This window comes from Cnephaeus nilssonii, assembly GCF_951640355.1.
Source record: "Cnephaeus nilssonii genome assembly, chromosome: X".
Classification (NCBI taxonomy): Eukaryota; Metazoa; Chordata; class Mammalia; order Chiroptera; family Vespertilionidae; genus Cnephaeus; species Cnephaeus nilssonii.
Genome location: NC_137071.1, coordinates 13,414,855 through 13,991,570, shown reverse-complemented (window position 1 = coordinate 13,991,570; position 576,716 = coordinate 13,414,855). Strand labels below are relative to the sequence as shown.

Here is a 576,716-nt window from a genome sequence, read left to right as displayed (position 1 = left end):
TTCAAACAAAAGATTTCACCTCCACTAGACCACATAAAATAAGTGTTGGGAGAGTTGAAGCTTGCTATCCCTGTCCTGGGTCTTTAAGCGCCTAAAGCTAAAGCCGGTGTGGGGTCAGATGCATTTTCATCTCTTCTGTTTAAGGGTGGGCATACTCTCTGTCCATGCTTTGACCCACCACACCCATGTTCTAAGATTCCTCCATGATCCTTTTGCCTGCCCCTCATATTAAGTCCAGGACAACTTCAAGGGCCCTACAGGAATATGAGGATATCCTGATCTGAACATACTTGTTCTAGGATTCTTGAGGCTGAGTAGGAAATTACTTAATGGTGTCCTCAATATTGGGGGTGTGTGGTTACTTAGGACCTCGTAGTGTTTACCTTGGTTTCTGGAAAACCTAGAACTCCTCCCACTACTGGCCTGAGGCCAAACTTTTAAGACCAAGTCCCTCATACTCTTTATAACACCACTAGAGGCCCAGTGTATGATTAAATCATGCATGTGTAGGGTCCCCTAGGCCTAACCTGCCATCCATGCCATATCCACTGCCCCTCAAAGCCTAGCACGCTCCATGGACACTGCTGGCAGCCTGCTCCCCACTTTTGATGTCAGGGGGTCCGCTGGTGCTGGAGCGGACACACAGCTCCCCGCTTTTGATCGCGGGGGAGCTGGCTGTCCGCTGGTGCAGCAGGCCTTTCAAAAGCCTCCGGCGGAGGCTTTTGGCCTGATGCCGGAGCGGACAGACACCCAGCTCCCCCGCTTTCGCTTTCGATCGCAGGGGACCTGGGTGTCTGTCCGCTGGTGCCGGAGCGGACAGACACCCAGCTCCCCGCTTTTGATGGATGTGGCCTCGCTGCCCCAGAGGCCCCTTCAGTGCCGCAGCACAGCCATGGCGCAGACGCTGAGCTCGCGCGCTGCTGGCGACGCAAGCTCAGCGTCCCACCAGCCCAATCGGCCACCCTGGCCACCCCGAGTCCCGCCCCCCCGCGCCTCCTGGCCAATTGTGGGCATAGCAAAGGTACGGTCAATTTGCATATTACTCTATTATTAGGTAGGATAGGAGAGTGTGATTGCATCATCACATCATGCCAACAATGCCAAGGTATCTCATGGCAGCAGCAAGGGCGGGGTCCTCTGGGGGCCTTACAGTTCTGAAAAGAATGGGTTGCTCACCTTGACTACTGAAAGATGCTAGGAACAACCTCCTTTCATTACCTAAGGATCCTCCCCTCAGAACAAGGCCCTCACATCTTACAGAGGGTTCTAAGGGCCTTGACTAAGGAATCTTAGGGATAATGGCTTGGGAAGTCTCTGTGTCCCCTCATGGACTTAGTGTCTACGTTCCCCAGAGCTGTAATTCATGGTTCTGCCCTTGTTTCCTGGCAGGGTCTAGATCCTCTTCCTGCGCTCACCTAGGTCTCACAGCTGTAGGCCAATGCCCTCACCTCCTCAGGAGCCATGGAAGGAAAGGTCAGGGAATGCACATGAGGCTCTCTTGCTAGTGCCCATCCAGGGGTGACATCAGGATTCAGGATCCGTGGGGCTTGTCTGTTCAGGGTAAGGGTGTGCCCTTAGTCCTCACTCAGGATCCTTCCCTTGACTACTGGCAGGCCCCTGGAACTCCTTTTTCTTTCACCTTAACATTACCCATGTACACCAAAGCTCTCATGTCCCTGAGAACTGTGAAAATTAGTGAGGGGATGCTCAATGGGACAGCCATTCCATGGCCTTTTGGGTCTGAGAACAGACATAAGCCAATATCTCTGTGGCTCCCCTGTCCTCATTCATCAGATTCCTCCTCTTGACTCCTGTCTGTCCTGTGAAAAGCCTTCTTAGAAATGCCATATCCTTGAGAATTATTTTCTAGTGTCCCTATTGTAAACGGAGGATAGGATGGTTTGGTGCCAGGCGTGATTTGGGATGGTGATGCTGCAGCCAAGCCAGGGAGCAGAGGAAAAGTGATGTGATGTCAGAGAAAACACACTGACCTCTTCCTTCCTGTCACTAGACAGACCTAGGCTCTTAGCTAACTTCGCTTCTAAGACTTTTACTCTCTACAATAGAAGGGCTGACCCAAATGACTTTGTGAACCCTGTGCTTTATTGGTTTACTGATATTTCCTTAGTAAATTTTGATATTATCACTAACTACCATCTTTTTCTTTCTTTATTCATATCTCACATATATTTCGGTCATTTTATTGTTGGTTCCTGGGGCTGTGTTTTTCTAATAAATATATTGAGTATGAAATACTGCTTTTTGACAGGAGTACATTTTGAAATTCAGTGAAGGAAAATGAATTAAGTGGCATGTGGTGTACCACAGACTTGAAGGATTGCCATAGAAAGTGTTGAGAGGAATTCAGTGTCATGCTCAAGTCCTGCTATTTCAGTTTTAGCCTTGAAAGTGAGACTATTCCAAGTTCTTTATCTGCAAAATGAGTCTGGTAGTCTTTCACACAGGACTGTGGACATTCACTTGTGATGAATATGAACTATCTGGAACAGTGTTAGGCAAATTTGGTGCTTTTAATGCATGGCAGTTATCACTAAGATTCTTTGACCCCAGATAATAACAACCTTTGCTCACAAAATTTAATTTCCATGCTCTATTACAGAACATAGAACTGTATACAAGGTAGAAAACCACATCAGGCAAAATGTTGCTACCAAGTAGACCTAAGTAGAATTTCCCCTACAGAGCATTTTTGTTTAATAAGAGTGTGGGGATATATTCTCTAGCAAGATGCAAACCAAGGTTCATTAGTTCCAAGGACCAACAACTTGTCACCGAACCAGCCTTAATTTTATGAATTTCATTGTCACCATAAATAGAGACCACACTTACTTTTTGCCAAGGGAAAGTCAAATTCTCCACATGAAGTGCCATTTACATGGGGAGAGATCTGGTTCTCCCAGGCAATTAAAAGTGGGATTTTCCAGTGGTTCCTTGGCATCTCACGTGGAGCGATATCACACTTATTTCTAGAAACACTCTAGACATTCTTTGCTCAAAACACCTATTTTGAGCACTATGTTCTCTTTCCCTGGAGCAAGTGGATTGGACCCCTTCCAGTCTGGCCTCAGGTGAAGATTTCTCTCAGCCTTTCCCACATCCCAAGGTAACGTTTCAGATCTGTTTTCCATTCCAGACTTAGTCTCACAAATCTAAGACCTATTACCTGAGGGTTTAGCCCCTACTTCACAAATCCTCATCTTCATCCAGCCCATCTTGAAATCTGAATGAAAATTACCTTCCCCCCACACCCTCAGTGACTGGAGATTTCCAAGGCCCAACATTGCCTTGTTCACATGATGGGCAATAAGGTGCTGTCTTCCACACCTCTTCTGTTACTTGTCATTTACTTATTTCTTACATTGGATGACACCATTTGCCTTCTATGACTAATGCTGCTGATAAACTCTAATTTTATGGGCAGTGGCTATTAGGTTTCTTTTTCTTACCATGACTAGTAATTTTAGACATTTCCAAAGAGCAGATGGTCTATTAATGCTGGAGGGGGAAAGAAAAGACATGAGCAAGAATTCAAATTTATTAGGATTTATTTTCTCAAAAACTTTGAAGGAGATAAGCAAATCCAGGTATATGGTATTTAATTTTAAAAGAAAAGAACAAGGAGAATAAAGCACACTAAGAATTAATCAGCCTTTACTTTTGTTTCTCCATTTTGTTATCCCAAATATTTTCATAAGCCCAGCAAAAATCCTATTCCTATGCCTTGCACTGTAGGAAAAAGAACATATTGGAGGCTTTTCAATCAGTTTGTAATAAACAAACCTCTTAATATTAAACTTCATCTTTAATAAATGTGACATCCATGACATTAATAAACTTAGATTCTGAAGCAAATAAACCTTTACTTAGAAGGAACAACTTTTGAAAATACACACAACCCTAAAAATTAGTCATCTGCAGAAGAAAAAGAAACCCAACCGCATAAACATTTTGTTCTCTCCAGAGCCCACTACTCTACTATTCAGAAGGTTGACTGCGCTCCTCAAACTTAACCTGAAAAGGCTGCCTCAGGTCTCCCTAGGTGTGGGAGCAGCTGCTGGACTTGGCCTGGGAAGGAGCCCTGTGCTTGGTAAAAGAGCCAACCATGGCTGCGGCTCTCAACCATGCTTTATCTTCCTCATCTCTCAAGGCCTCATCATACAGGACTGGGTAGGCAGTGGGGGCCTTGTTGAAGATTCTGGCCAGCACCTCCAGCACTTTCATCTTGCTGATATCAGTGTGGGCTCTTTGGCCCCACAGGAGCACGTAGCAGGGAGGATGACTGTCGGGAACCTGGCGGCACTCCAGGTACTTTTGCTGAACCAGATCCTTGGTGATGAATTGCCTGGGCTCCCCAAAGATGACATGCTTCTTCCCAGGCTGGACCCCAAACACATTCAGGAAATTCCAGATCTCCTCTTCAGTGGCGATGTTGCCATTCATGAAGATCACGCCCAGAATCACCATCACAATCGGGGTCTTGGGCAAGACCTCATCACTGCTCAGGTCTCCCTCAATCGGGAGGCCCAGCTTGTTGAAAAAGGCATAGGTGTGGTTTTTGGGATTGACTTCCTTGAACTCAAGGCCAAAGACCAGCTCCATGCGCTCAGAGGCTCTCCTGAGGATCTCCGAGAAGTGCTCCTTGTACTTCCTCTTGACAAACTTCAGCAGTGCGTTCTGAGTGATGGGCTCCTTCCTTTTCAGCTTCAAAAGCAGGAACTGCATCACCTTGCTCACCTCCCTGCTTAGAGGATCTTTGCGAGCCTGCAGAGCTGAAGCTGCTGCCTGGGAGGCATTTGCACTTTCCTCAGCTTGGATCTTGGCAATGGCATCAAATATAGGGCAAGCCACACATGCCTCAGGAGAGCTAGTGGCTGTGGCTCCCTGCGGCTCCTGGGATGGATTAGGTGCAGGGGAGCTTGAGGGAGAATCATCATTGGGAGGAGAGGAGGGGGGTTCTTCAACCTCCCCTGCTGTGGCCTGAGCACCCTTGAGACTCTGAGTCTCATTCAGGGGCTGTTGGCGTTTCTCTCTTCTGAGCTTACTCTTCTTTCCCCGAGGCATGAGGACACTGGTCAGGGACCGCGGGCACCCTTGTAGTAGGAGAGGAGGTGATGCTGGCACCTGGAGGAGGGAGAGTGAGATGGCATGTGCACTCTCAGCAGGGACATTGCACCTGGGCTTTTACCCAGGCCATGTCTGCAAGGTCTGAGGGCAGTGCCCCAGGAACCCACAGGGCTCCTGTTCTGCCCAGTCTCTGCCCTAAGACCCTGCAGAGGAAGTTAGAGTGTGCCTTAGTGAGAGGCCCAGAATCCTACCTGGGTGTTCCCTAGGTGACTATGGGGGATGGCAGGGGGTATATGTGACCCTGGGTTTGAGGAGTGCTCTCATTTCCCATTCAAGATCATTAAGTTAATTGTTGGCCAGACCTTGGCCCCCACTACCTGCTCTTGCTCTGAATATGACACTCAAACCTCCATGCCACAAGTGTGTGTTGAGATGCTGCTTCTGGCAGGGGGCATCCAGAACTGACATGGCTATGAGACATGACTGTGCTGCATTTTTATGTTCCTCAGTCCTCCTGTAGACACCTCACCTGGTCTCCAAGTAGGGCCTCAGAGCCCCACTTTCTGCCCTTATCTTTACCTTCATCACCTGTTCAGGATGGGTCATTTCTCAGTGCATTGTGGTTTTCCCGCTTGGCACTGGAAGAGTTAGGGCCCTCTGTGTCTATGCTTGTGGCCTATCTTACAATGAGGTCAGTAGGTACCCAGAAGCAAAAGGAGGAACTAAATTTGACACGGTCTAGCTGCATTTGCCTGTCTTCTCCCAAATGCAGGATGCAACAATCAAATGGAGACCCCTTTTGAGAGGTGCCCCAGGATCTCACATCAATCCTGTTTGCCCCCTAGATGTGTATCTAGCATGACTCCCTCTGCTGTGTTGTGAAAGTGCTTTTCAGGTGAAAGACTTCCCGTGCTTAAACCCTGAGCAGGAAATAAGTGGCACTTCTGCTGACAAATGCCAGGGCCTATTTGAATGGCAGTATTCAGGGATTCTGAGGTGCCTGCATGTTATGGGGTCCCTGGTCGCAGCACTGGTTATGAGACTTCCCATGACATAGACATTTTACCTCTGCCAGATCCTGCCACCAAGGCACCGACCTCCCTCACTCACCCTGAGTCTTACCAGGACCTGGACATCCTCCTCCTGCCAGCCCCTCCCACCAAGTCCCCCACCTCCCTCACTCTCACTGAGTCTTCCCAGCACCTGGACATCCTCCTTCTGCCAGCTTCTCCTCCAAAGGAACACACCTGCCTCACTTACCCTGAATCTTCCGAGAACCTGGACATCCTCCCTCTGACAGCCACTCCCACCAGGGCACCCACCTCCCTCACATTCCCTGAGTCTTCTCAAGACCTGGACACCATCCCTCTGCCAGCCCCTCCCACAAAGGAACCCACATCCCTCACTCTCCCTGAGTCTTCCCAGGAACTGGATATTCTCCCTCTGCCAGCCCCTCCACCAATATGGCAATCTCCATCAGTCGACCTGAGTCTTCAGGGACCTGGACATTCTCCCTCTGCCAGCCCCTCCCACCAAGGCCCCCACCTACCTCACTCTCCCTGAGTCATCTCAAGACCTGGACATCCTCCCCCTGCCAGCCCCTCCCACCAAGACTACCACATCCCTCACTCTCCCTGAGTCTTCCCAGGAACTGGACCCCTCCCCCTGCCAGCCCCTCCCACCAAGGCCCCCACCTCCTTCACTCTCCCTGAGTCTTCCCAGGACCTGGACACCCTCACCCTGCCCCAACCCGCTCCCACCAAGATCCCACCTCCCTCACTCTCCCTGAGTTTTCCCAGGACCTGGACATCCTCCCCTTACCAGCCCCTCCCACCAAGGACCCCACCTCCTTAACTCTCCCTAAGTCTTCCCAGGAACTGGACATCCTCCCTCTGCCAGCCCCTCCCACCAAGGCCCCACCTCCCTCACTCTCCTTGAGTCTTCCCAGGACCTGGACATCCTCCTTCTGCCAGCCCCTCCCACCATGACCTCACCTCCCTAACTCTCCCTGAGTCTTCCCAGGATCTGGACATCCTCCCTCTCTAAGCCCTTCCCACAAAGGCCCCACATCCCTCATTTTCTCTGAGACTTTCCAGGACATGTACATCCTCCCTCTCCCAGCCCCTACCACCAAGGCCCCACCTCCCTCACTCTCCATGAGTCTTCCCAGGACCTGGACATCCTCCTTCTGCCAGCCCCTCCCACCATGACCTCACCTCCCTAACTCTCCCTGAGTCTTCCCAGGATCTGGACATCCTCCCTCTCTAAGCCCTTCCCACAAAGGCCCCACATCCCTCATTCTCTCTGAGACTTTCCAGGACATGTACATCCTCCCTCTCCCAGCCCCTCCCACCAAGGCCCCACCTCCCTCACTCTCCCTAAGTCTTACCAGGACCAGGACCCCTCCCCCCGCCAGCCCCTCCCACCAAGGCCCCCACCTCCCTCACTCTCCCTGAGTTTTCCCAAGACCTGGACATCCTCCCCCTGCCAGCCCCTGCCACCAAGGCCCCCACCTCCCTCACTCTCCCTGAGTCTTTCCAGAACCTGGACATCCTCCCCTGCCATCCCCTCCCACCAAGGCCCCCACCTCCCTCACTCTCCCTGAGTCTTCCTAGGACCTGGACACCCTCACCCAGCGCCCCCCCCCCCCCCCCCGCTCCCACCAAGACCCCACCTCCCTCACTTTCCCTGAGTATTCCCAGGACCTGGACATACTCCTCCTGGCAGCCCTTCCCACCAAGGACTCCACCTCCCTCACTCTCCCTGAGTCTTACCAGGACCTGGACCACTCCCCCTGCCAGCCCCTCCCACCAAGGCCAGCAACTCCCTCAATCTCCCTGAGTCTTACCAGGACCTGGACCCCTCCCCCTGCCAGCCCCTCCCACCAAGGCCCACACCTCCCTCACTCTCCCTGAGTTTTCCCAGGACCTGGACATCCTCCCCCTGCCAGCCCCTCCCATCAAGGCCCCACCTCCCTCACTCTCCCAGAGTCTTCCCAGGACCTGGACCCCTCCCTCTGCCAGCCCCTCCCACCAAGGCCCCCATCTCCCTCACTCTCCCTGAGTCTTCCCAGAACCTGGACATCCTCCCCCTGCCAGCCCATCCCACCAAGGCCCCACCTCCCTCACTCTCCCTGAGTCTTCCTAGGACCTGGACACCCTCACCCTGCCCCCCGTCTCCCACCAAGACCCCACCTCCCTCACTCTCCCTGAGTATTCCCAGGATCTGGACCCCTCCCCCTGCCAGCCCCTCCCTTCAAGGCCCCCACCTTCCACACTCTCCCTGAGTTTTCCCAGGACCTGGACATCCTCCCCCTGCCAGCCCCTCCCACCAAGGCCCCACCTCCCTCACTCTCCCTCAGTCTTCCCAGGACCTGGACATCCTCCCCCTGGCAGCCCTTCCCACCAAGGCCTCCACCTCCCTCACTCTCCCTGAGTCTTCCTAGGACCTGGATATCCTCCCCCTGCAAGCCCCTCTCACCAAGGCCCCACCTCCTTCACTCTCCCTGAGTCTTCCCAGGACCTGGACATCCTCCCCCTGCCAGCCCCTCCCACCAAGGGCCCCACCTCCCTCACTCTCCCTGAGTCTTCCCAGGACCTGGACATCCTCCCCCTGCCAGCCCATCCCACCAAGGCCCCACCTCCCTCACTCTCCCTGAGTCTTCCTAGGACCTGGACACCCTCACCCTTCCCACCCTCTCCCACCAAGACCCCACCTCCCTCACTCTCCCTGAGTATTCCCAGGATCTGGACCCCTCCCCCTGCCAGCCCCTCCCACCAAGGCCCCCACCTTCCTCACTTTCCCTGAGTCTTCCTAGGACCTGGACATCCTCCCTCTGCCAGCCCCTCCCACCAAGGCCTCCACCTCCCTCACTTTCCCTGAGTCTTCCTAGGACCTTGACATCCTCCCTGCCAGCCCCTCAACCAAGGCCCGACCTCCCTCACTCTCCCTGAGTCTTACCAGGACCTTGACATCCTCCCCTGCCAGTCCCTCCCGCCAAGGCCCCCACTTCCCTCACTCTCCCTGAGTCTTCCCAGGACCTGGACATCCTCCTTCTGCCAGCCCCTCCCACCATGACCTCACCTCCCTAACTCTCCCTAAGTCTTCCCAGGATCTGGACATCCTCCCTCTCTAAGCCCTTCCCACAAAGGCCCCACATCCCTCATTCTCCCTGAGTCCTCCCAGGACTTGGACATCCTCCCCCTGGCACCCCTTCCCACCAAGGCCCCCAACTCCTTCACTCTCCCTGAGTCTTCCCAGGACCTGGACATCCTCCCCCTACCAGCCCCTCCCACCAAGGCCCCCACCTCCCTCACTCTCTCTGAGACTTCCCAGGACATGTACATCCTCCCTCTTACAGCCCCTCCCACCAAGGCCCACCTCCCTCACTCTCCCTGAGTCTTACCAGGACCCGGACCCCTCCCCCTGCCATCCCCTCCCACCAAGGCCCCCACCTCCCTCACTCTCCCTGAGTCTTACCAGGACCTGGACCTCTCCCCCTGCCAGCCCCACCCACCAAGGCCCTCACCTCCCTCAATCTCCCTGAGTTTTCCCAGGACCTGGACATCCTCCCCCAGCCAGCCCCTCCCACCAAGGGCCCCACCTCCCTCACTTTCCCTGAGTCTTCCTAGGACCTGGACATCCTCCCCCTCCCAGTCCCTCCCACCAAGGCCCCCACCTCCCTCACTCTCCCTGAGTCTTCCCAGGACCTGGACATCCTCACTCTGCCAGCCCCCCCAAACAAGGCCCCCACCTCCCTCACTCTCCCTGAGTCTTCCCAGGATCTGGACATCCTCCCTCTGCCAGCCCCTCCCACCAAGGCCCCAACCTCCCTCACTCTCCCTGAGTCTTCCTAGGACCTGGACATCCTCCCTCTCTAAGCCTTTCCACCAAGGCCCCCACCTCCCTCACTCTCCCTGAGTCTTCCCAGGACCTGGACATCCTCCCTCTGCCAGCCCCTCCCACCAAGGAACCCACATCCCTCACTCTCCCTGAGTCTTCCCAGGACCTGGACATCCTCCCTCTGCCAGCCCCTCCCACCAAGACCCCCACCTCCCTCTCTCTCCCTGAGTCTTCCCAAGACCTGGAAATCCTCCCTCTGCTAGGCCCTCCCACCAAGGCCCCCACCTCCCTCACTCTCTCTGAGTCTTCCCAGGACCTGGACATCCTCCCCCTGCCAGCCCCTCCCACCAAGGCCCCCACCTCCCTCACTCTCCCTGAGTCTTCCCAGGACCTGTAAATCCTCCTTCTGCCAGCCCCTCCCACCAAGGTCCCCACCTCCCTCACTCTCCCTGAGTCTTCCCAGGACCTGGACATCCTCCCTCTACTGACCTGCTGCCAGCCCCTCTCACCAAGGCCCACACTTATCAGACTTTCCTGGGTCACAGGGACTATGAAGTGTTTAGACCTGCATGGATCCTCCTAGGCCCAGCCAGGACCAGGGCTGTGGGAGGCCTCAGTCTGGGGTGCTCTCTCTCCCCAGAGGATCCCCCATTTCCCTGTCCAGAGTCTGGGATATCTATCAACTCGACCCAAGCCAGAGTCCAGCAACGGGCCTTCATTTGCTGAGACCCCGCCCGCGGGAAGCCAGGGCCTTAGGGCTGGAGGCCATGCTGGGGTCTCCGGGGCCGAGGGCTGGGTCAGTGGTTCAGCCCTTGGTGGCCCCCTCTTTTCAGGGACAAGGGACTGGAGTTGCTGGGGACGCGTCCCCTGACCACACTCAGCACCCCTCGCACCTTGCCACTGACAGGACTGGGTCTGCTCCCTCTGCTCGGCCTGGGCAGCAGTCCTTAGAAGGGCCTCGTCCTGGACGGGCTCGATGGCAGTTAGGTCCCCACTTCCGGTCAGCGGGGGAGGGGGCAGGGGGTGGGGGCTCCGGAAGGGGCCGCGTTCTCCAGACCCACGTGGTCCTTGCTGGGCCGTGCGCAGGTGCAAGGCCTTCCCCGGGGGCTCTCCTCCATCATCTGTCCTCAGAACCAGGCTCCCGGTTCCCTCAGATCCCCAAGAGGACGTCTTTGGGGCCTGAGCTCAGCAGCCAGGCCCGGGGCCTCCCGGACTGACTGCTGGGTGCTCCCCACTGTCCTCTCTTGATGTCGTCCCTTGACTCCTGGTCAGTGCTGGGCTTCCTCCCCGCTGCTCACCTGCGGCCAGCCCCTCACATCAATGTCCTCAGCTCCCTGGGACTGCTGATGTGTTGCAGGTTCCTCTCTTCGGGCCACTCCTGCCTGAGGCCGCCCAGACAAGGCTGCAGGGCAGGAGAATCCAGTGGGTTCCTGGCTCCTGGGGTAGACAACCTGCTCCCTTTCTGACCTTAGAGCCCTGCTTTCCTGACCACGTTCCTCTAGCACCCAGTGGGGAAGGGGGTGCTCCTTCGTTGAGAGCTCAGCCTGGGACCTCTCTGGCGTGACATCATTGTCATTGCCCACATTTTCTAAAATGCATGATGTGCGATTACTGTGCTACTTGCTATTCTCCTTGAATCTGTGCTGATGGTCTATTAAGATGCTCATTAAAAGCCCAGTCCTCATCCACTGACAACATTTCAGGTGGATATAGCACAGCCTGCCTGGACTCAGACTGGCAGGACCATCCCAAATGTTGGTCCTCATAGTACCCCATGGTCGGTCCTGGCTTATAGGCTCTGGGTTGCTGCCTCAAGTTCCTCCTGTGAAGCACTAGAAAGGCTTCCTCCCTGGGTATCCTGGAAGAATCAAAGGTTGAACCTCAAAATCTTCCTCCAGTCAATCCCCTCTATCTGCCTTTATTGCTACCTACAGACCAGTCGACCAGTCTCAACCTCCATTCTGTCTCCCCACCTGCCTGCACACACGTTCTAGTTCAACACTGAGCTAGGGTTCCCAGCAGTTTGTCATATTTGTTGTTGCTTTCCTCCTATCATCAATATCATTTTTGTTATTCCTTCTATAATTTTTTCCAGGGATGGTATGGGGTATGGGAAACAGCAGCCTGAGCTTGGCTGTCACCTTTGCAGTTATAGGTTAGGAATTATGTCTGTAAATATATTCAGGAGAATTATCATATTTACAATATTCTCTTTCCCTTCATTACACATAGTATTCTGCTCTGAGATGTCTTTTTCATAAGCTTATCAGTAAGGTTTTACAGTTGCTCTAATAAAGACTTGTACATTTCTGCTTGGTCTTCTCTTAGATATGTTTCATATAATATTGCTGTGAATGGTATATTTTACATTACATGTTATTTGTTACCAATTTGGTTTGACCAGCATCCTGATTCTGCTTAATGATTTTTCATACATCATTTTTCCGAAGTTCCTTACAATGTGCATTTTTGCACCTATTTCTCTGTACTTTTTAATTAGGAGATCATAGTTTTTCCATTATTTTCTCTTTCTATGCACTATTCTTACCTCTTAGTTACTTTGGTGTTTGTACTCTTTTGTCATACCTGTGTACCATCTATGTATTTTTTATTATTGAGTTCTAAACTGTGTATTAAATGCCAAGTATATTTGTCCTCCTCTGAACTCTATTGGTTATGCTCATGATTCACATTGTAGAGCTTGCAAAATGGAAATTCTGTCATAATGCAACCTTGCTAAAAGATATGAACTGGTGTGCATTTTTGCCAACGACTTTTTCTTTACTCCTACACATTGGCACATGTTTTTTACCTATTTTTTTTTTTTTTTTTTGGAAAATGGAGTGATTTGTAGTTCACAGTATTTTCTAATGTTTATTAACTACTATGTTAGAAATGCTATGAATTTATGTATGATAGTGGTGTCTGTTTGATTTTGGCCTAAGTGTAGTTTTATTGAGGTATACTCATCTGGTCTTTGTAAGCAGAGTGGTAGCCTGGTACAATGGTTAAATAACTCCCATTTTTTGTATGGTTTAAACGAGTTTATATGAGATGGTAATTCATTTTTCATTTGCCTTTTGGTGTTGACAAGTACCTAAACCTGGCTGGTCTTGCAGTATTTTTATATAGTCTTGGGTTAGATTGTAGTTTCTGTTTTTAACCTTTTAATTGGAGATTTCTAATTTTCTGTGGACCGATGTAACCATTTATTTTTTGCCTAAAATGCTCCATTTGAATCTTCATATAATAGGCATGACATTTAAATAAAATCCTCTTATTGCAGATATTCTCAAACATATACCATAGTACAGGGAATAGAATAATTAACCCAGTTACCTGGCATACATCTACAACAATCTTCCACTTTTATAGGAAGAATCTTGTTCATATTGAGGTTAGGTATTTGTTTGGTTATTGGCAAGCGGACTCTAGAGGTAACAATATACACTTCCATTAGGAGACATATGATGTCTGTTTTCTCCCTTGTGATGATGTGGATGATCATCTTTATCCATAAACCCACTAGGGACTATTAGTTCTATAATTATAAAACTCCTTTGAGTGTATTACCTGAAATTGTCCTTTAGGTATAACTTTGTCCTTTACTTGACAAAGTTATACCTAAAGGACAATTTCAGGTAATACACTCAAAGGTAATACACTCAAATTTCATTATCTTGAGATATTGGTAGCACTACTTTAAAGTGTTCCTTATAAGTGCTCATTAACTTCCGCACCTAATGTTTTCACAATTTATTTTTCTAGAATCACTTACTTCTGCTTATTCCATGTATGTTTGCAATAGTTATAAATTTGTTATATAAATCCTTTCAAAGTACTAGTTTTCACTAGTTGTAGGCTGTGCTGTCTTCTAATTCATTGTTTTACATTTATCTTTATTTTCTTCTACCTTCTACTTTTTTGTGTTCAATATGATATTCTTATGCTAGTTTCTTGAATAGCTTTGATGTTTTAAACATTTTTCTAATGAATCTACTTAATATAATTACTATCCCTGGGATGTTTCCAGCAACAGTGCTACAGAGCTTAATGTGTAGTGCTCACATTTTTATAAATTGAATAAATGTACCTCTACTAATGATCTTATAAGTTTTCATTTTTGTGTGTGTTTGTGCATATAAACACTAGGACAGCAACAGTTATTTGTTTTGTTTTTTTAAGTTTCAGGTTTCAGGTGTTTGTGGTGTTTTGTCTTGTTATATTTTACATATTAATGACTGAAGAATTTTGACCAAATTTTACTGCTAGTAACATAGTTGATTTTTTCATAAATAAAAGCAAGTTGTCACGTGAAAAATTTAATTATAGTAATTGGCCAACTACAGAATTCGGATTTTCCAGGAAAACAGAAAGTACTCTAAATATGTAACAGTGAGAGGAGTTTTTTCCATAGAACATTATATATTTATTTTTTATCCATTTCACATTTATGGTGAAATTGGACAGGAATATAGTGAGTTTCCACATACCCTTTCAACCGCTTAACCACAGAGTTTCTCCTATGGTAAACATCTCCTCCTGGCGTTAGTATAGTATATGTGCTACAATGAAACAGGTACCACTGATACATTACTTTTAACTAAAGTACACAGCCTACAATAGAGTTTACTCTTTGTGTTGTACGTTTTGTGGGATTTGACAAATGTATATTGACATGTATCCCTCATATAGAGTAGTTTCACTGCACTAAAACTCCTTGTCCTCTACTTATTCATCCCTCCCTCTAACCCTTGGAACTCCTCGTCTTTTATACTGCCTCCATAGTTTAGCCTTTTAAGGATGTCAAGTAGTTGAAATTATATAGTATATAGCATTTTCAGATGGGCTACTTTCACCTAGTAATATGCATGTAGGGGTCCTCTATCTTTTCATAGATTGTTTGATCATTTCTTTTTATTTATTGTTGAACGATATCTCATTGTACACAGATACCACAGTTTAATGATCTATTCCTCTAATGAAGGATATGTTGGTTGTTGTTTTTTATGTTTATTTTTTTATTTTTTTACTTTTAATATATTTTATTGATTTTTTACAGAGAGGAAGAGAGAGGGATAAAGAGCCAGAAACATCCATAGAAGAGAAACATCCATCAGCTGCCTCTTTCACACCCCCTATTGGGGATGTGCCTGCAACCAAGGTACATGCCCCTGACCAGAATTGAACCTGGGACCCTTGATTCCACAGGCCAATGCTCTATCCACTGAGCCAAACCGGTTTCAGCAAGTTTGGCCACTTATAAATAAAGCTGCTAAAACATTTGTGTGCAAGCTTTTGCATGGACATAACTTTTTATCTCCGTTGCGTACACACAGAAGAGTGCATTTGGTGCATTGTATGGTAAGAATATGTTTACTTTTGTTATATTCCACTAAACTATCTTTCCATTTGAATGTACCTTTCTGCAGTCCCGCCAGCAGTGAGAGAGGGTTCTTGAAGCTCAGCACCTTCTCCAGCATTTGGCCTTGTCAGTGTATTAGATGTTAGCTATTTTAGTAGATGTGCACTAATGTCTTTTTGTTTTAATTTGCAATTTCCTAATGATATATTATTATGCAAAGCATCCTTTCATTTGCTTATATGTAGAACATTGGTATCATTTCTTCCTAAGGCAGTGGTTGGCAAACCGAGGCTCGCAAGCCACATGCGGCTCATGAGCCGCGGTTTGTCACCATGTTGACTAATGAGTTTGCCGACCACTGGACTAGACTAAATGTTTCTGTGTAGTTGGAAGCTGTGAAGATTAGGCAATTGTGGCATATTGTGTGCAAAGAGGTAATGGGTAGTATATGATAGTGGTTGGCAAACTCATTAGTCAACAGAGCGGCAAACCGCGGCTGGTGCTCGCGAGCTGCATTTTGCAGACCACTATCCTAAGGATTTGATCAAATTCATCAGGAGTCCATCTGAAAATGTTGTTTTCATTTTGGGAGGATTTATTAATTACTGATTCAATTTGTTTAATATAGGTAGGTCTATTCAGATATCTATTTTTCTTGTGTAAGCTTTGTTCAATTGTGTATTTCTAAAATTGGTCAATTTCATGAAGTTTATCAAATTGTGGGCATAGCAATGTTCATAAGATTTCTTTAGTATCATTTTAATGCCCATGGAATCATTAGCTATGGCCTTCGTTTATTTTTGATATTAGTAATTTCTGTCTTCTCTCTCTTAGTTAACCAGGCTAGTAGTTTATCAATTTTATTATCAACTAGAGGCCTGGTGCATGAATTCATACACGAGTGGGGTCTGGAAGCCCTCTCCAATTGGGGCTGATAAGGCCTGGCTGGCCAGGAGGAGAGGCCTTGGGCATTTGGCCAGCCAGCCCTGCCCCCTGGTCAAACTCCTAGTTGAACTCCTGGTCGAACTCCCAGTGGAGGGGACAATTTGCATATTAGCCTTTTTTAAATAGGATTAATATTATCAAAGAATTGGCTTTTGCTTTTACTGATTTCTTCTCTTCATATTTTCATTGTGATTGATTTCTGCTCTAATAGTTATTATTTTGCTTCTTCTGTTTACTTAGGAATTGATTTGGTGTTCTTTCTCTAGTTTTATGGTTACTGTTCAGATCATTAGATTAGAACTTTCTTCTTTTCTAGTATAGGCATTCAATGCTATAACTGTCCCTTCAAATATTGTTTTTGCTCCACCCAAAAACTTTTGATAAGTGTGTTTGAATTTCATTCAGTTCAGAATAACTTTTAACATTTCCCTTCTGTGTTCTTCTTTCAACCATGTGTTATTTAGTAGTATTTTGCTCAGTCTCCAACTATTTGGAGAATTTGGGCCTATATTTTTGTTGTTGGTTTCTAATTTGATTCCATTGTGGTCTTAGAGAATACTTTGTGTGATTTCGGTTATTTAAATTGAATGATGTTTGTTTATGGTTCAGAATGTTGTCCATCTTGATGTATTTTCATGTGAGCTTGAAAAATGTGTTTTCTGCTGTTGTTCTTCCTAAAAATGTCATTTCAATCCAGTTATCCTGATGATGCTGTTCAAGTCACTTTTATCCCTACTGGTTTTCTGAGTGCTGGATCTGTGAATTACTAAGAGAGTTGTGGTGAGGTATACAACTGAAATAGTGGGTTTGTGCTATTGGTGGATTCCTCAGGTATTTTGACCCTGTGTTTTGGGGTGCACACAGATTAAGGAGTGTTACATCTACTTGGATAATTGGCTCCTTTATGATTACATAATACCCTACTTTAACACTGATAATTTTATTGGATCTGAATTTGATTTTTTGTGTAAAATAAATATGACTATTCCAGCTTCCTTTTCATTTTCATTAGAATGGTGTATATTTTTCCATCTCTTTACTTTACCTGTATCTTTAAATTTAGGGTGGTTTTCTCAAATTACATAATATGGTCTTTTTTTTGTTTGTTTGTTTTTTATTTTATTTTATTTTATTGTTTAAATTATTACAGAGTAGTACATATATCTCCTTTTTTTTTTCCATTGACCTTAGCCCAGCCTCGCCTACCCCCTGGCACATGCCCTCATCCCACCCACCCACCCCCCAGTGTCTTGTGTCCATTGGTTGTGCTTATATGCATGCATAAAAGTCCTTTGGTTGATCTCTCCCTCCCTCCATAATACTCCACAGTCTTCCCGCTGTAATTTGGCAGTCTGTTCAATTCCTCAGTGCCTCTGTATCTATCTTTTTATTCATCAGGTTATAATGTTCTTTATTTTCCATAAATGAGTGAGATCATGTGGTATTTTTCTTTCATTGCCTGGCTTATTTCACTTAGCATAATGCTCTCCTGTTCCATCCATGCTGCTGCAAATGCCAAGAATTCCTTATCTTTTATAGCAGTGTAGTATTACATAGTGTAGATGTACCATAGTTTTCTAATCCACTCTTCTGCTGATGGGCTTTTAGGCTGTTTCCAAATCTTAGCTATGGTAAATTGGGCTGCTATGAACATAGGGGTGCATATATCTTTTCTGACTGGTGTTTCTAATTTCTTGGGGTATATTCCTAGAAGTGGGAATACAGGGTCAAATGGGAATTCCATATTTAGTTTTTGAGGAAACTCCATAGTGTTCTCCACAGTGGCTGTACCAGTCTGCATTCCCAGCAGCAGTGCATGAGGGTTCCTTTTTCTCTGCATCCTCACCAGCAGTTGTCCTTTGTTGATTTGTTGATAACCATTCTGACAGGTATCAGATTCTACCGCATTGTTGTTTTGATTTGCATCTCTCAGATAATTAGTTACTTTGAGCATGTTTCCATATGTCTCTTGACCTTCCTTCTGTCTTCTTTTGAAAAGTATCTATTTAGGTCCACTGCCCATTTTTTTATTGGATCATTTATCTTCCTTTTGTTATGTTGTATTAGTTCCCTGTAAATGTTGGAGATTAAACCTTTATCAGTGATAAAGTTGGCAAAATGTTCTCCCATACAGTGGGCTTTCTTGTTGTTTTGTTGATGGTTTCTTTTGCTGTGCAAAAGCTGTTTATTTTGATGTAGTCCCATTTGTTTATTTTGTCTGTAGTTTCCATTAAAGCAGCGGTATTAGTGAAGAAATTGATTTGGCATATGTCTGAGATTTTACTGTCTGTGGATTCTTCTGGTGTTTTTATGGTTTCCTGTCTTATGTTTAAGTCCTTTATCCATTTTGAGTTTATTTTTGTGTATGGTATAAGTTGGTGGTCTAGTTTCATTTTTTTTTTTTTGCATTTATCTGTCCAATTTTCCAAACGCCATTTATTGAAGAGACTGCCTTGACTCCATTGTATGTTCATGCCTCTTTTTTCAAATATTAATTCAGCATAGTGGTTTGGGTCGATATCTCGGTTCTCTATTCTATTCCATTGGTCTATATGTCTGTTCTTGTGCCAGAACCAGGCTATTTTGAGTACAGTGGCTTTGTAATACAGCTTGAAATCTGGTATTGAGATCCCAACTACTATGTTCTTCTTGCTCAGGATTGCTGTACCTTTTGGGGGTCTTTTTTTTATTATTCCAGATGAATTTTTGGAGATTCTTTCTTGGTCTGTGAAATATGCCCTGGGTATTTTAATGAGAATTGCATTGAATCTGTAGATTGCTTTGGGTAGTATGGAAATTTTAATGATTTTGATTCTACCAATCCATATACATGGTATGTCCTTCCATCTGTTTATGTCTTCCTCTATCTCTTTTTCAGTGTCCTGTAGTTTTCCTCATATAGGTCTTTTACCTTCTTAGTTAAGTTTATGCCTCGGCATCTTAGATTTTATTGGAACAATGGTAAATGGTATTGCTTTTTTAGTCTCTCTTTCTGTAAGTTCACTATTGGTGTATAGAAATGCCATAGATTTATTGGCATTAATCTTGTATCCTGCTACATTGCCAAATACATTTATTAAGTTTAATAATTTTTTGATGGATTCTTTAGGTGTTTTTTTTTTACATACATTATCACGTCATCTGTAAGTAAGGAAAGTTTTACTTGTTCTTTTCCAATTTGGATGCCTTTTATTTCTTCTTCTTGTCTAATCGCAATGGCTAATACTTCCAGTACTATGTTGAACAGGAGTGGTGAGAGTGGGCATCCCTGTCTTGTTCCTGTTCTTCGGGGAAATGGTTTTAGTTTTTTGCCCATTGAGTATAATGTTGGCTGTGGGTTTGTCATATATGGCTTTTATTATGTTTAGGTATGATCCTTCTATTCCCACCTTGCTGAGAGTTTTTAACAAGAAAGGGTATTGGATTTTGTCAAGTGCTTTTTTTGCATCAATTGATATGACTGTGATTTTTATCTCTCAGTTTGTTTATGAGATGTATCACATTTATTGATTTGCCGATATTGTACTATCCTTGCATCTCTGAAATAAATCCTACTTGGTCATGGTGTATGATCTTTCTGATGTACTGCTGTATCCGATTTGCTAGAATTTTTTTGAGGATTTTGGCATCTATGTTCATGAGGGTGATTGTCCTGTAATTCTCTTTCATTGTGTTGTCTTTATCTAGTTTTGGTATTAGGGTGATGCTGGCTTCATAGAACGAGCTTAGAAGTGTTCCTTCCTCTTGAATTTTTTGAATAGTCTGAGGAGGATAGGTTTTAGTTCTTCCTTGAATGTTTGGTAAAACTCTCCTGTGAAGCAATCTGGCCCTGGGCTTTTGTTTGCTGGACGTTTTTTGATGACTGCTCCAATTTCATCCATACTTATTGGCCTACTGAGATTTTTAGATTCTTCCTGATTGAGTGTTTGAAGGTTGTATATTTCTAGGAATATGTCCATTTTCTCCAGGTTGGGCAGTTTGTTGGAATAGAGTTGTTCATAGTATATTTTAGCAATCATTTGCATTTTTGTGGGGTCTGTTGTTATTTCTTCTCTTTCATTTCTGATTTTGTTTATTTGGGTTCTATCTCTTTGCTTCTTGGTGAGCCTGGCTAGAGGTTCATCAAACTTCTTTATCCTTTCAAAGAACCAGCTTTTGATTTTGTTGATCCTTTGTATTGTTTTTTGTTCTGTTTTGGTCTCTATGTCATTTATCTCCTCTCTGATCTTTATTATTTCCTCCCTTATGCTTACACTGGGCTTTTCTTGTTGCTCTCTTTCTAACTCTTTGAGTTGTAGGGCTAGGTAGTTTACTACCATTGTTTCTTGTTTTTTTTGCAGTAGGCTTGTAGAGCTATGAACTCCCCTCTCAGGACTGCTTTTGCTGTGTCCCCTAGATTTTGGATTATTTTGTTTTCATTGTAGTTTTTTGCTATGATGTTTTTTATCTCTTCTTTGATCTCTCTGGTAATGCAGTCATTGTTTAATAGCATGCTATTTAGTCTCAATGTGTTTGATTTTTTTGCATTGTTTTATTGTAGTTGATTTCCAGTTTTATGCCAGTGTGAACTGAGAAGATGCTTGATATGATTTCTATCTTCTTGAATTTGAAGACACTTTGCCTGTGACCCAATATAATGTCTATCTTTGAAAATGACCCATGTACACTTGAGAAGAATTTATATGTGTGGCTTTGGGGTGAAATGTTCTAAAGATGTCAATTCCATCTAATCTAGTGAGTCATTTAGGATTGATGTTTCTTTGCTGATGTTTTTTAGAGGATTTGTCCAATGGTGATAGTTGGGTATTAAAGTCCCCTACTATGATTGAATAGCTGTCAATCTCTCCCTTGATATCTTCCAGAAGTATTTTTATGTATTTGGGTGCTCCTGTATTGGGTGTGTATATGTTTACCAGAGTTATTTCTTCCCCTTGGATTGCTCCCTTTAGTATTATGAAGTGGCCTTCCTTATCTCTTTTTATGTCCTTCACTTTGAGATCTAATTTGTCAGATATAAGTATTGCTACCCCAGCTTTTTTTTTTTTTTTTCGTTTGCATTCGCCTGAAAAACCTTTTTCCATCCCTTCATCATCAGTCTGTGTGCCTCTTTTATTCTGAGGTGGATTTCCTGTAGACAGCAGATATATGGGTCATGTTTTCTTATCCACTCAGTTACCCTATGTCTTTTGATTGTGGCATTTAATCCATTTACATTTAAAGTTATTATTGATAGGTTCTTGTTTTTCAATTTTTATTTTTTACCCTTGTGTTACTTCTTTGCTTTATGTTTCTTCTTTTTACTGCAGACCCTTTAGCATTTCTTGCATTACTGGTTAGATGTAATACTCTCACTTAGTCCTTTTTTTTTTTGTCTGTGAAGCTCCTTATTTCACCCTCAATTTTGATTGATAGCCTTGCTGGGTAAAGTATTCTTGGATTCAGACCCTTCCTTTGCATGGCTTTGTATATTTCATTCCATTCCCTTTTGGCCTGATGTGTTTCTGTTGAGAAATCAGTCGCTAGTCTGAGGGGGGATCCTTTGTAGGTAACTTTCTGTCTCTCTCTGGCTGCTTTTAAGATGCTTACTTTGTCATTGGTGTTTGCCAATTGAATTATAATGTGCCTTGGCATCGGTCTTTTGGGGTTCATTTTGTTTGGGACTCTGTGAGCTTCTTGGATTTGTGTGAGTTTTTTCTTCCCTATATCAGGGAACTTTTCTGTCATCATTTCTTTGAACAGTTTTTCTATTCCTTGCCCTGTTTCCTCTCCTTCTGGCACCCCTATTATTCGGATGTTGTTTTGTTTTGTGTTGTCCCAAATTTCCCTTAGCTCACATCCTGTTTTTTTTTTTTTTTTCTAGATGCTTCTCTGCTTGGGCATTTTTTCCTACCTTGTATTCTAGCTCACTGATGCAGTCCTCCACTTCTTCTAGTCTACTGTTGATGCTTTCTATTGAGTTCTTCATAGCAGCGATGTCATTTTTCATTTCTTCTTGGTTCTTCTTCAATTCCTCATGGTTTTTGCACATATTGTTGAATTTGTCTTCCATTGATTTCAGCCACCTTATGAACATTTCTCTGAATTCTTTCTCTGACAGGTTGCTTGCCTCCATTTAGTTTGCTTACTTTTCTGCTGATGCCTCCTTTTCTTTCAAGTGTTGGCTGTTTCTTTGTCTCCCCATGATATCTCTTCTCTGGGTGTCTGGTTATATAGTTCTCTCTCTCCTGCGTTGACTTAAAGGCACAAAATAGAACACAACAAGGCACAATGCACAAGGCACTGAACACAAATGTATTCATGATACTAACAACCCCAAATAAAGGAGACCACCAGAGAAAAGAGCATTAGGTGATAAGAAAGAAGAAAAGAGAGTGCAAAAATGAAATTGAGAAAAGGGAAAAAAATAAAGAAAAGAAATAGAATAAAAAAGAAGAGGGAAAAAAACTATTTATATGGGGAGAAAACTCCAATAGAACAGTCACTAATCCCAACAAATGCAAGCAACAAATACATAGAGATGAATGCAAACTACAAACAACAACTAATATCAAGTGAGGTGAGGAAAAACAGAAGCAAAAACAAACAGAAACACAACAAAAATAACAAAAAGAAAAAGTGAAAGAATCTCACATACAAGCATAAAAAGCAATATAATCAACAATCAAGCAAACAACAACAAAAGGTCAGAGAGAAAAAAATTTGGATTGTGAAGAAAGAGAAGAGGGATGTGTGTATGGACTTAGAGCAAGGGATTGGAAATTAGATATATAAGTGGGATGCATTTTTAACAGGGGGTAAAAGAAAGGAATAGGGAAAATCTAAAGCAGGTTTAGGGTAAGAGAAGCAGGACAACAAAAGGGAATAGTGAGAAAGAGAGTGTTGGCATAAAGGTAAAGTTGAGATAGAGTAAAATGATGCTAAAGGAAAGATGAAAATAGAATATAGAACACTAATCCCAAAGTTAAGAGAAAATAAAATGTCACTAAAAAAAAGGCAAAATAGTAGTAGTAATAATACTGACTAAAAATAAAAATGTAATAGTTAAAAAGGTAAAATCAAGTGAGGAAAAAAATAGTTTCTTAAGTAAAAGATGAAAAAAATAAAAATGTGCAGTAGTGAATGTCATTCACTTTCTCTTCTGCTCTGTTTGGCATACCTGTTTCCTAGTCAGGACAGTATTAAAGTTCCCTGCATTCCACTGCTCCTCAGTGTTGTAAGCCACAGTCCTGATATTCAAGCAGGCAGTAAGTCTTTGTTTCTTATACTCTTTTATTTGTGTTTACACAAGAGTCAATTTGTGATTCAACCCCTGGGTGGCAGTGTTTCCGGATTGACCTCCAGGTCTATAAGTCCTCTCTAGCTAGTGCTTAGATTTTGTTTTCCCTGTGGCACTTAATACTGGTTTGGGGGAATGGGCTGCCCCAGAGCTGGTTCTCTGATCATTATTCCCTGCTCTGATCCCCAGGTTCCACAAAAACAACTTTGCCCTGCAGTCTCTTAGAGTGTCCTCAACTGGGTGATCCTATGTCTTGGGCTTAGTAATCAAAGGCAAGGATTTAAAGAGAAAAAAGAAAAAAAGAAAAAAGAGCCAGAGTAAGTGTGTGAACTAGCAACTTTTATTCTCCCTTGGTGCGTGGGAATCTGTGCAGTCATTTTCCCCCTGCTTCTAAGCAGCCTGCACACTGTTAAAATTTTTAGGCTGCCCTTTTGCATCCAGTTCAGCTATGGATTGCTTTTTAGCTTTCCCTTCTATTAGCAGCCCTGCGGATCCCCTTCCACATTGGCAATAATGCTAGCCCCAACAGCCGCGGATTTTTTGAGCCACAGACTTCCCCCAGATCCTCTATCTCCCATTGTGTGCATTTCTCTCTCCTTCCTGGATCACAGACCTCAGCTTATCCTAGGCAAAATCTGACCTAGCCGTGAGAAGGTTCAGAGTTCCTCCAAGTCCTGGTATGCACGCTGCTTGGGGTCCTGTGTTCCTGGGTTTGCAGCTGTTCCCTGGGTGTTGTTGTGGATTCCCGGGACTCTACAACACTCCCCTTCAAGATGGTGTGGTCTCCACATCAGAGCCTTTGCAGGATTTCAGCAGCAGTGGACGCTGCCCAGTCAGGAGAACCCTCTGTGGCAATCCCCAACAGTCCCGTGGAGTATAGCTCTCCTGCAACTCACAAATAAACACTCCCCGTGCACCACACACTCTTTTTTTCATTCTCTCACTCACACACTATCTTGCACTATGCCTTCCTGTGGGCAGCCATCATCCCTCTGTGTCCATGGTCTTTTTTTTTAATCTCCTCTGAAAAGTTCTCCCTTTTAATGGGTATGCTTAGATTACTGATTTTTAAAGTAATCATTGCTATACTCAGATTATCATCAACCATACATGTTATTATTTTTTTTATTTCTTGTCATTATTTGTGTGTGGGGGTGTTTTTGTCTCCCACTCTTTTGCTACCTTCTCTGGTTTTAATTGAGCAGTTTACAGGACTCCATCTTCTATCTACTTTACCATATCAGTTATACTAATTTATTTACTTTTTAAAGTGAATTCTCTAGAGATTGCAGTACATATTTATGTGGGAGCTAAAAAATATTAAGACATTACTTCCCACTTTCTATGTTCCTCTTGGTGGGTTAATTATAAAATTAACACAGACAGATTAACAGGAGAAAATCAAATTCTGAATGCATTCACACAGGAATTCACATAAGGATGAATATTCCAAGGACAGCAAGGCAAGTTTGGGTCTATAGAAGACATTTTTGGACAAAGGCGAAAGGGGGTAAGCAGGTCTTAGAGTTCAGAAGTAAGAATTAGTTATTTACAGGTAGTTGGTGGAGGGGGAACAGGCAAGCAGGAATATCCTTGCTAGGCAACTGGGAAATGGTGGCACGGTTATCCCACTAACAGGCACCTGTCTAAAGAACTAATTTTTGTTTTTGTTTGTTTGTTTGTTTTTTTACCACACATCATGCTGCTTTACCATACATCATTCACATTAGGCTAAGGTGGAACCCAGGTCTTCTTCCCAAAGCAGGTTTCTCTGTCTGAGTTTCTTGGGCAGGAAAGGGGCGGGTCAAAGTTTTTGAGTCTTGATTGTTGATACACAGCTTAAAATCAATATGCCAAAAAGGCAGCTTCAGGGTGGCAAAACTTTGGTCCCTTCACAGTATACACTGAGATGCCAGATCATTATGATCTCTGAACGCATCATAATCTGGCCACTCAGTGTATATTTACAACTAATCCGAGACCACTTTCAAAAAATGCATTATTAATTCACAGGTTGTGCCAGTTCTTCCATCCTGTTTCTTATATTGTTGTCATTCATTTTACTTATTCATAAGGTTATCCTCCCTCAGTACATTGCTGCTGTCTTCATCCTGAACTGTTTGCTGTTAGATCAAATAAGAAAATAAACTATTTTATTTTATCTTCATTAACAATCTTCCTGTTTTTATGTTGATAGGAGTTTCTGACATTTATCATTTTCCAGCTCTCTGAAGAACTTCTACCGATTCTTGCAAGGCATTTCTGTTGAAAATTTATCGCATTTTATGTTTGTCTGAGAAAGTCTTTTATTTTCCTTCAGTTCAAATTATATCACTGTATATAGAATTTTAGGGTTTTGTTCTTGTTGTTGTTGTTGTTGGTGGTGGTGGTGGTGGTGTGTGTGTGTGTGTGTGTGTGCGCGTGTGTGTGTGTGTTTGCTTTCAACACTTTAAAGCTTTAAGTTAACTGTCTACTTACTTTCATGTTTTCTGAATAGAAGGCTAATGTAATTTTTAGTCTTGTATTTCAATAGATAAGGTTCCCTCTTCACTAGCTCTTTTCACATGTACAAATATTTTTTAATCAGAAAAGATTTTTTGAATTATTCAAATATATTTCTTCACTGTATCCCACTACCTAACAGTTATTCTATTTTGTTTAGAAAGATGAGCTGTGGCCAGTGATTTTTTTCCCCTCCCATGATGAAAAATTCTATATATGCAAGATAATTCTCAGGGACTCAGCCCAACATATCATTTTGCTACTGTTTCAAAAACTAGTTATTTAACAGTAATGTGTTTGTGTTGTGGCAACAACTAGGTGAACAGCTAAAGAAATAAAACTGTTGCTCTTCTTGTTTGGTTTCCTAAGGTGTGGGTAGGATATTTCTAGGTAATTTTTTTGGCATATATATATATATATATATATATATATATATATATATATATATACATGTTTGTAGGGCAAGCTTGTCAAACTCGTGTGTGGTCTACAATAAATATTTTTACGGCCCAGCCAATATAATGGTATGTAAGGAATGTTTTAATAAAATTTCATAACTTAATGTTTACAATATTCTGTTATGCACAATCCTATATAATCTTATCTAATAAAAGAATAATATGCAAATTGACCATCACTCCAACACACAAGATGGCTGCCCCCATGTGGTCAAAGATGGCTGCCCCCCTGAGGGACTAGGCCTGCAAGGGAGGGCAGTTGGGGGCAATCAAGCCTGCAGGGGAGAGCAGTTAGGGGTGACTAGGCGGGCAGAGGAGGGAAGTTGGGGGCGACCAGGCCTGCAGGGAAGGGCAGTTGGGGGGGACCCAGGCCTGCAGGGGAGAGCAGTTGGGGGGGGACCAGGCCTGCAGGGGAGGGCAGTTAGGGGTGACCAGGCCTGCAGGGGAGGGTAGTTAGGGGCAAACAGGCTGGCAGGGGAGCAGTTAGGCATCAATCAGGCTTTCAGGGGAGTGGTTAGGGGGTGATCAGGCTGGCAGGCAGAAGCAGTTAGGGGCAATCAGGAAGGCAGGCAGGCAAACAGTTGGGAGCCAGCAGTCCTGGATTGTGAGAGGGTGTTGAATTTCTAGTATTGCTTTTTTATTCTTTCTTGAAGTTTACATCTCTCTACTTACAATCTGTACTTATTTTTGCATTTTGTTTACTTTTTGTTATATTTCTGAACATATTAATCATAGTTATTTTAAAAGTTTCTTGTATGATAATTCTAATATATATTATTCTTGATTTGATGTTTCATTTGTCTCTGCAAACTGTTTCTTGTTTTTTGTTATGTGTTGTAATTTTTTGTAGAAAACTAAAAATGTATTGGGTAAAAGTTGCTGAGGTAAGTAGGCCTTTAGTGTGAAGTGTTTTGTTTTCCTGGCCAGGATTCAGGCTATGTTTACTGTTTGGTGTAGCCTTGTGTGTCAGAAGCTAAATTTCCATGGTGTCCTCATTTTCATCACCCCTGTTCTTCTTAAATGATGTCTCAGAATCTGAGGTGTGTAGCTCTTTCAGTCTTAATCCTGCTGATGGAGTAATAATGTATGGGGTGAGGGGAATGTCCTGTAATATGATGATTGGGTCTCAGGTTTTTAGTGAGCCTATGCCCTTGGGCTATGACTTCACAAGTACCTTTCAGGTTTTAACCTCTTCAGTAAAATAGGAAGTTGAGCTGATCAAGCTTATAGATAGGCATGACTCTCCAACTCATGGAAGGAGGAGCGGCCTACAGATGGTTTTTTTTTTAAATCTCTCTCAGATTGTTTAGACTAGTAAAAACCAAGTCAGTTAAGTTCTGGTGAATAGTTGCTCTTTAGACAGACCTTGTTATGAAGGAAGAATTGATTTGGACATTTTTCCAAATGGCTACTGAAAGGAATTTTAGAGACAAGACAGGCAGATTCAAGGAATAAGGGGGGTCCATGAATGAGTAATGCATATGTGAGGGCTTGGGGACACCAAATGCTTATCTTAATTTCACAGAGGTTAGAGAAATGTTACAAGAGTAAGGCAAACATTTACAGAGGATAAAGAAATGTTGCAAGAAAAGGGGAAGCAAAAGAGGGGGGCACCATGTGGGCTTTGGACTTTGAAACTGATACTTTTCAGAAGAATGACCAATTAGGAAAGCACAGGGGTCATAAGTAGGGTCCAATTAGAAAGGGTCATGAACAGACAAAGAGCTACAGCCTTTATAAATCTGGAGACAACGACATTCAAAAGAATTTTTAGGATTGATTTTTTTTCCCATTAGAGAGACAATGATCAGGTTTTTCATATTTGGGGACCTCCTCCCATGGAGGTCCACAATGGGGACCCTTACCCACGCAAAGTTGGTATATGCTTCCAATAAACTTCCACATTTTTTACCAAAGAAGCCTTTTAGTCCATGAGTTTATCCTTCAACATTATAGGGCAAGAGCCCAAAAGGCAGGAGAGTCTGCACTCTGAACCCCATGTAACACTAGTTTTCCCTTCCCCTTGATGGAAATACTAGGACACATTTTGAGACCCTAACCCTGAGTGTGATGGTGTTTGGAGATGGAGATTTTGGGAAGTACTTAGGTTTAGTTGATGTCATGAGGATGGGGTGTCCAGGATGCCATTAGTGTTCTTCTAAGAAGCACAAGAGAGAAAGAGAGATGAGAACCCTCTCTCTACCTGGCCAGGGCATTGGGAGAAGGAGGCCATCTGCAAACAAGTAAGAGAGCTCTCACTGGAAACCGAATCCACGGGCACATTGATTGTGTATTTCTCAGGCCACAAACTGTGAAAACATTTAAGCCACCCAGGCTGTGGTATTTTGTTAGAGCAGACAGAGTAGACTACTCACACTTTTTCACCTAATTCTTAAGAACAACATAAGAGGGTCAGGCCTCTGCTCACCATTTCCACAACCTCCATTGGCACACCACATAGCATAATTGAAAATTACAACCCCCTAAAGACTTACAGTTACCTAAATTCCCAAACTGCCTTGTTCAGGAAATTTCTGCCTAACTGCTCTCATAAGGAACACGCTCTTCCTCACCCATGCTTTTTACTTTATGTCTAGGATATGCAGGGTGCTTCAACATCTTCCTCATATGAGTGCGACTTGCAGGTGTCAAAATTATATGAGAAGTGGCTAGATTTCCTATAGTATCCCCAAACCTAACAATGAGACTCCCCAAGAGCAGATAAAGAGCCAGTGGTGGATAAAAGAACCAGCAAACACAAGATCTAATTTATTAAGCTTTAATTTATCCTATTTATTCAATAAACTTAAAACATCACAGTATACCTCAGTTAATTTTACAAAACTGGAAATTAAAAAGAACAAGAAAAACTAAGAATACTCATGCTTTTAGATTTCTATTCCATTATCCCAACAACTAGAATAAGGATCCTTTTACACTTCCAAGAATATTATCCCTATTGTGATGTTATATATTCTGGTGTGAAGGACGAAAAGCTTTAGATTTCTCTATGGGTGGAAAGGTTGTGCTGGCCATGGCCCTGAAAGCTGCTCTGACTTGGGCAGTAGTGGCAGCCCTGGCTGCATCTCTGGCTCGGGCTCTCTCTTCCTCATCTCTCAAAGCTTCTTCATAACACGATGGGTAGGCCCTGGGGTGGGTACCATTGACCTTTGCACAAAACTCCAGCACTTCCATCTTGCTGGTTTCAAGGTGTGCTTTTGGACCCCACAGAAACTCAGAGCGTGGAGGGTGACTGTCGGGCACCTGGTGGCACTCCAGGTACTTCAGCCTCACAAAATCGGTGATGAGCTTCCTGGGCTCCCCAAAGACGAAGTGCTTCTTCCCAGGGTACACTTGCTTCAGACGCAGATCTCCCCAGATCACTTCTTCAGAGACACAGTTGTCATTCATGAAGATCAAACCCAGGATATGCATCAGGAAACCGGTCTTGGGGAACCCCCGGCCAGGACGCACCCTCCCATTATTGGGGAGTTTCAGCTTGCTCACAAGAGAATAGGAGAGATTTCTTGAGTCGACTTCATTGATGTGTAATGCAAAGAAGGTTTCCATTTCATCAGAGGCGTTCTTGAGCATCTCACAAAATCGATCTTGGTAATCTTCCCCGACAATACGCAGCAGGTCTTTCTTCATAATGGGTTGTTTCAGCTTATACTTTGACAGAAGGAATAGCTCCAAAGCCTCAGTCCTCTTTTTGAAACCATCCACCACTGAGAGTGGGGTCACAGAGAAGACAGCCTCATCCTCATCTTGGCTGCTGGAAGCTTTATCAGATCCAGGGCCAGCAATATCTACAAAAGAGGTGGGGGTGAGCATTGAGGACCCTGGGAAGTGTTCAATGACCCACCCACAGGCAGACCCTGCCTAATACCTTCACACTGAGTAGAGAAGGATGGAGGGAACTCTTTTGCTGCTGCTGCAGTGGCCTGAGCATTGCCACAACTCTGAGGCTCAATTTGGGCACGGTGGCGTTTTTTGCTCTTGTGACGACCTGGCATGATGTCACTATAGTCAGGGACAGCAGGCAGAAGTCTGGACAGGAAATCAGGAGATGGGGATACCTGGATAAAGAAGGAGATCATGTGAGTGCCTTCAGTCAGTGGTGAGATGGATTCTACCTTGGCTTTAGCTAAGGCTGCCTCTCCAGGTTTCCTGGAGGGCAGTGCTCTAGCAACCCACAGTGCTTCCATTCTGATCCATCTGTTCCTTCAGAAACCTGGAGAGGCACTTGCAGGGATCCTTAAACTACATCCTGGCACCCCTTTCCAGGGGGTACAGGGCTGACAGCAGAAGGATTTCCAGTGGGGAGCCTGTGTTCTAGGGCAGTGGTCGGCAAACTGCTGCTCACGAGCCACATGAGGCTCTTTGGTCCCTTGAGTGTGGCTCTTCCACAAAATAGCACATGTGGGCATGCAGGTACAGTGCTATTGAAACTTCGTGGCCCAAGTGCAGAATTCGGTTTTCGGCTCTCAAAAGAAATTTCAATCATTGTACTATTGATATTTGGCTCTGTTGACTAATGTGTTTGCCGAAACCCTAGGTGTCAGAGTCTTCTCAGTTAACTACCAGAATCATCATGTGAAATATTGGCAGGTTATGTGCCCCTCTATTCTGCTCCTGTGAAATTGACACCTCAAACCAAACCTGGCAGCTCTCTGAGACCCCAAGGTCTCCTTCATGGGCTGCTTGGGTCCTTGAATACTCATTCAGGGTTCTCACCTGGTCTCCAGGTAGTGACAGGAATGCCGCTCTTCTGCTGACTGGAGGCTGCTCCTTCACTGAAGGCCTCTTTTCTGTTACATTGGATAGAAATAAGTGAGTTAGTCTAAGCCTGGCAGGCCTACCCTGAGATGAATGCAAAGTGGGGCTCAGGATTGTTATCTTATTCCATTGCAGGCCCTGTGCACAAATTCGTGCAAGAGGGGAGTCTGATGGGCCCACCCCAACATCAGGCAGCGCTCCCTGGGGGGAGAGGCCAAGGGCAGTTGGCTGGCAGGACTCACCCCAGATCTGGGTGTGGTTGGCAATTGGGGGTGGGGCCAGGCGGGGTTAAGGGCAATGGTGTGCCAGGGGGAGGGGCTAAGGGCAATTGGCAGGCTGCCTCTACCCCTGATCAGGGTGGGATTGGCACATCAGGGGCAGAAGTGACTGGGATGGGGCATGGCATTTTCAGGCCAGCCCCGCCCTATAGGGAAATTCCCTGTGAAACGCCCAGTGGAGGGGACGATTTGCATATTAGCCTTTTATTATATAGGATGATGTGTGGGCCCCGCAATCTTTCCTTTGACTGTAGGTGTAGTAGCCTGGGACTCCTCTCTCCTTCCAGCATTTCCTGAGACTGGGCTTCCCTGAGGATGAGAGTCACCCCACCTGCCCAGGGTCTCAAGGCTGAGAATAGGGGTTCTCAGGTACTGCGGTCATGGGTGTTCCCTCAAAGATGATGGCTCAGGGAGATGTCCCCTTAAACTTCTGGAAAGACCTGGATATCCTGCTACTGGTGAAGGTAAAGCGTCCCTCATAAATAAAAGCTCCCCATCCCTCTACCCAGCAGCTCCAGCCCCTCACCCCCAACCCAGCTTGCAGGACCCCCAAGGAGCAAAGCAGTGTCAGCCATCTTTTCCGGAAATCTGCTGGCAGCCTAGTCCAGCAGCGGCAGGGGGGCTCCCTGGGTCCTCCCAGAGGCCTGCCCCCTGCCCCTCCTGGGACGCTTCCTAACTTGAGGGCCGTCCCTCACGCCAGGGCCTCACACCCTGTGACTTGCTCCCAGGGGCGGCCTGACAGCCTCGCTGCCTGGCCTCCCAGGGTGGAGGGCAGCGGCAAGGTCCAGGTCTCCTCGCGGAGGGGTGGGCCGGCCCCTGGGGACCCTCAGGCTATGAGCCTGGTTTCCAACAGGCGCGGTCCCTCCTGGGGACCCTCCTACCCCCCCCACCACCCCCCCCCCCCGTGACTTCTTTCAGGACGCGGTCCCCTCCTCAGACCGAGGCCTTCACCCTCTCTGTCTGGCTACAGAGGCGGCCTGACAGCCTCGCTGCCCGGCCTCCCAGGGTGGAGGGAAGCTGCAAGGTCCGGCCTCCTCATGGAGGGGGTGGGCCGGCCCCTGGGGACCCTCCTACACCCCCCCCCCCCCGTGACTTCCTTCAGGAGGCGGTGCCCTCCTCAGACCTAGGCCTTCTCCCCTCTCTGTCTGGCTACAGAGGCGGCCTGACAGCCTCGCTGCCTGGCCTCCCAGGGTGGAGGGCAGCGGCAAGGTCCCGGCCTCCCAGGGTGGAGGGCGGAGGGGGTGGGCCGGCCCCTGGGGACCCTCAGGCTATGAGCCTGGTTTCCAACAGGCGCGGTCCCTCCTGGGGACCCTCCTACACCCCCCCCCCCCGTGTCTTCCTTCAGGACGCGGTCCCCTCCTCAGACCGAGGCCTTCACCCTCTCTGTCTGGCTACAGAGGCGGCCTCACAGCCTCGCTGCCCGGCCTCCCAGGGTGGAGGGCAGCAGCAAGGTCCCCGCCTCCTCACGGAGGGGTGGGCCGGCCCCTGGGGACCCTCCTACACCCCCCCCCCCCGTGTCTTCCTTCAGGAGGCGGTGCCCTTCCCTCAGACCAAGGCCCTCCGTGTCCGATCCACCCAGTGGGCAGGAAGGCTCACCCACGTGCCCGCCATGTTGGGGCCCTCAGGGCGCCATGAGCAGGCCCTGGGCGGAATGTCTCCCGAGTTCCCTCCCCTTGGCTCTGGTGGGGGTGTCACTCACCCTCCCCTGCTGAACGGGGCCGCCCCGCATCCCAGGGCCCACACCTCCCGAGACCCTTCAGGGGGGCGCCCTCAGCCTGAGCGCTGTGCCCAGGGTCCCCCAGGCCTGAGAGCAGGGGCAGGGCGGGAGGGGGCGGGGCAACGGCGGAGGGGCGGGGCCTCGCAGAGGGGACTGTGGCTCCCTCCTCTTTCCCCTCCTCACCTGGACTGGAGCTACAGCCTGGGCCTTCTCTCCTTCTGCCCTCAGGGCGCTGCCCCCTGAGGTCAGGTCTCCCTTCCAAGGCGCCCCAGGAGGGAGCTGGCGCGATGCCCCTCAGTTAAAGAGACAGGGCCTCTCCAGGCTGACTGCTGGCCGGATCTATGGCGCCCCCTGTGTTGTAGGGTGGAGCAGCGTCCCTCTCACAGGGATTGCCACCTGCACTCCTCTCAGGACCTGGGACACCTCCTTGGGCCCCAGCCCTTAGGCAAGGCCCTCACCTCCCTGGGGTGTCCCTGTCCTAGTCAGCCCCAGGGGGAGATCTAAGAGCAGATGAGGGAAGGCTCTGCAGGACTCGCTCAATGATTGGGTCATTCATCTGGGTCCTCATCTGGGCTCCTGTCTCTTAGGAAAGGCTTCCCCAGGAATGACACCTCCCTGAAAACTCTTGACTATCCTGCCTACTGCAAGGTCTCACAGAAAACAGGTCTGTGCCCTGGAGTGAGTGAGATGGGGAGGCTGAGGGACCAGGCAGAGGACCTAGGGCAGATCCCGGGCTCACAGACAAAACCAAAAACACACACATACAACCCAGCATCTTCTATTGCTTCTCTTTAGGACCCAGACTGGGCCGTTTATGAACTCCTGTTCCTAAAGATTTCTTTAAGATAAGAGACAGGCTGAGCCAGATAATTTTGTAAAATCTCATCTTGCCTGATCACATTATCACTGGATATTATCTCCTGCGTTTCATGACCTTTATCAAAGGTCTCTTATGCTTAGTGCTCTGGCTATGCATTCTAGTCCAGCACATGGACCACAAAACTTTTTATTTAATTTCCTAAAATATATTTTGGAGCACTGAGAAGAAAAGTGAATGTAAGTATACAACATCTGTGTCAGGGTAGCAGAGGTGGGACAGTGTGCGTCCTGGGTGAATTCAGACCAGGGGGCTTGTCTACTTCTGTCACTTACCTGCTTGTGAATATCAGCCTATGCTACGTTCACCCACTGCCAACAGAGTGTGATAAACCCTATCTTTTAAGTCTGTGGGAATAGGTATTTTAGGTGAAGCATCTGTCAAGACTACTGGCAAACACTGTGTTTTATTTTTATTGTTGTTTTTAAAAATATTTTTATTGATTTGAGGGAGAAAATGAGAGAGAGAAAGAGATAGAAGCATCAATGATGAGAGAGAACCACTGATCGACTGTGGAGATTAAGCCCACAACCCAGGCATGTGCCCTTGACCAGAATCAAAGCCAGGACCCTTCAGTCCTTCTGGCGACTCTCTATCCACTGAGCCAAACCGGCTAGGGCAACACTGGGTTTTTAATGAATGGCACTTATGATTTTTACCTACACAGTATAATTATACATATTTTTAAAATCCAGGATATGTCAGATAAAATGTAATGCTCTCAGATAGAACAACAGTGAATCACACAAAACTTCTCTTTGCAATTTAAAATCAAATAGCTTTTCTGCATTAGAGCGTTTATTATTTAACATTGGTTTGGTGGTGTTTCCCCCTGCCACCACAACTTGATGCAACTTATAGTTTCTAGAATTCAATCAAAGACCAACTCTTTAAATTCTTTCCATCTGTCCTTCCATCCAAACCACTTCCACTAGCTTTTCTTTCCTTTCCCACCAAAATGTAGCCCTCTCTTAGAACTTGCAAAGTCCACTCAAGGTATTCTAGTTAAAATGTTCTTCTAACTACCATTTCAAGGCACAGAGAGTCAACACCCTGGCTTCTGTTCATCTTCACTTCATGGGAATTTACCATTATTTGTCAGACACTCCTTGAAGAGAGTGGATTGCATACCCCTTTGTGCACTCTATATTCCTGCATTGAGATCATAGAAGAAACACCTTTGATTCCTGCCTGGAGGGTGGGGAAAGGATGCAGGGAAGGGTTGCTGGGTCCTGGGCAGCCATCTTCTCTCTGGAGTAACTTCCAGAATCACATCTCCAGGCCTGCCACCCACAAGAGGGCCAGCAAGACCAGCATGGGTTCTATGAGAAGTGGAGTTTCAAATGGGTGAGGGGGGTGAGATCTAAGCCATGGAAAGCTGGAGGCTCATCCCTGGGCCCCAGCAAGCCTTCACCACTCTATGGAGTGTGAAGTACATGGGAGCAAGGTGCTATGTCCCCTGAGAACAGCCCCTGGTGGAGCATTACAGGGTAGAGGGAGAGGGAACCTATCCTTTTCTTAGTCATGGTAGCAAGAAGGGCTTAAAAGTAACAAGAGTGCACCCTGACCAGGTGGATCATGGGGTGTAGTGTTTCCTGTGCACTGAAAATCTGTGGATTAGATCCCTGGTCAGGGAACATAATGGAGGCAAGGGATCACTGTTTCTCTTCCTCTCCATTTGTCCCTTTAAAAAAAACCAATACAAACATATTCTTGGGTGAGGATTTGAAAAGAAAAGAATCACAGGACAAGTGCTCTGTGTTAGCTCTGCCACCTGAATTGGCATTCTGGTCTCTGTGACATGAAGGGAGAAGGGAAACCCGGCTGTGGTGCTTAGGTGCCCAGGGAAGAGAGGTGAGGACAGTAGTGCTGACTGCAGCTGATGAGAGGAGGTAGTTTGACACACAGGAAGTCAGGGCAGGGGTCAAGTGGAAAAGAAAGTCAGGTGGAACATAGGCAGGGGCAGACATGGCAGTTTGAGAGAGCCTAACCACAGAAAGCAAGCATGCAGGAATAACAGAACGTTTTTAGACTCAGAGCAGGACACGTGAAAATAAGGAGGACCTGCAGCAATAAGGTGAACAGACACATAAGTTCAGGCCCTTTTCTGGGCAAGAACAACTGAGGGAAACAATCAGGTGCCAACAGGGGTAGATAAAGAGCAGGATTATAGCAACTATATACCCCTAGAGGACAGGTTTTCAATGGGAAACCCATAATTTGTCCCTCTCCCTGTGGGGGGAGTCAGAATCTACTTGTGATAAAATTTTCACTCTTTTGCCTAAATCTTATGGTCCAAGTTGCTCAATTCTCAGCATTGAGAGGCAAGGCCCTGGAAAGTAACCTTGGCTCACTCTTCTGGTTATCATTGTGACTGTGAAAAGGGTTCCTGGACTGCAGGATTCAGGAACATGCCCCTCATGTCACAGCAGCAGACTATTAGCCATGCAAGGCTTGTGATGTAAGGAGAACCTAGTAAAGGAGGCTTAGAAAGTTGGGGGATGGCAGGGGCTACAGGGACTGTAGAGTCTTCTTGGGAAGGAACAGCAGAAAGAGTTGTGAAACTTACACGTTCCATTCTGCTCCCCCCTCCGCTAGTCTGAGGAAGCAAGGGGAGAAGTTACTGGAATCTACAGCCCCAAAGTGGACCTGGGTGGAGAACCTTCCAAAAGCAGTGGGGTGCTTTGTTCAGGATACAGCCAGACCCCAGCACCCTGGCTGGGAGGAAGCCAGAAAACCAATACCCAGTTCACTCTCCTCCTGCCCTCCATTTCTTACTGATACTTCCCAAGATCCAGCCACCTAGTAGCCAGTAGGAGCCAGAACATCCACCTCAACAGAGCTCATTCAGATGTACCTCCCAGGACAGAGAGCAGATGCCGGGCTAGCCCAGAGCATGGTACACCAGGGCAACCTGAGGGAAGCAGAACAAGGAGCCTGCTGCAAACCAAGGCCTCAGGGGCTCACTTGACAAATGGAGACATGATTCTTCCAATTCCTTGACAAAGGACCTGAGCAGGAACAGGAGCTATCAGAGGCCAAATATTGAGGGAATGTCAGCTTTGTTTTCTAGGACCTTCATGCAAACCCCTGGGTACAGAAATAATAGTATTGGTTAGAAGGATAGTGAAGAGGAGGAGACTGATGAAGAGGAGAGTGAAGAACAGGAGAGTGAGGATGCGGGTTCAGCTACTGGACACAGCTGAAATGTGTGGATGAATTTGAGGAATAGAGGCCTCAGAACCAGGTACAGGGTGACCTCTGTCTGGGTGGGGCATTGGACCTGGGAGTAGATATTTAGGGGGCAGGTTTTCAGAGTCTGAAGGAGCTACTTGATGGATATAGGTTTGCCCTGTGGTGAGACGAAATGAATCTTGGGAATGGTTGTGGGATCGACAAAGTCCAGGATGTAGAGTCATGATGGTGACTGGCACTCATGGGGGTGTGACAACCTAAGTGTCAACGAGCCTATGGTGTGGGAAGAATGATTCAGGAAGGGTTTTGGAAGTGAAGGTGGGGGTGTGGACAAACAGGCACCTGAATTGGAGTAGAGGGGCCAGGTCTACCTCAGTAGGAGAAGGGGAGGAGGATGTGCAGCTGTTGGCACGCACCCCCAGGCTCCCTGGGCATCATCAGCCTATTGCACAGATGGGGAGACTGCGGGCCACAGTGGGCTGTCCACCCCACAGCCTGGACCTGCAGGAACCAGAAATGTCTCTCTGAGACTTTTTGTAGCCCCGTCTACATGGCTTCTGCTCCTTATAATGGAGGTAAATAAAGTCTGTGGGGGCAGATCATCCACCGACAGTCCATTGAAACCAAGGCCACAGGGAGCCAAAGGGTTGGGAAGTAGGAGTCAAGTGAAATTGGGACACAAATGTGTGGAGATGGTAGCTTTGCTCACCGCTCCCTCTTCATTTGCTCACCGCTTACCATGTGGGTAATTATGGTCACCAGGAAGGAAAGGGTGCAATTGTGTCTCCAGACAGTGTGAGCAACAAGGATTGAGAATAAGGGGATATGGTTGGGTTGCTGGAGGCTGTATGCAGCTGGAGGCTGTTTTGAGGGAGTTTGGTGGATCTGGGGTGCAGGGTGATATAGTGGTGCAATGGCACCCCACATGTGACCCTGTGTGTGGCAGGAGTGGAGGATGTGGGTAAGTGGGAGCTAATTAGCTGGAGTATGGTCTCTGGGCAGGGCCTGGACTCAAGCCCATGTCTGCCAGCCTCATGTAATCTGCACCAACAGCCCTCGGTATTCCTGGGGCTTCCCATCTTCCCCTGAACCCTCGGGCTGCCATCCAGTCAGTGTAACCAGGGTCTTTCCAGTGCTGTCAATGTGTTCAGGCCTGGAGTGGTGCACAGAGGACCAGTGGGGAGGGACAAAGAGGTGCCTCTTTTTTCTTTGGTTCCTTGGGATGGGAGAACAGGGAGCTTGGGGCTCCTGACTCAGCCTAGGAAGGTCCTTTCTTGCAGCCCAGTCCATGGTGGCTGGTGACAGCAACTGTCAGAGAGAAGAACCAGTTCCCCAGCCCACCCCTCCAAACTCTGGGACTCTTGCTCAGGCCCCTCTGAGTCCCCATAAGCTTGGGAAAGACTGGGACAGTGGCTGGGCTCTTTACCTCCTGATGGTCCCAGGCTTCTAACATCTTATGCTTTCCACAGGCTCAGGACCAACCCCATATGAGCGCCCAGCCTACCAGAATTTTATGACAATTAGAAAGGGAAAACCAGTAGAGAAGATGGGACAACCCCAAACCCAGCACAGTGGCAAGAAGACCATGGATCCCTGGCTGGTGGGTCTAATGGTTAAACATTGACCCATGAAACAGGAAGTCATGGGTTTGATTCCCACTCAGGACACATGCCTGAGATGAGGACCCAATCCCCAGTGGGGGATGTGCAGGAGGCAACCAATCAATGGTTCTCTCTCATAGATGTTTCTATCTCCCCTTCTCTCTCTCTCTCTCTCTCTCTCTCTCTCTCTCTCTCTCTCTCTCTCTTTCTCTCTCTCTTAAGAAAATCAATAAAGCATTTTTTTAGAGTCCACTGTCCAGACTGGAGTGAGGACCAAGCCAGGGAGCAGGTTGGACTATGGGCACAGGGTCTGAGACTCAGAAATTATTCAGTTAATGGACTAGAATAGGGATGAGAGCAAACAGCACTGATACTTTTGAAAAGGTCTGCAAAACAAGAAAAGTGCTCCATACCTAAGAAAATTGGGGAGGCATTTTTATCCCACAGGAGCTTGGCCAGGAGCTAAACCCAAGGGAAGCTCTAGTAGCATTCCCTAAGTGCCTATGTAAGCTGGTTTCCAAGCAGGCCTAATTCTCCCGTGGCTAGAGGCATCTGAATTCCAACAATTCACTTTCTTCTGGTGATGACAGTAGGCAAGCCCTTTGTTTGAGGGAAACCTCAAAGGCCTAGGACTATAGGCCTAGAGACTGAGATAGCAAGGTCTCCTTGTACTACTGGGAGGGACTGCTCAGCTAAGCTCTTGCTGTGGGCAGCCTGCCCAGATGCCTGTGTGGAGACCTGCTCAGAAGAGACCTCCAGTGCCCCTGGTTCACACATTCCTCAGCAAACAATGAATCACCTATTGTGTGCAGGTCCCAGTGTGCCAGGGCCAGAGAAGTCCACTGTGGCTGGCAGAGTGGAAGGCTGGGGTGCTGACACCAGCACCTGGTGTCCAGAGTCTGCGAATATTCCCACTTATGGCAGCCTCCAAAGAGGATGAGGACCTTGAGACAAGGGTGACCCTGGATCGTTTGGGTGGACCCTTAATGCCATCACCATGTCCCTCTCAGACGGAGGCAGGTGAGCATAGACAGAGGAGAAAGAGATGTGAAGACAGAAGCAGAGATGGAAGGGATGCAGCCACAAGCCAAGGTCACCAGCCACTGCCAGAAACTGCCAGAGGCCAGGAGTTGATGCTCCTCCCAGCCTCTGGGGTGTGCCCACACTGATCACATTTCCATTTCAGTCCCTTAAGAGTCATGTAGGACTCTGGCTGGCAGAATATAAGAATGTACATTTATGTCATTTGAATCCCCTAAGTATGAGGTAATCTGTACAGCAGCAGTAGAGTTGGGGTTCTTCAGAGAAACAGAACCAATAGGATGGAGAAAAAAAGAGAGGTTGGTTCACATGATTACAGGTACTGTCCAGTCCCAGGATCTGCAGGGTGAGTCAGCCAGCTGGGGGTCCTGGGGAGCCAAGGGTTTCATTTTCAACTCTCTTGATCATTTGGACTTCTGTGACATAAAATCAGAGACTCGGTGGCATATAAACAACAGACAATGATTTTTCACAGTTCTAAAGGCTGGAAGTTTGGGATTAGGTGAATTGGTCAAAAAGGACTTCTCGATGTTTCCTCACATGGCCAGAGATATTGTGTCTTTAATGTGATGGTTAAGGTAGAATGAGGCCATTATGATAGGCCATAATCCAAACTTATAAGAATTTACATCATCCAAGGAGACAGCAGGCATGAATCCACACAAGGGACAGGCAGGAGAAGAGGGAAGACATTTGAAAGCTAAGGAGAGAGGGCTCACAACAGACCAAAACTGCCATTACCTTGACATTGGAATTCCAGCCTCTAAAACTGTGAGAAAATAAATTTCTGTTTATTGAGACATCCACTCTGCAGCATATACTTAGGCCAGCCTGAGATAACCAATACTCTGCCTAGGATGCATATTGATTTTCTGGATTATGTGCCCTACTACATTAATTCCTAAAAGCATTTTCAATGGCCCCCTATTTACCCTGTGAGATGAGGATGGGATTTCTGCACGATGGTGATGTGTTTTCCAGAACCACAACACAGGACCCTGAATAGATGATCTGGACAGGAATCTATCAATGATGCATGCTTCCTAGTTAGGAGAGAGAGACAACACACCCCCTACAATGGCACTGCGGGGGGCGGGGGGTATACACTAAGGAACAGTGAATGAGCAATTTCTGTGGGAGGCAGTCTGTGGGGTATCAAGAGGTTGTGGAGATCCCTAATTCCCCTACAGTATATAATCAGATGGTTTGCCAAGTCCAGAGGATGGTAGGGAAGAGAAACCCATTGCTTAAGAATAAATATGATCCAGTCCTTATCCCCTTCAAAAAGATCAATTTGGGGTAAGGGACTTTATCAACAAGTGAAGAGTATAGAGGGGAATTTGCAGTTAGGCAATCTGAGACCCTGCTGGTTTCAGGGCATGTCAAGGCAGCACGTATTATCAGGCCTTCATTTTGGACCTTTCACCACAGTGCAGTTTTCCATGCAAATATTTTCTCTCTCAATTCAGACATCTCATCTGAGTTTCTGTCTTCTGCTCACCAGTCCCACTGTCTCAACTTCTCCACCTCGTAGCCTAACTGACAAGGACATCTCAGAGGCTGACTTGCAGTGTCCCCAAATCTAAACTGCCTAGACTCAGACAAGTCACACTTACTCCTTTCACCTGGAACACCTCCAGAATCACCTACCCTTTTAAGGTTCCTATGAGGCATAGAGAGCACCTCAACATCCTCTTTAAGTGATTGAAGCTCCTAGCTAGCAACGTTCTATGAAGGGAGGCTGGGTCTTTATCTTACCATCCTCAGTACTGAAACATGGCTTTCCTAAAAACATATGTTCATTTAAGTTTGTGGAATAGAAAATAAAGGGTATAAGAGATCTTACATATTAAGATTTATTATATCCGACACACTTGAGTAGGTATGAAACAAGTTTACAACAGAAATGATGGTAAAGACAAAGGAGAATCAAGGTAGATGGAATTTTTTTTTCTATTCTATTATTTCAACTATCTTACTGTGGGATTGTTCCCCATGATGTCAGATATTTTTTTCACCACAAAAATTAATCTTTATATTTTACTAGTTGTGGAGACACCCCTGGACCAGGACATGGAACATTTCCTGCCTGTGATATCAGTGTCAACCCCGGCTGCCCATCTGGCTTGTGCTCTTTCTACCTCCTCTCTCAAACATTCTTCATACTGTGATGTGAAAGCACTTGGAATCATATCATTGACCTTAGGTCAAAATTCCAGGATTTTCAACTTGGTTGTTTCTGTGTATGTTTTGGGACCCCAGAGGAACTCCTACCATGGAGGATCACTGTGGGAAACCTGTCAGTATTCCAGGTACTCCATCTTCAATAGATCTTTGGTGATAAGCTTCCTAGATTCCCCATTGATGTAGTGTTTCCTCCCAGGGAACACTCACATGCCTCCACTCTAAAACCCACAGGGCTCCTGTGCCTTGGGAAAATTTCAGGCTGTATCCTGCCAGTCCTGCCTCAGGCGTACTGAGGTAACCATAGGGGCTGGCAGTGTTTGAGTTTGAGGAGTCTTTATTTCACATTCAAGAGCATCATTCAACTGGTGGCAAGCCATGGGACCAAAAAGAATAAATGAAGGAGGCCCTCAGCTCATCAACCCAGTACAGGTATTCACACTGTTGACTGTTCAGTGGTGGGTTTTCTGTCCTGGTTTCTTTGGGGCCCGCGATCCTCACTAAGCATACACATTTGGCTTCATATCTGGCCTTGTGTCCCCACTCCTTTAGTTGAATAGTGGCTACACCTTCAAACAAAAGATTTCACCTCCACTAGACCACATAAAATAAGTGTTGGGAGAGTTGAAGCTTGCTATCCCTGTCCTGGGTCTTTAAGCGCCTAAAAGCTAAAGCCGGTGTGGGGTCAGATGCATTTTCATCTCTTCTGTTTAAGGGTGGACATACTCTCTGTCCATGCTTTGACCCACCACACCCATGTTCTAAGATTCCTCCATGATCCTTTTGCCTGCCCCTCATATTAAGTCCAGGACAACTTCAAGGGCCCTACAGGAATATGAGGATATCCTGATCTGAACATACTTGTTCTAGGATTCTTGAGGCTGAGTAGGAAATTACTTAATGGTGTCCTCAATATTGGGGGTGTGTGGTTACTTGGGACCTCGTAGTGTTTACCTTGGTTTCTGGAAAACCTAGAACTCCTCCCACTACTGGCCTGAGGCCAAACTTTTAAGACCAAGTCCCTCATACTCTTTATAACACCACTAGAGGCCCAGTGTATGATTAAATCATGCATGTGTAGGGTCCCCTAGGCCTAACCTGCCATCCATGCCATATCCACTGCCCCTCAAAGCCTAGCACGCTCCATGGACACTGCTGGCAGCCTGCTCCCCACTTTTGATGTCAGGGGGTCCGCTGGTGCTGGAGCGGACACACAGCTCCCCGCTTTTGATCGCAGGGGAGCTGGCTGTCTGCTGGTGCAGCAGGCCTTTCAAAAGCCTCCGGCGGAGGCTTTTGGCCTGATGCCGGAGCGGACAGACACCCAGCTCCCCCGCTTTCGCTTTCGATCGCAGGGGACCTGGGTGTCTGTCCGCTGGTGCCGGAGCGGACAGACACCCAGCTCCCCGCTTTTGATGAATGTGGCCTCGCTGCCCCAGAGGCCCCTTCAGTGCCGCAGCACAGCCATGGCGCAGACGCTGAGCTCGCACGCTGCTGGCGACGCAAGCTCAGCGTCCCACCAGCCCAATCGGCCACCCTGGCCACCCCGAGTCCCGCCCCGCCGCGCCTCCTGGCCAATTGTGGGCATAGCAAAGGTACGGTCAATTTGCATATTACTCTATTATTAGGTAGGATAGGAGGGTGTGATTGCATCATCACATCATGCCAACAATGCCAAGGTATCTCATGGCAGCAGCAAGGGCAGGGTCCTCTGGGGGCCTTACAGTTCTGAAAAGAATGGGTTGCTCACCTTGACTACTGAAAGATGCTAGGAACAACCTCCTTTCATTACCTAAGGATCCTCCCCTCAGAACAAGGCCCTCACATCTTACAGAGGGTTCTAAGGGCCTTGCCTAAGGAATCTTAGGGATAATGGCTTGGGAAGTCTCTGTGTCCCCTCATGGACTTAGTGTCTACGTTCCCCAGAGCTGTAATTCATGGTTCTGCCCTTGTTTCCTGGCAGGGTCTAGATCCTCTTCCTGCGCTCACCTAGGTCTCACAGCTGCAGGCCAATGCCCTCACCTCCTCAGGAGCCATGGAAGGAAAGGTCAGGGAATGCACATGAGGCTCTCTTGCTAGTGCCCATCCAGGGGTGACATCAGGATTCAGGATCCGTGGGGCTTGTCTGTTCAGGGTAAGGGTGTGCCCTTAGTCCTCACTCAGGATCCTTCCCTTGACTACTGGCAGGCCCCTGGAACTCCTTTTTCTTTCACCTTAACATTACCTATGTACACCAAAGCTCTCATGTCCCTGAGAACTGTGAAAATTAGTGAGGGGATGCTCAATGTGACAGCCATTCCATGGCCTTTTGGGTCTGAGAACAGACATAAGCCAATATCTCTGTGGCTCCCCTGTCCTCATTCATCAGATTCCTCCTCTTGACTCCTGTCTGTCCTGTGAAAAGCCTTCTTAGAAATGCCATATCCTTGAGAATTATTTTCTAGTGTCCCTATTGTAAACCGAGGATAGGATGGTTTGGTGCCAGGCGTGATTTGGGATGGTGATGCTGCAGCCAAGCCAGGGAGCAGAGGAAAAGTGATGTGATGTCAGAGAAAACACACTGACCTCTTCCTTCCTGTCACTAGACAGACCTAGGCTCTTAGCTAACTTCGCTTCTAAGACTTTTACTCTCTACAATAGAAGGGCTGACCCAAATGACTTTGTGATCCCTGTGCTTTATTGGTTTACTGATATTTCCTTAGTAAATTTTGATATTATCACTAACTACCATCTTTTTCTTTCTTTATTCATATCTCACATATATTTCGGTCATTTTATTGTTGGTTCCTGGGGCTGTGTTTTTCTAATAAATATATTGAGTATGAAATACTGCTTTTTGACAGGAGTACATTTTGAAATTCAGTGAAGGAAAATGAATTAAGTGGCATGTGGTATACCACAGACTTGAAGGATTGCCATAGAAAGTGCTGAGAGGAATTCAGTGTCATGCTCAAGTCCTGCTATTTCAGTTTTAGCCTTGAAAGTGAGACTATTACAAGTTCTTTATCTGCAAAATGAGTCTGGTAGTCTTTCACACAGGACTGTGGACATTCACTTGTGATGAATATGAACTATCTGGAACAGTGTTAGGCAAATTTGGTGCTTTTAATGCATGGCAGTTATCACTAAGATTCTTTGACCCCAGATAATAACAACCTTTGCTCACAAAATTTAATTTCCATGCTCTATTACAGAACATAGAACTGTATACAAGGTAGAAAACCACATCAGGCAAAATGTTGCTACCAAGTAGACCTAAGTAGAATTTCCCCTACAGAGCATTTTTGTTTAATAAGAGTGTGGGGATATATTCTCTAGCAAGATGCAAACCAAGGTTCATTAGTTCCAAGGACCAACAACTTGTCACTGAACCAGCCTTAATTTTATGAATTTCATTGTCACCATAAATAGAGACCACACTTACTTTTTGCCAAGGGAAAGTCAAATTCTCCACATGAAGTGCCATTTACATGGGGAGAGATCTGGTTCTCCCAGGCAATTAAAAGCGGGATTTTCCAGTGGTTCCTTGGCATCTCACTTGGAGCGATATCACACTTATTTCTAGAAACACTCTAGACATTCTTTGCTCAAAACACCTATTTTGAGCACTATGTTCTCTTGCCCTGGAGCAAGTGGATTGGACCCCTTCCAGTCTGGCCTCAGGTGAAGATTTCTCTCAGCCTTTCCCACATCCCAAGGTAACGTTTCAGATCTGTTTTCCATTCCAGACTTAGTCTCACAAATCTAAGACCTATTACCTGAGGGTTTAGCCCCTACTTCACAAATCCTCATCTTCATCCAGCCCATCTTGAAATCTGAATGAAAATTACCTTCCCCCCACACCCTCAGGGACTGGAGATTTCCAAGGCCCAACATTGCCTTGTTCACATGATGGGCAATAAGGTGCTGTCTTCCACACCTCTTCTGTTACTTGTCATTTACTTATTTCTTACATTGGATGACACCATTTGCCTTCTATGACTACTGCTGCTGATAAACTCTAATTTTATGGGCAGTGGCTATTAGGTTTCTTTTTCTTACCATGACTAGTAATTTTAGACATTTCCAAAGAGCAGATGGTCTATTAATGCTGGAGGGGGAAAGAAAAGACATGAGCAAGAATTCAAATTTATTAGGATTTATTTTCTCAAAAACTTTGAAGGAGATAAGCAAATCCAGGTAAATGCTATTCAATTTTATAAGAAAAGAACAAGGAGAATAAAGCACACTAAGAATTAATCAGCCTTTACTTTTGTTTCTCCATTTTGTTATCCCAAATATTTTCATAAGCCCAGCAAAAATCCTATTCCTATGCCTTGCACTGTAGGAAAAAGAACATATTGGAGGCTTTTCAATCAGTTTGTAATAAACAAAACTCTTAATATTAAACTTCATCTTTAATAAATGTGACATCCATGACATTAATAAACTTAGATTCTGAAGCAAATAAACCTTTACTTAGAAGGAACAACTTTTGAAACTACACACAACCCTAAAAATTAGTCATCTGCAGAAGAAAAAGAAACCCAACCACATAAACATTTTGTTCTCTCCAGAGCCCACTACTCTACTATTCAGAAGGTTGACTGCGCTCCTCAAACATAACCTGAAAAGGCTGCCTCAGGTCTCCCTAGGTGTGGGAGCAGCTGCTGGACTTGGCCTGGGAAGGAGCCCTGTGCTTGGTAAAAGAGCCAACCATGGCTGCGGCTCTCAACCATGCTTTATCTTCCTCATCTCTCAAGGCCTCATCATACAGGACTGGGTAGGCAGTGGGGGCCTTGTTGAAGATTCTGGCCAGCACCTCCAGCACTTTCATCTTGCTGATATCAGTGTGGGCTCTTTGGCCCCACAGGAGCACGTAGCAGGGAGGATGACTGTCGGGAACCTGGCGGCACTCCAGGTACTTTTGCTGAACCAGATCCTTGGTGATGAATTGCCTGGGCTCCCCAAAGATGACATGCTTCTTCCCAGGCTGGACCCCAAACACATTCAGGAAATTCCAGATCTCCTCTTCAGTGGCGATGTTGCCATTCATGAAGATCACGCCCAGGATCACCATCACAATCGGGGTCTTGGGCAAGACCTCATCACTGCTCAGGTCTCCCTCAATCGGGAGGCCCAGCTTGTTGAAAAAGGCATAGGTGTGGTTCTTGGGATTGACTTCCTTGAACTCAAGGCCAAAGACCAGCTCCATGCGCTCAGAGGCTCTCCTGAGGATCTCCGAGAAGTGCTCCTTGTACTTCCTCTTGACAAACTTCAGCAGTGCGTTCTGAGTGATGGGCTCCTTCCTTTTCAGCTTCAAAAGCAGGAACTGCATCACCTTGCTCACCTCCCTGCTTAGAGGATCTTTGCGAGCCTGCAGAGCTGAAGCTGCTGCCTGGGAGGCATTTGCACTTTCCTCAGCTTGGATCTTGGCAATGGCATCAAATATAGGGCAAGCCACACATGCCTCAGGAGAGCTAGTGGCTGTGGCTCCCTGCGGCTCCTGGGATGGATTAGGTGCAGGGGAGCTTGAGGGAGAATCATCATTGGGAGGAGAGGAGGGGGGTTCTTCAACCTCCCCTGCTGTGGCCTGAGCACCCTTGAGACTCTGAGTCTCATTCAGGGGCTGTTGGCGTTTCTCTCTTCTGAGCTTACTCTTCTTTCCCCGAGGCATGAGGACACTGGTCAGGGACCGCGGGCACCCTTGTAGTAGGAGAGGAGGTGATGCTGGCACCTGGAGGAGAGAGAGTGAGATGGCATGTGCACTCTCAGCAGGGACATTGCACCTGGGCTTTTACCCAGGCCATGTCTGCAAGGTCTGAGGGCAGTGCCCCAGGAACCCACAGGGCTCCTGTTCTGCCCAGTCTCTGCCCTAAGACCCTGCAGAGGAAGTTAGAGTGTGCCTTAGTGAGAGGCCCAGAATCCTACCTGGGTGTTCCCTAGGTGACTATGGGGGATGGCAGGGGGTATATGTGACCCTGGGTTTGAGGAGTGCTCTCATTTCCCATTCAAGATCATTAAGTTAATTGTTGGCCAGACCTTGGCCCCCACTACCTGCTCTTGCTCTGAATATGACACTCAAACCTCCATGCCACAAGTGTGTGTTGAGATGCTGCTTCTGGCGGGGGCATGCAGAACTGACATGGCTATGAGACATGACTGTGCTGCATTTTTAGGTTCCTCAGTCCTCCTGTAGACACCTCACCTGGTCTCCAAGTAGGGCCTCAGAGCCCCACTTTCTGCCCTTATCTTCACCTTCATCACCTGTTCAGGATGGGTCATTTCTCAGTGCATTGTGGTTTTCCCGCTTGGCACTGGAAGAGTAAGGGCCCTCTGTGTCTATGCTTGTGGCCTATCTTACAATGAGGTCAGTAGGTACCCAGGAGACAGAGGAGGAACTAAGTTTGACACGGTCTAGCTGCATTTGCCTGTCTTCTCCCAAATGCAGGATGCAACAATCAAATGGAGACCCCTTTTGAGAGGTGCCCCAGGATCTCACATCAATCCTGTTTGCCCCCTAGATGTGTATCTAGCATGACTCCCTCTGTTGTGTTGTGAAAGTGCTTTTCAGGTGAAAGACTTCCCGTGCTTAAACCCTGAGCAGGAATTAAGTGGCACTTCTGCTGACAAATGCCAGGGCCTATTTGAATGGCAGTATTCAGGGATTCTGAGGTGCCTGCATGTTATGGGGTCCCTGGTTGCAACAGTGGTTATGAGACTTCCCATGACATAGACATTTTACCTCTGCCAGATCCTGCCACCAAGGCACCGACCTCCCTCACTCTCCCTGAGTCTTACCAGGACCTGGACATCCTCCTCCTGCCAGCCCCTCCCACCAAGTCCCCCACCTCCCTCACTCTCACTGAGTCTTCCCAGCACCTGGACATCCTCCTTCTGCCAGCTTCTCCTCCAAAGGCACACACCTGCCTCACTTACCCTGAATCTTCTGAGAACCTGGACATCCTCCCTCTGACAGCCACTCCCACCAGGGCACCCACCTCCCTCACATTCCCTGAGTCTTCTCAAGACCTGGACACCATCCCTCTGCCAGCCCCTCCCACAAAGGAACCCACATCCCTCACTCTCCCTGAGTCTTCCCAGGAACTGGATATTCTCCCTCTGCCAGCCCCTCCACCAATATGGCAATCTCCTTCAGTCGACCTGAGTCTTCAGGGACCTGGATATTCTCCCTCTGCCAGCCCCTCCCACCAAGGCCCCCACCTACCTCACTCTCCCTGAGTCATCTCAAGACCTGGACATCCTCCCCCTGCCAGCCCCTCCCACCAAGACTACCACATCCCTCACTCTCCCTGAGTCTTCCCAGGAACTGGACCCCTCCCCCTGCCAGCCCCTCCCACCAAGGCCCCCACCTCCTTCACTCTCCCTGAGTCTTCCCAGGACCTGGACACCCTCACCCTGCCCCAACCCGCTCCCACCAAGATCCCACCGCCCTCACTCTCCCTGAGTTTTCCCAGGACCTGGACATCCTCCCCTTACCAGCCCCTCCCACCAAGGACCCCACCTCCTTAACTCTCCCTAAGTCTTCCCAGGAACTGGACATCCTCCCTCTGCCAGCCCCTCCCACCAAGGCCCCACCTCCCTCACTCTCCTTGAGTCTTCCCAGGACCTGGACATCCTCCTTCTGCCAGCCCCTCCCACCATGACCTCACCTCCCTAACTCTCCCTGAGTCTTCCCAGGATCTGGACATCCTCCCTCTCTAAGCCCTTCCCACAAAGGCCCCACATCCCTCATTCTCTCTGAGACTTCCCAGGATCTGGACATCCTCCCTCTCCCAGCCCCTCCCACCAAGGCCCCACATCCCTCATTCTCTCTGAGACTTCCCAGGACCTGGACATCCTCCCTCTCCCAGCCCCTCCCACCAAGGCCCCACCTCCCTCACTCTCCCTGAGTCTTACCAGGAGCTGGACATCCTCCCCCTGCCAGCCCGTCCCACCAAGGCCCCCACCACCCTCACTCTCTCTGAGTCTTACCAGGACCAGGACCCCTCCCCCTGCCAGCCCCTCCCACCAAGGCCCCCACCTCCCTCACTCTCCCTGAGTTTTCCCAAGACCTGGACATCCTCCCCCTGCCAGCCCCTGCCACCAAGGCCCACACCTCCCTCACTCTCCCTGAGTCTTCCTAGGACCTGGACACCCTCACCCAGCGCCCCCCCCCCCGCTCCCACCAAGACCCCACCTCCCTCACTCTCCCTGAGTATTCCCAGGACCTGGACATACTCCTCCTGGCAGCCCTTCCCACCAAGGACTCCACCTCCCTCACTCTCCCTGAGTCTTACCAGGACCTGGACCACTCCCCCTGCCAGCCCCTCCCACCAAGGCCAGCACCTCCCTCAATCTCCCTGAGTCTTACCAGGACCTGGACCCCTCCCTCTGCCAGCCCCTCCCACCAAGGCCCCCATCTCCCTCACTCTCCCAGAGTCTTCCTAGAACCTGGACATCCTCCCTCTGCCAGCCCCTCCCACCAAGGCCCCCACCTCCCTCACTCTCCCTGAGTCTTCCCAGAACCTGGACATCCTCCCCCTGCCAGCCCATCCCACCAAGGCCTCACCTCCCTCACTCTCCCTGAGTCTTCCTAGGACCTGGACACCCTCACCCTGCCCCCCGTCTCCCACCAAGACCCCAGCTCCCTCACTCTCCCTGAGTATTCCCAGGATCTGGACCCCTCCCCCTGCCAGCCCCTCCCATCAAGGCCCCCACCTTCCTCACTCTCCCTGAGTTTTCCTAGGACCTGGACATCCTCCCTCTGCCAGCCCCTCCCACCAAGGGCTCCACCTCCCTCAATTTCCCTGAGTCTTCCTAGGACCTGGACATCCTCCCTCTGCCAGCCCCTCCCACCAAGGGCCCCACCTCCCTCACTTTCCCTGAGTCTTCCTAGGACCTGGACATCCTCCCTCTGCCAGCCCCTCCCACCAAGGCCCCACCTCCCTCACTCTCCCTGAGTCTTCCCAGGACCTGGACATCCTCCCCCTGCCAGCCCCTCCCACCAAGGGCCCCACCTCCCTCACTCTCCCTGAGTCTTCCCAGGACCTGGACATCCTCCCCCTGCCAGCCCCTCCCACCAAGGGCCCCACCTCCCTCACTCTCCCTGAGTCTTCCCAGAACCTGGACATCCTCTATCTGACAGCCCCTCCAAGCAAGGCCCCACCTCCCTAACTCACCCTGAGTCTTCCCAGGACCTTGACATCCTCCCTGCCAGCCCCTCAAACCAAGGCCCGACCTCCCTCACTCTCCCTGAGTCTTACCAGGACCTTGACATCCTCCCCTGCCAGTCCCTCCCGCCAAGGCCCCCACTTCCCTCACTCTCCCTGAGTCTTCCCAGGACCTGGACATCCTCCTTCTGCCAGCCCCTCCCACCATGACCTCACCTCCCTAACTCTCCCTAAGTCTTCCCAGGATCTGGACATCCTCCCTCTCTAAGCCCTTCCCACAAAGGCCCCACATCCCTCATTCTCCCTGAGTCCTCCCAGGACTTGGACATCCTCCCCCTGGCACCCCTTCCCACCAAGGCCCCCAACTCCTTCACTCTCCCTGAGTCTTCCCAGGACCTGGACATCCTCCCCTTACCAGCCCCTCCCACCAAGGCCCCCACCTCCCTCACTCTCTCTGAGACTTCCCAGGACATGTACATCCTCCCTCTTACAGCCCCTCCCACCAAGGCCCACCTCCCTCACTCTCCCTGAGTCTTACCAGGACCCGGACCCCTCCCCCGGCCAGCCCCTCCCACCAAGGCCCCCACCTCCCTCACTCTCCCTGATTCTTACCAGGACCTGGACCCCTCCCCCTGCCAGCCCCACCCACCAAGGCCCTCACCTCCCTCAATCTCCCTGAGTTTTCCCAGGACCTGCACATCCTCCCCCTGCCAGCCCCTCCCACCAAGGGCCCCACCTCCCTCACTTTCCCTGAGTCTTCCTAGGACCTGGACATCCTCCCCCTCCCAGTCCCTCCCATCAAGGCCCCCACCTCCCTCACTCTCCCTGAGTCTTCCCAGGACCTGGACATCCTCACTCTGCCAGCCCCCCCAAACAAGGCCCCCACCTCCCTCACTCTCCCTGAGTCTTCCCAGGATCTGGACATCCTCCCTCTGCCAGCCCCTCCCACCAAGGCCCCAACCTCCCTCTCTCTCCCTGAGTCTTCCTAGGACCTGGACATCCTCCCTCTCTAAGCCTTTCCACCAAGGCCCCCACCTCCCTCACTCTCCCTGAGTCTTCCCAGGACCTGGACATCCTCCCTCTGCCAGCCCCTCCCACCAAGACCCCCACCTCCCTCTCTCTCCCTGAGTCTTACCAAGACCTGGAAATCCTCCCTCTCCCAACCCCTCCCACCAAGGCTCCACCTCCCTCACTCTCCCTGAGTCTTCCCAGGACCTGGACCCCTCCCCCTGCCAGCCCCTCCCACCAAGGCCCCACCTCCCTCACTCTCCCTGAGTCTTCCCAGGACCTGGACATCCTCCCTCTGCCAGCCCCTGCCACCAAGGCTCCACCTCCCTCACTCTCCCTGAGTCTTCCCAGGACCTGGACATCCTCCCTCTGCCAGCCCCTCCCACCAAGGCCCCACCTCCCTCACTCTCCCTGAGTCTTCCCAGGACCTGGACATCCTCCCTCTGCTGACCTGCTGCCAGCCCCTCTCACCAACGCCCACACTTATCAGACTTTCCTGGGTCACAGGGACTCTGAAGTGTTTAGAGCTGCATGGATCCTCCTAGGCCCAGCCAGGACCAGGGCTGTGGGAGGCCTCAGTCTGGGGTGTTCTCTCTCCCCAGAGGATCCCCCATTTCCCTGTCCAGAGTCTGGGATATCTATCAACTGGACCCAAGCCAGAGTCCAGCAACGGGCCTTCATTTGCTGAGACCCCGCCCGCGGGAAGCCAGGGCCTTAGGGCTGGAGGCCATGCTGGGGTCTCCGGGGCCGAGGGCTGGGTCAGTGGTTCAGCCCTTGGTGGCCCCCTCCTTTCAGGGACAAGGGACTGGAGTTGCTGGGGACGTGTCCCCTGACCACACTCAGCACCCCTCGCACCTTGCCACTGACAGGACTGGGTCTGTTCCCTCTGCTCGGCCTGGACAGCAGTCCTTAGACTGGCCTCGTCCTGGACGGGCTGGATGTCAGTTAGGTCCCCACTTCCGGTCAGCGGGGGAGGGGGCAGGGGGTGGGGGCTCCGGAAGGGGCCGCGTTCTCCAGACCCACGTGGTCCTTGCCTGGGCCGTGTGCAGGTGCAAGGCCTTCCCCGGGGGCTCTCCTCCATCATCTGTCCTCAGAACCAGGCTCCCGGTTCCCTCAGATCCCCAAGAGGACGTCTTTGGGGCCTGAGCTCAGCAGCCAGGCCTGGGGCCTCCCGGACTGACTGCTGGGTGCTCCCCACTGTCCTCTCTTGATGTCGTCCCTTGACTCCTGGTCAGTGCTGGGCTTCCTCCCCTCTGCTCACCTGCGGCCAGCCCCTCACATCAATGTCCTCAGCTCCCTGGGACTGCTGATGTGTTGCAGGTTCCTCTCTTAGGGCCACTCCTGCCTGAGGCCGCCCAGACAAGGCTGCAGGGCAGGAGAATCCAGTGGGTTCCTGGCTCCTGGGGTAGACAACCTGCTCCCTTTCTGACCTTAGAGCCCTGCTTTCCTGACCACGTTCCTCTAGCACCCAGTGGGGAAGGGGGTGCTCCTTCGTTGAGAGCTCAGCCTGGGACCTCTCTGGCGTGACATCATTGTCATTGCCCACATTTTCTAAAATGCATGATGTGCGATTACTGTGCTACTTGCTATTCTCCTTGAATCTGTGCTGATGGTCTATTAAGATGCTCATTAAAAGCCCAGTCCTCATCCACTGACAACATTTCAGGTGGATATAGCACAGCCTGCCTGGACTCAGACTGGCAGGACCATCCCAAATGTTGGTCCTCATAGTACCCCTGGTCGGTCCTGGCTTATGGGCTCTGGGTTGCTGCCTCAAGTTCCTCCTGTGAAGCACTAGAAAGGCTTCCTCCCTGGGTATCCTGGAAGAATCAAAGGTTGAACCTCAAAATCTTCCTCCAGTCAATCCCCTCTATCTGCCTTTATTGCTACCTACAGACCAGTCGACCAGTCTCAACCTCCATTCTGTCTCCCCACCTGCCTGCACACACGTTCTAGTTCAACACTGAGCTAGGGTTCCCAGCAGTTTGTCATATTTGTTGTTGCTTTCCTCCTATCATCAATATCATTTTTGTTATTCCTTCTATAATTTTTTCCAGGGATGGTATGGGGTATGGGAAACAGCAGCCTGAGCTTGGCTGTCACCTTTGCAGTTATAGGTTAGGAATTATGTCTGTAAATATATTCAGGAGAATTATCATATTTACAATATTCTCTTTTTCTTCATTACACATAGTATTCTGCTCTGAGATGTCTTTTTCATAAGCTTATCAGTAAGGTTTTACAGTTGCTCTAATAAAGACTTGTACATTTCTGCTTGGTCTTCTCTTAGATATGTTTCATATAATATTGCTGTGAATGGTATATTTTACATTACATGTTATTTGTTACCAATTTGGTTTGACCAGCATCCTGATTCTGCTTAATGATTTTTCATACATCATTTTTCCGAAGTTCCTTACAATGTGCACTTTTGCACCAATTTCTCTGTACTTTTTAATTAGGAGATCATAGTTTTTCCATTATTTTCTCTTTCTATGCACTATTCTTACCTCTTAGTTACTTTGGTGTTTGTACTCTTTTGTCATACCTGTGTACCATCTATGTATTTTTTATTATTGAGTTCTAAACTGTGTATTAAATGCCAAGTATATTTGTCCTCCTCTGAACTCTATTGGTTATGCTCATGATTCACATTGTAGAGCTTGCAAAATGGAAATTCTGTCATAATGCAACCTTGCTAAAAGATATGAACTGGTGTGCATTTTTGCCAACGACTTTTTCTTTACTCCTACACATTGGCACATGTTTTTTACCTATTTTTTTTTTTTTTTGGAAAATGGAGTGATTTGTAGTTCACAGTATTTTCTAATGTTTATTAACTACTATGTTAGAAATGCTATGAATTTATGTATGATAGTGGTGTCTGTTTGATTTTGGCCTAAGTGTAGTTTTATTGAGGTATACTCATCTGGTCTTTGTAAGCAGAGTGGTAGCCTGGTACAATGGTTAAATAACTCCCATTTTTTGTATGGTTTAAACGAGTTTATATGAGATGGTAATTCATTTTTCATTTGCCTTTTGGTGTTGACAAGTACCTAAACCTGGCTGGTCTTGCAGTATTTTTATATAGTCTTGGGTTAGATTGTAGTTTCTGTTTTTAACCTTTTAATTGGAGATTTCTAATTTTCTGTGGACCGATGTAACCATTTATTTTTTGCCTAAAATGCTCCATTTGAATCTTCATATAATAGGCATGACATTTAAATAAAATCCTCTTATTGCAGATATTCTCAAACATATACCATAGTACAGGGAATAGAATAATTAACCCAGTTACCTGGCATACATCTACAACAATCTTCCACTTTTATAGGAAGAATCTTGTTCATATTGAGGTTAGGTATTTGTTTGGTTATTGGCAAGCGCACTCTAGAGGTAACAATATACACTTCCATTAGGAGACATATGATGTCTGTTTTCTCCCTTGTGATGATGTGGATGATCATCTTTATCCATAAACCCACTAGGGACTATTAGTTCTATAATTATAAAACTCCTTTGAGTGTATTACCTGAAATTGTCCTTTAGGTATAACTTTGTCCTTTACTTGACAAAGTTATACCTAAAGGACAATTTCAGGTAATACACTCAAAGGTAATACACTCAAATTTCATTATCTTGAGATATTGGTAGCACTACTTTAAAGTGTTCCTTATAAGTGCTCATTAACTTCCGCACCTAATGTTTTCACAATTTATTTTTCTAGAATCACTTACTTCTGCTTATTCCATGTATGTTTGCAATAGTTATAAATTTGTTATATAAATCCTTTCAAAGTACTAGTTTTCACTAGTTGTAGGCTGTGCTGTCTTCTAATTCATTGTTTTACATTTATCTTTATTTTCTCCTACCTTCTACTTTTTTGTGTTCAATATGATATTCTTATGCTAGTTTCTTGAATTGCTTTGATGTTTTAAACATTTTTCTAATGAATCTACTTAATATAATTACTATCCCTGGGATGTTTCCAGCAACAGTGCTACAGAGCTTAATGTGTAGTGCTCACATTTTTATAAATTGAATAAATGTACCTCTACTAATGATCTTATAAGTTTTCATTTTTGTGTGTGTTTGTGCATATAAACACTAGGACAGCAACAGTTATTTGTTTTGTTTTTTTAAGTTTCAGGTTTCAGGTGTTTGTGGTGTTTTGTCTTGTTATATTTTACATATTAATGACTGAAGAATTTTGACCAAATTTTACTGCTAGTAACATAGTTGATTTTTTCATAAATAAAAGCAAGTTGTCACGTGAAAAATTTAATTATAGTAATTGGCCAACTACAGAATTCAGATTTTCCAGGAAAACAGAAAGTACTCTAAATATGTAACAGTGAGAGGAGTTTTTTCCATAGAACATTATATATTTATTTTTTATCCATTTCACATTTATGGTGAAATTGGACAGGAATATAGTGAGTTTCCACATACCCTTTCAACCGCTTAACCACAGAGTTTCTCCTATGGTAAACATCTCCTCCTGGCGTTAGTATAGTATATGTGCTACAATGAAACAGGTACCACTGATACATTACTTTTAACTAAAGTACACAGCCTACAATAGAGTTTACTCTTTGTGTTGTACGTTTTGTGGGATTTGACAAATGTATATTGACATGTATCCCTCATATAGAGTAGTTTCACTGCACTAAAACTCCTTGTCCTCTACTTATTCATCCCTCCCTCTAACCCTTGGAACTCCTCGTCTTTTATACTGCCTCCATAGTTTAGCCTTTTAAGGATGTCAAGTAGTTGAAATTATATAGTATATAGCATTTTCAGATGGGCTACTTTCACCTAGTAATATGCATGTAGGGGTCCTCTATCTTTTCATAGATTGTTTGATCATTTCTTTTTATTTATTGTTGAACGATATCTCATTGTACACAGATACCACAGTTTAATGATCTATTCCTCTAATGAAGGATATGTTGGTTGTTGTTTTTTATGTTTATTTTTTTATTTTTTTACTTTTAATATATTTTATTGATTTTTTACAGAGAGGAAGAGAGAGGGATAAAGAGCCAGAAACATCCATAGAAGAGAAACATCCATCAGCCGCCTCTTTCACACCCCCTATTGGGGATGTGCCTGCAACCAAGGTACATGCCCCTGACCAGAATTGAACCTGGGACCCTTGATTCCACAGGCCAATGCTCTATGCACTGAGCCAAACCGGTTTCAGCAAGTTTGGCCACTTATAAATAAAGCTGCTAAAACATTTGTGTGCAAGCTTTTGCATGGACATAAATTTTTATCTCCGTTGCGTACACACAGAAGAGTGCATTTGGTGCATTGTATGGTAAGAATATGTTTACTTTTGTTATATTCCACTAAACTATCTTTCCATTTGAATGTACCTTTCTGCAGTCCCGCCAGCAGTGAGAGAGGGTTCTTGAAGCTCAGCACCTTCTCCAGCATTTGGCCTTGTCAGTGTATTAGATGTTAGCTATTTTAGTAGATGTGCACTAATGTCTTTTTGTTTTAATTTGCAATTTCCTAATGATATATTATTATGCAAAGCATCCTTTCATTTGCTTATATGTAGAACATTGGTATCATTTCTTCCTAAGGCAGTGGTTGGCAAACCGAGGCTAGCGAGCCACATGCGGCTCATGAGCCGCGGTTTGTCACCATGTTGACTAATGAGTTTGCCGACCACTGGACTAGACTAAATGTTTCCGTGTAGTTGGAAGCTGTGAAGATTAGGCAATTGTGGCATATTGTGTGCAAAGAGGTAATGGGTAGTATATGATAGTGGTTGGCAAACTCATTAGTCAACAGAGCGGCAAACCGCGGCTGGCGCTCGCGAGCTGCATTTTGCAGACCACTATCCTAAGGATTTGATCAAATTCATCAGGAGTCCATCTGAAAATGTTGTTTTCATTTTGGGAGGATTTATTAATTACTGATTCAATTTGTTTAATATAGGTAGGTCTATTCAGATATCTATTTTTCTTGTGTAAGCTTTGTTCAATTGTGTATTTCTAAAATTGGTCCATTTCATGAAGTTTATCAAATTGTGGGCATAGCAATGTTCATAAGATTTCTTTAGTATCATTTTAATGCCCATGGAATCATTAGCTATGGCCTTCGTTTATTTTTGATATTAGTAATTTCTGTCTTCTCTCTCTTAGTTAACCAGGCTAGTAGTTTATCAATTTTATTATCAACTAGAGGCCTGGTGCATGAATTCATACACGAGTGGGGTCTGGAAGCCCTCTCCAATTGGGGCTGATAAGGCCTGGCTGGCCAGGAGGAGAGGCCTTGGGCATTTGGCCAGCCAGCCCTGCCCCCTGGTCAAACTCCTGGTTGAACTCCTGGTCGAACTCCCAGTGGAGGGGACAATTTGCATATTAGCCTTTTTTAAATAGGATTAATATTATCAAAGAATTGGCTTTTGCTTTTACTGATTTCTTCTCTTCATATTTTCATTGTGATTGATTTCTGCTCTAATAGTTATTATTTTGCTTCTTCTGTTTACTTAGGAATTGATTTGGTGTTCTTTCTTTAGTTTTATGGTTACTGTTCAGATCATTAGATTAGAACTTTCTTCTTTTCTAGTATAGGCATCTAATGCAATAACTGTCCCTTCAAATATTGTTTTTGCTCCACCCAAAAACTTTTGATAAGTGTGTTTGAATTTCATTCAGTTCAGAATAACTTTTAACATTTCCCTTCTGTGTTCTTCTTTCAACCATGTGTTATTTAGTAGTATTTTGCTCAGTCTCCAACTATTTGGAGAATTTGGGCCTATATTTTGTTGTTGGTTTCTAATTTGATTCCATTGTGGTCTTAGAGAATACTTTGTGTGATTTCGGTTATTTAAATTGAATGATGTTTGTTTATGGTTCAGAATGTTGTCCATCTTGATGTATTTTCATGTGAGCTTGAAAAATGTGTTTTCTGCTGTTGTTCTTCCTAAAAATGTCATTTCAATCCAGTTATCCTGATGATGCTGTTCAAGTCACTTTTATCCCTACTGGTTTTCTGAGTGCTGGATCTGTGAATTACTAAGAGAGTTGTGGTGAGGTATACAACTGAAATAGTGGGTTTGTGCTATTGGTGGATTCCTCAGGTATTTTGACCCTGTGTTTTGGGGTGCACACAGATTAAGGAGTGTTACATCTACTTGGATAATTGGCTCCTTTATGATTACATAATACCCTACTTTAACACTGATAATTTTATTGGATCTGAATTTGATTTTTTGTGTAAAATAAATATGACTATTCCAGCTTCCTTTTCATTTTCATTAGAATGGTGTATATTTTTCCATCTCTTTACTTTACCTGTATCTTTAAATTTAGGGTGGTTTTCTCAAATTACATAATATGGTCTTTTTTTGTTTGTTTTTTATTTTATTGTTTAAATTATTACAGAGTAGTACATATATCTCCTTTTTTTTTTTCCATTGACCTTAGCCCAGCCTCGCCTACCCCCTGGCACATGCCCTCATCCCACCCACCCACCCCCCAGTGTCTTGTGTCCATTGGTTGTGCTTATATGCATACATAAAAGTCCTTTGGTTGATCTCTCCCTCCCTCCATAATACTCCACAGTCTTCCCGCTGTAATTTGGCAGTCTGTTCAATTCCTCAGTGCCTCTGTATCTATCTTTTTATTCATCAGGTTATAATGTTCTTTATTTTCCATAAATGAGTGAGATCATGTGGTATTTTTCTTTCATTGCCTGGCTTATTTCACTTAGCATAATGCTCTCCTGTTCCATCCATGCTGCTGCAAATGCCAAGAATTCCTTATCTTTTATAGCAGTGTAGTATTACATAGTGTAGATGTACCATAGTTTTCTAATCCACTCTTCTGCTGATGGGCATTTAGGCTGTTTCCAAATCTTAGCTATGGTAAATTGGGCTGCTATGAACATAGGGGTGCATATATCTTTTCTGACTGGTGTTTCTAATTTCTTGGGGTATATTCCTAGAAGTGGGAATACAGGGTCAAATGGGAATTCCATATTTAGTTTTTGAGGAAACTCCATAGTGTTCTCCACAGTGGCTGTACCAGTCTGCATTCCCAGCAGCAGTGCATGAGGGTTCCTTTTTCTCTGCATCCTCACCAGCAGTTGTCCTTTGTTGATTTGTTGATAACCATTCTGACAGGTATCAGATTCTACCGCATTGTTGTTTTGATTTGCATCTCTCAGATAATTAGTTACTTTGAGCATGTTTCCATATGTCTCTTGACCTTCCTTCTGTCTTCTTTTGAAAAGTATCTATTTAGGTCCACTGCCCATTTTTTTATTGGATCATTTATCTTCCTTTTGTTATGTTGTATTAGTTCCCTGTAAATGTTGGAGATTAAACCTTTATCAGTGATAAAGTTGGCAAAATGTTCTCCCATACAGTGGGCTTTCTTGTTGTTTTGTTGATGGTTTCTTTTGCTGTGCAAAAGCTTTTTATTTTGATGTAGTCCCATTTGTTTATTTTGTCTGTAGTTTCCATTAAAGCAGCGGTATTAGTGAAGAAATTGATTTGGCATATGTCTGAGATTTTACTGTCTGTGGATTCTTCTGGTGTTTTTATGGTTTCCTGTCTTATGTTTAAGTCCTTTATCCATTTTGAGTTTATTTTTGTGTATGGTATAAGTTGGTGGTCTAGTTTCATTTTTTTTTTTTGCATTTATCTGTCCAATTTTCCAAACGCCATTTATTGAAGAGACTGCCTTGACTCCATTGTATGTTCATGCCTCTTTTTTCAAATATTAATTCAGCATAGTGGTTTGGGTCGATATCTCGGTTCTCTATTCTATTCCATTGGTCTATATGTCTGTTCTTGTGCCAGAACCAGGCTATTTTGAGTACAGTGGCTTTGTAATACAGCTTGAAATCTGGTATTGAGATCCCAACTACTATGTTCTTCTTGCTCAGGATTGCTGTACCTTTTGGGGGTCTTTTTTTTATTATTCCAGATGAATTTTTGGAGATTCTTTCTTGGTCTGTGAAATATGCCCTGGGTATTTTAATGAGAATTGCATTGAATCTGTAGATTGCTTTGGGTAGTATGGAAATTTTAATGATTTTGATTCTACCAATCCATATACATGGTATGTCCTTCCATCTGTTTATGTCTTCCTCTATCTCTTTTTCAGTGTCCTGTAGTTTTCCTCATATAGGTCTTTTACCTTCTTAGTTAAGTTTATGCCTCGGGATCTTAGATTTTTTTGGAACAATGGTAAATGGTATTGCTTTTTTAGTCTCTCTTTCTGTAAGTTCACTATTGGTGTATAGAAATGCCATAGATTTATTGGCATTAATCTTGTATCCTGCTACATTGCCAAATACATTTATTAAGTTTAATAATTTTTTGATGGATTCTTTAGGTGTTTTTTTTTTACATACAATATCACGTCATCTGTAAGTAAGGAAAGTTTTACTTGTTCTTTTCCAATTTGGATGCCTTTTATTTCTTCTTCTTGTCTAATCACAATGGCTAATACTTCCAGTACTATGTTGAACAGGAGTGGTGAGAGTGGGCATCCCTGTCTTGTTCCTGTTCTTCGGGGAAATGGTTTTAGTTTTTTGCCCATTGAGTATAATGTTGGCTGTGGGTTTGTCATATATGGCTTTTATTATGTTTAGGTATGATCCTTCTATTCCCACCTTGCTGAGAGTTTTTAACAAGAAAGGGTATTGGATTTTGTCAAGTGCTTTTTTTGCATCAATTGATATGACTGTGATTTTTATCTCTCAGTTTGTTTATGAGATGTATCACATTTATTGATTTGCCGATATTGTACTATCCTTGCATCTCTGAAATAAATCCTACTTGGTCATGGTGTATGATCTTTCTGATGTACTGCTGTATCCGATTTGCTAGAATTTTTTTGAGGATTTTGGCATCTATGTTCATGAGGGTGATTGTCCTATAATTCTCTTTCATTGTGTTGTCTTTATCTAGTTTTGGTATTAGGGTGATGCTGGCTTCATAGAACGAGCTTAGAAGTGTTCCTTCCTCTTGAATTTTTTGAATAGTCTGAGGAGGATAGGTTTTAGTTCTTCCTTGAATGTTTGGTAAAACTCTCCTGTGAAGCAATCTGGCCCTGGGCTTTTGTTTGCTGGACGTTTTTTGATGACTGCTCCAATTTCATCCATACTTATTGGCCTACTGAGATTTTTAGATTCTTCCTGATTGAGTTTTTGAAGGTTGTATATTTCTAGGAATATGTCCATTTTCTCCAGGTTGGGCAGTTTGTTGGAATAGAGTTGTTCATAGTATTTTTTAGCAATCATTTGCATTTGTGTGGGGTCTGTTGTTATTTCTTCTCTTTCATTTCTGATTTTGTTTATTTGGGTTCTATCTCTTTGCTTCTTGGTGAGCCTGGCTAGAGGTTCATCAAACTTCTTTATCCTTTCAAAGAACCAGCTTTTGATTTTGTTGATCCTTTGTATTGTTTTTTGTTCTGTTTTGGTCTCTATGTCGTTTATCTCCTCTCTGATCTTTATTATTTCCTCCCTTATGCTTACACTGGGCTTTTCTTGTTGCTCTCTTTCTAACTCTTTGAGTTGTAGGGCTAGGTAGTTTACTACCATTGTTTCTTGTTTTTTTTTTTGCAGTAGGCTTGTAGAGCTATGAACTCCCCTCTCAGGACTGCTTTTGCTGTGTCCCCTAGATTTTGGATTATTTTGTTTTCATTGTAGTTTCTTGCTAGGATGTTTTTTATCTCTTCTTTGATCTCTCTGGTAATGCAGTCATTGTTTAATAGCATGCTATTTAGTCTCAATGTGTTTGATTTTTTTGCATTGTTTTATTGTAGTTGATTTCCAGTTTTATGCCAGTGTGAACTGAGAAGATGCTTGATATGATTTCTATCTTCTTGAATTTGAAGAGACTTTGCCTGTGACCCAATATAATGTCTATCTTTGAAAATGACCCATGTACACTTGAGAAGAATTTATATGTGTGGCTTTGGGGTGAAATGTTCTAAAGATGTCAATTCCATCTAATCTAGTGAGTCATTTAGGATTGATGTTTCTTTGCTGATGTTTTTTAGAGGATTTGTCCAATGGTGATAGTTGGGTATTAAAGTCCCCTACTATGATTGAATAGCTGTCAATCTCTCCCTTGATATCTTCCAGAAGTATTTTTATGTATTTGGGTGCTCCTGTATTGGGTGTGTATATGTTTACCAGAGTTATTTCTTCCCCTTGGATTGCTCCCTTTAGTATTATGAAGTGGCCTTCCTTATCTCTTTTTATGTCCTTCACTTTGAGATCTAATTTGTCAGATATAAGTATTGCTACCCCAGCTTTTTTTTTTTTTCGTTTGCATTCGCCTGAAAAACCTTTTTCCATCCCTTCATCATCAGTCTGTGTGCCTCTTTTATTTTGAGGTGGATTTCCTGTAGACAGCAGATATATGGGTCATGTTTTCTTATCCACTCAGTTACCCTATGTCTTTTGATTGTGGCATTTAATCCATTTACATTTAAAGTTATTATTGATAGGTTCTTGTTTTTCAATTTTTATTTTTTACCCTTGTGTTACTTCTTTGCTTTATGTTTCTTCTTTTTACTGCAGACCCTTTAGCATTTCTTGCATTACTGGTTAGGTGTAATACTCTCACTTAGTCCTTTTTTTTTTTGTCTGTGAAGCTCCTTATTTCACCCTCAATTTTGATTGATAGCCTTGCTGGGTAAAGTATTCTTGGATTCAGACCCTTCCTTTGCATGGCTTTGTATATTTCATTCCATTCCCTTTTGGCCTGATGTGTTTCTGTTGAGAAATCAGTCGCTAGTCTGAGGGGGGATCCTTTGTAGGTAACTTTCTGTCTCTCTCTGGCTGCTTTTAAGATGCTTACTTTGTCATTGGTGTTTGCCAATTGAATTATAATGTGCCTTGGCATCGGTCTTTTGGGGTTCATTTTGTTTGGGACTCTGTGAGCTTCTTGGATCTGTGTGAGTTTTTTCTTCCCTATATCAGGGAAGTTTTCTGTCATCATTTCTTTGAACAGTTTTTCTATTCCTTGCCCTGTTTCCTCTCCTTCTGGCACCCCTATTATTCGGATGTTGTTTTGTTTTGTGTTGTCCCAAATTTCCCTTAGCTCACATCCTGTTTTTTTTTTTTTTTTTCTAGATGCTTCTCTGCTTGGGCATTTTTTCCTACCTTGTATTCTAGCTCACTGATGCAGTCCTCCACTTCTTCTAGTCTACTGTTGATGCTTTCTATTGAGTTCTTCATAGCAGCGATGTCATTTTTCATTTCTTCTTGGTTCTTCTTCAATTCCTCATGGTTTTTGCACATATTGTTGAATTTGTCTTCCATTGATTTCAGCCACCTTATGAACATTTCTCTGAATTCTTTCTCTGACAGGTTGCTTGCCTCCATTTAGTTTGCTTACTTTTCTGCTGATGCCTCCTTTTCTTTCAAGTGTTGGCTGTTTCTTTGTCTCCCCATGATATCTCTTCTCTGGGTGTCTGGTTATATAGTTCTCTCTCTCCTGCGTTGACTTAAAGGCACAAAATAGAACACAACAAGGCACAATGCACAAGGCACTGAACACAAATGTATTCATGATACTAACAACCCCAAATAAAGGAGACCACCAGAGAAAAGAGCATTAGGTGATAAGAAAGAAGAAAAGAGAGTGCAAAAATGAAATTGAGAAAAGGGAAAAAAATAAAGAAAAGAAATAGAATAAAAAAGAAGAGGGAAAAAAACTATTTATATGGGGAGAAAACTCCAATAGAACAGTCACTAATCCCAACAAATGCAAGCAACAAATACATAGAGATGAATGCAAACTACAAACAACAACTAATATCAAGTGAGGTGAGGAAAAACAGAAGCAAAAACAAACAGAAACACAACAAAAATAACAAAAAGAAAAAGTGAAAGAATCTCACATACAAGCATAAAAAAGCAATATAATCAACAATCAAGCAAACAACAACAAAAGGTCAGAGAGAAAAAAATTTGGATTGTGAAGAAAGAGAAGAGGGATGTGTGTATGGACTTAGAGCAAGGGATTGGAAATTAGATATATAAGTGGGATGCATTTTTAACAGGGGGTAAAAGAAAGGAATAGGGAAAATCTAAAGCAGGTTTAGGGTAAGAGAAGCAGGACAACAAAAGGGAATAGTGAGAAAGAGAGTGTTGGCATAAAGGTAAAGTTGAGATAGAGTAAAATGATGCTAAAGGAAAGATGAAAATAGAATATAGAACACTAATCCCAAAGTTAAGAGAAAATAAAATGTCACTAAAAAAAGGCAAAATAGTAGTAGTAATAATACTGACTAAAAATAAAAATGTAATAGTTAAAAAGGTAAAATCAAGTGAGGAAAAAAATAGTTTCTTAAGTAAAAGATGAAAAAAATAAAAATGTGCAGTAGTGAATGTCATTCACTTTCTCTTCTGCTCTGTTTGGCATACCTGTTTCCTAGTCAGAACAGTATTAAAGTTCCCTGCATTCCACTGCTCCTCAGTGTTGTAAGCCACAGTCCTGATATTCAAGCAGGCAGTAAGTCTTTGTTTCTTATACTCTTTTATTTGTGTTTACACAAGAGTCAATTTGTGATTCAACCCCTGGGTGGCAGTGTTTCTGGGTTGACCTCAGGGTCTATAGGTCCTCTCTAGCTAGTGCTTAGATTTTGTTTTCCCTGTGGCACTTAATACTGGTTTGGGGGAATGGGCTGCCCCAGAGCTGGTTCTCTGATCATTATTCCCTGCTCTGATCCCCAGGTTCCACAAAAATAACTTTGCCCTGCAGTCTCTTAGAGTGTCCTCAACTGGGTGATCCTATGTCTTGGGCTTAGTAATCAAAGGCAAGGATTTAAAGAGAAAAAAGAAAAAAAGAAAAAAGAGCCAGAGTAAGTGTGTGAACTAGCAACTTTTATTCTCCCTTGGTGCGTGGAAATCTGTGCAGTCATTTTCCCCCTGCCTCTAAGCAGCCTGCACACTGTTAAAATTTTTAGGCTGCCCTTTTGCATCCAGTTCAGCTATGGATTGCTTTTTAGCTTTCCCTTCTATTAGCAGCCCTGCGGATCCCCTTCCACATTGGCAATAATGCTAGCCCCAACAGCCGCGGATTTTTTGAGCCACAGACTTCCCCCAGATCCTCTATCTCCCATTGTGTGCATTTCTCTCTCCTTCCTGGATCACAGACCTCAGCTTATCCTAGGCAAAATCTGACCTAGCCGTGAGAAGGTTCAGAGTTCCTCCAAGTCCTGGTATGCACGCTGCTTGGGGTCCTGTGTTCCTGGGTTTGCAGCTGTTCCCTGGGTGTTGTTGTGGATTCCCGGGACTCTACAACACTCCCCTTCAAGATGGTGTGGTCTCCACATCAGAGCCTTTGCAGGATTTCAGCAGCAGTGGACGCTGCCCAGTCAGGAGAACCCTCTGTGGCAATCCCCAACAGTCCCGTGGAGTATAGCTCTCCTGCAACTCACAAATAAACACTCCCCGTGCACCACACACTCTTTTTTTCATTCTCTCACTCACACACTATCTTGCACTCTGCCTTCCTGTGGGCAGCCATCATCCCTCTGTCTCCATGGTCTTTTTTTTTAATCTCCTCTGAAAAGTTCTCCCTTTTAATGGGTATGCTTAGATTACTGATTTTTAAAGTAATCATTGCTATACTCAGATTATCATCAACCATACATGTTATTATTTTTTTTATTTCTTGTCATTATTTGTGTGTGGGGGTGTTTTTGTCTCCCACTCTTTTGCTACCTTCTCTGGTTTTAATTGAGCAGTTTACAGGACTCCATCTTCTATCTACTTTACCATATCAGTTATACTAATTTATTTACTTTTTAAAGTGAATTCTCTAGAGATTGCAGTACATATTTATGTGGGAGCTAAAAAATATTAAGACATTACTTCCCACTTTCTATGTTCCTCTTGGTGGGTTAATTATAAAATTAACACAGACAGATTAACAGGAGAAAATCAAATTCTGAATGCATTCACACAGGAATTCACATAAGGATGAATATTCCAAGGACAGCAAGGCAAGTTTGGGTCTATAGAAGACATTTTTGGACAAAGGCGAAAGGGGGTAAGCAGGTCTTAGAGTTCAGAAGTAAAAATTAGTTATTTACAGGTAGTTGGTGGAGGGGGAACAGGCAAGCAGGAAAATCCCTGCTAGGCAATGGGAAATGGTGGCACGGTTATCCCACTAACAGGCACCTGTCTAAAGAACTAATTTTTGTTTTTGTTTTTTTGTTTGTTTTTTTACCACACATCATGCTGGTTTACCATACATCATTCACATTAGGCTAAGGTGGAACCCAGGTCTTCTTCCCAAAGCAGGTTTCTCTGTCTGAGTTTCTTGGGCAGGAAAGGGAGGGTCAAAGTTTTTGAGTCTTGATTGTTGATACACAGCTTAAAATCAACATGCCAAAAAGGCAGCTTCAGGGTGGCAAAACTTTGGTCCCTTCACAGTATACACTGAGATGCCAGATCATTATGATCTCTGAACGCATCATAATCTGGCCACTCAGTGTATATTTACAACTAATCCGAGACCACTTTCAAAAAATGCATTATTAATTCACAGGTTGTGCCAGTTCTTCCATCCTGTTTCTTATATTGTTGTCATTCATTTTACTTATTCATAAGGTTATCCTCCCTCAGTACATTGCTGCTGTCTTCATCCTGAACTGTTTGCTGTTAGATCAAATAAGAAAATAAACTATTTTATTTTATCTTCATTAACAATCTTCCTGTTTTTATGTTGATAGGAGTTTCTGACATTTATCATTTTCCAGCTCTCTGAAGAACTTCTACCGATTCTTGCAAGGCATTTCTGTTGAAAATTTATCGCATTTTATGTTTGTCTGAGAAAGTCTTTTATTTTCCTTCAGTTCAAATTATATCACTGTATATAGAATTTTAGGGTTTTGTTGTTGTTGTTGTTGTTGTTGGTGGTGGTGGTGGTGGTGTGTGTGTGTGTGTGTGTGTGTGTGCGCGTGTGTGTGTGTGTTTGCTTTCAACACTTTAAAGCTTTAAGTTAACTGTCTACTTACTTTCATGTTTTCTGAATAGAAGGCTAATGTAATTTTTAGTCTTGTATTTCAATAGATAAGGTTCCCTCTTCACTAGCTCTTTTCACATGTACAAATATTTTTTAATCAGAAAAGATTTTTTGAATTATTCAAATATATTTCTTCACTGTATCCCACTACCTAACAGTTATTCTATTTTGTTTAGAAAGATGAGCTGTGGCCAGTGATTTTTTCCCCTCCCATGATGAAAAATTCTATATATGCAAGATAATTCTCAGGGACTCAGCCCAACATATCATTTTGCTACTGTTTCAAAAACTAGTTATTTAACAGTAATGTGTTTGTGTTGTGGCAACAACTAGGTGAACAGCTAAAGAAATAAAACTGTTGCTCTTCTTGTTTGGTTTCCTAAGGTGTGGGTAGGATATTTCTAGGTAATTTTTTTGGCATATATATATATATATATATATATATATATATATATATATATATACATGTTTGTAGGGCAAGCTTGTCAAACTCGTGTTTGGTCTACAATAAATATTTTTACGGCCCAGCCAATATAATGGTATGTAAGGAATGTTTTAATAAAATTTCATAACTTAATGTTTACAATATTCTGTTATGCACAATCCTATATAATCTTATCTAATAAAAGAATAATATGCAAATTGACCATCACTCCAACACACAAGATGGCTGCCCCCATGTGGTCAAAGATGGCTGCCCCCCTGAGGGACTAGGCCTGCAAGGGAGGGCAGTTAGGGGCAATCAAGCCTGCAGGGGAGAGCAGTTAGGGGTGACTAGGCGGGCAGAGGAGGGAAGTTGGGGGCGACCAGGCCTGCAGGGAAGGGCAGTTGGGGGGGACCCAGGCCTGCAGGGGAGAGCAGTTGGGGGGGGACCAGGCCTGCAGGGGAGGGCAGTTAGGGGTGACCAGGCCTGCAGGGGAGGGTAGTTAGGGGCAAACAGGCTGGCAGGGGAGCAGTTAGGCATCAATCAGGCTTTCAGGGGAGTGGTTAGGGGGTGATCAGGCTGGCAGGCAGAAGCAGTTAGGGGCAATCAGGAAGGCAGGCAGGCAAACAGTTGGGAGCCAGCAGTCCTGGATTGTGAGAGGGTGTTGAATTTCTAGTATTGCTTTTTTATTCTTTCTTGAAGTTTACATCTCTCTACTTACAATCTGTACTTATTTTTGCATTTTGTTTACTTTTTGTTATATTTCTGAACATATTAATCATAGTTATTTTAAAAGTTTCTTGTATGATAATTCTAATATATATTATTCTTGATTTGATGTTTCATTTGTCTCTGCAAACTGTTTCTTGTTTTTTGTTATGTGTTGTAATTTTTTGTAGAAAACTAAAAATGTATTGGGTAAAAGTTGCTGAGGTAAGTAGGCCTTTAGTATGAAGTGTTTTGTTTTCCTGGCCAGGATTCAGGCTATGTTTACTGTTTGGTGTAGCCTTGTGTGTCAGAAGCTAAATTTCCATGGTGTCCTCATTTTCATCACCCCTGTTCTTCTTAAATGATGTCTCAGAATCTGAGGTGTGTAGCTCTTTCAGTCTTAATCCTGCTGATGGAGTAATAATGTATGGGGTGAGGGGAATGTCCTGTAATATGATGATTGGGTCTCAGGTTTTTAGTGAGCCTATGCCCTTGGGCTATGACTTCACAAGTACCTTTCAGGTTTTAACCTCTTCAGTAAAATAGGAAGTTGAGCTGAGCAAGCTTATAGATAGGCATGACTCTCCAACTCATGGAAGGAGGAGCGGCCTACAGATGGTGTTTTTTTTTAAATCTCTCTCAGATTGTTTAGACTAGTAAAAACCAAGTCAGTTAGGTTCTGGTGAATAGTTGCTCTTTAGACAGACCTTGTTATGAAGGAAGAATTGATTTGGACATTTTTCCAAATGGCTACTGAAAGGAATTTTAGAGACAAGACAGGTAGATTCAAGGAATAAGGGGGGTCCATGAATGAGTAATGCATATGTGAAGGCTTGGGGACACCAAATGCTTATCTTAATTTCACAGAGGTTAGAGAAATGTTACAAGAGGAAGGCAAACATTTACAGAGGATAAAGGAATGTTGCAAGAAAAGGGGAAGCAAAAGAGGGGGGCACCATGTGGGCTTTGGACTTTGAAACTGATACTTTTCAGAAGAATGACCAATTAGGAAAGCACAGGGGTCATAAGTAGGGTCCAATTAGAAAGGGTCATGAACAGACAAAGAGCTACAGCCTTTATAAATCTGGAGACAACGACATTCAAAAGAATTTTTAGGATTGATTTTTTTTCCCATTAGAGAGACAATGATCAGGTTTTTCATATTTGGGGACCTCCTCCCATGGAGGTCCACAATGGGGACCCTTACCCACGCAAAGTTGGTATATGCTTCCAATAAACTTCCACATTTTTTACCAAAGAAGCCTTTTAGTCCATGAGTTTATCCTTCAACATTATAGGGCAAGAGCCCAAAAGGCAGGAGAGTCTGCACCCTGAACCCCATGTAACACTAGTTTTCCCTTCCCCTTGATGGAAATACTAGGACACATTTTGAGACCCTAACCCTGAGTGTGATGGTGTTTGGAGATGGAGATTTTGGGAAGTACTTAGGTTTAGTTGATGTCATGAGGATGGGGTGTCCAGGATGCCATTAGTGTTCTTCTAAGAAGCACAAGAGAGAAAGAGAGATGAGAACCCTCTCTCTACCTGGCCAGGGCATTGGGAGAAGGAGGCCATCTGCAAACAAGTAAGAGAGCTCTCACTGGAAACCGAATCCACGGGCACATTGATTGTGTATTTCCCAGGCCACAAACTGTGAAAACATTTAAGCCACCCAGGCTGTGGTATTTTGTTAGAGCAGACAGAGTAGACTACTCACACTTTTTCACCTAATTCTTAAGAACAACATAAGAGGGTCAGGCCTCTGCTCACCATTTCCACAACCTCCATTGGCACACCACATAGCATAATTGAAAATTACAACCCCCTAAAGACTTACAGTTACCTAAATTCCCAAACTGCCTTGTTCAGGAAATTTCTGCCTAACTGCTCTCATAAGGAACACGCTCTTCCTCACCCATGCTTTTTACTTTATCTCTAGGATATGCAGGGTGCTTCAACATCTTCCTCATATGAGTGCGACTTGCAGGTGTCAAAATTATATGAGAAGTGGCTAGATTTCCTATAGTATCCCCAAACCTAACAATGAGACTCCCCAAGAGCAGATAAAGAGCCAGTGGTGGATAAAAGAACCAGCAAACACAAGATCTAATTTATTAAGCTTTAATTTATCCTATTTATTCAATAAACTTAAAACATCACAGTATACCTCAGTTAATTTTACAAAACTGGAGATTAAAAAGAACAAGAAAAACTAAGAATACTCATGCTTTTTGATTTCTATTCCATTATCCCAACAACTAGAATAAGGATCCTTTTACACTTCCAAGAATATTATCCCTATTGTGATGTTATATATTCTGGTGTGAAGGACGAAAAGCTTTAGATTTCTCTATGGGTGGAAAGGTTGTGCTGGCCATGGCCCTGAAAGCTGCTCTGACTTGGGCAGTAGTGGCAGCCCTGGCTGCATCTCTGGCTCGGGCTCTCTCTTCCTCATCTCTCAAAGCTTCTTCATAACACGATGGGTAGGCCCTGGGGTGGGTACCATTGACCTTTGCACAAAACTCCAGCACTTCCATCTTGCTGGTTTCAAGGTGTGCTTTTGGACCCCACAGGAACTCGGAGCGTGGAGGGTGACTGTCGGGCACCTGGTGGCACTCCAGGTACTTCAGCCTCACAAAATCGGTGATGAGCTTCCTGGGCTCCCCAAAGACGAAGTGCTTCTTCCCAGGGTACACTTGCTTCAGACGCAGATCTCCCCAGATCACTTCTTCAGAGACACAGTTGTCATTCATGAAGATCAAACCCAGGATATGCATCAGGAAACCGGTCTTGGGGAACCCCCGGCCAGGACGCACCCTCCCATTATTGGGGAGTTTCAGCTTGCTCACAAGAGAATAGGAGAGATTTCTTGAGTCGACTTCATTGATGTGTAATGCAAAGAAGGTTTCCATTTCATCAGAGGCGTTCTTGAGCATCTCACAAAATCGATCTTGATAATCTTCCCCGACAATACGCAGCAGGTCTTTCTTCATAATGGGTTGTTTCAGCTTATACTTTGACAGAAGGAATAGCTCCAAAGCCTCAGTCCTCTTTTTGAAACCATCCACCACTGAGAGTGGGGAAACAGAGAAGACAGCCTCATCCTCATCTTGGCTGCTGGAAGCTTTATCAGATCCAGGGCCAGCAATATCTACAAAAGAGGTGGGGGTGAGCATTGAGGACCCTGGGAAGTGTTCAATGACCCACCCACAAGCAGACCCTGGCTAATACCTTCACACTGAGTAGAGAAGGATGGAGGGAACTCTTTTGCTGCTTCTGCAGTGGCCTGAGCATTGCCACAACTCTGAGGCTCAATTTGGGCACGGTGGCGTTTTTTGCTCTTGTGACGACCTGGCATGATGTCACTATAGTCAGGGACAGCAGGCAGAAGTCTGGACAGGAAATCAGGAGATGGGGATACCTGGATAAAGGAGAAGGAGATCATGTGAGTGCCTTCAGTCAGTGGTGAGATGGATTCTACCTTGGCTTTAGCTAAGGCTGCCTCTCCAGGTTTCCTGGAGGGCAGTGCTCTAGCAACCCACAGTGCTTCCATTCTGATCCATCTGTTCCTTCAGAAACCTGGAGAGGCACTTGCAGGGATCCTTAAACTACATCCTGGCACCCCTTTCCAGGGGGTACAGGGCTGACAGCAGAAGGATTTCCAGTGGGGAGCCTGTGTTCTAGGGCAGTGGTCGGCAAACTGCTGCTCACGAGCCACATGAGGCTCTTTGGTCCCTTGAGTGTGGCTCTTCCACAAAATAGCACATGTGGGCGTGCAGGTACACTGCTATTGAAACTTCGTGGCCCAAGTGCAGAATTCGGTTTTCGGCTCTCAAAAGAAATTTCAATCATTGTACTATTGATATTTGGCTCTGTTGACTAATGTGTTTGCCGAAACCCTAGGTGTCAGAGTCTTCTCAGTTAACTACCAGAATCATCATGTGAAATATTGGCAGGTTATGTGCCCCTCTATTCTGCTCCTGTGAAATTGACACCTCAAACCAAACCTGGCAGCTCTCTGAGACCCCAAGGTCTCCTTCATGGGCTGCTTGGGTCCTTGAATACTCATTCAGGGTTCTCACCTGGTCTCCAGGTAGTGACAGGAATGCCGCTCTTCTGCTGACTGGAGGCTGCTCCTTCACTGAAGGCCTCTTTTCTGTTACATTGGATAGAAATAAGTGAGTTAGTCTAAGCCTGGCAGGCCTACCCTGAGATGAATGCAAAGGTGGGGCTCAGGATTGTTATCTTATTCCATTGCAGGCCCGTGCACAAATTCGTGCAAGAGGGGAGTCTGATGGGCCCACCCCAACATCAGGCAGCGCTCCCTGGGGGGAGAGGCCAAGGGCAGTTGGCTGGCAGGACTCACCCCAGATCTGGGTGTGGTTGGCAATTGGGGGTGGGGCCAGGCGGGGTTAAGGGCAATGGTGTGCCAGGGGGAGGGGCTAAGGGCAATTGGCAGGCTGCCTCTACCCCTGATCAGGGTGGGATTGGCACATCAGGGGAAGAAGTGACTGGGATGGGGCATGGCATTTTCAGGCCAGCCCCGCCCTATAGGGAAATTCCCTGTGAAACGCCCAGTGGAGGGGACGATTTGCATATTAGCCTTTTATTATATAGGATGATGTGTGGGCCCCGCAATCTTTCATTTGACTTTTGGTGTAGTAGCCTGGGACTCCTCTCTCCTTCCAGCATTTCCTGAGACTGGGCTTCCCTGAGGATGAGAGTCACCCCACCTGCCCAGGGTCTCAAGGCTGAGAATAGGGGTTCTCAGGTACTGCGGTCATGGGTGTTCCCTCAAATATGATGGCTCAGGGAGATGTCCCCTTAAACTTCTGGAAAGACCTGGATATCCTGCTACTGGTGAGGGTAAAGCGTCCCTCATAAATAAAAGCTCCCCATCCCTCTACCCAGCAGCCCCAGCCCCTCACCCCCAACCCAGCTTGCAGGACCCCCAAGGAGCAAAGCAGTGTCAGCCATCTTTTCCGGAAATCTGCTGGCAGCCTAGTCCAGCAGCGGCAGGGGGGCTGCCTGGGTCCTCCCAGAGGCCTGCCCCCTGCCCCTCCCGGGACGCTTCCTAACTGGAGGGCCGTCCCTCACGCCAAGGCCTCACACCCTGTGACTTGCTCCCAGGGGCGGCCTGACAGCCTCGCTGCCCGGCCTCCCAGGGTGGAGGGAAGCGGCAAGGTCCAGGCCTCCTCACGGAGGGGTGGGCCGGCCCCTGGGGACCCTCCTACATCCCCCCCCCCCGTGTCTTCCTTCAGGACGCGGTGCCCTTCCCTCAGACCAAGGCCCTCCGTGTCCGATCCACCCAGTGGGCAGGAAGGCTCACCCCCCTGCCCGCCATGTTGGGGCCCTCAGGGCGCCATGAGCAGGCCCTGGGCGGAATGTCTCCCGAGTTCCCTCCCCTTGGCTCTGGTGGGGGTGTCACTCACCCTCCCCTGCTGAACGGGGCCGCCCCGCATCCCAGGGCCCACACCTCCCGAGACCCTTCAGGGGGTCGCCCTCAGCCTGAGCGCTGTGCCCAGGGTCCCCCAGGCCTGAGAGCAGGGGCAGGGCGGGAGGGGGCGTGGCAACGGCGGAGGGGCGGGGCCTCGCAGAGGGGACTGTGGCTCCCTCCTCTTTCCCCTCCTCACCTGGACTGGAGCTACAGCCTGGGCCTTCTCTCCTTCTGCCCTCAGGGCGCTGCCCCCTGAGGTCAGGTCTCCCTTCCAAGGCGCCCCAGGAGGGAGCTGGCGCGATGCCCCTCAGTTAAAGAGACAGGGCCTCTCCAGGCTGACTGCTGGCGGGATCTTTGGCGCCCCCTGTGTTGTAGGGTGGAGCAGCCTCCCTCTCACAGGGATTGCCACCTGCACTCCTGTCAGGACCTGGGACACCTCCCTGGGCCCCAGCCCTTAGGCAAGGCCCTCACCTCCCTGGGGTGTCCCTGTCCTAGTCAGCCCCAGGGGGAGATCTAAGAGCACTGTTCTGGTTATCATGGTGACCGCTCAGTGATTGGGTCATTCATCTGGGTCCTCATCTGGGCTCCTGTCTCTTAAGAAAGGCTTCCCCAGGAATGACACCTTCCTGAAAACTCTTGACTATCCTGCCTACTGCAAGGTCTCACCGAAAACAGGTCTGTGCCCTGGAGTGAGTGAGATGGGGAGGCTGAGGGACCAGGCAGAGGACCTAGGGCAGATCCCGGGCTCACAGACAAAACCAAAAACACACACATACAACCCAGCATCTTCTATTGCTTCTCTTTAGGACCCAGACTTGGCCGTTTATGAACTCCTGTTCCTAAAGATTTCTTTAAGATAAGAGACAGGCTGAGCCAGATAATTTTGTAAAGTCCCATCCTGCCTGATCATATTATCACTGGATATTTTCTCCTGCCTTTCATGATTCAGGTATCTCAATTGTCTCATGCTTAGTGCTCTGGCTATGCATTCCAGTCCACCACATGGACCACAAAACTTTTTATTTAATTTCCTAAAATATATTTTGGAGCACTGAGAAGAAAAGTGAACGTAAGTATACAACATCTGTGTCAGGGTAGCAGAGGTGGGACAGTGTGAGTCCTGGGTGAATTCAGACCAGGGGGCTTGTCTACTTCTGTCACTTACCTACTTTTGAATATCAGCCTATGCTACATTCACCCACTGCCAACAGAGTGTGATAAACCCTATCTTTTAAGTCTGTGGGAATAGGTTTTGTAGGTGAAGCATCTGTCAAGACTACTGGCAAACACTGTTTTGTTTTGTTTGTTTTTTTGTTATTGTTGTTTTTAAAAATATTTTTATTGATTTTAGGGAGAAAAGGAGAGGGAGAAAGAGATAGAAGCATCAATGATGAGAGAGAACCACTGATCGACTGTGGAGATTAATCCCACAACCCAGGCATGTGCCCTTGACCAGAATCAAAGCCAGGACCCTTCAGTCCTTCTGGCGACTCTCTATCCACTGAGCCAAACCGGCTAGGGCAACACTGGGTTTTTAATGAATGGCACTTATGATTTTTACCTACACAGTATAATTATACATATTTTTAAAATCCAGGATATGTCAGATAAAATGTAATGCTCTCAGATAGAACAACAGTGAATCACACAAAACTTCTCTTTGCAGTGTAAAATTAAATAGCTTTTCTGCATTAGAGCGTTTATCATTTAACATTGGTTTGGTGGTGTTTCCCCCTGCCACCACAACTTGATGCAACTTATAGTTTCTAGAATTCAATCAAAGACCAACTCTTTCAATTCTTTCCATCTGTCCTTCCATCCAAACCACTTCCACTAGCTTTTCTTTCCTTTCCCACCAAAATGTAGCCCTCTCTTAGAACTTGCAAAGTCCACTCAAGGTATTCTAGTTAAAATGTTCTTCTAATACAGTGGGATATAACTACCATTTCAAGGCACAGAGAGTCAACACCCTGGCTTCTGTTCATCTTCACTTCATGGGAATTTACCATTATTTGTCAGACACTCCTTGAAGAGAGTGGATTGCATACCCCTTTGTGCACTCTATATTCCTGCATTGAGATCATAGAAGAAACACCTTTGATTCCTGCCTGGAGGGTGGGGAAAGGATGCAGGGAAGGGTTGCTGGGTCCTGGGCAGCCATCTTCTCTCTGGAGTAACTTCCAGAATCACATCTCCAGGCCTGCCACCCACAAGAGGGCCAGCAAGACCAGCATGGGTTCTATGAGAAGTGGAGTTTCAAATGGGTGAGGGGGGTGAGATCTAAGCCATGGAAAGCTGGAGGCTCATCCCTGGGCCCCAGCAAGCCTTCACCACTCTATGGAGTGTGAAGTACATGGGAGCAAGGTGCTATGTCCCCTGAGAACAGCCCCTGGTGGAGCATTACAGGGTAGAGGGAGAGGGAACCTATCCTTTTCTTAGTCATGGTAGCAAGAAGGGCTTAAAAGTAACAAGAGTGCACCCTGACCAGGTGGATCATGGGGTGTAGTGTTTCCTGTGCACTGAAAATCTGTGGATTAGATCCCTGGTCAGGGAACATAATGGAGGCAAGGGATCACTGTTTCTCTTCCTCTCCATTTGTCCCTTTAAAAAAAACCAATACAAACATATTCTTGGGTGAGGATTTGAAAAGAAAAGAATCACAGGACAAGTGCTCTGTGTTAGCTCTGCCACCTGAATTGGCATTCTGGTCTCTGTGACATGAAGGGAGAAGGGAAACCCGGCTGTGGTGCTTAGGTGCCCAGGGAAGAGAGGTGAGGACAGTATTGCTGACTGCAGCTGATGAGAGGAGGTAGTTTGACACACAGGAACTCAGGGCAGGGGTCAAGTGGAAAAGAAAGTCAGGTGGAACATAGGCAGGGGCAGACATGGCAGTTTGAGAGAGCCTAACCACAGAAAGCAAGCATGCAGGAATAACAGAACGTTTTTAGACTCAGAGCAGGACACGTGAAAATAAGGAGGACCTGCAGCAATAAGGTGAACAGACACATAAGTTCAGGCCCTTTTCTGGGCAAGAACAACTGAGGGAAACAATCAGGTGCCAACAGGGGTAGAGAAAGAGCAGGATTATAGCAACTATATACCCCTAGAGGACAGGTTTTCAATGGGAAACACATAATTTGTCCCTCTCCCTGTGGGGGGAGTCAGAATCTGCTTGTGATAAAATTTTCACTCTTTTGCCTAAATCTTATGGTCCAAGTTGCTCAATTCTCAGCATCGAGAGGCAAGGCCCTGGAAAGTAACCTTGGCTCACTCTTCTGGTTATCATTGTGACTGTGAAAAGGGTTCCTAGACTGCAGGATTCAGGAACATGCCCCTCATGTCACAGCAGCAGACTATTAGCCATGCAAGGCTTGTGATGTAAGGAGAACCTAGTAAAGGAGGCTTAGAAAGTTGGGGGATGGCAGGGGCTACAGGGACTGTAGAGTCTTCTTGGGAAGGAACAGCAGAAAGAGTTGTGAAACTTACACGTTCCATTCTGCTCCCCTCTCCGCTAGTCTGAGGAAGCAAGGGGAGAAGTTACTGGAATCTACAGCCCCAAAGTGGACCTGGGTGGAGAACCTTCCAAAAGCAGTGGGGTGCTTTGTTCAGGATACAGCCGGACCCCAGCACCCTGGCTGGGAGGAAGCCAGAAAACCAATACCCAGTTCACTCTCCTCCTGCCCTCCATTTCTTACTGATACTTCCCAAGATCCAGCCACCTAGTAGCCAGTGGGAGCCAGAACATCCACCTCAACAGAGCTCATTCAGATGTACCTCCCAGGACAGAGAGCAGATGCCGGGCTAGCCCAGAGCATGGTTCACCAGGGCAACCCAAGGGAAGCAGAACAAGGAGCCTGCTGCAAACCAAGGCCTCAGGGGCTCACTTGACAAATGGAGACATGGTTCTTCCAATTCCTTGACAAAGGACCTGAGCAGGAACAGGAGCTAACGGAGGCCAAATATTGAGGGAATGTCAGCTTTGTTTTCTAGGACCTTCATGCAAACCCCTGGGTACAGAAATAATAGTATTGGTTAGAAGGATAGTGAAGAGGAGGAGACTGATGAAGAGGAGAGTGAAGAACAGGAGAGTGAGGATGCGGGTTCAGCTACTGGACACAGCTGAAATGTGTGGATGAATTTGAGGAATAGAGGCCTCAGAACCAGGTACAGGGTGACCTCTGTCTGGGTGGGGCATTGGACCTGGGAGTAGATATTTAGGGGGCAGGTTTTCAGAGTCTGAAGGAGCTACTTGATGGATATAGGTTTGCCCTGTGGTGAGACGAAATGAATCTTGGGAATGGTTGTGGGATCGACAAAGTCCAGGATGTAGAGTCATGATGGTGACTGGCACTCATGGGGGTGTGACAACCTAAGTGTCAACGAGCCTATGGTGTGGGAAGAATGATTCAGGAAGGGTTTTGGAAGTGAAGGTGGGGGTGTGGACAAACAGGCACCTGAATTGGAGTAGAGGGGCCAGGTCTACCTCAGTAGGAGAAGGGGAGGAGGATGTGCAGCTGTTGGCACGCACCCCCAGGCTCCCTGGGCATCATCAGCCTATTGCACAGATGGGGAGACTGCGGGCCACAGTGGGCTGTCCACCCCACAGCCTGGACCTGCAGGAACCAGAAATGTCTCTCTGAGACTTTTTGTAGCCCCGTCTACATGGCTTCTGCTCCTTATAATGGAGGTAAATAAAGTCTGTGGGGGCAGAGCATCCACCGACAGTCCATTGAAACCAAGGCCAGAGGGAGCCAAAGGGCTGGGAAGTAGGAGTCAAGTGAAATTGGGACACAAATGTGTGGAGATGGTAGCTTTGCTCACCGCTCCCTCTTCATTTGCTCACCGCTTACCATGTGGGTAATTATGGTCACCAGGAAGGAAAGGGTGCAATTGTGTCTCCAGACAGTGTGAGCAACAAGGATTGAGAATAAGGGGATATGGTTGGGTTGCTGGAGGCTGTATGTAGCTGGAGGCTGTTTTGAGGGAGTTTGGTGGATCTGGGGTGCAGGGTGATATAGTGGTGCAATGGCACCACACATGTGACCCTGTGTGTGGCAGGAGTGGAGGATGTGGGTAAGTGGGAGCTAATTAGCTGGAGTATGGTCTCTGGGCAGGGCCTGGACTCAAGCCCATGTCTGTCAGCCTCATGTAATCTGCACCAACAGCCCTCGGTATTCCTGGGGCTTCCCATCTTCCCCTGAACCCTCGGGCTGCCATCCAGTCAGTGTAACCAGGGTCTTTCCAGTGCTGTCAATGTGTTCAGGCCTGGAGTGGTGCACAGAGGACCATTGGGGAGGGACAAAGAGGTGCCTCTTTTTTCTTTGGTTCCTTGGGATGGGAGAACAGGGAGCTTGGGGCTCCTGACTCAGCCTAGGAAGGTCCTTTCTTGCAGCCCAGTCCATGGTGGCTGGTGACAGCAACTGTCAGAGAGAAGAACCAGTTCCACAGCCCACCCCTCCAAACTCTGGGACTCTTGCTCAGGCCCCTCTGAGTCCCCATAAGCCTGGGAAAGACTGGGACAGTGGCTGGGCTCTTTACCTCCTGATGGTCCCAGGCTTCTAACATCTTATGCTTTCCACAGGCTCAGGACCAACCCCATATGAGCGCCCAGCCTACCAGAATTTTATGACAATTAGAAAGGGAAAACCAGTAGAGAAGATGGGACAACCCCAAACCCAGCACAGTGGCAAGAAGACCATGGATCCCTGGCTGGTGGGTCTAATGGTTAAACATTGACCCATGAAACAGGAAGTCATGGGTTTGATTCCCACTCAGGACACATGCCTGAGATGAGGACCCAATCCCCAGTGGGGGATGTGCAGGAGGCAACCAATCAATGGTTCTCTCTCATAGATGTTTCTATCTCCCCTTCTCTCTCTCTCTCTCTCTCTCTCTCTCTCTCTCTCTCTCTCTCTCTCTTCTCTCTCTCTTAAGAAAATCAATAAAGCATTTTTTTAGAGTCCACTGTCCAGACTGGAGTGAGGACCAAGCCAGGGAGCAGGTTGGACTATGGGCACAGGGTCTGAGACTCAGAAATTATTCAGTTAATGGACTAGAATAGGGATGAGAGCAAGCAGCACTGATACTTTTGAAAAGGTCTGCAAAACAAGAAAAGTGCTCCATACCTAAGAAAATTGGGGAGGCATTTTTATCCCACAGGAGCTTGGCCAGGAGCTAAACCCAAGGGAAGCTCTAGTAGCATTCCCTAAGTGCCTATGTAAGCTGGTTTCCACGCAGGCCTAATTCTCCAGGGGCTAGAGGCATCTGAATTCCAACAATTCACTTTCTTCTGGTGATGACAGTAGGCAAGCCCTTTGTTTGAGGGAAACCTCAAAGGCCTAGGACTATAGGCCTAGAGACTGAGATAGCAAGGTCTCCTTGTACTACTGGGAGGGACTGCTCAGCTAAGCTCTTGCTGTGGGCAGCCTGCCCAGATGCCTGTGTGGAGACCTGCTCAGAAGAGACCTCCAGTGCCCCTGGTTCACACATTCCTCAGCAAACAATGAATCACCTCTTGTGTGCAGGTCCCAGTGTGCCAGGGCCAGAGAAGTCCACTGTGGCTGGCAGAGTGGAAGGCTGGGGTGCTGACACCAGCACCTGGTGTCCAGATTCTGCGAATATTCCCACTTATGGCAGCCTCCAAAGAGGATGAGGACCTTGAGACAAGGGTGACCCTGGATCGTTTGGGTGGACCCTTAATGCCATCACCATGTCCCTCTCAGACGGAGGCAGGTGAGCATAGACAGAGGAGAAAGAGATGTGAAGACAGAAGCAGAGATGGAAGGGATGCAGCCACAAGCCAAGGTCACCAGCCACTGCCAGAAACTGCCAGAGGCCAGGAGTTGATGCTCCTCCCAGCCTCTGGGGTGTGCCCACACTGATCACATTTCCATTTCAGTCCCTTAAGAGTCATGTAGGACTCTGGCTGGCAGAATATAAGAATGTACATTTAGGTCATTTGAATCCCCTAAGTATGAGGTAATCTGTACAGCAGCAGTAGAGTTGGGGTTCTTCAGAGAAACAGAACCAATAGGATGGAGAAACAAAGAGAGGTTGGTTCACATGATTACAGGTACTGTCCAGTCCCAGGATCTGCAGGGTGAGTCAGCCAGCTGGGGGTCCTGGGGAGCCAAGGGTTTCATTTTCAACTCTCTTGATCATTTGGACTTCTGTGACATAAAATCAGAGACTCGGTGGCATATAAACAACAGACAATGATTTTTCACAGTTCTAAAGGCTGGAAGTTTGGGATTAGGTGAATTGGTCAAAAAGGACTTCTCGATGTTTCCTCACATGGCCAGAGATATTGTGTCTTTAATGTGATGGTTAAGGTAGAATGAGGCCATTATGATAGGCCATAATCCAAACTTATAAGAATTTACGTCATCCAAGGAGACAGCAGGCATGAATCCACACAAGGGACAGGCAGGAGAAGAGGGAAGACATTTGAAAGCTAAGGAGAGAGGGCTCACAACAGACCAAAACTGCCATTACCTTGACATTGGAATTCCAGCCTCTAAAACTGTGAGAAAATAAATTTCTGTTTATTGAGACATCCACTCTGCAGCATATACTTAGGCCAGCCTGAGATAACCAATACTCTGCCTAGGATGCATATTGATTTTCTGGATTATGTGCCCTACTACATTAATTCCTAAAAGCATTTTCAATGGCCCCCTATTTACCCTGTGAGATGAGGATGGGATTTCTGCACGATGGTGATGTGTTTTCCAGAACCACAACACAGGACCCTGAATAGATGATCTGGACAGGAATCTATCAATGATGCATGCTTCCTAGTTAGGAGAGAGAGACAACACACCCCCTACAATGGCACTGCGGGGGGCGGGGGGTATACACTAAGGAACAGTGAATGAGTAATTTCTGTGGGAGGCAGTCTGTGGGGTATCAAGAGGTTGTGGAGATCCCTAATTCCCCTACAGTATATAATCAGATGGTTTGCCAAGTCCAGAGGATGGTAGGGAAGAGAAACCCATTGCTTAATAATAAATATGATCCAGGCCTTATCCCCTTCAAAAAGATCAATTTGGGGTAAGGGACTTTATCAACAAGTGAAGAGTATAGAGGGGAATTTGCAGTTAGGCAATCTGAGACCCTGCTGGTTTCAGGGCATGTCAAGGCAGCACGTATTATCAGGCCTTCATTTTGGACCTTTCACCACAGTGCAGTTTTCCATGCAAATATTTTCTCTCTCAATTCAGACATCTCATCTGAGTTTCTGTCTTCTGCTCACCAGTCCCACTGTCTCAACTTCTCCACCTCGTAGCCTAACTGACAAGGACATCTCAGAGGCTGACTTGCAGTGTTCCCAAATCTAAACTGCCTAGACTCAGACAAGTCACACTTACTCCTTTCACCTGGAACACCTCCAGAATCACCTACCCTTTTAAGGTTCCTATGAGGCATAGAGAGCACCTCAACATCCTCTTTAAGTGATTGAAGCTCCTAGCTAGCAACGTTCTATGAAGGGAGGCTGGGTCTTTATCTTACCATCCTCAGTACTGAAACATGGCTTTCCTAAAAACATATGTTCATTTAAGTTTGGGGACTAGAAGAGAAAAGGTATAAGAGATCTTACATATTAAGATTTATTATATCAGACAACCTTGAGTAGGTATGAAACAAGTTTACAATAGAAATGATCGTAAAGACAAAGGAGAATCAAGGTGGATGGAATTTTTTTTCTATTCTATTGTTTCAACTATATTATTGTGGGCTTGTTTCCCAAGATGTCAGATTTTTTTCACGACAAAAATTAATCTTTATATTTTACTAGTTGAGGAGACACCCCTAGACCAGGCCATGGAACATTTCCTGCCTGTGATATCAGTGTCAACCCCGGCTGCCCATCTGGCTTGTGCTCTTTCTACCTCCTCTCTCAAAGATTCTTCTTATTGTGATGTGAAGGCACTTGGAATTATATCATTGAGCTTAAGTCAAAATTCCAGGATTTTCAACTTTTTTTTTCTGTGTCAGTTTTGGTACCCCAGAGGAACTCACAGCATGGAGGATCACTGTGGGAAACCTGTCAGTATTCCAGGTACTCCACCTTCACTAGATCTTTGGTGATAAGCTTCCTGGATCCCAATTGATGTAGTGTTTCCTCCCAGGGTACACTCACATGCCTCCACTCTAAAAACCCACAGGGCTCCTGTGCCTTGGGAAAATTTCAGGCTGTATCCTGCCAGTCCTTCCTCAGGCATACTGAGGTAACCATAGGGGCTGGCAGTGTTTGAGTTTGAGGAGTCTGTTATTTCACATTCAAGAGCATCATTCAACTGGTGGCAAGCCATGGGACCAAAAAGAATAAATAAAGGAGGCCTTCAGCTCATCATCCCAGTGCAGGTATTCACACTGTTGACTGTTCAGTGCTGGGTTTTCTGGCTGGTTTCTTTGGGGCCCACAATCTTCATTAAGCATACACATTTGGCTTCATATCTGGCCTGTGTCCCCACTCCTTTAGTTGAATAGTGGCTACATCTTCAAACTAAAGATTTCATCTCAACAAGACCAAGTAAAAATAAGTTTTGGGGGAGTTGAAGCTTACTAGCCCTGTCCTGGGTCTTTAAACGCCTAAAGCCAAAGCCGCTGTGGGGTCAGATGCATTGTCATCCCTTCTATTTAAGGGTGGATGTACCCTCTGCCCATGATTTGACACAGCACACTCATGTTCTAAGATTACTCCATGACCCTTGGGCCTGCCCCTCATATTAAGGCCAGGACCACTTCAAGGACCCTACAGGAATATGAGGATCTCCTGATCTGAACATACCTGTTCTAGGATTCTTGAGGCCGAGTAAGAAATTAGTTTATGGTGTACTCAATATTGAGGGTGTATGGTTACTTAGGACCTCATAGTATTCACCTTGGCATCTGGAAAACCTAGAACTCCTCCCACTACTGGCCTGAGGCCATACCTTGAACAGCAAGTCCCTCACCCTCTTTATGACACCATAGGAGGGTGTGATTGCATCATCACATCATGCCAACAATGCCAAGGTGTACCATGGCAGCAGCAAGGGCAGGGTCCTCTGGAGCCCACACAGTTCTGAAAACAATGGGTTGCTCACCTTGACTACTGAAAGATGCTAAGAACTTCCTTTCATTACTGAGCACCCTCCCCTCAGAACAAGGCCCTCACATCTCTGACACCCTCCTTACAGAATTCGTCTAAGGGCCTTACCTAAGGAATCTTAGGGATAATGGCTTGGGAAGTCTCTGTGTCCCCTCATGGACTTAGTGTCTATGTTCCCCAGAGCTGTAATTCATGGTTCTGCCCTTGTTTTCTGGCAGGGCCTAGATCCTCTTCCTGCGCTCACCTAGGTCTCACAGCTGCAGGCCAATGCCCTCCCCTCCTGAGGAGCCATGGAAGGAAAGGTCAGGGAATGCACATGAGGCTCTCCTGCCAGTGCCCATCCAGGGGTGACATCAGGATTCAGGATCCGTGGGGCCTGTCTGTTCAGGGTAAGGGTGTATCCTTAGTCCTCACTCAGGATCCTTCCCTTGACTCCTGGCAAGCCCCTGGAACTCCTCTTTCTTTCACCTTAACATCACCCATGTACACCAAAGCTCTCATGTCCCTGAGAACCGTGAAAATTAGTGAGGGGATGCTCAATGTGACAGCCATTATATGGCCTTTTGGGTCTGAGAGCAGACATAAGGCAATATCTCTGTGGCTCCCCTGTCCTCATCAGAATCCTCCTCTTGACTCCTGTCCGTCCTATGAAAAGCCTTTTTAGAAATGTCATACCCTTGAGAATTATTTTCTAGTGTCTCTATTGTAAACCGAGGATAGGATGGTTTTGTGCCAGGAGTGTTTTGGGATGGAGGTACTGCAGCCAAGCCAGGGAGCAGAGGACAAGTGATGTGCTGTCAGAGAAAACACACTGACCTTTTCTTCCTTTCACTAGCCAGACTTAGCCTCTTAGCTAAATTTGCTTCTAAGAGTTTTACTCTACAGGATAGAGGCTGAGCCAAATGACTTTGTGATCCCCTGTGCTTTAGTGGTTTACTGATATTTGCCTTGTAGATTTTGATATTATCACTGACTACCATCTTTTTCTTTCTTAATTCATATCTCACATATATTTTGGTCATTTTATTGCTTGTTCCTGGGGCTGTGTTTTTCAATTCAATATATTGAGTATGAAGTCCTGCTTTTTGACAGAAGTACATTTTGAAATCCAGAGAAGGAACATGAATTAAGTGGCATGTGGTATACCACAGACTTGAAGGATTGCAATAGGATGTGCTCTAGAGGAATTCAGAGCCATTCACAACTCCTGCTCGGTCAGTTTTAGCCTTGAAAGTGAGACTATTCCATGTTCTTTATCTGCAAAATGAGTCTGGTAGTCTTTCACACAGGACTGTGGCTATTCACTTGTGATGAATATAAACCTTCTGGAACAGTGTTAGGCAAATTTGGTGCTTTTAATGCATGGCAGTTATCACTAAGATTCTTTGACCCCAGATAATAACAACCTTTGCTCACAAAATTTAATTTCTATGCTCTATTACAGAACATGGAACTATATACAAGGTAGAAAACCACATCAGGCAAAATGTTGCTACCAAGTGGACCTAAGTAGAATTTCCCCTACAGAGCATTTGTTGTTTGATAAGAGTGTGGGGATATCTTCTCTAGCAAGATGCAAACCAAGGTTCATTAGCTCCAAGGACCAACAACTTGTCATGCAAACCAGCCTTAATTTTATGAATTTCATTGTCACCATAAATAGAGCCCACACTTACTTTTTGTCAGGTGAAAGTCAAATTCTCTACATGAAGTACCATTTTCATGGAGTGAGATCTGGCTCTCCCAGGCAATTAAAAGCGGGATTTTCCAGTGGTTCCTTGGCATCTCACTTGTAGCGATATCACACTTATTTCTAGAAACACTCTAGACATCCTTTGCTCAAAACACCTAGTTTGAGCAGTATGTTCTCCTGCCCTGGAGCAAGTGGATTGGACCCCTTCCAGTCTGGCCTCAGGTGAAGCTTTCTCTCAGCCTTTCCCACATCCCAAGGTAACCTTTCAGATCTGTTTTCCATTCCAGACTTAGTCTCACAAATCTAAGACCTATTACCTGAGGGTTTGGCCCCTACTTCAAAATTCCTCAACTTCATCCAGCATATCATGCAGCCCAACTGAAAATTACCTTCCCCCCACAACCTCAGGGACTGGAGATTTCCAAGGCCCAACATTGCCTTGATCACATGAAGGGCAATAAGGTGCTGTCTTCCACACCTCTTCTGTTACTTGTCATTTGCTTATTTCTTACATTGAATGACACGATTTGCCTTCTATGACTAATGCTGCTGATAAACTCTAATTTTATGGGCAGTGGCTATTAGGCTTCTTTTTCTTACCATCGCTAGTAATTTTAGACATTTCCAAAGAGCAGATGATCTATTAATGCTGGAGGGGGAAAGAAAAGACATGAGCAAGAATTCAAATTTATTAGGATTTATTTTCTCAAAAACTTTGAAGGAGATAAGCAAATCCAGGTATATGCTATTTAATTTTAAAAGAAAAGAACAAGGAGAATAAAGCACACTAAGAATTAATCAGCCTTTACTTTTGTTTCTCCATTTTGTTATCCCAAATATTTTCCTAAGCCCAGCAAAAATTCTATTCCTATGCCTGACACCATAGGAAAAAGAACATATTGGAGGCTTTTCAATCAGTTTGTAATAAACAAAACTCTTAATATTAAACTTCATCTTTAATAAATGTGACATCCATGACATTAATAAACTTAGATTCTGAAGCAAATAAACCTTTATTTAGAAGGAACAACTTTTGAAACTACACACAACCCTAAAAATTAGTCATCTGCAGAAGAAAAAGAAACCCAACCGCATAAACATTTTGTTCTCTCCAGAGCCCACTACTCTACTATTCAGAAGGTTGACTGCGCTCCTCAAACATAACCTGAAAAGGCTGCCTCATGTCTCCCTAGGTGTGGGAGCAGCTGCTGGACTTGGCCTGGGAAGGAGCCCTGTGCTTGGTAAAAGAGCCAACCATGGCTGCGGCTCTCAACCATGCTTTATCTTCCTCATCTCTCAAGGCCTCATCATACAGGATTGGGTAGGCAGTGGGGGCCTTGTTGAAGATTCTGGCCAGCACCTCCAGCACTTTCATCTTGCTGATATCAGTGTGGGCTCTTTGGCCCCACAGGAGCACGTAGCAGGGAGGATGACTGTCGGGAACCTGGCGGCACTCCAGGTACTTTTGCTGAACCAGATCCTTGGTGATGAATTGCCTGGGCTCCCCAAAGATGACATGCTTCTTCCCAGGCTGGACCCCAAACACATTCAGGAAATTCCAGATCTCCTCTTCAGTGGCGATGTTGCCATTCATGAAGATCACGCCCAGGATCACCATCACAATCGGGGTCTTGGGCAAGACCTCATCACTGCTCAGGTCTCCCTCAATCGGGAGGCCCAGCTTGTTGAAAAAGGCATAGGTGTGGTTCTTGGGATTGACTTCCTTGAACTCAAGGCCAAAGACCAGCTCCATGCGCTCAGAGGCTCTCCTGAGGATCTCCGAGAAGTGCTCCTTGTACTTCCTCTTGACAAACTTCAGCAGTGCGTTCTGAGTGATGGGCTCCTTCCTTTTCAGCTTCAAAAGCAGGAACTGCATCACCTTGCTCACCTCCCTGCTTAGAGGATCTTTGCGAGCCTGCAGAGCTGAAGCTGCTGCCTGGGAGGCATTTGCACTTTCCTCAGCTTGGATCTTGGCAATGGCATCAAATATAGGGCAAGCCACACATGCCTCAGGAGAGCTAGTGGCTGTGGCTCCCTGCGGCTCCTGGGATGGATTAGGTGCAGGGGAGCTTGAGGGAGAATCATCATTGGGAGGAGAGGAGGGGGGTTCTTCAACCTCCCCTGCTGTGGCCTGAGCACCCTTGAGACTCTGAGTCTCATTCAGGGGCTGTTGGCGTTTCTCTCTTCTGAGCTTACTCTTCTTTCCCCGAGGCATGAGGACACTGGTCAGGGACCGCGGGCACCCTTGTAGTAGGAGAGGAGGTGATGCTGGCACCTGGAGGAGGGAGAGTGAGATGGCATGTGCACTCTCAGCAGGGACATTGCACCTGGGCTTTTACCCAGGCCATGTATGGTAAGTCTGAGGGCAGTGCCCCAGGAACCCATAGGGCTCCTGTTCTGCCCAGTCTCTGCCCTAAGACCCTGCAGAGGAAGTTAGAGTGTGCCTTAGTGAGAGGCACCAAATCCTACCTGGGTGTTCCCTAGGTGACTACGGGGCTGGTGGGGGGTATACAGGACCCTGGGTTTGAGGAGTGCTCTCATTTCCCATTCAAGATCATTAAGTTAATTGCTGGCAAGACCTTGGCCCCTACTACCTGCTCTTGCTCTGAAGGTGACACTCAAACCTCCATGCAACAAGTTTGTGTTGAGATGCTGCTTCTGGCAGGGGGCACCCAAAACTGACATCTCTATGAGACTTCTCTGTGCTGCATTTTTAGGTTCCTCAGTCCTCCTCCAGACACCTCACCTGGTATCCAAATAGTGCCTCAGAGCCCCACTTTCTGCCGTTATCTTCACCTTCATCACCTGTTCAGGATGGGTCATTTCTCAGTGCATTGTAGTTTTTCCGCTGGGCACTGGAAGAGTTAGGGTCCTCTGGGTCTATGCTTGTGGCTTACCTTACACTGAGGTCAATGGGTACCCGGGAGCCAGAGGAGGAACTGAGTTTGACATGGTCTAGCTGCATTTGCCTGTCTTCTCCCAAATGGAGGATGCACCAATCAAATGGAGGCCCCCTTATAAGAGGTAACCCCAGGATCTCACATCAATCCTGTTTGCCCCCTAGAGGTGTATCTAGCATGACTCCCTCTACTGTGTTGTGAAAGTGCTTTTCAGGTGAAAGCCTTCCACTGCCTAACCCCTGAGCAGGAATTAAGTGGCACTTCTGCTGACAAATGCCAGGGCCTATTTGAATGGCAGTATTTAGGGATTCTGAGGTGCCTGCATGTTATGGGGTCCCTGGTCGCAACAGTGGTTATGAGACTTCCCATGACATAGACATTTTACCTCTGCCAGATCCTGCCACCAAGGCACCGACCTACCTCACTCTCCCTGGGTCTTCCCAGGACCTGGATATTCCCCTTCTGCAGCCCTTCCCACCAAGTCCCCCACCTCCCTCACTCTCCCTGAGTCTTCCCAGGACCTGGACATCCTCCTTCTCCAAGCCCCGTCCAACATGGCCCCCGCCTACCTAACTCTCCATGACACTTACTAGGACCTGGACATCCTCCCCCTGCCAGCCCCTCCCACCAAGGCCCCACCTCCCTCAGTCTCCCTGAGTCTTCCCAGGACCTGGACATCCTCCTTCTCCAAGCCCCTCCCACCAAGGCCCCACCTCCCTCACTCTCCCTGAGTCTTCCCAGGACCTGGACATCCTCCTTCTCCCAGCCCCGTCCAGCATGGTCCCTGCCTACCTAACTCTCCATGACACTTACTAGGACCTGGACATCCTCCTTCTATCAGCCCCTCCCACCAAGGCCCCTACCTTGCCCACTCTCCCTCAGTCTTCCCAGGAACTGGACAACCTCCTTCTACCAGGCCCTTCCACCAAGGCTCCCACCTCCCTCACTCTCCATGAGTCTTCCTAGGACCAAGAAATCATCATTCTTCTAGCCCCTCCCACCAAGGATCCCACCTGCTGACTCTACCTGAGTCTTCCCAGGACCTGGACATTTCCCCCCTTCCAGCCCCTAACAGTAAGGCTCCCACCATATTTACTCTCCCTGAGTCTTCCAGGGACTGGACATACTCCATCTGACAGCCAATCCCACCAAGGCCACGAACTCCCTCACTCTCCCTGAGTCTTCCCAGGACCTGGACATCCTCCTTCTATCAGCCCCTCCCACCAAGGCCCCTACCTTGCCCACTCTCCCTCAGTCTTCCCAGGAACTGGACAACCTCCTTCTACCAGCCCCTCCCACCAAGGCCCCACCTCCCTCACACTCTCTGAGTCTTCCCAGGACCTGGACATCCTCCCTTTCCCAGGCCGTCCCACCAAGGCCACCACCTCCCTCAGTCTAATGCAGTCTTCCCAGGACCTGGACACCCTCCCCCTGCCAGCCCATCCTACCAAGTCCCCCACCTCCCTCACTCTCCCTGAGTCCTCTTAGGACCAGGACATCCTCCCTCTGTGAGCCCCTCCCACCAAGGCCCCCACCACCCTCACTCTCCCTGAGTCATCTTAGGATCAGGAAATCCTCCCTCTGCCAGGCCCTCCCACCAAGGCCCCACCTCCCTCACACTCCCTGACTCTTCCCAGGAACTGGATATCCTCCCTCTGCCAGCCCCTCCCACCAAGAAAAACACCTCCTTCACATTCCTAGAGTCTTCACAGGACATGGATTTCCTCTTTGTGCTGACCTGAAGCCAGCCCCTATCACCAAGGACCCCACCTACCTGACTCTCACTGAGTATTCCCAGCACCTGGACATCCTCCTTCTGCCAGCTTCTCCTCCAAAGACATACACCTGCCTCACTTACCCTGAATCTTCCGAGGACCTGGACATCCTCCCTCTGCCAGCCCCTCCCACCAAGGCACCCAAGTCCCTCACTCTCCCTAAGTCTTCCCAGGACCTGGGCATCCTCCTCCTGCCAGGCCCTCCCACCAAGGCCCCACCTCCCTCACTCTCCCTGAGTCTACCTAGGACCTGGATATCCTCCCTCTCTAAGCCCTTCCCAACAAGGCCCTACCTCCCTCACTCTCCCTTAGTCTTCCCAGGACCTGGACATCCTCTCTCTGCCAGCCCCTCCCACCAAGGCCCCCACCTCCCTCACTCTCCCTGAGTCTTCCCAGGACCTGGACATCCAACCCCTGCCAGCCCCTCCCACCAAGGTCCCCACTTCCCTCACTCTCCCTGAGTCTTCCCAGGACCTGGACATCCTCCCTCTCTAAGCCCTTCCACCAAGGCCCCCACCTCCCTCACTCTCCCTGAGTCTTCCCAGGACCTGGATATCCTCCCTCTCTAAGCCCTTCCCAACAAGGCCCTACCTCCCTCACTCTCCCTTAGTCTTCCCAGGACCTGGACATCCTCTCTCTGCCAGCCCCTCCCACCAAGGCCCCCACCTCCCTCACTCTCCCTGAGTCTTCCCAGGACCTGGACATCCTCCCCCTGCCAGCCCCTACCACCAAGGCCCCCACCTCCCTCACTCTCCCTGAGTCTTCTCAGGACCTGGACATCCTCCCTCTGCCAGCCCCTCCCACCAAGGCCCCCACCTCCCTCACTCTCCCTGAGTTTTCCCAGGAACTGGACATCCTCCCCCTGCCAGCCCCTCCCACCAAGGTCCCCACTTCCCTCACTCTCCCTGAGTCTTCCCAGGACCTGGACATCCTCCCTCTCTAAGCCCTTCCACCAAGGCCCCCACCTCCCTCACTCTCCCTGAGTCTTCCCAGGACCTGGATATCCTCCCTCTCTAAGCCCTTCCCAACAAGGCCCTACCTCCCTCACTCTCCCTTAGTCTTCCCAGGACCTGGACATCCTCTCTCTGCCAGCCCCTCCCACCAAGGCCCCCACCTCCCTCACTCTCCCTGAGTCTTCCCAGGACCTGGACATCCTCCCTCTCTAAGCCCTTCCACCAAGGTCCCACCTCCCTCACTCTTCCTGAGTCTTCCCAGGACCTGGACATCCTCCCTCTGCCAGCCCCTCCCACCAAGACCCCCACCTCCCTCTCTCTCCCAGAGTCTTCGAAAGACCTGGAAATCCTCCCTCTCCCAACCCCTCCCACCAAGGCACCCACCTCCCTCACTCTCTCTGAGTCTTCCCAGGACCTGGACCCCTCCCCCTGCCAGCCCCTACCACTAAGGCCCCACCTCCCTCACTCTCCCTGAGTTTTCCCAGGACCTGGACCCCTCCCCCTGCCAGCCCCTCCCACCAAGGCCCCACCTCCCTCCCTCTCCCTGAGTCTTCCCAGGACCTAGACATCCTCCCTCTCCCAGCCCCTCCCACCAAGCAAACACCTCCCTCACTCTCCCTGAGCCTTCCCAGGACCTGGAAATCCTCTCTCTGCCAGCCCCTCCCACCAAGGCCCCCACCTCCCTCACTCTCCCTGAGTCTTCCCAGGACCTAGACATCCTCCCCCTGCCAGCCCCTCCCACCAAGGCTCCACCTCCCTCACTCTCCCTGAGTCTTCCTAGGACCTGGACATCCTCCCCCTGCCAGCCCCTCCCACCAAGGCCCCACCTCCCTCACTCTCCCTGAGTCTTCCCAGGACCTGGACATCCTCCCCCTGCCAGCCCCTCCCACCAAGGGCCCCACCTCCCTCACTCTCCCTGAGTCTTCCCAGGACCTGGACATCCTCCCCCTGCCAGCCCCTCCCACCAAGGGCCCCACCTCCCTCACTCTCCCTGAGTCTTCCCAGAACCTGGACATCCTCTATCTGACAGCCCCTCCAAGCAAGGCCCCACCTCCCTAACTCACCCTGAGTCTTCCCAGGACCTTGACATCCTCCCTGCCAGCCCCTCAAACCAAGGCCCGACCTCCCTCACTCTCCCTGAGTCTTACCAGGACCTTGACATCCTCCCCTGCCAGTCCCTCCCGCCAAGGCCCCCACTTCCCTCACTCTCCCTGAGTCTTCCCAGGACCTGGACATCCTCCTTCTGCCAGCCCCTCCCACCATGACCTCACCTCCCTAACTCTCCCTAAGTCTTCCCAGGATCTGGACATCCTCCCTCTCTAAGCCCTTCCCACAAAGGCCCCACATCCCTCATTCTCCCTGAGTCCTCCCAGGACTTGGACATCCTCCCCCTGGCACCCCTTCCCACCAAGGCCCCCAACTCCTTCACTCTCCCTGAGTCTTCCCAGGACCTGGACATCCTCCCCTTACCAGCCCCTCCCACCAAGGCCCCCACCTCCCTCACTCTCTCTGAGACTTCCCAGGACATGTACATCCTCCCTCTTACAGCCCCTCCCACCAAGGCCCACCTCCCTCACTCTCCCTGAGTCTTACCAGGACCCGGACCCCTCCCCCGGCCAGCCCCTCCCACCAAGGCCCCCACCTCCCTCACTCTCCCTGATTCTTACCAGGACCTGGACCCCTCCCCCTGCCAGCCCCACCCACCAAGGCCCTCACCTCCCTCAATCTCCCTGAGTTTTCCCAGGACCTGCACATCCTCCCCCTGCCAGCCCCTCCCACCAAGGGCCCCACCTCCCTCACTTTCCCTGAGTCTTCCTAGGACCTGGACATCCTCCCCCTCCCAGTCCCTCCCATCAAGGCCCCCACCTCCCTCACTCTCCCTGAGTCTTCCCAGGACCTGGACATCCTCACTCTGCCAGCCCCCCCAAACAAGGCCCCCACCTCCCTCACTCTCCCTGAGTCTTCCCAGGATCTGGACATCCTCCCTCTGCCAGCCCCTCCCACCAAGGCCCCAACCTCCCTCTCTCTCCCTGAGTCTTCCTAGGACCTGGACATCCTCCCTCTCTAAGCCTTTCCACCAAGGCCCCCACCTCCCTCACTCTCCCTGAGTCTTCCCAGGACCTGGACATCCTCCCTCTGCCAGCCCCTCCCACCAAGACCCCCACCTCCCTCTCTCTCCCTGAGTCTTACCAAGACCTGGAAATCCTCCCTCTCCCAACCCCTCCCACCAAGGCTCCACCTCCCTCACTCTCCCTGAGTCTTCCCAGGACCTGGACCCCTCCCCCTGCCAGCCCCTCCCACCAAGGCCCCACCTCCCTCACTCTCCCTGAGTCTTGCCAGGACCTGGACATCCTCCCTCTGCCAGCCCCTGCCACCAAGGCTCCACCTCCCTCACTCTCCCTGAGTCTTCCCAGGACCTGGACATCCTCCCTCTGCCAGCCCCTCCCACCAAGGCTCCACCTCCCTCACTCTCCCTGAGTCTTCCCAGGACCTGGACATCCTCCCTCTGCCAGCCCCTCCCACCAAGGCCCCAACCTCCCTCTCTCTCCCTGAGTCTTCCTAGGACCTGGACATCCTCCCTCTCTAAGCCTTTCCACCAAGGCCCCCACCTCCCTCACTCTCCCTGAGTCTTCCCAGGACCTGGACATCCTCCCTCTGCCAGCCCCTCCCACCAAGACCCCCACCTCCCTCTCTCTCCCTGAGTCTTACCAAGACCTGGAAATCCTCCCTCTCCCAACCCCTCCCACCAAGGCTCCACCTCCCTCACTCTCCCTGAGTCTTCCCAGGACCTGGACCCCTCCCCCTGCCAGCCCCTCCCACCAAGGCCCCACCTCCCTCACTCTCCCTGAGTCTTGCCAGGACCTGGACATCCTCCCTCTGCCAGCCCCTGCCACCAAGGCTCCACCTCCCTCACTCTCCCTGAGTCTTCCCAGGACCTGGACATCCTCCCTCTGCCAGCCCCTCCCACCAAGGCCCCACCTCCCTCACTCTCCCTGAGTCTTCCCAGGACCTGGACATCCTCCCTCTGCTGACCTGCTGCCAGCCCCTCTCACCAAGGCCCACACTTATCAGACTTTCCTGGGTCACAGGGACTCTGAAGTGTTTAGAGCTGCATGGATCCTCCTAGGCCCAGCCAGGACCAGGGCTGTGGGAGGCCTCAGTCTGGGGTGTTCTCTCTCCCCAGAGGATCCCCCATTTCCCTGTCCAGAGTCTGGGATATCTATCAACTGGACCCAAGCCAGAGTCCAGCAACGGGCCTTCATTTGCTGAGACCCCGCCCGCGGGAAGCCAGGGCCTTAGGGCTGGAGGCCATGCTGGGGTCTCCGGGGCCGAGGGCTGGGTCAGTGGTTCAGCCCTTGGTGGCCCCCTCCTTTCAGGGACAAGGGACTGGAGTTGCTGGGGAAGCTTCCCCCGACCGCACTCAGCACCCCTCGCACCTTGCCACTGACAGGACTGGGTCTGTTCCCTCTGCTCGGCCTGGACAGCAGTCCTTAGAAGGGCCTCGTCCTGGACGGGCTTGATGGCAGTTAGGTCGGCACTTCCGGTCAGCGGGGGAGGGGGCAGGGGGTGGGGGCTCCGGAAGGGGCCGCGTTCTCCAGACCCACGTGGTCCTTGCCTGGGCCGTGTGCAGGTGCAAGGCCTTCCCCGGGGGCTCTCCTCCATCATCTGTCCTCAGAACCAGGCTCCCGGTTCCCTCAGATCCCCAAGAGGACGTCTTTGGGGCCTGAGCTCAGCAGCCAGGCCTGGGGCCTCCCGGACTGACTGCTGGGTGCTCCCCACTGTCCTCTCTTGATGTCGTCCCTTGACTCCTGGTCAGTGCTGGGCTTCCTCCCCTCTGCTCACCTGCGGCCAGCCCCTCACATCAATGTCCTCAGCTCCCTGGGACTGCTGATGTGTTGCAGGTTCCTCTCTTAGGGCCACTCCTGCCTGAGGCCGCCCAGACAAGGCTGCAGGGCAGGAGAATCCAGTGGGTTCCTGGCTCCTGGGGTAGACAACCTGCTCCCTTTCTGACCTTAGAGCCCTGCTTTCCTGACCACGTTCCTCTAGCACCCAGTGGGGAAGGGGGTGCTCCTTCGTTGAGAGCTCAGCCTGGGACCTCTCTGGCATGACATCATTGTCATTGCCCACATTTTCTAAAATGCATGATGTGCGATTACTGTGCTACTTGCTATTCTCCTTGAATCTGTGCTGATGGTCTATTAAGATGCTCATTAAAAGCCCAGTCCTCATCCACTGACAACATTTCAGGTGGATATAGCACAGCCTGCCTGGACTCAGACTGGCAGGACCATCCCAAATGTTGGTCCTCATAGTACCCCTGGTCGGTCCTGGCTTATGGGCTCTGGGTTGCTGCCTCAAGTTCCTCCTGTGAAGCACTAGAAAGGCTTCCTCCCTGGGTATCCTGGAAGAATCAAAGGTTGAACCTCAAAATCTTCCTCCAGTCAATCCCCTCTATCTGCCTTTATTGCTACCTACAGACCAGTCGACCAGTCTCAACCTCCATTCTGTCTCCCCACCTGCCTGCACACACATTCTAGCTCAACACTGAGCTAGGGTTCCCCAGCAGTTTGTCATATTTGTTGTTGCTTTCCTCCTATCATCAATATCATTTTTGTTATTCCTTCTATAATTTTTTCCAGGGATGGTATGGGGTATGGGAAACAGCAGCCTGAGCTTGGTTGTCACCTTTGCAGTTATAGGTTAGGAATTAAGTCTGTAAATATATTCAGGAGAATTAACATATTTACAATATTCTCTTTCCCTTCATTACACATGTTTTTCTGCTCTGAGATATCTTTTTCATAAGCTTACCAGTAAGGTTTTACAGTTGCTCTAATAAAGACTTGTACATTTCTGCTTGGTCTTCTCTTAGATATGTTTCATATAATATTGCTGTGAATGGTATATTTTACATTACATGTTATTTGTTACCAATTTGGTTTGACCAGCATCCTGATTCTGCTTAATGATTTTTCATAAATCAATTTTCCAAAGTTCCTTACAATGTGCATTTTTGCACCAATTTCTCTGTACTTTTTAATTAGGAGATCATAGTTTTTCCATTATTTTCTCTTTCTATGCACTATTCTTACTTCTTAGTTACTTTGGTGTTTGTACTCTTTTATGATACCTGTGTACCATCTATGTATTTTTTATGATTGAGTTCTAAACTGTGTATTAAATGCCAAGTATCTCTGTCCTCCTATGAACTCTATTGGTTATGCTCATGATTCACATTGTAGAGCTTGCAAAATGGAAATTCTGTCATAATGCAACCTTGCTAAAAGATATGAACTGGTGTGCATTTTTGCCAACGACTTTTTCTTTACTCCTACACATTGTCACATGATTTTACATATTATTTTGGCAAATGGATTGATTTGTAGTTCACAGTATTTTCTAATGTTTATTTACTATGTTGGAAATACTATGAATTTATGTATGATATTGGTGTCTATTTGATGTTGGCCTACGTGTAGTTTTATTGAGGTATACTCATCTGGTCTTTGTATGCAGAGTGGTAGCTTGGTACAATGTTTGAATAACTCCCAATTTTTTGTATGGTTTAAATGAATTTATATGAGATGGTAATTCATTTTTCATTTGCCACTTCGTGTTGACAAGTACCTAAACCTGGCTGGTCTTGCAGTATTTTTATATAGCCTTGAGTTAGATTGTAGTTTCTGTTTTTGACCTTTTAATTGGAGATTTCTAATTTTCTGTGGACCTATGTAACCATTTATTTTTTGCCTATAATGCTCCATTTGAATCTTCATATAATAGGCATGACATTTAAATAAAATCCTCTTATTGCAGATATTCTCAAACATATACCATAGTACAGGGAATAGAATAATTAACCCAGTTGCCTGGCATACATCTACAACAATCTTCCACTTTTATAGGAAGAATCTTGTTCATATTGAGGTTAGGTATTTGTTTGATTATTGGCAAGCACACTCTAGAGGTAACAATATGCACTTCCATTAGGAGACATATGATGTCTGTTTTCTCCCTTGTGGTGATGTGGATGATCATCTTTATCCATAAACCTACTAGGGCCTGTTAGTTCTATAATTATAAAACTCCTTTGAGTGTATTACCTGAAATTGTCCTTTAGGTATAACTTTGTCCTTGTGCACCTTTCATTATCTTGAGATATTGGTAGCACTACTTTGCTTATTCCATGTATGTTTGCAATAGTTATAAATTTGTTATATAAATCCTTTCAAAGTACTAGCTTTCAGTAGTTGTAGGCTGTGCTGTCTTCTAATTCAATGTTTTACGTTTATCTTTATTTTCTCCTACCTTCTACTTTTTTGTGTTTAATATGCTATTCTTATGCTAGCTTCTTGAATAGCTTTGATGTTTTAAACATTTTTCTAATAAATTGACTTAATATAATTACTATCCCTGGGATGTTTCCAGCAACAGTGCTACAGAGCTTAATGTGTAGTGCTCACATTTTTATAAATTGAATAAATGTATCTCTCCTAATGCTGTTATACGTTTTCATTTTTGTGTGTGTTTTTCCATATAAACACTAGGACAGCAACAGTTATTTGTTTTTTTTTTAAGTTTCAGGTTTCAGGTGTTTGTGGTGTTTTATCTTGTTATATTTTACATATTAATGACTGAAGAATTTTGACCAAATTTTACTGCTAGAAACACAGTTGATTTTTCAAAAATAAAAGCTAGTTATTAATTATAATAATTGGCCAACTACAGAATTCAGATTTTCCAGGAAAACAGAAAGTACTCTAAACATGTAACAGTGAGAGGAGTTTTTTCCATAGAACATTATATATTTATTTTTTATCCATTTCACATTTATGGTGAAATTGGACAAGAATATAGTGAGTTTCCACATACCCTTTCAACCCCTTATCCACAGAGTTTCTCCTATGGTAAACATCTCCTCCTGGCATTAGTATAGTATATGTGCTACAATGAAACAGGTACCATTGATACATTACTTTTAACTAAAGTACACAGCCTACAATAGAGTTTACTCTTTGTGTTGTATGTTTTGTGGGATTTGACAAATGTATATTGACATGTACCCCTCATATAGAGTAGTTTCACTGCATTAAAACCCCTTGTCCTCTACTTATTCATCCCTTCCTCTAACCCTTGAAACTCCTCATCTTTTATACTGCCTCCATAGTTTAGCCTTTTAAGGATGTCAAGTACTTGAAATTATATAGTATATAGCATTTTCAGATGGGCTACTTTCACCTAGTAATATGCATGTAGGGGTCCTCTATCTTTTCATAGATTGTTTGATCATTTCTTTTTATTTATTGTTGTACGATATCTCATTATACACAGATACCACAGTTTAATGATCTATTCCTCTAATGAAGGACATGTTGGTTGTTTTCTAGTTTGGCCACTTATATATATTTTTATTTTTTTATTTTTAATATATTTTATTGATTTTTTACAGAGAGGAAGAGAGAGGGATTGAGAGCCAGAGACATCTATGAGAGAGAAACATCCATCAGCCGCCTCTTGCACACCCCCTACTGGGGATGTGCCTGCAACCCAGGTACATGCCCCTGACCGGAATCAAACCTGGGACCCTTGAGTCCTCAGGCTGATGCTCAATCCACTGAGCCAATCTGGTTTCAGCAAGTTTGGCCACTTATAAATAAAGCTGCTAAAACATTTGTGTGCAAGCTTTTGCATGGACATAACTTTTTATCTCCCTTGCATACACACAGAAGAGTGCATTTGGTGCATTGTATGGTAAGAATATGTTTACTTTTGTTATATTCCACTAAACTATCTTTCCTTTTGAATGTACCTTTCTGCAAACCCACCAGCAGTGAGAGAGGGTTCTTGAACCTCAGCACCTTCTCCAGCATTTGGCCTTGTCAGTGTATTAGATGTTAGCTATTTTAGTAGATGTGCACTAATGTCTTTTTGTTTTAATTTGCAATTTCCTAATGATATATTATTATGCGAAGCAGCCTTTCATTTGCTTATATGTAGAACATTGGTATCATTTCTTCCTAAGGATTTTATCAAATTCATCAGTGAGCCCATCTAAAAATGTTGTTTTCATTTTGGGAGGATTTATTCATTAGTGATTCAATTTGTTTAATAGATGTAAGTCTATTCAGATATCTATTTTTCTTGTGTAAGCTTTGTTCAATTGTGTATTTCTAAAATTGGTCCATTTCATGAAGTTTATCAAATTGTGGGCATAGCGATGTTCATAAGATTTCTTTAGTATCATTTTAATGCCCATGGAATCATTAGCTATGGCCTTCGTTTATTTTTGATATTAGTAATTTCTGTCTTCTCTCTCTTAGTTAACCAGGCTAGTGGTTTATCAATTTTATTATCAACTAGAGGCCTGGTGCATGAATTCATACACGAGTGGGGTCTGGAAGCCCTCTCCAATTGGGGCTGATCAGGCCTGGCTGGTCAGGAGGAGAGGCCTTGGGCATTTGGCCAGCCAGCCCTGCCCCCTGGTCAAACTCCTGGTTGAACTCCTGGTCGAACTCCCAGTGGAGGGGACAATTTGCATATTAGCCTTTTTTAAATAGGATTAATATTATCAAAGAATTGGCTTTTGCTTTTACTGATTTCTTCTCTTCATATTTTCATTGTGATTGATTTCTGCTCTAATAGTTATTATTTTGCTTCTTCTGTTTACTTAGGAATTGATTTGGTGTTCTTTCTCTTGTTTTATGGTTACTGTTCAGATCATTAGATTAGAACTTTCTTATTTTCTAGTATAGGCATTCAATGCTATAACTGTCCCTTCAAATATTGTTTTTGCTCCACCCAAAAACTTTTGATAAGTGTGTTTGCATTTCATTCAGTTCAGAATAACTTTTTACATTTCCCTTCTGTGTTCTTCTTTCAACCATGTGTTATTTAGTAGTATTTTGCTCAGTCTCAAACTATTTGGAGAATTTGGGCCTATATTTTTATTGTTGGTTTCTAATTTGATTCCATTGTGGTCTTAGAGAATACTTTGTGTGATTTCGTTTATTTAAATTGAATGATGTTTGTTTATGGTTCAGAATGTTGTCCATCTTGATGTATTTTCATGTGAGCTTGAAAAATGTGTTTTCTGCTGTTGTTCTTCCTAAAAATGTCATTTAAACCAGTTATCCTGATGATGCTGTTCAAGTCACTTTTATCCCTACTAGTTTTCTGAGTGCTGGATCTGTGAATTACTAAGAGAGTTGTGGTGAGATATACAACTGAAATAGTTGGTTTGTGCCATCGGTGGTTTCCTCAGGTATTTTGACCCTGTGTTTTGGGGTGCACACAGATTAAGGAATGTTACATCTACTTGGATAATTGGTTCCTTTATGATTACATAATACTCCACTTTAACACTGATAATTTTATTGGATCTGAATTTGATTTTTTTGTGTGAAATAAATATGACTATTCCAGCTTCCTTTTCATTTTCATTAGAATGGTGTATATTTTTCCATCTCTTTACTTTACTCTACCTGTATCTTTAAATTTAGAGTGGGTTTCTCAAATTACATAATATGGTCTTTTTTGTTTGTTTGTTTTTTATTTTATATTATTTTATTGTTTAAATTATTACAGAGTAGTACATATATCTCCTTTTTTTCCATTGACCTTCCCCCAGCCTCGCCTACCCCCTGGCACATGCCCTCATCCCACCCCTCACCCCAGTGTCTTGTGTCCATTGGTTGTGCTTATATGCATGCATAAAAGTCCCTTGGTTGATCTCTCCCTCCCTCCATAATACTCCACAGCCTTCCCGCTGTAATTTGGCAGTCTGTTCAATGCCTCCGTGCCTCTGTATCTATCCTTTTATTCATCAGGTTATAATGTTCTTTATTTTCCATAAATGAGTGAGATCATGTGGTATTTTTCTTTCATTGCCTGGCTTATTTCACTTAGCATAATGCTCTCCTGTTCCATCTATGCTGCTGCAAATGGCAAGAATTCCTTATCTTTTACAGCAGTGTAGTATTACATAGTGTAGATCTACCATAGTTTTCTAATCCACTCTTCTGCTGATGAGCATTTAGGATGTTTCCAAATCTTAGCTATGGTAAACTGGGCTGCTATGAACATAGGGGTGCATATATCTTTTCTGATTGGTGTTTCTAATTTCGTAGGGTATATTCCTAGAAGTGGGAATACTGGGTCAAATGGGAATTCCATATTTAGTTTTTTGAGGAAACTCCATACTGTTCTCCACAGTGGCTGCACCAGTCTGCATTCCCACCAGCAGTGCACGAGGGTTCCTTTTTCTCTGCATCCTCACCAGCAGTTGTCCTTTGTTGATTTGTTGATGATAACCATTCTGACAGGTATCAGATGCTACCGCATTGTTGTTTTGATTTGCATCTCTCAGATAATTTGTGATTTGAGCATGTTTCCATATGTCTCTTGGCCTTCCTTCTGTCTTCTTTTGAAAAGTATCTATTTAGATCCACTGCCCATTTTTTTATTGGATCGTTAATCTTCCTTTTGTTATGTTGTATGAGTTCCCTGTAAATGTTGCCAAATACATTTATTAAGTTTAATAATTTTTTGATGGAGTCTTTAGGAGTCTTTATCAGTGATAAAGTTGGCAAAATGTTCTCCCATACAGTGGGCTTTCTTGTTGTTTTCTTGATGGTTTCTTTTGCTGTGCAAAAGCTTTTTATATTGATGTAGTCCCATTTGTTTATTTTGTCTGTAGTTTCCATTGCTTTCGGAGCGGTATTAGTGAAGAAATTGATTTGGCATATGTCTGAGATTTTACTGTCTGTGGATTCTTCTGGTGTTTTTATGGTTTCCTGTCTTATGTTTAAGTCCTTTATCCATTTTGAGTTTATTTTTGTGTATGGTATAAGTTGGTGGTCTAGTTTCATTTTTTTTGCATTTATCTGTCCAATTTTCCAAACGCCATTTATTAAAGAAACTGTCTTGACTCCATTGTATGTTCATGCCTTTTTTTTCAAATATTAATTCAGCATAGTGGTTTGGGTCGATATCTGGGTTCTCTATTCTATTCCATTGGTCTATATGTCTGTTCTTGTGCCAGAACCAGGCTATTTTGAGTACAGTGGCTTTGTAATACAGCTTGAAATCTGTTATTGAGATCCCAACTACTATGTTCTTCTTGCTCATGATTGCTGTAGCTTTTGGGGGTCTTTTTTTTTTTATTATTCCAGATGAATTTTTGGAGATTCCTTCTAGGTCTGTGAAATATGCCCATGGTATTTTAATGGGAATTGCATTGAATCTGTAGATTGCTTTGTGTAGTATGGAAATTTTAATGATTTTGATTCTACCAATCCATAAACATGATATGTTCTTCCATCTGTTTATGTCTTCCTCTATCTCTTTTTTCAGTGTCCTGTACTTTTCCTCATATAGATCTTTTACCTTCTTAGTTAAGTTTATGCCTCGGGATCTTAGATTTTTTGGAGAAATGGTAAATGGGATTGCTTTTTTAGTCTCTCTTTCTGTAAGTTCACTATTGGTGTATAGAAATGCCATAGATTTATTGGCATTAATCTTGTATCCTGCTACATTGCCAAAAACATTTATTAAGTTTAATAATTTTTTGATGGAGTCTTTAGGAGTTTTTTTTTACATACAATATCACGTCATCTGTAAATAAGGACAGCTTTACTTCTTCTTTTCCAATTTGGATGCCTTTTATTTCTTCTTCTTGTCTAATCACAATGGCTAATACTTCCAGTACTATGTTGAACAGGAGTGGTGAGAGTGGGCATCCCTGTCTTGTTCCAGTTCTTCGGGGAAATGGTTTTAGTTTTTTGCCCATTGAGTATAATGTTGGCTGTGGGTTTGTCATATATGGCTTTTATTATGTTTAGGTATGATCCTTCTATTCCCACCTTGCTGAGAGTTTTTATCAAGAAAGGGTATTGGATTTTATCAAGTGCTTTTTTTGCATCAATTGATATAACTATGTGATTTTTATCTCTCAGTTTGTTTATGTGATGTATCATATTTATTGATTTGCAGATATTGTACTATCCTTGCATTTCTGAAATAAATCCTACTTGGTCATGGTGTATAATCTTTCTGATGTACTGCTGTATCCGATTTGCTAGAATTTTTTTGAGGATTTTGGCATCTTTGTTCATGAGGGTCATTGTCCTGTAATTCTCTTTCATTGTGTTGTCTTTATCTAGTTTTGGTATTAGGGTGATGGTGGTTTCATAGAATGAGCTTGGAAGTGTTCCTTCCTCTTGAAGTTTTTGAATAGTCTGAGGAGGATAGGTTTTAGTTCTTCCTTGAATGTTTGGTAAAACTCCCCTGTGAAGCAATCTGGCCCTGGGCTTTTGTTTGCTGGACTTTTTTATGACTGCTTCAATTTCATCCATAGTTATTGGCCTACTGAGATTTTTAGATTCTTCCTGATTGAGTTTTTGAAGGTTGTATTTTTCTAAGAATATGTCCATTTTCTCCAGGTTGGCCAGTTTGTTGGAATAGAATTGTTTGTAGTATTTTTTAACAATCCTTTACATTTCTGTGGGATCTGTTGTTATTTCTTTTCTTTCGTTTCTGATTTTGTTTATTTGGGTCCTCTCTCTTTGCTTCTTGGTGAGCCTGGTTAGAGGTTCATCAATCTTCTTTATCCTTTCAAAGAACCAGCTTTTGATTTTGTTTATCTACTGTATTTTTTGTTGTTGTTTTTTGTTTTGGTCTCTATGTCGTTTATCTCCTCTCTGATCTTTATTATTTCCTTCCTTATGCTTACACTGGGCTTTTTTTGTTGCTCTCTTTCTAAACCTTTGAGTTGTAGGGTTAGGTAGTTTATTACCATTGTTTCTTGTTTTTTTTTGCAGTAGGCTTGTAGAGCTATGAACTTCCCTCTCAAAACTGCTTTCGCTTTGTCCCCTAGATTTTGGATTGTTTTGTTTTCATTGTCGTTTGTTGCTATGATGTTTTTTTTATATATTCTTTGATCGCTCTGGTAATGCAGTCATTGTTTAATAGCATGCTATTTAGTCTCCATGTGTTTGATTTTTTTGCATTGTTTTATTGTAGTTGATTTCCAGTTTTATGCCAGTATGATCTGAGAAGATGCTTGATATGATTTCTATCTTCTTGAATTTGAAGAGACTTTGCCTGTGACCCAATATAATGTCTATCTTTGAAAATGACCCATGTACACTTGAGAAGAATTTATATGTGTGGCTTTGGGGTGAAATGTTCTAAAGATGTCAATTCCATCTAATCTAGTGAGTCATTTAGGATTGATGTTTCTTTGCTGATATTTTTTAGAGGATTTGTCCAATGGTGATAGTTGGGTATTAAAGTCCCCTACTATGATTGAATAGCTGTCAATCTCTCCCTTGATATCTTCCAGAAGTATTTTTATGTATTTGGGTGCTCCTGTATTGGGTGTGTATATATTTACCAGAGTTATTTCTTCCCCTTGGATTGCTCCCTTTAGTATTATGAAGTGGCCTTCGTTATCTCTTTTTATGTCCTTCACTTTGAGATCTAATTTGTCAGATATAAGTATTGCTACCCCAGCTTCTTTTTTTTTTTTTCATTTGCATTCACCTGAAAAACTTTTTTCCATCCCTTCATTATAAGTCTGTGTGTGTCTTTTTTTATGAGGTGGGTTTTCTGTAGACAGCAGATATATGGATCATGTTTTCTTATCCACTCAGTTACGCTATGTCTTTTGATTGTGGCATTTAATCCATTTACATTTAAAGTTTTTATTGATAGGTATTTGCTTTTGCCATTTTTATTCTTTACACCTCTCTTCCTTCTTCGCTTTCTGTTTCTTCTTTTACTGCAGACCCTTTAGCATTTCTTGCATTACTGGTTAGGTGGTAATAAACTCACTTAGTCCTTTGTCTGTGAAGCTCCTTATTTCACCCTCAATTTTGATTGATAACCTTGCTGGGTAAAGTGTTCTTGGATTCAGACCCTTCCTTTGCATGGCTTTGTATATTTCATTCCATTCCCTTTTGGCCTGATGTGTTTCTGTTGAGAAATCAGTCACTAGTCTGAGAGGGGAATCCTTTGTACGTAACTTTCTGTCTCTCTCTGGCTGCTTTTAAGATGCTTACTTTGTCATTGGTGTTTGCCAATTGAATTATAATGTGCCTTGGCATCGGTCTTTTGGGGTTCATTTTGTTTGGGACTCTGTGAGCTTCTTGGATTTGTGTGAGTTTTTTCTTCCCTATATCAGGGAAGTTTTCTGTCATCATTTCTTCAAACAGTTTTTCTATTCCTTGCCCTGTTTCCTCTCCTTCTAGCACCCCTATTATTCAGATGTTGTTTTGTTTTGTGTTGTCCCAAATTTCCCTTAGCTCACATCCTGTTTTTTAATTTTTTTTTCTAGATGCTGCTCTGCTTGGGCATTTTTTCCTACCTTGTATTCTAGCTCACTGATGCAGTCCTCCACTTCTTCTAGTCTACTGTTGATGCTTTCTATTGAGTTCTTCATAGCAGCGATGTCATTTTTCATTTCTTCTTGGTTCTTCTTCAATTCCTCATGGTTTTTGCACATATTGTTGAATTTGTCTTCCATTGTTTTCAGCCACCTTATGAACATGTCTCTGAATTCTTTCTCTGACAGGTTGCTTGCCTCCATTTCGTTTGCTTCCTTTTCTGGTGATGCCTCCTTTTCTTTCAAGTGTTGGCTGTTTCTTTGTCTCCCCATGATATCTCTTCTCTGGGTGTCTGGTTATGTAGTTCTCTCTCTCCTGCGTTGACTTAAAGGCACAAAATAGAACACAACAAGGCACAATGCACAAGGCACTGAACACAAATGTATTCATGATACTAACAACCCAAAATAAAGGAGACCACCAGAGAAAAGAGCATTAGGTGATATAAAGAAGAATAAAAGAGAGTGCAAAAATGAAATTGAAAAAAAGGGAAAAAATGAAGAGAGAAAAGAAAGAGAATAAAAAAGAAGAGGGGAAAAAAACTATTTATATGGGGATAAAACTCCAATAGAACAGCCACTAATCCCAACAAATGCAAGCAACAAATACGTAGAGATGAATGCAAACTACAAACAACAGCTAATATCAAGTGAGGTGAGGAAAAACAAGCAAAAAACAAACAAAAACACAACAACATCAAAACAAAAAGAAAAAGTGAAAGAATCTCACATACAAGCATAAAAAGCAATATAATCAACAATCAAGCAAACAACAACAATAGGTCAGAGAGAAAAAAAAATTTGGATTGTGAAGAAAAAGAAGAGGGATGTGTGTATGGACTTAGAGCAAGGGATTGGAAATTAGATATATAAGTAGGATGCATTTTTAACAGGGGGTAAAAAAAAGGAATAGGGAAAATCTAAAGCAGGTTTAGGGTAAGAGAAGCAGGACAACAAAAGGGAATAGTGAGAAAGAGAGTGTTGGCATAAAGGTAAAGTTGAGATAGAGTAAAATGATGCTAAAGGAAAGATGAAAATAGAATGTAGAACACTAATCCCAAAATAAAATAAAGAGAAAATAAAATGTCACTTTAAAAAAGGCAAAATAGTAGTAGTAATAATACTGACTAAAAATAAAAATGTAATAGCTAAAAAGGTAAAATCACGTGAGGAAAAAAATAATTTCTTAAGTAAAAGATGAAAAAAAAAAGTGCAGTAGTGAAGGTCTTTCACTTTCTCTTCTGCTCTGTTTGGCATGTCTGTTTCCTAGTCAGGACAGTATTAAAGTTCCCTGCATTCCACTGCTCCTCAGTGTTGTAAGCCACAGTCCTGATATTCAAGCAGGCAGTAAGTCTTTGTTTCTTATACTCTTTTATTTGTGTTTACACAAGAGTCAATTTGTGATTCAACCCCTGGGTGGCAGTGTTTCTGGATTGACCTCCAGGTCTATAAGTCCTCTCCAGCTAGTGCTTAGATTTTGTTTTCCCTGTGGCACTTAATACTGGTTTGGGGGAATGGGCTGCCCCAGAGCTGGTTCTCTGATCATTATTCCCTGCTCTGATCCCCAGGTTCCACAAAAACAACTTTGCCCTGCAGTCTCTTAGAGTGTCCTCAACTGGGTGATCCTATGTCTTGGGCTTAGTAATCAAAGGCAAGGATTTAAAGAGAAAAAAGAAAAAAAGAAAAAAGAGCCAGAGTAAGTGTGTGAACTAGCGACTTTTATTCTCCCTTGGTGCGTGGAAATCTGTGCAGTCATTTTCCCCCTGCCTCTAAGCAGCCTGCACACTGTTAAAATTTTTAGGCTGCCCTTTTGCTTCCAATTCAGCTATGGATTGCTTTTTAGCTTTCCCTTCTATTAGCAGCCCTGCGGATCCCCTTCCACATTGGCAATAATGCTAGCCCCAACAGCCGCGGATTTTTTGAGCCACAGACTTCCCCAGATCCTCTATCTCCCATTGTGTGCATTTCTCTCTCCTTCCTGGATCACAGACCTCAGCTTATCCTAGGCAAAATCTGACCTAGCCGTGAGAAGGTTCAGAGTTCCTCCAAGTCCTGGTATTCACGCTGCTTGGGGTCCTGTGTTCCTGGGTTTGCAGCTGTTCCCTGGGTGTTGTTGTGGATTCCCGGGACTCTACAACACTCCCCTTCAAGATGGTGTGGTCTCCACATCAGAGCCTTTGCAGGATTTCAGCAGCAGTGGACGCTGCCCAGTCAGGAGAACCCTCTGTGGCAATCCCCAACAGTCCCGTGGAGTATAGCTCTCCTGCAACTCACAAATAAACACTCCCCTTGCACCACACTCTTTTTTCATTCTCTCACTCACACACTATTTTGCACTCTGCCTTCCTGTGGGCAGCCATCATCCATCTGTCTCCATGGTCTTTTTATTTATTTATCTCCTCTCAAAAGTTCTCCCTTTTAGCCGAAGCCGGTTTGGCTCAGTGGATAGAGCGTTGGCCTGTGAACTCAAGGGTCCCAGGTTCGATTAAGGTCAAGGGCATGTACCTTGGTTGCAGGCACATCCCCAGTAGGGGGTGTGCAAGAGGCAACTGATCGATGTTTCTCTCTCATGGATGTTTCTAACTCTCTATCCCTCTCTTTTCCTCTCTGTAAAAAATCAATAAAATATATATTTTTAAAAAAGTTCTCCCTTTTAATGGGTATACTTAGATTACTGATTTTTAAAGTAATCACTACTATACTCAGATTATCATCAACCATACATGTTACTATTTTTTTTTATTTCTTGTCCTTATTATTTGTGTGGGGGTGTTTTTGTCTCCCACTCTTTTGCTACCTTCTCTGGTTTTAATTGAGCAGTTTGCAGGACTCCATCTTCTATCTACTTTACCATATCAGTTATACTAATTCATTTACTTTTTAAAGTGAATTCTCTAGAGATTGCAGTACATATTTATGTGGAAGCTAAAAAATATTAAGACATTACTTCCCACTTTCTATGTTCCTCTTGGTGGGTTAATTATAAAATTAACACAGACAGATTAACAGGAGAAAATCAAATTCTGAATGCATTCACACAGGAATTCACATAAGGATGAATATTCCAAGGACAGCAAGGCAAGTTTGGGTCTATATAAGACATTTTTGGACAAAGGCGAAAGGGGGTAAGCAGGTCTTAGAGTTCAGAAGTAAGAATTAGTTATTTACAGGTAGTTGGTGGAGGGGAAACAGGCAAGCAGGAAAATCCCTGCTAGGCAATGGGAAATGGTGGCACGGTTATCCCACTAACAGGCACCTGTCTAAAGAACTAATTTTTGTTTTTGTTTTTTTGTTTGTTTTTTTACCACACATCATGCTGGTTTACCATACATCATTCACATTAGGCTAAGGTGGAACCCAGGTCTTCTTCCCAAAGCAGGTTTCTCTGTCTGAGTTTCTTGGGCAGGAAAGGGGCGGGTCAAAGTTTTTGAGTCTTGATTGTTGATACACAGCTTAAAATCAACATGCCAAAAAGGCAGCTTCAGGGTGGCAAAACTTTGGTCCCTTCACAGTATACACTGAGATGCCAGATCATTATGATCTCTGAACGCATCATAATCTGGCCACTCAGTGTATATTTACAACTAATCCGAGACCACTTTCAAAAAATGCATTATTAATTCACAGGTTGTGCCAGTTCTTCCATCTTGTTTTTTATATTGCTGTCATTCATTTTACTTATTCATAGGGTTATCCTCACTCAGTACATTGCTGCTGTCTTCATCCTGAACTGTTTGCTGTTAGATCAAATAAGAAAATAAACTATTTTATTTTATCTTCATTAACAATCTTCCTGTTTTTATGTTGATCAGAGTTTCTGACATTTGTCATTTTCCAGCTCTCTGAAGAACTTCTACTGATTCTTGCAAGGCATTTCTGTTGACAAATTATCGCTTTTTATGTTTGTCTGAGAAAGTCTTTTATTCTCCTTCACTTTAAATTATAATATCACTGGATATAGAATTTTAGGGTTTTGGTGGTGGGGTGGTGGTGGTGGTGGTGGTGGTGGTGGTGGTGGTGGTGGCCATGTGTGTTTGTTTGCTTTCAACACTTTAAAGCTTTAAGTTAACTGTCTACTTACTTTCATGTTTTCTGAATAAAAGGCTAATGTAATTTTTAGCCTTGTATTTCCATAGATAAGGTTCCCTCTTCACTGGCTCTTTTCACATGTACAAATATTTTTTAATCAGAAAAGATTTTTTGAATTATTCAAATATATTTCTTCACTGTATCCCACTACCTAACAGTTATTCTATTTTGTTTAGAAAGATGAGCTGTGGCCAGTGATTTTTTTCCCCTCCCATGATGAAAAATTCTATATATGCAAGATAATTCTCAGGGACTCAGCCCAACATACCATTTTGCTACTGTTTCAAAAACTAGTTATTTAATATTAATGTGTTTCTGTTGTGGCAACTACAAAGGTGAACAGCTAAAAAAATAAAATAATTTCACTTCTTGTTTGGTTTCCTAAGGTGTGGGTAGGATATTTCTAGGTAAAGTTTTTTTTGTGTAGATATACTGCTTGTATAGGGGGCCCACTGTGTCCGAACTGTTGCTGGTCAAGGTGGAATTCTTGTGATGTCACAAGAAAAAGAATTTTCTGGGACTCACACATGAGGACAAGTGATATTTATTTGTGTGGTTTTCCAAGGTCCCATTTTGCTCTGTCCTGCCATGTAAAAAGTCCAGGTGTGTCTTCAGTATGCCTAAAATGTATGCCACTGCCCAATTTCTGCTCCATATCAAAGCACATTGCAGTGCAGCATCTGGGTAGCTTAGCTCTGTTCCCAGATGCAGTTCATTGTGTGTAAGAATGTCAAAATCGTGGCCTGTAGGCCACATGTGGACCACAATGAATATTTTTGTGGCCCAGTCAATATAATGATATGTAAGGAATCTTATCTAATAAAAGATTAATATGCAAATTAAACATCACTTCGCTACACCAACAAGCCATGCCCACCAGCCAATCAGGAGAGAGTATGCAAATTAACCCAACCAAGATGGCTGTGACCAGGGAGCGAGCAGGAAGCTTGGGTTTCTCCGGCAATGGAGGAAACCAAGCTTTCAGCACACCCTGGTGGGCCCAGGCCTCCACTCAAGGCTACAAAGTTTCAATTATAGAAAATAAATAATTCCCAGATCCCAGGGTCTCCGTTTTGGTTGCCAGGGGGCGTGGCCGGCCTGAAAACCACCCCATGCCCCAAGGGAACCCCCACTCTGAATTGGGACACCCTTCAGGGCAAACCAGCTGGCCCCAACCCATGCACCAGGCCTCTATCTTATCTAATAAAAGAGTTATATGCAAATTGACCATCATTCCAAACACAAGATGGCTGCCCCTATGTGGTCAAATATCCTGCTCCCATGTGGACACAAGATGGCCACCAGAGATGGCTAGCAGGGGAGGGCAGTTGGGAGGGACCAGGCCTGCAAGGGAGGGCAGTTGTGGATGATCTGGCCAGCAGGGGAGGACAGTTGGGAGGGACTAGGCCTGCAAGGGAGGGCAGTTGGGAGCGATCAAGCCTGCAGGGGAGGGCAGATAGGGGTGACCAGGCTGGAAGAGGAGGGATGTTGGGGGTGACTGGGACTACAAGGAAGGGCAGTTGGAGGGGACCCAGGCCTGCAGGGGAGAGCAGTTGGGGGGAACCAGGCCTGCAGGGGAGGGCAGTTGGGGGGGGACCAGGTCTGCAGGGGAGGGCAGTTAGGGGTGACCAGGCCTGCATGGAAGGGCAGTTAGGGGCAATCAGACTGGCAGCGGAGCAGTTAGGCATCAATCAGGCTGTCAGGGTAGTGTGTAGGGGGCTTTCAGGCTGGCAGGCAGAAGTGGTTATGGGCAATCAGGAAGGAAGGCAGGCGAGCAGTTGGGAGCCAGCAGTCCTGGATTGTGAGAGGGATGTCTGACTGCCCGTTTAGGCCTAATCCTATCGGGATAGGGCCTAAAGGGGCAGTCAGACATCCCTCGAGGGGTCCCATATTGGAGAGGGCGCAGGCTGGGCTGAGGAGCACACCCCCATGCACGAATTTCATGCACCAGGCCTCTAGTGTTTTAATAAAATTTCATAACTTAATTTTTATAATATCCTGTTATACATAATCCTATATAATAAAAGCATAATATAGTAAGTGCCTGACCAATTTATCAACCATTCAGTCGACTGCTCAGCCAGTTGCTATGATGTGCATTGACCACCAAGGGACAGATGGTCTGACCAGTAGGTTATCTTGCTGCTGGGATCCTGCCAATCAAGACTAGCTGAGAGGGCTGGACATGGCCTTGAGCCCTCCACAGTACCTCCCCAGATGGCTGGCCCCAATCACCTCCTAATAAGGACTGGGGAAGATGGCCTCTATAGGCCCTGATCACCAGCCAGGGTGAGGGACCCCACCCATGCATGATTTCTTGCACTAGGCCTATAGATATTAATAATGAACTACAGCATTTACTAATGACTGATTACTATAATTGTGTTGCATTCATTTCCCTTACATGCCTTATATGCATGTGCACTATTTCTCTACACTAATACTGGCAGTGAATATTTTAGCAGCCGATTGCCATATCATTACTCTTGGACTGACATGTTTGGTGTGCATAACAGGAAATACTTTGCTTTCAGAGAACAAGAAAAATAGGTTTATTTGCATTAGGTTTATTAATTTGTGCAATTATTCAGTGTCTCATAAGTTAATGTTCAACAAAAATTTTAATTTTTATTAAAATGTTCTATTGTTTTATGTTAAAAATTACTCATTTATTTAGTCCTTTGTATTTAGCATGTCTCTATCAAAATAAACCTACATTTTTATGAAAATTGAAGCTTTTGTTTTGTAGCAGCCAACATGAACTTAAACCTTGTTCATTTGGAATATGTTAGCCTTTGAGTTTGACATGCTTGGTATAGGGTCTGCCTAGCCATGGGCCATGTAGCTGCTCAGACCACTTGGCAGGTGAGTGCATGTCAAGAACCACGCAAGTAGGAGGAAGCAGGAGCAAGGCAAGAAGAACAAGAAGGTGAGAACTCTTTGTCTCTGGTGTACAGCTAGGACCTTAACCAACTAAGCCTTCAGGATTTGGCGTGCTTTCAGTGGCTCTGCCCTCCTAGGCAACTTCACTGAGCAATTGCCCATCTTGCTCTTTTATTTATTTACTAGAAGCCCGGTGCATGAAATTCATGCACAGCGGGGGGTTGTCCCTCAGCCCAGCCTGTACCCTCTCCAATCTGGGTCTCCTGGAGGGATGTCCAACTGCCCGTTTAGGACCGATCCAGGATCGGGCCTAAACGGGCAGTCAGACATCCCTCTCACAATCCAGGACTGCTGGCTCCCAACTGCTTGCCTGCCTGCCTTCTGATTGCCCCTAACTGATTCTGCCTGCCAGCCTAATCACCCCCTAACCACTCTGCTGCCAGCCTGGTTGATGCTTAACTGCTCCCCTGCCAGCCTGTTTGCCCCCAACTTCCCTCCTCTGCCAGCCTGGTCACCCCTAACTGCCCTCTCCTGCAGGGTTGATCACCTCCAACTGCCCTCCCTTGCAAGCCTGGTCCCTCTCAACTGCCCTCCCTTGCAGGCCTGGTCCCTCACAACTGCCCTCCCTTGCAGGCCGGGTGCCTCCCAACTGCCCTCTCCTGCTGGCCATCTTGTGGTGGCCATCTTGTGTCCACATGGGGGCAGGATCTTTGACCACATGGGGGCAGCTATATTGTGTGTTGCAGTGGTGATCAATCTGTATATTATTCTTTTATTAGATAGGATAGAGGCCTGTTGCACGGTTGGGGGCCAGCTGGTTTGCCCTGAAGGGTGTCACAGATAAGGGTGGGGGTTCCCTTGGGGTGTGGGGCAGCCTGAGCGAGGGGCCTGTGGTGGTTTGCAGGCCGGCCACGCCCCCTGGCAACCCAAGGGGAGGCCCTGGTATCTGGAATTTATTTTCCTTCTACAATTGAAACTTTGTAGCCTGGAGCGGAGCCAAGCCTGGGGCTCCGGCAGCCATTTCTGTGGCAGTTAATTCACCTTCTACAATTGAAACTTTGTAGCCTTAAGCGGGTGAGCCAGGCCAGGGTGTGCGGAAAGCTTTGCTTCCCCTGTTGTCGCCGGCAACCCTGGCCTGCTCTCTCAAGCTCCATTCTGCTGCCATTTGTTTGAATTTGTTTACCTTCTATAATTGAAACTTTGTAGCTTGAGTGGAGGCTTAGGCCTACAACGGCTGGCAGAAAGCTTGGCTTCCTTTGTTACCGGGGAAACCTTGCTCTCTGTGGCTGTAGCCATCTTGGATTGGGGTTAATTTGCATACTCGCCCTGATTGGCTGGTGGGTGTGGCTTGGCTGGTGGGCGTGGCTTATGTGGCGGGGTGATGGTTAATTTGCATATTACCGTTTTATTAGAGAGGATTGTTGATCCCTTTTCCCATTGATTTGCAGAAAATGGAGCAGTGGTTCTGTGGGGAGTGTGAAACTTGCTGCTTCATTGTGAAGCTGCCCAGAAGACCTTGTTGTAATATCTGTCCTTCCCTTTGTCCCCTTCTATTTCAATATTAGCTACCTAATTGCAATGATAATTCTTGGAAGTCTCCAAACTTCTTGGATCTGTGGTTTTTGTTTGTCATTACTTTTGGAAAATTCTCAGTCATTGCTATTTCATATAATTCTGCTGTTTCTTTGCTTCTTTCTCCTTCTAGTATTTCTATCACATAAATGGTATATCTTTCATTATTATCCCTCAGTTCTTCACTCTTCTCTTATTTTTTGTTTTTGAATTTCTGTTGTATGTTTCTATTAATATTTATTCTTGTTCATTGTTTGTTTGTTTTTTCCCTCATCCATGTTTAGTCTACTGATGGGCTGATGCAAGACTTTCTCCACTTCTTTCCCTGTGTTGAATTTCTAGCATTGCTTTTTCATTCTTTCTTTGAGTTTACATCTCTCTACTTACAATCTGTACTTATTTTTGCCTTTTGTTTACTTTTTTTGTTATATATGTGAACATATTAATCATAGTTATTTAAAATTTATTGTAAGATAATTCTAATATATCTTATTTTTGATTTGATGTTTCATTTGTCTCTGCAAACTGTTTCTTGTTTTTTGTTCTGTGTTGTAATTTTTTGTAGAAAACTAAAAATGTATTGGGTAAAAGTTGCTGAGGTAAGTAGGCCTTTAGTGTGAAGTGTTTTGTTTTCCTGGCCAGGATTCAGGCTATGTTTAGTGTTTGGTGTAGCCTTGTGTGTCAGAAGCTAAATTTCCATGGTGTCCTCATTTTCATCACCCCTGTTCTCATATGAGGTCTTAGAATCTGAGGTGTGTAGCTCTTTCAGTCTTAATCCTGCTGATGGAGTAATAATGTGTGGGGTGAGGGGAATGTCCTGTAATGTGATGATTGGGTCTCAGGGTTTTAGTGAGCCTGTGCCCTTGGGCTATGACTTCACAAGTACCTTTCAGGTTTTAACCTCTTCAGTAAAATAGGAAGTTGAGCTGAGCAAGCTTATAGATAGGCATGACTTTCCAACTCATGGAAAGAGGAGGGGGCTACAGATGTTTGTTTGTTTGTTTTTACCTCTCTCCAATTGTTCAGACTAGTAAAAGCCAAATCAGTTAGGTTCTGGTGAATAGTTGTTCTTTAAACAGGCCTTGTTATGAAGGAAGAATTGATTTGGACATTTTTCCAAATGGCTACTGAAAGGAATTTGAGAGACAGGACAGGAAGTTTCAAGGAATAAGGGGGGGGGGGTCCATGGATGAGGAATGCATAGGTGAGGGTTTGGAGACAACAAATGTTTATCTTAATTTCTAGGAGGATAGAAAATATTACAAGAGGAAGGCACATATTTACAGAGGACAAAGGAATGTTGCAAGATATAAGGGGAAGCACAAGAGGGGGGCACCATGTGGGCTTTGGACTTTGAAACTGACCAATTAGGAAAGCACATGGGGTCATAAAGAAAGTAGTGTCCAATTAGAAAGGGTCAAGAACAGACAAAGAGCTACAGCTTTTATAATTCTGGAGACAAAGACACTCAAAAGATTTTTTAGAATTGAATTTTTTTCCCATTAGACAGAGAGCAAGCAGGTTTTTCCTGTTTGGGGAACTCCTCCCATGGAAGTCCGCTTTGGGGACCCTTACCCAGGCAAAGGTTGTATATATTTCCAATAAACGTGGACATTTTTTACTAAACAAGCCTTTTAGTCTGTGAGTTTATTGTTCTAACTTTATAGGGCAAGAGCCCACAACGAGGGAGAGTCTGCACCCTGAACCCCATGTAACACCAGTTTTCCCTTCCCCTTGATGGAAATTCTAGGACACATTTTGAGACCCTAACCCTGAGTGTGATGGTGTTTGGAGGTGGAGATTTTGGGAAGCACTTAGGTTTAGTTGATGTCATGAGGATGGGGTGTCCAGGATGCCATTAGTGTTCTTTTAAGAAGCAAAAGGAAGATGAGAACCCTCTCTCTACCTGGCCAGGGCATTGGGAGAAGAAGGCCATCTGCCAGCAAGTAAGAGAGCTCTCACTGGAAACCGAATCCACGGGCACATTGATTGTGTATTTCCCAGGTCACAAACTGTGAAAACCTTTAAGCCACCCAGGCTGTAGTATTTTGTTAGAGCTGACAGAGCAGACTAACTCACACTTTGTCTCCCAATTCACAAGCACAACACAGGAGGGCCTGGCCTCTGCTCACCATTTCCACAACATCCATTGGAGGACCAGATAGCATAAATGAAAATGACATCCCACTAAGGACTTATAGTTGCCTAAATTCCCAAACTGCCTTGCTCAGGAAATTTCTGCCTAACTGCTCTCACAGGGAACAACCTCTTCCTCACCCATTCTTTTTACTTTACCTCTAGGTCCTATGGGATGCTTCAACATCTTCCTCATATGAATGCAACTTGCAGGCTATAAAATTATATGAGAAGAGGCTCCATTTCCTTTAGTATCCCCAGTCCTAAAACTGAGACTCACCAACAGCACACTCACTGTGTGGTAGATAAAAGAGCCAGCAAACACAAGATCTAATTTATTAAGCTTTAATTTCTCTAACTTCTTCAAAAAACTTAAAACATCAGAGTATAACTCAGTTAATTTTACATAACAGGAGATTAAAAGGAACAAGGAAAACTAAGTATAACCATGCCTTTTGATTTCTATTCAATTTTCCCAACAGCTAGAATAGAGATCCTTTTATACTTCCAAGAATATTATCCCTATTGTGATGTTATATATTCTGGTCTGAAGGACGAAAAGCTTTAGATTTCTCTATGGGTAGAAGGGTTGTTCTGGCCATGGCCCTGGAAAGTGCAGTGACTTGGGCAGTAGTGGCAGCCCTGGCTGCAACTCTGGCTCGGGCTCTCTCTTCCTCATCTCTCAAAGCTTCTTCATAACACGATGGGTAGGCCCTGGGGTGGGTACCATTGACCTTTGCACAAAACTCCAGCACTTCCATCTTGCTGGTTTCAAGGTGTGCTTTTGGACCCCACAGAAACTCAGAGCGTGGAGGGTGACTGTCGGGCACCTGGTGGCACTCAAGGTACTTCAACCTCACAAAATCAGCGATGAGCTTCCTGGGCTCCCCAAAGACGAAGTGCTTCCGCCCAGGGTACATATGCTTCAGACGCAGATCTCTCCAGATCACTTCTTCAGAGACACAGTTGTCATTCATGAAGATCAGACCCAGGATATGCATCAGAAAAAAGGTCTTGGGGAACCCCCGGCCAGGACGCACCCTCCCATTATTGGGGAGTTTCAGCTTGCTGACAAGAGAATAGGAGTGATTGCTTGAGTCGACTTCATTGATGTGTAATGCAAAGAAGGTTTCCATTTCATCAGAGGCTTTCTTGAGCATCTCACAAAATCTATCTTGGTAATCTTCCCCGACAATACACAGCAGGTCTTTCTTCATAATGGGTTGTTTCAGCTTATACTTTGACAGAAGGAATAGCTCCAAAGCCTCAGTCCTCTTTTTGAAATCATCCACCACTGAGAGTGGGGTCGCAGAGGAGACAGCCTCATCCTCATCTTGGCGGCTGGAAGCTTGATCAGATCCAGGGCCAGCAATATCTACAAAAGAGGGGGCGGTGAGCATTGAGGACCCTGGGAAGTGTTCAATGACCCACCCACAGGCAGACCCTGGCTAATACCTTCACACTGAGTAGAGAAGGATGGAGGGAACTCTTTTGCTGCTGCTGCAGTGGCCTGAGCATTGCCACAACTCTGAGGCTCAATTTGGGCACGGTGGCGTTTTTTGCTCCTGTGACGACCTGGCATGATGTCACTATAGTCAGGGACAGCAGGCAGAAGTCTGGACAGGAAATCAGGAGATGGGGATACCTGGATAAAGGAGAAGGAGATCATGTGAGTGCCTTCAGTCAGTGGTGAGATGGATTCTACCTTGGCTTTAGCTAAGGCTGCCTCTCCAGGTTTCCTGGAGGGCAGTGCTCTAGCAACCCACAGTGCTTCCATTCTGATCCATCTGTTCCTTCAGAAACCTGGAGAGGCACTTGCAGGGATCCTTAAACTACATCCTGGCACCCCTTTCCAGGGGGTACAGGGCTGACAGCAGAGGGATTTCCAGTGGGGAGCCTGTGTTCTAGGTCGGCAAACTGCTGCTCACGAGCCACATGAGGCTCTTTGGTCCCTTGAGTGTGGCTCTTCCACAAAATAGCACATGTGGGCGTGCAGGTACAGTGCTATTGAAACTTCGTGGCCCAAGTGCAGAATTCGGTTTTCGGCTCTCAAAAGAAATTTCAATCATTGTACTATTGATATTTGGCTCTGTTGACTAATGAGTTTGCCGAAACCCTAGGTGTCAGAGTCTTCTCAGTTAACTACCAGAATCATCATGTGAAATATTGGCAGGTTATGTGCCCCTCTATTCTGCTCCTGTAAAATTGACACCTCAAACCAAACCTGGCAGCTCTCTGAGACCCCAAGGTCTCCTTCATGGGCTGCTTGAGTCCTTGAATACTCATTCAGGGTTCTCACCTGGTCTCCAGGTAGTGAGGAATCCCACTCATCCACTGACTAGTGGCTGCACCTTCACTCAAGGCCTCTTTTCTGTTACCTTGGATAGAAATAAGTGAGTTAGTCTAAGCCTGGAAGGCCTACCCTGAGATGAATGCAAAGGTGGGGCTCAGGATTGTTATCTTATTCCATTGCAGGCCCGTGCACAAATTCGTGCAAGAAGGGAGTCCGATCGGCCCACCCCAAGATCAGGCAGGGCTCCCTGGGGGGAGAGGCCAAGGGCAGTTGGCTGGCAGGACTCACCCCAGATCTGGATGTGGTTGGCAATTGGGGGTGGGGCCAGGCGGGGTTAAGGGCAATGGTGTGCCAGGGGGAGGGGCTAAGGGCAATTGGCAGGCTGCCTTTACCCCTGATCAGGGTGGGATTGGCACATCAGGGGCAGAAGTGACTGGGGTGGGGCATGGCATTTTCAGGCCAGCCCCGCCCTATAGGGAAATTCCCTGTGAAACGCCCAGTGGAGGGGACGATTTGCATATTAGCCTTTTATTATATAGGATGATGTGTGGGCCCCGCAATCTTTCATTTGACTTTTGGTGTAGTAGCCTGGGACTCCTCTCTCCTTCCAGCATTTCCTGAGACTGGGCTTCCCTGAGGATGAGAGTCACCCCACCTGCCCAGGGTCTCAAGGCTGAGAATAGGGGTTCTCAGGTACTGCGGTCATGGGTGTTCCCTCAAAGATGATGGCTCAGGGAGATGTCCCCTTAAACTTCTGGAAAGACCTGGATATCCTGCTACTGGTGAGGGTAAAGCATCCCTCATAAATAAAAGCTCCCCATCCCTCTACCCAGCAGCCCCAGCCCCTCACCCCCAACCCAGCTTGCAGGACCCCCAAGGAGCAAAGCAGTGTCAGCCATCTTTTCCGGAAATCTGCTGGCAGCCTAGTCCAGCAGCGGCAGGGGGGCTCCCTGGGTCCTCCCAGAGGCCTGCCCCCTGCCCCTCCTGGGACGCTTCCTAACTGGAGGGCCGTCCCTCACGCCAAGGCCTCACACCCTGTGACTTGCTCCCAGGGGCGGCCTGACAGCCTCGCTGCCCGGCCTCCCAGGGTGGAGGGCGGCGGCAAGGTCCAGGCCTCCTCGCTGAGGGGTGGGCCGGCCCCTGGGGACCCTCCTACATCCCCCCCCCCGTGTCTTCCTTCAGGACGCGGTGCCCTTCCCTCAGACCAAGGCCCTCCGTGTCCGATCCACCCAGTGGGCAGGAAGGCTCACCCACCTGCCCGCCATGTTGGGGCCCTCAGGGCGCCATGAGCAGGCCCTGGGCGGAATGTCTCCCGAGTTCCCTCCCCTTGGCTCTGGTGGGGGTGTCACTCACCCTCCCCTGCTGAACGGGGCCGCCCCGCATCCCAGGGCCCACACCTCCCGAGACCCTTCAGGGGGTCGCCCTCAGCCTGAGCGCTGTGCCCAGGGTCCCCCAGGCCTGAGAGCAGGGGCAGGGCGGGAGGGGGCGGGGCAACGGCGGAGGGGCGGGGCCTCGCAGAGGGGACTGTGGCTCCCTCCTCTTTCCCCTCCTCACCTGGACTGGAGCTACAGCCTGGGCCTTCTCTCCTTCTGCCCTCAGGGCGCTGCCCCCTGAGGTCAGGTCTCCCTTCCAAGGCGCCCCAGGAGGGAGCTGGCGCGATGCCCCTCAGTTAAAGAGACAGGGCCTCTCCAGGCTGACTGCTGGCGGGATCTTTGGCGCCCCCTGTGTTGTAGGGTGGAGCAGCCTCCCTCTCACAGGGATTGCCACCTGCACTCCTGTCAGGACCTGGGACACCTCCCTGGGCCCCAGCCCTTAGGCAAGGCCCTCACCTCCCTGGGGTGTCCCTGTCCTAGTCAGCCCCAGGGGGAGATCTAAGAGCACTGTTCTGGTTATCATGGTGACCGCTCAGTGATTGGGTCATTCATCTGGGTCCTCATCTGGGCTCCTGTCTCTTAAGAAAGGCTTCCCCAGGAATGACACCTTCCTGAAAACTCTTGACTATCCTGCCTACTGCAAGGTCTCACCGAAAACAGGTCTGTGCCCTGGAGTGAGTGAGATGGGGAGGCTGAGGGACCAGGCAGAGGACCTAGGGCAGATCCCGGGCTCACAGACAAAACCAAAAACACACACATACAACCCAGCATCTTCTATTGCTTCTCTTTAGGACCCAGACTTGGCCGTTTATGAACTCCTGTTCCTAAAGATTTCTTTAAGATAAGAGACAGGCTGAGCCAGATAATTTTGTAAAGTCCCATCCTGCCTGATCATATTATCACTGGATATTTTCTCCTGCCTTTCATGATTCAGGTATCTCAATTGTCTCATGCTTAGTGCTCTGGCTATGCATTCCAGTCCACCACATGGACCACAAAACTTTTTATTTAATTTCCTAAAATATATTTTGGAGCACTGAGAAGAAAAGTGAACGTAAGTATACAACATCTGTGTCAGGGTAGCAGAGGTAGGACAGTGTGAGTCCTGGGTGAATTCAGACCAGGGGGCTTGTCTACTTCTGTCACTTACCTACTTTTGAATATCAGCCTATGCTACATTCACCCACTGCCAACAGAGTGTGATAAACCCTATCTTTTAAGTCTGTGGGAATAGGTTTTGTAGGTGAAGCATCTGTCAAGACTACTGGCAAACACTGTTTTGTTTTGTTTGTTTTTTTGTTATTGTTGTTTTTAAAAATATTTTTATTGATTTTAGGGAGAAAAGGAGAGGGAGAAAGAGATAGAAGCATCAATGATGAGAGAGAACCACTGATCGACTGTGGAGATTAATCCCACAACCCAGGCATGTGCCCTTGACCAGAATCAAAGCCAGGATCCTTCAGTCCTTATGGCGACTCTCTATCCACTGAGCCAAACCGGCTAGGGCAACACTGGGTTTTTAATGAATGGCACTTATGATTTTTACCTACACAGTATCATTATGCATATTTTTAAATCCAGGATATGTCAGATAAAATGTAATGCTCTCAGATAGAACAACAGTGAATCACACAAAACTTCTCTTTGCAGTGTAAAATTAAATAGCTTTTCTGCATTAGAGCGTTTACCATTTAACATTGGTTTGGTGGTGTTTCCCCCTGCCACCACAACTTGATGCAACTTATAGTTTCTAGAATTCAATCAAAGACCAACTCTTTCAATTCTTTCCATCTGTCCTTCCATCCAAACCATTTCCACTAGCTTTTCTTTCCTTTCCCACCAAAATGTAGCCCTCTCTTAGAACTTGCAAAGTCCACCCAATGTATTCTAGTTAAAATGTTCTTCTAATACAGTGGGATATAACTACCATTTCAAGGCACGGAGAGTCAACACCCTGGCTTCTGTTCATCTTCACTTCATGGGAAGTTACCATTATTTGTCAGACATTCCCTGAAGAGAGTGGATTGCATACCCCTTTGTGTACTCTATATTCCTGCATTGAGATCATAGAAGAGACACCTTTTATTCCTGCCTGGACAGTGGGGAGAGGTGGCAGGGAAGGGATGCTGGGTCCTGGGCAGCCATCTTCTCTCTGGAGTAGCTTCCAGAATCACATCTCCAGCCCTGCTACCCACAAGAGGGCCAGCAACACCAGCATGATTTCTATGGGAAATGGAGTTCCTAATGGTGAGGAGGGTGAGACCTAAGCCATGGAAAGCCGCGGGCTACTCCCTGGACCCCAGGAAGCCTTCAGCACTCCATGGAGTGTGGGTGTTCCTGAGACCACATGGGAGCAAGGTGCTATGTCCCCTGAGAGCAGCACCTGGTGGAGCATTACAAGGTAGAGGAGGGAGGGAACCTGTCCCTTTCTTAGTCATGGTGGCAAGAAGGGCTTAACAGGAACAACAGTGCACCCTGGCCAGGTGGATCAGGGAGTTGTAGTGTTGTCTTGTGCACTGAAAATTTGTGGATTAGATCCCTGGTCAGGGAACATAATGGAGGCAAGGGATCACTGTTTCTCTTCCTCTCCATTTGTCCCTTTAAAAAAAAACAATACAGCCGAAACCGGTTTGGCGTCGGCCTGCAGACTGAAAGGTCCCAGGTTCGATTTTGGTCAAGGGCATGTACCTTGGTTGCGGGCACATCCCTAGTAAGGAGTGTGCAGGAGGCAGCTGATCGATGTTTCTGTCTCATCGATGTTTCTAACTCTCTCTCCCTCTCTCTTCCTCTCTGTAAAAAATCAATAAAATATATTTTTAAAAAATACAAACATATTCTTGGGTGAGGATTAAAAAAAAAAAAGAATTACAGAACAAGTGCTCTGTGTGAGCTCTGCCACCTGAATTGTCATCCTGGTGTCGGTGACCTGAAGGGAGAAGGGAAAACCGATTGTGGTGCTTAGGTGCCCAGGGAAGAGAGGTGAGGACAGTAGTGCTGACTGCTGCTGATGAGAGGAGGTAGTTTGACACACAGGAACTCAGGGCAGGGGTCCAATGGAAAAGAAAGTCAGATGGAACAAAGGCAGGGGCAGACATGGCAGTTTGAGAGAGCCTAACCACAGAAAGCAAGCATGCAGGAATAACAGAACGTTTTTAGACTCAGATCAGGACCTATGTGAAAATAAGGAGGACCTGCAGCAATAAGGTGAACAGACACATAAGTTCAGGTCCTTTTCTGGTCAAGAACAATTGAGGGAAATAATCATGTGGCAACAGGGGTAGATATAGAGCAGGCTTGTTGCAAATATATACCCCTACCGGACAGGGCTTCAATGGGCAACCCATAATTGGTTCCTCTCCCTGTGGGGGGAGTCTGAATCTGCTCATAATAATTTTTTCACTCTTTTGTCTAAATCTTATGGTCCATGGTGCTCAATCCTCATCAGCTCAAGGCATGGCTCTGGGAAATAACCTGGGCTCACTGTTCTGGTTATCATGGTGACTGTGAAAAGAGTTCGTGAATTGCAGGATGCAGGAACATGACCCTCGCATCTAATCAGGAGAATACTGGCCATTCAAGTCTTGTGATGTAAGGAGAGCCTAGTAAAGGAGGCTTAGAAAGTTAGGGGAGGGCAGGGGCTGCAGGGACTGCAGTGTCTTCTTGGGAAGGAGCAGTAGGAAGAGTTGTGCAACTTACATTTTCCACCCCGTACACCTCCCATGGTGTGAGGAAGCAAGGGGAAGAGGTACTTTAATCCAGAGCCCCAAAGTGGCCTTGGGTGGAGAACCTTCCAAAAGCAGTGGGGTGCTTTGTTCAGGGTACAACCAGACCCCAGAACCCTGGCTGGGAGGAAGCCAGAAAAACCAATACCCACTTCACTCTCCTCCTGCCCTCCATTTCCCACTGATACTTCCCAAGATCCAGCCACCTAGTAGCCAGTGGGAGCTAGAACATCCACCTCAACAGAGCTCATTCAGATGTACCTCCCAGGACAGAGAGCAGATGCAGGATAAGCCCAGAGCATGGTACACCAGGGCAACCCGAGAGAAGCAGAGCAAGGAGCCTGCTGAAAACCAAGCCCTGAGGGGCTCACTTGACAAATGGAGACACAGTTCTTCCAATTCCTTGGCAAAGGACCTGAGCAGGAACAGGAGCTGTGGGAGGCCAAATATTGAGGGAATGTCAGCTTTGTTTTCTAAGACCTTCATGCAAATACCAGGGTACAGAAATAGAGTATTGGTTAAGAGAAGGACTGTGAAGAGGAGGAGAGTGAGGAAGAGGAGAGTGAGGAACAGGAGGGTGAGGAAGAAAAGAGTGAGGATGAGGGTTCAGCCATGGGACACAGGTGAAATGTGTAGACAACTTTGAGGGATGGAGGCCTCAGAACCAGGTACAGAGTGACCTCTGTCTGGGTGGGGCCTTGGACCTGGGAGTAGATATTTGGGGTGCAGGTTTTCAGAGGCTGAAGATGCTACTTGATGGATATAGGTTTGCCCTGTGATGGGTTGAAATGAATCCTGGGAAGGGTTGTGGGAGCGACAAAAGTCCAGGATGTAGAGTCATGGTCGTGACTGGCACTCATGAGGGTGTGACAACCTAAGTGTCAACGAGCCTATGGTGTGGGAAGAATGATTGATTCAGGAAGGGTTTTGGAGGTGGAGGTGGGGGGTGGACAAACAAGCACCTGAATTGGAGTAGAGGGGCCAGGTCTACCTCAGTAGGAGAAGGGGAGGAGGATGTGCAGCTGTTGGCACGCACCCCCAGGCTCCCTGGGCATCATCAGCCTATTGCACAGATGGGGAGACTGCGGGCCACAGTGGGCTGTCCACCCCACAGGCTGGACCTGCAGGAACCAAAAATGTCTCTCTGAGACTTTTTGTAACTCCGTCTACATGGCTTCTGCTCCTTATGGGGTGGTAAATCGGGTTGTGGGGGCAGAGCATCCACCGACAGTCCATGGAAACAAAGGCCATAGGGAGCCAAAGTGCTGGAAAGTGGGAGGCATGTGAAGTTGGGACACAAATGTGTGGAGGTGGTGGATGTGCTCACTGCTCCCTCTTCATTTGCTCACCCCTTACCATATGGGTAATTATGGCCACCAGGGTGACAGGTGCCCACAGGAAGGAGAGGGTGCAATTGTGTCTCCAGACAGTGTGGGCAACAGGGATGGGGGATGTTCGGGACATGGGCTGGGTTGCTGAGGGCTGTCTGCAGAGGACTTTGAGGGAGTTGGGTGGATCTTGGGTGCAGGGTGATATGGGGATGCATCAGCAGCACACATGTGACCCTGTGTGATGGAAGAGCGGAAGATGTGGTTAAGTGGGAGCTAATGGAGTTTGGCCTTTGGACAGGGCCTGGACTCAAGCCCATGTCTGCTAGCCTCATGTCAGCTACACCAACAGCCCTCAAGTCCTGGTCTGTCAGTTTTTAGCCTTGAAAGTGAGACTATTCCAAGTTCTTTATCTGCAAAATGAGTCTGGTAGTCTTTCATGCAGGACTGTGGAGTTTCATTTGTGATGAATATAAACCATATGGCAAAGTATTAGGCAAATTGGGTGCTTTTAATGCATGGCAGTTATCATTAAGATGATTTTGACCCAAATGATAACCACCTTTCTACACAGAATTTAATTTCCATGCTCTATTACAGAACATGGAACTGTATACAGGGTAGAAAACCACATCAGGTAAAATGTTGCTACCAAGTAGAACAAAGTAGACTTTCCCCTATAGAGCATTTGTTGTTTTATAAGGGCGTGGGGTTATCTTCTCTAGCAAGATGCAACTCAAGGTTCATTAGTTCCAAGGACCAACAACTTGTCATCCAAACCAGCCTTAATTTTATGAATTTCATCGCCACCATAAATAGAGCGCGCCCTTACTTTTTGCCAAGTTAAATTCAAATTCTCTACATGAAGTGCCATTTTCATGGAGTGAGATCTGGCTCTCCCAGCCCTTGAAAAGCAAGATTTTCCAGTGGCTACTTGGCATCTCACATCAAGGAATATCACCCTTATTTCTCAGAAACACTATAGACATCTTCTGATCAAAACACCTATTTTGAGCACTATGTTCTCTTGCCCTGGAGAAAGTGGATTGGACTCCTTCCAGTCTGGCCTCAGGTGAAGATTTCTCTCAGCCTTTCCCACATCCCAAGGTAACATTTCAGATTTGTTTTCCATACCAGACTTAGTCTCTCAAATCTAAGACCCACCTGAGTGTTTGGCACCTACTTCAAAATTCCTCAACTTCATCCAGCATATCATGCAGCCCAATTGAAAATTACCTGCCCCCCACACCCTCAGGGACTGGAGATTTCCAAGGCCCAACACTGCCTTGTTCACATGATGGGCAATAAAGTGCAGTCTTCCACACCTCTTCTGTTACTTGTGATTTACTTATTTCTTACATTGAATGACACCATTTGCCTTCTATGACTAATGCTGCTGATAAACTCTAAGTTTTATGGGCAGTGGCTATTAGGCTTCTTTTTCTTACCATCGCTAGTAATTTTAGACATTTCCAAAGAGCAGATGGTCTATTAATGCTGAAGGGGAAAGAAAAGACATGAGCAAGAATTCTAATTTATTAGGATTTATTTTCTCAAAAACTTTGAAGGAGATAAGCAAATCCAGGTATATGGTATTTAATTTTATAAGAAAAGAACAAGGAGAATAAAGCACACTAAGAATTAATCAGTATTTCCTTTGGTTCTCCATTTTATATACCAAATATTTTCATATGCCCCAGAAAAATCTGATTCCTGACCCTTGCACTGTAGGAAAAGAACATATTGGAGGCTTTTCAATCAGTTTGTAATAAACAAACCTCTTAATATTAAACTTCATCTTTAATAAATGTGACATCCATGACATTAATAAACTTAGATTCTGAAGCAAATAAACCTTTACTTAGAAGGAACAACTTTTGAAAATACACACAACCCTAAAACTTAGTCATCTGCAGAAGAAAAAGAAACCCAACCGCATAAACATTTTGTTCTCTCCAGAGCCCACTACTCTACTATTCAGAAGGTTGACTGCGCTCCTCAAACTTAACCTGAAAAGGCTGCCTCAGGTCTCCCTAGGTGTGGGAGCAGCTGCTGGACTTGGCCTGGGAAGGAGCCCTGTGCTTGGTAAAAGAGCCAACCATGGCTGCGGCTCTCAACCATGCTTTATCTTCCTCATCTCTCAAGGCCTCATCATACAGGACTGGGTAGGCAGTGGGGGCCTTGTTGAAGATTCTGGCCAGCACCTCCAGCACTTTCATCTTGCTGATATCAGTGTGGGCTCTTTGGCCCCACAGGAGCACGTAGCGGTGAGGATGACTGTCGGGAACCTGGCGGCACTCCAGGTACTTTTGCTGAACTAGATCCTTGGTGATGAATTGCCTGGGCTCCCCAAAGATGACATGCTTCTTCCCAGGCTGGACCCCAAACACATTCAGGAAATTCCAGATCTCCTCTTCAGTGGCAATGTTGCCATTCATGAAGATCACGCCCAGGATCACCATCACAATCGGGGTCTTGGGCAAGACCTCATCACTGCTCAGGTCTCCCTCAATCGGGAGGCCCAGCTTGTTGAAAAAGGCATAGGTGTGGTTCTTGGGATTGACTTCCTTGAACTCAAGGCCAAAGACCAGCTCCATGCGCTCAGAGGCTCTCCTGAGGATCTCCGAGAAGTGCTCCTTGTACTTCCTCTTGACAAACTTCAGCAGTGCGTTCTGAGTGATGGGCTCCTTCCTTTTCAGCTTCAAAAGCAGGAACTGCATCACCTTGCTCACCTCCCTGCTTAGAGGATCTTTGCGAGCCTGCAGAGCTGAAGCTGCTGCCTGGGAGGCATTTGCACTTTCCTCAGCTTGGATCTTGGCAATGGCATCAAATATAGGGCAAGCCACACATGCCTCAGGAGAGCTAGTGGCTGTGGCTCCCTGCGGCTCCTGGGATGGATTAGGTGCAGGGGAGCTTGAGGGAGAATCATCATTGGGAGGAGAGGAGGGGGGTTCTTCAACCTCCCCTGCTGTGGCCTGAGCACCCTTGAGACTCTGAGTCTCATTCAGGGGCTGTTGGCGTTTCTCTCTTCTGAGCTTACTCTTCTTTCCCCGAGGCATGAGGACACTGGTCAGGAACAGCGGGCACCCTTGTAGTAGGAGAAGAGGTGATGCTGGCACCTGGAGGAGGGAGAGTGAGATGGCATGTGCACTCTCAGCAGGGACATTGCACCTGGGCTTTTACCCAGGCCATGTATGGTAAGTCTGAGGGCAGTGCCCCAGGAACCCACAGGGCTCCTGTTCTGCCCAGTCTCTGCCCTAAGACCCTGCAGAGGAAGTTAGAGTGTGCCTTAGTGAGAGGCCCAGAATCCTACCTGGGTGTTCCCTAGGTGACTATGGGGGATGGCAGGGGGTATATGTGACCCTAGGATTGAGGAGTGCTCTCATTTCCCATTCAAGATCATTAAGTTAATTGTTGGCCAGACCTTGGCCCCCACTACCTGCTCTTGCTCTGAATATGACACTCAAACCTCCATGCCACAAGTGTGTGTTGAGATGCTGCTTCTGGCAGGGGGCATCCAGAACTGACATGGCTATGAGACATGACTGTGCTGCATTTTTAGGTTCCTCAGTCCTCCTCTAGACGCCTCACCTGGTCTCCAAGTAGGGCCTCAGAGCCCCACTTTCTGCCCTTATCTTTAACTTCATCACCTGTTCAGGATGGGTCATTTCTCAGTGCATTGTGGTTTTCCCGCTTGGCACTGGAAGAGTAAGGGCCCTCTGTGTCTATGCTTGTGGCCTATCTTACAATGAGGTCAGTAGGTACCCAGAAGCAAAAGGAGGAACTAAGTTTGACATGGTCTAGCTGCATTTGCCTGTCTTCTCCCAAATGCAGGATGCAACAATCAAATGGAGGCCCCCTTATGAGAGGTGCCCCAGGATCTCACATCAATCCTGTTTGCCCCCTAGATGTGTATATAGCATGACTCCCTCTGCTGTGTTGTGAAAGTGCTCTTCAGATGAAAGCCTTCCCCTGCGTAACCCCTGAGCAGGAATTAAGTGGCACTTCTGCTGACAAATGCCAGGGCCTTTGAATGGCAGTATTTAGGGATTCTGAGGTGCCTGCGTGTTATGGGGTCCCTGGTTGCAACAGTGGTTATGAGACTTCCCATGACTTAGACATTTTACCTCTGCCAGATCCTGCCAAAAAAGCACCGACCTCCCTCACTCTCCCTGAGTCTTCCCAGGACCTGGACATTCCCCTTCTGCCAGCCCCTCCCACCAAGGTCCCCACCTCCCTCACTCTCCCTGAGTCTTCCCAGGACCTGGACATTCCCCATCTGCCAGCCCCTCCCACCAAGTCCCTCACCTCCCTAACTCTCAATGAGTCTTCCCAGCACCTGGACATCCTCCTTCTGGCAGCTTCTCCTCCAAAAGGCACACACAAGCCTCACTTACCCTGAATCTTCCAAGGACCTGGACATCCTCCCTCTGCCAGCCACTCCCACCCAGGCACCCAAGTCCCTCACATTCCCTGAGTCTTCTCAAGACCTGGACACCATCCCTCTGCCAGCCCCTCCCAACAAGGAACCCACATCCCTCACTCTCTCTGAGTATTTCCAGGACCTGGATATTCTCCCTCTGCCAGCCCCTCCACCAATATGGCAATCTCCTTCAGTTGCCCTGAGTCTTCCCAGGACCTGGACATTCTCCCTCTGCCAGCCCCTCCCACCAAGGCCCCCACCTCCCTCACTCTCCCTGAGTCTTCCCAGGACCTGGACATCCTCCTTCTGACAGCCCCTCCCACCATGACCTCACCTCCCTAACTCTCCCTGAGTCTTCCCAGGACCTGGACCCCTCCCCCTGCCAGCCCCTCCCACCAAGGCCCTCACCTCCCTCACTCTCCCTGAGTCTTCCCAGGATCTGGACAACCTCCCTCTGCCAGCCCCTCCCACCAAGGCCCTCACCTCCCTCACTCTCCCTGAGTCTTCCCAGGATCTGGACAACCTCCCTCTGCCAGCCCCTACCACCAAGGCCACCACCTCCCTCACTCGCCCTGTGTCTTCCCAGGACCTGGACATCCTCCCCCTCCCAGCCCCTCCCACAAAGGCCACCACCTCCCTCACTCTCCCTGAGTCCTCCCAGGACCTGGACATCCTCCCCCTGCCAGCCCCTCCCACCAAGGCCCCCACCTACCTCACTCTCCCTGAGTCTTCCCAGGACCTGGACACCCTCACCCTGCCCCCCCCCCCGCCCCCGCTCCCACCAAGGTCCCCACCTCCCTCACTCTCCCTGAGTCTTACGAGGACCTAGACATCCTCCCTCTCCCAGCCCCTCCCACCAAGCAAACACCTCCCTCACTCTCCCTGAGCCTTCCCAGGACCTGGAAATCCTCTCTCTGCCAGCCCCTCCCACCAAGGCTCCACCTCCCTCACTCTCCCTGAGTCTTCCCAGGACCTGGACCCCTCCCCCTGCCAGCCCCTCCCACCAAGGCCCCACCTCCCTCACTCTCCCTGAGTCTTCCCAGGACCTGTAAATCCTCCTTCTGCCAGCCCCTCCCACCAAGGCCCCACCTCCCTCACTCTCCCTGAGTCTTCCCAGGACCTGGCCATCCTCCCTCTGCTGACCTGCTGCCAGCCCCTCTCACCAAGGCCCACACTTATCTGACTTTCCTGGAGTCACAGGGACTATGAAGTGTTTAGACCTGCATGGATCCTCCTAGGTCCAGCCAGGACCAGGGCTGTGGGAGGCCTCAGTCTGGGGTGTTCTCTCTCCCCAGAGGATCCCCCATTTCCCTGTCCAGAGTCTGGGATATCTATCAACTGGACCCAAGCCAGAGTCCAGCAACGGGCCTTCATTTGCTGAGACCCCGCCCATGGGAAGCCAGGGCCTTAGGGCTGGAGGCCATGCTGGGGTCTCCGGGGCCGAGGGCTGGGTCAGTGGTTCAGCCCTTGGTGGCCCCCTCCTTTCAGGGACAAGGGACTGGAGTTGCTGGGGAAGCGTCCCCCGAACGCACTCAGCACCCCTCGCACCTTGCCACTGACAGGACTGGGTCTGCTCCCTCTGCTCGGCCTGGACAGCAGTCCTTAGACGGGCCTCGTCCTGGACGGGCTCGATGGCAGTTTTGCCGGCACTTCCGGTCAGCGGGTTCGGCACCGGAAGGGGCCGCGTTCTACAGATGCACGTGTTTCTTAAATGGGCAGTGCGCAGGTGCAAGGCCTTCTCCCTCTGTAGCAAAATTAGAATTTTGGTCACACATAGTTCAATAACCAATTACAACATGTGATGGAAAATATACCAGTTAAAACTGCAACAATCTTTTCATTAGTGTTCTATGATTTTTTAGATGACCATTAAAAAAAATCCCAATCCTCTGCAAGAAAAGAAGTTTCAGGTATTTATTATGACAATCTCTGGTCTCATACTACCTCAACAGGCCCGAAGTTTGGTGCTGTCATGTTATTTCACCAATGGTCCTGGCATGTGTGCTCTGAGGTGCTGCCTCAAGTTCCTTCAATTAAGTAGTAAAAATTCATTGTTTTAGGTCACACTGGAAGAATGGTGAAGAGGCAGAATAATATGCCCATTTTTAATCATGTTTGTTAAAAATTCAGTACAACTTTATAGCACATCAATGTATGAAAAAGCCTCAGATCAAATTTAAATGACACACATTAGATAGTTAATTGTGGTTACCTCTGAAGAGGGGACTGAATTTGGAGGAAAGGGGGAAATTGAAATGTATCTGTATTACTAGAAATTTTGTATCAAGAATATATGTATTATTACTTTTTAATTAAAATATTTAAATACATCTAACCACAAAATTGTAGCTGTGCATTAATCACATATAGTAACTGCTAGCTAGTGCAACAGACAAGATCTGAAAACCTGCAATGGCTTAAAACAATAAAAGTTTATTTCTCATGCACATAAAAACTGATATGGCATCTAGTCTGCTCCTATCAGGTGGCTCTATTTCCCAACAAGGAATTTCTGTGTTTGCTGCTCAATGGAACAGAAAACATGGAGGTGGCATACTGGTTTTCAAACTTCTTGTCCTAAAGGTGACAAACATGTTTCTGTTCATATTTCAGTTTCAACAGTAGTCATTTGACCCTTCCATAAATACAAGTGGATTGGGAATGTGTATTCTCCACATCAACCCAGGTAGGAGAGCAAGACACCATATGAATTAGCACGTTCTCTCTCCCAAAAACTGTTATAGTAGGTGCTCAAGCAAAAGCAACTAATAGAATGTATTTAAAAGACCCTCTTCATTCCTTGGTGGAGTTTCTAAGGAGGCCACTTTGCCTACAATTTTCCAATCCTGCTACATGGGAGATACTTTCAAATGCTGGATCACGTTTAATTTTCAAAAGAATACTGTAAAATCACAATAGGGAGGACTCACCTTTTTCTCTCAATAGCTCCTTTCTGCACTTACCTTTGAAATAAACTGTAGCATGTCAATAGGATGAGAATGTTCTATTGAAGCATGGTCAAAACCTTGAGTCCCAGAAACCCTCAGCATGACTGAACATGCAGGACACTTATACAGGTGTCATTAGAAACAAGGAGAAGGCATCATTTTCCTCTGGAGCAAGTACTGAGGTAAGAGGCAGCAGAAGGATGGTGAATTATTTTAATCTTTGCTTTTCAAAGATAGCATGCCTGTTAAGAAACCATTATTACTGTCTTGGAAGAACTCTGGGTTCTAAGGAATTCAGCTTCAGTAGATGTTTGTTACACAATTATTTCCATGGTCTTTCTTCATCTCTGACCTACCAGGAAGGCATTGGGTATTGACCTTATAGGTATGAAATCATTGGTGTATGAGTTCAGTGGCCAGTCTCAAATAACACACCCCTTTAAAATCCCACTGACAATATTTGGGTTGTCTAACTTCAATTACCAGTATATTCTGTAAGAAATAAGACTGTATTCACCAGCTCATTTGGAAAATACTTTGAAGAGTGATGTAGAGATGGGGGTGGGAGCTGGGGCTGTGGTAATAAGTTATCTAGACTTCGTGTCAATGGTCCCACTGAGAGGGATACATCTCCAAGGTTGGAACGCTCTAGTCACGGGGAGGGCAGGTGATTCCGGACTGCCTGCATTGCAGGAAGCAGGGTGCACCCTCCAGAGGACACAGTGAAGAGCTGGTCAGTATATGAGGTTCCAGTTTGGACAGAAGGTCACACTGGGGAATCCCTAGGGGGAAAGTTCTGCAATGTAGGAACAGACTGGCACAGGACTTGTGCTAACATCTGGAAGGGTTAGCTCTCAAGGGACCCTGGGACAAGGAAAAGAAGGATCCTCAGCAAAAGAAGCCCATGGACAATCTCAAAATTGTTCTTTTTTTTCAGCTGCTCAGAATTTTAGTTTATTTTATAAACTTAGCACAGTATATAGAATTAGATTTTTTAAATTTAGGGTGTTTTTTTTTTTTTTTTTTTTTTTTTTTTTTACTATCAACCATTTCTTTTCTTTTTTGAATTAATTAATTTTTTTTTGTCTGAAGTTTTACATGTCTCTTTTTTCCCCAATTGACCCCCCACCCCCCGCCAGCCATTCCCATCCCAGGCAAGTCCCTACTGTCCCAAGGTCTGTGTCCTTTCGACTTGTATGTATGCATATTAGCATAACCAAAATTATTCTTTACTCTCATATTCACCTTTTTCATGAGGACTGGTTTTAGTACTTTTGTAGGAAAGTCTTGTGTTTTTATTAAATATATTTTTATTGATTTCAGAGAGAGAGAGAGAAACATCAATGATGAGAGAGAATCATTGATCAGCTGCCTCCTGCATGCCCCTCACCAGGGGTCGAGCTCCAAACCCGGGTATGTGCCCTGACCAGGAATCAAACCATGACCTCCTGGTTCTTAGGTCGATACTCAAACACTGAGCCTAATTAAAAAATTACTGGTAGGGCGGAAAGTCTTGATTTTTAATAGCCTGTGATACATCTTGGAGTGGTGGGAAGAATAGATAATGAAGAGATAGGAAGTCAGCCTCAGACTGAAGAAGTGGAAAAGTGTGAGTTCTAGAAAAAATCTGTAGCGGGGTTCTAGTCCCAGCTCTTTTACTTATCAGCCATGTGAATTTGAGAAAATTACAAGTCTTCATCTGCAAAGTATGTGTAATAAGCCCTATCTTGTAGGACTGTTGGAATGTATGCAATGGACATAAAGCACTTGTCAGAGTAATTGGAAAATATTAGGTATTAATTGAATGGCAGTTATCATATGATTTATTGTTATTATTATTTTTACCACAGATGATACCACTCTCCCCTCAGGAGATGTCAAAAAAATATGCAGCTTTCTAAATCAAATAACACAAAATTCACCCATAATGCTACTTAGTAAGTAAAACAAAATTAATGTCCCCCTTTGAGGATAAGTTACTTAATTTGGGTGCAAGGGAGTCTTCCTCAGTTGGATACAATTCAGAGGTCCTAGAATTTGTGTCAAGGACCAACTGCTTCCCTCCCAGGTGCCTTTTCATCCAAACCATCTTTTTTCATTCATCACCACCAGATATGGAGCCCTCCCTTGGGGCTTGCAAAATTACAATCAAGTTAACCTAATTAAAATAGCTGTTTCTCTCTCCCAGTTCAGGGAAAAGAGAGCCAATACAGTAATTTCTCAGCATCCCACTTCCAGTGACTTTCACTCATTTCTCAGAAATCCCTTAAATACTCTGTACATAAAGCACCTAGATTGTGCTCTGCATTCAACTGCACTCAAGCACGAGCACAAGCACATTCCATTTCTGCCCCAGGAGGAAGTTTTCCTCTAGTTTACTGATGATACCGAAGTAATTTTTAGGAGCAGGTTTCCATTACAGGGTTTTGTCCTTCAACATTGAGAAACACCATGTGTCAGTCTGGCCTCTGTTCACCAAGCCCAAAGCCTCATCTAGCTTACAACCCTGCTCAAATTAACAGTGTACTCATTGAGGGACTTGTAGTTTCCCAAAGCCCACACTGCCTTCCCTCAGGGATTTTATACCTTGTCTTCATCCAGACAACCTCCCCTTCCCACTTCTCCCAACGCCTTCCCTGCCTCCCTACCTCTTTTCTCCTTCTTACTTATCCTTTAGTTATTAGAGGCTATGTCACCATCTTCCCTATATCATTACTGCTCCTTGAGCATGAAATTCTAAGGGCAGGGGTGTTTTGTATCCTAGTTTTCCCATTTCTAACAGGATTTTCAAAGAGCAGTTGATCAATTAATATTTGGGAAATAAATGAGATAGTGAACATGAGTTCTAGTTTATAAACATTTTATTTCTCCTACATTTTTTAGTAAGCTAAGAAAATCCAGGTATGTAGCTTTTATTTTTATAGAACAACAGATTAAAATGAATAAGGGAAACCAAAAACTGAACATCTTTTACTTTTCCCCCTCTATTTTTTGATCCCAATAATTTCACTGCTCATATTTTTAACAGTCCCATGGAAATGCCTATTACAATGCCATGTTTTGTTATTCTGGTTCAGTAAATATGAAAGGTTTCCCCAATTTGTTTTACAAAATAATAAAATTCATAATCTTAAATCTATTACAAGAAATACGCATGTAACTAAAATCATTAGTACATTTAGATTCTGAAATGATTTAAACCTTCTGTTAAAGAATCAACATTTAAAATGTAATAAAAGAAAGAAAGAAAGAAAAAAGATAAAACTCTAAAGTTTACCACACTCGACAGAAATACTGTGTTCCTTCCAGATCCACCCTGGCCATCCACTACTTAGAATGTTGACTGCTCTTTTCTTCCACAAAGAAAACAATCTGCCTCAGACGTCAACATTTGAAATATAACCTAAAACAAACAAACAAAACAAAACAAAAAAAGGTAAAATTCCAAGTTACCAACATACAATAAGAACACAAAGATGATATACACTTTCCAGCTCCAGTCTGGCTCTCCACTATTAGAACGTTGACAAACCTATTCAAGCAAAAAGTGAAGGACTTGCCTCAGACTTCACTTAGTGTGGGAAGAGCTGCTGGCCATGGCCCTAGAGTGTGCAGTCATAGCAATACGAGCCCTGGCTGCAGCTCTTGCTAGGGCTCTCTCTTCCTCATCTCGCAAAGCCTCTTCATACCAGACTGGGAAGGCACTGGGGACGGTATCATAGATCTTGGCTAAGAACTCCAGGACTTTCATCTTGCTGGTCTCAGCGTGGGCTCTTGGACCCCAAAGCAACTCGTAGCGTGGAGGATCACTGTCGGGCACCTGGCGGTACTCCAGGTACTTTAGCTGCACCAAATCTTCAGTGATAACCTTCTTGGGATCCCCATAGATTAAGTGCTTTTTATCAGCATAGACACCCATCATATTCATCACTTCCCAGATAGCTTCCTCAGGGGCACAATTGCCTTTCATGAAGATCACACCCAGAACAATCATCAGGAGGCCAGTCTTGGGCAGGTTCTCTTCATTCGTCATTCCATCTAAGGTGAGGTCTAGCTTGCTGACAAGGGCATAGGAGTGCCTCATGGGATCCACTTCTTTCAAATCAATACCAAAGGCCAGCTCCATGTGCTCAGAGGCTCTTCTCAGGATCTCATTGAAATGAAGCTTGTACTTTTTGATAACCAACCTCAGCATATCTGCCTTTGTAATTGGCTCTTTACTTTGATACTTCTTCAGAAGAAACTGCACCAACAGAACCACCTTCTTGTTTAAAGGATCTCTGCGAAAGCTCTCCAAGGCCTTTGCGGATTCTGAGCTTTCCTCATCTTGTTTGCTGGCACCTTCATTTGAATCAGTGCCTGAAGCAGCTCCAGCAGTATCACTGGTGCTCGATGGGATTTCCTGAGAAGTGCTAGGTGTCTCAGTAGCAGGCTCATTCTGGGGGCTGCCTTCCAGGACAGGATGGGCAGAGAAGGAGAGCTCTCCTTCTTCTGCTGCAATAGCCTCAGCACTCTCCAGACCCTGCGTCTGGGTCTTAGCACGGGCCTGGCGGGCCTGGCGGCGTTTCTCACGGGCACGGAGCTTACTCTTTTGACCTCGAGGCATGATGAGACAGCAGGTAGGAGTTCAAGCAATTAAGTTGATAAACAGGTCACCCTAGAAGACAGAAGAAGAGATGATGTGCACAGTCCTAGTAGGGAGATTCTACATTGGCTCCAAGAAAAGCTGCCTCTGCTGATTCCCTTAAGGATACTGTTTTAGGAAGCCACAAGACAGTGGCTGAAGGGACTCTGGGGGCCTCCACTGTTCTGCAGTGGCTTGTCGCCTCCAATCTAACTCAGGATATTAAACTTCACTCCTGACCGGTCTTTTGACTCCTCCTTCTGATAACTTGAGGCTTCCTCTTCAGAACAAGGCTTCCTATCTCACCAATTCCTTAAGTGGAAGTGAGAGTTCATTAGGCCTAACAGCCATGCTTGAGCCATTTGAAGGACACAAGGGGCAGGGTGGAGCAATGTCATAGTAGGGTGAGCTCTGTGGGCTGAGGGCCTCAATTTTGGGAGGAGCGTGTTCTTTCAGTTTAAACAAATGTTACTCACCTCCACACCTGTCTAAATTTAGGACTCCACCCTTTACTGACTTTAGGCTACATACCTCTGACCAAAGCCGCAAGCTCCAGAGCTCATAAGGCAGAAGTCAGAGAGAGCACTTTCGGCCACTCCCACTGGGCTTCCTAGAATAAGTGCAGAGGTAGGGTTCTGGTGGTGGCACCCTCACTTTGTTCGGTGGGGAGAGGAATCGTGCAGAACTCACACAGGGGTCATTTCTGACTCCTGACAGGGCCTGGGACTTTTTTCTCTGGGAACCTGAGTAAGCTGGCCTCACAACAAGGCTCTCATTTCTCTTGGAACCTCCAGTAGGAAGCAAGCAGAAACCTGAGCCTAGTAGCCACTTCTGGGACATCCCAAGACTGACAGGAGGGGGGCTCCTTGTGGCACCTTATTTTGAGGTGGGTTCTCCCCTCAGTCCTCACTCAGTGTCTTCCTTAATGCCTTGTATATACTGGGCTACCACTCATCTGCTGATGGGAGGTAAGTCACAAACATGTAAATAACTTAAGGACAATTGACATCTATACAATATTATATTCACCATGAATAAACATAGTATATTGCTCTATTAGAGATTCCTTTTATTTAAGTCTATCTGAAATATTTTTATATTTGATTCCATAAAGACCATGTACACTTTTGTTAGTTTTCTTTTTATGTATATTTTGTATATTGCTGCTGTTTTCAATTATATCTTTTCTATTACACATTCTAATTAGCTATTTATTTTTTGTGGTAAGACTCCCGATTTGGCTATAATCATCTTCTCCATCAGCTTCCTGAAGTTTCTTATACATTTGAATATTTGGTAACCACTTTCTTTGAAATGTTTAATTACTAGTAGAAGATCATATTGTCTCTTTCTTTTCATTATTCATGACTTTCATTTTATATTCCTGTGCATGCTGTACACTGGCTATGCAACTGAGTCCAGGTTTAAACAGTAGAATTGGTACCATAAATTCATGTGCTGTTTGGACTGTTGAAAAAATGTGTCTAACATTTCACATGTACATATGTTTGCTATTGATTGTAAAATATGGAAATTCCATTCTAATGTAAGTTTCTAAACGCTATTACCATGATGTGAGGTTGAATTTTTATCAAAGGTTTTCTTTTTCTTTATTTCCACATATGATCAAATGCTTTCTCTTCCCTATTGGTTAACATAATGAATTCCAATTCTCTTTGTTGGTAAAACCACTTCAGAGGTGACAATGCAATTTCATTAGAAGATATATAATGTTGGTTATTTCCTTTGTGTTGATGTTGGGACAGTTAGGATCACCACTGTCATCCGATAATTCATTAGTGACTGCTGAATTGTAACTCTCTAATTCTATCATTCCTTCTGAGATTATTAGCTGAAATATATCTGTAGATAGAGTTTCTGTTTTCCTTCACTTTTTTTAAATTAAATTTATTGTGGTCACAAGGGTTAATAAAATTATATAGGTTTCAAATGTACAATTCTATGATACAGCATCTGTATATTGCATTGTGTGTCCACCATCCAAAGTCAAAACTTCCATCACCATATATTTGACCCCTTTTACCCTATACTATCCTCACTCATTCCCTTTGGTAATCACCATATTGTTGTCTATGTCTATCAGTTTTTGTTTTTCTTGTTTGTTCATTTTTTTTGCTTTCAGTTTTATATCCACATAAGAATAAAATCATGTGGTTCTTGACTTTTTCTGTCTGACTTATTTCGCTTAGCATAATATCCTCAAGATCCATCCATTCCACAAATGAGAGTATTTCATCTTCTCTTATGGCTGAGTAGTATTCCATTGTATTTATGTACATCTTCTTTATCCAATCATCTATCAAAGGACACTTTGATTGTTTCCATGGATTGTGTCTTTATTTAAAAGTGTGATATTTTCTCATATTGGATTTTTGGCATTTAAACATTACTTGATTACTGAGATGTTTTGTTCTACCCCTTACCTTAAATTTTGAGCTCAAGGTGAATGCCTCACTTGCCTTACCCTAGCCACAGCCCTAGTGACTCTGAAGTGGTTAATACTGACCCTTGCCTCATACTTTTAAGAGCATTGTTATTCAATTATACCTTGTATTGTTTTAAATTTTAGGTATCATTTCATGGTCTGCCTTTGTGATCTTAATAAAATTACCCTATAGGAGACTGTTAAAATATTAGAGTGGAGAATAAGGATATTATTTTTACTGAGTTGGTGGGATGATTAAATAAAAGTATATATGAGAAAATACTTCATAAAGTTTACACATTACTAGTTGTTTAAAAATATTCATTGGATTGAAACTTTGATCAGTAGTCTAGCTGCAACTAACTCATTTGTGTTCTCTGCTCAGGTCCTCACTCTCAAGTGTCTTGTTGGCCAAGCTGCATTCTCATCAGGAGGTTCTAGGCAAGGATCCACATCAAGGATTCAGGTTGTTGGCAGAATTGAGTTGCTTGTGATTGTAGGACTGAGGTCCCCATTTCCTGGCTGGCTGGCAGACAAAAACTATTTGGCCCCTAGAAGTTGATTGCATTCCTTGCCATGTGGCCCTCTCCATTTTCAAACTAGCAATGAAGAATCTCCCTCATGTAGAATCCCCAGCACTTGGAGTTCCTTTTCTCAGAAAGAAGAGTCTTGGACCATTTTAAAAAAAATGTTTTATTGATTTTTTTAGAGATAGAGGAAGGGAGAGGGAGAGATAGAAAAATCCATAAGAGAGAATGGGGATCAAGCCCACAACCCAGGAATGTGCCTTGACTTGGAATTGAACCCATGACCTCTTGGTGCATGGGACAACACTCAACCAACTAAGCCACACCAACTGGGCATCTTGCACCTTTTAAAGGCTCACCTGATTAAGTCAGGTTAAACAAGGATAATCTCCCTTTCTAGATACTTGTACAATATTATATGATTGTAACACTGGAGATGGAGAAATTTGGGTAGATTAGAAAGCCATGCATAAATAGGATTTGCAGAATTTATGTGCTAGGTTGCATATGCATGGTTTAGGAGAAGGCATTGTCAAAAATGCCAGCACATCCTGACATTCTGCATTCACAGCTGCATCACCAACTAAGACTGGGAATTCTGCAAGTGAACTATTTACCAAGAGTGGGAATGCTAAGAATGGTTGAAATTTGGAGGCATGGTTGTGAGTTCAATTAAAAAGGGTTGTGTTTGAAGCACATCTAAAGTCATGAGCACAGGCAAAGTCTCTCCAAGTTCAAGAGGATTGAAATCATATCAAGCATCTTCTCAGATCACAATAGCATAAAATTAGAAATCAATTAATAATAGCACACGATTAAACAATGAATGGGTTACCAAAGAGATCAAAGAAGAAATAAAACACATCCCGAAAACAAACGACAATAAAAACACAACAATCCAAAATCTTTGGGACACAGTGAAAGCAGTCCTAAGAGGGAAGTTCATAGCATTACAGGCCTACCTCAAAACAACAACAACAACAACAAAAACAAAAAACAAAAAAACAACAACCTGGTAATAAACCATCTAATTCTGCAATTTGAAGATTTATAAAGAGAGCAACAAGAAAAGTCCAGTGTGATCAGAAGGAAGGAAATAATAAAGATCAGGGCAGAAATAAATGACATAGAGACAAAAAAAATTACAAAAGATCAATGAAACCAAGAGCTGGTTCTTTGAAAGGATAAACAAGATTGATGAACCTCTAGCCAGGCTCACCAAGAATCAAAGAGAGAGGACCCAAATAAACAAAATCAGAAACAAAATAGGTGAAATAACAACAGACTCCAAGAAATATGAAGAATCATGAAAAATGCTCTGAGCAACTCTACTCCAACAAACTGGTCAACCTAAAAGAAATGGACATATTCCTAAAAAAATACAACCTCCCAAAACTCAACCAGGAGGAACCAAAAAATCTGACTAGGCTAACAACTATGGAGGAAATTGAAGCAGTAATAAAAACAAAAACAAAAAACAACAACAATAAAATAACATCTAACAAACAAAAGCCCTGGACCAGACAGGTTCACAGGGGAGTTTTATCAAACATTCAAAGAAGAACTAAAACCTATCTTCCTCAGACTATTCAAAACAATTCAAGAGGAAGGAGCACTTCCAAGCTCTTTCTATGAGCCAGCATTACCCCAATCCCAAAACCAGATAAAGACAATACAAAGAAAGAGAATTATAGGCCAATATCCTTCATGAACATAGACGATAAAATTTTCAACAAAATTCTAGCAAATCGAACCCAGCATAACATTAGAAAGATCATACACCATGACCAAGTGGGATTTATTCCAGGGATGCAAGGATGGTACTACATCCGCAAATCAATAAATGTGATACACCACCTAAACAAACTGAGAGATAAAAACCATATAATCATATCTATTGATACAGAAAAAGCATTTGACAAAATCCAACACCCTTTCTTGATAAAAACTCTCAGCAAGGTGGGAATAGAAGGATCATACCTCAACATAATAAAAGCCATATATGACAAACCCACAGCCAACATTATACTCAATGGGCAAAAAACTAAAACCATTTCCCCGAAGAACAGGAACAAGACAGGGATGCCCACTTTCACCACTCCTGTTTGACATAGTACTAGAAGTACTAGCCATTGCGATAAGACAAGAAGAAGAAATAAAAGGCATCCAAATTGGAAAAGAAGACGTAAAACTGTCCTTATTTGCAGATGACATTATATTGTACATAGAAATCCCCAAAGACTCCATCAAAAAAATTGCTACACTTAATAAATGAATTTGGCAATGTAGCAGGATAAAAAATTAATGCCAAGAAATCTATGGCATTGAACTTACAGAAAGAAAGACTAAAAAAGCAATCCCATTTACCATCGCTCAAGAAAAAATTAAGATACCTAGGAATAAACTTAACCAAGGAGACAAAGAACCTATACTCAGAAAATTTCAGGAAGCTAAAAAAAAAAGAGATATAGGAAGACATGAACAAATGGAAGAATATACCATGTTCATAGATTGGTAGAATCAACATCTTTAAAATGTCCATACTACCCAAAGCAATCTATAAATTCAATGCAATCCCCATTAAAATACCAATGGCATACTTCAAAGACCTAGAACAAATTCTCCAAAAATTCATCTGGAATAAAAAAATACCCCGAATAGCTGCAGCAATCTTGAGAAAGAAGAACAATGTTGGAGGGATCACAATACCAGATATCAAGCTATACTACAAAGCCACTGTTCTCAAAACTGCCTTGTACTGGCATAAGAACAGACATATAGACCAATCGAATAGAACAGAGAACCCAGAAATTGACCCAATCCACTATGCTCAATTAATATTTGACAAAGGAGGCAAGAGCATACAATGGAATCAAGATATTCTCTTCAATAAATGGTGTTGGGAAAATAGGACAGATACATGCAAAAAAATGAAACTAGACCACCAACTTACACCATACACAAAAATAAACTCAAAATGGACAAAGGACTTAAACATAAGATGGGAAACCATAAAAATCTTAGAAGCCATAGGCAACAAAATAGTTGACATTTGTTGTAGCAATATCTTTAAAGATACAGCTCCTAGGGCAATGGAAACTAAAGAGAAAATAAACAAATGGGACCACAACAAAATAAAAAGCTTCTGCACTGCAAAAGAAACCATCAACAAAACAACAAGAAAGCCCACTATATGGGAGAACGTATTTGCCAATGTTATCTCTGATAAGGGTTTAATCTCCAACATTTACAGGGAACTCAAACAATTTAACAAAAGGAAGATAATCCAATCAACAAATGGGCAAAGGACCTAAACAGACACTTTTTGAAAGAGGACATTCAGAAAGCCAAGAGACATATGAAAACATGCTCAAAGTCACTAATCATCCGAGAGATGCAAATCAAAACAACAATGAGGTATCATCTTACACCTGTCAGAACAGCTATCATCAACAAATCAACAAATGACAAGTGCTGGAGAGGATGCAGAGAAAAAGGAACCCTTCTTCACTACTGGTGGGAATGTAGACTGGTGCAGCCTCTGTGGAACACAGTATGGCGTTTCTTCAAAAAATTAAAAATGGAGCTCCCATTTGACCCAGTGATCCCACTTCTAGTAATATATCCCAAGAAACTAGAAACACCAATCATAAAGGATATATGTACTCCTATGTTCATAGCAGCTCAATGTACAATAGCTACAATTTGGAAACAGCCTAAATGCCTATCAGCAGATGAATGGATTAGAAAACTGTGGTACATCTACACAATGGAATACTATGCTGTTGTAAAAAAGAAGGAATTCTTACCATTTGCAACAGCATGGATGGATCTGGAGAGCATTATGCTAAGTGAAATAAGCCAGTCAGTGAAAGATAAATAGTACGTGATCTCACTCATTTGTGGATAACAAAGAACATTAAAAACTGTTGAACAAAAATAGACAGAGGCAAAGAAGCATTGAACAGACTGTCAAACTACAGAGGGAAGGTAAGGGAGGGTTGAGGGGGTAAGAGATCAACCAAAGGACGTGTATGCATGCATATAAGGACAACCAACAGACTCAAGACACTGGGGGCGGGGGGCGAGGGAAAGTGCCAAGGGTTAGGGGAGGCTGGGGGAGAGGTCAGTGGCGGGGGCGGGAGAGTCATATGTACTACTAATTGTAATACCTTAAACAATAAAATTAAAAAAATAAAATAAATCATGAGCAGCTATTTGAAAATGGAAGCAATGAACATGAATGAGATTAGCAAGGAAAAGATTAAAGAATGAGAAGAATTATGAAGGAAATACAACATTTAAAGAATATATAGAGAAGTACACATATTGTAGAAGACTTAGCACCACAGAAAATAATTTATCCACCCATAATTCTATTGCATATAAATAAAAATTAACATTTTGTGCCAGTTTGCCATTACTGCGAACAGATAATAAACAGTTTTACTCTTAATTAGCAGAAAGTTCTCATTTTATGTTAATGAATAAATTAATCTATTCAGAATATTGTTAAAATAAAAATGTAATAAATTAATGGACAAATAAGTATGTTCCATAAAGAGTTAAACTTATGTACTCAGTAGCTCTAATGATGTCATCTAGAGAATTTGGCAAAATATAGTTCTATACTGTATTTACTACAGAGAAAAACCCATTATTACCATTTGAAAAATAGCACTAAGCACATGTTCTGTTGATGGTGGCATTGTGTTGCTATGTGAAGGGCAACACATTAAATGTACATTCCGATGGCAAAGTATAACAACTCATTATCGGTTTTTCCTTGACTGAGTAATTTGTGTTCCTATTAAAACAAGTATTAACTGGTTTGTTCTAATTTAATTTCAACTTGAACAGCTTTTAAAAATGTCAATATCTACAAGCATAATGCGTTTTTAAAAATGCACTCAAAATTCATTTTTTTAAAGAAAATGAGTGTGTGCATTGTGCGTATATGTACAGGCAAGTTGATGGCAAAGCATATTGTGATTAATGTGTAATATTTGGTATTTACATTAGAGAGGTCATTTTCTATTTTCAATGGTACATAGTTTATGGGGTCTGTTTAAATCATATCCTATATAATAAAAGGCTAATATGCAAATAGACCGAACTGCAGAACGACTGGTTGCTATGACGCACACTGACCACCATGGGGCAGATGCTCAATGCAGAAGCTGCCCCCTGGTGGTTAGTGCGCTCCCACAGGGGGAGCACCACTCTGCCAGAAGCTGGGATCACAGCTAGTGAGTGCAGTGGCAGTGGTGGGAGCCTCTCCCGCCTCCGCAGCAGCACTAAGGATGTCCGACTGACAGCTTAGGCCCGCTCCCCGTGCCTAAGCCGTCAGTCAGACATCCCTCAAGGGCTCCCAGACTGCGAGAGGGTGCAGGCTGGGCTGAGGGACCCCTCCCCACCACCAAGTGCATGAATTTTGTGCACCAGCCCCTCTAGTCATGCATAATGTAAGACACCAGCTGAGCCTTAGGATGAGTATATTTCAAATGTATTTTCTCTGGTACAGGCCAATGTCAGACACTTCAGGTGACTGGCACTGGGCAACCTGTTTAGAGCTACAAAGGAATCCATAGTTAGTGTGTGTGGAAATGACCAAGCACCAAAGCCAGTTTTTACCAGCTCCTGCCCCTGTGACAGGCCAGCAAAAGTCCCAAGGCACTCCAAGATCTGCTTCTGCTTGCCTGCCTTCACCTGCTGGCTGCCTGATAAGCTCAGTCACTGAAAGAGCCTCTGGTGATACTCAAGTTGCATAAGACAGGTTCTCAGTGAGTCACCAAGTATGTTTTTATTGACGAGAGAGAGAGAGAGAGAGAGAGAGAGAGAGAGAGAGAGAGAGAGAGAAAACATGAAATGAGAGAGAAACATTGAAACATTGGACAGTTGCCTCCCGTCCCAACTGGGGATTTAACCCACAACCTAGATATGTGCCCTGACCGGAAATTGAACCCACCACATTTGGGTGTATGGGAAAACGTTCCAACCAACTGAAATACTTGGCCAAGGCAATTATTTACATTTTTATACACACATAATCAAGAGATGGAGCCAATTTCCTCTCCTCTTGAATTTGAGCTGGCCTTGTGCTTTACTTTGACCAATAGGATATGACAGGTTTGACATGCCATGAATTCCAGGCCTAACTTTGAAGAGGCATCTTCTGTTTTCTCTTTACAGGAAGTCATCTTCCATGATGTAAAGAAGCTTAGGCCAGCAAACGAGGGTAAGGCCACATGGAAGAGCACTGAGGCACCAGGCATATGAGTGAAGCCTTCTTGTGTCTCTCAAACTAGCTCAGCCACCAGCCAAATTCAGCTGAGACAGTGATGATTGTAGCCATTATTATGTGGAGCAGAACTGCCCAGCCAAGTCCTGTCTGAATTCCTGACCTAAAGAATTATAAGAACTAGCCTGGCTAGTGTGGCTTATTGGTTCAGCATCGACCTATGAACCAGTAGGTCACGGTTTGATTCCAGTCAGGGCACATGCCTGGGTTTCAGGCTTGATCTCCAGTTTGGGGCATACAGAAGGCAGCTGATAAATGATTCTCTCTCTTCATTGATGTTTCTATCTCTCTCTCCCTCTCCCTCCCTCTCTGAAATCCAACTAAGTGAACACAGGGAAACTTTAGGACTCTCATGTTTTAGTAAAATTGGCAATTTCAGCAACTACAAAGCCCTGGCTGACTGTTTTGAACAGAGGAATGCTTGGGCAAAGATCTGTTCTGAGACTCCCTGGGAGTTCCACTACAGTTGCTTAGGTCTCCTTTGGGAGATAGTCTATCTGCAGAAGTTTTAATGTTACTTTAATTTTGCACGAGAGTGGACCACATGTACCCTTAATTGTTGGAGGAATGAAATACTTGCTTGCCTTATGGCTAAATCCACCATATTGTTTCCTTCCCAAGATGTCCAAATCATAACATCTCTGTATTCTTTGTCACAATCCCTGCTCTTGTGAAAAAGAAAAAAAAGATTTTAGATAATTTATATAAAAATAAATTTTCCATGGAGGATAATTCTGTAATTCAGCCCTATTCATGAATTCTTCCAAATTTACTTGTCAGTCCTCTTTGATCATATTGTTGCAACTACAACAGAGCATTCAGGGATGAGTACTTGACAATGTTAATATGGCCTCAAAGTTGGACAGAAAAGGCACAATAAAATCATCTTGAAAAAAAAGTTTTCAACATTTATTTCATTTAATAGAGAATTCTACATTGAATGCAGGCACATGATCAAAATTCAACCATTTTTTTCAGTAGAATGCACTTTTTTTTGTTGCATCAGGTTGAGAATCTCATTCAGAAGATACAATTGGAAGCCTCAGGTTTCTAAGTCATGATTCTAAGGAAAGTAACTGCTAAGGAAAATACTATTTTTTCACTAAATACATATCATAATGCTGGAGAGTATATATAAGGAGTCTTAAAGAGGCTTTCCTCTCATTTTTTTTAGTTGATAACAAATTTTTACTATTATCTTCAAGGGATAAAATAAAACTTCTTCAAAAGTAATAGTATATTTTTCTGCAGTACATCACATTTTGTCATTCAAATAACAGCTGTCCTTCCATTTGAATAGATCATTATTTGACATTAATAACAGCAGTACATCAGTTTTCTCACTTAATATCTTTATGTGATGCTAAAGCATAAAGAACACAGAATGGTTTGAAGCTCAGAACTTCTAAGGTTTTCTAATTACCTGAGTTTATACTGTGTGTTTTTTGTAAATATATTTTTATTGATTTCATTGATTTCAGAAAGGAAGGAAGAGGGAGAGAGAGATAGAAACATCAATGATGAGAGAGAATCATTGATCCGCTGCCTCCTGCATGCCCCCCACTGGGGCTCCAGCCTGCAACCTGGGCATGTGCCCTTAACCGGAATCGAATCTGGGGCCCTTCAGTTCGCAGGCCAATGCTCTATCCACCAAGCCAAACCGGCTAGGGCATTTTCTGTGTTTTTTAAAAATATATATTTGTATTATTGCTTTCATCCTGAAAGCACAACACCCTTACTCCCAGCTCTGTGCCTGTTCTCAGGTTATTTCCTCTCCATGGCATGCTGCCTGTCCACTAAGTCAGTGCCAACTTATTTGCTGGTTTCAGGTCAAGCCTTTCATTCTTTATAGTCTTCCCTGCCCATTGCATCTTCCACTAGAACTTAGTTATACTTCATTTACTTATCCAGACAGTCATCAAATATATATATTGAGCCTGCCAAGCTACCAGGTATTCTGCTCAGTGCTGAAGACAGAGAAAGGAAATATACTCTTCACTTTTTTTATTCCTTTATATTTTTTAAATGTTTTTTTTTATGGAGAATTGAAAACATATGAAAGTAGACAGAACAGTATAATGAACTCACAGGTTCCTGTCACCCAGCTTCAACATTTATCAGTCTTATTTCCTTAATAAACACCACCCAGTTTCCCTCCTTTCTATATTATTTTGAAACAGATCCAGACATCATATCACTTCATCTATAAATATTTTAGTATGTATCTTCAAAAGATAAGGATTAAAAAATAATCACACAACTGATACCACATTTTAGAAAATTCCTTAATTCCATTGAATATCCAGTGTTTGAATTTACAGTTGGTTCATAAAGGGTACAGTTTTGTTTTGTTTTTACAGTTTGAGTGTTTGAATCAGGACCACAATAAGTTCCACACATTGCAATTGGTTGGTAGGTATTTTATGTCTTTGTTAACCTATAGGTTTCCACTTTTAAGTTGCTAATAATCTATCCGTATATGGGAGAGGTAAGTAAACAAAAAGGAGAATGCTTGGGAAGAGTGCTTCCATGGAGATATTTACAGAGAGCTAAAGCAGCACATATTAGAAATATCTTATTCATAGAGTTGATAAGAGGGGGACATGTGTAATTCTAGGAAGAATTTTTGTTATTGTAAGAATCAAAAAACCAGCAAGCAGAGAAGGTAGGTGAGGTCATTTTGGGACAAGCGAACAACTTGAGCAAAAAATGGTATTTTCTGCATATCAGGAACTGGCTGGATTTCAATTCATGTATTTATTATTTATCCTTGGTCCAGGTATAAATAACCTTCCTATTCTAGACCTCTTGTCCTATTTTTTGGAATCTGCTCTTTTATCTTCCAAACCATGTAAAGTTAAATATTAGCAGGACAAAGTTTAGGATTCAAAAATAGAAATAGATAAGACAAATAGGTAGCAGAAAAAGAAAAACACACACAAAATAGAATTATAAACACCAAACTACATGTATTGCAATAAATGCCATTGGACTAAAAGTCTTCTAGATGGATAACAAACAAAACTCAGGATATTTTTAGTTTAATTGGACAAATTGAAACAAGAAAAAGTTAAATTGTTCCAATGTAGTGGCTCCCTTCTTTAAATGAACCTTAAAATCCAATAATAGGCCCAGAAGAGCCTGAAATAATCCTATTTTCATTAAATATTTTAGTGCTTAGAATATGATAGGCATTGCATCAGCTATCAGTGATCATATTTGTTACCTATCACTACATAACAAATTACCACAAAGTTAGCAACTTACACAACATCCATTTATTATCTCACAACTTCTATGAATCAGGAGTTTGAGCACAGTGGCCAACACAAAACCAGATTATTGAGACCCAACTCAATTTGGGATCCCTCTTGAAGAAAATAAAAATAATATACATTTATGAATATAAATCAAGTAAGTACTTCTGAAGCTTCAGCTTCACTGGCTTCATGGTAAATCAACCTAAACTTGAAATGCAATAGGTTTATAAACCAGATATCCCAAAGGGAGCCACAGAAATCAAAAAAGTAAGCAAGTAGAATATATACACAAATTATAAATAATATAAGGACAAACAATGAATGTTATGAGAATAATGGAGGGGGTGGCAACACTGAATCAGAGAGAGCCTCTATAAGTATCTGTCATTTAAGTCAAGCCTTGAGGAAAAGAAAGAGTTGGTCAAGCATCATTCCATGCATGAGATAAAGCATGCATAGACATCCTGAGGCTGGAAGGGGCATGGGGTATCCAAGATACAGGACAACCATGTGCTTCCCATTGTGTTTTAAAAATAAATAAAATTAGCCTTAGCTAGTTTGGTTCAGTGGATAGAGCATTGGCCTACAGAATGAAGGGTCCCAGGTTCAATTCCAGTAAAGGGCACATGCCTGGGTTGCGGGCTCAATCCCCAGAGGGGCCGTGCAGGAGACAACCAATCAATGAGTCTCTCTCATCATTAATGTTTCTCTCTCTGTCTCTCCCCCTTCCTCTCTGAAATCAATAAAAACATATTAAAATAAATAAAATTAGTTATTGATGCTTTCTAGATAAGAGGTGTGAGAACTTGTCTTTTTCTTCATTTCTTAAGATTTGTAAAAATTGTTCCAGGCTGCACACTAGCATGCCCTTAGACTGAAGACATTTGTTTTCTGATTTGATTATGAATAACATTTAAATAATATATGCTTAATATCCTAGAAATATTATGGGCATTGATGCCTACATTATATTACCCACATTTTACCTTTGAGTAAGTAATGGTTATTTTGGGGTGGGGTCTGATTACTTCAAGACCTAAATTACTCAAATAATGGCTACATAGCTACTCCTGTGTTTCCTCTAACTACAGTCACGTCAAAGAGGACAAAAAATATTCAATTCTTTGCTCACTTTGAAGTATAAGTTTTTAATTTCCCTTTTGATTCTTTTAGTCTTACTAGTGATTCATAAGGCAAGAAGTAAATCGATAACTCTTTAAGGAAGACTGAGTTGATGGAAAAATATCGGCTCAGAAAAATAATTTGTTCATTCAGGCGAGAGTGTTCTTTTCTGCCAACACCAAATTTTCAAGAAAGACTCTGTGTTAAAACGATGCCTAACAGAAAACACTTCACAGCTTTCTTCCTATGTGCCATAAATCTAGTGTAATCCTCTTTATGATGAAACCTGAGAGTTCCAGAAGGCCCCTGGTTCCTCAGAAGAGCACGATAGCACCAGTAGTATTACATACCCACTCAGAGCTTCACATTGGAAAACAAGAAAATCGAGATTCAGAAACCAAGGTTTACCGCAAAAAAACTAGGTACTATATTAAGTAAGTTATCAAGAACATGGGGGGCAACAGAATTGCTTTGCTACACTATTAAAAAGGAATTTTCAAAAGTTGCAGGACTTGGGAATTTTGCAATAGAAAAGAGAATTTTGCAATTTAATGCTTATCTATTAGGACTACTACGCTTTTGGCCAAGCCTCAATTTAGGTTTTGTTTTTGTGTTGTTGTTTTTTTGTTTTGTTTTGTTTTGTCAGTTTCTGTTGGTGGAGCAACAGGAGCCTTGTCAAATAGCAGTAAAAATAGCAGATATTTACTTGAGCACACTTGAATATACAGGGTGTCCCCCAAAATGTATACACACTTTAACAGCTGGTAGCTCAATTTTTAAAATGAAATGTATTTTATTAAACATTGCCTCTATCATTATTCAAAGTGTGTGTATACATTTTGGGGGACACCCTGTATATGTCTTGCTAACCACGTTTTAATGAGCTGGAGATTCTGTTTCTCACTAAGGCAAATACAATGGTGAACAGGCAGACAGACATAGCTCCCATAATGTAATGACACTGGTCTTGATCTTACAACTACCTGAGATCTAGGGAATCCTTAGTGGTTACACTGTGGTTCATTAATCACTTCCCTCTTGCCTTGACTCTCACTCCAAGAAAGCAATACACTATATAATTTGAAGCTCTTCTCTCACATGCAGTCAGAATTATAGAATTTCAGAGCCAGAACATACCTTGGGATCCTTGAGGTGGCAGGACATTAATAGGGAGAATATGGCCCTTTGAACCAAGAAACTTGGGTTGGGCAATTTATGAGAAGTAAGTTATTCCAGTCAATTACATGTACTGAGTCTTCATTTTATTATCCATAAAATAAGGATATTATCTGTAAAATAATTTTATAGAGTAAAAGCATTGCTTCTTTTTTTAATTTTTATTTTATTGATTTCAAAGAGGAAGGGAGAGGGAGAGAGAGAAAAACATCAGTGATGAGAGAGAATCATTGATTGGCTGCCTCCGGCACACCCCACACTGGGGATCAAGCCCACAACCCAGGCATGTGCCCTGATAGGGAATCTAACTGTGACCTCCTGGTTCATAGGTCAACGCTCAACCAATGAGCCACGCCGGCCGGGCACATTGCTTCTTCTTAAAAAAAAAAAAAAAAAATATATATATATATATATATATATATATATATATATATATATATATACACACACACACACACACACATATATATATGTATATATATATATATATATATATATGTATATATATATATATATATATATATATATATGTTGATTTCAGAGAGGAAAGGAGATGAGGAGAGAGATAGAAACATTGATAATGAGAGAGAATCATAATTGGCTTCCTCCTGCACACCCCCTACTGGGGATTGAGCCAGCAACCCTGCCATGTGCCCTTGACCAGATCAAACCTGGGACTATTCAGTCCGCATGCTGACACTCCATCCACTGAGCCAAACTAGCTAGGGTAATGTTGCTTCTTTATGTATGTATTCTGTTTGCATGTGCATGCACATGTATGCATATGCTTAAGTGTGCTTCTATGTTTGTCCTTATAAAGCAGGCAATGTAAGGAGTGTTCTGAAATTTGGAGGAAGATATTTAAAGTCTGCAAGGAGCCTTGCTGGAAGCATTATATATCAAATTGCAGGTGGAACAAATCATGTGGCCACATAACGCTAATCCTGCTGTCATTATGGAATAAATAGTTTTCCCTGTGTGGCCTTTTACTATGCTTTGTGAGAAGAATCTGATTTTGGAGGTTCCCACCTGCTCACAATTACCCCACTGGGTTTGTAAAGTGAGCACACAGGACTCCTGGGGAAAAGAGAACAAAGTGGGAGGGTGTCTCTACAATGTCTGGCTTGTCCTGTGCTTTCAACACTGATTAATGTGTACAATTTTCTTTTAATTCACTGGTGATAAATCTTTGACTTTACACTCCTACAGTGAGTGTATTCTAGAGGGTCTTTTTGCTCAGCTCAAATAATGCTTAACTCACAGAGTTGTTTTGAGGGTCAAACTAGATACTATTCCTAAACAGCCTTGGAAAATACAAAATAGAGTTCAAGAAAATGCTAATATATTAATTTAACAATCTGTTATAAATCTTGCATTTTAATTTGCCTTTTTTACTTCATTGCTTTACTTTTATCAGTAATAAATGTTAATTCCACATTTTAAAAAAGAAAGAAGACAATATAGATGAGTAAAAGTAATTTCTTTCTAATTAAAAATCACCACCCAGAGAAAAACACTATTTTTCATGGTATTTGTGTAGTTCATCTTTGCAAAAGTAAAATACTATGTTACTCTGAAAACTTGTACTTAGTAATTTTACATCACAAAGTAAATTTTACATCACAATTTCTAACAGTCCATAGCACTCCATTATAGGGGTGTAATAATTCCCTTACTCTTCCCCCTTTAATGAATATTTACATTGTTTCAGAGTTTTCATAAACTTAAGCAATCCTATATAATAAAAGCCTAATATGCTAAGTGTCTGGTCGACCAGTCGGCCATTCAACCAATCAAAGTGTAATATGCTAATGATATGCTAAGGCTGCTCAACTGCTCACTATGATGTGCACTGACCACCAGGGGGCAGACAGTTGACTGGTCAATCAGTCGCTATGACATGCACTGACCACCAGGGGACAGATGCTTCAACTGGGTCCAGTTGCTGGGGTCCGGTTGATTGGGACTGAGCGAGATGGGCAGGACATGCCCTGGAGCCCTCTTGCGGTCCCTCCCCAGCTGGCCAACCTCCCACATCTCTCCCTGACCCTGATCATGCACCAGTGGAGTTGCCCTCTCACAATCTGGGACCCCTTGGGGGATGTCGGAGAGCCGGTTTCAGCCCAATCCTGCAGGCCAGGCCGAGGAACCCCACTGGTACACAAATTTGTGTACGGGGCCTCTAGTGCTATGATAAGAACCTCTGTATCTACATCTGTATATGTATACATACGTAGATATATATTTTTAAATCTTTATTGTTGAAAGTATTACATATGTCCCCTTCAACCCCATTGATATATTTTAAATATATTTGATAATTATATCCAAAAAGTTGTCAGATAACAAAATGCTTATTTCCCAACATTCAAAGTGAATATTGACTACTCTCCTTTTTTTAATCATTGGCTATTTGATCATTTGAAAATTATATTTTACTAGTGACCCCGTGCATGAAATTCATGCACATTAAAAGGGGATTAATTAGAGGAAATAACTTAATATTGCTATTTGCCCTTTCTCTATAATAGAAGTGTCAGAGATGAAAGAAAATTAGTAAAATGTATATGAAAACCTTCCTCCTGTCAGAGTCTGAGGCTCATCACAGGACCTAGAGTCAAGACCCCGCCCACCCACATGCACATCAAAATCGTGTGAGACCAGACCTGGCCAGCCCCCGCCCCCTCCATTGGGCTAGATCCAGACCCAGCCAGTCCCACCCTTGTCAAGCCCTGCCGGGCAGGGGGATTAGCCTCAGGTCCCCTGGCCTGGCGCCAGTACAGGGGGTGTGGCTTGAGGTCCCACAGCCCAGACCAGGGCAGGGGGCATGCCTTGAGGTCCTCTGTCAAGCCCTGCAAGGTGAGGGACACAGCCTGAGATCCCCTGTCAAGCCCTGCTTCGGGGGGAGCATGGCCTGAGGTCCCCCGTCAAGCCCTGCCAGGTGGGGGGGGTGCAGCCTCAGGTCTCCCGTCAAGCCCCACCAGCAGGGGAGCACAGCCTCAGGTCCCCCATCAAGCCCTGCTGGGCAGGGGTGCATCCTGAGTTCCCCCGACCCAGCACTGGGGGTGCACCTTGAGGTCCTCCGTCAAGCCCTGCTGGGTGGGAGGCACAGCCTGAGGTCCCCTGTCAAGCCCAGCCAGGCAGGGAGGTGCAGCTTCAGGTGCCCTGGACCGGTGCTGGGGCAGGGGGCATGGCCTGAGGTCCCTTGTCAAGCCCCGCTGGGCGGAGGGTACGGTCTAAGGTCCCCGGGCCTGGTGCTGGGGTGGGAGGGCATGGCCTGAAGTCCGCTGTCAAGCCACACCTGGTGGAGGGTGCGGCCTGAGGTCCCCTGGCCTAGCGCTGTGGCAGGGGGAGCAGCCTGAGATCCCCTAGCCCAGCACTAGGACAGGAAGTGCACCTTGAGGTCCCCTGTCAAGCCCATCCTGGTGGGGGGCACAGCCTGAGGTCCCCTGTCAAGCCCCACCAGGTGGGGAGCACTGCCTGATGTCCTCTCGCCTGGCGCTGGGGCAGGGAGAGAAGCCTGAGGTCCCCTAGCCCAGTACCAGGATTGGAAGCGCACCTTGAGGTCCTCTGTCAAGCCCTGCTGGGTGTGGGGCATGGCCTGATGTCCCCTGTCACGCCCTGCTGGGTGGGGGGATGTGGCCTGAGGTCTCCTGTCAAGCCCCACGGGGGCGGGGGAGGGTGTAGCCTCAGGTCCCTGCTGATTGCTCGTTAAGGCTCCTTATGGGAACTTGGCCTCAGCTGTGGGTGCAGCCATCTTTGTGATGGAGTGATGGTCAATTAGCATATTCCCTCTTTTTTAGATAGGATAGTTGCACTGATTTGCATTTCTTTGGCTAAGTATAGGCTGTGTTTATTTTTCTTTGCTTTTTATTCTACTTACATTTATTTAACTTACTAGTTCTTAACAATTATGTTTAAATTACCCATGAAAACTTCATGGACATCAAAATCAATTGCTATCCCAAGATATTTTGTTCCTCCCTCTGGATGGCAGGCCCTGATCTCCTGATTGGGATTGGGCCCTGGGCTGGGATGGGGAACCGGGGATGGGCGGTGGTGCTTGGGCAGTGTAGGAAGGAGGAGGTGGGGAGGTGGGGAGGTGGGGAGGTGAGGAAGCGGGGAACCTGATTGGCCTTGATCACCGGACAGGACTAGGGACCTCACCCATGCACAAATTTCATGCACCGGGCCTCTAGTTAAACTATAAATGTCCTGTAAATTTCAGATATTCTGCTCTATCCCCAATACACAGCACTAAAACAGACAAAAAGCAGCATGCAATAAATATTTATATTTATTTTCTAAAATGTTTATGTAATTTATTTATATTGGATAAATTTTTGTTATCAAGAGATATTAATATGTGAAATATATCAATATACAAATATAATGCATATCATTTTTATATACTAAATATATTAACTCTTTACTATACTATATATGATCATATATGTATACATATGAATACACCTACTAAAATATATACCTACTATACTATAACATATATAGTGCTTTTCCATTTGTCACTTGCCTTTTAACTTTGATATTAGATTTTTGCCAAAAATTTATTATGTAAGGCTTTCTGAAAATATATCAATCTTTTATGTTCTTATAATGCTTTGAAAAATTTTCCAATCCCACATTATATACACGTGTCCATTTTTTCTAATTGCACAATTTAACTTTTTCTATTTACAAAATCATGCTGTTCTAAGTTGTGAGGAGGGTTTTGAGTTTGTCGAGAAAATCTCGTCTTTGTCTGTTTACATTCCACAGCAAGAACACATCTGCCCCATGGTCCTGATGAGCATGCGGACCATTAGTAGCAATAAAGCTACTTTTTTTTTTTTTTTTTTTTTTTTTTTGCACCAGAGGCAAGACAAATAACTGCTGTAAAATCACTATGCACTCTAGTACAACAGTGCTCGCCAGCACCCTGGTCTTCTTGTTCTATGCTGCCTTCTCATGACAGTCTAGGCAATGGAGAATCATTCTATCATTTCTATTGGCAGCCAGTTGGTTTCTTTCACCAATCTTATTTCATTCAAAGGTATATCACTGGTTATTAATATCACTGTACATTTGTTGCCCTCCAGTGGAAAAATGACCCCAATGCCCAAACCTTCTAATTAGCAAATTGCATCATTCCTCTGAATGCACTAAGGGAAAAGTGCCACTTCACCTATAAAACAGAAAATCCAGCTCTGTCAAGCCCTTTCTGAGTGTTTCTGGTTATGAATGTGGCCCTATGTGCCTCTTAATCAGTAGATGTGACCACCTTTGGTCTAGCTTCTGTTCTCAGAGATAAACAGAGTAGAGCACCCTTGTCAGAACACCCTTTTAGGAGAAAGCTGCCCCTGAGTTCCTGCCCTGATGCCAGACAATCCTGATCCTCCCCATATCTCCTTGAATCCCCCAACACTGTCACCCTGCACTGTATCTCAGAGGAAGTGGGATTGTGTAAGTTCAGTGGGTCTCTAGTAGCCACAATCCCCACTGGTTTTTACAGCCCAAAGTTACAGGAACTTCTCTTCCCAGCTCTGGAGACTGGGCTGGGGATCTGGTGTGGGGCTGGGATACCTTGTTCCTCACAGATGGCCTCCACAGTGAAGAGAAGATATCCCTCCCGATTGAAAACATGCCACACATGGGTGTGAGACCTGCCCATTCCATGCCTCCACCCTTTCTATCAGTCTCAGTGTACTTTCTTCTTTACTTCTTTAGATGTAGGACTTCTATTCAGCCAGATTTCAGGTGGTTCTGAGTGATGGTTGTTCTGTATTTTAGTTGTAATTCTGATGTGGGAGGCAGCAAGTACCAGCATTTACCTATATCACCATCTTGGTTCTCAGAAGAATACCTGTATGTTTCAATATATATAACACTAGAGGCCCAGTGCACAAAATTCGTTCACGGGAGGGGGGGCGGGGAGTCCCTCAGCCCAGCCTGCAATGATGCCAGCATCCCATGCCCCAGCTGGCCTCTGGCCAGAGGCTTCTGCAGGTCAGGGTGCGCAAGATGCTAGGGCCCATAGCAGGTGCGACGCTGCTAGCGTCCAGCACCCCAGTCTCTATGGGCGCCGCCATCTCTGTAATGGAGTGATGGTTAATTTTTATATTACCATTTTATTAGATAGGATTCTTGAAATGACAAATGTATAGGGATGGAAAATATACTAGTGGTTTTCAGGGTTTAGGGGCTAGGGAGCAAGATACTATAAAGTGATAGTTACATGTGGTAAAATTGCATAGACTACACACACACACACACACACACACACATACACGTGTTTGTAAAAACTGGTAACAATTGAATAAGCTCTTTACTACTGGTTTTGATATTGTACTATAGTTTTATAAAATTTTACTATTGGAGTAAGATGCATGAAGGGTACATGGGACCTCTCCATACTATTTTTGCAGCTTCCTTTGACCTTATAATTATATCAAAAAATGTTTCAAAACTTAAGAAATATCTGGTAAAAATTCACTTCTAATAAAAAATGATATTTGGAGTAGCTATTTTCATCTTTGTGAATGAAAAGGGAAGGTTTTCTATACATTCTGAGGAAGAGAATAAACCAAATGCCATAGCATCTGCAGGATGGAGAGAAAGCACTGAGTTTTTTCCAGTATTCTGCATACCTTAAAAACAAACGTGTTTCTGAGGCTGTCAGGGAACCTTCATAATTCAGTTTGCTTTTTATATCATCTGTGATATAGAATGAATGTTTGTGTCTCCCTCAAATTTGTATATTGTAGTTCTAACCCTCAATGTGATGGTATTTGGAGGTGGGACCTTAGGGAGGTAATAAGATTTAGAAAAAGTCATGAGGGTTGACCTCCTATAATGGGATTAGTGTCTTTATAAGAAGAGGAAGAGAAACCAGATTATATGTTTCTCCTTACCCCTTCTCTGCCATAGCAAGAGGGTAACCATCTGCAAGCTAGGGAAAAGGCCCTCACTAGGGAACCAAATTGGCTGGCACCTTGATTTTGGACTTCCCAATCTCCAGAACTGTGAGAAATAAATTCCTGTAGTTTAGACCACCCATTCTATGATATTTTGTTATGGTGGCCTAGGGAAACTAATAGTTATCTGGGAAACCCTCCTGTAATCCCTACTATAAATGATATTTTTCTTTATTCTCCCATGGCACTTTGTTCCTTGAATACACTGTGATGGTATTTATTTCTTTACATGTATGGTATCTCACTGGATTGAGAACAAGGAGATTATACCCATCTTTCTCTCCAACATAATATGGCATTCCTGGAAAGTGTAGATACGGTCTTAGTCTGTTCAGGCTTCTTTAACAAAATACCATAGACTAAATGGCTCATAAAGAACACAGTTTTTATTTCTCATGGTTGTGGAGACTAATAAGTCCAAGATAAAGGCACTATGGAATCAGTGGTGAGAGCACATTTCCTAAAAGGCTATCTTTTTGCTGTAACTTCACATGGTAGAAGGGTCGAGGGATCTCTGTGGGTCCTCTTTTATAAGAACACTAATCCCAGTGACTTAATCACTTCCCAAAGGTCCTCCGATCCTTAGGGAATAGGATTTTATCATATAACTTGGTTGGGGGGGGTACACAAACATTTAGTCTATAGCTGGTATTAACAAAATTCTGCATGAAAGAGCAAGTTTAGGACAAAAATCTTTGCCCCTGAGGAAATAGCATAACTGGTTTCATGCCATGTCTTGAGCCTACTGAGCTGAAAGGGAGTCCAGGAAATAAAATCTGTACCTGAGAAGTACTATGTTCAGCTCAAATTTTGTAGAATCCATTCTAGACATACATGTAGTAACACAAAACTGTGCATTTGCTACAACATTTAAAAATCATTCAAGTATACTTACTCAATAACAGATTTAATCCTATGCATTTTATATGAGGCTACAGGTGAATTCAATTCCTAACTCTACCAATTTACTAAATATGTTGACCTTGAATTTAAACTTCCATTGTCTTTCATCCTTAAATGGTTTGTGTTGTGACCATTGCATTAATTAATGAGATAATATGATAATGAATACAAGTGTGTATCATAGATTCTGTGCTCAAAGCTGGTAGCTATTATTTGGAGATGGTTGCCATTTATTGCAATCGTTTTTTAAAAATATATTTTTATTGATTTCAGAGAGGAAGGGAGAGGGAGTGAGAGATAGAAACATCAATGATGAGAGAGAATCATTGATCGGCTGCCTCCTGCACACTCCCGACTGGGAATCGAGCCCGCAACCTGGGCATGTGCCCTTGACAGGAATCGAACCTGGGACCCTTTAGTTCACAGGCTGACGCTCTATCCATTGAGCAAAACCAGCTAGGGCCATTGCAATCTTTTAAAATGTTCACTGGAGTTTCTTATTTGTAAGACCATTCTTGTGGCAAATAACCTGTATAGTTAGACAAAACTTGTGTTTTTGGCTAGCTAGTTTTATAAACATTTGATAATTAAATCCCTCAAACCAGTACAGAAAAAATTCACATGTCCATTACTAGGGACAGAACCAAATGTGCCAGTAATCAGTATATTTCATATACAGTTAAGACAGCCACATTTGAGAAATATTTTCCAAAGCTTAATATATTTCTAGGTTTTTATCTATTTGAATATATAAAAGAGACAGAGAACATATTCTGGGAAATTTTAAAACTCTGAATTAATCCTGGTGATGACTTTACAGTCTACATTTTTGTAAATATATGATATGGATATAAAGGAAGGAAAAATCCATACACAGCATATAACCTATACATCAGGAGACAAAAACACTACTATAACACTGTAATGCACAAGTGATTACTGTACTTGAATTAAAACATGTAATTTTATAGATTTAAATAAGAGCTAATTATTTCAATAAAAATCTGTATTATTCTCCACACGTATTAAGGTTAAATTCTGGCATATATGCAATGTATGAGATAAGAGATAAGAAATTGATTATATCTTGCATGCCAAATTCTGATTAATGGTTAATGGTAATCTGTTGTATTGTGTTGGTAAAGTCTCTGAAGTTATGTTTGGCATGAGTAAGAAAGAAGTTTTGAATTAGTGATGTTGGTTATGAGCATTGAAGGATGAGCATAGGCATTTGATGGGATCCTGCCACCTTAATTTTTTTTAATCCTTACCACAGGATTTTTTCCATTGATTTTTAGAGGGAGTGAAAGAGAGAGGGAAAGACACAGAGAAATATCAATGTGAGATAAACACATCGATTGGTTGCCTCCTGCATGAGCCTGACCAAGGCTCGATCTGGTGTCTTCCCCCTGGTGGTCAGTGGGTCAGTGTGTGTCATAGCTACCAGTCAAATGGTCAAACAGTCTAATGGTTTCTTAGGCATATATATATATATATATATATATATATATATATATATATATATATAAAATAAAGAATACTGGGCATTGTAGTGTAGAGTTATAGCAGGCCAAAGGGAGGCTGAAGTCACTTCCTCTAGTAAACTTTACTAATACAGTAAATAGTCTAGGTTCTAGCTTTCTCTTTTACTATAATCTTCTACAGCAAAGTCTTGTCTCATGTCATTGGTTGTTAGTCTAAAAAATTGCTGTGTGTTTTTTTTCACTCTTCTCTTCTAATCTGGACCCAATCAGTATTTTATATACAAACGAAAGATCTTGAAGGGGAGCAGAATTTGCCACCGCAAATATGCATTTTGGCATAAGGATTAGTTTAAGCTAATTATTTTTTGAGAAACAGCAGATATAAGAGAAGCTCTAAAAACCAAATAGAGGTTACACTTTTGTAAGAGACATGCACATTTATAAGGAAAATCTCTATTTGTGAAGTTGTCTCCCTCTCTTACTAGGAAGAGGAGAATGACTAAATCTCTAGAAGCTCTGATCAATGGAGAAGGCATAACAACCTTACCCTTGTTTAATGTGCTTTTATTGGTCACCTCCCATAACTGGTTCCTCACCACAACATCTTTTGTCTTTAGCTGAAGATACTATTTTTTAAAATATATTATTATTGATTTCAGAGAGAAAGGGAGAGGGAGAGAGAGATAGAAACATCAATGATGAGAGAGAATCATCACACCTCCTGCACACCCTCTACTGGGGATTGAGCCTGAAACCTGGGCATGTGCCCTGACTGGGAAACAAACCATGACCTCCTGGTTCATAAGTCATTGCTCAACCATTGAGGCACACAGGCTGGGTATTTAAGATGATGGTTTGGGCCATTTGAGGGAGTTACTGGTACTCAGTTTTCCTGGGTCTACATATTCTTAAACTTCTCTTTGTTTTTTCACATGCTAATCTGTCTATTATTACAGGGGAGGTTCTCAGCCAAGAACATTTAGAAGGGTAGAGGATTTGTTTTTCTCTTCCTACAATCTCTACACATATTTTTACTCATTTTCTCTGTGGCCTCTGTGATGCTTGAGACAGAGTTTCAACTATCAAGTACTTATTGAAAATTTTAGTAAAAATATCTAATGATGCCATATTTATTTGTTACTGTTTATTAAGATTTTGTTTCCTATACATTTTACAATGAAAATTTTATTATTAGATTCCTGCAATAAAGATCAGTATCTCACTTAAGATACATAACAATGTGTAATTCTATCGCCAAAAAAACATTGGGAAAATGAAACCTGTCTGGAAGGTCAAGGTATGGGTTATATTTGGTGGTAAGAGTTTCAATTTATTTTTTTATGTTGACTGAAAGCCTTTAAATTGTTTTTTGTTTTTTGTTTGTTTGTTTGTTTGTTTTAGAGAGAGAGAAAGAACAGTAGAGGAGTAGTATTTTTAAAAATATATTTTTATTAATTTCAGAGAGGAAGGGAGAGGGAGAGAGAGATTGAAACACCAATGATGAGAGAGAATCATTGATAGGCTGCCTCCTGCACACCCCCTACTGGGGATAGAGCCTGCAACCCAGGCATGTGCCCGTGATCAGAATAGAACCTGGGACCCTTCAGTCCACAGACCGATGCTCTATCCAAGGAGGCAAACCAGTTAGAGCTTAAAGAATTAACTCTGAGCCCTAAATTATGCTTGTGATATATCTATATCATACTAAGTAGCCCTAACAACTTACTTCATAATGAAGAAAGTAGTGCACTGATGTTGAAAATAAGGAGCACTAGAAAGCTCAATCTGTTGCTCAAGATTGCAGACTCGGTGTCAAAAAGAGTTGGTGTGATACCAAAACTAGAAGGGGTAAAAAAGAGGCTTCTAGGGTACTGATGCTGATACTGTTTCTTGATCTGAATGCGAATTCCATGTCGTATTCAGTTAGTAAAATTAATTAAATGCATTATAAACAATTATTTCTATTTTTACTGCATGTCGCCTATATATGTTTTAGCAAAAAGTTAAGACATGTAAAAAGAAAGCATAAGTGCTAGTGTCATTGTCTACTGATTTTTAAAACACAAGACTTTAGTCTATCCATGAAATTGATGCATATTTTTGATTGACAGATGATAAATGCAGAAGCATGTATGCACTGAGTTGAAATCTATATTTGCAACATAAAAATCTAACTTTCTAAATAATGACTAAGATAAACATTTATTAGATTTTTTTACATCCCCCCTTTTTTCACAAATGAATGACAGTGATTACTTCATGCCTGAGAGGTAAACTGATTTCATAGCCCAAGTCTGTTAGAATGAAATTGCACCTAACCTTTAATTTCCAGTGAGCTCTTAACTCAATCAATATTTCCATTCTGCAAAAGTTTCTGAAAAGGTTGACTCTTGGCCGGCTTAATAATTTTCTTCATTTCACTGTTGTGAAAGGATATTAATTAATAGCTCATCTGTTTTCATCCATTAATTCCAGCCTCAGTATGAATGTGTTGTTGTTGGACTCTGAGAAGGTGCCAAAAATAATTTTTAATATGACACAGAAAAGTTCCCCAAGGGATGGTTTTCTTTGTTATCTATTATTCTCACTTAGTTTGGACAATTTGCAGTGAAGTCTCAACACATCTTCAGGGCACATATAGAGCTGTAAGTCTGCAGCACTTACACTAATGTGCTCCCTTGTGAAAGATAACAAATGTGTCATAATGAGTAGGATACTGTTGTGGGTTAGTGAGACTGAATATACTTCACACTTTCATAAATGTGCTAAAGGAGTGATCACTTCAGTTATCATGGGCATCAAGACTAACTTTATTATACCTGCATGTAAAGCAGAATGAATATTTCATAGTTTGGAACAAGATAAGCATTATTGAAAGTAAAAGCAACCCATTCAATGCCATAATAGTGAAATGAACTAGAGCCATGCCATTGAAAACGTATTTCACCAAAGAGCAGTTTTCTCTTGTTTAATATTGGGAAAAGGCTTTAATAACAGCAGACAAGTTATTTGAATAGTATAGAATATTCTTACCTAGCCATTCCATTATTCCATTGTTTGTCTTGGAAGAACACTAGAGGCTATCATGAAGCAAGAAATGTGTCGCAAATACTTTCACTCTAGTCAAGTGCCCTATTCTAAATGTGATCACTACCAAGTACAATCATTTATACTTTCATATACCTCTTACTCATTTTGGAGTTTAAGCTGCATTAATCACCAATTCTTCTTGAATTGGAAAACACATTAAACCAGTGAATAATGCCTTCTTGCAGTGATATTTGCTATCAATAGGCTGTGATCTGAAACATCAGTTCACACACACACCAGTTTAGATTGAATAGCATTGTTAACAAATTTAAACAAAGGGCATCTAGGCAATGAGTTGGGGAGGAAAATTAGAGGTACATAATCCTATTTTGCAGAAGTTTTAAAGTTACTGAAGTAATTCCAGTAAGTCCATGATCTTCTCCATATCATAGGCAGCTAATTAAAATTGTTGTACAACCTGATGTCCTGGTAGTGTGAAATTTCACAGGTTGAAAGAGCGAAAGTAATGGAGCAGAACCCTTGAATTAAACCAATTGGTGTCAAGGGATTTATTCTCAGAAGACATGAAATAAGTTAATAGCCTAATCACACACAGGCTATTTTGGGAAAACTCTTGAATTTCAGAATTAGGCAAGTTGAAGGAAAGCCAGAGGCTCTTTAGGAAAAAACTCCCAACCCTTTTCACTTTTCATGGTGCACTCAGCTGGCTCTGTATGTATAGATACTCTGGAACAGTGGTCTTTAAATTTTTTTCATGCATCAGAATCCCCTGGAAAGTTTCTTAAAACCCAGATGGCTGGGTGCAACCCCCTGACTTTCAGATACGGATCTGAGCAAAGCCTGAGAATTTACATTTCTAATAAATTCCCAGCTGATGCTTATGCTCATGCTGCTCATCCAGGGATCACACCTTGAAAATCACTGCTCTGGTAAGCAATCCACCAACATTTTCAAAATTTAATGTGCATATAAATCTCTTGGTTATCTTTCTTAAATGTATATGATCACTTGGTCAAAAGGCAGTTCCATTTTTAATTTTTTGAGGGACCTCCATAGGGTTTTCCACAGAGGCTGCACCAGTCTGCATTCCTACCAGCAGTGCACTAGGGTTCCCTTTTCTCCACATCTTCCCCAGCGTTTGTTGTTTTTTGATTTATTGATTAGAGCCATTCTGGCAGGTGTGAGGTGGTATGTCATTGTGGTTTTAATTTGCATTTATTTGATGATTACAGATACTGAGCATTTTTTCATATGTCTTTTGGCCATTTCTATGTCCTCTTTGCAGAAGTGTCTGTTCAGGTCATTGGCTAATTTTGAATTGGACTGTTTGTCTTCCTGGTATTGAATTTATAAGTTCCTTAATTTTGGAAATTAACCCCTTATCAAATGTATAATTGGCAAATATATTCTCCCATATCGTGAGTTCCCTTTTCCAGGCATTCCATTTCTGGGAACATACTAAGAATCCCAAAACACCAATTCAAAAGAATATATGCAACCCTATGTTCATAGCAGCATTATTTACAATAGCTAAGATCTAGAAACAGCCCAAGTGTCCATCAGTAGATGAGTGGATAAAAAATCTGTGGTTCATTTACACAATGGAATACTATGCAGCTGTAAAAAATGAAGGAAATCTTACCTTTTGCAACAGCATGGATTAACCCAGAGATTATTATGCTAAGTGAAATAAGCCAGTCAGAGAAAGACAAATACCATATGATCTCACTTACATGTGTAATCTAATAAATAAAATAAACTGACGAACAAAATAAAAACAGAGGCCTGGATATACGAAACAGACTGACAGCTGTCAGAGGGGAGAGAAAGTGGGGGACTAGATGAAAGAAGGTGACTGGATTAGCCAAAGAACATATATGTATAACCCATAGACACAGATAACAGTGTGGTGATGGCCAGAGGGAAGGGGGTCAGGGGCTAGGTGGAGGTGGGCAAAGGCCGGGAAAATCGGGACATCTGTAACAGTGTTAACAATAAAAATGAAGTTAAATAAAATAAATGGTCAAAAAAATGTATATGAAGCACACGGGGATCTTATGAGAATGCAGATTCTTCTCAGTAAATGGTGATGCCAATTTCTCTGCTCTGTGGAACACACTTTGAGAAACAAGGATCTATAGTACTTTAGTATGAATTCATTTATGATGCCCTTCTTTCCTTAGTGGAGAAAGCATGAAAACACTGACAGGGAAAAGATTGTAAGGAAGAAAGGTGTGATTGCTGAAGTTGGGTTTAAGCTCAGAAAAAGGTGTCATGCTAAAGGCAAACTAAGGCAACTACATAGTTCCTCCTTAGTCTGACAGTTTTTCCCCCAGATAGTTTGAAAGATAAACTCTTTAATGTTTTATATTGAATTTATCTGACTTTGAACGTTAAATGGTCAAGCCCAGTAGATTTTAAATAAATATTCTTGAGAATCCTATATTCTCTTGATAGGGTTCTTTATTTTTTAGAATTTCAAAAAGAAATTTAATGGGAACTACGTAATTAGTCCTTATTTTTACAAAAAGATTAGTTACCTGTTTTTGTCCTTTCTTTCAAACTTTCCAACCATAAACTCTCTAGAGGCAATACTCGGCCTTGAAAGCATCTAACGATTACAGATGAACCGTGTCTAACAGTAGAGGGTAATTAGGCATTTGAGACTATGCTTTCTTTTTTTATAAAAAGAGTCTAATATAATTTATATCTGGTAAAGAAAAAAGAAAATAAAAACTTTTATTCCAACCCCCAAAGTATTGTGTATTATGGTCTCTATGTTGACATATGTTCCAGATCTATAGTGGAGAATTTCTTGCACTTGCAAGAGTTCTTTGTATATTTTGGATAACAGTCTTTTATCAGATGTCTCTCTGCAAGTATTTTCTCATTCTCTGTGGCTTGTCTTCTCATTCTCTTGACATTGTACTACTCAAAGCAGAAATTATTAATGTTAATGAAGTCCCATCTTATCAATTATTTCTTTCATGGATCATGCCTTTAGTGTTGTATCTTAAAAGTCACTGCCTTACCCAAGGTCATCTAAGTTTTCTCCTGTGTTATCTCCTAGGAGTTTTATAGTTTTGTATTGTATTTTTAGGCCTGTGATCCATAGGGACCATTTTTGACAGTTATAAAATAAGGCTCATAACTCACCTTAAACAAGGAGATTGCTATATGATAGAGTTATTTTAACAATATCTATTTAACAGGATCCTTTGCCAGGTACTTGGACTATGTATAAAATGGGAAATGCACTTCATAACATAATGGGGAAGGTTGGTTTGTGTATTCACTATTATAAAAAGTATAACTGTTGTCTGAAGAAAGTTCAATGGGAGTCTAGACAGAGTAATCGATTACAATGGGTAAAAAAATAGGAAAATTGTAAGAGAGAGTGAACTTGTTGAAAATAGTAGACCATGGCTTATTTACCTCTATGTCTCCCATGTGTTGCCTAATGCCTGTGAGTCAGAGGTAGATAAATGTTGACATGAACGCATGACAGTGTTAAGAGCATTGATTTCTCCCTCCCCCCCCCCGCCCACTGGTGATAGGTGTGCTAGGGTAGAACACCATCCTACTTGACCAATAGTACTAGTATATCCCTTAAAGTGTTTAGCAAGATACCTTTTTTAGAGTAAGAAAGAGAGAACGTAAATTCATATTTTAGTGGCTACTAATCATTATGCCAAAAATAAATTTTATTTATGTATTATTTACTAGACATCATTCCTATACATTATCTTTTGATATATTTATTATTTAATTTATGTTTCTTGAGATGGCTTAATGTAGGACTTTGATTAAAAGCTTAAGTTGTCAAGTTACTACATTTGGCATAATTTTATTACTTCATTCTTGTGGATAATAGCTAAATATTAATTAACTATACTAACAATAGTGATGGTAGGAACAATACATACTATTTCTTGACCCCTGGATAAATGTTAGGTACCTGCTACGTGCAGTTCATATGTTATTTCTTATTGAGGTCAGTCTTACTGCCCCATATTGTGGAAAAGGAAACAGACTCAGAGAAATGATCCAGTGGGTTGCTCATAGGCTGCCTATTTTCCTAGATGTGAAGCATAATGTTGCCCTCTGCTCACTTATTGGAATGTCCAATTTGACTTTCTCCCACCCTAGGATGGCTGTTTGTATGATTGGGCCCTCCCTCCATCAAGAATCAGGCCATTAAGAGGAATCAAGAGTGGAAATGATGGTGGCAATATAGTAGTATCTAAGAAAATTATAGGTAAAATCATGGGTCATTCAACCCAATAATTTCTTATTACATCTACAGTACTTTATAATTAACTTAAAATTCTTGTTCATTGCCAGGTCCTTTCACATCCAGGACTTAGCTTTTGAATATCTATGGGGTTCATTTGATAATTTATTCATTCAACTTAAGTTCAAGAAAGGTGTGTTTCAAAAGCATGCAGAGTGATCTGCTTAGACCACAAGCAAACAGGCTGGGTAAACACTTTTGGCTGCCAATTAATTATGGCTTTAATGTGATATATATCTATTATGTTTTAATTAAGGTTCTTATGGATAACCTAACGCAAATTGTTTAAGATGTTTTGCTTTTTTTCTTTCATATTCGAAAAAGAAAAACAGCATGCAAAGGGTAAACACTATTCTGTAAAGTGCAATAAGACAAATTATTTGTGTCTACATTTCTCAGATCAACTATTAAAAGGCATAAAATATATTTCTCACACTGTCATATACATTAAGAAAAGGAAAGGTTGACAAAAAAACTAAATTTACTGCAAAACGATTGCATGAGTAGGACCAGAAAATTTAGATATAAATGATGCCAGAGAAAGTAAAGGGCCAGACTTCCCAGACATGAGTAGGAATGAGGCTCTTACAACATCCTCAGAAAATGAATTTTCTGAGACTCACATGGGAGGATGGGATATGGAAGAAGGTTTTGTTGGCATAAAGTTACATTTCTCAGATTCCAAAGTCCTCTGCTTCTTAAACCAGTCCTGAAAAAGGTGCAGCTGGGGTTTCAGTAGAGCCAGAAATAAGGCCAATGTCCAGAATTTCTGATCCATGTTCTAGCCAGCTGTGGTTTAGTATTTAGGCCAGATAAAGTCCATCAGTTTATGTGTAGAATCCAACATGGCTGTGCACCATGTACACACAGTGCAGCCCCTGCAGCAGGAGTCCCTAGAGGGCTTGTGCCATGAGAGCAAGAGAAGGCCTGAACTTCCTTTTTTTGCAAGTTTATATATTTAGATTTCAAGAGCTTGCAATGGCCATACCCATCCTAGACAATTACTAGTTTCCAGGTGTGATTGATGGGCAATTAGACTTCCATGTCACACAGACCTTACTGGTGTCTAAATTGCCTTTGTCTAGTCCCTTCCCCCATCAATCAGTGGGGAATATACTTGGAGAATGTTAATTGCAATTTTTTGGCAAAGCTTTGTAAATAGCATGCCTATATATTTTGGTCTTCCCTTTCCTGTTAAATAATAATCAGGTTATTACAAGGGTATAAGAAATATTCTATATGAAAAGATAATTAATGGTAATTGGTATATTTTTCTGGGTTATAATTTGAAAGTTGTTTTAAACAGAACTCTGAGAGATTTATATGTATACTAGAGGCCCGGTGCATGAAATTTGTTTGTGCACGGTGTGTATGCGTGTGTGTGTGTGTGTGTGTGTGTGTGTGTGTGTGTGTGTGTCCCACAGCCCGGCCTGCACCTCTCCAAACTGGGACCCCTCGAGGGATGTCCGACATCCCTCTCACAATCCAGGACCTAGCTCCCAAACGCTCGCCTGCCTGCCTGTCTGATTGCCCCTAACTGCTTCTGCCTGCCAGCCTGATCACCCCCTAACCACTCTCTTGCCAGCCTGATTGACGCCTAACTGCTCCCCTGCCAGCCCGATTGCCCCCAACTGCCCTCCCCTGCAGGCCTGGTCACCCCTAACTGCCCTCCCCTACCGACCTGGTTGCTCCCAACTGTCCTCCCCTGCAGGCCTGGTTGCTCCCAACTGCCCTACCCTGCAGGCCTGGTACCCCCAAACTGCCCTCCTCTGATGGCCTGATTGCTCCCAACTATCTTCCCCTGCAGGCTTGGTCCCACCCAACTGCCCTCCCCTACAGGCCTGATTGCCCACAACTGTCCTCCTCTGCACACCATCTTGTGGTGGCCATCTTGTGTCCACATGGGGGTGGCCATCTTGTGTGTTGGCATGATGGTCAATTTGCATATTACCTCTTTATTATATAGACTGTATACACACACACATATCTATATATATATATATATATATATACACACACACACATATACTCTATTAAAGATGTATTTTATGTCATACTAAATTATAACTAGAAAAGTCATATATTTGAAATTTTTTTTATTCTTCATTCATTTATGTCTCTTAAGATATTACAACCTTGGCTCTTAAACCTAATTCCAGCTAGAACTCTAATCTCACAATTGCATGTTCCAATCACTCTTGGGCTTTGGAGATCTCTATTATTTTGTCTGTATGTGGCCAGTAAATAAACTAACGGAGCATGGAAATTTCTGAAATAGTTAGAGAAACCAATTTTGGAAGTAATATATATCACTTGGTTCATATTTCATTGGCTAAAACACAACCAAATATCCCTGCATAACTGCCAAGGGATTAAAAAAGCATATTTGTGTCAAAATAAGAGAAGAATAACAGATATCGGTGAGAAACAATATTCTTTTCCACAACATCTTAAAAAATGTTTTCTACCACAAGGATGTATACATTATAACTTAAGTGAATGACCAAATCAGAAAATTGGATTTTGTCATCTTCTCGGGAACACAGTAAGAGAAACAATGGTTTTTACTGAGATAACTTGAATTTTATCAAACATGTAGCCAGAATTCATGTCAAACATTTCATATACTTAACCCTGAGTATATCTTTGTCTTAAATCTTTCCAACTAAAAAGAGGGGGGGAAATCCTGTACCATTGTCAATCCATAGGACTTTTAAAATAATAATGTGATTTTTCCTATGATAACCTGTCTACTATGCATTTATAGGGTTTTTTGGACTATCAGTTATTCTTTGTGGAAATGCTTAATGTTTCTATGGTTTGTTAATTTTAATTTTATTTAAAAGCAAACATAGCCCAGCCAGCGTGGCTCAGTGGTTGAGCGTCGACCTATGAATCAGGAGGTCATGGTTAGATTCCCGTCAGGGCACATGCCCGGGTTGTGGGCTCGATTCCCAGTAGGGAGTGTGCAGAAGGCAGCCGATCACTGATTTTCTCTCATCATTGATGTCTCTCTCTCTCTCTTTCTCTCTCTCTCTCCCCCCCCCTCTCTCTCTCTCTCCCTTTTTCTCTATGATATCAATAAAAATATATTTATAATAAATAAATAAATAAATAAATAAAAGCAAACGTATAACTATTTTGCTTATACACAGGCTCTCTGCTTATAGGATGATGAAATAACAAAAGATAAAGGATAAGTGGTATTTGTTCTTTAGCTTAACAGAATTTGTGTGAATTAAAGAATACAGAAATAGTCAGTGATGATATCACAATTAGTGACCCTCAGATGTAGAAATCACCCTTTTGGCTCAGGCCTCAGCATCTATATGAAAAATATAACCATTTTCTCTTGTGCACATGCATTCCATGTTGTAATTCAGGGATCAGCACACTGCCAGTTTTTGTAAATCAAGTGTTTTTAGAATACCACCATGCCCCTTCATTTTATGCACTGTCTGTGGCTGATTTCAAACTGCCACAGCAGAATTGAGTAGTTGCAAAGCTGAAAATATTTACTTCCCAGCCTTTTACAGAAAACATTTGCCCAGTCCTGCTTTAAACCCATGAGGTGTGAACACCAAGTATCCTTTTACCATTACAGGGCTTCCATTTTTATTCCACAGAAAACAAACTAAAAGCTATTAAAATCCAACTGCAACACCTGGTTAGCAATGTTGGTTGTTTAGTTTAGAAAACTGAAATTGAATTAAGGAACACTAAGAAACTTTATTGAACAACATTTCTTTGCAATGATTTCCTGCCTGTAGAGTCCAGTTTTGAAGGTATTTTATAGTTGTCTTTCATTTATAAATATGTGAACACAAAGACAAATTGTGTATAAAATTAGTTTTTAGTCTCAGACTTTTTATATCACAGTGATATGTTTTAATATTTGTAAATAGTTTGGAAGTAAGTATAAAGGGGTTTTAAAATGTGGCATAAATCTGACTGATACCTGGGGCATGTTTTTAAATAGTAGACTGGTAGGGCATTGCTAAAATAAGACTTCACATCCTCAAATCTCTTTGTGCATTAAATAATGCATCACATATTCTGATCTAAATGTAGCATACTGAGGTGCCTAATTTCCATTTTAATCATAAGTATTAAAATTGAATATAAGATTTTATTATTTTAAAAATATATAAAACAGAATATAATTGTATAAACCATTCTTATCAAAAGACAGATTAGCCCTGTTAAGGGCAAATGCACTCCAGTTGCTGGAACCATTAAAGAGTAGGAAATTAGCCCAGATGGTGTTGCTCAGTGGTTGAGCATTGACCTATGAACCAGGATGTCATGATTCCAGGTCAAGGCACATGCCCGGGTTGCAGGCTCAATTCCCAGTGTGGGGTGTGCAGGAGGCAGCAGATCAATGATTTTCTCTCATCATTGATGTTTTTATCCCTGTATAGGTCATTTTAGCATTTCATTGAAGCATGCCAATATTTTATCTGTTGACAATTAATCATCTTGGAATCTCAATGATTATTAATACTGTTGAATATTCAGAGATATTTGAACAACCTTCTATGTTAAAAATTACTTCACAAATAGGTTTCTAAACACATGCTATTTGGAGAATAACACCTCAGGCTCTCAGATAGAGCCTATTTACTCAGAGTTTAACTTCCATTATAACAAATTTGGATATTTTGTTTCCCAGGGGAGAGAATATTAAAAGTAGACAATAATAATGTTTGGGGGAATAAAGGAGCTATTAGAGATGCAATCATAGCACCTCCCTGAGATAGCTGATGGTCTAATAGAGGGAAGACTTACAGTTAGAAAGTCTTTAAAATGCAGCATCTACTTTGAACCAATTAATATTTTACATTTCAAAAAGACCAGAATATGAATTAAAATCAAATCCTAAAATTGAAAACATAAAAGAAATATGCCTAACTCTGTATCATACCAATTATACACTGAGTGGCCAGATTATTATGATCTCTGAAGGCATAATAATCTGGCCACTCAGTGTGTGTGTGTGTGTGTGTGTGTGTGTGTGTGTGTGTGTGTATATATATATATATATATATATATATATATATATATATATATATATATTAGAGGCCCGGTGCATGAATTTGTGCATGGGTGGGGGACATGAGCGGTTGGCCAGCCTGCCTGCTGGTCAAACTCCAGGTCGAGGGGACAATTTGAATATTAGCCTTTTATTATATAGGATATACACTAAGTGGCCAGATTATTATGCATTCAGATATCATCATAATATGGCCACTCAGTGTATAATCACATAGAAAAAGTAATAAATTTAATTTTTTATCCAGGACTGTAACTAAATACTTATTGGATATATTTTAAGGACAAAATCTACAAAAAATATATATTTTTAAATCTTATATAGTAAGTTTGTTGTTAGTAGTGGCATTGGCAGAGTGATTTGAAACTATATTGTGTACATCGTAGAGTAGTGCAAATGATTAATATATTGATCATAAACCAAGTTTCTCACTGTAGGAAAATAGAGATACAACTACAAAGCTGAGATATCAGTGTCAGGTCCTTATATACATATTCAGTCTCTGCCTACTCTAATTGCATAAATCAAATGGTACTCATTGCAGTAAACATCTCTATATTAGTCTGAGCCCAATCAGGAGATAAAGAGGAGATTATAATAATAAAAAGAATTATTAAACTGGGATATGGGATGACTATAAGATATGAACATTCAGGAGAGTAACCAAGAAAAGACAAACTTGGAAGGGATCCCCTCCACAAGACTGGGTTTCACACCTCATTGGTGAAGGTTTAATTCAATCCATTAGAAAGCAAAGAAGTTTGCTGGTTTGCCCAAGCCAGAGCTTTTCTACAATCACTGCACAATCAGGAAGCAACCTTTCACAATGCAGGTAAAGAACAGGACAATTAGCAACCAATCAGCAACCAGTGGTGTGACTGCAAAGGAGGTGAAAACCATATGGGCCATAGGTGACCAGCATGGGGTAAGGGATTTGGCTATTGTAGGGAGAAATCTAGTTTTGCCAGGCCAAGGATACAAGGTTATCAGGGAGCATGCAATATGGGTGCATGGTTGGGGTACAGGTTTACCCTAAGTCCTCCCACCTGTACTGCTGTTGCGCCATGTCACAGAAGGGCCTTTTATCTGCAATGTCCCTCCAGTGGCCTCTACTGAGAAAGCTGAATTTGCATGCTCACTTTATAGGAGAAATGCTAAAAGTAATTTTGCATATTACCACAGTTGGTGTAAGCAACTGGAACTGAGAGGTAATAAATTGACTACCATCACACCATTTAACACCCAACTATTTGTTTCTAAATACCATTATCCTTTAAAAAAAAAAACAGGGCTCTTCAAATAAAAGGCTGTAATTCTAAATATGGAAAGAACTAAGATCTTAGAACTTCTTGCCAAAGACTTGCTCAAATATCAATGAGAATATGTAGGCTTGAACAGGCTCCTGCTGACTAAATCCAGTGAGAGTAACAGCTATAACAGACAATTGGGGGGGGGGGCGCGGAAATCTATTGAGTCCATAGTAGTACTTAAAAAGAGGGGACAGTGAAGGAAGAATAAGTTTCTCTTTATAGAAGAACTAGAGGCCCAATGCACGAATTTGTGCATGGGTGGGGTCCCTCAGCCTGGCCGGCGATCTGGCCCATCAGGGCTGGCTGGCCAGGGGAAGGGAACGCGAATGTTGGCCAGCTGCAGGAGGTTGCCTGTGGGAGCACACTGACCACCAGGGGGCAGCTCCTGCGTTGAGCATCTGCCCCCTAGTGGTCAGTATGCATCATAGCTACTGGCCAGTAGTCTGGTCATCCAATCATCTGGTTGTAACAGTCGCTTAGGCTTTTATATATATATATATATATATATATATAGATAGATAGATAGATAGATAGATAGATGATAGATAGATAGATAGATGATAGATAGATAATTAGATAACTGCTAAAAAGTAGATGAAATAAAAAAAATAGAAAGTCACAATGAGCAATGAACAAAGTGACCATTGGATAAAAGTTCTTAGGGACTTGAATATAAACTATGTTGAAAAGTACCACCCAGCTGGTATGGCTCAGTGGTTGAATGTCAACCTATGAACCAGGAGGTCACAGTTCAATTTCCAATCAGGGCACATGCCCGGGTTGTGGGCTCGACCCCCAGTATGGGGTGTGCAGGAGGCAGCCGATTCATGATTCTCTCTCATCCTTAATGTTTCTATCTCTCTCTCTCCCTCTCCCTTCCTGTCTCTAAAAAATCAATAAAAATATATTAAAAAAAAGAAAAGTATCACCCCACTGATGATATATAACTGCAGAAGAAAATGGTACTCTTACAAAAGATAAATGTGGAGAAATCCAGCTTAACTGAGCTATCAACATAGCATTCCTAATAATAGGGCAAACTGACATTATGTGTCTCCTTGATGTGAAGAAAAAAAAAGAAAACACACACCATCTCTGTAGAAATCTTACCAAAAGCATTTAGTCTGAATCTAAACATGTGGAAACAATTAGAGAAATCCAGATTGTAGGACAGTCTGTAAAACAAATTGCCCTGGATGCCTCCAAAATGTCAATGTAATGAAAGACAAATGAGGTGGTACCCTTATAGATTAAATGCCACCTTAGAAACATGATAACTGAATTAAATACATGATTCTGGATTAAAAAAAAAACATAAAAACATTATGTGGAATACTGATATAATTGATTATGAAAATATTGCTAAATTAATAAATTTGTGTGTTTGTGATAATGATAGTTTTGTTATATATTTTGTTCTCAAGAAATCTATTCTGAAATATATGCTATCACAATTTACTTTCAAATGGTTCTACAAAACATGTGTATGCCTATATGTACATAAATACAGAAAGAGAAAGAGACAGACAGAGGCACTATGCACAAATGTAGCAATTAGTGGCACAATGTTAATTAGTGAATCTAGGCGATGAGGATTGTAGGTTTTTTTTCCAAAACATTTTGAAATCTCATCCTCACCAATACTCTCTCCACCACACAGACAAAAATTTAAAATATAAAAATAATAGTATTAGATTGAGACCATCTAAATTAAGTATAGGTAATCTCATGACATCTGTTTCTGATGAGGATATCAGAACTCAAATTACAATGTAATAATTGATTTACTTAATAATATATTTGTTTCTCAAAAGTTTAAATTATATCATGTGTATTAATTTATTTATTTATTAGAATATTTTTCCATTGATTTTTTAGAGAGAGTGGAAGAGAGAAGGAAACACAGAGAGAAACATCGATGTGAAAGAAACACATCATTGGTTGCCTCTCACATTTGCCCCAGCCAGGGAGAAGCTTGCAACTGAGGTATGCGCCCCCGACCAGAATCAAACCCAGGACCCTTTGTTCCACAGGCCAACACTCTATCCACTGAGCCAAACTGGCCAGGGCTATCATGTGTGTTAATTTAAAGATAATATAAGACATCTAATACAATTTAGGAAAATTCTTAATCAAATGTTTGCTAAAAAGGGTAAAGGTTCTACTATCGGGGAAATGCTTCTATTTAATATCTGCTTATTACATCAGAAAATCAATCTTTATAGTAATTATTTCATGGTTTTTCATGTGCAATTGCATAAAAAAATTTTAAATATTTTGTTATTGATTTCAGAGAGGAAGGGAGAGAGAGATAGAAACATCAATGATGAGAGATAATTATTGACCAGTGCCACAACCTGGGCATGTATAATGGAACCATGACTTCCTGATTCAAGGGTCAATGCTCAACCAGTGAGGCACACTGGTGGGCCAATTGAATAAACTTAAGAAGCTTTAGCACTTTGAAGAGAGCCTACCCAATGCAATGGCATCATCTCCATGACTCCTTGACTATCTCACCTCATCCTTGCTTATATACACTTTTTATATATTTCTTCTCTCCCCTAGTAAACAATAAGGATTTTGTGGGGACACACAATCTATTACACTTTTTTGCATAACTCATAAGATATAGTATATATCCTGGCACTCTAAGAGCTCTAAAGTAAAAGCAAAATAAAACATAAACACTCTAGAACTAATTTATACTGTGAGACATTTGCGAATTTCCATAGCTCTTCATAACTGCCAGTGTAATATATTATCACTTAAAGAAAATTTGAATTCAGAAGACTTAATCTTCCCTAAACTTTACACATTAAAATGCCACAATGGTTTTGTTAAATATCCCAGTAATGGCTGTCAGGCTCTCACTAGTTTTGACAATGGAAGGAAACATAGTTTTGGAACATTAATATCTCTCTCTCAGAAGGAATTTGGATTGGTTGATGTAATATGTACAAAAATGACATCACAGTGGTTGATTTAAGATTGCTGTACTATAGCATATGCCCTTTCCATTTAATTCTTTTGTCCCAAAATTTGACTTTCATTGAGGGTAGTTTTTTACTTATATTATTTTTCTCGTTGAAATGAGAAGCTTCCCTAATTTGTCTTTTGTAGATGTAGCAATTTCCTAAGATGTTCTCAAATTCATTGACATATCTACCATCAACAAATGAGATGGAAGTCCTGTTCCCTGGAACCTAGGCTGGCCTCAGTGACTCTTATAAACAACAAAATGTGGTAATTTTATGATATCTCTGATATGACTTCTGAGACCAGGTTATTAAAGACAATGCTGTTGCTACCATGTTCAATGGGGCATTTATTTTTGGAACCTTGAACTGGCATGTAAGAAGTCTGACTACCATTGAGGTCAGCATGCTTTAAGGAAGTCCAGGATACATGGAAGAGCTCTGCTTCAGTGTTTAAGTCAACAGACACAGCTGTAGTCCTAGGTGACACCCAGCACAAGAAATGGGAGTGAAGATACCGCCAGATAAATTCAATCCTCAGCCACTGACTTCCCTCCACTATCTCCCTTACTGATGGCCTAGGCATTTTGGGACACAGGCAAGCCATTATCAGTGCATCCTGACTGCATTCCTGACCACAGAATCTATGAGCATGTTATTATATTTGTTTTAAGTGGCTGCATTGGGGGAACGCTGCTTGTCACATAGCAACAATACCTAGACAAAAGAATCATGTTAACACTTTATCTTGCTAGAGGAACTGGTGATAAAGCTCTTATTTTGTGCAATATTTTATTGTAAAACCTGGGCAAGTTACAGAACTCTATAGAAACACACACACACACACACACACACACACACACACACACACACACACACCTGGATATTTCGGGCCAGACCATATGAATCACAGAGATCTCTAGAAATTTTTATGAGTAATTGTACTGGCAACCAAGTGAGAGGTGGTTGACCACTTATGCAGATTGCCCATGCTTGAACAATCAGTGCTGCTGACTGGACTTTCTCCATCCCCATAGTGCACTGCAGAAGCTTTCTTATTGGGAACCAGCAATTTCTAATTGCAAAGACAACCATATTTGTTTTTAAAATTTGCCAATGTCTTGAATGTATTGGCTGGAACAGCCAAAGTGAAATAAGACAACTCTTCCTCTTTGGTGTTTGACTTATTTCACTGCATCAAAGTCATTTCTTACTTCTCTTGTCCTCCCTTACTAGATTGCATATTCCTTGAAAGCAGAGCCTGTCTTTTTTTCCCATTCATCAAATATTTATTAATAATTAATTTATTAATAATTCTAAATGTGCAAACACTACTTTCCCACACCCTCCAAGAGAAGTGCTAACATTTTTACCTTCTTTTTTTTAAAAAAATGTTTTTATTGATTTAAAAAAATTCTTTATTGTTAAAAGATTTACATATGTCTCCTTTCTCCCCCATTGTCCTGTCCCCACCCACTACCACCCCCCAGCACATGCCCCCACCCCCCTATTGTCTGTGTCCATTGGTCATGCTCATGTGCTTGGATGCAATTCCTTTGGTTGATCTCTTACCCCACCCCTCCCTCCACCCTTCCCTGCTTTTCCTCTGAGGTTTGACAGTCTGTTCCATGCTTCTCTGTTTCTGGATCTGTTTTTGTTCATCAGTTTATGTTGTTCATTATATTCCACAAATGAGTGAGATCATGTGAAGGGAATGGAATTAAGTATGCAAAGTGATGCAAAGTGAGGGAGCCTGTCTTTTTCATTTATAAATCTACACTAGTGCCAAGCTTAGTTCAGCATTTCCCTTGAGGTGATCAGGGCATAACTGTGAAAGTAAAGTAAATTCTAAGCAAGGATTGTCTTTGTCACTGTTGTAGGCTGTACCAGTATGTCTTGACAGTCAAGAGGAAACCCATCAATTTAATGGTATACTGAAAATGCCTATTGTCTACTTTACTACAGAAGAATCCTAACCATTTGTGCTCATAAACAAGGCCTGGAAGAATACATGCAACATGTTAAAGGCTTTTTAAAAGACTCTTTTTAAAGACTCGAGAAGTGAAATTTTGGAGGACATCACTGAGAAAAGAAAAGATTCATTTGAAATTTATATACCTTGGTATACTTTATTTTTTTAAAAAAAAGTTGAGCACATATATGTTACTTTACAAAGTTAAAACAAAAATTCATAATCTGCCTAGATCACAATTAAAATCATATTTGGATTTCAACTTTGGAACACCAACAGTAATATTTATTGCAGAGGCAAATGCAATAAAAAGGGTTTTGTGATTGTTTTTGGCTCACAATTTTTTTCTTTATTTTAAATTATAGTTAATCACACAAAAATAGTAAAAAGGTGGGAACAAACTTTTACAGGTGGTAGATATATTTATAGCATGTGGTGATAGTTTCACATACGTATACTTATATCTAAACTTATTAAGTTGTATAAATTAAATATGTATCGCTTTTGTATGTCAATCACACCCTAATAAAATGATTTGTTTAAAAATATATAGGAACATCACTCACTAAAACCTTGCAACTTACATATCTGTAGACATTCGATATTAAGGCACTGATAAATTCTAATACATCCTATATAATAAAAGGCTAATATGCAAATCTCCCAAATGGCGGAATGACTGGTCACTGTGATGCTCACTGACCACCAGGGGGCAGATGCTCAATGCAGGAGCTGCCCTTGGTGGTCAGTGCGCTCCCACAGGAGGAGCACCACTCAGCCAGAAGCCATGAGCTGCGCTCAAGGCTGGAAAGCGCAGCTGCAGTGGAGGCAGCACTAAGAATGTCCTACTGATGGCTTAAGCATGCTCCCAGAGGGCTCTTGGACTGCGAAAGGGTGCAGGCCAGGCTGAAGGCCCCCTCCCCCCGAGTGCACGAATTTTTTGTACCAGGCCTCTAGTATAATTATAAAACACCAAAGGAGGTTAGCTAAAAAGAATTAGTAATTCTGCCCTAGCTGGTGTGGCTCAGTAGATAGAACATTGGCCCGCAGTTTGAAGGGTCCAGGTTGATTCTGGTCAAGGGCACATGCCTGTGTTGCAGGCTCAATCCCTAGTAGGGGGCATGCAGGAGGCAACTGATCGATGATTCTCTCTCATCATTGATATTTCTATCTTTCTCTCCCTCTCTCTTCCTCTCTCTTCCTCTCTGAAATCAATAAAAAAATATTTTTTTAAAAAATAAGTAGTAATTTTGTTTTCTGCCCCTTTGCCTAATTTCAAGGACCTCACAATTCAGCTTTGCATCAGTACAAGAGTCCTGCTTATATTTTTCCAAGAATTTTATAAAATTGAGTTATAGTTGACATATAATAAACGTACAGATTTTGCCTAATCAGTTTGATAAGTTTAGAAAGTTTATATATCCACCAATTAAATCATTTCTATTATCACATAAAGTGTCTTCATGTTCCTTTCCAGGCAGATCCCACATCCACTGCTCCCTACATCTGGAATCAAAATTTTCTGATTTCTATCATTATAGATTAGTTTTGCATGTTCTAGGACTTAATAAAATAAAATCATAGGGTATGTCCAATTTTATTTATTTTATTTTTTGTTGTTTAAAGTATTACACGTCTCCTTTTTCCCCGAAATGTCTGGCTTCTTTGGCTCAACATGTCTGTAAGAATCATCCCTTTTTTTTTTCTTTTCTTTTTTTTAATGAGTAAGTCATTCCTTTTAGTTGCTGAGTTGTATTCTATGAATGAATATAACACATTTTTTTCATACATTCACCTGCCAATGGGCATTTGGGTTGTTTCAAGTTTTTATGAAAAAAGATGCTAGGAACATTGTTTTATGGGTCATTTTGTGGATGTATAGTTTAATTTCTAGTCAGGTTTTGACATCAGGATCATGCAGGCCTTGTAGAATGAGTTGGGAAGTGTTAGATACCCTAATTACTTTCTGACCATGTCTGTATAAGGGTTTTTTTATTGTTAGAATTTGCTAGTATAGTTTTCAGAATGTCAATTTTTCTTTCTATAATTAATTTTAATTATGAATTCAGTTTTTATAACACACACACATATATACACACACATATATACTCAGATTTTTTTCAGATCATATCTGTTTTGGTCAGTTATATTCTAATAAAGAATTTATTCATTTTATCTAAATTGTTGAATTTGTTGACATGTCATTTATGACATCCCCCATTATCTTTTTAATATATAAAGGATATGTAGTGATTTCATTTCCTTTATTCCTGGTATTGATAATTTTTGCTCTCTTCTTTTTTGTTAAGATTTTTTTTATTGATTTCAGAGAGGAAGGGAGAGGGAGAACAAGAGATAGAAACATCAATGATGAGAGATAATCATTTATTGGCTGCTTCCTGCACACCCCACACTGGGGATCGAGCCTGCATCCCGGGCATGTGCCCTGACCCAGAATCGAACAGAACCTCCCAGAAATGGAAGTCTCTGATGCTTTTTTAAAAACCACTGGTAGAGTACAGCTTATTGCTCCTCTCATACAGTTATGCCCTTTTCCAGTAAGGATGGATCACTCATATAAGGGTCAAGTTTGTCTTCTGCACATAACCTTAAAATGTAGTTCCTTGGATATATTTCCAACTCAGTTGCTAACAGAAAGGAGGATAATGATATCTCTTTAAAAAATAACATACCTGCATTCATTTTCTATTGCTGCTGTAACAAATTATAACAAACTTATTGGCTTAAAAACAAAAGAAACATATAGTCTTACAGTTAGGTAGTCAAGTATGACATAGATTTCATTGGGCTAAATTCAAGATTTCAGTAGGGTTATGTTCCTTCTGGAGAGTCAAGAGGAAAATATATTTCTTTTCCTTTTCAAGCTTTTAGAGGCAACCTATATTCCTTGGCCTGTGGTTCCCCTCCTCTATCTTCCCAGCCAGCAATGTTGCACCTCTCTGATCTCTAACATTTTCCTCTTCTGCTTTCCAATTTCATTTACCAAGACCCTTGTGATTACATTGGACCCACCTAATAATATAGGATACCCTGTCTATTTTTTAAAATCTACTTTTATTGATTTTGGAGAAGAAGGGAGAGGGAGAGAGAGAGATAAAACACCAATGATGAGAGAGAATCATTGGCTGCCTCCTGCACGCCCCCTACTGGGGAATGAACCCAAAACCCAGGCATGTGCCCTGACCAGGAATCTAACCATGACTTCCAGGTTCATAGGTCGATGGTCAACCAATGAGCCATGTGAGCTGGGCCTCTCCTTATCTTAATGTCAGCTGATTAAAAATCTTCATTCCCCTCTGCAATGTAACATGATATATTGACAGGTTCTGAGTATTAGGACATGGGTATATTTGGGAAACCATTATTCTGCTACCACAAAACAATTCAGCTCTTGTCCTTCAATATGCTCAGAAACTGACCAGTGTCCTTTCTTCAAGAAGCCCATTCTAATTCTTCAGTTTACACGTACTATGATTAACCCTAATTCTACTCACATGGAAGCCATCATGAAAAAAAATGTTAAGAGGAAAGTGTGGGCTAGAAGGGGTCAATGGGGAAAAAAGGGGGCATCTGTAATACTTCCAACAATAAAGATAAAAAAATTTTTAATGTATATACACAACAAAAATAGCAGCACCTCTAAATCCTAATATTTAAAACCGATTTGGGGGGATAAGGACACATATGTAATACCTTAATCAATAAAGAAATTTTAAAAAGTAAAAATAAAACTGTTTTAGCAATATTAATAAATTTTACTGGGAAGACATGTTTTCTATACTTTTATAATACATTAATTTAAAATTAAATGCATGTATAAATTTAATCAAATTTATTTTCTTAAATTAATAATGAACATTTAAAAGTAAATTACATGTTAAAGTACTAATTGTATCAAATATTTTATTGGTATGTGATAACTAGCCTGAGGTATTATCCCATATCCCTCTCATAAGAAAAAATAACTATGCCCTGTTTTGGAGACAACACACTATGGGGTAAATAATATGCTGAGAATTGGCTGGCAGAAAATAAGTCATTTTTTATAATAATCCAAGCATTTTAATGGATAGCTATTTATCACGTTTTCCTATTATCACTTGGTATTTGAACCATAAAGGTAATTAACTAGGAAGAAGTGAACCGAATAATATGCCTACACCTGTCCACCCTTTATCAGCATGACTTTATGATGCACAGTGGTGGGAGAAATGCTTTAGCTGGGAGGCAAAAAATAAAATATTAATGCTTTTAATACTGAATACCTTTATGCCTCTGGAACAATGATTCAATAATGTGAGCCAGGCCTTGGGATTTAAAGGTGTTAGGGTCGCACCTGAATAACATAGTAGTTCCTTTGCCAGCCCTGAGCATTCTGACTGAACACTTCTGCCTGAAACTATTACTAAAATCCTTCATATGTTTAAATGATACCTAGCATTATTTAGCAATATTGCCATGCCTGCTAGATATAAAGATTGATAGTTAAAATTTTAATTTTCAAGATATTGTCTGTGAGGGTCTTAACATATTTCTAGAAGGCTAAAATATAAGTAATAAAAATTAACAACAATAAACTCTCAATGCAAACATCACGCTTTTATTAGTTTATTTTCCTAATTTTAAGATGACAGAAAAATCCAGGGACTTATTATATTTTGAGATGCAACAAAATATCCTGAAGAATGAAAGCTTGTTATGGGGGTTTTGTTTGTTTGTTTGTTTGTTTGTTTGTTTGTTTTTCAGCATGGAGAACTAGGCATTGGGATAACAACTTATGGGTGTTAGCCAAGAAGAGAAAGCAGAAACTAAAACCAAGTTAAATTAACTAAGTAATTTAAATAAGACCCAAACAAGTAAAAGGTTTACCAATCTAGAGTCAGGGATATTTGACATAGGGTCTATGTCTAAAGTTAAAGGTCAAATGTCAGGGTATACATAGAGAAAAATGGAATTCTAAGCCACCTGTCAAACATGAGCACACACTGAGCACATCTGTGGAGCTTTATACTGGGATCTCATCTTTGGACTCTGTTTTTTGTAAGTCAGAGAGCAATTCAGGCAAATGTGTTTCTTGTGATTCCAATTTATGGCCTGTATTGAGAATTTTTACACTGATTTATAATTTCAGAGTCCATGTCACAGAATGCAAAAGTGAATCGTCAGGTATGTCAATCACCATTAACAGACATCATATATAGAAGGGCTTAATTACACTACCTGTGATTTTTCAGGTTATCTCTTGTTGCATACAGGCCAGTTGTTAGCATGGTAGTATTTTGGAGACTAGGTGCACACCCAGTCGGAACTGTCAGTAGTGAACAAAGAGCATCCTGAGGAGTCATTTTATAAAACATTATAAAGATGAAATGCACTATTTGTCACCATGAAGAAATATCAGTAAGTTGGTAGATTAATATTTTTTCATTTTAAATCTTTTGTTTGGCTTTGTCCATATTTAGCATATAAGAAAATGCTTGGCATATCAAGAGTCATTACAGCAAAGCAAATATAGAAACAACTCCTATGAAAATTCTATCATTCGGAACTTTGGGTGTGTGTTATTATATATATATATATATATATATATATATATATATATATATATATAGCCATCTGGTTGTTTACTCACACCTCTATGACAAATGATATATAACTACAATAAGAATATTCATATAGTTGTAATATATAAATATAACTTGCCCCATTCCATGAATTGCTATAATGGTTCATTCTGTTTGTTACATAATGATGAATATATAGAAATTAAAATATATGCTACACAAAGGACATACATGAATTAAGCAAAAAGAAAAACAATACTATAAGTGTTTCTGTTGTTATAAAGACTTGCCTGCCCTAACCAGTTTGGCTCAGTGGATAGAGTGTTGGCCTGCGGACTGAAAGGTCCCAGGTTCGATTCCGGTCAAGGGCATGTACCTTGGTTGCTGGCACATCCCCAGTAGGTGGTGTGCAGGAGGCAGCTGATCGATGTTTCTCTCTCATTGATGTTTCTAACTCTCTATCCCTCTCCCTTCCTCTCTGTAAAAAATCAATAAAATATATTTTAAAAAAAAGACTTGCCTCACTATAAAAGGTAGCTCTTAAAATCCAAAATTTGTAGAGTCAAATTATTGGTACCTTATTCACATTTTAAAGTGATAATATACTTTTGAACAATCAAGTGGTTCTTAAAAAGACCTCCACTAATTTATTTAAAATATTTAATTCACACACATACCCCTTTACTCACACACACTTTTCTGTCAATACCCAACATTTACCAAAGCAGCTATGTTGTACACAATAAGGATACTCCTTTGATGTTTGTCTGGAATTGCAAAGTATCTCTTTTGAAAGACTCCTTTAGTCTCTGGAAGTGTTTTCCTTTTTTAAACAAAAGTAGGATGATTACTATGACAGCATGATGCAGTTAAAAGCTCAAAGTAATTGTCATTCTACCCACAGTTTTGGTTTTTCTCGGGGACATAATTTTCTAATATACAAAGAAGACTTTATATAAGCAGCCATTCAGCTATGTTTTTCATTAGTTAAATTCATATTCTGCATTTACTTACTTTTTGTGTATTATTTGGTTTTCTCTTATAATCACTGCTTTCTGGTCTGTTGTTATTTTGCATGCCAATTATTAGGATTTTCCATCCACTGTTATTATGTTGGGGTTTCTGCTGTTTTAATACACTTAATTTATGAACAAACTTATACACATTTTTATCTTTGTTGATTTTTATCACATCTTTCATAGCATTTCCTAATACTAGGGGGATCATGTTGCTTTGTTAGTATAATCAGTTTTGATGCTTAAACAAAAGAGACAATTTTAATTTAATTCTTCTTTAGTTCCAGTGGGACTACACATTTGTGAACATTCTTAAACTTGGCCCTATTATTGCCCTCCATTAAAATATGAAATTCTTTAACACACTTAGCATACTTGCTCTACTTCTGACATTTTCTGACTTACATGAGAAGCAATGTAATATGTGGAAAAGCTTGAACCAAACAGATTTAGATTAAATCCTTGCCTCTGATAATGAATAATTGTGTGAATAAGGACAAGTTTATTGACCTCTCTAAATTGAGGTAAACATGCTCAGCTCTCTGAGATCTTATTATGTTTAAATGAGAGAATCAATATAAAGAACTGAGCAACAGTAAAGCTTGATCATAATGCAATGAGTAAGGTCCAAACAAGTCAATCCACTTTGAAACCACATGATGGAGTAATTGTGAATTTAATGAAATAGTGACTAGTGCTAACCAGAACACCTAGTTGCTGGGAGATCCCAGATTTCCATTGCCAGATCCAAACCCACCCAGTTCTACCTGCATGCTGATGTCACCTGATGGGGTTTGTATATTTTTACTTAGATATCCATAGGGATACTTCTGGGTCCTATGAGTAAGGTTGCCAGATAAAATACAGGATGCTTAGTTAAATTTGAATTTCAGATAAAAAAGAAATATGTTTTAGTGTATGTCCTCCACATACTGCATGGGGAGGAGACAGAGAGAGTGATAATGTGAAAAGGACTTTTACTGCTTTTACAACTGAGTTTTAACAATAAGGCATCAGTTAGGGATTGGGATCATCATTTCCAGGCCTAGACTGAGGGATGCTGCAAAGCTTACATAGAAGGCCCACATCCTTTATGATGCCACATTTGACATTCATGGGAAGAATAGTAGATTGAAGATGATCTTTTAAGGAATCTTAAACTGTTTTGTGCCTGGTGTTTTTGGATTTCTCGAAATAATGTCTTTAAATATATATAATATATGATCTATTAGATTACAAAGGAAACTAATTATATTAAACTACAGCTAACAAAATAATTTAAACAAGTGATACTGCAATATATTTGCTTTTAACTAAGACATTAAATACTAAGAACTAATGGTAGATCTAAAAATCTCTATAATGTCAAAATAATGATGGGAGAAACAGTAATTCAAGTTTGTAGTGTGATGTAAAAATTATATCCATTGGTGAAAAGCTCATAGGTACTCTTAAAGCTACTGTGGTATGCTGCCTACATTTATAATCAGAGGAATTGCCAAACTTCAGTTGGATATTTGTGAAAATAAAGATGTAGAGTTTTTCCAATCAATTGTATAGACCCCATGAATTCTAACTATGGACCCTGTAGAGTACAGTTATCCCAAGTTAAAAGTCCCTGAGATAATGCACTGGATCTCCCTTGGTTAGCACCCTCTCCAACATTTTATTATGGAAAATTTCAAATTTAGGGCATAGGTGAAAGAGTTTTACAGTAAACACCTGCATATCCCCTCCATAAATCATATCATTAACATTTGACTACATTTGTGTATCGTCTATTTATATCTATCCAGTCATCTTATTCATTGATGCATTGCAAAGTGAATCAAAGATTTTTCTACAAATCTCCACTAAACATTTCAGTGTGAATATGCTTATTTGTTTGTAATTAATATTTCTTCTGAGGTGAAAGTCACACACAATAAGGTGCACAAATTTTAAGTGTACACTTACTTTTGACAAATGCATCCACTATGTAACCCAAATCCCTGTTAAGATACAGCACAAATTGCTTTGTTTCCTTTCACAGTCATTCTCTAACGTGGCTTTTTTTTATATGAGTGATTCAGAGGCTTCTATGTGCTATCTTCCCAACCACTATGAAACATTAGACAAAAGCTGAACTAATGAGTGGATCATCAGAGAATTGGTGCTTTAAAGATAACTGCATCAGAGGTGAAGGTCTGGCAAGAGGATGTGATCATAGGACCATAATCAGCAACACTAGATAATAGGGTTTGCCCAAAGAGAAGGTGACTCCAATCAATTCAAGGAGAGCAAGACACTACCATCTAAGGCTGATCTCCTTCCTGTGCCCCAAACATAGCTAATGACATTGGTAGATCAGGGGTGTGGTAAATATCAGACACTGTTGTTAATACAATCATTCAGCCAAGAATAGTGAAGTAACTACAATATCTCAAATGCAGATATGGTTTTCCTGATTACTCAAGAAGTAAAACTGACCCTCTGCTTTGTGGTGTGTCTTACCACCTGGCACACATGCTTACATGTTTAGTTGTTTCTATGTATTGGGCCCCACTAGAGTGGGTTTGGCCCATTTTAGTTACTGCTATTTTTTCCAATATTGATCAAATGGATTGACAACTGACTGGAGAAAAAAATTGAAAAGGACTTTACTCACATAAAAATTACTTATCTTCCTTCCCATAGTACTTAGTTTAATTAAGTTTTTCTTAATAAAATATAGATATTCACCTCCGATCTGTGGGGAGGCCATTCAAGATTTAGCCATAAGCCTCTAAATCAGTGGTTCTCAACCTTTCTAATGCCTCGACCCTTTAATAAAGTTCCTCATGTTGTGGTGACCCCCAACCATAAAATTATTTTCGTTGCTACTTCATAACTGTAATTTTGCTACTGTTATGAATCGTAATGTAAATATATGTGTTTTCTAATGGTCTTAGGCTCTACAGCAGCGATTCTCAACCTGTGGGTCACGAGAGAACCGCTAGCAGGGTCGCCTAAGACCATCAAAAAACACAGATATTTACATTACGATTCATAACAGTAGCAAAATTACAGTTATGAAGAAGCAACGAAAATAATTTTATGGTGGGGGGTCACCACAACATGAAGAACTATATTAAAGGGTCGCGGCATTAGAAAGGTTGAGAACCACTGCTCTAAATGGTAGTTTTGGGGAGTGGTTAAAATGTGTGGCCTTTGAAGCTCACCTGCTTGGATATGGATCCAAGTTTGTCCCCATACTAGTGATGTGATCTTAGTCAATGTATTTAAGCTTCTCCCCTTGCTTCAGTTTCCTAATTTGCAAAGGGGTGGGGGGGGCATATAGTCCTAGATGACATGATTAAATGAGTTAATGCATGGAAATTACTCAGGACACATTAACTCCCAGATGCTGGTCCTGGCCAGATGAAGAAATCACTATGAACTCTGGCAGCTAATGTTGCTTCAGAGATGCAGCTATGAAGTGAATAAAACCAAGAAATAAACTCCAGTCTAGTCTGGAGCAGGTGCAAAGGATTTAATTCAGTTCAAAGGAATAAAGCTTTTGTTCCAGGGGTAGGAAAGAATCTCTTTCTGAACTATCTTAGCCTTGTGGACCTATATCAATTAGATATATATCTTCAAAGGTTCAACTTAGAGTCAGAGTGAAATAGAAAAAAAAAGTTGGAAGTGAAGAAATATAGATTTGAGTTCCATCCAGAGTTAATAAGTGCATGGAAATATCTCCTCAGTTTTCTAGGTCTTTTTCCTCACTTATCAAGTGAGAGAGTTAGACTAGACAGCATCTAGAAATATCAAATGATTCTATAGCATCCGAGACATCAGAGAATGAAATACACAAACAACATGCCATTTGGCAAATATACACACAAAACAATTTTAAAAGGCTTTGATATTTTTGTTTGCTTTGTGAGGACTAAAGCATTTCTAAGCTGCTGGCATTGCTTCCAGCAGTGGTGCTTTTTTCATAAACCTTGCCTTTAGTGTACTGTGTCCAACACAGGTAAGGATGTTATCACATGCATCATTTCTCATCTATAACCAAGAAACATGAAATGTTTTATAATATCAGACCCACCAAGAGGAGAGTAATTCCACTCTAGGGTAAATGAATTGTCTAGATAATTCAAATGTACCCTTTAATTAGCAAAGTCTTAATTTAAAAAAATCTAAGAGGCATTTTAATAATACTATGATAACTTCAAATATCTATCAAAATTAATTGTGAACTATTTACGGAAAATGAAGATTAAAAGGATGTGCATCACCCAACCAGTGTGGCTCAGTGGTTGAGCATTGACCCATGAACCAAGAGGTCACTGGTTTGATTCCTGGTCAGGGCACATGTCTGGGTTGCAGGCTCAGTAGAGGGCACACAGGAGACAGCCAATCAATATTTCTCTTTCATTGATGTGTATATCTCCCTATTCCTCTCCCTTTCTCTCTCTCTAAAATCAATAAAAACATTTTTAAGAAATATGTACATTGATTAATTTTACCATTGTTAAAAGGCAGTGATAACCTGAGGGGGGAGTTAGAATCTGTGTGACACCTTATCCCCACCTGAAATGGACCCACATTGCTCTTCTATATTATCTTTTTTCTCAAAATATTATAATTGGTTTTTGATACTCATACACTTCCAGTATTTATGACAATCAACAGTGTGCCAATTTTTGAGCTGCAGCTTCATGCTTTCCTAAGCTTCCTAAGTAAAACGATCTGAAAACCAAACATCATAAAAATATTTGAAGAGGCAAGAAGGTATAAGAGAATTTTCTTTATGTTAAGGATATTGAAAGTATGACATTGATTTCAAATGCTCAGAAGCTTTAAAATATTTTCATATTTCTAAGCTATATTCTGGAAATATGAGTCTCTTGGAAAAACAAGCCTGGCATGAGTTAGTGTAATGTGCTAGTGTCACTGGGTATTTATTTCCTTTTGATTCAGTGATAAAATGCAATAAGAGCTTTCTGGTTCATATGTTATAACACTTAAACATAGGATTACCAAAACGTGAAGATGGAGAGCAGATATCTTTTCTTTTAAGCAAAAGGTCACAAAATCACTTAAGAATACCAGCCATTACAAATGAAAAAAGGTGAATTTAAGAGCATTGAAACTAAGTGCCAAAACCAATTTTCACTCCTGTAACTTCAATGTCTATGAATTTCACTGACCAATATGTATGAAAATGATCCTATAGGCATGTTCTTGAGATCCTGATGGATGGTGCAGAGTATATCTCTATCTCTATCTCTATCTCTATCTCTATCTCTATCTCTATCTCCATCTCTATCTCTATCTCTATCATCTATATCTATAGCTATCTATATATCTAAATTTATCTCCAGATAATGTGATGATCTATAGCATTAATTAATTTATTTATTTTAAAGAACCAGACACAAAAATTATACAAATAAACATAGATTGACTATAAAATTTTTGACTTATTTTTAAATCAATTTTAGAGAGAGAAAGGGAGAAAGAGAGAAACATTGATATGAGAGTGAAACACCCATTGGCTACCTCTTGCACACCCCCTACCAGGGATTGAGCCCACAACCTGGGTATGTGCCCTGACCTCAAATCAAACCAGCAACTTTTTGGTGCATGGGATGACCCCCAACCAACCGAGCCACACTGGCCAGGGCTCACTTATTGTTTTTGCAAGAAGAATTTTAGTGTCATCTTGTCCTCATTTCCTTACATCTATCATCCCACCTCACTTTTTATATCTTTCTGAAGGAAAAAAAACACACCTTTATTTTCTAGTACTTGTGAAATGCTATGGAAATAATATAATTTCAAAATATCAGTATGCCATGGTAATTATATGAGAGCACTCCACTAATCTCTGTAATTAATAATTTTATTCAAGAATCCAATCTACTATCATTTTTAGAAATTATTTTCAAATTCCAGACCATTCTAATATGCAGCTTATCAGAAATATTATCTGTATTATTATACACATCTGAACATATTTAATATCCCCAAATTTAAGAACAATTTCAGTTAATGTGTATTTTCTTCTTTTGGTAAAATGATATGATTGCAAGACAATCTAAAAACCTTTGTTTTCTGGCCCTAGCTGGATTAGCTCAGTGGATGGAGCATTGGCCTGCAGACAGAAGGGCCCTGGGTTCAATTCCAGTCAAGGGCATGTACCTTGGTTGCAGGCTCCTCCCCTGCCCCCGTCTTGGTCAGGGTGCTAGTAGGAGGCAACCAATAGAGGTGTTTCTCTCACATAGTTATTTCTCTCTGTCTCTCTTCCACTCTCTCTAAAAATCAATGGGAAAATATCTCTGGATGAGGATTAAAATAATAATAATAATAATAATAATAATAATAATAATAATAATAACAACAACCCTTGTTGTCTGTACTAACAGTTTTCTTGGAACTTTGTGTTTAACTTGGAAATCTATTGTCTTTAATAAGAGTCTGTCTTCATGGAGAAGAAAATCATTAGTTGTTCCAGAAATTTAGTTGATGATTTCTAAACCTCCTACCTCTGATCCAAACATATTTAATTCTAATTTAAACCAATGAGGGAGAACTGTCCTATCTATGAAAATTGTACTCTGATATACCCAAGTCTCTAGGAGATAATTGAAAAGAAAACTTTTAAAATGTAAAAAAGCAAAGGATATTAAAATATGAATACTTCCATACCAAAAACAAAGTTGAAATATGCAGAATAAATGTAACATTGTAACAGACTCTCCTACTTCCTTTTGAAATTATGACACTTTGACTAATGACTCTTCTTGATTAACTAATATATACCACGATATTTGCTTAAAATATCAGGGATTGTTACATTTCATTAACATTGAGAATTGAAGAGATGTAATAACTTGCCTCAAAATAACTTATTTTGTTTCTGCCACAGCCAGTTTTATTGCAGTATTTCTTTGCATTTCTATTATTTTATTCTTAGATTTTCAATAACTACATTTATAATTCTGTCTTTTAATTGCCCAGTAACAGTAGAAGACTGTAAGTAAGAATAGTAGTTAAATTTGTTGAATGCTTACTGTATAATTTAGGAACAATTTTAAGTGTTTTACAAGTATTAATTCATTGTGACAACCCTATGTCCTTCAATAGATGATTGGATAAAGAAGATGTGGTACACATATACAGTGCAATACTACTCAGCAATAAGAAAGGATGAACTACTACCATTTTGCAACAACATTGATGGATCTTGAGAATATCATGCTAAGCAAAATAAATCAGACAGAAAAAGTCAAGAACCATATGATTTCACTCATATGTGGGATATAAAACTAAAAATAACAAATGAACAAACAAGAAAAACAAACTCATAGACAGAAAACAGTATAAATTACATAGGTACTAAACTTATGAAGCTTGGTTTCAGAGAGGATTTTATGAATTTGACCCCAAATGCGAGGGAAGTAAAGGCAAAAATAAGTACATGGGACTACATCAAACTAAAAAGCTTCTGCACAGCAAAAGAAACCGCCAACAAAACCAAAAAGGCAAACAAACAAATGGGAGAAGATATTTGCAAACGACAGCTCCAACAAGGGGTTAATATCCAAAATATATATAGAACTCAAACAATTCAACACCAAACAAACACACAATCCGATTATAAAGTGGTCAGAGGACCTGAACAGACGTTCTTCCAAGAAGACATACAAGTGGCCAATAGACATATGAAAAGATGCTCAATTTCACTGGCTATTAGGGAAATGCAAATCAAAACTACAATGGGATACCAACTCATACCTGTTATAGTCTTCCCTTAAACAGACTCTCCTACTTCCTTTTGAAATTATGGCACTTTGACTAATGCTCTTCTTGATTAACTAATATATACCATGATATTTGCTTAAAATATCAGGCATTATCACATTTCCATTCCCTGTCTCAATAGATGAAGTTTATGTTACCACTTAATATCCAATACACAATTAATTGGGTTTTATTTTAAAGTCTTTGGAAGTTTCACAAGTTCAAAGGATCTCTATGTCTTGTCACCCATGTATATATGGAATTGCCATGACATACTTGGTATTTGTTCTCTTCTATAAGAAATCCATACCAGGTTATGACATCTACTATCAGTTAACAGAGCAGGAACTATAGCCGTTCTTTAACCCATAATTTCTTCTAATGGATGGCAAAGTATAACTATGTATAATTAATTCCATGGCCTTCTTTTTGAGGGAAAACAAGGTTTTCATTTAACATATTTTCAATATTTATTAATCTTGTTACAAATCTCTTTCTTTGTTGTTATCATTAATGAAGTAGATGATTGTCTTAATTTGTTCCCATGTACCTGTATATGTAGTGATAAGTAGAAAGAAATTCTAAGAGAGAGAATTACAAGATAAGGTTAGCTATATTTGTTGTTCAAATTACAAAGCCTATATTTGCCATAACGATGGGGAACAGAACATGTCACCCCATAATGTACCACTTTTCCATATGGATTATTTTGAGCTGAAGACAATTGAGGCCCAGCAGATTCAGGCAGAGATTCTTACCTCCCCGATAACTGCCTAAAAGAAATTAGATAGGGGCCCTGTACTAGGAAGAAAGTTACCCTCAGAGATAACTTTTTATATCATGACAAACATCTGTTTACCAAACATTTGCTCATCTTATCTTCCTGTGAAATGTCTTCTTTCCCTTTGAATCCCCAGACCCTTTCCCCCTTCACCTTAGATCAGGATGGTTGTATAAATCTCAGTTACCTGACTGCTAGGGAATTTCATTGATTTATAGGGCTCCCATATGTATGAAATTTGTTTTTCTCCTGTTAAACTGTCTTATGTCAATTTAATTATTAGACCAGCCAAAGAACCTAGAAGGGAAGAAGGGGAAAGTTTTTTACCCCTCCACATGCAACTTGATAGCAGCTATGGTTTTATACTACATAGGAATATACCCCTAGTAGATTTAGACATCTTGAAATTTTAAGAGACATGTAACTGTCTTACCTTATTGCTGGAATGTTAACATGATTCACAAATGTCTTAAGCCATAATTTATTCTAACCTAGCTGTGTCTGACATTTCAGACTGATGGGTGAGAGTTATGAGTTCTATTGAGCTTAGTTCCCAAAGGTATTTAAGTTTCAAGAATAAAATTTGCCCTAACCAATTTGGCTCAATGGATAGAGCGTCAGCCTGTGGACTGAAAGGTCCCAGGTTTAATTCCGGTCAAGGACATGTACCTTGGTTGCGGGCACATTCTCAGTAGGAGGTGTGCAGGAGGCAGCTGATCGATGTTTCTCTCTCATCGATGTTTCTAAGTCTCTATCCCTCTCCCTTCCTCTCTGTAAATTATCAATAAAATGTATTTTAAAAAAAGAATAAAATTCATTGAGTTTACAGGACCCAAACTTTAATGATGTGGACATTTTTCTGCATAGGTTTAGGTCAAGTATGTCAAACTTGCAGCCGGAATGCCACATGCCTCATTTAGGTCTTTATATGACTTACCTCTACTAGTAAATCCTAAAATTATTTATGCAAAGAACCAGATGTTATTCTCATATATGTAACTTTTAAATACAATGGAAGTAACAGTAATATTGATACTAGTAAATTACATATGTAGAACACTTGATTTGCTTAGTCAAAACACATTATATTAATTATATTACTTAACCCATAAAATAACCTATGAAGACATATTATGATGATCCTCAATTTATTTAAAAATAATAAGATCAATACTTGAAGTCCAGAGAGATGAAAGAATTTGTTCAGGACACAAAGTTAGTCAGTGGCTACTTCAATATTCCATTTAATTTTTTCCAATTCCGATTTAAGCTCTCAGAAAAGTTTCATTACTTAAAGTATATTCCCATTTAGGAGTTTGGAACATGTGAACAGAATAAAGGATATTGAAGAAATCTGTTTTTAATTTTAATTTAATTATATTAATGCTAATAGGCAATATTTGCATCAACTAATTAATAAAGGCTTATGGTACCCTGGTAACTGCCTTAGAATATGAAGATGAATACAATGAAACAAGCATTACCTTCACAGGAATTCAGTCTGAAATACATTAATTACTTTCAATTAAATAAATCACTAGACACTCTTTAAATTATTTAAATACTAAAGTGCAAACACTATGTAAACTAGGAAGTAATAATTTAAAAATACTTATTAGTAGAACATTCTGGTTTGGCTACTAACACATAAATCCAGAAAAGCATGCTCCATTACAGAAAGTTAAAGTAAAAGACAAAGACAAAAGTGAAGGACTTGTGTAAAAATTTTTAATAGTAAAAAATATGGTAGAACCTTTACAGCAAATTGCAATTATTAGAAAGCAATGTTGATAATTATGGAAGACGCAACTCTAAACTTAATTCCAAGCAACAAAAATTAGTTGATGATGTGGACATAGAAGGAATCATGGAGGAATGTAATATGAGGTTTGGGAATGATAAAAGAAAGGTGAAACTGAGCATATTTAGCTACGGTAAAACTATAGGAACACTTCAAAAACTCAGAGAAAATATTGGAATGGCTGGAAATTGTTACAGAAGAAAGATCTAAAATGAATGAGAGGCTGAGAAGAACCAAGATGGTGGCGTAGGTAAATGCTGGTACTCACAACCTCCCACAATCACATCAAAATTACAACTAAAATACAGAACAACCATCATTAGAACTGCCTGAATTCTGCCTGAATGGAAGTCCTACAACTAGAGAAGTAACAACGAAAGCACACAGAGACTAGTAAGGAGGGGCAGAGGCACAGAAACAGCTAGTCTGACATCTACATGTGGCGTGTTTCTTTTTTTTTAATCAGGAGGAATATCTCCACTGGAGAGGCCTCCCGTGAGGAACAAGGGGTCCCAGTTCCACACTAGACCCCCAGCCCAGGGTTTTAGTGCCTGGAAGAGAAGTCTCCATAACGTCATGCTGTAAAAACCAGCAGGGATTGTGGCTGGGTGACATGGAGGCTGCCAGAGCCCCAGGTTATTCCTCTTAAAGGGCCGGTACACGAACTTACATGGACTCTATCCCTCTGGGCTTCAGCGCTGGGTGGCAGCTGACAGGGGTGTTCCCAGGGGTCATTGTTCCTGTGCTAGGACCTCCTCTGTCACAGAGCTGACTGGCAGCAATATCTGAGTTTCCATCAGCCTGGCTCACACTGTTCACTCTGTCTTGGTGATTCCCCATCCAATTTGCAGCCCCACACAAGTTGTTTGCAGCATCTTTTCCATATGAATGGCCTATCACATTTCAGGCCTCAGACTTTTCTAAAATCTCTCAAACAAGCAGCAGATGGCATCATTGTGTCCCATACCTATCAATAAGAGGCCCAAGACCTAGCACTAGCACCAGCCTGCCTTGCTCCACAGCTTGACCTGGCCTGGGCACTTCCAAACGCAATACAAGTAGCAGCCATCTTCAGATTGCTCTGTAGCTCCTTTAGTGTTTACCATAGATGTTTTAAGCACTAAAGTCATCATCATAAACAATTTATCTATAATAATAAAAGCACAATATGCTAATTAGACCGGACATCCTTCTGGACGACCTTCCAGATGAATCTGGGGCTGTGATGGCTGAGGCAGCTGCCGTGCTTGCGAGGGCAGAGGCAAGCCACGGCAGCTGTGAGAGCTGAGCCCCTTGAATGAATTTCGTGCATCTGGCCTCTAGTTTAAAAATAAAATATTTGAAAAATTTTCTCAGCTACATATATAAAGAAGTTTTGAAAAAAAAAACAAAGGATTATCAGCACCAAAAATATTTTTTCATAAAAATGAACTATTAGCTCTTATTGTTAGCTTTTCCTTGCTGTTGCATTGTCATCTTCTTCTGTTTAATAAGTTCATTTCTCATTAATTATCAGAGTGAGGGTGCAGTCCTTTTTTAAGACTCTATGGCATGGGCAGACCATAGCTTTTCTTATCTTCTGATCCTGATCAGGCAACAGAGACAAAGCTCAGATTTGTCATGCTTCTGAAGTTACCCGCACCTCAAAAACTTTTTTCATCTTTTGGTTTTACCCTTTTCACTTAATTTTGAAGTTGTAATTTTTTTTTGCCAGCTCAGGGATGCATATTTTCATTTATATTTTTAAAGCTACCCATAGTTGTTTAAGGTATCTAACCCATCCTATCACTAGAGACTGAAGGCCTTAGGAATAATTTTTTTAAGTCATTGTGTTTGTGAGAATGAGGGCAGACATGTTTAAAATTTCAAACATAATTTATTCCAAGGATCTCCAACAGCCTTTTATTTCAACTTTAAAATGTTAGCATTTACAAATTAAAATTTCTCTAAGGAACTATTATAAAATATTTGCTTGAGCTAGTCCAGGACTGAGTGAGGTAATACATTTGTGAATATTTCAGGAACAGATCTCCTGTTCAACTCTTCTTGGAGCATGAATACTCTTTCTGATTCCAGGGAGAGTCAGAAGAAGGAAAGACACATTTATGCAAGTTAGCACTCAGAAAGAGAAAATTGATGATCTAAGAAGTAACAGCACCACAGGAACTACTGAAATTACCATATATAGCCTTCCTTGACAAAACTGAAAATCAACCATGTGGACTAGGAAGATTGTAATAGTATCTTTTTGACTGACATGTGCTCTGAATTTAGAAGGCTTTTGTAGATATCCCCAATCTTTTGTGATTAAGTTCACCTTATTGCTAACCCCTTTCTACTATGGATCAAGTAATAAGAACTTAGTGTAAACTTTATGCTAGAATGATAGGAGGAGGATATTTAGTTAGTATTAGATGATACAAAATGTATCTCACCACCAACTCCTATTAATTAGAATGCCTATTTCACCCTACAAAAATTTAAGTTCATAGATTACATTCTTGGTGCAATTGATTCTGCACTGCTGAAAGAATTTTGGGAGATAAGGACTACCCATGTCCCAGAAATCAATCCTAATGGACAGGTAGTTGTTCCTAAAATCTACCTGCTCCATGATTAATAAAACTGGTTGGCAATAAAAAAGAAAGTGCCAGAGATTTCTATGCCTCATAAAAAGTTCTCATTAAATCAAGCTTCATATAAAATTGATTTTGACCCCAAAAAAAGTGTACTTTGCAGATATCCTGGCACTTTCTGATGGGAGAGTATCACAATTGTGAAAGCATATATATATTCATTCTCACACATCACTAGCTTCCTTTCCTGTCAAAGGTAGACAGACATTTAAGTCCAAAGCCAATTTTCCTGAGACTAGATCCGTTCCATTACTCTATAGAGGGAAAAAACTCAAATTGGGGCCTTCTTTTTAAATTTAGGCCACACAAGAATGTGTGAAAGGTTTCTCAAGTTCCTCGCAAAAATATCATAAACAATTTACTTAAAAATGAAATATTTGAAAAATTCTCTCAGCTACATACATAAAGAACTTTTGAAATAACTGAAGATTATCGCGCCAAAAATATAATTTTTTTCATGAAAATAAACTGTATATAAACATACACTCGGTAAAAAGTTGCTTAATTTGCTAAAAAATTAACTCATTTTATTTTTTAACATATTTTATTGATTCTTTTACAGAGAGGAAGGGAGAGGGATAGAGACTTAGAAACATCAATGAGAGAGAAACATCAATCAGCTGCCTCCTGCACACCTCCTACTGGGGATGTGCCCACAACCGAGGTACGGGCCCTTGACTGGAATCGAACCTGGGACCTTTCAGTCCACAGGCCGGTGCTCTATCCACTGAGCTAAACCAGTTAGGGCAAATTAACTCATTTTAAATTACCCAGATCCAGATGTATTAGTATACCAGTATAATCAGCAACACATAAGGCTGGACTGTGTCATCATTTTTCTCTATATCTCAATTTCTCCATCGGTATCACTATGTGACCAAATATTTATATGATTTTTTCAACTCGAATATTTCCTGATTCTGTGATTTTAGATTCTTTTTCATGTGTTGTCAAGGCAATGAGTGGTCTCTCTATTACATAACTTAGATGATTACATAACTTTTGGTTGAATATAATTCAGCAACACCCAAATAAGCCTTGGTGCTCCCAAAGGAGAACAAGACTCAATATCATAAATCTTTGATTAATTAAATTTCCTGACAAAAGAAATAAATCACCAAAAAAGCAGACTTTTTCTTTGTTGTTATTAACTTTTACTTTTTCTGGAGTTGGAAAATATTCTATCTAAACTTTTATAGTTGTATTTCCATATCACAGAGTAAGCCTTTGATTCACACTTACGAAGTGAATATAGAAATGTAAATAAAGCCCATTTTTCTTAATTTCAAGGTTTGGTGCAAAGAAAAGGGGGGGAATCAATAAAAATATTTCAAAAGATGAAAATTGGTAGAGAAAAATGTTTCTGTTTAATCTATGAAGATGTTGCAGGAGAGAATAAATAAAAATGTATAATAGAGGAGTACTTGTTCATGGATGATTGACACATTCAAAAATAAGTTTTGCCTCCTGGCATTTGTCTTTTCCCTTATATACGCTGTGTGCATGTGTTTGTGTGTATTAAATCTAGATCAGTATAATATAGATGTGTGTACTTATTTGGGCATTTAAAACTATGTTACTGTTCTCTGATTCTACTTGTTCCATTACTTATATTTTTAATACTTTGTAATTTTTAATACTTTGTAATTTTTAAAGGTAGAAATCAGGTTCTCTCTCTCTCTCTCTCTCTCTCTCTCTCTCTCTCTCTCTCTCTCTTCCTCTCAACAATAAACAACAGATTTATTCCCAAGCATGGCTGCGGAGTGAGGGACAGAGGCAGGCTAAACTGAGAGGAAAAATCAAGCACTGTCCTCCCTTTTCTAAGTAGTTACTTCCTGAATGGGAGCTTTGACTCAGTAACCTTAAAAGGTTAAGGTCTTCATTACCTGCAACCATGGCCCTGTTTCAGGAGTAGGCTCCGATTATGAAAATTATTTTCTGATTACATGATACCAATCACAGACAATAATTGACACGATGGGACAAATTAAGCCACATATGTATTTCTGTGAATTGAGAAAAACATCAGTGCAAACAGCCCAGTGTGTGTGCAGGGAATTTTAGCCTAGTAGCTCTGCCAAGCTAAGCAAGTTATAACATTTGCTCTAAAGAAGATTTTCATAACAATAAGTATATGCTTTTTATCTAAACAAAACATGTCAAAAAGGGAAAATAATCTACTAGATTTCTCCATTTACTCTGAATCATTAGTATTTTGGCAGGAGAGGGAAGTTTTTTGGAGGGTTGGGGTCATTTTCTCTCCCTCTGAGGGTAAATTATCAAAACAGCATCTTGTTCTTTCTGATTCTGGCTGGTCTCTAAAAGGGTGAGTCCTGTAAAGGCACGTGTATTCTACCAACATGATCTATGGGGGGAAAGGGGCTTTATGATGGTCATAAATCTCACAGCCTCTGAGAAAACGTCCAGAGCAGGCACGTGATGCCAACCAACTGACACATATAAATGATGCATTTTCCGCTAGGGCCACAGCTCATCTCCATAATCCACACAACTGCTGAGAAGACAAAGTGAGAAATACAGTCTGTCCAATTCCATGGCTAAAACAAAATAAGCTGCAGTTAATTATTTATCGACCTCCCCAAATCATAAGCCCAGAAAGTAAATACCAACAGACTGCAACGATCCAGGAAATTTTGTGGGAAATTTTGCATTTATAAATAAAGCCATAAACAACAACCAATACTTGCATGTACATGAAAACATCAGTATTGTATACTACTTTTATTTCACTAGAATTTTATTCTCAGGAATGAAAGTTCACATTAATATGTGAAGCTATTATAGTTGTAAAAGAAGTTTTATTTAAACTTATAGGAGGCAAATTTTCTTGAAAGAACCTGCCAAACTCCTACTTCAGTTGAATTTTGTAATTAGAGGAAAAATGATTTCTGTAGAATTTCAATTAATTTGCTTAGTATGTTGATAGTTTGTGGTACACGTGTCACAGATGATAGAAGATGTTTGGCCTGTGCAAATAGAGACACACAAGCAAATGTATAGAAGAGACTCCATGACATCCGACCATCTCCTCCTTCCTCCCAATGTTTAATCCCCACTTAGGGTCCCTGAGACAGTGAACACCTAGGGAACCAATGGGTAATGGCATCTCCCTGCTTTTCTTTTTTTAAAAATATATTTTATTGACTTCAGAGAAGAAGGGAGAGAGAGATAGAAACATCAATGATAAGAGAGAATCATTGATCAGCTGCCTCCTTATGCCCCACACTGGGGATCTAGCCCACAACCCATGAATATGCCCTGACTGGGAATCAAACCGTGACCTCCTGGTTCATAGGTCAATGCTCAACCACTGACCCACACCATCTGGACCCTGCTTTTCTTTTTACAGACTACAGACTTTTGTCAGTCTTCCTTTATTCCCAGCCCACCCTGATCCTTATTTTCCCTCCCATTATGCTATTGCCGAAATATGACTGTCCTTTTATTCCACACTATGGAAGAAATAAATGAAGGCTGAGATGCAAACAAAGAAAAGTTGCTTACCTTCTTTTAGGCACTCATTAAATATATATATATATATATATATATATATATATATATATATATATTAAATTGTACAAGTGGTCTTTCTGATTTACTAGCCCCAATAACTTTTAATTAACCTTTCCACATTAAAAAACAATTTATTATTTCAGAGATCTGGTTCGTACTTACCACAGGAACACATATTTGATATAGTAGAAAATTAGTAATATATGTATGTATGTATGCATGTATATATGTATGTATGTATCTATCTATCTATACACATAGCTACACATATACATATACACATACACACATATAATAGAGCATGTTTCAGTGTCTCAGAATCTTACAATGGGAAATAAAAGCTTAAGTTCTGGCCAGCTCAGGTAAATGTTTCAGGATTTAGCCACAGCATTCACCTCCCTCACCTCCTGTATTTATATGAATGGACTACTAGGTACTTTTACATTTCATGACTTCATTTGAAGATGAAACAAATGGAATAAACAATTGCAAGATACACAGCATGTACAACATTCACTTCTGCTGCTATCTGAAATCATGTACTAGTATATGGAAATATATTTTACATAAATAAGAAAAATGGACACATATTCAGGTTACTCTAGATAGGATACATTTACAAGACTTGATTATAATAAAATCAATGATGCCACCATATACAAGAATAAACTCAAAAGGAATTAAATATGTAAATATCAAGACCTGACATGTAACTAAGTTGGTTAGGGCATTGTCCTTATATACCAAAGTTGCAGGCTCGATCTCCAGTTAAGGCATATACAAGAAACAACCAATGAATGCCTAAATAAGTGTAATAACACATTGACCCCTCTCTTTTTCACTTTCTCTCTCTCTCTCCCTTACTCTCTCTCTAAAATCAATAAATTAGCCTGGCCAGTGTAACTCAGTGGCTGAGTGTTGTTTGGTCAGGGCACATGCCCGCATTGCAGGATTGATCTCCAGTGTAGGGTGTGCAGGAAGCAGCTGTTCAATGATTCTCTCTTATCATTGATGTGTCTATCTCTCTCTCCCTTCTTCTTTGAAATCAATAATTTTTAAATAAATAAAATCAATATTTTTAAATGTAAGATGCAAAACTGTAAAACTCCTAGAAGAAAATATAGGCAGTAAAATCTCAGACATTGCTCTTAGTGATGTTTTTGCTGCTATATCTCCTCAGGCAAGGGAAATAAATGAAATATAAACAAATGGGACTACATTAAACTAAAAAATTTGCACAGTAAAGGAAACCATCAACAAAATGAAAAGACTACTTACTAAATAGGAGAACATATTTGCAAATGATACATCTGATAAGGGGTTAATATACAAAATTTATAAAGAAATCATACAATTCAATACCAGAAAAACAAAAACAAAAAACAATTAAAAAGTTGGCAGAAGACCTGAGTTGACACTTCTCCAAGGAACAAATACAGATGGCCAATAGACATATGAAAAGATGTTTAACATCACTAATCATTAGAGAAATGCAAAAATAAAAAACAACCCACAATGAGATAGATACCACCTCACACCTGTCAGAATGGCTATCATTAATAAATCAATAAACAACAAGTGTACAGAAAAGAGAACCCTGCTGCATTGTTGGTGGGAATGAAGACTGGTACAACCACTATGGAAAACAGTGTGGAGGTTCCTCAAAAATTTAAAAACAGAATTGCCTTATGACCCAGCCATTCCCCTTCTGGGATTTATCTGAAGAAACCCAAAACACTAATTTGAAAGAATATATATGTTTTTATGTTCATTTCAACTTTATTCACAACTAGAGGCCCAGTGTACAAAATCGTGCACGGGGTTGGGGGGGGTCCCTCAGCCCAGCCTCTGCCCTCTCGCAATCCAGGATCCCTTGAGGGATGTCCCACTGTCGGGAATCGGGCCTAAACTGGCAGTCAGACATCTCTCTCGCAATCCAGGACACTATACACCAATGATCATACTTTTCATACAGGTGAAAGGCATCTTGCTGTTGTATGGGCAGCTACATTGTTTTACCCCGATTATAAAAAGTAGTACATAACATGATCCTTCTGAGGCAGTAGTACGATTTTCCCCATCTTATGGGTGGAAAAACTGAATTAAGTAATTGGCTTTGTAACAGTTATAAGTGTCAGAATCATGGCTGACCACAAAATGCACAAGCCAGAGTCCATGCATGTCATCACTACATCATCCTGTTTTTTCAGTGTTAGAGTAGCCTTGCCAGGTTTTAATTTTTAAATCTAAGAGACTGTTCCCAATACATAGGTTAGGGTCCCTAGGCCTGGCCAGTGATCAGAGCCGATCTGTGGGGTGACTGGTGGGGTGATAGGGGGGCCTCCGCTGGCACCTGCCTTGGCTGGTGGCCTGGCACTGCCCGCTGGCCAGCCCTGTTCCCTGCTGCTGCTGCCGCTGGTCACCTCCCTCTGCAGGCCGACCGGCAGGTGGGGCAATCGGGGGTCTCTGCTGGCACCTGCCTTGGCTGGTGGCTTGGTGCCGCCCATTTGCTGAGCATATGCCCCCTGGTGGCCAGTGCACATCATAGCAACCAGTCGTTCCGCTGTTTGGTTGATTTGCATATTGGGGTTTTATTATATAGGATAGCCAAGCTATGGAAGCAACCCAAGTGCTCATCAATAGATAAGTGGCTAAAAAAGCAGTGGTACATACACAATGGAAAACTACTCAGTTGTGAAAAAGAAGGAAATCTTACCCTTTGGGACAGCATTGATGGACCTAGAGGGTATTATGTTAAGTGAAATAAGTCAGACAGAGAAAGACAAAAACCATGATTTCACTTATATGTGGAATCTAAGGAACAAAATGAATAAGCAAACAAAATAGGAACAGACTCATAGATACAGAGAACAAACTTATGGGTGCCAGAGGTAAGGGGGGTTGGGAGACTGGGTGAAGAAATAAAGGGATTGAGAAGCACAAATTGGTAGTTACAGAATAGTCACAGAGATATAAATTACAGCATATGGAATATAGTCAGTAATATCATAATAACTATGCATGGGGTCAGGTGGTTACTGGAAATATTTGGGGGACCACTCTATAAAGTATATGATTGTCTAACCACTGTGATACACCTGATACCAATACAAAATAATATTGAATGTAAACTGTAATTTAAAAATAAAGACACCAAGAGACATATGAAAACATGCTCAAAGTCACTAATTATCTGAGAGATGCAAATCAAAACGACAATGCGGTACCATCTCACACCTGTCAGAATGGCTATCATCAACAAATCAACAAACAACAAGTGCTGGCGAGCATGCGGAGAAAAAGGAACCCTCATGCACTGCTGGTGGGAATGCAGACTGGTGCAGCCACTGTGGAGAACAGTATGGAGTTTCCTCAGAAAACTAAAAAGGAAACTCCCATTTGACCCAGTAATCCCACTTCTTGGAATATATCCCAAGAAACTAGAAACACCAATTAGAAAGGATATATGCACCCCTATGTTCATAGCAGCACAATTCACCATAGCTAAGATTTGGAAACAGCCTAACTGACCATCAGCAGATGAGTGGATTAGAAAACTATGGTACATCTACACAATGGAATACTACGCTGCTATAAAACAGAAGGAACTCCTACCATTTGCAGCAGCATGGATGGAACTGGAGAGCATTATGCTAAGTGAAATAAGCCAGGCAATGAAAGAAAAATACCACATGATCTCACTCATTTATGGAAAATAAAGAACATTATGACCTGATGAACAAAAAGATAGATACAGAGGCAGTAAAGCACCGAACAGACTGTAAAATTACAGCGGGAAGGCTGGGGAGTGTTGGGGAGGGAGGGAAAGAGATCAACCGAAGGACTTGTATGCATGCATATAAGCACAACCAATGGACACAAGACACTGGGGGAGGTGGGATGAGGGCATGTGACAGGGGGTATGGGGAGGTCAATGGGGAAAAAAAGGAGATATATGTACTACTATGTGTAATACTTTAAACAATAAAACATAAAAATAAATAAATAAAACAAATCATTTAGATTCATAAAAGAAATAAAATAAAAAATAAAAACAAACAAGACACCATCCATCAAGAAAAGTATCAAAACCCCAGCCTGGAAGCAATGGTTGCAAATTAAAAACAAGATTATAGTTGCACTAGTGTGTGCATATAAGTCTGTGTGTGCTCGAATGCATATTCCCCAGTGATCCTCCTTGGAGAAAAGGATCATTAAAAAGCATATCAACAACCATAAATTCTCTATCCAAAGAGAAATAATTAGTTCAGCTTATTCTCCTTTATAGAAAAATCTACCTACAATTAAATAATCAAGTGAAGCCTGGATCTTTTAAGGCATAAAAGAATGAAAACTGCCTCTGGGAACTATGCTGTTAGACCTTAAATGTGATACCAATGCTAGTATTTTTACACACAGGATTGATGTTGAAATTACATTGGGGAACTCTGATTATAATAGAAGTGGGACAGGCAGAGCTAATAGTTGACTTACAGCTAAAGCTTTTTGTAGGACAGTAACACATACTCTCAAGAAAGAGTATGCATTGTAATAATACCAGAAGTTTGAGAGGAAATAGAGGTGGCATATAAAATGCTTCAGAAAGTCAAAAAAGCTGATTGATGATGGGAAGATGTAACCCAACTTCCAAAGTCAGTGACTACAATGTCTTTAAAAGGAAATAAGGTTTCTGGCGTGAGGAGGAGGTAACATAAAATTGTGCTGAAGGAGAGAAATTCTGTAAAGGAAGAGATGTGGACTTGGAATAACTAAGATGGCAGTGCTATGAAGGACACTGAAAGACATAGTCATTAGCTGGTTCCTGCACAGTTCAAGTCCCAAGGTTTTATGGAGAAGCCATAACCATCAAACCATTTCCTTTGATGACACATCTAGCTGCCAATGGGCAGAATAACCCAACCAGTGCAGGCTGCCAGGTAACCAGCCAATGACTCAAGAAGAATTCAAAGATTGCTACTTCCCAAAGTTTGCAGTTTCTTCTTTCTTCTTATTGAAATCCTGCTTTTGCCTTTCATAGATTAGATCAATGTGTGAATTAGATTCCTTTGTGTACAAGTAAAATACCATGTTGATAACTACATATATGTTTGAGTTCTTTGACAGGAAGATTGAGGCTAGATGGAGAGTTTAGAGGGAAGCTTTGGCTGAGCAGGCCTGGGTTAAAGCAGGACACACTCCAGATCCCTTAAGGAGATGATTATAATCCTCTTTAGTCACAGAGCCTCCTAAAATAGGATTCCACTGCTCAACTTCATATTAAACTCAAAATAAGCAGAGAGTTTATGTGGAAGTGGGCACTGTTCAACTTTATTACCTTGAAAGGATAAAATCAGGATTTAACTGCACAAGGAAACAATTCTGCACTGCTTTTATTTTTTAAAAAATAAACCTTTGTTTTAGAACAGTTTTAAATTTATCAAAAACTGCAGATTTCCCATATACCACACATGCAGTCTCTCCTATTACTTTACATATTACATGACATTACTATTGTATATTTGTCACAATTTATTAACTAATGTTAATACATTATTGTTAACTAAAACCCATAATCTTTCAAATTTCCTTAGTTTTCACCCAACATCATGTTTTGGTCTGTTTGTTTTTTGTTGTTTTCCCAGGATACCACATTACAGTTAGTCATCATGTTTCCTTAGGCTTTTGGCTGTGGCAGTTCATCAGACATTTCTTGTTTTTTATTACCGTAACAGGTTTAAGATTCTTGGTCAGGTATTTTGTAGAATTTCATTCAATATGGATTTCTCTTTTTTTAATTTGTTTTTAATTTTTTTCAATATGGATTTGTGTAATGTGGGATTTGTTTCTTTTTTATGGAATTTATTGGAGTAACATTGGTTAATAAAATTATATAAGTTTCAAGTGTACAATTCTATAATACATCATCAGTATACTGTATTGTGTGTTCACCACCCCAAGTCAAGTCTCCTTCCATCACCATTTATCACCTATTTACCCTCTTCTACCTGCCCTCACTTCCCCTTTCCCTTTGTAGTCACTATGCTGTTGTCTGTGTCTGTGGGTTGTTGTTTTTTTGTTTGGTTGGTTGGTTTTTGTTCTTTTGCTTAATCCCTTCACCTTTTTCCCCGGCCTCCCAACACCCCTCTACTCTGACAGCTGTTAGTCTGTTCTCTGTATCTATGACTCTGTTTCTATTTTGTTTGTTAGATTATTTTGTTCATTAGATTCCACATATGAGTGAAATCATAGGGTGCTTATTTTTCTCTGACTGGCTTATTTCACTTATCATAATGCTCTCCAGGTCCATCTGTGATTTTTTTTTTTCATGATTAGACTCGATGTGTGTTTTGGGGAGGAAGTCCAAAAGATAAAAAGCCATTTTCTTCATATCAACATGACTTATTACTATTGATGTTAACCTTGACTGCATGGTTGAGGTAGTGTTTTTTAGGGTCTCCCACCAGGTAATTAGTCAATTAGTTATTTCCTCCCTTTCATACTATAGTTAATTTTTGGAAGAGATTCCCTATGTGTAGTCCACACCTAAGGAGGATTTATGTTCTATATCCTTGAATGCAGAGTTTCAATTATTAGGAATTCTTTATCTTATTTATTTACTAGAGGCCCGGTGCATGAAATTCATGCATGGGGGGGTGTCCCTCAGCCCAGCCTGCACCCTCTCCAATCTGGGACCCCTTGAGGGATGTCTGACTGCCCATTTAGGCCGGGATCTCAGTAGGATTGGGCCTGAGCAGACGGACATCCCTCTCACAATCCAGGACTGCTGGCTCCCAACTGCTCGCCTGCCTGCCTTCCTGATTGCCCCTAACCACTTCTGCCTGCCAGCCTGATCACCCCCTAACCACTCCCCTGCCAGCCTGATTGATGCCTAACTGCTCCCCTGCCAGCCTGATTGCCCCTAACTGCCCTCCCCTGCAGGCCTGGTCCCCCCAACTACCCTCCCCTGCAGGCCTGGTCTCCCCAACTGCTCTCCCCTGCAGGCCTGGGTCCCCCCCCCCCAACTGCCCTTCCCTGCATGCCCAGTCGCCCACAACATCCCTCCTCTGCTGGCCTGGTCACCCCTAACTGCCCTTCCCTGCAGGCTTGATTGCCCCCAACTGCCCTCCCTTTCAGGCCTGGTCCCTCCCAACTACCCTCCCCTGCTGGCCTGATTGCCCACAACTGCCCTCCCTTGCAGGCCTGGTCCCTCCCAACTGCCCTCCCCTGCTGGCCATCTTGTGGCAGCCATCTTGTGTCCACATGGGGGCAGCCATCTTTGACCACATGGGGGCAGCCATCTTGTGTGTTAGAGTGATGGTCAATTTGCATATTACTCTTTTATTAGATAGGATAAGTGTATGAACTTATTGATGTTTATTTTATATTTTAGATTATTATCTGATCTTTTATTTTGTTCCTCAAAATTTTCTAATTTTTGCCATTGTCTATTGAATTCCATCTCTAGCCACTCTCCCTTTCCTTAGGTCAATGAATAGGACCGAAAATTTCAACCCTCTAATCACATAGTTGGTTCCACAGACAACTAGCACCCATCTTCCCATTTTAGACACCTTTGTAATTCTCATCACAGGAAATTCCAAGGGTTTTAGGGATTTCCAAATATATACATCTCCTGCCCCTTAGTCTCCAACTTCATATTTTCACCTTTGATATTGTGAGTTATAAGAAATATATTGAAGGTGAAAAAATGAAGTTGAAGACTAAGGGGCAGAAAATATATCTTGTAAGTCAAAGTAAGAAGTTTTAATTATAAGTGAGATGTGAAAAATAAGATGTTGATCAGGATGGAGATGTGATCTGGTGTGAATTTAAAAGATAATTCCTGTTGCTATATGAAAAATAACCATCCATGGCAAAAACTTGAACAAAGGAGAAGAGGTAAATGGCTATGGTAATTCTTCATGAGGAAGTTGGTGGCTTGACTAAAATGGGAGCATTAGATATGTCTTTGTAAGAAGTGGTCAAACTCAAGATATATTTTAAATATAAATCTCATAGGACTTAAAGATTAATTTGAAGTCAAAGGTTAGGTAAATGAAATATTTTGGTAACTGGTTTGCCATTGAATATAGTACTAATTATATTCTATTGTTTGTTTGTTTATTTATTTATTTATTTATATATTTATTTATTTTGAGTGTGAGTGATTTTTATTTGGGTGGAATTACATCTCTTGGTTTCCAAAGTCCCATTTTCCTTAATCCAGTCCTGGAAGATGTCCAGCTGGGTATTCAGTAGAGCTAGACGCAAAACCAGAATCCTAGGCTTTGAAGGTGAGCATATTATGCCAGGAATATACCTCATCAGCGTAGGGGTCATGTAGGCTGATTATTTTTAAGAAACATCAGACATAATAAAAGTCTAAAATTTGAGTGTAAGTTAACCTTTAATAAGACATTTACATTTATAAGGAGAATCTTCATTTGTAAGGCTATCTCCCTCTGTATACCAGGAAGAGAAGAATGACTCTAAATGTCTAGAAAACAAAGACTTAAATGTGGATAACAACCTTAATCTTATTTATTGTGTTTTTCCTTGTAACCTCCCATAACTGGTTTTCCCCATGTCCTCCTCCCCAAACATCTTCTTTCTTTAGCTGGAGATGGTATTAAAGGGGGTGGCTTTGGCCATTTCGGGGAATGGCTCAGTTTTCCTAGGCCTCTCCCATGAATACATGATATATATATGCTGCTCCCCTGCCAGCCTGATTGCCCCTAACTGCCCTCCCCTGCAGGCCTGGTAATTAAGCTTCTGTTTGTTTTTTCTCAGGTTAATTTGTCTTTTGTTACAGGGAGCTGCCAAGGAAAATATCACAGTCAAGCATTTGATAGAACAAGAGCATAGAGAAGAGCGGAGTAAGATCACCTTCAATGGTGGGCCTTCAATCTTTCCCCATGGCCAGTGGGTTCCAACCTAATCTTGTCAATTGTGCTTTACCTTGTAACCTCCCATAACTGGCTTTCCCCATGCCCGCCCCACCGCAACATCTTCTTTTGTCTTTAGCTGGAGATGGTATTTAAGGGGGTAGCTTTTGCCATTTTGGGAGTTGTTCAGTTTTCCTGGGTCTCTCCCATGTATAGAGGAGGTATACATGTTATTAGGATTCTGTTTGCTTTTCTCAGGTTAATTTGCCTTTTGTTACAAAGAGCTGCCAAGGAAATATCACAGTCAAGCACTATATAGAACAAGGCTTTACTTACGTAGAGGAGAGCAGAGCAAGATCACCTTCAATGGTGGGCCTCAGTTCCCCACGGCCAGCGGGTCTCTCCCAGTGGCTAGATGCAGAGCAGTTCGTCTATGTGCACCCCTCTGATGCCAGAGTCAAAGGAACCTTGTCCCCTCCCATCGGAAGACAGATAACACAGTAGGGTTTGTCAGGTGCCATATTACGTACACACTTTCAGCGGAGACAAAAGAGCACTCATCAAGTCTGAAACAATGAAAGATGTTCCCACACAAGATGATAAGCTGGGCACAGGTTGTGAGGACACTATCTCTTGGTAAGGAAATGTTTTAGGTCCAAGGCCCATTCTCATGTGGCTGAGTGGGGTGGAAAGACTGCACAAAGGAGACTGCATTTGCCAACAGTGTGAATAATGGACAAGAGAAAACAAGAGTCATTGTATATTTTCATTATGTACTATGTATTTATGAGACTCAAGTGAAATATGATGAAAATTTAGAAAATAAAATGTGGTTGCTGGTGATAGATTAATATAAAATCAAGAATTTTTATCCATACATTAAAAAGAACATTCAAAAATATAACTGAAAAGATGAGTGCTAAATATTAATCCACTAGTAGTGATGGATAAATGTACTTAAATATCAATGATCTGTACACCTATAAGTGGATGATACAGTAAGTTATATATAAAACTATATATATTTTAAATACATATAAAACTATATATATATATATATATATATATATATATATATATATACCACAATAAAAAAGTGAATAAAGACAATTTAAAAATAAATAAATAGGAATCCCTAATATAATACATCAAGTAATAAATTTATCAACGAAAGTGTAAGATTTATACAAAAAAATCTAAGATTCCACTGAAAGAACTAAAACAATTTGGGGTAAATTGAAAGAAATAGTGTGTTTCTGTATTTAAAAATTAGATAACAAGTATATCTATTCTTCTTAATTAAAATGTAATATATTAAAATAAAAATTAGAGCAACCAGATGATTTGTTTTAACTTAACAAAATGATATAAATCTATTCTGGAAAAGTTGTCTTCAAGAATATGATGCAGAAACATGAAAAATAAGATTAATACAGCAAAATGATTTTATTAAAGGCAGACCGATAAATGGAACAAGAAATTAAATACATAATGACATATGCCTATGACTTTCTTTTTAATTCAATCTTCCAAGTTTCTCTTTAAATGTGGGGATTCGTCCCATATTCATGTAGTTTTACAAGTTATGTTCCTGGTTTTGTTCCTTCAATCTCACTTCAAGTTTACAAATTATTTTTTCTTTATTCTTTCCTAATGTTTACTAGATTGCTATGTTACTATTAATTCTATTTCTTTCCTTTGTTAATTGGACATTATACTGGTTCTTACCATTGTTCTACTAGTATTAGTTTTCTGCCTTCTGTGCTCAGACTCAAAAGTGTTTATCTTAAAATAGAAAGAAAATGCTGACCATGTTTCTTGACTTTATCCCCTACACCAGTAGGATGAAACATTTTGAACATTTCTTCACTGGTGCATACTCCTACAACCTGCTTGGAATGCTTTTACTTAACTCCTTTTTTGTTCACTCATTCTTAGGTTTTAATGATAGTTTAGTACTTTTTTTCTTAAATCCTCACCTAAGGATATTTTTCCATTGATTTTTAGAGAGAGTGGAAGAGAGAGGGAATGGCAGAGGGAAATATCAATGTGAGAGAAACACATCAATTGGTTGCCTCCTGCACAAGCCCTGACGAGGGCCAGGGCTGGAGAGGAGCCTGCAACTGAGGTACATGCTTTTGACAGGAATCGATCCCTATTGGGGACATTCAGGAGGCAGCAAATAGATATTTCTCTCTCATCTGTGCTTCTAACTCTCTATCCCTCTACCTTCCTCTCTGTAAAATCAATAAATATATATTTTAAAAAAGAATTAATTTTCCCTGATGCAAAAAGGGAAAGAAGCCTGCCACCTTTCAGAGCATTTTTGTTAGAAAACCTATAATTGTAAATTCTTTCTCTGTTTGTTCGAGACATATATAAATCTTTTAAACACTTAAATAAGCTCCTTTACAGTTTTAAGGTTTTATATAAAGCTCTTTAAAACTTTATAATCTTTCTCTAAGACCAGGGAGTCATCAGTCCTAGCTGGTTTTGCTCAGTGGATAGAGCATTGGCCTGTGGACTGAAGGGTCCCGGGTTCAATTCCAGTCAAGGGCACATGCTCAGGTTGTGGACTTAATCCCCAGTAGGGCGTATGCAGGATGCACCTGATCAATGATTCTCTCTCATCATTGATGTTTCTATCTCTTTCTCCCTCCCCCTTCCTCTCTGAAATCAATAAAAATATACTTTTAAAAAAGAAATGAAATCATCAAAGAAGTTGGCATCCCCACCTCATATTTTCTGTGGGAAACTAGGAGCCTAAAACTTCAGCAGGAGTCTTGTTCCAAAACTACCTCCTATATTATGAGAAATTTATTTTTCTTTTGGATAAAACCAATTAGCTAACCCAGATGGTCAGCCCAACTACCAGTGACTTGAGGATGAACTATGTGCCGTCAAGTCCTCTTATGAGAGGACTAGTTATTTAAAAAAATAAATAAATAAAAACTGATTTTGAAGAAGTAGGTAAATAACATTAATTTTATGCCAAAAAAATAACGGAGAAATCTAAACATACAAGCAGAAGAATAAATAAGAAACTTAGTATGTGTCCCATTAATATATATATATATATATATATATATATATATATATATATATATATCTCCTACCTAATAAAAGAGTAATATGCAAATTGACCCTAACTCCGCTACGCTCACAAGCCATGCCCACCAACCACGCCCACCAGCCAATCAGGAGAAATATGCAAATAAACCCAACCAAGATGGCTACAGCCACAGAGAGCGGGAGGGAGGCTTGGGTTTCCCGGGCAACAGAGGAAGCCAAGCTTTCTGCCTGCCCCTTGTCGGCCTAGGCCTCCACTCAAGGCTACAAAGTTTCAATTATAGAAGGTAAACAAATCCAAACAGAAATGGCGGCAGCTACAGACCTGGAAAGAGCAGGAGGCAAGGGTTTCTCCTGGCAATGGAAGAAGCAAAGCTTTCCGCACACCCTGGCCAGCCCAGGCCTCCATTTAAGGCTACAAAGTTTCAATTATAGAAGGTACACAAACCCCAAAAGAAATGGCTGCTGGCCACGGAGCAAGCAGGAGGCTTGGCTCCACTCTAGGCTACAAAGTTTCAATTGTAGAAGGTAAATAAATTCCAGATACCAGGGCCTCCTCTTGGGTCTCCAGGGGGTGTGGCTGGCCTGCAAACCACCACAGGCCCCTCACTCAGGCTGCCCCAAGAGAACCCCAACCCTGATCCGGAACACCCTTCAGGGCAAACCAGCTGGCCCCCACCCGTGTACCAGGCCTCTATCCTATGTAATAAAAGAGTAATATGCAGGTTGACCATCACTCCAACACACAATATGGCTGCCCCCATGTGGTCAAAGATCCTGCCCCCATGTGGACACAAGATGGCCACCACAAGATGGCCAGCAGGGGAGGGCAGTTGGGAGGCACCAGGCCTGCAAGGGAGGGCAGTTGAGAGGGACCAGGTCTGCAAGGGAGGGCAGTTGGAGGTGATCAACCCTGCAGGGGAGGGCAGTTAAGGGTGACCAGGCTGGCAGAGGAGGGAAGTTGGAGGCAAACAGGCTGGCAGGAGAGCAGTTAGGCATCAATCAGGCTGGCAGGGGAGTGGTTAGGGAGTGATCAGGCTGGCAGGCAGAAGCGGTTAGGGGCAATCAGGAAGGCAGGCAGGCGAGCAGTTGGGAGCCAGCAGTCCTGGATTGTGAGAGGGATGTCCCAGATTGGAGAGGGTGCAGGCTGGGCTTAGGGACACCCCCCCCCGCCCCCGTGCATGAATTTCACGCACCAGGCCTCTAGTATATGTATAAAATAATAAAAGCATAATATGCTAATTAGACCAGAGGGTCCAAGGCCTCTAGTACACACACACACACACACACACACACACACACATACACACACCCACACACATTTTATTGATTTCAGAGAGGAAGGGAGAGGGAGAGAGAGATAGAAATATCAATGATGAGAGAGAATCACTGATCGGCTACCTCCTGCACACCCCACACTGGGGTAGAGCTTGCAACCCTGGCATGTGCCCTGACCAGGAATTGAACCATGACCTCTGGTTCATAGGTCGAAGCTCAACCCCTGAGCCATGACAGATGGGCAGGATGTGTTACATTTTAAAAATTACTTCCTTCCTAAATATGCATGAATTGGATCACAGAGTTGAACTAAACATCAGTGGCAAAATGTGGATTTCTTTTTTTTTTAATATATTTTATTGATTTTTTACAGAGAGGAAGGAAGAGGGATAGAGAGCTAGAAACATTGATGAGAGAGAGACATCGACCAGCTGCCTCCTGCACACTCCCCACTGGGGATGTGCCCGCAACCAAGGTACATGCCCTTGACCGGAATCGAACCTGGGACCTTCCAGTCCGCAGACCGAGGCTCCATCCACTGAGCCAAACCGGCTTCGGCTGGATTTCTTTTTGATGGCTACAAAATGCAAAGTATCAAGACTTTGTGAGCTGTTGACCTTTTACTCAGATACCTCACATTTCTCACATTGCTCTTTTGAAGTCTGATTCCAGAAAAAGTTTTGAGTTTGGTTACTCAAGCTGTAGAGTGAATTATATCAATGTGTTACTATTCTTCCTTATATTATGTATTGTGATGTACTGCTTCATAATTGAAAGAGCATCAGTCTTGTAGTCAGAAGAATATGCATTTTAATTCCTATGATGTCACTAAATTAGGCGTGGGGCCTGGAGAAAATTTATTTATTTTCCTGACTTTGTTTACTTTCTGGAAAGGAGAATAAGGTTTCTTTATAGCAATACTAAAGACCAGGTGCACAGATTTGTGCATATTAAAAGGAAATTAATTATAAGGTGACCAGCAGGGCGGGACTGGGCAAGACGAGCCAGACATGCCCTGGAGCTAATCTCCTGTGGTCCCACCCCTCAGCTGGCAGCACCTGGGGTGGCGCAGGGGCTGAAAGGGCATCTGCAGAGTGAGTGGGGTCCCTCTGGCAGGTGGGATCCCTCAGCCTGGCCTGCAGAATGGAGCCGAAACCAGCAGTCCGACATTGCCCAAGGGGTCCTAGAGTGCTAGAGAGCACTCTGCAAAGATGCCTGCCCCCTGGTGGTCAGTGCATGTCATACCTACTGGCCTGTTGGCCAGTCGCTTAGCCTTTTATCTATATAGATTGTGACAATTAAATGTAATATTGAATACGAATTCAATAAATGGTATCAATCAATATTTTGGTCTTACTAATATTACTATTGTTGCCTTTGTTCTTATTTTCATCTTTAGTTATAGCAACATTGGGCATGGTACAAATTCTCTTGTAGCCACAGTCTCCAAATATGTCAAGTAGGAATAATAATAGTATCTATTTACTGGCTAATGTGAGGGTTAAATGAGTTAATATATGTAAATCACATAGCAGAATGCCCTTCACACTGTAAATGCCATATAAATGTTAGCCATTATTATCAGAATTAGAGGAATTTGATTTTATGTGCATCCATGAACAGATTACTGGGGGGTATTTGAGGTATATAAAAGGGGTTCTATGGAAAGTAACCTCACAGGGTAATCTGATCATAAAGTCTCTAAGACAGGTCATATTGGGTAGTCACACCCAAGGCATGTAACTTTTTTAGTAAAAGGTTTATTTTTGCCTTAAGCAAGCACTGTCCATTGTTTCTGTGTACCTAGGTTAACGCGCCTTTGAAATAAGAGTATCATTCTATTAGCTGGCATTGCTAAGTGGTTAGGCATTGACCTATGAACCAGGAGGTCACTGTTCAATTCCCAGTCAGGGCACATTCCTGGGTTGTGGGCTCGATCCTCAGTGTGGGGCATGCAGGAGGCAGCTGATCAATGATTCTCTCTCATCATTGATCTTTTTATCTCTCCCTCTCCTTTCCACTCTGAAATCAATAAAATGTATACACACACACACACACACACACACACACACACACACACACACACATTGAGTGGCCAGATTATTATGATCTCTGAATGCATATCTGGCCACTCAGTGTGTGTGTGTGTGTGTGTGTGTGTGTGTGTGTGTGTGTGTGTATAGTAACCATAACTATCCTGTAATCTAAGCCCACCTTCCTTTCTCCTGTCTCCATGTAATCTTCCTTAGGTTCCCTCCTTAATTCCAAATGTCTAAAACAGTGATGGCGAACCTATGACACGCGTATCAGCACTGACACGCGTAGCCATTTCTGATGACACGCATGCTGCTGAGGTGGCCGCATGCCAAGCATGAAACATTTGCTGCTCCTGAGGATGAAACATTTGCAAAATAATGTTTTTTCCTCAAAGTGACACACTACCTGAGTTATGCTCAGTTTTTTGGCGAAGTTTGACACACCAAGCTCAAAAGGTTGCCCATCACTGCTCTAAAAGAAACTGCAAGAGTGTCATTCTCCAGAGCATTTCAGATCTTGCTTTCTGACAATTGTTGTCTGTTTTGGCACAAGTAAACACCCTAAAAGTTCTCTATAGGTTTGGACACTTCTTACATCAATAACAGCAAAGTTGAGAAAGTGTGATTAGGTGGAAGGAAAGTACCAAATTTAAAAAGGTAGTTTTCAAGCCAGTTATGATGGATAAATGAAGTTTAATTTGGCTGGAGAATTCTAGGAGACTGAGCATTATACAGCCTCAGAGTTATCCCATCCAAAGATGTTAGGAAAATGGAGTTTGTGTCCATCAGTTCCCAGCAGTCATGCTAAATGCTGCTGGCAGCTAGATGGCTGGGATTGGCATTAACACCCTCCATCATAGTCTGCTTGCAGGCAGAGTGTGTTCCAGGGGTCAGAGAGAGACTTCAAAGTCACAGGTACTGGCAGTTGGAAGCTTGCAGATAGGCACTGAAATGTCACATGCCAAAGAGATATATCGGTGGGACAGTATCAATATCTGCTACCTACTCCCAACACAGGGCACAGAGTATATGCTAAAGTTTGTTGATTGAATTGTTGAATGACGATGTAGACCTGGAAAATAACTTTCATATTTGTTTCAGGGTTTATTTGATTTCCTATGTAGAATGGAAATTAGCTCTTTCTTTGTCACCTGGCGATGGCTGCAACTTGAAATGTTTATCTGTCATTTTCTTGGGGTTTGCTAGTTTACAGTCACCCTCTAAGTTTACTTACTTTAAAGAGTATACACCTTGAAGAAAATTGTACCTGTCTGCTTATAACTTTCTGGAATACTCCAAAGAATATTAAATAAAACTTGCCACGTTTTATGACAGTAATAAAATAAAAAGTGATATTCTGACAATGATCACAGTAAGTGCAAGCTGTTTTAAGACAAATCTATAAGAAAACGCAAAAACATATGCAAATATGGTAACTTCTTGCATAGATTTTCAAAAAGGAACATAAATGATACCTGGATCAACTACTGAGTATTTAAAAACTGCAGGGTTCTTTCCATGCACATTCACACTACCATGTCACCACGCTGACAAAATTTGCTAAACAAGTACTGCTTAAAAGGATTTCACATCACTGAGAGAAAAAGGCAACTCATAATATAAAGCATTACACTGCAAGTTAAGCTGGCCTGTTGGTAATACAACATTGATTTGTGTTGCTTCGGATCCTAGAGGCAATAGGAAAACTTTGTAACACTCAGCTACAAAATAAACCTTTTACTTTGCTTCCCTGTATATTCCTTCTCTGTGGTCCACGGAGATTTTCTGAATCATTGACTTCTTCATATTTCCACAGCATATAGAAATCTTAGAAGAGTGCATAAAGTGTTCAATAAATATTGTTATGATTGTGAATTGATGGGGTCCATTTTAAACCTTACAAAATTATCAAGAGTGATCCCATACTTGTGTTTGTGGTGGAGTAAATAATATGGCAGCGAATATCTACTTAGTCACTGAAATCAGATGGTGGGTGTTAAGACAACTACTATGTATGAAGCAACTAAATAAATAGACTATTTATTTCTAAACAAATGTGTCCTTCAGCAATGCTTTTCAACAGATCCCTGGATAGAAGAGCTTTGATCTTGAATAAACTGTTACATCTGCTATGTCCTGTTTCCATTTTATTTATTTATTTTTAAATTCTCACCCAAGGATATTTTTCCATTGATTTTTAGGGAGAGTGAAAGAGAGGCTGAAAGAGAGAGATAAATATAAAACACATTGATTGGTTGTTTTCTGCATACGCCCGGACCAGAGCTCTGGCTGGGGAGGAGCCTGCAACCAAGATACGTGGCCTTGACCAGAATCAAACACAGAACCCTTCAGTCCACAGGCCGAGGCTCTATCCAAGCTAAACCGGCTAGGGCCTGTTTCCATTTTAGCTGCATAATTTTTGGTTATATAAATGACTGTATGACCTCTCCCCAAGTGGGGAGAAGGAATTCTGACTAAATAAGAACTCTCTCCATTGCCCTTTTTTCTGGAAGTCTCAATGGCTGAATCAGACTCACAATGTTTCTGTCCATCAAGTTCCTATAAACAGTCTGGTGTGCTCACAGACCTTGTGGTCTGATGTTCAAGAGTGGAGGTTCTGGATATAGCTAGTCTGATTTCAAACTCTAGCTCTGCCAAGTTTATCATCTCAGTCAGCATGAGCACATAAATTTAAGTTCTTTAAGGCTCAGTTTCTTAATCTGAAAAAATGCAAATAATACCAGTATAAAATTAATAATAGGCTTGCTGTGGGGATAAAGTGAGATAATTAAGGTAATGTCTGGTTTATCTTAAATTCTCAAATTGTTAGCTGACTAACATTTTAAAACCTTATCTTTGTCCTACTGTCTTCAGTGATTACAGATGATATCTATATACCATGCTTTGGAAAAGAGTCCTTATAATTTTAAGTATATAACTTAATAACATGGAGGCCATGAAATTCTTTTCCAAAGAAGACCAAGATTGGGACAACCCCTCAATAGAAAAATGATGCAAGTCTATCTTCCTTTACCTTAATAAGCAACAGTAATATTAATTTCCTCCAAGAAAACTTAGATTTAAAAGGATTAAACACATATTCTATGACTACACATATTCTGTTTGGATTTCATACTAAGTTATTAGCTATTTTCTGTTAATTTAGAAAATGTAAATTGACTATCTGCCAATACACTTGACTATTCATTTACTGATAGTGAAAACATTGCTTTGCCATTGTAAACATATAATTATCTTTTTTTTAATATATATATTTTTTATTTCAGAGGGGAAGAGAGAGAAACATCAAAGATGAGAGAGAATCATTGATTGGCTGCCTCCTGCACACCCTGCATTGGGGATCTAGCTCACAACCCGGGTGTGTGCCCTGACTGGGAATTGAACCATGACCTCTCGGTTCATAGGTCAACACTCAACCACTGAGCCACGACTGGGCTATCATTATCTTTCCATGCCAATTATTGTGAGTTATTCAACTTCTTATCTACCCCAAAGAAAACATTATATATCTAGTGGACAAGAAGCCTCATTAAAATCTGAAATTAAATCTCAGCTGGGAATAGGTCAGCTTAATCCCATCTCCATAGGATTTTCATTTTCACATAGTTTATAAATAAATTTCCATCTTAACAATGACTTATATGTACTTAAGAGTATGATTATTGAGATGAGAATAGATATTAATAAACAACAGCAAAGGAAAATGTCTACCAAATGCTAAAGGTGAGAAAAATCATGACTTCAATCAAACCAGGGGTTCTGAGACTGTAACATGTGGAAAGACATAGTTACTTCCACCAGTAATCATGAGAGCATTTAATTTACTTGGCAGGGCAAGGAAGAGAGGCTGGAAGGTTCCCTGGAGAGAGTGTAACAATATCTATAGGGATGTAAATTAAAATATTTCACTAGGGTCTTCTGGGATGCTTTCCTGGGTGGTTGGGTCTAGGCATAATTGTCAAACTCTTCAAAATATTTTCAATAATTGTAATTGTGTTACACTATCATTTAGATATTCATGTTTCACATTTAGTCTTGAAATCATATTTGTTCACATCTCTAGTTTTAAATATTTTTGTTCTGTTTTATCTGGTTATTATGATCTAGGACAGGGCATATTTCTTTTTCATTTTTTTAAAAATATATTCTTATTGATTTCAGAGAGACAGGGAGAGGGACAGGGAGATAGAAACATCACTGATGAGAAATAATCACTGAATGGCTGCCTCCTGCACACCCCACACTGGGTATCAAGCCTGCAACCCGGACATGTGCCCTGACTGGGAATCAAACCATGACCTCCTGGTTCATAGGTCAACACTCAACCACTGAGCCACGCTGGCTGGGCATATGATAGTTACTCTTATTTCAAAGGTGTGTAAACCTAGATACACAGAAACAATGGACAGTGCTTGATTAAGGCAAAGATAAACCTTTTACTAAAAAAGTCACATGCCTTGGGTGGGACTACCCACTATGAACTGCCTTAGTAGGGAATTTATGATCAGATCACCCTGTGAGGTTACTTTCCATAGAACCCCTTTCTGTCCATCCTGCTGGTTATCATCTGTGTTCACCTTCCAAACAAACTACTTGCACTCAAATCTTTGTCTCAGTGTCTGCTTCTGGGGGATTCTAACCTATGATATAAAGATTATTAAAGCAAGATCCATCATTATGAGATTTGGAAAGAATAGTCTGAGAACTAAGGACAGCAGCGATTCTGAAGATGAATAATCCAGTTTTACAAGGAGTTCAAATACATTACGGCCTGTAATGATCTCCCTGTATTTAGCATTTTGGGGTTTCTAGTGAATCTTTGTAAAACTATGTGGCAACCATGAACATTGGCTGCTCAGACCTTCTTTCAAGAGAGAAACTTCTGGAAGGGTAGAGTTGGCAGACAGGCTCCACTCGTCATCTCCTTGGAATTGCCTATGCTACTCATGCCAAGGCCACAGTCTCCCAGGGAAGCTTTCTGACGGGAACTGAGCAGGACAAGTGTATCAGTCAGAGTTTCACCACAAAACCAAAATCACAAGGAACTGGTTTGCATTATTGGGGGGGGGGCTGCCTAGGCAAGTTCAAAATCCATAGGTCAAGCTGTCAGTGAGGGCATGCTAGAACTCAAGTACCACCTGAAGGCACCATCCAATCCTGTTTACAGGTTGAATTTCTTCTTCCTTGGGGAAATCAATTCCACTTTTAAGGCCTTTTTACTTGATTGATGGGCTTACCCAGATGATCAAAGCTGTCTCCTTTATGGAAAGTCAACTGAAATACCTTCACAGCAACAACCAGATTAGGGTTTGAATAACTAGGTAGTATAACATGGCCAACTTGATGCACAAAATTGATGGCTATAAGAGGAGAATTAAGAGGCAAGCTACTTCTGCCAATGTGGGATTCCTTCACTGGGCAGTTATGATCAGATAGAAAAATTAATGAATTAGAAGAATGACTTTAGTAAGAAAAGCAAACACTCAAATTGGGACCAAGTCATTATTCTGAAATAACGCAGTTTTCTTATTTTTGTTTTTGTAATGCATTACTAAATTTAAAATACTGTCAACAATGGTAATTATTAGCTATATTTTTTATTTCATTGATAATCTGTATTAAAATTTCTAATCTATTAATAGGTTTAGAATTAAAAATCCAAAACATAGTATCACAGGTTAATATGTATTACAAAGCTTTGTGATACATGTAAATTCCACAAAAACAAGCCAATAATTTCTCTATATTAATTATATAAAATTTAATGCTTGCTTTTCCCTACACCTCTAACAATTATAACTATAAAATGATAGTGCTATAGTAACTGGCACTGAAATTTAGAGGAATAATTTCCAACATTTATAGATGCAACACTATTAATTTGTAATATTACTAGATCTCAATTTCTTTTAAGCATGTACACATTAAGTATTGCAAAATCACATGTTAACATTTATAAGCCATTATTTGTTCACTTTATTAGCAATTAGGTTCAAAAATTGCTCCTATTATTGTATTCTTCACAATGTAAACTAAACCTCACCCATCAATTAAACTTCAAGAGAATGCCTTACTGAGCAAGCGAGGCACCAACTCAAATGGCTTGTCATAGTTCATTATTACTAAAATTTGTTCATTTTCTTTCATTTTTGAAAATTAAATATGTTAATGAACCTACTTTTGTCTACTTTTACATATGCAATACATAACTGTGTTCTATCCTAAGGCAAAATATAGAACATATAAAACCTATGCATCAACATATACTTCATAGTGTTGTTTATAGAATTGGAAAAATAAAAATACCTAAATATCTAATAATAGAAATATAGTTAATGAAACTCAACTCAAGATTATTCAGCAACTGGAAACAATTGCTAGGAAACCAATACAATAACAAGGAGAAGTGCTTTGATCTACTCTTCAGTTAAAAAATATTACTAATTCAAAAACATGTACAAAAATGATTACAACAATATTTATGAAAAGTACATTCAAACTGGCATAAAACAATATGAAATGCTAACAGTTTGAATTACTGAGTGGTTAGAATTTATTTTTCCCTCTATGATGCAATGCTATAAAGTACACGAATTATGAAATTAAGCAATGTTTAATAACCTTAAGCAAGTGGGCAACTTGGAAATAGTCACAAGTTAAATGGGAAGAGGCAGTAAGTTTAAAGAACTTCAATTAAGGTCCATGCAAAATTCAATATCTCAACATCAATTGTACTGGGCTTTCAACTTTGTATTAAAAACAAGTCTCTTCTGAAGAGGTGATATTTCTCATTCCTGTAAGATAGATAAATTCTGAAAAAGCAGTTGTGGTTTATGAATTTTAGTAACACTTCAGAAAAGGATGAAATGTAAATTCAATTTTAATGAAAAATAGGTGTGTGTTTTTAATTAAAGGTTTTACTTTAATTTTCTTAGTAAGAAAATGAGAAAAATAAAATGACAATTAGAAACTATGATGAGATATCTTCACTAAGGAATCCCTCCTACATGCAATGTAGGGAAATGTGGCTCACTCCTACTGAAGGTCAATAAAGCAAGTTTTTAGAAAGAATCTTAGTCCAATAGAAAGAAAGAAAGAGAGGAGAGAGAGAGAGAGAGAGAGAGAGAGAGAGAGAGAGAGAGAAGATGGAGGGAGAGAAGGAGGGAGGGAGGGAGGGAGGAAGAATCTTAGAGGTGCAGGGTTTTGGAAGAAATTTGACTGAATAATTGTCTCAATGCAATGTTGAAGAAGTGTAAGTGCAGCCCAAATTATCCATCCAACTTCCAGGATGCACATTTCCCACAGGGGAGAGCATTAGAAGTGGGGGAAACATTTCAGTTCATGGCATTATTCATTTGGTCACTTCTCTGCCTATGAAGTTAAAAGTAGAAAAATCTATGTTTTTCAAAGTCAATACTGTTATTACTTCTATTCCGATAGCAAGTAGTTGAATCACCTTTCCTTTAAGCCCATAGAATCTGGAACAAAGTTCAGAACATCCTAATTACCTTAGTTAAAATGTGTTTTCTCCTAAGATCCATGAGCAGAAGTGAGCTCATTTCGACATCTAGATATTGTGGAAAAGATAGATGCCTTGGCCCAAGGGATAGACTGCTCATTTATTTAAAAAATGTAATTCCAAATTGATCTTCTTTTCCTGCTATTGGGAGTCACTGTAGTTCCTCCTGAGTTCATTAGTATTTCTGAAATATGACACATTCATCCATCAAATCAATTAGGCCTCCTTGAATTTATAGGTCTTTCTCTTTGATTTAAATTGCTATTTTATTAGTATTCTATACATCTTCATGAAGTCAAGTGACACTGAAAATTTGTCCCATTAAAGTAATTATATTTCAAAGGTATAAATAATCTCTAAATGCTAATTTAAAAATTCCCATCTAAAACACAGACAAACTCTTCTCTTTTACACTCAGTCTCCACTTTTCATGGTATGATGTGCTATAAAAGCTGGTATTTCACCTAGAATTAGCAATGCTCTTCTAGACACACAGAAGCTAGGACACTGGCCCCTAGGTGCTCTTGAAATTCACTTTGGCATCACTGAATAGAGATTCTTATATTTTTAAAAATCCAGACATCATATCATTTTGCTTAATGACTACATTAATTGTATTTGGAATTAGCTATATCATTTTTTCCCAGCTGAGTTTGTTTTTGTCACAATTGCTTAACCACCATCTTTGAAAACACTTTTTAAATATCCTATTGTACCATCACTGGAGTTTGTAAGGACAATAAGAAACAAAATCAACATCATATTATACTAATTCATTTCCTCCATAAATCAACTTTTCCCCTGACTTTTGTTTTTAATAACATTATCTTCCTAGTCATTCAATTTCAAAATTCCAGAGAGACCTGTGGCTTTTCCTTCACAAGCAAATCTTCTAATACAATATTTCTTTAATTGGTCCCTTTTTTCTTCTATGTACTGCTTCTGTTCCAAATTAGTTTGTGATATATTTTACTAATGGATAGTTATACTTGACTGTTTATCTGAAAATCTGACTTCCAATTTCTCCATAAAACATTACCTCTTTAAATACTATTTATTTCATATGCCCTATGTGTCCAGTCTATGCCATAGGGTAGAAGTGATGTGTGCAGTTTGGGGGTTCACTCAACTATGATTAAGCCACTTGCCTTGGAGTTCCTTCTTTCCCACTGGATGGAAATGACAGTGACACCAGGGCCTTTGGAAGATGTGGTTTAAGGATAGCTGAGCTGCCTCGCAACCCTGGGTATCCCTGGATATCCTCATGGAGCCCTCACTCATCTACTTCTCCTGGACTTCTCTGTGTAAAAGAGTAAAATACTTCTATCTTATTTGAGCCAATGGTTTTCAGGAGGTTTCTTTTTTTAGAGTAGTTTAATCTATGTTTTAGCTAACATGTAGAAAGTGTAAAGTTATTTTTGGCAGAGCAATATCATGACAACTACAGCTCAATTCAACTTTGTTTTTTCTTCAGAGAACCAAACATTATAAGAAACACTGATAAATACTGAATATTACTGAGTTTTGGGGACATTTATTTGCCATCAGTGTTTAGATTTATCTCCTGCCAGGATCCCATTCTAGAGTTCTAACAATTTAAATTCAAAGTAAATTGTGTACTTAGATTACCATGGGCATTCTAAATTTAGCATGTTCTAAGTTAACTTCAGCTTCTAGGCTTCCACTCACATCTCACTGACCTAAACTTGTCCACACGGCCCCATCCCAGCTTAAACTCAGAGGTTTTTATTACTAAAAGGAAGAAGGCTGTAATGGATATTGAGAACTAGCAATCCACCAAATCTTTATCAAATAGAGTTAATATTTCCAACCCATGCATCAAATTGGCTTTATGTTCCAATGCCATGTGACTTTTCAAGTCAATGAAAGGATTCTACTGAGTTCTTAAAGTGCACTTCTTAATTTCCCAGCTCTTCAAAGCATGATATAAATATTCTGATAATACTATAGGGTGGGCCAAAAGTATAGGGTTACTGTTGTTTTGTGGAAAATAAAATATTAATTAATAAATAATAATGCAATAATAAATGTTGTGTTTCATGTACTCACAACTGTAACCCTACTTTTGCTCCACCCTGCATTCTGCTATCATGAAGCTTTCTGGATCCTTTCAACCTCACTCTGATCATATACCCATCCATGCAATAGACACTCACTTAGGCATCATCTCTATGCCAAGACTTGGATTCAGTCTTAGGCAATTTTAGGTGAACAAGAACATGTCTGGCCTAGACAAGGTCATTCTCACCCTCCTATAGGTCTTTGTTTCATTTAAATTGGTATTTGTTTCATGCTCCATTTAATTGGAATTATTTGTTTACATGGTCAATTTTTATTTTACCAATTCCTTGGGGCCAAGAACCACCCCTTGATTTTTTAATACCCTCACCATTTAACAAAGGAATAACCTATTATAGTCACAGAGTGAACTACCTGAAAGAATGAATGAAAGAATAAACCATATTGTCAGTATTCTCTAATGCATCTCTTATACTCAAGTTCTATGATTCACTACTTTTCAAACTGACTTTGTTTCATAGTGAATCACATTATTTCCTTTCAAATTTGTCATTACTCCCCAAATCAAAGTAGGATTTGTGGTTTAAACAGAAATATTTTTCAATCAGATACCTTCTGAGATAGTATAAAGCAGATATTTCAAAAAAGAATAAGCTGTGCTGCTGTCACTTAAAGCACAAATGTCTCTTTCTTAGCTCTCCTGATACTTCATTAAAATTATAGTACATGGAATAGAAACATATAGGGCCACAAAACCACGGGAGTAGAGACATCAACAAACAAGAAATGACAACAAATAACTATAGAACAGGTACAGTGTTAATGATTCAGTAAAACCATTTGCAACAAAGAATACCATGGAGTGGGTACAGTTGATGGCTAACATATCAGCCCTGCAAACCCTGAAGAAACTCTGAATTCAGAAAGACCAAGTGAAATAAGAGAGCAAGAGTGAGATTTTGTGTTGATAACAGGTTAATCAGAGTCAATTTATCCCCACTCCTACAGCTGCCTCCTTTTGATTCTCATAAAATAATCATGGAATGCAGATATTTACCACATCTTCCCAAATCCTTCTTCCCTGGTAAAAAAAATTACATATCCCAGGAGGTCTATATAGGGAGGCTTGGCATGAAGCAAACTAGTATTGCAAGTGAAGAATTGTTTTTGCACTACAATAGAAAATTAGAGGTCCCTGTGTGGTGGAGAGAATAGAATAGATAAAATAGGCATGAGAATTGCATATTTGGAAAATGTTAAAAGTATGATAAAAGAATTTATGGACTTATAAATAATGCATTTGAAATTTCTATAAACATACAATCTTCCAAAACTGAATCAACAAGAAACAGAAAATCTAGACAGACCACTGGAAGTCCTAGCCACAACAATCAGACAAGAAGAAAATATAAAAGGCATTCAAATTAGAAAGGAGGAAGTAAAACTGTCATCTTCGAGATTACATGATATTGTACTAGAAAACACTAAACACTCAACCAAAAACTGCTAGATTTAATAAATGAATATGGTAAAGTATCAGGATACAAAATTAACTTCCAGAAATCAGTTGCATTTTTATACACCAACAATGAACTATCAGAAAGGAAAATTAATAAAATAGTCCTATTTACAATTGCCCCCAAAGAAATAAAGTGCTTAGGGATATATTTAACAAAGTAGGTAAAAGAACTGTGCTTGGAAAAATTATAAAACACTGAAGAAAAAAATTAAAGAATATATGAATAAATGAAAGCATATACTATGCTCATGGACAAGAAGAATTAACATCATTAACATGTCCATAGTACCTAAAGCAATCTATAGATTCAAGACAATTTCTATTAAAATACCAATGGTGCATTTCATAGAATTAGAACAATAATCCAAAAATTTATATGGATCCCCAAATAGCCTTAGCAGTTTTGAGAAAGAACAAAGTTGGAGGTGCCACGCTACTTGATATTAAACTATACACAAAGGCTATAGTAATCAAAACAACATGGTACTGGCATAAAAAACAAACATAGATCAATGTCTGATTGGCTACCATCATAAATCAACAAACCACAAGTGTTGGTGAGGATGTGGCACTGTTGGTGGGAATGCAGATTGGTGCAGCCCCTATGGGAAATAGTACAGCATATCCTCAAAAAATTAAAAATGTAACTGCCTTATTCCTCAATGATTGCACTTCTGGGAATATGACCGAATAAAATAAAAACATTGATTTGAAAGAATATATGCACTCCTATGTACATTGAAGTACTATTTACAATAGCCAAGATTTGGAAACAGGCCAAGTGCCCATCAGTAGATAAGTAGATAATAAAAAAGCAGTGGTACATTTACATGATGAAATATAATGTCACCATTGAAAAGAATGAAATCTTACCATTTGTGACCTAGACGGTAATATGCTAAGTGAAATACTTTAGTCAGAAAAAGACAAATACCGTAGGACTTCACTTATATGTGTAATCTAAAGAACAAAGAAATAAAACCAAAACAGTCATAGATATAGAGAACAGATTGATGGTTGCCAAAGGGGAGTGATATTGGAGGACTGGGTGAAAAAAGGTGGAGGGATTGAGAAGTATAAAATGGTATTACAAAATTGTCATGGGGATGTAAAGTACAGCAAAGAAAATACAGTCAATAATACAATAATATTGTAATAACTATGTATGGTGCCAGGTGGGTACTGGAAATACTAGGAGGAACACTTTGTAAAGTATATTATTATCTAACCACTATGCTAATGCTTTACACCTGAAACTAATACAAAATAATATTGAAAGCAAACTGTAATTAAAACAAACAAATAATTAATTAGTTAATTAAAATCTGGAAAAAATAAAAGTAAGCCATTTGAATTTGACTGGAAATGTACTTCACTAAGTGCCACAAAAGGGCTATACATCAGAGTGGTTAGAGAAGGACCAAACCATCAAAATACTATGCATTGGTAGTAAACAATGAATACCCAGTGAAAATACCATGTTTTAGATGTCTAAGGATGCATAACCTATTACTCCCCAAAATTTGTGATTAAAACAACAATAAACATTTATTATCTCTCACAGTTTCTGTAGCTCAGGAATTTGGGAGTAGCTAGGTGAGAGGTTCTGGATTATTAATCCTCATGAGGCTACTGTCAAATGTTGACCAGGGCTGTAATTATCTAAAAGCTTGACTGCTCCCAGCTGGTATGACTCAGTGGCTGAGTGTTGACCTATGAACCAGGAGGTCATGGTTCGATTCCCAGTCAGAGCACATGCCCGAGTTGCGGGCTTATTCCCTAAGTGTGCGGAATGTAGGAGGCAGCCAGTCAATGATTCTCTCTCATCACTGATATTTCTATCTCTCTCTCTCCCTCTCCCTCTCTAACATAAATAAAAACGTATTTTTTAAAATCCTATATAATAAAAGGCTAATATGCAAATAGACTGAACAGCAGAACAACTGAACACCTGGTCACTATGACGTGTGCTGACCACCAGGGGGCGTGCGTGGAACATGGCAGGCATGGCAGCAGGCAACAGAGTGCCAAACATGGCAGGTGTAGGCCACATGGGATGGTGGACCAGGTGAGCATGGGCACCAGACCAAGGCAGGGCGCCAGTCACTGTCATCAGAGCGAGCCTATGGTAGTTACTAAAAATTCTCTGCTCCCACACACAGCAATCCCACCTCGCACTAGCACCTGTTACTGGTGCCAGCCCTGCTCACACCCACTGCCAGTACCTGGTCCCGGCCCCAATCTCTCAGTGCCATCAGCTGGTGTGAACAGCGGCTGCCGGCCCCAATCACCCCTGAGGGCTTCTCCACCTCCCCCTGCTCCTGAGCAGTGATCAGGGCAGTAGCTGCCACTTGCATCCACTGATGGTGCAGGCCCCAATGCAACACCTGCTGCTGGCGCTGGCCCCAATTGCTCCGCTCTATCAGTGGGTATGAGCAGGGCCAGCGCCCTCAGTGCGTGGGAGCAGAGGCAGCAGGAGTGGGTCTGCTGGCAGACAGGGGACCAGGGGCCATGGCATGGGTGCAGAGGATTGGCCAAGACCCGCCCCTATGCCCACCGCAGCCTCGCTGCCCACAGTTGCTTTCAAGGTGCACGAATTTGTGCACTGGGCCCCTAGTAAATAAATAAAAGCTTGACTAGAGCTGGAGGATCGGATACAAAGAGAGCTCACTAATATGGTTGATAAATTGGTGTGAATGATGACTGGAGGCTTCAGTCCCTCCCACATGGGCCTCTCTCCAGGGCTGCTTGACTGTCTTTCTGACATGGTACCCGGCTTCCCCCCAGAGCAAGTGTGATGGTTAATTGTATGTTTCAACTTGGGTGGGCCACAAGCTACTCAGAAACTTGGTCAAACATTATTCTAGACATGTCTATGAGGGTAATTTTGGATGAAATTAACCTTTTAAATCAGTAGACAGAGTAAAAGATTGCCCTCCATAATGTAGGTATGCCTCCCACAATCCATTTTACGTTTGAATAAAAAAAAAAAAAAAAAGGCTGACTCTTCCCCAAGTCAGAGAGAATTATTCCTGCCTGACAGCTTTTGAACGTGGACATTGACATTTTTCCTGCCTTTGAATTCAAACTGAAACATAGACTCTTTCTAGGCCTCAAGCATACACGTCTTCAGAATGTAACTATGCCATTGGCTCTCCTGGATCTCCTGCTTGCCAACTTACCCTGTAGATTTTGGAATTTGCCAGACCCCAAATGACATAAGCTGATTCTCATCATAAATATCTTTTTTTTCTTCTCTAAATATACCTTATTGACCTTCCACAGAGAGGAAGAGAGAGGGACAGAGAGCCAGAAACATCGATGAGAGAGAAACACCAATCAGCTGCCTCCTGCACACCCCCCACCGGGGATGTGCCCGCAACCAAGGCACATGCCCTGACCAGAATCGAACCCGGGACCCCCGAGTCCGCAGGCCGACGCTCCATCCACTGAGCCAAACCGGTTTTGTTTTTATTTATACACACACACACACACACACACACACACACACTATTCATTTCATTTCTCTGGAGAACCCTGATTAATACGAGTGACCCAGAATTTCACTTACAGTAATGGAACAAGAAATGGAGGTTTGCAATGCTTGATAAGAAGGAAAAGATGAGTGGAAGAAATTAGATTACTAATATAAAACTGACTTGGAAGGAACAGAGAAAGATTATGGGAGGTTGTTAATAAGCTAACTGCACATCATCAATTGAGAAAGTCATAGATTAATTGTAAAATTAATAAATAAAAATTATCATATAATAATAGTATTTAGAAATAGGACAGTAGCCATAAAAAGCACTGAAAGAAAGCAGAAACTTTTTGAATTTTTTTAAATGTAATTTTTTTATTGTTTAAAGTATTACATATAGTAGTACTACTTTTTGAATTTTTTAACTCAGGGGTGAGGAATACAATGGTGGGATGATTGAAGGCAGGAGATCACTGATTAAATTATACATTTGTATATAGCTTGGTTTTAAAACATATGAATGTATGACTGGAAATTTATAAAAAGGTGAATTTTATAAGAATGAATAAAATATAAAATTTATTTTTCAACAAGGAAAATTAAACAAAGTATAAAATAAGACAATACATCCTCATTTTATTACTTTATACAAATCTTTTGTTTTCTATTATTAAAGAGCTGATTGCCTGGGTTGTCCCTTGCTGTCTGACATCAAATGGAAGTCATGTATATCACCCAGACAGGACTATTCATAAAAATAACTAACATGTCTTGATCATTCAATATGCCAGGCAGTATATTAAACCTTTCACATGAATCAATACATTTAATCTTCAAGGAGGTTATTTTGTGACTTGTCCAGCAGTTCACAGGTTGTAAATGACAGACTAAAGAATCTTTATGAACACAGAAAAGATGCTCTGAATCTATCAGGTTCAAAGGAAATTGGGGAATGCAGTGTAGGGACTAGAAAGAGGGAGCAGTTGTAATACCATAGACATGGTATTAGTTTTGGCAAAGATATGGGATATTGTTCTGGCATTCAAGTATATAATTAATAGAAAGGACTCTTGGAAAGTACTAAATTTAACAAGAATTTACTTAAGGAAGGATAGAAAATTCTGGGGAAAATAATGACTAGCACTGAAGCACCTTTTCTCTGAATCTATCAAATACCTCCAGCCAAAAGTATTCCCAGTCCCAGTTCCCATATGACCTTATGCATAACTTACCCTTCCCTTACTGTGTTGTACAAAAGATGCCTTTTATGTATCTGTTTCCCAAACCAGATTATAAGATACAATAGAGGCCTGGTGCATGAAATTTGCGCACTGGGGCAGGGGGCGTCCCTCAGCCTGGCTTGTGCCCTCTCACAGTCCAGGACCCCTTGGAGGGGATGTAGAAGTGTGCCAAGTGGCAGGCAGCCAGGGAGGAACCCAAATCGGGGCTGGGTGCCACTCACGCTCATCCGGGCCCACTGTGCCTGATGCCGCAGAGTAGGGAGAGGCTTCCACAGTGGCAGTTGCGCTCAACAGCTGTGAGCCCGGCTTCTGGCTGAGCGGCACTTCCCCTGTGGGAATGCACTGACCACCAAGGGGCAGCTCCTATATTGAGAATCTTCCCTCTGGTGGTCAGTGCGCATCATAGCAACCTGTTTTTCTTGATAGTTCCACATAATGGTCGCTTAGGCTTTTATTGTATACTAGTAGCCCATTTGCAGGAAGAATCCTGCAAGCGGCCATTGCGGCCGCGTGCGCTGCCACTGCCGCTGCCTTTGTGGCCACCGCGCCTGCACCCGCATGCCGCTGCCACCCGCCCCACTCAGCCCCGCCCCGCTTCGCCCCATTCTGCCCCGCTCCGCCCGGGCTTTCCTCTGGCAGCCACCTTGCTTTCCGCTTTTCCTCCCTCTTCCTTCTAAGTTGTCTTCAGTCTTCACTCCTCCCTCCCTCAGCGTATGCAAATTAACCGCCATCTTTGTTGGGTAATTTGTGTGCTCGCCCTGATTGGCTGGTGGGCGTGGCTTTGGCTGGTGGGCATAGCGAAGGTGCGGTCAATTTGCATATTACTATTTTATTAGGTAGGATGCTAGAGGCCCAGTGCATGAATTCATGCACCAGTGGGGTTCCTTGGCCTGGCCTGTGGGATAGGGCCGAAACTGGCTCTCTGATATCCTCCAAGGGGTCCTGGATTGTGAGAGGGCACAGGCCAGGCCTAGGGAGCCCACTGGTGTACAATTGGGGCCAGGGAGGGACATAGGAGGTTGGCCAGCTGGGGAGACCGTGGGAGGGCTCCAGGGTGTGTCCAGTCCATCTCGCTCAGTCTCGATTGGCTGGACCCCAGCAGCAAGCTAACCTACTGGTCAGAATGTCTTCCCCCTGATGGTCAGTGCATGTCATAGTGAGCAGTTGAGTGGCCTTAGTATATCATTAGCATATTATGCTTTGATTGGTTGAACAGCTGACTGGACACTTAGCATATTAGGCTTTTATTATATACGATAAGGAGAAAAATGTATCTCCTTTATGTTTGTTTCTTAATGCCTAGCAACATATCTTATGGATACTTTGCATGCACTCAATAAAAAGCAAGTTGGATTATTAGAATAACTATGTCTATGTTCAGATTGCTCAAGATACCATTATTCAATAAGCATTTATTTAGTGCTTATGACATGCCAGGCGTAATGCACACTCATGGCTTTGGGAAATTCGCAATTTAGAGGCAGAGAAAGTCACATTAAAAAAAATCAAGAAATAAACCAATGTGATAAGGCAGGCAGCACAAGTAGGATTGTTCAATATTGGAGGAGAGTTTGAGAAACAAAGAGACTATCTTTAAATAGCAGTGTTTAGCCAAGCGGCATTGCTCAATGGTTGATCATTGACCTATGAACCAGGAGGTCACAGTTCAATTCCTGGTCAGGGCACATGCCCAGGTTGTGGGCTCGATCCCCAGTGGGGGACATGCAGGAGGCAGCCAATCAATGATTCTCTCTCATCATGATGTTCCTATCTCTCTCTCCTCTCTTCCTCTCTGAAGTCAATAAAAATATTTTTAAAATATATCAGTGGTTAGAGTAAAAAGATAGCAGCACAGTTACTTTCAGTTACTGAGTACTCTACAGATCCCATTTTAATATGGCCTTAGCAGGAAGGACACTTAATGGACAGTGTCCCCTTAAGTCAAACAATTGATTAAATTCAGGAACAAGTAATTAGTGAGGTTTCTATGTATCTGTCATTTTGATTCATTGGTACCATGTTGGTATACAATGAATTTTGCTTTCATTGGTCCTTTGGTTCATTCTATTCTTCTGGAAATATATTTTAACAATAAATAAATTCTGGTTTAATAATTGCACAACTATCTTTGGAGAAAAGCTCCACAGAGTAGTAAACTATGTAGCTAGCTGTATTCATGCTTTCTGGCACTCTTCCGAAATACAAGACAGTGAATATGAATGATAGACCTAGTCATGCTTTTTCAATCAGGAAGGGGTAGAAGTATAAAGAGTAGACTTCATGACAGTCCCAAGTGAATGGAAAAAATTAAATTCAAAGCCAAATTCATTGAAAATTAAACAGTGTTTTTGACAAATTATTGCATTCTATAAGTTTACAGAGTTTAGTTGAATTTCCATATCAAGATCAATACCATACTAATCATCCAGATTAAATATAACATGAAATTTTCACTGTGACTATGGAAGCCGGTTTTAATTATAAAGAGTTAATTTTAATAGGTTTCCCAAAGAACTTAAATTATACAGTATATTCATAACATGTCTTGGTCAATTACATGCTTTTAAATCTTGTTATCTATATCACAAACATTTCATGCTCTTCTGAATTTAGACTCTCAAATTAGTTCTATTTATTTATCTTACCTTCATTTTTAATAAATTTCCAAGATCTTTTTTCAATATGTACACTCATTTAGCCCAATTTATATTTTAATCACCAAAAAACTCCATTTTTTTTTCACTTTGATTATATTTTAAAAGTTAGTTCTCCTTATGGTCTTCAACTTAAGTCTTTTTTAATGCCACTTAATACACTGGGAGCCTGCCTCTAGAGTTTTAAAATAACAGTAATTTTAAAGCATCTTTAGTGGTCACTTGAGAGAAGCACAGAAATGCTTAGAGTTCTCTGCATTTCTTCCTTTTCTCCTTCAATTGGTTGCAATTTTAAGGGTGGAATGAGTATCTCAGGTAGCAAAATCTTTCATATTATACAATGGATGGGTGAATTACAGAAAGATGTCATAGATTCTGAGATTTTCTTCTCTGTTAAAAATATTTTAAACCCTTAATATTAGAAAAAGTATTAAATTTGAAATTATATTTGAATATGAGGAAAAGCAGCCCATGCTTTACATAAATGTTTAGAGAAATTGTATACAGATAGTTTGAGTATCCTTTAGCTTGACCCCCTAAGGTGTAACTGTCAACCCTGACCTGACTGACCATTTTAGTAATTGACAATATATGTAGAGAACAAGAGTTTACTTGAGTGTCTAAAAATATTTTTTTGTAAAAGCCAGAATTTTCAGGACACAGACCTAGAAAATACATTTCTTTGTTTCTCTTTCCCCTATATTCTCTATCTTACTAGTGATGTGGTTAATTAACACTTCATTCAAGGATTATATCTCTTAGAGGATCAGGAGAGTGTAAAATTGTCCTCCTGGCAATGACAGGATGAATGAATATCCCAGTCTCATAGCTATTGCTCTACATCTAGATTTAAATTTTAATATTTTAAGGAACACTTTCCCTGCTAACAGAGAAGTATTACTCCATGAAGTGCTTCTCAAAGTGTAGTCCCCAGATCACCAGCATCATTATCCTGAAGAAACTCATTAGAAATGCAAATTATCTAATCCCATTCCATACCTACCGAATCAGAATCTTTGGAGCTGGGGCCAGGGAATCTGTGTTTTAACAAGCCTCCCAGGTGATTCTGATGTACCAGAAAGTTTGGGAACTACTGGTCTATGAAACCCCCTCACTATGTTGCATGAGAATATATTATTTAGTGATACAGGAATATTTAGGTTAAATTATTAATCAGTAATTTAAATCTTAAATCCTTGCCTTTGAATGGTCAAGCAGGCTAGTTCAAGTCCACAGAGCTCCATTATTGTTTTATTAGAGGGTAAGTCTGTTGGCACAAAAATAATGGATATCTCAGTTGACCTAAAAAGGAGGGAATGCCAGTTGACAAGTGGCAACACTTGTTTGAACAAAGGCACCAGTGTAAAAAGTGCTCAGTAGTTAGGATCTTATGTACCATTGTATTCATTCTTGAGATACTGCCTTATCTTTAAGAGTTAGTTGAGTTAATTTTTTTTCCTTGACCCTGCCTTACATTACAGGAATCTGAATCAGCTCATTTGCAATCGTAATTTTACATTGTTAGCGTTATTTCTTATAGATAATGCTAATTTTTTGTGAGACTTGCTAATTTTGATGCCAAGGCAACATTGTTGTTGAAGAGGAAGTAGGAGCTTCCGGATGAAGGTAAAATAGCAAAATTTCATTGTATCAATAGCAAATCCCATTTTCTTCCCTTCTCTCCTTCACCCTCCATACCTGATTTGTTACATAGTTCTATCAATTATTTCTCAGCCTTCTTCATCCATATTCATTTTAATTCCTTTGTCACTCAGTCGCTAATCATCTCACAATTGGAATACTATAAATCTAGAAATATAAAAACAATTACTGTATCTGTAAGAAGTCAATTCTTTCACAGATGTTAATTCTCATTCTAGCTTCCAAAGTGAGTTCAGGCACTTAATTATTGCTCCTGTAACCCTAAGTGAACTGAATGTGAAAACAAACTACTGGTGGATTTTTTCTTTAAAAACCTCCCATTACCATAATGTACTATGTAATGATTGTACTACCTCATTCAGTCAACTATTTTTTGATGCTAATATGTGTCAAGAACTATTTTAAGCATAAAGGTAACAGTAGTCATTAAAAACCAAAACCAGAGTCTTTGCTTGTAGAATCCAGATTCTAATGATAGCAATGTGATAAAGATATATCATTATATTTATACTAGCGTTCCCGTTGGAGGAAAAATCCTGCAATAGGGTTTCCTGCTGCACTCTACCCCGCCCCATCTCCGATCCTCCCTTGTCCCCTGGCCCGCCTTCTCCGCCAGCCAGCCCCGCTCTCCTTCCTTCTCCCCCGGCCCCGCCTTACGCTCTTCCCTTCTCCTCCCCCCCAGCTTGCTTGCTTCTCCGCAGCTTTGCTCCCTTCAGCATCTCTTGGCTTCTTTCTACGCTGTCTTGATATGCAAATTAGCCGCCATCTTTGTTGGGGTAATTTGCATACTCATCCTGATTGGTTGGTGGGCGTGGCTTGGGCATAGCAAAGGTGCGGTCAATTTGCATATTTGTCTATTATAAGGTAGGATGTACATGTACATCTATCAGTATCTATGGCTAGCTATTTTAATTTCAATGGTCAAGCAGGTTTTCTGATGTAGTGACATTCTAACAGAGACATGAATGATGTGATTGAGAAAGCCATATTGCTATCTGAGGAAAAAGTATCCCAGTATAATAGCAAATGCAATAACATGGGGTAAAGAAAGGAGGCTGGTGTAACAGGAGAGGGATAAGGAAAGGGCAGAGTAGAAGATGAGGTCTAAGGTAGCCAGGGAATGCATCACCAGGGGCAATATAGATTATAGCAAGGAATATAGATTTTATTTTAAACGAGAGAAGAAGCCATTAAAGATTTTTAGAGGAGAGGTGACATAATGTGACTGATATTTTAAAAGGATCAACCTGGTTACCAGGAGTTGGAAAAAGGAAACCAGTGAGATGATTTGCAATATAAACCAAATGAGATTTCATGTTGGCCTGGCATGGATCAGGGTGGTTGTGGTGTAGGTGGTGGTATTTCCTATTGGATAGAATGTGGGGAGTGAGAGAAAGGAAGGACTCAAAGATAAGCACAAAGATTTCAGGACTGAGATAATTAAAGATGGAATTATCTTTTACTGACAAAGGGAAGACTACAGAAGGAGACAATTCAGTGGGTACAGGAGCTGAGGTTGGGGAAAATAAGAGTTTTGCTTTGGAAATACTGTTTGAGATATCTACTAGAAATCAAAGTAAAGTAGGTAATAAATTGTTGAAGTCATCAATTTAGATGTGAGATTTAAAAATACATAAATCACATGGAAGCATGAAATACACTGACAGATGTCAGAGGGAAGGCGGGAAGGAGGGCTGCAAGAGATTAACCAAAGAAATCATAAGTATATTTACAAGGTAAAACAAGATTATTGTTAGAGTAATAAATCTGACAGTAAAATAGTAGTCAAGTTTTCAAGCAAATTTAAATTGGCTAGTTGAAACAAGCAAATATTCTAGAAAAATTAATTGTACTGGACAAAAAGGTGTTCCTAAAGTGTCAACTAAAATTTTTATTGGTACTTCATCTCATGATAAAATTGTGCACCATATAATGAACCTAAAACAGTAATATTATAGTGCAAAAAATTAAAATTTAAAAGCCATCAAGACTACATTATAAAATTTTCAAAAGCCTCCTAACATTTAAATCAAAAAAGGAGGGGATAGTAGAGGAATATCATGTAAGGAAAAATATCCTGTAAGTAAATTACATCTAGAAAATTAATACTTTAGAAAATTAATTGTAAGGCTAAAAGCAAGACACCCATGAAAAACACACAAGGTGACAAAACAAGCCAGAGGAAAATCATTTGGGCAAAAATTGAAAAAGGATCCCCAGTCAAATTTATGGAAAATATTCCTTTATTAACTTTTGGTCGAGAATATGTTTGTATATTTTCAGAAAACAACTCTGAGACCATGTGGATTCCAGCAAGAGAGGAATCCACAGGACTACTCCAGCCATGAAGACAGAAGAGAAGCAGTCCAGAGACGGAAGACGCTGATGTGGCCTTCCCATACTAGCAGTTAGCAGCTGTGCATCACTGCAGATTGCCCAGGACCAAACCAGACAGAGTAGGACCTGCATTACCACCATTTGTCCACCATCCAGAACTGAAATGTCAGTGCTGGCATGTACACATAAGGAACTGTTGGACATTGAAATTGGGTCTCAAAAGAACTGTTGGCCCAGAAAGAAACTCACTACACACTGATTCATTTGCCTGTCACCATAACCATTATTGCTTGTCTCATTTTCGGTTCTTATAAGTGTATTTCTAATAGCACATGATCTCACTCATCTAGGGGAAATAATGAACAACATAGACGGATGAACAAGAACAGACCCAGAAACAAGGACGCATGGATCAGACTGTCGGGCCTCAGGGGGAGGGTAGGGAAGGGTGGGGGTAAAGGGGGAGATCAACCAAAGGACTTGTGTGCAAGCATATGAGCCTAACCAGCGGTTAAGGACAACAGGGGGGTGGGGGCATGTGTGGGGAGGGGTGTGGGATGGGAATGGGGGGACGAGGACAAATATGTGATACCTTAATCAATAAAGAAATTTAAAAAAAAGAAGTCATAAGTATATATGCATAGCCCATGGACACAGACAATAGACAGGTGAAGGCCTGGGATAGGAGGAGCTGGGGGAAGTGGGACAAAGGGGGAAAATTGGGAACATCTGTAATACTCTCAACAATAAAATAAATTTAAAAAATATATAAATACATCATCACATTTTTTCCCTTTTATTTTTTTATAGTGTTGTTCAATATTTTGTCCTTATTACAAATCAAGTCTGATCATTCTTCAAAAAAAATGTAAAGATGTATAAATGAAAATCAAAAATTACTATCATCTAAATCTTTCCAAAGGTAAACAATGTCAACATCTTAATGTACCTATTTCCAAATTGTATGTGTATATATATTATATATATGTTACTTTAAACCATATGAAACTACTTCCATTTAATCCTTTTGATTTGTAAAAATAATAATTTCATATTCGGGCTAATATAGAGAGATATATAGATATATCTTATATAATAAAACCCTAATATGCAAATCGACTTAACAGTGGAATGACCTGTGGAACAACCAGTCTCTATGACACACACTGACCACCAGAGGGCAGACGCTCAATGCAGGAGCTGCCCCCTGATGGTCAGTGCACTCCCACAGAGGGAGCCCCACTCAGCTAGAAGCCAGGCTCAAGGCTAGCAAGCGCAGCCTCTCCCTCCTCTGCTGCAGGCAGGCAGTAAGGAGTGAGGGGTCCCAGACTCCCAGAGGGATGTCTGACTGCTGGCTTAGGCCCAATTCCCAAGGGCACAAGTTGGGCTGAGGGAACTCCGCCCACAGTGCACTGGGCCTCTAGTATAGATATATAGATATATAGATATATATAGATGTATATATATAGAGAGAGATATTAACACAATAAAAATAGAAATATACAAAACATATTCATCTATGAAGTTGTTACATACTTTATTCAACTGATTGTCTTATGATGTTCATGACATGATAGAGCTGGAATAACTGACTTACAATCCTATCTAATAAAAGAGAAACATGCAGGAGTTTTTGTTTTGTTTTTTTGTTTTTGTTTTTGTTTTAAAGGTAGTTGTTATTTTTTATGTATTAATAAGTATTTAAGTATTTCTAAATGCCATTAAAATGCCTTTACATTTTATTTTATTATTTTTTGTATACCCATGATTATATTTATTTATTTTTATTTTTTATTTTTTTAATTTCTTTATTGATTAAGGTGTCACATATTCGTCCTCATCCCCCCATTCCCATCCCATACCCCTCCCCACGGATGCCCCCACCCCCCTGTTGTCCTTAACTATTGGTTAGGCTCGTATGCATGCACACAAGTCCTTTGGTTGATCTCTCCCCCCTACCCCCACCCTCCCCTACCCTCCCTCTGAGGCCCGATAGTCCGATCGATGCCTCCTTGTTTCTGGTTCTGTTCTTGTTCATCAGTCTATGTTGTTCATCATTTCCCCTAGATGAGCGAGATCATGTGTCACTAGAAATATACTTATAAGAACTGAATGTGAGACGAGCAATAATAGTTATGCTGACCAACCAGAGAGAGTCGGACCTGCATTACCACCATTTGTCCACCATCCAGAACTGAAATGTCAGTGCTGACATGTACACATAAGGAACTGTTGGACATTGAAATTGGGTCTCAAAAGAACTGTTGGCCCAGAAAGAAACTCACTACACACTGATTCATTTGCCTGTCACCATAACCATTATTGCTTGTCTCATTTTCGGTTCTTATAAGTGTATTTCTAATAGCACATGATCTCACTCATCTAGGGGAAATAATGAACAACATAGATGGATGAACAAGAACAGACCCAAAAACAAGGAGGCATGGATCAGACTGTTGGGCCTCAGAGGGAGGGTAGGGGAGGGTGGGGGTAAAGGGGAGAGATCAACCAAAGGACTTGTGTGCAAGCATATGAGCCTAACCAGCGGTTAAGGGCAACAGGGGTGTGGGGGCATGTGTGGGGAGGGGTGTGGGATGGGGATGAAGGGATGAGGACAAATATGTGATACCTTAATCAATAAAGAAATTTAAAAAAGAGAGAAACATGCAAATTGACCGTACCTCCGCTATGCCCACAAGCCATGCCCACCAGCCAATCAGGAGCGAGTATGCAAATTAACCCAATAAATATGGCGGCAGCGATGGAGCTGGAGCAAGCAGCAGGCTTGGGTTGCCCCTGGCGATGGAGGAAGCCAAGCTTCCCACCCACCTGGCCAGACCTGGCCTCCACTCAAGGTTACAAAGTTTCAATTATAGAAGATAAATAAATCCCAATAAAAATGGTGGCAGCCACAGAGCTGGAGAGAGCAGGAGGCTTGGGTTGCCCCTGGTGATGGAGAAAGCCAAGCTTCCCGCCCACCTGGCCGGCCCTGGCGTCTGCTCAAGGCTACAAAGTTTCAATTATAGAAGATAAATAAATCCCAGATACCAGGGCCTCTGTTTGGGTTGGCGAGGGGCGTGGCCAGCCTGCAAACCACCACAGGCCCCTCACCCAGGCTGCCCCACCCCCCAAGGGAACTCCCACCCTGATCCGGGACACCCTTCAAGGCAAACCAGCCAGCCCCAACCCGTGCACCAGGCCTCTATCCTATCTAATAAAAGAGTAATATGCAAATTTACCATCACTCCAACACAATATGGCTGCCCCCATGTGGACACAAGATAGCCACCACAAGATGGCCAGCAGGGGAAGGCAGTTGGGAGGGACCAGGCCTGCAAGGGAGGGCAGTTGTGGACTATCTGCCAGCAGGGGAGGGCAGTTAGGAGGGACCAGGCCTGCAAGGAAGGGCAGTTGGGGGTGATCAAGCCTGCAGGGGAGGGCAGTTAGGGATGACGAGGCTGGCAGAGGAGGGAAGTTGGGGGCGACCAGGCCTGCAGGGAAGGGCAGTTGGGGGGGACAAAGGCCTGCAGTAGAGAGCAGTTGGGGGAGGGGAGGAGGCCTGCAGGGGAGAGCAGTTGGGGGATACCCAGGCCTGCAAGGGATGGCAGTAGGGGGGGGAACAGGCCTGCAGGGGAGGGTAGTTAGGGGTGACCAGGCCAGCAGGGGAGGGCAGTTAAGGGAAATCGGGCTGGTAGGGGAGCAGTTAGGCATCAAGGCTGGCAGGGGAGTGGTTAGGGGCTGATCAGGCTGGCAGGCAGAAGCGGTTAGGGGCAATCAGGAAGGCAGTAAGGCAAGCAGTTGGGACCCAGCAAGCAGTTGGATTGTGAGAGGGATGTCCTTCTGGGATCGGGCCTAAATAGACAGCCGGACATCCCTCGAGGGTTCCCAGATTGGAAAGGGTGAAGGCTTGGCTGAGTGACACAACCCCCCATGCACGAATTTCATGCACCGGGCCTCTAGTGAATTATAATGAAAGAAAGCAGGTAGTGTAAAAAGAACCTGGAAAATTCAACAAAATACAATTTATATATATAAAAGCCTAAGCGACTGTCCAGCTTTTTGACCATCTGACCAGTAGCTATGATGCACAATGACCACCAGGGGCAGATGCTCCAACGAGTAGCTATGACGCTCACTGACCACCAGGAGGCAGACACAGGAGCTGCAGTAACTTGGAAGCTGCAGTTCTTGGGTGATGTACCCGGAACCAGAGAGCAGGTAGCCTGATTCCAGGGTGTGTCACCTGAGAACCACCCTTTCACAATCTGGGACCCCTTTGGGGGATGTCGTGGAGCCTGTTTCGGCCCCATCTCCGCAGGCCAGGCCGAAGGACCGCACCGGTGTACCAATCTGTGCACAAGGCCTCTAGTATATCTATAAAACATTAAGAGTTATAAAATGGCCCCACGATGCACCAAAATTACCAATAAACAAAATACCCAGGGCTAATTAATACTTTTTTTTACAATGGTTTTGACTAAAATGCACTAGCTACCTTGCCTTCAGCCAAAATGATTTTGACTATACTGTATATTCAAAAAAGCTATGTAGTTCTGATTCCAAAACCTCTAAAAATATTAAAACCAAAGATCTATATGAAACATAAATAATTCTGAATTTTCTGGTAGACTATACTCCAGGGCACATGAAAAAATGCAAAAGACAGTAGTTGTGGGCCAATCTAAACCATGAAAACACAACCTCTAGTGGAAGATCTTTATTCCAAGCTATAAAGCTGAATGCGTACACACCTTCAAATCCTTTTACCCAATGACATAGAGTAATACAGCTTTCATTTTACTAGGGCTTTTTAGAGAGGTCATACTCTTCCAGTTCTCTGGATATGTCTTTATTTTTCTGTTGAGGATTATATCATAAATATAGCAAAACTCTTTTCTTTAAAGCATTTTAATTGTGCTAATTGAATCTTCTGTGATTTTGATTCATACACATTCATTCAGCTCAGTGGTGTTTTTGTACCATATTTGGAAGAACAGCATTAAATGATGAGGTAACATTGGTTGGTGGTCAACCATGATGTTAATGAGATTGAGCTTAGGTTTAGTACCTGCTGGGGTCAATTGTGGAACATAGTCAATGATCTTGGGTGTGTACAGGGTGGGGCAAAGTAGGTTTACAGTTGTGAATATGGAAAAAGACATTCCAGTTATGATTATTACAATAGCTTTATTAACTCAAAAGAATGCCACAGTGACACAAGAAACCTACTTTTGTCCTACCCTATATATTATTGGTTTTGAGGAGAAAATATGTGTAAGCCAGCTCTATGTCAGAAAATAATTACCCAGTTATTTGAGAACAAATGTATGATTACAGCATTGAAAGTACTTTATAAACCATAAAATACTAAATAAATTTATGAGATTGTTATAGTGACAAGATACAGCTAGCAAACGTGACAGAATAATGGATTATTCTTTCAACTTCGGTCTGTTGTTTGCTGTTGTAAGTACTGTAGTGTTGTTGTTTTTTTATTATTATTGTTGCTTTACAAATGAGGAAAAAAAAACTGAGAGTGTACTGTAAGGCAAAGACAAGCTAATAATTTTCCAGAAAAAGGTTTTAGTCTTGCCCAACCTCTGTGGCTCAGTGGTTGAACGTCAATCTATGAACCACAAGGTAACAGTTCGATTTCAGGTCAGGGCACATGCCTGGGTTGTAGGCACAATCCCCAGTGGAGGGCTGGCAGGCGGCACCTAATGAATGATTCTCTCTCATCATTGATGTTTCTCTCTCTCTCCCTTTCCGTTCCTCTCTGAAATCAATAAAATTGTATTTTTAAAAAAGTTTTTTAAATTTTAGTCTTTTCTTAAAATGTCAATTAGGATGATTTATTTTATTAAATGTGATGATAAATTTTAAAAACTCCCCATTTCACATTTTTCTATTTGTCGTTATAAACATATATTTAGTGTTAAGTACACATAAAGCATTGTGTAAAGTGCTAGAACTACTAATTTACAGTAGCCAAATATGGACCCTGCTATCAAGGAGTTTACCATATAATTCATTTAGTCTTTTGCAATTAGATGGTAAATACTTTCAGGACAGTAGCCATAATCTATTCTTTTCTGTACATTCATTTCCAGATCACTTAGCATCATGCTTTATTACCATCTGCATTTTTCAGAAGAAGAAATTGATGCTCAAAAGCTTTTAAAAAACTTGGTCAATATCACAGCTTATAATTGCTAGAGATTTTGTTCTCAACATTTTCTTACTTCAGGTTTAGCCAAAAAAAAGTAAATATAGAAGTGAGAATGAATAGACCAGTTTCCCTGGAATATAGGTTTTAAAAGGGCATAGAAATCATTTATTTTAGAGCTTATGTGAGAAATAGTCAAATGAAGGAGTGAGTGGAATGCTAATTTTTAAAATATATATATATTCATTCTATTTTATAACTACCAGTCTGTATTTATCAAGCCCTTCATCTTTTTCACCCAGTACCCCAATACCTCTCACCACTGGCAACCATGAGTCTGTTCTCTGTATCTATATGTCTGTCTCTGTTTTGTTTGTTCATCCATATTGTTATATAGATTTCACATATGAGTGAAATCATATGGTATTTGTCTTTCTCTGGTTGACATTTTGCTTAGCATGATACCCTCTAGGTCTATCCAATGCAGTCACAAAGTAGTGATGGGGGTGTAAACTAAAGCATAGGAAATATAGCCAATGATATTGTAATAACTACTAGTATATATGGTGCCAAGAGAGTACTGGGATACTGGGGGGGGGGACATTTTGTAAAGTATGTGATTGTCTAACCACTGTGCTGTACATCTGGAATTAATACAAAATAATATTTAATGCAAACTGTAATTAAAAAATTAAAATTAAAACAAAAAGTCATTCTATAAGCAATAGAATGACATTTAGGCTTTTTAAGTATTGTATGACAAGGAAAAGCAATGATTGAGTACACTTAATTATCAATATTTGAAATGGCCAGTAAAATGTAAAGCCTATAGCAGGAAAACAATTTAAGAGACTGTTAGACTATATCACTTATAAGTGGGTAAGGGCCTGAATTAAAGTATATAGAATTGTTAATTCCTCCCATGCCCCTCAACTACTCCCCACAAAGCAAATATTACAGTTTAATGTTAACTTTTCTTAAGGACACATTAGATCACTTCCTAAAATAAATTATATGTTATCTTATTATTAATATCTTACATTAGAGTGGTATATATGTTACAGCTGATGAATAAATACAGACACATTATTAACTGAAGTCCATAGTATACACAGAGTTCACTCTTTGTGTTATACAGTTCTATGGGTTTTGACAAATGTATAATGAAATGTACCCATCATTACTTTATCATACAGAATAGATTTACTGTCCTAAAATCATTGTCTAAAGTGTTAGAACTACTAATATACTCTGTGCTCTGTCTATTCATCTGTCTCTCCCTCTCTCTCTACCTCCTTCTCCCTCAACACACACTTCCTGGGACCCCTGGTAACCGCTGACTTTTTTGCCTTTTCCGGGTGTCACAGAATTGGAAATTGTAGTCTTTATGGACTGATCCACCCTTCACTGAGTGATATGCATTCAAGATTCCTCTATATATTTTCATAGCTTAATTCTTTTATCATTAAATCATATTCCATCGAGTAGATGTACCACAGTTTGTTTATCCATTCATCTATTAAAGGACATCTTGGTTCCTTTCAAATTTTGGCTTTTATGCGTAAAAACTGCTATAAACATTAGTGAATGGTTTATAAGCTCTAAAATTAATAAGTTTTCAACTCACTTAGGTAAATACACAAGTGAATATAAGTTTTCAACTCACTTAGGTAAATACACAAAAGTGCATTTGCTGCTGTGTATGGTAAGAATATGTTGAGCTTCATAAGAAACTGCCAAACTGTCCTCTAATGTATATTTTCAAGATTATTTTCAAGATTTGTGTTCCACACCCTGTACGAGAGTAACTTTGCAGAGTGCCCTCTCTCACTCCGGGACCCCTCAGGGGATGTTAGAGAGCCAGTTTGGCCAGATCTCCACTGGCCAAGCTGAGGGACCCCACCTGCTGGAGGGACCCCCTTCACTCCGAAGACACCAGGGAGGGGTCTTGGGAGGTTGGCTCCAGGGCGTGTCCAGCACATCTTGTCCAGTCCCGCCCCTCTGGCCACCTTCTAATTAATTTCCTTTCAATGTGCACAAATCCGTGCACCAGGTCACTAGTATTTTATAATAAACTTTTTTTTGCTGAGTTTTTGTTTGGGTCATTTTGCAAAATTTCTAATCACTAATATTTATTGGGAAAACCTATTCTCTCAAGTTATAACTTTATTCACATTAATTTTAGAGCTTATAAACCATTCATTTAGTCCCCTCTGTATTTTTTAACCTAGAGCAAGTTATCAGGATATATTAAATCAGATGTTAAATCAGAAGATGCAGCTTATGCTTTGAAAGGATCTCTGGTTGTTGTGTTAAAAGTCAACTCTACGGGGACATGGGCAGAAGAACAAAGATCAGCTATTACATTTTAAGAAGTAATAGATTATCATAAGATACAGTGTATTAAGTCTGGAGATGATGTGCAGTGCTCAGCTTCTGAATATAATTTGAAGGTAGAACCAATAAGAAATGGATATAGAGAATGAAAGGAAAAATTAATGATGACTTTAGTAATGTTGGCCTGGAAAATTAGAAGATTTCAACTTACCTTCATCTGAGGCAGGTAGAGATGAAGGTCTTGGATGAGTCAATAATTTAACTTGAACATATGATACATGAGATCATTATTAAATATCCAAATGGAAAGATGAATATGAATTTGGATTAAGTCTCAAGTTCATTAAAAGGTTTTTACTTCATATACATAGAAGTAAAAAACATGGGATAGAGTGAGACATAGAACCTGAATATAAATTTGCCCTCCCTTATAGCATACCTTTAGTTCCAAGATGTGCTCATGGTCAAAAAAACCTATATTATTATGTATCTGGCCAGCAATGAATGTGATAGAAATTACTTCTCTTGTATGGTGGCCATGCTGTTTCTGGACTCTGTTCCAATTGTCACTATATGTCAAAGTTGGATCACCAGACACTATCTGAATAAATAAATATCCTGGTTTCTCTTTGCCCTCCTCATTTCTACAATAACAATTTTTGATGTATTCTTCGGTGTTACACCTTTTGGAAGATTGTACATTAAAAACAGTGAGTTACTTCTCATTTGGCCAATCCATTAAAAGATGAGGACTGATTTTTATTAACTCAATCACAGTACCTTGACTAGTAAATACATCAAGTATGAAATAGATGTAATGCTCAAACTGGGCACTTAGAGGATGTCTAATGAAAGGACAATTTCTGAAGGTGTAGGAAAGTGTGTAGGAAAAACACAAATACTATCAGGCACAATGTTACCACCTCTATGTCTGATGAGATAAGAGTAAGAAGATATGGATTAGTTTGGATAAAGATCAGCTTCTATAACAAAGATAAAAATGCACAATGGCTAAAAGTGAACAGAAGTATATTACTTTCTTATGCAAGTTCAACATCTAGACTGGAGGTGTGACTCAGTGTTGTCAAGATAGTCAATGGTAAAGGCACCTTTCATATTGGTGCTATGCCATCTCATAGCACACAGCCTTGCATATAAAAATTCTCACTCCCAGAAGGGCAAAAAGGGAAATTATTTGTCCACTGCTTCATTTCATCTTCAATATGTGTGAAGAGAAAATAGAGGAACTCCAGATCAAGCAAAAATTGCTCATGCTCCTATTTTATTAGCAAGAATTTAATTGAGAGACCATACATGCCTGCAAAGGAGGCTGGAGACTATGGTCTCCAGTTGGGTTGCCCCATATGACTATGGAGAAATACAACAGATTTAAAGGGAACAGCTAGCAGTCAAACACATCACTCCTTACAGCACATCTGGCCACTTACAACCACTAAATACAGTAATAATAATTGAAGGAATTGCATGGAATTCATGATTATGTTTTGTGCCTAAGTCATGCTGTTTATCTTTAACTATTTGTGAATTTTCTTTATTAAACAAGCTATATTTTGGTGTAAGACAAAAACAATAATTTTGACACATCTGCATTCTACAGGGGTTTCATCTCTTCTAGTCACAAAAGAACTCTGCCCCATCATCAGATTTCTTGCTTTTCAATAGCTCCCTGTGTGAAACTTCATGAGAGCTATAGAAGAAATTAATGTTTAAAATTGGGTAACTTTGATAGAATCTGTAAGAGATAGGGAAAAAAGAGAGAAAGGAGAGAGTATTTGAGCTATTTCACAGAAAAATACATTTTACAAAAAGCCTGTAATGCAGCTTAAAGTTTTAGCAAAATGCCCAAGAGGTAGTTTAACATGCCTTAGTAATAGGAGGTTGCTTTAATATTGCTCACAAGGAAGCAATTCCTTTGTTAAAGGGCTTTCCAATTGAATGACTGTGCCCTGTGCTTACCTTAGGAGGCCTTCCTTTCTTAGCAACTCATGTTCTTTGCTTAAATGCATGCCTGGAGACAGACCTAACCTTGATTTCTCAAGGAAAAAAAAAGTCCTCACCTTTGATTTAAAAAATGGACTTAATAGATCAACCCATTAAGTCTTTCATTATTCTGAGGTATTATTGCCAGGATTAGGAATAACCTCACACTATTCAAAATTCCTTCTGTTTCAGAAAGCATGTGGTTTGGGACAGAAAGTCTCCAATCTAATTTCAAAACTTCCATGGCTGCTGTAAATTACTTTGGGCAGAAAGGTGGTAGCAGACAAAGTTGCTATGAAATATACCATTTTAAATGTCATGGAGAGAATCAATAATGAAGGTTTGTAACGTAAAGTTTCTTTTGGCAGATACAAGAATGAAGTGAGGCTCTATAAATTCTCTAAGGTCTGCTGTCTATTCCCCACAATAGTAATAGGAGTTAATAGTAAGTGAATAGGATGAGGGACTTGAAAAGATTACAATAATTCCTCCATGATTTGAAGAATGAAAAATAATGGGAAGTTGTTAGAATGTGTTAGAGTTATTAAGCAACTGTTTCAGAAATTGTAAAAAATAAGGGTGACAGAAAGTCATCAAGAAACAAGATCTGTGTGTTTTTTTAAATGAAACAAAAGGACATAAAAAACTCTGAGTGGTACTGGATATGTCTATTACTTTGATTGTGGCAATGGTATCATAGGTGTTTGCCTATGTCCAAACTCATCAAACTGTACACATAAAATATGTGCAATTCTTTGTATATCAGTTATACTTCAATAAAGCTATTAAAATATAACATATGCAGATAGGTGCATAAAATTTAATTGCACAGCTTGATACATTTTGCCTAAATAAACACAGCCATATAATCACCACCAAGATCAAAAAGTACATTATTAACATCTTTGAGGCTCCCCCTCATATTCATCTCCACTCACCAAGTACCAACATAAAAGTAACCTCCATTCTGATTTCTAACACCTTAGATTAGTGTTTACTTTTCTTGAACTTTATATAAATGGAATTATACAGTGTGTAGTTTCTGCCTGGCTTCTTTTGCTAAATATTATGTTGATGCTCATCATCCATGTTATAGTGTATGGCAGTAACGTAATCCTTCTCAGTGCTGTATACACTGAGTGGCCAGATTATTATGATCTCTGAACGCATAATAATTGGGCCACTCAGAAAAAAAATATATATATATATTTAGAGGCCCAGTACATGAATTTGTGCATGGGTGGGGTTCGGCCAGCCTGGCCAGGGGGAGGGGACATGGGTGGTTGGCCGGCCTGCCTGCTGGTCGAACTCCTGGTGGAGGGGACAATTTGCATATTAGCCTTCTATTATATAAGATAAGATATACACTGAGTGGCCAGATTGTTATGCATTCAGAGATCATAATAATCTGGCCACTCAATGTAGTGTTCAATTGTGAATATTCTTTGAGTTGCTTATTTTTTCTAGGGTTGATATACATTCAGATTGCTTCCAGTTTAGAGATCATATGAATAGTGCTGCTATAAACACCTTTTTACATATATATTTTTATTAATGTACATACATACATTACTTTGGGGAATACACTTAGAAGTTGAATTCCTATGTTTTGAACATACATACGTTCAGATTGAAAAGATATTGCCGAAGAGATTTCCAAAGCAATTGTACCAATACTATAAAATCCCACCAGCAGTATACAAAGGTTCCAATTAGTCCACATCCTCCACAATCCTTAAAATGCTCAGGCGTTTTAGCTTTATGTTTTCTGATTAACAAGTGGTTATAAAACTTTTTGCTTTTAAATTACTCTCCATATATTCTCTCTCTCTCTCTCTCTCTCTCTCTCTCTCTCTCTCTCTCTCTCTCTCTCTCCTCTTAATATATATGGAAATAGAATGATTTTTAGTTGGCGATTTATTTATTTATATATTTTATCTTAATAGTAATTTGTTCATTTTAGGAGACATTTTATGACCTTCATTATTATCCCTCATTTAGGAACCAAATGAAACATTTTCTACATTTCAATCCACTGAGTAGGTTATATCATAAAATATAATCAAATCATTAAAAGAAACAATTAAATTAATAGCACATGCTGGGTCACTAGCACAAAGTTTGGTTGAAAAAGTTTATTTTCCTTTCCACTTAAGGACTTGGGTTATTATGCTGCAACTAATGGGAAATTAATAGATTTTTAAAGTTCTCCAAGCAATAAAAATCTTATGCCCCACATTAATTATTCCCCACATTATTTTTAAAAAATCTTTATTGTTGAGAGTATTACAGATATCCCCCTTTTTTCTCCTCATTGTCCCCCTCCACCTAGTTGAGATCCCACCCCAGGCCTTCACCACCCTATTGTCTGTGTCCATAGGTAATGCATATATACATACAAGTTCTTTGGTTAATCTCTTCCTGCCCGCCCCCCCCCCCTTTCCCCTTCCTTCTGAGATTCCTCAGTCTGTTCCATGTTTCCATGCCTCTGGTTCTATTTTATTCATTGGTTTATTTTGTTCATTAGATTCCTTTTTCATTTATTTTGATTTTTAGATTCAATTGTTGATGGATACATATTTATTGCCATTTTGTTGTTCATATACTTTTATCTTTTTTCTTTCTTATTCTTTTTCTTCCTCTTCTTAAAGAAGACCTTTTAACATTTCATGTTATACTTTGGTGGTGATGAACTCCTTGAGCTTTTTCTTGTCTGTGAAGCTCTTTATCTGACCTTCAATTCTAAATGATAGCTTTGCTGGGTAGAGTAATCTTATTTGTAGGTCCTTGCTATTCATCACCTTGCACATTTCTTGCCACTCCTTTCTGGCCTGCCTAGTTTCTGTTGATAAATCAGCTGACAGTCATTGCTATTCATCACCTTGCACATTTCTTGCCACTCCTTTCTGGCCTGCCTAGTTTCTGTTGATAAATCAGCTGACAGTCATATGGGCACTCCCTTGTAGATAACTAACTGCTTTTCTTTGGCTTCTTTTAAGATTCTATCTTTGTCTTTAACCCTTGGCATTTTAATTATGATGTGTCTTGGTGTGGGCCTTTTTGAGTTCTTCTTGTTTGGGACTCTCTGCACTTCCTGGACTTGTAAGTCTATTTCTTTTGCAAGGTAGGGGAAGTTTCCTATAATTATTTATCCCAATATGTTTTCAGTACCTTGCTCTCTCTCTTTTCTTTCTGGCACCCCCATAATGTAAATGTTGGTATGACAGAAGTTGTCCCAGAGGCTCCTTACACTATCTTCAAATTTTTGAGTCCTTTTTTCTGTTTGCTCTTCTGATTGGGTATTTTTGCTTCCTCATATTCTAAATTGCTGATTTGATTCTCCTAGGAGACACCTGAGCAGATGCACTCGCTCTGGGGTCTGCTAAGAGGTGCAAAGTCAGCCACTGCCTAGGGCCACCTGGCAGGAGCTACAGAGCCATCTGCAGATTGCTACTTACATTGGGCTTGGAAGTGCCCAGAGAGGCCAAGCTGTGAAGCAAGACAGGCTGGTGCTAGTGCCAGGCCTTGGACCTCTTATTGATAGGTATGGGCATGCAAACACCAGCTGTTGCTTGCTTGAGAGGTTTTAGGGAAGTCTTCAGCCTGAGCTATTCATATGGAAAAGCTGCTGCAAACAGCTAGGTGGGGTTATAAATTGGGTATATCACGACTTCAGGAAATCACCAGAGCCCAGTGAATAGTGTGAACAAGGCTGATAAAAACTCAGATGTGCCTGCCAGTCACCTCTGTGATGGGGGAAGTTTCAGCATAGGAACAATGACCCCTGCCAGCACCCCTGTCTGGGAGAAAGCTGCCTCCAGTTATTGCCCTGATGCCAGACAATCCCATTCCTCCATGTATGTCTCTGCATCACCTCAAGCCACAGCCCCGGTGCCAGAGCTCAGAGGGAGCAAATCCAAGTAAGTTTGTGCATCCGCCCTTTTAAAGGAACTGCTGGGACTCCAGCTGCTTCCTTGTCACTCAGCCACAATTCCTACTGGTTTTTCCAACCCAAAGTTATGGGGATTCCTCTTCCCAGCACTGGAAGTCTGGGCTGAGGGGTCTGGTGTGGTACTGGGACATCCTTGCTCCTTAAGGGAGGCCTCTGTAGCAGAGAGATCCCTCCTGACTTAAAAAATATCACACGTGGATGTGGAACCATCCATTCTGAGCCTCAACCCCTCCTACCAGTCTTGATGTACTTTCTTCTTTACTTCTCTAGTTGTAGGACTCCTTTTCAGTCAGATTTCAGGATGATCTGAATGATGGTTGCTCTGTATTTTATTTATAATTTTGATGTGTTTGTGGGAAGCAGCAAGTACTGCATTTACCTGCAACACACGGCCATCTTGGTCTCAATCTTTCCCCACATTATTTTTTAATTATAAAAATGGATGGTTGATTTTCTTCAATGTTGATATATACAAGAAGGGTATAATTTTAAGTAAATGTAAACCTTTCATTAAAACACAAGGACAGCCGAAGCCGGTTTGGCTCAGTGGATAGAGCGTCGGCCTGCGGACTCAAGGGTCCCAGGTTCGATTCCGGTCAGGGACATGTACCTTGGTTGCGGGCACATCCCCAGTAGGGGGTGTGCAAGAGGCAGCTGATCGATGTTTCTCTCTCATCGATGTTTATAACTCTCTATCCCTCTCTTTTCCTCTCTGTAAAAAATCAATAAAATATATTTTTAAAAAAACACAAGGTCAATTTGCTTTATTCCTAAAAATTGGTCAAAAATCAAAGTCTGTAATTTAATACTTAAATTTACTGCTAAAGAAATAGTTGATACAAAAATAAAAATGTTCTTATATTTCACTACATTGAGACCTCCTTGTGAGAAAAGAGCTGGAAATTAATTATCATTGTTTGCATAGGTCTAGAGAAGAATCTTAAAAATAATAACAAGGGATTAATGAATATTTCTTGAATCACTTTTATTCTTTGTTATAACACAGTCTGCTAATTTAGGTGAATTAATCTCTGCAACTCTCAAATTATGTAAGTTTAGAATCACTGAGTATGGAAAATGGACCCACAGATTAGAACTTAATAATATTCATTTATCCTTTGAACAAATAGAGCAATCTATTGTCACTGTGTTCAAGATAACTATCATATTGTCAACACTGCAATATTTACTTTGCCAAGAATTAAACACCAAACTTCTTGGGTAGACTTCAGTTTGATCCCAATGCTTTCCTCCCTGTTATCATGTCCTTTCCCATGTGACTTTGTACTTCCTCCTACTAGAGGCAGAGTTTCCTTTCCCATCCTTGACTTTGGGTTCAACCATGTGACTTGCTTTGGCCAATATGTTTTAGAAGATGTGATATAACCAAAGGAATGAAATCTGCTTCTTGCTAGGGCCTATCCTCCATCAAGTCTGCCATCACCATGAAGAGAGACTGTGTCTCAGACAGCATTTGTGGACCGGATTATTATGCTAAGTGAAATAAGCCAGTCAGATAAAGACAAATACCCTATGATCTCACTTATATGTGGAATCTAATGAACAAAATAAACTGACCAACAAAATAGAAACGGAGGCATGGATACATGAAATAGATTTATAGCTGTCAGAGGGAAAAGGGGTGGAAAGAGACTGGATAAAAGAGGTGAAAGGCTTAGCCAAAGAACATATATGCATAATGCATAGACACAGACAGCAGTGTGATGATGGCCAGAGGAAAGGGGAGCAAGGGCTGGGTGGAGGAGAAAATGGGGACATCTGTAATAGTGCAAACAATAAAAATAAAGTTAAAAAATAAAATAAAATAGTTTCAGTGATTTTGTTAGCTTCTTGAGTTATAACAGTGATTCCAGGATTTAAAAATATACATTTTTTTCATATGGTATGACTTTTAAATATAATCCAACTGCTTAATCTGTTTCTTAACTGAAGAAAGAGGGTTTTTTTTTCTAAAGCTGGAGGAAAAGCTGTCAATGCGATGTAGTGTCCAGACAAAACAAAACCCTACAATCTTAAGAATGATGAAAAGTAATTTTTTACTTCAAATGATATCAAGTGCACTGACTTCAAAATCTAACCCTCATGTAAAATTGATTTCAGTCCCCTGAGATGAAAATAAAACCTCTATTTCAAAAATGAATTATGGAATCTCCAAACTGTCATAAAGAAATAAGATTTACTAAATTTTAGAATAAATTAGCATTTACCAACTGCTGCTACTATTATATAAATAATAGCTTTGCTGTTTACCATCTATAAAATAATTTTCAGTAGTTATTTGCCTAATTTTCTTATCTCTTCTACTAGAGAGTAAGATTCTGGACATTTTTCTCAGAGTATTAGTTCATTTCACTGCACAGTCTTGAATGAAGAAAGAAATTCAAACACCATTCTATTGGATTATATTGACATCCAAAAGGACATTAAATGTAAACAGGTACCTGAACATTTAGGCATACGAATACAGTATTTTATACTATTGTAAGTCAAAATAGAGTCAGACTAATTATCTTACATTAAAAACAATGGAAAAATCAGTAAGGTATTAAAACCATGACACATAGGAGATCTAATCTGATGAAAAATAAACCTTTTCTTATTTAACCCATTCAATTTTAAGGACTAACTTAAAGAATGCAACAAAAGAAAATACTATAATATTCTATAAATGCTAACATATATTGGCTACTTAAAACAAACCTATGAGACAGGCACTATTCCTATACTTATTACATAGGTGATAAAAATGTCATGAGAAGTTAATTTTTCTAATGTCACACAGCTGGAGTCAGTGTTAGAATTTGAACCCAGGCAGACTGGGTCCAGAGCTTTATATATAATCTCTCATCATATGGCCTAGTGCCAGATATATGACACTAAACAATCCATATCTACACAAATAATTTCCCTTTTTGCCCTTCTGGGAGTGAGAATTTTTATATGCACGAATGAAATTCTGAATATCAACTACCCTTTTAAGAAACATATTCCCAAAGCAATATAATTGAACATGAAATAATAGTAAAAAAAAAAAGAGAAAAAACTTTGGAAGCATTTTTTTTTCATCTAACAGTACATGAGGAAATAATGCACCAATCAGCAAAGTATGTCCCTTGGATCAATTCTAGGCTTTATAAGCAGCTTGCAAAGAAAAGAAATAATTCCGTGGTATTAACAATTCATCAATAATGGTTTCATGAATAAAAACAAAAGCATCTTTATAGTATTGTAACTGCTTTTATGGATATCCAAATAAAAATCTAAGCATACCGATAATCTTTCTAATCATGAATATTTCAAGCATGTAATTGCTTCTTTAGCCCATGTTCTAACTACAATTATCTGGAAGAATCATTATCTATTATAATTTAGTATCCTTTAGACAGGCACCACTAAGACAAGCTATATCTTGCCAGTTACTTAGCAAAGGCCCAGTCATTGTATTTTCCTTACATCTAGAGATAGATGCACTTATACATTTTTCTATGTGTTTTAATAAATTCACATTTTCCAGTACTCATTTTAATGTAAAAATGGACCTGCCGATTGCCTGTTTTCTTCCTGTGTAATCTGCTTTTTCCTTTTCTCTGCTGTCATGCTTTTCCTATATGAGCACCTATAGCTACTCAATAAATATTTGTTAGAAAATGAATAGTATCACATAAAGAAAAATCCCCAAATCCTAAACCACCTTACACGCTTATTTTTTTAGTCTTCAAACACCATCCAGGACTATTTTCTTTTTTTTCTTTTTTTCAATTTTTTTATTAAGGTATTATATGGGTACATATCTTACCATTGCCCCCCCACCCCACTCCCATATATGCCCTCACCCCCCAGAGTTTTGCATCCATTGGTTATGCTTATATGCATGCATACAAGTCCTTTGATTGATCTCTTATCTCCCCCACCTCTCCCTAACCTTCCCCCTGTAATTTGACAGTCTGTTTGATGCTTAGGACAATTTCAATCAAATTAATCTTCTGATCTTATTTGAGGTGATTTTAATGGAACCCAGAACTTTTAGTATGCTACGCAGGTCCTTTACTACTTCTAGCTTGAAGACTGACAGATGTAGCTGGACTCTGATTCAAATGACCTCATCCAATAAAGTTCTTAGGTTAATAAAGAGGGTGTGATTACTTCCCCGTAAGCTTAAGTTGAATAAATCATGTTTGTTTGTTTGTTTTTAATTTTACTTCTAGCCCTTTCATTCAGAACCCTGACATTAGGGTCTTCATTTTTATAAACTTCAAAAAGTGTTTTTAAGCCTTTAAAAATAGAAAAACATTTTCATCTTAATTATAATATACTAGAGGCCCAATGCACGAAATTCGTGCAAGGGGCTTGGCCCTCACAGCCTTGCCTCGGCCCTCACAGCTGCAGCTTTGTCTGGAAGGTCATCCAGAAGGTTGTTCAGCTGTCTGGTCTAATTAGCATATTATGATTTTATTATTATAGATAGTTAGAACACATTAAATACACTTTGAATATTAGGTTACAGTACCATTTTAATAGGTTGAATGTTACTTCCACGGCTTGCTTTTCAGATAATCTCTGCCTGAAGTAACCAATCACTTATATCAACAAAGACATACTTACACTCTAAAAAAGAGCTTCCGCAATTAAAATATTCAAATTTCAAAACATCCCGATGGATGGTTTCCAATTAGGAAGAGGGAGTACGCGATGCTTTCATAGGTAGTAAGAAAAGAGTCTGACATAGGATTTTAGCTAAGCTTATGTGGGTGGAAATTTCAGTCAAGAGAAAAGAAATCTCATAAAAAAGATATTAAAGAGAAAAGAACAAACTTTTTTAATGCTGCAGGAAGTAGCAGTACAGTAACTTTCCAAAACTTGAAATAAACAAAAGTGTGTCACCACATTATAGGACAAATGGTCTTTATGCCCCTATCAAAAAGTGAACAAGAAACCCCTTTTTAGCACCTCCCATTGATATTGAAAGGAATTTTTAGGGGTGAAATAGGCAGGTTTAGAAAATTTTTTAAAAATTAAAGGGTCCATGGAAAAAAAACACAGGGCTACAGAGTTGCAAAAAGGTACATTTCCATAAGACAAGGGAGCTGGGAGCAGTAGAAGTTACATTTCCATAAGATATGGGAGCTGGGAGTAGCAAAAGGTACATATTTATAAAATAAAGAGAAGGAAACCCCTCATTCAAAGAAAGAGAAAGAAAAGCTCAGAGGGAATAGGAGAACAATAAGGGAGAAGAAGGAGGGAACTTCATGTGAGACTTGAGCTCAGGATTTGCTATCGTGACCAAATCAAAGGGGAATAGTGACCAATCAGAGGAGATATTGAGGCACAAAAAAATTGCCACCTTTATAAACCCTGGAAAAAGGGACTCAGTGGGACTCTTTCCCCCTACTCACATGGGAGTCTGCTTGTTTCTCAATAAATTTCCACCATTGCTATACCATCCTCAGTCCCTGATTTCATTCTTTGACTCCGATGGACAAAGAGCCTGGGAAAAACCACTCTGCCTAGGGGAACACCATGTGTCCCAGTCCAAAAATCCCGTATCAATATGACTTAAGTTAGTAAAATTTAGACCTAAAGACAATATGACTTTTTTTTTTTAGATATAAGTGGGAAACAATTTACAACAACATTGAGGTCATTACCATAAGAGTGACTGAAGATAATCTGGGGCAAATACGCCAGCATAGCATATTGGCTATGTACAGAATCTTGGGTTGGACTGTCTGGCTGTGATCTTGGTTTTTCTACATTTTGCCTCCATAACCATGAGTAAATTGTGCAGCCTTTCAGGTGTCAGCTTGCTCACCTCTAAATCATATCAAATTAATAGAATTCTCCAAAAGGAATAAAGAAGAAGTTGTATGTAAAGCTCTTGGGACAGTCTATGCTTCAGGACAGCTGGAGTTATAAGTTGTTTATGGGCATCAAGACTCACAAGACAAAAAGAAGCAAAAAAAAAATAGACAAAAACCCTCACATCAATCTGATGCTATATTTACTTAACTTTATAGAACAACTAAATGCACGAAGATTCATGCAAGAATGGGCCTTCCTTCCCCTGGCTGCTGGCACTGCCTTCGCTCCGGCAGAAGCTGCCTTTCTGCCTTTGCTCCAGCCCAGAGCCACCTTTCCACCTTCCCACACTGCCCAGAGGCCCCGAGCGGCTGCATCCTGCCGGCCACTTGGCGGCCTGTGTATGCAAATTAACCCACCATCTTTGTTGGGTTAATCTGCATACTCACTCCTGATTGGCTGGTGGGCACCACAGAGGTATGGTCAATTTGCATCTTTCTCTTTTATTAGTGTAGATTCAAGGCAAGAGTTACAATAGGTATATAATCAGTGTATCACTGGCAGTCTTAGCATGTGCCCAAATACACAAATTCTTTTGCCACATCATCCATCCAAAGCATAAGCACCAATGTGTATGTGAGTCATTTGAACATACAGAAACCACAAACATCTAATAGGGTGAAAAATAGAAAATTGGTTACTAGCTATTAGTTATAATAAATATTAATAAGAAATATGAATCATGCTCTGTTAACTGTGATTATTTTGTTCTGATTTTAAAAAAGCACATTCTAACCTGGCTGGAGTTGTACAGAGGACTTGGGAGCTCACCTGGAAATGCAGCCCATTCTCCCCATCTGGGAGCAATGAAGTCTGGTTGTCCCCTGCCCTTTGCACACCCCCATCCCACATTGCCCAAATTCCCTGTCATCTGTAACCATTATATCCATTCTTACTCCTTTTGCCTACTTCACCATGCCTGTGATACCCATTTTTATTTTGTATACCCATTATTATTTCTTTTGCCCACTTCCCCATGTAATCTTTGTCCTTGTACCCCATATATGCAACTGGCTTATGGGGTTGGGGGTACAGAGCAGATTTGTGTGCATGGCGTGCTGCTCTCCCATACTGCCGGCAGTATTGAAATAAATGCTCATATATGATTCAACTTTGTCTCTGCTGAATTGGCTCAAGTAGTGACAGGCAGCCCACACCTATTAGTTGTCTGGTTATACATCCACCTATTAATATTTTACACTGTCCTAGTCACATAGGTCATTGTCCTCAGTGCCAAAGTATAGCTCCCTCAACACAGGTGCAGTTCTGCACAACAAAGGAGGCAGACACATTCCCCATTTATCTTTACTGTTTCCAAGGAATCAATGCCACAGAACCCAAGGTCATTCTCAGTCAAGTTTGCATCAGTCCAGGCTTGATGGTAACACTTTACTCTGTTAAATGTAAGAAACATTTAACCTGTAAAGAATTTTTGTGAGTTTATTTGAGCCAAACTGTGGACAATTGCCGGGAAACGGAATCTTAAAGGATTGAGATAATGCTCCTGAGAATGGCAGTTTTTTCAACTTGTTTTATAAATTACAATCAAAGGAGGAGATGTAAGTGGGTTACATGAAATCCATTGGTGGTAGATTAAGGAGGTGGGAGAAAGCAAAGCAGGGGAGGGGGAGAAATCTCTGAGATTAAATAAAAAGTAAAAGATAGACACATGCTTCTTTTACATAGGTGGGTACAGGATAATTAACAGTCAACAATAACATGATAACAATAACAATGAAGTAATTTGTGGTCTCACCCTTGTGCATTGTTGGTGCCACCCTGAAGTTTGTACCCTGACATTCCAAAAGTATGTTATGGTAGATGTAAAAAAAACAAAGTGGATCTTTATCAGGGAAGATACAGCCTAGGACATGATTACCCACCATAAACTGCTTTTAGTTAAAGTTTTAATTTGAGACCATCTTTTGTGGTTTTGAGTTTGCAAGGCCTTCATGCATGCCTTCTCTGAGCTTGTCAGGTTAGTATATGGCCCTTTTTCGTCCACAACTCACCTTCTGTCATGTAGAAAATGCTCTAACAATGTTGCCTGCTATTGTTCCAATTAGCAAATAGGTAATATTCTATGAGTTAGCATATATACTCACTATCAATGAAATACTGTCAATAATACATGGAAGTGGAGACTACCAGAAGAATTTAAGTTATCCATTGAGACAGCAATTACATCTATGTTAAGAGTACTAATAATAATTACATATATGTTGAGAGTACTAATAACATTGTTTATGCCTGATAAGTTATCTGTTTCCCCCTTATTCTAGTAAAAATATTCCAATTTTTCTTTGGGAGGTCCAGGTCCATTCTTACCCAATCTCATGTAGTTCTGAGTGGAATGACCCACCTTTGTATCTAAGGGTAGGACTTGCATTGCAGGCTTGTGCCCGTGATTACTTCAAGACTGACATGTGACTAAAGTTAAGCCAATGAAGATCACTTTGAATTTTTATCATATTTAACACATATAATAAAGGGAAGGAAACCTTTAACACATATAATAAAGGGAAGGAGTTATCACAAAACAGAAATGTTTACTCAGCCACTAGTTCATCATGATAGCGCTTCTGGGCTGAGTGTCAAGGGCCAGGTACCAAATGGCTAAAGCCTGCCTGAGAACAAAGGATACACAGAGAAAAGCAATGACAAAAGATGCAAAGGGGGTAAAATCTGAGGTCTCTGCAATATTCAAATACGTAAGTCAGTAAATTACCTTTTTACTTTAATTCAGTATGAATTTGCTGTTTGTTAAGTGGAGTGTAAGTTTCCTGACTAAGACAGGATTTGAATCCGGAAGGGAGATGCAAATGTAAAGCTAGGATGCTTAACTAGAAAGGGCAAAATCCATAACATATATTCCAAGGAAGCATGTGCCAATGTAGACCGGTTCCACAGGTGCATCAATGGCTGAGAAAGCCCGTCTGACAAATCAGGACTAAGGCTGAGGAGGAGGGACAAGCTAACCCTTTCTTCAGAATTAAACACTTATCGTGTCCCCAAGCACACATGAAGTCTATTGTGAAGCAAAGATGGACTGCCACAGGCTCCATTCCTGGAAAAGATTGGCAGAACTTTTGAGCAAATACACATTCCAGTCTCCCAGCTGACATGTGGGGCTTAGCTTCTCTTAGACACTAGAAATCCAATGAGAATAAAGAAACCTTTAGTTAGCCAAGAGAAAGAGGCAGAAGCAAAACAACCAGAGACCATATGGAAGATGAAATTGATATTTAAGAAAATAACTTCCTGGTTGTGCTCAAAAATTCTCCTTGGATCTAGTCTGAGCAGCCTGGAGCTGAAGGAGGATCATGGCCAGTATCTGGGATGAGACTAGTATGGGGTAGGTTTGCCATTTAATTATTAGGAAAATACAAATTAAATTGTTTTTCCCCAAAACACTAAGAAAACTACAAGGTCAGTACAGCTATAAGAAAATTTTTGTAATGTCTATTATTCAAATGAGATAAATACTTTTTAAAAATGGTACACAATGGGATAATTTCTCTTATTATTATTAAGAGAAATTATTATTAAGATGTAAAACTTATTAGTTGGTGTTTATAATGTGGCCTTAGACATTCACATGGAGAAGGAAATAGAAATCCCAAAAAGCAGCATCATATACACAACAAAATATTTCTCATCTTACTGGTTAATTAAAAATGTTAATTAAAAAATGCACTAGAGACTGGAAATCAAACTTGAAACAAACATTACAGTGCCATGTGATATATTCTAGGTAGAACTTGTCTATAAATTAGGTAAGAGGAAAAGTATATATTCAAAAATGAGGGTATAGAGAACATCATCCTAAGAATCGCAGAAGATTGAAATTTGAATATTTTAATCATTTGCATTCTTAAACCATGCTCTGTAATGATATTATAATTTCCTCACAATTTACTACATGATAATGTTAACAACAAGCATATAATATTTGAGTGCTTACTATGAATATACTGAGTAATTTTATACATGCTTTTCTATTTATCAGAATTTCCTCAGACCCAGCACACTATGAGTTTTAATGACATCTTATTAAAAACCTAGATATCGGTAGCTTTTACACCCCCTTACTGATAAGGGACCTCTACTTGCCTGCAAAAATCTCAGTTCTGAGAATCTGTACATCTTAATTTATGTGTTCCCACATGTGCCTATGCTTGCTGAGTACCATTGTTAACTATACACAATAGATATACATTGGAAACTGCTATTTATTTCCAGTCACTGCTGGACACCCTGTTACTCAGAGCTCAGCGAGTCTCTGCTAGTCATTGTCTAAGTGCCACCATGCTCCTCTTCTGTTAGGTCAAACATCTAGAATTATCGCTGAGCTCTGTAAAGGAAGCACTGGCACACTCCCATTGGAAAAGCAGTGCAGGTATGGCGAAGTGGTGTGCCAAGTGCTTCCCTTTCCTCATATCCCAGAACATTTTAGCAGGTCCCAATTTCCAATGGAAGTGCTCCCTCCGTTTTGGTTTTTATCCCAATGTTCCCTAAGACTTATAAAGGGAGAGGAAGGTACGGTGGGGGAATTATAACAGATGACAAATCTCCAAGAGGGATGTCATGTTTAATTTAGGATTGACTATTCCTTCTAACTAGAGGCCCAGTGCACAAAATTCATGCACTGGTAGGGTCCCTAGAGGCTGCCGGCTGCTGGCCAGTTACTCCTTCCCTTTCCCCAGCTGCCTGCTGCTGCCACTGCTGGCTGGGGCTTCCCTCCCTTCCCCCAGCTGGCCCCGCCCCCCAGATCAAACTCCCAGACAAACTCCAGGTTGAGGGGACAATTTGCATACTACACTTTTATAATATAGGATAGCCAAGGTTTTCTTACTGTGTTAAGTTCATCTTAACTGCTCCCTCCCTCGGAATTAGCTCTCCTTAAAACCCTCTCATTCCCTAAGTCAGGAAAAAAAAAAAAGGCTGAGGTAGCAATACTTGTACCAGACAAAATAGGCTTTAAAACAAAGGATAAAACAAGAGACAAAGAAGAACCCAGCCCTAACCGGTTTGGCTCAGTGGATAGAGCATCGGCCTGCGGACTTAAGGGTCCCAGGTTTGATTCTGGTCAAGGGCATGTACCTTGGTTGCGGGCACATACCCAGTAGGAGGTGTGCAGGAGGCGGCTGATCGATATTTCTCTCTCATCGATGTTTCTAACTCTCTATTCCTCTCCCTTCCTCTCTGTAAAAAGTCAATAAAATATATATATAAAAAAAGAAGGACCCAAACACTTTATCGAAAAGACATATACATCCATATGTTCACTACAGCATTACTTACAATAGCCAAGATATGGAAGCAACCTAATTGTCCATCATAGATGAATGGATAAAGAAGAAATGGTGCCTATATACGATGGAATATAACTCAGCCATAAAAAATAATGAAATCTTGTCATTTGCAACAACATGGATGGACCTAGATGGTATTATGCTAAGTGAAATGAGTCAGAAAAAGACAAATGTCATATGATTTCATTTATATGTAGAACCTAAAAAACAAAATAAACAAATAAGCAAAACAGAAACAGCCTCAAAGCTATAGAGAACATTTTTATTGTGGTCAGATGGAAGGGGGTTGAGGGAAGGGGTACAAAGGGTGAAGGGATCAAGAAGTACAAATTGGTTGTTACAGAATAGTCATGGGGATGTCAAGTACAGCATGGGGGCTATAGTCAACAATATTCTAATAACTATGAATGGTGTCAGATGGATATGAGATTTATCAGGGTGGTCACTTCATAAGGTATATAAGTAATCACTGGGTTATACACATAAAACATAATATTTTACATCTACTGTAATTGAAAAATTAAAAATATTAAAAACCTATTTTCTATATAAAAAATAAGTTACTTTGTTTTACAAAACAGAAATCAATTCAATTTTGAGCTGGTAGTGGGTAGAGGGGAAATGTTATTGGTTCAACAAATCAAAATTTCAAATTCCAGCTGTGGTTTTTGTCTTTAGACAGAGCTTTGTTGAAAGACTTCAATGATACTTTCAAGTTTCTCTCTCTCTTTTTCTCCATCTCTCTGTTGTTGTTTTTTGTCTCAAGCAAGCAATATATATATATATATATATATATATATATATATATATATATATATATATATATATATAACAGAATAGCCCTTCCTTCTTCTTGGGTCCACTAAAAGTCACTGGGATAAATTTGATTGTTCCAACTTGAAAAACTGGGCCCATACCTCAGCCAGCCACTGTGGACAGTGAGATAGAGTATTCTGATTGCCAACCTTTGTTGCTAAGCAGGGCAAGCCATGTAATTAGCATCCCTAGTAGTTAGGGGAAGAAAATAAGCTGGGCCATACCAACTGTCCAGTAGAGCCCTGCTCTCAACAGGGCCAATCTGGTCCTGAAGCATGCCCAGATAAATTGAAACCTCAGCAGCAGGAAAGACATGGTTCAAATTCTTCCCTTAGTCATGTGCAAAGAGCCAGGATTCAAAATTGGGTCTCATTGCTCCAATGCTTATGTTCATTTGACCATATTCCCTGCTTCCCTAATTATAATGTGTTTTCACATTTTAAAAGAGCATTCCTTACTATAATAATGCAGGCACACCAAGATAAAATAACTTTGGAGAAGTTAGAAAGGCTAAAGTATGTTCCATACCACCTGTTTCAGAATGATCTGGGGAGCTTTGTTATTATTTCTGAACTGGGAATCACTTCTGAACTCTTAAATCAGAATCTTTGGGCTTCTTTTCTGCTTACTATGGCTGTGCTTGTCCACCGTTATTGATAGAGTCCAAAAGGATTGACTGCCTGATAAAATGTTGCCTTCCCTGCTGTGATGAAAGTTCCCACTCAACCAGATATTTGCATCTCTGCTCATACCAACATGCATAGAAATAACATATCCATGTATCATCGATGATTTAGCAAGCCATTAGTGCAATGCTAAGTTTTGGGGTACTGCCAACCCTATGTCTTAAATTCCTCATATTTGACACAACACTCTGGCCAGGTTATTTTCAGAAATATATGTCAGCGATGCTTTCTGTTTGCATGGAATGAAGCATGGCACCTTTCCCACCATAGAGATATGACACAGAAACAGTATGTCATCAGCTCTGCTATGGTCACCTCTAAAAGTCCCCACATTGAGGAAGCTCCTTAGCTACTATTGTTATTGAATATAAAGTTAAATGCTAAAAGCAAAAGAAAGGGGCCCTAGCCGGTTTAGCTCAGTGGATAGAGCATCGGCCTGCGGACTGAAGAGTCACAGGTTCGATTCCGGCCAAGGGCACATGCCTGGGTTGTGGGCTCGATCCCCAATAGGGGACATGCAGGAGGCAGCCGATCAATGATTCTCTCTCATCATTGATGTTTCTATCTCTCTATCCTTCTCCCTTCCTCTCTGAAATCAATAAAGATATATATATTAAAAAAAAAAAGAAAGGGGTTGTTTCTCATCTTAAGAGATGTAAAGCCTTAAATGATATTTTTAAATGCCTATGCTTTTTAGTATAGGAAAGCTGGCAATGGCAAATGAGAAACAGTCATGCATCCACAAAGGAGTGCTTGCCCAAGGATCTACATCCTTAATATTTATGCACCTTATGATTTGAGAAACACATTGAGGTACTGTAGTTGCTATCAACTTTTGCAGTGTATTGGGATCATCTTGGGAGAATTAACAAGCAGTGTTGCCTAGATCCCAGTACCGGAGATTCCCATGTAATTGGTCTGGGGTGTGGTATTGGTGCTCTCCAGTTGTTTCTAATGTGCAGCAAGGTTGAAAACCACTACAATCAGAGAACTATTATATGATTAGTGAAAATGCCTACAAAAGAAATTCCTCTCAGAAGAAATGTGAAGAAAGTGCTAATTAGGACAGCAAAAGCAATTGGGGAGATTTTACTAGGAGAAATCATAGTAAATACGAAAACTCAGAGGCAAGCCTAAGACATCAACTCTCAAAAATAATTAGGTAAAAATAATTAGGTTTGGAATACAGAGGGCAGTGAGCATGGCAGAGTGGGAAAGAGGGACATTTATGTAAAAGAGAATGTAGACGTGGAGACCCTAACCAGCCAGTGTGGCTCAGTGGTTGAGTGTTAACATATGAACCAGGAGGCCAAGTTTGATTTCCAGTCAGGGCATATGCCTGGATTGTGGGCTCGATCCCCACTGGGGGGCATGCAGGAGGCAGCCAATCAATGATTCTCTATCATCAATGATGTTTCTCTCTCTCTCTCTCTCTCTCTCTCTCTCTCTCTCTCTCTCTCTCTCTCCCTCTACTTTCCTCTTTGAAATCAATAAAAATATTTTAAAAAAAGAAGTGGAGAACCTTACTACCCAGAATGAGGAAATTGAATTTCACTTGAGAGCCAACATAGGTGTCTGCAAATGGCAGCGGCATGAAGAAAACCATGCTTGAAAATGAAAATAGCAGAGCAAGGTGGTCCATCCAATGTATCTTTGAAAGAACCACCTCTAGGGAACTTTATTTCCTTGTGTCTCCCTAACAGGCATTTTTAGCTATAATGATGAAGAAACTATACTCACAATAAAGAAACCGCTTGTGGGATCATGAAATGATCTAATGTTTGCTAGTCTAAGTTTGCATGGTCTGTAGAACTAGCCCCGACTATAATTGTTAGTCTATGGTTAAAGATTGCTAAGAATGAAGACTTAGAGTTAGTTTAAGTTGTCTTCAGTTCAGTTTACTGCTTACCCTGCAAACAAGCAGCACAAAGGATCCATGTGAGTGCTTAGTATTGCACTGATGGCTTGCTAAATCATCTTGAACTTTTTTGATATTAGAAAGCACCAGGTTTGAAAGTTATCAGAGGAGAATATTTGGATGACCTATACAGAAGCAGATTCAATGCCCCTAAATCTGTCTGCATGGCTCCAGGTATCACATCCTCACGGGACACAAATTCTCCCTGGTCCTGCTGACCACTTTTGGTCCCTGCCCAGTATCAGGGTCATTATTTCAGACTCTCAGGTACTTTGACTGTCAATAATCCCTCTGCTTAATCCTGATCCTAAAACTCAGTATTTCCTATGGCTTTCACCAGCACATTATGAACTTCTATAAATTCTTGCTCTGTTCTCTGGAGTAGGATAGTGATGAAATGTTGCTAGGCATTGATGATTATAGTATTCTTGATAGATAATAATGAGACAGAGCAGATTAAGAGGAACCATCTCAAACTAGACATACCCATTTGGTCAGGGACATTCTAGAGCAGTGGCTCCCAACATAGGTCACATGCCCCACAGGGGGGGAATTTGATTTTTAAGGGGAGGCAATTCGAGAATGAGTTATTACCAGTGAATTTTTTGTATTTCTTTTGGTCCTAAGGGCCTCATATACAGTATATAAATATATATTGTGATGTATTTGTGCATTTCAGGTCTCTATTATATGTTTTGAAACTTTATTTGCTATTTTTCATATCACTTAATATATTATTATTCTTTTAACAATTTCTTAGTGATTTCTTCCTCAGTACGTTAACTATCCTTTCATTCTTTTGTTTTTCTCTTTCATGGACGCCATGTTCTTTGGAAGCTTGTTTAGACCAAGTGAATGGCCTTTTAGGCTTCCTCTATGTCAATAGAGAGTTCACTTTTTAAATAATAAGGATTATATGCAACAGGGGGGGGCGCATCAGGATTTCAGAGATGCTTAGGTGGGGCATGGCCAAGAAAAGGTTGGGAACCACTGCTCTAGAGGATATTTTAATCTCAATTATTAGTTTAGGTAGCTAATCCAAGCCCAGGGTGTGTGGGGAACCAAAATGCAAAATGCACGGATGGTTCTCCAGGGTAGAGCTCTATTGGGGGATCTAAAATCATATTGTGCTCATTTGCTAATGGGCAATGGCAGTGGAGGAAACAATAGTCAACACTGGGAAGTCAGCATTGACAGATCTGGGGATCATGAAATCTTTTTTTTTTTTAAATATATTTTATTGATTTCTTACAGAGAGGAAGAGAGAGGGATAGAGAGTTAGAAACATCGATGAGAGAGAAACATCGATCAGCTGCCTCCTGCACGCCCCCCACTGGGGATGTGCCCGCAACCAAGGTACATGTCCTTGACCGGAATCGAACCCAGGACCCCTCCGTCCGCAGGCCGACGCTCTATCCACTGAGCCACACCGGTTTTGGCAAGGGGATCATGAAATCTTATAAGTAGATAACAGATCTCTAAGTATTGGTGATCTTCAGTAAGTGCAGAATTCCACCCAACTGGAGTAGAGAAGGGTGTTATTTATTAACTTTTTTTTTAGTGAGGTTACCAAGTGGAACTCACAAACAGCATGTGATATGGGAACATATCTTAGAACTTACTGGAAGGAAGGATGACAAGATGGCCTGGAGCTTCAAAATCCCTCTTGCTTCTAGTTAGGCTAGGCTTCACTGAGGCTGCCTATCCGTTTTATCTTTGGAGCATCTTTGTTGTTATTTTGTTGTTTATATGTAGATCCAAGAACTATCTAATCAGAATGTCCTGGGTCTTGGCCTGGACATCTGTGTCTTTTAAAACTGAGTGAAACAAGCCAGTCAGATAAAGGTAAGTATCACATGATCTCACTCAAATGTGGAATCTAATGAACCAAATAAAGATGAACAAAAACAGACCCAGAGACACAGAAACATGAACAGACTGTTGAACCTCAGAGGGAAGGCAGGGGAAGGTGGGTGGGAAGAGATCAACCAATGAGCTTGTATGCCTATATGCATAACCCATGGACAAAGACAATGGGGTGCTGAGGGCCTGTGGGGGGGGTGTTTCAGGAGTGGGCTGGAAGAGATTAATGGGCGGGAAAAGGAGGACCTATGCAATACTTTTAACAATAAATATTTTTTTAAAAAAACTGCACAGGCAATTCATATGAACTACCAGGATAAGAGCTACAGTCCTCAGAGTCAGAATGGGGCTGACCTGCTGAAAAGGGGAGTTGGGCAGCCAGCAATAGTGGTGAAAGTGACAAGTGGAGGGAGCTATTGGTCCAATTAAAGCACACTTCTGGGCAAAGTACTATGAGGAAGGTTAGCCCTCTAGAAACATAACAGCATTTCCTTTTCTGGCCCACCTACTTTCAAGAATTATCCAGTATGAATTAAGAGAGTTCTGCATTACATTCCAAAATTATGGATGATTTGGAGTCACTGCTATCCCAGGAATGGGTGTAGGTTACTTTGACACACAGAACACTTTATGTATAGCCTATGAACCATTAGACATTTAGGTCCGGTAGTCAAAAGAATTTCCTAATATGAAAAATCTCTGAAACATCTAAAGAGAGTAATTTTGGTACTTTTCTATCATTCAAAAATTGATAACGGATTCACTTCTCACCTCCCAGGTATATTATTTTAGATGAGTAAATTTCAGTAGCAGTGATTCTTGTATTGGTGCAGACAACCCATTACAAACAACCACAGGAAGGCTACCATCATCTCTCTAAAAGTGAGGGTAAACACAAGGCTTAATTTGTTCATGTGCAGTAAACAGTTGAGTCTTGAAAACAGAAACTAAAGCGAAGATTTTATTTCTCTCTGGTCATTTTTATCTCCTTGGTTGAAAGATATTACCGAGATAAAGGAAGCGTTAAAATCTAGCACTAGGTAATCAGAGTTGAAGGAATATAACTTTGCTTGGAAATTATTGTCTTAAATCTTCTTTGGCTCAAGACATGCTTTCTTCTTTCTGAAGTGGCTTGAGCTAAGAATCAAGCCTGAAGGGACTTAGGAGCCAAATAGTCAAAAGCAAAGATTCAGCTGGTAATTAGGTGCTTGAGATTCATATCTCTCTGCCAAGTGAAGATAAGAAAGCAAAATATATTATATTGCTTCTAAGTTTCAAAGGATTGGTCACCTAGTGACTATGTTTGTGAGATACCCAAGATCATTATCACTGTGGGAGGGAAAAATGAAAACCAGCTCTGAAACAGCTTTGATTAGCAGGAGCACTCGCCATGAATCTGGGACTACAGGGGACATTACATCCCTGAGACCAGGGTGGCTTCCATTGAGAGCTCAGAATTGCTAATTGGCTCACTGTTTACTGGGAAATGCACCCCCTGTTGGAATATGCATGGGGACTAGTAGAGCTCTTAAATACATGGCCTTTTTAAAAAAGTAGTAATTCTGAGAAAGATGATTTCAGAACTGGTGTACATATCTAAAGCTGCAATTCTTTACTGATGCCAAGGAATCCATACTGTATATTTAACTTGGAAGTCAGCTGTCTTGTACCAGCAAGTTATTCAGCTATCTCTTTAAATTACGAAAACACTCACCCTCTTTTCAAAGCTGAACAGATAGCCTTCACAAGAAATACTTCTCCGGAAATACTAAACTCAGCCTTAGCCAATTTGGTTCAGTGATTAGAGCGTCGGCCTGTAACCTGAAGGTTCCATTCCTGTCAAGGGCACATACCTAGGTTGCAGTCTGGATCCCTACCCTGGTCAGGGCAGTTTCAGGAGGCAACTGATTTATGTATCTCTCTCACATAGAGGTTTCTCTCTCTCTGTCTCTCCCCCTCCCTTCCATTCTCTCTAAAAATCAATAGAAAAATACCTTTGGGTGAGGATTAACAAAAAATAATAACCTCAAGGTGTAAAATTTTGTCCTTGGAAATAATAAAAAATAAATATAAGTAAAATCAGGTGTAGCACAAGGGAGACAACTATCATTTCAAATCTCTAGACTAACACATTCACCTCTTCTCCTTTTTCCAGAGCACTGCTGCATGGAGGCCAGTATTGGAAATCAAAAACGTAAAATTTTGTTTCTAGTGTATCTTGGAAGGGGAAGATGATTAATGCTGGGTCAGCTCCTGACCCAACTTGGTCAATCAGGATTTCTCCCTTGGGAATCTGGACGTCACTGCTGAGAGAAGGAATGGCTTAACTCACTAAAGTCAGGAGCTAAGAGTTGGTGACAACAAATCACCCACCACATTTTTTTTCCTCCAGGAAAAAAACATGGAAAACCTATCTCAGAAGAAAACAAAACAAGAGGACAAGCATAGAGTGACAAACAAGGTAAAGAAGGAATTGGGAATGCCAAGGTCATTTGCTAGCAATTCATTTCTGAGTCCTGGGGAAAAAAAACCACCTTTAAGTTCATTGAATCCTGCCATTAAATACCACCTCCAACTCGTATAGGTGTGAGCTAACTGTATTAAATTTCCCTGACTAGCAATAGGAATCCTTACCATTATAAAATGTAATGGAAAAATACATTGTTGCTAATAACCAAAAATACAAAATCCCTGGTAATAATAAAATATTATAAATGATATGTAATTTTATATCTAAATAGAAATAATTACTAAAGAATATAATAGAAGAGACGCATAAGTGGAAAAAAGGCCTATTCCTAGTTTCTTTCCCAAACATATCAAAAATGCTCAGAGCCTAACTTAGCCATTTAACATTGGGAAGTTCTCCTATGGAAATCATCAGAAATATTTGCAAAGATGTGTCTATAAGGATAGACATCACAGCAATTTTTACAACCTAAAATTATTAAAATATACAGTAATAGTAGAAAATTGATCAATTAAATTGTTGAATATCATTGCAATGAATACTGAAGAACAATTAGATTAATCAATATCAAAGAATAATATGAGGAAAAGTCACAATATTATTAAAAATGGTAAATTAAACACAACATTCATAATAATCTATAGTAGTTTAAGTTATTAAGTTAATTAAATAAATGTCTAAAATTATATAGACCAAAACTAGCAGTTCTGGATATATTGGGATGGTGATATTTTTGTTTTTTTTCTTTATATTTTTCAAAACTTCCCAAAATGCAAAGAAAACCAGAAGAAAAAGTATAATATGTGCTAATAGAAAAAAGTTAAAAAGTACTGATGATATCAATAGTACAAAACAAAGAAAAAATAAAATAGATAAAGAAGACAGAAAAAGCCATTTCAGACAGGAGGCCCATGTACAAAAGCACAGAGAAGAAAACAGTTTGAGATGTTCTGGGATCTCCTAGTACTTCCATGTGGCTAAGTCCCAGGTTTAGAAGGGGTAATTTCAAGATATGTACTTTGAAAAGAAGCTTGTCCACCCAGCACAGAAAACTACATTAGTTTCCTAGTTCTGCTGTAACAACTTACCACAAACTCGGTTGCTTGAAACAACATAAATTTGTTATCTTACATTTTTGGTGGTCAAAAGTCTGAAATGGATCTCACTGAACTAAAATCAAAGTGTAAGCAGAGCTGGGTTCCTTTCAAAGGGTTCTAGGGGAGAATCCATTTTCTTGCCTTTTCCAGCTTCTAGAGCAGTGGTTCTCAACCTTTCTAATGCCGTGACCCTTTAATACAGTTCCTCATGTTGTGGTGACCCCCAACCATAAAATTATTTTTGTTGCTACTTCATAACTGTAATTTTGCTACTGTTATGAATCGTAATGTAAATATCTGTGTTTTCCGATGGTCCTAGGCGACCCTGCTAGCAGTTCTCAACCTTTCTAATGCCGCAACCCACAGGTCACGGCATTAGAAAGGTTGAGAACCACTGTTCTAGAGGTTAGCCACATTCCTTGGCTCATGGCACCCTCTGTACGGAGCGGGTATAGGGTCAAGCCTCAGACTGACCTGTGGAAGAGCCACATACAAGTCCCAGCTTGGAGGGCAGAGCCCTCCTAACACAATTAAGCTTGATCTTATAGTCCTCCCTTGTTCCTAGGTAGCTAATGGGCTTTGGGAGGTGCAGCAAGTGCTGCCAAAACAAGGCTTGAGTAACATAATAGATTTGAAACTCACAAGAACATTGTAAACATGTTGGCCATTCCCTTTGTTTTGCTTTGTGTGCTCTGACTATAAAATAAAGCTTCAGCTTACAGGCTGTGTCACTGTTTCCTCATCCAGGCACAGTGATCCTACCTGGCCCTAACTATATTATCTTGTCTGTCTTCTTTAATCCTTCACCGCCCCTCCTCAGGTTCACCCCTGGCCATGCTGAATGTTGTTCAACCCTCCATCTTCAAAGTCAGCAATGGGAATTGAGAATTGCTCACAATACCATACCTCTGGTTCTGACTCCTCTGTCCTTTCTTTTCCTTTTGTAAAGATACTAGAGGCCTGATGCATGGATTCGTGCACTGGTGGGGTGCCTCACCTTGGCCTGCACCCGCTCACAATCCAGGACCCCTCGGGGGATGTCAGATTGCCAGTTTCAGCCCAATCCCTGCAGGCCAGGCCAAGGGACCCCACCGGTACATGAACCCGTGCACCAGGCCTCTAGTATGCATATAAGATTTTTGGTTAATCTCTTCCCACCCTCCCCTCTCCCCCTTCCCTCTGCGATTCATCAGTGTTTCATGTTTCCATGCCTGTGCATTGAGCGTCTGCCCCCTAGTGGTCAGTATGCATCATAGCTCCTGGTTGAATGGTGAAACGGTCCCTTAGGCTTTTATATATATAGATGATTACATTGTACCACTCACAGAATCCCAAATGATCTCTTCATTTTAAGGCTAATTAGCAACTTTAATTCCATCTGTAGCCTTCATTATCCCTTGCCATGTTGTATAATATATTCACAGGTCTTGCAATGAGGAAGTGAACATCTTTGGGGGAAGGGATATTACTACACCTACCAAAAAGTGTTTGCTTTGAAGACAGGTTGATGGTGGAGAAAGCAGTTAATAAAAGTTATTTTAACAACTCAAGGCTAAGGATTTAACTGGCCTAGAGAAAATGTTGTCTTATTGAGATTTGCAGGGTATAAAAGAGTAGAGGGTAAAATGATGTTTCTGAATTCAAGAATCAGAGGAACAGTCCACTGCACTCCATCCCACAGATTCAAATCCTATCCTTAGAGCAGTGGTCAGCAAACTCATTAGTCAACAGAGCCAAATATCAACAGTACAATGATTGAAATTTCTTTTGAGAGCCAAATTTTTTAAACTTAAACTTCTTCTAATGCCACTTCTTCAAAATAGACTCGTCCAGGCCATGGTATTTTGTGGAAGAGCCACACTCAAGGGGCCAAAGAGCCGCATGTGGCTGGCGAGCCATGGTTTGCTGACCACTGGCTTAGAGCAATGACTTGCATATAGTAAAGGCTCAAGACACACTTGCTGTGTTATTGACTGACTTAAGCAATAATTTATTCCATTACTTTTCTTAGCTTTTAGAATTCAATGATTGCTTCTCAGATTTCTTTAGAACCTACTTATTTAAACCTGTTATTTCAAACTTTAAGATTATTTGTTTTGATTTTATTCTTATTTATTTTTAAATATGTTTTTTATTGATTTCAGAGAGAGGAAGAGAGGGAGAGGGATAGAAGCATCAATGATGAGAAAGAATCATCAATCAGCTGCCTCCTACATGCCCCCTGGGATCGAGCCCACCACCTGAGCATGTGCCCTGACAGGATTCATTGAGTGGGTTGTAGGTTACTAGAATAACAAAGAAAAAGCTTCCCTGTGTATTTCACATGAGCCAATCCTCCCTCCATTATCCTGTTATATGATAGCATTAAAAAATAGGCCCTACTGGATAGAGCGTTGGCCTGCGAACTGAAAGGTCCCGAATTCAATTCCGGTCAAGGGCCCATGCCCGAGTTGTGAGCTTGATCCCCAGTGTGGGGTGTGCAGAAAGCAGCCGATCAATGATTTTTCAGCATTGATGTTTCTGTATCTCTCTCCCTCTCCCTTCCTGTCTAAAATCAATAAAAATATATTAAAAATAGTGCAGCATTTCTGTTCTGTTAATTGCTGAAATGGATAGTCCTCTGCTATTTTAAAAATAGCTGAATTCAACAAATAGAGTATAAAAAACAGAGCTCAGAATCTCAGCATCTTAGAAATATTCTGTGAATATTTAAAATAAGGGGCCTATATACCATTGGTCATCTTGAAAAATTTAGAATTTGTCCTGTATTATCTTTGTATTGATTATATACAGTATGTATAATTTAATCATCATCGACAAATAATGTTAATGGGTTGCACACTAAAGCTGTGTCAGGATTAGATATATTTATGACAAAGAAATAGCAGAATCAAACTTATAATAAAGCATAGATTTGATGGCTTCCAAAAGCCAAGGATGGTACACATGGTTTTCCCTGTCTATGAAATAAATAGTAGTAATGAAAGAAGTTGTGAATATTAGTTCTAAATAAGTGTGGGTCCATTTCTGATTCTGTCAAATACAGAAATAGATGTTGAACTGGGTGTTTGGGTTAAAGGATGAATGAGTTCTTCAAGTGAGGAGTGATACAATTTACAGGATAAATGAGAGCATCTCCTCGAGTCAGGAAAGAAATGGAAAAAACATGTTAAAAAGCAGAATATGTTGAGAGTACTAAGAGGATGTAAAAAAGAATTGGGAAAAATGTTTTGGATGATGGTAAAATATTTCTTTCTTCTCTTCTTTCTCTTTCCCTCTCTCTCTCTTTCCCGTAATTATTGAGAGACTGACTTTGTGCTGGTCCTTAGGCTAAGTTCTGAAGAGATAAAGAGTGTATATGTGGCAACTTCTTAATTCAATAAATAAAGCGGGTATTTAATTTTTATACACAAATTAATCTTCAGATAATAATCATATATAATAGAAGTGAACTGGTGAAGTACCTTAAAATCTGCATTGATATAACATCTCTTGGAGACGTTTCTTTAAGAGGCCTTTTTTTTAAAAGCCCTGCAAAATTGTTTCTTCCCTACAGGAACTCATATCCTAATAAAGAACCTAAGCATAAAAATATACACAATATATTATCATAAATTTTGTAAAAGGATTAAGAGGTCAGAAAGTAGAATTAGAAAATAAAGAAAGAGGGAGGGAAGCTTTATAGGTAGGGATTATTTCCTGGAACTTTGTTTTTGTTGGAAATAAAATTATAAGCATATTCAAGGGTCAGAATCATGGAGGGCCTCATATCTATGCTCAAACGTAAACCTCTCCTAGAAGCAGTAGAAAGCTTCTATTAATGTTTTTATTTTTTATGTATGTATGTTTGTATTTATTTAATCCTCACCTGAGGATGTTTTTTCCATTGATTTTTTTAGAGAGAGTGGAAGGAAGGGAGATGAGGGAGAGAGAGAGAGAGAAACATCGATGTGAGAAAGACACATTGACTGGCTACCTACCGTTTGCACCCCAAGCAGGGCCAGGGATCAAACCTGCAACTGAGGTACGTGCCCTTGGCCGGGAATCAAACCTGGGACCCTTCAGTCCAAGGTCCAATGCTCTAACCACTGAGAAAATTGGCCAGGGTCATTAATGTGTTTTTTTTTAAAGCAGGGCAATGACCTTCCCATTGGTACCTGGATGGTAAAATAAAACTGAAGCATTCCAAGGGCATGATCTTGTTAATAGCCAGCTACTTAAATGTTTCATTTATTCACTTATCAATTCAACAAATATTATTAAGCACGTACCAGGTTCACAAGTCTTTGTTAAGTTTTGAGGATACAGCTATGAGCAAATAAGTCCTAATTGTGCCAAAATGGATCTTAGAGTCTAGCAGGGAAACAATCACTGAATTGATACCTTCATTCACTTATTTGGTATTTACTCTGCACCAGTCATTGTTGTATATGCTAAAAATTATAGTGAAAAAGATATAAAAAATATTTACTTATGGTGGGAGGCAGTGAAAGAAATTAAATTTAAATTTAAAGCGTACATAGGTGCTATGAAGAAATCAGTATTGTGATAGAAATGCCTGTGTTGACTAGGAAGGTTTGTTTCATGAACCATGAGGGGCTGAGACAAAAATTCATAATGAGAATGAATCAACCATGTACAGATCAAGAAGTGCTAAGTGCAGAGGTCCTGCTGAAATATCATAAATGTGAAACATTACAGAAATGAAAATTAGGTCAGTGTGGCTGGAATGTGAAAACAAAGGGGAGAGTACTAGGAAATAATTTTGGAGGAACAGAGACTAGATCACATAGAGTCTTATATAACAGGGTAAAGGTTTGGGAATATATTCTAACAATATATTATCTCTAATAGTATAATATATACAATATAGGGAACTTTTAGAAAATTTTATTCTGCATTGTAACATAATGTTATTTGTATTTGGAAAAAGATTGATTTGGGTGCTATGTAGTTAATGAATATTACCATAGGCAAGAGTGAAACAATCAGGATAGTTACTGCAATATCCCAGGTTACAGATTATAATATACTAGAGGCCCAGTGCACGAAATTCATGCACAGGGGGTGGTGTCCTTCAGCCCAGCCTGCACCCTCTCCAATCTGGGACCCCTCGAGGGATGTCCGACTGCCCATTTAGGACCAATCCCAGTAGGATCGGGCCTAAACGGGCAGTCGGACATCCCTCTCACAATCCAGGACTGCTGGCTCCCAACTGCTCACCTGCCTGCCTTCCTGATTGCCCCTAAAAGCTTCTGCTTGCCAACCTGATCACCCCCTAACCACTCCCCTGCCAGCCTGATTGATGCCTAACTGCTCCCCTGAAGCCGGTTTGCCCCTAAGTACCTTCCGCTTCAGGCCTGGTCACCCCTAACTGCCCTCCACTGCAGGCCTGATCACCCCTAACTGTCCTCCCCTGCAGGCCTGGTCCCTCCCAACTGCTCTCACCTGCAGGCCTGGGTCCCCCCCAACTGCCCTTCCTTCCAGGCCCTGTCACCCCCAACTGCCCTCCCCTGCTGGCCATCTTGTGGTGGTCATCTTGTGTCCACATGAGGGCAGTCATCTTTGACCACATGGGGGCAGCCATGTTGTGTGTTGGAGTGATGGTCAATTTGCATATTATTCTTTTATTAGATAGGAGGATTAGATAGGATAGAGGCCTGGTGCATGGGTGGGAGCCAGCTGGCTTGCCCTGAAGGGTGTCCTGCATCAGGGTGGGGGTTTCCTTGGGGCGTGGGGCGGCCTGGGCAAGGGGCTTGTGGTGGTTTGCAGGCTGGCCATGCCCCCCTGCGACCCAAGCAGAGGCCCTGGTATCTGGGATTTTTTTATCTTCTATAATTGAAACTTTGTAGCCTTAAGTGGAGGCCAAGGCAGGCCAGGGCAGGTGGAAAGCTTGGCTTCCTCCATTGCCAGGAAACCCAAGCCTCCTGCTCTCTCTGTGGCTGCAGCCATCTTCATTGGGTTAATTGCATACTCGCTCCTGATTGGTTGGTGGGCATGGCTTGTAGGTATAGCAGAGGTATGGTCAATTTGCATATTACTCTTTTATTATATAGGATTGCAACAAAAAGTATGGAGAGAATTAAACAAATTTTGTATATATTTTGGAGGTGGAACAAATAGAACTTTCTAATGTGAGGGAATGAGAAGCATGAAAAATTTCTAGATGTTGTCACTTGAGCAAGTGGGTGGATACTTGTGCCTCTGGGGGAATGATAGAGGGAGACTGAGCAGACAGAAGATTGGTCCTGAGGTATGTTCCACTATTCAAGAATATGTTAAAATTAAGAGTGTTTGAAAATAAAAATAAAAACCTTAAGAGTAGTAAATATTAAGTAGGTAGTTTGATATAAAAATGTTTTGTTCAGAGGTAAGTCAGGTATGTAAACATATATTTGGGTTAAATGGTATAGAAAGTCTTACAACTGAGTCAAATAATCTAAGAATGTAGATAAGGATGGGAAGGAAGGTCAAGACCAATCCAAGGAGGAACCAAGCCAAAATTTAAAGGTTGGGCAAAAGAGTAAAAGAAGCTGCCTTTTAGGTGGGAGGAAAGTTTTTTGGAAGCCAAAAGAAAAACGTATTTCAGAAATGGAAGAGATATTCAGGAGACATGTTGCTAAGTGAGGACCAGCAACATGGAGATTGTTGTTGACTTTGATAACAGTTTCAGAGAAGTAAGAGAGAAAAGATTTGATGGAATGGATTTGGAAAAGAATGGAAGGTGAGGAGATTGAGACAGTGACAGTGACCATAGATAACTGTTTAGTTAAAATTTTATATATAGTGAAAAATGAGATGGTAAAGGAGCAGGTTGATAGGGTGAGGGTATTTTAAATATGGGAGACACTAGAGCACAGTAGTATGTTAATAGAATTATCTTTTAGGGAAAGAATAACAGGATTCAGGAGAAAGAAGATTCATTGCAAGAAGAAAACCTTTTAGCCCAGCCAGTGTCTCAGTGGTTGAGCGTCAATCTATTGGCTTCTCTGAAATCAATAAAAGCATATTGTATCCTTTACACTACAATTTCTTTATCTATTTACTGATGGACATTGGGTTGTTTCTCATTTTGGCAATTTTGAATACAGCTGCAACAAATATTCTAGCATATATTTTTATGCAGTTTTCTTTTGAGAAGGTATGTAGGGTTCATGCTGTTAAAAATGGCATCATTTGTAACATTTCATATTACAGTTTTGCTGATATATGGAAATAAAATTATTATGTATTGACCTTGCCTACAGTGATCTTGCCAATACCCTTATTTGTTTAATTATTCTTCCATTGATTATTTTAGTTTTCTAAATAGATAATGATACCATATGAGAATGACAGTTTTATTTCTTCCTTTAAAATTCATATACTTTTGTTCATTTTTCTTGTATTTTTGCACTGTTGGGGTCTCACATTCACTGAGGAATAGTAGTGATTATAGAATACATCCTATTCCTTATCACAGAAGAAAAGCTTTCAACCTTTTGCTATGAAGTACAAATGTTCTTGATTGTTTCGTTTTGCTTTTGTAGAAAATATTGATCAGATTAAGAAAGTTATTTCAAATTGCTAGTTCCTAAGAGGGTTTTTCGTTATCTGAACATTGTATTTTATCAAATCCTTTTCCTATACCTATTGAGATGGTCATGTAATTTCCTTTCATTGTGTTAGTGTGCAAAATGGCACTGATAGATTTTCAAATATGAATCCAGTCTTGTATCCTTATAAAGCTACATGACTATGATACATTTTACTGTATATATGTTGCTAGATTTGATATGCTAATTTTAATTTAGGATATTTGTATATATCTTTATGAGATTTGTTTGTAATATTTTTATCATAAGATCTTCGTTAGATTTTTCAACTCAGTTTACATTAAATTTCCAAAACAAGTTGGAAAGTCTTTTCTCATCTTTTGTTCTCTGTAAGAATTTATATAAACTTGATGTCATTTTTTAAAAATGTTTACATGAATTTATCTGTGCCTAGAGTTGTCTTTCTTAAAAGCCTTTAAAATAGATTTAATTTATTTAATAAAATAGGGGTAGTCAGAAATTCTATTTTTATTGGTTCAATTTTGGTTATGGTCTTTTTAAAGAAACTTTTCTTCAGTGAATTATGGGAAAAGAATATAAAACTGTCATACTCCAGGTAAAAAGAAAACTTATTTCCATTCAACAATGAAAAAGAATTAATTTTTACTTTATCTTGTATACTCAAAAAATTGCAACTACACCAAAACAGGAAAAGGCTATTTTTTATTCTTATATACAAACTCCATCACTTTTAAATAACTTTGCAATAACACACATTCTAAATATTCAAATGGAACTTCTATCAATGTCTCCCAAGTTAATGTATTCTTGGTATGTTTAATATTTAGATAATATTACATAATTTATTTCATTTAATTAAAATTATGTTGCATTACTTTTTTGACCTATATTTTCTTTATATTCTGTTTGATCAGACTGGATTTTAAATGGGCGTGCATATGAATCAATTAATTGACTTGAAAGAGGGATATATTTAGAATTTCAACTTATAAGCTTAAACACTTTATCTATATCAAGTTGTTTTATATAATCTACATATAATAATAACTATAAACATGTATTTTTAAAAAAGGTATCTCTTGCCTGGCCGCCCATGCTACTTCCTTGTATAGTCCTTCTTGGGAAATCCGTTAGCAACTTGGCATTTCATACAAATAAGTACATATGTAATTTTTAATGTAATGCAAACTATTTACATAGTCTTATTCAAGAGATTTATAAATGCATGAATATTTTATAATTTAAAATATATAAATAAAAGTATACATTTGTATAAAAATAAACTTTTCATTTCATCTAAGCTTTTAATTCATCATTCCAAAATCAGTCATAATCCTCTTACTCTTTTAAGCATGTAATCTTTAATAATTTCTCTTTTTTCATGATGTATATATTTCACTTTTGACTTAATCAGTCTTGTCAGTGGATTATAAATATTTTTAATCTTTTCAGAGGACAATCTTGTGGCTTGATAGTCTCCATAATTTTCCAATTTTACTAATTTTCTTCAATTTTACTAATTTTTACTATTGCCTTTATAATTTCTTTTTTTTTACTGTATTTGTGTATAACAAATATGCTATTCTTTTTCTTTTTTAAAAATATATTTTTATTGATTTCAGAGAGGAAGGGAAAGGGAGATAGAGAAATAAAAACATCAATGATGAGAGAGAATCATTGATCATTGGCTGCCTCCTGCCTGCCCCTTACTGGGGATTGAGCCTGCAACCTGGGCATGTGCCCTGACTGGGAATCAAACCATGACCTCCTGATTCATGGGTTAATGTTCAACCACTATGCCACCCCACCCCATCCAGGCTATGCTATTTTTTTTTCTAATGTCTTGACACAGTTCTTTTCTCAGGCAGAATCCAGTCAGGAAAATACCAATCATATCAATCATTGAAAACAGATGGAATTTAATACAAAGAATTGCTTACTTTCCATCCTTAGCCTCAGAAAACCATTGATGCTTTCCAACACTAAAATTTAGACTTGTCATTTCTAGAATTCCACATAAATTAAAAATAGACTTTCTGAATATCCCTATTTTATTAAATAAATTTCACATAAAATTTTCTAATGCATGTTTTTTTCTGCCTGGCTTTTTTCATTCAGTGAAATGTTTTTCAGAATCACTTATGTTATTATGTGTTAGCAGTAGTTCTTTCTTCTTGCTAAGTAATTTTCTATTGTATATATATATATATATATATATATATATATATATATATCACAATTTGTTTATTCACCTACTGATAAATATTTTGGTTATTTACAGGTTTTGACTATTAGGAATAAATACTTTATAAACAGCAGTATATAAGTCTTTATGTAGACATTTTCATTTATTTTCAGGTAAATAACTATGTGTAGAATTTCTGGGTCATATGGAAATTTTATTGAGATTTTAAATACAATGCTTAAGAATGTTTACTTAGTGGTAACTGCTTTTATATTTTGTTAATAGATTAGTGCTTAGGTCTATTTTTTCATTTTTACTGTAATTGCATAAGTAGGTCTGTGAGTTATTAGGAGATGCTGCATTAAAAACCAGGCCTAAATTCATGGTCAATAACATTTATTGAATGCTAATATAGTGTTAAGAATATTATAATTACTTTATAATATTTCATTTAATTTTTAAGATAACCTAAAAGAGTCTGTATATTAGTCTAATTGTTCAGATGATGTGTATACTTAGGAAAAAATAATTTTTTTAAAATCCTCACCCAAAGATATGTTTCCATTGATTTTAGAGAGAGAAAAAGGGTGATGGAAAGGGGTGGGGAGAGAGAGAGAGAGAGAGAGAGAGAGAGAGAGAGAGAGAGACATCAATCAGTTGCCTCCCTTATGCACCCCAACCTGGGATGGAACTTGCAACCTGGGTATGTGCCCTGACCAATAATCATACCTGTAACCTTTTGGTGTATGGGACAACACTCCAACCAACTGAGCCACCCTGCCAAGGTTAGACAAAAGTATTTTAATTAACTTACCAAAGGTAAAAACTAATAAGCTACAGAGCTCAGATGTGAATTGAACCAGTACACTCCCCAAGTCTATGTTCTGAACTCTACTGCCCTAAATAGAGAATAAAAGGGAAAATATAGTGAATAGTTGAGACAAGGAAGAGAAAAGATTCATGTGTGGGAGCATAAACAGCAGTTTCCATTTACACAAAATAGATTTTCAAGGTCTAATTTTGGTCAATATATCCAATTGTGGATTAAATATACAAGTAAAGGGTAGAAAACAAAGTTAGGAATGTTTTAAAACTGGGATTAATTTGTATCTGTTGTTAAAACCTGGTAGATTCCAAGCCTAGTAAAGCTTTTTATCCCATAATTCAAAACTCAAATTATCTATTTAAAATATATACAGCCCAGCCAGCATGACTCAGTAGTTGAGTGTCAACACATAAACCAACAGATCACATTGACCATCACTCCAACACACAAGATGGTCGCCCTAATGTGGTCAAAGATGGCTGCCCCCATGTGGACACAAGAAGGCGGCCACAAGATGGCCAGCAGGGGAGGGAAGTTGTGGGCAACCAGGCCTGCAAGGGAGGGCAGTTGGGGGTGACCAGGCCTTCAGGGGAGGGCAGTTTTGGGGAACCAGGCCTGCAGGGGAGGGCAGTTAGGGGCGACCAGGCTGGCAAGGTAGGACAGTTTGGGGTTAGTGGGCCAGCAAGGGAGGGCAGTTAGGGGCAATTGGGCTGGCAGGGGAGTAGTTAGGCATTGATCAGGTTGGCAGGGGAGTGGTTAGGAGGTGATCAGGCTGGCAGGCAGAAGCAGTTAGGGGCAGTCAGGCAGGCAGGCAGGCGAGCAGTTGGGAGCCACCAATCCTGGATTATAAGAGGGATGTCCGATTGGAGAGGGTGCAGGCTGGGCTGAGGGACACCCCCCCATGCACGAATTTCATGCACCGGGCCTCTAGTCCTACATAATAAAAGGGTAATACGTAAATTACCATCACTCCGCTACGCCCACGATTGGGCCAGCGGGAGGCGCAGGGGGTGGGACTCGGGTGGCCGGGGTGGCTGATTGGGCTGGCGAGACGCTGAGCTCACGTCGCCAGCTGCGGCGCGAGCTCAGCATCTGCGCCATGGCTGTGCTGCGGCACAGAAGGGGCCTCTGGGGCAGCGAGCCCATGTCCTGCTGCGGACCATCAAAAGCGGGAAGCGAAAGCGGGGGAGCTGGCTGTCTGTCCGCTCCGGCACCAGGCCTTTCGAAAGCCTCCGCTGCGCCGGAGGCTTTCGAAAGGCCTGGTGCACCAGCGGACAGACAGCCAGCTCCCCCACGATCGAAAGCAGGGAGCTGTGTGTCCGCTCCAGCACCAGCAGACCCCCTGCCATCAAAAGCGGGGAGCAGGCTGCTAGCAGTGTCCACAGAGCATGCTAGGCTTTGCGGGGCAGTGGATATGGCCTGGATGGCAGGTTAGGCCTAGGGGACCCTACACGTGCATGATTTAATCATGCACTGGGCCTCTAGTTTAGATATATAAAAGGCTAAGAGACCTGCTGTTTGGCTGACCAGCCAGTAGGCTGGTAGGTATGACACAAACTGACCACCAGGGGGCAGACACTCAATGCAGGAGCTGCCAAGTGACAGCAATTTTGCAGAGTGCCCTCTAACACTCTGGGACCCCTCAGGGGATGTTGGACTGCTGGTTTCTGCCCCATTCCAACAGGCTAGGCCAAGAAACCCCACCTGCCAGAGGAAGCCCGCTCACTCTGCAGACACCCTTTGAGCCCTGGTGCCTCCCCAGGTGTGGCTGGCCAGGAAGGCACCATGGGAGGTTGGCTCCAGGGCGTGTCTGGCCCGTCTTGCCCAGTCCTGCCCCCCAGCCACCTTCTAATTAATTTCCTTTCAATGGGCACGAATCCATGCACCAGGCCTCTAGTACAATAATAAATAAGAATATAAGAATAACTCTCTGTTTTGTGTACTCACAATTGTAAACCAATCCCCACCACCACTCTGTATACACCAAATATTTTATTCATCCATGTATTATGTTGGTATTAATTAGAATGTCCTTAATAAACACTAGCAGCACCTATTTGATTAAACCAAAAAAAAAAAAAAAAAGATACATGGCACATTGCTGGGCTTTCTTCCCCTTTTTTTTGCAGTTGTGGTTTGTCTAAGCTCCTGTCCAAATGTGCCATGGCTGTACAGAATAAATCCCTGAACAGCTGTCATGTCTTCACCTACTTCTCAGCTGTTGGCACCAAGGAATGAATGACAAATCTATAATGCTTTTGTATTGATCACAATGAGAGGAAAAGTTCATGTTTTTCAGAGAAAAAGTAAGTTGGTTAACATGGATTTTGTGACTACATGAATACTCTTGACTTTTTAAGGAAAGTATTTACAAACTTGCTAATTAGCTACCTAGAAGAAGCGTATACACATAATGATAACACTTTATCTTCTAAACTATAGCAACTACATTACAATCTCCATGTAAACAAAAAGTATGTTACTTGGGTATAATGCTTTCCAGGTTAACTATCACAATTCCTATTGATATAGAAGACTGCCAATGATACCATTAACTAATAATTTCCAGGGGGGAATGGTAGCTTTATTAGAAAAGTCCAATCAGTTGGATTCACCAATGAGAGATTTATCAGACAAATTTTGAGAGAAGAAACATTCCACTTCTTACATGCCACCTGAAAAGGGCTGATTGTAGAGAGAAGGAGATGGGGTGTGCTTTGTAAGATAGTAAGACAGAGATCTGAATAACTTAACAAACAAAAATCAAATCTCAGAGACTTGGTTCTTGGAATACAAAATAATGATATACGCCCAGGTGGCATGGCTCAGTGGGTGAGCGTCAACCTATGAACCAAGAGGTCACAGTTCGATTCCCAGTCATGGCACATGCCCAGGTTGTGGGCTCGATCCCCAGTAGGGGGTCCAGGAGGCAGCTGATCAATGATTCTCTCTCATCATTGACGTTTCTATTTCTCTTCCTCTCCCTTCCTCTCTGAAATCAATAAAAAATATTTAAAAAAACCAAAATAATTATATACTAGTACTTCTACTTTATATTTATCTAAGGACAAAATTCCCTAATATTGGCCATCTCTAATGTTATAAAACACACTAGAGAAAAATCATGAAAACAATAGCCAATTTGGTAAAAACAAAAAACAAAAAACAAACAAAACACAAAACAGCCTAGGTTTTAGAACTGATATTTAGTTATTACAAACTGCACAAATTCTCAGAAATATTAACTGCCTTAAAAATACTCTTTCTTTCAGACTGATTATAAAAAGACACATTTACCACTCACAGAAACCCTGATTTTAGGTTTCAGGAAACCCAGGCAAAAGTTATCTGGGATGCCATTTACAGAGTGTCATGAAAATGAAATGTAGCTAATGAGCCCTTCACAATGTTTTGCATCATGTTCATTTCTGACTCTGCCTTTATGACAGCTACTGTTCAGAAAAAGTCCATCCATTCCATGTAAATCTGGCTGCTCGCTGCTCCAGTACCACTGTTAGAAAACTCAATTTAAATCAAACCTAGTCACTTCTGCCAGATGCGGTGCACTTCCCAATACTCCTCAACCACCCGTCCATTCCAGCAAGACTTTGTTTCTTGCTTCTCTCAGCCTTCCTCCAATTCAACCGCACTCTAATTGGCTGGCTGGGGATTCCACTGTCACTCAAGCTAAACCCCAAACTCATTGACGAAATTGAAAGCTGAGTTTGCAGTTTGAGTTTGGTTCCAAGGGTACACATTTCCTGGCTTTTTTAAAACCCCTATAAGTAGCCAGATAGAAGGTAGGACAATGCATGAAATTGTACCTTAAAATACAGCAGATATTTTTTCAGACATTTGATTTTTTGGTTCCATGCTGATGGTCCAGAGGGAATTGAGGAACGTCTTCACATTTTGTCATGAAAAAGCAGGCCAGGACATCATCTGGAAGCCCCTTTCAATAACCATTAAGTTACACTTTTGAAAATGATCTCTTGTGGCCTAAAGATTATGGGTTTTGGGAGGGAATTGAGCAAAATTTTCCATGGGTACCAATCCAGACAATTCAAGACTTTGTTTTCTGTTTCTAGATTAGGGATGCTAGCATCGAATTATTTCATTTTCTTTAAATTTGCAGAATGTAAAATATTCCTAGAATATGAAATATTCCTAGATTATACCAGAAGCTAGATACAATAAGAAACTTACTTTTCAGATTATGCTGTGCAAATAAAAGGTATATATTTTTAGCTCTGTGTCACCAAATTTTAATTTCACTGACAGTAAATAAGGTGCGATCTCAGGCTGTGTGATGAGTGTGGGAGGGTTACAAAGTCCGACACAAAGTCATTGCCCTCAAGCAGTTTCCATCTTATGAAGGTAACATTTAGATAGAAAATACACAGTGTTATGTATAAAGTAAGTACCAAATTTGTAACACAGACAATTGATGAAGCAATTCAGAGGAGGGAATAGATGACTGAAACAGGAATTTGTTCCCCAATAATAATTCTTTACTAGCCATTCTCCTTTCTGCCTCTTTGGTCAAAGGTAGAACAGAAGAATAAAAAAATATACCCAATAATTGCTCAACTTCACCCTTAAATGACCCAAAACCATTATTTACAGTAAAACCTCGATATAGCATATTAATTCAGGTGAGAGGGCGTCTGTTAAAGCCAAAAGTCCATTATATAATAAAGTAGGTTTTCCAAATGCCTATGTTAAAAAAATGACAAATTAGTTTACCTGCTTTTACTTAAGCAGACACAATGCTTCTCTGTCTCTGGGTCTGTTTTTGTTCATTTGTGTAATTAAAGTTAAGTATGTATGAAAAATTGAATTTCACAGAAAAAAAATTTTACATGCATTACATTAATTTTAAATTTATACTGAACAGGTCTAGTAAATGTATGCATTCACCATCACTGCCAGTAAACAAATGCACAAGGTTGGGGTGGGGCTTAGCGCATGTGGGAACATCAACTGGCATGCATTAAAACTGTTGCAGAGGGAAGGTAGGGGAGGGTGGGGGTAAAGGGGAGAGATTAACCAAAGGACTTGTATGCATGCATATAAGCCCAACCAATGGACACAGACAACAGGGGGGTGAGGGCATGAGTGGGGAGTGGGTGGGGCAATGGAGCGATAAGGACACATATATAATACCTTAATCAATAAAAAAAAACTTTAAAAAATGACTAAGTAAATATGTAAAAAAAAAAAAACTGCTGCAGAAAGTCATGATGCGCGACAAAAGAACCAATTATCCCACACAATGTGGTGTGGTCACATGCTAATCATTCACCGAACATGGTTTACATGAGATGACTCTTGGATTTAAATATGCAGATTATAGTTGTAGATATGTAATATTTATTTATGTTGGTGAAATTCCTACAGCAGACTATAGTTGTAGATATGTAATATTTATTTATGCAGGTGAAATTCCTATTTTTTCCAACATAGGGCTTATTTGCTAAAACTTGTTAAAAATAACAGTGAAAAGGAGGACCTATGAAATACTTTTTTAAAAATTTCTGCCCTTTTATTGATATGCTCTATTTGGTTAAACATTGATCTCATGCTCTCTTTTATTCTTATTTAAATATATTTTTATTGATTTCAGAGAGGAATGGATAGGGAGAGAGAGATAGAAACATCAAGGATGAAAGAGAATCATTGATCGGTTGCCTCTTGCACGCTCCACACTGGGGATCAAGCCTGCAACCAGGGCATATGCCTTTGACCAGAATCGAACCCGAGACCCTTCAGTCCACAGGCCAACACTGTATCCACTGATCCAAACCAGCCAGGGCTATGTAATACTTTAACAATAAAGATTAAAAGGGAAAAATAACAGTGAATTATTAAAAAAAAACACCTGTTAATTTATTTTTTAAATTCTTTTTCTTTATTGATTAAGGTATTACATATGTGTCCTTATCCCCCATTACCCCCATCCCCCCACTCATGCCCTCACCCCCCTGGTGTCTATGTCCATTGGTTAGGCTTATATGCATGCATACAAGTCCTTTGGTTGATCTCTCCTACTTACCCCCACCCTCCCCTGCTTTCCCTCTGAGGTTTGACTGTCTGATCAATGCTTCTCTGTCTCTGGTTCTGTTTTTGTTCATCAGTTTATCTTGTTCATAATATCCACAAATGAGTGAGATCATGTGATATTTATCTTTCTCTGACTGGCTTATTTCACTTAGCATAAGGCTCTCCAGTTCCATTTATGCTGTTGCAAATAGTAAGAATTCCTTCTTTTTTACCGCAGCATAGTATTCCATTGTGTAGATGTACCACAGTTTTTTAGTCCACTCATCTGCTAATGGGCACCTAGGCTGTTTCCAAATCTTAGCTATGGTAAATTGTGCTGCTATGAACATAGGGGTGCATATATCCTTTCTGACTGGTGTTTCTAGTTTCTTGGGATATATTCCTAGAAGTGGGATCACTGGGTCAAATAGGAGTTCCATTTTTAGTTTTTTGAGGAAACTCCACAGTGGCTGCACCAGTATGCATTCCCACCAGCAGTGCACGAGGGTTCCTTTTTCTCTGCATCCTCACCAGCACTTGTCATTTGTTGATTTGTTGATGATAGCCATTCTGACAGGTGTAAATGGTACCGCATTGTCGTTTTGATTTGCATCTCTCAGATGATGAGTGACTTTGAGCATGTTTTCATATGTCTCTTGGCCTTCCTTCTGTCTTCTTTCAAAAGTATCTATTTAGGTCCATTGCCCATTTTTGGATTAGGCTGTTTGTCTTCCTTTTGTTAAGTTGTATGAGTTCCCTGTAAACGTTGGAGATTAAACCCTTATCAGTGATTATATTGGCAAATATGTTCTCCCATGCACTGAGATTTCTTGTTGTTTTGTTGATGGTTTCTTTTGCTGTGAAAAAGCTTTTTATTTTTATGTAGTCCAATTTGTTTATTTTCTCTTTAGTTTCCATTGCCCTAGGAGCTGTATCGGTGAAAAAATTGCTTTGACATATGTCTGAGATTTTGCTGCCTGTGGATTTCTCTAGTATTGTTATGGTTTCACGTCTTATGTTTAAGTCCTTTATACATTTCGAGTTTATTTTTGTGTATGGTGTAAGTTGGTGGTCTAGTTTCATTTTTTGCATGTATCTGTCCAATTTTCCCAACACCATTTATTGAAGAGACTATCTTGACTCCATTGTATGTTCATGCCTACTTTGTCAAACATTAATTGAGCATAGTGGTTTGGGTCGATTTCCAGGTTCTACAAGCAAATCTTGATTAAAAGCATTTTTAAATTAACAAGGTATTGATTTTCACATATGACATATGGACCATATTGACGCACCATCCAACCACCTTCACAAGGGGCACATTCAAAGGGCACCCTCAGTGGGCACCAGAGCCCCATTAAGTAAGTCCTGCTCCATGGGGTTGGCCCATGCACAACTGATCCTCCACAGTGGTCTTAGCTAGTCCTTGCAAGCCAAGTGTCCTCGGGGTAAATCCCTCACTGATATGTCAACAGCAATCAAGACTCAACTACAACAGGCATGTGTACACAGCCCACAGAGGGGAGGGTGTACACCTGGAGTGTCCAACTCGGGTGACTTGGGAGGCCATGCCACTGCACCTTACAGGACACCTAGTACACAAGCCCACTCTATCAAGCCTGGAGACTTAGAAGCTCTACTTAATATATAGAAACAAACAGGGGGAGGCTGCCAAAATGAAGAGATAAAGAAACATGCACAAAATGAAAGAACAGAAACAGACTCATAAACACAAAGAACATTTTCATGGTCGCCAGATGGGAGGGGGTTGGGAGGATGGGTAAAAGAGGTAAAGGCATTAAGAAGTATAAATTGGTAGTTACAGAATAGTCATGGGGATGTAAAGTACAGCACAAGGAATATAGTCAGTAATATTGTAATAACTATGTATGATGGCAGATGGGTACTAGATTTATCGGGGTGATCACTTAATTGGTTATATAATGTCTAATCACTGGATTATATACCTGAAACTAATATAATACTGTATGTCTACTGTAATTAAAAAATAAAAACATTATTTAAAGTTAAAAAAAATAAAACTGTTATATCACTTCCATAAAAGAAGGGCTACAGCAAAATATGTTAATATCCCATTCTAGGAAAGAGGTTGGGCAGTAAATAACATGTCCTACCACATAAGATCCTGTGGCAGACTCCATGTTGTCTTTTCAGTTGAATCCATAAGCAGTGTTACCTGGCATGTCCTGGAGAAAGTTGTATTTCAACTTTTTCAGTGAGTAGTAGATTCCACTGTAGTAGGATTTTCAAGCTGTTATTTCCTGAGTGATCGGGAACTTTATAAAATATTGCTTTCTGATTTATATTCCTAATGAAAAGGATGCCTATCCTTTATCTTTACTATACAGGTTCTTCTAATAAGCTGATGAATATTTCTACTCATTAACCTGCCACTAAGATTCCTTAAACATGCTAAGCTCATTCCACTCAGGAGGCCTGTGTACGGCTGTTTACATTGCTTGCAGTGATTTTTCCTTACTTTTGCTGCAACTGATTATAATGCTTGCCATATATTCTAAGCTTATATATCACCTCCACAAAGAGCTTCCCTGACCACCCAATCTACAATTCCATTCAATGACTTTCAATCACATCACCATGATTTAATTCTCTACATAACGAGTAATGCTATCTGATACTTTCTTGTTTATACTTGTTTATTTTATTTTTGAAAGTTAAATTTTAAAAATTGTCCACACAATAATAACACAACCATTTAAAATATATGCAAAGATAAATTCAAGGGAAAACTGAAAACTAATACTAACATGTGTCTTTGGGTGGTAAAAATCATGGGTTACTTGGATAGTTTACATTTTTTTTCCTTATCTGTTGCTCTCACCCTCTAGATTCTGATATCCTCTGAGGAACAGAGAGCAAGGTCTGTATCTTTCAGGTTGTATTCCTAGTGTCTACAGAATATATAACTAAACAAACTTGCTCTAACTTTAAAGGTTTCCATTCATACTAATGCTACACTGCCCTCGCACCATAATGAAAAAAAAAAACGTTTTCACACTTCCAATTCCTATCTACTCATGTTTGCTAGCATACTTTTTATCAAAGTAATAATATAAATTTATGTCAATAAATTGTCTAAGCAAGTTATCTGTAACTGCTCAATCTATCAATTCACTCCCGACTTAAATTAGAATAATCATGCACAGCAAACTGCCTGACATGGTTTGGACTTTTTATATTCTGTTGCATTATCCACATAAAAACATCCTAACTGGATTGATTATGTGTTTCAAATCAATGCCTTCTTTAAGTTTTGAGAGTGTCTTATTATGACCACTGAATTAAATAACTTGAAATGACATTCACAAATTATCTCTGAAAAGTGGCTTAATACAGAAAAGGATATTATGTAGGTGTCAGGCTTCAGAATAGCTTTTGATGATGCACTAGAGAGTACTTGGGGTTTAGTGAAATAATTAGAATTACAAGGGTCTTAGCTTAAGAATTATGCCTAGCTCTCCTCAGAGTTAAAAGTATAAGAAAATGGAGGACTTTTCAAGTCATAAAGCATCTAGGTACACAATAGGTAATGACTGGGTAAGTCTGTCAGCACTGTTCTTAGGATGGGTTCTGGTTGTTAGGGGAAAAATCTAAATGAAATACAAGACACCAAATATGTTCACAGGAACTTAGATCTATAGAAGAGTAAAAACAGAATCAGATAATTCCAAGGAGTCTATTAACACATAAAATAAAAACAAAAATCCACTTATTTACTGCCACCCAAAATTCCTCTAAAAGGACCAAAGCCTTTAATTCCATATTAGCAGGTGAAGCTCTCTGCTCTTAAAAATTGTTACAAGTTGATATAAATTCACACTAAGATTAAAATAACTGATATTGTAGGCTTCCATGTGAGCAGATTACCTTTAAAAATCTATTGGGTTCCTCAGATTTTCTTTAAAAAAAAAAAAAAAAGGCATATGTCCATTGAAAACAACTTACCAAAAAAAAAAAAAAAAAAGGAAAGAAAATGATTTCTAATCCTATCACTGGATTTAAAATATTAAGTCTTGGTATATAGACTTCTGGAATTAATATGTCTGCCTTTCTGTCTCTGAATTTGTTTCTCTCTTCACTAAACATTCAGAAAATGTAACACAAAAACTCATGAAAATCTAGTAATATGGACAGATATAAATTGATCACGACAATATTGCAAGTCCTGTGATTGTTATATAAATACTTTACCATATAGGAAATGCTATAAAATATTAGCAATTCTAATTATATCACTCTAATTTATCCCGAGGCCATGGAAATAAAACAGAGGAGGATAACTAACTCATGAATCTCAGAGGAAAGGAGGGAAGGCTAGAAGAAATTAACCAAAGAACTTATATGCACATATGTGTTACCTATGGACACAAACAATAGGATGGTGAAGGCCTAGGGAATGGGGCAAAAAAGAGGGACATCAGTAATACTCTCAACAATAAATATTTAAATATAAAGAAGACAATACAAAATGTTTTATCATTTAGTGGCAAAGAATACTGAGAAAAACACTAAAATTTTTCTTTGCACCAACAAGCTTATAAAAAAATGGCTGATAACAGAATAAAAATTAAGCCCTCTAAAATCATCCATTCTTTGCAACTTTAATTACTCTACTAAAATGGCTCTAATTTAATATTGATGTAAACTAGTTTTCAATGGCGTTTTTCCAACAATAGCAATTTTAATTTCCACAAACATAAGATGAATGAATATTTTGCCTGAGAAGTCACTCAAGATCTGATAAAACTCCTGTTTGCCATATTCTTGTTTAGAAATTTGAATGAGAGTACATATGAGCTATAAATACCATTTCTTTATCTCTGTGTGAGGTTTAATCTTCCTTGAAAAATAGGAATTGTGTTTATCCCTGAAGGTAATCAATTTTATCATTTTAGAACAACTATAATGAACATAGGGGAAAGCTGAAACATATCTCTAGGTCTATGCTTGAAGACATTGGTGAAATATTGAGGCAATGAACACCTCAATGATTAAGATATCAGATAGAAGAAACCCCACAGTAGCAAGCTTGTGATCTCATACTGGATTTCCTAAGAAGCCAAGTAGAAAACAGTGATTGAGAGGATGAGATGAGCAGAGCCTCTAGTGGTTTTACATGCTAAAGGGACAAAAACTGAGGATGTGGTCCACAAAGGATGAGGGGCCCTGGTAAACACTCCAGATGTTCAGTAGTGATGGCCTAAGAGTGAAATAGAAATAAATTACCATGTGCAAATACTGGAACTCTGTTATTAATCATCTCAATTCAAGATTAAGTTTATGTGTCCCAGCATCTCGTCTGCCAGAACCTAAAGCAAGTTCCCTCAGGAGGATATCATCTAGGTATTAACATAATTTCTACAATGTTTTCTATGTAAGGTCCAGCAGCCAATAAAAATAAACAAGCATATGAAGAGAAGACAAAATGAACAAAAAGCAGGAGGGCAAATTAAAACAGAAGCAGAACTCAGAATATCCAGATATTGGTATTTTGAGAAGGAGACTTTAAAATGACTGTAATTAATATGTTTAAGAATCTAGTTTACAGTATAGAGAATTTTTGCAGAAAACAGTAAACTTAAAAAAAAATACACTGATCCCTGGATGGTGTGGCTCAGTTGTTTGGGTGTTATCTCATGCACTGGAAGGTGGTGGGGTTCATATCTGGTCAGGGGCACATGCCTGAGTTGCGGGTTTGATCCCCAGTAGGGGCATGCAAGAATGCAAGAGGCAGCCTCCCGATGTATTGTCCTCACATCGATGTCTCTCTCTCTCTCTCTCTCTCTCTCTCTCTCTCTCTCTCTCTCTCTCTCAAAATCAATTAAAAATCTTTTTTTAAAGGTCTGATTTCAAAATATGTTCCTGAAACCTCACCTATAATGGTCCCATTAGGGATGGCATTTTAAAAAATCCTCACCCAAGGACATCAAGGACATGCTTGGAGGAGAGAGAGAGAGAGAGAGAGAGAGAGAGAGAGAGAGAGAGAGAGAGAGAAGAAGAAGAAGAAGAAGAAGAAGAAGAAGAAGAAGAAGAAGAAGAAGAAGAAGAAGAAGAAGAAGGAGAAGGAGAAGGAGAAGGAGAGGAGAAGGAGAAGGAGAAGGAGAAGGAGAAGGAGAAGAAGGAGAAGGAGAAGGAGAAGGAGAAGGAGAAGGAGAAGGAGAAGGAGAAGGAGAAGGAGAAGGAGAAGGAGAAGGAGAAGGAGAAGGAGAAGGAGAAGGAGGAGGAGGAGGAGGAGGAGGAGGAGGAGGAGGAGGAGGAGGAGGAAAGGGAAGGGAAGAGAAGGGAAGGGGGAAGGGGGAAGGGAAGGGGAGGGGAGGGGAGGGGAAGGGAAGGGAAGGGAAGGGGAGGGGAGGGGAGGGGAGGGGAGGGGAGGGGAGGGGAGGGGAGGGGAGGGGAGGGGAGGGGAGGGGAGGGGAGGGGAGGGGAGGGGAGGGAATAGATTGGTTGCCTTCTGTAGGCGCCCAACCAGGGATCAAACCAAAATCCAGGTAGGTGTTCTGATAAGGGAATCAAACCAACAACCTTTCGGTGCACAGGAAGATGTTCAACCAACTCAAGCCTTCTGGCTGGGCTATTTGTGTCATTTTAATGACACAATGATTTGACATGCTAATATATTCTGATATTTTTAAAAATTTTATTTAAGTTAAGTCACTCATCAAATATCTACTACTCCACTTAGATTTTTACATAATATTTGAATAATACCACATTAAATTATACTTTTGTTCTCCTCAGTGGGTTTTGTATAACCCAAGCGTTTGTGTGGAGGAGGAAAATGCAGTTTCTATTTCTATTTCTACTTATTCTAAGCATAAGAAAGAAATTAAGCTATATTGATTCTAATGTATAGATTAATATGATAATTTTGGCACTTCATGTTAGTTACTTGTCACGGTTAGTAAATGAAGGATTTATCGTAGCCAGCACCCCCACCCCAACCTCTGCTCATCCAAAGCTTCTCAAGGCCATCTGTAGATTTTATATTCCTGGTTAAGACTCATTGATTATTTTATCCAGTTTTAAACAATCTAACCCTTTGAAAATGGAAGTGACCTAATAAGAGTGCTGAAAAGAAGCATTAGAGGAAGATATTACAAATAATTCAAGCACAAGAGAAAAGCTAGAAGATGGCAGAGTTGACTTCTCTAGCAAGGATTTCTCAGCTAAGATAAGAAGTAAAACATTAACCTAATTATTTTGGCACAATGTTTAAGAAAATATAAATCATGAAGAAGACTATTAAAATAATTAATTTATCATGTGACTTATACATGATCTTTTGTTGTAACAGCTTAATATACACTGAGTGGCCAGATGATGATGATCTCTGAACGCATAATAATCTGGCCACTCAATGGATATCCTATATAATAAAAGGCTAATATGCAAATTGTCCCCTTGACCAGGAGTTCGACCAGCAGGCAGGCTGGCCAACCACCCATGTCCCCTCCCCATGGCCAGGCTGGCCAGACCCCACCCATGCACAAATTCATGCACCGGGCCTCTAATATACATATATACACTGAGTGGCCAGATTATTATGCATTCAGAGATCATAATAATCTGGTCATTCAGTATATATTCACATACCATATAATTTACCATTTAAAGTGCACAATTCAAAGTTTTTAAAAATTTATTCACAGTTGTATAATCATCAACACAATGTTTTGAACATTTCATCACTCTAAAGATAAATTTCATTCTTTAGCTATCACTCCCAAGTTTCATATAAATGGAATCTTATATTCATTATTGGTTATAGTGAACTTTAACCTGAATGTATAAATTGCCTTGAGATATTAACCAATAAATATTGGAAGCCACATAAAATTATGACATTAAAAAACTAAGCATCTAGAATATCAAAACAAACATCTATCATTAGAAAGATAAAGCTTTAATACATTAATAAAATTATGGAAAGTAATGTTAAATTGATAATTATTTTATTTTCCACTTATAGTTTGGCATTTGAAAAAATATTCATATTTTATTACATTTCTATGTGCATATAAAATATAAATAAATAGGTATACATATGTTGAGGTGCTCTAAAATGTTTTGCTAACATGAGGGTCTGAAATAAAAAGTTGGGAGACAAAATCTACATATGCTTTATTTGTATTTGGGAGCAGATATATAAAGTGAATTTCAAACTGGGATTTCTCTCTTTTTTTAATCACATTAATTTTTACAAAGAGAAGCTGGGCTATACTGATTAGTAGGTTTCTAAAATTCTAAGATCACTACAGAAGCAAATTCTATACAAATATAACTAGCTTATTAAATGGATATATGCCTCAATAGTGCTTAGATAAAAATAAATAATCTAGTTGAATTGATTTTTCATTTATTCAACACTGTTTCCTGAATGTTTATCATATGTCAGAAATCTTTGGACTCCACATCATCCCTGTCCTCTGGGAGTTTATGTTCTACTGGAAGTAACAGAAAAATACATACGTAATGTGTCAAGTGTGATAAATGCTAGGGAGACATAGAAATTAGGATGAGGTGGCTAGAGAATGCTAGTGAAAGAGACTGTTTCTTCATAGAAGATGATTAAAAAACCCCTCAATGATGAGGTGAGAATTGAGTAGTAACATGGAGTATGGTAGAACATCAAGTAGATATCTGGGTATTCAAGGCATAGTGAACAACAGGTACCAAACCTCTGTAAGGTATGTGCCAATAAGAGCAAGCATGCCAGATGGGGAGGGAGTGGAGGGAGCAAGGTTGGTAGGAGTAGGACAATAACAGATTAGATAATGAGCACCACTTAGGCCACTGTAGGAGATCTGCATTTAGCTCAGAGTGAAATGGAAAAGCTATTGTAGGATAAAAATAAAATGAGTGACAAGTACAGCATAGGAAATAAAGTCAATAATATTGTAAAAACTGTGAATGTTGCCAGTGTGTACTGGAAATATCAGGGGAAACTCTTTGTAAAGTATATGTTTGCCTAACTATGTCGAACACCTGAAACTAATACAAAATAATATTGAATATAAACCATAATTCAACACAACATTTTTAAAAAGTGACTGACATAATTCAAAAGTAAACACATACTTTAAAGATATTACTCTGTTTTGAGTCATATGTGGACAGGGAGTCTAGCAGGGTAACCATTTTAGAACATGTAATAATCTACAAGAGATGGTGATGACTGAGACCAGGGTGTTAGCAGTGGGAGTGGTGGAAAATGGTTGAATTATTACCCTCGCTGGTTTGGCTTAGTGGATAGAACATCAGCCCACGGACTGAAGGATCCTGGGTTCAATTCTGGTCAAGGGCACGTACCTCCATTGCAGGCTTGCTCCCTGGCCCTGGTCAGGGTGCATGCAGGAGGCAACCAATCGAGATGTCTCTCATATCGATGTTTCTCTCTCTGTGACTCACCACCTCCCTTCCACTCTCTCTAAAAAAATCAATGGAAAAATATCCTCAGGTGAGGATTTAAAAAAATAAAATGGTTGAATTATTGATATATTTTGAAGTCAGAACCAACAGTATTTACTGTGGAAGAGAAGAAATAACAAAAATAGTTCTAAGGTTTGGCACCAAAGCAACTAAAATTGAGATTGAGAAGAGCATGTTTTGGGGGAGGTGGAAAGTTGTCAGAAAGGATGGAGGAACTGTGGTTTGGAACAAGGAGTGTGCCCATCTCTAGGACCATGGTGTGAGCGAAGGGTTTGGGAAATCACAGAGCCAGTAAGAAGGATGCTGCAGAGGAAGCAGTGTTCTCATTGGAAGTCAGGTTGGGACAGAGTAAGAAGATGAAGGGAAATTCTTAAAATGAGATTTAGGACTTGGAACGTAATGAGATATGGAAGTTTGTTGATACAAAAATAACATGAGCTCCAGAGACCAGTGGAAAGGATCGAGGGAGGTGGGCATTGGGCCATGGGGATAGATCAGCAGATGTACAGTCTTGTGAGGAAGAGAGTCACAGTAATGAAGGCTATAACCTTGCTTCTTAGGTCACTGAATATAATGAAAATGAAAGACATCATAGTAATTTCTAATGACTGAATGTTTTGGTCACTAGTATTATGATTATGTCATTTGATTAAAATATTACATCATGATTTTTTTAAAATATACATCGATTTCCAAAGAACTATTGAGGATGAACCATGTGAAGAGGTCCAGTCCTAGGGATGAGAATACCAAACCACAGACCCTCACCTTCAAGGAAATCTTATTGTAGGTGGGGATTTAAGCCAAATACATGAAAATTTCTATAAATCCACTACTTTATTAAAATAATAAGGTTATTAAATGCTATATTTTAAATAACAAATGTGTGGAATATTTTATTATTTTTTAAAATGTATTTTTATTTATTTCAGAGAGGAAGGGAGAGGGGGAGAGAGAGAAAAAACATCAATGATGAGAGAGAATCATTGATTGGCTGCGTCCTGCATGCCCCTTACTGGGGATAGAGTCCGCAACCCTGGCATATACTCTTGAGCAGAATCAAGCCTGGGATCCTACAGTACACAGGCTGACGCTCTATCCACGGAGCCAAACCAGGTAGGGCAATGTGTGGAATATTTTAAAAGCTACAAGTTCAGTGGAGAGTGATAACTGTGGTCTAGGGTTGCATCAGGAGGTATCGGGAAAATAAGGAGGAATAAGCAGTAGAAAGGGGGAGGAAGAATTCCAGGCAGAGAGAAAGGTAAACAATTAAGAAACTTTTCTGTATATTTGGTAGATTTTTCTTCCTTCTATCTAAAGCACAAATTCTACAAAAATACTGAAATATTTAATTAGCATGATTATTAATTATTGGATGATTTTATTCCTTTTCAAATATATTAACCATCTCATCTCTACTGATATAGCAATACATTTTTATTTTTAATTATGCTGCTGACATTAAAAACAACAACAACCAACAATCAGAAAGCAAAGAGAGCAGATGTGTATTCCACGGGATTTAAAAATTAATCTATCCTCCATTGCACCCACTTAGTTTCAGGCAGGAAGAAACACTTGCTAATGAGTCAGATGATTACCAGCATCGAGTTTATTTAGAGGAATCCCATGTGTGAGGGTGGGCTTGGAGTGAGTACACCCAGAAACGGAAATGTGAATGCTACCCTTTCTACATTATTAAAACAAAGACAGGCTGGGACTGCCTTGCACAACTGAACGCCATCCCTTGTTACTGTTCTATGGTGCAGCTTCAATGTATATGCTCTCCTCACGGGGACTCATAGGTGTTGTTCGTCTTCCCTCACAGCAGAGGTATATACTATAAAAAGCTGGAACTGAAATAATGCCACAGACTCGGAAAATCTATGACAAGAATTCTACTGCCATCAAGAGCATCTTTCTTTCATAGCAGGTCAAATGCATCTCTAATTCAATTTGTGCAATGCTAAATCTTTGTCAGAGAAATAGCCATACCAGCTCCCTAAAGTACTATGAAATACTCCCTCTTCACCAAGTTGCAATTTATTTCCCAATAACAATTTGATTTGAGACATACACGGAACAGTTCACTACGGTGATTGACACTGTTAATCATTACTTTTCTGTAACTGTTAGGAGGATACACACATACTATTCATCTGCCTCAAAAATAAAGAAAACCTTTGTTCTTTTATTTTCAAATTGTAATATTTTCTGGGTTATTTTGTTTCAGGGAAACATTTACTAGAGGTTTAATGATTCTGTTTGCAAATATATTTATAGTTGTTTTTTTTTTTACTCTGAATTTTCTAACTACATCTTCAATGCTGCTTTAATTTCTGTCTTTTCTCCAAATGGTTGTCTTGTCCCTCATTAGGAAGCCTGCTGATTTCAAAAATTATTTGACATACTTGATCATCTGAAAGGGATTTCAGAGTTCCATTTCTCTCAGCATTTAATCATAGGCAATCATAGGTAATACTCACTCTTACACAGTTACAGTGAAAAAAAAATCATTAACCTTCCCAGAGTGAATCAAATGTAGCCCCAAATAAAAGCTTTACTTGGGCACTGAATCCTTAAAGATTAGAACATCCCAGAACTCATGGCACAGTTTCTCCATGGGTTTTACTGCTAGGTGATCTAAACTTCAAGTTCATAGCTGTGGAAAGAATTAACTAATTGCCTGTCACATATTTGGTACACAGTAACTGCCAGTTTGAGCTCTAACATCGCCAAAATGATTTAAACCTATCATATGGTTACAAGAGAGAAGGAAATGGAAATATTTAGGATTAGGTAATATCCAGTATCTGGGAAAATGCACAGCACGGAGCCGAGGGGATTTTAGGTTGATGATGGCAGCCCGCAGGAGCTGGAGTTTCATCCTTATCTGCAGTCACTGGCTCTGGGTTTGTTGTCATGGGTTTGGGGGCTGAGGTGGTGGGCTTGGGATGGGGATGGAATGCAGGTACGCGATCAGGTGTCCTTAGGACAGTTTCAATTCCGTATAGGGTCTGACTCCTGGTATCCAGAGAGGATTTTTTCCCCTGGTCTTTTGTTCTCCTGCGGCAGGAAGCTTACAAATGGCTGTTAAGGGTTGGATTGCCCTATAGTCCTAACAGATATTATGGGACAAAGTCTCGAGCTTTGCTATTTTAAAAAAATATTTTTAAGCAGAGGAAACATTCAGGATAGAGAAATAAGAGATATGGGAGAGAGGACAGCAGATATGAGAGGGGAATGGAGTTGATTCCTGAGGAGAAGGAATGGACTGAACTCTAATAGGTAGTGTGATTTCCCTTGACCTCCAAGGAAGAACAAAGAAAATCTCCCATCTATGCAGATTTAAAAAGTGTCAGAGAGACACAACATAGCAGCATCTGGCCATCTGCTAGAAGTCACATTCTGTTAAGTGTTGCTTATATAATAAATCCATAACTTCAATGCTGATAATTCCATTATTCTGTCAATTGGAGAGAACATGCCAAAGTGCTAAATTCCATGCACTGGAAAATTGACGATGAAGTAGAAGTGATAAAACTATGCGAGAAAGTGATTGGATGGAATGAGAATTTCCAACTGAAATTAAGGGGAGGTATTGAGCCTATAATGGGCTATAGACCACAAAATGACAATTTCTACAAAATTCAGGGTAAAAGTCACTCTGACACATCAGCTGAGATTACAAATATGAAGTGCATACCAAAGGATAAAAGATTTCTGGGAAAGTAAAAGCTCAAAATGTGTTCAATTTATAAGTACTAGAAGCAAGAAAAAGGACTCAAAGAATTCAGAACAGAACATGGTATCTAGAAGTAGGTGATTTTATCTAAGAATACAGAACTTTTCAACTATTTTGATTGCATCTTTGCTATCAAGACCATGATCTTCAAACTAAAACAAATAAACTGAACATGGTCCAGAGATATTTGAAGCCCATGAAAGGTAATAAGAGAGAGTAAGTTCAACTCTCAAAGGATGCATAAACAATTCCCAGAGTACAGAAAGAACTAGCAATCCCAGCAAATGCAACTTGTGAGACTTTTTTAATATAGAAAAACAAGAAAGATATCAGGAAACATGACCAAAAATCACCTTAATTTTCAGAAAAAAAGAGAGATCATAGAATCTAGAAATCATAATGGCACACTAGGAACCATACTGCCAAAGATAAAATGGTAGAACACATCATAATTTAGATAATTTGTAGATATGAGAGATCAAAGAAAGAAAAATTGGACATACACAGCTTGTGGGGATATCCACAAAGGCTCTTTGGAAGAGATGACTTTTGAAGTTTAGGGACATTTTAACATATGGAGAGGAGGGAATGGGGCAGGGGCAAAGGGTAGGGCATGTCACCATGGCAGTAGTACTAGAGGGAAAAAAGCAAGACTGTACTTGTTTTGTTTGGGAAAAATAAATGGCATAAATATGGTATAATACAAAGTAAATATGGAGCTACAAAGTAATGAGTATATTATACTTTTAATCCTAACCATAGTGTTAGTAAATAGGTTAGCTTGAATGCCAAGCAAAAAATATTTCATATTGACCTTTGTTTTTAAAGATGGTATTGTGTGTTCAACACCACAAGTCAAGTCTCCCTCCATCACCATTTATCCCCCCTATACCCTCTTCTACCTCCCTCCACCTCCTTTTCCCTCTGGTAATCACCATACTGTTGTCTCTGTGTCTATGAGGGTGTTTTGTGTGTTTTTCCTTAATCCCTTCACCTTTTTCACCCAGCCTGGCAACATTTCTCCCCTCTGACAGTTGTCAGTCTGTTCTCTATCTATGAGTCTGTTTCCATTTTGTTGGTTAGCTTATTATGTCCTCTTTGGAGTAGGGTCTATTCAGGTCCTTTGTCCAATTTTTAATTGGATTGCTTATGTTTTTGGTGTTCAGTTGTATAAATTCTTTATAAGTTTTGGAAATTAACCCCTTACAAAATGTATCATTGGCTAATATGTCCTCTCATTCAGTGGGTGGTCTTTCCATTTTGTTGATGGTTTCCTTTGCTGTGCAAAAACATTTTAGTTTAATGTAGTCCCAGTCATTTTTGTGGGTTTTTTTTTCTTGTGTTTCCCTTGCCTAAGGTGATATATCAGAAAAAAATGCTATGAGAAATGTCTGAGATTTTACTGCCTCTGTTTTCTACTAGGATTTTTATGGTTTTGTGACTTACATTTAAGTCTTTTATCCACTTTGAGTTTATTATTTTGTATGGTGTAAGTTGATGGTCTAGTTTCATTTTTGGCATGTAGCTGTCCAATTTTCCCACCATCATTTATTGAATAGACTGTCTTGGCCCTATTGTATGATTTTGCCTCCTTTGACAAATATTAATTGACTATAAAGGCATATGTTTACTTTTGGGCTATCTGCTCTGTTCCATTGATCTATATGCCTGTTTTTAATGCCAGTACTATGCTGTTTGACTACTATGGCCTTGCAGTATAGTTTGATATCAGGTCGCATGATTCCTCTTGGTTCTTCTGAAGATTGCTGTGGCTATTCTGGGTCTTTTGTGGTTCCATATAAATATTTAGAATATTTGTTCTAGTTCTGTGAAATATGCCATTGGTGTCTTGATAGGGATTGCATTGAATCTATAGATTGCTTTAAACTATATAATATTATTAACTAATGTCACCCCAATAAATTAAATAAAAATGAAGGTTAAAAATAATAATAAAGACAGTATTGGTAAATTTTTTAAATCTGTCTCAATATACTTTAAACTCACAACATATCCAAAGGGGGAAGAAGCTATATTACTACCAAGACTTTTTTTTTTTTATAATTTCTGACACTTTATAGATAATTTAATTTAAAGGAAGCCTCACGCCTCCTTACTTTACTCCAGCCCTCCAGGCCAACACTCCAACACTTCCTATGTGTTTTCAGTACTCATTCCTTAATATGCACCAGGTTTTCTATGATATACCCCTTCATAGTGTACAAGTTCTAATATGGGTTTGCTCTATTTAAAAAGATGTTAGCCTGCCTGGCCGGTGTTGCTCAGTGGTTTAGCATCAACTTATGAACCAGGAAGTCACAGTTTGATTCCCAGTCAGGGCACATGCCTGGGTTGTGGGCTCAATCTCCTGTATGGGATGTACAGGAGGCAGCTGATCAATGATTCTTTCTCATCATTGATGTTTCTATCTCTCTCCCTCTCCCTTCCTTGCTGAAATCAATAAAAATATATTTTAAAAAGAAGATGTCAGCCTGGCAGGTAACTTATGAAAAATATGATGGGAGGGTGGGCTGAAGGGGGTCAATGGGGGAAAATATGATGAGAGGGTGGGCTGAAAGGGGTCAATGGGAGACATATGTAATACTTTCAATAATAAGGAGTTATTTAAAAAATAAAATATATATGATGGGAATCTATGGTAGTTGAAATTCTCATAACCTAATTATTAATTTTTGATGGTGTGCATTTGGTTGTTTTAAATAAAACATTTAGTTAAACCCCAGTGTTCCAAAGACTGCCGCCCTTCAATAGTAATTCTCTTATTGTTCAGATTCCCGGTCAGGGCACATGCCTGGGTTGTGGGCTTGATCCCCAGTGTGGGGCGTTCAGGAGGCAGCTGATCAATGATACTTTTCATCATTGATGTTTCTATATCTCTCTCCCTCTCTACCTTCCTCTCTGAAATCAATAAAAATATATATTTTTAAATAAATAAAACTTAAAATGCATGGTGCATAGTAGGTACGCAGTAAGTAAAAACTCTAATTTATTGTAACATTTGTATCTCTATTAGTAAGGATAGTTCTTAAACCACATTTGTCACAGACATATTGTCTAAATAATGACAAAATATTTGAAGTTTTTGGAAAACATACTACATGTACACTTCTAGTTTCTTCATACCATTTTGTTATGCAATCCTGATTTTTCTCAAACGAAGAACATTAATTATTTCACAAGGGCTTCTGTTCTATCTTCGTACAACCAGTAACTCAGCTTCCCCTTGCAGGGAATTGTTCACCTAATCAAGCATTGACATTGAAAATGTATTTCTGTCCTAACCCAAGCAATAAACAGCTGACACAAAGAGGTTCAATATTTGTGCACCAAGTGTTATACAGATGATTTGTGATGGCATAAAAGTGTAGCTTTCATCTTTCTGAAAGCATTTCCTTGGCTTTCTGCTGAAAGAGGGGAAAAAATCTGCCATCACTCCTTTCTATTTAGACACCTGAATTTCATTGAGAAAGAGACTCGGTGACAGAGTGACATGATTGCATGCTGCTTAGTGCCTTTGCTGAGGAGGGGTGTACCAAGGCAGCTGAGATAGGGGAGAATGTGAGAAACAAGGAGTGAATTCATGTATTTCATATGTGCTTATCCTCTTAACCAAAATTATTCTATTTACTTATAAAATGATATATTGTTTTCGTATGCATATTCTACATGGCCATATTTTAATCTCCAATTAGCCAAAGTCTCCCTGGTTTTCCCTAATACCCAGCCAGCTGGCTTCTGAGCATAACATGAGGCCTGATGCCAAATCCTGGAGTATCTGGCACCTACAGGTATAATGACCTGCCTGTGGCCGCAGGTCACCTACATCCACCAGGCAGGAGTGACAATTTGATTTTTATATCTCCTGTCATTACAGTGAAGCTGACACACAGCACTCATGACATCCATTTCCTATCATTGGAGAGGGAATTAGTGACCTTTTCTTACCATGTCATTTTATTTTCCAGTGAAAACAGGTTTTCTGAAGCAAGCAATAAACTCAAGGCACCTGTATGGGACAAACTCCTTATAAATAGGGACCTAATTTCTTCTCAAGCTGTTGAATCAGTGCTGCCTTAAGCAAGAGGAAACTTGGAATGCAAGCCACTTGACAGGAAAGACTCGGGGCATGACCCTCAAGTACAGAGAGCTCATTTTATAAAACAGATTTCTCTCATCTCTTAGGTCCACAGAACTGCTACAGATTTCCCTGGTTAGTACATATCTCCTCACCACTTATATGCTCCCCAGCTTTCTTTATATATGTTATTAACATTCCTGACATAAGGAATGTTACTCCAATTAATTTAATTTTTAAAATATATTTTTATTGACTTCAGAGAGGAAGGGAGAGGGAGAGAGAGAGAGAGAGAGAGAGAGAGAGAGAGAGAGAGAGAGAGAGATATGGTGATATCAATGATAAGAGAGAATCATTGATTGGCTGCCTCTTGCACACCCCACACTGGGGATGGGGCCTGCAACCCTGGCATGTTCCCTGACTGGAAATTGAACCATGACCTCCAGGTTCATAGGTCAATGCTCAACTACTGAGCTACGCCAGCCAGGCAGTAAATGTAACTTTTTTAAAAAGGAAAGAAAGAAAAGGGAAATACCCATCCCAATGAAACACTCCTAGCAGTCCACAGTACGGAAGAAGTGCACAACAAAATGCAGTCATCTGTCAAAACAACCAACATTGTGCTACTTTTAGCATATTTGGGAGCCAGTAGCTAGAATGGCAGTCCCACAATCCCACATCCATACCCACACAGTAAGATCAAGAAGCTTTTTCTTCTTGGCTGATCATTTAACATTTCAAAAGTCTTTTGAAGACTATCAAATGAGTTGAATAAGTCACATTTCATTAATGTCCTTTATCTCCTACAACTCTAAACACAGACACTGAAAAAAAATCAAACCCAAAGGCCTCTAGCACCAAAGTAATATAATTTATTTGAGTGATTGTACTCTTCTCTGAAAATGAAAATGAAACATAGATCTTAACTGGTAAGGAATACAATAACTAAGATCTCTGTTTATTTGCTATTTTCACATGGGAATATATTTTAATTTTATTTATTCAAATCTAAGGCAACAATTTTAAGTCTTTTTTGCTTTTCAATGGCTATTTAATTAATTTCTGTGTTTAGGAATAAGGGACTTTAATATCATAACGGAATCTACCTAATTATTCTGCTTCCCCCAATAGGACTTAAAGCAGATTCATATTTAAAAGGGCATCAGTGTTAGCATTAAGAGAGTCATTCTATGCTAAACACATTAAAAAACAACTCTGGTATGAAGGCAGGCAAATGTCTATTCTCTCCATTTTGACTGGTGTGAGGTGTATGCAGTTTGTGTATCTGGTTCTCTATGTGTTCACTCTCATATATTGTGTAACCTAGCTCCCTGGAGATAACTTTAACAGACACAGCTCTGCCCTGAAAGAAGTGACCCAGTACTTTGGGAATAGGCATCAGGCCAGACTGACAGATGGATATCAGTTTGACAAGAACTATGCTAGGCTACATTAGGCTAGAGTATTCACCAGCCAAATTCTCCTTTGAAACCACTCAAAAGGAAGCTTGTGAACAAGTGTATGGTTTAGGTATACAGTGATTGTCCAATTAGGCTATTCCAGTGTTATCTTAAAAAGATGACTTAGAAGTAATTTAATTGCCTTTGTTTGTTAATTTACTTGTTTCTTATATTTTGAATTCATGCAGTTATCCATACATAAGAGTAAATGGTTTTTATAATCCTGAAATTCATGGAAGGCATTCAGAAACTGCATCCAAAAGACTTATGTCCTCCTATGCAAGCCAAAGCAGAAAAACAATTGCTCAGAATTATTTTTTTCTAGATGCTGAAGCTTACTAAGGAATTGCTAAATGTATTTTTTTACCGCATCCTATACTTGATTGAATCTGCTATACAAACGAAATGAAGATGAAATAGCACCTTCTTTGATTATTACTAAATAGTTCACAAATTAGCACTAAACTGCAAATGAGGAGATAATGTGTATTTTTTGAGAAAACCAGATGCTTTCTGTTTAAAAATACATTTGATAAGAGAGTAGAATAGTCAATGTACAATGCATGCCATCTGCTGACTAATACAGAGTATTTGCAAAGGTAAATACTTTCAATAACTGTGTTTGACAAATGATTATCTCACCTATTACAACTACATTTGAACAACAAATTGGATCTTGCCAATTTTTTTAACTTTATGAGCCACAATTTAACATCTAATCTAATTAGGAAAGCATAAAAGGTAACTGCTCTGAGCTTAAATACCATGGTAAGTTTTCAAATGACTCTTATACATGCAATAAATAAGTAAGGAATAAATTTGAAAGTTTCTCCCTTCATCCATGTCAATTAAATGAATAAAATATATTTCTCAAAACCCCCTAGAGAGAGCCATGAATCTTCAGTCTTTCCATTTCTGATGTCTGCTCTCTGCTACTTTAAAAATCAGTTTGAATTAGATGTAAACAACATAATTGAAGAAATGTAATTTATGTCTTTGTTTAGTTACAGTAACACAGGTGACTTTTAGATATTGTATATAATTTATATTCAGTAGAAATAATTCAAAACAATGATCAAGATTACATATCTCTGTTTTGTTAACTTAATAAACTATTACAGCTGGAATGTGTTAAAATGTAATCCATTTAGCAGTGCAAATCACATTTGCAGGTAGTAATTTTGTGGACATAATCATTTCTATCATTATAGATAAATAGAATAACAGAATATTAATTTTATTTTTTCTAACCTAAAATTTCACTTGTAATGATAGCCTCTAATTTACTGCCACAGATACTTCACATTTTTATTTTCTAAGTTCAAATATAATTTTCAATGTCATGGAACCTTAATCACCAACTTCATTGATCACTACATACATGCCTTTGTTCAGGTAATTTTTTTCATTGACATTATAAATATTCCCTTTTTAAGATGCATGGGAGAAGCAAGTATAAAGCAAATAAAAATAAAGGTAACTTGAGTCTTTAAATAAGAGAATCTCACTTTGCAAACCATTAAACACCTTTTCACTGAGGGCACTATTCAGTTTTCAAAATGCTTAATAGCGGCTGGAAATTATAGGCGAAATTTTCAGAAAACAGAGAGCTAGAGAGAGGGGAGCTCCAAAATCTGCACATATCCATGACTCAATGTCACCCCAGTAAATTACATTTAAAAAATGTAAAGTCCTGGTTGGTGTGGCTCAGGTGCATGGAAGAAACAAGTATCGCCCCATGCACCAAAGGGTCGTGGGTTCGATATCCAGTCAGGACACATACACAGGTTGCAGGTTCAATCCCTGATCAGGGCACATGAAACCAATCTATGTTTCTCTCTCACATCGATGTTTCTTTCTCACATCAATGTTTCATTCTCTCTCTACTTCTCCCTTCCTCTCTCTGCAAAATCAATTTTAAGAAAAGAAAGAAAAAGAAAAATCTGCATATAAACTCCATTCAAACACCTTGCAGATTTTCAACCTACACAGGTATAAGAAAGAATCCAGGAGAAACAGATGGAAGGTTAAAATAATTGAACAGAGACTTCAACTGCTGCCCATCCCAGGGAAAACAGAGTTTGAGTCTGCAAAGGTAACTGCCTGCAGCAACAGAATCTAGAGTCTCTAAAAACATACAACCCCAAAATGTCTACTAAGAATCAAAAATACTATGAAATATTATGAAACAGTGAAATGTGATTTATGTTCAAGAAGACAAGCAGTTAATAGAAAGCAACCCTGAAATGACCCATATAATAAAATTAGCAAACAAAGCTCGGCTATTAGAAATATGTTCAAATACTTAAACAGAAACTATAGTCATAATGAGTAGACTGATGGGAAGTATCAGGAGATAAATAGAAATTTGTTCATTTGCTTGATTGATTGCTTGCTTGCTTGATTTTTTAAAAGACCAAGAAATCTAGAAAAGAAAAAACAGTACCTGAAATGAAAAATTCAGTGGATGGGCTTAATAGGAGATTGGGAAAGGATAGAAAGTTTTCAGTGTACCTTTAGTTAGATCAATAGCAATTACTGAGTGAGGAGAACAGGAAGAAAACATATTGAAAAACCAAAATAGAGAGTCAGTGACCAGGACAACATTAAGTGGTCTAAAATATATGTAATTATAGTGTCTTAGAAAAGAATAGAGTAAGAAAATGAGGCAGAAAAAATCTGACAAAATGGCCAATATTTTTTACAAAGTTGGTAAGAAACATTCGGTTACAGACTCAAGAGGCCAAGAAAATCCAAAGTGGAATAATGCAAAGAAAAACAAGCCTAGACACAGCATAGCCAAGCTGCTGAAAGACAAACATAAAGAGAAAGTCTGAAAGCAGACAAAAAAAAATTAACATATTATATACAGGGAAGCAATCAATATGAATAATGACTAAGTTCTCATCAACAGAGGCTAGATGTGATATTTAAATTGCTGAAAGAAAATAAAAACAACTTTTAACCCAGAATTCTATATCCAGTGAAAATATCCTTCCAAAAAATGAAGCTTTGTTTGTGTGTTTTTTAAATTTTTGCAGTAATTTGACATGAAGTACATCAATGTGAGTAACAGATCATTGACCTTATATATAGAAAGAAAACTGAATGTTATAAGCTAACAAAGTAGAATTTTGTTTAACAGAGCATTTTTTAATGTTTTATTGATTTTAGAGAGCGAGCACAGAAAAAAGATAAACATCTATCAGTTGCCTCCCCCATGCACCCCAAAGGGGGATTAAACCTGCAACCTGGGCATGTGTCCTGACTGGGAATCGAACAGGCACATAAAGACGCTCAACCAACCGGAACACACCAGTGAGGGCAAGAATTTTTTAATAATTCTCTTATTTAGCACAAAACTAAACCTCACAGGACCTACTTCTAGATTTTTTCCTTCAAACAACCAGAGTTAGATCAAATATGTGTTGTTTTATTGTTTTAACCTGAATAAAAGTTTTAAAAAATGAAGCTACAATAAAGGCATTCTTAAAGCACAGACCTGCATTAGGGAAAAAAAGTGCTGAAAGTATTTCTTCATCATAAAGGGAAAATATACCATAATCCCAGATGCTAAAGATAAAATGAAGAGCATCAAAGAAGGTGCTCTGGGCAAATATAAAGGACTACTTTTTAGTACCATATATTTTATTTTAGTAAATTTTTACATTTAATAGACTTATGACTGTTTAAATCAAAATATAAAAGTAATTGTGGGTTCCATATAAGTGTCATAGAAATCTATAAGATAATGAAAACTAAATAGCAGTAGGTATAAATAGAATTATGAAGATGTAAGGTTCTTATACATTCTGTGAAATAGTAAAATATTATTTGAATTTTGACTGTGATAACTGAAAGCTATGTACAGAAATATGAAGATGAATCACTAAAATAGCAAAAGAGATATAATTAGAATGTCAATACTGGAAACAAAATGGAATCTTTTAAAATAGGTTATCTATGCTATGAAGGCAAGAAATTGGGAAAATGAAAACAAGCATGAAAAAAATCATATAGCATTAGAACCTTGGTCTTAAGAAACCTGGTATGGCTATATTACCATAAGATAATGTAGACTTCAAGTCAAAGAGTAGTACTAGAGATAAAAATAAAACTTGCATAATCATAAAGTAATAGATCATCAAAAAGACATACTGTCATATGTGTATGCACCTAGCAAGTTTCAAAATACATGAAGCAAAAATGCACAGAAGTAACACTCAAAACTAGGCATCTATAATCATAGATGGAGATTTTAACACTCATTACTCAGCAATTAATGGAACAAGTAGAAAAAAGAATTGAAAAATATATGGAATATTTGTATAACAAAATCAATCAACTTGACATAAGTGGATACATAGAATATTATACCCACAAACTGAAGAATATATATTCTTTCAAGAGCACATGGAACAGTGCATCAAACATATCAACCTCTCAAAAGATTGAAATCTTAGGAAGTATGTGCTCTGACCGCAACAGATTAAAATTAGAAATCAGTAAAAATAATATGTCTATGAAAGTCTCAAATATTTGGAATTAAGAACCTACTTCTAAATACTCATGGGTCAAAGAACTTCAACATCATTTTTCTTCATGGAAATTTATATTAATAACAAAGCGTGATACTATTTTACAAACACTAGAATGGCTGAAAACAAAAATTTAACAACACCAAATATTCGGAAAGTAAGTGGAGCAATTGGAACTCTCATTCACTGCTGGTAAGAACATAAAATGGGGCAACCACATTGTAGAATATTTTAGCGATTTCTTAGAAAGGTAAACTGAGTCCTACTCTATGACTGGGCATGTCTACTAGATATTTATCCAAGAGAAAAGAAACATATATTGAGCAAAACTGGTATTAGAATTCTATGGCATCTTATACATAATAGCTAAAAATTGGATACAACCCAAATGAACACCAACAAGAAAAATAAATTATGGTGTATCCATGCACTGGAACTACACACTTAAAAAAATGAATGCACTAGTGATACAATAACAATAATGAATGTTGAGAACAGTATGTTGAGTGAAAGAAGTCAGACACAACAGAACATATCCCAAATGATTCTATTTCTATGATGTGCAAGGAACAAGTAAAATTAATTTATGGTGATAGAATTCAAAAAGAGGTTGCTAAAGAGGTTTGGCTCTAAGCGAGCATGAGTAAACCTTCTGGGACCATGGAAGTGTCATATTTCTTGAATAGGGTAATCATTACAGAATTGTAGACATTCATCAAAATGTATTAAACTGTATCCTTCATAACTGAGCATGTCACTATATGTCAATGTTGCCTAAGAAGAACTGTAAACAATATTGAACTCTAGTTGGTAGGTTTTCTTTTTGTAGTGGCATGGGTTAGCAATTCTGAAACTAATTATGTATCATACATGTGAACAAATAAATATATTAAATATAAATATCACATGATCTCACTCATTTATGGAATATAATGAACAACATAAACTGATGAACAAAAACAGATCCAGAGACAGAGAAACATCGATCAGACCGTCAAACCCTAGAGGGAAGGTAGGGGAGGGTGGGGGTAAGGGGGAGAGATCAACCAAAGGACTAGTATGCATGCATATAAGCCTAACCAATGAACACAGACACCAGGGGGGTGAGGGCATGAGTGGGGGGTTGGGGGGATAATGGAGGGATAAGGACACATGTGTAATACCTTCATCAATAAAGAAATTTATAAATATATATGAGTAAGGGCTCTGTAAAAAAAGATAATATGCGAAGTTTGTTTTCATATTTTAAGAAGAGAGTTACAAAAATAGAAAGAGATGATTAGACTAAACCCTTTAGTGTGGGAATTGGACTTATCAAGTAAATTAATATGTGTGTGTTGTTCCTAATTCAGTCGCTGAAAGAGACAATAACTCCCCAGCAATATGACTTACGTAGCACCTAGATCTTGGTTTCCCTTACCATTCTCCACTAAAAGAAAACAAGACTCCATAGAAAAATGGCTGATGCCAGTGTTGAGACTGTGCCAGAAAAAGTAAGTGCTGAAAGAATTATGAGAACACAAAAGCCAGCTAGAAGGGACTTGCACAGGCCAAATCTGGAACATTTTGAGCACGAAAATAAATGAGATATTATGACCCCTTCAATAAAATAAGAATCTGTATTTTCAAATTAACACAAATAAATAAATGGAGAAGAAAAAGTTCTTCTTTATAGAAGAATACCAACCAATAGATGTAAAAAGAATGATGTAGTTAGAATGTCATCAGTGGAAGATAAAATTAATGGATGAAGGAAGATGTGATGAGAGAGGGTATTTGTGAATTACAAAGAAAATATAATTACTTTACATTTGTGAATTCTGACAGACCAGCACTTTAGCCAAGTTCAGAAAACATATGCATACACACACTTACAGAGAGACAGAATGATAAAGTATAAAGGGCAAAAGAATATGTAAACAGTTGGTGAACTTGATAAAGGATTCATGGGAAAATCTCTACTATTCTTGTAGCTTTTATCTTTGAATTAATATTAAAAGGTAAGAAATAAAATGACAACAAGGTTCTAGTTCCACTATAGCAGTTTAATCCTACTGCAGCCCATCTTTCTACTGGTTACAAAGAGATTTCTAGACACACACACACACACAACACACACACACACACACACACACACACACACAAACAGCTACCTGAGGGCTCCAAAAAGCAAATAAGAGCAAGAAGACTATGGAGGGAACGTGAACATGTAATAAAGCAACCTGTTAAGAGTGACCTGTCCTTGGTTTGTTTCATGAGTATCTTTAGAATCTTGCTTTATTTTCACATAAACAAAACTGGAACTCATGCACAATTTTCATGGTTGTAGTTTATTTTAAAAAAAGAAAAAGTGAATTTCATGTAGTGGGATTAAATTCAAAGAATGTTTGGGGAACAGATGTACATCTCTTATCATTAAAAAATAATTTAAAGGTTATGGCTTGTATATATCACATTTTATTAGTCTTATTTTAGCAACTTATTCAATTAACCAAAAACTTTTGGCTGTAATCATCTGATATAAAAGAGTTTCTTCCCTTTAACACATCCAGCAGCAGAGATGATTAAAAAACTTGGTATTCAGTTGATATAAGAATATGCATATTTGCAAAATTTCATGAAGATTATGCTGAAACAGTGTGCTGCACTTTCCAACTTTAACTAAAGAACTTGCCTAAGTATTTTATTGCATGTCAAAATCTTTTAGATTAAAATAAAATTAAAAATGTAATAGTCGATAAGATTTAAAATGTCAAGAAGACAAAGTAAAAGCCAGCCCTTTTGGTTTTGAGTGTCTACTCTTTGTAATACTTAGAGGACTGATGAGTTAGTATTGTATCAGAACACCTGGGAATGCCAGTATATAATTTTTAATAAAAGCATAGGAAAAGTGTAAGTTTAAAATGAAATATAAAGACTTAAATTTCATTATAGGTATTATTATTATTATTGTTTGACTAGAGGCCCGTTGCACGATATTCGTGCAAGAATAGGCCTTCCTTCCCCTGGCTTCACTCCCAGCCACCCTGGGAGCCGGCAAGTCTCCGCTCCCTGGCCGCCCGGAACCAGCAAGTCCCCACTCCTGGATCGCCCGGGAACTGGCACCTCCTTGCTCCCTGGCCACCAGGGAGCCGGCACCTTCTTGCTCCTGGCCTGCCCGGAGCCAGGAAGTCCTTGCTTCTGTCTGGAGCACCACTCCAGTAGCTCCTTCTGCCGCTCCCCTTCCCCTTATAGCAGGCTTCACTCCGCTTGGCCTTGTGCCTGCATATGCAAATTAACCTCCATCTTTGTTGGGTTAATTTGCATACTCACTCTGATTGGCTGTGGGCATAGCGGAGTGATGGTTAATTTGCATGTTTCTCTTTTATTAGGTAAGATTTTTACCAAGCATCATGACCATAATTTCCATGTAACTACAGCATTAAAATTAATCTTATTAAGGGGAGACCTTAAAAATGTGTTGTTTTCCTTGGCAGCATACAAAAGCGTTGGGTTTGAATAAATAAATTACTTTTATTTCCTATATATTAATAGAGAACAAACATTAAAATCATTGGAAGAATTGATCATCCATCATAACTAAAAATCCAGCATTGATATGGGACGAAAAGACCACGAAGTGAGTGAATGATGTGATGGGCAAAATGGAAGACAGGTTAGAGCAGGTTAAATTCTAAAATGATGTTTCAAAATACCTAGGCATTTAAACTAATTATCATCATAAAAGTTAACAAGAGGAACTAGTCTATATTTGAATATTCTCTAATACTTAAAAATTGCATGATGTTTAAATATTATATTAGATAGTGTCAAAGACTATATGAGACTATCTAACATATTTTTCTATTGTTGCTGATCCTTGGTGTATTTAAAAACACTCCCATTTTTCTAGTGAATCTAATTAACTTAATTTGTAAAGATAAAGATAGTAGGTCTTTTGTTTTTAAAATCTAATTTGTACACAACTCAAAGACACTCTTTTTTCTTAAATCATTATAAACTTAGAACATGCTTTCAAGGAAGAAAATAATCAGTCATGAGTTGTTTCAAATTCTTTTTTCTTCATTCCTTTTTGTAGCATCTCTGAAATCCTCTGAGATTCAATACATTTTGGGTTGCATTTGAAAACCTAAGTAGCCCAAGCCTCAGCCTCTGTAACTTTTATTTCTTGGTATCCCTCATTTATTCTGCTTTCCTTGGTGTCTTTCAGATGCTGGTGCTTCATGTCTTCAAAATGGAACTAGATTTTTAAACCTAGCTCATCCCTCCAGAGCTTCCTTCAACAAAGACTATAGAGCCACCTGGGATCAATATAGAAGGCATTCTAATAAAACAGAACAGGCTCAGGACTTATGGGTTGCTTACGGGAGGGATCACTGTGGGGAAAATGGAGTTTGAATTGTGTGAAAAAAGGTGGAAAATTGAGCCCCTGAGTCAAGGAAGTAGAAAATGTTCAAAAAAGGCAACATATAAAATGGATTTGAGCAAAGCACATATAAATTAGATTTGAATATAAAAAGATGGCAGAAAATATGTCTTTAAAAATTTCTATGAAATACTGAAATAAGGATTGAAAACACAACATTCAGTGAAAACATTTACTTGGCTCAGATGAGAAATATCTTTATATATTGGTAAGTTTTTTGTTTGTCTTTATTGATTTCAGAAAGGGTGATGGAGAGAGAGAGAAACATCAATGATGAGAAAGAATCATTGATCAGCTGTCTCCTGCATGCCCCACACTGGGGATTGAGCCTGCAACCCGTGTGTGTGCCCTGACCGGGAATTGAACTGTGACCTCCTGGTTCATAGGTCGATGCTCAACCACCTAGCCATGCCCGGCCAGGCTACTGGTATAAAGTATTTCCACATGAGTTACATTCTTTTTTTAATGTGCCCCAGACATGAAACAGCTGGCTACCATCACAGGCATCAAGCTAGGATGAACTAAGGACTGTTAGTCTGCTTTGCCCCAGACAGATATAAGAGCAATACCACCAACCAGGTGTCTCCTTGACCACTGCCAGAAGGTATGAGTTATATTCTTAATATAAAACAGGTTAGTGCCATTAGCCACAAAGAATACCAAAACAAAACCATTTCACAATTATGAGACTTTTATGTAATCTAATCCATGGATGAGTCTATGGTCTTCCAGATTTAAAAAAAAAATCCTTGAACTAATCCTTAAATTGAAAGATGACAATAAAATTGTATTCTAGTGATTATTTTATTTGTACATAAACTTTAGGGTTTTTTAAAAAACAAATGGATCATTCAAAAAATGATCCATTTGTTTACAAATATCTTCTGTAACTCCTAAAATAAATATCTCTCCATCTTAATATAACAGTAGCCATCCATTTGCTAAAATAAATACTTTCCTAAACAAAATAAATTATACAACCATTATAAAAGATATCTTCTTTGTTATAAAAAAGATAACATCAAGCTACCAATCTGTTAGGGCAGTGCATCATCATAATGATAAATAAATTACTTTCTATAGTAAATTCAACAAACACAATTTAAAAGGAGGACTGAAGCCAAATAGAAATTACTAATAGCTATAAAGCAAGGAGTTAGCAATGTCCTTTGAAATTGAATATGTGCCTTTAAGAGGCATATAAGCCTTCCATGTTTTTAAGAAAGACACATTAGGCACCAGTCAATACTCCAAGGTAAAACCTTTAAGGAGTTTTATAAAATACGATTTACCATACCTAGTTTTATTGTGAATATTTATCATGAAATGTTAATATCATGTTTTAAAATAATCACAACAATAAAAGAAAGCATATTGATCTGTCAACACACATTTATTCAGCAACTATATTGTGTGAGGCACTGTCAAAGTCTATCCTATATCTCAAATCTGAAGTGCATTCTGTTTCTCTCCAAACAAGTATTTCATAATGTTTGAGAATATAAAAAAACTCCTAAGTTAATCAAGAGACTTTCCTTTTTAAAATTTGTTATTGATGTACATTATCCTACATAATAAAATTGTAATATGTAAATTACCATCACTCTGCTATGCCCATGATTGGGCCAGCGGGAGGCGCAGGGGGTGGGACTCAGGATGGCCGGGGTAGCTGATTGGGCCAGCAGGACGCTGAGCTCACAGCGCCAGTGGTGGCGTGAGCTCAGCGTCTGCTCAGCGACTGTTCCATGGCTGCGCTGGAGGCTTTCGAAAGGCCTGGTGCACCAGCGGACAGACAGCCAGCTGGTGCACCAGGTGCATGATTAAATCATGCACTAGGCCTCTAGTAATACATAAAAGGACGTATTTCATAAGTTTTCATCTCAATAAATCTTCACCAAGTTACAACTATAGGACAAACACCCAGATTAAGAAACAGAGCATTACATTCATCCCAGAAGCTCCTTACTCCTCTGCCCGTCATTTCACTTCCCAGAGTAACTATTATCCTTCCTATAACAGAATAGATAAGCTATTCCCAGATGCCACACTTTATGTAATAGAATCATATATATGGGCTCTTTCATTACTGGCTTCTTCCAATATTGTTTGTGGAATTCATCAACATGGCTGCATGTAGTTGTAGATTGTTCATTTTCACTGCTGTATAGTGTTCTGTCGTAAAAAATATACATACAGGTGTTCCTCATTTGGGGAAATTTGAGTGGTTTCAGTTTGAGGCTATTATATGTAGTGATGCTAGGAATATTGTCATACATATCTTTTGGTGAATATATAAGTCTATAACTAGGAATGGAATTGCTATGTCATATATGTTTATTGATTGGTAAATACATCTTCAAAATTGAAAAATGGGGGAAAAAGGAAAGTACTAAAAAAGTCATTTAAAAGACACCTTTAAAAAAATAAAGAACTTAGAGGGACATAACTCTAACCTATTTCTTACCACATTTAGCAATCTGCTATGTTTTATCTAAACCGTTTCTGTGCTATGTGTAATTAATAAAGGCACAACAGCCATTAAAAGTGACAGGAGTGAAATTGTACCATGTGTTGAGTGAGAATGTTAATTTGCATTTCAAAAATACCTCATCACCAATGCACAGGCAATATTTCTAACCATCCTATATAATAAAAGGCTAATATGCAAATTGTCCCCTCAACCAGGAGTTTGACCGGGAGTTCAACTGGGAGTTTGACCAGGGGACAGGGCCAGCCAGCCAATGGCCTAAGGCCCCTCCCCCTGGCTGGTCATGCCCCCGATTGCCCCCTCCACCCCGATTGGGGTCAGGGCCGGCTGACCAACCATCCATGGCCCTTATCCCCAGCTGGCCCTGCCTGATCAGGAAGGGCCGGCCGGACCCCATCCATGCACAAATTCGTGCACCAGGCCTCTAGAATCATAATAATTGAACTGAGAAGCATATACTGAAAGATAAGAAGGCTATTGATATCTTTATCATAGATAGCCAACAGCTCAAGAAATGAGTTGACTGACATTTTAAGGTGCTTTCAATGATATCATAATTTGAATTGTACTCAACAGTGATAACTGGCAGCTAAACAAAGTTTTACCATTCACAGGTCTTTACCATGCAAGTATCTGAATGAAAGCATGCCTGATTCAAATTCTAGTACACACACATCACCAGAAAAAAATAAACTTAAATCCATCATCTTGTATTTTCTTAGCTTGCATCCATTTTCAAAGTTGTTGTTTTTAAAAGTATATATATTTAAATCAACATAGTTGGCACTATCTCTTCATAGAAAAAATATATCCACTTTAACAATGAAAGCCTTAAGAAACAAACCAAAAGAAAAACACCAACAAACAATTCCACTTTCTTCTCTGATAGGCAATTAAATATCTTAAAATATTCTTACCATTTTAAATGTAGAATGGCCTCATCATCGTCCCACTATTTAAATTTTGAGTAAACAGTAGTTTTTCTTTGAACCTCACTTAGTTCTCTTACTCCCCTCTACTCCTCTCCTACTCTACACTGAAATTTCCTGAAGCTTTAGAAATATTAAAAGAAAATAGAAGATATCTTACTTTTTAATCTTAGATCAAACTGCAGATATTTTGAAGCTTATCTGTGTTTTAGATAGATTGTTATAATGTACAAATGGTTGATGCCACCAAAATACCCTTAGAAGTGTTTCAGTGTCTAAGATTCCCTGTGCCTCTTTCTCCTGAGGTTACATACACATACTAATCTTAAATTAAAAAGTACATTTCCTCAAATAAATAAATAGATATAAAAGAATAAAAAGTACATTTTCCTTTATATTCAAATGTATTGAGTGCTTACCTATGCCACATCCTAACCCAAGTGCTTTCTATTTATAATCTCATTTAATCCTCTCCTACCAAAAGGAAGAAAAGCTATAACATAAATGATATTATTATTGTGGTCGATATTCTTGTTTAATAAATAAATTAAAAAGGTACAGTGAGGTTACATAACTTTCCTAAGCATATACTATCAAATGCAGAGACCAGGATTTGATCTCACACAGAGTGACAACATTTACCTGCTGTCTCCCACATTTGTATATATGTCTAGAGATCCAAAATACTTCTAATTTATTCACTGTTCCCACACAGGACTCTTAAGAACAATAAGAAATATCTTCAACACTTAAGACCCAAAATAATTACTTTTAAGGAGCTACAATTTCCCCAGAGACTGGTTTTTCAAAAAAACTAAGATGGCCCATTGACCCCAGCTGAACATCTTATAAGAGATGGCCCTTTCAGGTGGATTAAAAAGGAAGATGCAATTTAGGCATCCAAAATCCAAGGAAAAGATCAGCAACTTGGAGATGTGCAGTAGTTAAAGGATAAGAACAAAACTGTCCAAGATTCAGGAACAAGAAAGATAGCAAATGAAGCAGGGGGAGCACATAAGGTAAAGAATATCAGTACTTACAGCTCAGAAAAGATGTTTGGTAACCTGCTACAACACACCTCCATTTCCTACTCAACTCCAAGAACTGATGCTGTTTAAGCCTGCCTTAACTATGTTGGGAGATAATCACATAACTGTGGGCAAGAAGTCAACCCCATTTAGGGAGTTTTCCTCAAGACAGGCAAGCATGGGAGCCCTGGAAAACAGGTGGGGGAAAAATCAAACATGGTAATACACTTTAAGTGGGGGAAAGGTGCAAATCCAGGTGTCAGTCCCGCTGCAGGTAAAATTCCCCTACTTAAAAGTTTTACATTGGGTCTGCTCTCATAAATACAGGCATGGGCCACTTAATGACGGAACCATTCTGACAAATGCACTATTACGTGATTTCGTCATTTACCTGCTGTCTCCTACATTTGTATATATGTCTAGAGATCCAAAATACTTCTAATTTATTCACTGTTCCCACACAGGACTCTTAAGAACAATAAGAAATATCTTCAACACTTAAGACCCAAAATAATTACTTTTAAGGAGCTACAATTTCCCCAGAGACTGGTTTGTCAAAAAAACTAAGATGGCCCATTGACCCCAGCTGAACATCTTATAAGAGATGGCCCTTTCAGGTGGATTAAAAAGGAAGATGCAATTTAGGCATCCAAATGGAATGTTATTAACACAACCTAGGTGGTATGGCCTACTATACACCCATGCTATATGGTGTAGCCTATTGCTCCTAGGCTACAAGGTTGTATAGCATGTTATTGTACAAAACAAAATGAGATTAAATCAAGCAGAAGAGAAAATAATGTCGTTAAGAGATGTGGTAAAGCAAGATGTTTTGCAATTGTTTTGAGTTATGATTTTGATTTATCTTTAAAGCTTGTGACAATAAGGGTAAGACCAACAGAAGAAATACTAGTGTTAAGCAGAGAAGAATTGGGGGGGAGGGCTAATTGTATAACTTTTTTCTAGTTTTATTGATATAATTGACATATAATATTATATAATTGTAAGGTATAAAACATAATGATTTGATAGATGAATATATTGCTAAATGATTAGCATCACCAATCCTTGTCAAACTCTTCCAAAAAGATTGAAAAGGAGGAAATAATTCCAAACTTATTTACAAGGCCAGCATTACTATACCAAAGCCACATAAGGACACTATAGGAAAAAAAATACAGGTCAATATTCCTGATGAATACTGATGCAAAGATTCTCAACAAAATGCTAGCGAATCAAACACAATAGCACATTTGAAAGATCATACAACAAACATAGAAAATATATTCAATGATATTGTAATAACTACATATGGTGCTAGATGTATACTGGGTTTATCAGAGTGATCACTTCATTAGGAATATAAAATTTCTAATCACTACATTGTACACCTAAATCTAACATAATATTGTATGTCAATTGTAATTCAAAAATAATTTAAAAAAAAGGTTGCACACCATGATTAAGTGTGATTCATCCTTAGTAGGCAAGGATGGTTCAATATATGCAAATCACTAAATGTGTTTCACAAGTTAATAGAATGAAAGATAAAGATCGTATGATCATCTCATAGATACAGAAAAAGCATCTGACAAAATTCAACATCCATTCATGATTAAATCTCTCAACAAGTTGTGTATAGAAGGAATATACTTCAACATAGTAAAGGCCATAGATACATTATTACTCTTTATTTTTTCTTTTATAACTCTTTACTCTTTAGCAGACATTTTAATGTAACAATGACTTTATTTTCCTATAAAATCACCAAAGAGGGGACTCTGGTGATGAACATTCAGACCTAGCATCTTAGTTAACTGTTGGCACATTTATACATTGTTAAAGGCATAGGGTAAATAGGATAAAGACATCCAGAAGGATGTCTACACATTTGTGGATACTGATGGGTAAATATCTGTTTCAGTTCTGGGTCAGTTTTAGCTGATTCATTTCCCCATCATGGTTCTTAATTTCCTGCTTCTTTGCAATGCCTGGTGAATATTGATTGTATTATAGATATGTAATTTTTACCTTTTTGGGTGCTGAATACTTAGATTTCTTAAATATTTATCAAGCTTGTTCTGGGAGCCATTAAGTTTTTCGAGTAGGTTGATCCTTTCAGATCTTCCTTTTGAGATTTCTTTGGCAGGATCAGTGCAGTGCTTAGTCTGGGGCATATTACTCTTCCCTACTAAGACAAGACTTTTCTGTGTACTCTACCTAATGCCCCATGAATCATAACGTTTTCCAGTCTGACTGGTGGGAACAGGCACTATTCCCAACCTTATGTGTATATCTGGCACTTTTACCTCTAATTCTGTTAGATTTTCTTTCCTCTACCTTGAGTAGTTTCTCCACATGCATGTGCTGATCAGTACTTGGTGGGATCCTTTGTAGATTTTTGGAGTTCTCTCACTGTAAAGCTCTCTCCTATGAATTCTCTGCCCTGCAAACTCTGGTCACCTTGGTCTCCTGGGACACTCAGCTTTCTCATCAAAGTACAAAGTCCCCTGGATTCTGCCTGAGCTTCCACCCCAACACTCTCACAATGGCACCATGGCCTAGAAACCCTCTGAAGATAGTAAGCTGTATGGCTCTCGTCATTTGTTCCTTATAGTTTAGACATCTGTCTCTGGGTGCCTGATATCCAGCATTTCATTAATTTTTCCCTTTATCACTGTTGTTGTTTCAGGAATGAGGATAAATCAGACCTCTGTTATTCCTTCTTGAATAGATTCCGAAGTACTCTGTATTTGGTTTTGAAAGAGAAGAAAATCTACTTCTATCTATCCACACTTACATCTGTTTGAATGTGTGTATGTGGTGTATTTTAAGTCTGAATCCCATGTGCGGCTTTGTTTTCATCTCAAAGATTGTTAGAGCTTTTCCAATGAGACCACTAAAGTTGCTTACATTGGCTGCTACAATCACCTCTTGTTCAGGGACCAACTTTTGTGTCCTTTTCTCTTTGTGAACTTGATAGTTGTTTCATGCTGCTCACAAGAGGAGAACCTGAGTCTAGATTGGAGTTTGGAACAAACATCTCTGGAAAGTGCTGGAGGAGAATCACAAGGTTCCACTAAGCATCACTCAAAAATTCCAGGATTCTTATGCCCCAAAAGACCACAGTCAACTTCCCCACAGAGATGGGGAAGCTTTCTTCCACTCTCTTTGCTCAAGACTTCCCTAGACTCACTATCAATTGATCTATAGACTGCATTTTCACATTAAACATCTTGCCCACCGCCTTTCCACACCTGGATCCCTCACTATATTTACAGTATAGTAATAATGTGTATATTTTAAATACCTTTAGTTCTTTTATGTAAAACAATATTTCCCATATGTAAAATAATGTAAAATATGCTTTTTTATGTGAAAGGGAAATTGTAACTGTCAAAAATTTAAAGTCTATGATCACAATACACATAGACAGCATTTTATTGCTCTCTAAAACTAACAGAACACATTTAAAGCTTCCCATGTGAAACATATCAATTTACCTTTAATAATGTAATTGAAAATTTTATCTCCTCCTGTTTGTCCCTTCCTTCTTAGTTTTGGTTTCTTTTTATCTTTTAGCCCTTTAACTTTATTTTGCATTTGAAAAAGATTTACTTCACTTGTATCATCCTATCCTCTTTAGCTCTTCAGCTTATTTATCTACCTCTGGAGTGACTTTGAATGCACTCAGTATCTTTATAGAAAAATACTGGTACAATTCAATTCAAGAGTTTATTTTATTTAGCTTGCTTTATTCCTAATCTATTAATAATTGCCTCATAAGCTCATAAAACTGAAAGACTGAATAGCACATTCTTATTTGTTTTATCCATAGAGAAATAAATCTACTTATAAGATTTAATCCTAGAATCCTATAAGAAACTGGCCCAAATGTTATTGACTTCCAACTGAGAAGTCAATTCTTTCAATATAAGAAGATAATGGACCATCTTTCATGAGAAAAATCTTTTTTGCTTTTAAATTTTAGAGTTATTATCAATAAATGTCAATTTAAATCTCACTTAATGTCAGATTCAACAGATCAAACAGGAAGTTATTCATACCAGATTCATGTTATATAAGCTTTAGACAATATAAGAGTGTGCATGTGTGCACTTTGGATATTATTCACATGAGAAATACAATGATTATAAGAAGATCCTTTTTTTCTGGTGGATAGATGGATCAATGGATGAATGGTATTGAGAAAAAACATAAATTACTTTAATACAAAAGTCAGTCCAACAAAAAAGTTGTCTAGATTTACATGGAGGTAGATATGCAGCAATTTTTAATCACAATCTTTATTGACTAAAGTGGTAAGCGCTCACTTTTGTGAGTTTAGAATAAGGCAAATTAATTACCAGGGACCAGGCCTGACAAACAGTGACTCTACTTAACAATTATTGGAAATTAACATAGATTCTGGAAATAATTTTAAAAAGGATTTTTACCTGGAGAATATTATGCTAAGCGAAATAAGCCAGTCAGAGAAAGATAAGTATCATATGATCTCACTCATTATGTGGAATCTAATAAACAAAATAAACTGATGAGCAAAATATATCCAGAGACATAGAAGTATGGAACAGACTAATGAATTTCAGAGGGAAGGTAGGGCTGGGACTTGGGGGAAGTGAGTAACCAGGAAACTTATATGCATACTAGAGGCCCGGTGCATGAAAATTCATGCACTGGAGTGCGGGGGGGGGGGCAGGTCCCTCAGCCCAGCCTGTCCCCTCTCACAGTGCGGGAGCCCTCAGGGGTGGGAAGCAACCTGGCAATCAGGGGAAGGCAATGTCCCATCACACCTCTGCTGCTGCCACTGCCGGCAGCGCAAGCCTCAACTGGCCCAGGTTACCTGAGCCTCTGGGGGCCCTGGGTGGCTGAGCAGACGCCATCCGAGGCTTACCTGCGCCTCAGGCCAGCCCTGGGCAGCTGGGGGGCTGAGAGAACTGGGGGACTCTGAAGGCAGACATGCAGAACTCCTGCTACCCTGGCGGGGCTGAGGGAACTGGGCACCGCCATCTTGTGGCTGTGGGTGCCGCCATATTTGAGGGCAGGGAAGTCAATTAGCATATTCCCTCCTTATTGGCTGTGGGTGCTGCCATCTTTGAGGGGGGCAGTCAATTAGCATATTCCCTCCTATTGGCTGTGGGTGCCACCATCTTTGCGACAGCGTGAGGGTCAATTAGCATATTCCCTCTTTATTAGATAGGATATGGACACAGACAATAAAGTGGTGAAGGCCTGGTAGGGGTGGGTGCCAGGTGGAGAGGGTCAATGGGAAAAACAAACAAAGGAGACATCTGTAATACTTTCAATAATAAAGATAAATTTTTAAAAAAGAATTATTTAAGACCTTTCAAAATATATTTGAAATTATGGAAATGAATCAAAATAAGTTTGAAATTAGGGAGATGAGAAATCAAAGGAGACCCTAAAATCAAATGCTGGAGTTCTGTACTAGAAGGAATGAAGAATGATAAGGAGGAGACTCTAGGAAAATGTGTAAATCAATCCCCCATGGAATCATGGTTGGCCCCTGAGAAGGAGGACAAAACCTTTATGAAGATATTTAAATCAGAGATATCCATTTTCTTGAATTGGTTTGAAAGCAATTCTATACAGAGCCAAGAAAATTGACTGGAAAATATTTATAATATTTTATTTTTATGTGCTTATCTTGCCTTTATTTTTCTTATTGAGTTATATTTGACATATACACTGAGTGACCAGATTATTATGATCTCTGAACGCAGTATATATATATATATATATATATATATATATATATATATATATATATATATATATATTACAGGCAATTAGAGGCCCGGTGCATGAATTCATGCATGGGTGGGGTACGGCCAGCCTGGCCAGGGGGAGGGGACATGGGCAGTTGGGACAATTGGCATATTAGCCTTTTATTATATAGGATATACACTGAGTGGCCAGATTATTATGCATTCAGAGATCATAATAATCTGGCCACCCAGTGTAATAATATATTAGTTCCAGGTGTACAAGATAATGATTTGGTATTTGCATAATTGTGAAATGATCACCACAATAGGTCTAGTTAACATCTGTCACTATACAGTTACAATATTTTAAACTATAAAAGCCTAAGTCACAATTCAGGTGGAAAATTCATTATACATAATTTTTATTTTTTCAACAAGAATTTCCTAATGGTTGGAGAGCCAATATGTTCAGAAGATAATCTAAAAGGGAGGTGGCTCATGAAGTAAGGAATTTCCTTTTCTTCATGAATGTAGCAGTAGATACGTTAATATGGGTTTAGGTTTAGGTCATGCAAAAAGAGTTAATTCTATACCCTTTCTATTCCAAAGATGGCATTACTGGCACACCATCTTTAGGCACACACATCTATAAGACACACATCACACACATCTCAAGACATGCACACCTATATACTACTGTACATTATACCAAATTCCCTAGCAACCCAGTCTGTCTCTACTCTCTTGTACACAACCCCCCTAATAACCATAGCACACTGCTCTAAAGGGAGTACCCACATGCAGTCAGAAGCAATGAGAGAGTTGGATTAATTTTTTCATAAGAGCATTAAACATACCCCTGTCATCATGAGAAATTCTTAACATGAAACCTAGTAAAACACTGAGAGAGATGGAATTAAAACCTTTAAAATAAGACTGGCTAAAGATTTTACTCATGATCAATGAGGTATTCTGTTTCCAAGATGCCTGCATAACCCTAATAGTTTAATCTCTCAAAAACAACATATAAAAATAGTAAAACAATATAATCCCCAGCTATGTGTATGATTGTTTGTTTACGCATGTGTACCTTAGAAAGTTTACTTTAAGATTGTAATCTTATTCATATAAGTTTTCAGCTGCAAGTTATTTTCCAAGGTATTTAAATTATTCAATGGGAGTTCTTATAAAAAGGATTGTGTAATCAAAAGGAATTCCTGCTATTTATATTAAAATGCTTGTTATGCTTCTCTATGAGTTTTCCACAAGCACCTTTTATTTGTTTCTTGGTAAATGTCTGTAAGAAGGTGACAAACTATCACCATTGTACAAATATTTGTTTCATGAATGTGAGGAAAACATAATGAGAGAGTAGGAAAATAAAATAAACAGAATAAATAAGATTGCATGAAACTCTGATATGTATTGCTACTATAAATGAAATATGTATTTAATAACTCCATAATTATCATGATTGAAACTGTAATATACACAGAAAGCTGTCTTTACCTCCCTCCCTTTTTTGGGGGGGTTGATTCCACTAAACACCCATTCATTGGACTTGAGTGTCAGGACTCCTATCTCAATCCCTTTGTATGGTAAAAGTTGGTAATCACAGCACAACGTAGCTTTCTCCAAATTAATCACCCTCAAAAATCAATACAACCTCCCCCAAATACTGACATTTTATACTCTTAATGTAAGTAAATCATCCAACATATTCTTGGCTATTTCCTTTGAAAACTTGTATCTGGTGTCTGTTTCTCAGTCTGATCTAATACTCTCTCTCTCTCTCTCTCTCTCTCTCTCTCTCTCTCTCTCTCTCTTTCACACACACACACACACACACACACAGACACACATATATATATGTATGCATTCAGAGATCATAATAATCTGGCCACTAAGCATATATATATATATATATATATATATATATATATATATATATATATATGTATATATATGTATGTATATATATATATATATATATATATATATATATATATATATATATATACTTAGTGGCCAGATTATTAGTATTATATATTATTAGTATGTATCTATCTATCTATATATATATATATATATGTATGTATGTATGTATATATATATGTATATATATATATATGTGTGTATATATATATATATATATATATATATATATATATATATATATACTTAGTGGCCAGATTATTATGATCTCTGAATGCATAATAATCTGGCCACTCAGTGTATATCCTATATAATAAAAGGCTAATATGCAAATTGTCCCGTCAACCAGGAGTTCGACCAGCAGGCAGGCCGGCCAACTGCCCATGTCCCCTCCCCCTGGCCAGGCTGGCCAGACCCCACCCATGCACGAATTCATGCATTGGACCTAAAATATATATAAATATATATAAATAAATATATATATATATATATATATATATATATATACACACTAGAGGCCCAGTGCATGATTGAATCATGCACGTGTAGGGTCCCCTACACGCTTTCGCTTTCAATCGCAGGGGAGCTGGGTGCCTGTCCGCTGGTGCACCAGGCCTTTCAGAAGCCTCCGGCGTGGCGAAGGCTTCTGAAAGACCTGGTGCCTGAGTGGACAGGCACCCAGCTCCCCCGCTTTTGATGGTCCGCGGTGGGACGTGAGCTCGCTGCCCCAGAGGCCTCTTCTGTGCCTCAGCATAGCCATGGCGCAGACGCTGAGCTCGAGCCGCCGCTGATCGGCCACCCCAGCCACCCCGAGTCCCGTCCCTCCGCGCCTCCTGGCCAATCACAGGCATAGCAAAGGTACGGTCAATTTGCATATTTGTCTATTATTAGGTAGGATACACACACACACACACACACACACACACACACACACACACACATACACACACATCATTTTAAAATAACACTACATAGAAAAACAATTCTCTTTATATCAATAACTAGGAAATACTTATCTACCCAGATATTTACTATTTGAAAAGTTCTTCATTCTTTCCTGAAGATCTGAACTTCCATCTGTTGTCATTTTCCATCTGCCTGAAGATATTGTATTTTTTCATTCTATAATTATTATTTTTATATTTTGTACTTCCCTGCTGAGATTTCTTATCTTTACATTTGTTATGAACATATTTGTCTTTACATCTTTGAGCATAGTTATATAGTAGTTGCTTTAAAATCCTTGTCTGATACTCCCAGTAACTGAGTTGTCTCAGAGTTCAGGCTCTGATAATTGTCTTTTACATAGAAAGTTTTAAAAACCTATTACAAAAACTCCAGGATAAATAACTTATCTAAGATAAAAGTATTCACTCTTTCAATAAAAAATTCAGGGAATTTTTAAAATCAATATCTTTCTTATTTTTTGTTGGTATGCATATACATTCTCCTAAATTTCAACTTTGAAAGAGAGTACATTTCCCACTTAGAAGGAGCACTGTTAAAGTGGCATTGGCTACTTCATTTTAAAAAATATATTTTTATTGATTTCAGAGTGGAAGGGAGAGGGAGAGAAAGATAGAAACATCAATGATGGGAGAGAATCATTGATCAGCTTCCTCCTGCATGCCCCACACTGGGGATCAAGCCCACAACCTGGGCATGTGCCCTGACTGGGAATCAAACCATGACCTCGTGGTTCATAGATTAACACTCAACCATTGAACCATGCCAGCTGGGCATTTTTAATGAACTATTGGTAGAATTAATATCAGAGAAGCTCAATATTACCAATAATTATATAAAGCAGAATGATACAGTGCCCACCCTCAAGAAACACACACATCTACTTGCCACAGTACATTTCACCAAAACTCCTAGCAACTTTAGTGGTAGGTCTCCCAGCACAATGGTGGCTGGCTCAGGTCATTGTGATTAACATATCCCCATTTCTACCACAAAATAGTAGAGTTCCACACACTCAATATTCTATTTTATGCCACAGTTTTTAGAGTAGATATTCCCTAGTCTTTGTTTCAGTCTAGGTGGATTTCTCCCAATAAATCTGAAAAAGTACCTAGTTTACTTCACCAAGTTAATAGTCCCTTTTCCCTTCACCTTGCCCTCAAATCTCTCACTTCCCACTTGCATTCCACAGTTCAGAGGTGGTTTGATAGCAGTTATGGTCTGCCACCAAATAATTTATAGAAGTCTAAATGCTATTCATAACAATAATAATAGCTAATGTTGATTAGTAATTTCTATCTGCCGAACAGTTTGCTAAGTGTTTCACACATTTTAATAACCATATTTTAAGAGGAAACAGAGGATCAGAAAGATTAAATACAGTAAGTCCTCACTTAACATTCTTGATAGTTTCTTGGAAACTGTAACTTTAAGTGAAACAACATATAATAAAAGCAATTTTACCATATGCTAATTGATATAAATAAGAGTAATAACTATGTATGAGGCCAGGTGAATACTTGAAATATCGGGGGACCACTTTGTAAAGGATGTGATTGTATAACCACTAAGCTTTACACCTGAAACTAACAAAATAATCTGGAATATAAACTGTAATTTTTAAAAAGTGACTAAAATTTTCAAAAAGAGTTAAAGTATATTTGTGATCACAAAAACATCACCAAAGTTCCAAATAAAGACCCAAAACAATTCTAATATATACAATGGAATACTACTCAGCCATAAGAAAAAAATGAAATACTGCCATTTAGACAACATGAGTGAATCTTGAGATTATCATGCTAAGCGAAATGTCAGACAGAAAAAGTTAAGAACCATATGATTTCACTTATATGTAGCATATAAAACTGAAAGCAACAAATGAACAAACAATAAAAACAAAAACAAACTTATAGACACAGAAAACAGTATGGTGGTTACCACAGGGAATGGGGGTGGGGGTAGGTAAGGGTAAAGGAGGTCAAATATATGATAAAGAAAGGAGACTTGACTTTGGGTAGTGGGCACACAGTGCAATATGTAAATGATGTAGCATAGAATTGTATACTTGAAATCTATATGATCTAATTAACCAGTGAGCTACGTATACATTTAAGGAAGATGAATAAAAACAAATAAAATAATCCTTTTCCATCTGGCCTATTCCAGTTTAGGGTCACCAGTGGCCAGAGCCTATCCTGATAGCGCAGGGTGCAAAGTGGGCACCCACCCTGGACAAGACACCTTTCCATCACGGGGTGCGCTCACACCCACACCCACACTCACTCAGACTGGGACAATGTAGAGACGCCAGTTCACCAAACATGCACATCTTTGGGATATGGGAGGAAACTGGACAAAACCCACGCAGACATGGGGAGAACATGCAAACGTCACACAGACAGTGGCCCTAACTGAGAAGATTTTTATTTCCTCATTAGCCTTATAACAACATGATGTTAAGTTAAATGACTTTATTTGAGGACCTGCTGTAATTTATTCAAAATCGCACAGATAAAAAGACAGAGCTGGATTTTGAAAGATAAGCATCAGATAGGTTCTCCTTTGCCTTTGTTACGTGTAACACACAGAATGGGGCAAAAGTAGGTTGACAGTTGTTTGTATGGAAAATAATATAATGAATAAATAATAATACAAGAATAAACTCTGGTAACCTACCTTTGCCCCTAATATATAACCCTGTATATGTTATGCATAACAAAGGAAAAGGCAACCCTGCCTGATATGATTATTATTAAATAACTATATGGAATCGTGCACCGGTGGGGTCCCTCGGCCTGGCCTGCGGGAATCAGGCCAAAACCGGCTCTCTGACATCCCCCAAGGGTCCCGGATTGAGAGAGAGCACAGGCCAGGCTGAGGGACCCCACCGGTGCACAATCGGGGCCAGGGAGGGACCACAGGAGGGCTCCAGGGTGTGTCCGGTCCATCTCTCCCAGTCCCTATAGGCCGGACACCAGCAGCAAGCTAACCTACCAGTAGGAGTGTCTGCCCCCCGGTGGTCAGTGTGCATCATAACAACTGGTTGAATGGTCAAACGAACAGTTGGACACTTAGCATATTAGGCTTTTATTATATAGGATAACATAATAACATATAATACATTATATGTAAACACTTTTCCTGAGTGGCCTTACTCTACAGGGACTACAGGGCAGTAACAACAACAACAATACATATATATATACACACATACAGACACACACACACACACACACACACACACACACATATCCTATCTAATAAAAGGGTGATATGCAAATTAACCATCACTCTGTCGCAAATATGGTGGCGCCCAGTCCTCTCAACCCCACCAGAGTCCCCAGTCCCAGGGGGGCGGCTGCTGAGAGCGGGCAGCATGAGCGGCCTGGTGGAATGCTTGCTTTGTCACTGCGGCAACAAGGCAAGCATTCCACCCCAGCTGTGGAGGGCCTCTAGGCAGCAGGCATGGAACTGTCAGGGCGGGGTGGGTAAACGCTTGCGTCGTCACCCCAGCAAGCGTTCTGCGCCCGGCTGTGGATGGGCCTCTGGGCAGTGGGCGTGAAGCAGCCAGGCCCCGCAGAGAGCTACTGGTGCACAGATTTGTGTGCAGGGCTACTACTACATAGATATTCCTTATTGGAGCACTACTAAAAGAGAATTAGATATGCTTTGGAAGCTTTCTTGAAGATGTTGGAATATGGAAGAATAGCTCAAGAAATCATTTCCCATCTCTAAAACTACACCTGAATACATGAAGCTATTATTAGTCATTAATCTGGCCATCATCACAATACCAATGTAGCAATCAGATGTTCCTTGTCAAAGTAGATTTAATTTTGCACCTATGGAACATTTTCATTGGTAGCACAAAAAATATCACCTCATACAGGTAAATTTTGAAATCTATACAGCAGTATACATAGTATGTTAGAAAACTTCCTTACAGTTGAGCAACTAAAAGCTCTGAAAACTTTCCTACTCCACACCTCACTGAATATAAATGGATCATAGATGTCAGTGAGAAACGTCCATTTTATTTTTCTACAGGTTCACCATTGTATATTTGTTAAAAGTCTATTGCCAAGTCTAGAGGTTTGTTACTATTCAACTCATTTTCCAGATTTTATAAAAAGGAACTTTACTCAGGCTTTCAGTATTGCTAAATTGTAATCACTTGATCTTCTACCAGGTTCTGAGAAGACACAAAGTAAATAATGCTTTACTGAACAATAAGGGGAAAGTTAATGAAAAGGTGAGGGAGGGGAAGGGCAAAGAGCAAGACCCCACAGGAAAAAAAAAGAGTTGCACTTCTTCCATTTATTCCTGATATATCATGAAAACTAATGATACAACTCCCATGGGCTGCATGTAAATCAGAGCATTAATCTCTAGCAAAATGGTTTATGTTATAGGAACCCACAAACAGATTTCCTTCAACTGCAGTAAATCACACATGGTGGGTAGTTTCCATTTGACTGATGAGTACACATGTCACTGGCAGGAGGGCAGTGACATATGGAAGAGCAATAAATATTTTTTTCCTGACAATTCAGCAGCCCTGTTCCATGACACTAAAGGAAGATAGAAGACCTCGGGAGAAAATGCAAGCCTGTCTCTATTAGCTGTCGCGCCACTGCCGAGGCAGCAGTTCCAAGGTGATTTGGTGTTCTGAGGTGTAGCTTGCACATTTAGTCTTAATAAATGAATGGCCTGAAAGCAGAGATTCAATAGTTCTCTCAGAACAGTGTTTGCATTTTCCTTCTAATGATGGCATTCTCCCAATACCTTAGCTTTCCTTTAATGATAGTGCTTTGGGCATCTTTGGATTCTGTGACCCAGTGCCAAACCAAATCTTGTTAAAGCTTTTGATCTTTGTCCTCCTGTGCAGTGCACTTTATGTGCTCTCCGTCTGTATAATTTCCCATTTCGAGTAGGAAGAAAATCGGAGACAAATGTATGAGAATGTACGTTATAACCCACATCCAAGTGATGTTTAGGTATTTGATTCTAAAATACCTGGGAACCCATCAAGCCTGGGTATTAATGGCTACTATGATTCCTTCTAATAGGCAAAATGCAGTAAGTATTAAAATGTAAACATGAGCCCTGGCCGGTTTGACTCAGTGGATAGAGCTTCAGCCCGTGGACAGAAAGGTCCTGGGTTTGATTCTGGTCAGGGGCACATGCCCGGGTTGCGGGATCCATCCTCAGTGTGGGGTGTGCAGGAGGCAGCCAATCAGTGATTCTCTCTCATCATCAATGTTTCTCTCTCTCCCTCTCCCTTCCTCTCTGAAATCAATAAAAAATATAAAAAATAGAATAAAATGTAAACATGAGTTGTTATCAACTTGACTTATGGAGCTTCTAATTCCTTTTGAACACCTACTGTCTTGTACCAGAGGACACCCTGAATCTCAAGTGTTGAGTAGACTAGCATATGATTCAAAATGGATCTCAGCCAACTCTAGTGCCAGGCTCCCAGTAGAGTAGGGTATAAAAATTCATATGTTTCAACCACATCTTGTGGGCCTGGACTGGAAAGATGGAGTTATGGGTCTGCCCCAGAAGACAGCTCCAACCACAGAGCTGGTCATTTTCAGGGTTGCCAGGAAATCACACATACAGATGTGTGTGACAAGTCAGCAATAAGAGGCAAGCAAATTATCCATTTTGAGAACCAAAAAAATAAGTTTGGCAGATATGAGTGCCATATTATGGTAAAAGTGATGCAAGGCTTTTGGTCATGTTTCTAGTAGCTGTGTTTGCTTCTGAAAACCTTTATTCCAGTCTCCTGATTGCACTGAAGAGAAATACACAAATCTGGCTTGGCCTCACATTCATTCAAAATCTGATACTGAGCCTGGCTGGTGTGGCTCAGTGGCTGAGCATCAACCTGTGAACTAGGAGGTCACAGATGCCTAGTCGGGGCACATGCCCAGGTTGCCGGTTTGATCCCCAGTGTGGGGCGTGCAGGAGGCAGCCGATCAATGATTCTCTCTCATTGAAGTTTCTATCTCTATCTCTCTCTCTTCCTTCCTCTCTGAAATAAATGAATATATATATATATATATATATATATATATATATATATATATATTTAAAATTTGATACTTAAATGTAGGAAAACAGTGGAGTACTGTCCAATATAAAAAGAAGTCAAGAAATTTAAATTAACATTTTCTACTACCACTAATTAGCTCTATGAACTTGGGTAAAATACCGCTTATAAGTGTTTGTTTATAACATGACTTGGTTGTGCAAAGTTAAACTGACAATGGTTCTAGCTCTTAAATTCTGACTTTCTAATTCTACTAGTTATTGAACAGATACATTTACAGCCACAACTTTCAATTTAGCTCCTTGTTATCATCACAATTCATAATTCATGAAGCATTCATGCTTATAAATTATTTGCAGCCTCAATTTTACAAAAGATATTTCAAGGCTGAAATTTGATATGAACTGCAAGTGTGTCTCTCTGCAATATACCTAATATGTAAATATTTAAAGAAGTAGAAAATTTAAAAAATATTCCTAATATATAAAAGTTATCAAACTTGACCAGATAGATAAACCTACAGAGATAACTCAAGTTAACATGCTTCATTCATATATTGATCCATTCATTCAATAGCCATTTTTTGAACAAATAGCATGAGCCAGATGTATGAAATGGCTAAAGATATAGCAGTGAATAAGAATTACATGGGCCTTATCTTCATAGCCCTCACTTTTGGGGGAAATTGAAATCAAGTAGAGAACATTAATACCATCATTTATAAATGTCTTATGTAGAATAGTCCCTTTCTTTATGAAACCTTCGATCTAGCTGGAAGAAGATGTTAAACAAATAATTACATGAATACTTTCACTCATGACATGTGTTACAAAGGAGAATTGCAAGTAGCAGGGAGAAAATAATACAGTGGAAATAAACCCACTCTGGGGATCAAAGAATGCTTTCTTTATTTGTTTTGTTTTTTAATTTATTTTTTTAATTTTAAAATTACAGATGACGTTCAATATTATATTAGTTTCAGGCATACAGCACAGTGGTTAGACATGTATATAACTTACAAAGTGACCCCCCTGATAAGTCCAGTACCCAGCTGGTACCATACATAGTTAATACAATATTATTGACTACTAGTATATTCCCTATGCTGTACTTCACATCCCCAAAGGATGCCTTTCTGAAGAAGTGACTTTATCCTATAAGATGAAAGAAGAAAAGTTGTTCCTTTTTTTAAAAAAAATCTTTATTGTTGAAAGTATATGTCCCCTTTTCACCCATTGACCTCTCCCAGCCTGCCCCCACCTCCTACCCCAGGCCTTTACCACCCTATTATCTGTGTCCATGGGTTATACATATATGCATACAAGTTCATTGGTTGATCTCTTCCCACCTACCCACCCTCCCTTGCCTTCCCTCTGAGGTTTGACAGTCTGTTAGAGGCCTTTAAAGTGAGAGAGGGGAGTGAGGTAGAGAGGAGTGTTTCGGGTGGGGAGATGTGCAAAAGCCTGAGGCAGAAAGGATTGTGGAACATTGGAAGAACTCAAAGTAAGTTTGCTAGAATGTAAATGAGGGGTAGAATGGCACATAGACTTCTACAACTACTCAAAGTAATATTTTCTTGGAAAAACATTATTTTTAAAAAATGACCTGGTTATTATGATACTAATAGGGAAATCACATTACTTCAATGTTCTAGGGCCGTTCCAAACATTACATTTACAGTTCACATGGTAAAGAGCAAAGAAAAAAAGTCCAAGGTTCCTAGCCCAGATTCTGACTCCCAACGTTTCATTTTTCCTCCTGCTGAGGCTTAATCAGGCCAACTGAAAACAATAAGGAATTCAACTTATTGCTTATGATTCATCTTGAATAATAATGAATTATTCATAGACATAAGTGAAAAAAAATATTCTCTAGACCCGTGGTCGGCAAACTGCGGCTCTCCAGCCACATGCGGCTCTTTGGCCCCTTGAGTGTGGCTCTTCCACAAAATACCACAGTCTGGGCGAGTCTATTTTGAAGAAGTCGCATTAGAAGAAGTTTAAGTTTAAAAAATTTGGCTCTCAAAAGAAATTTCAATCGTTGTACTGTTGATATTTGGCTCTGTTGACTAATGAGTTTGCCGACCACTGCTCTAGACCCTCTATCATGAACATATATACCCTTTATATAAACAAACTATTTGTAGGATTTACCCTAAATTTTACTAAGATATTCCAAGGTTTAAGCTTTTAGACAGGATACTAGCAAATCTGGATTCATTGATGAGCGCTGGCATAAAAAACAAAGCAGTGCACCATCAGAGTAGCAGGTGCTTCTAGATCATTCTATTTCCTAGCAAGTCTTGAAATCTTAACTACCATGACATGAGTACACCCATTGCTCACATGAAGTGCAAGCTATAAACATACAGCCACAAATTGGTGAGGAAACAGTGTACCTTAAGTGTAAACATTTCTTTCTGAGGTTTTTAAGCTTCCCATTTCAATTTCATTAAGTCTACCTATATCTCCACTTCTTTGCTCTCATAGTTTTTGTTTTTGTTTTTTCTGATTCATCCAATTGTCAAACATTGGTAAATGTATAAAGTAAATACATTTGTTAGTTTATTTTCATGTAACATAATGTCACACTGTAAAAACGATGGTTTTGAATTCTAATTCTGCCTCTAACACTATTTTCATTCTTTATATATTTTTCAGAATCTGGGGCAGCAAGTTCAGACTTCAAACAAATAGCAGTTAAGCTCAATCTAACACATATTTTAGATTCAGCCTGTAAACTTTTGGAATATGTTTTTTTCTGCTTTTTATTCTCTTTATCTCAGAGAGATTATATAAAAAATAAAATCTTAGATACCTTATATAACAAAATATTAACCCAAGACACCAATGCACAATAAATGTCAAATTCCAAAGTGAGGTATTATCAGAAACTATAAGTGAAAGAGAAGTACTTTTCAATTCTTGGAATCATATGAGGAACTTAAAAAACTTCTGATGCCTAGGTTCCACCGCAAGGATTCAACTGGCGTGTGGCCTGGGAATTGAGAATTTTTTAAAAAGCTACCTAAGAGGTTCTAATGTTCAGATTTACTGTTTTAGCTAATGGTAATGATTTGGAGAACATTAAGGGGTCAAACTTTCCAGATCATTAAACACTATAGTTGTTCAATAAATATTTGTTGAATTAAATCAATAACATCATGCTTCAAATCATTGTCTAGTGAAATACTGATATAGAATTATGTTTAAACTATTGAAATAAGGGTTTAAATTCCCCTCAGATGATAATGCTTATGCACTTACTAGGTATAAAATAAGCTGTCTTTAGGAGTCTTTTCCTATAGATATTCCAAAACCATAGCTAATTCTGTTATTTCTTGAATCATAATACTGTAGGTTTATAAATGTCTAGATTATCTATAATTTGATCATATTTATGAACTTTTATTGAAGTATAAAAGCAGTGCTTCTGAAGCAAATGTTGCCTGGAAGTTCCATTTCCAAAATAGATCCTACATATTAAATTTGTAGGTGTTGTGTTACAGAGAAGTAAGGGGTATTTTTCTGATAGGGATCAAAAAATAACAGTGATGGGTCAGAATTGGGAAAGAATTTGAGATTGCTAGGAATCCCTACTACCTGAGTGGTTCTAGTAAAATGAGTTAAGTCCATTTCCCTTCAAGCCTTCTACAACTTACTGTGTACCTCCCTCAAGTGTGTGTCTGTGTGTGTTTGTGTGTGTGTTTTAGTGTCACCTTTCTCATTTTGGCACAACCAGACTTTTTACTTAAAGCCTTTTGTGCTTCTTTTCTACTTAATACCAGTCAATTCTATTTGTTTCTTATATCTCAAACAACTTGAAAACTTTACTCTGAGGGACACTGTATAGTAATAAGGTTAAGGGCAGACAGAGCAGCAGCATATTAACAAGGAAGCTATAATATATGTGTGTGTATATATATATTTCTTAAATATATTTTTATTGATTTCAGAGAAGGGAGAGGGAGAGATAGATAGAAACATCAATGATGAGAGAGAATAATTGATTGGCTGCCTCCTGCATACCCCACACTGGGGATTGAGCCTGCAACCAGGGCATATGGCCTGACTCTAGGAATTGAACCGTGACCTCTCAGTTCATAGGTCAACACTCAACCACTGAGCCATGCCGATCAGGCCTACATATATATCTTTATAACTGCCATGTAGCAGCTTTACTAGACAGATTTTGTATAGTTGTACTTTATCACAGCCAATAGCAATATTAGTTCTTTTAATGGTCCTTCTCCTTGCAATATTGCAGATAAATCACTAGGCTCTCAATTCTCAGACAGCACAGGGCTTTTGAGTCTTATTTTCTATTTGAAGGAACAGTTAACTGATTTATGCCATCATTAATTCATTCTTACCTCTCGATGAGGGAACTAAGTACTTTCTTAGATGCTTGATGTTTGGCAAGACTGCACACATTGCCCGAGCTGGTTTTTCTCAGTGGATAGAGCATGGGCCTGTGGACTGAAGGGTCCTGGGTTCGATTCTGGTCAAGGGCACATGCCCAGTTGCAGGCTCGATCCCCAGTAGGGGGCATGCAGGAGGCAGCCGATCAATGATTCTCTCTCATCATTGATGTTTCTATCTCTCCCTCTCCCTTCCTCTCTAAAATCAATGAAAGCATTTTTTTTAAAAAAGACCACACATTACTTAATGACGCTGGTGGAAAAATCAATAAAAGACCTCAGTATCTACTTCAGTTGAGATATAAGTAGTATTATTCATATTAATAAACTCCTAAAACTGCATCTCACGAAATTATTATGTTTCCACTGAAGTGATAACAAAATACTCTAGGACAGTGGTCGACAAACTCATTAGTTAACAGAGCCAAATAGCAACAGTACAACGATTGAAATTTCTTTTGAGAGCCGAAAACCGACGTCTGCACATGGGCCATGAAGTTTCAATCGCACTGTACGTGCGTGCCCGCACGTGGTATTTTGTGGAAGAGCCACACTCAAGGGGTCAAAGAGCCACATGTGGCTCGCGAGCCGCAGTTTGCTGACCACTGCTGTAGGGAAAAATTAAATATAAGGGAAAGAACACACTACATTGTAAATTGCTCAGTGCAAATATCTCTATAACATTTGTTAATATTTATTTAATATCTCTATTTTCTGCATCCACTTCACCATAGCTCTGCTTGTTCATAAATAAGAGCTAGGGTAACAGATATGGCTAGCTAAAAAGATGTTTTTTCTCCACCCAGAGTCCTCCTAGGATCCAGGAGTGGTGACATGTTCCTAGAATCTGGCAGAGCTAATAAGACTATGTGGAAAGGGTTGAAGAGGTGAAAGAGAATGAGCCTATTGATTCCACAGCTTCCATCCTGATTTGCCTGATAAATTTGGTCAGGCAAAGTTTCAGAAACTCCTGAAGCTAAGCTCAATAATGTCTACAGGGATATCTTAGTTAAGTAAAAGTGTAGTCAACCAATAGAAGAATAGACTCTATAAGGAGAAAGCAATTACTCTATAATTAAACAGTTCTAATACCAAATGCTAATTCTAGCACTTACTAATAATTTAACTCCTCTGAGCCTTGGATTATCATTAGCAAAATAGAGAGGTGTTACTAAGGAGACTGAGAGATATTTAGTCAGGCTAGACCAAGCATGTCAAACAAAGAGTTACAAGACATTTACTATATTTCAGGTATGGCACAAGGGCTGAGAAGATGAAGTTAAGAAGGAAGACCCTGTACTCAAGAGGATACAGACTTATAGAAGCCCTAGCTGGTTTGGCTCAGTGGATAGAGCACCGGCCTGTGGATTGAAGGGTCCCAGGTTTGATTCTGGTGAGAGGAGAGGGGAAGGAAGTCTAGAATCAAGGAACTCCTCACAAGGAATATAACCTTGGGCTGATACTTTAATGATTCAAATATGCACTTATTAGAAATAGTAACATAAGGGTGACAGAAAGAATAATGGTGTAATGACATGAAGAGATAAGAGTACTCCTAGGCAGGAGGTTTGTAGCAAGAGGATACTAACAAGCAATTATAGAAAATTAAGTTAGTCAGGTAGGCAAGGACCAGAGAATGAAGAGGCTGGTTTGTCATGCCAAGAAATTTTGTTGTTTTTCCCCTAAAGGTGATGAGAAGCCAATGACATATTTTGAGCAAAAAGTGGATGTTGTGTTTGTTCTAGAAAGATCATTATCCAGAGATTTTGGAGGATAGGCTGAAGAAGGGTAAAATTAAAGAAGAGAGAACATCAAAGAGAGATCTTACAATGGGCAGGATCTGGTGAGAGTTGTGGCAGTAGGGATGGAGACAAATTAATAGATCAAGAATTTACTTGCAGAGCAAAGTGAATAAATACATGTACACTGGGTATGAGATATGGGGAGATCTAGAAGGACTTATGGGTTTGGGACCTGGACAACTGAAAAGATGGTAGTTGTTATTCACCCATATAAAATATTTCAAAGGAAGCATATAGAATAGTACAACAATGAGACATTCATTTGGAAACATAAAGTATCTGGGGAAAAAGTCTGATGCAAAAAGATGATCAAGAAATTATAGTTCTGCCCTAGCTGGTTTGGCTCAGTGGATAGAGCATGTGCCTGCAGACTGAAAGGTCCTGGGTTCAATTCCAGTCAAGGGCACATGCCTGGGTTGCGGACTCAATCCCCAGTGGGGGGCGTGCTGAAGGCAGCCAATCAATGATTCTTTCTCATCATTGATGTTTCTAGCTCCCTCTCCCTCTCCCTTCCTCTCTGAAATCAAGAAAATATATTTTTTTAAAAAAAAGAAATTATACATCCCCTTCCTTTTGCACCAAGAATTGTCATTCAGTTACTGAATACATGTAATTAAAACTTTTAATCAGCATTTGGTCTCTTTTTAGTTTAATAACAGACTCTTTCCTATAGGCTTTGAACATGAACTTCCCTTCAATTAGATGATTCTGCCTGCCCAACCCACCTGGACTTTTCATCCTTTCATTCTTGGTTAGAATAACTCCTAAGGCAGGCCTTTGATAGCCATGGTAAGAAACAGTCCTCCAAACTTAGTACACATCATATCTTCCTATTAATAACCTTCATTTAAAATTTTGTCAATTTTTAGTCTAGCCAGCGTAGCTCAGTGGTTGAGAGTCGATCTCTAAACAAGGTCATGGTTCGATTCCCGGTCAGGGCACATGCCTGGGTTGAGGGCTCAATTCCCAGTAATGGGCATGAAGGAGGCAGCCAATCCATGATTCTCTCTCATCACTGATATTTCTATCTCTCTCTCCCTCTGTCTTTCTCTCTAAAATATATATTTAAAAAATAAAAATGTATCAATTTTCAAATAAGTAACTCACAGCAGTTTATTTGCTTATTAGTTTACTAGAGGCCCAGTGCATACAATTCATGCACTGGGGCGGGAGGGTGTCCCTCAGCCCAGCCTGCAACCTCTCCAATCTGGGACCCCTTGAGGGATGTCCGACTGCCTGTTTAGGCCCAATCCCACTGGGTTCGCGTCTAAACGGGCAGTCGGACATCCCTCTCACAATCCAGGACTGCTGGCTCCCAACTGCTTGCCTGCCTGCCTTCCTGATTGCCCCTAACTGCTTCTGCCTGCCAGCCTGATCACCTGCTAACCACTCCCATGCCAGCCTAATTGATGTCTAACTGCTCTTTTGCCAGCCTGTTTGCCCCCAACTTCCCTCCTCTGCCGGCCTGGTCACCCCTAACTGCCCTCCCCTGCAGGGTTGATCGTCTCCAACTGCCCTCCCTTGCAGGCCTGGTCCCTCTCAACTGCCCTCCCTTGCAGGCCGGGTGCCTCCCAATTGCCCTCCCCTGCTGGCCATCTTGTGGTGGCCATCTTGTGTCCACATAGGGGCAGGATCTTTGACCACATGGGGGCAGCCATATTGTGTGTTGGAGTGATGGTCAATCTGCATATTACTCTTTTATTAGATAGGATAGAGGCCTGGTGCATGGGTGGGGGCCAGCTAGTTTTCCCTGAAGGGTATCCCGGATCAGGGTGGGAGTTCCCTTGGGGCGTGGGGCGGCCTGAGCAAAGGGCCTGTGGTGGTTTGCAGGGCAGCCACGCCCCCTGGTGACCCAAATGGAGGCCCTGGTATCTGGAATTTATTTACCTTCTACAATTGAAACTTTGTAGCCTGGAGCGGAGCCAAGCCTCCTGCTCGCTCCATGGCCAGCAGCCATTTCTGTTGGAATTTATTTTCTTCTATAATTGAAACTTTGTAACCTGGAGTGGAGGCCTGGGCCAGCCAGGGTGTGTGGAAAGCTTTGCTTCGTCCATTGCCAGGGGCAACCCTAGCCTCCCGCTCTTTCTAGCTCCGTGGCTGCCACCATTTCTGTTTCGATTTGTTTACCTTCTATAATTGAAACTTTGTAGCCTTCAGTGGAGGCTTAGGCCAGCAAAGGCAGGCGGAAAGCTTGGCTTCCTCCATTGCCTCAGAAACCCAAGCCTCCCTCCTGCTCTCTGTGTCTGTAGCCATCATGGTTGGGTTTATTTGCATACTCGCTCTGATTGGCTTGTGGGCATGGCTTGTGGGTGTGGCTTGTGGGAGTGATGGTTAATTTGCATATTACTCTTTTATTAGGTAGGATTTGCCTTTCCCATTAGATTCCATTTTAAGGTCTATATTAAATAAGTGAATAACTGAATAAATGAATGAAATCAGTAGACTCTGTTTAACTTTGAAATGAACTATACAATCTGTGGATATAAAAATTCCTTAGTCTACTCCTGTTGTAGTCCTACTTCACAGCTGTTGAGGATTTGGTTCCAGACCATTGCAGTAAAGTGAATATCACAATCAAGTGAGTCACACAAATTTTTCTGTTTTATATTATACTGTAGTCTACTAAGTGTGCAATAGCATTATGTCTGAAATAGTAATGTATGTATATTAATTTAAAAAATACTTTATTACTAAAAAATGCTAACCATCACCTGAGCATGTTGGAACAGTGATGACAAAGCATGGTTGTTAAAAACCCTTAATTTGTAAAAAAAAAAAAAATATATACAGTATTTGAGAAGCACAACAAAACGAAGTACACCTGTACATACACTTCCAAAACCTTCATTGTTTTACATTTTTGCGTATTTCACTTCTTCACATCTCAGAATAAGGCAGGGAAGGGAGAGAAAGTTCATAAAATGCAAAATTGTGAAACGGTCTCTTTCATAAATAATAATGAATGGCTGTGGTTTGTATAACACACCATGACAAATGTGTTGATGATTAGAACTGTAACAAAAATTATGAGCCAGCAAGGAAATATCTCCACAATACCATCAGCCAGCTTAATGTGCCTGGAACAATGCAAGTCAAGGAAATCCTACTTGAGCATCTATTATAGGCAAACCAGTGTGCCATCCTTGGCAGGTGATAAAACATGATTAAAAGCATGTATCTTCCTTAAATGAATTTATAATTTAGTAATGAGGATAAGAAAATTACAAATAACTAAACTGCATGGCAGAATGAGAAACAAGCTATGACACATGGTGAAACAGCAATGTCAGTAGCCATAAAAGTCCTTCCCTAAGTCAGCAATTTGTTTCTTAAAATATGGTGGCATCATTTCTAATTTAAGCAAAGACAAGGTAACAAACCACAGAGTAGCGGAGTAATGCTTGTCTTGGGAATTTGACACTATCCTTGGAAATATACAACACAGAGTAGAATACAATCACAGAATCAGAAACCACAATATTGGTTTATGGCTTTCAGTGCATGTTTGAAGTCCATCTTTTCTTCATCTAATTGTGTGACTTCTTTTTTATTTTATTTTTCATCCTCACCCGAGGATATTTTTACCATTGATTTTTAGAGAGAGTAGTGAAAGGAAGAGAGAGAGAGAGAGAGAGAGAGAGAGATAGGAGAGAGAGAGAGAGAGAGAGAGCGAGAGAGAGAGAGAGAGAGAGAGAGAGACATCAATGTGAAAGAGACACATCTATTGGTTGCCTCCTGCACGGGCCCCATCCGGGACTGGGGATCCAACCTGCAACCCAGGTAATTGCCCTTGACCTAAAATCAAACCTGAGACACTTATATGCATAGACCCTTCAATGCGCAGGCTGACTGGCCAGGTGATGCCCCCTACTCAGGATCAAGCCTGCAACCCTGGCATGTACCCTGGCTGGGAATTGAGCCATGATCTCATGATTCAATGGGTGGAGACTCAACCATTGAAAGACACTGGCCAGGCAAATTTTGTGACTATTTTTTTAAAATATATATATATTTTTTATTTCAGAGAGAGAGGGAGAGAGAGATAGAAACATCAATGATGAAAGAATCATTGATCAGCTGCCTCCTGCATGCCCCTCCCCCACTGGGGATCGAGCCTGCAACCTGGGCACGTGCCCTTGACCAGCATCAAACCCAGGACCTTTCAGTCCATAGGCCAACACTCTATCCACTGAGCCAAACCAACTAGGGCAGAACATGTTTTTAAAGAAATCTATAGTATACCTAGGTGAGGCTAAGTTACTGCATATACCACTATGTTCTGGTTTTTTTTTCTATGTCTATTTGAACTCTCAAATACACAGAAAAAAAGGCATAAAGTCTGCAACCTAAGAAAATTACATTTGAGATTTTAATACTCCATAAACATTTTACTGCTTACCTTATTATGTAAGAATTAGAAACAAATCAATGGCCAATTTGTTTTTCTTAATGAAGCAATAAGAAAGGGGTGTTTTGTCAAAGTAAATAGAATATGAAGACATTGAATAATGATAAATTAAATAAGATTGCAATGATATAATCATCTTTATCACTAATTTCAGAATTCAATTGTTAGATCTCTCCTTCCTTAAATTTTCTCCATGGTGAGTTTCAATACATCAGAAAACATTTAAAAATCTAAGATAGAAAATTTATAGTATATTTTTAAAATCTTATCTCTCCTACAACCTAGTTATTCTCAGGCCAAGATTTATAATACTTATAACTCCCATGACAATTACTTTTATATTAACTTCAGTGTCTGCATTCTTCCACATCTATTAATTTGTAGGGTAAGCTTTTAATGCAGTCACTTGATCAAAAATAGATTGTTTGACTCAGTAGAAATTCTATTAATGTTCTGTAGGATAGAAATAACAAGTTTGACTGCTATCTTTATGTGAACCAAATAAATTATGTATCAAGCAGAAAAAATAGATTGTTTTATTTTCATCATATTAACTACACACACACACACACATACACGCATATATATATAAATAATATTTCCTTATTTCTATGAATTCACTAATATATATATATATATATATATATATATATATATATATATATAAAAGTTTAAGAGACTGTTACAACCAAACGACTGAAATGACTGGTCACTATGATGCGCACTGACCACAAGGGGGCAGACACTGAAAGCAGAGGAGCTGCCCCCTGGTGGTCAGTGCACTCCCACAGCCAACCTCCCACAGACGGCCAATCTCCCATGGCCCCTCCCCCTGGCTGGCCAACCTCCCAAGGTCCCTTCCCCTCTTCCACCCGCCCCCATGCATGAATTTGTGCACCGGGCCTCTAGTATTTTATATAAACTGGAAATACTGGTGTCAATGTCTCCATTCTGCCAATAGACAGTAGCAATACATTGCATTTAGAACTCCACTCACCAGTTTTCTTACACTTTTATTAGTGTATATAGTTCTCAAAAGTCCTATATTACTGACGAAGGATATAATCATTGCAAATTAAAAGAAATTGCCTATTTGTTTGTAAAATATACATCATAAAGAAATAATTTACCTAATAAAACTGAATGTTGTCTATAATGAATTAAGATAATGATCCAGATTGAAGGTAAAGGAATTACTTTTGTGGACATACTGACTTTTAAATGACTCTGCTCTTTAGTATCACTCTTTTCCCCCTTGATTCATTTTGTATCATTAAAAATTTATTTAGCTCTGCCCAGTATGGCTCAGTTGGTTGGAGCCTTGCCTATACACTGAAAGGTCTTGGGTCAATTCCTGGTCAGGGCACATACCCAGGTTGCCAGAAGGTTCAAAGAGGTCTCTCTCTCCCTCTCCTTTCATCTCTCCTTAAAATAATAATAATAGATATGTGGATATATATATATATATATATATATATATATATATATACATATATATACATATATATATATATATATATATATATATATATGGGTGTTTTCAAATAACATTAATTTATATTGTAAAATAAATGACTTAGAAAATGTCATGCCTAAAATTATAACTGTTGGAGCTTTCAACACACTGAAATTTACCAATTCTATTCTACTCAAGATTATTCAGCACCTCTGACTTCTGTTAGACCTTAAAGGACATTATTTTTTAAATTTTGAGAAAGTATCAATCTTTTCAATATTTAAAGTCATTTACTTCCATTTCCATAATAGCCTTATATTCATCTTAACACAAAGTGAAAATCTTTTGTGTATGTACTTAGGTTTCTCTTTTCTTTATTCCAAACATAAAGAGGGAGCACCAAAGGTCTTCCTTTTATTAAACACAATTTAAGGTGAAATAGAATTAAAGGTGAGGCCTGTTCCTCCTACCTTGGACAAGTTCTATGTAGAAATGTACACCCTCTGCTCCCCAAATTTGTACCTGATCAAAGATAAAATTTAATACTCCAACTATAATAGAAAATGATATCTTCAATTTTTAAAAATGGCTGTATGCTTGAAACGGGCTGACCTTCACTTAAGGCAATAATTATGTTTGTTTCTTATTCACTACTGACAAATGCTCCATAATGCCCATTCACTTACATCTTCCCTATACATAAAGTGATCCTACAACCAATAAAAAAATAATAATAATGGCCTATTAAGAAAAGTAAGCAGAAGATATGAACAGGCAGTTCACAGAAAAAGAAATTCAAATGGTTACTAAACATATAAAGATGCTGAACCTGCCCTAACCGGTTTGGCTCAGTGGATAAAGGCTCGATTCCAGTCAAGGGCATGTACCTTGGTTGCCCGGGGCCCTGGTCAGAGCTCTTATGAATTGATGTGTTTATCTCACATTGATGTTTTTCTGTCTTTTCCTCTCTTTTCCACTCTCTCTCTAAAAATCAATGGAAAAATATACTTGGTTGAGGATAAAAAGAATGCATATGTTATATACCTTGACAGTTTAAAAGTGATAACTAGAAGAAAGTGAAAGGTACAAGAGGGATATTAAGCTGGAGGGAACTAGGGGGTCTTAGTTCCTTGTTTTATATGGTGGGGAATAAAAAGTACTTTCTAAAGCTGAAAAAGAAACATGTGCTTATGTAGATTATTAAATCAATATTGGCAATCAAAATCTTATTAACTAACCCAAATATAGAAGAGGAGGGAGAGAAATATATGGCATAAAGAAGCATGTCCTCCTCTGTCATAACTTAGAAATTTAATAAATTGCTTAACAATTATAAATCACAAAAAAGAGATAAGCAAATGTATCCTTTAGAGTTAGTAAGGAATATCTTAAAGTACAAAAAACAACAACCAGTCATTACCTCTGGTTTGAGACCACACAGATGGACCTTGAGGGCATTATGCTATGTGAAATAAGTCAGACAGAGAAAGACGAATACTGTGTGATCTCACTTATATATGGAATCTAAAAAACCCAAACTCAATCATTACATTGTACACTTGAAACTAATATAATGCTACCTCATTTATACCTCAAATTTTTAAAAGCCAAACTCATAGAAACAAAAAGTAGAATGATGGTTGAGGCAGGGGGTAGGGGAATGGGAAAATGTTAGTCAAAGGGTACAAATTTACAGTTATGAGATGAGTAAGTTCTGAGGAGCTAATATATAGCAGGGTTATTATAGTTAAAGTACTATATTATGCTCTTGAAAGTTGATAAGAGTAAATCTTTAATATATTTGCCATAAAAAATGAAAAGGTAATTATGTGATGTGGTAGAGATGTTAGTTAATACTATGGTGGTAATCATTTTGCAATATATAAGCGTATCAAATTAACATGTTGTACATCTTAAACTTATTCAATGTCATATGTCAATTATATCTCAATAAAGTTGGGGGTCAAGTCCTTACCTCTGAGGAATGAAGATTAGCAAGTACCGTTTTTCTTTACCTCTTTTTGTCCTACTGAATTCAAATAAAATTTAATTGAATGATTGCATTTGTATAATCTTATTTTTAATCATTTTTTCTATCCTTCCAGGTATTCTCTCTATATCTATTAATAAGGAAATACTTGAAATGAAAAAATAAGTTAATTGAAGTTTTATTCTGTAGATTAAGAAAATTTTAATTTTTCTTTGTATTCTGGATGAAATTTCTTTTTGTAATTTTACTTTGATTTTGAGCATGTATAATTATTTAAAAATTAATGTCATTAAATGAAGACATTAAAATGATTTTAAATAATTACTTTCATGCTGAAAATTGATTTGAATGAGGTTTTAACTTCTTTTTACTCTTCTATATATTTTAAGTGAGTTTTACTTTCTATGTTGCTGCTTTTCTACACATTCACTTTTTATTTTCTATCATTAATTTTAAAATAAAGCTGTTATTACTTAAAAGAGATGTAAAATATTATATATAGTGCATGAAGTATTTCATTCTTGAAATTGATGAGGGTGTTAATGGTTCCCAAAAATCATTTCTAAATATAACCTCCACTTTATCCTGTAATAATATAATGTTCTTGTATCTCAGTGATGGGCAACCTTTTGAGCTTGGTGTGTCAAATTTCACCAAAAAACTGAGCATAACTGGGGTAGTGTGTCACTTTGAGGAAAAAACTAACTCCAAGACTCTAGTTGCAAATGTTTCATCTTCAGGAGCAGCAAATGTTTCATCCTGGGCATGAGGCTGCATGTCATCAGAAATGGCTACACGTGTCAGTGCTAACACGCGTGTCATAGGTCCACCATCACTGTTGTATCTACTAATTTCTTTACAAAAATAATCCAGGTTATTGGTCATTGGACCTACAATATTTTTTAATATATTTTTATTCATTTCAGAGAGGAAGGGAGAGGGAGAGAGAGATAGAAATATCAATGATGAGAGAGCAACATTGATCTGCTGCCTCCTGCACACCCCCCACTGGGGATCTAACACACAACCCAGGCATGTATCCTTGACTGGAATCGAACCTAGGACCCTTCTGTCCATAGGCCGAAGCTCTATCCACTGAGCCAAACCAGCTAGTGCTGGACCTACAATATTTTATTTCATTAGGATACTTACAATTGCTGAAGGAACATCTTAACATTACCTAGAACACTGACAGGATATAGATGTATCCAGGGGAGATACAGTCTAAGGCCCAAGTGGATGCCTGAAACCACAGATAGTACTGAACCCATATCTATAACCATGTTTTTTCTTATGCATGCATACTTATGATAAAGTTTAATTTCTAAATTAGGCAGAGTAAGACATTAACAACAAAACTAATAGTAAAGTAGGACAATTATAATAATACACTATAATACAAGTGAAATGAATATCCATTATTAAGTAAAATAAAGGTGACTTGAACACAAGCACTGTGATACCGTGACAGTGAATCTGATCACTGAGAGGCCTACTAAGTGGCTAGCGGGCTGGAAGCATCTACAGAGCAGAGACGTGGGACAAAGGGATGATTCATGTCCCCCCACATGATGGAGCTTGACAGCATGAGATTTCATCACACTACTCAAAACAGTATGCAATTTAAAACGTATTAATTGCTTATTTATAGAATTTAACAATTTATATTTTCAGGCTGTGGTTGAGTGCATACAATCAAAACTACAGAAAACGAAACTACAGATAACATGGAACTATTGTATTATTAAAACATAAAAAAATCAAAGAAAATGGAAAATCCTGAAGTTAAGACAAGATGAAACATTTTGACATCTGAAAGTGATCAGTGCAAGAGAAATAAAGTAAAATAGATGTATTTCCAATGTCATACGTGTTATTAAATACAAAAGACCAGAGAGAGGGTGTGGATTTTATAAAAAATTAAAGTAAAAGGAAATTCCACTTCCACAGCTAAATTGAACATGGCAAGAGAAGATCTCCAGTTTCTGAACTGTAGAGGGATAGGACAGTGTGAAGACCTACCACTGCTGGGATCCAGCGAAGACCACATGCCCTGGGACTATATTGTCTGACAACAAAATAGCCCTTCCTGGGTCAAATGAAGCTTTTAAGCATGTTTTGTTTTTGTTTTTGTTTTTGTTTTTTAATGAGCACATCTTAAAAGGGTGAAAAATCTATTCAGATTGTAATGTTGCTCAGAGCAAAGTAGAACTAGGACTTTACAGAGTTCCTAACCTCATGCAGTGACCATCTTGCCAAATGGTAGTTCTCTTTCCATTATGATGGCCCAGCAGCCATCCCAGAAATAAAAAAGCCCTTATGAAACCCATTAAAGTAATCAGCTGCCATTTCAAACTTCCAAGGGACAAATAGGCCCAACTGGCAGCCAACCTAAATTTTGCAAAGACAAATAAATTTGACTTTGTAAAATGAACCAATCAGATCTTTGACAACATCACTAAACTCTGTCTCAATAAAGCAGAGCTGTAGACACAAAAATTCATTTTGACATGTTAGAAGATCTTAATATAAGCAGAGAATTAACACCATCAAATTTCCTCACATATAAATAATTAGTAAAAAGAGATATTAGACTATGAATAGAAAAGAAAAACTCTTTTAGATAGAATGTTTAATTGGCACATTTTTCACTTATCCCTTGCCAAGACATACAATGAGGAGAAAAAGAGTACAGGGTAACATTGTAATTGCAAGACAGAAGTGCAGAAAAACAACGAGACTAGGGCAAAGATGATTCTTGCTGTGAAGAACTGAATTGAAGAACAGTCCCAAAACTTAGCTCACTTCAAAAGAAATATAATAATAAAGAAATCAAACCAAACTAATAAAGTTAATTCATTCTGCTATCTAGCTGGTCTTCACATAAGAGTTATTTATAATTGCATATCAGTATACTCTTTCAAAAATGCTTTGGCCCTAGAAGGTTTGGCTTAGTGAATAGAATGTCAGCCTGTGGACTGAAAGGCGGGGGGGGGGGGGGGTCCTGGGTTCATTTCTGGTCAAGGGCACTTACCTTAGTTGCAGGCTCAATCCCCAGCCCAGGTCGGGGCGCACGCAGGAGACAACCAATAGATGTGTCTCTCTCACATTGATGTTTCTCTCTTTGTCTCTCCCCCTCCCTTCCATTCACTCTAAAAATCAATGGGGGGAAAATACCCTCCGATGAGGCTTAACAAAAATGTTTTTGGAAAACTTTGAAGGACTTTGAACATGGTTCTGTAAATTTTCAAAATTCAACCAAAGTAAATAATCTGTTAAACAAATCCAGTTGGATTTCATGAGACTTTTATTGTGTAAATGTTAAGCACCTATTGAAGAAAGCAGTCAGACTCTAAGTGCCTTTAAGGCCAAGGCTATGCTTTATTTTTCTTTTTATTCCAAGTCCAGTGCCCATAGTAGACATTTAATGAATCTTTGTCAAGGGAAGAACAAAATAAGGAAGTAAAGATGGAAAGTAGGAAGGAAGAAATGGAAGAGGGAAGAAGAAATGAAGGAATCTGAAGAGCAAAGCCATATTCAAATCTGTCAGAATTTCTCAGAAAGGGCATGTCATTTACGTACATTTAAATACAAGCTGATACTAAGAGGGTAGATCTTCTGTTAAGTGTTCTTACCATAAAAAAAATAATAATAATATTAAATGAGAGTAAAGTTTGAGAAGTAATGGGTAAGACTATGGCCTTGATGGTAATGATGGTTTTGTGGGTACATTTATCCTCAAACTCAGGAGTTGTATATATTAAATCTGTTCAGCATTTTACATTTCAGTCATACCACAATCAAATGGTTAAACAATAAAGAAATACAAACTGATAAAATGAGAGGAGAGAAGGGTGAAATACATCTGTTAAATGGCTGTATAGAGAAGAAAACTGATATTGTCTCCAGAGAAATCGTACATACAGAATTTCTGGGGCATGCTACTTTCCTAAGTTGTGTTATCCTAATGAGAGTAAACTACAGGAATGGCAAGGAAGACCCTGAATATGTTTGACTAGTCTCCATATGGATAAAATATAAAGTCCAAAATTTAATAATTCATCTGGCCACCCAAATATTATATAATATCATTTATGACCAACTGTGTAGACTCAATATCATTGAATCTGTACCCAGGAGAAATTGTGAGACATTTGTATTTGTCAAAAAATCACAAATATTAATTTAAATAGAATATTTTAAAAATTGAAAGTGTTCCTGGAAAAAGAAGAAAATACAAGGAAAGAGATAAAACTACAGTGTAGGGAAGGGTGGGGGTAAAGGGGAGAGATCAATCAAAGGACTTGTGTGCAAGCATATGAGCCTAACCAGCAGTTAAGGACAACAGGGGGGCGGGGGCATGTGTGGGGAGGGGTGTGGGATGGGAATGGGGGGATGAGGACAAATATGTGATACCTTAATCAATAAAGAAATTTAAAAATTTAAAAAAAAAGAGAGAAACAGGAAACCAGGAACTAAATTTCTGCGCATGAAGATGGCAGACCAGATTTCTACACCCACTCTGTCAAAATTGTTGTATGCTCTTAGAAATATCGCTCTCCATTTTCTTTTATTTTATTTATTGATTTTAGAGAGAATAAAGAAGAGAGAGAGGAAGATTTGCTGTTCTACTTATTTATGCATTCACTGGTTAATTCTTTTTCTTTCCTTCTTTCTTTTTTTTTTTTTTAAATATGGAACGCTTCACGAATTTGCATGTCATCCTTGCACAGGGGCCATGCTAATCTCTGTATCGTTCCAATTTTAGTATATGTGCTGCCAAAGCAAGCACTCACTGGTTGATTCTTATATGTGCCCTGACTGGGGGATCAAACCCGCAATCATGGTATATACCGACTATACTCTAACCAATAGAACTATCCAGCAAGGGCTCCATTCTCCATTTCAGTTCTTCAGTTTCTTTATAATCATTTTACATTTGCCAAGTATATACCATCTGATAACTTGGAAGAGAAAAGTCACAACTTTGACAACTGAAAGAACTCAACCAAAAATGCAACACAACTTAAAACACAATACAATGAAGTGGAAAACCTCATTGAGACAAATTATCTCATAGATCCATTTTTTTCTCAGTATATTAGGGAAGAATACTCAATGTCCTCTCTGCTGGGAATTAACTTTACAATATTTGTAACTTCTTCATCTAATCAAAATACAACAATATTTAAATAACATAGGTAGCATAAAATCTTCTTGAAAGTAACAATTTTGTTCAACCAACAGATTAATTTTTCCCATTTCTATTTAAGTAGTTTATAGTACTTAAATGTGGAAACCAGTACTGTTAGCAAGGATACGGGTATGGATTGATGAGTGTGCTACAAGACAAATGACAGATTTTTTTCAACTTTACTCAGCAAGGCAGTAGCAAGGCCATTAGTCCAAACCCAGAGTCCCTTTATGGCTGTTAGGAAACTTGAGAGAAAGAAACCATTATCTCCTTCAGTGAAAACAATGAGAACCATGGGAATATCAATCCTGATTCCCATCAGGCAGCACTCTGATCACATGATTAGAAAGTGTCCAACTCATTTCAGTGAATTGCATGGGTTACCATTAGGTGTTTAAGATGAAGCACTGGATGCCTATGACAGACAGAGTATAACAGTTGTGGGCTGAGTTAGTTAAATTAGGAAATTTGTTGCAACTATTGTCACCTGAATAAATACATTGGAATCATACTGAGCCAAAAAGAGAAATTCCATACATTTTGACAAAGAATGACTCCTAGTGGCCAATCCTTTTTCTATCAACTGGTCACAGAAACACTTTAAGAAGCTCACAGAGCCCAGCTGGCATGGCTCAGTGGTTGAGCATTGACCTATGAACCAGGAGGTCACTGTTCGATTCTTGGTCAGGGCACATGCCCGGGTTGTGGGTCCAATCCCCAGTGTGTGGCATGCAGGGGGCAGCCAATCAATGATTCTCTCATCATTGATATTTTTAGCTCTCTCTCCCTCTCCCTTCCTCTCTAAAATCAATAAAAATATTAAAAAAGCTCACAGACATCTTCTCAACTTCCAAATAATCCACAAATTCAATCAATTCTTTCTTCAGGATGCATTTCAAATCTACCTTTCAATGTCCTCTTTCACTGCCAGCATCCTAGCCAAGATTCATCTTACAATAGTCTGTTTGGCTTCCTTAATTATAACAGTTTAGCACAGAAAAGTAAACATGTATTCCCTACACATTCGTTTATCCCTATGCTATTCTCTAGGACTAATTTTTATCCCAGGGCAATGTTAGTATTCAGCCCAATAAAACGGCATCCATCTTGGCTTGATCCCATTGTTTCCTCTGAGTCCTTGGTAACTGGACTCCCTTCTCTGTTCCCTAATCATATTTAATTACATTCTACCACTGGTCCTGTAGCCTCTTTTCTAACTTCATTGACTTTGCTGACAGACTAATTTCCTAGAGTCTGGTTCCCCGGAACATACCACCAGAGCTCCCCAATGAATGTAATTGCCCAGGCTTCTGCCATCTCTGAAGCACTTCAGCCTCTGCCAAGCACCAGTACCCATCTGCTTTGATCTTGTAATTGGTTTGCACTCTTTTCTAACATGACCTCCCCCACTTTCAGGTCAGTCTTTGTTTAACCTTAGAAAAAAATATCCTAATCTTATTCTCATATTCAAAACACTGACTTTGACCAAAGCCTACAGATGTTCCCAGATCAATGAACACATTGCAATTAGTGATTGCTAAAAAGGAATACATAAAGAAAGCTGACATGTTTAAAACAAATTACTACTAGATAATAGAAAAAAAACCAGCAGTTTTCACTTTCCTGGAATATATGTCTCTTGTGATTCAACAATTAAAATCATTCAACCAAGTGCTTTAATTTATAAATGTCATAATGTGCAAATTTTTACTCCAAAGTAAATTCTTGAAACACTATTGCTAATTGAAAACTGAAAATGTCAACACTTTCCATTGTATTTTATTGTTCTAAACAATTAGTGTTTTATGTCAGACATAAATAAAATAATGATAAACTTTTTATTTCTAAGGTAATACTTGAAAATCATATTTAATTTAATCATGCCTGCAAGCATGCTTGTTGGAAAATTGGCCTCAAATACTACAAAAGTGCTCTAATATGACTCTGAGTTTTGTGTTGCTTGCATTGTCTTCTGAGTGGTAGAAATGAGAAGACTTCTCTAATAATTAAGGCTGATAGAAAATATCATTAATGCCAGGATTTTTATTTTTAATCCTCATCCATGGATATTTTTCTATTGATTTTTAGAGAGAGTGATTTTTAGGGAGGGAGAGAGACAGAGAGAGAGAAACATTGATGTGAGAGAGACACATCTATTGGTTGCCTTCTGCAAGCGCCCTGACCAAGGCCAGCGATTGAACCTGCAACTGAGGCACATGCCCTTGACCGGAATCGAACCAGAGACCCTTCAGTCTGCGGGCTGATGGTCTATCCATTGAGCCATACCAGCTAGGGCAGTGCTTTTTAGAGCAGAGGGAGAAGCATGTTTTTATAAGCTTAAGTGGTAGTCAGTAGCACTGCACAACAAAGAAATAAACAGACCACAGCCATATACCCTTATTACTTTAAGTAAAACTCTATACTTCAATTACGTTTTTCCTAAAGTATCAAGCCCTTATTTTGACTTACAAATTCTACTTTACCCCCCAAGAGTAACTGAAGGCTGTTAAGGAAAATGATTCTGCATGAGTTCAAACCTTCTAATAGAGCCTTGATGAAAACCCCTTCTTTCTTTTGCATTAGCTGAATCCTCTGGCCAGTCAAGGCAGCCTGTTTCTGGTCCAGCATATTTGAGCCAGAGAAACAGATTCCAAGGAAATCATCACATTCAGGGTGTTCTGAAGCACTTCTCGGCCAAAGTCAGGCCAAAGTCTTTTAGGGAAAGCCAAAAGTCAAAGCCAGGGAGACCAGAAAGAAGTATCAAATCCAAAGAGAGAAACAGGCTCAGTGATGTAGAGATGGAGCCAAGAGTCAGAAGCCAAATAGATACTGGAGTTGAGTGTGGTCAAATGGTTGCAAACAAGACAGCTTTGGCACAACTGCCTTCCAAGAGGGCAGGATCAAAACATGAGGATGAATGCATTATATCTGCTCTAAATTTTTAAAATCAATACTTTACCTTTGTTAAACATGTACTAAGCGCCAGGTACTAAGTGCCAGGTTAATACTTAACATACATTGTGTCCTTTAATCTGAATGAGCAGTCTGATTTTAATATTTACTATTGTTATTTTACAGTTGAAAATTAGAGTTGCTTAATAATTTGGTCAGGTTCACACAACCAATAAATAAAGGATCTATCAGTCTTAATAGATAGATAGGCACATAGGAGATACACATAGAAGAATAAGGTGATAGAGAAAAATAAGTAATCCTGCTCATCCCTTTATTTCTGAAATGGCAGACTGCATCACACCCAACTTATAACTGAGACTAGGACTTAGGCATGGAACATACTGACATACCTCAATGTGGGGTTGCGGGGATGAGAAGAGATAAACCAAAGAGTTTATATACTTATATGCATAGCCCATGGACATGGGCAGTAGGGTAGTGAAGACCTGGGGGGATGGGTAGGGGCTGGGAGGAGGGGGGCAAAGGGGGTAAAAAGGCAGATATATTTAATACTATCAACAATAAAAAGTTTACTTAAAAAAAGGAAGTGAGGGTAAAAAATTCCAATAGAACTTATCCTTGGCCCTTAATTTAGATTGAACTATATGAAATTCCTAGTACTTGAACATTTTGGCCTACAAGCATGGCACTCCCATTTGATTCAATCTAATGTATCCTTCTACAGAGCATTTCAAAGCACAATAATATTGCCTCAATACTAGAAGCCATATTGCCCATATCTCCACTCCCTATGAAATTCCTAATTTGGTCTTGATATCTAAATGATTCATTTGGGCATGCACAAAATATTAAAAGTTATTTTAAATTTTAAAAGTATCAATTACTACAATGGTTTATTCAACTAGCAACTTAGTAACAATGTTTAAAATAACATTAACACTTTTTATTAAAAAATTCCAAAATATTTATAAACCAGTATTTCACAAATCCCACACCTCTGTAATTTGGGTAAGCTCTTATCATCACTCTTGAACAGCTTAGCACCTAAAACATAAAACATTTAAGTGGTTTTCTGCTGTCCTTCAATGAGTCAGCAGTGGCAGTAACAGATTGAGTTACAGGACATTACTTATTCTGTGCTATACAGTCAACTTCACAATGTCACATCAGGGGACACAGTTTGTTTGGCTTCCAAGTAATTAATTATCCTCCAACACTATTCTATTGAGGCAAAAATATTAAAAATAATTTCATTATTATATAAATCATGAGTGAACCAGATGAAAACGATAAAACACTGGCAGATCAGTTTGGCTCATGTTCATAGTGCCACCACAGCTGGTATCCACAGCACCATTCTCTCTCTCATTGTAGAATCACAGCACCTGCATGCAATAGCCCTGGCTCATGTCATTCACAATATTGCATCGGGCTTGCTTCCATTTTAGACTTGGTCCACAGTCTCAAGTGAACTCTCTCGGTTCCATTATCATCACAAGTCATTTTTCATTTGTGAACTGTAAACTCTCTGAATTGTTCCCTATTCTATTTGACCAATGCTGCACTCTAAACTCAGTGCCTCATTAAATTTAAGTTGAATAAAGGGATCCCTAATTATGCAAAGGGGACTCAGAAAGACCGAGATGCTACCAGGCCACAAGAGTTAGGCAAATGAGTTTGTCATGTGGTGAAATTGCCTGATTAAGATCCTGAGAAAAGTGTCTCTTCATGGTGACTTCACCAGCATAAGTTTCACTCATACTAAGAGATTTTCATTAAGTAGAGAATGCTCCTGATATGCACAAATTTCAGTTGCCTCAATTTAGTTAAATAATACCAGTCCTGAACAACAGGATTCACATTTCAATTACCACAGTATATTAACTGTGAGAAATTGCTTAAGTACAAACGCAGATGCTAGCTCTTTGGTGTTTTATATCATGATCAATGACAAGTCCCTTCTTTCAAAGTCTATCAGTGATTAGTCACAGAGCATCTGTTACTCAGCTTGCAGACAGCAAAGTGTATATATAGTTGTGTTGCCTCCCTGTTTCCCTGTGATAAACCCATATAATGTTATTTTAAAATGGGTAATCTAAATAGAAAAATGGGCGACAAAATCGAAGTGCAAGAAAGAAACAGAAAGTGATAACACTAGAAGTGAAGTTCAAACAAAACATAAATGGATTTATGGAAGAAATAGCTGAACACCACTACCCTTCACGAGACTCTAGATGTGAAGCCAGAAGAATTTGGAGAAGTTAGCGATATAATTAAGAGAAGTGATTGTGACAAAAAGGATGAAGCCATTCTACAGGGAGTGATGCCAGCAAAGAACCTTCACAGGAGTTCCAGGGAACCTTGGAAATATTTCATGACATTGGATGAAATGGTGGGAGTTTATCCAGTCTTACAAAATAGTATGCTAATTCACCAAAGCATAGACAATATACTTGCACTGTATTGTAAGTTTTATGATAAGAAAGCAAGCACTATGCAAACTACCTTGGATAAGTTGCTTAAAAAGAAATAAAATATTTTAATTATCAATGGCTGTGTTTTAAATTACCAGATACTATACAAACTTTAGTTTTACCATTTTTATGGACCTGGTGATTATAATGCTCAGTGAAATAAGCCAGTCAGAAAAATACAAATACCATATGATCTTAGTTATATGAATCTAATGAACAAAATAAACTGTTGAACAGAATAGAAACAGGGGCATGGCTACATGGAACAGACTGACAGCTGTCAGAGGGGGAGGTGGTGGGGGGACTGGATGAAATAAGGTGAAGAGATTAGCCAAAGAACATATATGCATAACCCATAGACACAGACAACAGTGTGGTGATGGCCAGTGGGAGTGGGCAAAGGGAGAAAATGGGATATCTGTAATAGTGTCAACGACAATAATAAAGTTCAGAAAATAAGAGAGTTCTTATATTCTGATAAGAATTTTCAAAGGTCACAGAATAATCAAAACTTTCCCCATTGATTATTAAGATCATTTTACATGATTTGAAACTACATGGTCATTTTTATGATCCTTCACCACCCTGCAAAGTAAGTACTTCCTGTAGTTTATTATGGGTCAGAATTAACCTACCTGCTAAGAACTAGAAACTATGGACTAAAACAAACAAGCAAATAAAAATAATTATCTGACTGAAGGCATCAGAGAACCGTCAAGGCAGTGAGGACTTTTTTGACCCAAGAGGGGAGATCCAAGTGAATGGAAGTTCTGGGAACTACAGTCTCTGGAACACCAAAAGTGGTCATGACTTGAGTATCAAATGAGTTAGTGAGTGAATAATAAATAAAGGAATGAATTTAGCTTCCAACTATTATTATTACCCAGGATAAGAAAGTAGTATTAATAATTATTCTTTGTGTGATGTAGAAACCCTCATGAGGGTTCTCAACTTCCAGGATTAGAGGCAGCTGGTTGACACATTGACCGCATCTATTATTATTATTATTATTATTATTATTATTATTATTATCATCATCATTATTATGCCACAGAAAGCTTAACTAAAGAGTGTCAGCAATAGCCTTAGCTGGTTTGTCTCAGTTGATAGAGCGTCAGCCTGCAGACTGAAGGGTCCCTGGGTTTTCCCATCAAGGGCACATGCCTGGCTTGCAGGCTGGATCCCCAGTAGGGCGCGCAGGAGGCAGCCAATTAATGATTCTCTCTCATCATTGATGTTTATATCTCTCTCCTTCTCCCTTCCTTTCTAAACTCAATAAAAATATATTTTTAAAAAAAGGTATCAGCAATAGAGAAGAAATGACAGTTTAAGTCCTGATTTTTCCAACATATATGCTCCAATATATATGCTTGAAACCCCATATTTAAGGTCTACTATTGAATCTACTTTCTAATTTCCTTTGCTTTTATCAATATTCATTTAAAGCACAAGAATTCGAGTGAACTCTGATTTTTACAGAAATTCTTAAGTACATACTTATCGCCCCAAGTCCTCCCAGTGGAGACAAAAGATATCTTTAAAAAAAAACCACAAAAAAACACAAACCAATATTAAAACTTATCAGATAAAAATGCTAAATATTATAATTTGAAAAACTTATTATCCTAATCAGAAAGTTAACATACTAGCCATCCAAAACACTTTTATAATGACTATTTGGTGACCCACAAGATCATAAAATACAAAAGCACAAATGACTATAGCATATTGCAGTTAGAATTCCATGGCAGCTCCCAAATCCACTAATTTTTTACAGTGTTTTAGTCTCTGTAAAGTAAATGATGAGCATTGAGAAAGGTACATGTAAACTAAAGGAAAGTTCATTGCTGCACCATTTTACATTCCCCCAGCGATGAAAGAGGGTTCTGATCCTTAGTTCATCTTTAATTACCATAATAAAACTCATTATTTTCTCATTAATAAATGTTAATTTCATTAAAGTCAAATTATTTACTTAGTTTTTACTTTGTCTTGGGCTTTTATTTCCCCATCCTGTTTTCACGTTTTTATAGCATGAAAATGACCCCTAATTTTAATGCATAAAGCTAATGTGCCCATTCAAACTTGGGGCTTCTCACTCCCACAATCCATCCTCAACCCCAGCAAGCTGTCAACCCTCATTTTCCATCTCATTACTATTGCTCTCTTAAAGTAATAAAGAACCATGAGGTTCATGATTCTTAGCAATGTCAGGCTTTTAGAACCTGCATAAATTATGAGGCAGAAAACACTGAATGTTTCAGTAAGTGATGAATTTCAAATCACTGGGACCATGAACAGGGAGCCATAATTTAAATTATATTCTCTCAATATGTCTTATTTATGGATGCTTATGTTCACATTTAATATGAGGCCTTAGAATCCAGATCATAGTAACAACTGTTCGCTTGTTTAAGCAGCTTATTTCTTGCCATTATAAAAATAATGCTACTCAAAGAAGTAACTGCCAATTGTTAGATTTCCTTTGTTTGCCTTCTAATACTGAAGTTGGGAATGTACAAAAGCTGAGATTATTTTTATAGTTTTACATTCATATTCCCTTTTAACCGAATGGCCTGCATGAGCACAATTATCAGTGGCACAGTTTTATTTTTCTGTATTTGGAATCTAATATAACATTGACATAAAGCATGAAAAAAGTATTAATTATGTTATACATGTTCTATAATCACAAAGAGTTGGACTATATGGAAAAACTAAAGGAACAACGATAACTATTATTATGACTAAAATCATTGGCAAGTACGTAAAAACAATCAAACAAAATAGATCTGGGTTTGATATCAATTCATAGGTATGCAAGCCTTCTCAAGGCCTTGGGATAGTTATCTACCTCTGGTATCAGCGGCTTTTTATTAATTTATTTGTATTTTTATGTATTTCAGAGAGGAAGGGAGAGGGAGAGAGAGAAAAAAATCAATGATGAGAGAGAATCACTGATTGGCTGCCTCCTGCATGCCCCCCCCCCCCGCCACTGGGGATCAAGCCCTCAAGCCCAGGCATGTGCCCTTGACCAGAATCAAACCCAGGACCCTCCAGTCCACAGGCCTACGCTCCATACACTGAGTCAAACCAGCCAGGGCTGGTATCAGCGGCTTTTTGTCCTTGAGGAGTCGCTGATGTCTGTAGACAGGGGTAAATGTCCACTTGTGGTTAGGAACCTGATAACATCCCTTCCAGCAAGGTTGGAGAGTGTTTTTAATTTGATGTCCTTTCTAAAACAACAATATCTTAAGTCTTTGTCTCCTGGGAGCTTGCTATGAAAGTAAGAGATTACCAACTTGGCTCTTCCTTCCTTCCTTCCTTCCTTCCTTCCTTCCTTCCTTCCTTCCTTCCTTCCTTCCTTCCTTCCTTCCTTCCTCCCTTCTTTCTTTCTTTCTTTCTCCTCAACTAAGGATATTTTTCCATTGATTTTTAGAGAGAGTGGGAGGGGGAGAGACAGAGAGAGAAACACCAATGTGAGAGAGACACAGCCATTGTTTGCGCCCTTACCAGGGTCAGGGAGGAGCCTGCAAGCGAGGTATGTGCCCTTGACCATAATTGAACCTGGGCCCATTCAGTCCACAGGCCGACACTCTATCCACTGAGCTAAACCAGCTAGGGCCCAACTGGGACTTGTCTTGAGGTGACTCTATCAAACCTTGGCAATCGTGTAAGATGTCTCCTTTAAACAATGTTAGCTCATAAGCTCCTTCATCTAAGTTCAGCTTAAATGCACTATGATACATGAGGAAAGCAAAAACTGAAAAATAGGGTGCCAGGGAGCCAGGAAGAACGACATGATCATCTGGGGTTTCCCATAGTCCAGACTATTTATTTAATTTACAATGATTATTTAGCCATAATACACCCTAGATGTTCTTATCACTTATCTTACAATGCTTTCCATGCAATTTAACATAAAAAATCACTTGAGGTATTTGAGGGAAAACCACAAAGTTATTCCTATATATACATTGATATTTTAACTCTTAAAATTATAATTTTTCATGAAAACTAAGAAGTCAAACTTATGAAGACATTTTATAACCTCTAGAAACATTTTTTCATAGACATAAATGTCAATTATTAACATGGGGTTATTTTTGTAAAATGCAGGTAAAAGAAAAGTCATGTCTCTTTTACTTAAACTAACAAACCTAAGCTAGATTTTATTTACTAAGGATTAATCTTAGTTTCTATATTTCTGAGAATATTAGAATATTCAATCCTTACAAGTACTTGCCTTTAAATTAATTTTAACAATACCATCTGGAGGTAGAAAATTATCTCACATTTATAATACACACATAGACATATACAGACAGACACAGAGAACAGTGGGATCCAGATTTTGTTTTGGAGGCCTTTTACAATTGATATTTGTCCTTGATGGCTTAAGTTCCAAATGACCTCCCCTTTAAAATAAGGACACCCTTTTAAAATATATATATATATATATATTTCAGAGAGGCACAGAGAGGGAGAGAGAGATAGAAACATCAATGATGAGAGAGAATCATTGATTGGCTACCTCCTGCATGATCAGGGATTGAGCCCACAACCTGGGCATGTGCCGTGACCGGGAATCGAACTGTGACCTCCTGGTTCATAGGTGGATGCTCAACCACTGAGCCATGCCAGCCAGGCAGGACAGCCATTTTTAATACCTCAAAGAATTGGGTTGACATAGAAATGATATCATAGATTGACCAATTTATCTAAATCTTTTTTTTCAAGCTTTGAGAGACCAATTAAATATGCTCGGCATTCTTTTTGCTTAATTTCATAGCCAGCCTTTTCTAACTCTGCACACAAAAGATTAATTTAGAAGTGTTAAAGGATCCTCATTTTGGCCATTTTAATATTTAATTATTGTCATGGGGCTCATCGACCACAGAGGCACAATTTCCCATGTAATTTTGATATCTGTAGAGTCTAAACAAACTTCTAGGACAAAAAAACAGCCTTTACATGCACATGTCCAGATGAGCCAATGCAGTGAATATCCCTGCATGACTGCTTTACACCTTGGAAGAACTTTCCCTCAGGCAACCCCAGGAAGATTCTTAGTCACTTAAGAATACTTGAAAAAGGGCCAGTGAGAGCTTACAGGACACCACTGGAATTTTCCAAGGCACAGCCCCTCTCTCAGGCCCCTCTCTCAGAGGCAAGCCCTTCTAGCCAGGGCTTCTGCTGGCTTCTTTGGGATTGGCTGTGCTACTGCAATGGATACCTCATAGCACCCATCTCTGCCACCTCGGATTTTGGGGCTCTCAACAACTATCATCATCCCATTGGCTATTCAGGTTGGGGAAGCAAGGGTCCTTGATCTTTCAGAGTTAAAGAGAGTTCAGCCTCTCATTGAACGAGCAAAGATTTGTTCAGACTAACAAGTAATCTAAGTGAAAACCAAAATGAAAAGCAGCAACCCAATTTTTTTCTTTTATCTGGGTTATCTCAAATCTTATCCATATCAAGGATTTTCAAGTCATGGCCCTGCAACTTAAAGCAAGAAGGCCTGTAATTCCTAAGAAACTCACCCAAGTCCACCCAATGTGGAGTGGGGAGCTGATGGGGCACAATGGGCTCTTGCTTGTACCTAGCACCAGGTTCAAATCTGCAGGGTGGTCCTCGGTGGGCTTCTTCAAAGTCCTGCCATACTATGCCAAGTAAATTTCAATGTAAGAAATGTCCAGCCCTGCCGGCGTGGCTCAGTGGTCGACCTATGAACCAGGAGGTCACGGTTTGATTCCCGGTTAGGTCACATGCCTTAGTTGCAGGCTTGATCCCCAGTGTGGGGCGTGCAGGAGGCAGCTGATCAATGATTCTCTCTCATCATTGATGTTTCTATCTCTCTCCTTCTCCTTCTCCCTTCCTATCTGAATTTTAAAAAATAATAAAGAAATGTCCAAACCCGTGGAGAATTTTTATGATTGTTTTGAGCACTGGGGACAGTGGCAGGGAGCAAGATCTCAAATGCCCCTCAGGGGCACTGTGTTAACCACATAAATTAGATTACTGCTGCTCTTTGTTCAATGTGCCTAGGCAGCATAATCTCGACTGCTTTTCTGGTGCTTATTGTCTGTGGAAAATAGGCTAAACAGCACAGCATTTTGCACCATTTCAGCCAGTGGAGCCACAAATATTTTTGATTCTGAACAAATACTTTCGTTTTTCATCCAGATTTTCAGATTGGCGCCCTCACTTGTAGCATTGCTAATTAACATCTGGGGCAACAGAGAAATTGTGCTTCAGGAATGCAAACTAAATCATACTCATTTGTCTATAAAACATATAACTATGTTGATGCCATGGAAATACTTCGTTTATTAAGCAGGTCCCTTTGCACCTGTTCGGGGATCAGCCCAATTTAATCTAGACTCTTCCCTAAATATTAATGTGTAGCCAGGGTTGAGAGTACCCATATTGGAGTATGGGTACTCCAATATGGGTACTCCAATTTTTCAAATCCTTGGCACCTTCAAGAAAGGAATCCTCAAAGCTCTGGCCGGTTTTGCTAGGTGGATAGAGCATCAGCCTGAGGACTGAAGGGTCCCAGGTTCTATTCTAGTCAAGGGCACTTGCCTGGGTTGTGGCCTCGATCCCCAGTAGGGGGTGTGCAGGAGGCAGCCAATAAATGATTCTTTCTCAACATTGATGTTTCTATATCTCTCTTCCTCTTCCTTCCTCTATAAAATCAATAAAAATATATTTTAAAAATAAGAACGAAAGAAAGGAAGGAAAGAAGAAATAAAAGAGAGAATGAAAGAAAGAAAGAGAGAGAGAGGAAATGGAAGGGAAGGAAAGAAGGAAGGAAGGAAGGAAGGAAGGAAGGAAGGGGAGGGGAGGGGAGGGGAGGGGAGGGGAGGAAAGGGAAAGCGAAAGGGAAAGGGAAAGGGAAAGGGAAAGGGAAAGGGAAAGGGAAAGGGAAAGGGAAAGGGAAAGGGAAAGGGAAAGGGAAAGGAAAGGGAAGGGAAAGGGAAAGGGAAAGGGAAAGGGAAAGGGAAAGGGAAAGGGAAAGGAAAGGAAAGGAAGGGAAGGGAAAGGGAAAGGGAAAGGGAAAGGGAAAGGGAAAGGGAAAGGGAAAGGGAAAGGGAAAGGGAAAGGGAAAGGGAAAGGGAAAGGGAAAGGGAAAGGGAAAGGGAAAGGGAAAGGGAAAGGGAAAGGGAAAGGGAAAGGGAAAGGGAAAGGGAAAGGGAAAGGGAAAGGGAAAGGGAAGGAAAGGAAAGGAAGGGAAAGGGAAAGGGAAAGGGAAAGGGAAAGGGAAAGGGAAAGGGAAAGGGAAAGGGAAAGGGAAAGGGAAAGGGAAAGGGAAAGGGAAAGGGAAAGGGAAAGGGAAAGGGAAAGGGAAAGGGAAAGGGAAAGGGAAAGGGAAAGGGAAGGAAAGGAAAGGAAGGGAAAGGGAAAGGGAAAGGAAAGGGAAAGGGAAAGGGAAAGGGAAAGGGAAAGGGAAAGGGAAAGGAAAGGGAAAGGGAAAGGGAAAGGGAAAGGGAAAGGGAAAGGGAAAGGGAAAGGGAAAGGGAAAAGGAAAGGGAAAGGGAAAGGGAAAGGGAAAGGGAAAGGGAAAGGGAAAGGGAAAGGGAAGGAAAGGAAAGGAAAGGGAAAGGGAAAGGGAAAGGGAAAGGGAAAGGAAAGGAAGGGAAAGGGAAAGGGAAAGGAAAGGAAAGGAAAGGAAAGGAAAGGAAAGGAAGCTATTAAGAACATAAGGTTTTCATGGTCCACCCTCCTCCCCTCCAATATGGGTACTCTCAACCCTGGCTACACATTACAATCAGTTGGGGAAGATTTGAAAAATACCAGCACTTGAGATGGCATTCAGTGTGTATAGTGCATGTGCATTATCCTTCAATAAAGCATTGAAAAAACATAAGCAAGGCATGGGTCCCATCCAAAATCAAATGAAGTCTAATAAGTAGATCCTGAGGGTGGGTCTCAGGGCTTGTCCAACTGTAAAGTGCATGAGAATCACCAGAGGATCTTAAAGTGAAGAGTCCGATTCCACAATTCTGGAGCATGGCCCAAGATTCTGGATTTCTAACAAGCATTCCCATAATCCCTATGGCATTCCACCAACCATGCTTTGAGTAGCAAAGCTATTTGTAGTCCAGTGGTTCCCAGACGTGAACACACCTCACAGTTCCCTCCAGGGCTTGTTAAACAGAGCACTGGGCCCCACCTCCAGAATTCCTGAATCATTATATCCGGGATGGAGCCTAAGAATATGGTTTCCCTGGTTATGCTGATGAAGCTGGTCATGGAGCACACTTAGAGAATTACTGCTCTAGGCCATATCTAAACCCCATCATACACAAAAACAAAACTCATTAAGACACAAAACTAGCTCTCACAGAGTATAGCTATTAAAACAGGAACCCTCTGAAATGTGTTTACTCACTCAGCATATATTACAAAAAGGTTATACACATAAAATGAAAGCTTCAATTTGAAGCAAAGTTAATACCAGGCTGGAAACAGACTGTTACAGTTGTCAGATCAGCAGTGAAGGAGGAGCAGAAATATTAGAAAGCAGTCATGGAACTTATAAAGTATAATCGGTATCGGTGAATTCTCTCTGCCAATTTTATATATATCAGTTCCTAGCTTAACTCACTATGTAGCCATTTGTTCTCAATTACCAGCAAACTGTAGACACCTACATCAGACTCATTCAGAAGTGACTCTCAGTAAGGTTTAGAGCAGTGGTTCCCAACCTTTGTTTGCCATGCCCCACCTAAGCATCTCTAAAATCCTGATGCCCCGCCCCGTGACATATAATTCTTATTATTCAAAAAGTGAACTCCTATTCACATGTAGGAAGCCTAAAAGGCCATTAACTTGGTCTAAACAACCTTCCAAAGAACATGGCGTCCACGAAAGAGGAAAAATAAAAGAACGAAAGGACAGTGGAAGTACTGAAGAAGTACTAAGAAATTGTTTAAAAAAATAATAATAATAATGTGAAGTGATGTGAAAAATAGCAAGTAACGTTTCAAAATATATAATAGAGGACTGAAATCATAAATATGTCACAATATACACTGAATGGCCAGATTATTATGATCTCTGAACGCATAATAATCTGGCCACTCAGTGTATATCCTATATAATAAAAGGCTAACATGCAAATTGTCCCCTCAACCAGGAGTTCGACCAGCAGGCAGGCCAGCCAACCGCCCCCTGGCCAGGCTGGCCGGACCCCACCCATGCACGAATTCATGCACTGGGCCTCTAATATATATCTAATACACACACACACACACACACACACACACACACACACACACACACTGAGTGGCCAGATTATTATGCGTTCAGAGATAATAATAATCTGGCCACTCAGTGTATATTTATATACTGTATATGAGACCCATAGAACAATAAGAAATGCAAAAATTCACTGTTAATAACTCATTCTCCAATTGCCCCCCTGTGGGGCATGTGCCCCACTCTGGGAACCACTGCTTTAGAGGTGTGGTGTGGGGTTTTTTTGGTAATTTTCTTATCCAACAGACCCACAACTGAACAGGTCCTTATATTCAATGTGATCATTTCCCTAGCCCTTGCTCCATCTTTGAACCCTTGATCTGATGCCACCTTTAATTGGCATTAGTCTATCTTCAGCTACTCTGTGCATGTAGGAATTAGGTTTATGGTCTACCTATGCTAGTGACCAAACTCACATCCCCTAAATTTTATTAGACTCTATGGAAAATTTCTGCCTCATCATCTAAAAGGGGACAGTATCACCAAGAAACTTCTGACCTTTCATCCACTTATCCACTTCTCACTTTTAGAAAAAGAAATGGATTATCTGAACACAGCCTGCTTGGAGCCTGAAGCCCATTAGTCCATATTACATGCTTGAAAGCAAGACAAGCCACAGTCTATCTCTCTCTGTCCATTAAACCACCTACCGCCAAGCTTCTGGCAGGCCCATCCCAGGTGTCTGACAGCTTCATTCCATCCCCTTTGACCTACTAATTTAATTACTTTGTCAAGAAGGTCCCAAGACCTAGGTTAGGAGATGAAGGTCAGAGGCCAGAGGCACTGGCCTATTCTCCAATCCAGCTTTTCTTACAATAAAGCTAAAAATGTGATTCCCTGTAACTATTTTCAGTTGATTAGAACTTAAGAGGTGGAAGGAGGGAAATCTGAGAGTTTTTACTCATTCCCTGAGTCTTGCATATATTTGTTACTTCCTGTATTTATTTCTATAACATTGCTTTAATAAAAATTTCATTCCACTTAAATTTTATATATCTGATTTCCTCTTTATCATAGTATAGGTTTCTACAAGTGGCATAACTGAATTAAAAGTATGAGCATTAAAAGGTATATACTTACACTTATAGAATACCAAGTCCTGGGGGTATAATGTACAGCATGGTGGTCATAGTTTATAATACTATATTGTTTACTTGAAAGTTGTTATGATAATAAATCTTAGAAGTTCTCTCACAAGGAAAAAAATTATAACAATGTGTGGTGATGGAAGTAAACTAGACTTATTATGGTGATTACTTTGCAATATATACAAATATCAAAACATTATGTTGTATACCTGAAACTAATTTAATATTATACATCAATTATATCTCAATAAAAATGTATGAGCATTATAAAGTCTGTGATATATACTGACAATGTTTTACCACAAAGTTTTTAATAATTCACCACCTTATCAACAATATATGAAAATGCTCTTATTTTATCCTCATCACCATGTCAGCTCTGCGTATTAATATTTTTTAATATTTGTCAATATTATAGGAGAAAATAATTTTAATGTTTCCTTTGATTAGCTAGCTTGAACAATTTAATACATTTATTATTTATTTACATTTCCCTAGTGAATTACAGCTCTATAGGTTTTATAATTTTCACACGGGATGTTGAAAACTAAATATTTTAAAATTATTTTAAAACATCCCCCTGCCAGCCTGTTTGCCCCAATACAGGGACCTTTTCAGATAAGATACGCTTTGCAATGGCAATGAGATTGGTTTACCACACCATTATTTTCCTGTGTACACAAGAAGTCTGTTTCCCAATCTTAATTGCACTTAGATTGGGGTGATATGACTGCTACATGATCAATTGGAATAGGAGCAGAAGTCATGTATCACTCCTAGATTGGAAGGCATCTGAGATGTCCTTCCTTGGGGAAAAGCTTTTAAAAAAAAAAAAAGCCAACGGACCTGCAAATAACTGTGATGTGAGTGAAAATAAACATTTTATGTTGAGACCCTACATAAGCTAATATAACAGAATAGTCTAATAAAGGGGATTAGGCCTAAATCAGTGGTTCTAAATTGGGGTGGATTTTGTACCCCACAGGGGATATTGGCATTGTCTGGAGTAATTTTTGTTTATCTGAACTCAGGGTATACTCCTGGCATCTGGTTAGTAGAGACCAAGGATGCTACTAAACATCCTACAATGTATAATACTGGACCCACAACAAAAACTGATCTAATTCAAAATGTCAATAGTCTTGGAGGAACCAAGATGGTGGCAAAGGTAAACATGGTACTCACGCCTTGCACAATCGTATCAAAATTATGACTAAAATACAGAACAACCATCATTTAGAACCACCTGAAATATGGCTGAATGGAAGTCCTACAACTAGAGAAGTAAAGAAGAAAGCACATAGAGACTTGGAGGAAGGGCAGAGGCATGGAATGGGCTGGTCCAACACCCATGTATGGCATTATTTTTTTTAATCAGGAGGGATATCTGGGCAGTGGAGGCCTCCCATGAGGAGCAAGGTGTCTCAGCCCCACACCAGGCTCCCAGCCCAGGGTTCCAGAACTTGGAAGAGAAGTCCGTGTAACTACAGGCTATAAAAACCAGCAGGGATTGTGGCTGATACCCAGAAAAGCTATGATTTAGAATTAAAGGTCAGATAAAGATCTTCACAGACAAAAAAAAAAAAAAAAACCTAAAGGAGTTCATCACCAGCAAACCAGCATTACAGGAAATATTGAAGGAAAGTCTGGAGAAATAAGAGTAGGAGGAAGAGGAGGAGGAGGAGGAGGAAGAGGAGGAGGAAGAGGAGGAAGAGGAAGAGGAGGAAAAAAGATAAAAAATGTGACTGATAGAATGGCAATAAATACATAGCTATCAACAATTGAATTTAAAAGTCAAAATAAACAAATGAGGAATCTAATAAATAAAATAAACTGATAAATAAAATAGAACCAGAGGCATGGAAACATGGAACAGACTGAGGAATCTCAGAGGGAAGAGGGAAGGAGGAGGCAGGAAGAGATTAACCAAAGATCTTATATGTATACTAGAGGCCCAGTGCACGAAACTCGTGCATGGGAGGGGGGTCCCCTAAGCCCAGCCTGAACCCTCTCCAATCCGGGACCCCTTGGGGGACATCCCTCTCACAATCTTGGACTGCTGGCTCCTAATAGCTCACCTGCTTGCCTGCCTGGTCGCCCCTAACTGCCCCCCTGCACCAGCCTGATCACCCCTCACTGCCTCTGCATGCCGGCCTGATCTTCCCTAACTGCCCCCTCCTGCCAGCCTGGTCACCCCTTACTGCCCCCCTGCTGGCCTGGTAGCCCCCAACTTCCCCCCCCTGCTGGCCTGGTCACCCCTCATGGCCCCCTTGCCAGCCTGGTCGCCCCACACAGCCTGCTGTTCAGTTGTTTGGTCGTCCCTCACTAACCCCCCTGCCAGCCTGTTTGCCCCACACAGCCTGCTTATTCAATCATTTGGTCGTCCCTCACTAACTCCCCTGCCAGCCTGGTCACCCCACGTAGCCTGCTTGTTTAGTCGTTTGGTCGTCCCTCACTAACCCCCTGCCAGCCTGGTCGTAGGCAGCCATCTTGTGAGGGTGTGAGGGTCAATTTGCATATTACCTATTTATTATATAGGATATGCCTTACCTATGGACACAGACAATAGGGTGGTGAAGGCCTGAGGTCGAGCGGGAACTGTGTGGAGGGGGGTCAATGGGAGAAAAAAGGGGGACATCTATAATACTCTCAACAATAAAGAATTTTTTAATAAAAAAATAAATAAATCTATTATGATTAAGTCTTTAAAAAAAAGTCAGTAGTGCTTAGGTTGGGACTTGCCCTAAATCTATCATATTTGCAGGAAATATTTCCCCAGTTTATCTTTGGCTCTTAACTTTTTGTTTTAGTTGCTTTCTTGAAGTACACAAAACTTTCCCATACAGTGTGTGTGTGTGTGTGTGTGTGTGCACGCGAGCGTGCGCATGCACGCACGCAAGCGCATGTATGAATTCATTCCATTGATGAAAAATGTATAGTCATCATAGATTATTTAGGTATAGAGGATATTCTAGCTAGATGAGCCAGCATAAAAATAAGGTGAAAGGGGGATCTTTATGACCAAAGGGATAATAAAAATAATGAGCATTCTTCCTTAGATGTTGAACTAGGAAAGTTTCAAATGAATATGAATTACAGACTGAAGAAAAGTCACTTAGGGGCAATGCCATTCTAGCCAAAAAATTAGGGCGCTGTGTGGTAGAAAATGAGTAAAGGAAAACCTGGAAAATACCGTCAATACCTCCAAATGGAGAATGATTGCAGGGGGGAAAAAGTCGACTGTTGGAGCACTTTTTCTCTCTGAACCTGCAACATCAGTTATATATGATATCTTTAAGCCAAATAATAGATACTTGAGGTCCATCAAACTATTATCTCTACTGTTGTATATGTCTGATTATTTACATGTAGCAAAAAAGCAATAAAAATGTGAGATTTAACATTTTAAATCTAACCAAGTTGCCATTCCTATGTTAAAAGAGCCAAAAAAAAAAAAAAACAATTTCATTATCTGATATTCAAATATACAGAGAGTAACTGCCACCTGCCACAGATTCCTGGTCTGAAAAGCAAATCAGATGGATAACTGATATTCCAAAAATAAGGAATCCAGTAATTCAAACATAAACCTGTACTCAGTGATGACTATTAGAAATATAATGTAAAAGTGAATAATAGAATCTTAAAGTCAAAAAGTCACACTAGCAAAATTCTGAAGAGGTTCTATAACCTTTCAAATACAAATAAATAATTCTTCAGGTATTCAGGCAGAAAAATCATGTCACCTATCAAGGGGAACATGTATAAGGCCTCAGATTCTCCACATGAGTAGTTAATGCCAGAGGGCAATTGAACACTGTTTACAAGTTCTGAAGATCAATCTGGACACATTTAAGAAGATCAGCAAAAGAAAGATGTGTTTAAACATTAAAGAAGTCCACTCCTCAAGATACTTTTTATAAAACTACTTTATAAAATTTCAAGAAAACAAGAGATAAAAAGAACAGATGGGGAACATTAAAATAAATATAGAACCCAGCTTAAATGACCAGGGCAATTACTCTGCATATATACACATACACACAAACACATACAAACACACACATATATACACAAACATATATGTCACACACTATACACATACATAAACATGTGTGTTCATATATGTATATACTACATATTCACTGTTATATAGAACTGTGGCATCTTAACTTGGAGATTAATACATGTGAAAGATAAGAGTCATATTAAGGTAAAAGTTACCCTTAAAAATCCTTTCAACCTCTAATAGAGTTCAACATACATGTTTTGTGCCTACAACGTAATATGTAAAATATTATAAATTGTAACAATTACTTGAAAACTACTCCCTAGACCAGTGGTCGGCAAACTCATTAGTCAACAGAGCCAAATATCAACAGTACAAGGATTGAAATTTCTTTTGAGAGCCAGATTTTTTAAACTTAAACTTCTTCTAACGCCACTTCTTCAAAATAGACTCGCCCAGGCCGTGGTATTTTGTGGAAAAGCCACACTCAAAGGGCCAAAGAGCCGTATGTGGCTCACAAGCCGCGGTTTGCCTACCACGGCCCTAGACAAATGGAAGGAACATAAGGAAGTCTGTATGCAGGTAACTTGGTATTCAAATAATTCTGCCTTTAAGCTAGTTATCAAATACTTATTGTGATTGGGGGATTGGTACAGAATTCAAAACTATTTCTGGCCTCCCACAGTGTTGATTCCATTCTATATTAATATTATGCATTTATTCACTATGAAGCTTTCTGGGAATTCAAAAAAATAAAATCCAGTGGTGAATGGGCAAGGGATTGAGAATTCTAAAGAGTTCCTTCTTACCTACAGAATTTGTTCCAATTTGTTTAAATATCAAGCATCTGTAAATATAATAAATGTTAATAAGTTTGCTTGTGATTGTGAAGATTAAAGGTTAGTTTGTAAAAGCGGTGTGTAAGTTAAAAACTTACTGTAAATCTTGGCAAAGTTAAAAATATATGCACAACAAAAATCAAAAGGTGAAATAAATTTTAAGAATGCTAACTACCACAATGGAGGCAAATTATTTGCTTTATATCATCTTTTGTCTAAGTCTCTTTTCTTTAGTTGTCTAATTAAAAACTTCCTTATTTTTCCCTTTTTTATTAAATGTATTGGGGTGACATTGGTTAATACAACCATATAGGTTTCAGGTGTGGGTTTCTATATTACGAGATTTATATATTGCACTGAGTGCCCACTACCCAAAGTCAAATCGTCTCCTGTCTTTGCATATTAGGATCCCCTCCATACTCCACCCCATTCCCTCTCACAACCACCACACTGCTATTGGTGTTCACAAGTGTCACTTTTATATTATGCAATAGCCATCAAAATCCCAATGTCATTTTTTAAAGAAATAGAATGAGAAATCATCAGATTTGTATGGAACCACAAAAGACCCTGAATAGCCAAAGCAATCCTGAGAAAAAGAACAAAGCTTGAGGTATCACACTACCTGACTTCAAATTATACTACAGAGCTATGCTAATCAAAACAGCATGGTATTGGCAGATAAACAGACACAGATCAATGGAACAGAATAGCGATCCCAGATATACTAGTAAAACCACATGCATATGGACAGATAATTTTCTACAAGAGAGCCAGAAATACACAATGGAGTAAAGATAGTCTCTTCAAGAAATGGTGCTAGGAAAACTAGAAAGCCAAATGCAAATTAATGAAACTGGATTACAGATTATCCCCATGTACAAAAATTAATTCAAAATGGATCAAAGACCTAAATATAAGACCTGAAACAATAAATTACTTAGAAAAAATATAGGTATCATTTATCTAAGTCTTAAATTGATATTTTAGGAACTGGAATACAAATGATAGATTCAATTTTACTTTGTGTTTTTGTCTTTGATTAAATAAATCAAATCAAATTTAATAGATTTAAATTTGTATTTACAATATGATCCAAATTTTATAAAATTCTATCATTTTTCTATCAGCATATGTATAAAACAGATTTCTGTAATGATTCCCCAAGTATTAATACTGATGAATTCTGGTGGCAATTTAAGTTGATTCAATATTTTAGATTATTATTTACTATTTTGCTTGAATTTTTATGTTCTTATTTCGTTTTATAACAAAGTCAGATCTCAAAAAATCTCTCAGATCAAGTGAGAGGAATGCTACCATCCTAACCCATTCATCGCCCTCACTCTCCTCTTGCATATCAAGTGCTACTCTTGGGTGACAAGAAAAAAGTGCCTGTCTTCTTTAGAAAAAAAATCTGTCCCTCTGTATATCAGCCATCGAATAGAAAGCCATGGAGATCTAGTTCAGGACTAATCATGAGGTTACAAGAACTTTATGCCCACAGGACTGACCTATATAGATGTATCTTCATAGAACGTGTTTGATATTTTGAACTTTTTAATACAAGGATAAAAAGACTAACACTGACATTGCCACTTACCCACACACACAATTATATTGAGTTCTGTGATATAATTCAGAGTGTGGTGGTTTGTTCAATTGCAGATTAATACAGTTTATACATGAATGAGTAGATAATTATTTTGCAGAGTTATGTAGCTTTTTAAAATATATATATTGTTATTGATTTCAGAGAGGAAGGGAGAGGGAGAGAGAAATGGAAACATCAATGATGAGAGAGAATCATTGATTGGCTGCTTCCTGCATGCCCCCTACTGGGAATGGAGACCACAACCTGGGCATGTGCCCTGGCCAGGAATCGAACCGTGACCTCCTGGTTCATAGGTCGACACTCAACCACTGAGCCACACCAGCCAGGCCAAGTTATGTAGCTTTCATTCTGTTGCCTATAACCGATAACATGGATACTTTTTAATGATGGTTGTCTATAGTTTTAAAGTTTAATTTTTCTTCTTGGCCTTGACATTTTGAAGACCATTAGAAACACAATTTAGTGGTGTTCAATGCACTATGTATTATGAACTGAATGTCTGTGCACACCCCCATAAATATATATGTTGCAGCCTGACCCCCAATGTAATGGTATCAGAAGATGAAGCCTTTGGGAAGTGATTAGGTCATGAGGTAGAGTCTTCAGGAATGGGACTAGTGCTCATATAAAAGAATCCCTAGAGCACTATCTCACTGTCTCCATGTGAGGTCATAGCAAACGGAATACCGTCTAAGAACCAGAAAGGGGGCCTTCACCCGACGGCAAATCTGCTTGTGCCTTAATCTTGGACTTCCCAGCCACCAGAAATGTGAGAAATAAATGCTGTGGTTTCTAAGCCATCCAGACTATGGCCTGTTGTTATAGCAACCTGAACTAAGACACTCAGTTCATCTTCTTTAAAGAGAATCTTTTTTTAAAATAATGAACTACTCAGCCATTTCTTGTTCCATCAGGATTCTTCTGATTTTGGTCTTCAAAACCTGGCTTTACCTTTAGAACATGAGATTAAGATGGTCATAAACATCTAAAACATGTTCAGGAATAAGGCTGGTCTCTTTGTTATCTTCAATTTTAGACTATCCTTATAGGATATATTTTGTAAAAATATTCCTCACCCATGAAGTACAGCTGAAAGACTTTGCTTTGCATAATTCATCTTTTACTGGAGGTGAAGGTACAAATTTCCTTGTCAGCACTTACCATGGTTGGTGAAGGCTGAACAACAGGTAATTGGCACAGCAAATCCCTATGGTAATAATTAAAATAAAGTCACCTGTAGACCTTGTGGATTTAACTGCAATGCTGGCTTTTTATCTTGACACTACAATAAAATAGTCCAAAATTTCTATAAAATACATGTATAGTTCACAATGAGTTCAGCATGCTGGGGCTTGTTGGGGGGAAAAGTTATGAACATATAGCACACATATAGGACATATGTGTTGTGAATTTGGTGGTAAGAGTTATATTACACAGAACACATCTAGGATAATATGTCTAGTTCCACACTCGATAATTTAGAAGAAATGTTAAATTATAGAAAGTCTTTCACCTCATTCTGAAATATAAACAGAATGAGCAGGATCTAGAAATCATGCCAGGAAAGACAAGGGACATGGAATGACCCCTGAGTAAGAAGAGCTTGAGGAAATCCATTATAAGCTCATGAGATACTAACAGAAGAATTAGAACCAATAAGTGAATGTTTTATAAACGCAGATTTCAAGTTAGTGGGGAAAAGAACTGTTAATACAAATATTAGAATAAATTTCATATAAAGAAATTCCTATCATTAGATATGTTTAAAAGGAAGCTGAAATGACTTGTCAAACTCTCAGGAATGTAACATGAACAATTCCTAAAGCGAACAGAGAGTCTACCTACATGGCCCCCTAATTATTTTATAAATCTAAGCATGTTATTTAATAAGGAACAAGCACTTCAGTTTCCAAAAGCATAACAAAAGAGTCAGCTTTCAGGAAAGTGTCAAATTATGAACAGGGACTCTTAAATTTGAATTTATATATATATTGATTTCAAAGAGGAGAGAGAGATAGAAACATCAATGATGAGAAAAAAATCATTGATCAGCTGTCTCCTGCACTCCCCCACATGGGGGATCAAACCATAACTTCTTGGTTCATAGATCCATGCCGGCTGGGCTGAAATTTATATCTTTTAACTGCAAATATGTTCCACTTACCTACGATTTTTAACTGAAACAAAGAGTCATATGTAAAATAGTTATTAGAAATATAATACTAAAATATTTAACATCATTGTCATGGGAATACAGAAAATTATTAAATATACCACATATAAGTTTCACAAGGGCAAGCATTTTTGTTTGTTTCCTGATCTCAAGTGCTTAGAACACAGCCTACCACATAGGAGGTGCTCAATAAATATTTATTGAGTGAATGAACGGATGGAGGTTAAGGTAAAATGAAACCAGTATTTTTTCATTGTCTTCTGGATTCTTCAAGAGAAGGGGAGAATGGCCTTGACTTCTAGAGATAAGCAGCAGCTCTTGGGGAAGGAACAGAAAAGGGTATGGTCAGGAGAATGAACTGGATAAAGGGATGGCAGTTGTTGAAGAAAAGAAGACATGAGGGGACAAGATCTAATTCAAAGCTCCCACAGTACTTTGAATAAATCTAGACCTAATGTGGTAACTTTTAAAAAATATATTTTTATTGATTTCAGAGAGGAAGGGAGAGGGAGAGAGAAAGAAACATCAATGATGAGAGAGAATCATTGGTTGGCTGCCTCCTGCACGCCCCACACTAGGAATCGAGCCCACAACCCAGGCATGTGCCCTGACCGGGAATCAAACTGTGACCTCCTGGTTCATAGGTCAATGCTCAACCACTGAGCCATGCCGGCCGGGCTACAATGGTATTTTAAAATAATAATTATTAAGGGCAGCGAGTTTCAAAAACTGTCTGGCAATAAGTTTAAAATTAAAAATAAGTATTAGCACAATTCAGAGAAGAAATTGTCTGCCCCAAAGGAGTTTCTTGGATTTTTTTTCTTTCTAAAAAGAAAAATGGGATGGTTAGTCAGCAGAGCTATGGCATTTATAACAATGTCCTTTCTGTAACCATTGATTTGTTTTCATTAGGTAAGTAGTTAGTTTTCTAAAGCTTTTGTTTTTTTGCTCTTGGCCTTAACAAAATTGGTGGTTCAGGCACTGTCATTAATTCCATAGTTGCAAAATTCCCTTAGAGAAACATAATAACTTCAGTTTATTGAAAATACTAAGAAAAGGAAAGTTTATTAGGTATTCGGATGACTGGGTGTTAGAAAACGTAGTATTTATCATTTAAAATACCTTGGGTGGAAGGGCACTGTTAAGTGTAGGCATATAAAACATAGAACATCTGGATTAAAACAGAAATGGCAATGTGATATGATATCTCAATTATAACAGATAAATGTATATTTGGAGACACATGGCTGACTGAGTTTTTCACATTTTTACAGACCTATATAAAGAGCCTAGGTGCTCCCATCCAATCCTAGAAGCTTAATATTTTCTCTTCCATCTTAGATACTGGTAACAATTAGGGACAATTGGGACAACTGTATGTGATTCAAACACAAACACAAACATATGTAAACTGCCAAATCCTAAATCATAGCTCAGCCACATTGAAGGCCAAATTAGATCAGACAATTCCTTTGCAATTTATCATAAATATCCCCTAAAATGTCAAATCCAAATATTAAATTTGTCTAGAAATTTAGAGCTGTCATGGATTTTGGAGATTATCTTGTCTGATCCAACAATTTTGCAGAAGATAAAATCAAAATGATAACAGTAACATGCATTCCCTGTTCTTAGGAGGCTATCAGTTTCATGAGAAAAGAATCCCTAAACAGGAAATTATAATACAGTGTAATGGATAGCAAATAAATAGGTATAAGCACATAATATTATACAGTTACATAAAAATGGAATTATCTTTTGCTGTTGTGACTACCTGGGGCTCAAAAATAACTTCCCTAAAGAGATGACTCGGAAGCTAAATCAATAGAGTAAAAGTTGGGCAGGTCAGACGGAACAAGGGCTTTCAGAAGTGGGGTTAGCAATCTCTGGAGGAAAGAAAACCTGTGGTAGGTTGAGGAAGCTGCAAGCAGTCTGCTCGGGCTGGTTGGCGCACAGAAGTGACAGTAAGAATGGAGGATTCTGGGTGTCAGAACAAGAAATAAATTGTATATCTAGAATTTATGTGTATGAATATATGTGCATATATGTGTGTATGTATGCACATCTGTATGTATGTGTCTATGAATAGATGTGTGAATCAAATGTCATCTATACTAACAAAAGGGTAATATTCTAATTAGACCAGGTTGACCTGACATCTTCCAGACGTCCGACTTCCTTCCAGACAAAACCACAGTGGCGGGGGCAGAGGCAGAGGCAGTTAGGGGCGATCAGGCTGGCAGGGGAGCAAGCAGTTAGGGGTGAGATCAGGCCGACGGGAGAGCAAGCAGTTAGGGGTGAGATCAGGCCGGCAAGGGGGAGCAAGCAGTTAGGGGGCAATCAGGCCAGCAGGGGAGGGCAGTTGGGGGCGATCAGGTCAGCAGGGGAGGGCAGTTGGGGGAGATCAGGCGAGCAGGGGAGCGGTTAGGGGGCAATCAGGCCAGCAGGCAGAGGTGATTAGGGGTGATCAGGCAGGCAGGCAGAGGCAGTTAAAAGTCAGCTGTCCTGGATTGTGAAAAGGATGTCTCAGATTGGAGAGGGTGCAGGCTGGGCTGAGGGACACCCCCACCATGCACAAATTTCGTGCACCAGGCCTCTAGTTATATAATATTTAGCCACACTACAAGCAATGCCTCTATTTTCTATTCTTATGGTATTTCATTTAAAAACACATTTATGATCTCCAAAATTTATAGAGAACTCATACAACTTAACAAAAGGAAGATAAACAATCCAATCAAAAAATGGGTAAAGGACCTAAATAGATACTTTTCGAAAGAGGACATACAGAAGGCCAAGAGACATATGAAAACATGCTCAAAGTCACTAATCATCCAAGAGATGCAAATCAAAACAACAATGAGGTACCATCTCACACCTGTCAGAGTGGCTATCATCAACAAATCAACAAACGACAAATGCTGGCAAGGATGTGGAAAAAAAGAAACCCTTCTTCACTGCTGGTGGGAATGCAGACTGGAGCAGCCACTGTGTAGTTTCCTCAAAAAGTTAAAAATGGAACTCCCATTTGACCCAGTAATACCCCTTCTAGGACTATATCCCCTATGTTCATAGCAGCACAATTTACAATAGCTAAGATTTGGAAACAGCCTAAGTGCCCATCAGCAGATAAGTAGATTAGAAAACTGTGGTACATCTACACAATGGAATAGTACGCCACTATAAAAAAGAAGGAACTTATACCATTTGCAACAGCATAGATGGAACTGGAGAACATTATGCTAAGTGAAATAAGCCAGTCAGAGAAAGATAAATATCACATTATCTCACTCATATGTGGGATATAATGATCAACATAAACTGATGAACAAAAATAGATCCAGAGACAAATGGTGGGGGCAGGAGGATTAGAGATCAACCAAAGGACTTGTACGCATGCATATTAGCATAACCAATGGACATAGACACTGGAGTAGTGGGGGCTTGCCTTCAGGGGTGGAAGGAGACAGGGGGTCAATCAGGGAAAAGGGAGACATATGTAAAACTTTAGAAAATAAAAATAAAAAGAACCTATTTATGGCCCTAGCTGGTTTGGTTCAGTGGATAGAGCATCGGCCTGCGGACTGAAGGGTCCCAGGTTTGATTCCCAGTCAAGGGTTCGATCCCCACTAGGGGGTGTGCAGGAGGCAGCCGATCAATGATTCTTTCTCATCATTGATGTTTCTATCTCTCTCTTCCTCTCTGAAATCAATAAAAGTATATATATATATTTTTTTAAATATATGGGACATATATTTAAAAAATTAAAACACATTTATGGACAAAATAAATTTATAATAATCCTATATAATAATAGAGGAATATGTAAATTTTCCATTACTCCATAACATCACGACCAATTGCAGGAGGTTGCCTGTGCATGTGTGGCAAGGCATTGATCCGGAGATGGGGTGGAAGTGGGGAGGCACCCGGAGGAGGTAGACCATCCCATGGCAGGGAGGGCGGGGGTGAGAGCCTGTAGCGCCCTCCTCATCAGTCCTTTGCCACCCACCGCTCACACTCAGAGCGCCCTGCTGCCCACCTGCCAGGGTATGGAGCACAGCACAGCAGGTGGGAGGCTTCCATGCTCTCCTCTGGACCCACAACGGGGTGGAGCTGCTGCATTGCTCCAGAGATGGGGTGGAAGTGGGGAGGCACCTGGAGAAGATGGGACCAGCACGAGGTGACTAGAGGGACTGAGGGCAGGGTTTGAAGCGGCCAGAGAAGGCCAGAGGGGTCAGGGGCTGGGCCAGGAGCACTGGAGCTCTATGTGGAGATGTTAGGGTGTCAAGGCAGGGCGGGGCCACACAATTACATGCGCTGGGCTCCTAGTGTAATATATTAATAATATAATAACATTTTCTGATCCTTAAAAAATGCATGCATAACACACTATTATTATGTATGTGGTATGTTATTATTATTTCCTACATATACATCAAGAACCTGAGACAGAGAGTTTAAATGATTTGCAAAGTTGACATAGTATTGCCAGAATTCAAGACTCAACCCCAGATTTTTATACTGCATCTTTCATTTTTTTCCAGCCTACCAGGATGCTCCTCTTCATTATGCCATCTGCTTTGCTTGAGGTCATTAGGCTAAATAAATCTCTCCTTGTCTAAATAACACCTAGATCCTCTGAACATATAAGTCACTAATTATTAGGTTGTTTGATTCCTTTTGCTTTTTGCGTACAGGAGTTTGAATTCATCATACTCCATAATTCATGGAACATTTTCATCTTTCATCCCTGGAAGGTGAATCTCTTGGTCTACGTATTCATGATTCTCTTTTATCTGGTTCACTATTTCTATCCTCTGTCATTCACTAATTTTCTAATATTCTAGATATATACTTTTATGTGTATTGTATTATATGCATGCATGTTAATTTTTCTCTTTTTGTTTTTATGAGTTGTCTATAATTACATAAGCAGATCTAGTTTTTCTAACTGATTCATATACCATTCCATAGCATGCATCAATCAAATTGTACTCATTTCTAACTAAGGTCTTCATCTACTTCTAACTTGTTGTTTTTCTTCAGATTCATTGAAATAAAACTGACATATAACATTGTGTAAGTTAAAAGTGTATAATATGATAATCTAATACACATATATATCACAAAATGACTACCATAATAAGTAGTTGTCTCCAACATCTTGTTATCAAAAACAACCCAGTGACAAATTTCCATTGAAATATTTTCTTTAGGGACCTGTGTGAGAATTCTCTGGGCTACATATCCTGGAGAGAGATGCAAGGACAAGGACATAGAGTATGTAAACACTTAATTTTACTAAATGCCATCAGATTTTTTTTCAGAATGGCTGTTCCAGTGTGCTTTCTAAAGCATATAAACTTTAGGAATTTTATTTAAGAACTAGAGGCCTGGTGCACGGATTCGTGAACCATGGGGTCCCTCAGCCTGGCCTGCAGGTATCGGACCAAAACTGGCTCTCTGACATTCCCCAAGGGGTCCTAGATTATGAGAGGGTGCAGGCCAGGCCGAAGGACCCCATCAGTTCACCATCAAGACCTGGGAGGGACCGTGGGAGGGCTCCAGGGCATTTCTGGCCCATCTCACCCAGTCCCGATAGGCCAGACACCAACAGCAAACTAACCTACCAGTCGGAGTGTCTGGCTCCTGGTGGTCAGTGCACGTCATAGCGACTGGTCGAACGGTTGAACGAATGGTCAGACACTTAGCATATTAGGTTTTATTATATAGGATTTCTTACCCTAGCCAGTTTTGCTCAGTGGATAGAGCATCGGCCTGAAGACTGAAGGATCCAGGGTTTGATTCCAGTTAATGACACATGCCCAGGTTCAGGCTCACTCTCATCATTGATGTTTCTATCTCTCTCTCCCTCTGCCTTCCTCTCTGAAATTAATAAAAGTATATATTTTTTTAAAAAGAATTTCTTCCCACCCCTATGGCTCCCAAATACCGCTAACTTTTCTTCTATTAATTTTATAGTTTTACCCCTCATATTTTTTTCTGTTTAGAATTTTTTATTGAGTTTATTGGGGTGACATTGGTTAATAAAACCATACACATTTCAGATGTACAATTCAACAAAACATCATCTGCACACTGCATCGTGTATCCATCACCCAAAGTAAAGTCTCTTTCCATCCCCACTTATTCCCCGTCATCCCTCTTCTCCTCCCCCCACCTCTCTTTTCCTCTGGCTTTCACCATACTGTTGTCTATGTCTATATGGGAAAAAAGTATGGATTTTCCTCAAAAAAATAAAAATAGAACTGCCTTTTCACCCAGCAATTCTACTTCTGGGAATATATCCGAAGAAACCCAAAACACTAAATGGAAAGAATATATGCTCCCCTATGTTCATTGCAGCATTATTTATAATAGTCAAGATTTAGAAGCAGTTCAAGTGCCCATCAGGAAATAAGTGGATAAAAAAGCTGTGGTACTGTTACACAATGGAATACTACTCAGCCATAATAAAGAAGGAAATCTTACATTTTGCAACCGCATAGAAGGACCTGGAGAGTACAGTAGGTCCTCGGGTTACGTCGGAGATCCGTTCCTACAGCGTGACGTAACGCGATTTTAGCCGTAAGTCAGAACCCACATACATAAGCACCTACGTCACTCACATGAAGCACATACACAGCAGTAAAGAAGTGAAACAGTAAAAAAAATTAAAGGAAAGATAAAAATCCCTGACCTTTACTTATGATAAATAAATAATAAAAAACATAAAGCACATATGTGCATACGTCGAAATGACGGAACTTTTTCTTTTTAAAAAATAAATGGAAGATAGCGACGTAACCACGAAATTATGTACATCAAGTCTGACATAACCCAAGAACTGCCTGTATTATACTAAGTGAAATAAGCAAGTCAGAGAAAGACAAATACCATATGATCTTACTTATGTGTAGAATCTAATAAACAAAATAATTTAACAAAAAAATAGAAACAGATTTATAGATACATAGAACAGACTGACAGCTGTCAGAGGGGAAGTGGGTTGGGTGGAGGAGTGGAAAAAAGTGAAGGGATTAAGCAAAAATTCACTCATATTTAGATATTAATCCATCTTGATTATGCACACATGGGTTTTATATAAAATAAGTTCCATAAAATAAACTAGTTTTATTAACACAATCCACTACCTAATCTATCATCAATCCATGTTTTCTCCATGGATTTTCAATGCCATTGTTATCATATATTAACTTCTCATATCAACACACTTTATCTTTTCTAAATCATGACTCCAAAGCCTTAGAAAGCACCATCTAATACCTTTATTATTTAGTTCAATCAACTTATCTCAAATTTTATAATTTCACATTTTCCTTCTTAAGATTCATCTATGGAAATGGTGGAATGCTAGATTTTAAATAATACTAAATGATTCAACACAGTGGTGTCACACCTCATTGAACCTTTGAATTTGTCAAAGACCTCTGAAACTGTACAGATTACAACACACTTCTGAGAAGCAGAACTGGAAAGTAATATGAGAGCTGACACAGAGCTGTGGGCTAAATAACCCCAATTGTTCTACTGATTTGTTTAAATATATTTTATTGATTTTTTACAGAGAGGAAGGGAGAGGGTAGAGAGTTAGAAACATTGATGAGAGAGAAACATTGATCAGCTGCCTCCTGCACACCCCCCACTGGGGATGTGCCCGCAACCAAGGTACATGCCCTTGACCGGAATCGAACCTGGGACCTTTCAGTCTGCAGGCCGACGCTCTATCCACTGAGCCAAACCGGTTTCGGCTGTTCTACTGATTTAAGGGGTGATATTCAGGTAATGACTTTCTTCCTTGGTAAAGTTAATACTATTACTGCCCTTTACATATCTCACATAAAGTTTCAGATTCACTGACTGATACTTATAGTAAAGTAACATGAGGCATTTACTGGTATAAAATCTCATTTCCAATTTATAGATTTAGACATTCTGAACAATCACTAACCATGTATTATGACTCTTACTTTCTCCTAAAACAAATCCCAGCAAACGTAATTTAACTTTTATACATTCTGTTACTCAATGTTTTCTTTATTATAAAAGTCTCTACATCTCTCAAAAACTTACAAATTTTTTAGTTAACTAACAAGATATCCCTGAGCTATGGATAAACTCTAAAAACAGAGTTTTAAATATTATGCTAACACATTCATTGTCCTAAAACTGTTCTGGACAAACAGAAAGCATTGAGCCTTCTTTTTCTCCTCCTCTCACCACCGGCAGTCCTAGCAGTTGCTAGTTCTCTTTAGCATCTCTTGGTAAGCACTAGTATAAAGGCTGAAAATCCAAATATTTGCAGAAGTCTATGCAAATATATTCCAGATGAGGGCGGCCAATAGCTACTTCTAATGCTTCTGTTCTCTGTTATCATGCTGCCCACCTCAGCTCTAAGTAACAATTTGAACTTTACATTTGCCAAATCATGCTAGAAACATCTGTTGACTGATTTTCCCCAAAATAGCTCTGGGTGTCCAACCTTAGTCACCCCTATTCCAAAAGGTCAGACCATTTCAGCTTCCACTAATTGCTATGTTATCTTTCCCTATAAGCATCATTTCAAGACAAATTATCCCTTCCTCTGCTCTCTTTATCATAATCCTTTAAGTAATCCTCATCCAATTTTTGAATCTTTTAAAGTGATAGATAGCATTCATTTGAAAAGTAATCTCTTAGATATTTCTTAATACCTCAGTTTTAGAAAAGCAAATGTGAAAGTGGACCCAAGCTGATTAAATTTCCCACTTCTATTACCTCTTTACAAATATGTGTGCATTATTTTCTTAAATAAATTCTATCACATGATAATTAATCCAAAACCATTCTCATTTTCTGTTTCACATTCCTTAGAAGCAATCTTGAATTAATATCTCCCCAACCACACTTCAAATCTATCAAAATATTTATAAGTTATTATTAATATAGTAAGAGTTATATCTTCCTCTGAATGATTTTTTTTCTTGTCATCATTCCTTTGGAAGCATTACTTTCAAAGTTTTCATTTCCATCCTTTTCACGGTGCATATGTTTTAGTTTCCTTAAACACAGTTATGTCTGAAAGCCACAGCACTTTAAAATGCTGAAACAGAATAAGCCAAAAAAATAGCCGAGGAAAGGCAAAAACAAAATTACATCTGCTTTTCAGCATTGTGAACAATTCACTGAACTTCACAAGGCATGGTTTGGAGCAGATAAGGATTAAAGGTTTTTGGTTGCATTTGTTATAAGTAAGGCAAGGCACTGACTACTGTAATTAATGGCATCATCCAAAAGAAAAAAAAAAGCAAGTTATTTGAGAGATTGATTCAGTTGTTGTCTCCCACAATTTTAGTTGTTGTCTCCAGTAAGAATAAAAAAGTCAACTAACAATTTAACTCTTGGGGAAAAGGAACAAATGACCCAGATGATTATAAAGGGACTATTTAGGAGGGAGGGTCATGAGCACTCTGAAGAAAAAAGTTGGAAGAAAGAAGAGATGGTGAAAGATAGGAGAAAATGGAGAAGGCAGAGTGTAACTGAGGTAGAGAAGAGGAGAATAAAAAGGAGGAAGAGAGGTAAGTGGAAAGGGAAACAATAATGCAGGGTTTAAATGAGTATTTATTCTTGGAATTATTGTGCAAATCGCACAATTCTTCTGGTCAGAGAAATTTCCTGCAAAGGTCCTTTGAGAACAGTCTTAAATAAATTGCTTCCATCACATTTTGAACATAAATCATTGACTGTGTTCATTCAGCATGTGTGTGTGTGTGTGTGTGTGTGTGTGTGTGTGTGTGCGTGTGAGAATGTTTAAGGGATTTATTTTATGAAAATAGTTTGTAGTTGCCCTGACTGGGTAGCTCAGTTGGTTAGAGCATCATCCCATACACCAAAAGGTTATAAGTTTAATTCCCAATCAGGGCACATACCTAGGTTGCAGGTTTGATCTCCAGTCAGTGTGCATGTGGGAGGCAACCAATTAATGCTTCTCTCTCTCTCTCTCTCTCTCTCTCTCTCTCTCTCTCTCTCTCTCTCTCTTTCTCTCTCTCAAAAATCAATAAAAGCATATCCTCAGATGAGGATTTTTAATTTTTTTCTAATAAAATAGTTACCAGCACTATGACCTTGAGTAAGGTTACTTAACTCTTTTGAGTTTCAATGTCCTCACCTCTGAAAGGGGGGTTATAATGATTATTTATCTTGGAGTTTTTGTTACACTAGCTAACATATGTAAGTAAATTAAAATAGGACCTAAGACATAGTGAGTACTTTATAAATGTTAGCTAGAATGAATAGTAGTAGTAACAGTAGCACTGAAGAAGCTATGGATGAAATGGGGCTGAGAACTAATTAATATTCTTCCCAGAGAATGAAGAGTGATGTGTACAGGAAGGAATCCAAGACTAGGAGTCAGGGGATAAGGGTTTGAGTTTGAATTTTCCAGTATATGGGTGTGTAACCTTTTCTTTTAATTTCCCTGAGCCTGGCTTTCCTCATCTTACCTTATAATAGACAAATATGCAAATTGACCGCACCTTCGCTACGCCCAAGCCACGCCCACCGTCCGAGCCACGCCCACCAACCACGCCCACCAGGAAACCGTTGCAGGGACGTTGGGGTGTGGTGGAGCCCAAGGCCGGGAAAGCCTCGGGGCGGAGGCTTTCCCGGCCTTGGGCACCAGCAGGGAGCCTGCACAGATCCAGGCAATGACCAGGGGGTCGGCTCCTACGATCCGTAGCAGGGATGATGGGTGCGGCCGAGCCCAAGGCCAGGAAAGCCGCCCGAGGCTTTCCCGGCCTTGGGCACCAGCGGGGAGCCTGCACCGATCGCAGGAAACCACTGGGGGTCGGCTCCTGCGATCGGTAGCAGGGATGCTGGGTGCCGCCGAGCCCAAGGCCAGAAAAGCCTCGGGCGGAGGCTTTCCCGGCCTTGGGCACCAGCGGGGAGCCTGCACGGATTGCAGGAAACCACTGGGGGTCGGCTCCTGCGATCCTTAGCAGGGATGTTGGGTGCGGCCGAGCCCAAGGCCACTGCCCGGGGCCAAGCCCCGACCCTGAAAAAGGCAGAAGGCGGTGGCCACAGCCAAGGCCTGGGTCCCCGGTGCAGGCAGAAAACTGGTGCAGGCAGCCAGGTGAATGAAGGTCTATTGCACGAATCTTCATGCAAACGGGCTACTAGTTTCTAATAAGAATGCACTGAGCTGATTTATACATAAAATCTCAATATACTAATAATCTTCAATGGTAGCTTTTTTCTGTGATTTAAGTTGTCTTTGGCCACAATGTGCACAAGATATGTCACTAAAGAGAGTGCTGGATGCTAAATACAACCCTTGTCCCTGTGGATTCACAGGATGTAATGGCTCTCATTTAGACAACAGGATAAACCACTTAAATACACTTGTCTTGTGATCACTCATTATTTCTTACCATGAAGTCTTTTGATGAGAGCCATGTTTGAATATATAAAGAGAACCCGGATATCCCCATCCAAGAAATGGGCAAAGTCCTACCAGGAACTGCTGCCTTATGCTCCTCATCCCACTGTCTTTGCCTTTGTCCATTATAAGAGTGAATAAATTTTTAGAAGAGCTAATAATTGAATATTTTTTGCTAAGAGTCTTAGATGATTTAGACCTGATTTAAAACTCATTTTTTAGGCGTTTGGGGGACTCTCTGTCTTAAGTCATGCAGTTGCATGTGCCAACCCCTTTTATCTATAGACATCACTCTCTCTATGAAATACGTGCCATATCTTAGGAGTTTCCATTGCAGTGTTAGAAATTGCTTTTTAAGGAGATAAACCTAAATGAATCCTATATCTATCCCTCTGTATTAGCTTTGGATGGATAGCTTTGGGTGGATAGGTGAGATTAAAAAGCCCACTCATAGGGTAAAAATAGGAAATGACTAGATTTAAAATTATACCATTGGTACAAAAAGGCAAAAAGTTAGAACATTATGTTGATGAAATTCAGCAGTGCCAAACCCTTGGAGAGAAAATGTAAGTGATACTTTGAAAAAATATAACAAACTATAATTACCAGAGTAGAGCTAGAGATTTGACTACTATGATCTTATACTCCATCTAAGACCTACTTATATAAAATTCCCATACTTAATTTTAAAGGTTTTATTTAATATATACATCTGATATATATAATATATATATATTCCGATAAAGAAATATAGAGAGATACATATTTATCTGTTTTAAATAGGCTTTGCAATATATACTTCTTATTGGACTTGAGTTGAGAAATAAACATTGTAATAAGAATATATAGAGCTATAAATAGAAATGCATTTTCTACCCTCATTTCCATGAGTTGTTCACAAATGAACAATAATACTAAATTTTTCTTATTAACTTATGAAACTTTTTATATTACAACCCTAAATTATATTCCCATGAACTTCACAAATACATTTTATTTGTTTTCTTGATATTGTACACTGTATTCAGTATGAATTATCACTTAATTTTTTTACTTTGCATTTGTTCATTCTTTTATTCTTTTCCTTCATCAGTAGTTCAAAATATGAAGATTCCTTCTTTTCTTTCAATAGCTTATATTGATTCCTCTATAGTTAAGTAAGTTTCTGGGAATCTTTATACATCAGACATTTTAACCATTTCTTTGTTCTCTGCTTGACAAAGTCTGAAATTTGCTTCACCATTTCTTGAGATTCTAGAACTTAATAAAGTAGAAAAGCATTTTATGAACTCACTGTATCCCTTCAGGATAATCGATATTAGAAATGTATTCAACCGCCAGTAAATAACTTTTCAGACAGTAATTATAGCTCAACGGCAGCTTCTCATTCATCAATGTAAAAAAAAATACCTAGAGGAGGAAAAAAGAATCTCTAAAGCACCTGAGTTTCTGCTCCTGAAACAGAATATTTTTGCAGTACATACCCATTAGTTGGGCTTAGTTGTGGAGAGTTTGTTTGTTTGATAAACTTTGATGTACTCACAAGAAAGTGGTTCATTCTGTCAGCTATTTCCCAGCATAATTGCTTCACAGGTGACAAAGGATGGCTCAGACTATCAATACCATAGTTTATTATCCTCTTTTGATAGGGAAGCTTCTGTCACATTAGAAGAGTAATAATAGTCCTAGCCAGTTTTGCTCATTGAATAGAGCATCGGCCTGTGGACCAAAGGGTCCCGGGTTCGATTCTGGTCAAGGGTATGTATCTTGGTTGCAGGCTCCTCCCCAGCCCCAGCCCTGGTCGGGGCTCTTGCAGGAGGCAACCAATCGATGTGTTTCTCTCACATCAATGTTTCTCTCTGTCTTCCCTTCTCTGTTTCACTATCCCTAAAAGTCAATGGAAAAAATATCTTCAAATGAGGATTAAAATATAAAAATAAACCAAAGAGTAATAATAAAACTATTTTTCCCGAAAGAGTAGTATCAGAGTTTGGGGAAAATATTTATTTGACATGCCTTTATTGGCAGCTATTTATGTATCAAATACAGCTCAAAAAGATAAACCAAAATGTTGTAAGCAACAAATGGAATGAATGAGAAAACTATGTCTGGTCACAAGGAGAGCTGAAAAAATTCACATGTCTAGTTCCAAGCAACTCTAAGTGCATGTATCATTGATAATAGCCTAGCAGCATCACTTTTGGTCTTAAGGATCACAACTTTCCATATATAGATTTAACAGCAAGAGTATTAGCTTTCTTCTGTTTCTAATGCAACTCATAATAAGTCCATTATATTTTATATTCTCTCCTCTTCAGGACATTTGAATTATGAAAAGCTAAAGTCATCCTTATCAAAACTGTATACCACATTTTAGATCATAAGAAAAGGATACAAAATAGAATAAAAATCACACAATGAACTTCATGAAAAATGACTATAGGACTAGTCTTTGCTCATTGTTAAGGAACCACTTCTTTGTCAACTTAGTTTAACTAAAATTGGGATCTAAATTTCATTTAAGTTCAAAAGGAAGGTCTTTCAAGAAACACTGAATGGATGTTTGCTATATGCCACATACTACACAGACACATACACTCACATAATTTCTCAATTAATCCTCAGAAAAGTATTATTCACTAGCCATTTTAATGTCTTTTTTAAATTTGTTTTTATTGATTTTTAGAGAGAGAGGAAGGGAAAGAAATAGAGAGATAGAAATATCGATGAGAAACATCATCAATTGGCTGCCTCCTGCACGACCCCTACTGGGGATCAAACCCACAACCTGAGCATGTGCCCTGACCAGGAATCGAACCAATGACCTCTTGGTTCATGGGTCGACGCTCAACCACTAAACCACACATGCTGGGCTCTTTTAATGTCTTTTTATTTTGTTTTCATATCTACACTAATAAAAGAGAAAGATGCAAATTGACCATACCTCTGAGACACCCATCAGCCAATCAGGAGTGAATATGCAAATTAACCCAACAAATATGTTGGGTTAATTTGCATATGCAGGTGTGGAGCAAAGACTGAGGGCTCCGGCCTGAGTGAAGACTGAAGACTGAAGACGACTGAAGACTGAAGAGGCTTGGCTTCTCTGCTGCGGCTGGAGTGAAGAAGCCAAGCCTCACTGTGGCTGGAGTGGAGACGCCTAGCCTCGAGGCTTGGCTTTTCAGCTGCGGCCAGGGCGAAGGCCTGGGTCCCGGGTGCCAGAGGAAAACCAATGCTGGCAGACAGGGGAAGGAAGGCCTATTGCACGAATCTTCATTTGAACTGGCCTCTAGTCTTATAAAAGATGTGAAAATTGAAGCTCAGAGTTGTCAAATAACTTCCCCAAGGACACACAACTTGGTAATAGAATTAAAATGCACGTCTAACTACAAAGCATTTGTCCTGTCCATTACATAATGCTGCCTCCATAAAATCCCCTATTATTTTTTTAAATATATTTTTATTGATTTCAGAGAGGAAAAGAGAGGGAGAGAGAGATAGAAACATCAATAATGAGAGAGAATATATGTGTCCTCGGCCGGAATCGAACCCGGGACCCTTTGGTCTGCAGGCTGACACTCTATTCACTGAGCCAAACCAGCTAGGGCTGAACTCCTCTATTAATTATAGTCTAATGGGTTACCCTCAAATTGCTTAATTATCTGGAACTTCCATTTTAAATTTAGCGCTATCACTTATTGTACCCCCTCCTTAAATTTCTGCCTTACACTGTGCTTTACCATTATGAGGTGAAAAATGATCCCTCCAGAAAATATTTATGGAGCAACTTCTCTGTGCTCAGCACTGTGAAGGAAGATTGGCAGAAAGTATGACTTGGTCCCATGATTCCTGGAATTCCAGTACAGTCAACAGTCAAAGAAGATACAAACATACAATAATAACTGTATAGTAATTAACCTCTAATTACTATATGAATATATGTGTCAAACACCATAATAAGTACTTTACATGTAAAACTACTAAATATAACAGTGTCCCATAAGACAGAAATAATCAATATTCCCAACTTATCAGTGAGGTAAGCATGGTTTTGGAAGTTAAGTAACTTTTCCAAAGAAAACAGTTTGTAGGAGACAGCACTCATATTTAAATTCAAATTAAGGTGATTAGCAAGCCCTATATACACTGTCTGTTTTCAACCTCGTTAAATTTTGTTTTTATCTTTATTAGTTTCTTTCTACTTTCTTTTTGTTCTTTTTGTCTCACCTTTGTAGTTGGATAATTAATTTATAATTAATTTTTTTACTTCTATTAGTGTATTTATCAGTACATAAAGCTAAGAAATTTTCTGTGCACTAACCTCCCCCCAAAATATATTTCTTCCAACTTTAATATATAGAAAACTTATTGGGGACAATATTCAAATGTCCTGTTTTAATATTTAATTTATTATTATAATGCACAGGTATATTTAAAGTCACCTTTTTAATAAAGTAACATTAATTAAGAAATACAGAATTTCTTTTTCTATTATCACATTTGGGGAAGCAATTTCTATCGCCACACTTTGATATAAGTATCTTCATTTTATTGAAGCCAGTGTCCAGGCAAGTAACGCAGCTTCCTGAACACTTTGTTACTTTCACCACAATGATTTGAGCCACAGCACCTCTTCACAACATCTATAAAGCTGTTACTGGTAATTGTATGCCAACCCACAAGCACCAATTCTCACAATTAAAGGACTGCAGTTTTCTTTGTATTCATCCTGCAAGTGGGTACTTGTTCACATGTAGCAAAGAATTACTGATTTTTAGTGTTTCTCAAAAGGCTTATTTACAATTTCCAGCATTGCCAGTTGTAAGATTAGGAACCCAGGAAATTCAAAGGAAGGAACTTATAAAGGACATGACAGAAGTGATATTCTTGGGATACAGTTAGTGCACAGAAAATTTCGTAGCTTTATGTACTGATAAATATAGAAGTAAATATATATATATATATATATATATATATATATATATATATATATATTACAAATTATTCCTCCAACCAAAAAGATGAGAAAAAAGTAAATAAAAAGAAAGAAGAAATGAAATAATAAAGATAAAAAAATTAATGAGGTTGAAAAAAGCAAGACAGTGGAATAGATAAGCTATTTTTAAATCTATAAAATAGATCAACCACTAGCTAACCCAATCAAGAAAAGAATGGACAAAATATACAAAATAAGAAATGATGTAGGTAAAGTATCCATTAAAAAACTGAAGTTTTATAATGGTGATGGATTTTTCCCATTTGCTTCCCCCTCTTTTCTTTTCCCAGCCCTGTGCTGAGGGAGGGTTGACTCATAAAAGTTGAAAGTTTCCTTGTTCTCTGTTTTACCTTTGGGTTTGGCCAAATTGAAAAGCAGAGAATGCTAAGAAAATGACAGTGGATATTAATCCCCCTAAGAACCCTCCCTCTAGGTTAGTTTGCATTGGCTGCTTTTCCTCTCTGAAAGCTACAGTTTGTGTCAGGTGGCCCTCATATAAAACCACCCTCCTTCAGTTCATCTCTTTGCCCCTTCCCTGTGCTGGTAATAGCTCCTTACTCTTACAACCCAAGAATTCTGTACAATTCCTCTTGGATTTTCTTTTCTTTTTAAATATGTTTTTATTTATTTCAGAGAGGAAGGGATAGGGAGAGAGAGATAGAACTCAAGGATGAGAGAGAATCATTGATCGGCTGCCTCCTGCACACCCTACCCTGGGGATCGAGCCTGCAACCCAAGCATGTGCCCTGGCCACGAATCTAACCATGACCTCCTGGTTCATAGGTCAACACTCAACCACTAAGCCACGCCAGCTGGGCCCTCTTTTATTTTCTTAAACCTTGCCCACATGTTTCTACATTGTCCTTTTATTTAAAATTTGTGCACTTGGGGGGGGGGGGTCACCCAGCCTGGTCTGTGCCCTATCACAGTGTGGGAGCCCCAGGATCCATCACCCCAAAGAGGTAGGCCCTTCCCACCCATCCGGGGATCCTCGATGGATTGCCCCAAAGAGGTAGGCCAGAGCCAGGGGAGGCCTGCAGACCCCTGGGCCAGGCCATGGCAGAGGTCTGTGGACCCCTGGCACAGGCGCACAAAGGCCCTTACCATGGCTCTACCCCCGGGCTGGGCTGCAGCAGAGCCCTGTAGACCTCTGCACACCTCAGGACCTCTAGCACAGGTGTGCAGAGGCCTCTGCCACGGCCTGACTCCCGTTCCTGACACTGTAAGTCCCCACCCACCCACACCTGCTGTGCACGCAGCCTGCTGATCTGTCGTTACATGATGGCATCCCAACCAATTTGCATATTACCCTATTATTATTATAGATTATTACTATAGACTGGTGGCCCAGTACATGAAATTCATGCATGGGTAGGGTCCCTAGAGGCTGCTGGCTGCCAGCCGGGGCCTTCCTTCATTCCACACCGCCTCTTGGTGGTCAGCGCATGTCATGTGAGCAATCGAACTCCTGGTTGGTCGAACTCCCGGGGGACACTTTGCATATTAGGTATATATATATATATATATATATATATATATATATATATATATTCCTCAAAATGCCCAGGTTAAATATGCTACCTGTTTCCTGTCAGAATTCTAAGTGATAGAAAAATAATAAAATATTCATTTCAAATATATTTGAAAAACATGTAAAATTGATAATGTTGTAAAAAACAGGATTTACTAAAATTGATACAAATAGAAAGAAACACTCTAAATAGACCAATATTGGTAGAAGAAATAGACAAAATTATCAAATAACTACTCCCACCATAAATGGAAAGCCCAGATACAAGGGAACACAGTGAACTCAGCAAAGGCCAAATAAACCCAATGTCACTTAATGGCTTCAGAGCATAAAAAAAGAAGGGATATTTATAAAGTACTTTTATGAAGGGAGTATAACATTGATACCTAAACTTGATAGAAACAGGACAATAAGGAAATCTATAGACTAATTTATGATTATCAAAGCAACAATTCTTAAATAAAATATTAGCAAGCAGAATTCAGTAATCTATTCATGAACAATTGAAGTTTTCTCAAAAATAGCATTAATGGTTCAATATTAAGCAACTTATTAAATTAGGTCACTGCATTAATAGGGCTCAGGAGAAAGATCATGGGATAAACTATAGAGATGCTAAAAAGGCACTCAGAAATACAATCTTCAGCATCCATTTATGACTAAGGTAAAAATTCAATGAATTTTTTTATATATGATTACACACATATACACAGAGGCCCTGAAGCCAGCATTTTACTTAATAAAAAAATACCACAAGCATCAATACTATAAGACATAAGACAAAGATGCCCACATTCCCTCCTACTATTTAACACTTTATTTGAGGTACTAGAGGCCCGATGCATGAAATTCATGCAAGGGCCTTGGCCCCCACCATCACAGAGGCCACCTCTGCCTCTGCCCCCGTCTGCTGCGGCTTTGTCCAAAAGGAAGAATGTCCAGAAGGATGTCTGTTCTAATTAGCATATTATGTTTTTATTATTATAGATGAGGTCTGCACAACAAAGGAAACAAACAACAGAGTGAAAAAGTAACCCACAAAATGGGAGGAAATATTTGCAAACCATGCATCTGATAAGGTGTTAATATCCAAAATATATAATGGCCCTAGCCAGTTTGGCTCAGTGGATAGAGTGTCAGCCTGCACACTAAAGGGTCCTGGGATCAATTCTGGTCAAGGGCAAATGCCTGGGTTGCAGGCTCGATCCCTGGTAGGAGGCAGCAGATCAATGATTCTCTCTCATCACTGATGTTTCAATCTCTCTCTCCCACTCCCTTCCTCTCTGAAATCAACAAAAATGTATTATATATATATATATATATATATATATATATATATATATATATATATTCTATATAATAAAAGCCTAATATGCCATGTCCAGTCATCCATTCAATCGATCAAAGCATAATATGTTAATTATATGCTAAGGCCGCTCAACCACTCGCTATGATGTACACTGACCACCAGGAGGTAGATGCTCCAACCAGTAATTTTGCTTGCTGTTGGGGTCCAGCCAGTTGGGACTGAGCAAGACAGGCTGGACATGCCTTGGAGCCCTCCCGCGGTCCCTCCCCGGCTGACCAACCTCCTGTGTCCCTCCCTGGCCCCAATCATGCACTGGTGGGGTCCCTCTGCCTGGCATTGCACCCTCTTGCAATCCAGGACCCCTTGGGGGATGTCAGATAGCTGGTTTTGGCCTGATGGCACAATGACCAGTCGCTATGATGTGCACTGACCACCATGGGGCAGATGCTCAACGCAGGAGCTGCCCCCTGGTGATCAGTGCACTCCCAGAGGGGGAGCGCCGCTCAGCCAGAAGCTGGGCTCATGGCTGATGAGCACAGCAGTGGTGGTGGAAGCGCGCTAAGGATGTCTGACTGCTGGCTTAGGCCTGATACCCCCAGGCTGTGGGCTTAAGCCATCAGTTGGACATACCCTAAGGGCTCCCAGACTGCGAGAGGGTGCAGGCCAGGCTGAGGGACCCCCCACCCCCACCCCGTGCACCAGGCCTGTAGTATATATATATATGGAACTCATACAACTCAAAACTAAAAACACGAGTAACTTAATTAAGAAATGGGCAAAAGACCTGAACAGACATTTCTCAAATGGCCCACAGGTACATGAAAAGATGCTCAACATCACTATAAGGGAAATGCAAATCAAAATCATAATGATCTATCACCACGCATTTGTTAGGATAGCTATTATCAAAAAGACAAAAGATAACAAGTAGAGCCCTAGCCAGTTTGGTTCAGTGGATAGAGCATCGGCCCACAGACTAAAGGGTCCCAGATTCAATAATGGGCAAGGACATTCACCTCCATTGCAGGCTTGCTCTGTGCGGGAGGCAACCAATCAATATGTCTCTCTCATATTGATGTTTCACTTTCTGTCTCTCCCCATCCCTTCCACTCTCTCTAAAAATCAATGGAAAGGGATAGTCAGTTGATGTTTAACAAAACAAACAAACAAAAATATAACATATAGAATGAGTAGCAAGGGAATGGAGAAAAGAGACCATTGTTGCTAGGAATGTAAATTGGTGTACCCATTATGAAAAACAATATGAAGTTTCCCCAAAATATTAAAAACAGAACTATAATATGATCCAGCAAAGACACTTCTTGGTATATATCTGAAGAAAATAAAAACGGGATCTTGTGTAACTTATATGTTCTCTTCTCAAAGTGACAGCAAGTTTGTGCAGGGATCTCTGAGGCCCTACATGATCGCATTCACTTTCTACCCAGGCTCTTTCCGACTCCATCTTCTCATTTTCCTTTTCATCTCTCTGGCCCAGAGACATTGGCCTCCTTCCAACTGCCTAAACACACATGAATTTGGAAGTGGATTTTTCACTAGAGTCTCCAAATAAGAGCTCAGCCTGGCAGACACCTAGATTCCAGCCTGTGATACCCTGAGCTGAGAGCCTGGCCATGCCAAGCTGGATCCATACAATTGTGAGGAAATAAATGAGTGCTGTTTTAAACCACAATTTATTTATCACAATTTATCATTTAGCAATAGGAAATTAATAGAGAAGAACAGATATGTTTACATTTGCTCTCCAAGGAACATAGTTCCTGTAACCATCCAACTTCTGTATTTGCTGAAGTGGTTATATAATTTTCCCTTATCCTCTTACAATGTGTAATTTCATTTTCAAATAAATATTTTGGGACATATTAAAAGATTAATGCTTTGTCAGGTACCAAATTCTGAGCTTTCTGAGTGGACCTATGTCATTAACTCACACTCAGGTGCCTTCATGTCTGCCAAGAACCAGGAGTGAAAATCAAAACATTGAACAGCTGGTATTGCATGGGCACACACCAATCATTCAGATGCCCAATTATTCAGAAAGGCTGCTAGTTGGTTACCATACTGGCACTGGCCAAATATCACCTCTGCCAAAAAACTGTGTTATTGGCAGGAAATAGGGAAGATCAAATATATGAACTCGGTATACCATCTTGGGAGGCAGGAAATAAAACAGTGTGAAAAGCTTACTTGACCAGAGAGTTGTTCCTCCTTAGCTTCTTGGAGGTGTAGTTCTCACTCACAATAGCTTCATCCTTAGAGTTGCCGGATTTAAGTGAACAAAATAACATGACACTGAGTTGAATTGGAATTTCAGATTGTCAATGAATAATTAATTATTTACTATAAATATGAGTCCAAAATATTGCACGGACCCCATGTAGGCCAGTTTGCCCCTAGCAAATCAGTAAATATTGCATGAGAAAAATATTACACAGAAAAAAATATTGTTGATCTGAAATTCATATATAACTGAATATTCTGTATTTTTCTGACAACTCTGTTCATATTTGTCTTCCTATGAAAGTCATTTTTTACTTAAAATAGATCTGTTTCAGGTGCTTCTCGCTATCAAGATATCCTATATAATAAAAGGCTAATATGTAAATAGACCAAATGGCAGAACAACCAAACTGGTCACTATGACATGCGCTGACCACCAGGGGGCACGTGCGGAACATGGTGGGCATCGGCTGCAGCAGGATGGTAGGCAGGTGAGCGGGGTTGCCAGACCAAGGCGGGGCACCAGTCACTGTCATCGGGGCGAGCCTCTGGTGGTTACTAAAAATTCTTTGCTACCACGCGCTGCTGTCCAGCCTGACGCTCACACCCACTGCCGATGCCCCGCACCAGGTCAGAATGCGAGAGGTGGCTACCAGCCCTGATTGCCCCTCAGGGCTTCTCCACCTCCCCCTATGGCTGAGGGGCGATTGGAGTTGGCAGCTGCCTCTCGCACACCTGCTGCCAGTGACTGCCCCGCTCACACCTGCTGCCAGAGCCACTTCTTGCACCCACTGCTGGCACTAGCCCCACTCGCACTCGCTGCTGGTGCCAGCCCCAATCACTCTGTGCCATCAGTGGGTGCGAGAGGGGCTGGTGCCATCAGCGCATGGGAGTGGTGGCAGCGGGAGCGGGGTTGCCGACAGACAGGGGACTGGGGGCCGCAGCAGGAGGGGCCGGGTGGGGTTGCGGAGGGTGGGCTGAGAATCGCCCCTGTGCCTACCACAGCCTCATGGCCCACAGTTCCTTTCAAGGTGCACAAATTCGTGCACTGGGCCCCTAGTATTACAATAACAACCCATATCTTCCCCATTCCTGTGCCTGTAACTTTAAGATCATCCTCATAGAGTATATTTCCCTACCTCTTGACTTTAATTGCAGCCATGTTAATTGCTTTGACCAATGGAACAAAGTAGACATGACAGTGTGCCATTTCCAAGCTTGACCATTAAGAAACCTTGAGTGTGGCCCTAGCTGGTTTTGCTCAGTGGATAGAGCATCAGCCTGTGGACTGAAGGGTCCCAGGTTGTTTCCAGTCAAGGGCACATGCCTGGGTTGTGGGCTCAATCCCCAATAGGAGACGTGCAGGAGGCAGCCAATCAATGATTCCCTCTCATCATTGATGTTTCTATCTTCCTCTTCCTTCCTCTCTGAAATCAATAAATATATTTTTAAAAAAACCTTGTATGTGTCTCCACTTCCTCACTTGCACCTCTACGTAACCATGAGTCTCAGGAGGAGGATGCAGCTACCCCAACTAAGTCCAATGTAGACCAGTTTTCTCACAGCCAATGACCAGATTCATGAATGGAAATATAGAAATACCTCAGAGATGTTGCAAGTTCAGTTCCAAATAACTGCAATAAAGACAAGTCATAATCATTTTGCTGATGGAGGGTCTTGCCTCATTTTATTGCACTTCTCAGGTGTTGCATTTCTTACAAAGTAAAGGTAAGACCCTCCATCAGCAAAATGACAGAGGTAACTCACCCCTCCCCTCCCCCTTCATAATTAGGATATTAAAAGAAAAGTTCAGTACCTACAATACTGGCTATTTTAAGAAGCCACAAAAGGAAGAAAAGAAAACCAGTCCCTATGGACCTAAAATAAATTATATTACCCCTTTGCCTCCCTCAGGTGCTTTGGAAGAATCCTAGTGAAAACACTAATGGGAGAAGGGAAACTGATTGAGCCTTACTCTAATGCTCTAAGAGTTATTGTCTTGTCATGTCCCTGTTTTAGTTAGAACTGGCATGCTGAGCTTTATTGAGAATTACAGTGTTGGTAGGGAGGATTTGATAAAGCTTGTGTAGCATTACTTTCCTGAAATTCTAGGCTTTCTTTTTCTTTTCATTTTACCTGGTGTCTATCTGAATCAAGCACTTTTGATTTTCTGGATCCACCTAAGGATTAGAGTTAAATAACTTTATTAAAGGCCAGTGAACTGTAGTTCAATTCTCCCACACTCAGATATATTTTCCTACATATGTGAAGGCTTTAACATACACATACATCTCCATGGTTTGATTTCTTTTACAGTATACTTTCTAAGTGTAGTTGAACATTTATTTTTAATATGATTGATACTATCGCAGATACTCTGTAAATCTATCTGCCACACAGCCTTTCAATTGCAGGTTGAAGTGATAGCTTTTACTTGTTCATTTGACTTCTATGACACCGAATAGATAAACTGAATCTAACAATATGGTCAAAGACTAATAATGGAATATTGGTCCATGTGTTTCTGGTGTGTCATCTCTCTGAGTTCATCTGGATATCATCACCAAAAGTAACCTGAAAGCTGGTTTATGCAGCATTCTATTAATTGGACATCTCTATTAACCAGCTCTTCTTTTTTGCCGGGGTAATAATTGCAGCATACCTACAGACCCTAAAATGCCTCTTTGCTAGCCCTAGCTAGTTTGGCTCACTGGATAGAGTGTTGGCCTACAGACAGAAGGGTCCTGGGTTCAATTCTCATCAAGGACAAATGCCCGGGTTGTGGGCTCGATCCCCAGTGGGGTTGGGGGGGGGGGGTGCTGGATGCAGCCAGTCAATGATTCTCACCATTTATGTTTCTATCTCTCTCTCCTTCTCCCTTCTTCTCTGAAATCAACAAAAATATTTTTTAAAAAAATAAGAAACGCAAGAGCTCAGGCCCACCTCAGACCTATTGAATCAAAATCTGTAGTTTATCAAGGTTCCCAGATGATTCCCGTGAACATTCAAGTGCGAGAAGTACAGCTCAGTACATATTACCATTATGCCATCACTCCAAGAAGCAAGGGACACTCTAGAATTTCAAGCTGGACACTTTAGACATGCTACCCAACTCTTCTGAGGCTGGAATTCCCTGTCTACATGGGGTTTCCACAGCCCACATCTCCAAGTTATGAATAGTAAATAAGGTCGTACATTTTAGAACCATAAAGGACCTGTAGAAATGCTAGCTTTTGCTATTTTTCAACAAATGTGCTTTCAATTTTTCATTCCTGGTGGTGTTAAAGAAGAATCATATTGCTAGCTGCCATTAATAAAAAGCTATCAGTCCTGCATGGCTCAGTGGTTAAGCGGCGACCTATGAACCAGGACATCACGGTTCGATTCCCAGTCAGGGCACATGCCTGGGTTGCGGGCTGGATCCCCAGTGTGGGGCATGAAGGAGGCAGCGAAGCAATGATTCTCTCTCATCATTGATGTTTCTATTTCGCTCTCCCTCTCCATTCCTCTCAGAAATCAATAAAATATATTTTCAATAAAATACTGTCATGTTCCAGGTGCTCTTCTATTATTTTACAACAATCCCAAGATGTAGAGGAGAGGGGACTAAGGCATGGACTCAAAGCCAGGGAATCTTCTCCAGAACCAATATCTTTGGCCCTACCTCAAATTGTTGCTCATTTTGATACTTAGGAAATATCTTGTATGTATGTCCAAATGATGATTGGCTTGTCTCTGTTTTATCTTACGTGTTACCTCACAGGCACACGGAAAATATAAATCTTTAGCCCCTACCTTGGAGATACTGGTATAATAGATATGGGGTCAGACCCAGGAATTGTTATTTTTAAGAAACACCAAGGGCATTTTTTTTATCTCTTGGGTTCTCAAATACTGTTCCAAATTGGGGTCCCCTAGTCAAAACCAGCTGTGGTTGCAAGCTTACCTTGCACATCGGTAGTCTCATTAATGTCAATGCCAACTCCACAGACAAGTTCTAAGAATAGGGCCTACAAAGGGTAAGCCACAGCTCTCATCTGCCTTGCTGTGAGCTTTGTTAGCTCTCGTGTTTTCCTTGGCAACACAGGCCAGGGTGAACCTAGCCTCACCTGCCTTTTAAATAAACTGAAGTCACCGAGACAGACCTAAGCCATTTTTTTGTATTTCCTCACACATGCTGAGAATGGATGTGCTCATACTAAGACATGTTTCTCCCATTTCTTTTGTCATTTCTTCTGTCCCTACCATGGAATAACATTTAAATCAGATTGCATGTTCAACTTTATTCCTGGCATGGCCTTTGGTGCCCATGTCCCCACACTATGTTTCTACCTGAGCAGATAACAATCTCATTCCACAAACATAGCCCTTTCTATATGTGAACCAACATTATATTTTGAGTTCCCATCTGCCATTAGATTGAAATTGAAATGCCAAGAAATTTCCCAAAGGTAGCTGGCCTGCATAGTGACAAGGTGTTGGGGTAGATGCAACACTGTCTCATGCAGGTTTCTGCTGTGGTGTCCAAATTGCCATTCATTCTGTATGCATGTTGTCTGTCCATGCAGGTCACTGTTTGAACCCCTTGCCCCAACCACAAGGCCTCTTCAGATGCCTGGACTATCTCTGCCAGGTTTATACTGTAGAGGGCCGCCTGGGAGGCACCTGGGCATTTCCTTAATTATCATCAGCTGAACTCAGGGCTTAGGCCGAGTCATGCCCTGGGAACATGCTTCCCCAATGAGGCTGGACATGTTAATCAGTTCTGACTTCATAGCAGCCCAGGTGTCAGCAGGGGCGGGTCTAGATATGTAAATCCAGTAATGCTGGGGCCTAGTTAAGAATGCAAATAAGCTCCTTTGATCCTAAGTTTTGGTGTTACTTCCTGGATTTTTGGGATATAAAATAAACCTGCTGGGTGGCTCAGGGCCGTCGTCATGCTGCCTCTCCATGAAAGAGGAAAGATGGCGTCCCACCCAGCCCCAGCTTCATGAATCTATTTCTGCGTCTTGTTTTCTTTATTTCTATTATTTCTCAATCCCTGGCCGCCTCCACTTAGAACCGGTTCATTCATCTCTCTTTCCGCGCAGGACGCGGAAAAGGGAGATCCCCGCCATGTCTGGTCCCCGCCGCATCAGGCCCCCGCATTATACCACTGTCAGGGGCATCAACATATTCCACTTCACCTGTGCTGCACTGAGCACCAGAAAACTATGACCAGGTCTCAAATCCACCATCTTTACCTAACAGACATGTTTCCTGCTTTCCTGGGCTCTCTCCAAGAAAGGGAAGGGATAGGTGTGAACTACAAGTGTCCTCTGTAATTGGATTTCATAAATCTGCCCCAGATGTCAGTGGAAAGCAGGGATCAGTAGTTCCAAAGGCCCCTTTTCCAGGAACCCCAAACCAAACTTTTTGCCACTCCTCTGACACTCCCTGCTTCATCTGGGACATCTATTTAATCTTAAAGGGAGTAAAGACTTAACTATACTACTTACTAATTTTTCCAAAAATACTTGTTTATGCCATGGATTTTTCATCACCTCTAAAATTTAAGCTTTTAGAATCCAAAAACTAAGAACTGACTTCTGCTGTCTTCTGTGAATACAGAGTTAATCATTTGATCTAATTTTTCAAACACAGGGGTGTGTTAGGATAGGAGGAAATACAGGGGGGAAAGAAGCATAGGTTGACATTCAAAAATTTTATTCTGTTACACAATTATTTTTGAAGTATTATGGCACTGTCCTCCTCCCCATCCCATGACCAGCCACAGTGAAAGAAGTAGCAGTGACATGACATGGGACATAGAAATTGAATGATGAGACCGAATGAGGATGTAGCATCCACAACTTCAAACTAACTCTATCATGCCACTCAGTGTTTAAGTTCGCCTTAGGAAAAAAAATAGACAAAGCATCCCTCTCCTGATGCCCTGGATAAAGGTACCAACAAGAAAGAAATAATTTGACCCAAATTTGACAATCACATACACATGAAACAATGTGGGGAACATGAAGGGAAGTGTTAATTCCCTGTCTGGCTGGTCAAGTTACCCTTAGCAATAGCAATAGCTAATGTCTACTGAGAACTTACATGTGTCAGATACTCTATTGGGCCCTTTACATTCATTGTCTCCTTTTTCCACAACAATCCTATGATTGCATTATTGTCTCTGATTTTAAAGATGAAAAACTTAACTAGTTAGTAGAAGTGGTGGGTCCCGAACACAATTTCTTTGGAAACCTAACATTAAATTCACAACCACCATGTTCTATTGAAAAGGAGGGAGTAGCGAACACCACAGCCAGACTGTGCTTCCATTCACAGTATTAGATCTGATTTGATGCCCCTATAACAGCAAAACCTGTATGAATCTACCAGATAAGCAAATCTATTTTTAAAGAGATATTATCACCTGATCTACCATTTCTATAACCTGAAGATACCTATTTTATCTTGGAATAATATACATGGGAGATTCCTTTTCCTTTTGAGATCAACAGATTATGAAGATGTTAGTAGACACAAAACATAGATTTCAGATTAAAACAATATTGTGATGTAATAAATAATCTTTCATTTATATGAAAAGGTGAAATTTCAAGATATCTAATTTATCTGAGGTACCTTTTCCAAGTAAGTGTCAGGACTATAAATATAAACTTAGACCCAGTAAAACAAACCATACAAAGTGAATAAATAAAAAACTAAGAAAAATTCAAGTCATATATTAAATGCTTAGGTTACATTATCTGCTAATTTCATTTATACTAAATCATATAGTTTGTAAAAATATTAATATATTATACAGTTGACCCTTGAACAACACAGGGGTTAAGGGCACTGACCCCCCCTCCCCACTCAATTGAAAATCTGTGTATAATTTTTGACTCTGCAAAAACTTAACTACTAATAGCCTACTGTTGACTGGAAGCCTTATTGAAAACAGAAAGTCAATTAATACATATTTTGTACGTTATATATGCTATGCACTGTATGTACTCTTACAATAAATTTAACTAGAAAGAAAATATTAAGAAAATCATAAAGAACAGAGAAGCACCGAACGGACTGTCAAACCTCAGAGGGAAGGCAGGGGGGGCATGTAAGAGATCAATCAAAGGACTTGTATGCATGCATATGAGCATAATCAATGGACAATGATACTGGTGGGGGCTTGTCCTGGGGGGGTTGGAGTGGCCAGGGAGGGGTCGAGGGGGGAAAAAGGAGACATATGTAATACTTTAAACAATAAAAAAAATTAATTAAAAATCATAAAGAAGAGAACATATATTTACAGCACTGTCATATTCATTGAAAACAATCCTCATGTAAGTAGACCTGTGCAACTCAAACCTGTGTTGTTCAAGGGTCCATTGTATTTTAATTCCTCAACTATCATTTCATTCATAACATCTTGCCAGTTTCCTCTTTTATTGACAACTATTTTTATTCCAAGAGCAATCACCGTTATATCACAATTTGTTGTGTATGGAGTTGAGTCCTGATAGAATTGGGGGGGGGGGGACTATAATCCAGTTATAGGCTCCTTTGTCTCTGGCTATAATCATTGCTTTTGATAAAATACTCCTTATGGGCACTAAATGACTAACTCTTGTAACACATAAAGAAATACAATTTATGCTTAATTGGAAAAATATGAACTAATGTTTAAGAGTCATCTACCCTAGCCCATGGGTCCCATGGTGCTCGGTAATGGCAGTGCTTCAGCCCTACACACAGCATGAGCTTCTTTCATAGCTCTGTTTTCCTACATTTCAACTCTACTTACTTAGCAGAAAAGATCTCCATAAGAACCCTTCATTTCCCTGGCCAAGACAAATTTATAATTATAAAGTAACTAGTTGCCTTGTGTTGCACTTACGGTGCTTTAAGAATTTGTGTTGCCCTAAAAACAAGTGCTTTCAATTTTGAGCTAAACTTGTTTAGTATTAAGTACCCAGTCTTTATTCTCTCTTTCACCTTCTTCCCCATGATCTCCTCCTCCTGATGACTTTCCTTCTGGAGAAATATAACAGTCCCATAGTTAATTACCCAATACTAATTTCAAAGAAATTCCAGTGTAATTTAATGATTGCTGAGACCCAAACAGAACAACATCTTATAGCTTGCCAGGACCCAAGGAATTAATTCCCTTGATTATTTTATAGGCTTTAAAATTTCCTCCAAGAAGAGAATATGGTTTGTTTTTTCATGTTCACTAGTGTTTAGTCTTTTTTTGTTTTAAAGTGGATTTATAATTCTTTATAAAAAGCCATCTTCCATCTTTCTTATTCTCATTCCAAGGATGCACTACTTACAACATCTCAGCTGGTTAGAGAGACATGGATTTCAAAATATGAAAAACATAACCCTCTAATTTTACAAACAAGGGACTTGATATCCAAGGAAGTCAAATGACTTCATCAAGTCACTCAAAGCCACAACTATTACTTTTCTTCTGGGGTCCATTCAAATAATTAATCTTATTTTCTTTTTTAAAAAATATTTTTTCATTGATCTCAAAGAGGAAGAGAGAGGGAGAGAGAGATAGAAACATCAATGATGAGAATCATTGGTTGGCTGCCTCCTGCACAACCCCTAGGCCAAAACTTAGGGCATGTGTCCCGACTGGGAATTGAGCTGTGACTTCCCAGTTCATAGGTCGATGCTCAACCACTGAGCCACACCGGACTAATCTTATTTTCTTAATTCCACTATCCATCCCGGTTCAGATTCCCAAATGACATATTTAACAGAATGAATGTGTGTAATTATTAGTTTAATGGACTTTAAATTCCCCAATGAAACATATATAAATTACCTGCTCACCTTCCCACTGGGATAAACAACTGTGCAATGGTGGCCATTAATACAGAATTTACTTTTTAAAACTCCTTAGGGCCAAAGTGACTTTGCAATCTGCAACATTCACTAGCTAAGCCACAATTCCATGTAGAATGACAAGCTACTACCCCTGATTCTTAAAACGGAGTGTCAGAATTAGTCCTTTGCCTCAGTCAATACCTATTTTCTCAGTTCTATAGCAATTTCATAAAAATATGGGGTATTTGTAAGGTTTATAGGCTACATTGAGGAAAATGAAAAAATATTATTTTTTCCAAAGGTATAGCCCTTCAGAGGCTAACAATTGAAGAGCACTGTATGGAGATGGCTGTGAAAGGGGATTGAACTATGGTTGGGTAGAAATGCAATACTTTGGCCCAAAGTTGAAAAACTGCTGGCTGTCATGTGCAAGTAGTCTGGCTCCAACTGTGGATCATTTAAAACTATAAAACTTTTTCTTCAATAATACCAGCAAGGCTCATTAGTCCCTCCAAAAGTCTCAACTAGTCCATTTTCTACACACAATATTTCACTGGAGAGCTGAACAGATATATTTTAAGAAATGAAAGTACTCCTTTTCCTCAGAAGATTATTAAATATGATAGCATACTCAAAAATGTAATAGCTACTCCCATGCATTAAGAATAACCAAAATGATTTGTTCATTCATTTATTAACTATTTATTGTCTATTTTGTGCTGCACTCTGTTCTTCGTGTTGTGGAACAATTTATAGTGGTAAACTAGATAATGTTCTTGCCCTCATTTGAATCTATTTGTCTTGCAATTGGACAGAGAACTCCCCCACCCCACTTCTGGGCAGGAGTCCTTGCTATAAAGCTAACCTCAAAAGAGAAGTAATGTAAGAACACTCCAGTTTTTATCCTAATATGCAATATAGTTTCCAATCTCTACATTAATATAGTCACTGATCTTTCTCCTTTGACTGTAAATTTGGCTGACAATTAGCTTCTCCTTATTTGGAATTCTAATGCACGATTGCCCCTACAGAGCTCATTAGGACTCTCGCTCAAGTTACATGCATTCTGCTTCATAGTTGGCATATTTTCTAACACTGCAAGTATGCCTTATTAAGCAGAATCTTTCAGAATGAGGCAGACACCCATTCTATTCCTCATTTTTATAAGGGAAAAAGAGGATACTACTGAATTCCAAAAACATAGGCTTTCAGCAGTTTATAAAAATGTAAAACCAGCCTATACCAGTGACCATCATTTCTGACTTTTATAGCAAAAAAACTATGAAATACTTAGAAAGTTTTCTTCCTCAACATTATACATTTAAATCAACTGTATTCATTAAAAATCTAATAAAGAAATGTTTTTATAAGCATGAATATTGGTTTATTGTTTAATAAAAATAAGCAATTTATATACAATTAGAGACAGACAAAATTAATCTATGGTGATAGAAATAAGAATAATGCTTGACTATGGGTCATGTGAGTGGACTAAAAAGAGACATCAGGGAACTTTCAGAGATGATAAAAATATTTTATATCTTTATTGGGGTGTTGGACAAATGGGTGCATATATTTGTCAAAATTCATTGACTAGTTCAATTAATACCTGTATATTTTACTCTATGAAAATTTTACCTCAATTAAAAAAAACATAATAGAGAAATGAATATTTGAAGGGAAAATTGTAATTCAAATTACTTTTTAAGGAATAATCAATTTAGAAGTTCAGGAAAGGTTCAGGAACAGTTTCCTGAATTAGCCGCCAATAAGAGATTTAGCCCAGCCAGCATGACTCAGTGGTTGAATGTCAACCTATGGACCAGAAGGTCACGGTTTGATTCCTGGTCAGGGCACGTGCCTGGGTTGTGGGCTCTATAACCAGTGTGGGGCATGCAGAAGGCAGCTGATCAATGATTCTCTCTCATCATTGATGTTTCTATCTCTCTCCCCCTCTCCCTTCCTCTTTGAAATCAATAAAAAATAATTTTAAATAAGAGATTTGAAGAATGATCATGAATCAGAAAATGAAGGAGGAGATAAAGGCTGTATCAAGTGTGGCTTAGGTGAGGAATGATGATTAAAAAAAAAAGGCTAAAAGGTACACAAGAGCCAAATTACGCAGGGTATTACACACATACTCTACAAGCAATGTGAAGATGGATTAAAGTCGTCCAGGTCAGAAGGTCTGTATAAACCCTTCAAATGGCTATTTCCTAATCCAGGTGAGAAACTGAGTACCTCAATTAAAGCAACAGCAACAGGCAAAGAGACATGGAGACAGAGGAAAGATATAATAGTCATTATGAAGGATAACATTTGAGCCCGCTGGTATGGCTCAGTGGTTGAGCATCGACCTATGAACCAGGAGGTCACTGTTTGATTCTCGGTCAGGGCCCATGCCTGGGTTGTGGGCTCAGTCCCCAATGTGGGGCGTGCAGAAGGCAGCTGATCCATGATTCTCTCTCATCATTGATGTTTCTCTCTCGCGCTCTCTCTCTCTCTCTCTCTCTCTCTCTCTCTCTCTCTCTCTCTCTCTTCCTCTCTGAAATCAATAAAAATATATTTTTGAAAAAAAGAATAGCATTTGACAGAATTTGGTGACTTATGAAGGAGAAGATGAGGAATCAGAAGGAGTGAAGATGGAAGAGGAGAAAGTTGAGTTCTCTCTGCTCATCATATTTTAGGTGCCTAAAAGATACCTAAGAAAAGCTTTCTAATAGGTTCCTATATATATGTATGGTGACAATATCTACAGATTTGCCCAGGACAATTTTTGTTTATGATTGTTGCCCCAGAAAAAATTATTAATACCACTGCCTTTCACTCCCCCATCAAATATTTCAGTTTTGTCAATAAATTAAATAGTCACCCTGGTCATATGGGACAGGATTTTAGGCCATTTGTATTCAGTTTAGAGATAAGATTTTTGATGTCATCAGTATACAGGTAGTAGGTAAAGCAAAATTAAAGGTTGCGATCATCCAAACATTTTATTTTTTTTTATTTTTGGCCTTTTCTTCATTGATTAAGGTATTACATATGTGTCCTTATCGCCCCATTGCCCCCTCCCACCCCCCCCCCACACTCCTGCCCTCACCCCCCTTGTGTCTGTATCCACTGGTTAGGCTTATATGCATGCATACAAGCCCTTTGGCTGATCTCTCCCCCTTACCCCCACCCTCCCCTACCTTCCCTCTGAGGTTTGACCGTCTGATCGATGCTTCTCTGTCTCTGGATCTGTTTTTGTTCATCAGTAATCAAACCGGAGACATACCAACACCAAGAGAAAGATTAAGAGGGCCCTCTAAAGAGGATAATAGCAAAAAGTATTTAGAGAGAAAAGTATCTGAAAAAGAATATTATTTTGGAGACCAAGGAAAGATTTGTTCAAGTGATCTTCTCCAGCTCCTCATGGGAGAAGTGTTTTCCACTGTACTTAGGGAGTGCCAGGGTCCATTAAGGAACCTTATATGTAGAAAGTACTCAGGAGATATTTGATGATTAACTAGTGGAAAGATGCAATTTCTCTTCTTCAGTGGCAAATATTCTTATAGAAGCCTGGTTTCAAAGATGTGAAGTTCTTTGAACATAAAGCTTTAGTTTCAGGAGCTCTGATAAAAGTTAATTCTCCTTTTCTTAAATAGAGTACAAATTATAGCTCTAACAACATTATATTCTCTATGTGATTCTTCCTTGCTTCAAATGATATACAGGGAGGTATGTCATTGTCCATAATTCCCTCAAATACTGTCTTCTAGCTTTTACTGCTCTGTATCATCTTTTGAGTGTAAAGATTTCACTTTTGTAAGTATTACCCTTCCTATTGTTTATATGTGCCTAACAAATAGATTTCCCTCTATAATTTTGATGTATTTTTCTGCCACTTCTGCTGCATATTGCCAAAAACAGAAACAGCAACCAAAATCTCCTACCACAAAGATTTTGGCTAATCTCTTGCCAAAGATTTATAAGTTAACTGTTTTCTGTTCATCCATAAATATAAAGCATGCATAGAGATTGGCAAAAAGAAAAATAAAGCAAAGTGATATAGCTAACTAAATTTGTTTCCCTAACTCTCAAAAATGAAAAGACAAGGTTTTACTTGACAAGGTTTATATATATAAACCTAAACACTCCCATGAACAATATTTACATAAATCTAAGATTTGGGCCTAGCCGATGTGGCTCAGTGGTTGAGTGCCGACCAATGAACCAGGAGATCATGATTCAGTTCCTGGTCGGGACATATGTCCAGGTTGCAGGCTCCATCCCCAGTGTGGGGCATGCAGGAGGGAGCCAATCAATGATTCTCTCTCATCATTGATGTTTCTATCTCTCTCACCCTCTCCCTTCCTTTCTGAAATGAATAAAAATATATATCATTAAATAAAAATAAATATATGATTTGGGAGCTTATCATAATTCAGAACATAAATTGGTATTACACAATCTAAATCTTAAGTAACATTTATCTACAATCAATAGCTTATCCGTGCTGATAGCATCCAAAAGAGAAAAAAAGGGATAGGCTACCTACTACTAACATGAAGCATAATGGGCATAGTTCCTGGCAAATCTGTGGCATTGAAACTACCATACATTAAATTTTAAATAAAAGTCACTTTTCTTCCTTTTTGGAAAATGAATGCTTCTGAAAATAATGAGAAGAATCTGGTTGGTATACCAGAGTCATATGAATGATTCAGAATAAATAACATGACTGGTGCCATACTTGTAAGGGGTAAGCAGTTGTGAGCCCAAGGCACTGAAGAGAGAACCTATCCATACCCATTTGTCTGGATTATTATATGACCACCACAATGTGCATACCTTCCCTCCCCCCTTTTTTAAAATCCTCACCTTAGGATATTTTTCCACTGATTTTTAGAGAGAGGGAAAGACAGAGAGAAACATCGATGTGAGAGAAATACATCGATTGGTTGCCTCCTGCATGAGGCCTGACCAAGGCATGGGCCAGGGAGAAACCTGCAACCAAGGTATGTGCCCTTGACCAGAATTGAACCCGAGACCCTTCAGTCTGCAGGCCTAAGCTCTATCCACTGAGCCAAACCGACTAGGGCAGTGGTCGGCAAACTCATTAGTCAACAGAGCCAAATATCAACAGTACAACGACTGAAATTTCTTTTGAGAGCCAAATTTTTTAAACTTAAACTTCTTCTAACGCCACTTCTTCAAAATAGACTCGCCCAGACCGTGGTATTTTGTGGAAGAGCCACACTCAAGGGGCCCAGAGCCACATGTGGCTCGCGAGCCGCAGTTTGCCGACCACGGGGCTAAGGCATACCTCCGCTTTTGTATCAATTTTGACTGGCTTTAATATAGTATTTGTGTCTAGAGTCTGCTGCATGCTGGTGTGATGTCTTTTGCTAGGCTCAATACAATATTATCTAACTCTGGCCAACTTCACATCCACATAATAGACTGCCTTTCATGATGGACAGATTTCAATAACCTCGTCACATGAAAGTGGTCAAAACAGAATACAAAGTAAGGAAAGGTATTTGGCCCATTCTGTAGCAAATCTTGAACACCAATTGAAGCAATCTGGATTACATATATCTAACAGGTAATAGTTAAAATACTCCTACCTTTTAACCAGTAACCTAATATTATGTAAGGTTGAAGAAAGTTCATTTGGCATCCTTGAAAACAGATCAGAAAAAAAAAAGTAGGAAGAGCAACCTAGATGATGACAGTATTCTGGGACTAGATTTTGGGAAACATGCTATCTAGATAATTTAATCTATTCTTCAGGTATACTTGTAACTTATTTTAATAATTATTGATATTTACCAGATTCAGACTATTTTTTCCTTCTATTCATGCTAATGAAACTAGACAAAGTCCTAACTCTCACCCTATCACCAGGTAGAAGAAGAACAGGAAAAAGGAAAATATTAAATTGAGTTTAAGTCCTGAATTAACCATATTTAAATATGGAAGTAATGAAATTATTTTTATTAGAAAATTGGTAGGAATGGGGGTTTGTGAACTGAATTTCAGTACAAAAGAAAGTCACAGGCACATCTGAGATGCAATTATAAATTATAAACTTGTTATATTTCTTTTAAAATAATTTCAGTTCTACTAGTGAGGCAGCTGCTCCAGAGAAATCAGTGTTGTCATTAGTCAGCCCTGCTCTTTAGGGACCATAACACCTGGTATACCTCACAGTTTTGAATAAAAAATTAACTATTTCATGAAATCTGTTACTGTTGTTTTCATGGAACATAATTTAATTTTAAAAATTGAGAGTATTCTTTCTGTATACAATGGGTAGCTTCAGAAAGGAAAATGAACTCAAGACTATAGCAAAGGTCATATAGCCTGTAGTATCATCAGTAAGGCTACAGATTTCCTCATCCTCAGTCAGTGGGGTTGGAATAAAGTTCTTCTAAAAGTTTGTTATTATTTATACAAACAATATTTAAGTACCTACTATCCTTGACCAAAAACTTTGATAAAGAGATAAGAACTGGGAATGGGGGGAATTGGATTTAAGATAGTATCACCCAATGCTCTAAGTTAGAAATCAATGAATTAATAAGAACAGGACCCAAATCAGGATAGATGATTCAAAACAAAACAAATAGAAGGAACAACAGTAGAACATTCAGGGCCACCACATTTCACAACTCCAGGAGTCAATATCACATCCTGGTTAATACATATGATACCCACTCAAGTTGTGCAGTGTCTCTGCCTTGTTCTATGAAACCAAATTTCATAACATACATTTTGACTCCAAAAATAGATATAATCAGCTGGGCTTTGACTAATCAGTCTTCCTGGGTGTACCTGATTGCAACTCATTGGTATTTAAGGAAGAAGAAATTTCAATATAGGATCAAGTGCCCTCTAAGTAAATTGACTTGGCTTATGACAATTTCATTTACAAAAATGAGTTCATTTAATAATTCTTATGAAACAAAAGGAAAAGCTTCTTTCTCAGAAAACATCTCCTCAAATCCAATGAGAATCTTAGGAAAAAGTATCTCTTCCCAAAATACATTATAGTTCTTAGTTCATTTCTATTCAAGACAGCATGGAAGTCAAAATGAACAATTCAGCTAAGTATATTCGCCCCATCAAACAAATCTGCAAGTCTTAATAGCAAGTAAATCATTCCTGTATTTTAAGGATAATGCAAGACTTTCTTATTGGTTAAATCTATATAAAAGACATTCTATATAATAAAAGCCTAATATGCTAAGTGTCCGGTTGTCTGTTCAACCAATCAAAGCATACTGTGCTAATAATATGCTAAGGCCACTCAACTGCTGGCTATGACGTGCACTGACCACCAGGGGGCAGACAGTCGACCAGTTGACTAGTTGCTATGATGTGCACTGACCACCAGGGGGCAGACAGTCAACCAGTTGACTAGTCACTATGATGTGCACTGACCACCAGGGGGCAGATGGTCCGACCAGTAGGTTAGTTTGCTGCTGGGGTCAGGCCGATCAGGACTGAGCAAGATGGGCCGGATATGCCCTAGAGCCCTCCTGTGGTCCCCCCCTGGCTGGCCAACCTCCTGCATCCCTCCTCAGCCTCGATCATTCACCGGTGGGGTCCCTTGGCCTGGCCTGCTCCTTCTCACAATCCAGAACCCCTTGGGGGATGTCGGAAAGCCAGTTTTGGCCTGATCCTGCAGGGTAGGCCGAGGGACCCTGCTGGTGCACGAATTCGTACAACGGGCCCCTATTTATACTATAATTGGCCTTTATACTAGTGATACACATTATCTCTTTAATTCCTATAATCATAAGGTCATAAAGTAAGCATGAACAAATTGTTGACTCATTTTCTTTACAGTATTATATTGGAAAAATTATATTTATAAGGAATCTCTGAAAATTCTGATTCTAGATAATAGTGTCTCAGCCTAGTGGAAAAGAAGTGGTATGTGGCAGCAATGCAAATATCATGGAATTGCATTTTTTTTAGGTGGGACCTAAAGGTGTTTTTGTTGTTGTTGTTGTTGTTTGCAATAGCCTCACAATACTGCAATAGTGATTGTCCTCATAAATTAAAAGCTTAGTGCTCTACATTTAAAAACTACATAAGGCCCTGGAAAGCTATTTAGAACAAAATATTTTAAATAGTTTTAGAATATGATATGCATACAAAGAAGAATTTTTTTAATGATCTAAACTTGACTGAATAATATAAAACTAAAAGTCAAAAATAGTGCTAAGACATAAAGCAGCATTATAATAGTATTTACACTAGGAATATATCTGTATTCTGACTGAGCATTTGGTTCAGAAGAGTCTGTGTAATTAATCATATCTGTGCTTATATATTCAACACTAAAATTTTTAAAATACCCCATTGAAGAATACCAATAGAAGCCCTTCAACTTTTAAAGTAAAGGATTTGAAGAGGACTTATAGCAAAGTAATGAAAGTATTAAAGATTCAGAGATAGGATTGAAGAATACAGATTAAATGATTTTATATTATTTAAAACTAAAGAAAAGAAAGGCAGGAGGTGTTTTAACAGTGACCTCTAAAATGTGAAGGCTTATTGCAAAAGAAGTGGGTCTCCATCTCTGGTATTGACAGAATAAAAAGAAATATTGAAAGATAAGTCAACCATTATTTGCTGATGCAATGCTATGATACAGTCTGTCATAAGCTTAGAAAAAAAGATTGCTTTCAGGTTGTATAATGAAAACATTTTTTTTAGTAAAATAAAAATCAGTACCAAAGCAGAGTGGCAAGCTCCCCTACATAGTCCCTTCTAACCTCAACTTACCTTGTGCATTCATTTTTGCCACTAGGAGAGGAGGCAATAGATACACCCTTTGTTCTCACATCCTTATATCATGTAAACAGAACACCTTAGCAAAATATCCCCCGACATCATCACAACCACCCATCCATTTTTCACCTGGTAAAATGTGTTAAAGCACAGAAGAATGAGACAAACAAGTCATTAGGGAAATAAACAAAATATGTGTCTTCAGTACATAAAAGTTGAACATTGGATGAATGATGGAAAATAGAATGTCACTGAAGTTAGACCAAACAGAATTTAAATTCCATCTCAGCCATTTACTAAATGAATAACCTGTACTCAAGGTTACTTTCATTCATTCAATCAACAAATATTTCTTGAGCACTTACAAGGTGCTCAGGTCCCCATGGAAATCAGTGAGCAAAATATAACCCCTGTCCTAACAGAGCATATATTCCACTGGAGAAAAAAAATGTGTAGGGTCTTATATGCCATTATAGGAACTTTCGACTTTATTCTAAGAATGTTTTTACTAGAAAAGAGACATTATTTAACAAACGTTTTTAAAAGATTACTCTAGATTCTTTGTGGAGGAACAGCTTCAGAAGGGCATACGTGAAAGTGGCCAAATTAGATAAAAGACTAATGCAGTAATTCAGGCAAGAGATTATGGTGGTTCGGACCAGGGTGTTTGCAGTGGATATGGTGATAAGTGCTCTGAGTAAATACTGTGAAAGTATAGTCAGTAGGATTTATTGATAAATTGTATTTGAGGCCTGAGAGAAAAAGACAAATACACTCCCAAGGTTTTATTCCAGAGCAACCACAAATATAGAATTGATATTGACCGAGTTGGGAAAGGCTGTGGGTTGAGTAGGTTATGAGGGGAAGACAAGGCACTTGGTTTTTAACAAATGTTTATGGTGCCTATTAGAATATAAGGTGTGATGTCAAGAAAGCAATTAGATGAACTTCATGTCTCCAAACTTCATTCCACTTATCTATAAAATTGGGTAATAATTATGTGAGAATCAGAGATAGCTTACATAAAGCACCTGGCACATAGTAGTCAATAGAATGAATGGTAATCATCACTACTAGCCGGCAAAACTACACTAATGTCAGGAAAGGAGACTAAGATCAAAAGGCAAGGAACTTCTACCATTTGCAACAGCATGGATGTACCTGGAGCATTAAGCTAAGCGAAATAAGCCAGTCAGAGAAAGATAAATATCAGATGATCTCACTCATATGTGGAATCTAATGAATATCATAAACTGATAAACAAAAACAGATCCAGAGACAGAGAAGCATCAATCAGACCGTCAAACCTCAGAGGGAAGGCAGAGGAGGGTGGAGGTGACGGGGAAAGATCAACCAAAGGACTTGTATGCATGCATATAAGTATAACCAATGGACACAGACAACAGGGGGGTGAGGGCATGATGGGGGGTGGTGGGGGGCAATGGGAGGATAAGGACACATATGTTATACCTTAATCGATAAAGGAAATAAAAATAAAATAAAAAAAGGCAAGGGACAGTTAGTTATAGTCACAATCATGCTTTGAAACGATCATAAAATCTCAAAGGCATACAACCAGAAACATTAGTTAGCTGTCTGTCAGCTGATTTAGGCTGAGCTAGGCTGGGCTCACTCATGTGTCTGCTACCAGCTGGAAGTTCAATTGATTTAGAATGGTGTCAGTTGAGAGTGGCTCTGTTCTACAAGGCTTTCAACCTCCTCCTGAGACTAGTATCTTTGTCCCATAGTGATAAGAGATGGGAAAGAGAGACATACTGAATAGTTAAGAAAAGTATATTCATTAAAATTTACCACTTAGTTTTGTACCAAGACCAGTGTGAAGCAGCCTTAGCAATCCACCCCTAAACCCCAATGGTCAGTTCAAAACTCCCAATGCTCTACTGCCTCCTAGTGACAGGGATTCATCCTAGAGACACATACTCAAGGGCCATCTTGCTCAAAACCCAGTTTAATAGTTAGTCACAGATATTCATGTTATCAGCAATCTGACCACAGCAGTACAAGATATTTCCCACTTTAAATACAGATAAAAGATGCATCACTTACTGCTATAACAACACGCACGGCCAATCTTTTCTGAATGACCCAAATATTTCTAGTGCATTGGTCATCATGACTAGGATTTAGGTCCAATCCCAAAACTGATCAGTTAGCTCTTACTTTATGAGTCACATTTATTCTTACCCTTATCCTGATTTCTTAAAAATCTGGGCTGATGATATATTACAGAGCGGGAGGGGGGGCATTAAGAATTGGGCTATGTTTCTTCAATGAAATCATTTTTATGAGCTGATGCTTCCACTGATAGAGTAAATGTATCAACTAGTACAAGTTAATACTAGGATATGAAATTGAAATGTAAATGTGCTTAGCTGAGATACAAAAGGCTATCATCTATGTTTAGTCCTGCTTGCATTATGCATACATTCATAAGTATATAGATTTAAATATAGTTTATGAGAATGAAACTCTGTCTTAATTATTAATTAAGCAATATGTGACAAGGCAACCATTCTGACATTTATGAGAAAATTAAATTTCCAACATAGAAAGCATAAGTCACAGTTGGGTGCATCCAATCCCCAAGGATGTGATTATCTAATGATAAACCATGTTTTCTGCAGCTGCATGATTGCAGTTACAGGGGAAAGAATGTTTATTATAAGTAAGATTGTGTTCTTTTTGTAAGGAGAATAGATGAAGTTGGTTGCTCAGAATATCAAACAGATGTTTAAACCAAATTGTGCATCTTCAATGGATTAATTCTTGCTATTTAAACTGGACTGCTTCTGAAAGCAGATATAGGCTATATGAGGAAAATGTAAATACATCCCAAGCAAATTGTGCATCACTGTAAAATAACAAACAGCAAGTAAAGGTACAGATGTAGGCAGTTTTGAGCTTTCCAGCTTCATTTTGTATGTACATATAAACAAAAGCTCTTGAGGATGAGACTGACTCAGGATGATTTGGGAAATTTTTCCATTAGTGGGACTATTCTGCTATGGTTCCATCATCTGTAAGAGGACTGGCTAGGATTAGGCACCAATTTTTTTTACATAGTTCAGAGTAAATATTTTATTTAGAAAATATATTTCACGTATAAATTCTTTAAATTATACCTTAAATCTTTTAAAATTAAATTTTGGGGGTGACATTAGTTAATAATCGTATATAGGTTTCAACTGTACAGTTCTCTGATAGTGGATCAAAGACCTAAATATAAGACCTGAAACAATAAATGGCATAGAAGAAAACATAGGTACTAAACTTATGGAGCTTGGTTTCAGAGAGGGTTTTATGAATTTGACCCCAAGGAGACCTAGCTGGTAAACACCATAGAGCCAGAACTGCAACAAGCCTCTCTTCAACACCATGCCGCACTTTCAGTCTCATATACATACAGACACCTGGTGGTGAAAAAACATTGAAGGTGCTATGCACTTGACTTACTAAAAGGACTGTAAGAAAAATGTCAAGCTTGTCAGATACTTTATGCATGAGTGTACTTGGTGCTGAAACTACAAATTATGTGTCAAAAAGATGCTTAGCTTTGGCCTCTGCTTTAGTTCTTATTTTATTCTGACTTGCATTTCATTTATTTACATGGTTGTCTTTCTCATTGAATTTTAAACTCCTTGAGAGCAGAGAGTGTGTCTTTGTAACTCTTATAAGACAAGGTTACATTGATTGAAAAACAGTAAGTGCCTCCAGTTTCTGCTTATTTAATTATAAATCAAGGAATGGATTAGGTTCTAAATGTCTGGTGTTGGACTCATTTCTCCACATTGTGGTAATATCCTATTGTACTAAACTGTGCTTCTGGCTATTTCTTTTAAATGGCAAATATTCAGATCTCACAGGCAAAGATGGTCCTCTGAAATTTAATTCGTTGACCTGCTAAAATATTCCCTGACTAAAGGAAAATTATAATTTTTATTCTCTTTTATTTTTTGAGCCTAGCTCTTTGTTGGGTAAATTCCTTCAAAAAAATAATAGCCCTGGCTGATCTTGCTCAGTGGCTAGAGTGTCAGCCTGCACACTGAAGGGTCCTGGGTTTGATTCCAGTCAAAGGCACATACCAGTTGTGCCTTGATCCCTGGCCCTGGTCAGGGAGCATGCAGAAGGCAACCAATCAATGTGTCTCTCACACCAATGTTTCTCTCTGTCTCTCCTCCTCTTTTCCACTCTCTCTAAAAAATCAATGAAAAAATATCCTCAGGTGAGGATTAAAATTTTTTAAATAATAACAATAATAAAGGCTTAGGAAGATATTTAGCTTTTGTTTCCCAGTTTACATGTGGAGAAAACATAATAGTCAGTGGTGGGGCACTCAGACTGGTGCCAGACAAATGTGGGTTCAAATGCCACCTTTGTCACTTAAGAGCTTTGTGACCTTGGGTAAGTTTTTTAGCCATGCTAAGTCTCAGGATATTTTTTTCCTCATAGCTAAGCTGGAGCTATCAGCAACTCTGTCAGGATGCTGTGAGCATCCAATGAAATAATATATCCAAAGAATTTCCCACAGCTTGGCATTCATTCACACAGGTGTCCAATTCTGAGAACACAATGATGAATCAGGTGGAAGGCACTTACTTAAAGAAAATAATTATTACATATGGGATTAAAAAAGAAACAATCAAGCTACTGAGACAGACAGTAATGGGTGAAGTATGCATTTCATCCTAAGGAAAATGCGAATCCATGGAAGATTTTTAAGCAGAGGCTCATTCAAATCTAATTTACATTATTGAAAGTTCTCGCCCTAGCCGGTTTGGCTCAGTGGATAGAGCATTGGCCTACAGACTGAAGGGTCCTGGATTCTATTCCAGTCAAGGACACTTACCTTAGTTGCAGGCTCTATCCCCGGCCTTGGTGGGGGCCCATGCAGGAGGCAACCAATTGATGTGTCTGTCTCACATCGATGTTTCTCCCTCTCTCTCTCTCCTCCCTTCCACTCTCTCTAAAAATCAATGAAAAAATATTCTCTGGTGAGGGTTAACAACAACAACAACAACAAATTCTCTGTGGATACTGTGTGGGTCCTGGATTGCAGAAAGGTAAGAGTAGAAGCAAGGAATGAGTTAGAAAGATATTGAAATAGTCCAGAAGACAGATGATAATTGCTCTGAATATGCTGGTAGCAGTAGGGATAGAGATGAACAGATAGAACTATTACATATTTTGGACATAGAAACAATAGAATAAAAGAAGACTCCTAGATTTCTGGCTGGAGCAATCAGTAGGTGGGAATAACATTTACTGTGATGAGTTAGACTAGTAGAAGTACCAGTATACAAGCTAAAAAGTTAAACATTCTAACCTTGAGTTGCCAATGATACATCTCAGTGGGAAAATCATACAGTTGGCTACATGAACATTTAAGAACAGGTATTTGCTAGAGATTCATACTTAGAAGTAATAAACAGAAATTGTTGTAATGAAAGGGTTAGCTAGCTAACTTAATTAGGAAGGTTTAGGGAATAAGGAGGGTCCATGGGAGAAGAATACATAGATGGAGACTTGAAGACGCCACAGTGCTTATCTTACTTGTATAGAGGATAGAGAAATGCCACAGGAAGAGGGGGTTCAGGCAGATGAAAACATTTCTGGCCTGAGCAATTAAAACAGCCATAAACCAAGGACAGAGATATCTCTGGCCTGAGCAGCTGGGAGATCAAAGGCAACTCCAACAACACGATAAGGGGGAAAGAAATGGGGAGAACCATGTGGGCTTTGAGCTTTGAAACTAATACCATGTAGCAGAATGACCAATGAGGAAAACATGGGGGTCCGAAATTAAGGAAAGGGACCAATAAGAAAGAGTCGGATTCAAAGAACTGCAGCATATATAAACTGGAGACAAAGGGACATGAAGTGGGATTTTTTAATTTTTCCCATTAGAGAGAGAGAGCAGGCTTTTCCCATTTAGCCCCCCTCCCCGCAAAGGGGTCCTGAACCCCTTGCCCAGATGGAGTTTTTATATGCTTCCAATAAACTTCTACATTTTTTATTAAAGAAGCCTTTTGTTCTACGAGTTTATTATTCAAACTTTGTGAAGACAAGAACCCACGGGAAGAAAAGTCTGCACCCTGAACCCCACATTTCAGTAACAGAAGGCCTTGTCCCCTTCCCTCATATTTTCATATTTCAACTTCAGCCTGGCTGAAGTTTCTGAGTGGTTGAGCATCGACCCATGAACCAGGAGGTCACGGTTCGATTCCCAGTTGGGGCACATGCCGGGGTTGCGGGCTTGATCCCCAATAGGGGGCTCTCCCTCTCTGAAATCAATCAATCTGTGTGTGTGTGTGTGTGTGTGTGTGTGTGTGTGTGTGTGTGTGTTTATTGATTTCAGAGAGGAAGGGAGAGGGAGAGAGAGATAGAAACATCAATAATGAGAGAGAATCATTGATTGGCTGTCTCCTGCACTGCATGCCCCACAATGGGGATGGAGCCTGAAACCTCGGTATATGCCCTTGACTGGAATCAAACATAGGACCCTTCAGTCTGAAGGCCAACACTTTATCCACTGAGCCAAACCAGCTAGGGCAAAACATATATATTTTTAAAAAGAAAGTCCTTCAATGTATGTGTTACAACAGTTTTATTCCACAACGAGAAATAATGACTAAACTACTAATATACCTGAAAAAGGAAATGGCATTCACACAAAGACATAACTAATAATATATGGTCTCTTCAGTAAGTTATAACAAATATTTCTAGTAGGAAAGAAGGCAGGCAGGTTGGCAGATCCAACCAAGAAAGCTTGAAGTTTATGACTGGACTTTGTATTTTCTGTAAACAAGAGATATACAAACACTGACTTTTATGACTTTCTAAGACACTAGAGCATTGAGTTCCACAAAGTCTGTTCTTCCTGGAAGATCCCCAGTTGGCAGGGATGAGCCTTCTCTGGATGGAATCGATTATGAGATGGCTGAGCTGAAAGAATTTATAGTACAACATTCAAAAGCTAGAGGCTTACTGAGAATCAAACTCAGTTTTCTGGTAGCTATGAAGAGACGTAGAATATGAAACTATTTAAGTAAAGAGAAATAATTTGTGCTATTAACTTTCTCCCTAGAGTCAAATAGACACACATGGAACCTTAACAAAATTATTGTTCTTCTTCAGAAACAATGACATGACTACAAGATTTTATGCCTAAAAGACCACGTTACACTGTAGATAAAAAAACATATCACATATTCTATCACATATTCTTAGTCTTCTTTATGGCAGAGATGGTTCTTCAAGTTCTTTGAATCCCTAAGGCTTTTAGTGTCCAGGAGAATGAGAGATGTCTATATGATTGTTACAAATTCTTTGTTGGAGAATCTTAACATTGGTGAAGGGAGTTCAAGATGTACCACAACTTTTTTATCCACTATCTACTGATGGGCACTTGGGCTGTTTCCAGATCTTAGCTACTGTAGATTGAGCTGCTATGAACATAGGGGTGCATGTATTCTTTCTGATTGGTATTCTGGGGTCACTTAGGATATATTCCTAGAAGTGGGATTACTGGGTCAAATGGCAGTTTTTAATTTTGAGGAAACTCCATACTGTTTTCCACAGAGGCTGCACCAGTCTGCATTCCCACCAACAGGTTCCCTTTTCTCCATATCCTAGCCAGCAGTTGTAGAAGGTTTGTTGATTTGTTGATGACAGCCATTCTGAAAGGTGTGAGGTGATGTTCATTGTCATTTTAATTTGCATCTCTCTGATTATTAGTGACTTTGAGCATTTTTTCATGTCTCGTGGCCATCTGTATGTCCCATTTGGAGAAGTGTCTATTTAGGTCCTTTGCCCATTTTTTAAGTGGATTATTTTCCTTTTATTGAGTTGTATGAGGTCCTTGGGACCTCCACCAAAGTCCCCACCCGTAAAACCCTTAGTATGGAGGAATCAGAGCACTCTCCCTCCTGGGAACACGAAGGTGTTTTTCCCTTTTTCTTTCCCCATCCCTTTCCCTCCCCCTCTTCCCCAGGTCCCTTACCATTGGCTTCCTCATTCCCAAGCTCCAAGGGCCCTTCTTTCACCTCTATAACTTGTTTCCTAAGCCCATTTCTTCTAGGAATTCCTTTTTCTACCTCTGTAATTTACAAAATAAATGTTCTCTTACAGCTTGAGTCTTGCTCTGAATTCTTTCCTAGCCAGAACCCAAATACCCAGGTTGCTGAACCCAGGTTTGGTCTGACCCCACCAGTGAGACATCTGGTGCCGTTCCACCACCCACAAAATAACCACAGAACAAATACCGGGCTATTTTGACAGAGATGGATTTTGATTGTGCTTTTTGTTTTTAACTTTGAGCTCATTTTATTATCATGTCAAGTAGTCAACGAGCCTTTCACCCCATTCTTGAACAAAGTCCCTCTGCTGACTCTTACCCTGTTCTTGATCCTCACCCAGACCCTAAGTACACAATTAATATACCAGGTTGTGGGGGAGGGAGAAATTTTCCTCTACCCATCTAGGTTCTTTCAGCTGGTCTAATAATTAAATCACATGGTAAAGTATAACAAAAGAAAATAACCAAATTTAATTGTACTGTGTATGTACATATGGGAACCACACACACATGAGAGAGTAAGAGATCTCACATACATAAGAGGTTCAGAGGCAGAAAGGGAAAATGAAGTATATATGGCATTTTGAGCTAAGGATGAGATACAGCACCTTGGGGCTTCAGAGGGGAGGAAGGTAATTTGCAAATCAATAAGAACAGTTGTTCAATAATCAGAAGTTTGCCCTGCCCTATAGATAGGGCATGAAATGTTATTTCTGGGAGTTAACCTTCTTTTTAAAAAATATATTTTTATTGATTTCAGAGAGGAAGGGAGAGGGAGAGACATAGAAACATCAATGATGAGACAGAATCATTGGTTGGCTGCCTCCTGCACACCCCATACTGGGGATTAAGCCCGAAACCTGGGCATGTGTCCTGATGAGGAATTGAACTGTGACCTCCTGGTTCGTAGGCCAATGCTTAACCACTGAACCATGCCAGCCAGGCTGGAAATTACTATTTTTATTAGGCAAGGCCCCTAATGTAAATTCTTTAAGGGAGAAGTAAAAGTTTTGCCCACAGGATCTGGATTGCATTTAGCTCAAAATAATCCACATACCAAAGTGGCACATCTTGGGAGGCCTGTTCTGAACCCCTTCAAAATATTACTCATGCCCAATTCCCACTTTTAGAAGCTTCTTCATTTTTCCATTCTCAGAATGTTTTGTTTTTAGTTGATTGTCACAAATGTTTTGGCTCAAGGTGTGTAATATCTTCCATGATTTTATTTTATTCAAACAGAAGATATCAAAGAATACAAATATCTGAAACCTACTCTTAGAAACTGTAGGTGTGAAGGATAATGTTTATGGACAGAAAGCCTTGTCTGATGCCTCTACAAATAGTAAATCCAAACAATTCCAAAATTGGTCACTGTTAGACATGTTGGTTTTGCTTTTTATGCCACCTCTGAGCTACAGACAATGGAATCATCTATAATTTGGCCCACATATTAAAATAGCTTTACTACTAACAACTGAAGCCACTTTGCCAAATTATTTCCATAGCAGCTGAATTTCACAGGAGATGAAGTGTCTAGCAGGAAATTAATTGGATACACTATCAAGTGCATGATTCTTAAATATTGCACACAATTCTGCCAGGGTAAATACAGGCTAAAAAATTACTGTATTATTCCTCTCAAGGTCTCAAGGTTAAAGCATATCAAAATGCAGTAATAAGTATGGGAAGTGGGTAAACTAGATTTAAAACACTAGGTGCTGATGTTTTTCTTTTTTCAGTTCTGAACATATATTCTTTATATTTTTTTATTGATTTCAGAGAGGAAGGGAGAGGGAGAGAAAGATAGAAACATCAATGATGAGAGAATCATTTATCGGCTGCCTCCTGCATGTCCCCCCACTAGGGATCAAGCCTGCAACTTGGGTATGTGCCCTGACTGGGAATTGAACCATGACCTCAACACTCAACCACTGAGGCACACCAGCTGGGCTCTCTTGATATCTTTATTATTTCATTTTTCTAGTGTTTAAATATTATTGTATTTTATAAAAATATATATCTATGGTGAATCTGAAATTAAAAAGATGCCTGTTTTTCTGCTACTATTTAAGAGAAAATTCTCTGTGTTTAAAAAAATTATAATTCAAAGTCTTACAGAAATAATGTTAGTAGAAATAGAAAGTAGTGAAAGTATTAACTCTGGCCAAGATTACAGATATTAAAAATGTAAACATTTAATTCAGTTTAAAAACCAATGCTTACCATCTTCTATACATGAAAGGTAGGTTTCTATGTTGATTTTTAAGGGAAACTGAGAATACACAATGAAAAGATCATGAGTTTTAGAATTAGAGAGGTAGTACCAAGTTCAAATCCCACCCTCACCATTCCACCAACTAACAACTGTTTGCCTGCTTTGAGGTTTAGGTCCTTCTATAATAAAACTGAGGGAGAAATATCAATTAACTTGGTTGTTGTGAGGATAAAAAAGAGTGTGCCCTGGCCAGTGTTCTCAGTAGTTAGAACATGAGCCACACACTGAAGTGTCATGGGTTCAATTTCATGTCAAGGGCACAGACTGGGTTTTGGGTTTCCTCCCCACCCCCCACCCCAACTCCTAGCACCTGTGGGAGGCAACCAGTGGATGTGTCTCTTTCACATCTATGTTTCTCTCTCTCTCTATCTATCTCTCTAACTCTCTCTCTCTCTCTCTCTCTCCCTCCCTCCCTCCCTCCCTTCCTCCCTCCCTCCCTCCCACTCTCTCTGAAGAGCAATAGAAAAAATATCTTCTGGTGGGATTAACAAAACAAAAAAAGAGTATAAGTTAGAAATTATTATCTGTAGGTACAATTTGACACAGTTTTTTATTATTTTGACTGTTTTTATTTTTTGTTGTGTGCAAGTTTTTTTTAAGTTTTACATTAGATTTTTATTTTATTTTTTATTAAATTTATTTGGATGACATCTATATATATAAAAGCCTAAGCAACTATTACAACCAAACAACTGGAATAACTGGAATGACTGGTCAACCAGTTGCTATGATGCACATTGACCACCAGGGGGTAGATGCTCAATGTAGGAGCTGCCCTCTGGTGGTCAGTATGCTCCCACAGCCAACCTCCCATGGCTCCTCCCCGCTACTGGCCAGCCCTGTGATAGGCCCCGATCACCATCCAGGCCAAGGGACTCCACCCATGCATGAATTTGTGCACCTGGCCTCTAGTTGGTTAATAAGATCATATAGGTTTCAAGTGTACATTTCTATGATACATGATGTGTATATTGCATTGTGCCCACCACCCACAGTCAAATCCTCTGCTGTCATCATATATTTGGCTCCCTTGACCCTTTGCTACCGCCGACACTCCCCTCCCTCTGATAACCACCATACTGTTGTCTGTGTCTATGAGTTTCAGCTTTATATCCCACATATGAGTGAAATTATATGGTTTAGTTTTCTCTGAGTTATTTTGCTTAGCATATTTTGAGCATCTTTAAAAGGAATATCCTATTTAGACTGGGCTACCAATTTCCACTGTAATATATCCTACTTTCATTAACATATATCATTTTTAAGCTCCCACTTTAATCATTAGATTAATGCCTTGATGTGCACTAGCCCGAATATGAAGGTTCTTGGCCTCCGAAGGAGTCAAATAATGACTGAATCCAAATATATATTACAAACATGCTAAGCTAGACATCAAGTAGATTATTCATATTCCGACAAATAAGTTGATGGTATATTTGTTTGCTTTTCTAAATATCCATTTTAGGAGTAACCTGTATAATTTTTTAATCAAAGTTTGTGGATTATCTGGTGATAAATACTGTACCATTCTAGGGAATGTGGAGGGGAAGGGCACTCTAGAATAGGAGTCATTCTTAAAGTTCTTATTACAGTTCCTCATTTGCCCTCTTTTATATAAATATAATGTCTTCATTTCCTTGCCTCTTCCCAAACTGCTTTTCTGGCATGCAAACTGATTTTAAGATTGAGTTTCAATTTAAAAACTCTAAATTGGAAGTTAACACAAATAGAAACTAACACTTGAAAGATGCCTGGGCACCCTGTTGAACAGCTATTGAAGCAAGGTTGGCAAGGCAATTTGGTATGCTGCTCCTTCCCGGCAGTGTCTCACTGCTGGAGCTGCTGGGTTCAGCAAGTCTTTGTTGACGTCTAGTCCACAGTCAACTTTTGTTCCCTTTAAAAAGCTAATTTAAGGATTTTATTTTTTATAGCAATCTAGTTGTATAGTCTCCAATACCTGCTGGTATTTCAGAGAGCAAGGATGGGGCAAGAGTGAAAAGTATTGTCTTCATTCTGAAGCCTGCTACTGGTCTATACCAGTATGTTATCCATCAAGAGTACTTTATTTCTGCCCTAGCTGGTTTGGCTCAGTGGATAGAGTGTCAGCCTGCAGACTGAGGGGCCCAGGTTCAATTCCAGTCAAGGGCACATGCCCTGGTTGGAGGCTCAATCCCTAGAAGGGGGCATGCTAGAGGCAACGGATCAAGGATTCTCTCTCATCATTGATGTTTCTCTCTCTCTCTTCCTCTTCAAGTCAATAAAAAAAGAGTATATTTTATTTCTGTTAGGAGACAGAGTGTGTGTGTATAACAGCAAGAGTAAGAGTGACAGAGAGACATAGATGAGGTGAGATGAAATAGATGAGATGTTCATTTGAAGGCCTGAGAAAGAATTCAGAGAATAAAACTCAGAACAAAAAAATTTAATGGCCCTCAATTTGTTGACATCTCCCTATATCCACAACTTTCACCCTTCCTCTCTTACACTGACTCTGACCTGGGCTATGTGACTTGTTTGGTCCTTGGGAGATTTGAAAGATGCTTATGGACTAAGACTCTCTTCCTTCCCTTTGAAACTGCTGCCCTGTGAATAAGTCTAGACCAGTCAGCTAGGAGATTAGAAACACATATCTAAGTTGTCTATCCCCACGGCTGACAAACAGCCAACCCTGGAAGCAGGGCCACATAGCTGACCTGCATCTGAATGCAGATGCATTAGGTAGTCCAGCTAAGACCCCTCCCCCTCAAATAATTACTCATACAAAAGGATAAATACTACAGGATCCGGGTTATATGATGAATCTAAGAGTCTAATTCATAGAAGCAGAAAGTAGAATGTAGTTGTCAGGGGCTCAGGGAGAGGAAATGGAAAGGTGTTAATCAAAGGGTATAAAGTTTCAGTTATACAAGATAAACCCTAGAGATCTACTGTGCAGTACAGAGCTTCTAGTTAACAATACTGTATTATATATTTTAAAATTTGCTGAGGATACATCTTAAGTGTTCTTATCATAAAAATAAATGAATGATTTCTTTTTAAGTAAAGAAGGCTATAGGAAAAAAAAAAATTACCCAGCTCAGCCTTGCCTGGATCATGAGTCAAAATAGTGATTGTTGTCTTAAGCACAGAATCATGAGTCAAACTAATGATTGTTGTCTTAAGCCACTAAGGTTTGGGTGTTTTGTTACTTAACAATAACTAATAGAAGAACATTTGAATTTTGTTTCCTAAAGTATCAGATAAAGGCCAATTGATAATATTCTGAGTCTGTGCCCTTAAGGGTGGGAGTGGTGGGGGAGGGGGGGTCAATCGGAGGAAAAGGAGACATATATAATACTTTAAACAATAATAAATAAATAAATAAATATTCTGAGTCTGTCATAGATGAACTCAAAAGAAAAAATCAATTCTATTCATAATAGCAAGTAAATGTTATTGTCACCTATTTTCATTTCTCTGAGAACTTTATTTTAGTATCTTAGTATCATAAATGTTGCAAGTATTAAATCTACAGTTTTATCCTGAAATAATTTATGAAAAATGCTTAGCACAATGCCTGGAATATATAAGGCTCTCAGACAACACTTGTTTAAAAAAAAAAAAGGAAAACACTCAAGGCTAATCCTATATAATATCCTATATAATAAGGAGATAATATGCAAATTGACCATCACTCCAACACACAAGATGGCTGCCCCAATGTGGTCAAAGATGGCTGCCTCCATGTGGACACAAGATGGCCACCACAAGATGTCCAGCAGGGGAGGGCAGTTGGGGGCGACCAGGCCTGCAGGGGAGGGCAGTTGGGAGAGACCCGGCCTGCAGGGGAGGGCAGTTAGGGGCAACCAGGCATGCAGAGGAGGGCAGTTGGGGGAGACCAGGCCATTAGGGGAGGGCAGTTAGGGGTCACCAGGCCATCAGGGGAGGGCAGTTAGGGGCAATCCAGCTGGCAGGGAGGGCAGTTAGGGGTGACCAGGCTGGCAAGGGGGGCAGTTAGGGGTGACTGGGCCAGCAGGGGAGGCCAGTTGGGTGTGACCAGGCCTAAACGGGCAGTCGGACATCCCTCGAGGGGTCCCAGATTGGAGAGGGTGCAGGCTGGGCTGAGGGACACACAACCTGGCCCCCCCTCCCCCATGCACAAATTTCATGCACCGGGCCTCTAGTAAAATAAATAATTGGGCAACTCAAAAATGAACAGTTAATGCCACATCTAGGGAAAGACTTTCAAATGTAAAGTTACATTTGAAAGAAACCATATTGTAATATTTCTAGCTCTCTAGCATTTGTAGTCAATAAGGGAGAAACTGAAAAGGTAATTTTAAAAAATGAAGAGGAAAAGCACATTTGCTTTTCATGTCCATGTGAATTCCTTTCCTCCCCTTTATAGTCCCAAACCACAAATCTTCCCCCTCCCCCCAACCTTCTTCTTAGCTAAAGATGGCATATAAGCCTCAACTGCCTGATCTGTCCTCTGGCCCCATGTTCTTACAGAACCCCCATATGAACATACATAATAAATTTGGTTATTTTCTCATCTTAATTTGTCTCATGTCAGCTTGATTATTAGACCCACAAGAAGAACTTAGAAATGTAGAAGGAAAGTTATTTTTCCTTCCCTACAATATTCATATGGATAAACAAGTGAACATATACATATATCTGTATATACATTTACATATCTATGCATAACATACATAGACTTCAATACTAGTACATACATATTTACATATAAACACATACATATTTATTGCTTTCATATAAGTATGTACCTATTCATGTATATATAGAGATACATTCCTGCATCATTATACAATCTTAAATGATTGTATAGTAACATAGAGCTGTTAAGAGCAAAACAAATAAAACCTCCTCCTTAGCTCAAGATGACATATAAGCCTTAACTGCCCCATCAGTCATTGTGTCTCATATTCTTATAGAACCCATATATGTACATATGTAATAAATTTGGTCATTTTCTCCTGTTAATTGGCCTCCTGTTTATTTGATTATTAGTGCAGCCAGAAGAATTTAAAGATTAATAGAAAATTGTTATTACACTCCTACAAGTGAAAGGTTTATTCTGAGGGTGTGAGGGAAGTGTTCTAAAACTATATAGTTGTGACAGGTTCACAACTCGGTGAATACACTAAAAAGTACTGAACAGCCCTAGCTGGTTTGGCTCAATGGATAGAGCATCAGCCTACAGACTGAAGGGTCCCAGGTTCAATTCCGGCTAAGGGCACATGCCTGGGTTGTGGTCTCCATCCTCAATAAGGGGCGTACAGGAGGCAGGCAATCAATGATTCTCTCTCATCATTGATGTTTCTTTCTCTCCCTCTCCCTTCCTCTCTAAAATCAATAATCCTTTCTAATAAAATGGTAATATGCAAATTAACCATCACTCCGCTACATAAGCCACGCCCACCAGCCAATCAGGGCGAGTATGCAAATTAACCCCAATCCAAGATGGCTACAGCCACAGTGAGCAAGGTTTCCCAGGTAACAGAGCAAGCCAAGCTTTCCATAGCCGTTGCAGGCCTAAGCCTCCACTCAAGCTACAAAGTTTCAATTATAGAAGGTAAACAAATTCAAACAAATGGCGGCAGAATGGAGCTTGAGAGAGCAGGCCAGGGTTGCCGGCGGCAACGGGAAGCAAAGCTTTCCGCACACCCTGGCCGGGCTCACCCGCTTAAGGTTACAAAGGTTCAATTGTAGAAGGTGAATTAACGGCCACAGAAATGGCTGCCGCCCCGGAGGGAACAGCAGGCTTGGCTCCGCTCCAGGCTACAAAGTTTCAATTGTAGAAGGAAAATAAATTCCAGATACCAGGGCCTCCCCTTGGGTTGCCAAGGGGCATGGCCGGCCTGCAAACCACCACAGGCCCCTCGCTCAGGACGATCCACGCCCCAAGGGAGCCCCCACCTGATCCGGGAAGCCCTTCAGGGCAAACCAGCTGGCCCCCACCCCTGTACCAGGCCTCTATCCTATCTAATAAAAGAGTAATCTGCAGATTGATCATCACTGCAACACACAATATAGCTGCCCCCATGTGGTCAAAGATCCTGCCCCCATGTGGACACAAGATGGCCACTACAAGATGGCCAGCAGGAGAGGGCAGTTGGGAGGCACCCGGCCTGCAAGGGAGGGCAGTTGAGAGGGACCAGGCTTGCAAGGGAGGGCAGTTGGAGGTGATCAACCCTGCAGGAGAGGGCAGTTAGGGGTGACCAGGCCGGCAGAGGAGGGAAATTGGGGGCAAACAGGCTGGCAGGGGAGCAGTTAAGCATCAACCAGGCTGGCAGCGGAGTGGTTAGGGGGTGATCAGGCTGGCAGGCAGAAGCGGTTAGGGGCAATCAGGAAGGCAGGCAGGCAAGCAGTTGGGAGCCAGCAGTCCTGGATTGTGAGAGGGATGTCCGACTGCCCGTTTAGGCCCGATCCCAGGGATCGGGCCTAAACGGGCAGTCAGACATCCCTCCAGGAGTCCCAGATTGGAGAGGGTACAGGCTGGGCTGAGGGACAACCCCCCGCCGTGCACGAATTTCGTGCACCGGGCTTTTAGTATATATATATATATATATATATATATATATATATATATATATATATAATTTTGTTTTGTTTTTTTTTTAAGAAAACCTACTGAACTGTCCACTTTAAAAGGGGCGCCCAGCTGGTGTTGCTCAGTGATTGAGTGTCAACCTATGAACCAGGATGTCACAGTTTGATTCCCAGTTAGGGCACATGCCCAGATTTTGGGCTTGATCCCCAGTAGGGGACATGCAGAAGGCACCAGATCAATGTTTCTCTCTCATCATTGATGTTTCTCTCTCTCTCCCTCTCTCTTCCTCTCTGAAATCAATAAAAATATATTTTAAAAAACTAAAAGGGTCAATTGTATGGTATTGAGATATGTATTCATATCTCAATAAATTGTTATTAAAAGTTACTGCTCCTACTATTTGCAAAGATTAAGAAAAAACACATTGGAGAGTAAATTATGACAAAAGAAAGAGTGCTAAAGTTTTTGGCTCATTTGTGCTTCTTAGAGTAACTTTTCTTTCTTTTTCTTATATCATACCTTGTCATAATATTTAAGTATGAGGAAGAGTTTGCCTGTTGTTTTTAAATGAATTCAAATTTGTACAGATAATTACTATACCTTCAAAGGAAACCCAGTACAAGAATGATGCAGATGCCATTGAAGAAATGCATTGGGATTTTGTGCCAAGTGAATCTTGTTTCCTTCCCCAAAGCTTCGTATTGTTTTATCCTGCCAACAGTGATACATAACTACTGAATTAATCAGGCACAGGTAGAAAAATGATCCCTTTGGAATACTGATAAAAATTCACTATAACATTACATAACTTTAAACCAGAATTCTTTAGCAGAATGACTTCTACATTGTGCTGTATGCAGAAATGAAATAATTAAAAACCTCTGTTCTACATTCTACTCCTGGAAAATCTTCTTTATTTCTGTTTTCCAAATGACAGAGAGATAGACAGACAAACAGAAGGATGGATAGATGATTATGACATCCCACAAAATCTTTCTTCTAAATTCTGGACTGGGACTTATATAACCCCCTGCCTACACAACATCATCCCTTGATTGCATCCCACCCAGATGCCCCAAATTCAATATGTACAAACTGAACTCATTATATTTCTTCTCAGGTGAGTCCCTTCATGTTTGCTTATTATATTCATTTAGTAAGCACTTATATAGTGCCTACTGTGTGTCAAGCATTGTTCTAAATGCTTTACAAATATTACTTTATTTGATCCATGTAACAGTCCAATGAGATAAGTACTACTGCCATCCCTGTTTTCACAGATGAGAAAACTGAGCCAGAGAGAGGTTAAATAACTTATCCCAAATCATTCAGTGGAAGAACCAGGATTCAAGTCCAGGCATTCTGGATCCAGAGTCCTTGCTCTTAGACAATTGGTTATGTTTTATTTATTTATGTTTTAATCTCAGTAGTTCGCACCACCATCCACCATGTTGCTCAATCCAGATATGTGGAAATCACCCTCAACTCCTCCTTTATCCTCATGCATCCAATCAATCATAACTCATGACTCTATCCATTCCTTTCCATCTCTATTGTATCTCCTCTAATGTACCATTAAATTATTCCTGGGTCACAGCAACATCCACCTAGGAGCAATCTCAGCTTTCTCCTGGGCTCTCTCCAATCCATCAGTTGCATCAAACTCAAGCAACAGTTCTAGAATGCAAACCTGTTCCTAGCAGGCTGGAGGGTCCCAGGTTGGATTCCGGTCAAGGGCACATGCCAGAGTTGCAGGCTCAATCCCCAGTAGGAAGCGTGCAGGAGGCAGCCCATCAGTGATTCTCTCTCATCATTGATGTTTCTATCTCTCTCTCTCTCCCTTTCCCTTCCTCTCTGAAATCAATAAAAATGTGTTTAAAAAAACAAAATGCAAATCTGATCTTGTCTCTTCCTTTCATAACACCCTTTGGAAGTTATCTCCCACCCTAAGGACATAGTACTTCTTTATTATAGTTTCAGGCTATGTGTGATCGTATCTTAATGAAGAAAAGACTCATAGAAGGATATGAAGTCCTGAACCAACATAAGAGAAATATGAGTATTTCCTGAATAAGACATGGTTACTTATTTTTGTATGAGGTGTTTTGATTTTTCATGAAAAAACTATTTAGCTAGCATGTAGTTAAACGAGTAATTTCACTAAACAATATATTAAAAATAATTATTTACCTAATTTATGTCCTTTAAAATCCCTACCAACTCTTATACATTTACTTTACTTAAGGCTCAGACCCAGTCAGAAAAAAAAAACTTAGTTCTTGATTCAGACACTCAATTGACTGTTAGTTTATGATCAATTATTCTCTCCACGGGAGCATTATCCAAGTCAGTTTTTGAACTCATTGCTACTGTGCCCAGATTATGATCTTTTTTTCACCCTCTTCTGTAATTCCTTTGTGTTTGCTGAAGTATGCATAGATAAGTGTCACTCATACTCTAGACCCATAACATCCAATACTGTTGCTGTTAGGCACATGTTACTATTGAGTACTTGAAATAGATTTTAATACTTAACAATAAAAAGAATGTAATATAATTTAGTATTTTTATGTTGATTGTATGTTGAAATAATGGTATTTTAGATATACTTGATTAAATTGAATATATTATTAAAACTAATTGCACCTGTTAATTTTTACCATTGAAAATGACTACTGGAAAATTTTAAATTACATATGTGGCTCACATTTGTGGCTTTACATTCTTTTTCCATTGGATAGAGATGGCCTAAACTGATCCTAGTACCTTTTAAAAAAAACAAACACAAAAAACAACTTTTTTTACTACAAAATTGTATATACAAAAACTGCACAATATATAAACATTTTATTAACGTTAATAAATTTTATTAATAGTTATAAATGGAGCATCTGTGTAACTGCCACCTAGATTAAGAAATAAAAGATTTCTAGGATTCTGGAAAAATACCATGTGCTCCTACTTATTCAAAACATTTGCCTCTCCTCTAAAGGTAGTCACTGTTTTTGTTTTTTTGTTGGGGTCATATTCTTGCTTTTACTTACAGTTTAACAACCTATATAGGTAACCTTAGCAATATGGTTTAGTTTTATCTATTTTGTACCTTTATGTAAATGAAATCAAACTGTATGTATCTTTTAGGTTTCTTCTTCACATGTTTTTAAGATTCATTCAAGATAGAACATGTATCTCTACATTTTTGTGGTTACAAAATATCCTACTATGTAACTATACCATATATTTCATATTTATTTTTTTGTTGTTAGACATGGGATGCTTTCATGGATATTATTTTTCACAATTACAAACAATGCAACTATGAACATTTTTGTACATGAATCCTGAAGCAAATGAGCACATGATTCTTTAAGTATATACATAGGAAGTAAATTGATGGATCATACACTAGATGTAAAATTTCCCTAAGTGGTTATAGGCAAACTATGCTCCCTCCCATTAGTAAAGGTTGAGTGTCTTCATTACTCATCATCCTTGCCAACACTTAATATCATTACACATTTTACATTTTGCCATTTTAGTGGGTATATATGTACTGGTATTTCTTTATGGTTTTATTTAATCTGTCTCTAATCACCAATGAAGTTTAGAAGGTTTTAATAAGTTTAACAGCTATTTAAATTTCCTCTTTCTGAAGTACCTATTAAATCTTTTGTTCACTTTCTAACAACTGTTGATATATATTTTGATCATTCTACAAAACCACCAAAACTGCACTCAATTTCACATCTATTCTTCCAGATTGGGGAATGCTCTCACTACAGAAGCATTATTTGAGAGCCAAGTTTAAATTTCTGGATTCTCACCTTTCATTTATTGTGGCCTGGTAATTCTTCACTATCTTATTAGCTCTTCAATGTTTTTAAGAGGTTTTCTTTTTAATTTATTCTTATTATTTTTACTTGTCCTCACTTAGAAGATCTGTCTGATTTATTATCCCATCATTCAAAAAAAAATTCTGATATTTCTACAGGACTTTGCTGTCTGGGATTTCATGTGTACATTAATAATTCTCTGTAAAAACTCACTACATGGATTTCTGCTTCTGCCTAAAAAGGAATAACTGCTATTGGAATTACTCTCTCAACATAAACAATTAGAAAACTGGGGGAAATATCCTAATATATAAAAACCCAGTGTCCGTAATGTCCAAAACAACCGAAGGCTCGACCAATCAGAATTCAGTCCTGCAGTCAGTGCTGGGTTGCCGTGGAGACCCAGCACTGACTGCCATGGGGGCTGTGGATCAGGCCTGAAGAGCAGCCTGAAGAGAGAGGCAGGGTCTGATACACAGCCTCTGTGGCAGCTGTTGATCAGCCCTTGCCTCTTTCTTTCTCTCAGGGCTTCACCAGAAGCTGTGCCTCTGTTTCTCTCCAGGCCTCCGTGGGGGCTGTTGATCAGCCCTGCCTCTCTGATCAGGCCTGGAGGTAAGCCCAGAGATGCTGACTGACATAGAAACCGACCAATCAGAAACAAATCTGGGTGAACTGTGAGGAGCCAATGGCTGCCTAGGAGGCGGAGCTTTTGACGCTGACTGGAATAGAAACTGACCAATAAGAACCAAATTGGTGATAGGGGAGGGCAGTTGGGGGCAAGATCAGGCCTGCAGGGGAGGGCAGTTGGGGGCAAGATCAGGCCTGCAGGGGAGGGCAGTTGGGGGCGAGATCAGGCCAGCACAGGAGGGCCATTGGGGGCAAGATCAGGCCAGCAGGGGAGGGCCATTGGGGGCAAGATCAGGCCAGCAGGGGAGGGCAGTTGGGCGCAACCAGGCCGGCAGGAGAGGGCAGTTGGGGGCGAGATCAGGCTGGCAGGGGAGGGCAGTTGGGGGCAACCAGGGTGGCAGGGGAGGGCAGTTGGGGGTGAGATCAGGCTGGCAAGGGAAGGACAGTTAGGGGTGATCCGGCAGGCAGAAGCAGTTGGGGGTGAGATTAGGCCAGCAGGACAGAGCAGTTGGTGGCGAGATCAGGCTGGCTGGGAAGGGCTGTTAGGGGTGATCAGGCAGGCAGGCAGAGATGTTAGGGGTGCTCAGGCAGGCAGGCAGAGGGGTTAGGGGCAATCAGGCAGGAAGGCAGAGGCAGGTAGGGGCGATGTGACAGGCAGGTGAGCGGTTAGGAGCCAGCGGTCCCAGATTGTGAGAGGGATGTCCCCGATTGGAGAAGGTGCAGGCTGGTCTAAGGGAACCCCCCTCCATGCATGAATTTCGTGCACTGGGCCACTAGTATCAACACCCTTATGACATTAAATAACAGATAGCACAAGACTGTAATCTTGTGAGAAGAGAAATAAGTTAGATGAGCTCTATGATTGACTCAGCTCTCTTCCAGGAGAAAATTTATGAACCATTACAAAGGGAGGGGATACAGAACAATGTTTGGTTGTCTCACTGAGTTGAAGGGACAAAAATGAAATTTGGAGGGCAGGGTACCAAGCAGAGAGTTCTAAATAGAGAACATCCTCCAGAAATCTTTGTATTTGTCTTCTTCAGTCTCTATTTGAACATCACTCTACATATACACATGAAGTCAGGCAAAGAACCATTGCTAGCAAAGAACAATTACCAGGGAACTAACACACTAGGCTGAGAATTTTTCAATTACTCACCAGCCCAGGAGGAAAGACCTTGTTAAATACATGAAAGCATTTGTTATAAACCCCAAAGGGTTGTGCCTTCCTAATTAGGATTGAACTAAGCCTAGAATAAAGTCTTCTATAGACCTGCTCAAAGAAAACCTTAAAAACAACCCTTGAATTTTTCAAGCTAATGTGTCCACCAGAACAAATTCAGCACTCAAAATTTTAAATGTCTAGAATTCAATAAAAATTTAATATGTGAAAAGAAGAAAAATATTACACATAAACAGAAGAAATATATGTCAAAGTAAGAAGACCTAGCAATAACAAAGGGGGAAAAAATTAACAGACAAGGACTTTAAGAATGTGGGTGGAAATATGTACATAATAAAGAAATATAAAATAAGAGAATGAACAACACAGAACTTCAAAAGATAAAAAATGCAGTATCTAAAATGAAAATTTTACTGTAGAGGATTAATACAAATTAGATGCTGCAGAATAAAACCTGAAAACCTAGTAACAGAAACTATTCAAAATTAAGCATAAAACTTAAAAGACAAAAAAATAAAATAAACATATCCTCAGTGCTTTGTGAGACAATATCAAACAGTGTCTACAATATATATATATTGTTTCACTAATTATTTGGGGGGGGGAATGAGTCAAAATAATATCTGATATAATAGGGGGAAATTTTTCCAGTTGATGAAAACTAAAAACGCACAGATCTAAGAAGCTTATCAAGACTAATAAAATACACAAATAAAAATCACACCAAGGCACATCATAAATTGATAAAATCATTGGTAAAGAGAAATTCATAAAAGCAGCTAAAGAACGATATATACAGAGAAAAAATTCACAAATTTCTCATCTGAAATTATGCAAGGCAGAAGAAAATTGAACATTTTTTAAATGCTGAAAGAAAAAACTCAATCTTTACCTCTATGTATTGTGAAAATACTCTTCAAAAATGAAGATGAAATATATAATTATCAGACAAACAAAAGCTGAAAGAGTTTATTGCCAACTGACCTGTCCTACAGGAAATGTTATGTGAGTTTTCCAAACAGAAAAACAATGATAACTGATGAATTTTGTAACGGTTAATTTGATGTGTGAATTTGTCTGGTTTAAGGGAGGTCCAGATAGCTGGTAAAACATTATTTCTGGAAGAGATTGGCATTTGAATAAGTACTGAGTAAAGAAAATCCTCTCTCACCAGTGAGAGTGGAGGTCATCCAATCTGTTAAGGGCCTAAATTGAACAAAGAAAGATAGAAGAAGGGTGAATTCCCTCTTTCTCTTTTAGCTAAGACATTCATTGGCAATCTTGGTGTGGTTTTTTTTATTGGTTTCAGAGAGGAAGGGAGAGGAGGAGAGAGATAGAAACATCAATGATGAGAGAATCATTGATTGGCTGCCTCCTGCATGCCTCACACTGGGGATTGAGCCCGCAACCCGGGCATGTGCCCTGACCAGGAATTGAATTGTGATCTACTGGTTCATAGGTCAATGCTCAACCACTGAGCCAGACCAACTGGGCAGCAATCTTGGTTTTTACCTTTCAGATTCAGACTTGGGCTTACACCATTATCCCATAGATTGTCAAACTGAATACAGTACTGCCTTTTCTGGGACTCTAGCTAACATAGCAGATCATGGCACTCATCAGCCTCCATTAGTGCATGAGCCAAATCCTATAGTAAATCTCCTCTTATATGTATCTTATTGATTCTGTGTTACTGAAGAGCCCTGACTAATATAAACTTAGACCTACACAAAGGAATGAAGACCATTGGAAATGGTAAATATATAGGAAAGTATAAATTTATCTCAACTTTTAAAATGAGAAAATGACTTTTAAAGAAAAACTATGATAATTTATCTATTATGGAGTTTTAAATATACTGGTATATAAACTAAAAAGTATGATAGCAACAGCACCAAGGACAGTAGAGTGAATCAAAGTGTACTATTGTAATGTCCTTGCATTATTTGTAAAATGGTATATTATTATTTGAAAGTAAAGTGCCACAAATTGATAAATTAAAATACACACTCTATGCCCTAGAGCAACCTCTGAGAAAATAAACTAAAGAGTTATAGCTAATAAACAAATAAAGGAAATAAAATAGAAAAGCAAAACATACTCAATTTATCTAAAAGAAAATGGGAAAATATGGGGGGGGAGAGACAGAGCAGATGAAACAAATAGAAACAAATAGCAAGATGGAAGATTTAAACTCAGCTGAATATGTAGTTAAATTAAATAAAAATGATTTGCATATTCCAATTAAAAGACACAGCCTGTAAAACTGGATAAAAATGCAAGATCCACCTATGTGCTTTCTTTGAGAAACCCACTTAAAAGGCATAGATTGGCTAAAAGTTAAAGGATGGAAAATGATATAACAAGCAAACATAATTAGGAATTTACGCAAGAGAAAAGTAAATATATGCCCACCCAAAGATTTGTATGCAAATGTTAATAGAAGCTTTATTATGGTCAAAAACTGGGAAGAACCCAAATATCTATCAACAACTGAGCTCTACTCAGTAATAAAAAAACAATGAACTACTGATACAACAACATAACTAAAATTCATTATGCTGAGCAAAATAAGGCAGTCATAAAAACATACATACCCTATGAGTACATTTTTATGAAATTATAGAAGATGGAAAACTATACATATCATTGGTTGCCTGGGTCTGGGGACAGCATGAAGGTATGAACTACAAAGAAGTACAAGGATAATTTGTAGGGTAATACAAATATTCTATATTTTGATCATTGTGATGTTTACATGGGTGTACACATTGTCAAAACTTGTGCAACCATTCCTTGAAAACTGATACATTTTATTGTATGTGATTTATTACTCAATAAACTTAATTTTTACTGAAACAGTTTCTAAGTTTTAGGCCAATGAGTTAGGCTTCATCACCCTATTCCCCTTCTTCATTCAGCCTGCACTCCAAATTTCCTGAGTCCTGGAAATTACCAGAAAGAACAGTTATTTCCTTTCCATGAGTCTCAACCTAGAATGTCCTTCCTTCTATGTGTACTTCTGGGCTAACTCTTATTTTTTTATTTTTTTTATTGATTTTTTACAGAGAGGAAGGAAGAGGGATAGAGAGCTAGAAACATCGATAAGAGAGAAACATCGACCAGCTGCCTCCTGCACAACCCCCACTGGGGATGTGCCCGCAACCAATGTACATGCCCTTGACCGGAATCGAACCCGGGACCTTTCAGTCCGCAGACCGACGCTCCATGCACTGAGCCAAACCGGTTTTGACTGGGCTAACTCTTATTTATCCTTCATGACATTGTTCAAATGAAGTACATAATTTCATAGAAATACACAGATCTGAAAAGAATGTGTTCTGTCATGTTTTTGCTCCACAACATTGAAAAAAGGCAATTAATCATCTTCAAGCTAATACCCTCATTTGTAACAAAAGAATATAAATGCCTTCTTCACAGAAATTTTTGTAAAGGTTGAATAAAATAGAATACATTAAAAGTACTTGGAATACATCAGACACATTTGGTAAAGGCTCATTTTTAAGACTTTATCCCAGCACTCATCACATTGTAATATAAGTATCCCCAACATCTACCAAACTGTCATACAAATAATAAACAATAACTAAATATATATTAATTGTGTTAACATGAATGAACATTGATGAACAAGGAGCCAAGTAGTCTAGATTTTAATCCTAATTTTCTTACTACTTTTACTTCTGTACTTATTTTCATAGAACCTTGAACTCCTTTATTCCTTTTTTGCCTTCAGCACAAATATTTTCCATGTAAAAGATATGATTAAGATTATATAATAAAATGACCTAAATAGATACATAATTGGTATATTCCAAGAGGAATCTCTATGTGAATAATGAGAATCCTGTAAAATTGTATGATGACTCTCTATATTACTACTAACAAAAATTAATGAAGATTATTTTTTATTGATTTCAGAGAGGAAGAAAGAGGGAAAGAGATATAGAAACATCAATGATGAGAGAGAGAATCATTGAGTGGCTGTCTCCTGCACACCCCCTACTGGGGATCGAGCCCACAACCTGGGGTGTGCCCTTGACTGGAATCGAACCCAGAGCCCTTCAGTCCCAAGGCCCACATTCTATCCACTGATCAGTATTCAATTGATACTGAAGGGATTCAGAACAGGCCTCCCCAAGATGTACTACTTTAGCATATAAGGGTGGGGAAACTCCAACATGAGTATAAGGCCATGAAATCATTTGGTCTGGCTTTGCCAAGGCAACCACAGGTCGGACTCGAAATTCAATAAATCTAGGAGCTTTTTTCATAGCAACATAAATTTATATTAAATGAATTATGTTAAGCAAATCCTATATAATAAATAGGTAATATGCAAATTAACCCTCACACCCTCACAATATGGCTGCCTATGACCAGGCTGGCAGGGGGGTTAGTGAGGACAACAGATGACTGAACAAGCAGGCTGCATGGGGCGACCAGGCTGGCAGGGGGGTTAGTGAGGGACAACAAATGACTGAACAAGCAGGCTGTGTGGGGTGACCAGGCCAGCAGGGGGGTTAGTGAGGGATGACCAAACGACTGAACAGCAGGCTGCGTGGGGCAACCAGGCTGGCAGGGGGTTAGTGAGGGGCAACCAGGCCAGTGGGGGGCAAGTTGGGGGTGACCACGCCAGCAGGGGGGGCAGTTAGGGGCAACCAGACTGGCAGGGGAGCAGTTAGGGGCAACCAGGCTGGAAGAGGGGGGCAAAAGGGGGCAACCAGGCTGGCAAAGGGGGCAGTAAGAGGCGACCAGGCCAGCAGCAGGGGGGCAGTTAGGGGCAACCAGGCTTGTGGGGGGTGCAGTTGGGGGTGACCAGGCCAGCAGGGGGGAAGTTGGGGATGATTAGTCTGGCAGGGGGGGCAGTGAGGGGCAACTAGGCCTGCGGGAGGGGCAGTTGGAGGTGACCAGGCCAGCACGCAGAGGCAGTGAGGGGTGATCAGGACAGCAGGGGAAGGCAGTTGGGGGCGACCAGGCCTGCAGGGGAGGGTAGTTGGGGGTGATCGGGCCAACAGGGGAGCAGTTAGGTGTCAATCAGGCTGGCAGGGGAGTGGTTAGGGGGCTATTAGGCTGGCAGGCAGAAGTGGTTAGGGGCAATCAGGCAGGCAGGCAGGTGAGCGGTTAGGAGCCAGCAGTCCCAGATTGTGAAAGGGATGTCGGACATCCCCTGAGTGGTCCTGGATTGGAGAGGGTGCAGGCTGGGCTGAGGGGACCCCCTCCCATGCATGAATTTTGTGCACTGGGCCTCTAGTGATGTTATAAACATCCAAATGGCCCTTGGCATAAAAATGGTTTCTCACTCCTGATCTAGGAGAATCAAAATTGGGGGCCTTGCCTATAATCAGTTATCAACAGATAACTTTTTATGACCTATCTATAGGTCAGGGCCAACTTCTAAATATCTAATGTCTGCTCTTCTTTGTCTTTTTCTTTTTTTTTTTTAATTCTTTATTGCCATCTGCTCTTCTTATCTTTTTGCAAATGACCCTCCCCTCCTCAGAAGCCTCAGGGCATCTTACCTCATCCTTAGTTCAAAATGCCATATATACCTCATTTTCCCTTTCTGTGTTTAAATCTCTCGTGTATGTGGAGTCTTTGACTCTCTCATGTATGTGGGGTTCCCATATATATCTGTGGACAAAAAAAAGGGGCTGCATACTAACTTGACAAACTCAGGGAAGGCCTGCCTCATGGCCTTGCAAACTCAAGAGACCTACAGTAATCACAAAGGATGGTCTGAAATTAAAATCCTTTAATTAAGAGCAGTTTATGGTTGGTAGTCATGTCCTAAAACTGTGGTCCGCAAAATGCGGCTCGCGAGCCACATGTGGCTCTTTGGCCCCTTGAGCGTGGTTCTTCCACAAAATACCACAGCCTGGTGAGTCTATTTTGAAGAAGTGGCGTTAGAAGAAGTTTAAAAGTTTAAAAAATTTGGCTCTCAAAAGAAATTTCAATCGTTGTACTGTTGATATTTGGTTCTGTTGACTAATGAGTTTGCCGACCACTGTCCTAGGACAGTACCTTCCTTGACAAAGATCAACTTCCATCTTTACTGAACCTATGGTCTTTGCATCTAAGATAATATACCTGTGAAATGTCAGGGTAACTTGTAACTTAACTTTTTCTGGACCCCTCAAGGCACACCAAATGTGACTTGGTGGCCGGACAGAGACCACAAATTCCTTCATTGTTATTGTTATCATGTTAATTGTTGACTATTAACTATCCTGTACCCACCTAAGTAAAAGAAGTATGTGTCTATCATTTTACTTTTTATCCAATCCCAGAGGTCTGCCCCAACCCCCGCTTTGCTTTCTCCCACCTCCCTAATCTATCACCAATGGATTTCATGTAATCCACTTAAGTCTCCTCCTTTAATTGTAATGTATAAAACAAGGTGAAAAAATGCCCATCTCCTGAGCATTATCCCAATATGTTGAGATTCTGCTTCCAGGCAATTGTCAAACAGTTTGGCTCAAATAAACTCACAAAAATTCTTTACAGGTTTGAATGTTTTTATGTTAACATATCTATGCAATTAAATTTGGTTACTTTCTCTTGTTCATCTGTCTCATGTACATTTAATTATTAGACCAGATCAAAGAACCTAGATGGGTAGAGGAAAGTCTAAAAGCAGCCTATTTTGGTTTTGATAAAACTCAAGATTTCTACATTCAAGGCTGACACCTTAAAACGGGGGCAAAAACATCTGGTGGGTGTGGAATGGAGTTGTCATTTTGTACAGGGTGATGGCAGCTCTGAGAGATGCAAAAAGACAGCTGTGAGGAGGTTCTAAGCAGTTCCTATTTTCAGGATGTGCTGAACTCATAATTCAGGCCTAATGAATGTGTCTTTGAAATTTAACAGCCTGTTTAGATCCCTGCTTCCACCAGTGCAGAAAAAAACAAAACTGAATACAGAAATGGTAATGATTTCATGTAAAATTCATAAATAAAATGCAAAGGCAAGGAGAACAGTGTGCCCAGTGCAACAGGATGAATTGTCATGTGGTGTGAGGACTAAGTCAAGGGAGCTGTTTTCAAAGCCCTAACTGCAGTTTATTGTATGTCCCTTGGGATATATGTAAAGCCAAAATATTTAAAAGGGCCTATGACACCATGCTACACAACAAAAAGATATGATCTGTTCTTCCTACAAAAGTACTAGGTCAATGTCATCATCAGTATAAGAATCTGGTTAAACTACAGGAGGCATAGGCAGTGATCAAGGTTCATGATGGAGGATTGGATGGAGAGTATACTATACAAGTTATTATTTAGGCAAATATCTTTTACATTATAGGTTCAGTTTGACATTGTGTGTGTGTGTGTGTGTGTGTGTGTGTGTGTGTGTGTGTGTGTGTGTGTCTGTGTGTTCAGATGCCTGCAAATAATTACTTTCTATGATATCCATAAATGGTTTAGAAGAAAATATTAATACTCTGGGATGTTGGTTGATAAGTGCTAGCAAACAATGAGAAAAGCAACAAAATGAAAAGCTCACCAAATTCTTACTAATAAAGCCAGCTAGCCAGCTGTACATACAGATGTAGCTAATATATATATATATATATATATATATATATATATATATATATATTTTGTTTATTCTAATATTCTTCACACGTAATTAAAAAAACTAAGAAAAAATCAAGTAGGCAAAGGACATAACCAATCATGGATAATGACTGGATTTACAGAACAAGAGGAAGTTTCTCATTTGCATTTTAAATCACAGAATGCAGCAATCTTTGACCTTTCTCATTTCTTGAAAATGAGAAAGTAGACAGACTGAGGCAATACACAGCACCTGCCTGAATGTTGTCACAGGATGGCTAAGTTATATAGTGCTTTCTGCACTGCAGCTGGCATCAGTACTGAGTGAAAGGTCATTTCCAAATGCAAATAGGAGAATAAACACATTTATGCAAAGTGCAGCATAACTTTATTTGAGGTAATGAAATTGAAATGTCTAGCTGGTTCCATACAAAAATTGTCATTTTAAAGTCTTCACATTCATACTGTTGTCTAGCTTAATAAAAATTTGTGTACTCACAGCAGATTTAATCCTGGAGCAGGTCTTTTTCTCCCAATTTCCAGTGAGCAAATATGACAGGAAAGTAAGTGTGACGGTGTTGAAAGGAAAGCTGGTGACCTGCCCTAGCTGGTTTGGCTCAGTGGATAGAGCATTGGCCTGCAGACTGAAGGGTCCCAGTTCGATTCCAGTCAAAGGCACATACCCAGGTTGCGGGCTCGATCCCCAGTAGGGGGCGTACAAGAGGCAGTCAATCAATGATTCTCTCCCATCATTGATGTTTCTATCTCTTCTATCTCTTTCCCTCTCCCTTCCGCTATGAAATCAATAAAGATATATTGGGGGGAAAAAGAAAGAAAGCTGGTGACCTGATAGAAACTAAACCTTGATATATGGTTAAAAGTGGTCCAGCTTATAATATAAGGACATCCCAGTCCTATTAGCAGGGACATTTGTATTTACATTATAGTAAATCATTGGCTCAAAGAAACCTTTAAATTAATTTGATCCCCTAGAATGCTCCAACCCATATATATATATATATATATATATATATATATATATATATATATATTAATGAAATATTAATTAATTTCAGGGAGGGAGAGGGAGAGAGAGTTAGAAATATCAATGATGAGAGAGAGAATCACTGATCAGCTGCCTCCTGCACGCCCCCTACCGGGGACCAAGCCTGCAACCCAGGCATGTGCCCTTGATGGGAATTGAACCTGGGACCCTTCAGTCCACAGGTCAGCGCTCTGTCCACTGAGCCAAACCGGCTAGGACAACCCTTTCTAACCACATGTACACATTGGTTATAGGAAATGAGGGCAGCCATTTTAGAACTTGGGGTGGTGAATTCCTACCCCAGGGCGACTCCTTTTAATTGAGTCTTATCTTATGGATAGATTGTGAAGAGATAATGAGTATAAACTTTCTTCAGGGTTTTTTTTTATTTTTAATATATATTTATTGACTTCAGAGAGAAAGGGAGAAAGAGAGAGAGACAGAAACATCAATGATGAAAGAGAATCATTGATCGGCTGACTCTTGCATGCCCCCCACTAGGTATTTAGCCCGCAACCCAGGCATGTGCCCTGACCAGGAATCAAACCATGACCTCATGGTTCATAGGTCAATGTTCAACCACTGAGCCATGCTGGCTGGGCTTTCTTCAGGGTTTTTATGGTACTTTAGAATTAAAAGCCTAAAGCCCACCAGATAGGCAACATTTAAATTTTATGTATTTTGCCATAGTTTCCAAAAGGTGGCCTCTAAATTCTGTCTTCAACTGAAAGGTTCTAAGAATTCCTTGGAGAAATGGCTGAATTCAGGAATGTGACAGGGAATGTACAAGATTAGCTTAGGACATTACTGCTCCAGTAAGCAAGAAAGCTATAAAAACACTAATGGGTTAATGTCAAGGTTAAGAAGCTTCCAGTGGACTAAGATGAGATCATTTGAGCACCAAAAAGAATAATAACTTCATTGGATTTAAATACATCAAGTGCATACAAATTCATAAGTTCTTTTTTTTAATATATTTTATTGATTTTATTACAGAGAGGAAGAGAGAGGGATAGAGAGTTAGAAACATCGATGAGAGAGAAACATCGATCAGCTGCCTCCTGCACACCCCCTACTGGGGATGTGCCCGCAACCAAGGTACATGCCCTTGACCGGAATCGAACCTGGGACCTTTCAGTCTGCAGGCTGACGCTCTATCCACTGAGCCAAACCGGTTTTAGCAAATTCATAAGTTCTTAATGATACTAAAAATAATAATTGGTCACAATTAGAAGTTGCCAGTGCATCAACTAATTATTCTGAAAACTGATAAATTAAAGATACATTTTCCCTGCCTCTCCAACACTCAGTATATTTCAAGGTAACCAAAGAATTGAAGTCTTTCTATCTATCAACTTCTGTCTAATAAATACAAAAGAAATTTTAGAATCAGAGTATCACCATTGTTAAATCTTTAATAAAACAATAACTCTAGAGAAATAGCATGAATGGCTGCTAAAGCTATTAGATACGAGGTTGATGGAGAACTTTATAATGGTTGGATAAAGCTGACAACACCTGAACCCATTGGTCAAAAACAGCAGCACTTAAAATAGGACAACCAACCAGATATTAGGTCCTTGATGTAACCTGTAAAAATACCTACTCCACATTTAAACTCAAATCCAATGAATATCTCATCACCTGCTTACAAGATATATGAGAGACATTCATACAATTTAAATGATACAATAAGGGGCAGAGGGGGGTGGTGAATCAGCCAAAACTGGAATGCAGGGCACTTACTAAACAAATGACATGGTTTGGGGGAGGGCAATAGGGCACGTTATAGAAGAGACTTAAAAAACATTCAACCAAATTCAATGTATGAAAATTATTTAGGTCCTGATTCAAACAACTGGAGAAAAATAATTTTGAGACAATTTGGAAAAATTAAATATGGAGTAGATATTAAGTAATATCAAGAAATTACTATTAAAAGAACAAAGTTGGAGGATGCACACTACCCAATTGTCAGACTTATTTTAAAGCTGTAGTAATCAAGAGTGTGGTATTGGTAAGAGGATAGACACATAGATCAACTGAACAAATTAGCACAGAAACAGATCCACACAAATATAGTCAATTGATATTTTTCAAAGTCAAGTCAATGAAGAAAGGATAGTCTTAAAGAAATGTTGCTGGATACCCATTATTTAAAAACTTCAACCTTGCACAAAATTAGCTCAAAATGAATCATAGGCACAATTGACAAGTTTAAAATTATAAAACTTTTAGGAGAAAATTTTCATGATCTTGGGTTAAGCAAAGAGTTCTGAACATAAAAAGAAAAATAAGGTAAATCTGACTTTATTCAAAATTAAAATATTTCACTCGTAAAAAAATAATATTAGGAGAATAAAATGATCAGCTATAGACTAGTGGAAAATACTTGCATATCACTTATCTAACAAAGGACCTGAATGTAAAATATATAAAGAATTCTCAAAACTTAGCAATAAGAAAACAACCATTTTGCCCTAACCCAGTGGTCGGCAAACTCATTAGTCAACAGAGCCAAATATCAACAGTACAACGATTAAAATGTCTTTTGAGAGCCAAATTTTTTAAACTTAAACTTCTTCTAAAGCCACTTCTTCAAAATAGACTCGCCCAGGCTGTGGTATTTTGTGGAAGAGCCACACTCAAGGGGCCAAAGAGCCGCATGTGGCTCGCAAGCCGCAGTTTGCCGACCACCAAATCGGCCCTAACCAGTTTGGCTCAGTGGATACAGCGTAGGCCTGCGGACTGATCGATTCTGATCAAGGGCATGTACCTTGGTTGTGTGCACATCCCCAGTAGGAGGTGTACAGGAGGCAGCTGATCGATGTTTCTCTCTCATTGATGTTTCTAACTCTCTGTCCCTCTCCCTCTCCTTTCCTTTCTGTAAAAAATCAATAAAATATATTTTTAAAAAAGAAAAAGAAAACAACCATTTTTAAAAATGGGCAAAAGTTTTGCCCATTATATAGTTTTCATATATCTTCATTAACAAAGATATATGGTATGCAAATAAGCACACGAAAAGATGCTCAAAATCATTAGTCATTGGAAAAATACAAATTAAAATCACAATACCTATCAGAATGGCTAAAATAAACATAAAGCCTGACAATATGAAGTACCAATGAGAATGAGGAGCAACTAGATCTCTCATACACTGTGGGGATGTAAAATGGTACAGCCACTCTGGGAAACAGTTTGGCAATTTCCTTTTTCAAAAAATATATTTTTGTTGATTTCAGAGAGGAAGGGAGAGGAAGAGAGAGATAGAAACATCAATGATGAGAGAGAATCATTAATCGGCTGCCTCCTGAAAGCCTCACACTGGGGATCAAGCCTGCAACCCGGGCATGTGCCGAAGTGGGAATCAAACCCTGACCTCCTGGTTCAAAGGTTGACACTCAACCACTGAGCCACACCGGCTGGGCGGCAATTTCTTAAATTTAAACATATAGCTACCATATGACTTGAGTCCTAGGTATTTGCCCTAGAGAAATTAAAAGTTATGTTCACATAAAAACCTATATATAAATATGTATTGCAGCATTATTCATAATCCCCCAGAAATAGAAAAGCTCAAATGTCATTCAACTGATAAATTGAAAAACAACATTCTTTTTTTTTTTTTAGTGATTTAAATGTTTATTAGACTTTATAGTTCAACTTAACATTCCAGGATTATTCTTGAATCATACAATTTAGAGTTTCCAGATGGTTAAACTAGGGATTACCATTTACTTTAAGGAGAGGACTGCCAGACCAATCATTTTATTGTCAGTTTCCTGTCTTTTTTGTGTGTTTATCTTTTATGGCATTAGTGATCCTCTTCGCATCTAGGATTTATCACTTTTGAATTGCCACTGAATCTTGAATACATTTTATTCTCAAAGTGAATTGAGTTCACTTTGAATATTACTCAAGTTAATGGATTTTCTTATTCTTCAGGCATCTTTGGAGGCTCCCCACATTCTTGAGGTTCCTCAGGTAGCTTAGTTACTTCATTTGCTAAGTTGTATTGCTGTAGGCTGCCAGAATGGCACCAGGTGTCTGACCTATGGGATCAGACCAAGCCTGGGGTAAGCAACTTTGGTACTTGGGTTCTGGCTAGGAAAGAATTCAGAGCCAAGACCCAAACTGTAAGAGAATATTTATTGGGTAGATTATAGAGGTAGGAAAAGCAATTCCTAGAAGAAATGGGCTTAGGAAACGAGTTATAGATGTAAAAGAAGGGCCCTTGGAGCTTGGGAGTGAAGAAGCTAGTGGTAACGTGCCTGGGGCAGGGAGAGGAAAGGGGAAGGGAAAGGCATTGGAGTGCTCTCAGAAGGAGAACCAACTCTGGTACATTCTTACAATAGAATACTACTCAAGCAAACAAACAAACAAGCAAAAAGGAACACATTACTCACATACTGTGGGTGAATCTCAAGTGCATTATGCTAAGTGGAAAAAATACAGACTCAATATTACATTCAGTATAAGTCTACTTATAGGACATTTTGGAAAAGACAAAACTATAAAGACTGATAAATCAGTAGTTTCTAGGGCTCAGGAGTTTGAGGAGGCATTTTTTTTTAAAATATATTTTTATTGATTTCAGAGAGGAAGGGAGAGGAGGGAGAGAGAGGTAGAAACATTAATGATGAGAGAGAATCATTGATCGGCTGCCTCCTGCATGTCCTCTACTGGGGATTGAGCCCACAACCCGGGCATGTGTCCTTGAGCCCGCAACCGGGGCATATGCCCTTGACCGGAATCGAACCCAGGACCCTTCAGTCCACAGGCTGACGCTCTATCCACTGAGCCAAAGCAGCTAGGGTTTGAGGAGGTTTTGATTACAAGTGGGCAACACAAGGGAATATTTGGTCGTGAGTGCACTATTCAGTATTCTAATTGTGGTGGTTGTTACAGAACTCCATTTGTTAAAATTCATAGAAGTGTGCATGCATACCTGTGCGCTTGGGTGCGCTCGGGCGCGCGCGCGCGCGCACACACACACACACACATATTTACTATACTTAAATTAAAACATAAGAATATTAAAATACAGTAATTTTTTCAAGGAATGTGTCAAATTGGTTAACTCTGTTAGTGGCATGATAATATTCAAAACAAAAAGATAGATTCAGCCGGTGTGCTCAGTGGTTGAGCATTGACCTATGAACTAAGAGGTCACCAGTTCCATTCCTGGTCAGGGTACCTGCCTGGATTGCAGGCGCCATCCCCAGTATGGGGCATGCTGGAAGCAGCCGATCTAACAATGTTTCTCTTTCATGGATTTCTACCTCTCCCTCTCCCTCTCTCTATATATATAAATAAAAGCATATTAAAAATAATAATAATAAAATAAGATCGGCTACATGTGCTATAGACTGCTTGTAAAAATGGCAAAACAGGAACATGCAGAGTAACAGGAACTCTCATTCCCTGCTAGTGGGAATGCAAAATGCTTCAGCCACTTTGGAAGACTGGCAATTTCTTACAAAACTAAACATACTCTTACCATATAACACAACAATTGCCCTCCTTAGCATTTACCCAAAAGAGTTGAAAACTTACATCCACACAAAAACCTGCACACAGATGTTTACAGCTGCTTTATTCATAATCGCCAATAGTTAGAAACAACCAAGATGTCCTGTAGGTGAATGGATAAACTAACTGAAGTACATGCAGAAAATGGAATAATATTCAGAACTAGAACAAAAGGAGATATCGAGCGATGAAAAGATATAGAGTAACCTTAAATACATATTACTAAATGAAAGAAGCCAATCTGAAAAGGCTACATTATGATTCCAAGCATAAGATATTCTAGGAAAGGCAAAACTATGAGGAGAGTAAAAAGATCAGTGGTTGCCATGAGTCGGGTTTGGGAGTATAAATAGGCAGAACACAGAGGATTTTTAGGGCAGTAAAAATACTTTGTATGATATTATAATGATGAATACATGTACTTGTATATTTTTCCAAACCCATAGAATGTACAACACCAAGAATGAACTCTAATATATGGACTCTGAGTGATAATGATGTGCCCATGTAGGCTCATCCATTGTAGCAAACATAGCACTTTTGGTGGTGGATGTTGATAATGGGGAAGGCTATGCATGTGTGACGGCAGAGGTGTATATGGGAACTCTGTACCTACTGCTCAACACTGCTGTGAACCCAAAACTGCTATAAAAAGTAAATTCTTTTTTTTAATCTTCACCTAAGGATATTTCTCCATTGATTTTTAGAGAAAGTGGAAGAGAGAGGGGAAGACAGAGAGAAATATCAATGTGAGAGAAGCACATCAATTGGTTGCCTCCTATAAGCACCCTGACCAAGGCCTGGGCCTGGGAGGAGCCTGCAACTGAGGTAAGTGCCCTAGACCTGAATCAAACCCAGGACCCTTCGGTCCGCAGGCTGACACTCTATCCACTGAGCCAAACTGGCTAGGGCTAAATTCTATTTTTAAATGGCAAAAACAATTCCTCTCATTCCCCACATCCGTCTTTGCAAAGTGACTTTGCACCTGCTCCCATCAAGAGATAGACTCTGTTCCCTTCCCCTTGAATCTGGGCTGTCCCTGTGCCTTTCTGTGGCCAACAGAATGCAGCAGGAAATGTTGGCATATGCCTTCCAAGGCTAGAGCTTATGAGACCTGATTTCACTTTCTTGGAATCCTACGACCACCTTGCTAGGTAAAAGCCAAGTTTAGCTTATTGGAGGGTGAGAGGTCATCATGAGAAGAAAAATCAAGGTGATCCAGCCTACAGCCACTACCAAGTGCCAGACACGTGAGTGAGGCTATTTTGGATCCCACAGCCCAAATTCAGTTCATAGCCAACTAACTAAAACTGCATGAGTAAGCCCAAATGACATGACATAGAGCAGAGACCAGTCTCAGTGCTGAACTCAGATCAAATCATAGAATCATGCACTACGTATTAGGGTGGTTTATTATATAGCAATCAATGACTGTAACAAAAATATACTAAGGTATTCAAAGTTGAAATAATATAATATCTAAAATTAAAAATACCCCCAAAAAAGAGTGAATAACTGAAAACAATGGCAACATATTGAAAATTGGTAAAGACAGTTAAATTAGAATTTGTCACATTATCCTCTCTACTTCTGTGTATATTTGAAAAAATCTACAATAAAAAGGTTTACAAATAAATTATTTTTAAAATAACTATAATGATTATAATAAAAACTACTGATATGTCTAGCACATAAATAATAATTTAAAAATCTGAAATAAAAACAATAAATTAAGTATAATCTTGCCCAAGTAGGGTAAAGGAAAATCATAAAAGGATCACAAGTATCCAAAAGATTTATTTAAAATCTTTTGACCTATGGTTAACTCCATTTTCAACTGGCTTTATGGAGTCACAATTGTTCCATATATAGAACCAGTTAATACTTTTCTAATTTTTATATTATAAAAACTAATGGTGGTATTTTTATCTACCACTTCTACCCTAAAAATAGGGGGTCAAAGGGTTAAAAAGTAAAGAAGAAGCAATTTTAAGCACAGGTATCTAATCTTCAAATGCCCCAAGTTTAACCACAACCTTTTAAGAACAAAAAAGTCCTTCCCCTGAATTTTCTATCAAGAATGTCTTCTTGCCCAGCTGTTGTAGCTCAGTGGTTGAGCACTGACCTATGAACCAGGTCATGGTTCGATTCCTGGTCAGATCACATGCCCAGGTTGCGGGCTCGATCCCTAGTGAGGAGTGTGCAGGCAGCTGATCAATGATTCTTTCTCATCATTGATGTTTCTCTCTCTCTCTCTCTCTCTCTCTCACTCTCTCTCTCTCTCTCTCTCTGAAATAAACAAAAATATAGTTTTTAAAATGTCTTCTTGATGCTTTATCATTCATATAAAGAATTTACATGAACAGGCACATATGAAATATTTCTATTCAATTCAATGTATCCATAGGTCTTTGCAGAAAGACAATCACATCTGAATATGAATGCTTCTCATAACTCAACATCATCAGTAGAAGCAGAAAAAAATGATGACGTGAGTTCATCATATCTATGGAGTCTGAAGTTGGAAGAATACTAACAAATGAAATAGGAGATATGAACGCATATTACACAGTAACAGCAGATAGAGATGGTGGTGAAGTTACCTTTGAATTGTTAGTTTCACTCTCAAATAGTCATAGGGCTATTTGGAGACGATAAAACTACAGAGAGAAAGTAAAAATAAATTATGCAAAGAAAACTTAGAATAATATACAAGAACAATTAGAATCATGAGGGAATCTTTTAAAAGTACAGATGAAGAATAGTAATAAATATCCACATTTTTAAGAGACCAAAATGTGACTTATACATGCTAAAGTTGAGAACCACTGAAAAAATAAACAAGTTAAAAGGAAATAGAGTCTATTCAATAAATGGTTGGAAAAATTGGACAGAAACTAGACCACCTTCTTAAACCATACACAATAATAAACTCACAATGAATTAAAGACTTAAAATGTTAAGCTCAAAATTATAAAAAATCCTAGAAGAAAACATAGGCAGCAAAATCTTGGACATTTCTCATAGCAATATTTTTTTTTCTGATACATCTCTTCAGGAAAGAGAAACAAAAGAAAAAATAAACAAGTAGGGCTACATCAAATAAAAAGTTTTACATAGCAAAGGAAACCATCAACAAAATAAAAAGACACTCACTGATTGGAAAAAATATATTCTCTAATGATACATCTGATAATTTATAAAGAACTTATACGACTCAACACCAAAACACACACACACACACACACACACACACACACACACACACACACACAAACAAAAACAACAACAATCCAATTAAAAAATGGGAAAAGGATCTGAATAGACACTTCTGCAAAGAGGACATACACATGGCTAATAGACATTTGAAAAGATGCTCAACATCATTAATCAGATAAATGCAAATTAAAACCACAAGGAAATATCACCTCACATCTATCAGAATGGCTATCATCAATACATCAACAAACAATAAGTTTTGTCAATGATGTGGAGAAAAGGGGACCCTCATGTACTGTTGGTGGGAATGCAGACTGGTGTAACCACTGTGGAAAGCAGTATAGAGTTACCTCAAAAAATTAGAAATGGAACTGCCTTATGACTCATTGATTCTAGTTCTGGAATATATCTGAAGAAACCTGAAATAGTAATTCAAAAGAATATATGCACCCCTACGGTCACTGCAGCATTATTTACAACTAGAGGCCTGATGCACAAAATTCATGCATGGGTAGGATCTCTAGGCCTGGCCGGCGATCAGGGCCAATCTGTGGGGAGACCAGCGGGGTGATTGGGGGGGCCCCCACTGACACCCACCTTGGCTGGCCTGGTGCCACCCACTCACTGGTCCCACCCCCCACCACTACCACCAGTCACCGCCCTTTGCGGGATGCAACCAGCAGGGCGATCGGGGGCAGTGCCGGCCTGCTCGTGGGCCAGCCCCGCCCCCCACCACTGCCTGCTCACTGGCTAGCCCCACCCCTCGCTGCCACCGGTTGCCTCCCTCTGCGGAGTGACTGGCAGGGCAATCTGGGGGTCCCCACTGGCACCCACCTTGGCTGGTCTGGGGCCTACAGGCTAGGGGCAGCTCCTGCATTGAGCATCTGCCCCCTGGTGGTCAGTGCACATCAGAGCAACCAGTCATTCCACCGTTGGTCAATTTGCATATTAGGCTTTTATTTTATAGGATAGCAAAATTTGGAAGCAGCCCAAGTGCCCATCTATAGATGTGTGGATAAAAAAGTAGTAGTGCATTTACACAATGGAATACTACTTAGCCATAAAAAGGAAGGAAATTTTATCATTTGTAATAGCATGGATGGACCTGGAAAGCATTATGCTAAGGGAAATAAGCAAGTCAGAGAAAGACAAGTACCATATAATTTCACTCATATATGGAATATAATGAACAAAATAAACTAACAAAGTAGAAATAGACTCATAGAGAACAGACTCACAGCTGTCAGAGGGGAGGGTGATTGTGGGGCTGGGTAAAAAAGGTGAAGGGATTAAACAAAAACAAACAAACAAAAAAAAAACACTCAGAGCTACAGATAATAGCATGGTGATTAGCAGAGGGAAAGGGGGTGGGGGAGATAGATGAGGGTAAAGGGAGGATAAATGGAAGGAGACTTGACTTGGGGTGGTGAACACACAATACAGTATACAGATGATGTATTATAGAATTGTACACTGAAACCTATATAACTTTATTAACCAATGTCACCCCAATAAATTCAATTATAAATAAATAGGAGTAATTTAATTTATAGGAAACCAAGCTTCTTAGTGAAAAGGAAAACTTTTAATATTTTAAATGCATACATTTAAGGTAATTATTTAGTGCCCCTTGTGTGCCAGTTACTGAACAAGTAACCTTCAAAAAATGTCTTGTAGGGGACCAAAATGTACTACCCCCAAATAAGCCCATTTGGCACATTGATTATTTTGGATTAAAGTTACTTAAGAAATAGCTGGTGCAAGAAGGATTCTGACCCTCCTTTGTCCCCCTGAAAGCAGAAAATAAGTTTCCCATGTGAAAGGTACCCCTCCTGTACCAGGAGATAAAGAGAGATCCTTATTTGCTAGAAATAGGGATCTCAGGGCTGAGAAGGCTGCATAGATAAACTCTGTTGAGTTTCTTCACTAATTAGTACCCAAGACTAACTTTTTTGTCTTGTCAGTTCTTTCACAAAGTAATTGTTTCTCTGTCTAAGAGATATAAAAACTGTCTGCTTTAGTCTCTTCTTTGACTCTCTCATGTCTATGTGAGTCTTCTATATGTATAAAATTAATTATTTTCTTCTGTTAATCTGGTTTGTATCAGTTCAATTATTACACCAGCCCAAAGGACCTAGAAAGGTAGAGGAAAAATTTTCCTCCCAAAAGTGTCATTTAGTGCAGAATTCACTTCAAAGTAGGTGACATTATTTGCATTTGAGAAAATGAGAAAACTAAGGCTCAGTGGAGAAAAAATTATCTCAAATCTTTTTGATCCACTGTACTTATAGTTCCAAGTGCACCACACTGATTTTTGTGCTCAACTCAAATTAGTATCATATTAGCATGCCTCAGTTAAAATAAAATCACATTAGCAAGGTAATTTATGTTTCTGTCTGCTATCTGCAAGGGTCTTATTCAATTAATATCTACAATTTGAGACTCATAAACTTTAAAAATGGGGGAAGAGGCTAATAGGCCAGGGGGTACCATTGTGATATGGGGATGATTTGTCTTTGATGTCTTTCTATTGATAATCTGATACTTTTGTGCCTATCTCAAATTCTACAGCTTCCAGCCGTCCTTCGCCCAGTGTTTTCCCTGTGCTCCCTCTTATTTGCCTCAAGGTATACCACATGCTCTGGACCCCATCTAACCCTCTCATCATCATTAAAATCTGTCTTTAGTCTATTTCCTGAGCCCCTGTTTGGTAACTACCTTGAAAATATGAGTTAATTTCTAACCCAAATTAGAAAATGGGGATTATTTCTAACTATAGGATTTTAGACAATATAACATGGTCAATGATAAAAATATATTGGTTTTAAACAGGGATACTATGACTTTTCTTAAAGGACAGCAACTCTGTCTATCAAGAAACATGAGAGCCCTAGCTGGTTTGGCTCAATGATAGAGCGTTGGCCTGCAGACTGAAGGGTCTTGAGTTCGATTCTGGTCAAGGACACATGCCTGGGTTGTGGGCTCAATCCCCAGTAGGGGGCATGCAAGAGGCAGCCAATCAATGATTCTCTCTCATCATTGATGTTTCTATCTCTCTCTCCCTCTTCCTTCCTCTCTGAAATCAATAAAAATGTATATTTTTAAAAGAAAATTTAAAAAAAAGAAACATGAGAAGATTTGAGATAAAAAAGCAGCTCTTTGGTAATTCCATGTATCTCTGTATAAGACCAAATAAAAGAAGAGTAACTCAATTTCATCAACACAAAGGATGGTTTGATGGGAAAATTCACTTTATGTGAGCAAGTAGTTGACAGGGCTTAAAATTAATCTATACTAATAATAGAGGAATATGCAATTTGTCTGGGACGCTGTCACAGTAACGGTAATAACCGAACAGAAGGCTGCTTGGGGTGACTAGGCTGGCAGGGGGGTTAGTGAGGGACGACCAAACGAATGAACAGCAGGCTGCATGGAGCGACCAGGCCGGCAGTGGCGGGGGGGGGGGGGGGGGCAAGTTGGGTGCAACCAGGCCAGTGGGGGTTGGGGGCCATCGGGCCAGCAGGGGAGGGCAGTTGGGGTTGAGATCAGACTGGCAGGGCAGGGAAGTTGGGGGCGACCAGACCAGCAGGGGAGGGCAGTTGGGGGCAATCAGGCCAGCAGGGGAGGGCAGTTGGAGGTAATCAGGCTGTCAGGGGAGGGCAGTTGGGGGTGATCAGGCCAGCAGGGGAGGGTAATTGGGGGTGATCGGGCTGTCAGGGGAGGGCAGTTGGGGGCAATCAGGCTGGCAGGAGAACAGTTAGGTGTCGATCAGACCAGCAGGGGAGAAGTTAGGGGGCGATCAGGCTGGCAGGCAGAAACGGTTAGGGGCAATCAGGCAGACAGGAAGGTGAGTGGTTAGGAGCCAGCAGTCCTGATTGTGAGAGGTATGTCCAACTACCAGTTTAGGCAGTCGGACATCCCCTGTGGGGGTCCCAGGTTGGAGAGGGTACAGGCCAGGCTGAGGGACACCCTTCCCCCTCCCCATGCATGAATTTCATGCACCGGGCCTCTAGTCAATCTATAAAGCTAAAGGGTCTCCTAACACTCCATGAAGTCCAAACTGTTATCTGTGTTATACCCATGAGGAAACTGAAACTCAAAAAGACTTAAGTAAATGACCCCAGGACACATACCTTATAAATGTTGGATCTAAGACTTCTGTTATATGATCTATTGCAAATATTACAGAATGGGAAACAAACAACATGTTACTGTTTAAAATGAAAACAAATTAACAAACAGAAAACAAAGAAAGAACACTGAAAGAAAAATAAAAAGATATAAGATACTTTATAAAGTATCTAACTCAGACCTCAGCCACACTGATAAATAAAGCATCCTTTCATTCTTCTCTCAACCTAAATAAATAAGTAAACTTCAGGCAAGCTCAAATTACTAGAAATTGAGTTTATTTGGAAGTAGTATAGTATTGTCTATAGGAGGAATACATGAGTGGGATTCCTCTATTGTTCATGGGAGTGGGGTTCTTGGGGTACCGCTGAAATAAGCATTTTTCAGAAGCCTCCAGGGGAGAAAGATAGGTGGTAAAAGTCTTTATTTTCATGAAGTTACATTCCTCGGATTCCAAAATTCCATGTCCCTTAAGCCATCTTGAAAGAGGGGCAGCTGTGGATTCAGCAAAGCCAGCATCCAGAGCTTCCATTCCATGTTGCACCGAGGTCCAGTACATTCAGTCCATTAATCCATTGTGTGGAGTCCACATGGCTGTGAGCCACATGGGTGAATGCAGGGGAATACTCCCTCTGCAACAGGAGTCTCAAGAGAGCTAGAGGATCAAGAGTGAAGAGAGTGAACTCCCTTTGTCTAGGAGTTTAAATATTCAGGTTTTCTGTCCTTACAGTGGCCATGCCTATTCTGGCCACTGCCTTGCTTCCAGGGGTGACTGACAGATAAGCACCTTCCCACATCACTCATGACCTTACTGAGCATGAGTCCAAACTGCCTTTGTCCAGTCCCTTCCCTCATCAATCATTGGAGAGTGTTAAATTACAGCTATCTAGCCAAGCTGTATGAATGACAAGCCTATATTATCTAGTCTTCCCTTTACTCCTTTTCTGTAAAATAATAACCAGGTTATTATAATAGTATCAGGAGGATTTTCAATTCTGGAAATGAATGATGAAGCAAGCTACATCCCAGTTCCTTGAGGGTTTGAGAGAGCTATATTTATAGACGAGGAGTACAAAGAAGGGGAAGTCCAGCCAGAATCGAAACAGTAAGTTCATTGGCTTGGTGATGGGCAAAGATTCTTGGCAGATATTCATTGGTAAGAAGTTATGTCTCAGTCTTCTGTAAATCAGACATTTAATGGAAATCAGTCTCTCTATTCTTAAGTTCTGATCTTCTGAAGGCACATTTGTGAAATTATTCATTTCATATCTTCCAGTTCCAAATTAGATTGAAATGCTTTCACACTATCATTCAACACTTATAGAGTATAACTATTTGCTAAATAATGGAGATTCAGAGAAGAGTGGGAAAAAGAAAAGGAAGGAAAAAAACACAATTCCTACTCCCCTTCTAATCTAAGGTTGGGTTTATTAAAAGTATTTGCAGGACATCAGGATGTCCTTGAAGCCAAAAAAAAAATGTTTAGAAAATGTTGTAAGTATGTTTTGTTTTGGGTTTATTGGGGGGGGGGGCAGGGGAGATGATCTTAGTTTCAACAGATTCTCAAGAAGTGTAATAATATAAGATTTTAGGGTAGAAAAAATTTCCCCTCTACTCTTCTAGGTTCTTATCTGGCATGCCCCAGTAACAAAAGACAGGTTAACAGTGAAAGGAATTTTTAGAGGTGAAATAGGCAGGTTTAGGAAATTTTAAAAAATTAAGGGGTCCATGGAAAAAACACAGGGCTACAGAGTTGTAAAAGGGTACATTTCCATAAGACAAGAGAGCTGGGAGTAGCAAAAGGTACACATTTACAGAATAAAGTGAAGGAAAACCTCATTCAAATGAAGAGGAAGAAAAGCTGAGAGGGAACAGGAAAACAATAAGGGAGGAAGAGAGGAGAGCCTCACGTGTCCCATGTGAGATTTGACCTTTGAGCTCAGGAGTTGCTACAGTGACCAAATCAGAAGGGGATAGTGACCAATCAGAGGGGATATCAAGGCACAGGAAAAAAACCAGGAAGCCATACTGCCCAGGGGAACACTGCATGTTTCCAGTCCAAATTTCCCTTATCAACAGGAGAGAAAAACAAGCAGAAGTTTAATAATATGTATTTATCCTGTATATATGGGAGAGACCCAGAAAAACTGAGTAACTCCTTAAATGGTCCAAGCCATCACCTTAAATACCATCCCCAGCTAAAGACAAAAAAAGATGTGAGAAGGAGGGAACCGGCTATGGGAGATTATCAGGCAAAGCACAGTAAAAAAGGGTAAAGTTGTTATGAAGCTTTAGGTTGTTGCTTTCTCTATTGATAACAGTTTGTAGAGATTTTTTTTCATCCTTTTCTTCCTGATATACAGAGAGAGAGACCCTTACAAATGGAGAGTTCCTTTATAAATGTAAATGTCTCTTACAAAAGGGTAACTTTTAAAGTTTTCAGAGCTTCTCCTGTGTCTGCTGATTCTTAACCAGCTAAAGATAATCCTTACACAAAAATAAAATAAACATATTTGGGGATAGCAAATTTAGCTCCCCTTCAAGATTCAAAATAAATTAAGAATCACTAATTCAATTACAAGTGTGGACTCAGTAACAGGTTAGTGTCTGGAATCTAATCTTCCTACATAAGCCCTTAAAAAGAGCAATTTCTCAAAATCAACTGAGCAACAATTTGTTAGTTACAGTGTAGGAAAGATACAAATCCTTGCAAAGATAGAAGAAACAACAATCTATCAAAAACTAAATTACAATCTTATTTTAATAAAACGTATTCAAATAATTAGATTCATTTAACTATAACACAATTATAAAAATGGTCTTAAGAGTCATATAATATCAAAGATGGTTTATCTTTGTGAGAGGAAGACAAAAGGAATGTTATGATGAATTGAACTACTTTAAGAATAGAAAATAAATTTGGAACTCTCAAACATAGAGCTCATCTATGTTCCTTTGGGTAACTATATACTTTCTCATCCAAACAGTAATATTTTTTATTATGAAAATAATGAACTATCATAAAGCAGGATATGTGGTCATCCCAATGTTGTTCAATATATTAAAAATATTAAACTTGGGTTTTTTTTTTTTGTATTCGTTTTTTAAATTTCATTTGCTTTGCTTTGTTTTCATTTTTATTGAAGGCCACAGACCGACCGTATTTTGTGGCGTATAAGAAGACTGGGCATATAGAAGATTTTCCTAGGTTAAAAAGTCGTCTTATATGCTGGAAAATACGGCATATTAGCTGATTTATGAAACTTAGGAAATGCTATCTTCATGGGCCTGTGATTTTTTAAAAATCTTTCTACACATGTTTTTCTCATTAAGAAAAGAATTTAATCTAGAAAATCTAGTTGCATACAAGGAGCAAGATTAATCTGGCCCCATGATTCAAGGGTCCAGATGACCCCTTAAATCTCTCTATAGCAGAAACCTACAGAGAATCTTTTTTTTTTAAAAAAACTAAACCTCTAAACCAGTGATGGCGAACCTATGACGCGTGTCAGCACTGACACGCGTAGCCACTTCTGATGACACACGGCCGCTGAGGCGGCTGCATGCCGAGGATGAAACATTTGCGAAATAATGTTTTTTCCTCAAAGTGACACACTACCCGAGTTATGCTCAGTTTTTTGGCGAAGTTTGACACACCAAGCTCAAAAGGTTGCCCATCACTGCTCTAAACTATGCAATTGATACATGATTTTTTTACTGGAACATGTGGTGTTCCCCTGGGCAGGATGGTTTCCCGGATTCTTTGTCCATAGGAATCAAAGAATGAATCCACAGTCTAAAGATGGTATAGCAAAGGTAGAGATTTATTGAAGGACAAGTACAGATTCCCTGTGGGGAAGGGTAAAGAATCTCACAGTACAGACTCCCACATGGGGAGAAGGAAAGAGTCCCACAGAACAGACCCCCATGTGGGGAGGGGGAAGAGTCCCACCGACTTCCTGTTTCCACGGTTTATAAAGGCTACAAGTCCCTGTGTCCTGGTATCCCTTCTGATTCATCAATATTCCCTTTTGAATTGGTTACTATAGTAACTCCCAAGGCCCCATTCCCTCTGGGCTTTCTTCTTCCTTCTTAATTTTGTAAATATAGACCTTTTGGCTACTCCCAGTTCCTTTGTCTTATGGAAATGTACCTTCTCCTAGTTTCCCTTGTCTCATGGAAATGTAACTGCACCTGGCTCCCTTGTGTTATGGAAATGTACCCTCTCCCAGCTCTGTAGCCCTGTGAGTTTTCCATGGGGCCCCTTAATTTCTAAAATTTCCCTAAACCTGCCTATTTCATTCCTAAAAATTCCTATTTCACAATCTCAAGGCTCTAATGCATATGATGCCTCTATAAAACAAAGAAATAATATTATGACATTTATCTTTTCTTTTATTCCTTGTTGCCAATGGCTTCATCATACCCAATGACTAATGACTTGATTACAAATAGAGATCATCTTCTGTCCTTTATTTCTAACTTTATTCCTGAGTTTCCTTACGTTATTGGTGGGGTGTTCCCCATGTCCCCACCTGTTGCCAGTGAAAGTGGGCTTCTTGCAAAGTCATGAGAAAAGGGAATTTTCTGAGACTAGCACAGGAGAATGAGTGACATTTAATCACGTGGAATCAAACCCCTGAGTTTCCAAGGTGCGTTCTCCCTCTGACCCACCATGGAAGAAGTCCAGCTATGACTTTAGCAGAGCTAGGATTAAAGCCATTGTCCAGAGGCTCTGTTCTATATTTGTACAGTCCAAATATACAGTCCAATATATATCTGTACAGCATAAGACCATCTTAGTTTGTGTACCAAGCTGTAATCCATTGTGTGTGGGATCTTACATATGGCAAGGAGTGAACATAGGCAAATGCAAGGACACAGGAACAAAGCCAGAGGAACAAGAAAAAACACTAAGAGAGAATTCCTTTGTCTGAGGATTGTGTATTCACAAATTTCAAGGGCTTGCATTAATAGCCCTTAATCTTTGTTCCAGGCTAGATTGACAAGCAAATATTTTCTCTATGTCACCCCAAGTGCCCTTACTCCATCTTCGCCTCTTCCTCCAGTGATTTGCAGGGAATGGATCTGTAGTTCCCTGGGGAGTATAAAGTCACAGCTTCCTGGTGAAGCTGCCCAGATGGACATTATTATAATGTCTGCCTCCCTTTGCTTCTTTCCTATTAATATTAATAACTAGCTAATTACAACAGTAACATTTAGAGTCTAAATTACTGGCTTGAACTTTCAGCTCACCAATGAACTCCACTATGAAGAACATTCTTCTTGACATCTAATAGTTTGTCCTGTCAAAAAACAAAATTTAACCAAGTATATTTGAAGATCTAATTAGCTTTATTGATGCTCATGAATTGGGCAGCACTTCTTCTAGCAACTAGAAATATGCTCAGAGGCGTTGTTCAAAATAGAAGGTTATTATTGGAAGAAGGATGGGGCAAGGGAGTTATTGACAAAGAAAAGAAAGAATTGTTTGGGGGCCTCTTTTCTTTTCAAGAAAAGAAGAAGATTTTTTTTGTTTTGTTTTGTTTTGTGTTTTGTTTTGTATATATATATATATATATATATATATATATATATATATATATGTAATTTTAGAGAGGAAAGGAGAGGGAGAGAGAGATAGAAACATCAATGATGACCAAGTTCATGGATTGGTAGAATCAACATCATTAAAATGTCCATACTACCCAAAGCAATCTACACATTCAATGCAACAATCCCCATTAAAATACCAACGGCATATTTCAAAGATCTAGAATAAACTCTCCAAAAATTCATCTGGAATAAAAAAAAGACCCCAAATAGCCATAGCAATCCTGAAAAAGAAGAAGAAAGTTGGAGTGATCACAAAACCAGATGTCAAGCTATATTACCAAGCCACGGTTCTCAAAACTGCCTGGTACTGGCAAAAGAACAGACATATAGACCAATGGAACAGAACAGAGAACCCAGAAATCTACCAAAGCCATTATGCTCAATTAATATTTGACAAAGGAGGCAAGAGCATACAATGGAGTCAAGACAGTCTCTTCAATAAATGGTGCTGGGAAATTTGGTCAGATACATGCATAAAAAATGAACCTAGACCACCAACTTACACCATACACAAAAACAAATTCAAAATGGCTAAATGACTTAAATATAAGACGGGAAACCATAAAAATCCTACAAGACTCCATAGGCAGCAAAACAGCAGACATGTGTCGTAGCAATATCTTTACCAGCAGCTCCCAGGGCAATGGATACTAAGGAGAAAATAAACAAATGGGACTACATTAAAATAAAAAGCTTCTGTAGAGCAAAAGAAACCATCAACAAAACAAAACAAGAAAGCCCACTGCATGGGAGAAGATATTTGCCAATGCTATTTCAGATAAGCGTTTAATCTCCAAAATTTACAGAGAACTCATACAACTTAACAAAAGGCAGATAAACAATCCAATCAAAAAATGGGCAAAGGACCTAAATAGACACTTTTCGAAAGAGGACATACAGAAGGCCAAGAGACATGAAAACATGCTCAAAGTCACTAATCACCTGAGAGATGCAAACCAAAACGATAATGAGGTACCATCTCACACCTGTCAGAATGGTTATCATCAACAAATCAACAAATGACAAGTGCTGGCGAGGATGTGGAGAAAAAGGAACCCTTGAGCACTGCTGGTGGGAATGCAGACTTGTGCAGCCACTGTGGAAGATAGTATTGTGTTTCCTCAAAAAGTTAAAAATGGAACTGCCATTTGACACAGTGATCCCACTTCTAGGACTATATCCGAAGAAACCAGAAACACCAATCAGAAAGGTCATATGCACCCCTATGTTCATAGCAGCACAATTCACCATAGCTAAGATTTGGAAAAGCCTAAGTGCCCATCAGCAGATGAGTGGATTAGAAAACTGTGGTACATCTACACAATGGAATACTATGCTTCTCTAAAAAAGAATGAACTTTTACCATTTGCAACAGCATGGATAAACCTGGAGAGCATTATGCTAAGCAAAATAAGCCAGTCAGAGAAAGATAAATATCACATGACCTCACTCATTCGTGGAATATAATAATTAACATAAACTGATGAACAAAAATAGATCCAGAGACAAATGGCAGGGGAGGTGGGGGGGGGGGGGGTTAGAGCTCAACGAAAGGACTTGTATGCATGCATATTAGCACAACCAATGGACACAGACACTGGGGCGGTGGGGACTTGCCCTCGGGGGTGAGAATGGCTGGGGGGGGAATAAATAGGGAAATAGGAGACATATGTAATACTTTAGACAATAAAAAAAAAAGAAACATCAATGATGAGAGAGAATCATTGATCAGCTGCCTCTTGCATGCCCCCTACTGGGGAGTGAGCCCACAACCCGGGCACATCCCCTGATCAGGAATTGAACCATGACCTCCTGGTTCATAGTTCGATGCTCAACCACTGAGCCATACCAGCTCGGCACGAGGAAAGGAGTTTTAATCATTCAGACTGCCTCTTCTTTTTTATGGAGAATGGAGAGTGCCCATGTTACAGATTACTTTGACCAGAGAATTCCAGACTGCTCGATTAAAATATTTCTGGGAGAGGTTGAAACTGCAATTAGATCAGGTATTACATCTAAGTTTGGTATCAGGGCCTTCTTAGCATGAGTGATACCATTTTGGGTCTGTGATTTTCCCTTTAATAGTCCCTTGTTAATTTGTTAATAAGTCCTTATTTTAATTTTCAATTGGTAATTTGTCAGCCACAAGACAAAGCAAAGATCTGAGTTAAGTTGTACATTCTGATTAGCATTGCCTTCTACATACACTTTCAGTATTATTATTTTTTTAGAAAATAGTCAATCTCATAAATGCTTCACAAATTAAAAACAAAATGTCACCACTTTAGGAAGGGTGATAGAGATGAAGGAAAACAGAATTTGCCATGCCATAATATGCTTTGGGGGATACTGATTATTTTAAGTTGGTTATTTTTCAGAAACAAAATACTCGAGGAACCTCTACCTTCCCCTTTACCTGCCTAAAGTAATGCAGACAGAAAAACCTGCTTAAAGAAGAGAGCATCACCTTAGCATCATAATACAAACTAAATGTAGCGGAAAGAGAAGCCGAGCAAAGTCTGTTTGTTAGATTCCCCTCTGTGTCCCATTGTTTCTGGGTAGCCAGGCAAGAATTTGTTTACCACATATTGGCTCTTTCACCTATCTGTGAATTGGCTTTTTCCCTTTAAAGACTCAGAACCCTTCCCCCTCTTCTTACTCCAGAATGTCATATAAGCCTCATTTGCCCAATGAGGTCTCAAATCTCATATTCTTATGGAGTTCTTGAATGTACATACATAATAAACTTGGTCATTTTCTCCTGTTAATCTGCCTTGGATTAATTTGATTATTAGTCCAAGCAGAAGAACTTAGAGGGTAGGAGGCAGAAAATTATCATCCCACACACAGAGAACAAGAAAAAAAATGCCCCCAAATCAGAAGCAGTGGTTGAAAATATGTCAGTGTAAACTCAACCAGAAATAATGTTCTGCATTGAAAAAATAAATAAATAAAACTGAAGAACACTGATGCTGGCAAAAATAACTGCACACCCTACAATGACTCCTTTAGTGATCAAGTGAATATAAAATAAAAATCCACTCTCATACAAACAAAATCCATTTATAGATCAATGCTGCAAAGCAACCTAAAGATCTTTTGCTTTGCTTTTGATTCAAAATGAGATTTTTCTTGCAGCTTTTCTCTATACTGACTCAAGAAGAGCCTTTCTGAAATTATGTTAAATTGGGAATTCTAAGGGGAAAAATACTATCTGTTGAGTTCATGGTGTCATTAATAATAATTTCCAGAACAAATTTAAAGTAATAAAAAGTGGGTGGGATTGGTATCATAAAGCCTGCCACATAAATGCTAATAAGATATAACCCCCCACCCCACCCCACCCCAAAAATAGCTTTCACATAAAATCTTGCCACCAGATAAAAAATTACTTTGGGGTTAAGTAAGAGAGAGTGAGAAGAGTCCTGTATCTCCAGAAATATCCATAAATAATTTACTGCTAACTTGTAAACAATAGAGCAGCACAGTATGCATGTCAAAGAGGGTGTTTATGGCATATAAAGACCCTCAAAAGTGCACTTGCTGAAGCAAGTCTGACTGTGAGCCTTGATATGCTGGAAAAGAAACTTCTAAACTGAGGTCATCAGTTAGTAGAAAACAATTTCCCTCACACAGAGAAGCAGACTTACTGCTGTGTATCTGACACAGATGGATTGGAATTGAAAAACAGGGTTGTATAATGTGAGTTAGCTGGGAAAATGAATCTTTGATGCTCCTTCGGAATGAACAGCGCCAAAACAAAAGGTGGTGGGTGCTTCCCAGAAAGCAGGGCTTCTCAACTTGGCACTATTGCCATTTGGAGCTGGTCACTCTGTCGTGGGGCTGTCCTGTGCATTGTAGGATGTTTAGCATCCCTGGACTCTACCCACCAGATGTCAATAGTACCACCTTCCCCAACCTGTTGCGTCAACCAAAAATGTTTCCAGACATTGTCAAATGTCCCCTGGGGAAGTCAAATCACACCTGGTTGAGAAACACTGGTCTAGAGGAAGGCAGAGCTTTATGAAAACATTGCAAGGCTTACATGGTGGTTTTATTTACATTTCTAAATTGATTCTGGTATAATTTGCTTTCTTTCCTCAATCTAGAAACACCATTTGTGAACTGTCACTTCCTTCCCCCAACCCTCTATCCCCAATCAAAGGTAGCAAAATAAGTCTATATTTTATTTCATTTCACACAGGGTCTAAATTCTCTTGTGATTTTTTTTTAGTATCTTGACAAATACTGTACACAAAGCAGTGTTCTGAGAAGCAAAAGAGGGGAAACATAAAGGCCAACTGTATTAATACTGAATGCATGAAACTATTCAAATCACAAAGCCCTGCTGAGATGAATTTTTATTCACATCATAAACAATGTATAAAGGAGGTGGATACAGGAGGAACAAAATTAGTCTGATTAAAAAGTATTGGAAGCAGCCTTGACCAGGTGGCTGAGTTGGTTGGAGTATCATCCTATACACCAAAAGGTTGCAGGTTCGATTCCAGGTCCTGGCACATACCTAGGTTGTAGGTTTGATCCCACGTAGGGGCATATATGGGAAGCAGCCAATCCATGTTTCTCTCTCACATTGATGTTCCTCTCTCTCTCTCTCACTCACTCTCTCCCTCTATCTCTAAAATCAATAAACATATCCTCGAGTGAGGGTAAAAAATTTTTTTCTAACGTACTGGGAGCAAACAAAAAGGCACAAAAATGTAGTTGTACACAAATGCTTTGCTCTGTCAGGTCTCCTAAAATGAATATGTTGAAATTCTAAAAAAAAGATCTCAGCATTTAAAAATGCTGGCCTAAGATTACTTATCCAATCTGTGGCTTTCAATGCTTGATGTCAAATGTTCTGCTAAAGCATCTTTGAATTCAATATGATTCTAAAACTTTGCTTAACTCTGCTTCAACCTTCTATTCACCCAAGGCCAGAACCTACAACTCAAATGAATGACAGAACTAATGTAGCTAACAAGATATTGCCTTGAATTGCTTCATAAAGTTTTCAATCTAATAAGTCATTAATGTCTGAATATAAATTTACTGACTTCCATTGAGATTAATAGCAGGTCGATCATATTGACTGAATCCAAATGAGTCAATTGGATCGTGTTGGTCAATAAATGTTGATCCAAATTATATAGAGCAGCCAGGGTTGAGTGTAATGAAGCTTATAATAACCTATACAATATGTCTTTTGTTAAGGAACATTGCCCCCAAGAATAAAAATGAAGCTTAAGGTAACAGCATATTAATGTTGACATTTAGCCCCAAAGAAAATAGTGGAACATATGTTCAGGTGCAATCAGGGATATCCTGATATAGCACTAGTGATATTATCATGAACTGGTTTTAGAATGCTTTTCACTCTCAAAATAATGAAATTATGTGAGTGCTATGGACACCAACATTTAGCTAATCAATTTGGCAGGCACTGCCAATTAACTTTCACATTGAAAAAAGAAAATAATAATTCATAGAGATATAAATATTTTAATATTTAAATTATACAGTGAATTAATAGTGAACAAGTAAATATGTCATGAAGGACAATAGTGACTAATTGTTATGTGTCACATACTATGGATTGGCTCATTTAATTCTCAAAAATTATGAGGTAAGTATATTATCTCCATTTTACAGATGGCAAAACTGAGGCATATAGAGGCTACATAACCCTATTGTTGAGTGGTGGAGCTGGGCTTTGAATCTATGTAGTCTGGCTTCAGAGTACACAGTCTCAATCATTACTATCATTTACAAGAAGGCAGTAGATATCTAAAGATTTGGGAGAAGGATGTTGCAGGTATAGGGATCAGGCAATGCAAAGGCTAAGTAAGGTACAGAAGAAACTTGCACGTTTAAGAAATAAAAAGTAGGCCCTGGTGCCAGGAGGATAGGGAGAAAGGAATAGAATGAGAAAAGAAGTAGCATATTTTAACTTATATTTGTCTATCATCATTGAAAATTATTTAGTGTTTCTACTTTTTATTTCCATTTTATTACCTTTATTCCTGCTTTTAATTTGTTTTCAAATCACCTGCCAATTTTATCTCCAGATTTTAAACACTTTCCCTTTGTTTACTTGGAACTGTTTCTTAACAATTAGGAAGGACAATACTAATAGCTTATCTATATCCCATCACCATCTTTCCTGGGAACAAAGCAAAGAATCTGGTCAAATCTCCTTTATATTGATGTCATTTGCTAACAGAGTTTGGAACGCTTTTCACAGGATATACTTGGTCTGTCTTGGTTGCTTATGGTAAACAAATATGGAATTAATGAATTCATGGGGCAAGGTCTTTGCCCGGAAAAGTATCACAGGCAGCTGAATTATTTATTATCTATATATATAAAAAGTCCATGGCCCAAGAGTGAAGATGGCAACCAGCAGGAAGGTAGGGAGGGAGAGAGTGTGAGAGAGTGAGGAACCCATAGAGGAGAGTGTACACGTGTGTGGTGTGTGTGTGTGTATGAGCTAGGGTCAGTTAGATTCTGCAGGTCCTCCAAGGGGCTGCCAAACCAAGCAGTCTTGGACGGCGGAGCCCCGCGCACAAAGCGGACACTTCTGGGAGGCCAGTGCGGCACGGAGACCACGCCATCTTGAGAAACAGAGCTGCTTGCGACCAGGATTCTGGTCTCAGACACAAACCAGGACCCTGCAGCTACTGAGGACAGAGAACTGCTATCACAGCTTCAGACCAACAGACAACAAGAATCCAGACTTCCCAGCAGCAGATTTCTGTGAGTCAAAAAGCCTATCCCCCTCCCCGCAGGCTCTCGGATAGAGCCATAGTAACTGATAGACCCGCCCCTCACCCAAGCTGCAATGCCCTGCCCCTATGGGGAATTTGAGAGCGAGCATGTGACACAGCTCCCCTTCGGGGAATTTGAGCACACGGGAAGCCCTAACCAGTTGGCTCAGTAGAGAGAGCACGCGCAGACCACAGCAGCACTGCTACTGGAATTTGAGAGACTGGAATCTGCTCCCCGCAACGCAATCCAAACCCAAAGCCCACGCAGGGCGGCAGTGCCACCTGACTTTGATTCTGGGCAACCGCACACAGAAGTCAGGTTTCCACAGCACAGGCACGCCACAGTGCTATTGTGCAACCCAGTCCCCCATGGTAACTGGGACCCAAATTCTCCTGGCAAGAGGCAGCACTGAGCACCACAGACTTGACTTTGTTTCTTACTGTGTGCTCCTGGGATCCCTGACTCACAGCGCATTCACACTAAGAGCCAGTAACTCGAATTCTTGATGCATGCACACATAGTGACCCTGATTCTCAACGATAAGCCGAACGAGGAAACAGAGACACTGACACTCGATTCTTGGTGCACACACAGGGAAACTCTGACTCCTGGCATGTGCTAGGGGACTCATTTTCAGCACACACCAACAGTGTGGTGCAGGCAGGGACCCTGATTCTAAGTGTACACACGAGACCACACTGAACACTGGGAACACTGACCCTGGGCAAGTCTGGTTCCCACCAACCCACGGCAGCCACACGTCCTAGTATCAGAGCATTTCAGTGAAACTCGGGTGGTGCGAAGTTCCCACGGCACACGGCCCAGGTCCACACAAATTGAAGCTTGAACTTTCTGGTGATAGTCAGATTGGGGAGATGACACAATCCCCAGAGGAAAGAAAATGAGGAGTCACCAAGAAAGGAAATTAGTGAAATTGAAGCATGCAGCATGACCGAAAAGAGTTCAGAATAATGGTTGTGGAATTTATACATCGGATGAATGAGAAAATCAACAACTTATGCAAGAATCAGCAAGAAATGAAAAGTGATATAGCTACAATAAAAAACACCATGGAAAGTTTCAACAGTAGACTAGAAGAAGCAGAGGACCGAATTAGTAAGTTAGAAGATCAGGTACAGAAACAAACTCAATCTGAACAGCAATTGGAGAAAAAAATTAAAAAGCAGGTGCAAAGCCTAAGGGAGCTTTGGGACAACATATGTATAATAGGGCTGCCAGAAGGACAAGAAGAGCAGCAAGGATTAGAAAATCTATTTGAAGAAATAATGACAGAAAACTTCCCAGATATCAGAAAGAAGAAAGTTACACAAGTACAGAGAGTCCCAAGCAGGATCAACCCCAAAAGACCCACACCAAGACACGTCATAATTTCAATGGCAAATATAAATGACAAAGAGAGAATCTTAAAGGCGGCAAGAGAGAGAGACAGAGAGTTACCTACAAAGGAACACCCAGCAGATTATCAAATGATTACTCAACAGAAACACATCAAGCTAGAAGGGAATGGAAGGAGGTATACAAAGTGTTGCAAAGCAAAGGACTGAATCCAAGAATACTCTATCCAGCAAGACTATCAATCAAAATTGAAGGGGAAATCTTCACAGAAAAAAAAAAAGGCTAAGGGAGTTTATCACCACCAAACCAGCAATGCAAGAAATGCTAAAGGGAATACTGTAAAAAGAATAAATAAACAGGCAAGAAGGAACACAGACACAAAAATATATATGACTACAAACAAATACCTTTCAGTAATAACTTTAAATGTAAACGGACTAAATGATCCAATCAAAAGACATCGAGTGGCTGAATGGATAAAAAAACATGACCCATATATATGCTGTCTATAAGAGACCCACCTCAGAACAAGAGACTCACACAGATTGAAAGTGAAGGGATGGAAAAATATATTTCAGGCAAATGGAAATGAAAAAAAAAAGCTGGGGTAGCAATACTTATATCTGACAAAATAGACCTCAAAGTAAATGCCATAACAAGAGATAAGGAAGGCCACTTCATAATACTAAAGGGATCGATACAACAAGAAGATATAACCCTGATAAACATATATGCACCGAACGCAGGAGCACCCAAATACATAACAAAACTCCTGGAAGACATCAAGGGAGAGATCGACAACAATACAATCATAGTAGGGGACTTTAATACACCACTGACATCACTGAATAAATCCTCTAGACAAAAAATCAGCAAAGACACAGAAATCCTATATGACTCACTAGATCAGATGGACTTAACTGACATCTTCAGAACATTTCACCCCAAAGCCATGGAATATACATTATTCTCAAGTGCACATGGGACATTTTCAAAAATAGACCACATATTGGGCCACAAGCAAAGTCTTGCCAAATTTAAGAACATTGGAATCATACCAAGCATTTTCTCAGACCACAATGCCATAAAATTAGAAATAAACTACAATAAAAACAATCGAAAAATCTCAAACACTTAGAAGCTGAATAGCATGCTATTAAATAATGACTGGGTTACCAAAGAGATGAAAGAAGAAGTTAAAAGCATCCTGGAAGCTATTGACAACAAAAACACAACAATCCAAAATCTATGGGACACAATGAAAGCAGTCCTGAGAGGGAAGTTTATAGCTCTACAAGCCTACCTCAAAAAACAAGAAAAAATTGTAGTAAATCATCTAACTCTACAACTCAAAGAATTAGAAAGAGAGCAACAAGAAAAGCCCAGAGTGAGCAAAAGGAAGGAGATAATAAAGATCACAGCAGAAATAAATGACATAGAGACCAAAAAAACAATACAAAAGATCAATGAAACCAAGAGCTTGTTCTTTGAAAGGATAAACAAGATTAATGAACCTCTAGCCAGGCTCACCAAGAAGCAGAGAGACATGACTCAAATAAACAAAATCAGAAATGAGAGAGGTGAAATAACAACAGACCCCACAGAAATACAAAGGATTGTTTAAAAATACTATGAACAACTCTACTCCAACAAACTAGACAACCTAGAGGAAATGGACATATTCCTAGAAAAATACAACCTTCCAAAACTCAATCGGGAAGATTCTAAAAATCTCAATAGGCCAATAACTATGGAAGAAATTGAAGCAGTCATCAAAAAATTCCCAGCAAACAAAAGCCTGGGGCCAGATGGCTTTACAGGAGAGTTATACCAAACATTCAAGGAAGAACAAAAACCTATCCTCCTCAGACTATTCCAAAAAATCCAAGAGGAAGGAACACTTCCAAGCTCATTCTATGAAGCCAGCATCACCCTAATACCAAAACCAGATAAAGACAACACAATTAAAGAGAATTATAGGCCAATATCCCTCATGAACATAGATGCCAAAATCCTCAACAAAATTCTAGCAAATTGGATCCAGCAATACATCAGAAAGATCATACACCATGACCAAGTAGGATTTATCCCAGGGATGCAAGGATGGTACAATATCCACAAATCAATAAACATGATACATCACATAAACAAATTGAAAGATAAAAATCACATAATCATATCAATTGACGCAGAAAAAGCATTTGACAAAATCCAACACCCCTTCTTTATCAAAACACTCAGCAAGGTGGGAATAGAAAGATCATACCTCAACATAATAAAAGCCATATATGAAAAACCCACAGCCAACATCATACTCAATGGACAAAAACTAAAACCATTTCCCCTAAGAACAGGAACAAGACAGGGATGCCCACTCTCACCACTCCTGTTCAACATAGTACTAGAAGTACTAGCCATTGCGATCAGACAAGAAGAAGAAATAAAAGGCATCCAAATTAGAAAAGAAGTAAAACTGTCCTTATTTGCAGATGACATGATATTGTACATAGAAAACCCTAACGACTTCATCAAAAAATTATTAGACTTAATGAATAAATTTGGCAATGTAGCAGGATACAAAATTAATCCCAAGAAATCTATGGTATTTCTTTACACCAATAGTGAACTTATAGAAAGAGAGACTAAAAAAGCAATCTCATTTACCATCGCACCAAAAAATTAAGATACCTAGGAATAAACTTAACTAAGATGGTAAAAGACCTATATGCGAAAAACTACAGGACACAGAAAAAAGAGATAGAGGAAGACATAAACAGATGGAAGAACATACCATGTTCATGGATTAGTAGAATCAACATCATCAAAATGTCCATACTACCCAAAGTAATCTACAGATTCAATGCAATCCCCATTAAAATACCAATGGCTTATTTCACAGACCTAGAAAGAACTTTCCAAAAATTCATCTGGAATAAAAAAAGACCCCGAATAGCTGCAGCAATGCTGAGAAAGAAGAACAAAGTAGGTGGGATCTCAATACCAGACATCAAGCTGTATTACAAAGCCACTGTTCTTAAAACAGCCTGGTACTGGCACGAGAACAGACATATAGATCAATGGAATAGAATAGAGAAGCCAGAAATCGACCCAAACCACTATGCTCAATTAATATTTGACAAAGGAGGCAAGAGCATACAATGGAATCAAGATATTCTCTTCAATAAATGGTGTTGGGAAAATAGGACAGATACATGCAAAAAAATGAAACTAGACCACCAACTTACACCATACACAAAAATAAACTCAAAATGAATAAAAAACTTAAACATAAGACGAGAAATCATAAAAATACTAGAGGAATCCACAGGCAGCAAAATCTCAGACATATGCCAAAGGAACTTCTTCACTGATACTGCTCCTAGGGCAATGGAAACTAAAGAGAAAATAAACAAATGGGACTACATCAAAATAAAAAGCTTTTGCACAGCAAAACAAACAATCAACAAAACAATAAGAAAGCCGACTACATGGGAGAACATATTTGCCAATGACATCACCGATAAGGGTTTAATCTCCAACATTTACAGGGAACTCATACAACTTAACAAAAGGAAGATAAACAATCCAATCAAGAAATGGGCAACTGACCTAAATAGACACTTTTTGAAGGAGGACAGAAGGAAGGCTAAGAGACATATGAAAACATGCTCAAAGTCACTAATTATCCGAGAGATGCAAATCAAAACAACAATGCAGTATCATCTCACACCCGTGAGAATGGCTATCATCAACAAATCAACAAACGACAAATGTTGGCGAGGATGCGGAGAAAAAGGGAACTCTTTTGCACTGCTGGTGGGAATGCAGACTGGTGCAGCCACTGTGGAGAACAGTATGGAGTTTCCTCAAAAAACTGAAAATGGAACTCCCATTTGACCCAGTGATCCCACTTCTAGGAATATATTCCAAGAAACTAGAAACACCAATTAGAAAGCATATATGCACCCCTATGTTCATAGCAGCACAATTAACCATAGCTAAGATTTGGAAACAGCCTAAGTGCCCATCAGCAGATGAGTGGATTAGAAAACCATGGTATATCTATACAAGGGAATACTACGCTGCAGTAAAAAAGAAGGAGATCGTACCATTTGCAATAGCATGGATGGAACTGGAGAGCATTATGCTAAGTGAAATAAGCCAGTCAGAGAAAGACAAATACCACATGATCTCACTCATTTGTGGAATATAATGAACAACATAAACTGATGAACAAAAACAGATCCAGAGACAGAGAAACATCGATCAGACTACCAGACCTCAGAGGGAAGCTAGGGGAGGATGGGCGAAAGGAGGAGAGATCAACCAAAGGACTTGTATGCATGAATATAAGCCTAACCAATGGACATGAACACCAGGGGGGTGAGGACATGAGGGGGGGGGGGCGTTGGGGGGTTAATGGAGGCATGAGGACACATATGTAATACTTTAATCAATAAAGAAATTTTAAAAAATTCTTTATAAAACACAAGGTCTCTAACATTATCTATGTTTTATTTTATAAGTTTTTTAGTGTTAGCTCTTACATTTGTTCTAGTTCTTAAGTGAATTAATTTTAGATATGTTATAAGTTAAGAATAAAGTTTCATTCCTTTTTTTGCAAATAAATAAATAAATAAATAAGCCCATGGCCTAATGCCATAACATCGCCACGACCAAACAAGCAGAGGCTCTTGCGGTGGGCGGGATGTGAGCAAGTAGCAGCAGAGACCTAAGAGTGGCAGAGGGCTATGAGCAGCAGAGAGCTACCAGCAGTGGAGGGCAGGGCAGTGAGCTAGGAGTGGTGATGGGCGGGGTGGCCAGCTGAGGCAAGCAGAAGTGAGCTACTCGTGCATGATTTCGTGTGCACTGGGCCTCTAGTCAGAGTATAAAATTGAGGCTCTTTGTGACCAAAATAGCTCCTTTTGTGTAAGTCATGAGCATTATTTTTGAATAGGTACGTGATTTAATATATAAACAAAATTTTTAATCTCCAAAATAGAAACTCAATTATCAAATGTAAACATGGAGTGTTTACAAGATTTTATGGTATCACCAAGAACTCACCAAAGCCTTACAAAGGTAGAAACTATGCAGGCCTCATTCTCTTACAGCCAGCAGTGAAACAGAAAAATTACAAAACAGAGGACAAAAAGGTCTATCTGTTTAGAAACTTAAAAGAACTCTTAGGTTAAAGAAAAGATCAAAACTGACATTACTGTCTTTTTAGCTAGGAAGTCTAATGAGATCAAAGCACATACTACACTATGGAAGGCAACCAAAGTCAACTTCAGAGGGAAATAAACATATTAGTACACAAAAGATTAAAAGCAAAGGGCCAGCCCGGCAGCAGTGGCTCAATGGTTGAGCATTGACCTCTGAACCAGGAGGTTACAAGTTAGATTCCCGGTTAGGGCACATGCCCAGGTTGCAGGCTCAATCTCCAGTGTGGGGCGTGCAGGAGGCAAACGATCAATGATTCTCTCTCATCATGTGCCCTTGACTGGAATTGAACCTGAGACCCCTTAGTCCACAGGCCTATGCTCTATCCACTGAGCCAAACCAGCTAGGGTCCCATTGCTTAAATTGATTGAAATGCAAATGAGTTAGCTAGCACCTTAGAGGGAAATAAATGGTAAATAAGCTTTGAGTAATCTCCAACCTTCTGCATCCATCCAATCTTCCCTGGCTGACCAGCTCTATTACCCAGAATACAGCAATTAGTCAAGTAAGATGTCAATGATATTATTAAATTATGTATATAGTTGTTCAAATATTTAATTCTTTTCTAGATAATACTGTAAAACCTTGTTTTCCAAGGCCATATCAGAACTGAGGGGAAAGCAAGGGCTTAGATGACAATCAAAATGCCTTTGGTTCCTAAACCTCCCGAAATAATTCTACTTTGGACTACAAGCTCCCAAGATCCTCTCCTTCCTGATGTGGGTCTCAAATTACTCATGAACACTCATTTGAGGCTATTGGAGCATTTTCACTGCTATTATTCCAACCTGACTCTGCTTTGGAGTCAGACAGCCTAAGATTGCATCTATACTTTAACACAAATAATTCCAGTCTGGGTAAGTCATTCTCCCTATCTGAACCCATTTCTACATCTCCAATGACACACACACCCTTTTCCCCCTCTTAAACATTTGATCTAATTAAATGTTCCTGGCACATAGCAAGCACTTACTCATGGATAGTGATTTGGAAAATGGTTAAAAGCATAGATTTTGAAGTTATATAATCATGGTTTGAATACTAAGTAGTTGAATGTGATCTTGACTCATCACTTAACATCCCCTACATTTCAGGTTCCTATAAACTGTAGATAATAATGGTACCTCTTTTACAGGATGGGTGTGAGGACTAAGATGAAACAACCATAGATAACACCTAGTGTAATACCTCAGCAAACCACATACAAACATTACTATCTTATTCTTATTCTCATTACTAATTTTATTATTCAAAATCCCATGAGAGAGCCCAGTGGTGACACTACAGGGGTTGTTGGCATTTCTGTCATTGCTTCTGTGTTCTTTAAGCAGCCATAGGGTAGCCTGAGATGAGAGAATGGTCTCTACTCAGCCAGGAAATAAAACTATGGCTTAAGAATGCAAAGGCTAGCTGGTTTTTTCAATGTCTGTAGACCTTTTCCCTGAGTGGTTGGAAAATGTCCCTGGGCCTTTGCTGCACCAAATTGGTCCTCGGACCAACAGCATCAGCATCATTATCACCTCAGATTCCAGCCCAGACCTACTGAATCCAAATCTTCATTTTTAACCAGATCCCCAAGGTGATTCATACGCACAATAAAGTAGGTGAAGGAACCCCTAATCTGGAGTTTTTCAGGGTCCTTTGTACAACCCAGGGTTGAGCTTCAAAATATATTCTCTAACTCCACACATAAATCTATCCACCCCAGCTTCCTTGGATGTCAGAGGGGTGTCCCATGCCCTCTGGCCTCTTGGAATCTACTTTCCACCCACTTCTGCTTTCCAGATTATTTCAGCTTCCATTCATCTTGATTTCAGTGTCTTGACAATTATACCCCTACAGCGAAATGACATTTCTAATACATAAATTAAGTTTATGCTTCATACCCACTCTCTATTTCAGTGTTTTAAGAAAAGTTTTAGAACACTTCCATTGCTCATCTGTACAACACACACAAAGCTCAAAAACTAATAACCTGTTAAAGAAAATCTCATATCTTTATCCTAAAAAATCTCTTTAATGTACTTGCAGATGATAAAATCTACTCAGTCATACTTTATTAATACCTGCATTGTTAATATAGGAATAAGTACTTTGTGTTATAGTTCCCCCAAACAATCTTACACAATCCAAATCACTTAAATATTTATTAACTCTAAACGCATTTTCACTTTTGAAATGTGATTTTTTACTATATAGCTCATAAAAGTTTTCATATTATATACATATATAATAATGCACTTGAATTGGAAGGTTAAATGTAATGGTTTAATATCTAAGCCATCCTTATTCAAGGGAGCTTCATAATAATGATTTATTTTTACATATAGTCATCAGAGAGCAAATAAGCGTATTTTCCCCTATCCTTTCTATCCCTATCAACTATATTCATTGGGAAAAAAGGGGGACAAGGCATTGGAAGAGATTACTTACATTCATTTTAATAAAATAGAATAAATAAAGACATAGAACCCATTATGTTTCACTGGCAGCAGAATCTTATCCTGAAATGTTACCCAAAGCTCCATGACAATTGCAAGGACATTCTGCTGCAAAGTCATAAAACTCTCATGCCTGTGAAGTTGTTGAGATTTTCCTGTGCATTTATTTTTTTTATTAAATTTATTGGGGTGACATTGGTCAACATGAACATATAGGTTTCAGGTGTGGGTTTCTATGTTAAAAGATCTGTATATTGCACCATATGCCCACCACCCAAAGTAAAATCTTCTCCTGACACCATATATTAGGACTCCCTTCTCCCCTACCCCCCTCTTTTTAAAAAAGATACCTTTTTTTAAATATATTTTTTATTGATTTCTGAGAGGAAGAGAGAGATAGAAACATCAATGATGAGAATCTTTGATTGGATGCCTTCTACACACCCCTCCACTGGGGATTGAGCCTGCAACCTAGGCATGTGCCCCGACCAGGAATCGAACCGTGACCTCCTGGTTCATAGGTCAATGCTCAATCACTGAGCCACACCGGTCAGGCTCCTGTGCATTTCTCTACCTGTGTTTCTGTTTCTGCATTATAACCATCCTGATGTCCCATAAAACTTTGGGAGAGAAAAACATAATGGAAAAGGCTTTCTGTGTTCTATACCCTGATACAAAATGGACTGTATTGAAATGCCAATGTCAAACCAACAACTTGAAAGATAAATGAAAAAATGAATTCAATAATATATAATTTCCCCTCTGATTCATGATTACAGGGATGAATAAGTAAAGTGGAGATGAGTAAGGAGTGGGGAAGACAGTCTCTTCCCTACCTCCAGAGTATCAGGTAAAATCAGGAAGTGGGGAGTTAGAGCAGTAGGAAGAGATGGGAGTGGAAAAGGGGTGCTTCCATTCTCTGAGTTATTAATCCCATCAAGGAGTAAATATACACACCTATGAGCTTGAAGTGACCTCTGATTTATTTTTTAACCTGGACTCCACAATGTGTGGGAAATCTACCTTACACACAAAAATGTTCAGTCAATGTGGTAAGAATAAAGGAAAAATGTCAGAGTTCTGAAGGACAGGTCCAGTAAATTTAAAGAAGTCTTACCCAGAAGGTTCACTGAGATGTTCTAATCTGCCCCTGGTGTTCATGCTGGGCAGAGCTATTTACTTTGGGTTTGGCACCTAACACTAGCAACTGGCTCTACTCCACACAGGGAGATATATGTAAGAAAGTTTTCCATTTTGTTTCACCCTCTTTTTCTCCACTCAAATAAATAATTTTTCTGTCTAAATGACAACCATCTCTATATTTTATAAATATCTGTATCTACTATCTTTATATTGAGCACTATGGCTACTTTTTCCTAACTTCTTAAATCATTCAAAATCTATATATATAAAAGCCTAATATGCAAATTGTCCCCTCGGCAGTTTGATGGGGAGACCTGGAATTCTATCACTCGCTATGACATGCACTTACCACCAGGGGGCAGCGCAGAACAAAGGAAGGCCGCGGGCAGCAGCTGGCAGCCAGGGAGGGGAGGCCCTGGCCGGCAGCCAGAAGGAATGGCCTGGCCAGCAGCCGGAAGGCCTTGATTAGCCCTGATCGCCAGTCAGGCCTAGGGACCCTACCCGTGCACAAATTTCATACACCAGGCCTCTAGTATTTTGATAAGGAACAATTCTTAGTGCTTTACCACTAGATGTATTGGATATGAAATTAATATATTTTTATAATATACTTTCCCCCTTTTACTTACTGAATCAGTTACACAGTGATTCTAAACCCAATATCCCATCAAAAACAAGCCTATGTTTTTCATTGGCACTTAGGCCAATTCAACTTAATTCAAAAAATATATCTTGAGTTCTACTGTGTGCCATGTGCTTCATGAATAAAGCTGTGTAAGATATGACCCCATCTTGAAAATTACCATGGCCTGTATCTTCTCTGATGATTTAAAAAAAAATTAAGCCCAACCAACATGGCTCAGTGGTTGAGTGTCAACCTATGAAACAGTAGGTCACGGGTTTGATTCCCAGTCAGGCACATGCCTGGGTTGCAGGCTCGATCCCCAGTAGGGGCCGTGCAGAAGGCAGATGACCAATGATTCTCTCTCTCTCTCCTTCTCCCTTGCTCTCTGAAATCAATAAAAATATATTTAAAAAAAGGAAAATTAAGCATGTCAGAAAAATGAGTTGGACACAAAATTCTAACAGAACTTTTCAATTAACATCTTTATAAGCCAAGAAAATTACAAGCCTAAAGAAAATTAATCAATGTGTGTAATAAAATTAGTAGCCAAAAGTTTTCTTCTGTTTCATATTTGGTTAGATTTTAAAGATAAAGACTGGGAAAGTAGCAATCAAATGTTATGTTACATTCATATACCTGGCAGAATTCGGTACAGTTGGAACCACATAGTAAGTATTTGACAAATAATTCTAAATTGAGAAGAATTATCAAGGAACATTGTAGTTTTAAGCAGAGAAAAGTAGGAGTGTCTGAAGGCATTTTCTGCCAGCAAATAATAGCATTCTCTTAACCTTGCAGAAGGAAAATGGTGAGCATGGCAGGCAGGAGGAAAAGATGGCCAAATAGGCAGGCATGTAGCCATTGGAAAAAATTCAGGATGCTGAAAATGTCTGAATAGATAAAATTGGTTGCCTTCCATTTTGTTGGGAGTCATTTAAGTTTATCATAAAATCTGTTTATATGATTATACAACTCTTTTACATTACTGGCTTTTCTACCTTAATTTTGTATTTGCTCAAATAAAGGTGAAATTAGTAAATGAATAAGAGAAAAGCTATTAGGAGTCAACTAGGAAAAAATATGAAGAGTATAGGAAATCAAATAGATCTTCCTATCAAGAGAAAAATTTATTCTCTTCTACCCAACCCTGATTTAGACTTGACTGGATTCTTCTTGGGATATTTCAGACCCAAACTCACCATTAGCAAGGTTTGTAGTTTGTAATAGATGCTGTAAATGAATCATTAAGAGAGTTATAACACCCTAGCTGATTTGGCTCCGTGGATAGAGCATCGGCCTGCGGACTGAAGGGTCCCAGGTTCGTTTCCGGTCAAGGGCACATGCCGGGTTGTAGGCTCGATCCCCAGTGGGGGTAGGGGGAGGTATGCAGGAGGCAGCTGATCAATGATTCTCTCTCATCATTGATGTTTCTATCTCTCTCTCCCTCTCCCTTCCTCTCTGAAATCAATAAAAATATTTTTTTAAATAGAGAATAATAACAACCTGGCACTTCTAAGGCAAAGTTCTAATGTATATGACCTGAACATGGGAGAAAAAGCTCCTTTCACTCTAGTACTAATTGGCACCAGAATAATGAAAGGCAAAGTTACCCACATCCCTCTGGATTGTTCTCTAAGACAGACTCAGAAGGACTTACTGGTAGTAATGATAATTCTTACTGCTGCTAATAAATGTGAGATTTGTAAATATTTAATACTTTTTAAAAACTATAAGGGCCCTCCTGAGGTTGTCCTTCCCCCCTTTCCTTTGCTCTCACCATTACCAATTCTGACTCATTTGGCAGACTTACGTGCAGAGTAGCATTTCCCCTCAAGTCTGTCTCTAACTTCTTACTGGAAAATTATGTTAGAAGCAGAGGCATTATTTCCCATAAAATGGACATACCATTTCGCTAGATCAGGTGTCAGACAAATCTGACCCACCACCTGCTTTTTATAAATAAAGTTTTATTGGAACGCAAGGGTATTGTCTATGGCTGCTTTCCCCGCTACAATGACAGAGTTCAGTAGCTGCAACAGAGACTGTATGGATATAGAGAACATTTTGATGACTGCCAGATGGGAGAGGGGTTGGAGGGATGGGTAAAAAAAAGTGAAGGGATTGATAAGTACTGATTGGTAGTTACAGAATAGTCATGGGGATGTGAAGTACAGCATAGGGAATATAGCCAATAATATCGTGATAACTATGTATGGTTTCAAATGGGTACTAGATTTATCAGGGTGATCATTTTGTAGGTTGTATAAATGTCCATCCACGGGGTTGTACACCTGAAACCAATATAATACTGTATGTCAACTGTAATTTAAAAATAAAATATTATTAAAAGACAAAAATAAGCCACACAGGGCCTGAAGTGGAATTTGAATGGGAAGGAGCACAAAGGAACTTTTGCAAGCAGATGATACTTACATAAGTGCATAAATCTGTCAAAACTCATCAAAATGTTAAAAAAATAACATTTTATTTTATGTAAATTACTGCACAATAAAGCTTATTTTCAAAAAATTATTGTTCCATAACCTCTCATGAGCCAGATCATCCATCCTAAATTCTCCAAATTACTTTTGTTTCTTATCTAAAAATTCTCCATTATGTTCCCATCTTGATATTCCTCATATTCTAATAACTACACAATATTATGTATCTTCTAAATGTATTATTATTTATTTTACATTCCTCTTAGATGTCAGACATAAGACTTCCATAGCTCCTATAAGGTCTTCAAATCCAACTATCTAATCTTTTTTTATCATTATTGATTTCACAGAGGAAGGGAGAAGGAGATAGAAACGTCAATGATGAGAGAGAATCATTGATCGGCTGTCTCCTGCATGCCCCACACTGGGGATCAAGTTTGCAACTGGGCATGTGCCTTGACTGGGAATCAAACTGTGACCTCCTGGTTCATAGGTCAACGCTCAACCACTGAGCCACACCAGCCGGGCCAACTACAGTATTTAATCTTAACTGCTCTCCTGATGAGGAACATGTCATATTTATGATTTGGTTAAGCCAGAATCTACTTACCTCTAATTCCAGCCACTGGTTCCAATTCTGCCTTTTGGAGCCATATTCCAAAAGCGTAATTACTCTCCCACCCATTCAAATATATGACACACATATATACAAAATTGATCTTATCTCCCTCAATCCTTACTCTCTTTAAGCTGAACATCCTCAAACATTTCTTATGAAAAAAGCTCTAACTCTCTAATGCTTAATTCTAGTTGACTTTTTGCTCTCCTCAGTGTGTTGAATTTTGTGTTCGTATTCTTTAATTATGCAACCAAGTGAGATTATTTTGTCAGTCCAGAGAGCAAAACTCTAACTAGTGCGTTAAAATTTATAGGTAAAACTATTATTGCTTAATATAAGAGAAAATTTTCTAACCATTAAAACTTCCTCCAAATGTAATGTTTGAACAGAGACTAGATCGTTAGTGAGATATAAAGAGGATTTTTTGTTTCATAGAAGTTGAACTAGAGAAACCTTAAAAATATCCTCTCAAAATTCTGATTCTATAACTATCAATGGTCTCCAAGCTTATGAGACAGTGAACTGCTTATTTTGTAAAAAAGACAAAAATTAGAAGAAATCTGAATGTGGTTGATTGGGTCTCTCAGGCCTGGGTTGGGCCCTTGAATAAAATTAAACAATTTATGAAAGGGAGTAGGATAAAGAAGGGTACCACACTAAAGAGAGAAAATAATTTCTCACATTTTCCCCCTAAGGCCAGAGTTGTATAGTGCCATCAACACTACATTACACGCTCTGTTCTACCCTGGTAATTAAATAATGGCCCAAATACCACAGACCCAAGGCTTCTTTGACCAGCATATCACTCACAACAAATAGAATCACAGTAAGTAGTATGTCCTGGAAAACAAACAAAAGGCAGCTATTCAAAATAGCTCTCAGCCCTACAGCAAGTCACTCCATAAAAAGGACTAAGAAAATGCAATCAGTGCATTTTCAGACTTTAAATTGTTACCCACAGATTAGAGACTCAGAATTCCAATCTGATTTGTTTTCCTCCCTCCCTCATATAAATGAGCTTACCCTAAGATCTCACTAGGTTGTGGGCTTTTTAGAAAACTGCTTTTGCTTGCAATTGATAGGATCTTTCTCTTTTTTTTTTTTTCAATGGGAAAAAATGCATTATAGATTTCATTCTTTTTAGTTTTCAAAACAACATGAGCTCAGCAAACAGATTTAGTTTTTAAAGTAACTTATCACCATTGACAGCGTTCTCTTAAGAACAGCTGTTGCCTCATAGACTACAGTGTGAACATACCCCTGAATTTAGAAACAATTCTGCTTAGAAGGAATATTGCACATTTAGCAACCTCCCCTTAATTACCAAAGACATTTGCATGAAAGCCCAATCTTTGTTTGGCAACTTCACCTTATTATTTTTTCTAGGTTTTAAAATTTAAGTCCTGAAAGATGTCATTCTGTAATGATGAATTTACTTGCAAAGGAAAAGCCATTTCCTCATCGCATGCCTCAGTCTAACAGCCTGTTTTTGACTTTTAGAATTGCTCTTTCCTTTCTTTTATGGAGTTGGCTGACTGTCAAAACTAGTTCTTTTGCGACCCTAATTGTGAGCTGCAAGGTCATATGAGTCTTGGCTCTGACAGTAGAAAATGAATTTATAAAGAAAGATACTATTCTTCATTCTTTTAATGTTCAAGATGCTAGGGAGAATTTGCATAATATGGTTTTGGAATTTTTGTAAAATGCCATGCCATACTTTTACAACTGACATTAGTCTTAGGTACATAAGCTGATGTATCATAATGTGTGAAGAGAGATAGGTTGGTGAGTTAGAGAAAAGCAAAATAAAGGAAAATATTGATGCAATAAACACTAAAATCCTCTCACTGTTCTTTCAGAGTAATCATTTATAATATAGAATGGTTTCTGTAAACTATTTGCCTCCTACGTATGTCTCAAAATAAATTCCTATTGATTATCTAGAGTTCACTTCAACTGAGCTAAGTTAACATTCACAAGTGATTATTTCAAAGCCTCACAGATTTTATCATTTCCTATATTAATATACTGTCTGTGCATACAAATAGGAAACTACACAAGTATCTTTTTTAATGTTTCATTTAATTAGGAAATTCTTTAGGGATTGAATATTATCCTAAGGAAAACAGAAATAAGTAAGAACATAATTAAGACAGGTATGGAGGGTTCTAAGTTGGCAGAGCATTGAAGGTACTAGCTTTTTTAGAAATAGCCTTATGTAGAAAAATATAATGGAAATAAAGAAAGAGGTAGGTGAAGGCAACAAAAAGGAGAGGCTCAGGGTACCTAAAACCACTTACTCTTATTTAGCTTTGAGTCAACCCTAAGCAACAGTATTCTTGAAGATGCATAAATATTGGTAAGGCAGTAGTGCAACAGATAAAAGGAATATGGTTCTTTATAAGGCTTGGTTCATTTTTATTATCATTTATAGAAATCAGGATTATTTTCAATATTTAAAAAGCAGGTAATGCCCTAACTGGTTTGGCTCAGTGGTTAGAGTGTCAGCCTGCGGACTGAAGGGCCCTGGGTTCGATTCCGGTCAAGGGCACATGCCGTGGTTGAGGATTCAATCCCCAGTAGGGGGCTTGCAGGAGGCAGCCAATCAATGATTCTCTCTCATCATTGATGTTTCTATCTCTCCTCCCCTCTCCCTTCCTCTCTAAAATCAATAAAATATATTAAAAATTTAAAAATGTATAAAGCAGGCAAATTGTCATAGCTCTTGCAAAAAGACAACTGCAAGAAAAATGTTTAACACACCTACAGGGTGGTGTCACAAGTGGTTTTCTTTTTCCCCTTCTTCTCTGAATCTTCAAAAAATTATAAAATGAATATTAAATTACACAGGGTGGGCTAGATTATGCTGTAGTAACAAATAACCTCCCAAATCTCTGTAGTTTAGCATAGCAAAAGATTGTTTCTCACTTATTAGTCACTCAAAACCTTGACAAATGGAGGCATCATTTGAAAAAATGTTTCCACAGCTATAGCACAGTGGGAGGGAAACAAAAATCTAGCATTGTTTCATAAAATACCACTTAGAAATGACACATATATTCCACTCACATTTCATAGGCCCAAGTAAGTCACATGGCCACACTTATTGTCAATGGAAATGGGGGAGTGCCATGCTAACATTTACCCAGGGAGCAGAGAGCCAGACATAAAATATTAATGTCCGCTGAGCACTAATAACCAACTCATTATATTTTGGTAAATATTATTTTCATTTTTATGAAAATACATGTATTTTATAATATTTTTATACAATTGAGACAATACTGGACACCCTATTTTATTATCTTATTTTTTTCTCCTAGCATATCATAAACACTTTCAGTATGATTAAATATTCTAATGTACATTATTAAATCCTAAGGATGTCACACATTTTATTTAAACAATCCTCTACTTTGGAATTTTAGTTATTAATGTAGGAGAGGAACAACTTGCACAAGGGGCTAAAGTCTCAGGAGGGAGCAAGCCAGGCATGAGAAGAGGAAACCGTCACATGAATGCTTTTAATGGAGCTTCAGGTGGTAGACCCCACACACATATAGGGTGTCCCCAAAAAAATGTATACACACACTTTGAACACTTATAAAATGCAGTGTTTATTAAAATACATTTCATTTTCAAAATTAAGCTGTCAGCTTTCAAAGTGTGTATACATTTTTGTGGGACACCCTGTAGGACGTTAACAGAGAGGACACTGGGGAAGATTTCATATAGAGTCTGACAACACTAGCCAAAGGAAATGATTATAATTTGGGTTGATGATGCTGCACATTGATAATACATTACATCTAAAGTTTAAGGCCAACCCAGTCACGCTGGCTCAGTGGTTGAGCGAAGACCTATGAACCAGGAGGTCATGGTTTGATTCCTGGTCATGACACATGCTAGGGTTGTGGACTCGATCCCCAGTAGGGCGCTTGCAGGAAGCAGCCAATCAATGATTCTCTCTCATCATTGATGTTGCTATCTCTCTCTTCCTCTCCCTTCTGCTCTGAAGTCAATTAAAAATATATTTAAAAAATAAAATAAAATAAAGTTTGAGGCCAGCTAAGTTTACACAGACTATATTCTTAACTTAATATCTATTCAGATGTAATCACCATATCAGATTGATATGAATAAAACAGCATGAACAGGGAATTCAAATGAATATAATACATTATCTTTCACACACAATGAGTCCCCTCAATTGGTAGGGCATTTCCTTTGAATAATTTTTCCAACAGCAGTGGCATACTTGCCCTAGCACCTTCACATGACACTCTCAACCAAGTATTAAATTCAGCACTTTCCTAAGTGCTGTAGCAGATAAAAAGTAAGTGATAGGACATGACCCTAATATACCTGTGGAGGCAAAATTAGCACATGCAAGACATGTGAAAAATAATTAAGTTCACTGTGGAATAGGCTATAGGAGGCAGCAAAGTTGAGCAAAGGAGGAATGAGTTGATTATGAATTAAATATTGGGAAAGACTTAATTGAAAAAGGTAGGTTGTTGGCACAGTTTTGAATGATAAGCAGCAGTAGGCTAAAAAGTATTTAAGCAGCCCTGGCCAGTGTGCTCAGTGGATGGAGCATTGGCCTGGACACCGAAGGGTCATGGGTTTGATTCCTGGTCAAGGGCACATACCAGTACTTAGGTTTCGAGTTTGATCCCTAGCATCGGAGCACGTGGGGGAGGCAACTGATTGATGTTTCTCCCCCCACACACACTCCCCTCCCTGCTCTCTCCCCCATCCCTCCCCCTCATCCCCCCTCAACTCTCTCTAAAAATCAATGGAAATAATTGCCAGAGGCTACAGCAAATAGCAGTTAGCATAAAAATGCAAAAAGAATCCTTGGCAGACCAATGGACTTTGATATTCAGCAGGGCTGAAAATCAGCATAATATTGCCCTGCTGTGGGCTCAATGGCTCAAGGAAATTCCCTAACCTAATAATCCTTTTACTGTTTACCAAACTTTACCTTTGATATGCCTGTATGCATTGCTAAAGGGAAAATGTGTATTCAAGTAAATAAAAAGCAGACTGGCCAGAGGTCAGGGTGTTTCTTCAAGAAAGGTTCCCCCTGGCCCCCAATGCCTTCTAAATTCTTATTTTTTGTATAGCATTTTCATTTGTTCATCGGCCCCTTCTTCAGATCCTGAACCCCGCCACGAAGGTCGCGGCAAAAAATATCCACATGGAAGATTAATAAAATAAATAAATAAAAAGTACTTAAGCGGGTGTGAGAGGGGTTGGCAATACACAATAGGTTCTTGAGAAAAAAAAGAATGATGGAATGAAAGTGAAAGTGCTGTTTTAATTAATTTAGTCAAATGTTAATAAGCAGCATTGATTGAAATCATATTCTTTCCCCTCAAACAACCTTCACACACACACACATACACACACACACACACACACACACATACACACCCCAATTAAACATACATAAACATACACAAGCAAAAATTTACACCCTCCATTCTTCAGGCTACCAAAAGAATTAAGATATCAAGCAATAGTAAATAATAATAAACCTAATAGTAATATCAATATATTTCCAATATGTACACTACATACTGCATCTCAAAGGTGTAACTATATATTATGCAGCTTCATAGACCCAATCCCTAACACAATATCCATCACATAGACAGTAAACTTTGAATACATGATTGAAGACACTAGAGTATAGAAGATGAGGTCCTAATTCTAAGCATAGCAATATATGAAAACAGGATTTGACTGAGAAAAGGAGTAAAATATTAGTTCCCTCCTTTCCATGTGCCAGAAATCTTCTATTTGGCCCTTTAGAGCCATGCTAGACCCTTCTCTACCCTCCTCAGAGCCTCAAAGAGCTAATTTGTATGTACCACATCAACAGAATTCCTTTCCATTGATTGGAAAGGAATTGGGAATTCTGAGGAATAGGAGGGAAAGAGGGTATTCTATACACCTAAAGCCAGAGTAGCCTGGTCATATCCTTTGACCAAAGGTCATTGTGCTTCCCAAAGATGCCAGCTCTATAGGACTGTATTTCCTTGTGGCTAGAACTGCATCCTCCCTGCATCCTTTTATACTTAGGGATAGTAAAAGCTCAGCTGTTACTAGCTTCAGTTCACTGCAATGTGCCTTGTGGTTCCACTATACCCAGACACACTTTTAAAAATAGTCCCTCTCTAAGTAAACCCTCCTTAAATTATCCTCCTTTGAAGGCAAAAACATACAATGGGATAAAGATAGTCTATTCAGTAAATGGTGTTGGAAAAATTAGTCAGGTACATGCAAAAAAAGTGAAACTAGACCACCAACATACACCAAACCCAAGAATAAACTCAAAATGGGTAAAAGACTTAAATGTAAGTCACAAAACCATAAAAATCCTAGAAGAAAACATAGCCAGTAAAGTCTCAGACATTTCTCATAGCAATACTTTTTCTAATATGTCACCTCAGGCAAGGGAAACAAAAGAAAAAAATAAACAAATGGGACTACATCAAACTTAAAAGTTTTTGCACAGCAAAGGAAACCACCAACAAAATGCAAAGACAACCCACTGAATGGGAGAACATATTTGCCAATGATACATCTGATAAGGGGTTCATATCGAAAATTTATTAAAAAAAATTATACAACCCAACACCAAAAAAAACAAACCAATCTAATTTAAAAATGGTCAAAGGACCTGAATAGACACTTCTCTAAAGAGGATATACAGATGGCCAATATATATGAAAAAATGACCAACATCACTAATCCTTAGAGAAATGCAAATTAAAACCACAGAGATATCACCTCAAACCTGTCAGAATGGCTACCCTATATAATAAAAGGGTAATATGCAAATAGACCAAATGGTGGAACAACCAGAACAACCGAACAACTGGTCGCTATGACGTGCACTGTTCTGCACCACCAGGGGGCATGTGCGGAATATGGCAAGCGTTGGCCACGGCGGGATGGTGGAGCAGGTGAGTGGGGGTGCCAGACCAAGGCGGGGTGCCAGTCGCTGTCATCGGGGCGAGCCTCTAGTGGTTACTGAAAATTCTTTGCTCCTACGTGCCGTGGTCCCACCCGGTGCTTGCACCCACTGCCAGCGCCAGCCCCACTCACACCCGTAGCTGGTGCCAGAGCCGCCGCTCGCACCCTCTGCCAGTGCCCAGCGCCTGTCCTGATCACTCGGCACCATTAGCGGGTGCAAGTTGCAGCTGCTGGCACCAGCCCCATTCGCTCTGTGCTGTCAGTGGGTGCGAGCAGGGCCAGCGCCATCAGCATGTGGGAGCAGTGGTGGTGGGAGCGGGGCTGCTGGCAGACAGGGAACCAGGGGCCACAGTGGGAGGGGCCAGGCAGGGGCGCAGAGGATGGGCTGAGACCCACCCCTGTGCCTACTGCAGCCTCATGTCCCACAGTTCCTTACAAGGTGCACAAATTCATGCACTGGACCCCTAGTCATCAATAAATTAACAAACAATTAGTGTTGGTGACCAGTGTGGAGAAAAAGGAAGGCTATGCACTGTTGGTAGGAATGCAGATTGGTACAGCCACTGTGGAAAGCAGTATGGCGTTACCTCAAAATTAAAAATGGAACTGTCTGATGACTCAGTGGTTCCACTTCTAGGAATATATTCAAAAAAAAACAAAACAGTAATTCAAAAGAATATAGGAACCCTATGTTCATTGCAGTGCTATTTACAATAGGCATGATTTGGAAGCAGCCCAAGTGCACACCGGTAGATGAGTAGATAAAAAAAAAAAAAAACCTGTGGTGAATTTACACAATGGAATATCACTCAGCTGTAAAAAAGGAAATTACCCTTTGCGACAGCATGGATGAACCAGGAGAGTATTGTGCTAAGTGAAATAGGCCAGTCTGAGAAATATTAGTAACATATGATTTCAGTCATGTGTAATCTAATGAACAAAATTAACTAATTAACAAAATAGAAACAGACTCTTAGATAGAGAACAGGCTGACAGCTGTCAGAGGAGAGGGCAGTTGGAGAGCTGGATGAAAAATTTGAAGCAAAATAAAACCCAACAACCTCATAGACACAGACAACAGTATGGTGATTAAAAGAGGGAAAGGGGGGAGGTAGAAAAGGATAAAGGGGAGATTAAACAGTGATGGTAGGAGACTTGACTTCAAGTGGTAAACATACAATACAATATACAGGTGATATATTATAGAATTGTATACTCAAAATCTATATAATTTTATTAACCACTATCACTCCAATAAATTCATTTTTTAAAAATTCTCCTCTGTTGAGTGTGCCTTTTTTTTTTTTTTTTTTTTTTACTGTTGGGCCCTTGACTGATTTACTTTCCTTTATTTCTGCTAATACAAGAAAAGGCAAGACATTTTCATGAAGACTCCTTTTAAGAGTTTGGTCGAATTTCACATGTAGAAATGAATGAAACATTATTGAATTAGCTTATCACTTCCTGTAACATTCTGCACAGATGGGAAACTAAATCACAGTATGTTGATAAGAGTTACACAACAAACAATTTTTTAAATTTCAGATAAACAGTGGGAAACAGTTCAAACACTGATAGGAAAAGAGCTAATTTGTATTTGTTAGACTTTGGCCTCGTTGGGAACACAAAGCCTTTCTGCTTTCTCCCTACTATTTTTCTCCTCCTCCTCCTTAGCCACCAAAGAATCCACAATTAGCATTTCAAAAAATCTTAGACAAACACTCTAAACTCCATTACCCATCTATCTTTTCATTATACCTATCTCAGTAAACCCCCAAACTGGATGAAACCAAATATTTGTTTTCTCTAATCCTAGACAAAGTCAGCTGGATACTTCCAAAAGTCACACAATGGGGCAAGCTGTACCTCAATAAATTCACAATGGCAACCTCAGTTGGAACCGCCACACTTACTGGAACTTTTCTTATGTTTGTCTGCTCAAGTCCCACTCACAGCAACTCTCCATTCTCCTCAGAACTCTGATCTCCACCTTTCCTTCCAGTCTTAAAAAATGGCCACACCTGCTAATTCACATGAAATGCTGAGGTTATCAACCAAAACGAACATTCTAGCAACCTACCACAATTGTCCACTGTCCTCCTCCTTTCCTCTTGTTTCAAAACAAAAGGCCAGCCATGTCATCTGTACCCAATATGTCACAGCCTTCCTCCCTTCCAGGAGCATCACCCCCATGGAATTTGCTTCTCTGTATGGTCACCTCTTTTTCTTAACAAGGTCCTAACCATTAGGGTGTAAACATGCACATATCTCAATCATCTTTTACAAATAGGTGTTTCACTTATTTATAACTATTCATGATAATCCCATCTCTCTCCAATACTGCCTTATTTTTAAGGATATTGCATTGGCCCAGCTAGCGTGGCTCAGTGGTTGAGCATCGACCTATGAACCAGAAGGTCACTGTTCGATTCCTGGTCAGGGCACATGCCCGGGTTGTAGATTGATCCCCAGTGAGGGGTGTACAGGAGGCAGCCAATCAATGATTCTCTCTCATCATTGATGTTTCTATCTCTCTCTGTCCCTCTCCCTTCCTTTCTGAAATCAGTAAAAATATATATTAAATTCTTTTAAAGAATGCATTGTGTAGTTCTAGTATCTTTAATTTGCTAAGCACAAATGTCATTTCATCCCCAGCATTTTGGCCTTTGGCATGCCTGACAACTGTATTAAAAATAGCTGAAGGTGTGCAAGCTTAGAGATATTAGGTAGGAGCCCACGAAAATTCCTCTGAATATGAAAAGAATCAAAGGTATGCTATCTGGCAAGAGGCAAGATCTGGAAATTCTGAGGAACAGTGGGTGCAAGACCAAGAAGAGAGATTTTTGAAAAGAGACAAAGAGTGACAAAAACTGAGGTCTGAAGATGAGAAGGAGTTGAAGATGGGAACCAGTTAACTACCGAAAGAAGGAAGAGAAGAATGTTTCAGGCAGAGAGAACATCATATACAAAATTCTTTGACAGAAAAAAGGACCTTGTGTCTATATCATCGAGATAGTGGGAGAAACGGGTGACAAAGACGACTAGAAAGGTATGTAGAAAACACACCACATAGGGGCTGTAGGCAAAGTTCAAAGAACAAACAAAAACTTTTGCCTTTATCCTAAAGAATGAAGACATAATTGATGAGTTTTGGGCAAAGAGATAGGTGATATATCACATTTTATAATTGGAAAAAATACATAATTTCAATGTAAAGAACAAACTGGATGGGGAACAAATTGCTATCTAGGATGAAGAAAAGTGGACAGACTCGAAAGAGATTGGGAAAGTAAAATCATTAGCATTTGTTGAAGGGTTAGATATAGAGTTGAGAGAGAAGGAAGTACCAAGTATGACTTTGGGTTTCTAGCTTGCACAATGGAATGGATCACTGACATAGGTAACCTAAAGTAAAAACAGATTTGGGATGAATATTGGGTTTTGTGGGATATTAGCTATTTGCAATGTCTAAGTCATCAACAAGAAAATGTTAAGTAGTTAGTTGGACAGAGAGGTTTGTATTTCAGAGGAGGTTTCTGGGTTACAGCTTAGATTTGTAAGTCATCTAGATTGAGAATAAACTTGAAGCTGCAGCTTAGAATAGTCACAAAGGGATAAGGCACATAAAGAAAAGAGGGAATGGCTTAGATTTAAGCATTAAATAACTCTAACATTTTAAAAACTATTCCTTCTAAATTCTTGCTTTTATTTTTATTGGTTGTGGCTATTTTTAAAATAGTCATATATATATATATATATATATATATATATATATATATATATATATAGAGAGAGAGAGAGAGAGAGAGAGAGAGAGAGAGAGAGAGAGAAACATCAATGTGAGAACAAAACATTGATCAGCTGACTCTTACATGCACCCTAGCAGGGATTGAGCCCACAACCCAGGCATGTGCCTAACCAGGAATTGAACCAGCAACCCTTCAGAAAAGGGTTCGACGCTCAACCAACTGAGCCACACCAGCCATGGCTAAATAGTTATTATTTTATTTTTCAATTACGGTTTACATTCAATACTATTTTGTATAAGTTTCAGTTGTACAGCATAGTGGTTAGATAATCATATACTTTACAAAGTGTCCCCCTGATATTTCTAGTACCCACCTAGCACCATACATAGTATTTAGAATATTATTGACTATGTTCCCTAAACTGTATTTTCTATCCCTGTGACTATTTTGTAACTAACAATTTGTGCTTCTCAATCCCTTCACCTTTTTCACACAGTCCACTCATCTATTGATGGGCACTTGGTTTGCTTCCATATCTTAGCTATTGTAAATAACCATGCAATGAACATAGGGGTGTATGTATTCTTTCCAATTAGTGTTTGGCGTTCTTAAGATATATAACCCAAAGCTGAATCACTGGGTCATAAAGCAGTTCCATCTTTAATTTATTTGAGGAACCTCCATACTCTTTTTCCATAGTAGAAATAACTCCAACATTTAAAATCTAGGAAGAAGATGAACTTCAAATAAGAGAAAAAAATGACCAAGAAGATGTGAAGAACAGAAGCCAAGAGAAGAAATTATTTCAGGAAGTGTTTAATGCTAACAGGGCAAGTAAAATGAGAACTGGAACATGACAGTTCTATTTACCTGTTTTTAAGTAGTGCTCTGTTCTTAGAAAACAAAACAAAAAATAATATAATGCCCTAGCTGGTTTGGCTCAAGGGATAGAGCATTGGCCTGCGGACCAAAGGGTCCCAGGTGTGATTCCAGTCAAGGGTCACGTACCTTGGTTGCAGGCTCCTCCCTGGCCTGGGCCCTGGGCTGGGCTCATGCAGGAGGCAGCCAATCGATGTTTCTCTCACATTGATGTTTCTCTCTCTTTACTTCTCTCTTCTACCCTCCTTAAAAATCAATGGAAAAATGTCCTCGGGTGAGGATTAACAACAAAATGCACTAAAATTACATTTGGTGTCTTGGACCCATTCTTCTCACATATTGTATATGTTATATGGTACATATTATATATTATTATAGATCATATATCATATTATATACTATAAATTTTCTTTTTGTATTAAAATATTTTTACAACAGGGTCTTTATTTTTATTTTACTTACATATATATTTTTCAATTACAGTTTTCATTCAATATTATTCTGTATTAGTTGCAAATGTACAGCATAGTGGTTAGAAGATCATGTACTTGACAGAGCGGTCCCTGTAATGTTTCAAGTACCCACCTGGCCCCATATATAGTGGAATTGCCTTATGACCCAAGTGGCCATCAATAGACAAGTGGATAAAAAAGCTGTGGTACATATCCACAATGGAATACTCCTGGGCCATATAAACAGTGAAATTTTACTTTTTGCAACATCATGGATAGGCCTAGAGGGTATTATATTAAGTGAAATAAGTCAAACAGAGAAAGACAAATACCATATAATTTCACTTATATGTGGAATCTAAAGAAAAAAATAAACAAACAAAATAGAAACAGAGTCATAAATACAGGGAACAGACTGATGGCTGCCAAAGGGGAGGGTAATTGGGGGGGATGGGAGGATGGGTGAAAAAGGTGAAGGGACCAAGAAGTTCAGATTGGTAATTACAGAACAGTCACACAGATATAAATTATAGCATAAGGAATATAGTCAATAATATTGTAATAACTATGTATATATTCTTTTTCTTCAGATAGTCTTCTGGCCTAAGTCTATGAGCAAGCAGTTGGGGCTAAAGAATCAGCCTGTTCAGCTCATTTTCATTGTTGTCTCAATTATACTAAGTTTATGAGACCAAAGCACCTTATCAATATTACCAGTATTTTAATTTTTTAAATTTTCTTTTCATTTTAAAATACCACTAGCAAAAATGCAATAAAGAATAATAGCAGAGTACAAGTGAGGCTACCTAAAGCAACCAAAAATGGCCTAGGCATAAGGGTGCCCTCTGGTAGCCTGGCTTATATCTGACATGCAGAGGCACTCCACATTGAATTTTGCAGACTGGCCTATTCAAATCCCCTTTTTGGGAAGACTGAATATTAGCAGAACAAAAAGAAGACAGATCACAGAATTTGTGGTTGTGTTTCTGAGGATATTGAACTCCTTTTTAATTTCTCTACAAAGTATGTTGGACAACGTAGTCTAAGAGCTGAGTCTTGAGGGAACTTTATGGCTAATGAGAACATATCTTGAGCAACTCCTCATTCCAGCATGTCCTTCAACATACCTACAGTACCAAAATCAAATCAGCTCTTTCCTTGTAGCACTTAGGAACCTGATAGGGAAGACAGGGGAGGGTCACAAAATGTTGCTTGTAGCCTAGACTTACGCCTACCCACAGGTGATTCCATAAATGCTTGTTTTGACTAGGTGTTGTTTTCCTTAAATAATTTATTATACTGATGTCACTGACTAGCTTACCATTGGTTCTTAATTACTTGCTACTCAATAAAATTATCATCAGATTAAAAAATATTATTGAAATAATTGTTAAAAAACAAAGATGGTATTTACAAACCACTGCCTTATAAGCCAAGTCATCATTCGATAGCTTGAAATGTTTGTTCATAAATTTATGCCTAAAAGTATGAATTTAATTATTAAAATATGGTGAGGTGTTCAGTAGCTAATGTATAAAATGTAGGCTGTTAAAATCCAAATGTTTGAAAATTGAAGTTAACCTGTATCTTATGCATAAATTTTAAATTCACTGAAATATCTTCAAAGGGGAATTTTAAAAAAGGGAATTTAAACATTTTCAATTCTAACTTTAATGTAAAATTAATTAGCATGCATTTTGAATATCCCCTTCTTTTCAACACCACATTGTAGCTAGCAGTCACAGATCCTTTTATGACACACAAGCAAGTAATATTCACTGTATAGATATGGCTTGAGATACAGTTTTAGTCACACACAGAAACTATAAGATAGATTTTCGATGCACTTAACCATCTATAATGCATGGGAAAGACACAAATGCAGGTACAAACACAGTTTTACGAATCAAGATACAAATTTATTAATCAACATGTAGTAAAAACCTAATTAGTATTGAGGGAAATAGGTGAGGGCAGATGCATATTTATAATGCACATTAATTATGAAGTTATAATGCTACACTTAAAATTATCGGTAGCCAAAAAGTAATTATTCAATAATTATCTTAGGATAACTGAGTCAATAGTTTGGGGGAAAATTACATTAGATCCCTATCCCAACGTTATATAAAAATAAATTCCAGGACAATTAAAAATTTACATGAGAGAGATTGAAAATGGCAGCAGAGTAAGTGGATGCTGTACAGACATGCTCCCAGGACCAAATTGGAATTACAACTAAAATACAGAAAAACTGCCTGAATAATCAACAGAAGACTCACTGGAGAAGACCAAAAGTGGAGACCACATAGAGACTGGTAAGAGAGGTGGAGGCACAAAAGGGCTGGCTGGGCTCCCACAGACAGCAGCTGAAGTTCTGGAGATATATCTCAGCTGTGGGGGGTTGCCACTGAGAACTCTGGGGTCTAAACCCCAACTGGGCCTCCCAGCACAGAGCACCAGAACTGAGAAGGGTACCCACATACCATATGGCTGCGAAAAGCATCAGAGTTGCTGTGGACCAGGGAGAGATGACTGGAAATTCGGGCACCCTCTTAAAGGGCCAAGGCACAAAATTCCCTGCCTAGCCACCCACCCTGTGCTCCAGCAGAGGGAGGGCAGAGAGGACTGAAGCTGAGTGAGCAGAAGCCAGGATCGGGAGCCCTGGGGTTAAAGCTCAGAAGGAAGACACCCAGGTTTCCTGTACTGAGTCATTCCCTCACACTGCAGAGGCCATCTTCCTCATGCAAGCATTAGCTATACAGGCGACCTTGCCTGGGGGGAAGACAGCTGATTCACCCTATTGGAAAACATCTTGCCCCACCGGTGGGGAGTTGTTCAGGCCCTTTAAGAGACTGAGAATAACAATTACCCTCCAGGCAGAAGCAATAGCCCCACCCTGCTGAAGTGAACTCTTGCCACACCTGTGGACAATTGCTAGAGGGCAATTCAAGACAAAATCCTATCAGTCTGTGGATAGAGGCAGTCTTTGGAGACTTTGAATCTTGGCCTGATCTAACTAGTCAGAAACAGTGTTTGACACTGTCCTGCACTGGAGATTGAGAGGTGTAGCAGATCTACCTAATACATAGTCACAAACCCAAACGGATAACCAAAATGAGGAGGCAAAGAAACAACCCCCAAATGAAAGAAAAAGAGAATTCTCCAGAAGAAGAGATAAATGAAACAGAGATAAGAAATTTATCTGATACAGACTTCAGAATAATTATGGTAAAGATGCTCAACAGCATGAGAAAAGATATAGTAACTGTGAAAACAGAAATAAAGAATGACAGCACAAATAAAGAACACACTGGAAAAAAATACACAGCATATTAGGGGAAGCTGAATATCGAATCAGTGAATTAGAAAACAGAGTTGAAAATATCACTCAATCAGAGAACAAAAAAACACACACACAATTATAAAACAGGAGGACAGCTTAAGGGAGCTGTGAGACAATGTGAAATGTAGCAATATTGGAATAGCAGTTGTGCCAGAAGAGGCAGAAAGGGAGGATTACAGAATGTGTTTGAAGAAATAATGGCAGAAAATTTCCTTAACTTGGTAAAGGAAAAAGTCACACAAGTCCAGGAGGCACAGAGAACCCCAAGCAAGAAGAACCCAAACAGACATGATATTGTACATAAAAAACCCAAAAGACTCCATCAAAAAACTAATAGACTTAATAAATGAATTCAGCAATGTAGCAGGATACAAAATTAACGCCAAGAAATCTATGGCATTTCTATACACCAATAGTGAACTTACAGACAGAGAGACTAAAAAAGCAATCCCATTTACCATCACACCAACAAAACTAAGATACCTAGGAATAAACTTAACTAAGGAGGTAAAAGACCTATACACGAAACACTACAGGACACTGAAAAAAGAGATAGAGGAAGATGTAAACAGATGGAAGAACATACCATGTTCATGGATTGGTAGAATCAACATCATTAAAATGTCCATACTACCCAAAGCAATCTACAGATTCAATGCACTCCCCATCAAAATACCAACAGCATATTTCACAGACCTAGAAAGAACTCTCCAAAAATTCATCTGGAATAAAAAAAGACCCTGAATAGCCACAGCAATCCTGAGAAAGAAGAATAAAGTAGGAGGGATCTCAATACCAGACCTCAAGATGTATTACAAAGCCACAGTTCTCAAAACAGCCTGGTACTGGCACAAGAACAGACATATAGATCAATGGAACAGAATAGAGAATCCAGATATCGACCCAAACCACTATGCTCAATTAATATTTGACAAAGGAGGCATGAACATACAATGGAGTCAAGACAGTCTTTTCAATAAATGGTGTTGGGAAAATTGGACAGATACATGCAAAAAAAATGAAACTAGATCACCAACTTACACCATACACAAAAATCAACTCAAAATGGATACAGGACTTAAACATAAGACGGGAAACCATAAAAATACTAGAGGAATCCACAGGCAACAAAATCTCAGACATATGCCAAAAGAACTTCTTCACTGACATTGCCCCTAGGGCAATGGAAGCTAAAGAGAAAATTAACAAATGGGACTACATCAAAATAAAAAGCTTTTTTACAGCAAAAGAAACCATCAACAAAACAACAAGAAAGCCCACTCTATGGGAGAACATATTTGCAAATGCTATCACTGATAAAGGTTTAATCTCCAACATCTACAGGCAGCTTATGGAACTTAATAAAAGGAAGATAAATGATCCAATAAAAAAATGGGCAACGGGCCTAAATAGAATCTTTTCAAAAGAAGACAGAAGGAAGGCCAAGAGACACATGAAAACATGCTCAAAGTCACTAATTATCCGAGAGATGCAAATCAAAACAACAATGCGGTACCATCTCACACCTGTCAGAATGGCTATCATCAACAAATCAACAAACGACAAGTGTTGGCGAGGATAAGGAGAAAAAGGAACCCTCGTGCACTGCTGGTGGGAATGCAGACTGGTGCAGCCACTGTGGAGAACAGTATGGAGTTTCCTCAAAAAACTGAAAATGGAACTCCCATTTGACCCAGTAATCCCACTCCTGGGAATATATCCAAAGAAACTAGAAACACCAATCAGAAAGGATACATGCACCCCTATGTTCATAGCAGCACAATTTACAATAGCGAAGATTTGAAAACAACCTAGGTGCCTGTCAGCAGATGACTGGATCAGAAAACTGTGGTACATCTACACAATGGAATACTATGCTGCCATAAAAAAGAAGGAATTCTCATCATTTGCAGCAACCTGGATGGAATTGGAGAACATTATGCTAAGTGAAATAAGCCAGTCAATGAAAGAAAAATACCACATGATCTCACTCATTTATGGATAATAAAGAACATTATAAACTGATGAACAAAAATATAGATACAGAGACAGTAAAGCATCAAACAGACTATCAAATTATAGGGGGAAGGTTAGGGAGAGGTGGGGGAGATAAGAGATCAACCGAAGGACTTGTATGCATGCATATAAGCATAACCAATGGACACAAAACTCTGGGGGGTGAGGGCATGTATGGGTGTGGGGTGGGGGGGACAATGGTAAGATATGTACACATATAATACCTTAATAAAAAAAGTGAAAAAAGAAGAAGAACCCAAACAGGCCCATGCCCAGATACATCATAATTAAAATGCCAATAATTAAAGACAAAGAGAGAATCTTAAAAGCAGCAAGAAAAAAAAAACAAACTATTATCTACAAAGGAGCTCCAATAGGGCTGACACCTGATTTCTCATCAGAAACACTACAGGCCAGAAGGGAATGGTATGAAGTACTCAAGGTAATAGAAAGCAAGTATCTGAAACCAAGATTACTATATCCAGCAAGACTATCATTTAAAATAGATAGTCAAATAAAGGGCTTTTGGACAAACAAACACAAAAAAAAAGAGGCTAAAGAAGTTCATCACCACCAAGCCAGCATTACAAGAAATGCTAAAGGGACTGCTGTAATGAGAAGAAGAAATATAGAGAGAAACCTAGGCATACAGAATTAAAATGGCAATAAATAAGTACCTATCAATAATAACCTTAAATGTAAATGGATTAAATGCTCCAATCAAAAGTCATAGGGTAGCTGAATGGATAGGAAAACATGACCCAACTATATGCTGTCTACAAGAGACCCATCTCAGATGAAAAGATACACACAGGATGAGAGTGAAGGGATAGAAAAAAATTTTCCATGCAAATAGAAAAGAAAAAAAAGTAGCAATACACATATCCGACAAAATAGACTTCAAAATGAAGGCCATCACAAGAGACAACAAAGGTCACTACATAATACTAAAGGGATTTATAAAAGAGGATATAATCCTGGTAAATATATGTGCACCCAATATAGGAGCACCTAAATATACAAAAAAAAAAATCTTCTAGAGGACTTTAAGGGAGAGATAGACAATAACACAGCCATAGTAAGGAATTTAACACCCAGCTGACTTCACTGGATAGATCTTCCAGAAAAAAACTTAACAAGGAAATAGTGAATCTAAAGGACACACTGGATCAGATGGATTTAATTGATATTTATAGAACATTTCACCTCAAAGCGGCAAAATATACATTCTTCTCAAGTACACATAGATCATTCACAAAGATAGACCACATGTTAGGACACAAAACAAGTCTCTACAAGTTTAAGAAAATTGAAATCATTTCAAGCAACTTCTCAGATCACAGTGGAATGAAATTAGAAATCAACTACAATCAAAACATTCAAACACATGGAGGCTAAATAGCATGTTATTAAACAGTGAATGGGTTACCAATGAGATCAAGAAAGAAATAAAAAAACTTCCTGGAAACAAATGAAAATAAACACACAACAACCCAAAATCTCTGGGACACATCAAAAGCAGTCCTGAGAGGGAAGTTCATAGCACTATAGGCCTACCTCAAAAAAAAAATAATAAACTATTTAACCCTACAACTTAAAAAAAAACTAGAAAGATAACAACAAGAAAAGCCCAAAGTAGAAGGGAGGAAATAATAAAGATTAGAGCAGAAATAAATGACATAGAAACTAAAAAAAATCAATGAAACCAAGAGCTGCTTCTTTGAAAGGATAAACAAAATTGATTAACTGTTAACCAGACTCATCAAGAAACAAAGATAGAGGGCCCAAAAGAATAAAATCAGAAATGAAAGTGAAGAAGTTACCACTGACACCACAGAAATCCAAAGGAGTGTAAGGAAATACTATAAACAATTACCGTATTTTTCCATGTATAAGATGCTATTTTTTTTCTAAAATCGTTAGACTGAACATCAAGGGGCCATACACGGAAGTCAGCCAAGGAGGGAGCCGAATAGCTGTCCATACCTTGTCAAACAGGCTTCCTCCAATCACAAGCTGGTGTTGTAATTGGAAGTGGAGGTGGAGGTGGAGAGTGCGCAGATGCAACAGGGACCCGAGCGTTCTGAGACCATAAAGATGTCAAAAAATAAAAAGATAAATACCGGTAAGTGATTGTCTTACTCTGCAAAATTCAAACTGAATATAATCAGCTATGCAAAAAAGCATGGAAATAGAGCTGCAGAGAGCCAACTTGGATCTCCTCCCACTGAGTGTATGATCAGACAGTGGAGAAAACAGGAAGAACAACTCCTTAAGATGTCAAAAAAGAAGAAGGCCTTCAGAGGAAAACCAGAAAAATATTGATTTCTTAATATGGGGTTGGAAAAATTTGTTGAGGATTTTAGCATCAATTGTGGGGGCGTTTTATACACAGAAAAATACAGTATATGCCAACAAGTTGGACAATATAGATTCAATGGATAAATTCATAGAAAAATACAATCTCCCAAAACTGAATCAGGAAGAATCAGAAACCTTGAGTAGGCCAGTAACAACTGAGGAAATTGAAGCAGTAATAAAAAAAAAAACTCCCAGCAAACAAAAACCCTAGTCCAGATGGCTTCATAGGGTCATTTTACCAAACATTCAAAGAAAAACTAACACCTATAGTCCTCAAACTATTCCAAAAAAATCCAAAAGGAAGGAACACTTCTAAGCTCTTTTTATGAGGCCAGTATTACCCTAATTCCAAAACCAGATAAAAACACTACAAAGAAAGAGAATTACAGGCCAACATCCCTGATGAACATAGATGCTAAAATCCTCAACAAAATATTAGCAAATCGGATCGAGCAATATATTAAAAAGGTCATACACCATGACCAAGTGGGGTTTATTCCAGGGATGCAAGGCTGGTACAATATGAACCAGGAGGTCATAGTTCGATTCCTGGCCAGGGCATATGCCCAGGTTGCAGTCTCAATCCCCATTGTGGGGCCTGCAGGAGGCAGCCAATCAATGATTCTCTCTCATCATTGATGTTTCTATCTCTCTCTTCCTCTCCCTTCCTCTCTGAAATCAATAAACATATATTTAAAAAATAAAAGTGAAAAAGTTGTTTCTCAGCCTTTTGGCTAAGACCAAGTGTGGTCTCTGTTCTTATAAGTTTAATACTAGAGGCCCGGTGCACGAAATTCGTGCACGGAGGGGGGTTGTCCCTCAGCCCAGCCTGTACCCTCGCCAATATGGGACCCCTCAAGGGATGTCCGACTGCCCGTTTAGGCCCGATCCCGGTGGATCAGGCCTCACAATCCAGGACTGCTGGCTCCCAACTGCTTGACTGCCTGCCTGCCTTCCTGATTGCCCCTAACCGCTTCTGCCTGCCAGCCTGATCACCCCCTAACCACTCTGCTGCCAGCCTGTTTGCCCCCAACTTCCCTCCTCTGCCGGCCTGGTCACCCCTAACTTCCCTCTCCTGCAGGGTTGATCACCTCCAACTGCCCTCCCTTGCAGGCTTGGTCCCTCTCAACTGCCCTCCCTTGCAGGCCGGGTGCCTCCCAACTGCCCTCTCCTGCTGGCCATCTTGTGGTGGCCATCTTGTGTCCACATGGGGACAGGATCTTTGACCACATGGGGGCAGCTATATTGTGTGTTGCAGCGATGATCAATCTGCAGATTACTCTTTTATTAGATAGGATAGAGGCCTGGTACAGGGGTGGGGGCCAGCTGGTTTGCCCTGAAGGGAGTCTGGGATCAGATGGGGGTTCCCTTGGGGTGTGGGGTGGGCTGAGCGAGGGGCCTGTGGTGGTTTGCAGGCCAGCCACGCCCCCTGGCAACCCAAGCGGAGGCCCTGGTATCTGGAATTTATTTTCCTTCTACAATTGAAACTTTGTAGCCTGGAGCAGAGCCAAGCCTGGGGCTCCCTCCGAGGCCCACAGCCATTTGTGTTGAGGTTATAATTGAAACTTTGTTGCCTTAAGCGGGTGGGCCCAGCCAGGGTGTGTGGAAAGCTTTGCTTCCCCTGTTGCCAACGGCAACCCTGGCCTGCTCTCTCAAGCTCCATTCTGCCGCCATTTGTTTGAATTTGTTTACCTTCTATAATTGAAACTTTGTAGCTTGAGTGGAGGCTTAGGCCTGGCCAGGGCAGGCGGAAAGCTTGGCTTCCTCTGTTACCTAGGAAACCTTGCTCTCTGTGGCTGTAGCCATCTTGGTTTGGGTTAATTTGCATGCTCGCTCTGATTGGATGGTGGGTGTGGCTTGTGGGCGTGGCTTGTGGGTGTGTCAGAGGTATGGTCAATTTGCATATTTGTCTATTATTAGATAGGATAATTGTTAAAAAACAGTGGAGGTGAAGAATATAATTAATCAAAGGCACAGAATAAGATTAATTATGATATCTAATAATATTAGGAGCCATTAAAATGATCATTTTGGTCTGTCTTTATTGGCATTGAAATAATATAAGAATATACCATGAAGGGGAAAAGGAAATTTCAATAGAGCATGTCTAGTATGATGACATTTGTGAAAATGTGTGCATGCTTGTATGTATGTGTATTTTTATGGGGGGAAAATCTAGGAAATGAACAGTATAATTCTAACAATTATTATGATGAGATGGTAGCTTTATTCGTGATCTTTACTTTTTTCTTCATTCCTTCCTTATTAACTAATTATTTTTATAATGAGATTGTACTGTTTCACAATAAAGAATAATTAAAACTCCATTTTGAGAAAAAAAACAACAAGTTCTTTAGCCACTTTCCAAAAACACATGAAGAAACTCCATAATATTTTCTCTGTAGAAGATTACCCTAACTTCTGTTACCAGCTGTGGATTTAAGAAACACAAAGCTAGAGAACTATCCTCCACTGAGGAATCAGTAAAGAAGGACTGATTTAAAACTACACCATGGAATCTAAAACAAACAAACCCCCACCAAACTCATAAAAAAAATAGGTAAGATTTGTGGTTATCAAAGGAAGGGAGTTGGGGAGGGGGAAATTGGAATAAGGTGGCTAAGAAGCACAAACTTACAGTTGTTAGATAAATAAGTACTGGGAATGTAATATGTACAACCTGATGACTATAGTTAATTTAACATTGCTGTATGGGTTTTTTAAAGTTGCTAAGAGAGTACTAGTAAATCCTAAAAGTTCACATGAGAAGTTTTGGCATGAGAAGTTATATTAAAAGATGGATGTTAACCAAACATTGTGGTAATCATTTCACAATATATGTATGTCAAGTCATAATGAGTTACACCTTAAACTTATAGAGCTGTATGTCAATTATATCTCAATAAAATTGAAAAAGAAATAAAATAAAACCACACCATGGTCATTGAAGCAGACTGTACTAGCTATCTACTGCTGTGTAAGAAATCACCCCAAAACGTAACAGCTTGAAACAACAAACAATTATCTCACATTTTCTTGGTCATAGAGAACATTCTATGAACTTGACCCCAAAGGCAAGGGAAATAAAGGAAAAAATAAATGAATGGGACTTTGTCAAACTAAAAAGCTTCTGCACAGCAAAAGAAACTGACAACAAAGCAAAGAGGCAGCCAACCAGATGGGAGATATTTGCAAATGTTAGCTCCAACAAAGTTCTTTATATATTTCCAAAATATATAAAGAACTCATAAAACTCAACACCAAACAAACAAACAACCCAATCAAAAAGTGAGCAGAGGATCTGAAAATACACATCTCCCAAGAAGACATACAAACAGCCAATAGATATATGAAAAGATGTTCAATCTCACTGGAAATTAGGGAAGTGCAAATAAAAACTACAATGAGATACCACCTCACACCTCTTAGTGTGGCCATTATCAACAAGACAAGCAATAACAAGTGTTGGAGAGGTTGAGGAAAAAAGGGAACCCTCATTCACTGCTGGTGGGAATGTAGACTGGTACAACCACTATGGAAAGCAGTCTGGTGATTCCTCAAAAAATTGAGAATAGAGCTACCATATGACCCAGCAATTCCTCTCCTGGGTATATACCCAAAAACGTTGGAATCATGTATCCTCAAAGGTATATGTGCCCCTATGTTCATAGCAGCATTATTCATGGTGGCCAAGATATGGAAACAGCCAAAGTGCCCTGCGATAGAGGCCTGGATAAAGAAGATGTGGTACATACACACAATGGAATACTACTACTCAGCCATAAGAAAGGATGAAACAGCGCCACTTGCAACAACATGGATGGACCCTGAGAACATTATGCAAAGTGAAATAACTCAGAAAAAGAACCATACAATTTCACTCATATGTGTGATATAAAACTGAAATTTGTGAATACAAATAGCAGTGTAATGGTTGCCAGAGAGAAGGGGGGTGGGAGGGGAAGGGGTCCCAATACATGGTGACAGGAGAAGATTTGACTTTGGATGGTGGGCACATGGTGCAATATACAGATCTTATAACAAAGATACCCACACCTGAAACCTATATGTTCATGTTGACCAATGTCACCCCAATAAATTTAATTTAAAAAAAAAACTAAAGAAAGAAAAGAAACCTAAGGTTTGTTAACTATTAGGATGAGTTTAAAGAAAGAGCAAATTATCACCTCTTTTGACGTCTTACAAAAATAAGTGACAATTCTAATCAATGTAAACATAAAGTGTCAGGAATACCTATTGGGAAACAGCTGGATGAATAGCAATTTTTTAACACTGGGAATTAAAGTTGGTTCAAGTTAAGGGCAAAGTAAAGTTCAAGGGATTTCTCAATGTCTAGTGCCATACTGAAATAAGTCATTTTGTGAAAAGATATTGTGCCATCAGAGATGAAAGAAAAGGAGCATAAAGAGAGGGAAGAAGGTTAGCAATTTAATTAGGAGATTGAAGTCAAAAGATAAATGGTATTTGCACCTAGTCATTAAACAAATCACAGATGGGGTCAGAGCTCCTGTTCTAATGTGCTAACTAGGTCCCACTGCTCTGGGTATGTGCTTATCTTATCTAAAAATACTGCTGTAATTAAAATATTGTTTTCACTTGAAACCTACCAAGTAAATCTGGATTTTTATCTTTCCACACTGAATCTAAACTCTTAATGATATGACTCCTGGTTTCAAAAGTTTCATCTCCAAACCAACTTTAATAAAGAAGAAGATTTGTCTCTAAAGTTAGAGGGAAAGTTTTAATTGAAACCACTCTCCAGAGTCAGCATAGAGTTGAAGTAATCAAAACCAGATTTTCTTTCCTGTAAAGAAATCTGCAATGACACTGCAGCCTACCTGTGCCATTTTGTGCTGCTTAAGCACTGACTATCCATTCGAATACAACCACTTATTGTTTTTCTGAAGTGCAGTGTTTTTATTGCAATAATTTCATTTTCCTTGCCCCGGCAAGGAAGTGATATCCTGAGTATGATTCAGCCTCACTAGAAATGTTCCTAATGGAGTCACCAAAAACTTCAAAACTATAAAAATATAGCCTTATATTAAGGGCTTTGGGGGGAAGAAAACCACAGTGCAATCAACATCCTTCAAAAACAGCAGCAATAATTTAATGACCAGCTTCTCACCAAGTTTAAGAACCTTATTTTCCATGTCAGAAAGCAAAGCAGAAGCACTAAGATTGTAGACATGCTACACACACACACACACACACACACACACACACACATACACACACACACACACATACACACACACACAAACCTTTCTCTATATTTTGTCTGGAAGACCTGAAAAACATGGATTAAAAAAGTCGTGCTAAACCTAGCCAGTTTGGCTAAGTGGCTAGAGTGTTGGTCAGTGGACTAAATAGTCCTGGGTTCAATTCCAGTCAAGGGCACGTAGCTTGGTTGCAGGCTCGATCCCCAGGCCTGGTCAGGGCATATGCAGGAGGCAACCAATTGATGTGTCTCTCTCATGTTGATGTTTCTCTCTGTGTGTGTCTTCCCCATCCCTTCCACTTTCTCTAAAAATCAATGGGAAAATATCCTTGGGTGAGGATTAACAACAACAACAAAAAAGTAGTGCTAAATTTAATGAGAATCATCTACTTTACTGAAAGTTTCTTCGCTTTCAATGTTTCAAACACTTACCAGAAAGGATGTTTACAAATACTATCTGTAAAATGAAGGAACTAGCCTGGTTTGTCTCTTCTGTCCCTTGCATTCTGTACTTGACACATTTGGCCCATCAACCTAGAGTAGCTTACTAGTAAAATGTCTCCACATCCAAAACAATCCCACCATCAGCTTCCCTATTCCACACAGATTTTTCCTTTATTCTTTTGCAGCACTACCACCCTTTCTATTTCATCTAAATATCTTAATTAAGCAAATCAAGGTGTGGCTTTATCCTAAAGATCAATATATTTACAGAGTACAGAATTATTGGACTAAACTGAGACCAGAATACAATTAACTGGTAATGAAAAGATTATTCATTCTTGCCTTTCTACCTCTTCTCTCTCATTTGTGTCATTTTATTTTGGCTACTAGCTTTGACAATAGCCAAACATTATTTTAGAGTTCAAAAAAATCCAATCAGAATAACATCAAAACTATTAAACACACACGTGTGCACACACACACATGGAAACATTTCATTATCTTATGAAGGAAGAAAAATATTTTGCAAAGTCGGTCTTAGCCTTATATTATTATATGAAAAAAAGAAAGCATAGACGACTTGAAATCCTCACAAACAATTACGGTACAATAATGAGTATTTCAACAGGCATGCATTTCGAAGTTTTAATTAAAATCAGCAGTGCAATTGATATTGTAATGTCTTAGAGTAGCGCTCAGGCAAGCAATCACCTGCTTCCCAAGTGAATAGCAATACACATGCAATTAATTATAGAAGACTTTGCTGCTGGAACCATGTTGGAATTGCCAAGATTTAGAGCAAGTGTTCACAGATTTAACTATGGAAGGCAACTCCATTGGCACAACTGGAGGAGTAGCTACTTGACTTATCTCAGATACAGCATCTCTCCTTATTAGACCTGTTGTCCCAAAGCTTGCCATAAACTTGCTCACCTTCTCTGGCACCACAAACAATTATCCTGCTTCCTGTGGCCAATGCTTACTTTTTCTATTGCAGAGGTGGGTAAAGCCATGTGGAGAGCTCATCTCATGTTTGAAGTTCAATGTTCCCCATTTTCCTGCCTTATGAGTGAACAGAGGGTTTCAATAGAGCTAAAATCGTTTTAGCATTGCTTCTATGAGGCATCACTCTTAAGTTCTCACTCTGAAGATCCTTTGAAGGCTCCCCCTAACTGCTCCCCTGCCAGCCTGTTTGCCCCTAACTGCCCTCCCCTGCAGGCCTTGTCCCCACCCCCCGCAACTGCCCTCCCCTGCAGGCCTGGTCCCCCGCAACTGCCCTCCTCTGCTGGCCCAGTCACCCCTAACTGCCCTCCCTACTGGCCTGATCGCCCACAACTGCCCTCCCCTGCAGGCCTGGTCCCCCCCAACTGCCCTCCCCTGCTGGACTGGTCTCCCCCAACTGCCCTCCTCTGCTGGCCCAGTCACCCCTAACTGCCCTCCCTGCTGGCCTGATCACCCACAACTGCCCTCCCCTGCAGGCCTGGTCCCCCCCAACTGCCCTTCCCTGCAGGCCTGGGTCCCCCACAACTGTCCTCCCTTGCTGGCCTGGTCTCCCCAACTGCTCTCCTCTGCCGGCCTGGTCACCCCCAACTGCCCTCCCCTGAAGGCCATCTTGTGGTGGCCATCTTGTGTCCACATAGGGGCAGCCATCTTTGACCACATAGAGGTGGCCATCTTTTGTCTTTGTGTGATGGTTAATTTTCATATTACTCTTTTATTAGATAGGATATAGATATATGGGAGTTCCATAAGACTAAGGGACCAGAGGACAAAATGGCATATAAGGCTTATTAGCTATCTTGAGCTAAGGAGATCAGGATTAGTGGTTTGTTGATGTTGTTTTTTAAAATATATATTTATTGATTTCAGATAGGAAGGGAGAGTGAGAGAGAGATAGAAACATCAATGATGAGAGAAAATCATTGATTGGCTGCTTCCTGCATGCCCCACACGGGGGATTGAGCCTGCAACCCAGGTATGTGCCCTGACCAGGAATTGAACAGTGACCTCCTGGTTCATAGGTCGATGCTCAACCACTGAGCCATGCTGGCCAGCCAAGAGTAGTGGTTTTGATTTCAAAGTGAAAATAGGCAATTCATAGGTACATGAGAGGGAATAAACATTTGGTAAACAAATTCTTGCCAGGCTACGCAAAACCAATAGGACACAGACACAGAGAGGAATCTAACTAACAGACTTTGCTAGGTTCCTCCCTGTTTGCCACACTTAGTTTATATGATGTTCTCTTCCTTTAAGCAGGTTTTTCTATCTGAATTCCTTTAGGCAGGTAGAGGGGAGGTCAAAGACTCTTCTTGAGTCGTTTGTTTCTTAAAAATACAATTTAAAATTAACAACATCCCAAAAAGGCAGATTTCAGGGTGGCAAACTCTGCTTCCGATCATTACCTAGGAAATCCTTGAAGCAATCAGCTAGAATTTGTTAATACTTAAATTTAGGTCCTGAGTGACAAACTAAAAAAGATATAGTTGGTCATAGTTAGCAAATTCTTTATTCAAAACTCGTCTCCTTAGCCAATGTAAGGAATATGCATTTCATCTCTTCCTCTTTATAATTCTAATAAATTTAATTTTAATATTTTTAATCATTAAAAACAGTTTCAATGCTAAGAACATTTAACTGGATATAGTGTATTCCTCCTACGTGTTATAATACCATCGAAAATTATCTGGTTGAAAATAATTTAATTGTTTTAAACCTGTATTTACAATCAACAAATGAGGCTAATAGATTTTAGTCTAATTTTTCTGAAAATGGGAAAATTACCAAGTCAACTAACTTCAAAGGCGTATATAAGTCTGGTTTACTGAGCATTTCTCCATAATTCTGCTTATTGGCATTGAAAACTTTGAATAACAGTAACACCTCACCTTCACTGCATACTTATAAGTTACAGGCACTATGCTAGTCATTGTGACCATTAATTCATTTAACATCCCCCACAAGGATTATTGGGTTATACTCTCTTTTTAACATATTTTTAATATAGAGGTTGAATGTTATAAATTCACCAAATTTGCATAGCTAGTGATGAGAAAGGCCATTATTTGAACTTCACTTTATTATGCTGTATTATCCTACTACCTGTACATCCCCACATACCAATTGTATCTCCTGTGGTGTTTTCAATGTCATATGCTCCCTCTAACCTTCAATTATCACTATATGCAAATACTGACCCCCTCTTCAGTTTCTCCCCCATTGGTTCCAAGTCTTTCTTTATATAAACAGACATTGCCTCCCTCTGCAATCCAGCCATTGCTGTCACAAGCACACTGTATACTTTGTGTGTTTTTTTAAAATATATTTTTATTGATTTTAGAGAGGAAGAGAGAGATAGAAACATCAATGATGAGAAAGAATCTTTGATTGGCTGCCTCCTGCATGCCCCACACTGGGGATGGAGCCCACAACCTGGGCATGTGCCCTGACCAGGAATCCAACTGTGACCTCCTGGTTCATAGATTGACACTCAGCCATTGAGCCACGCCAGCCAGGCTATATACCTTTGAATCAATCTCTATATCTTTTCCTTTTACCTGGTCATTTGAGAAATGAAAAGGTGCCTTAACATATGAGGTTTATTAACACTCATATTAAGTCTGCCTAAAGCATATTCTGGGTTCATAAGAATGTATAAGTCTAACAAAGAGACTAAGACAAGGGGCATATCTGAAGAGGCACAGCATACTGGAAGCAAGTTAAGCAAGGATGATTTCAGCCCACCAAAGACATCTTGTGAGTAAGAGGCATGGGCAGAGTATACACACCCATTGACAACTGAAGCCAAAGAGTGGACCAAACCAGATGAAATACATGAAATCCTATATCAATGTCCTAAGGTGAAAGTTTAGAGTTTATAGAAAAGGAAAGAGAGGAAAGAATGAAGAAGGAACTAAAAGTGTGTGGCTGTACAGCCAGTGTGTCTCAGCAGTTAAGTGTCAACCCAGGAACCAAGAGGTCTCTGGTTCAATTCCTGGTCAGGGCACATGCCCAGGTTGTGGGCTCCATCCCCAGTAGGATGCATGCAGGAGGCAGCCGATCAGTTATTTTTCTCTCTCATCAATGTTTCTATTTCTCTATCCCTCTCCCTTCCTCTCTCTGTAAAAATAAATAAAACATACTTAAAAAAATAAAAATGTGTGGCCATTGTATGCTAGGCACACTATTATTTAATAGGTGTCACCTCCTATAATCCAACATCAGCAACCCTACAAAATGGGCAATATTATCCATCTTTTACAGGTGAGGATATTGAGGCCCAGAGGGGTCTCATAACTAAAGTAATGCAGCTAGAGAGCAAGCCTCAAAACTGAAATACAAAGCCAGATGTTTCTCATCTGAAGCCTGTGCCTTTACCTTTACAGTAATCTGGGACATCAAACCAAGAAGAATATCTGAATGGCACAACTGTCATTGGAGGCAGCCAGGAATTGTGGCTTAAATGGTACCGAGGAGAAAAGAGCAGGTGTATCTATGCTGGTTAATATGCCAGAGTGGGAGTTTATATGCAGGAAAGTGTGTGTGAGATTTCATTCATTGCCATAGTTGGGGCAATTCCATCTCATTGGTTTTATAGGCTGACTGGATCATCTGCCTGTTCATATGAGGTTATTTCCCACTATTCATTCTTCACCCCCATGGTTAGAATGTCTTTTTCCTGAGTGCCAATTCTAGTTATCGAGTCAGTGTAGTAACACAACAGAATCCCATAATCCTCCAGTGAGTAGAACAGGGTCAGAGACCCTATGTTCTTAATAAACTTTGATTTTTTTCCCATCAGTACAAGAGGAATATGCTCATTCAAACCGAATAAAGCAAAAAAGAATTGCATTTTAACTCATGCAAAATAAACTTTACAAGCAATTTACAATGGTTACATGGTCACTTGGATGGATATTCGCCATAAACTGGCATTTGGATAAGGAGGTTAAACCTCAGATTAGGAAAAAATAATTTAGAGCCTTTGGGATGCCTGGCAGGACATCACAGTAAACTGGCGTGACTACAAAATATCAAAATTGGCCAAATTACACTTTTGCCCAATTGTCTTCAAGGACTAAATATCTAGAATGGCTACTATTGGCAAAAAGGAAACAGTAAAAAACACCACACAAAATAATTACAGGGCTACTACAGTAGTCTAGCATCAGAAAATGGCACAAGAAGATTCACTGCTTATATCTTTCATCAAAATCAGATCTTTTTGTTAAAACTACAGCACATTGAAAATCCATTTAGCTCAGCAAGCACGTGAAAAATCATTGTAATCCCTTATTACTCCCTTATATGCCCCCTTTTTAAATATGTTTTTATTGATTTCAGAGAGAGGAAGGGAGAGAGAGAGATAGAAACATCAATGATGAGAGAGAATCATAGATGGGCTGCCTCCTGCATAGCCCCTACTGGGGATCTAGCCAACAACCAAGGCATGTGCCCTGACTGGGAATTGAACCATGACCTCCTGGTTCATAGGTCAGAGCTCAACCACTGAGCAACACTGGCTGGGCCCTTATATCCCTTTTACAGTTGTCTGACTGAGTTATATAACCATATCAAGCAAAAGAGACACATCTAGAACATAATATAGGAAACTCTGGTATGAAGCCACATGGTTACAGTAAGTAGAGAAACTAGTAAAGTGTACAGAAATTTCAGATACTTTAAACTGGTAAAGCATGGTCAGTTAGCCTGTAAAACCAATAAGCATCATCTCAATTCATAAAGTAAACATTGAAGTAGAAACAATACTCCAGAAAAGGCAATACCTAATATTAATCTATGCTTTTAAGGCACATATAAGTGAAGAAGGCAACCATCATAGACAGTCTTTCTTAAAGAAAAGAAAAAAAAGACCATGCTGCATGAAGCACCATGCTACTATTTGTTAATCAGAATACAAGGTTTTACAAAAGCCAGAACACTCAATGTTGAAAGAGAAGTCAGTGATATAGAATTTTCTATTTGTTAGATTGCCAAAGACTAAGTACAGAGTAATTAGCATGCTGATTCAGAAAGATGAATTGATTTTGAATATCCTTGGGTCACATCCTACTAAATTTATTCTTCTTTATTGAATTGACAATATAAAATGATGGCTGGTTCAAATTCATGTGCCAGGACACTCTAGCTTTTAAAACCCACACTACACATTGCCAAAGTAGAACATACCCTTTGCATAGGAACTAATGCATTTTGGTATCTTTCAGTGAGGTGACTGTGGTCATGGTTGTTTTTTAAAGTGATCAGAGAATATGAATTATCACTCAAAAAGAAAAAAAACATTTGTCATAAATAATCTTTTCTATATCTATATCTATATGTTTCTTTATTTTGGAGATGAAGGGAGAGGGAGAGAGAGACAGAAACATCAATGATGAGAAAGAATCATTGATCAGCTGCCTCTTGCACACCTCACATTGGGGATCGAGTCCACAACCCGGGTATATGCCCTGACTGGGAATGGAACCTTAACCTCCTGGTTCAACCACTGAGCCATGCCAAACAGGCATAAATAATATTTTGAGATCTGTAGGTATTTTACCTGGAAGGCTCTTTGTTTGATGGTTGGCCATGGGCACATTTAGACGTAAAAGAAAAGAAGGCATATTAAGATTCAAGGGGAAAGAGGGAGAGAAAAGGGGCTATGGGTAAATCTTGGCAGAATGGTCAGGAGCCAGATAAACTGGGTACTTTACACAGAGGTCAGAAAGGAAGGGAAAAGAGAAGGGAGGGAGGGAAAGAGGGAGGGAGGAAAGGAGGGGGAAGGGGGGATGGGGAGGGAGAGAGGGATCTCAGCAGGCAGTAGGGGCTAGAAAATTCCGAGGTAATTTACAAGGGTAGTGATGATTGGTTTTCGAAGTAAATGCTTGCTCTGTGCAATGTGAGTCTATTTCATGACCTGCAAATCTTCATGATATGTTTGGTGTGATTGGCTTTCTTGTGGACTCCAGTGAAGGGACCAGTTCTATATCAGGGTTGGCACAAAACCAAACAATGTCAGACCTCGTAAACAAAGGGACAAAACATAGAGGCAGGATGTATTTGAAGGCTCAGCCAGGATTTCTGAACTGAGGCCAGTACACAGCTGCATCTTCAATTAAATCTTACCCGAGACTGCTGCAGTGTCAAGCAGAAATTAGGAGCCAGAGAGAAGAGGCTTATCAAACGTGTCTTGTGATGGTGCTAGGAATATCATTCCAAAGTCAAATCATAATATCATCACAAAAGGAATTTTAAGAGCCAGAATCCTCTCAGCAGGTGAAAAATGAAAAATTGAATGTGGATATAAGGCAAAGTGGAAAATTAAGTGCTATATCATTAACAACTCAATCAAATATATGAATGCTACTTTGAATTTATAGCAATCAAGAAGCTCATAATGTCACAATGGCATGGCCCTCATTGCAGCATTATCTATAATACTCAAGATATAGAAACAACCTAAGTGTCCATCAGAGGATAAATTGATATATATATATATATATATATATATATATATATATATATATACACACACACACACACACACACACACACACACACACACACACATACACTGAGTGGCCAGATTATTATGATTTCTGAACGCATAATAATCTGGCCACTCAGTGTATATCCTATATAATAAAAGGCTAATATGTAAATTTTCCCCTCGACCAGGAGTTCGACTAGCAGGCAGGCCGGCCAACTGCCCATGTCCCCTCCATGGCCAGGCTGGCTGGACCCCACTATGCATGAATTCATGCACCGGGCCTCTGATACACACACACACACACACACACACACACACACACAGAGTGGCCAGATTATTATGCGTTCAGAGATCATAATAATCTGGCCACTCAGTATATATATATATATATATATATATATATATATATATATATATATATAGAGAGAGAGAGAGAGAGAGAGAGAGAGAGAGAATAGTATTCAGACATAAAAACATCTTGCAATTTGCAACAACATGGATGGACCTTAGCAGAGAGAGACAAGTTCCATATGATCACTTATATGTGGAATCCAAAACAAAATAAAACAAAACAAAAAACAAGCTCATAGATATGGAGAACATATTGGTGGTTGTCGAAGCAGGGGGTAGGGGAAATGTAAAATGGGTGAAAGTGGTCAAAAGATACAAACTTCCTGTTATAAAATAAGTAAGTCATGGGGATGCACTGTATAGCCTGGTGACTATAATAGTACTGTATTGCATATTTGAAAGCTGCTAAGAGAGTAATCTTAAAAGTTCTCATCATAATAAAAAAAATATGTAACTATGTGCGGTGACGGATGTTAACAAGACTTATTGGGGTGATCACAGATGTCATTATGTTGTAAACCTGAAACTAATATAAGGTTGTATGTTAATTATTCTCAAGTTTTTAGAAAATAGACCAAGAGACTACTATTTATTTGTAAATAGTAGATAAGATTTCCCCCTCTAAATTTTCAATTGATTATCCTCCTACAATATTCCACTTTAAAATACTCCACATATGGGGTTTATAAGAATGTCTTCAGAAAGATGTGTTATGCCCAGCTGGCCTGGCTCAGTGGTTGAGCATGTATCTATGAACCTGGAGGTCATGGTCAGGGCACATGCCAGGACTGCCGGCTTGATCCCCAGTGTGGGATGTGCAGGAGGCAGCCAATGATTCTCTCTCATCATTGATGTTTCTATCTCTCTCTTCCTCTCCCTTCTTCTCTGAAATCAATATATATATTTTATAAGAATGTGTTACCCCCTAACTTAGCTTTTAAAAGAAAAAGAAAAAAAAGATGGTAGAGAATTCCCACTAAAAAACATAAAAGACAACACAGTATATAAAAATAATAAATGAAAAGGAATTTGGGGCAAAAAAAATGTTGTCTCTGTTTGAGTAGGCTTTGTTTCTTTTTCAATTAGCAGCACTTCCTCATTTAAAAGAAGCATAAGTTACACTTCTGTTCAACAGCTCTTTCTGATAGCCAACTTAAGTGGGAAATTGATTTCTGTATGCATAGTTTTCAGTGTCAATACCTATCCAGAAATTGTATTTAATTTGGCTTTAGACCCCAAATACTATTTTAGTTCAGCATTTCAGATTCTCTTGCTACTACTTTCATCAAAAATTAACAACAAAAAATGCCAGAATGTGATGACTCTTTTGACTTAGAATCTGTATTAGTTTCATAAGGCTGCCATAAAAAATTACCTCAAACTGGCTGGTTTAAAAAACACACACACAGAAATATATTCTCAGTTCTGAAAGCTAGAAGTCCAAAGTCAAGGTATCAGCCAGGCTGGCTCCTTCTGGAGGCTCTGAGGGAGAATCTGTGCCATGCCTCTCTCCTAGCTGCTGGTGGTCACCAGCAATCCTTATTGTTCCTTGGCTTACAGATGCATCACTCCAATCTCTGCCTCTGTCTTCATGTGGTATTATCCTCTCTATACCTCTATGAATCTGTGTCCTCTTCTTATAAGGAGACCAGTCACATTGGATTAGGGCCCACTCTAATCTAGTATGACTTAATCTTAACTAATTCATATGTAAAGACCCTATTTTCAAATAAGGTCATATTCTGAGGTTCTGAGTAGACATGAATTTTGAGAGAAATTGGGGAAAACACTATTCTACCCTGTACAGAGTTCAAATCTTAGACTGTAAGCTTTTGGAAGGCAGCCTCCATATGATTCAAATTTTTACTCTCCAAAGACTGCCATTCAAAATAAATGAAACACAATAAAGGAATGAACACTGAGCCCTAGCCGGTTTGGCTCAGTGGATAGAGCATTGGCCTGCGGACAGAAGGGTCCCAGGTTCAATTCCAGTCAAGGGCATGTACCTCTGTTGCAGGCTCCTCCCCAGCCTGGGCCCTAGTTGGGTTGCAGGCAGGAGGCAACCAATTGATGTGTTTCTCTCACATAGATATTTCTCTCTGTCTTTCCCTCTCTCTTCCACTCTCGCTAAAAATCAATGGAAAAAATATCTTCGATGAGGATTAACAACAACAACAAAAAATGAACACTGAGTAAAAGATGTAAAACAAAGTACAAAATGAAAAATATCTGAACTACAGCAGTTTGTCATACAACTTGGAACACTTTATGAACCATTTTCATTATTTTAAGCATATAAATCATACATCAATCCCTGAGAGTCCGTTCCCAAAAAGTCCCCTGGGTCACAATGTTAACAGAGGAACCAAGAGCTTCAATTAACTCCTTGTAACAAAATTCATTCTCCCAACAGCTCTCTCAAATTGCAGAACACTTTAATAGCACAATTGTAACATATAAGGAATTTATAAGGTCACTCTTGAAATCCCCCTACCTTGACACAAACCTGAAATATTCCCTTAAACCCAAGATCTACCACAATCTCATAGTAGTTGTTTGTATGCTTTTACTAAGCCAGTAGGAAAATAATATCACCTCCAGGTATGCCTACATAGCAATTCAACTTACTGCTTTCTTCAGTGGAAATGTGGTTGTTATAATAAAATAAAGAAGGTGGGCCATAAAGCCTACCTTAGAGCGTGATCTTGGCCTACCTTCCCAATTTCCTAGCCATATGTGCAGCTATGGTTAGATGTTACCAAGGGCCACTGGATGCAACCATTAGAGTAAACCCTTGAAAATAAAATCTCTGTTCCATTGTTCTCTTTTCATTCATCTCATTTTGAGCTCTCAAAATCTTTTTTTGTCCCTAAAACCTTATTAGGCCTCTTTTATACTCTCTCTTATATTGTTTCTTACTTGCCCAAATCTAGTTTGTATGTCTAAACACTCCAAGCAATAAATATAATATATAAACATGGAAGGTAGGTAGTAGGAGAAAAGAATAGTGGATTTGACTATCAGGTAACCTGAAGATCTAATACAGCCTTTAACACTAAATGAAAATCTTTTGTCTTAATTTTCTTCAAAACTGAAGTTTATGTTCTTAGGAGATGCATGCTAAAGTATTTAGGAGTGAGGTTTTATTGCACCTGCAAGTTATTTTCAAATTGTTCAGTAAAAAAAAAAGGATAGATGTTACATAGATGATAGATATAGATAGATAGATAGATAGATAGATAGATAGATAGATAGATAGATAGATAAAACTAATAAGGCAAAATGGAAATGGAAATGGTTGGATTTAAATGTATGGTATACATATATATATGTACAATGAATATATATATATATATATATATATATATATATATATATATATATTCATTGTACTAGTCTTGCAACTTCTCTGTATATTTGAAAATGCTGATAAGGTAAATTTGGGGGGAAATGAAGCTGGAATAAATTTAAACACTTCTATTCCCAAATTCCATGACTGAATATATCTAAATACCTCATCAACAATCCTCCCAAAATATCTGCCATCTGGACTTCTCATTTGTACAAATGTCACCTCATTATCTCACAACTGAGGTTTGACATGCTGGAGTGATCCTTGATTCCTCTCTCTCCTTCTGGCCTCATATTCACTAGTCCCACGCCTATTGAGTCTTCCTTTCAATTTTATATGTTTCACTAACTTTGCATCCCACTGACATTGCCTTCAGTCCATCCCTCATCTATTTCAGTATCCTACTTCCTGATTTGATTTCATTGTCAATTGTGCTAACACCAATTTTATCATGTCACTTCCCTATTCACATATTTTCAGTGGCTCCCTATCTACTTATCTCTTACTCTCCATCTCAAATATTGTCCCCCACTATTCCTATATATAAGCCCTAGACTCCAGGCAAACAAGTCTATTTCTCATTATACCCTGTGTTCCTACTTTTGTTCACGCAACTCTCCTACATAAAATAATCTCCCCTCCTCCTTTGTAATTATCCAAACTTTATCAGCTGGCACTTAGTGTGTACTAAACCTTTTAATGTTGATTTCTTTATATATAAACATCCTCTCATCTCCATCTATAACCTTGGCCCTTATTATACACAGAGATTTCCTACCTAGACTCAGGCTTATATCATTCTGTACCTAGGTCCAGAGAAACAGTACCCAGACCTGACTTCATGGCTAGTCACCTATTATTAACTAAAACCTGATCATTTCTTCATGGTGATCATACTTGTACCACATTAACAAAATCCCCTTCTTCCATTCCCCCTCAAAATGCTTTCATTGTAGCATTCTCCATTCTACCTTTTACTGGGAATAGACATGAAAATTATCTTGTTACACTGAATGTCTGCCTTAGTCCTATAAAACATCATTTAAAATATTGGCTCCAGGTTGACTTAATGTCACTTATACACAATAAATTTGTGCATGCTCCTTTTTGTCCTGACTGGCAAAAGAGCCAATTTTGCTTAGGAAAATATTTCATCTCCATAGATTTATGTGTGGGCATTGAACTGTCAGAAAAATAAATAAACAACATTATCAAATACATTGTTTCCTCTGGAGCCTTCACTTTGAGAAACCTTAGAGATAGTTTTCTCCCATATATTATAATCTGCTCATTTCTGAGGGCTGTCATTATTTACCTCTTCTGTTTTCTTCAGTTAGATTCTGTTTTAACCTTCTGTGTCCTACCTTTCAAGGTGTGCTAATTTGTGAACTACTTCAAGTAGATGGAGTGTAAATATTAAATCGTAGAGAGCAGGTTAAGCCTCTCAAATTAACAAACTGACAGGTTATTCTAATTACAAATTCATTGCTGCAGCTAGATTAAGAGGCCGAGGTAAAACGAAATGTGTGAATGCAACATCAACCCAATGTGTAGGCCACACAGAATATGTGTGTTTCATGTCACAGTGAAATTGGCTTGGGGAAAATTAATGGTGAGTAATTCAGAATAAATGTAGTCAGAAATGTACCTAAAATTTTTCCATAAAATTTCAGTTATATCTCAATCACAGTACCTTCTGTAAACCTGAAAAAGAACTCAAGGTGGGGTTGGGTGGGTGGGCAGGAGATAACCAACCAAAGACCTTGTATGCATATATGCATAACCCATGGACACAGACAATAGGGTGGTGAAGGCCTGGGGTGGAGGGCAGGGGCGGGCTGAAGGGGGCCAATGGGGGGAAAAGGGAGACATATAATACTTTCAACAAAAAAGATTTTTTAAAATAAATAAATAACTCAGACCAGTATGAGGTAGATACTCAATGGCATATTTTAAAACAAAGTGTTTGGCCTGGCCCACATGGCTCAGCAGTTTAGCATTGATCTATGAATCAGGAAGTCATAGTTTGACTCCTGGTCAGGGCACATGCCTGGGTTGTGGACTCGATCCCCAGTAGAGAGTGTGTGGGAAGCAGCCAATCAATGATTCTCTCTCATCATTGGTGTTACTCCCTTCCTCTCTGAAATACGTGTGTGTGTGTGTGTGTGTGTGTGTGTGTGTGTGTGTGTGTGTGTGTTTAAAATAGAACAAAGAGTTTGTGATACCTTCATTTTAAATTCAGCTAGACAAAGAAATGAAAAATAAATGGTGGAAAATTTAAAGAAAAAAAAATCAAGTCACAATTTAGAACTAACAACTCTTTGCTGCAATCAATAGTACTGGTGATATCTGTATTACACTTTCAATCCAAAGCCTAAAAATTGTTATGATAATTAGAACCTAGCTTTTTGTACAATGAGTACACTTATACATACTTGAAAGATAGGACTCATACACTGCTTCATGTAAAATATAATTCATGATGGGAAGATGGTTTCTATAAACATAGCCACTTAAACTTCTGCATTCTTTCCAACCTCTTCAAAATATTTACCACCATTAGATCTCACAATTTTTTAGTTTTCCTTTTTAAACATTCAGTCTTCTAAAGTAGGTCATCTTTAAAAAGGAAGAAAAAAAGACTAGAGAGTGATAGCAAGTTGTCTGAGATTGTTCTTGAGTCACATGAAAATAGAACCAGAACCAAGAGCCAAGAGTTTGGAATTACTGCTTTTATCCAAGTTATCCATAGAGAACAATTCAGGAAGGAGGGGAGGCAGGGTCTCTGCTAAGCCTCTCAAAGTGCACCTCTCTAAGGTGATAGTAACATGGGTCTGAACAGGCTTGTTTTGAGTTCAAAGGGGTCTTGTGACATGTCAAACTATCAAAGAAATATTATTTACTTCCGCAAATGAAATTATATTCATAACTGAATCAGAGACTGCATCGTGGTTACTTTTGCTTTCTTGCACGACTTTTTTTCCGCCAGGAGTTAATAATGTCATTGCTCCTTTTCTTAGTTTTCTATATATTAATTATTAATGTATCCCCCAAACTCTCCCTTAGTTGTGTAAAACTCCTCTCAATATGGTCAATCAGCCAGGCGGCATTGGTCAGTGGTTGAACGTTGACCTGTGATCCAGGAGGTCACAGTTCGATTTCAGGTCAAGGCATATGCCTTGGTTGCAGACTCAATCCCCAGTGTGGGGTATGCAGCTGATCAATTCTCTCTCATCATTGATCTCTCTCTCTCTCTCTCTCTCTCTCTCTCTCTCTCTCTCTGTGTGTGTGTGTGTGTGTTTGTGTGTGTGTGTGTTTGTGTGTGTGTGTGTGTGTGTGTCTCCCTCTCCATTCCTCTCTGAAATCAATAAATATATATTTAAAAAATTAAAAAATATGGTCAGTCACTTCAGCTATTTACCAATTTCCTTTACTTGGAAACATCACTCTAAAAGCTTCTGGCTTTCCCCAGTGTGGCCTCCAGGCATACTTCATGGCAGTGCCCTGCACAGTCCCTTCAGCTCTCTCAAGTTGGATCTCACATATATTCCACTTTCTGTATCAGCAAGTCCTCAAGTAATGTCCTTTCCCTTTTGTTATAATGTTGATTAAATGTCTTAGGAATCTAATTCTTGTTTATATCAATTAGCCTATGGTACAACTGGTTTCTTTGTAGGATGTTTTGCTTAAAGTCACCGGATCTATGGATGACATTGAAGACTTGCTGTATTCTCTTATATGGTGAAATCTTACCTACCAACTTTCTGAGAAAGGATGCATGAGAAGTAAATATTAAGAGGCCCAGGCTATATAAAAACATCTTCATTATAGACTCCCATCTACTTGACAGCTTGGCCAATTTTAGGCTTCTATTCCTTTTCCCTCTAAAGTTTGAAAGCATGACTTCTAACGTCCATTACTGTTGAAAACTCTGAGGACATTATGAATACTGATCCCTTGTAAGTAATTTGTTTTTTTTTTCTCTTTACATGTTTTTAGAATCCTCTCTTTGTTCCTGGTGCTTTGGAATGTTCTTTGTGGTGAATCTAATTTCAACTATACACCCAGGTACTAAGTGAGCTGTTTCAAACTGCAAACATATGCCATGGGACACTTTTTTAAATTATTTATCTGATGTATAGCCTCCCCTCTAGTTTCCATTTTCCTCTTTTGAACTCTTATTGTTTGGTTAATGGACCTCCTAGATTGGACCTAAAATTTTCTTATCTCTTTTCCTCTCAATTTCCTTTGCTTAATTTTTTTTAACATTAAGATAATAGTAGCCAACATTCAGTAAGTATCTGTTATATGCCAGACAAGTTTCTAAGGTTATCATATATTAACTGATTCATTTAGTCCTTATACTAGTCCTGCCTTCACTTAATGTTTTGGCCCTACTTTCTGAGAGATTTCTTCAACTTTATCTTGAATCCTTTTATCTATATGTCAACAGTTATTAGACAACTAGAGGCCCAGTGCACAAAATTCGTGCACGGGGGCGGGGGGTCCCTCAGCCCAGCCTGCACCCTCTCCAATCTGGGACCCCTCGGGATGGCAGTCAGACATCCCTCTCATAATCCAGGACTGCTGGCTCCCAACTGCTCACCTGCCTGCCAGCCTGATCACCCTCTAACCACTCCCCTGCCAGCCTGATCGCCCCCTAACCACACCCCTATTGGCCCGATTGCCCCCAACTGCCCTCCCCTGCCATCCCAGTTGCCCCCAACTGCCCTCCCCTGCCAGCCTGGTCGCCCCAACTGCCCTCCCATGCAGGCCTGGTCCCCCCCAACTGCCCTCCCCTGCAGGCCTGGTCCCCCCAAACTGCCCTCCACTGCAGGCCTGGTCCCCCCAAACTGCCCTCTCCTGCAGGCCTGGTCACCCCCAACTGCCCTCTCCTGCCGGCCGTCTTGTGGCAGCCATCTTTGACCACATGGGGGCAGCCATCTTGTGCAAGGGCATGAGGGTCAATTTGCATATTACCTCTTTATTATATAGGATAGCCAAGTGTCAGGCACTGTTCTATTGGCTAGGAATACAGGAGCTGTACAAAGCAGATGCAAAAATCCCTGCCCTTGTGGACCTGACAGACTATTATTTCTATACTCTCTTATCCTAGACAAATCAACAGGTAAGTAAACATCTAGGATATTAGACAAACAATAAACAGCATAAGTAGCTTTTCTATTTTCCTCCATTTACATGGAAGGAAACTAAAGTAAAGGGAGGGTGAATAAGATGCTAAACGGAAGAAAAAAGCAAGAAGAACTGATAGGAAAGGCTGAGAACGGCTGCAATTTTATTTTATCATTTTAAATTAAATATTTTTACTGATTTCAGAGAGGCAGGAAGAGGGAGAGAGAGATGGAAACATCAATGATGAGAGAGGATAATTGATCAGCTGCCTCCTGCATGCCCCCTACTGGGGATCAAGCCAGCAACCCAGGTATGTGCCCTGACAGGGAATTGAACCATGACCTCCTGGTTCATAGGTCAGTGCTCAACTACTGAGCCATGCCAGCCAGGCAAGGCTGCAATTTTAGATCTGTTGGTCAAGAAAGCTGTCCCTGAAAAGGTGAAATTTGATTAAATACCTTATGATAGTAAGGGAATGATGCTTACAGATACCTCTGGGAGAAGGGCATTCCAGGCAGAGAGAAGAGACACAGTCAATGCTATAAAGAGGAAACAAACCCTCCGTAGGTTTCAGGAACAGCAAGAACTACAGTATGAATGGAGTGGAATGAGTGAGGGGCAGAAGAGTCAGTAATGAGATTAGAAAAATCTGGAATGGGGGGATGTAGGGTCTTGCACACCTTTCTAAAAACTTTGACTCCTGCCTGGCTGGTGCGGCTCAGTGGTCAAGCATCGACCTCTGAATCAGGAGGTTGTGGTTCAATTCCCAGTCAGAGCACATGCCCGGGTTGCAGATTCGATCACCAGTGTGGGGCGTACAGGAGGCAGCTGATCAATGATTCTCTCTCATCACTGATGTTTCTAGCTCTTTTCCTCTCCCTTTCTCTCTGAAAGCCATAAAAATATATTTTTTAAAAAAATAAATAAATAATAAAAGAAGAAAAACTCTGACTCTTACTCCAGGTTATATGAGGAGTCATTCTTCTCAGGATCAATCTGGTTGTTCTATTGAGAATGAACTGTAAGTTTCTCTTCCCGGTAATAATGGACTAGGAAATTAGTCCTCCCTGCTGAGAAAAACAGGGGTCCTCTGTCTTACTTCTCCTGAGAATAAATCCCCAGAACTGTATCCGGGTAGAAGAGGGACACTGAAGATCTGTTTCACAGACAGAATTACATCCATTCTATTTGCAACCCCTTCTTCATCATTCACTCTCAGGGGTGTCACCAATCTCTGAGAGCTTTGAGGGCCCAGGGATGTAAATCTGTTGGTTTCTCAACTCCCCCCTCTGTCGAGTAAGGATTTTATTCAACTCTTTTTGACCAACTAGGTCAGTTGCCAATCATCCAGCTTCACAGTTGCCAGCACCTACTCTCTTTGTCCTTGTGACTTTATCTTATTTTTATTTCTTTACTCTCATTTTATAAGGACTTCAGGGGATCAAAAAAATGCATGATGACTCTGCCATTTTAAATAAAAGTTGAAATTCAACAATTCTGCACTTTTAAAAAAGAGTCAAAATAAAGTATAAGTTAACAATTAAATATGAAGTCTCCAAAGCTAGGATGCTTAGTTTCAAAAAACAGTTTAGAGAAGTTATATCACCTCCCTGTCCCTCATTTCATTTATTTTTAAGATTTATAAAAGAAAAACCTACCCTACACATGATGTGATTATAACATGAATTAATACATACAAATTTGTTTGCCTGCCACAGTAAGTGCTCAGTAAATCTTAGTTGTTATTAGCAATCTCACTAAATCTGTGTATGTGCTCTCTTAATATCGAGGGGAAATAATGGAACATGTTTACAGTAAGCTTCTGAAAAAAAATTTTTTCACACAAAAAAAACAGTCCACTGAGCCCAGATGAGGTGGCTCAGTGGTTGAGCATAGGTCTATAAACGAGGAGGTCACGGTTCAATTCCCTGTCAGGGCATATGGCGGGTGGTGGACACGATTCTCGATTGTGCAGGAGGCAGCCGAACAATTATTCTTTTTCATCATTGATATTTCTATCTCTCCCTCCTCTCCCTTCTTCTCAGAAATCCATAAAAATATATGTAAAAATAACACAACCCACTGAAATATATCCAACATGTTTGAATTGTTCTCAATCCTTCTATTTATTTGCTATTCATTTTTTTCTTCTTTCATCTGTTCCAAATTGGTAGCTGCACATCCATTCTCAGTTTTCTTCTATTAACACATTAATTAATTTATGAATCTGTTACTTTGGTACTAATTGGCTTCTCCTAATAGCCTCCTATTCCCATTCAAATAGGTTTCCCATCAGTTAGTATGCAATCAGTCTCTGGGTCTTCTTTTCTAACTTTTTTTGTTTTTATTGATTTCAAAGAGGAAGGGGAGGGAGGAATCACATCTCAAACTATCCATTTATGTATGTATCTATATGTGTGTATAGTTAATTATATATTGTGTGTATTTTTAAATGACTGGAAGGAAAAGTAATATATACTAAGTTCTTCCTTAAAAAATGTGTGGTTTTATATCTATTATATATGTGAATTGAGATCTTGGCTTTAGTCTTCCATGGCCAACCAGTTTAGAAACCCCTCTATTTTTTTTTTTTTACTCTTTCATTGGTGGGTGTCCTTATACACTTTTCCAATTGTCTGGTTGGGCTCATTTCAACAGCACCTAAATTGGATGCCACTGAAAATAACTCTCATCAGAAACTTTGAGACCTCTTTTTCACAGGTCAGAAGTTGAATCCTACTTAGATCAGAGTGACTTGCTAGAGTGACAGGTCAGAGAATCATTGGCTCTGCCCTAAGGAGACCTTGTTCTTTTGCTTTTGAGCTAGAAAGTGCCAGTTACCATAAATTTTCCTGAGCACATGAAAACAACACTAAGTAGGCAGTTTTATTCTTTTTCTCTATTTATATTAGTTTATTGAAATCTATAACACCTTGGTGGGGGGACTGTAATAATTCAGTGTCTTAGATTACTTCTCTGCATATTTTGAGGAATAAGTGAAATCACTGTGTAAACCTGGAAAATGCTACATGAATATAAGGAATTATTAGCTTCACAGATATGGAGCATTTTCTTCAACCAAATTATAGTTTGACTGATAATGTCCTTTAGAGAAGCACAAATGATCATAAGTCTAAGCTTACTGGGTTTGGAGAAAGATAAAAGATAGTTCATGATGTAAGTTAAATGCCTCAAAAGTCTGGGTCATTGAGAAATTGTCCTTTCTCTTGAGTGACAAATATTAGAATGTGAGGGATCTTCTTGTTTGTTAAGTATCCAGCATCACTGTACCTATTTCATATATGAAACTTGCCCCTCCGGTTATTCCTTCAAACACATTTTGCAAGTTTTATCATTATGTACATGGCATAATCAGAGTTTCCCTAAATATGTCATGCAATGTGTCTGAAACATCTTTTGAATTTAATGAAGTAAAAAGTACTATAAACTGCTCTGTGTTTTAAAAAATGTTTACAGTATACTACAGGGTTAGCAGACAAAGGTCCGTGAGTAAAATCCAGCCTGCCACCTCTTCTTATATTGGAACATATAGCTATGATCATTCGTTTACATACAGTCAATGGCCGCTGTTAGTGTTACAAAGTCAAAGTTGAGTAGTTCTGACAGAAAGTGTATGGCCAACAAAGCCAGAAATGTTATATGGCTCTTTACTGAAAAAGTTTGCTGCCCCTTGTATTTCATAATCTTAGCATACTTACTAAAATCCTGACCCTATACAACTTTTAAGAAATGTTGCCCGGCTGGCATGACTCAATGATTGAGTATAGACCTATGAACCAGGTCACAGTTTTATTCCAGGTCAGGGCACATGTCTGGGGTTGTGGGCTCAATCCCCAGTAGGGGGTGTGCAGGAGGCAGCTAATCAATTATTCTCTCTCATCCTTGATGTTTCTATCTCTCTCTCCCTCTCCCTTCCTCTCTGAAATCAAGAAAAAAATTCTTTAAAGAAATGTCTTTCAAGGCATGGAATTTGTATCAGGCATGGAGCCATTAATTCAGATAATTAATTACTGAATTGCTAAAGAAGCTTTTTTGCATTTTAGTTATCTTGAGAATACAGAGGTATTGTTTGTTTGCTTCAGTTTTGTTTCTAATCTTGAAGAGAAAGGAGACTACAGCCTCCACAAAAAGTAACAGTCATTTTGAAAACAGAATATCTCTCTTAAAATCATCAGCTTTTCTAGGATGACTCTCAAACAAGAATGAGCTTCAATAATTTTTCATCTGAGACCTATAAGTAATAAGTCTGAGCTTTACAAAACTATACATATTATAAGAAAATGAGGCAAATATTTTCTTGACAACAGAAAGAAAAAATTTAGTAACCATAATTTATAGCTATTGGAGAATTACCCCCGAGGTCCATGATTTCTATGTATCAGTTTATATATCTCTGATCTTACTTCTTACTATATATATTGGTCATCTATGGTTGCATTACATATTACCCCAAAACTTTGCATCTGAAAAGATCAATAACTATCTATGATTAAACACATTTCTGTAGATCAGGAATTGAGGAAAATCTTACCTGGGTGGTTCTGACTCCAAGTCTCGCATGAGGTTGTAGTCAGGAAGTGAGCTAGGGCTGTGGTCGCCTGAAGGCTTGACTGAGGCCGGAGGACTTGCTTCCCAAGTACTTTACTCATATGCCTGGATTTCCTGAACACTCCCTCAGAGTCCCACCAGCTTTCACCCATCACCTAGTTCCAAAGCCACTCCCACATGTAGGGTTGGGTTTTTTGTTTGTTTGTTTGTTGTTGTTGTTTTGCTGTTATGGGGACACTCTATTTCCAGATACCAAAATGTATATTAATTATCTATTGCTGTGTAAAAATCTTAGGAGTTTAAAACAATAGCCCTTATTATCTTACACAGTTTCTGTGGGTCAGAAATCTGGACACAGTTTAGCCAGGTGGTTCTGGCTCAAGATCTTTCATTAGGATGTTGGCCAAGGCTACAGTCCTATGGCGTGACTAGGGCTGGAACATCTGCTTCCAAAGTTCCCTCATTCATGTACTTAATTGTTTGAGTATCCTCATGTTATGGTGGCTGGTTTCCCTAGAGCTAGTGATCCAAGAGAAAGGGCAAGGCAGAAGTCACACTTGGTCTTTCTACAATATTCTCTTAGACACACACAGATCAATCTTCTTCAGTGTGTAAGTGATAATCACTAAGGAGGCTGGCCACCACACTATAGTTCTTAATTTATTCCTTACAGTAACTTTAAAGAGCAGTTTAAAATGGGTCTATATTTCCTTATTCCCAATTGCAAAATCCATTAGGCCCTTAAAACAAATGTTTGGTTTTTTTCTTATAACTCTATTGCTGGCCAAACTGTACCCAACTTCAACTCATCTGTCAGCAAAACCTGGTCTAAACTGATAAGAAGCTAATTATAGTCTGTGTTTATTCCTCTTGGTGTGAACATTTCTATATTTTACTGCATAAATGCATTTGATTAGGTGGTATGATTCCAGACTCTCCTGGAATGTTAGGTAATATAAAATATCTGAACCATATTATTTTTCTAAACTCTAAGAAATTATGAAGTCCAAAAGATATCTGGCTCCACCGGTTTGAGATAAAGTTTAACTTAATAGAAAGGCATGCTGATCGGTTGTGCTCACTATTGAGTTTCTGAGAACTCTTCTGATGCTGGAGGCCATATATAACTTGTTATAATTCTCCTGGACACCTCCACACACAAATGCTGGAAAAGTGTCTAAGAAGAAACAGCTCATTTCTTAATTGGTGACTTAAAAAAATATACTAAGAAATGAGAACCAACACCTTCCCACTCTCTATTCTCTCCTCCCATCACTATTGTCTAATCTTCACCTTCCTTTTTTTCTGTGATTTTATCTTTCCTCTTTCAATTGTGTTCCTCCATGTTCACCTGTCATTCTTTCCTTGACATTTTCAAAATATAATAATTACCCCCCCCAAAAAAGTGTTAACAAAACAAACAAACAAAAACATATCTGTGGCTACTGATAAACTTGCACATGAGCACATTTGCTTGTCTAATCCCATAGCAGAAGCTACTCCATGTTCCCTGGATCCACCTCTGACTTCAGCCAGAGCTGAAAAAAATAATTCATAGGTACACTGATGGATTCTCACTTAAACCAGCCAAGTTCATCCACTCCTATGCCTGAGGGCTCATCCAGTGATGGAGCTTGGGCAGCCTGGAAGTGCCAGGGAGGAATGGAGGTTGGTTGGTAAACATTCCAACTGCCCCAACTCTCAGTAGAACAATCTCAGTGGCTTAAAATAACAAAGGTTTATTTCTTACTTACTCCAATTCTGCCGCAGGTCTCGGCAACTCCTCAGGATGGCTGTTCCCTGTAGGGTGACTTCACATCACATCTCTATGTAACACGTGCCTCCAGTCACCAGAGCAAGAGGAGAAGAGAGTCCTGTACCAACAAACAGCATATAAAAGCTTCTAGGAAGAGAAGGACATTACTGTTGCTTACATTTTATTAGCCAAAGCATGTCATGTGGCCACTTCAAGGGAACATGGAAATAAAATCTTCCCATGTTGCCCGGCCAGCATGGCTCACTGGTTGAGCGTTGACCTATGAACCAGGAGGTCATGGTTCGATTCCCGGTCAGGGCACATGCCCAGGTTTGTGCAGGAGGCAAGCAATCAATGATTCTCTCTCGTTATTGATGTTTCTGTCTCTCTCCCCCTCTCCTTTCCTCTCTGAAATCAATAAAAATATTTTTTTAATGATAAAATAAAATAAAATCCCCCCATGTTCCCCATAGGAGAGAGGAAGTAGGTGTCAAGGAACAGGAGTAGTGCTGGCCACGCATACCATGTGCCTACTTTTTCAACTTGCATTTTCTCAATGTGCTTCTGACATCTGTCCGTGTTAATGCATGTAGTTTTAGTGAGCTCCTTCTCACTGTTGTCTTTTATTACATTGTATGACTATATCATAATAAATTTTTTCCTACTTATGGATTTTTAGGTTATTCCCAATATTTTATTAAAACAAAAAAATATTTCTGTGAATATTTTATTTATGTAACACAAATTTCTCTAGGTTGCTGTTCTAATTTAAATGCCATTTTGTGAGGAGGTCCATGTTGAGCTGGAAGGAGGGAGGGATCAAAAGATGTCTGAATCACTAGGCATAGAGATTGATGATGCCTATCATATGAAGTCCAGAGATGTATAGAAATCGAAGCAAACACCACATATACTGTCTATTCGTATTTGTTCTATAGAAACAAAGGGATATTTTCAGAGTGATTTTATTTCTCCACTGAACAGAACAAAAAGCCAAGGTTGTTGACAATGCATCATTCAGCTACCAAATGCCAAACTCAGTTATTCTAGTAATTTTCTGCATCCTATTCAAACTCTGTTGAAAGTTATGAATTGCCATTTAATATTACTAATAGAAGACAAATCTTTGAAGCTTTCTGCAAATGTCAAAATGAGTGAAATGTTTGAAAAGACAAAGAAGATAAATCAACAACAATGCTTTCCAGTTTAGAGTGAAAGAACCCAGTGAAATGCCATAAAATAGTTCCCTAGAACAAAATGTGCTAGGGAAACAAACTGATGCAATGGAAGAAGGGGAAAAAAAATTCCTCTCTCTAAAAGTCGAGGACAGGGACAAAATCATAATAAAAATTCAATTGAGTGAGACTAACTTTGTAACAACTACTGAACAGGAAGGTCAGCAATATAACTGCTTATGTATAGCTGATCCTAATGTTAGAACTGAGAGATTTTTCATAGTGCTTTCCAGTCAAGGTGAGTGAACCACGTTGTCACTAAGTAATTTTTAGTAAATGGCGCCTCCTTTGTCTTTTCCTTTCTCCTTGTGTTTGCCTGAGTTATTATTTCTTGCTTCTTTTTAAATATCATAGGTACAGTAAGGTTTCTTTTACACATTGCTAAAAATTCACTCTTTAACATACACAAGAAATGTCAGTGAAATCAAACCACCTAAAATTCCAAAATAATGTAATGGAATAAATCATTTGTTTTTCTCAATCACTGATCACAAATGACCAAATTACCACTGGAAGTCATGTAAGTTCACTATTTTCATAAGTTATCCTGGAATGAAGCCAAAATATTACTTGTTTAAATACAGACTTTAGCCCAGCCTGCATGGTTCAGTGGTTGAGCGTCAACCTATGAGCCAGGAGGTCACTGTTTGATTCTCAGTCAGGGCACATGCCCAGGTTGTGGGCTCAATCCCCAGTGTGGGGCGTGCAGGAGGCAGCCGATTGATGATTCTCTGTCATCATTGATGTTTCTATCTCTCTCTCCCTCTCCCTTCCTCTCTGAAATAAAAAATAAAAATAAACACAGACTTTACAGAACCCTGTTTTTACTTTAAAGGAGTAGTATTTGTGACCACCATTTAACTAGAAAAACACAGGCAGAAAAAAAGAAAAAAACACATAATTTTTGGATTGTTGCTGAAAGATCCTTCCCTAACATTTGGGGGATTGAGGCAACAGTATAGATGGAGGCTCACTTATCAGATGTCTTTATAACAACCTGGAAGCACAGGTTTCAATTTCAAATTCTGGGAGTCCTTGAACAAGAACATGCCACGTGGGAAAGCCTGTGGCCTACTCTTTTCTTTCCCCTGATTTCTCCCCACTGCATGTGGCAAATTTTCACATGTGTGTGGACACCCTAGCCTTCACACCTCAGGTCTGTCCCAAACCCTTCCAGTCACCTTTTGGCTACTCTTTGGGCTTATGTGTACATGTTGGTATCATTATCTGCCCTCAAGAGGATGGGGTTGGGGAAGATGACCACACAGGCCCTCAATGCAGGTCCAGAGCTCTTTAAACAGGCCCTCTGTGCTCCAGGGTATACAAGAGGGAGTGCAGGTTCTGAGTAGGCATGTCCCCTTGGTCACACAGACTCTTCTCTCCATGAGACAGGGCACAGTTGAAGGAAGACCAGATTGGAGCCCTCCAAATTGTGGGGTCCAATTCAAGGTTCCCTCTTAGTAGTCCTAAAGCCAGTACCAATTAATGAAATTCTTTTAAGGAAATTGGCTATTAAGAAAGGACTACATATACAAAATGAAAAAAAAATTATCATAGTGTTTCATACAGAATTATAGTCCTAGTATGCATGGGGTTAAAAGTTAGAGCAGGTGATAAAAGATTTGTAAAAGGGATGCCTAAAGAGAGAGAGATGGATTAGGTGACATTTCAAAGGGAATGACGGGAGAAAAGAATGTTCTCATCTAACCTAATAATAGGCAAACATGCAAATTGACCGCACCTTCGCTACGCCCACAGCCAATCAGAGCGAACAAGATGGCGGTTAATTTGCATATGCGGGTGCTGAGCAGCCTGGGTCCTGTAAACATCCTCCGGACCCAGGCCGATCAGAGCCTGTAGGCCCGCGCTTAGGTCCTGAGCGGCAGGGGCCCCAGAACGCCCCCTGGCCAATGGGAGCCTTGGCGGGGCGGGAACATTCCCGTGTCGCCATAGCGACGCGGGAATGTTCCCGCCCCCAAACACTTGCAGCAGTCTGGGTTCTGGGAAACATCCTTCAGACCCAAGCCTCTCAGATCCTGTAGGCCTGCGCTTAGGTCCTGAGTGGCCTGGGTCCCATAAACATCCTCCGGACCCAGACCGATCAGAGCCTGTAGGCCCGCGCTTAGGTCCTGAGTGGCAGGGGCCCAGAACACCCCCTGGCCACTGGGAGCCTTGGCGGGGCGGGAACTATGGCGACGCGGGAATGTTCCCGCCCTCAAACACTTGCAGAGGTCTGGGGTCTGGGAAACATCCTCCAGACCCAAGCCGCTCAGATCCTGTAGGCCTGCGCTTAGGTCCTGAGCGGCCTGGGTCCCATAAACATCCTCCGGACCCAGACCGATCAGAGCCTATAGGCCCGCACTTAGGTCCTGAGCAGCAGGGTCCCAGAATGCCCCCTGGCCACTTGGAGCCTAAGGGTGCAGGCGCCAAGGGGCTGGGTCCCGCAAACATCCTCAGGACCCAGGCCAGTCCGAGCCTGTAGGCCCCTTGCTTAGGTCCTGAGTGGCAGGGGTCCCAGAACACCCCCTGGCCACTTTGAGCCTATAGGTCAGGAGCCAAGGGGCTGGGGGCGGGGTGGGGCGGAAACATCCCCTGTCACCATAGTGCCCCCAGCCGCTTGGGAATGCTCCAGCACCAAGAGGCAGTTTGGTTCCACGCCCCCAGCCTGGCGCCCACGATGGGGGGCTGGCTGCTGGCCTCTGGGGTGTGTGGAGACCCTTGGCGGCCACCGCTGCGTGCGGCCCAGGGGTCCCTGCATGCCCCCCAGCCTGGCGCCCATGGTCAGGGCTCATACAGGAGGCAACCAATCAAAGTGTCCCTCTCACATTGATGTTTCTCTCTGTCTCTCCCTCTTTCATCCACACTCTAAAAATCAATGGGAACATACCCTCAGGTGAGGATTTAAAAAAAAAATGCATATCCTATGAAAGACACATCTTGAAAATGCCTAAAGAAAGTTGTCATTTTTTCTTGGTGAAGGGACTGAAGTCCGTGTTGATGAAAACACCTTGGTGGCTGTGGTGACTGGCAGTGGCTGCAGCAGGGTGATGGGGCTGATGCCTTCCCCTGATCAGCCCGGTTGCCTCCCACAAAGGAGCGTGGGGAGCGGGCCTAAGCCATCAGTAGGACATCCCCTGAGGGCACCCAGTATGTGAGAGGGGGCAGGTTGGGCTGAGGGACCCCCAACCCCAGTGCACGAATATCGTGCACCGGGCCCCTAGTATCTAAAGAAAGAAATAGAATGAGGATGGGAGAACTCTTGTTGCATGTCATATACTTCTCTTTTTTAAATTTATTTTTATTGATTTAAGAGAGGAAGGGAGAGGCATAGAGAGATAGAAACATCAATGATGACAGAAATCATTGATTGACTTCTACTGGGGATCGAGCTTGCAATCCGGCATGTGCCCTTGACTGGAATTGAACTTGGGACTCTTCAGTCTGCAGGCCGATGCTCTAATACACTGAGCCAAACCTGATAGGGCTATACTTTTTTTAAATTATACTTCCTCTTCCTCTCATCAACTCATTTTACTCACAGTGAAGTCTTAAAAGATCTGCTGTGCTGTAACACTTAGGGAATGACAAGAAGGGGACAAAGAGAATGTCAGTACAAGAGTTCCCCTCTTCAGCAATTTTGGAACATACTTGAGAAAACCAGACACTTAAGTGCAATAGCAATAGGACAGAGTGAGGTTGTCTGTGCTCAAGCACTAAAACACAGAATGCATGAGTTCAGGAAAGGTAGATAGAGCCAGTATGAAGTGGCCAGGAAAAGCCTGCTTCAATTCCAGCACACTCTTGTCAGATTTAATAAGATTTTGTGGTTTCTGGAAAAATATCTTTGCTGCTCAAGAGCAGTTTCTCAATGTTCACTTTCCAGTTCTACTCCAAGTCATTTCTGTAAAAATAAAATAAAACATACACACCATCTAACCAAGCAAAGATAGAACTGAACATAAGAACTCAGAGTCTGCTGCCAACTATATTCAACCTCCTCAGATGATAATTCAGACCCACAGCGAATGATGGAATAGCACATACACCATCTATCTCCTCTAGAAATTTACATTTTTAAAATGAGGAATATTCATATTTACATGTACTTAATACATTGTCCTTAAATATTTAACTATCACAATAGAAGGGATACGAGGTAAGAATTGTTGTCATTCTATACAGGTTAAGTGTTGCTTACTGAACAATACAGAAGGTCACTTCTTTGCCTGTGTGACTCACCTAGAAACACAGTAAAACAAGGCTCTGTGTTAAACATGAGATTTCAAGAGCTCTTTGAGAATTAAAGGAGTGAGTAAAGTTTTGATTAAAGTGACTCCAAAATCTCAATTATCAAGCGAGGAAGATGGAACTCTAAGAGGTAAACTTGCAAACTTTAGGGTTTATAGTAGGAACAATTAGAAGAAAACACATTCCTGTGTGTCTCCTCAAGTCTCAGTACTCTACTACAACACCCTTCGCTTCCGACACCAGATGTGTGGGGTTTTTCACACATCCAGCAATTCTTTCACACCAGCTGGGTGTCCTACAATTAAACTCAATTCTGACACTATCTACCTGGAGATGGCATCAACTCCCACAAGTTAAGAGTTCAGGCCTAGAAGACTGCTTCGCCCTCTTTTCAGATACTAACCACAAATGCAGGTGATTCTGACCAACCAGCTATGAATCAAAGGTAGCCTTGATGTCCTCTTTGGGTCTAGAGCAGCTCACAGAGTTCAGGAAAATAGTCTATATACTAGCTTACCAGATTATTTATTTTAATTTATTTTTAATATATTTTTATTGATTTCAGAGAGGAAGGGAGAGTGAGAGATAGAAACAATGATGAAAAAGAATCATTGATCAGCTGCCTCCTACACAGCCCCTACTGGGGATTGGGCCTGCAACCCAGGCATGTGCTCTGACTGGGAATTGAACCCTGACCTCCTGGTTCATAGGTCAACACTCAACTACTGAGTCACGCTGGCCAGGCCTAGCTTACCAGTTTATTACAAAGGATACTAATGAACAGCCAGATGAGGAAATACATAGTGTGAGGTCTTAAGCACAAGAGTTTCTTTCCATCCCCATGAGTTTGGTGTATCCCAGCATATATATGTGTTCTTGTAAATCAACCCAAAGCTCTCCAAACCCAGTCCTTTTTGGTTTTTATGGAGGCTTCATTGGCCAATGATGACTTATTCAACTTTCAGCCCTCTCCCATCCCAGGAGGTCATGAGATGGGGCTGAAAGTTCTAACCCTTTAATCAAGTCGTTGGTTCCCCTGGTAACCCGACCCTCATCCTTAGGGGCCTTCTCAAAGTCACTATTAAGATAAAATCAGGTGCAGCTTAAAAGGACTTGTTATGAATAATACAGGTAGATACCTAGAATCAGACCAAATCAGGTCAGATGTACCTGTGTGAGCTCTGTGTTAGAAATGGAAACTAGAAAACAAAGAGAAAGAGTTGATTGCTTTTACCAAAGAGCACATAATCCAGTTCTATCATTCAGATAAATGGGTATTCACCGGGCAGAGCTGATGGGACAGGTAGAGAAAGGGAGGACAACTCTAAGTCATGTAGCAATTAAGAAGAAAAGATATTTTTGTGCTAGTCATTTCAAAAAGCTCCATGGAGGAAATGGGACATATATTGGGCTTCAGGTCAAGAGACAGCCAGGAAATGATTCAAAAACCAACCACAACAAAAACAAGAAAACCTAACAGAAAAATGTGTTACTAAATAAAGATTAATCAAAATTCTTATACCATTAGAATGATACCTCTTAGACCACAAACAAACATTAATTTCAATCCCATCACACATCTGGAAATACATGCTCTTTGGTGATTTATAGTCTCTTACTTTAGAAGCCCAAGGATTCCTTCCTATTATGAAATATTTACCCCATGAATCAGAAGTGAGAATTAAGAATATTTTAAAGAAGATAGACAAGGGACGAACCAAAAGCTATATGACTTTCCCAAGGTCACCTAAGTTTAATCCTCCCTTCTCCTTTTATCCTACTACCTATCTGATTCCAAAAAAAGCAGGACTGCCCATATTTCCTGCCTTCAATAAGTAGAATCATATAAATGAGGAGAGTATAGCATCTTCCAAGAACCATGAATAGAATTTGAAAAGAAGCTGACCCTCACACCCATATTAGACTTCATTACGCACCAAAGAACCTGCTACTCCCTGTCCACATTTGAAAAAATAATAAAGCAAAATCTAAAATTTTATAGTTATAGCTTTGAGCCAATAGCTTTCCTTTCCTTTTTTCATGTATATATATTTTATTGATTTCAGAGAGGAAGGGAGAGGGAGAGAGAGATAGAAACATCAATGATGAGAGAGAATCATTGATTGGCTTCCTCCTGCATGCCCCACACTGGGGATCCAGCCTGCAACCCGGGCATGTACCCTGACCAGGTATAGAACCGTGCCCTCCTGGTTCATAGGTGGATGCTCAACCATTGAGCCATGCCAGCCAGGCAGTAGTTTTCCTTTCTCACTTTCTTATATAAAAAAAAATCTAATCTTCAATATTTAGATCCCCCTCGAACAGATCTGCACTTTGAGCATATTATTTTTTACAGAAAGGCTATGGTGTGATATAAATAAGCAATAGGCCATAAAACAAATTTCTCAACCTCCTTTTGTGTCTGCAGGGCTGGGAAGAGGCAGGTAGTGTGGGCTGGACAGCAGTGGGGCAGAGCAACGGAAGTATAGGAGAAAACCTGGGATCTTATTCACCAGAATGTCTCCTCCGTGTGTGAAAATCCCACTCCTGGCAGAGAATAGAGCTCCACTTTAGAAACTTCTGAAAGCCAAAGCTTTCAAGCTAATATTGCTTCAAGGCCCATCACTCCGCCAGAGGTGGCAGTACCTTAATTTGTCACTGTCAAGCAGGCAAATTTCTTTCAGGTCTGCTTATTGTTGTTCTGTTCCGCTGTCGCTGGACACACCAGCTTGCTAATACAACAAGCATGCTGGAGATGAACTTCAGGGACAACAGGCAGAGCTCATTACTCTGACTGCCTGCTGTGTTAACTGTCCCAGCAAGAGTGATATGACTCAGGTAAGGATATTTGATAGGCCACAGGCTGTCCAAACACTTCTGTGGTCTTTGCCGTGCTGCTACTGATGAGCAGATATCTGTTTCTCTGACACTGAACATTGAATTTGAAGCATTAATTCATAATATATGAAATGCTTCATCCTTCTTCCTATTAGAGGGCCCAAATCAATCTCACAGTGCAGAGGGAGGACTGAAGTTTCAGCACAGAGGATTTTTCTCCAGAAACTTCCATAGAGATTGCCTTGCAGTTGTGCCAAAAGACCTCTGTAGAAAATCTCACTTGAGATTTTCAGGGTCCTTCACCTACAACTAATTCAAGGGAGTCTGGATTTGCTATGACACAAGCATAGTAAAAAGCATTAGTTCTGCCCAGCTAGCATGGCTCAGTGGTTGAGCATCAACCTATGAACCAGGAGGTTACCGTTCAATTCCTGATCAGGGCACATTCCCAGGTTGTGGGCTCGATCCCCAGTGGGGGCATGCAGGAGGCAGCTGATCAATTATTCTCTCTCATGATTCTCTCTCATCATTGATGTTTCTCTCTCTCTCCCTCTCCCTTCCTCTCTAAAATCTTTAAAGCATTAGCTCCAAGTTCTCCCTGTTATGCATATATTTTTCCCTGTGCTATGCAATTCTCTAGCTCTTGTTTTGATTTGAGAGTTTTTCACCACAGAAAAGAACAAGAACAAGATTTTTGTGCCATTTCCTGAAAGGCTATGGAGAAAATAATACTTAACTCTGACACATGATGTAGGAGTGAGCAGTTAAAGGTTGACAGAAGCCAATATTTACAATGTTATTTAGAAATGATAGGACAGTTAGAAAACCTTCCAAAACCTTTATAATAACTCTCTTCCAAATGTCCTTGCTATGGGATCAGCTTATAGTTGGGAACTGCCTCACAAAAAGACATCAAGTGCTTGGAAAATGGTATCAAACATTCAAAACTTCCCCTGCAACCATCCAAAGAGGGAGGTGGGCCTGACCCACATTGCTCAGTGGTTGAACATTGACCTATGAACCAACCTATGAACTGGGAGGTCACAGTTGGATTCCTGGCTAGGCCATATGCCCAGGTTGCAGGCTCAATCCCGGGTCTGGGGCATGCAGGAGGCAGCCAGTTAATGATTCTCTCTCATCATTGATGTTTCTCTCTCTCTCCCTCTCCCTTCCTCTCTGAAATCAATAAAAAAATTTTAAACTAAAGAGAGAGTCTCTATGCTGAGGTTCACCCTCGGGAAAAACTGTCCCTCGAGAATCAGGGCCAGATAAAGGGACGTTGTCGGGACATCTGAATTCCATAGGAATATTTCAGCACCCTTGTGAAGATAAGTCAGTGGGATTTGGGTTTACAGGGACCAACATTTAGGGTCATTGCAGTTTATGTTGTATCTGCTATTTTCTTTTCCTTACTACAGATTTCCTCCTTTCCATTGTCATCTGCTTCTATTCTTATGTTTCTATTTCTATTCCAATCACCTAGAGTGGACTATTTGCTTCACTTTCATTCCAAATGACTTCTAGAGTACTTCTTTCTCTATAGACTCTTCCTTCGAAATCCCTCCTCCCTTGGTTACCTTGATATTACCCTTTCTGAGTTTTCCTGCTTCTCCTCCCCAACTACCCCTTCCCTATCCCCTTTGCCCACCCGTAGGGTCATTCATAGTCCCTTTCCTCAGCCCCTACACCAGTGGTTCAAACCTAGCTGTCCATTAAAATCTGGTGAGATTTTTCAGTTCTGATGCCCACATATACTTCAGACCAGTTAAACCAGAATCTCTGAAGTGGAATGCCGGCATTGGTATTTATTATTATTTTTTATTTAGTTATAATTTACATACCATGAAATGTACAAGTCTTTGATATAATTTGGCAAATGTATACACCTGTGTAACCCACATCCCTGTCACAATTTAAAACATTTCTGGTCCGGCTGGCACAGCTCAGTGGTTGAGCGTCAACCTAGGACCTAAGAAGTCACGGTTCAATTCCCGGTCAGGGCACATGCCCAGGTTGTGGCTCAATCCCCAGAGTGGGGCATGCAGGAGGCAGCTGATCCATGATTCTCTCTCATCATTGATGTTTTCTATCTCTCTCTCCCTCTCCCTTCCTCTCTGAAATCAATAAAAATATATTTTAAAAAATGTTCTGGCACCCCAGAAAATCCCCCCAAGTTCCTATACAATCAATCCTCACCCCACCTTCTCATAATAGTAACCAGAGTTTTGATTTTTACCACCATGGTTTAATTTTGCCTCTTCTAGAACTTCATATGAATGGAATTATTTAGTACAGACCTTTTATGTCTGGCTTCCCTTACTTAACATCATGTTTTTGAGGCCCATCTATGATATAGCACGTATTAGCAGTTTGTTCCTTTGTATTGCTGAGTGGTAATTCCTTGTATGTGAAAGGGTTCAGAACAGGTCTCCCCCAAAATCAGCCTCTAGTTATCTCTCCTTCTTCAGGAATCCTCCAGTGCCAATAAGTAAATACAAAAAGTAATGTTTTAGTCCATTCTATAACAAAATTCCAGAGTGGATAACTTATAAACAACAGACACTGATTTCTCACAGTTCTGAAGATTGGAAGCCCAAGATCACGGTGTCAACTTGTTAGAGTGAAGGCCACCTTGTAAGTCGCAGATTTCTGGCTGTGTCCTTACATAATGAAAGTCTTCTCTTTTTAAAAAATATATTTTTACTGATTTCAGAGAGGAAGGGAAAGGGAGAGAGAGATAGAAACATCAGTGATGAGAGAGAATCGTTGATTGGCTACAACCTGCATGCCCCCTACTGGGGATTAAGCCCACAACCTGGCATGTGCCCTTGACCAGAATTGAACCTGGAACCCTTCAGTATGCAGGCCAATGCTCTATTCCCTCAATGAAAGGGGTAAGGGAGCTCTCTGGGGCCTTTTTATAAGAGCCACTAGAGGCCCGATGCACAAAATTCTGCAAGAGCAGGCCTTCCTTCCCCTGGCTGCCGGCACCGGCTTCCCTCTGGCCCCGGCTTGGTCCTGAAGGATGTCCCAAATGATGTCCGGAATGACGTCCAGTCTAATTAGCATATTACCCTTTTATTATTATAGATAATCCCACTTTGGGGATTAGGTTTCAACATATGAATTTTGGGGAAACATTTAGACCATAGCAAGTAATTTCATTCATAATAGTTTAATGATCTACTTATTTTAAATTAAGATAGGGTTCTTGTCCTATTCCTCCATCAAATCCCACAGAGCACCTCGTTGGTATTTATTGCTGGAAGAGGCAAGACAGAGGAGAAAGGAAATGAATATTAATTTAAATTTCCTATTTGTCAGATAACTTGGAATTTTCTTCAAAGAGAGCAACTTATTTAATACTGACAATCATTCCAAGAGGTATCATTATTAAACTGACTTGAGTAGTGACACTCAAAGAATGGTCCTGGAACCAGCAGCAGCATCAGCAACTGGGCACTTGTTAGAAATGCGGATTTTTAGACCTCACCCTAGAACCACTGAATCAGAACTCTGGGAGTAGAGCCCAGCAGTCTTTGTGTGTGTTTTGTGTGTGTGTGTGTGTGTGTATGTTTTTATTTTAAGATATTTTTATTGATTTCAGAGAAGAAGGGAAAGAAAGAGAGAGATAGAAACATCAATGATGACAGAGAATCATGATTCAGCTGCCTCCTGCATGCCCCACACTGGGGATTGAGCCCACAACCTGGGCATGTGCCCGACTGGGATTTGAACCGTGACCTCCTGGTTCATAGGTTGATGCTCAACCACTGAGCCATGTAAGCTGGGCAGCAGTCTTTGTTTTAACAACCACCCCCCCAGGGCATTCTGATGCACACTAAATTTTTACATCACTGAATTAGAGTTTGAATAAATTAACCAAAGTTAACTAACTTGTTAGTAATAGAGCTTGTCAGTCTGAGACCTAAAGCCATTCTCTTAATATGACATCAAAATGTTTCCTTGACCAAGTAATATGCCCTTCTGGATAATATCTAGAAGCCTGAATAGATCCCATTTATTTTTCATTTTAGGACTCTTGAGTAAAATTTTCGTGGACAAAAGAGTGATTTTAAAAAATTTTGTCTTCCCCAAAATGATTGTAGCTGTAGAAATTATTACAATACACGGAGTTCATACTGCCCTAGCTGGGTTTGCTCAGTGGATAGAGCATTGGCCCTCGGACTGAAGGGTCCCAGGTTCGATTCTGGTCAAGGGCATGTATCTCGGTTTCAGACTTGATCCCCGACCCTGTGAGGGTGCATGCGGGAAGGCAACCAATCAATGTGTCTCTCACATCAATGTTTCTCTTTGCCTCTTCCCCTCCCTTTCATTCTCTCTAAAAATCAATGAAAAAATATCCTTGGGTGAAGATTAAACAACAAAAAAAATTTTTTTTAAGTTCATACTGCTTCTGCTTACATAAATTTGGATTTCCAGGAGGTCAGAAGTTCCCAATTACTAAGAAAATTGGAATTGAGTCTCTATTCTAAACCTTGTGTTACAGGTAGTGTACATAAATTGGCATCAAAATAATATAATGACTACTTTAAAACAATAAATTAAATACTAAAGGGGAACTTAATTACCATGTTAATCAAATATTCCCTAGTAAATGGTACATACTGCCTGAGCTTTTAATGGGCACAGCACTCTCACTTGCCTTAATCATTAGATGAAGGAAAATAATCTATTTCCACTATTCAAGTTCTATAGCTTTGCCATTCTCTTAGAGAAAAGAGACTCTATAGCCCCAAAGGTCTCCTCAGAGAGCCCATCAGAAAAGCTTTACTCACAAGCCAGAATTCGTGAATCATCTTTCCAATACATGGAAACAGATAAGGGAGACAATATCTTATTGTCAATTTCATACTTTAAAAAAAATCATTGTTGATATTTTATTAGAATCTGAAAAAGATATGCTATAACAGAAAGGCCCATTGTTTTACATATGTAATATTTTCAACAATAAATATTTTTAAAGGTCCATTTGTTTATTCTGTGAGAGCTGTTCTGTAAGCTTTTTGTTTACATGTAAAAAAATATATGATTGTTTTCCATATAAGTTGCTATTAAAAACAATTTAAAATCATAGCAGTTATGTCAGACCATCCATGCTAGGTAAGCCTTTATAATAATGGCCACTGTAGACAAGACTTCTAAATATACTGCCTGTTGCCTGGCTGGCATGGCTCAGTGATTGAGCATCAACCTATGAACCAGGAGGTCACTGTTCGATTCCATTCCTGGTCAGGACACAGATACCTTGGGATTTTCTTCATAGAGAGCAACTTATTTAATGCTGATATTAATATTTGATTCCCAACAGGAGAAACCAAGATGGCGGCATAGGTAAGCACCTAAACTGCTGCCTCGCACAACAATTTCAAAACTACAACTAAAAGACAGAACGGGCATCATCCAGAACCACAGGAAAGCTGGCTGAGTGGAAATTCTACAACTAGAAGGAAAGAGAAAAGCTTGTGGAGAATCAGAGGAGCTGCAAAGGGCTGAGGTACGGAGACACACGCACAGAGAGGAAGGGCGGCTGAGTGCCTGGCTGGCTTTCTCTGGCGGGAGGGGGAAGGAAGCCCCCGACTGCACTGAACCCCAGTTCCAACTGCACTGAACCCCAGTTCCGGGTGAAACCCCATGGACCCAGGCTCATACGGGGGAAGTCTGGACCATCAGGTAGAGAGAAAGGCACATGGAGACTCGGAGACTCGGGGGAGCCACGGTGGGCAGGGGTCTGGAGGTGCGCACGTGCACACAGAGAAGACTGACTGCGGAGGTTGCCGCAGGCTTTCCTTAGCAGAAGGCAGTTGGAAGCTCCTAACTGCACTGAACCCCAGTTCCGGGCGAACCCCTGGGGACCCATGCTTTTACAGGGGGGAAATCTGGACTGTCAGGTGGAAACTCAGGGGAGCCGCGGAAGGCAGAGGTCTGGAGGCGCGTGCGCAAGGGCAGGGCTGACGGGAAGCCAAGACTGTTTGCTCAGCCCTGAGACTCCGCCCCATCCAAGCTGAGCACAGAGGCTTTTGCAATTTTGCAAGTCTGGTACTATAAGGCTGTCTCCAGCACAGGTCTCCCAGCATAGACACAGCTGATACTTACAGCCAATTGGCCTGGAGGTCAATTCCTCCCAGTGATACCAACAACAATAAAGACTTAACTACAACAAGGCAGTACACACAGTCCACAAAGGGGTGCACCAAGAGTGTCCACCTCAGGTAACTAGGGAGGCTGACCCACTGGGCTATATAGGAAACCTAACACACAAAGCTACCCTACCAACTCAGGGAAGCAGCGAAAATGTGGAGACAAAGTAACAGATCACAAACGAAAGAAATGGAGGAAAACAAATGACTGGATATAGGAATTCAAAACCACGGTTATAAGGTTTTTCAAGAATTTCCTACAAAAGGCCAATAAATTTAGCAAAACCCTCAAGGATATGAAAAAGGACCAACTAGAAATTAAACATACACTGAGTGAAATAAAAAATATTATACAGAGACCCAACAGCAGACTAGAGGAACACAAGAATCAAGTCAAAGATTTGAAATACAAAGAAGCAAAAAACACTCAACTGGAAAAGCAAAAAGAAAAAAGAATCCAAAAATTTGAAGATAGTGTAAGAAGCCTCTGGGACAACTTCAAGTGTACCAACATCATAATTATGGGGGTGCCAGAAGAAGAGAGAGAGCAAGATACTGAAAACCTATTTGAAGAAATAATGACTGAAAACTTCCCCCACCTGGTGAAAGAAATAGACTTACAAGTCCAGAAAGTGCACAGAACCCCAAACAAAAGGAATCCAAAGAGGACCACACCAAGACACATCATAATTAAAATGTCAAGGGCAAAAGACAAAGGGAGAATATTAAAAGCAGCAAGGAAAAAACAGTTAATTACCTACAAGGGAGCACCCATACGATTGTCAGCTGATTTCTCAACAGAAACTATGCAGGCCAGAAGGGAGTGGCAAGAAATATTCAAAGTGATAAATAGCAAGAACCTACAGCCAAGATTACTCTACCCAGCAAAGTTATCATTCAGAATGGAAGGTCAGATAAAGAGCTTCACAGATAAGAAAAAGCTAAAGGAGTTCATCACCACCAAACCAGTATTATATGAAATGCTGAAAGGTATTCTTTAAGAAGAGGAAGAAGAAGAAAAAGGTAAAGATAAAAATTATGAACAACAAATACATATCTATCAACAAGTGAACCTAAAAATCAAGTGAATTAAAAATCTGAGGAACAGAATAAACTGGTGAATATAATAGAATCAGGGGCATGGAAAGGGAGTGGACTGATAATTCTCAGGGGGAAAGGGGTATGGGGAGTGCACGATAAGACTGGACAAAAATCGTACACCTATGGATGAGGACAGTAAGGGGGAGGTAAGGGCAGAGGGTGGGGTGGGAACCGGGTGGAGGGTAGCTATGGAGGGAAAAAGGAGAAACAATTGTAATAATCTGAACAATAAAGATTTATTAAATTAAAAAAAATATTTGATTCCCAGTGTGGGGCGTGCAGGAGGCAGCTGACCAATGATTCCTTCTCATCATTGATGTTTCTATCTCTCTCTCCCTCTCCCTTCCTCTTTGAAATCAATAAAAATATTTTAAAAATAATTTCTTAAATGTAAATAAATAAATATGCTGCCTCTTAATAGAACCAACTGAACATCATAATGGAATGAATAATTGTCAAAGATGGAAAGGACCTTAAAGATCAATTAGTCAAACTCTCTTATTTTATAAGTGATGAATTTGAATTCCTGAAAATGAAGGTGACTTCTGGACATTATCAATGGCACCAGGATCCAGAATCCAAGTCTCCAGACTCTTACCTGGTTCAGCTCACTTTACAATGCACTGTAGAATTCACTGAAATTCATTACTTCCTTGCCTGGTCCAGAAGTTTTAAAAGTACCTCACTCAAATTAGTAAAGTCAGTTTAAATAAACTTTCTCAATTTGATTTATCCTTTCAGTGATGAAGAGATGCAGGGAGTGGAATATTATTTCCTAGCCCCCAAGTTTCTCCAAAGTAAAGAGAATATTCACTCTACTCCACAATGGAAAAGAGAAGGGAAGAAATCTACTCAGCTTCTTCCTCCATACTCTCAGCCATGCCTCCCCAAGAGAAGGCAGGTTCTTATTGAAGTGACAGGACTGAAAGATACATGTGGGCTTGGGTTCTTCTAGGCTTGCTTCTTTCAAAAATTCCCATCCTCAGGACACATAACTATATCATTTTTAGCAGTTTAAACAGATATTTTTGCCTTTATTTACCTAACTCAATTTAATTCAATTTACCTATCTTTCAGTTAGTAAAGAAGCTGATTAACAACTCCCTCAAATTTCAATAATAAGATTTTTTCCCCATTGAAAAGTCAGCTACAACAACAATTACTCCTGCAACAAAACTTGGTTCCCGATGGATATTTAAAAAAGAAACTCTAGGTACCATAGGTATAGAATACAAAACTTAAAAGCATTTAGATGGTAATATAGACTATCTTCATAACATCAGGGTAAGGGGAGATTCTTGTAAATAAATCTATAAAATCACAAAGAGCACTAACAAAAGAAAACAACTGATTAAAGAGACATTAAAAGTATGAACTTTTGTTCATCAAAAGACACAATAAAGAGAGGTAAAAGATAATCCACACATTTTATAACAAAGGACTGATATCCAGAATATATATAAAAAGAAAACTTCCATGAGCCAGTAAAAAAAAAAATTACCTAAGGATATTAACACTTTATAGAATAGGAAACCCAAATGGCAAATAAACCTAAGAAAGATGCTCATCTTTGTTACTAATTAGGAAAATGTCAATTTAAACCACAGTGAGTTGCTAATTAAATACTCAGCAGACCAGCAAAATTTAGAAACCTAACATTACCAAAAGCTGGGAAGGAAATTGAACAATGGAAACTCTCATTCACTTACCAATGAATGCATACATTTTAAAGTACAACCACATTGAGAAGTAGTTCATTATTACCTAGCAAACTTAGAGATGTGTCTTGTGCAAAACATGATCACAAATTCTTCCTAGTTTTGTAGGCATGCCCCTTTTATAATGTGACTTTGCAGAAAGAAGTAATCTGGGGCCATCTTATTCTAGATGAGCTTCCAGATTACTGCAGCCACATGAATGAGCCCAGAAGAAACCAGCAAAAGAATTGCCATCCCAGCCAGCATGGCTCAGTGGTTGAGCATCGATCTATGAACCAGGAAGTCATGGTTTGATTCCTGGTCAGGGCACATGCCCAGGTTGTGGGCTCCATTCCCAGTGTGGAGTGTGCAGGAGGCAGCCTGTCAATGATTCTCTCTCATCAGTGATGTTTCTATCTCTCTCTCCCTCTCCCTTCCTTTCTGAAATCAATAAAAATATATTATTTTAAAAAAAAGAATTGCCTACCTTAACTCAGCCTAAATTGCTGACCCGCAGAATTTGAGTAAATAAAATGGTGGTTGCTTAGAGTCAATATGTTTATGTTGGCTTGTTACACAGAAACAGATAACTAACAGATAACTGATTCATTGTTCATATCCTTTGACTCAGGAAGTCCACTCTTAGTTTTGTATCTTAGAGAAACTCCCATGAGAAACACAAATGCACCCGCCAAATATATACAAGAACATTCATAGAACCATTGTTCATAATAGTCCCAAAATGGAAAAAAGTCAAATTTTCATCAACAGAAAAAATAGATCAATAAGTTATGCTATATTTATAACAAAATAATCTACAGCTTTATAATTAGACTTGACCTGTACATGTTTTATACACTCTCCTATATATATGATATATTTCACAAATTTTTAGAATGAAACAGTCATCTCTATATTTGGTGAAATAGGTGAGCAATTTCATTTTCAGGAGCAATCAATATAGCAGAAACACGGATGCCCAAATATCACTAACACCTTAAGATGGCTCATAAATTAACTTCAGTAAAGACAGATGAGGCTGATTTATTACCAGGAAGGGAAAAGATTGATTTAATAGAATTTGTCATCTACCTTGACATAAGGCCAAGTATGGCATCCCCCAGGTTTTTGACCCCTGGCACAATTGTTTACATAATTAATATACCTGGTGGCAAGGATAAGAGTCAGTTTGACTTCCAGAACAAATGCTCAAAGGCAAAGCAAATGATTCAACCTTGCCTCCTCCCTGCAGGTGAGAACAGAAGGCAGAAAGGAGATGCCATGCTCCTTTGTCACCCCAAAAATCTAAAGGAACTAATCCTCTGAGAATTAAACTATGAAACTAACACATAACATTAGATAGAGTACATATCTTCAGAGTCACTATTGCAGTTTGGATCATTGCTCCCAATTCTTCACTCCTCCCTCTCTTAGCATTTACATCTATGGTGTTTTCAGTTGAACTCCCCCTTTGAGAAGAGTATACTCCCCCACTCTATTGATGCTGAGTTCGGCCCTGTGATTTTATTTAGTCGATGGAGTGCGGGGAAAATGACAGTGTGACAGCTCCAAGCTGAGGCCTGAAGAAATATGTTTCTGCTTGCTTTTCTGTGCTTCCATGATTTGCCATTAGAAAAGTATACTCCAAGCAGTCATGGCCCCAGAACACAGGAGGAATAGACCTGTACCTGACCAGAACCCAGGTGTCCATCCTGGCCCAGACAAGTTCAACCTGGAGCAGCTGAATCATTGCTGACCTACAGACCTAGGAGCCTGAAAACAAAAGTTTGTTGCTGTAACCACAGAGATTTTCAAGTTGTTTGTTTCACAGTAAAAATGCATTAATATAGTCATCTGAAAGAAACAATATCTCTCAGGCCAATGTCTATCAGAATGAGGTGGGTGGTCAGCCACAGAAACATGGAAAAGAGAAAGCCTATAAGGCAAATGTACCTATTCAAGAACTACCCAGAGGTGAGGTAAACCATACTCAATGACATACTTCTCTAATATGTGTGGCAGGCATTTTTTAACAGAGAAGTTGTCATAAACATTAAACATTCATATTACACAATCAGCTCTTTATGTTCTAATCCCATACTCACCACAGGACTTTGTGATTGTAATTTGGCTTCACATATAGCTTGCCTACAGGGACAGAATATGCTGGTTGCTGGAATAGTTAAGTAATACGACATATGTAAATAAGGATGTTCAGAGCCTTGAACACAGCAGAACTCAGTAAGTTCTAGTCTCCATTATGTCCTTCCCAAAGCCCTGTAGATCCCTCTGCCAAAGGAAAACAGTATTTCCCACTGTCTGCAGCAGGAACTAGTTCTTGCTAAGACTCCGCATTTCAGATATTATCCTTCTTCACATGAGTCCTGTTTTAACAAAGGTCAAATGACTTTCCTAGAACCATATCTTTAGTGCATGTTTTGACCCTTAGAGAGAAGACTTTCACTAAGAAACATGGGCACACTTCCAGAATCTATATCTCCACATGCTAATGAGGATTACAGGAAATATAAACACAGACTGTCCCCAACTTGACTTTTGATGATCTGACTTTCAATTTTTGATGTTACAATGGTATGAAAGTGTGGGGGAAGAAGAAACTTTTATCTACCTTCAGCTGGTCTAATAATCAAATAGACATGAGACAGATTAACAAGAGAAAATGACCAAATTTAATTACATACATATGGGGACCCCACATACATGGGAGTCAGAGACCCCACATACATGATAGATTCAAAGACAGAAAAAGAAAGTATTGTATGTATGACATCCTGAGCTAAGGATGAGGTAAGATACCTTGGAGCTTCAGTGTGTGTAGGGGCGGGGGGGGAGTCATATACAGAATGATAACAGCATATATTCAGCAATTCAGAGTTTTCCCAGTCCTAGAAATAGGTCAAAAAAGGTTCTCTCCAATAATCTATTGTTATGGGCAAAGTCCCTAATTCAAACTTTTTCTAGGTAGTAAGCAACAGAAGTTTCTCTTGAGAGCCACAGGGTCTTGGTTGCCTTTAGCTAAAAACCATCATAAAGACACATCTTGGGGTGACTCGTTTTGAACCCCTACAAAATCAATATGCATTCAGTAGAACCATACTTCAAATTTTGAATCTTGATGTTTCCTGGCTTGGCAATATGCAATATGATACTCTCATGATGCTGCGCTGCACCAGTGAGCCCCAGCTCCCAGTCAGCCATGTGATCACAAGGGTAAATAACCAATACTCTACAGTTCAGTCATTGTGTTAGATGATTTTGCCCAACCATAGGCTAATGTGAGTGTTCTGAACATGGTTAAGGTAGGCTAAGTTAAACTATGATGTCCCACAGGTTGGGTATATTAAATGCATTTTTGACTTACGATATTTTCAACTCTTAATGGGTTTATTGGTCATAAACCCATTGTAAGTTGATTAGCACCTGTAGGGCTGAAATCAAACCCACTGTTTCCCAAATGACTTATGAGATTCTCCCTCCTTATCTAATAAAATGATTTCATTAAGCCTGGGACTCCATTCTCTAAAAATGTTAATTTCAACAATCCACCTATGGTCTAAGCCTTTTTCTATCATTCACCTTCAATTTTTGTCAAAATAAATGAGGTGTAAAAAGTCATAAAAACTGAAAACTTCTAGTTCCAAAATATACAAGGTAGGTAATAGTTTTATGACCTTATGGTGCCCAAGTAAAAATGCATAAACTGATTACTAAAGCCTCAAATTAGAGCTTAAAGCCCTAGTTTTATTTTACATAATAGTGATTTTTATTTGCAGTATATTCGCTTAGCCCTCATTATAATTCATATCTAGGAGAGGGAAAATACTTCCATTTTATGTGTATGAAACCTACAACTCAGGGACACTAAATGAATCCATCTCAGAATTGCTGTGATGTCATACATAAAATCCAGAACTGAGATACTCTTTAACATGACTAAATCACTCCCTGGTGCTCTTCTGAAATTTAATTGTTTGGGGATAATATTGCGCAGGAATACTAATGAGTAACAATTATTAAAGTGAAAGTTCCTATTAGATGTTCACTTTATATGTCACTGAAGCTTATTATAATCCAAAGTTACACATCAATAAGTTCCTGGGAGTGCACAACAGCAAACACATCGAACACATTAAGCAGGAGGTGGGCTCAGTTAAAGAAAAGACAGACCATGAGATAAAGGCCAAAGCAGAAACACAAAGTGGAAAGGAGCGGTGTGTCATTTTTCTGCATATGCATTATTAAGAAATAGATGCTAAGTTGCTTGCAGTGACAGGTCACCCAGGCCCCATGAAGCCCTGAGAACCCATCCAGTCTGTCCTTTTGCTTCCCATTCAGCACCCAGAGCACTCCCTATAAACATGGAATAGAAGATATTTTCTCAAAGGTGAGATGCCTTTAGGGTTTGCTGTTGAAGGTAAAACAGAGGGTCCTGATTTAATGTATGATTTTGATTTAAACATGTAGTCCCAGCACTCAATTCAGTTTCTTTACAGCATGTCCTATAAGCTTAGGCCCTTTTCCTCATATTTAATAACTCCCTGAGGCATCAAGAAACAATGACCAGGCCCTGACTAATGACCACAAGGTATGGGTTTCATTAAGCTGAAGATAACATAACCTCATGCCCTAAGCTGTGTTTCAACTCCTAAGCCCTGAAGCAGAATGACCCCCTGGCCAAGTCCCCATGAAACCAAATGGAGGGATGTGGAAGCTGACCTCAAGACCTGAAATCATGATTTACTGCCCTTACCTCACTCTTCACCAATCAGCAAACCTCTTACTCATGATGACTTAAGTTTTTTGTTCTATAAACTCCTTGTCTGAAACCAAAGAGGAGTTCAGGTTCTTCCAGCACAAAATGCCCGTCCTCCAAATGTGCAGCACTATACAATAAATGCTACTTTCTTTCACTGCACCCCAGTGTCAGTGTAATTGGCTATCTGCAGTGCCCAATGGATGAACTCTTTGCTGTTACAAAGGAGAGCAGAATATGCCACCCCAAAATGTGCCACTTTGGCATGTAGGTTATTTTGAACTGAAGGCAATCAAGACCCAGCAGACTCAAGAAATACCTAAAAGAATTTAGATGGGGGGCCTGGCTCAGACAGAGAGCTATGACCAGAGATAACTTTTATTGAGTGACAGTTCTGTATGGCAGGTAAGCATCTGCTCTTTTTATTGTCCTGTGAATAACCCTCCTCCCCTTTGAATTCCCAGGCCCTTATCCCACTCCTTAGTTCAGGATGACATATAAACCTCAAATGCCTAACTTGCCCTTGGGTCTCATATTTTTATGGGACCCATAAAATTTATTATTTGCCTGTTAATCTGTCTTATGTCGATTTAATTATTAGGCCAGCCAAAGAACCTAGAAAGGTAGATGAAAAATTTTCCTCCCCAGCACTCTTTACAAAAAACAAATTCTTCCAACATCTAATAATCAAATACTCAGGGTAAGTAAAGGAATAGAACATAACATTTTAAGCACCCACTAAACACCATGGCAGATATTATCTATCTCCATTTCATAGAGAAGAAAATCGAGGTTCAAAAAGGTTAAATTTCCCTGGGGGCATACTACTAATACCCCTGGCGCAAAGATCTTTGAACTCAGCCTTGTTTTACTCCAAAACTCTTGTGGTGGTGGTGGTGGTGGTGGTGGTGGTGGTGTGTGTGTGTGTGTGTGTGTGTGTTCATTATAATGTGCTCATAATAGATGATATTCCATTTTAGAATTAGAAAGTTTGCCTTTCTCTTGGGTGGGTAGTTCAGTCAGTTGGAGCACCATCGCATACACCAAAAGTTATGGGTTTGGTTCCCAGTCACACTACATACCTTGGTTGTGGGTTCAATCCCCAGTTGGGGCATGTATGGGAAGCAACCGATAGATGTTTCTCTCTCACATCAATTTTTCTCTCTAAAAAAGAAAGTTTGGCCCTAGCCGGTTTGGCTCAGTGGATAGAGTGTCGGCCTGCAGACTAAAGAGTCACAGGTTCAATTCTGGTCAAGGGCACATGCCTGGGTTGTGGGCTCAATCCCCCATTGGGGTGTGTAGGAAGCAGCCAATCAATGATTCTCTCTCATCATTGATGTTTCTATCTCTCTCCCTTCTTCTCTGAAATCAATAAAAATATATTTAAATAAATAAATAAATAAATAAATAAATAAGTTTGTTTTTCTCTTATATTGCATGTATTAAGGCAAACTTAGTGGTAAACAAATTATTTTGGGAGTTGAAGAATCATTTTGTGGTTGTTGTTAACACCTTTGCTAAATTTTATTACTGTTCTATTCCTTTCCAAATGAAAGCACCAAAAATTTTACATATAATTTTAACATCTCTGGTGATTATTTCCTGTCTGAAAAAGTTTATTGTTCTTAGACTATCACCTGTGATCAACTGGGAAATTCTCTAAGGGTCTGGGAACAATCAATACATTTTTTAAAAACTATTGAATTTCTGAAAGCTTGTAGTACGCCCGAATGGCTTTGGTTGTAATCACAAAAGTCAGGCATTATTTGTCATTCTTTTGCTATGTCAATTTTGCTGGCTCCTTCTTTTCTTCATCAGCATGTCATATAACACCTCTAAAGACAAAAAGCAAGATGGAGGTTTAGAAACCTTTCCCCTCAGTCTCCCAGGAAACCTTTAACCTTTTGAGAGTGAAAGTGCTGAGTTTCATAAAACTTCCTTAAGAAAAGCCAGCACAAAAGGGAAATACTGCTGAAATGTTTAAAGTCCTACTGACAACAGACAACCACAGAGCTCATCTCCCTTAGTATTACACATATATGACATCTGTCTCCACTGGCCATATCTGATACACACACACACACACACACACACACACACACACACACACACACACATATCCGCAGGGGAAAGACAGTCATCAAACCCCAGTATAGTGCAGTCATCATCTATACTAAGAGCAAATGTGCATTCCTCTTTGTTTTTCATATTCCAACCACTAAGAATTTGCTCAAATTAGCCCCACTGACTTTTGACAAATTAAAAAAAAACAACTAATCCATTTCTCTCTAGACTCACAGGGCATTAGCTACTAGTAAGAGCCATATGTTGAAAGATGTGCTGTCTAAGTCAATATTACAATAAGCAATTTTATTTATTTTTTAAATATATTTTTATTGACTTCAGAGAGGAAGGGAGAGGGAGAGGGAGAGAGAGAGAGAAACATCAATGATGAGAGAGAATCATTGATCGGCTGCCTCCTGCATGCCCCACACTGGGGATTGAGCCCACAAGCCGGGCATATGCCCTGACCAGGAATCGAACCATGACCTCCTGGTTTATAGGTCAACACTCAACCACTGAGCGTCGACCAGGCTCAATAAGCAATTTTTAAGAGAGAGGACTGGGATAAAAGACATGGATGGGGGAAAAAAGACATGGATGGGCCAAAGGATGGGTGGCACAGGATGATGTATAGGAGGATGGGGAAAGAGGGGAGGAGAACATGATGGAGGAAGAAGAGCAGAAGGAGGCTAAGTAGAAGGAAGAAGGGACAGATGAAGAAGTAAAAGAAGAAAGACATTAAAAGTGGTTAATATCTGATAGGTGCAAAGGTAGAGTTTTAGATGAAAGTTCAACTACTTTCCTAGAATTGCATCCTTAAAGTATGTTTTAGCCTTTGGAAAGAAGACTCCAATTATACAGTTCTGAAGGAAGCCTTATATCCCTACAATCAGTTCTTAAACAAAATACTTTCCAACTAACCAGTATAAAAAAGAGCAAAATGCATGGAAATGTCTCTTTCCTTCCACATTAATTTCTACCCTTATCCCTTAAGTTGCATACTTTACAACTTATTTCCTGCTTCAAAACCCCCCATTTATTAAAAAAAAAACTATATATTTTTATTGATTTCAGATAGGAAAGGAAGGGAGAGAGAAATAGAAACATCAATGATGAGAGAGAATCATAGATTGGCTGCCTCCTGCATGGCCCACACTGAAGATCGAGCTGGCAACCTGGGCATGTGCACTGACTGGGACTCGAACTGTGACCTTCTGGTTCACAGGTTGACGCTCAACCACTGAGTCACACTGCCCGGGCCAAAAACCCCTTTTTTAAAAAACATTATTTTACTCAGAAAAATGTTAGATACAGTAAAAGAGGAAACAGAAGCCGAAACCGGTTTGGCTCAGTAGATAGAGCGTCGGCCTGTGGACTCAAGGGTCCCAGGTTCGATTCCCATCAAGGGCATGTACCTTGGTTGCGGGCACATTCCCAGTAGGGGGTGTGCAAGAGGCAGCTGATCTATGTTTCTCTCTCATCGATGTTTCTAACTCTCTATCCCTCTCTCTTCCTCTCTGTAAAAAATCAATAAAATATATTTTAAAAAACAAAAAAGAGGAAACAGAAGTCTACAATATCATTTATCCAAACTTTCTTTAAGGGTGTTTCAATGTATGCAAATAAGTTGGCAATGTAGAGAAATGCCAAACAAATAAGCAAACACACATATAGAATGTAACTTTCAAAATGAAAAGATATCGTTGAATTGTTGGTATAATTTTCATACATAAATGGCACATTTCTTCTCATGTCTACAATATTTAAAGGCTGATCTATTCTTTTAGGAGCAAATAGTGTGATTTTATAGTCCATAAAGATTTAATATTCTCATCCCTTTGAGAACTTTATTAGGCTAGAAGGATTTTATATTCTATGGTGGATTTCCCCAATATGTTAATTTCTTTTAAGCTAAGATATAGACAAACCTGGTATCTCTTCCAGAGTTAGAGCCAGAGGAAGGTTTTAAATGGTATCAAAGGTAAATATATTTGCTTGCCTGACAAAGAGGAGCCATGTCCCTCAAGAATGAATTCAGCCCTAACCAGCTTGGCTCAGTGGATAGAGCGTCGGCCTGTGGACTGAAGGGTCGCAGGTTCGATTCTGGTCAAGGGCATGTATCTTGGTTGCGGGCACATTCCCAGTGGGGGGTGTGCAGGAGGCAGCTGATCGATGTTTCTCTCTCATCGATGTTTCTAACTATCCCTCTCCCTTCCTCTCTGTAAAAAATTCAATAAAATATGTATTTTTTTAAAGAATGAATTCAGCAGGTCTTTCTCAGAATTGAAATATTTAAATATTTAGGGAAAAGGGAGTGTAGGAGAGGAAAAAATAATTTTTTCTCTAACCTTCTGGTTTCTGGCTGAGACTTCCCTATAATAAAAAGACAGATTAATATGAGAAAAACAAACAGAATTTTAATAGCATATATACCTCCTGTATATATGGGAGAGACCCAGGCAAATTGAGTAACTTTCTGAAATGACCCAACCCACCACCTTAAATACCATCCCCAGCTAAAAACAAAGAAAAACGTTGTGGGAAGTGAGGATCCAGTTATGGGAGATTATCAGGCAAAGCACAATAAAAGAAAAAAAGGGTAGCCCTAGCCGGTTTGGCTCAGTGGATAGAGTGTCAGCCCATGGGCTGAATGGTCCCAGTTTCAATTCCTGATCAAAGGCATATACCTGGGTTGCAGGCTAGATCCTAGATCCCAAGCCCTGGTAGGGGCACATGTAGGAGGCAACCAATCAGTGTTTGATGTGTTTCTCTCTCTCTCTCTCTCTCTCTCTCTCTCTCTCTCTCTCTCTCTCTCTCGTATTCCAAATAAGGCAATATTCTGCACTTAGTCCCTGGATTATCTTACAAGGTGTATGTGATACACTGCTTGAGTTGTCACTTGCATATTTTCCATCACTGATGCAAGGAAGTCTGGTTTCAAACTAGTCTGGGTGGACTGGGTGGACTGGGAGGACATGTAGAATCCATGGGGCCCAGGTCATTCTATGAACAGGCTCAGATGTGCATGCTTGAAGTATATCAAGGATGTTCTTTAACACAGAAAAACAATTCAATTTGTAAAATATATGTTTTTATTGATAATCTTATTTTTATATGTGAAATTCTCAAAGCTTATTCTAATGCCCCTAGCGCCAAGAAAAACATTTTGGATACTTATTATATAAAATGTGTTAAGACATATTTCATTTAATTCTTACCACAAGCCAATAAGGTACTATTAACCCAGTACGGTACATATTATATTCCTAAAGTGGATTTGTTAGACTAGTACAAATGTCTACTTGCAAAGGTAAATCAACTAACATTAGCAACAGAGAGCAATAACCTGGTGACTGAAGGCCCATTTAAGTCGTGGCACTGGAGACTGAATGAAATTTCCACTCTGTCTGATCCACTTTAATAGAAATCTATTTCAGAGAGGCAGGCCTGAGTTGCATTTGCTATAGTCATTTGCTGACATTGAGCAGAGGGAAGGGTTTTATTGTAGAAAGGATTGTTTTTACTCTATGTCGAAATTTTTACCTTGTATTATAGTTATTTATGACCTACAACTTGTCTCTTCTGTTAAGACAGTGGATCCCTTGAAGCCAGAGTCTCTTATTTTCAATTATGTTCTCACAATGTCATTCAGGATAGTTGTTCAATAGATATTTGTGAAATGAATAAATGAATACTCTCAAACAATTTAACTATTGAAGTATATGTTACAATCTTATTGTGTGATTCATATTAGATTTGCCTGTGTATACAAGTAGGGAAAACTCGATTCTGTTCTTACCATATTTATATTCTGGTTGGGAGGCATACAAACTGATAAACACATAGAATAAGATATTTGCTATGATGGAGGGGTTCACCAAGCACAGCAGGGCTCTAGAAGATGCTGCCCCTTAGTTTGTCTAAGAGTGAGAATGAGCTGGGTGGATTGAAGGGAAAAGGGAGAAGAGTTGCCATAGGGTTTATCCAACCAAGGTAGAAAAGCTCATAATTACAGCCAGAATGAACGTGGAAATACAAGTTAATTCAACAAATAATGGAATGGGATGCATAGGAAGGTATACAATTTTATAATGAAAAGAGCACTCATCTCTGAGTCAAAAGATCTCATTCTAATTCCAACTCTGCTACTGAATTGCTGGATTATCTGAGGCAAGTTACTTCAACTTCCTAAACCTGTGAAATGTGGCTAGTAAACATCCCTCTCAGTGAGCATTAATTGTCCAAGTTGGATTTAGTGTTCTTTTTAGAAAGAAAGAAAGAAAGAAAGAAAGAAAGAAAGAAAGAAAGAAAGAAAGAAAGAAAGAAAGAAAGAAAGAAAGAAAGAAAGAAAAGACAACAGGCCCAAAATGGAGTTACTTATGCTAAGGTCCATGTCACCAAACTGAGACTTAATTACAGTTTCAGCTCTTCCAGAATCTTACACCAGTCAATCAGGAATCACTTGATCAGCACTAGTTAGGTCATCTGCCTGAGAGACCCCTGCCATCTCCTAAACGAAAGTGACCTTGTCATGACCAATCTACTTTTTTGCCTGGTATGATGTCCTTGTGCCTGCTCCCTTCTGCCTATAAAAGTCTTTCAGTTTGTACAGCTCCTTGAAGCTCCTATCTGCTAGATTGGATACTGCCCAATTTGAATCAATTTCTGCTCAAATAAACTCTTAAATTTTTTAATACACCTCAGTTTATCTTTTAACACTTTATATTGTGTTCTTTTCTCCAAACAACACACTATGTCTCCTAGCAAATAATCTTTTCTACGCTCTATCTGGTTCAAATAGAAATCTCCAACTCTTAAGGAAAGGGCCTTTTGGCCACTCTTGACTAGCCCAGTATCACCCAATGATCTCCAACTTCCAATGCTTTGGCCATGTGATTCCAAATATTCTCCTTTTGAACTGCTTTGAGTTTTATTTTTATTGCTTGAAATCAGAAGTCCTAATACAATGAATATGGAAAGCCTGGAAATATTAACGTTTTATGCAAATCAAGATGTAATTACTTAAAAACATTATTTGCTTCAAACTGCTATTCCAATCTTATCATTCATTATCCTCTTAATGCAACTTATGCTCCAGTCAACCAAGTCCCTTCTTTTGCTTTTTCTATTCTCTCCCTTTCTCTGAAATGGTCCACTCTTTTATTCTGCCTATTTAAAATTATTATATGTCACCACCTCAGTGAAGTTTCATTGATCATCTACATTAGAAATAATTTCTTCCTCCTCTGAAATTCTAAATTTCTTGGTTTGATTCTGTCTTAATTCATCATACTTCACATTATAGCTACTTGTAGCCAAATCATTTCACCTTTCTTAGACTTAGCTTACTTACTCATCTGTAAAATGAAGGTGTAGGGTAGCTAGATTTCAGATAACTTGTAAGATTTGTCTATTATAATGAAAGAATGAAATATAGTATTGTATATAGAAAGCTATTATTATTATTGCTATATTATCCTGGTGATAATATAATCACTCTTATAATGCTATAATATTCTTGATCTGTTTGTCTTAAGCGTTTTGTAATTTTTTATATTTTGACTTTATTCTTCAAATACTATGACCCTTTTATTTGTCCACTCTAAATCTTCCAATTCACTGTCAATCAGTTGTTCTCTATGCTCGAGGAAATCATAAGCAAGTACAATTACCTAGATTAAGTGCCAAGACACATATTCCTAAAGCATTTTTATATGTAAGGTGAAACTATATATTTCGGCTTAAGTTGGATATTTACCTTGTTTAACTTTTTTTATTACAGATGTGGACTAATTGGCTAAGTAACCTGAAGATATTAGGCAATATGCATTTATTCAGTGCCTTTTAGATTTCCAATATGTTAAGTACTTTAAATAAAATATTAATAGTAATAGCAACAATAGTAATATTTACATTTATTGATAATAAATGGTCTGAGCATTGTGCTTAAGAGTTTTAAACATACATGAACCCTTCTTTAATTGAAATATAATTGACATATATTATTTTTAGGTGTACAACATAATGATTCGATAATTATAGAGTATATTGTGAAATGATCACCACAAGAAGTCTAGTTAATATCTGTCACCACACTTATTTACAATTTTTTTCTTGTAATGAGAACTTTGAAGTTCTTCTTTCTCAGCAACTTTCAATTATGCAATACAGTACTATTAACTAAGTCCCCATACTGTACATTTCACCCCCATGACATCCTATATAATAAAACCCTAATATGCAAATCAACCAAATGGCGGAATGACCGTTCTCTATGACGCACACTGACCACCAGGGGGCAGACGCTCAATGCAGGAGCTGCCCGCTGGTGGTCAGTGCACTCCCACAGCAGGAGCGCCACTCAGCCAGAAGCCGAGCTCATGGCTGGCAAGCACAGTGGCGGTGGTGGGAGCCTCTCCCCGCTCCGAAGCAGCACTAAGGACCCCTCAGGGAGTGGGCTTAAGCTGGCAGATGGACATCTCCTGAGGGGTCCCGGACTGTGAGAGGGTGCAGGCCAGGCTGAGGGGACCCCCCCCCCCATGCACAAATGTCATGCAATAGATCTCTAGTTTATTTTATAACAAAATTTATACCTTTTGATTCTTTGATCCCCTTTATCCATTTTACCCACTCCCATCTGCCTACCCTGGCAACCACCAATCTATTCTCTGTATGTATAAGCTTGGCTTTGGCTTTTCTTTTTAGGTCCCACAGATAAGTTAGATCATACAGTATTTGTCTTTCTCTGTCTTATTTCACTTAGCATAATGTTCTCAAGGTCCATTCATGTTGTTGTAAATGGCAAGATTTAATTCCTTTGTATGGCTAATTTTCTATTGTGCATATATACCACATCTTCTTTATCCATTCATCCATCAGTGGACATTTAAGTTGCTTCCATATCTTGGCTATTGTAAATAATGCTGCACTGGACATGGGGGTGCATATATATTTTTTCGAGTTAGTGGTTTATTTTTCTTCCAATAAATTCCCAGAAGTGAAATTGCTTGAGCATATGGTAGTTATATTTTTAATATTTAACTTTTTAAAAAACTTTAATGTGTTTGGACACTACAAACCTTGCATTTTTCTTCTCATTCCAGTTTAATTTCTTTGCTTTAGTGCCCCAAGAACCATTGCAAATAACTATAACAACTGGAAATAAATAGTCCACTTACAAACACAGGGTAAAATCAGAATCAATATTGGGGCCTCCATGTTTTCACTTTTTAAAATACTTTGCTGACACTTGTAAAGTTCAAGCTGAGAAAAAAATATTGTTATGTTAAAATATCTGTGGGTTAAAAAAAGTTTACTTCTTTATTATTTCTCAATTCAATGTGAGAAGGTCCTTTAAATCTGTTTAAAGTGTAAAATGGAGTTACAATAATAAGCCATCTCTACAGAATTCATGTTATGTTAGCAACTAGAGGCCTGGTGCACGAAATTCGTGCACGGAGGGGGGTTGTCCCTCAGCCCAGCCTGTACCCTCTCCAATCTGGGATCCCTCTCACAATCCAGGACTGCTGGCTCCCAACTGCTTGCCTGCCTGCCTTCCTGATTGCCCCTAACCGCTTCTGCCTGCCAGCCTGTTTGCCCCCAACTTCCCTCCTCTGCCGGCCTGGTTACCCCTAACTGCCCTCTCCTGCAGGGTTGATCACCTCCAACTGCCCTCCCTTGCAGGCCTGGTCTTTCTCAACTGCCCTCCCTTGCAGGCCGGGTGCCTCCCAACTGCCCTCTCCTGCTGGCCATCTTGTGGTGGCCATCTTGTGTCCACATGGGGGCAGGATCTTTGACCACATGGGGGCAGCTATATTGTGTGTTGCAGTGATGATCAATCTGCATAGTACTCTTTTATTAGATAGGATAGAGGCCTGGTACAGGGGTGGGGGCCAGCTGGTTTGCCCTGCAGGGCGTCCCGGATCAGGTGGGGGTTCCCTTGGGGCGTGGGGCGGCCTGAGCGAGGAGCCTGTGGTGGTTTGCAGGCCGGCCACGCCCCCTGGCAACGCAAGCGGAGGCCCTGGTACTGGAATTTATTTTCCTTCTACAATTGAAACTTTGTAGCCTGGAGCAGAGCCAAGCCTGGGGCTCCCTCCGAGGCCCGCAGCCATTTGTGTTGGGGTTATAATTGAAACTTTGTTGCCTTAAGCGGGTGGGCCCGGCCAGGGTGTTCGGAAAGCTTTGCTACCCCTGTTGCCGGCAGCAACCCTGGCCTGCTCTCTCAAGCTCCATTCTGCCATCATTTGTTTGAATTTGTTTACCTTCTATAATTGAAACTTTGTAGCTTGAGTGGAGGCTTAGTCCTGCAATGGCTGGCAGAAAGCTTGGCTTCCTCTGTTACCTAGGAAACCTTGCTCTCTATGGCTGTAGCCATCTTGGTTTGGGTTAATTTGCATACTTGCTCTGATTGGATGGTGGGCGTGGCTTGTGGGTGTGTCAGAGGTATGGCCAATTTGCATATTTGTCTATTATTAGATAGGATTCTTCCATGTTAGCAGGTACAAGCTTCTGGAAGGCTTTGTAAAATACAGATTTCTGGGCTTCACCCTGAGATTTTTTTGTTTTCTGATTCAGTAAATCAGGAGTAGACTTAATTGTGAGGGAGGCCAAGAATTTGCTTTTCTTTTCTTTTTTTTAATTTAAGTTTATTTATTTCAGAGAGGAAGGGAGAGGGAGAAAGAGATAGAAACATCAATGATGAGAGAAAATCATTGATCTGCTGCCTCCTGCACGCCCCACACTGGGGATCAAGCCTGCAACCTGGGCATGTGCCCTGACCAGGAATCAAACCGTGACCTTCTGGTTCATAGGTTGATGCTCAACTACTGAGCAATGCTGGCTGGACAAGAATTTACTTTTTTGACAAGTTCTCAAATGACGCCAATGCTGCTGGATCAGGGACCACTCTTTGAGAACCACTGTCTTAAGTAATTAACTCACAGGAAAAATTATCCTAAGACCAAGGTAAGAAATCTGTCCACTTTACATTGTGGTTATATTTCTTGTTTCAGGAGCAAGAGCACAGATTTTAAAAGATAAACCTTAAATGCCTTCTGTCCCATAATTTACTTTATCGCTGCCTCCAAAATAGAAGCCTTTGTTTTTCCCATGATTTCACTGGGATGCTTAAAAATCAGTATTTTCTGGTTAAACAGGTGTATTTATTTATTGCTGATGGTAGCATAAATTGCTTCTGAAGAGCAATAAAGCAACACATAAAGATGTTCATATCTTTTAAAATAATAATTCCACTCCTAGGAATATTAATAGAAGAAAAAGAAAAAATATACGTACGCAAAGATGTTAAAGTTTTGTCTATAGTAGCCATAAATTAGAAGCCATATAAATGCCCAATTTTAAGAAATTCAATAAATTCTGGCACCATAAAACAGTGCACTATTACACAACCATTAACATGAAATATTATTATTATTTAATATCAAATAAATATAGAATAATGCTGAAACTAGGTAAAGATGAATTCACATATGGAAGTGAAACTGCAAAAATTAAAACATGGTTTATGGTGGTAGGTGGGATTTCTTTTTACTTTATGTACCCGTTATGACATTATCTCTGAGTTTCAAACCTATCTATGCTGCTCTCTTATGCTGGGACTAGGACGCGGGGAATCCACCTACTCCCTGTTAGGCTCTACCACTAGGGGGCATTAGAGAAAGCTTGTAAGGATGAAAAGAGAACAGAAGACTAGCTATGTTTGTTTCTTGTTCTTCTGAGTCATCCCAACAATAATTCTTTACACAGTAGCATTTAGTTCTAGTTTAAAAGTGTGTTTGTTTTTTTTCACATACCTGGAACCAACTTCATTGCAACCTCTCAAAGATGGTAGTATCAGATGTCTTGCACCCCATCTTCATAGTTCTGAGCCCAGTTCCTCAAGACACCTCCAAGGTCTGTTGTTGTTTTTTTATAAATATATACATATATTTTTTATTGATTTCAGAGAGGAATGGGGAGGGAGAGAGAGATAGAAACATCAATGATGAGAGAGAATCATTGATTGGCTGCCTCCTGCACGTCCCACACTGGAGATCGAGCCAGCAACCCAGGCATGTGCCCTGACCGGGAATCAAACCGTGACCTTCTGGTTCATATGTCAACCCTCAACCCCTGAGCCACACCGGCCAGGCCCCAAAGTCTGTTTTAATAATCCTAACCTCTTTCCCTTGTTTCCACAATCCCAGGAGCATTAACAGTTTCCTGTTATTACTACCACTGATATACCTCCAGGTCCTCACCTTGCCTTTCTGGTACTCTAATACTTGATGAACAATTCTCTTTATTAGTGTCAGTTAAAATAATTGGTGATCTCTTAAGTGGACCTTACTTAAACCTTTCTTTACTATTGTATTATATTGTCTTTTAAGTTAAAAAATATATTATTAACTCTCACTAATAGTAGGTTGATATATGAAAAACAATAGAAACAATAAACATTTCATAAAAGGCTATTATTTTCCATAGAAAACAAATTAAAAACTCTGATACTTACAGTTTTAACTTATGCCAAATACTTTTGATCTCTTACATGTTGATTTTAGTGTTTATATTCACTCTTAAATTAATGCATAGCTTTGATCTGGAATGCTATCAAATGACTCCTAAACACATTAATCTGCAGCTCTCTTCATTCAACAAATATTTATAGAGCATCCTCTATGCTATGCAATGGGATACAAAGTTCTTACCTACAAAAAACCAGTAGTTTAAAGATCAGGTGATAAGTGCAGAAATAAGCCCAGGTTGCCATGGGAACAAAAGGCATCTTTTGTGTGTTCTGACTACTTTCTCTGGTACCTATTGCTTCAACAATAGTGAGAAGATTTTAGCTGAAAGGAAATGGGGCAAAAAAAAGCATTCTAGGAAAGGGATCCCTCTGATAAAGTGCATGTAGTTTTGAAAACGTATAGCATACAGCAGTCCCCCCTTATCCACAGGGTTATGTTCCAAGAGCCCCCAGTACATGCCTGAAACTGTGAATAGTACCAAACCCCTTCACTGTTTTTTCCTATACATACATATATACACTGAGTGGCCAGATTATTATGATCTCTGAACGCATAATAATCTGGCCACTCAGTGTATATCCTATATAATAAAAAGCTATTTTGCAAATTGTCCCCTCAACCAGGAGTTTGACCAGCAGGCAGGCCGGCCAACCACCCATGTCCCCTCCCCCTGGCCAGGCTGGCCGGACCCCACCCATGCATGAATTCATGCACCAGGCCTCATACACACACACACACACACACACACACACACACACACACACATACACGCACACACACGCTGAGTGGCCAGATTATTATGCATTCAGAGATCATAATAATCTGGCCACTCAGTGTATACTTTACAGCTTCCCTACCAAATCCAAATTATCAGCAGCGCCACTCTTGCACTTTGGGAACACTGTTAAGTCAAATAAGGGTTACTTGAACACAAGCACAGTAATACCACTCCCAGTCAATCTGATAACCAAGACAGCTACCAAGTGACTAATAGGCAGGCAGTGTATACAGCGTGGAGACACAGAACCAAGGGATGA

General features: G+C 40.1%; 5 protein-coding genes across 12 annotated transcripts; all 5 read right to left on the bottom strand.

Moving 5' to 3' along the window:
- Positions 1-4,056: 4,056 nt before the first annotated feature.
- LOC307096104 (melanoma-associated antigen B4-like) lies at positions 4,057-33,141 on the bottom strand (the record flags this gene model as incomplete). Its single annotated transcript, XM_079765664.1, has 4 exons — positions 4,057-5,142; positions 29,738-30,282; positions 30,363-30,552; positions 33,127-33,141. The coding sequence occupies 4 exons, from the start codon at positions 33,139-33,141 to the stop codon at positions 4,057-4,059; spliced, it is 1,836 nt and encodes a 611-aa protein (XP_079621790.1).
- A 54,726-nt stretch (positions 33,142-87,867) lies between these two features.
- Positions 87,868-88,893, bottom strand: LOC307096103 (melanoma-associated antigen B1-like; the record flags this gene model as incomplete). The annotated part of the gene is made up of 1 exon (XM_079765663.1): positions 87,868-88,893. One exon carries the CDS (start codon positions 88,891-88,893, stop codon positions 87,868-87,870), a length of 1,026 nt encoding a protein of 341 aa, XP_079621789.1.
- A 29,009-nt stretch (positions 88,894-117,902) lies between these two features.
- LOC307096102 (melanoma-associated antigen B5-like) lies at positions 117,903-119,146 on the bottom strand (the record flags this gene model as incomplete). The annotated part of the gene is made up of 2 exons (XM_079765662.1): positions 117,903-118,744; positions 118,825-119,146. 2 exons carry the CDS (start codon positions 119,144-119,146, stop codon positions 117,903-117,905), a joined length of 1,164 nt encoding a protein of 387 aa, XP_079621788.1.
- Positions 119,147-127,719: 8,573 nt separating this feature from the next.
- Positions 127,720-134,505, bottom strand: LOC307095114 (melanoma-associated antigen B1-like). Of its 2 annotated transcripts, XM_079764283.1 has the most exons (3): positions 132,453-134,505; positions 132,057-132,252; positions 127,720-129,204 (listed from the first exon to the last, which is right to left on the bottom strand). In XM_079764283.1, the coding sequence occupies exon 3, from the start codon at positions 129,142-129,144 to the stop codon at positions 128,119-128,121; it is 1,026 nt and encodes a 341-aa protein (XP_079620409.1). In that variant the 5' UTR covers positions 129,145-129,204; positions 132,057-132,252; positions 132,453-134,505; the 3' UTR covers positions 127,720-128,118. The 2 variants fall into 2 exon arrangements, with proteins under 2 accessions (XP_079620409.1, XP_079620408.1); XM_079764282.1 differs by having other exon boundaries at positions 132,057-134,505.
- A 115-nt stretch (positions 134,506-134,620) lies between these two features.
- LOC307095111 (melanoma-associated antigen B18-like) lies at positions 134,621-539,373 on the bottom strand. Of its 7 annotated transcripts, none has more exons than XM_079764273.1 (4): positions 539,260-539,372; positions 512,319-512,415; positions 137,017-138,113; positions 134,621-136,859 (listed from the first exon to the last, which is right to left on the bottom strand). In XM_079764273.1, exon 3 carries the CDS (start codon positions 138,060-138,062, stop codon positions 137,025-137,027), a length of 1,038 nt encoding a protein of 345 aa, XP_079620399.1. In that variant the 5' UTR covers positions 138,063-138,113; positions 512,319-512,415; positions 539,260-539,372; the 3' UTR covers positions 134,621-136,859; positions 137,017-137,024. The 7 variants fall into 7 exon arrangements, with proteins under 7 accessions (XP_079620399.1, XP_079620401.1, XP_079620402.1 ...); XM_079764275.1 differs by lacking the exon at positions 512,319-512,415 and adding an exon at positions 404,935-404,999 and having other exon boundaries at positions 539,260-539,321; XM_079764276.1 differs by lacking the exon at positions 512,319-512,415 and adding an exon at positions 382,439-382,484 and having other exon boundaries at positions 539,260-539,317.
- Between the last annotated feature and the right edge of the window lie 37,343 nt (positions 539,374-576,716).

What these genes read in the sequence shown, in the direction of transcription:
- LOC307095114 (XM_079764282.1), bottom strand. Translation starts at nt 129,144, where the DNA reads ATGCCTCGGGGAAAGAAGAGTAAGCTCAGAAGAGAGAAACGCCAACAG.
- LOC307095111 (XM_079764274.1), bottom strand. Translation starts at nt 138,062, where the DNA reads ATGCCTCGAGGTCAAAAGAGTAAGCTCCGTGCCCGTGAGAAACGCCGC.